At 44.4% G+C, this 576,716-nt stretch overlaps 1 protein-coding gene across 5 annotated transcripts; it reads left to right on the top strand.

Moving 5' to 3' along the window:
* The first annotated feature begins 161,513 nt into the window (after positions 1-161,513).
* Positions 161,514-551,382, top strand: LOC146857260 (uromodulin-like). Of its 5 annotated transcripts, none has more exons than XM_085647771.1 (4): positions 161,514-161,595; positions 181,451-181,542; positions 348,594-349,349; positions 551,289-551,382. In XM_085647771.1, the coding sequence occupies exons 2-4, from the start codon at positions 181,482-181,484 to the stop codon at positions 551,339-551,341; spliced, it is 870 nt and encodes a 289-aa protein (XP_085503897.1). In that variant the 5' UTR covers positions 161,514-161,595; positions 181,451-181,481; the 3' UTR covers positions 551,342-551,382. The 5 variants fall into 5 exon arrangements, with proteins under 5 accessions (XP_085503897.1, XP_085503892.1, XP_085503895.1 ...); XM_085647766.1 differs by lacking the exon at positions 551,289-551,382 and adding an exon at positions 447,678-453,876; XM_085647769.1 differs by lacking the exons at positions 161,514-161,595; positions 551,289-551,382 and adding exons at positions 162,236-162,331; positions 447,678-453,876.
* The last annotated feature ends 25,334 nt before the right edge of the window (positions 551,383-576,716 follow it).

The raw sequence follows: 576,716 nt of genomic DNA, 5'->3' as shown, positions 1-576,716 counted from the left end.
CTGGACCATATGGATCTAGAGCTCACGGAGGCAGAGGATATCTGTTGGCAAATCCCCCCCCTCTTAGTGTACCCCCTATTAAACGGTGGACCCAGGCAGCCCTACAACTTAAGACCTTCAGTTTAGAACACGGGTTGAGAGCAGTGAACGGTAGGACACGAGGGGATGAGCAGGGTAATCCAACTTTTAATAACGGACAGAGCACTAGCAGAATTGACTATATTCTGGTCAATCTTGAATTCTGGTCATCAATACGTGATATGACTGTAATTCATCGTATCGAAAGTGACCATAACCCTCTTAGTCCTGAGCTACAGCTTCACAAAGGGATGGGGTTAATACCAGATGATATAATAGATGATATCGTCATGACAAACGATACTCGGCGGGTTAGATGGGCCGAGTGTCTGGGTAAACCCGAAACCATTAGCGAAATGAATGCATGGTAAAAGAAGCTATCATTGAAATGCAGGGGCAGCTGGATTATGAGGATTACTGCAGCAGGGTAGTCCATATTCACTCGACCCTTTTTTTTAAACTAAGTAAATATTTTAGTATTCTGAGGAAGAGGAACTCTGGCAAGGGGAAAAGAAAACAGGAGTCATGGTATGATAAAAACTGCAGGACTGCATACAAATCTTTAGCTGATGCAGTGCGATCCACTGATAGGGAGGCTATACGGGCGGCAAGGAATCATTACAAATGGACACAAAATGCCGCGAAAAAAGCATGGGACACTAAATACTGGGAGGAGTTATTGGTAGCCAGTAAGTCCAGAGACTCGACGGACTTCTGGCATCTTGTGAGGTGGGGCACGGGGAACCAAAAACCAATCCCGGTTAATCACGTCCCGCCAGAACTCTGGGTTAAGCACTTTAAGTCCCAGTTCGCTAACACAAATAATGTCCCACCACCTGCCCTAGCCTCTCTCAGCCGCCCTCTATCAGCAAACATGCTAGTGTTCACCAAGAAAGATGTTGAATGTGCCCTTAATTTAATTCCTAAAGGCAGGGCCCCGGGCTTAGATAAAATTCCCGCAGATTTGTTCTTGCATAGCAAATCAGTCTGGGTCCCTTACATTGAATTACTGGCGAACACTATTGCCAAAGGCACTACGGTGCCAGATATATGGCGGGGAGCAGAAATCATACCAATTTTTAAGAAGGGTGACCGAGCTGACCCGGGAAACTACAGGCCAATTAGCCTAATAGCCTGTATTCAGAAGGTTGTGGCCAGAATGGTACTTCTTAGGGTCCAGAATTGGATCGAGGACTCGGGAGTCATGTCCACTTTACAGGCTGGCTTCCGACCCCTGACTAGCACGGTAGATCAAATTTTTAGATTTTCCACAATATATTGGAAATGGGTGGTTCTGGGGGGTGGCACACTCTATGCAGCCTTTGTTGATTTAAAGGCTGCATTTGACTTAGTCCCAAGAGATAGGCTGTGGAGAGTGCTCCACGAGCAGGGTATCCCACCTGAACTGCTTGCGGTTTTGATTAACCTACATGAAAACAATTACGCGCAGGTCAGATGGGGAAACCAGAGCCAGGTGACTGTCAGATTTCCAACGGAAAGGGACGTGCGGCAAGGGTGTGTGCTGGCACCCACATTGTTCACACTATATATAAATAGAGTTATAGATTATTATAGGGACTCCACTACTGATGCACCCAAACAGAACGGCATCCCCGTCCCCCTGCTAATGTTTGCCGATGACACCCTCCTATTATCAAAAACTCAGGAAGGGTTACAGAAGGCAATAGACTGCTTTGAAAAATTTTGCAATGACTATGGCCTTTCTGTTAATGTCTCTAAAACCAAATTTATGACGATGCATAGGCATAGGAACATTAGGGGCAGAGTCTTTATGAATGGGGAACCGTTAGAGCAGACTGATAGCTTCAGTTACCTGGGCATCACATTGGGCTCTAGGTTACAGTGGAATCCGCATGTGGCCCATTTAATTTCTAAGCACGCACAACTATCTGGTGCCCTTCTAAGAAAATTTAAGTTGTCAGCCACTAAACCTGTAGCCCCAGTATTAAGAATTTATGACTCAAGTGTAAGATCTTCCATGTTATATGGAGCGGAACTGTGGGGGTCGTCTGATATAGCAGGTCTACAAAAAGCACACAACAAATTTCTCCGCTGCATAACAGGGCTCCCACATTCTACACCACTCGTACCTCTGCGCATGGATTTGGGATGTCAGAGTCTAGAAAATATTTGTAGATTTAGACCAGTTGCTTACTGGAGAAGACTGTGGGTAACCCCAGAATTGAATCACTATGCGTTAGCACTTCTGGAAACGCGTGATATGGATTCTGGGGGTAAAATTCTATGGTTTAGAAAGGTTAAAGTTCTTCTTAAGTCCCTAGGTTTGGGGGATCTTTGGGATAATCCTCAGGGGACATCATTTCCTACCAAACAACAGTTAAAAGAGGCCTACTGGTCATTCATATCCCAGGAGGAGTTTCAGTCACACACTGCTCCATCGTATACTAAGGCTTTTTTGGAGCTGAAACATACTCCTGGGTATGAGATGTACTGGGATCTGATTACAATGCCTCATGATAGGAAATTATTCCATCAGTTTAGGGTAGGTACTCTCCCACTGAATATGGTCACCTGTAAATGGGCATCTAGTAAAAGTGACCAAATGTGCCCTTTTTGCATAACATACCCGGAAACCATAGCCCATGTTTTGTTTATTTGCCCAGAATATAAGGCCCCCCGTCATAAATGGATAAGAGCAGTTTGTATTCAAAAGGGTATTATGACGGGGATTACTGCACTGAGAATATTTCAAACTGACTGTTCTGAAACAATAATGATAGCTCTAGCAAAGTTTCTGAAATGGATGTGGACAATAAGAGTTGGGAAACTGAAAGCTCTCCAGTCGCTCTAAAGTAAACCCAGTACAATTGTGGTACTTTTTTTTATAGTTTTAGTGTGTTTTTATGGAAGACAGTTATTTATTTTCTTATCTGGTCGAGTAGGAATACCACTTATGTAGTGAACTTAAATCCTGCTGTTTCTAGCTTCAGTGCCATGCTTTCTGTGTTTAACTCAAATGGGTAGCTCTAACGGATATACCTGATGATGAACTGTCCTTTTTTTAACTTTTTTTTCTTATGTATTTGATAATGAAATGTGTTTTTAATTTGTCTTTTATGACAACAAAGTCGAAATAAAGACTGACTGATGACTCTGATGAATACTTAGCATTAAATGAACCGGAAAGTACAGATATTGTTAAAACAAACATGTTGGATACGTACTATCCTAAAAGAAGTCCACATCTGGAAAACATATGTCTCTATGAATACTGCAATATTACAGCTTAAGAGAAATGTTACAAAAAATATAAATGAAGAAAAATATGCAGTAATTGGATGTGATGGATGGTTGGTAAAACATACCAAAAGAAATCTTATTAATCACAGGAAACTCAATTGTCATACTCCAGATAAAAGAGAATTTTTCTCTTTAGCACTGTTTGAGGGAAAGGGTTGACAAAGACAAACACTACACATGGACAACACACAATCTTGGCAGATGACCATCATAAATATGTTAAGGGAGAAAAAGAAAATGCATGCATGATGATGACTTGATGATGATGAGTAGTACTAGACTAGTATTACAAAGTAGCAGTATATTATTTATTATTTTTATTATGCAATTGCCTTTCCTGTCTGCCCCCAAGTAACATACATTTTATGTTCGGTTGTACTGGGCTTCCTTTTAAATCTAGCCAAGAAAATTTTAAAATATCTGTAGGAGTCAAATATAAGCAAACATAATAAACAAGAACACACACAGTCGTAATGATTGAAGAGAAAAAATGAATCAAATGAAAAGATGATAATATAACTATGTTATGGTCAAATTGGGAGTTGATCCTCTGCAGTCGCATTCCTCTTGGTTCTTCCTTCCATCGAAGCTCTGTCCCATCAATCTTGGGTACCTGCCTGGCAGATGCAGATTAGTAAGGTAAGTGTGAGTTGTTTTTCCCAGTATAGCAGAGGGTAAAGTGCGGCCTGTAAGTGTAGATGGAAAAACAAAAGGGACATTGAAAAATAAAGGAGAAAAGTAAAGTTAAACTGCATAAATTAAGGAGGAGTGCGACAAGAAAACTTTCAGAGGCGGCATGACTAAATCATGTCTACTGTGTTTCCAGCATTAACCTACAACAATAGGAGCAGGCCTGTGGCGCCCACCCAACCTCCACTTAGCTGAGATTTTGAGCCAGACAGCACTGAGCACACAAACACAGCAACATAGCATTTTCCAAATTGAGTAACTAAATCAATGCACTACTGCCAGTCATACCAATACACACACCTCCACCACTACACAGACATGTAGGTCTGGTGTTGTTGTGGTTGACTTGTTTACCTTTCAGGCCACTTCATGAAATGCCCTGAGTTATTCCATCAATCATCTCCTATCCTACTGACTGACTGTGAGTATGGTATGGTCATCATGGTGTCCAACTCTGTAGTGTAACGAGTGAGTCCAGAATAAAAAATGCGATGTATCAGCATGCAGTAGTACAATTTTGTTATTGAACAACAAGAAAGGAAGCATTGACTAGCAGACATCATGCACAAGAACAACACCAACACCAATCACTCAGTCTCAGTGTCCTGGCTTGGCAGTTTGGGCTGGACTGTTCCCATGAGGCAGAGGGTCAAGACTGATTTGCATATAGCTGGGTCTGAACTGAGGTGGTACAGTTAGCTAAAGAATGGTGATGGAATCAACCCAGGTCTGTGACTGGGGGTGAGTGTCTGAAAAGTTTCAGCGCTCCATCCATCATCTCCTTGTGTTTGCTTTGTTCGCCCTAGGTTGGTAGGATATGCCCAGACTGGGTCCCTTGCTCACTTTGCCACTGTATTCAAGCTAGCCTAGCTGATGAAGGGTGTTACTCAGAAACCGGTCCCAGGATGCTTGTTTCAGGATCAGGGAAGACCTGGCTTGGCAGTTCAGGCTGTACTGTTCCCATAAGGTACAGGGTCAAGACTGATTTACCTACAGCTGGGTCTGAACTGATGTGGCAAAGTGAGCTAAAGAACAATGATGGATTCATCCCAGATCTGTGACTGGGGGTGAGTGACTGAAAAGTTTTAGCGCTCAGAGGTACTCCGCTTTGCTCGGCCTCTTTTGCCTTAGCCTCAGCACTGGACCTAACAAGCCCTTACTGTAGAAACCATTCCTGTTCTGATTTTGTTGGGGCTAATGCAACTGTTCTTGTTGTTGATGTTGTTCTTGGTGTTGTTGGTGGTTTTGGCTGCTGTGAGCCAACTGCACTGCCCTCAGGCTCTGAAGTTGAACTTGACACTGGCAGCCCTGCAGTACTTGATGTGGCCTGGAGTAGCGGACCTCTAATTCCCGGTCGTTCTTTTTCTAAACGACCGGTTTTGACAGCTATCCAAGTTTTGTAGTTGGCAACATCCGTTTCTTGAAAAGGAATCAATGTGTTCAGTACTGCTTTGAACCGTTGATCCAGAATTGTGGCACAAATGCAATTGTTGCATGAAAAAATGCTGCTTTGCACCCTTGTATTTTCAGATAAGTGAAAGGTTAAGCTCTCCACCAACTCATGTGCTACTTTTTTTCCTCCACACCTGCGTACATTGCAGACACCCCCTTCAGCTGTTCCTGTAGCATATGCAACAATGAGATAGCTTGGCCCATAGTACAGTCCTCCTTGCTGACTTCATGTGTGAAGAGCTCAAAAGAAAGTAGCATCTCTGTCAGGCATTTAACTAGGCCCCATTGGTCCATCTCAATGATCATGTCTTTCACAGTAGCATTCTCTCTTTGCCTGACATATTCATTGATTGGTATGTACTGCTCAAACAGACGTTCAAGCATTTAATAAGTTGAGTTCCAACATGTTGGCACCTCCTGGATGAGTGCTTTAACTGGCATTCTATGCTCACATTGAATGATCCTCAGCTGCTTCCGGGCTTTAAAGGAATGGCTGAAATGTGTGCAGATTCTTCTGCAGGTGGTCAGTAGGTTGCTGAATCAGTCTTATTTTTCAGAAAGCCTTCAACAATGATGTTAATGCAGTGCACCAAACACAGGACCCTGAAGTAGCCACCATCGGCCATGGCCTTAACTATATTACGGCCATTGCCCATGGCAACAAAGCGATGTTACGCCCTCTTGGTCGCAGCCATTCAAAGACCTTGCTATCAAAGTCTTCCAAAATGTTTGCTGCAGTATGAGATTTCTTCATGGCGAACATGGCTACAGTTGCATGTTTCCGAGTGACAATAATAATGTCAACAGTGTCTACAACACCTGCTGCAGATATCTTTTCTCTAACCCCCACAAAAGAGATACAGTGTGCAGTGATGCACATGTAATCAGTGGCTTGGCAACTGATTCATGTCTGTTGTCAGGTGGATAGTGTCAACAGCACTCTGCTGCAAAGCTTGTCCAAGCAATTCCAGCATGTCGTGATGTAGTGCTGGAACAGCAACTCTGGCAAAACAGAACCGATGCGAACCTTACATTTTTGGCAGTTGGCTGTCACAAATTCAAGAAAACCCACCCCTTCCACAAAAGAAAAATATAGGAGGGCCAGCGCTAACATTTTAGCCAGCTTCGAGTTGTACAAACGTGCTGTTGGATAGTTGCGTTCGTACTGCCCCTCCGACCTAAACATACGGAGAATGGTAGCCTGGATTTTTTTCTTTTCTTCTGCCACTGAAGCAGGTGACTTATTGACACCAAATGTTGTTAGGCTCAATGCACGTTTTTTCTTTGCGGTGCTCTCTTGCCTGGGACCCCTTGGTGTCTCAGCCTGACTCTTATGCCACTTCGATGTTGCTGATGAAGATGTGAGCGGTACCACTGCACTGCTGTGGACAGGGCTACTTTGTGTGCCAGAGAAAATGTCTCCCTCTTGTTCACTTTCCACCGTGATTGTATCTTCTACTCCTTCATCCCCACCAACAACAATGGGTGTAGTTTTTTGGCAGCTAAGTTGCGAATACCAATGGATCAAGTGGTGTTTTTCAGATGGTTTGTTTGGCCTTAGGTACTATAGTTTATACCAAGTTTACCCCGACTAACACCTTGTCCAGAAATGGAGCATATAGCAATGTTCACCTCCTTTATGCTAGCCAAAAAGAAGTCCCAAACTGGGGAGGTCAACTTTCTGGCATTGCTGCTGGTGCCACTTGCAATGCCGGATGTACTGGTAGGTGGACGTGGAGTTTGACTCTCTGCAGTACCTACTTCTACTGATGTGGTTGTGGTGGATGTAGGTCGCTGCCAGGCCTTTGCAAATATGGAAGCTGGAGGTGGTGTTGGTGGTATCTGTGTGGGTGGTATCCATGCCAAATTCCTCACCGCAATTTGGGATGGGGTAATGTCGGTCTCCACTGGGACAGGACTAATGTCCATGATGACTGGATCGTCATCATTCTAGTCTTCTACATCTTCCTCCATAACTCTATGACTTTCCAGAACCTTCCTTTTCCCTAGCCTTGTCTCTTGGCGTGTCTCACTCTCAGACTGAGCTGGTGGCTTCCAAGTGGTGTCTAGATCACCAGAAGGGGGCTTGCAGAAGAACTCAATGGACTAACCCTCCTTTTCCTTGCTGGGGATCTGGAAGACAATGGATCTTCTGAAATAGTGGCTCCATTTCTTGAACTGCCCCTACTTCAGGAGGAACAACTACTATTGGGGGTGGTGGTTGCCGCTGTTGTTGCGGCTGTTGTTGTCGACTATCTGAGTTTCCTGCGTTGATTGGGTACTATTGTGCGATAAAGATAAGTCAATCAATTTCAACATCACTGCTCGTTGGCGTTGTCATGATTAGACTGGCTGCCTCTGCGGCCTGGGCCTAGGTTGGTGGGGGTCCAGTGATGTGGGGGTGCTGCTCCCACCTTACTCCCCGGATTCTGCTGCTGCAGGCACAATTGTTTGTTTCCCAAAAAAGGTCTTTGGCAGCATACCAGTCTTGGTAAGTGGCAGTGCCCTCTTCTCACTGGCAACTTTCTTGGTACTGGACCTGATACCTTTCTTTGGGGCCATCTTCAAGATGTCAGCAGCACGCAGTGGCACAAGTTGAAGAGATGTCTGTGGTCACATGTCATGTGATGTGCGCAGCAGGAATTCTGTCTGGCAGTACAATGGGTGATGTCTCCTCTTCTTTTGTGCAACTAAAAGCAAAGAAGCAAGAAGAACATCAGTGAAACGTGGCATTTATTTGTTGTGGTTCAATTACTACTAGCACAAATAAACAAATAATATATAACTTAGTGTGTGTGGTCACACTTGTTAGTGTTATTATTAAAATATTACATTTTATTACCTCAGTTTTAAAAAAAACATATCAACAGTGTTGTCATTTGTGTGACTTTGATAACAAGGGCTTTCATGGTGTACTGTGTACACTGAGGAAGGATAGGAAAGAAGAAGAACAACAAAAATACAAACGTATTGGGACCAGTTTGGCATTGTGGAACACATAGGATGCAGCATTCAGGGAGCTGGAGCTGACAATGCATGGAAGCAATACGCCAAGAGGAACAAAGGAAAGACATGCAGGCCTATGGCAAACGCATTAAGCACACTAACTGTGAAATACCCCACCAAAAAAAAGATTTTGCATTTCAATCCAATGCCATCCATGCCCTAAATGATATTTAAATTCAACAGACACCACAGAAACAGTCGCTTCATGCACCCATGAGTAGCTCTGGGCCTATTGGTTGGAAAACCCATTGGCAGACTAGGCCATATAGTGAATCAATTCAAATCAATAATATTGCAAATATATTAGAAAATATAGTGAACTGTGCTGCATATTTTGCTGGGTAAAAAAAGAAGAAATTGCATGCAAAACAACAACAAGGCATGGCCACAACAAAGAAGGCTTGCAGGCCTAATGCAGAGGCATACTTGCTGACTTCACAAAATGGCCGCCAGCCACATGGCCAGACCACCACAAAAACAAGAAAGGAAAGACAGACAATGCAGGCCTATGGCAAACGCACACTGGCTGCCTTTACAAAATGGCCACCAGCCACATGACCAGTCCACAACTACAAGAAAGGGAAGACAGACAATGCAGGCCTATGACAAAAGCACACTGGCTGCCTTCACAAAATCGCCACCAGCCACATGGCCAGTCCACACAACAAGAAGCAGTAAGCCAAGAGGAACAAAGGAAAGACATACAGGCCTATGGCAAAAGCACACTAACTACCACCACATGATGGCCACCAGCCACATGGTCACTCACAAAAAACAGGAGGCCTAGAAAACAATGAGCTCAAGGGGCCCTATATGGACACAGACTTTACAAAATGGCCCATGGCCACATGGGGTGGCTCAGCCAAGACAAGTTCTGGCCCATTATTACAAACACACTCACACACCGGCCAGACAAAGGAGGCATCCTAAACAACACAGCTTTAATGCAACAATGCCAAAAACAAAAATCCACAGGGCTAAAAAAGGTGTGCAAGTTACAGATCAACCACACACAACCAACAAAGGCGTTTATTTAACACACATGAAAATCCCCCCGAAAACATTTTGCAATTCAATCCAATGCCATCCATGCCCTAATTATGTTTAAACTCAATAGACACCACAGAAACAGTTGTTTCATGCACCCATGAGTAGCTCTGGGACTAATGGCTGAAAGGCCTATTGACAGACTACTGGGCTAGTGAATTACCTAAATATTGCAACTTAATTTCAAAAGTTGGAGGAAATGTAATGGGCCCAGTGTCTGGGTAAACCCGAAACCATTAGTGAAATGAATGACATGGTAAAAGAAGCAATCATCGAAATGCAGGGGCAGCTGGATCACGAGGATTACTGCAGCAGGGTAGTCCATATTCACTCGACCCTTTTTTTTAAACTAAGAAAATATTTTAGTATTCTGAGGAAGAGGAACCCTGGCAAGGGGAAAAGAAAACAGGAATCATGGTATGATAAAAACTGCAGGACTGCATACAAATCTTTAGCTGATGCAGTGCGATCCACTGATAGGGAGGCTATACGGGTGGCAAGGAATCATTACAAATGGACACAAAATGCCGCGAAAAAAGCGTGGGACACTAAATACTGGGACGAGTTATTGGTAGCCAGTAAGTCCAGAGACTCAACGGACTTCTGGCATCTTGTGAGGTGGGGCATGGGGAACCAAAAACCAATCCCGGTTAATCATGTCCCGCCAGAACACTGGGTCAAGCACTTTAAGTCCCAGTTCGCTAACACAAATAATGTCCCTCCACCTGCCCTAGCCTCTCTTAGCCGTCCTTTATCAGCAAACACGCTAGTGTTCACCAAGAAAGATGTTGAATGTGCCCTTAATTTAATTCCCAAAGGCAGGGCCCCGGGCTTAGATAAAATTCCCGCAGATTTGTTTCTGCATAGCAAATCAGTCTGGGTCCCTTACATTGAATTACTGGCGAACACTATTGCCAAAGGCACTACGGTGCCGGATATATGGCGGGGAGCAGAAATCATACCAATTTTTAAGAAGGGTGACCGAGCTGACCCGGGAAACTACAGGCCAATTAGCCTAATAGCCTGTATTCAGAAGGTTGTGGCCAGAATGGTACTTCTTAGGGTCCAGAATTGGATCGAGGACTCGGGAGTCATGTCCACTTTACAGGCTGGCTTCCGACCCCTGACTAGCACGGTAGATCAAGTTTTTAGATTTTTCACAATATATTGGAAATGGGTGGTTCTGGGGGGTGGCACACTTCACGCAGCCTTTGTCGATTTAAAGGCTGCATTTGATCTAGTCCCAAGAGATAGGCTGTGGAGAGTGCTCCACGAGCAGGGTATCCCACCTGAACTGCTTGCGGTTTTGATTAAACTACATGAAAATAACTACGCGCAGGTCAGATGGGGAAACCAGAGCCAGGTGACCACTGAATATGGTCACCCGTAAATGGGCTTCTAGTAAAAATGACCAAATGTGCCCTTTTTGCATAACATACCCGGAAACCATAGCCCATGTTCTGTTTATTTGCCCAGAATATAAGGCCCCCCGTCATAAATGGATAAGAGCAGTTTGTATTCAAAAGGGTATTATGACGGGGATTACCGCACTGAGAATATTTCAAACCGACTGTTCTGAAACAATAGTGATAGCTTTAGCAAAATTTCTGAAATGGATGTGGACAATAAGAGCTGGGAAACTGAAAGCCCTCCAGTCGCCCTAAAGTAAACCCAGTACAATAGTGGTACTTTTTTATCGTTTTAGTGTGTTTTTATGGAAGACAGTTATTTATTTTCCTATTTGGTCGAGTAGGAATACCACTTATGTAGTGAACTTAAATCCTGCTGTTTCTAGTTTCAGTATCATGATTTCTGTGTATAACTCAAATGTGTAGCTCAAACGGATATACCTGATGATGAATTGTTCTTTTTTTTTTTTCTTTTTTGTATTTGATGATGAAATGTGTTTTTAATTTGTCTTTTATGACAACAAGTCGAAATAAAGACTGACTGACTGAAAAGTTGGAGGAAATGTAATGAACAGTGCAACATGTTTCTTTTATAAAAGATGAAAACTTACATACAAAGAAACAACTAGGCCCCTACAGAAACTACAGGCCACCCACCACAATAATATTTTAAAAAAAGATGAAAAGTATAAAGAATGTAGGTGCAATGCCCCAATCAATCAAACAACTCCAATCTTCCAACCTACTTGTGAAATCTCCAATTCAAAAGTCCTCAAATCCAATGATATATGATGAGACAGCCACAGAGAGTGATCCTACCAGCGCCAAATCTGAAAAGGAAATGGACAAGGCACTGGGAGGAGCCAGCTGGACAGGAACAAGAAGTTGGAGACTCTGGGGCACTTCCTTCCTCTTCAAAAGAAAAGTAAAAAAAGAAAAAGGACCCCTTGCACAAAGAAGTAGAGCCAAATGTCAATCTGAGGAGTTTTTTTAATCCAAATCATCATTTCGAGAAGGTTTGGATGTTGCTCAAGAGAAAAACTTCACCAGATTGCAGATTCTGCGTGTTTGGGATCTTCCCCAGGAAGTCCGATGTTAGGCCCAAATGACGTGTTTGCAATCGAACACTCTCGCAGGACCCTGCGGCCTGCTACCAAATCTTGTGACGCTTCCGAACGGATAGGAAATCTCGTCGGCGATCACCGGTAAGTCGCTCCTGCATGCGTGAAAAAGCATTTTGGGATTGCAAACCCAAAAACCTATGGTGCGGTGCGCGGAGTTTTCGGCAACTTCTACGCAGAACACAGAATTGCAAAACATCCGTAAACTCCGCGAGCAGAGGGGAGTTTTACGCCAAAGGTCAATTACGAGGCAATGTTTGTGACTTAGCCCTACATAGAATTTGACCCTTTTGAGGCTATTAGAGTACAATAATCTCTCGCAAACTCAATTAAAGGCATTTATGGATTTAACACTTTTGGAAGGACACATTAATGCTTTAAACATTCACAAGGCATTATGGAGTTTGGAGTTCTGCCATTACAGGGACATTTTGATCAGCATGAACCCACTCAACATTTTGATTCAGCATTAGCAACATATGATTTTAGAGTATGGATTTTGCTAAAAAAAGACCGATTGCCCATAAATTAGGAACTGAAAAAATTGAACTTTAAACCATAGTAAATGAATATTAAAACTGCACTTTGTGTCCTTCCTTTCTGTTTATTTCAGCTTAAATATAGTTATACCATCCAACAACTGATCCTCTTAATTTGCATATGATGAAGACCCTTCTGGGTCAAAATGCGTAAAGCTTCACTTGTGGGATACCTGTTGGAATAAAGACCTTATTTCCATCCACTCCTGTTTGGAGGGCCTGCTTCTCACGTGGTGATATACTTGTGGGATTTAGTTTTGAATATATATGTATACGCAAACTTGTTTGTGGGCTGGTGGGAGGAGCAGGTTCCCAGGACGCACGCAATTGGTACTGATCATGGTAAAGTAGTAGAGTGGCATAGATACATAGATGATCTTTTTATCATCTGGCAAGGCACAGCTGCAACAGCACAAGGGTATATTGACATACTAAACAACAATGATAGAAATCTACACTTTACGGGTACAATACGTCCAGTGGCAGTTGACTACCTTGACCTCAAAGTGTCCATTGATGGAAATAACATCCAGACATCCCTTTATCGTAAACCCACTGCAGGGAATTCTATCTTGTTTGCCACCAGTAGCCATCCCCCCAGACTCGTGAATAGCATACCTTATGGAGAGTTTTTGAGGTTAAAAAGAAATATTACCAAGCAAAGTGACTTTGAAGAGGCGGTGTCTGATAGTATATTCAGATTCACCCAAAGGGGATATAGTATGGATCTATTAAGATCCACACTAAATAAAGTGAGAGGTATCCCTAGGGAAACCCTCTTGAAGGAGAAAGCAACACTTGTGGAAGATTAAAAGCAATTTCCGCATGATTACCCCCTATTCAGCTGAAGCGAATTTTCTAAAAAACATGCTCAAAAAGAATTGGCATATCCTCAAAACTGATAGCACTATAGGCGAGGATATTCCCCCCTTTCCATTGGTGACTTATAGAAAAGCGAGGTCTCTTGGCGACATGTTGGTCAGAAGCCACTTAGAAAAGATACCACAAAGGGTGGGTACTCTGAGGACCATGATGGGTTTCTATCCTTGCAATAAATGCAATAAATAAATGCAAAGCTTGCACTAACAGCAAGAGAGTTTTAACATACACTATCTCTGATATCGGACAGACCAAAAAAATCACAAAATTCATGACCTGCAGCACGTCATACGCTGTTTATTGTTTGGTCTGCCCGTGTGGATTAAGCTACATTGGTAGCACTATCCATCAATTAAAGATCCGAATTCTTGAACACCTACGGGCTATTGACAAGCGCGACCAAGCATATCCAGTAGCACGTCATTTTGCAGAACAACATAACAGTAATCGTAATCTGTTGCAATTTTATGGTCTAGATTACGTCCCTGCTAGTGTTCGAGGAGGAGATAGAGTTAAAAAGCTACGAAAACTTGAGTCACGCGTCATTATTGATCTATCTACGAAGTTTCCCCGTGGTCTCAATAGTGGGGAAGAATTATCAGTGCATTTAGGTACTTGAACAGATTGTGCCCCTTTGTCACTGAGCTACATTTGCTGTACCCCATTGTTTTTGTTGAGACCGTTGTTGAGATTTCTCTTGTTGTTATTCTGTTGCAATTTTGGTGCTTTTGTTGACATGATGCTGGTCAATTGATGGGTTGCGTATAATACGAATGAAAACAACCATGCACTTTTGTTTGAACATGCCTTCCATTATGTAATGAAATATAGTATGAATTAGAATATGCAATTTACAATTAAATGTATTAATTCCGGCCACATAGTAATATGGTGGGGACGTATGCCGATCCACGGCGTTATCATTATCATTATATATATATATATATTCACTGAAAAAACCATAGGTTTCACACACGTTATAGTTAGGAATTAGCATTTAAAAAACCTTGCTAATTCACTGAATAAACCATAGGTTTCACACATGTTATAGTTAGCTGGACATTTTACTGATAAAAAACCAATGAAATTCCCCCGTTATAGTTACTGTAGGCAACTATAACTCACGCGACCGCAATCCTCTGCTGATGCTAATACTGTATTTAGACACTTATTTGCCCATGTCTTCTTCCATTAAATTTTAGCTATACATATATTACAAATATTTTTTTTTCATAAAGACACATATGTCATCAGCAGAGGATTACGGTCGCGTGAGTTATAGTTGCCTACAGTAACTATAACGGGGGAATTTCATTGGTTTTTTATCAGTAAAATGTCCAGCTAACTATAACATGTGTGAAACCTATGGTTTTTTCAGTGAATTAGCAAGGTTTTTTAAATGCTAATTCCTAACTATAACGTGTGTGAAACCTATGGTTTTTTCAGTGAATTTGTACGTTTTTTTAAATGCTAAGTTACTTTACGCCATTTGTGGCGTGCGCGCCCACTTAACGCAGTTCGTTTCGTGCGCACACGGTGCGCTTCGCACACCGCGCGCCCACTTTACGCAGTTAGTGCCGTGCACGCACGGTGGGCACGCGGTGCGCTATGCGCACCGCGAGCCCACGTTACGCTAGATGGGCCATGTAGGCACGATGCGCTCCGCGCACCGTGCGCACATGGAGGACATATGATGCACTTCGTTTTGAAAGGTAATATTTTAATTTTTCGTAATTTTTATAAGCCATGCACAAATGGTGCCCTTCGGGCACCATTTGCACACGGGGTGGAGAGAGTGTGGATAATTTTTTTTTTTATTATTTTTTTTTAAATATTTTAGTTTATCTCAGCTGTAATAAGCCATGCCCAATTGGTGGCCTTCGGCAACCAATTGCACACGGGGTGGGGAGTGTGTGGATAATTTTTTTTTTTTTATAATTTTTTACCCTACGCGTACGGTAAGCGTAATCGGCGAAATTAGCGAAAAAATAAAAATTCCGTTTTTGGCCTTGGGGGATCTTTGGGGACTACCTCAACATGGCTATGTGTGTGGGAGCTGTCTAAACAGCCCCTTTACATGTTTTTGGGCTTTATATTTTAAACATCACTCTCAGTGCGAGAGAGAAAATGGCGGCCGCCGCTTCCTGGTTTCGGCCGATTCGAATGTTTACTAAGATCTAAGAGCCAATCAGAATCGCGCTCGCGCACGCCACCGTACGCGTACGGTGAGCGTACCGTAAGCGCACCGTAAGCTGGCTCAGATATATATATTGATTTAAAGGCTATTTTCTCAGAATCTACTGAACAGATTTACACCAAACCTACAAAAGGCACTTCCTTGACCTGAGGACTACCTCTCTGCCAAATTTCTAGTAATTCTGTTCAGCCGTTCGGGCTGTAGCCCTGTCTAAAGGTCCTATGGAAAAATGCATGGGAAAAACGCGTTTTGGGACCCCCCTTTTATCTCAGCCCCCGCTTGACGAATCCCCCCGAGACTTTCAGGGTAGGAGCGGAGCGTAGTGCCCCACCTATTTCGAAAAATTCGCGAGGATTCGTCGACCGGCGCCAAAGGTATTCAAAATAGAATGTTGCGGATTTCCTATAGAAACGTGGTCCTAACTATAACTACCTACTGGCGACCGCCAGTAGGTAATATATATATATAGATATATATATATCCGAGGTAACCTTTTTCCAACAGATTCTAATAGCAGGCGAATCGGAAAGCAGGAACGGACACCTCTTGTATGGTGCAGAATTTTTATTATTTAATGCGCTAAGCCGCCATGACGCGTTTCGGTCTCCCAAGACCTTGATCACATGACGCGCTGACATCCCTTTCCTCAATTTAAAGTGCTAGTGCAGTAAACATGGACAACAGACATTTCAATTGGAATCAACCTTGAAACACATATTCCTGTTAATACATATGTAAACATTGGTCACTGTGCAAAAATGAGCATATATTGTGCAACTTGATGCGTTTTATAAATAGGTTAATCAAATCAATAAATATCAATTTAAAAACCATGATTATATATAAAATCGCACACAATGTTAAGCAGATCCTTAATTGATATATTTACACTGTGCAATCCGAGCGTTTTTTGTGCAAAATAATGCATTATATAAATAGGTCATCAAACTTAATAAATATCAAATCTTAAAAACCATTTATATAGACACGAATATCCAGCTAAAATGTATATAGTGGACCTTCAATTTATATATTTACACTTATTAATTCCTGCATAATGCAAAAAAGATACATATATTTTTACTAATGTGTGAAAAAAGTATCCGCTATGCGTTTTGTATTAATTGCATGACCAATGTCTTACATATACGTTAGTCCGTAGATCACTTGTACATGCTAACTGATATCAAGTGCTCACCCTAGTGCAAGTGTATTATTTCATTGTTTTATCTTGGTTATTTTTTATATTTTGTGTTGTTTTTTATAAAATGCAAGGAAAAGTGATACATTGTAAGAGGAAAATTTGCAGAATCTACTTATACAAAAATGTAATTTAAAGCCAGGGGATACTGTACATTGGTCCTGAAAAAAGAATTAACCATCAAAAAATCTCTATCATCATGTTTTATCCTTGATAATAAATTTTAATCCAACCACGTATACATATCCTCAGTTGTATTAAGTCCATGTGGACATTTGCTGTCCATTTCCAAAATATACTTTGTCTCTAATTTACGTAATAAGGCTTCCCTATTACCACCTCTTCTCAGAGGTGGAATGGTATCAATGACAAAATATTTCATTTGGGATGCATCATTGTTGTGCACCTCATTAAAATGGCGAGCTACCGGGTAATTTGTGTCCTTATTTGAGATCGCTCTCAAATGTTGGAGGATTCGCTTGTGGACTTGCAGTTTAGTACTGCCTACATATTGCAGTCCACAGGGGCACTCCAAAATGTAAATAGCGTGGTCAGATTTGCAAGTGATCGCTTTATCGATTTTGGTAGGTTTGTTGTCAAATGCAGTCTGAAAAGTGGTTTTGCTGACTCCGTGCTTACAAGCTTTGCATGCTGCACATTTTATAAAACCTTTTCTTGTGGAGAGCCACCCCCGGTCCTTGGCTACTTCTGGACTACTGTTCACCAAGAAGTCACTAGTAGATGGTGCTTTTCTATATGTTATCGTGGGTCGAGTAGTTAGGGTCGAACCCAATATAGGATCACTAGTCAACATGTACCAATTGCTATTAATGATTTTACTTAAGTTGTTCCTCTGTTTGGTATAGGTCAAGATTAATCTAGGGCTACTAGTTTCTGATGTTGTTTGCTCATTATGTTCTAGTCCCCTATTTCTACGTGGGGGTTTGCTCAAAAGTTCCTCTCTCGATAAGGTTCTAGTTTTGTTTATGGCTGTGTCAATTGATAATTCAGTGTAACCTCGCTCTAAGAAACGTTGTTTGCTTTCGGATTGTGCATCTTTAAGATCTTTCTCAGTGCTGCATATCCTTTTAATTCTAAGCATTTCTCCATAAGGGATACTGTTTATGGTATGCCTAGGATGAAAGCTAGAGGAGTGAAGGGTGGTGTTGCCCGCTGTGGGCTTTCGATGTAATCTAGTATGTATTTGCATATCAGATATATATATTTCTACATCTAGAAAACAGATGCTTTCTTTGCTGATATCATAGGTAAAATGTAAATTGAGTTCATTATTGTTGATTTGTTCGACGAATGTCCTTGCACTTTGTTCCGAACCCCTCCAAATGACAAACAAGTCGTCGATATAGCGCATCCAGGAAATTATGTTATTTGAAAGAGCATCCGTGAATTTTACCTTTAGTATCAGTTCTTCCCACCACCCCATATGGAGGCAAGCGTAACTAGGTGAAAAACTTGCCCCCATAGCTACTCCTCTCGTTTGCTGGTATACTTGTTGGTTAAATAAGAAATAGTTGTTGTTGAGGCAGAATTGAATTAGAGTGATGATCATTTTGTTTTGTTGATAAAACTCCACACATCTATTGTTCAAAAAGTATTCCACCGCTCGTAGGCCATCCCTGTGATGTATAGAGGTGTACAAATTTGATACATCCAGGGATAGTAAAATGAAGTCCTTTTGCCATTCTATACCCTGTATTTTCTTCAGGAAATCCGTAGTGTCTCGTACATACGAAGGCAATGATTTTACATGTTTTTGCAAGAAGGAGTCTATGAAAATAGAGACATTTTCCAATAGGCTGTTCTTGGCCGCAATGATAGGTCTGCCTGGCGGATTGTCAATATTCTTGTGGACTTTAGGTATGAAATATATGACTGGAGTTATTGGATAGTCATTTTTCATATATCTGTATTCGTCTTGATTGATTAGTCCTAGGCTCTTCCAGGCCAACAATTTTGTAAAAAGTTCATGTTGAGCTGCTAACATCGTTTGTTTATTGCTCAATTTGTAGCAACCTCGATCGTTTAATTGCGACATGGCTTCCTGGAGATATTTTTCTTTTTGCCAAATCACTACGTTTCCCCCTTTATCAGAGTTTCGAATGACCACGTTGTCATTATTTCTCAGTTTGGAAATTAGTTGGTGGTACTTTTGTCGTGTGAAATCATATTTCATTTTGCTGGTCTTTATTTTGTGATTCAATTTTTTGACTTGTGTTGTGACCATCTCACTGAATACATCAATATTGTCTCTTGGCATGATAGGTACGAATTTAGACTTGGGTTTAAAGTTAGTTGATGTTCTCAGATTAGTAATAATTCCTTGTTGTTCAAGAAGGCTCTGGGTATTGTCTGGAGATGTATTTGCTGGAAAGGGCATCAAGTTTTCATTAGCCAAAGCTTGTAAGTCCTTCAAGGTGTTTGCATCATGGGCTGTAAGACCGCTAGTTAATTCATCCCCATGAGATATATTGGTATCATTGGGCTGTTTGGTCTTAGACTGTTGTTGCAGATGGAATTTTTTTAATTTCAACTTTCTTATGAATTTATATATATCTGCCCTTGTTTGAGGATAATCGAAATTCGTTTCCGGACAATAGGATAATCCTAAAGCCAACAGTTGTTGTTCTGCGTTGTCTAAGTTCACATTAGCAAGATTTATGATTGACATGTTTGTATTTGCTGTTGGTGTTATTATTTGCGCCAGTTCTTTTTTTGCGTTTTCTTGGTGAAGTTCTTTTTCATGCTTGCGCCTTGTTTTCCTTCGTTCGCGTCTTCTTGCATTTCTCCTTTGTTTGTTTTGGCGTTTGGTATCCTCGGGCGCAATGTATGGCGCCTTTCTTCCCTTAAAAAATGCAATTCATCTACTAGTGTGTGTTTCTGTTGATTGCTTGTAGATGGGCCCGCTACTTCTTGATTTATGTCCATATCGGATTCAATATCCAATATTGAGCTCAAATCCGACACCGTAAGCTGGCTCAGATATATATATTGATTTAAAGGCTATTTTCTCAGAATCTACTGAACAGATTTACACCAAACCTACAAAAGGCACTTCCTTGACCTGAGGACTACCTCTCTGCCAAATTTCTAGTAATTCTGTTCAGCCGTTCGGGCTGTAGCCCTGTCTAAAGGTCCTATGGAAAAATGCATGGGAAAAACGCGTTTTGGGACCCCCCTTTTATCTCAGCCCCCGCTTGACGAATCCCCCCGAGACTTTCAGGGTAGGAGCGGAGCGTAGTGCCCCACCTATTTCGAAAAATTCGCGAGGATTCGTCGACCGGCGCCAAAGGTATTCAAAATAGAATGTTGCGGATTTCCTATAGAAACGTGGTCCTAACTATAACTACCTACTGGCGACCGCCAGTAGGTAATATATATATATAGATATATATATATATATATATATATATATATATATATATATATATATATATATATATATATATATATATATATATATATATATATATATATATATATATTACCTACTGGCAGTAGGTAGTTATAGTTAGGACCTTGTTTCTATTCGAAAAGCTTTTCTTTTTTGGCAATATCTTTGGCACCGTTTGACGAATCTTCATGAAATTTTCTAAACTAATGGGGCAGTCAGGTCAGCTGCTGTGTTAAAAGTTTCAGGTTGATTCGTTGAGCAGGGGATGAGTAAAGGGGGTCCCAAAATGCTTTTTCTCCATGTTAATTTCCATAGCAAACTTTAGACACAAAAAATCTTTGTTTGCTTATGCCTATGAAAATCTGCTTTATAACAGTATAATATAGAATATTCCTGAAGTTTAATATCTTATTTGCTTTTGTTATGCACTGGAAAGGTGTGGGTGGGGTGGAGGCAGTGGCCCGGGGGTTTGCCTTGGAGGGAGCATTTTCCTTATGCTGTCAGTCTGGGACAGCAGAGAAGGGGGCGATTCCTTTCCGTAGGCACGGGGGTGGGTTGAGTGGAAGTAGGAGTGTCAGACGAGATTAACTGGCCACCACTGGTCAACCGTTTTTTTAAGTGGTCGGTGGGAAGAGGGTCAGTTTAGTTAAGGTAGTACTGGTAGAGCGAAAGGGATACGCAATGAGGGAGGTGTTATTGGTTTGGCTTAACAAACATGGTTAAATGCTTGACTTGAAATATATGTGTTGGAATGTGTCTGGGCTTAATTATGCGGGAAAGAGCCGCCTGGTAGCGGAGGAACTTCGGGTATTTAAGCCTCATATATTGTGGCTTTCCAAAACACATCTCGCTTTTAAGGATAGAATGTACTTAAAACAGCTGGGATATGACTTAATTGTCAGTACTTCACAATCAACTTCTATTCGTGGGGTGGCTATTTTGAAATCCAAAAATTGCTGTGTTTCGGTGCTCCGAACAAAGGCCGTTTCTAAAGGTAAATGGGCACTATCACAGTTATTGATCTATGGGCGCAAGGTCACAGTATGTAGGGTATATGGTCCTAATATTGATCGTCCTGATGTTTTTATATATCTATGTTCTGAATTATTGGATTGGGCTGGCAAGCTGATTGTTATGGGGGACTTCAACAATATTTTCACTACTAATACTTTATTCCGTGGTAGAAAGGGCAGGACTAGGGCTGCTATTTTGGATCTTCTCCACATACACCAACTGGAAGATGCTTGGAGAAGATTAAACCCTACAGTGCCGGGATACACATTCTATTCCCATCTGCATAGAACTTATACTAGAACAGATATTATTTTTATAAATAATAAGGCTTTAGAAAGTGCATCTATGGAGGTATGTCCCAAAATAACTTCTGATCACAGTCCTGTGATGTTGACAATACGGGCTTGGGATAAAGGGGTAGTGCGGGGATTTTCTTTTCCTAAGCACCTCCTTAGCAATCCAGAATATGTGAGATACATGCAAGGAATATTGGGAGAGTATATTGAGAAGAATCTAAGCACGGCACCTATTGCAATAGTTTGGGACTGTATGAAGGCTTTTGTCAGAGGAGCTACTCTGCAATATATCATTAAGCAGAACCGGCTGGGGGTACGTCAGTTGGAACAGGAGCATAGGTTCTATTTAGATTTGGAGCAAAAACACACTGCTGCTATTGCTACAAAAGATCCCTGTGAACACCAGGTATATCAGCTGGTTACTGAAGCAAGAGCTAAGCTTAAGGGAAAGATAAGGGACAAAGTAGCAAACACTTATCACAAGTTTAATTCTAAACAGTAAGAGTATGGGGAAAGGGTTCGGCAACTGCTGATCTAAGGGCTAGATCCAATATTCCATTAATTAAGGGGACAGACGGGCTAGCTTATACTAGATCAGAAGATATAGTGGAACAATTTAAGCTATATTTTGCTGGCATGTATGGCAATTCTACCTGTTTCAATCAGCAAATGGCTATGGAGTATATCCAGGAAAGCGTAATGCCAATTCTGAATTCATCTCTCTCTGAGCCTTTGCAAAGAGATGTTGATACTGTGGAAATTAAGGAAGCAATTAGTACATTGCCCACTGGTAAAGCTGTTAAAGAAGATACAATTCCTTTGGAATTTTATAAGATTTTTAAAGACATTCTCAAGTGCCGATTTTTCGGGTGTTTTTGCAATGCAATTATGCAAGGGGAAAATGCCCTGTCCTCTTGGAATGTCACTAATGTTATTGTTTTTCCTAAAAAGGGGAAATCCGTAGAGGAGATGACCTCATACCAGCAAATATCATTGATTCATGCCGATGCCAAAATCTTCTAAAAAATTCTGACCTCTCGGCTAGCTCCTGTTATTCACGTTCTAGTCTCGGTGCAGCAGCATGGTTTTGTCCCTGGGATAGACACGGTGGCCCACATCAGTGCAGCTATTGCTGTATTGGATGTTGCTGGCCAGTTAAAATTGCATGTTGTGATGCTGATGTTGGATGCCGAGAAGGCCTTAGTCTGGGGATGTTAATCGTTCACGATGACAGCACTTGGTCTTGGCCAGAGGTTTATTTTGGTGATACAGAAACTTTATATCAATCCGAAAGCTTCTGTTAAGCTTAACGGCCTCTCTTCACCATACTTTGCTGTTCAAAGGGGCACACAACAGTGCGGACCTTCATCTCCATTATTGTTTGCCATTTACAAAGAGCCTTTTATACAACAGCTGTTGCAAAATGTTAGGATTCCCTCAGTGTCATTCAATGGGCTGGATCTTAAATTAACTGCGTATGCATACGATATAGCAGTTTATACAACTAAGCCTGAAGATGCTATTAACGAGATCACACTTGAAGCCCAACCTTTCAGGCTTTTTTCAGGCTATAAATTAAACTTAAACAAAAGACAGACAATCCTGAATTGCCAATCCGATATGGCTCCAGTTGCATTGGGCATCACACAAACAGCAACATATTTAGGAGTTTGCATCAGTAGTCGAGTAGAGGAGTTGATTATATTAAATTATGAATTACTGCTAAAGAAGGTGGGGGCATATCATCAAGGAGGCGATATAAAATGATCGCTGCTTTTGCGTCCGTTTTCGGACAAAAAGCGGCGATAATTTTATCGCCTAATCAGCAAGGTCACACTATCGCGTGAATCCTTGCATTATCGCCCTTTCCCCCAACGCCCATCTTTGCATCTCTAATGAGATGCAAAGTTGGCGTTCCTGCCCTGACATAACTGGAGAAATGTCGCTAAGCGACATTTCTCCATTTATCAATGGGCACGCTAACCTGCAAAGCAACAAGCAAAGTAGCGATAACCTCAGTTATCGCTACTTTTCTAACTCCTGCTTCAAAACTGACAGCCATGATATCCTATTTGAGGTGGATATCATGGCTAAGTCTGTCCTGCCCTTTCAACAAGCTATCACCAAACTTTGTGAGATTATCGCTGGATTTCCAGCAATAATCTCACATTTGGCAGTTAGCGCTTGGAATCTACCGCTTTTGAGATAAGCGTTGTTAATAGCACGCTATCTCAGCGATAAAATTCCACGTTACCCGGCGATAATTATCCTAGTGCTAAGTGCGCTTAGCGATTCTTATCGCCGGTCCTTGATGATATGCCCCGTGGTTGCTAAATTGCGTAGTTAGCACCGCCTCCCTCTTAGTATAGTTGGTAGGTGCAATATTGTAAAAATGAATATTCTCCCTAAGTTTTTGTATTTATTTTGAGCTATTCCTTTGAGGGTACCGTTGGCATTTTTTAAACGGTTAGATAGTGTAATAGGCAGTTTCATTTGGAGTTATAGTCGTGGAAGGAGAGCGCTTCGGTATATCAAGTTGTCATATAAACAGGGCAGTTTCAAATTACCAGATTTTAAATGATACTATACGAATTCAAAGCTTACATCAGGGACCCAACTTTTGTACAACTTGGTTCTCGTATCAAGCGGCCTGTAGCCTTGATACGGGGTTTTTGTTATATATCCTTTGTGCTCTCTTGTACTTCTGTCTGATTGTGTTAATTGTATTTACTTATGTGCGTGTTTGTGGCGTATTGTATTATACTTATGCCTAATAAAATGGGGGGAAAAAAAGGAAACTTTAGACACGGCTACAGCCCGAACTGCAGAACAGAATTACACCAAATTTGGCAAAAAGGTAGCTTTGCTACAGAAAGCAGTCTTTTTGTTAAATGGTGTAAATCCGTTGAGTAGTTGCTGAGAAATTTACACATTTCTCAGATATCCATATATGTCAAGTCTGCTATCTGATTGTCTGCCAGCAGTTCCAACCAGGAAGTGTTGGCAGCCCTTTTGCGACTCAGTTGAACGAGTCACAAGAAAACATGTAAACAAATGCTAGAAAACAAGAAAAGGGGGCAGGGTAGAAACACCCTGAACCTCTAGGCCTGCTCCCTAAGGCCAACAAAAGCACTTTAAAAAAAAACCTTCTGTGGGAGTCGTGTTGGGTGTGCGAATCCTGCTGCAAATGTTTTGAAAAAATGAATTGCGGTCTACCACGCTTCATTTTCTTTTGTCCTTTAGGTGCTCATGACGGAATGGTTCGGTCATGAGCACCAGTGCTCCTGTGCTCATGATGGAACCATTCTGTCATGAGTACAGGCTCAGAAACTCCCTCTGCTGCAGACAGCAGAGGGATTTCCCATTAGTTTTCTCTTTGCTATGGGAGGTGGGGAAGAGCTTTACCAACATCCTGAGGCCTGTGTTTTGGTTTTCCTTGAAATGACGATAGCACGCATGGCGCGCTATCGTCATTACAACGAAAACAAAACTGAAACCAAGAGGGCGATCCCCAAGCATGGATCCACCAACTAGCACCAGGATGGAGAGCAGCCCCTTGGGCAAGGGCCTTTGCTCCCCCATACATTTTTGGCACAGACAGTCTTTCGCCCCCCCTCCCCCCCGGGGAGTAGATGGGGCAGTAACCCCTAATCTGCCCCCACCGGGGCAGAAAGCATTCTAGATGCCAGGGATTATTTTTCTATGGGCCAGGGGTGTGGGCTGTCCAGAATGGGCATCTCAATGCCCCCATTCTACCTGCCCAAGAAGACAAGAGACTTTCTTCCCCCAAAGGCAGATGGGGGTATAGCCCCTGATTTACCTCCCCGGGGAGCAGAAAGACCACTAGGCTTTTTTTGTTTTTTTTCTTATATGTAGGGGTGGGGGCTGCCCAGAACGGGCATGCCAATGCCCCCACCCTAAAAAGAAATCATACAGTCTTTCTGCCCCCCCCGGTAGGCAAATGGGGTAATAGCCCTTTATCTGCCCCCGGGGGCAAAAAGCCCACAAGGCACCTGGGATTTGTTTTAATATACATAGGGGTGGGCGCTGCCCAGAATGGGCATGCTAATGCCCCCACTCCAAAATAAATTGCCACTGTTGTTCTGTCCCCCCAGGTGGCAGATAGGGGAAAAAGCCCCTTATCTGCCTCCTGGGGGGGGGGGCAATAAACCCAAGAGGCATCAAGGATTTTTTTTTTAATTCAGGGTTATGGGCTTCTAGAATGGGCATACCAATGCCCCCACCACCCCCAAAATGCCACAGTCTTTCTGCCCCCCAGGAGACAGATGGTGGCAGTAGCCCCTGACCTGCCCGCCAGGGGGCATCAGAGAGCCCACTAGGTGCCAGTGATTACACCCCCCAAACATATAGCCACAGTCTTTCTGCCCCTCATGGGGGCATTTCAGGGCAAACCCCCCCTTCCGATTCCTCCCCCAGGGTGGTAGAAAGCCCACTATGCACAGACTTGTTTTTAGCAATGTGCCTCCCTGTGGATTTTGGGCCCTATCGCAGCCGGCAAATAGGGAAACCTAGCAAACCTGTACATTTTTGAAAACTAGACACCAAGGGGAATCCAGGATGTGGTGACTTATGTGCTTCCCACCAGGTTCCCTTACCCAGAAACCCTTGCACACCTCAAAACACATTTTCCTCCGATTTCTGTGATGCAAAGTTCTGGGATCTGCGTGGATCCACAGAATTGCACTGACCGCACATTCCTTAGAGTCTTCCAATAAAAATGGTACCTCACTTGTGTGGGTAGGCCTGGTGCTCGCAATAAGAAACGACCAAAAACACAATGTGAACACACACCACATTTTTACAATGAAAACTAACCCTTTTTTTCAAAGTGCCTAGCTGTAGCTTTTGAACCCTAGCTAAGCCTGCACCTAGGGAAACCTAGTAAACCTATACATTTTTGGAAAACTAGATGCCCAGGGGAATCCAGGATGGGTTGACTCGTCTGGCTCTCACCAGATTTTGTTACCCAGAATCCCTTGCAAACCTCAAAGTTTATAAAAAAACAAATTTTCCTGACATTTCTGTGATGAAAAGTTTTGGATTCTACGTGGATCCACAAAATTCCTCTGAGCCCGCATTCCCCAAAGTCTTCCAATAAAATGGTACCTCACTTGTGTGGGTAGGCCTAGTGCCCGCAACAGGAAACGGCCCAAAACGCAACATGGACACACCACATTTTCACAGTGAAAACTGACCCTTTTTTTGCAAAGTGTCTAGCTATAGATTTTAAACCCTAACTCTGCCAGCACCTAGGGAAACCTAGCAAACCTATACATTTTTAAAAAATAGACACCCAGGGGAATCCATGATTGGGTGACTTGTCTGGCTCTTACTAGGTTCTGTTACCCAGAATCCCTTGCATACCTCAAACTTTGTAAAAAAAACATATTTTCTCACATTTCTGTGGCGGAAAGTTCTGGAATCTGCGTGGGTCCACGAGATTCCACCCACACCGCATTCCCAAAAGTCTTCCAAGAAATATGGTACTTCAATTTTGTGGGAAGGTCTAGTGCCCGCGACAGGAAACGGCCCAAAAAACAACGTGGACACACCACATTTTCACAGTGAAAACTGACCCTTTTTTTGCAAAGTGCCTAGTTGTAGATTTTGAACCCTAGCTCTGCCGGCACCTTGGGAAACATAGCAAATCTATACATTTCTGAAAATTAGACAACCAGGGGAATGCAGGATGGGGTGACTTGTCTGGCTCTCACCAGGTTCTGTTACCCAGAATCCCTTGCAAACCTCAAACTTTGTAAAAAAAAACATTTTCCTCACATTTCTGTGATGGAAAGTTCTGAAATCTGCGTGGATCCACAAAAGTCCTACCACCCAGCGTTCCTCCCAGGTATCCCGATAGAAATGATACCTCATTCGCGTGCATGAGTCAAGTACCTGCGACAGGCAAGGGCCCAAAACGTATTGAGGAGACATCAAAATGACCTATCACAAAACAACCTGGTTTTACAAGGGTGGTCTCCCGGGTCTTTGGCCCCTGGCTCGGCGGCCGTCTTTGGAAACCTACAAAACCCACACATTTATGAAAACTAAACACCCGGGGGAGTCCATCCAGGTATGGCTTGCGTGGGCCCCCCAACATTTTCCTACCCAGAATCCCCTGCAAACCTCAAATGTAGTTAAAAAATCACTTTCCCCCCAAATTTCTGTGTGAGAAAGTTCTGGAATCTGCATGGATACACAAATTTCCTACCACCCAGCGTTCCTCCAGGTCTCCCGATAAAAACTGCACCTCACTCACTTAGGTGAGTTAAGTGCCTGCGACAGGTAGGAGCCCAAAACATATTGAGGAGACCTCAAAGTTACCTGTCAAAAAACAACCTGGTTTTGCAAGGGGAGTCACCTGGGTTTTTGGCCCCGGGCTCGGCGGCCATCTTGGGAAACCTACCAAATCCACATAATTCTGAAAACTAAACACCCGCGGGAGTCCAGTCAGGTATAGCTTGTGTAGGCCCCCCAAAGCTTTCCTACCCAGAATCCCCTGCAAACCTCAAATTTAGCTGAAAAAATCACTTTTCCCCAAATTTCTGTGTGGGAAAGTTCTGGAATCTGCATGGATACAAAATATTCCTACCATCCAGCGTTTCCCAGGTCTCCCAATAAAAATGGTATATCACTCACATGGGTGAGTCAAGTACCTGCGACAGGCAAGGAACCAAAACGTATTGAGGGGACCTCAAAGTTACCTATCACAAAACAACCTGGTTTTGCAAGGGGGGGTCACCTGAGTTTTTGGCCCCGGGCTCGGCGGCCATCCTGGGAAACTCCTAAACCCACATATTTCTGAAAACTAGACACCAGGGGGAGGCCAGCGAGGTATGGCTTGCATAGATCCCCCAACATTTTCCTAACCAGAATCCCTTGCAAAACTCAAATTTAGCTGAAAGAAAATCCCTTTTCTCCACATTTCTGTGTGGGAAAGTTCTGGAATCTGCATGTGTAGGAGAGTAGGATCTGCTTCACATGGGTACCCCCACTTTTTGCTGGTGTTTCATGTTTTTCGACCATAGTCTGGCTGTGGCCCTGCTAATCAGGACCACAGCCTAGCTGCTTCCTCTCTAAAATGATTTGCATGTACATTAGGTACATATCTAATTGGATTCTGGAGTGCCTTATAAGCCCCTAGTATATGGTATACTATGTATCTAGGGCATAGGTACCTCAGAGGCCTACCAGGAGCTGAAGCATGTATTATGCCACCCCTGGGAAGCACTCCAAAATGGCACCACAGGCCTGCTACTGCAGCCTGGGTAAGGGTGTGCTGGCACCCCTTACAGTGGTATAGGCTACCTATATCCACATATATATGCAGACACATATAAACCTATAGGTCACTCCTATGGCAGGCCTTGACAATCCTGAAGGCAGAGTGCTTGGTTTTTAAGTGAGAGGGTGCCCCTGCATGAGCAGAGCTGCTCTGCAGCGTTCGGAGTACCTCCTCTGATGCTGTTTGTGGTGCAACCTGACCATATACTCTTAAGTGCATTATAACCTCGCTGTATATGGTAACTTTGGAATGGCTGCACGGAAACATGTTGTGTTTGGTGTCAAACGCTTTGGAATACAACCCCGCTGCCAGTTCTGGCGGCGGGGGTAGCATACCACCCTTCTAGATGGAGAGACATGTTCACAATGGTCTAACCCGGTAGGACTTTCTAGAGCCCTGGCATCACAAAATGGATGCCTCCGCCACAAACACGGGTCTGGCCTCCTGCTGCTGACCGAAAATCCGGCAGGGGAGACCTGGACAATAGGTTTCCTCTCCCAGGGAGGCGTAACCACCTCCCCAGACAGGCAGATGTGTATTGGGGCTGGGTGGGAGCACTCTCTGGTGCTTTGAATTCCTGCACTGGGGGCACACTTGATGTCCCTGTGCATAGTCCAGTTCAAACCGTTGCAGGGGCTACCTGCCCCTGCTCTGGCACAAAACTGGACAAAGGAGATCGGTGTAACCACCCCTCTTTCCAAACCGTCCCATAGGTGGGTCACTCGAGTATGCCCAACCCCCAAACTTTGTATAAGTATGGGAACCCGGTCCTTGTGACTTTAGATTACCCTGGACAAAACTCTGCAACATATATCCTGGACCTTCGATGTTCTACTTTGACTAGATGACTGAAGAAATCTCCCTTGGGGTCAAGGAGTGACTCCCCTGCTTGGCAGGCACCAAAAAAGCAACTGACCGGTCTCCATTGCTGAAGCTCCTGGAGGATGTCGAAGTCTTTGCATCACCAGAGGTGGATTTCCAGGCTTCTCCGAGGCTACCCTGAGTCCACAGCAAAGCTGAGGTCTATGGCTAATGTGGGTGACGTGGAACCCTGACTCCTGGACATCGTGAACTTTTGCAGCAACACGATTTTCTAGGACTTCCTGGAAGTTGTACTTTGGGCTCTGAGTAGCCCCAGCCTTGAGCACCTCCTGCACCGAAGATTGCTGGCCTCCACTCCACGAGTGACCGTGGGCCAGTTTCAAGTGCGACCACTTGAGGCTCTTTCGTGATTGCTAGCCCGTTGGCTAGTAGGTCCCCATGAAGGCAACTTCTCTTCTGCTTGGGCTTTCCTGGTTGCCCAGATGTGCCCTGACCTATCCTCACTGGGTGAGTACCTCAGACCTTGCTGGTCTGCACCGCAGTCCTTGCTCTGATTTCCAGTAACTTGCTGTTGCCAAGGCTTGTTGGGTCCAATCTGGTCGCCGACACCGCAGCACTTGACAGACTTTGTAGGACAGCTCAAATCCAGCTCTTGGTTGTCATCAGCACCTCCTAGGCCTCATGGTTGAAGAGTCAAGACACCCATCAACTCACCTGAAGCACCCGACATCTCTGGGCATTGGTCCATCCTGCCCTCGGTCACTGGCTAGTGACCCAGACTCTGCCCCCTCTGCTTTCAGGTTCCTTCCATCCTAGATCCAGGCTTGGATCTCTTCGGACACTTCTCCTCTTCACTGCAGCAGCAGTTCTTCGCCAGCTTCCATTGCAATCGACGACGTGACCCGACACCAAAAGACACCTATGCACCCGGCTTCCCTGGGTGAGGTAACTCGAGTACTCTGGTGCTCTTGTGGGTGCTAGCCCTAGAACTTCTTAAGTTCAAAAGGGTTTGGTGCTGACTCGATTCTAAGGGTCCCTAATCTTTAAATTTCCAACCGCGACATTGCCCATAGAAGATAACGGGAACCCGCGGTTGTGTTTACACACTGCACACAGTCCCCGTGAGTCCCCTGTGTCACTACCTTGGGTGGTTCCTTGGGGCTTGGGGTCCCAGCGATTCTCCAGGCTCTAGGCCTTGTGTCTAGTTCCGTCGTGGTTCTTATACCACTTTTTTGTTATATGGTTTGGTACGCCCCTAGGGCCCAAAAGTGCATTTGTGCTATTACTGTTGATTGCTAACTTGTAAATTAAGTACTTCGAACTCCAGTCTCATAAAGAGACTAGATGGGTGTGTTTGATCTTAAATAAATATATTTTAAATAAATACTGGTAAAACAAGCTGCTTTACATTCCTTCAAGACTTAGCCTGAAGGCTGCTCTCCATAGCTACCACTAGGATAGCTTTCAATAAAGGTTGTCTTCAACCTATCAACATAAGGGGTTGTTTGGACTGATACAGGGTGCCCACTATAATTAGTGGACAGCATATATCAGGCCAACTTCTCACAGCATGGATCCACAAATTTTCTACCACCCAGAGTTCCCCCAGGTCACCCAATAAAAATGGTACCTCACTCATGTGGGGAGTCAAGTACCCGTGACAGGCAAGGGCCCAAAACGCATTGAGGAGACATCAAAATTAACTATCACAAAACAACCTGGTTTTGCAAGGGGGTCACCTGGGTTTATGGCCCCGGGGTCAGTGGCCATCTTGGGAAACTACCAAACTCACACATTTCTGAAAACTAGACACCCAGGGGAGTCCAGGGAGGTATGGCTTGCATGGATCCCCCAAAGTTTTCCTACTTACAATCCCCTGTCAGCCTTAAATAAGAAAACCTTGAAGGATCTATACAAATGACACCTTGCTGAATTCAGAATTTTGTGTACATTTCAGAAATGTATAGCTTTCCAGGATCCATAATCGCTTTCATACCCATTTTTACCATTAATGGAAGGAGGTTGAGAGCACCAAAAATAGGCCATGTCCCAGTAAAATGCCAAAACTTTGTAAAAAAAAGAGGTTTTCTGATAGAAGTCTATCAGTCCAGAACAGTACGTAAATTTAGCGTGGATACCTTATGTGGTCAAAAAGTTACAGGGGCCTAAGCGCGAACTACCCCAAAGAGCCAAAAAAAGGCTTAGCACAGGGGGGAAAAGGCCTATCAGGAAAGGGGTCAAGCCCCTGGGTGGGCGAAGTCCAGGGAGCAATTATAAATGAGGATGTGGGCCCCTGCAGCTCCAGAGAATGCCACCTCCCTGTTCATGAAATGCAGGGGGCACTCAGGCACCACCCCGCAGCCCTGGGAACAGCCACCTCCCCAGGGCTTTAAAAAAAAAGAAATACCCCCACGTAGCACTGGGTACCACCATCTTCCCGGGGCTATAGTCATTAAATGCGGGGGCCATGTGGCCCCCCCATCCCTGGGGACGGCCACCTCCCCAGGCTTTAATTGCAAATAAAATGCGTCCTGGCACACTACTGGTTGGGGGATGAAGTTCATTTTACTCCTGAGGGGCCTTGGGGGCAAAGAAGTTCCCCTGGTAGCTCCTGTTACTCCTATGGAGCAGATTTCCTGAGCACTGGTTGGAGGCCTGCCACCTTTCTCCATCATTCTGCAAACACAACTTCTAGTTAAAAAGCTTTGAAAATCACTGAAAAAAACACAGTTTTCCTGGACATTGCAGTTAGAAATTAGCATTTAAAAAACCTTAGAAATTCACTGAAAAAACCCACAGGTTTCAGGGACGTTATAATTCGAAATTAGCATTTAAAAAACCTTAGATATTCACAGAAAAAAAATAAGGTTAGAGGGACGTTATAGTTAATCTGATATCTCACTCATACAAAACCAGAGAAATTCAGCTGTTATAGTTAGCTTAGGTAACTTTAACTCTTGCCCCCGCAATGCACTGCTTATGACCTCATATATTACATCACTCATGACATGGTCAGTGACATCACTGATGACATCACTGATGGCATCATCCACAGCATCTCTGATGTACCCACTCACACCACTGTAGAATCTTTGATACACCCACATCTGCTCCCACGCAACCATTCACAAACCGGTTCACAGAGCCATACCAGTCCTTGAACACCCACTCACTGATTCATTGATCTATACACACATCTACTTGCTCACCCATTCTGCCACTCATAAACCCACTCACAAATACAACCATTGACATATCCACTCATACAGGCATACAGGCACTGACACACTGGGTGAGTGACCCATAGAACTACTCACTCACCTAGACACTCACCCATACAGTCAATCATACAGCCTCTTACTCACCCAAACAGTTACACATACCTCCACTTACTTACTCATACAAATATGAATAAATTCTCACTCAGCTATACAGTCACTGACAGAAGCATGCACTCATCTATATAGCCACTCTCACATTCACTCACTCACACATAGATTCACTCATATATCCCATCATTCACATAAACTGCCTTTTACTTACTCAGTTACTCATCCATACTGACACATGCACTCAATCACTGACACAGCCATACAGTCACTCATACAACTTTTCACACATGCAACAGTACCCCATACAACCACTGACTCACCTACTTGCTGATCCATACAGGCAGTCACATACCTCTTCACGTACAAACACGGACACCAAGACAACCATAGATGTAGTCAGACAACCTGTCGTAAATTGGCTGCGATTAAATTAGCGTTAGCAGAATCCATCTGGTATTTAGAGGCTATCCTGTACATTTTGTGGAATCCATTTTGTATTTCTGGCAGCCATTTTGTTTTCCCTTGTACTCTGTTTAAAGGACTGGTTATACTTAGACTCTGCTACTCTGTGCCTGCGCAGAAGAATCTAACTGTCCATACATCTGTTTTTAGTCTGTAGCTGTCAGGTTGTTTCTACCAGAGTCAGCAACTGCTAGCTCCTCCTTTACTGTTGACTGTGCATTTCTGTATGACCATCTATGTATGTAACTCTTCTTATGTATACTTGTACCGCCCTCTTTTTGAACCCTGTGTGGGTATAAAAGACCCATGGTTCTTCTACTCTGGGTGCTACATTCATTCAGCACCACAGGGTGCTGGGTGAATGTGGTTCCACTTCATGAAGGTTTATTAAACTTTGTATTTTCTATTCCAGTTTCTGTGCCAACTTCTTCCTATTGGTCTGAGGACTCTGTGCAGAGAAGGGCGAACCCCTTGTACTGGTAGGCCTAGCTGAGGTCTCCTTACAACAAATTGGCGGCCCAACTTGGGGCTCATCGGTGACTCGGATGCCCAAAGGATTGGTCGCGACGAAGGATTGGAATCTCGCTGTGGACGCGATCGCTGCCCAATGAGACCCAAGTCTTGGCAACCACGGCGTTTTTCCTTTCCTTCTGATCTGACCATCCAGGTGGCGCCGGTCCTCGACTGAGATCTCTTCTGTTGATTCGCCATGCAGTGACCATTTGGTCGAATTTAGAACTTGGCAGTTGGAACCTGGACACCAAGTGATTGGTAAGTGTCTGCGGCGCTTGCTGTTGGTTTTGATGCCTGGGATTGGTAAGGTAGTTTAGTAACACTTACTGTGGCTTTTGGAAATGGTGTTGGCCAACTTGGTTTGTTATGATATCTAGGTTGCAACCTATATAGGCAGGTAATGAGGAGAATTTTCTCTATCTGAATTGATTTGAACGGCATATCGTACTAAAGGTACCTTAAGTGCTACTTTGATTATAATACTGCATATTCTGCACTATTTTTAGCATGCCTGTTTTCAGCACACTTCATAGGAGGTGTAGCTCTGGTAGTGGTACCAATTTGAATTTGAAACTAGATGAAGCCTAATAGGGATATGTATATTGAGTATGGTCTTTCTTCTATAATGTACAGCGCATTATGGAATAAATACACTCGTAAGGATCCTGAGTTGCGTTGGCCTATGTATGGGTCATTTGATTTACGAAAGATTGAGTATGTGGAACAATGTATGTTTAAGCGAAAGACTAGGCAAGAGATGTTTGATTGTGTACGAATGTGGGAGAAAAAAGTGCCTGAATGAATGAATATGTTGCTTTCTTGGATGTACCATTTCTTTTGTATGTAATTAGCCGGCTCCCCTAGAGGGGATACTTAACTAGGTTTAGGTATAAAAAAGTATTTATTCTTTGGTGATTAGTACCCCGAGGAACTAAATATGTACATTGAAAGGATCCTGGTCTGTGCACTTAGTAACATTCATAAGTGGTGATATGCAGAGCGTTTTTTTCTTGGTGTTCTGCCAGCCAAATCTAGTGCATATGACTTACAACTAGTATTTACAAATGGTTTGGTTTAAGTACAGTCTGTGGGCTGTCTTTTGTTTCTGTCCTAAGTGTTGATCTGTGGGTTAAATGTGTGTTTAAATGTCTGTGGTTTGTCATTAGTGGTACTTGTAAGTAGCGATTGCGCTCTAGGTGCAGGAATGGCTAGCCTTAAGTGCGCTGTATTATGTGTTCTGAGTATATGACACCGTTTTGAAAATGTCTGGAATGAGTTCAATGTTTTTTTTTGTCATCATTCTGTTATGCAAAACATTATTAAAATAAAAAATATTTTAAGAGATTCCAGCAATGAATTATATAATATATGCTAAATAGCTGCACGCTATCATTAAATTGACAGAGTAACACTATACATGTGTGCAAATTGCCACAGTGTAAGATAAAATTAGAATCCACATTGAATAGGAATAAAAAAAGCTTCAAAAAACGAAATTGTGTGTTTTGCAATAGATAAAATTAAAGAAACACAATGTCACAACATTTATCCTTCTGTATTAGGTATTAAAAGGCATTCACATTATCTGAGTGAGTTGGTTGTTCCTGCACTAAAGTACATATTACAGAACGACAGATTTGTGTTGGCTTGAAAGGTTTACTTGAAGGGCGTGTGAATTCGACGCCTTTACGTGTCAAACAGCTGTGTCAGCAAGACTATTTCTATTTCGGACTCCGGCCACAGAGAACAGCTGAAGTCAAACACGGTGTAAAATGCGTCATTTCAGACTGCTGTTTTAAAAGTTAGAAATATAGTTTCATTATTTTTGATAAATAGAGGACAGATTTACAGTAGGGATTTATTTTCTTAATGCCTTTTTAAATAAGGATAAGAGTGGTTTTTGATGTTAAATAATAATGACTGTCTTTTAAAAGTGGCGCAGACTCTCAAGTTAAGTTTCTGTTCTTAGGGCTGTGAATGACTGCGTTTAAATATGATAGGCAAGGGATGCAGCTCGCTTTTCATATGTAGACTCATCAAAATGATTAGATTTATTAAAAAAATATATATATATTTTGATTATATAATTTTTTTTATTTCAAATAGGTGCATTAAATTCGTTTTTTAATATTTATAATGCCTAATAATGATACTGTGACCTCCTAGCCTCCAAATTGAATTTAAGCCATGCTATACAGCAATAGGGGGTCACTTACATGTCAAATGTCACTTTACCCAGGCGTACAAAACTCATTTTTATAAGGGTATACATTATACATTTCTGATGCCACATCTCTGGGATATGTAGAGGACATTCTGGGGATGACTATTATGCAAACACATTGTAGGATAATAATTTTTAAGTGCCCTAAAAATCAAAGTCGAAATTGAGTAAAAATTCACTATTTAAATGAGGTTTCTCCACTTAAACTGCCTTAGGCTCCAGTAAATGCCCATATGTAAGCATAGACTTAATAGCTGACATCTATACTGCTAGACAAGCACTCGGCCCACTGCTTACAATTATAAGCATGTCCAAAAATTGGCAGACGTTATTAAGCTTACCTCTGAATTGCTGGTAGGCAGGATTGGAGTTGGTTTGTTGTTCAGCCTTCGGTCTCTAGGGTCACTTTGACTTAGGAGCACCGCATGAAAACCTTGCATGCACGATGGGACAGCTGCATAGGTTAAAGGCCAAAGTCCTACATTTAGAAACCTGCAGGGTCAGCGCAACGTTTGCTTTGACATTTCGACATTTGAAAGACGAAATGACAGGGCAGGGAAAGAAATAGGTTTTAACCTACTTTTTTTTTGGCAAAAGCAAGTTTTTGTGCACTTAATGAACATAGTATGATGGTAAATGTGACCTCTCTTTAAAAGACAATGGCTCTGCCATATATATAGCACTAATGCTTTTAGGGCTGAATTAAGGCAGCAATGGGATTTAGTTTGAATTCATGTGCCCTCGTGTTACACTTGTACATTTGCTAAAGGAATATGTTCTTTAGCTAGCTGAAATGTGCTATTTAGCTCCTCAGAGTTTGTTTATGCCCAGTTGCTACAAATTGGGGTTGATAGTGTTGACAGAATGAAACCTGTTACAGGTTTCCTACTGTCAAAACTGGGGAGAGGAGGCTAGCTCCTCTACAAATTAAGGGTAGGCAAATGTATGTGTTCTCTCTCTTTTTCTCAAAACTGTCTGTGAAATAGCCATGAGACATTTAATTGGCTATTCAGTAATACTGTTTCAAACATTATTCGCATTAATAACATGAATAAATATATTTTGCTATGCTACTACCCATCCTCTCTGATGGAATTATGAGAGGATGAGTAGCTAGATTGCTGTTTCCTTATTTGATCTTTAAGAGGAACTAGCTGTGGGTAGTTTTTATTCTAAAATTCTCAGGTGATAACACCACTATTGTTTGTTATTCTCATGCTACATACAGTTTTTGCAAGGGCATTGCTAGTTTTTATAAGCTAGTCTGTGTAAATAAACTGACAGTCCTTACTAGAGCTGATGTTGCATAGTTTGGATTGTGAAAAATAGAATGCAGAGAAGATGCCCATGTGATCCTTAGCAAACATTTTTTGAGGAAAATATTGTTTTATAGGAGTCTGTTAGTCACAAGATGTTCCGCTGGAGAACATGTACCTATTATGTTGAAGTTTTTAGTTCTTTATGTAATAGGAATGCTTGTTAAATTAGCAGTGTTAGATTTTCCTGTTGCTCCTATAACATGAGAGCATGGTCCTAAGTATACAATGTAGGTGCTTTTATTAAGAGAAATCATTTTAGAAGTGTCTGCAGTCCTGTACAAGTAATGCAAAGTCTATGAGTAAAAGTGTAGAACATTTGCTTTTTTCTTGAGGGTCTTTAGATGATTAAGATCGGAATATACAGATGTAAGGATTTGGAGTATGTCTGTATTGTTTTTCTCTTTTCCTCAGAATTTAGTAAATGAACACAGACTTCCTTGACTGCTTGGGATTGGGTGACGTATTACTCTTGTCAGTTCACCAAAGAGTTCCTTTTATACTTGCCAATAGGTCCAGGCTGTTGTTTTTTTTTACTCTCACATAGATGAAAGTGGTTCCAGGGTGGCTTGTTAATATATGGGGTGTCCCTAGACTAGGAAGTATTCTGAGACTATCCTCTCTGTTGATAGATTATTTCTGTGCCTTGTCTAAAGACCTTTTGTTCTGTCCACCAATAGATATTTGCTGCCTTACAACCATTGCCAGAGGGGCTCAGACATCAGATCCAGCTTGAGGAGTCAGCACCAGTCCAGCTTGAAGTCAAAGTGAAGGTAACCAGCACAGGCATTGCTGGCAACCAGGACCTCAGTGAAGGTAGAAGGCCGGAAGCACTGGGATGTGAAGTGTGTACCCCTGCTACTGTCTTGGGCGAAAGACGGGGTCACAAATCAGAAAGGAGAAATCGTGGATCAAGTTTTTGATGCCCAGCCGAGAGTCACAGACCGACCAGGAAGGCGAGAAAGTTTTTGCTTGAGGTAACCCCCTTTGAAACAAGGGTTGCTTCAGAGATCCTAGCATCAGGCCTCTGAATCCTGGTCCTAAAGTGGCTGTAAAGTTTTCACCTTTGTTGGTCAAGAGATACCTAGCCACTCTGAATGCAATCTATGGCCCCAACGAAAGAGCAGTGTGCCAGTAGAGCAATACAGGAGTTAGGGAAGGACTTGAGTTCAGGGTACAGGTGCTGTGTCTCTGGTGCCTGTTAGATTGAAATGAAGAAAACTGGGGCACTGCCTGAGACACTGGACAGGATCGCTGAGCGCATTTGCCCTGGTGGGTGATTGCCCTATCCTGAAAGAAGAAACCTTTCCCTTGAAACTAGGCCATGATTCATGAGTTGCGAGTTGTGCAGCTCCACCGTGGGAACAACAAGAGCCTGCCTGTGAGGCTCAAACGGACACAGGGAGAAGACTCCCCTCTGGTTGGTTGTACAGCGGCTTTAATTTTCCAAGGACTTCTTTTTCTCTTTTTGTTGGAAATGTACCCCATTGATCGTCCCATTTTTGAGGAGGAGCAGCCCTTTGCAGCTCTTCGTCCTAATTCTCATGGTCCTGTGTAGTCCTCCTGGTCCTCTGGATCCAGGATCATTTTTGTAATAATATGTCTGACTGCTTTAATGTTTGTATTGGGAATAATGTTTATTCTATGAGAGAAAGGTTCATCTGAGCAGTAGAAAAATATTACATTTCCTTCATAATGATGGATACTCTAGCCCTCATAAAGGAAACACTTGAAAAGTCTATCGAAAATGTTTTTATTAGAGATGTACTGTTAGCTACTTTGATATTGAAATGGATGGTAACTGAAATGCATAGGAGCCTTGAAAATGTTTTTATTGGATGGTTCTAGGATTTGCTTAGAACTAGAAAGCTAATAGTTCTGTTTCTGATAATAGTAATTACTCCCTCCTGCTATCTGTTTGACCCAATTCTCTGTTCCCTTTGTATTCCTGCTTATACCTTATACATACTAGCTTAACAATATTTAGAATGAGAAATGCCTACCTAGCAATGAATTAGGATATTGATAAATTTATGAAAAAGAAAAAAAAATTATAAAAAATTAATGTGCATATTTTTTTTGTTTTCCTACTGGATTATGGAAGATGTCTTCAGCTAACGCTAAAAGGGTCGTCTGTCGTAAATTGGCTGCGATTAAATTAGCGTTAGCAGAATCCATCTGGTATTTAGAGGCTATCCTGTACATTTTGTGGAATCCATTTTGTATTTCTGGCAGCCATTTTGTTTTCCCTTGTACTCTGTTTAAAGGACTGGTTATACTTAGACTCTGCTACTCTGTGCCTGCGCAGAAGAATCTAACTGTCCATACATTTGTTTTTAGTCTGTAGCTGTCAGGTTGTTTCTACCAGAGTCAGCAACTGCTAGCTCCTCCTTTACTGTTGACTGTGCATTTCTGTATGACCATCTATGTATGTAACTCTTCTTATGTATACTTGTACCGCCCTCTTTTTGAAAACCTGTGTGGGTATAAAAGACCCATGGTTCTTCTACTCTGGGTGCTACATTCATTCAGCACCACAGGGTGCTGGGTGTATGTGGTTCCACTTCATGAAGGTTTCTTAAACTTTGTATTTTCTATTCCAGTTTCTGTGCCAACTTCTTCCTATTGGTCAGAGGACTCTGTGCAGAGAAGGGCGAACCCCTTGTACTGGTAGGCCTAGCTGAGGTCTCCTTACAACAAACCAATCAATCAATCACCCATATAGCCACTCACGTACCCAATAACACACTCATACACCCAATTAGACATTAACTAACAGACAGATATATACATTCACACAACCTGTCACTCACCCATATATTCACTGAGTTACCTAATCACTCCCTTATACAGTCAGTCACGCACCCACTGTGTCATCCATACAGTCACTCCTAAACCCACTGATTCATCAATACACCTTTGTATATATTTTTAACACTCATAAACTTTTTAAAAACACTCACAGTCACTGGATGATGTCATCACTGATGTCATCAGTGATGTCATTTGAGATGTCATCAGTAATGTCACTGACCATGTCATGAGTGATATAATATATGAGGCCGTAAGCAGTGCATTGTGGGGGCGCAAATTATTGTTACCTTAGCTAACAATAACACCTGAATTTCTCAGGTTTTGTGCAAGTGAAATGTCAGCCTAACTATAACATCCCTGAAACCTGTGCTTTGTTCAGTGAATATATATACATATATATATGTTCAGTGTTTCAGGGATATTATATTTAGAAATTAGCATTTAAAAAACCTTAAATATTCAAGGAAAAAAACTAAGCCTGTGCAAAGCACTACGCTACGCTCGCGTAGTTTGCGAAGTTCGCGCTACTTCGCACTACGCGAACTGCATGTAGCACAGTGCGAACACGCGTAGTGTAGTGTTGCGTAGTGCTGCGGTCATTTTTTGCTTGCTCGCGGTCCTCAACGTCAAGTTGGCGACCGCGAGCAAGCAAAATGACATCCCGGCGAGACTTTTTCCTTGTTCGCGATCAGTAACATCAAGTTGGCGATCACGAGCATGGAAAATAAACCTCCCGGCGAGATTCCCAACGCGAGGAGGTCAGGTTTCTCATTGCGAGTGGTCGCGTATGCTCGCGACCGCTCGCGATGAGAAACTACCAGTTCGCGTTGAGAAAGCTGCCGCTCGAGTAAAAATCTACTCGAGCAGCAGAAAACTACAGCTCGCACTGTGCAAGATGCCATTTTCAATGATTGCACAGTGCCGGTTGCTTATCCGCACTGTGCAATCATTGAAAACGACATCTAGCACAGTGCGAACAAGGTACTACGCAGTTCGCGAAGTGCTACGCGTAGCTCGCGTAGTGCGAACTGCACTTTGCGTAGCTTCGCGAAGTGCAACTTCGCGAACTACGCCCAGGGTTAAAAAAAACAAAGGCTGAGCAAACTATAACTCGCGCCCCCGCAATGCACTGCTGACGACGTCACATATTACATCACTCATGACATTGTCAGTGACATCACTGATGACAGCACTGATGACATCTCAAATGACATCACTGATGACATCATCCTATGACTGTTTCTAAAAAGATTAGGAATGTTTTATATATCTCTGTGCCAAGGTGTATTGAAGAATGAGTTGGTGTATGAGTGTCTGAATGGATGATTTAGTGGGTTCATGACTGACAGTATAAGTGAGTGATTACATGTGCCTTAGTGAATGCATGGGTGAGTGACTAATCTGTGTGAATGTCTGTATCAGTCTGTCAGTTGGTGTGTAAGTGGCTGCATGGGTTGGTGAGTAGGTACATGAGTGTCTATATGGGTTAATTATTGATTGTCTGAGTACCTGTATGGGTGCATACGTGTCTATGTGTTGACTCCCAGCATGGATGTGTGAGTGGGTGATTCACTAGGTGTATGGGTTCATGTGTGCAATTGCAAAGGGGTGTATGGGTGAGTGAGTGTGTGTATAGCTGTGTTGGTGAGTGTGAGAAGGTGGCCTGATATATGCTGTCCACTAGTTCTACTGGGCACCTTGTATCAGTCCAAACAACTCCTTAAGGTGATAGGTTAAAGACAACCTTTATTGAAAGCTTTCCTAGTGGCAGCTATGGAGAGCAGCTTTCAAGCTAAGTCTTGAAGGAATGTAAAGCAGCTAGTTTTACCAGTCTTTAATCTCTTGAATGATCAAATGAAAGGACAACCACACCAGGTATATATTTAAAATATATGTATTTAGGTTAAAATACACCCCTCTAGTCTCTTTATGAGACTGGAGTTCGAAGTACTTAATTTACAAGTGAGCAAGCATCAGTAATAGCACAAATACACGTTTGGGCCCTAGGGGCGTACCAAACCATATACCAATAAAGTGGTATAAGAACCACGACTGAACTAGACACAAGGTCTAGAGCCTGTAGAATCGCTGGGACCCCAAGGAACCACCCAAGGTAGTGACACAGGGGACTCACGGGGGCTGTATGCAGTGTGTGAACACAACCATGGGTTCCTGTTATCTTCTATGGGCAATATCGTGGTTGGAAATTTAAAGATTAGGGACACTTAGAATCGAGTCAGGGCCAAACCCTTTTGGACTTAAGAAGTTCTAGGGATAGCACCCATGGGAGCACCAGAGTACTCGAGTTACCTCACCCATGGACGCTGTGTGCATAGTTGTCTTTTGGTGTCGCGTCGTCGATTTCAATGGAAACCTGCAAAGAACTGCTGCTGCCGTGAAGAGGAGAAGTGTCTGAAGAGATGCAAGCCTGGATCTGGGATGGAAGGAACCTGAAAGCAGAGGAGACAGAGTCTTGGTCACTAACCATTGACCGAGGGCAGGATGGACCAATGCAACAGATGTCGGGTGCTTCAGGTGAGTTGATGGGTGTCTTGACTCTTCAGCCACGAGGTCCAGGAGGCACTGACGAAGTCCACGAGCCGGATTCGAGCTGCCCCATGAAGTCTGTCGAGTGTTGCAGTGTCGGCGACCAGAATGGACCCAACAAGCCTTGGCAACGGCAAGTCACTGGAATTCAGAGAAAGGACTGCAGTGCAGACCAGCAAGGTCTGAGGGACTCACCCAGCAAGGGTAAGTCAGGACACGTCTGGAGCAACCAGGAAAGCTCAAGCAGAAGAGGAGTTGCCTTCGTGGTGACCAACTAGCCAATGGGCTAGTGATCGCGAAGGAACCTCGAGCGGTCGCACTTGAAACTGGCCCACAGGTCACTCGTGGAGTAGAGGCCAGCAATCTTTGGTGCAGGAGGTGCTCAAGGCTGGGGCTACTCGGAGCCCAAAGCACAACTTCGAGGAAGCCCAGGAAGATGCTGTTGCTGCAAAAGATCACGGTGTCCAGGGGTCATGGTTCCACGTCACCCACGATAGCTAAGGGCCTCAGCTTTTCTGTGGACTCAGGGTAGCCTTGGGGAAGTCTGGAAATCCACCTCTGGTGATGCAAAGGCTTCGGCGTCCAGCGGGAGCTTCAGCAATGCAGACCGGTCAGTTGCTTCTTTGGTGCCTGCCAAGCAGGGGAGTCACTCCTTGACCCCAAGGGAGATTTCTTCAGCCTTCTAGTCAGGATAGAATGTCGAAGGTCCAGGATGTATGTTGCAGAGTTTCATCCAGGGCTTTCTAAAGTCCTTGCGACTGGATTCCTATACTTATACTAGGTTTAGGGGATGGACTAACTCTAAGGCCCCACCTATGGGAGGGTTTGGAAAGAGGGGTGATTACACCCATTTCCTTTGTCCAGTTTCATGCCAGAGCAAGGGCAGGTAGCCCCTGCAACCGGATTGAACTGGACTATGCACAGGGACACCAAATGTGCCCCCAGTGCAGGACTTCAAAGCACCAGAGAGTGCTCCCGCCCAGCCCCAATACACATCTGCCTGTCTGGGGAGGTGGTTACACCCCCCTTCGACAGGAAACCTATTGTCCTGGCCTCCCTGCCGGAGTTTTGGTCAGCAGCAGGAGGTCAGACCCGTGTCTGTGGCAGAGGCATCCATTTTGTGATGCCAGGGCTGAGGAAAGTCCTACCAGGTTTGTCCAGTGTGAACATGTCTCTCCCTCTAGAAGGGTGAAATGCTACCCCCCCCGCCAGAACTGGCGGGGGGAGTAGTATTCCAAAGCGTTTGACACCAAACACGACATGTATTGATGCAGCCATTCCAAAGTTAGCATTTACCACGAGGTTATAATGCACTTAAGAGTATGTGGTATGGCTGTATCTCAGAACAGCCATAAGGAAGTATTTCCGAAAGCTGCAGAGGGGCTCAACTCATGCTTGGGCACCCTCTCACACAAAACCAAGCACTCTGCCTTCAGGATTGTCAAGGCCTGACATAGGAGTGACTTATAGGTTTATATATGTCTTTTTATATATGTGGATATAGGTAGCTATACCACTGTAAGGGGTGCCAGCACAACCTTATCCAGGCTGCAGTAGCAGACTTGTGGTGCCATTTTGGAGTGCTTCCCAGGGGTGGCATAATACATGCTTCAGCCCCTGGTAGGCCTCTGAGGTACCTATGCCCTAGGTACATAGTATACCATATACTAGGGGTGTATAAGGCACTCCAGAATCCAATTAGATATGTACCTAATGTACATGGTAAACATTTTAGAGAGGAAGCAGCTAGGCTGTGGGCCTGATTAGAAGGGCCGCAGCCAGAATAAGGTCGAAAAACAGTGAAACACCAGCAAAAAGTGGGGGTACCCATGTGAAGCAAATCCTACTCTCCTACACAACCCCGCCCCAAATGCAGGGACATTAAACTAACCTTGAGCAGTTGAGTCTTCATGTTCTAAGTGGAAATACCTAGAGAGTCCATCTGCATTGGCATGGTTACCCCCAGTACGAAGTTCCACTGTAAAGTCCATCCCCTGTAGGGATATGGACCACCTAAGCAGTTTGGGGTTTTCACCCTTCATTTGTTTTAGCCATAAGAGGGGCTTATGGTCTGTCTGAACAAGGAAGTGAGTACCAAACAAGTATGGCCTCAACTTCTTCAGAGCCCAAACCACAGCAAAGGCCTCCCTCTCAATGGCTGACCAACGTTTCTCTCTAGGGGTCAGCCTTCTGCTTATGAAAGCTACTGGCTGATCCTGACCTTCTTCATTCAATTGTGACAGTAGAGCCCCTACCCCCAATTCAGATGCATCTGTTTGAACAATGAACTTCTTGGAGTAGTCAGGACTCTGCAGAATGGGAGCAGTGCACATGGCCTGCTTCAGGTCATCAAATACCATTTGACAGCTAGCTGTCCACTGAACCTTTTTGGGCATCTTTTTAGAAGTTAAGTCATTCAAGGGTGTCACTATTAATCCATACCCTTTGACAAATCTCCTATAGTACCCAGTCAGGCCTAAGAAGGCTCTCACCCGACTCTGGGTAGTTGGAGCAACCCAGTCCATTATGGTCTGGATTTTGCTCTGCAATGGTTGAATCTGGCCTCCACCTACAAGGTGGCCCAGGTACACAACCTGACTCTGCCCTATCTGGCACTTAATAGCCTTGATAGTTAGGCCTACATTTTGCAGGGCCTCCAAAACATTCCTCAGGTGGACTAGGTGATCCTCCCAGGTGGAGCTAAAGACAGCAATATAATCTAGATATGCTGCACTAAAGTCTTCCAGGCCTGTAAGGACTTGATTCACCAACCTTTGGAAAGTGGCAGGTGCATTCTTCAAACCAAAGGGCATTACCACAAATTGCTAGTGCCCACTAGGGGTAGAAAAAGCTGTCTTTGGCTTTGCATAATCAGCTAGTCTGATCTGCCAGTAGCCAGCTGTCAGGACAAATGTGCTTGGAAACTTGGCTGAGGCCAAAGTATCTATCAGCTCATCTGCCCTGGGAATGGGATGGGCATCAGTCCTAGTGACTGCATTGAGACCCCTGTCAAAACCTCATCTCTCTTTTCCCACCACTGGTGTGAGGTTTAGGTACCAGGACTACTGGGCTAGCCCAAGGGCTAACTGCGGGTTCAATCACACCCAGATCCAACATCTTTTGGACTTGTGTCCTTATACAGTCCCTGACATGGTCAGGTTGCCTGTAGATCTTATTCTTCACAGGTAGACTGTCCCCAGTGTCCACTTCATGAGTGCACCAGGTGGTCTGACTTGGAGTCAGAGAAAACATATGTCTAAACTGGCTGAGAAGATTTCTGCAGTCAGTTTGCTGCTGGACTTAAGGCTGCCTGCCAAGGCTACACCATCTACTGACCCATCATCAGGGTTCTGAGAAAGCAGGTCAGGGAGTGGGTCACTCTCTTCCTCCTGTCCTTTATCAGTAGCCATGAGCAAGCCCATGTCTGTCCTGTTAACATATGGTTTTAATCTGTTGACATGAAGTACCTTATGGGGACTCCTAGGGGTTCCTAGGTCTACCAAGTAGGTAACCTCCCCTTTTTGTTAAACAATTGTATGGAGGCCACTCCATTTGTCCTGGAGGGCTGCTGGGGCCACAGGCTCCAATACCCACACTTTCTGTCCTGGCTGGTAAACAGTCAGTACAGCCTTTTGGTCATGCCAGGCTTTTTGCAGTTCCTGGCTAGCCGCAAGGTATTTGTTTGCCTTTTTCATGTACTCAGCCATCCTGGAGCGGAGACCAAGTACATAGTCCACTATGTCTTGCTTTGGGGGCTTGAGAGGTAACTCCCATTCCTTCCTTCACCAAACACAATGGACCCCTGACAGGGTGTCCAAACAAAAGTTCAAATGGGCTGTAGCCAACCCCCTTTTGAGGCACCTCCCTGTATGCAAATAAAAGGCAGGGCAAGAGTAGGTCCCATTTTCGCCTAAGCTTCTCTGGGAGTCCTTTGATCATGCCCTTTAAGGTTTTCTTGAATCTCTCAACCAAACCATTGCATTGTGGGTGATAGGGTGTGGTGAACTTGTAGTTCACCCAACACTCCTTCCACATAGCAGTCAAGTAACTAGACATGAAGTTTGCATCCCTGTCAGAAACTACCTCCTTAGGAAAGCCTACTCTTGAGAACACACTCAAGAGAGCTCTTACCACCACAGGTGCTGTAGTGGTGCTTAGGGGAATTGACTCTGGGTACCTGGTGGCATGATACACCACCACCAGTATAAATCTGTGCCCAGATGCTGTTTGGGGATCCATGGGACCAACAATGTCAATCCCTACCCTTTCAAAGAGCACCCCCACCACAGGTAGTTTTATCAGGGGGGCCTTTGTAGTGCCACCTGCTTTGCCACTGGCTTGGTAGGTTACACAGTAGCGACAAAACTTCTTTGTGTCTTCAGACATGTGGGGTCAGTGAAAGTGAGGAACAATTCTGTCCCAAGTCTTGTTCTGGCCCAGGTGTCCTGCTAGGGGAATATCATGGGCTAGTGTCAATAGGAAACCCCTAAACTTCAGAGGTATAGTCAACCTCCTGGATGAACCAGGCTTGGGGTCTCTACTCTCTGAGTATAGGAGTCCATCATCCCAATAAACCTTATGGGTGCCACTAGCATTCCCAGCAGCCTCATCAGCAGCTTGCTGTCTGAGGGGTTCAAGAGAGGGGCAGGTTTTCTGCTCCTGGCTCAGATCAGACCTGGAAGGGATCCCTGTCTCCAAGACCTCAACCTGGTCAGGTTCAAGCTCCTCTGTGACAGTTCCTTCTTCAGGCTCAAGATCATCTCCCTGAGGAGACTGACCAGCATTCTGAGTCAGGGGGGAAGGCTCTGCCTTAACCCTTCTGCTCCTCCTTTTGTGAGGCACCTGGTCCATTATTCCAGAATCCAGGGCCTGTCCAGTTTTAGACATTTTAGCCTGTGACCTGGTCACTACAAAGACATGTGCAGAGATCCCTAACTCTTCTGCATGTGTCCTGAGCTCCACTTCAGCCCAAGCTGAGTTTTCTAGATCATTGCCAAGCAAGCACTGTACTGGTAGGTCTGCACTTACCACAACCTTCTTAAGGCCAGTTACCCCCTCCCCAGGAGAAGTTAACAACTGCCAGAGAATGGTCTGTTCTGACATTGCTAGCATTGGTCACTTGGTACATTTCACCAAGTCTAATCTGCCCAGGAGCCACAAGATCTTTTGTCACCATTGTGACACTTGCTCCTGTGTCCCTGAATGCCCAAGCTTCTACTCCATTTATCAAAGGCTGCTGTCTGTATTTGCTCACTCTCAAAGGGGAACCTATCCATGCCCCCATCACTGACAAGCACAGCCTGAGTTGGTACTCTGACTAGTCCAGAGTCCATCTCTGAACCCAGGCTCAACCCTACTACACCCTTATTCTGTGTATTCCCACCACCAATTGTAACTGCACTAGGGGGAGCCGCCGCCTTAGGGCCATTGGTGGTGGCTGGAGTATTTTCTTTGGCCTTGGTGCAGTCACTGGTCCAGTGAGTTTTCTGCTTACAGATTTTGCAGCAAGGTTTCTTTTGGCCTTTCCCTTTGTTAGCCTGTGAATCCCTACCTGAAGAAGATTTTTTGGGCCCTTGAGAAGACTTCTGGTCTTTACCCTTGTCCCCACCCTTGTCAGAGTTTTTGGAATCTTGCTTCTTTGGGTCACCACCTTGGTTCTGTACCTTCTGCCTCACCCTGGTTCTGACCCATGTGTCTGCCTTCTTTCCCAATTCTTGGGGAGAGATCAGATCAGAGTCTACCAGGTACTGATGTAACAGCTGATTTTGACAGTTATTAAGAATCTGCTCCCTCATTATCAGATTGTACAATCCTATGAAGTCACACCTTACTGCCCAATAACCAACCTTCCAGAACCTTAGCAGCACAGTCTTGATTGTGTGCTTTTTGGGTGTCTCTGAACTTTAACCTGTATTGTTCAGTGGTTAGGCCAAACCCATCTATTAGTGCACTTTTCAAGACCTGGTAATCATCAGCGTCCTCTTCTCTTACAGTGAGCAGCTTATCTCTACCTTTGTCTGCAAAGGAGAGCCATAAGATTGCTGCCCACTGACCTTGAGGGACCTTCTGTACTTTACAAGCCCTCTCCAAGGCAGTTATCCATTTGTGGATGTCATCCCCACTCTGGTAGGGAGGGACAATCTCACTTAGGTTTCTATGGTCATAAGACCTCTCACTATCTCTAGGGAAATTGCTGCCACCAAGGGACTCTAGTCCCTCTTTTTTACTAGCTCTGTAGAGCTCTAGGGCTTCCCTATCTAAGGCCATCTGCTGCTTTCTGAGGTTGAACTTGTCTTGCACATACTTCAGCAGTCTCTCTCTCCTCTCCTGGGAGGTTTCCCTCCCTCTGTGAGAAGCGACAGAGGTCCCTATAGAGGAGTTAGACTGGACAGATGCCCTTGACAGAGATCTATCCCTTCTAGCCCTATGTTCAACTCAACCTGGAGGGACAAAGGCAGGAGCATTGTTGTCATCCTCCTCATCCTCATCCAGGAGAGCTGGGTTCACCAGATCTTGATCATTGTCATCAGTCTGGTCATTATTAGAGGTAGGGTCAGGGGAATTATTACCCATAGGCCCACCCTCACCTGCTGTCCCACCCACACTGTCTACATCATCAGGCCCACTAGGCCCTGTGATATCATCCAGCTTAAGTATCTTTATGAGATGCTGGGTGGATGGACTTTTGCCTGTCTTCAGCTTCCTAATGGAACATAAGGCCCTAAGCTGAGCAAAGGAGAGATCCTCATATTTATAGGGAAGGAGCTCACTGGTTCCTGGTAGGGACACACTGGTTCCTGGCTGGTTAGACATTACTAATGTGGTGTGGTGTATTGCACTACCTACACTAGTGTGGCTTACTAAACTCCCTTGAGTTGTAGAAAGGGTGTGTTATCCCTTGACACACAACTCTAAGTTCAGTAGAACTTACTGTAACTAAACTTGATATTATATGTACCTCAGGTACCTTTAGTGGTTTTCAGTTGATCAATTCAATTGAGATTATCTGGTAAAACAATAGCAAGCTGGAATCCCACACGCTGCACACCAATGTGAGAAGGTGGCCTGGTATATGCTGTCCACTAATTCTAGTGGGCACCTTGTATCAGTCCAAACAACCCCTTATGGTGATAGGTTAAACACAACCTTTATTGAAAGCTATCCTAGTGGTTGCTATGGAGAGCAGCCTTCAGGCTAAGTCTTGAAGGAATGTAAAGCAGCTTGTTTTACCAGTCTATAATCTCTTGAATGATCAAATGAAGGACAACCAAACCAGGTATATATTTAAAATATATGTATTTAGGTTAAAACACACCCCTCTAGTCTCGTTATGAGATTTGGAGTTTGAAGTACTAATTTACAAGTGAGCAAGCATCAGTAATAGCACAAATACATGTTTGGGCCCTAGGGGCGTACCAAAGCATATACCAATAAAGTGGTATAGGAACCATGACTGAACTAGACACAAGGCCTAGAGCCTGTAGAATCGCTGGGACCCCAAGGAACCACCCAAGGTAGTGACACAGGGGACCCACAGGGTCTGTATGCAGTGTGTGAACACAACCGCGGGTTCCCGTTATCTTCTATGGGCAATGTCGCGGTTGGAAATTTAAAGATTAGGGACACTTAGAATCGAGTCAGAACCAAACCCTTTTGGACTTAAGAAGTTCTAGGGCTAGCACCCACGGGAGCACCGGAGTACTTGATTTACCTCACCCAGGGAAGCCGGGTGCATAGGTGTCTTTTGGTGTCGGGTTGCGTCGTCAAATTCAATGGAAGCCTGCAAAGAACTGCTGCTACCGTGAAGGGGAGAAGTGTCCGAAGAGATCCAAGCCTGGATCTGTGATGGAAGGAACCTGAACGCAGAGGGGAAAGAGTCTGGGTCACTAGCCAGTGACGGAGGGCAGGATGGACCAATGCCCTCAGATGTTGGGTGCTTCAGGTGAGTTGATGGGTGTCTTGACTCTTCAGCCACGAGGTCCAGGAGGCGTCGATGAAGTCCATGAGCTGGATTCGAGGTGTTCCACGAAGTCTGTCGCGTGCTGAGGTGTCGGCGAGCCAAATGGACCCTGGCAACGGCAAGTCACTGGAATTCAGAGAAAGGACTGTGGTGCAGAGCAGCAAGGTCTGAGGGACACACCCAGCAAGGGTAAGTCAGGGCACATCTGGAGCAACCAGGAAAGCCCAAGCAGAAGAGGAGTTGCCTTCACAGGGACGAACTAGCCAATGGGCTAGCAATCACAAAGGAGCCTCGAGCGGTTGAACTTGAAACTGTCCCACGGGTCACTTGTGGAGTGGAGGCCAGCAATCTTCAGTGCAGGAGGTGCTCAAGGCTTGGGCTACTCGGAGCCCAAAGCACAACTTCAAGGAAGCCCAGAAAGATGCTGTTTCTGCAAAAGATCACGGTGTACAGGGGTCACGGTTCCACGTCACCCACGATAGCAACGGGCCTCAGCTTTGCTGTGGACTCAGGGTATCCTCGGAGAAGTCTGGAAATCCACCTCTGGTGATGCAAAGACTTCGGCGTCCGGCAGGAGCTTCAGCGATGCAGACTGGTCAGTTGCTTCTTTGGTGCCTGCCAAGCAGGGAAGTCACTCCTTGACCCCAAAGGAGATTTCTTCAGTCTTCTAGTCGGGATAGAATATTGGAGGTCCAGGATGTACGTTGCAGAGTTTCGTCCAGGGTAATCTAAAGTCCTAGGGACTGGATTCCTATACTTATACTAGGTTTAGGGAATGGACTAACTCTAAGGCCCCACCTATGGGAGGGTTTGGAAAGAGGGGTGGTTACACCCATTTCCTTTGTCCAGTTTCATGCCAGAGCAGGGGCAGTTAGCCCCTGCAACCGGTTTTAACTGGACTATGCACAGGGACACTAAATGTGCCCCCAGTGCAGGACTTCAAAGCACCAGAGAGTGCTCCCACCCAGCCCCAATACACATCTGCCTGTCTGGGGAGGTGGTTACACCTCCCTTCAACAGGAAACCTATTGTCCAGGCCACTCCTGCCGGAGTTTCGGTCAGCAGCAGAAGGCCAGACCCGTGTCTGTGGCAGAGGCATCCATTTTGTGATGCTGGGGCTCAGGAAAGTCCTACCGGGTTTGACCAGTGTGAACATGTCTCTCCCTCTAGAAGGGTGTAATGCTACCCCCGCCACCAGAACTGGTGAGGGGGGTAGTATTCCAAAGTGTTTGGCACCAAATATGACATGTTTTGATGCAGCCTTTCGAAAGTTAACATTTACCGCGAGGTTATAATGCACTTAAGAGTATATGGTATGGCTGTATCTCAGAACAGCCATAAGGAAGTATTTCCAAAAGCTGCAGAGGGGCTCAGCTCATGCTTGGGCACCCTCTCACACAAAACCATGCACTCTGCCTTCAGGATTGTCAAGGCCTGCCATAGGAGTGACCTATAGGTTTATATGTGTCTGCATATATATGTGGATATAGGTAGCCTATACCACTGTAAGGGGTGCCAGCACACCCTTACCCAGGCTGCAGCAGCAGACGTGTGGTGCCATTTTGGAGTGCTTCCCTGGGGTGGCATAATACATGCTTCAGCCCCTGGTAGACCTCTGAGGTACCTATGCCCTAGGTACATAGTATACCATATACTTGGGGCTTATAAGGCACTCCAGAATCCAATTAGATATGTACTTAATGCACATGGAAACCATTTTAGAGAGGAAGCAGCTAGGCTGTGGGCCTGATTAGCAGGGCCACAACCAGACTAAGGTCGAAAAACAGTGAAACACCAGCAAAAAGTGGGGATACCTATGTGAAGCAGATCCTACTCTCCTACAGTGAGTAAATGGATGTCTCAGTAGTATATGTGTGAGTAACTGCATATGTGAAATGCAATATATGTGAGTGTTGGAGTATATAAGTGACTATATGTGAGAGTGAGTGATTATGAGAGTGGCTGTATGGATTAGTGTGTGCATGTGTCAGTGATTGTCGAAGAGAGCAAGTATGTGTTACTATCTGTATGAATAGGTGAGGTGGTATGGGTATAACTGTATAGGTGAGTGTGATTGATTCTTTGGGTGACTGACTAGGTGTGTGAGTAACTCTATGGGTGAGTGGGGGTGTGTGAGTGTCTGTATGGGTATATGAGTGCATATATCAGTGGCTGTATTTATGAGTGACTGCGTGTATGAGTGGATGTGTGAGTAGACCTATGAATCATTGAGTGGGTATGTACTAACTGGTATTGGTGTGTCTATGGTTTCAAAAATGATAGTCTGTATTTTAGAGTGGGTGCATGAAAGGTTATATTAGGGTGTGAGGAGGTATAGCAGATATTAAGTGGATGATGTCATCAGTGATATCACCAGTGATGTTATTTGAGATGTCATCAGTGATGTCATCAGTGATATCACTGACCATGTTATGAGTGATGTAATATGTGACGTCATCAGCAGTGCATTGAGGGGGCGTGAGTTAGAGTTAGCTCAGCTAACTAGGCTGAAATTCTTTGGTTTTGAATGAGTGAAATGTCAGTCTATCTATAACGTCCCTCAAGCCTTTGGTTTTTTCAATGAATATCTAATGTTTTTTAAATGCCAAATCTGTTAACTGTAACGTTCCTGAAACCTGTGTTTTTTTCAGTGAATGTCTAAGTTTTTTAAAAGCTAATTTTTAACTAAGCCTACATAGGTAGAACATGTACAGAAAGAGGAAGAAAAGTGCAGAAAGACGCAAGAAAATGCAGGAAGAGGCAAGAACCCTGAAAGAGGAAGAAAGGTGGAGAAAAAAGCAAAAGAAGTGCAGAATGAAGCAACAGAGGTGCAGAAAGAGGCCTACTTTGACTGTACCTTTCCACAGACTCATACAAAGTAGCCTAATCACTAAATTTCTTAAACCTCACTTTTCTCTTGAAGGGTCACTATTCATCAACTGCTCAGAATGTTGGGCCTACCAAATGTAAAACAGCAATCCTAACTATATCACTGCTGTAAGTCTGACCAAATCTGTGAAGGTATGCATGCATATGTCTTTGGCCTTTACCTAGTTATGTGTGTGAAAGGTTTCCCCTAAATACTTATAGGCCCAAGAGGAGGGGAGAAAGACAAAGGAAGAAAAAAACCTCTTATCTGACCTATCTTATTTTTACAGTAATAATCACTTATACTTTACAAAATCCCCAGAATACAGTATTATTTCAAAAGTAGTTTCATCTTTTTATTGTTTTCTTTTTTATATATAACAAAGCATTAATATATTTTCTTTTAACGTATAATTTATATACAGTTCATACATTTCCACAAAATGTTTCCACATTAATTGAATTACAGAAATTTGTGAAATTAGAAGACAAAACAGTTTAAAGGAATATGTGAGAGAATCCCCCAAGAAAAACCATCACACTACCATTCTCACCTGTCATTCACTCTTACATACCATCCATCATTCCACACAAGGAAAGGGATTTACTTTTTGTTAAAAACGCAAACCAACTCTGGTGTGAGATCCTACTTAGGTTATAATCCAAGGATTAGAATAGTTCCTTCAAAGTCCTGGAGTGATTTAGTCAAAACATTGTGCATAGCAGATTTCACCCGCAAAATAAGATCAGACAAACCACTCTGGATGGCACACCACTACCACTAGGTAACCACAGACGTGGCAACTGCCATGCGTGTGAACATGCTATAGTCTCACAAACCTGGACATATGGCGAAAAATCAGGCAAACTACAACAAATGGCAAACTGTAGGAGCTCCAATGTCATCTATTTGATTTTATGTCCATGTGGCCTTGGTTACATAGGGTAGACCTCTATAGAATTTCGGACGAGATTCTCAGAACCTAAATCAGCTATAAGAACTGGCAAACAACAAGCATCTTTGGTTAGCCATTATCTTGATCATAAACATAGGGAAACTGAAATAAAATGGCTTATTTTAGAAAAGGTTAAAGCAATACGAGGTAAGGACCCAGTGAAGACTAGGAAACAACGGGAAACATTTTGGATCTTTCATTTGGACACCGTACGTAAAGGCCTTAATGAGGAAATTATTTGGTTAGTCACAGAATAACCTACACAGGTTGCACCCAATTCTTTAAGTTCCTGTAATTTAGCTGCTATTCTAACTTCTGACCCATACTGGCTTGCCTCCATCTCCCTTTTTTCTTAACCCCTTTATTTAGAAAAGTCTGGCCAGTGACTCAAATACCACATTACATCTGGTATCTTCTGACAAGACATGGGTAGTTTTCACTTAAGATCGATCGTTTTAGGTACCATATATTTTTTAATCAATGAGCAGCTCCATATAAAGATCAAACGTTTCCAGGAAGTAGGATCCTTCAGTATACCTTTCATAACCAAAAAACACTCTTGCTTTCCTGTTTAATATTGATTTCAGGCCCTTCTATGACTCCATTGTCACAGAATCTGGACTTAGTGCTTTCGCACAGTCGTAATTTGTAGACTAGATATTTTACATCACTTGGAACTGCTCTCTTACTAGTACCATCTAAAGATGGCGACCACTATACACGTCAGAAGCCAACAGTACTAATTTATATAAAAGAACAAAGAAAAATCTATTTGACTGAGTATTCACATCTTAAAAATCAAATTTCCCTCTTCTATTTTGGGGCTCGGAGATAGTGACTAATAATATATACAGATGCTCTCGAACACATTATGTGTATTGATGCATGTATTTTTTTAATCATTCCATCGATTTATATTGATTATTTGTCACTAGTTAGATAAACCATTTATCACCTGTGAACTACAGATATAGCACCTTTTGGAGGTACAATACAGATTTACCAATCATTTCATACACCATTCAAAGATGGCGACCACTGTAACAATCTTCTTTCCCTTACGGCGTTCGTGCCGCGTACTTTTGCCGTCCCGCTAATTTAACGTAGAGGCATGTGACCCCTTTTTTTCAAATAAATACGATGACACCACTACCCTCGGTGTTTTCCGATTTGGCAGTAATGGAAATGGGGTGAGAAATTCTACAAGTCATGAGGTAAGGAAATCGGCAGTCTCAGTGACCTTATCTACTTGTATAGGCAGACTCTTAACTCTATACCTAATACTAGGGTGGTTGCACCGCACTTCAAACACTCTTATCATAGAGTGCGTCTACCGCGTCTTCTGATTGTACGACTATTTATGCCATGGCATAGCATATAGACTAACTACGTTCTTACCATTTAGAATGGTTTTCCATTCTGGCATCAACTCTGTCCACCACTTTGAGATGAACGCTATGAATAGACATACTATACATACCTCTTGTATCTTTAATCCCGGCGTGAATACATTCTGTGCTAACAGATGCATAATAGAAATAGTTTTATGATGATTCAGACTATGTGTGCACCAGCTTTAGGACATTTGAAATAAGATATGACTATGTAACACACTGCTTGTATCACTATGATGTTGCACTCTAATGCTCAATGCTTTCTGATAATTAAACCCACTAACATGCATTCATAATGTTCATTGAATACGTGTATAAGGTTGCCATCCATAACCCTTTAAGTCTAAATGACGAATCCTTAGATTTCTTCATTATAGATTGAATATTTGAGCACAGAACGTTTTCCAACTGGGTTTTTCTATAAAAAAGGAAAAAACAAAGCCTTTCCCTTTGAGGATTTATGTATGACATCTAGGTAAGATCCTAGAAGCAGCCTAAAATAAAAAATGTTGAACGATTACCGTATTATCTGAACATTGACAAATACACTGTATCATTTGTTTGTCTTTAGATGGAATTTAAATAGCGCTCTAGAAAGTGTGGTCCTCCGTTCTCCTTCCCATCTTATTTTTTGAAATAATAAGAACACAAGAATGACTTATTGTCCAATATATCAGGACACATAATCCTTACTACTTGCCAATTTAATAGAGGGTAAGACATCCTCAATCCTCTCTTCCTTGAAGCAAGCCTTAAAAATAATTAAAAACAACCTCATACAGAATGTCATATCTCTTTTTATTCTTCACAACAGAGTTAACCTCTAGAAGCGTCTGGGTTTATTACGCAAGTTGAAATATGCATTAGGTGCCTTGGAACCAGAGGGCACCCCACGCCAGATAATATATGTAGGCAAATCTTATTTTAATATCCTTTCTCTTCCTCTCAGTTTGCGTAAACTACATCTTAAAAACTTACGGGTAACTCTTTCTGAGTAATTCTTTAAAAGTTTGGCTTTCCACATGGAACTTCCTTTCTGATTGGAGCACTTTTGGACTATTTAAACCTTGGGCACTATCCCTTTTTTGTCTGAAATACTGCTATTGGTAATGATAAAATGATGCTGTTAAAATTGTTTCTTAGCTGCAGGAGCTCTAATTAAGTATGAGCACCTATATATAAGTTACATTGAAAATCACATATCTGTTATTCCCCAGGCTATTTTTACACATACAGTTTTTTTTATATATGTTTAAAATTCTTTTTCGTTATCACATTTAGAGAGAACCCCCACCTTTCACAGCTTAGACGATAAAGACATTTCTAAAAATATATTGGTCCTGATGAAGAAGACGTGAAAATCGCCTACAGTCTCCGAAACGTGCGTAGACCAAGAGCAACAACCATACATCTGGGAGATCCATAGAAGAATTCAATTTCAATGATTTGACTAAATCACTCCAGGACTTTGTAAGAACTATTCTAATCCTTGGATTATAACCTAAGTAGGATCTCACACCAGAGTTGGTTTGCGTTTTTAACAAAAAGTAAATCCCTTTTCTTGTGTGGAATGATGGATGGTATGTAAGAGTGAATGACAGGTGAGAATGGTAATGAGATGGTTTTTCTTGGGGGATTCTCTCACATGTTCCTTTAAACTGTTTTGTCTTCTAATTTCACAAATTTCTGTAATTCAATTAATGTGGAAACATTTTTGTGGAAATGTATGAACTGTATATAAATTATACGTTAAAAGAAAATATATTAATGCTTTGTTATATCTAAAAAAGAAAACAATAAAAAGATGAAACTACTTTTGAAATAATACTGTATTTTGGGGATTTTGTAAAGTATAAGTGATTATTACTGTAAAAATAAGATAGGTCAGATAAGAGGTTTTTTTCTTCCTCTGCCTTTACCTAGTGACATGTTACATAAAAATACACATACAAATACTTCAATATATGTGTTTCAAACAGCATACTCTGTAAATTTGTGTACAAAAAGGTGTATGTATTTCTATCTGCTCATAATACAGGGCACATGGGTATGTAATAGTATATTTGAGGGTCTCTATAACACCAACATACATAGGACATGTCTGCCTGTGCAACCGAATGACAGAGCAGAACTAAGAAGATTTGACCACCTATAGGAGAAGCTGCCCGCTTTTTAAGCTACCATCTTCAGATGTATACCTCATGTGAGAATACCTGTACAAGTAGAGATATACCTCAGTCACGAGAGCACGCAGACCTTTAAACTTGACAGCTTGCACTTCCCATTTAAATATAGAAACAGTCAAGAAAAGTACAGAGTTGCAGGAAAAAACAAGAGCGGTGCAGAAAGAGTACAACATGTACAGAAAGAGGCCAAAGAAGTGCAGAAAGAGGCAAGTGAAGTGCAAAAAGAGGCAAGGGAGGCACAGAAAGAGGCAAGAGAAGTACAGAAAGAGGGAAGAAGGGTGCAGAAAGAAATAAGAGGGGTGCAGAAAGAAGCAAGAGAGGAACAGAAAGAAGCAGGAGAAGTACAGAATGAAGTAACAGAGGTGCAGAAAGAGGCAAAAGAGGTGAAAAAGAGGGAACGGGGATGCAGACAGAGGCAAGAGAGGTGCAGAAAGAGGAAAGAGGGGTACAGAAAGAGGCAAAACGGGTGCAGAAACTTGCAAAAGAGGTGCAGCAGGAAGCAGGTGAAGTGCAAAAAGAACCCACAAAGATACAGAAAGAGAAAGAGGCAAGAGGGGTGCAGAAAGAAGCAAGAGAAGTTCAGAAAGAAGCAAAAGAGGTACAGAAAGAGGCAAGAGGGGTGCAGAAAGAGGGATGAAGGTTGCAGAAAGAGGCAAGAGGGGAACAGAAAGAAGCAAGAGAGGTGAATAAAGAAGCAAGAGAAGCACAGAAACAAGCAACAGAGGTGAAGAAAGAGGCAAGGGAGCTGCAAAAGAGGTACAGAAAGAGGGAACAGGGGTATAGACAGAGGTAAGAGATGTGCAGAAAGAGGGAAGAGGGGTGCAGAAAGAAGCAAGAGGGATGCAGAAATTTGCAAGAGAGGTGCAGAAAGAAATAAGAGCAGTAGAGAACCAACAGAGGTGCAGAAAGTGTCAAGAGGGGCAAGAAAAGTGCAGAAAGAAGAAAAAGAGGTAAAGTAAGGGGCAAGTAAGGGTACAGAAAGATGCAAAAGGGGTTCAGAAATTTGCGAGAGATACAGAAAGAAGCAAGAGAAGTGCACAAAGAACCAACAGAGGTGCAGAAAGAGGTGAGGAGGGTGCAGAAAGTAGCAAGAGAGGTGCAGAAAGAAGCAACAGATGTGCAGAAATAAGCAACAGAGCAGCAGAAAGTAGCAAGAGGGGTGCAGAAAGAGGCAAGGGAAGTGAATAAAGAAGCAACAGAGGTAGAGAAAGAAGCAAGTGAGGTGCAGAAAGAGGTAAGAGAGTTGCAGAAACATGCAAAAGAGGTGCAGAAAAAAGGAACAGGGGTAAAGGCAGAGGCAAGAGAGGTGTAGAAAGAAGTAAGAGGGGTGCAGAAAGATGCAAGAGGGGTGTAGAAAGAAACAAGAGAGGAACAGAAAGAAGCACAAGAAGTGCAGAATGAAGAAACAGGGGTACAGAAAGAGGCAATAGGGGTGCAGAAGGAGGCAAGATAAATGCAGAAAGAAGCAACAGAGGTGAAGAAGAAGGCAAGAGAAAAGTAGAAGGAGGCAAGACAGCTGCAGAAACAGGCAAAAGAGGTGCAGAAAGAGGGTACAGGATACAGACAGAGGCAAGAGAGGTACAGAAAGAAGGAGGAGGGGCGCAGAAAGATGCAAAAGGGGTACATACATGTATAAGAGAGGTACAGAAAGAAGCATGAGCAGTGCAGAAAGAACCAACAGAGGTACAGAAAGAGGCAGCAGGAGTACAGAAGGAGGCAAGAGAAGTGCAGAGGGAAGCAAAAGGGGTGCAAAATGAGGCAAGAGGGGTGCAGAAAGAGGCAATAGAGGTACAGAAAGAGGCAAGAGAAGTGAAGAAAGAGGGGAGAAGGTTGCAGAAAGAAGCAAGAAGGGTGCAGAAAGAACCAAGGAAGGTGCAGAAAGAAGCAAGATAGGTGCAGAAAGAGGCAAGAGAAGTGCAGAAAGAGGCAAGAGAGCTGTCGAAACAGGCAAAAGAGGTGCAGAAAGAGGGAACAGGGATACAGACAGAAGCAAGAGAGGTGTAGAAACAGAGAAGAGGGGTGCAGAAAGAAGCAAGATGGGTGCAGAAATTTCAAAAGAGGTGAAGAAAGAAGCAAGAGCACTGCTGAAAGAACCAACAGAGGTTCAGAAAGAGGCAAGAGGGGTGTGTAAAGAGGCAAGAGAACTGTAGAAAGAAGCAAAAGAGGTATAGAAAGAGACAAGAAGGGTACAGAAAAAGGCACAAGAGGTGCAGAATGAGGCAAGATAGGTGCAAAAAACGCAAGTGAGGTGCAGAAACAGACAAGAGATGTGCAGAAAGAGGGAAAACAAGTGCAGAAAGAAGCAACAGAGGTGCAGAAGGAGGGAAGAGAACTGCAGAAAGAGGCAACAGAGGTGCAGAAAGAAACAAGAGAGGTGCAGAAAAAAAAGAGAAGTACAGAAATAGGCAAGTGAGGTGCAGAACCAGGCAAGAAAGGCACAGGAAAATGGAACAGGGGTGCAGAAAGAAGAGAGGCACGGAAAGAGGAATGAGGGGTGCAAAAAGAGGCAAGAGGTATGCAGAAATAACAAAAGAGGTATAGAAAGAAGCAAGAGAAGTGCAGAAAGAAGCAACAGAGGTGCAGAAAGAGGCAAGAGAAGTACAGAAAAAAGGAACAGAAATGCAGATAGGCAAGAGAAGTGTGCAAAGAAGCAACTGAAATACAGAAAGAGGCAAGCGGAGTGCATAAAGAAGCAACAGTGGTGCAGAAAGAAGTAATAGAGGTACGGAAAGAGGGATGAGGGGTGCAAAAAGAGGCAAGAGGTATGCAGAAAAAACAAAAGAGGTACAGAAAAAGGCAACAGAAGTGTAGAAGGAAGAAAAAGAGGTGCAGAAACAGGCAAGAGGGGTACAGAAAGAGGCAAGGGAGCTGCTGAAACAGGCAAAAGAGGTGCAGAAAGAGGGAACAGAGGTACAGCCAGAGGCAAGAGAGGTGCAGAAAGAGGGAAAAGGAGTACATAAAGAAGCAAGAAGGGTGCAGAGGTTTGCAAGAGAGGTGCAGATAGAAGCAAGAGTACCACAAAAGAACCAACAGATGTGCAGTAAAAGGCAAGAGCGGTGTGAAAAGAGGCAAGAGAGGTACAGAAAGAAGCAACAGAGGTACACAAAGGGGCAAGCAGTAGGGGTGCAGAAAGAGGCAACAGAAGCGCAGAAAGAGGCAACAGAGGTGCATAAAAGAGGCAAGTGAAGTACAGAAAGATGCAAGAGAGTTGCAGAAACAGGCAAGAGAAGTGCAGAAAGAGGGAACAAGGGTACAGGCAGAGGCAAGTGAGATTTAGAAAGAGGGAAAAGGGTGCAGAAAGAGGCATAACAAGTGCAGAAAGAGAGAACAGGGGTACAGAAAGAAGCAAGAGAGGTGCAGAAAGAAGGAAGAGAGGGATAGAAACAGGTGTGAGATGCAGAAAGAGGGAACAGGGGTACAGAAAGAGGCAAGAGAGGTGCAGAAAGAGGAAAGAGGTGTGCGGAAAGAAGCAAGAGGGATGAGGAAAGAGGCAAGATGGGTACAGAAAGAAGCAAAAGAGGTAAAGAAAGAGGCAAGAGACGTGCAGAAACAGGCCCGAAAAGTGGATAAAGAGGCAAGAGAAGTGCTGAAAGAAGCAACAAATGTTCAGAAAGAAGCAAGAGAAGAGATGAAAGAGATAAGAGAGTTGCAGAAAGAAACAAGAGAGGTGTAGAAAAAAATCAATAGAATTACAGAACGAGGCAAGTGAGATGCAGAAAAAGGCAAAATATGTGAAGAAAGAGGCAAGAGAGGTGAAAAAAGATGCAAGTGAGGTGCAGAAACAGACAAGAGGGGTACAGAAAGAGGGATGACAGGTGCAGAACGAAGCAGCAGAGGAGCAGAAGGATGCAAGAGAACTACAGAAAGAGGCAAGAGAGTAGCAGAACCGGGCAAGAGAGGTACAGAAAAATGGAACAGGGGTGCAGAAAGAATCAAAAGAGGTGCATAAAGAGGGGGTAGGGGTACAGAGAGAGGTATGAGGTGTGCAGAAAGAAGCAAAAGAGGTACAGAAAGAAGCATTGGAAGTGCAGAAAGAAGCAACAGAGGAGCAGAAAGAGGCAATAGGGTTGCAGAGAGAGGCAAGAGAAGTGCTGAAAGAAGCAATAGAGGTGCAGAAAGAAGCAAGAGAAGTGCAGAAAGAAGAAACAGAAATGTAGAAAGAGGCAAGAGAAGTGCAAAAAGGAGCAACAGAAATGCAGAAAGAGGCAAGAGAAGTGCAGATAGAAGCAACAGAGATGCAGAAAGAGGCAACAGAAGTGCAGAAAGAGGCAAGAGAGTTGCACAGAGAGACAAAAGACGTGCACAAATAGACAAGAGAGGTGCACAAAGAGGGAAGACGAGTGCAGAAACGGACAGCAGGGGTGCAGAAAGAAGCAAGAGAGGTGCAGAAAGAAGCAAAAGAAGTACAGAAAGAAGCAACAAAGGTACAGAAAAAGCAAGAGAAGTGTAGAAAGAGGGCAAGGAAGTGCAGAAAGAGGCAATATAGGTACAGAAAAAGCAAACGGGTGCAGAAAGAATCAAGAGAGGTGCATAAAGAGGGAAGAGGGTGCAGAAAGAGGCAAGAGGGTTGCACAAAGAGGCAAGAGGGGTACAGAAATTTACAAGAGAGGTGCAGACATTTGCAAAAGAGGTGCAGAAAGAATCAAGAGACGTGCAGAAAGAAGCAACAGAGATAGGTACAGAAAAAGCGAACAGGGGTGCAGAAAGAATCAAGAGAGGTGCATAAAGAGGGAAGAAGGGTACAGAAAGAGGCACGAGAGGTGCAGAATGAGGCAAGATAGGTGCAAAAAATACAAGTGAGGTACAGAAACTGACGAGGGGTGCAGAAAGAGGGAAAACAAGTGCAGAAAGAAGCAACAGAGGTGCAAAAGGAGGCAAGAGAACTGCAGAAAGAGGCAACAGAGGTGCAGAAATAGGTAAGAGGGTTGCAGAAAGAGGTAAAAGAAGTACTGAAAGAAACAACTGAAATGCAGAAAGAGGCAACAGACGTGCAGAAAGAAGCAAGAGAATTATATAAAGAGGGAATGGAAGTGCAGAAAGGGGCAAGAGAGGTAGAGAGAGATGCAAGAGGGGTGCAGAAAGAGGCAGGAGATGTGCAGAAAGAGGCAAGAGAGATGCACAAAGAGGCAAGAGGGGTACAGAAATTTACAAGAGAGGTGTAGACATTTGCAAGAGAGGTGCAGAAAGAATCAAGAGACGTGCAGAAAGAATCAAGAGACGTGCAGAAAGAAGCAACAGAGTTGCAGAAAGAGGCAAGATAGGTACAGAAAAAGCAAACAGGGATGCAGAAAGAATCAAGAGAGGTGCATAAATAGGGAAGAGGGGTGCAGAAAGAGGCAAGAGGGGTGCACAAAGAGGCAAGAGGGGTACAGAAATTTACAAGAGAGGTGCAGACATTTGCAAGAGAGGTGCAGAAACAATCAAGAGACATGCAGAAAGAAGCAACAGAGTTGCAGAAAGAGGCAAGATAGGTACAGAAAAAGGGAATGGGGTGCAGAAAGAATCAAGGGAGATGTATAAAGAGGGGAGAGGGGTGTAGAAACAGGTGAGAGATGCAGAAAGAGGGAACAGGGGTACAGAATTAGGCAAGAGAGGTGCAGAAAGAGGGAAGAGGGATGAGGAAAGAGGCAAGATAAGTGGAGAAAGAAGCAAATGAGGTACAGATAGAGGCAAGAGATGTGCAGCAACAGGCACAAAAAGTGCAGAAAGAGGCAAGAGAAGTGCTGAAAGAATCAACATATGTTCAGAAACAAGCAAGAGAAGTGATGAAAGAGATAAGAGAGTTGCAGAAAGAAACAAGAGAGGTGCATACAAAAACAAGAAAATTAGAGAAAGAGGAAAGTGAGATGCAGAAAAAGGCAAAAGAGGTGTGGAAAGAGGCAAGAGAGGTGAAAAAAGATGCATGTGAGGTGCAGAAACAGACAAGGGGTACAGAAAGAGGGAAGGAACAGAAATGTAGAAAGAGGCAAGAGAAGTGCAAAAAGGAGCAACAGAAATGCAGAAAGAGGCAAGAGGGGTGTGAAAAGAGCAAAGAGAGGTGCAGAAAGAGGCAACAGAGGTGCATCAAGAGGCAAGTGAACTACAGAAAGATGCAAGAGAGTTGCAGAAACAGGCAAGAGAAGTGCAGAAATAGGGAACAAGGGTACAGGCAGAGGCAAGTGAGGTTTGGAAAGCGGGAGGAGGGTGCAGAAAGAGGCAGTACATGTGCAGAAAGAGGGAACAGAAAGAGGGAAGACAGGTGCAGAATGAAGCAGCAGAGGAGCCAAAGGATGCAAGAGAACTGTAGAAAGAGGGAAGAGAGTAGCAGAACCAGGCAAGAGAGGTACAGAAAAATGGAACAGGGGTGCAGAAAGAATCAAAAGAGGTGCCTAAAGAGGGGATAGGGATACAGAGAGAGGCAAGAGAAGTGCAGAAGGAAGGAATAGAAATGTAGAAAGAGGCAACAGAAGTGCAGAAAGAAGCAACAGAGGTGCAGAAAAAGGCAACAGAAGTGCAGAAAGAGGCAAGAGAGTTGCACAAAGAGACAAAAGAGGTACACAAATAGACAAGAGAGGTGCAGAAAGAGGGAAGACGAGTGCAGAAACAGTAAGCAGCAGAGGAGCCAAAGGACGCAAGAGAACTGCAGAAAGAGGGAAGAGAGTAGCATAACCAGGCAAGAGAGGTACAGAAAAATGGAACAGGGGTGCAGAAAGAATCAAAAGAGGTGCCTAAAGAGGGGATAGGGATACAGAGAGAGGTAAGAGACGTGCAGAAAGAAGCAAAAGAGGTACAGAAAGAAGCTAGGGAAGTGCAGAAAGAAGCAACAGAGGAGCAGAAAGAGGCAAGAGGGTTGGAGAAAGAGGCAAACGAAGTGCTGAAAGAAGCAACAGAGGTGCAGAAAGAGGCAAGAGAAGTGCAGAAAGAAGGAACAGAAATGTAGAAAGAGGCAACAGAAGTGCAGAAAGAAGCAACAGAGGTGCAGAAAAAGGCAACAGAAGTGCAGAAAGAGGCAAGAGAGTTGCACAAAGAGACAAAAGAGGTACACAAATAGACAAGAGAGGTGCAGAAAGAGGGAAGACGAGTGCAGAAACAGTAAGCAGGGGTGCAGAAAGAAGCAACAAGGGTACAGAAAAAGCAAGAGAAATGTAGAAAGAGGGAAAGGAAGTGCAGAAAGAGGCAAGAGAGATGCACAAAGAGGCAAGAGGGGTAGGGGTACAGAAATTTACAAGAGAGGTACAGACATTTGCAAGAGAGGTGCAGAAAGAATCAAGAGACATGCAGAAAGAAGCAACAGAGTTGCAGAAAGAGGCACGATAGTTACAGAAAAAGGGAATAGGGGTGTGTAAAGAGGCAAGAGAACTGTAGAAAGAAGCAAAAGAGGTACAGAAAGAGACAAGAAGGGTACAGAAAGAGGCACGAGAGGTGCAGAATGAGGCAAGATAGGTGCAAAAAATGCAAGTGAGGTGCAGAAACAGACAAGAGGGGTGCAGAAAGAGGGAAAACAAGTGCAGAAAGAAGCAACAGAGGTGCAGAAGGAGGCAATGAACTGCAGAAAGAGGCAACAGAGGTGCAGAAAGAAACAAGAGAGGTGCAGAAAAAAGCAAGAGAAGTACAGAAATAGGCAAGTGAGGGGCAGAACCAGGCAAGAAAGGCACAGCAAAATGGAACAGGGGTGCAGAAAGAAGAGAGGTACGGAAAGAGGGATGAGGGTTGCAAAAAGAGGCAAGAGGTATGCAGAAATACCAAAAGAGGTATAGAAAGAAGCAAGAGAAGTGCAGAAAGAAGCAACAGAGGTGCAGAAAGAGGCAAGAGAAGTACAGAAAAAAGGAACAGAAATGCAGAGAGGCAAGAGAAGTGTGCAAAGAAGCAACTGAAATACAGAAAGAGGCAAGCGAAGTGCATAAAGAAGCAACAGTGGTGCAGAAAGAAGTAATAGAGGTACAGAATGAGGGATGAGGGGTGCAAAAAGAGGCAAGAGGTATGCAGAAAAAACAAAAGAGGTACAGAAAAAGGCAACAGAAGTGTAGAAGGAAGAAAAAGAGGTGCAGAAAGTGGCAAGAGGGGTACAGAAAGAGGCAATAGATGTGCAGAAAGAGCCAAGAGACATGCAGAAAGAGGCAAGAGGAGTACGGAAAGAAGCAATAGAGGTGCAGAAAGAAGCAAGAGAAGTGCTGATACAAGCACTAGAGGTGCAGAAAGAGGCAAGAGAAGGAAGTGCAGAAATGAAGCAACAGAGGTGCAGAAAGAGGCAAGAGAAGTGCAGAACGAGGCAAGGGAGCTGCTGAAACAGGCAAGAGGTGCAGAAAGAGGGAACAGAGGTACAGCTAGAGACAAGAGAGGTGTAGAAAGAGGGAAAAGGAGTACAGAAAGAAGCAAGAAAGGTGTAGAGGTTTGCAAGAGAGGTGCAGATAGAAGCAAGAGCACCACAAAAGAACCAACAGATGTGCAGTAAGAGGCAAGAGGGGTGTGGAAAGAAGCAACAGAGGTACACAAAGGACAAGCAGTAGGGAGGCAGACAGAGGCAACAGAAGCACAGAAAGAGGCAACAGAGGTGCATAAAGAGGCAAGTGAAGTGCAGAAAGAAGGAAGAGAGGGATAGAAACAAGTGAGAGATGCAGAAAGAGGGAAGAGAGGTACAGAAAGAGGCAAGAGAGGTGCAGAAAGAGGAAAGAGGGGTGCAGAAAGAAGCAAGAGGTATGAGGATAGAGGCAAGATAGGTTCAGAAAGAAGCAAAAGAGGTACAGAAAGAGGCAAGAGATGTGCAGAAACAGGCACGAAAAGTGCAGAAAGAGGCAAGAGAAGTGCTGAAAGAAGCAACAAATGTTCAGAAAGAAGCAAGAGAAGAGATGAAAGAGATGAGAGAGTTGCAGAAAGAAACAAGAGAGGTGTAGAAAAAATCAAGAGAATTACAGAAAGAGGCAAGTGAGATGCAGAAAAGGGCAAAAGATGTGCAGAAAGAGGCAAGAGAGGTGAAAAAAGATGCAAGTGAGGTGCAGAAACAGACAAGAGAGGTACAGAAAGAGGGAAGACAGGTGCAGAACGAAGCAGCAGAGGAGCAGAAGGATGCAAGAGCACTGAAGAAAGAGGCAAGAGAGTAGCAGAACCGGGCAAGAGAGGTACAGAAAAATGGAACACGGGTGCAGAAAGAATCAAAAGAGGTGCATAACGAGGGGGTACGGGTACAGAGAGAGGTAAGAGGTGTGCAGAAAGAAGCAAAAGAGGTACAGAAAGAAGCACTGGAAGTGTAGAAAGAAGCAACAGAGGAGCAGAGAGAGGCAAGAGGGTTGCAGAGAGATGCAAGAGAAGTGCTGAAAGAAGCAACAGAGGTGCAGAAAGAGGCAAGAGAAGTGCAGAAAGAAGAAACAGAAATGTAGAAAGAGGCAAGAGAAGTGCAAAAATGAGCAACAGAAATGCAGAAAGAAGCAAGAGAAGTGCAGAAAGAAGCAACAGAGATGCAGAAAGAGGCAACAGAAGTGCAGAAAGAGGCAAGAGAGTTGCACAAAGAGACAAAAGTGGTGCACAAATAGACAAGAGAGGTGCAAAAAGAGGGAAGACGAGTGCAGAAACAGACAGCAGGGGTGCAGACAGAAGCAAGAGAGGTGCAGAAAGAAGCAAAAGAAGTACAGAAAGAAGCAACAAAGGTACATAAAAAGCAAGAGAAGTGTAGAAAGAGGGCAAGGAAGTGCAGAAAGAGGCAATATAGGTACAGAAAAAGCAAACAGGTGCAGAAAGAATCAAGAGAGGTGCATAAAGAGGGAAGAGGGTGCAGAAAGAGGCAAGAGGGTTGCACAAAGAGGCAAGAGGGGTACAGAAATTTACAAGAGAGGTGCAGACATTTGCAAGAGAGGTGCAGAAAGAATCAAGAGACGTGCAGAAAGAAGCAGCAGAGATAGGTACAGGAAAAGCGAACAGGGGTGCAGAAAGAATCAAGAGAGGTGCATAAAAAGGGAAGAAGGGTACAGAAAGAGGCACGAGAGGTGCAGAATGAGGCAAGATAGGTGCAAAAAAACAAAGTGAGGTGCAGAAACAGACGAGGGGTGCAGAAAGAGGGAAAACAAGTGCAGAAAGAAGCAACAGAGGTGCAAAAGGAGGCAAGAGAACTGCAGAAAGAGGCAACAGAGGTGCAGAAATAGGCAAGAGGGTTGCAGAAAGAGGTAAAAGAAGTGCTGAAAGAAACAACTGAAATGCAGAAAGAGGCACGAGAAGTACAGAAAGAAGCAAGAGAATTATATAAAGAGGGAAGGGAAGTGCAGAAAGGGGCAAGAGACGTAGAGAGAGATGCAAGAGGGGTACAGAAAGAGGCAGGAGATGTGCAGAAAGAGGCAAGAGAGATGCACAAAGAGGCAAGAGGGGTACAGAAATTTACAAGAGAGGTGTAGACATTTGCAAGAGAGGTGCAGAAAGAAACAAGAGACGTGCAGCAAGAATCAAGAGAGGTGCAGAAAGAAGCAACAGAGTTGCAGAAAGAGGCAAGAAAGGTACAGAAAAAGCAAACAGGGGTGCAGAAAGAATCAAGAGAGGTGCATAAAGAGGGAAGAGGGGTGCAGAAAGAGGCAAGAGGGGTGCACAAAGAGGCAAGAGGGGTACAGAAATGTACAAGAGAGGTGCAGACATTTGCAAGAGAGGTGCAGAAACAATCAAGAGACATGCAGAAAGAAGCAACAGAGTTGCAGAAAGAGGCAAGATAGGTAGAGAAAAAGGGAATATGGGTGCAGAAAGAATCAAGAGAGATGTATAAAGAGGGGAGAGGGGTGTAGAAACAGGTGAGAGATGCAGAAAGAGGGAACAGGGGTACAGAAATAGGCAAGAGAGGTGCAGAAAGAGGGAAGAGGGATGAGGAAAGAGGCAAGATAAGTGCAGAAAGAAGCAAATGAGGTACAGATAGAGGCAAGAGATGTGCAGAAACAGGCACGAAAAGTGCAGAAAGAGGCAAGAGAAGTGCTGAAAGAATCAACATATGTTCAGAAACAAGCAAGAGAAGTGATAAAAGAGATAAGAGAGTTGCAGAAAGAAACAAGAGAGGTGCATACAAAAACAAGAAAATTACAGAAAGAGGAAAGTGAGATGCAGAAAAAGGCAAAAGAGGTGCGGAAAGAGGCAGGAGAGGTGAAAAAAGGTGCAAGTGAGGTGCAGAAACAGACAAGGGGTACAGAAAGAGGGAAGGAACAGAAATGTAGAAAGAGGCAAGAGAAGTGCAAAAAGGAGCAACAGAAATGCAGAAACAGGCAAGAGGGGTGTGGAAAGAGCAAAGAGAGGTGCAGAAAGAGGCAACAGAGGTGCATCAAGAGGCAAGTGAACTACAGAAAGATGCAAGAGAATTGCAGAAACAGGCAAGAGAAGTGCAGAAAGAGGGAACAAGGGTACAGGCAGAGGCAAGTGAGGTTTAGAAAGTGGGAGGAGGGTGCAGAAAGAGGCATAAAATGTGCAGAAAGAGGGAACAGAAAGAGGGAAGACAGGTGCAGAATGAAGCAGCAGAGGAGCCAAAGGATGCAAGAGAACTGCAGAAAGAGGCAAGAGAGTAGCAGAACCAGGCAAGAGAGGTACAGTAAAATGGAACAGGGGTGCAGAAAGAATTAAAAGAGGTGCCTAAAGAGGGGATAGGGATACAGAGAGAGGTAAGAGGTGTGCAGAAAGAAGCAAAAGAGGTACAGAAAGAAGCTATGGAAGTGCAGAAAGAAGCAACAGAGGAGCAGAAAGAGGCAAGAGGGTTGCAGAAAGAGGCAAGAAAAGTGCTGAAAGAAGCAACAGAGGTGCAGAAAGAGGCAAGAGAAGTGCAGAAAGAAGGAAGAGAAATGTAGAAAGAGGCAATAGAAGTGCAGAAAGAAGCAACAGAGGTGCAGAAAAAGGCAACAGAAGTGCAGAAAGAGGCAAGAGTGTTGCACAAAGAGACAAAAGAGGTACACAAATAGACAAGAGAGGTGCAGAAAGAGGGAAGACGAGTGCAGAAACAGTAAGCAGGGGTGCAGAAAGAAGCAACAAGGTTACAGAAAAAGCAAGAGAAATGTAGAAAGAGGGAAAGGAAGTGCAGAAAGAGGCAAGAGAGATGCACAAAGAGGCAAGAGGGGTAGGGGTACAGAAATTTACAAGAGAGGTGCAGACATTTGCAAGAGAGGTGCAGAAAGAATCAAGAGACGTGCAGAAAGAAGCAACAGAGTTGCAGAAAGAGGCACGATAGGTACAGAAAAAGGGAATAGGGGTGTGTAAAGAGGCAAGAGAACTGTAGAAAGAAGCAAAAGAGGTACAGAAAGAGACAAGAAGGGTACAGAAAGAGGCATGAGAGGTGCAGAATGAGGCAAGATAGGTGCAAAAAATGCAAGTGAGGTGCAGAAACAGACAAGAGGGGTGCAGAAAGAGGGAAAACAAGTGCAGAAAGAAGCAACAGAGGTGCAGAAGGAGGCAAGAGAACTGCAGAAAGAGGCAACAGAGGTGCAGAAAGAAACAAGAGAGGTGTAGAAAAAAATCAAGAGAAGTACAGAAATAGGCAAGTGAGGTGCAGAACCAGGCAAGAAAGGCACAGCAAAATGGAACAGGGGTGCAGAATGAAGAGAGGTACAGAAAGAGGGATGAGGGGTGCAAAAAGAGGCAAGAGGTATGCAGAAATAACAAAAGAGGTATAGAAAGAAGCAAGAGAAGTGCAGAAAGAAGCAACAGAGGTGCAGAAAGAGGCAAGAGAAGTACAGAAAAAAGGAACAGAAATGCAGAGAGGCAAGAGAAGTGTGCAAAGAAGCAACTGAAATACAGAAAGAGGCCAGCGAAGTGCATAAAGAAGCAACAGTGGTGCAGAAAGAAGTAATAGAGGTACGGAATGAGGGGTGCAAAAAGAGGCAAGAGGTATGCAGCAAAAACAAAAGAGGTACAGAAAAAGGCAACAGAAGTGTAGAAGGAAGAAAAAGAGGTGCAGAAAGTGGCAAGAGGAGTACAGAAAGAGGCAATAGATGTGCAGAAAGAGCCAAGAGACATGCAGAAAGAGGCAAGGGGAGTACGGAAAGAAGCAATAGAGGTGCAGAAAGAAGCAAGAGAAGTGCTGATACAAGCACTAGAGGTGCAGAAAGAGGCAAGAGAAGAAGTGCAGAAATGAAGCAACAGAGGTGCAGAAAGAGGCAAGAGAAGTGCAGAAAGAGGCAAGGGAGCTGATGAAACAGGCAAAAGAGGTGCAGAAAGAGGGAACAGAGGTACAGCTAGAGGCAAGAGAGGTGCAGAAAGAGGGAAAAGGAGTACAGAAAGAAACAAGAAGGGTGTAGAGGTTTGCACAAGAGGTGGAGATAGAAGCAAGAGCACCACAAAAGAACCAACAGATGTGAAGTAAGAGGCAAGAGGGGTGTGGAAAGAGGCAAGAGAGGTACAGAAAGAAGCAACAGAGGTACACAAAGGGGCAAGCAGTAGGGATGCAGAAAGAGGCAACAGAAGCGCAGAAAGAGGAAACAGAGGTGCATAAAGAGGCAAGTGAAGTACAGAAAGATGCAATAGAGTTGCAGAAACAGGCAAGAGAAGTGCAGACCGAGGGAACAGGGGTACAGGCAGAGGCAAGTGAGATTTAGAAAGAGGGAAGAGGGTGCAGAAAGAGGCATAACATGTGCAGAAAGAGAGAACAAGGTACAGAAAGAAGCAAGAGAGGTGCAGAAAGAAAGAAGAGAGGGATAGAAACAGGTGAGAGATGCAGAAAGAGGGAAGAGAGGTACAGAAAGAGGCAAGAGAGGTGCAGAAAGAGGAAAGAGGGGTGCAGAAAGAAGCAAGAGGTATGAGGATAGAGGCAAGATGGGTTCAGAAAGAAGCAAAAGAGGTACAGAAAGAGGCAAGAGATGTGCAGAAATAGGCACGAAAAGTGCAGAAAGAGATGAAAGAGATAAGAGAGTTGCAGAAAGAAACAAGAGAGGTGTAGAAAAAATCAAGAGAATTACAGAAAGAGGCAAGTGAGATGCAGAAAAGGGCAAAAGATGTGCAGAAAGAGGCAAGAGAGGTGAAAAAAGATGGAAGTGAGGTGCAGAAACAGACAAGAGAGGTACAGAAAGAGGGAAGACAGGTGCAGAACGAAGCAGCGGAGGAGCAGAAGGATGCAAGAGAACTGAAGAAAGAGGCAAGAGAGTAGCAGAACCGGGCAAGAGAGATACACAAAAATGGAACAGGGGTGCAGAAAGAATCAAAAGAGGTGCATAACGAGGGGGTACGGGTACAGAGAGAGGTAAGAGGTGTGCAGAAAGAAGCAAAAGAGGTACATAAAGAAGCACTGGAAGTGCAGAAAGAAGCAACAGAGGAGCAGAGAGAGGCAAGAGGGTTGCAGAGAGATTCAAGAAAAGTGCTGAAAGAAGCAACAGAGGTGCAGAAAGAGGCAAGAGAAGTGCAGAAAGAAGAAACAGAAATGTAGAAAGAGGCAAGAGAAGTGCAAAAATGAGCAACAGAAATGCAGAAAGAAGCAAGAGAAGTGCAGAAAGAAGCAACAGAGATGCAGAAAGAGGCAACAGAAGTGCAGAAAGAGGCAAGAGAGTTGCACAAAGAGACAAAAGAGGTGCACAAATAGACAAGAGAGGTGCACAAAGAGGGAAGACGAGTGCAGAAACAGACAGCAGGGGTGCAGAAAGAAGCAAGAGAGGTGCAGAAAGAAGCAAAAGAAGTCCAGAAAGAAGCAACAAAGTTACATAAAAAGCAAGAGAAGTGTAGAAAGAGGGCAAGGAAGTGCAGAAAGAGGCAATATAGGTACAGAAAAAGCAAACAGGTGCAGAAAGAATCAAGAGAGGTGCATAAAGAGGGAAGAGGGTGCAGAAAGAGGCAAGAGGGTTGCACAAAGAGGCAAGAGGGGTACAGAAATTTAAAAGAGAGGTGCAGACATTTGCAAGAGAGGTGCAGAAAGAATCAAGAGACGTGCAGAAAGAAGCAACAGAGATAGGTACAGAAAAAGCGAACAGGGGTGCAGAAAGAATCAAGAGAGGTGCATAAAGAGGGAAGAAGGGTACAGGAAGAGGCACGAGAGGTGCAGAATGAGGCAAGATAGGTGCAAAAAATACAAGTGAGGTGCAGAAACAGACGAGGGGTGCAGAAAGAGGGAAAACAAGTGCAGAAAGAAGCAACAGAGGTGCAAAAGGAGGCAAGAGAACTGCAGAAAGAGGCAACAGAGGTGCAGAAATAGGCAAGAGGGTTGCAGAAAGAGGTAAAAGAAGTGCTGAAAGAAACAACTGAAATGCAGAAAGAGGCAAGAGAAGTACAGAAAGAAGCAAGAGAGGTGCAGAAAGAGGCAACAGAAGTGCAGAAAGAAGCAAGAGAATTATATAAAGAGGGAAGGGAAGTGCAGAAAGGGGCAAGAGAGGTAGAGAGAGATGCAAGAGGGGTGCAGAAAGAGGCAGGAGATGTGCAGAAAGAGGCATGAGAGATGCACAAAGAGGTAAGAGGGGTACAGAAATTTACAAGAGAGGTGCAGACATTTGCAAGAGAGGTGCAGAAAGAATCAAGAGACGTGCAGAAAGAATCAAGAGACATGCAGAAAGAAGCAACAGAGTTGCAGAAAGAGGCAAGATAGGTACAGAAAAAGCAAACAGGGGTGCAGAAAGAATCAAGAGAGGTGCATAAAGAGGGAAGAGGGGTGCAGAAAGAGGCAAGAAGGGTGCACAAAGAGGCAAGAGGGGTACAGAAATTTACAAGAGAGGTGCAGACATTTGCAAGAGAGGTGCAGAAACAATCAAGAGACATGCAGAAAGAAGCAACAGAGTTGCAGAAAGAGGCAAGATAGGTAGAGAAAAAGGGAATAGGGGTGCAGAAAGAATCAAGAGAGATGTATAAAGAGGGGAGAGGGGTGTAGAAACAGGTGAGAGATGCAGAAAGAGGGAACAGGGGTACAGAAATAGGCAAGAGAGGTGCAGAAAGAGGGAAGAGGGATGAGGAAAGAGGCAAGATAAGTGCAGACAGAAGCAAATGAGGTACAGATAGAGGCAAGAGATGTGCAGAAACAGGCACGAAAAGTGCAGAAAGAGGCAAGAGAAGTGCTGAAAGAATCAACATATGTTCAGAAACAAGCAAGAGAAGTGATGAAAGAGATAAGAGAGTTGCAGAAAGAAACAAGAGAGGTGCATACAAAAACAAGAAAATTACAGAAAGAGGAAAGTGAGATGCAGAAAAAGGCAAAAGAGATGCGGAAAGAGGCAAGAGAGGTGAAAAAAGATGCAAGTGAGGTGCAGAAACAGACAAGGGGTACAGAAAGAGGGAAGGAACAGAAATGTAGAAAGAGGCAAGAGAAGTGCAAAAAGGAGCAACAGAAATGCAGAAAGAGGCAAGAGGGGTGTGGAAAGAGCAGAGAGAGGTGCAGAAAGAGGCAACAGAGGTGCATCAAGAGCCAAGTGAACTACAGAAAGATGCAAGAGAGTTGCAGAAACAGGCAAGAGAAGTGCAGAAAGAGGGAACAAGGGTACAGGCAGAGGCAAGTGAGGTTTAGAAAGCGGGAGGAGGGTGCAGAAAGAGGCATAACATGTGCAGAAAGAGGGAACAGAAAGAGGGAAGACAGGTGCAGAATGAAGCAGCAGAGGAGCCAAAGGATGCAAGAGAACTGCAGAAAGAGGCAAGAGAGTAGCAGAACCAGGCAAGAGAGGTACAGAAAAACTGGAACAGGGGTGCAGAAAGAATCAAAAGAGGTGCCTAAAGAGGGGATAGGGATACAGAGAGAGGTAAGTGGCATGCAGAAAGAAGCAAAAGAGGTACAGAAAGAAGCTAGGGAAGTGCAGAAAGAAGCAACAGAGGAGCAGAAAGAGGCAAGAGGGTTGCAGAAAGAGGCAAGAGAAGTGCTGAAAGAAGCAACAGAGGTGCAGAAAGAGGCAAGAGAAGTGCAGAAAGAAGGAACAGAAATGTAGAAAGAGGCAACAGAAATGCAGAAAGAAGCAACAGAGGTGCAGAAAAAGGCAACAGAAGTGCAGAAAGAGGCAAGAGACTTGCACAAAGAGACAAAAGAGGTACACAAATAGACAAGAGAGGTGCAGAAAGAGGGAAGACGAGTGCAGAAACAGTAAGCAGGGGTGCAGAAAGAAGCAACAAGGGTACAGAAAAAGCAAGAGAAGTGCAGAAAGAGGCAAGAGAGATGAACAAAGAGGCAAGAGGGGTAGGGTACAGAAATTTACAAGAGAGGTGCAGACATTTGCAAGAGAGGTGCAGAAAGAACCAAGAGACATGCAGAAAGAAGCAACAGAGTTGCAGAAAGAGGCACGATAGGTACAGAAAAAGGGAATAGGGGTGTGTAAAGAGGCAAGAGAACTGTAGAAAGAAGCAAAAGAGGTACAGAAAGAGACAAGAAGGGTACAGAAAGAGGCACGAGAGGTGCAGAATGAGGCAAGATAGGTGCAAAAAATGCAAGTGAGGTGCAGAAACAGACAAGAGGGGTGCAGAAAGAGGGAAACAAGTGCAGAAAGAAGCAACAGAGGTGCAGAAGGAGGCAAGAGAACTGCAGAAAGAGGCAACAGAGGTGCAGAAAGAAACAAGAGAGGTGCATAAAAAAAGCAAGAGAAGTACAGAAATAGGCAAGTGAGGTGCAGAAGCAGGCAAGAAAGGCACAGCAAAATGGAACAGGAGTGCAGAAAGAAGAGAGGTACGGAAAGAGGGATGAGGGGTGCAAAAAGAGGCAAGAGGTATGCAGAAATAACAAAAGAGGTATAGAAAGAAGCAAGAGAAGTGCAGAAAGAAGCAACAGAGGTGCAGAAAGAGGCAAGAGAAGTACAGAAAAAAGGAACAGAAATGCAGAGAGGCAAGAGAAGTGTGCAAAGAAGCAACTGAAATACAGAAAGAGGCAAGCGAAGTGCATAAAGAAGCAACAGTGGTGCAGAAAGAAGTAATAGAGGTACGGAATGAGGGATGAGGGGTGCAAAAAGAGGCAAGAGGTATGCAGAAAAAACAAAAGAGGTACAGAAAAAGGCAACAGAAGTGTAGAAGGAAGAAAAAGAGGTGCAGAAAGTGGCAAGAGGGGTGCAGAAAGAGGCAATAGATGTGCAGAAAGAGCCAAGAGACATGCAGAAAGAGGCAAGAGGAGTACGGAAAGAAGCAATAGAGGTGCAGAAAGAAGCAAGAGAAGTGCTGATACAAGCACTAGAGGTGCAGAAAGAGGCAAGAGAAGGAAGTGCAGAAATGAAGCAACAGAGGTGCAGAAAGAGGCAAGAGAAGTGCAGAAAGAGGCAAGGGAGCTGCTGAAATAGGCAAAAGAGGTGCAGAAAGAGGGAACAGAGGTACAGCTAGAGGCAAGAGAGGTGCAGAAAGAGGGAAAAGGAGTACAGAAAGAAGCAAGAAGGGTGTAGAGGTTTGCAAGGGAGGTGCAGATAGAAGCAAGCGCACCACAAAAGAACCAACAGATGTGCAGTAAGAGGCAAGAGGGGTGTGGAAAGAGGCAAGAGAGGTACAGAAAGAAGCAACAGAGGTACACAAAGGGGCAAGCAGTAGGGATGCAGAAAGAGGCAACAGAAGCGCAGAAAGAGGGAACAGGGGTACAGGCAGAGGCAAGTGAGATTTAGAAAGAGGGAAGAGGGTGCAGAAAGAGGCATAACATGTGCAGAAAGAGAGAACAAGGTACAGAAAGAAGCAAGAGAGGTGCAGAAAGAAGGAAGAGAGGGATAGAAACAGGTGAGAGATGCAGAAAGAGGGAAGAGAGGTACAGAAAGAGATAAGAGAGGTGCAGAAAGAGGAAAGAGGGGTGCAGAAAGAAGCAAGAGGTATGAGGATAGAGGCAAGATGGGTTCAGAAAGAAGCAAAAGAGGTACAGAAAGAGGCAAGAGATGTGCAGAAACAGGCATGAAAAGTGCAGAAAGAGGCAAGAGAAGTGCTGAAAGAAGCAACAAATGTTCAGAAAGAAGCAAGAGAAGAGATGAAAGAGATGAGAGTTGCAGAAAGAAACAAGAGAGGTGTAGAAAAAATCAAGAGAATTACAGAAAGAGGCAAGTGAGATGCAGAAAAGGGCAAAAGATGTGCAGAAAGAGGCAACAGAGGTGCATCAAGAGGCAAGTGAACTACAGAAAGATGCAAGAGAGTTGCAGAAACAGGCAAGAGAAGTGCAGAAAGAGGGAACCGGGATACAGGCAGAGGCAAGTGAGGTTTAGAAAGCGAGAGGAGGGTGCAGAAAGAGGCATAACATGTGCAGAAAGAGGGAAGACAGGTGCAGAACGAAGCAGCAGAGGAGCAGAAGGATGCAAGAGAACTGAAGAAAGAAGCAAGAGAGTAGCAGAACCGGGCAAGAGAGGTACAGAAAAATGGAACAGGGGTGCAGAAAGAACCAAAAGAGGTGCATAACGAGGGGGTACGGGTACAGAGAGAGGTAAGAGGTATGCAGAAAGAAGCAAAAGAGTGTAGAGATCTCCAGCCAGGAGATGTCATGGACTGTTACCTAGTTACTTGTAGAATGACATGGGGAAGATTCTAAGTGGGGACAGTTGAAGAGAGCCATTGGATGTATGAGAAGTTGCTCTCTGCTGGGATGGTGTACCATTAATAAATCTACAAGAAAACCTTAAAGAAACCTGTGAAGGCTCTTCTTTTCAAAGAGGTACAGAAAGAAGCACTGGAAGTGCAGAAAGAAGCAACAGAGGAGCAGAGAGAGGCAAGAGGGTTGCAGAGAGATGCAAGAGAAGTGCTGAAAGAAGCAACAGAGGTGCAGAAAGAGGCAAGAGAAGTGCAGAAAGAAGAAACAGAAATGTAGAAAGAGGCAACAGAAGTGCAGAAAGAGGCAAGAGAGTTGCACAAAGAGACAAAAGAGGTGCACAAAGAGGGATGACGAGTGCAGAAACAGACAGCAGGGGTGCAGAAAGAAGCAAGAGAGGTGCAGAAAGAAGCAAAAGAAGTACAGAAAGAAGCAACAAAGGTACATAAAAAGCAAGAGAAGTGTAGAAAGAGGGCAAGGAAGTGCGGAAAGAGGCAATATAGGTACAGAAAAAGCAAACAGGTGCAGAAAGAATCAAGAGAGGTGCATAAAGAGGGAAGAGGGTGCAGAAAGAGGCAAGAGGGTTGCGCAAAGAGGCAAGAGGGGTACAGAAATTTACAAGAGAGGTGCAGACATTTGCAAGAGAGGTGCAGAAAGAATCAAGAGACGTGCAGAAAGAAGCAACAGAGTTGCAGAAAGAGGCAAGATAGGTACAGAAAAAGCAAACAGGGGTGCAGAAAGAATCAAGAGAGGTGCATAAAGAGGGAAGAAGGGTACAGAAAGAGGCACGAGAGGTGCAGAATGAGGCAAGATAGGTGGAAAAAATACAAGTGAGGTGCAGAAACAGATGAGGGGTGCAGAAAGAGGGAAACAAGTGCAGAAAGAAGCAACAGAGGTGCAAAAGAAGGCAAGAGAACTGCAGAAAGAGGCAACAGAGGTGCAGAAATAGGCAAGAGGTTTGCAGAAAGAGGTAAAATAAGTGCTGGAAGAAACAACTGAAATGCAGAAAGAGGCAAGAGAAGTACAGAAAGAAGGAAGAGAGGTGCAGAAAGAGGCAACAGAAGTGCAGAAAGAAGCAATAGAGGTGCACAGAGAGACAAAAGATCTGCCCAAAGAGACAAGAGATGTGCAGAAATAGGGAAGACGAGTGCAGAAACAGACAGCAGGGGTGCAGAAAGAAGCAAGAGAGGTGCAGAAAGAAGCAAGAAAAGTACAGAAAGAAGCAACAAAGGTACAGTAAAAGCAAGAGAATTATATAAAGAGGGAAAGGAAGTGCAGAAAGGGGCAAGAGAGGTAGAGAGAGATGCAAGAGGGGTGCAGAAAGAATCAAGAGACGTGCAGAAAGAATCAAGAGACATGCAGAAAGAAGCAACAGAGTTGCAGAAAGAGGCAAGATAGGTACAGAAAAAAGGGAATAGGGGTGCAGAAAGAATCAAGAGAGATGCATAAAGAGGGGAGAGGGGTGTAGAAACAGGTGAGAGATGCAGAAAGAGGGAACAGGGGTACAGAAAGAGACAAGAGAGGTGTAGAAAGAGGGAATAGGGATGATGAAAGAGGCAAGATAAGTGCAGAAAGAAGCAAATGAGGTACAGATAGAGGCAAGAGATGTGCAGAAACAGGCACGAAAAGTGCAGAAAAAGGCAAGCGAAGTGCTGAAAGAAGCAACATATGTTCAGAAAGAAGCAAGAGAAGTGATGAAAGATATAAGAGAGTTGCAGAAAGAAACAAGAGAGGTGTATACAAAAACAAGAGAATTACAGAAAGAGGCAAGTAAGATGCAGAAAAAGGCAAAAGAGGTGCAGAAAGAGGCAAGAGAGGTGAAAAAAGATGCAAGTGAGGTGCAGAAACAGACGAGGGGTACAAAAAGAGGGAAGGAACAGAAATGTAGAAAGAGGCAAGAGAAGTGCAAAAAGGAGCAACAGAAATGCTGAAAGAGGCAAGAGGGGTGTGGAAAGAGCAAAGAGAGGTGCAGAAAGAAGCAACAGAGGTACACAAAGGGGCAAGCAATAGGGGTGCAGAAAGAGGCAACAGAAGCGCAGAAAGAGGCAACAGAGGTGCATCAAGAGGCAAGTGAACTACAGAAAGATGCAAGAGAGTTGCAGAAACAGGCAAGAAAAGTGCAGAAAGAGGGAACAGGGATACAGGCAGAGGCAAGTGAGGTTTAGAAAGCGAGAGGAGGGTGCAGAAAGAGGCATAACATGTGCAGAAAGAGGGAAGACAGGTGCAGAACGAAGCAGCAGAGGAGCAGAAGGGTGCAAGAGAACTGCAGAAAGAGGTAAGAGAGTAGCAGAACCAGTCAAGAGAGGTACAGAAAAATGGAACAGGGGTGCAGAAAGAATCAAGAGAGGTGCATAAAGAGGGGATAGGGATACAGAGAGAGGTAAGAGGTGTGCAGAAAGAAGCAAAAGAGGTACAGAAAGAAGCTAGGGAAGTGCAGAGAGAAGCAACAGAGGAGCAGAAAGAGGCAAGAGGGTTGCAAGAAGAGGCAATAGAAGTGCTGAAAGAAGCAACAGAGGTGCAGAAAGAGGCAAGAGAAGTGTAGAAAGAAGGAACAGAAATGTAGAAAGAGGCAACAGAAGTGCAGAAAGAAGCAACAGAGGTGCAGAAAGATGCAAGAGAGTTGCACAAAGAGACAAAAAAGGTACACTAATAGACAAGAGAGGTGCAGAAAGAGGGAAGACGAGTGCAGAAACAGTAAGCAGGTGAAGGACTGGGTTATTCTTAAGACTCAGCGGTGCCAGGGAACAACACCTGAAACCTTCGTGGGTTACCTGTTCTGGCGTACCAAACACAGAGACACGGGACACTTCCAGCGACGTCAGAGATCAGCGTTTATTACTGCAGGGATACAGAAGTCACAAGAAGTACACAACGTGTAGGTTCTCGGAGACTGCTTCAAATTCGTAGAAGTGGATCGCTCCTTTTATACAGGTTTTGGCCATAGCACAGTATGGTGAACAAAGGTTACAACTCAGTTCCCACAATAAACTTCAAAAGGGTCGCGTTCATATTTCAAGAGGCCGGAACATAATTACAACAGTCTTGCCGGTTCCCAACTGTAAAAACATATCCCCTCCGCAATAAACACATTCCATCCTAACCATAAACACATTAAGAGGAAGGACGAAAAACAGATGTAAGGAAAGGACAAGGATGCACAACAGGTTAGAAAAGAGTGTGAGGGCAATAGAGGAAACTCGATAGAGGGGTCAAAGACCTCGTGTCTAATGTATGCGTGGCTGAAACAATAGACCGGAGCGGCAAGATGAGCCTCGAGCAGGGCCATCTGCCTTAGTCGTGTCATTTCCCTCATCGTAAAAGTCACCTCAAAGGAACACGTGTCCTTCGTGTAAGCTTGAGAGTTCCAGGGTCACGAAGCGGACAAAAAGCCCGTTCGCTGGCTACCTGAGGGCAAGAAACAAAATGGACGCTGTATCTAAAATGGAACCCGAGGGTTCGGATGAACGAACCCAAAAATGAGGCGAACCATACGTGGCTGTATTGCGAAACTTCGTACACCCACTATACTCGTCATTTGCGGTTCATAGATACCAAACTCATCCATATTCGTCACCATTAACAAGTGGCGTCCCGTCTCACACGGAACCTCAGATGCTCCTTTTGCCCTCATGTAGGCAAGCACTAGTCAAGATCGGAATCTATATCAATATTCATCAGATCGTTCAGCTGCTGCTGGAACATCATTCTATTCATCAATGTCTCCTCAGTAACAGATGGCCGCCTTATACACGTCGCAGCACATAGGCCACATAAGGCAGGACCACACTGTACACAAAGACAACACGTGAACAGAAACGCTACAACAGCCCCTACGATCATTAGAATCTTCCAACCCCAGGTTGACATCAGGCCCCAAAACCATCCTAGGAGCGTCCAATTACCTTCGTCCACGTGTATGGACTCGGAAATCTTGTGCAACTTCGAGATGGCTTGATAAACAGTTGGAGCATTGTCAGGAATAAAAATGCAACAACTCGAATGGATAATTTTACACACGCCCCCTCTATCTGCAAGAACAACGTCTAGAACCATACGGTTCTGCAACGTCATGAGTCTATCCGCCTGTAGTTCAGCTGTTAGATTACCAAGGGCATTTGCAGTAACATTAGCAGTCGACTCTACCACACGGGTCAACTGTCTTAGGTTCCTACTATTAACCATAGGTCCCCAAAACGGCAAGAAACCCTTAAAGAAGTCTCCTGCTTCTTGACCAGCAGTATCCTCTTTGCTAATGACGCCTCTCACGACTCTAGTTTTGTGGTAGTCCGAAGCAACTGTGAAGGTCGGAGGTAAAAGATTCGCAATATAACAGGTACCCGAAAAGTCGCGGGGTAACCATGTATATGCGCGTTCATAACACACAAAATAGGTGCCCTTAGCAGTCAGAAAAACAGGGGAGGAGAGCATCGGTAGGACATACGTTTCAGTGCAAGCACTGTTCCCAAGTTGTGCTCTCGGATTTCGACCCAAACCCTGCAAGCAAAAATTTCCAAGGTGCGGTACAATCCATATTGGGGACGAGCTCTTAAGTTGTCTATCACCCACTGACGTACTATACTCAGTCTCACTCAGGTCTTTATAGGCCTGTACTTCCTCATCTGGAATGAGTGATGCATCAAAAACATCTCTATCCAGATCTGCTATGGCTATCGCCAAAGGCTTGTGGTACGGCCCAGGACCAAAGTTGACAGACCGTGGCTCTCGACTGGGGTAGGAATCTAGTGCACTGCGGAACATAGTTTGGAATGCTCGAGCTGAACCCTGGGAGCTGTATGGAAGGACCAAATACGGAATACCCCTATCCATAGTGTGTGGCATTAACCCACATACCCAACAATTGGTAGTATTCACCACCAACTGATGCTGATGTAGGAGTTGAACAAAGGAATTATTCATGAATTCCGCACGTCTAACCTGCTCATGTTGAGGCAAAGGATGAAAGGAATGTGGGGAGACAGTGGTGAGGGAACTTAGGTTAAGAGAAGAGGTAGGTGAAACAGAAGGCAAGAATTGCGATACTCCGAAATACACTCCACCCACCAATAACATAGATACAGTTAGGAACAATAGAAACACCTGAAACAGAAAACATTTTGTTCGTACAACCCTCCATAACTCTGATCTCTGTGCTGACACCCTTTCTTCGTCCACTAGCTTAGAGAATGCCATCCTCTACAAACCGTCCGTGACGTACTTGACGCACTTCGTTCTGAGTAGCGATTATCAATCCCCAGGAGTTCCCAGAGATCGACAAAAGTAACCAACCTAGCGTCAGAAACCTGCTAGGCAGAAAGAAGTACCCGCACGGCCCTACGGTAACCCGGATGGCGAGGTTTCCTCGAAACGTTCAAATTTATTACAAGTCTCTTAGCAGTGGAAAGCACAAAAACTCAGAAAGAAAGGATGTAATTGTCCATAATATTCGTAACATAAAAAAACCACTATACTGTTAATTTTTATTAGTCCTTGAACGAAGAAAGTATCGACTTCTTCCAGGTCGAGTTTGCTCTACGAACAATTGTTCAGCTGGCGCAACAGTGTTCAATGAAGCAGATGACGAGTCGGACCTTGGGTTCTCTACTACTAATGTCTCCACCTGTGGATCTGGCAATGACGAATCCTCCTCCACAAGTTGAGCGTCGCTAAATGGCACAAAGCGCAAAGGAGTCTCAGTTTCTTCGGCCGAAATCCCAGTTCTCACCCAACCGTCGGTTGGTAAGGGGATCGGTACCTTCTTTGTGTGGCTGGCATGCACCCAATTTTTCCGGCCCTCCAGTCGAACCGCTGTCCTCGTCGTCAACAAGACTTGGTGGGGTCCGACGAATCTTGGCTCCAAATTACGCTTTCGACCAAAGTTTCGGGTGACCACCCAGTCTCCTGGCCGGAGCTGGTGTCCAGGACCCTCTGTCTGTGCTGGTAGAGCTTCAAAGACCTGTTGATGAATTAACCGTAGTTTAGTGGTCAAATCATGCAAGTAATCGATCAACATTGGATATTCAAGACTATCAAAAGCCCTAGGCCTCGGGACTCCCCAAATATTCGCAGGGCGACCGAACACAATCTCATATGGGCTGAGCCCTACTCGAGAGTGTACAGTCGCTCTGGTCGATAGGAGAGCCAGAGGCAAGGCATCAGGCCATGACAGACCAGTCGTAGCTTGAATCTTAGCGAGTTTCAGCTTCAGGGTACCATTGTACCCTTCAACCAGACCCGCTGCCTGAGGATGATTAGCACTGTGGAATTTCTGACGAATTCCAAGGCCCTTACACACACTCTGCATTACACTTCCCACAAACTCACTTCCATTATCCGACCACACAATCCGCGGCATTCCATACCTAGGAAAGTACTCCTTCAGCAGGATTTTTGCTGTGGACAGGGCAGTATTATCTTTAAGAGGATAGGCCTCAATCCATCTGGAGAACGCGCAAACCACAACCAAAACATACTTCAGATTATTGCATCTCTCCATATGGATGAAGTCCAGCTGGATAACCTCAAAGGGACAGGCAGGAGGAGCGAAATGACCAGGTGGAGTGGGGGTGCCTTTTCCGGGATTGTGCATCAAACACACCATACAATTCTTAACCACTCTTTCGGCACACTTAGCGATACCATCATTCCTCCATACAGGAGACAAGAACTTACATATTCCTTTCGCACTAATATGTGACAGCCCATGAGCCATCGTCACAACAGCTAATACATACGCGTCTGGTAACATCCACCTCTGACATTCCGTCAGGTCAACCCAACATCCATGCATATCCAATTTCCCTGTACTTTCTTTCCACTTGGTCTTTTCAGCTTCAGTAGCTTCGTTCTGAATTGCTTTCACACTCTCAACGGTATTTTCACACATACCAGTCTCCGCCGGCCACCTCACTGAATTCGTGACATACATTCGAGTCGCAAGATTCTTAGCCGTTTCCTTAGCAATCTCATCCGCAAATGCATTACCACGACCAACATCATCCGTCACTTTCCGATGTGCACTACATTTGACGATCGCCACTTGTTTAGGCAATGTAAGTGCATCCAAAAGATCATTCACGAGATGCCCGTGCTGGATCTTTATACCATGCGATGTCATAAATCCTCTTTCTCTCCACAATCTTCCGAAGTTGTGCGCAACACCGAATGCATACTGACTGTCGGTAAACACATTCACTCGCTTTCCTTTCGACAGAACACACGCTCTTGTCAATGCAATTAATTCTGCCGCTTGTGCTGAATTCTGGTTCAATCTCGCAGTTTCCACAACCGTGCTCAACGTCACTACAGCGTACGCAGTCGTCACATCACCATTCGGCAATTTGAAGCAAGAGCCATCCACATACAAAGTACCATCGGGATCTGACAAGGGAGTGTTTTTCAGGTCCACCCGACCTTTTGTTTCTTCCTCAGTCCGTAAATAACAATCATGGGGCAGCACATCATCTGATTCCATATTAATCAGCAACAATGTCGCCGGATTCAGTACATTACAACGCTTGATCTGTATATGACTTGCCAAAAGGGTCAGCTCGTACCCAGACAACCTTGCACTCGTCAGATGTTGAGTCTTTGTCCTATTCAAGAGCGTATCAACTGCATGCGGAACCATTACTATGAGCATATTGTCCATGACCAGACCTGCGGACTGCCGAATAGACGCCGCAGCTGCCGCTGTCGCCCTTAAGCAACTTGGCAACGCTCTAGCCACCGGGTCTAAGGTCGAGGAAAAATATGCACACGGACGCTGCTTATCACCAAATTGTTGCGTTAGAACACTCAACGCACAACCGTCCCTCTCATGGACGTATAATGTGAAAGGCTTGCTGTAATCAGGAGTACCTAACACAGGAGCCGAACACAGCGCATCACGTAGTTCAGAAAAACTTTTCTGGCATTCCTCCGTCCAAGGCAAAGGAGTTGAAACGTCCTTGCACGTGAGAGCTACCAATGGCTTCGCTAACAGTGAAAAGTTCGGGATCCACTGTCTGCAGTATGATGTGATACCTAAAAAGGCACGCACATCTCTCTGAGTTGCTGGCACAGTCATTCGAGCAATTGCTGCAATTCGTTCAGGGGTCAACCTTCTTCCCGCCTTTGACAATAAGTGACCGAGATAGGTAACTTCTTGACAACAATATTGTAGTTTGGAAGGGGACACTTTATGATGTAAAGCGCAGAGATGCTGTAACAAAGACACTGTAGCGGCTCTACAGAGCTGTTCAGTGTCAGCAGCAACCAACAGATCATCAACGTACTGAATCAAGGCTGCACCAGCCGGTAACACAAACGCATCAAGTTGACTCTTTAGAGCTTGGCTGTAGATTGATGGACTCTCACAGTAGCCCTGTGGAGCGCGTTTGAATCTGAAGCTACGACCACCTAATGAGAAACCGAACAAGTCTCTGCTTTCCTCAGCAATCGGAATGCTAAAGAACGCATTCTTCAGATCGATGACCGAGAACCATGATGCAGTGGCTGGAATCAGAGTCAGTAAAGCTGTAATGTCTGGCACCACAGGAAACTGCGGAACAACGACTTTATTTACCTCCCGTAAGTCGATAACTAGACGATACACGGGAGGCTTGGAGGGATCCGTTCGTTTCAGAATAGGCAACACGGGACTATTGCACACATTACCTCGTGTCTCCTCAATAACATCTTTGCCGATCAGATCGTAAATGATCGCTAACAGTGCCCTTTCACCATCAAGGGAAATACGATACTGAGGTATACGTGGCAAACGCGCACCAACTTTTAGTTGGACAACATAAGGTGGTATATCCAACAGGCCCACGTCATTGGGACCTGTCGCCCACAAGGAGTCTGGAAGAGATCTCAATTCCGATGGGAGCTTGTCGATCGATAAATACATAGGGGAAATCACGCTCTTACCCAACGTAAGCTCCACACCCGTAGGAGAACAGTACAAAGTCGCATGTAACCTTTTCAACAAATCTAAGCCCAAAAGATTCTCACCACAACCAGTAGTCAAAATCAAAGGAGCTTCCAGCTCATGAGACCCAATTGTAAGGGGCAAAGGGCTAGAAACTGGATTGCTAACGGGGGCGCCAGAAAATCCAACGGAGACATTCGTTAAGCCAGACAAAGGCGCGCCAGGGAGTTTCGAATGCATGATGGAACTTTTTGCTGCACCAGTGTCCAACAGAAAAGGCTCAACAACGCCCAAAGTGGCTACTGCAACATAAGGCCCTCTCTGATCAACCGGAACTGATACTTCTCCCTTCCTTTGTCTATGGCTGTCCTAGTAGATACCATCCGCATCAACATCACACTCAACATAGCAGTCATCCACATGATACTGTGCAGACCGACCGGACGGCAGGTCGCGCCGATCGAAACAATTTTGCGAGTCCGCAGACGTTGAAAAACGGTCAGCCTGATTCTGAGTAACTCCTCGACCTCTACCACGGGAAGCCTGTTGAGGGCCACTACGACCTCCTCGAGCCGACACACCATTGTTCCTATCACGGAGAACCGGACAGTCAAACTTCAAATGGCCCTCCCCACGACAATATGCACATTGATCATATCCCAACACAAAGCGAGGTGCGGGAGAAGCATTTCGCGTCTGCGATCTGGAAAACTGTGATTGCGATCTGTTTGGCTGCTGTGTATCACTGAAATTCGAACGCGGTGGATAGGCTTGCTGCAACAAGACCTTAGTTTTGAGATCCTTCGTTTTCTTTTCTGCACGCTCACTTTCCTCTTTTTCTCTATTCTCGTAATATTGGGCCGTAGCCAATATTTGGGCAGTGGTAGAAACAGCCCACGCACTCTCAGAATTCTTCAACTTGTTGCTAAGGTCGGGCAACAAATTTGATACAAACTTATCAACAAACAGCCGCTGACCACCCTCGGAACCCATGTCCTGACCACTATGATCAATGAACGCTTCCTCAAATCTCGTAAAGAAATCAGAAACACTTTCATCCCTCTTTTGCTTGCACGCTGATAATTTGTCCCAATTGACGCGCATCGCTGGCATAAGCGTTTTCATGAGGGTAATTATCCTCTGGGGCAAAGCCACAATAATCTGTTCAGGTTTAGCCCCACCGACCTGCCGGGCATCTGCCGCTGTAAGGGCAGCCCAGTCACCGCCTAACTCGGCTACGTGATTCTCGTGACGAATTTTCGCCCAAATCAGCTGAGGCACCACATTGCCAAACAACATATCAATATCGGCTAGGTTCATAACAGTAGCATCCACCAATTGGGACAGCTCCTTATAATAACCCGCAGGATTCTTACGGGGATCAGGTAGGGATTGTTTCACTTGCAAAACTTCCGATCGCTTCCAAGGGAGGTGTATCCACACTCTCTGGAAATGGCCTGGGACAGCAGGGACAGCAGTAGGATCACCTGGCATCCATACCGGGGGAACTTCCCGCATGGGATATTGACCAGGTTGTGCCATCCATTCCGCAGTCGCGTCCTTAAACAGCGCACGTGGTTGCACTGTACATCGAAAGGATAACAAGCGTTCCAGAGCCTCTCGAACTTTGTCACCTACGATTATACCCGTGGCAAACCGAAGCTGTAGCTCGGAAACCTCAGGTGGTATATCATCAGCTATATCATCGTCCCACTCCTCTTTCAATGACTTACACAATTCTTCGAACACAAATCGTTGCGTGGGCACATTATACTGAGAAAACGTTTCAAACACTACACGTGGGGTGTATTTAACAGGGTTACGAATCCATCTACGTGCCGTTTTCACCAACGATTCACGTTCCCTACCATCAGGAAGCTGACTGCGTCTTTGAGCAACATCTGAAAGAGTCGAGCCAAGTATCGGCCCAAAGAGCGGAGAATAAAGAGAAGCAACAGCAGTCAAGAGACGACTACGAACAGAAGGAGAAGAGGACGAAGATGCAGGCGTAGCAGCCATAGGGGTGGAAACAGTAGAAGCAGACGCAGCAGCAGGAGTAGCGGGAACGACAGGCTGAGGAGGGACTTGGAAAGGCGCAGTTGGGAGAGAAGCCGGAACAAGAGGATGTACGATCTGTGGCCCAAGGGGATTCGGGAGTACGGGAGGAACGGCGGGCTGACCAGCAGCCGCCAAAACAGCGGGTTGAGGAAGAGGTGGACGAACGGGACCCATAACATCGGGAGCATAGGGAGGTGGCGATTTCATCAGATAAGACAAGAGTGAATCCTCCATCGATTCTTCTCCTGTCTTATCGATCGTAGAAGGTAGCGCCGGATAACATTTGTCCACTGCCATGTGGTGAAGCCGAGCACTAACTTCCTGCTCTTTCTCATCTTTGTCTAACTGATACTGTTCAGCATTCCGCATCACCGTAATAACACCTTCTCGTTTATTTTTCTTATTCTGTTTGATTTCTTTCTGTTTGGCCTCTTTCCGCCATAACCGGAAGGAATCAAACATGGCCGGCCTAGCTTTCTTTTTAAATAATTTAGCTTCCAAGTTATCTAAAATGGCAGTCTCGAAACTACCATGAGGTGGCCAACTAAGGACGCCATCTTTTTTAGTGTAACGAACCCAATATTCATTATATACGATAGGACCCACGCCATGACGACTATAGAGCTCGTAAAGCGGAGTTCCAGCCGGAGGTATCGGACATGAATCCTCCAGCCGGGAATCCATGCTGCAACATTTAAGAAACCCAAACAAAGTACTACGGCCAGGCATCGTGCACACTAACCGAGTATACAAACTTCAAGGGCTATCGAATTACGATGTCCTCGCAAAAATGCGAGACCCTCGGTTTTTGGCAATTGCAATCGTCAAATAAAACCCAACAACTAAGAACCACGAATGCTATGGAACCATGCAAACAACAAAGCAACACTGGGAGCGACCCACAAATACTTAACTGAGAGAACAATGGCGTCACCAGGAAGGCCCGTTGATCGTCTCGCCGTACAAAGGACTACGCCAGGCGCCAAAAACAGGTCGACAGTCAGGGCATCGGTCCGTCGCAGCCGTCAGGAGGCGGGGATCTTCGCGGGAAAAGACGTCGGGCCACTTATTTCGACAACTGGATCGATGAAGCGGGGTGCACCTTCCCTCGGAGATTTCACACGAAGTTCCTCACGATCGTCGGGCTTTGGACCGGTACCGTTGATGTCGCCCCACGTTGGGCGCCAACTGAAGGACTGGGTTATTCTTAAGACCCAGCGGTGCCAGGGAACAACACCTGAAACCTTCGTGGGTTACCTGTTCTGGCGTACCAAACACAGAGACACGGGACACTTCAAGCGACGTCAGAGATCAGCGTTTATTACTGCAGGGATACAGAAGTCACAAGAAGTACACAACGTGTAGGTTCTCGGAGACTGCTTCAAATTCGTAGAAGTGGATCGCTCCTTTTATACAGGTTTTGGCCATAGCACAGTATGGTGAACAAAGGTTACAACTCAGTTCCCACAATAAACTTCAAAAGGGTCGCGTTCATATTTCAAGAGGCCGGAACATAATTACAACAGTCTTGCCGGTTCCCAACTGTAAAAACATATCCCCTCCGCAATAAACACATTCCATCCTAACCATAAACACATTAAGAGGAAGGACGAAAAACAGATGTAAGGAAAGGACAAGGATGCACAACAGGTTAGAAAAGAGTGTGAGGGCAATAGAGGAAACTCGATAGAGGGGTCAAAGACCTCGTGTCTAATGTATGCGTGGCTGAAACAATAGACCGGAGCGGCAAGATGAGCCTCGAGCAGGGCCATCTGCCTTAGTCGTGTCATTTCCCTCATCGTAAAAGTCACCTCAAAGGAACACGTGTCCTTCGTGTAAGCTTGAGAGTTCCAGGGTCACGAAGCGGACAAAAAGCCCGTTCGCTGGCTACCTGAGGGCAAGAAACAAAATGGACGCTGTATCTAAAATGGAACCCGAGGGTTCGGATGAACGAACCCAAAAATGAGGCGAACCATACGTGGCTGTATTGCGAAACTTCGTACACCCACTATACTCGTCATTTGCGGTTCATAGATACCAAACTCATCCATATTCGTCACCATTAACAAGTGGCGTCCCGTCTCACACGGAACCTCACAGGGGTGCATAAAGAAGCAACAAGGGTACTGAAAAAGCAAGAGAAATGTAGAAAGAGGGAAAGGAAGTGCAGAAAGAGGCAAGAGAGGTGGCAAGAGATGCAAGAGGGGTACCGAAAGAGGCAAGAGAGATGCACAAAGAGGCAAGAGGGGTACAGAAATTTACAAGAGAGGGCAGACATTTGCAAGAGAGGTGCAGAAAGAATCAAGAGACGTCCAGAATGCAGCAACAGAGTTGCAGAAAGAGGCAAGATAGGTACAGAAAAAGCAAACAGGGGTACAGAAAGAATCAAGAGAGGTGCATAAAGAGGGAAGAGCGGTGCAGAAAGAGGCAAGAGGGGTGCACAAAGAGGCAAGAGGGGTACAGAAGTTTACAAGAGAAGTGCAGACATTTGTAAGAGAGGTGCAGGAAGAATCAAGAGAAGTGCAGAAAGAAGCAACAGAGTTGCAGAAAGAGGCAAGATATGTACAGAAAAAGCAGACAGGGATGCAAAAAGAATCAAGAGAGGTGCATAAAGAGGGAAGAAGGGTGCAGAAAGAGGCATGAGAGGTGCAGAATGAGGCAAGATAGGTGAAAAAAACGCAAGTGAGGTGCAGAAAAAGACAAGAGGGGTGCAGAAAGAGGGAAAACAAGTGCAGAAAGAAGCAACAGAGGTGCAGAAGGAGGCAAGAGAACTGCAGAAAGAGGTGACAGAGGTGCAGACATAGGCAAGAGGGTTGCAGAAAGAGGTAAAAGAAGTGCTCAAAGAAGCAACTGAAATGCAGAAAGAGGCAAGAGAAGTACAGAAAAAGGGAACAGGGGTGCAGAAAGAAACAAGAGAGGTGCAGAACAAATGCAAGAGAAGTACAGAAATAGGCAAATGATGTGCAGAACCGGGCAAGAAAGCCACGGCAAAATGGAACAGGGGTGCAGAAAGAAGAGAGGTACGGAAAGAGGGATGAGAGGTGCAAAAAGAGGCAAGAGGTATGCAGCAAAAACAAAAGAGGTACAGAAAGAAGCAAGAGAAGTGCAGAAAGAAGCAACAGAGGTGCAGAAAGAGGCAAGAGAAGTACAGAAAAAAGGAACAGAAATGCAGAGAGTCAAGAGAAGTGCGCAAAGAAGAAACTGAAATACAGAAAGAGGCAAGCGAAGTGCATAAAGAAGCAACAGTCGTGCAGAAAGAAGCAAGAGATGTACGGAAAGAGGGATAAGGGATGCAAAAAGAGGCAAGAGGTACGCAGAAAGAACAAAAGAGGTACAGAAAGAAGCAAGAGAAGTGCAGAAAGAAGCAACAGAGGTGCAGAAAGAGGCAAGAGAAGTACAGAAAAAAGGAACAGAAATGCAGAGAGGCAGGAGAAGTGTGCAAAGAAGCAACTGAAATACAGAAAGAGGCAAGCGAATTGCATAAAGAAGCAACAGTGGTGCAGAAAGAAGCAAGAGAGGTATGGAAAGAGGGATGAGGGGTGCAAAAAGCAGCAAGAGGTATGCAGAAAGAACACAAGAGGTACAGAAAGAGGCAACAGAAGTGTAGAAAGAAGAAAAAGAGGTGCAGAAACAGACAGCAGGGGTGCAGAAAGAAGCAAAAGAAGTACAGAAAGAAGCAACAAAGGTACATAAAAAGCAAGAGAAGTGTAGAAAGAGGGAATGGAAGTGCAGAAAGAGGCAAGAGAGGTGGAGAGAGATGCAAGAGGGGTGCAGAAAGAGGCAAGAGATGTGCAGAAAGAGGCACGAGAGATGCACAAAGAGGCAAGAGGGGTACAGAAATTTAGAAGAGAGGTGCAGACATGTGCAAGAGAGGTGCAGAAAGAATCAAGAGATGTGCAGAAAGAAGCAACAGAGTTGCAGAAAGAGGCAAGATAGGTACAGAAAAAGCAACCAGGGGTGCAGAAAGAATCAAGAGAGGTGCATAAAGAGGGAAGAGGGGTGCAGAAAGAGGCAAGAGGTATGTAGAAAGAATCAAAAGAGGTGCAGAAAGAAGCAACATAAATGCAGAAAGAAGCAATAGAGGTGCAGAAAGGGGCAAGAGCATTGCAGAAAGAGGCAAGACAAGTGCTGAAAGAAGCAACAGAGGTGCAGAAAGAGGCAAGAGATGTGCAGAAATAAGCAACAGAAATACAGAAAGAAGCAAAAGAAGTGCAGAAAGAGGCAATAGAGGTGCACAGAGAGACAAAAGATCTGCACAAAGAGACAAGAGAGGTGCAGAAAGAGGGAAGACGAGTACAGAAACAGACAGCAGGGGTGCTGAAAGAAGCAAGAGAGGTGCAGAAAGAAGCAAGAAAAGTACAGAAAAAGCAAGAGAATTATATAAAGAGGGAAGGGAAGTGCATAAAGGGGCAAGAGAGGTGGAGAGAGATGCAAGAGGGGTGCAGAAAGAGGCAAGAGAGAGTCACAAAGAGGCAAGAGGGTGCAGAAAATTGCCAGAGAGGTGCAGACATGTGCAAGAGAGGTGCAGAAAGAATCAAGAGTAGTGCAGAAAGAAGCAACAGAGTTGCAGATAGAGGCCAGATAGGTACAGAAAAAGGGAATAGGGTGTGAAGGGACCACACACTCTTACCTGTTCTGATGCGTGGTTTGAGTTTGACAGAGACGAAATGAGCTAACTTCCCTGATTCCTATATTATAACTGGTGATTTTTAATATTACACTAGTTAAGAGATAGAAACTGGGGAGGAAAGCCGGATACTGGATGTTTTGTGGTGAGTACTTTCTGTCGACCTGCGAGGCAACAAGGAACATGTCTACGTGAAGAATTCCAGAGTACTTTTGACTTTTAACTAATTTTCTATTCTGAATCTGCCTTTAAAGTTAAATCTTATTAAAAGCCTACCTGCGATCAGAAATTGGAGGACCTAACGTCTGAGTATGTCTTGGTGGGCTGGTTAGCAGAGCAGGAGTAGATTTTCGTGCGTCTTTGCTTCTTGATTGTGAAATCCTTTGAAACTCTTGAGGAAGAGAGGAAAACAACAGCACGAATCATAATTCAACTTAATGAGATATTCTGAATACCATCACAAATGATCTTTTAGTTATTACAATTTGACGTAACTCACATGTGGGTTTTTTCTGTACTCCTTTGTAACCTGCTCCTACTAAAATTGAAAACAGAAGGAAAAAACAGCGTGCTTTCCAATCCTATTTTGCCAATATACTGTGGAATACTCTTTACCAAGACTCAATTCTATAAATGTTTTTTCCTAAAAGAAACTGATGTTTTTAAACAAAAATGCTATAAAATCAACTGAGAAATCCACTATAATAAAGTCCTTCTTGCCAGTGTTCTTGTTTCTTTTTTAGTGTAGCTATATTCTGCATAAAAAGTTCCAAAAATGAGCGTTTACTTAAATAGATTAAGTTCCTTTCTTGCGTCGGGCGCCAAGAATAAACTTTCTTGTTTTGTTTTGCAGATCCAGATGTCGCTGTGAAGAAACGAAGATTCAGCAAGTGGAGTCAAGATCAACGAAGTCCTTCACGCTGCCTTTTGAGGTAAGTTGAAGAAGAACAACACGAACTCTGTCTCTTCAAAACAAACAAAAGGCCAAGCACCTTCTAGAACTCGGGTGTAGTCTTTTATACTCAGACCACACCCAAGCGTTCACATGTTTGTCCATGTTCCCTACGTGACGACGTGTGCGCACAGATTTCTCCCGGTCCAGGTAGCGAGCAGAAGCTCTGCCGGGACCCAGAGTGTTGCTGCAATCTCTTTCAGATCAAAGTCTACTGGCATCTCGTATTTCAAACGCAATGAGCAAATCTACTGGCACCTCGTATATCACATGCAAAGCGTCCTTTGTTTACACAAGATAAAAGCTATATGTCAAAGCGTACTTAGAAAATAACAACATTGCACATGATTTGTTACCAAACAATAATAGCACTAATCACCTAAGCCACATCTTATAAAATGTATATACGCATTAAAATAATTACTGTATTACACAACATCTAAGGAGTGCTGGACCTCAGGATAGGGGTGGGTTATTTATAACATAAAAGCTCTGAATGATACAAAGAACACGTATGTCTGCACGTAGATGATTATTTCAGGATGTGCCTTTCCCCTAATCATGACACAGGGGTGCCGAAAGAATCAAGAGAGGTGCATAAAGAGGGAAGAGGTGTGCAGAAAGACGCAAGAGGCATGCAGAAAGAAGCAAAAGAGGTGCAGAAAGAAGCAACAGAAATGCAGAAAGAAGCAACTGAGGTGCAGAAAGGGGCAAGAGGGTTGCAAAAAGAGGCTAGAGAAGTGCGGAAAGAACCAACAGAGGTGCAGAAAGAGGCCAGAGAAGTGCATATAGAAGCAACAGAGGTGCAGAAAGAGGCAACAGAAGTGCAGAAAGAGGCAAGAGAAGTGCACAAAGAGACAAAAGAGGTGCAGAAAGCTACAATAGAGGTGCAGAAAGTGGGAAGAAGAGTGCAGAAAGAGACATCAGGGGTGCAGAAAGAAGGAAGAGAGGTGCAGAAAGAAGCAAGAGAAGTAGAGAAAGAAGCAACAAAGGTACAGCAAAAGCAGGAGAAGTATAGAAAGAGGCAAGGGAAGTGCAGAAATAGACAAGAGAGGTGCAGAGAGATGCAAGAAGGGTGCAGAAAGAACCAAGAGGGGTACAGAAAGAGGCAAGAGAGGTACAGAAAGAGGCAATAGAAGTGCAGAAAGAAGCAACTGAGGTGCAGAGAGAGGCAAGAGAAGTCACATTACATCATTCATGACATGGTCATGACCATGTCATGAAGGATGTAATATGTGACGCCATCAGCAGTGTATTGCGGCGGCGCAAGTTATAGGTAGCTGAACTAACTATAACGGGGGCATTTCTATGGTTTTGTATGAGTGAAATGTCAAACTAACTATAACGTCCCTGAAACCTATGGATTCTTCAGTGAATTTCTGAGGTTTTTTAACCCCTTCCATGCTGGACAGATTCCCCTGCTGTGCTGATCTTTTCCTGCGCGGGCGTGGTCATGACGGAACGGTTCCGTCATGAGCACAGCTCAACCGTGGCTCATGACGGAACCGTTCCGTCATGAGCACCGAAGGGGTTAAATGCTATTTTCTAACTATAACGTGCCTGAAACCTATTGTTTTTTCAGTGGATTTCAATAGTTTTTTAAATGCTAATTTCTAACTTTGCCTACAAAGTTAGGACAAGTGAAAAAAGATAAAGAAAAGCGCAGAAAGAAGCTAGACAAATGCTGAAAGAGGCAACAAAAGTCCAGAAAGACGAAGAAAAGTGCAGGAAGAAGCAAGAGATGTGCAGAAAGAACCAACAGAGGAGCAGAAAGTCCTCCTGTGCCCCCAGCTTTTTAGTGACGGTACTGGTGGTAACTGACTCTGGCTAACCAGGACCGGAGCCAGTGCTATGCTAAAAGACACTTAGAATACAGTGAAAACACCTACATACACTAGGGACACAATGCGTTGGGGTACCCCTGTAATTAGCATGACCTCCACTGTATTTGCCATGAGTTAGTACCTGGGTCATTGCATGAGTACATGGGTAGTGACTGGATGATTAGAGTGCTGCAAAGACAGTGCATGGTGATTTTATAACTGCTTGGGTTTTGGATAAGTACATGATGCTGGATGGGTGATTTGAGGAGTGCATGGGTAGTGACAGAGGGATTTCTAGAGTGCATGGGTACAACCTGGGAAATTGGAGGAGTGAATCAGTACTGTGTAGGTGGTTAGAGGTCTGCAGGGTAGTGCAGAGGGGATTGTAGCAGTGCATGTGTTAATGCCTGGGTCATTCCATGAGTACATGGGTACTGACTAGAAGATTATAGTACTGCAAAAAGAGTGCATGGTCAATTTATAAGTGCTTGGGTTTTGCTGGAGTGATTGAATAAGTACACGGTGCTTGCTGGGTGATTGAAAGTTTGCATGGGTACAGACAGGGCAATGGCTGGACTGCATGGGTAGTGCTCAGAGGATTGTAGCAGTGCATGTGTGAGTGCCTGGGTCATTGCATAAGTACATGGGTATTGATTGGATAATTAGAGTACTGCAAGGACAATGTATGGTGAATTTATAAGTGCCTGGGTTTTGGTGGAGTGATTGGATAAGTACATGGTGCTCACTAGATGATTGGAGGAGTGCATGGGTAGCGACAGGGCGATGGCTGGACTGCATGGGTACTGCTCAGGGTATTGTAGTAGTGCATGAGTTAGTGCATGGGTCATTGCATGAGTGCATGGGTAGTGACTGGATGATTAGAGTGCTGCAAGGAGAGTGCATGGTGAATTTATAACTGCTTGGGTTTTGGCGGAGTGATTGAATAAGTACACACATGTCACATCAGGCCCCGCCCCCTCCCTTCACCACTGTCCAAACGCACCCCCTTGCGGGTTTTAATTAGGGGGATTAATTACCCTTGACTCCTGAGGGTCCCTGGGGGATAACTAGCCCACCAGGTACCTTTAGTAAGCGCCACAGAGCTGCATTGCAGAGAGGTTAAAAAGGGGCGTGGCCTCTGAACACCTCTCTGCAACGCAGCTCCCTGGCGCATACTGGAGGTACCTAGTGGGCTAGTTGGCCCCTAGGGACCCTCAGTATTCAAGGGGAATTAATTCCCCAAATTACAACGTGCCAGGGGGCGCGTTTGCTGAGGGCTGTAAAGAGGGGGCGGGGCCTAGCAGCGATGTCGGCTTTTTAACAAAAAAATTTAAGAAGGGGGGCACACAACCCCACTTCTCTTTCCTTTTTTTGGGCCCTGGGGACCCCATCCCCCAGGGCCTGACCCCTTTTTTTTAACAAAAAAATGTAAACGGGAAGGGGGCCGCGTGGCCCCCCTCCTGCGGCCAATTTCGGCCCCAGGGACCCCATTCCCGGGGCATGGCCATCATTTTTTTTTAATGTAGGAGGGGGGCTGCGTGACCCCCCTCCTGAGGCCTCTATTAGCCCCGGGTCCCCATCCCCCGGGGCTGTGCCTCTTTTTCTCTTCTAATTGAGGGAGGGGGCCGCATGGCCCTCCTTCTAGGCCACTTTTGGCCCCGGGGACCCCATCCCCGGGGCCTGGCCTTTCCGTTGCAGAGCGTGGGGGGACCCCAATTCCCCCATGGTCCCCCCAGCTCCTCACCTCCTGCGGGAGCCGGCATTGCTTTTCCACATGGGGAGCTGCTGACATGCAGCTCCCCTTGTGGAAAAGCAATCTGGTTTGGATTTTGTAAGGGAGAGCAGGGAACCTGCTCTCCCTTACAAAATCCAAACCAGTGTTTGCTATGACAGGGCAGGAGCCTCAGGGCCATAGCAAACAGCAGTGTCCCGGGGTGGTCACCAAGGGACACTGCAGAAGCTGGCCCTGGGGGGTGGTGTTCCCCAGGGCCAAAAAGGGCTCCACAAGGGGGGCTACATGGCCCCCCTCCCTAGAAGTGCAAAGCCCCGGGGAGGTGGTGGTCCCCAGGGCTTGAAGGTCAAAATTTTAAAATACAGTGCCACGGGGAGGTGGTGGTCCCTGGGGCATGTGGGGAGACTCGTGCCCTCCCCACATATTTTTTTATAAACTGAGCCCCGGGGAGGTGGAGGTCTCCGGGGCTGCGGGGGAGCTGCGTGCCCTCCACAACTCATAAATCTTGCTGTGGGGAGGTGGCGGTCCCCGGGGCAGCGTGAGGGGATAGGGCCCCCCCCACTCTTTTTTATTTTCAAATATTAAAATGAGCCCCGGGGAGGGGGTGGTCCCCGGGGCTGCCTGGAGAGCCGCATGCCCCCCTGCAACTCATAAATCTTGCCCCGGGGAGGTGGTGGTCCCCGGGGCAGTGTGGGGGGATTGGGGCCACCCACATATTTTTTTCAGTGCCCCCGGGACCTGGCGCTCCCAGGGGCTTTTATTTTCTCGGCCGGATTCGCGGCCGCAGTGTAAATTCGGCCGATTTAGTTTTAAAATAATATGCATTTTTGGGCCCTAGGGGTCCTTGTGGGACCCCCTGAGCAGGCCTAGGGGGTCAGGGTGTTTCTACCCTGCCCCTTTTCTTTTTTTTACCTTTTTTTCTGTTTTCTTGTGACTCAGTTCTACCGAGTCACAAGATGGCTGCCAACACTTCCTGGTTTTGAGTGTTGACAGCCAATTAGAATAAAGCTCGAGGTCGGGAGGGGTCATGACTCCACCGCGGCCATAGATATTGAAACTTTTATTTTTTGAATTTCTTAGCAACTACTGAATGGATTTACACCATGTAAAAAAACGGTCGCTTTCTGAACCAAGCTCTACCTTTCTGCAAAATTTGGGGTTATTCCGTTCAGCAGTTCAGGCTGTATCCCGTTTCAAAATTTCCTATGGAAATGAACATGGGGAAAACAAGTTTCGGGACCCCCCTTTTTTCTCAGCTCCCACTTGACGAATCACTCCAAAGCTTTCAGGATAGGAGCTGACCTGGATAGACTTTTTTGGGGGAGAATTTCGCGAAGATTCGTCAAACGACGCCAAAGTTATTAGCAAATCAAAAAAATATTTTCCCATGGAAAATAGGTTCTAACTATAACTACCTACTGGCGACCGCCAGTAGGTAAGATATTACCTACTGGCAGTCGCCAGTAGGTTGTTATAGTTAGGACCTATTTTCCATAGAAAATCCGCAACATTCTATTTGGAATAACGTTTGCGCCGATTCTTCGTGAAATGTTCCAAACTTTTGGCCAGCTCCGGTTTGCTCCGATTCTGAAAATTTCACGGTGATTCGTCAAGCAGGGGCCGAGAAAAAAGGGGGGTCCCAAAACACGTTTTCCCAATGCATTTTCCCATAGGACCTGTTGACGCAGCTACAGCCCGAACTGCGAACGGAATTACACCAAATTTGGCAAAGAGGTAGTCCACAGTTCAGACTCGTGCCTTTTGCTTAAATGGTGTAAATCCGTTCAGTAGTTCCTGAGAAAATTAGAGTTAAAAAGGTAGATATATCTGGGCAGAGGCTAACCACACATCTCATGGTGAGATCTGATTGGCTGTCAGTACTTCATCCAAGAAGTGTTGGCAGCCATCTTGGGACCAATATACATGATAGCACCTCATTAAAAAGAACTGCAGTTAATAGAATGTTTTAAGACTTTAGTTACATTATAAATCATTTGTTGATGGTACCATACTCATTTTAGGAATTGTGGTGTGTTCTAAGGTGATTTTACCATGTGAAAAAGCCTTCTGCTGTGATATCATGAATCATGTTTGAGAGAAAACTATTTTCTCATGCTTTTCCCACACAGGTTTGGAAGGTGATCTATAGGCTAAACTGAGGGCATATTTTCTGTAAATTCACATTATCTTTCTCAGTCATGTGAGAATGAAGTCTGACATTCTCAGTAAAACATGTACATCCAACAAGGGCAGAGACTGTCAGTTGATTCCTTTGTGTTCTACTGCAGCTTCCCAGAGTGTTCTAAAGAACAACTAAAGCGCTAACAGTCCTACGTATGACAAACGTATTGCACACCTGAAGCCATCTTGATTGGAATAAAGTGGTAACTCTTAAAACATTTAATTTGAAAAGGAACAAAATGAGGGGGTTCCTTTTGCCATAGAAAGTATGATTAGTTCTGCAGAAAGAAAAATTAGGGCACATTTTGAGTGACTTCTCAAATCCTCTTCTATTTCATTAAAAGATTCTGACATGCAGACTGAAACATGCACTTTCAATACCAGCAGCAGACTTCCCTGGTGAGCAGTAGCTTTACTACAGTGATCTAATAAGCAATTAGAGTGCTAACATTCTGAATTTATGGCAAATGTGTGACACATCTGAATGCCTTCTTGATGGAATCAAAGTAAACAACTGAAAGTATTTCCTACTGAGGAGACTGTAGTAAATGAGGAAATTAGGAAACTTCATAACAAATAAGTCTCCCAAAATGGCCACCAGAGACAAAAGAGCCCAAATGTAGCACAAATATCACCCAGATGTAGCCCAAGTATAGCCCAATGACAGAATGTCCCAGAGTGTTCTTAAGAGCAACTAGAGCGCCTACTGTCTTACGTATGACAAAAGTATGGCACACCTGAAGCCATCTTGATTGGAATAAACTGGTAACTCTTAAAACATTTAATTTAAAAAGGAGCATTGGTTACATCACACAAGATCAAATTCATTTTGGTTGTAGACATGGGGAGATTAAGTGATTTGACCAGAATCACAGAATGTTGAGCTGAAACAGAAACTCCAACCTGGTTCCCCAGTTGCAAAGTCTGCAGCTCTGGAAGTAACACCACATACTCTCCCCTAAGTGCAACATTTAATCAAGTGGTCAACTGGATAAAAAAACATAAAGATTACAAAAAAAATTAAAGTTCTTTGTCGCTATTTGAAAACTCAGAAAATATGTCCTCATTTTAGTTTTTTAGAGCACTAACCATAATTTTGATGCAAATAAGACCCTCAAATATATGTAATTTCTAAAGGAAATGCTCTAGGTATTACAGTTTTGATTACATCAAGATGACGTCAGGCGTTCCACACTTTTGTAATAAATATAGAATGTTAGCAATCTAGTTGTTCATTGGGATACTGTTGAGAGGCAGAGGCCAGGGGCACGGACTCTGAAAATTGAAGGCAGGTAGGAGAGTGCAGAGGCAACAGTTTGACCACACTGGGCAGGCAGGAAGGGCAGTGGCAGCACAACAGACTATGGAGGGCAGTGGAAAGGGGGGCAGGGGCAACAAACCAACAATACAGGACTGGCAAGAGAGGCTGTGGCAATATAATAGACCATTGTGGGCAGAAGGAAGAGGCAGTGGTAGTACAACCATACATGCCAACAGACCCGTTTCAGCCAGGAAACGTCCAATGTTTTTAGGCTCAAATGGGCTTCATTTGATCTGTCTCCTGTCTACAATCTCCTCTTTTTCAATGTAACTCAAAGGGGAAAATCAATACTCCAGTTTTTTTTTCAAACTTTCCCTCTTACCAAGTTCAAAATGTTTGCAAGTATGGTACATTGGATCATGGTAGGCAGGAGGAATTGGGGTAGGGACATGGACTTGGATAACAGAGGACAGGAGGGACATGGAGAGGTGCACCAAACTGACCCTACAGGGCAGGCATCAGGGTTTGCAGCAGCACAATACACCACACAGGGCATGCGGGACGGGAGTGCAGCACAACAATCCATAGAAAGCAATAGGGAGGGGACAGGACCATGCACATGGACAACAGAGAACAGAGGGGAAAGAGGCAATGGTAGCTAGCTGACCATAATGGACAGACAGGAGAGAAAGCTGCAGCATAACAGACCATAAAGGGCAGGAGGAACGGATCAGGGGCATTACAATGGAACAGACAAGCTAGAAGGGAGGGAATAGGGGATCTGCACATGGAAACAGAGGGCTGGGGGCAAGGTGGCAGGGCAGGAGCAGCAAGATGACCATGGAGGTCAGGCAGGATGGGCACTAGAAACAAGACACACCATGGAGAGCAACAATGAGATTATGGTGGCATACACACAGACCATGGAGGGAAGGTGGGAGGGGGTCAGGGGCAGCTAGCTGACCACACAGGGAAGGTGGGAGGGGCCATGGCAGCACAGAAGACCATGCATGGCAAGCGGGAGGGTTAGTGGCAGCACAATGGCTATGATGGGCAAGAAGGAGGGTGCAGGGCATGCACAAAGGACCATGGAGGATAGAAGGGAGGGTCAGGACCTGGGCACAGACAAGAGAGTTCAGGGTAAGGGGCCTCACAACAGACCGCGTAGGGCAGGCAGTAGGAGCAGTTGCAGCACAACAGACCAGGGAGGGCAGAAGGGTGTGGCAGTAAAATTGAACCATGGAGGACAGGAGGAAGGGGGCATGGCATGTGGACAGGCAGGGTGGAGGTGGCAGGGACATGTTACAGTCATCTGACAATGCTAGGCAGGTGGGAGGGGAATGGCAGCTCAACAGAACACTCAGAGTAGATAGGAGTGGTAGGTCCATGGAACATAGTGGGCAAAACGAATGGAGCAGGGGCATGCACAAAGACATCAGAGAGCAAGGGGAAGGAGAATAGGGGCAGCAAGCTAAGCACAGAGGCTAAGCAGGAGGTAAATGATGGGCCATAGAATTGGGCAATGGAGGGCAGGAGGAGTGGACTGGTACATCATGCTAAATGGAGGGCCGTGGCAGCACATCAGACCATGCATGGCAGGAGGGAGGAGGCTAGTCCATGGATTCAGACAACAGAGGACAGGGAGGAGGTGGATGGGGCAGCAAGCTAACTGTTCAGAGAAGGTGGGTATTAGGAACTTTACTGCTTTTAAAATGTGTGTCTGTGCGAACTACTTAAAATATGAACACGTATGCAGCATAATCTCACTTTTATTCAGGAAGAAATGTAATGCCTTTGAAAAGGGTAGGTGGACGCAGTGTTATATAGAACATAGTCCTGAGAGCACGATTGAAAATGAAAACTAGATATAGTATATGGTATAAACTATGCACCAAAGATGAACCGGGGCATGAAATATAATATGCAATACATTGTGCGCAATGACAGATTCATTGAAGAGCGCGAGATAGCACAGGCACTAGCGCGTGCTATGCGATATGCGCCTTGGAGTGTAATATGCACAGGGCAGTGTTGTGTAAGTTAACTAGTCTCTAAAGTTGTAATATAAAATATGTTCTGGGGAGTGTAACGTTGCATATACACTGTGACAAAGATATGGATCCCAGATTGTAATATGTATGGCATAGCACTGTGCGTTATAACATAGGCATCGAGGAAGGCACGTTAAATGGAGCAATATAACCTGTGCGAAGGCAAGTGTGGCATGGCATATTCACGGGGTGGTGTTACAGTGCACATCGGCTAGAGAGTGTCATAGCATACGCACTAGCTGGTGGAATACAACACAGAGGTGTGTGGCACTCGGCGGGCACTGGTGGGTGTAACACAGCATTGGGCTCAGCCAGGAGCATGCTGTGACTCTCAAGTGAGGTTTGTCTCCTTTCCAGAGAGTAAAATAAAAAGTATTGCACATCCGGCGGTGAATGTGTGTTTTATTAACCGTGAGGGGGGTTTCTTGCATAGTTTGGTCGATTTTTTGTCGAATACCCTTTGAAAGGCTTGGTGTGCGTGTGTATTAAATGTGCCCATCAATAGCTACCCATGTTTGTATAAATAAACAACAAGGGTGTCTACTTGGAGAGTACCCACCGCCGGGGGCGCCGGGATTAGGCACGGTAGGGCGTCAGACACGTCAGAGCTTCACTAGCGGTGTAGCGGTGTAAATACATTCCACATGGATTCATTGTATGCATAGTCCCCTTTTAATGAATATCACCCAAATCGTCATGGTGATAGGTACATATGGTTTGTCCAGCATGTCCTAGGTGTTTCAATAAATATATATTTTTTTTAAATAATAAAAACAAACGCCGGCCCCGGGGGATGGGGTCCCCGGGGCCGATTAAGGCCTTGGGAGGGGGGGCCACGCGACCCCCTTCCAAATGTATTTTTTTCAAAAAAAAAAATTAGGGTGCAGGCCCTGGGGGATGGGGTCCCCAGAGCCAATAAATTAGAAAAAGAAGGGGGGCCACACAGCCCTCCTTCTTAAAGAAATAAAATAAATAAAAGACAGGCATTGCGCCGGAGGCCACGCCCCCTCCTTGCAGCACTCTGCAAACGTGCCCCCTGGCCAGTTGTAAGTTGGGCAATTAATTCCCCTTCAATACTGAGGGTCCCTGAGGGCCAACTAGCCCAACAGGTATCTCCAGTATGTGCCAGGGAGCTGCGTTTCAGACAGGTGTTCTGAGGCCACGCCCCTTTTTGTGGCTCTGTGGCGCTTACTGGAGGTACCTAGTGGGCTAGTTTGACCCTAGGGACCCTTAGGATTCAAGGGGACTTAATCTCTCAACTTAGAACGGCCACAGGGCGCGTTTACACAGTGGTGAAGGGAGGGGACGGGAGCTGAGGTGACGTGTGCAAACACGCCCTGTGGCGCGTTTTAAGTTGGGGAAATAATTACCTTTCAATCCTGAGGGACCCTGGGGGCCAACTAGCCCACCAGGTGCTTCCAGTAAGCGCCCCTGCTCTGCGTTGCAGAGAGGTGGTGCAGGCCATGCCCGGTTTTACACCTCTCTGCAATGGCGCTTACTGGACGTACCTATTGGGCTATTTTGCCCCTAGGGGCCCTCAGGATTCAAGGGGACTTAATCTCCCAACTTAAAACGGCCACAGGGTGTGTTTAAACAGTGGGGAAGGGAGGGGACCGGGCCTGAGGTGACGTGTGCAAACACGCCCTATGGCGCGCTTTAAGTTGGGTAAATAATTCCCCTTCAATTCTGAGGGCCCCTGGGGGCTAACTAGCCCACCAGGTGCTTCCAGTAAGCGCCACTGAGCTGCGTTGCAGAGAGGTGGTCCAGGCCGTGCCACTTTTTACACCTCTCTGCAACGCAGCTCTGTGGCGCTTACTGGAGGTACCTAGTGGGCTAGTTGGACCCTACGGACCCTCAGGATTCAAATGAACTTAATCACCCAACTAAAAACGGCCACAGGGCGTGTTTACACAGTGGTGAAGGGATGGGACGGGGCCTGAGTTAACGTGTGCAAACATGCCCTGTGGCGCGTTTTAAGTTGGGGAAATAATTCCCCTTCAATCCTGAGGGACCCTGGGGGCCAACTAGCCCACCAGGTCTAGGCCATGCCCCTTTTTACATCTATCTGCAACGCAGCTCTGTAGCGCTTACTGGAGGTACCTAGTGGTCTAGTTGGACCCTAGGGACCCTCAGGATTCAAGGGGACTTAACCTCCCAACTTAAAACTGCCATTGGGCGTGTTTACACAGTGGGGAAGGGAGGGGATGGGGCCTGAGGTGACAAGTGCAAACACGCCCTGTGGCGCATTTTAAGAGGTAGTTTTAATCCCCTGCCCTATTATATACTAGGGGCTTTCAGAGGAGGTCATGCTAATCACAGGGGGACCCCAACACATAGTGTTCCTTAGTGTATGTAGGTGTTTTCATTGTATTCTGAGTGTCTTTTAACATAGCACTGGCTCTAGGACTGGTTAGTCAGACTCAGTTACCACCAGTATCCGTCTGAAAAAGTTGAGGGTACAGGATGATTTTGCAATAAGGCTTCTTTCTGCTCTTCTGTTTGTTCTTTCCGCACCTTATCCTTCTTCCTGCACTTTTCTTCATCTTTGAGGACTTCTGTTGCTTCTTTCTGCATTTCTTTTTTTCTTTCTGTGCGTTTTTTCTTCTTTCTTCACATGTCCTATCTCTGTAGGCATAGTTAGAAATTAGCATTTAAAAAACCCTCTGAAAATGACTGAAAAAACCATAGGTTTCAGGCACGTTATAGTTAGGAATTAGCATTTAAAAAACCTTAAAAATTCACTGAAAAAACCATAGGTTTCAGGGGCGTTATAGTTAGCTGGACTTTTCACTCGTACAAAACCATTCAAATTCTGCCACTCTATCACAAGGATGATGTCATCAGTGATGTCATCAGTGATGTCATTTGAGATGTCATCAGTGATGTCATGAGTGATGTCACTGACCATGTCATGAGTGATGTAATATGTGACGTCATCAGCAGTGCATTTGCTGGTGCGGGAGTTATAGTTAGCTGATCTAACTATAACGGGGGAATTTCAATGGTTTTGTACGAGTGAAAAGTCCAGCTAACTATAACGCCCCTGAAACCTATGGTTTTTTCAGTGAATATATATATATGTATATATATATCTATATTCACTGAAAAAACCATAAGTTTCAGGCCTGATATAGTTAGGAATTAGCATTTAAAAAACCTTTGAAAGTCACTGAAAAAACCATAGGTTTTAGGCCTGATATAGTTAGGAATCAGCATTTAAAAAACCTTAGAAATTCACTGAAAAAACCATAGGTTTTAGGGGTGTTATAGTTAGCTGGACATTTCACTCGTACAAAACCATTGAAATTCCTCTGATATAGTTAGTTGTACTGACTATATCTCGCGTGCCCGCAATCCACTGCTGATGATGTCACATATTACATCATTCATGACATGGTCAGTGACATCACTGATGACATCTCAAATGACATCACTGATGACATCACTGATGACATCATCCAGTGAATGTGGTTTGGTTTGTTATTTAAATATGTATTATATATATAGCAATTTGCATTGAAGAATGAGTGGCTATATAAATATAAATATCTGGATGGAGGATTTAGTAGCAGTGTGATTGACTGTTTACTTGACTAATTTATAGTGTCTCACTAAATATATTGGATAGTGACTAACTGTATCACTTTGTCAGTTGTTGTCTAAACTGCTTCTCCAGTTGGGTACTAGCTATGTAAAAGTCTATATTAGTTATTGGTTAGTTAACTGAGTATTTGTATGGGAGAGTGAATGTGTGTGTGGTTCGGTGGGGGAGTGTGACTGCCCAAAGACGTGTGAATAGTTGATTCAGTAGGTATTTATACCAGTTGTTTGGGTGAGTGAATATCTTTATGGGTGTGGTGATGAGCAAATATATCTCTCAATGGTACATGTCCAACGAACTAGAATAGGAAAACGCAGCGTATGTGTCAGTTGTTGTATATGAATAAGTATACATAAGACTCAGTGATTGTATGAGTGACTGTATGGATAACTGTATACTTGTAATAGTGATTTTATAACACACTAAGTATGAGTTACTATCGATATGAATAGAAGAAGTGGTGTTGGTATAAGTGTGTAGCTAAGTAAATGTAAGTATGATCCATTGTTTGCATAAGTGAGTAGGATGACTTCATAAGTGAATAGGGATGTGTGCGGGTGTGTAATGTCGATATAGGTGTATAAGTATATTTGATAGTGTTCTATTGATCATTGACAGCATGTATGAGTGAATCTATAGGTAAGGGATTAGATGTGTGTACAGATCTAGGAATCACTGAGTGGGTTTTTAGAAACTTGTATTGGTGTGTCAATGGATTCAAACATGGTACTCTGTATTTTAAAGTGAGTGATGAAAGGTTATACTAGTGTATGATGAGGTGTATCTGATTGTCACGTGGATGATGCCATCGGTGATGTCATCAGTGATGTCATTTGAGATGTCATCAGTGATGTCACTGACCATGTCATGAATGATGTTATATGTGACATCATCAGCAGTGGATTGCGGGCGCGTGAGATATAGTTAGTACAACTAACTATATCAGAGGAATTTCAATGGTTTTGTACGAGTGAAATGTCCAGCTAACTATAACACCCCTAAAACTTATGGTGTTTTCAGTGAATTTCTAAGGTTTTTTAAATGCTAATTCCTAACTGTATCAGGCCTAAAACCTATGGTTTTTTCATTGACTTGCAAAGGTTTTTTAAATGCTAATTGCTAACTATATCAAGCCTGAAACCTATGGTTTATTCAGTGCATTTCAAAGGATTTTTAAATGCTAATTCCTAACTATAACATGTCTGAAACCTATATTTTATTCAGTGAATTTCAAAGGTTTTGTAAATGACAATTTTTAAATGTATTAATTGTTATATTTATTTTTTTAATACTGATTTACTACATTTTTTTAACTATTTATTTTTAGATATTTTATTTTTTAAATTACATTATAATTACATTATATATTACATTACAACATATACTTTCTCAGAATGAATTACTTTAGTTTAAATACTTTGCAAATAGTCAATAGACTTTTAAGTACAGTAGTTACAGTTGTTGCAATGGGCAACACAATTACAAACACAATGCAACATTGAGCTCAATGTGAATTTCTAGTTAAATGCAATTAGTTACATTAAGGATTACTTTTCTAACCACAGGACTGGATCCTAGATTCAGTCCTTGGACATCTCCTGTAAACAGTTGAGTAAAAGCGTTTTGGTTAAAGTAGTGATTTTTAAGGAATATTATTGTATTTTAAAATAGAATCACCAATGTTATCCTATGGCAGGAAATTCACTTAGCAGGTAAGTAGTGTTATCGTTACTTTTTCTTACTCAGTGGTGGATCCTGGATCCAGCACTGGTGCATCTCCTGTAAACAGTTGAAAGAATGCATTTAAGTCATATAGGCGATTTTTAAGGAATATTTGTAGTTTGTGAAAATCGACACTTAGAAACTTTTCAGGTGAAAACCAAACAATGGATTCCTATGGAAGGAAATACAAGTTACTGGTAAGTACGGTTAGAATTACTTTTCAGGATCAGTACTGGGCTCAAAGATGCAGCACTGAAGTCTCTCCTGATAACAGGTGAGTAAATAGGAATTTGTTGTTCGGATGATTTTAGGTGAATATTTTAAAGTTCCAAAACTCCACACTTAAAAGAATTTCCAAGTGAAAGCAGGCAATGATATCCTATGGAAGGAAATTCAAGTTACTGGTAAGTACGGTTAGAATTACTTTTCAGGATCAGTACTGGGCTAAAAGATGCAGCACTGAGGTCTCTCCTGATAACAGGTGAGTAAATCGGAATTCGTAGTTCGGCTGATTTTAGAGGAATATTTGTAAGTTTCAAAAATCGACAGAAACTTTTTCAGCAAAAAGCAGGCAATGATATCCTATGGAAGAAAATTCAAGTTAATGGTAAGTATGGTTAAAATGACTTTTCAGGATCAGTTCTGGGCTCAAAGATGCAGCAATGAGGTGTCTCCTGATAACAGGTGAGTAAATCTGAATTTGTAGTTCGGCTGATTTTAGAGGAATATTTGTAAGTTCCAAAACTCCACACTTAGAAGAATTTCCAAGTGAAACCAGTCAATGTTAGCCTATGGAAGGAAATTCAAGTTACTGGTAAGTACAGTTAGAATGACTTTTCACCTGAGTCTGTTATTTTCTAAGCCAATCCCTTGCCTAACCTTGCCCTAAAGCAGGCCTCATTAAAGACCCATATTCAAACATAGTGACTCACACACAGATACATGCCACACACACATTGAGTGTACAACCTCCACACTTGATTGCATAAACCTTGAACTGTGTCCCTTGCCAAGTGTAACATAAGTGGCAAGGTGTTGAGGACCAAGTCATGCATAGGATGTTGCACATATGATCATTTATACACCGGATAAAACTACAAATTTCAGTCATGGGGAGAAATTGAGTGAAATGTTTGGTTAGAAGGTAACATAATGTTTTATCAATGTGCTAACCCCGACTAGCAAATGCTACTGTATGAACCACATATTTATGTGTGGCACAGTCAATTCCTGCTCTCTTTAATTGACTTCGCCCAAAAACATGAAAATAGTGGTGAATATCTAAAATGTGTGAAAGAGTATGATAAATATTACAGCATCCTCGAACACTTCTTGGGCATTGTGGTTTATGTAGGAGTATCGCCTGCTGACGTGTTCACAGTAGTTCTCTCGTGAAATCTGAAATCCCATTGCTGTGCACATTAAGTTCCAAATAATCGTAAAGGGGGATGATCAGGGTTACATAAGAGGACAAAAAAGACAAGTGTCAATTCATGTAATGTCGCCCTCAAAGAAAGGTTTTGAATGGATTGCGGTTTAGAGGCCAGATTCACAGTTTCCGGAGGATGTTGCCTACATTTCAGAAGAACACATGTAATGTGTCAGTCAACCTGTCATGTGAGAACACTGTGTCTGAACCTGATGTGTCAGAACACATGCGATTGAGCAATTTTTATACCTATTATGCATATGCCACTTTAGCTACCGAGATGTTATAAAATAACTAAGCGATAACAGGTTAGCTGCTTTTTATTTATCACTTCACAGCAGAGAGCTCAGAATCGAAAAAGACATTATTGTACGATTTTTCAAGCTATGTCTGGAATACATGTGTTAAAATTTGCTGCAAATTAATTTTTATTGCTGGAATGCGAACATAAAAGAACTATTTTGCCAAGATGACACTTTATTATTTTTTTGTTTTTTAATTAAAAAAATAATTAAAAATGAAAGTCAGAAAGGCAGTGAAAATCACCACTGTCTTCAAGCTGTCAGTTTCTAGTCCTAATTATCCTTGCTCACCTTGTCTCTCATTTCTGTGAGTAAGCAGCACACTGAAGTGGTCCTAAGGCTGCCTAACGTGCTCCAACAAAATAACCTAACATACAATTTGCATGTGGTTGAAACTGTCCATATTGTATGTATTCTCACTGCCTAGATGTAGGAGAGTCTCACATAATAATTCATCGTTTTAAATGGGATATGTGACAGTGTTGTAATGCAAAATGATGCCCCCCTGAAGAATGAGATATGCCCCCCACCTCCACTGAATGATGTGGCTTAACAGCTAGAGTGGCCGATTTTGATGCTGGGGAACCAGGTTTGAGTCTTGCGGGAGGCTCAAACATCCTGTGATTCTGAGCAAATCACTTAATCTCCCCGTGACCAAAAATAAAATAAATGAGCCCATCTATAATGCAACTGGTGCTCATGTAAAGCGCTCTGATACCTTCAGGTCGAGTTTGGGCTATATAAAACTCCCCACCCCCAAAAAAATGTTGATGCGGGCCACCTGTGATTCACATATCACACAGATATTCATTGGCCTCGGGCTGAACGGGCCCCCCCATGAAGGTTTGGGAGGCCCCTTGAAAGGTTGCCCCGCCAGTTCCGCAGGGGCTGCAGGGTCCTTTGTTATGCCATGATACATGAACGTCTCATCTATTGTAAGTCATGCAAGCGACTCATATTTGAATCATTCACTCTTTTGTCATCAACGTGCCCTGAAACCATACTGATTGCTGCAGGAAGTCTCACATTGTTCATTTTCCAGGGCATGACTGAAATATTAACTGGTCACACCCTACACACGCATAGAGAATGCGAGAGAACAAAAGGAGGGGGGTAGAAAGACATGTAAATTAAAATTATAGATATGCATGCATGTAAATGCATTTTAAACCCGGTAAATCTGAAATGTAATTACAAGAATTTCTTTTTTCCCAAAAAAGCCAGGAGTCCAACTATTGATTGTGGCATTGTATGACTATTTCTGCACTTGTGTATTGGATGAAGCATTGCCCTATCTGGTTGATAACATTTGAGAGGTGTGCGTATTGTAGGGCAGTGGTTTAAACTAGTTCGAAGCCCAAGAAAGCTTATTTAATCAATCTTCAACGCCATTGTCTTTAAGCCGAAAAACAAAAGGCGGAGTAATCTGAGATGGATTCTAGCTTGTGCTGTGCTTTTTTGATCTACAGCACAGAGGGGTCCTTGTCTCACATTACACAACAATAACAATGAACAAGCATTGAAAATGCAATAAGTCTCGCCTTTTATTAAGTTAAAGCCATTTGCTTTGCTATACAATACCATTATCAAAGCAAATGGCTTTAGCTTAATCAAAGTCGAGACCTATTGAATTTTGAATGCTTGTTTTTTAGTGGGGTCCAACCTTTTGGCAGGAGGGATGGCGTCCACCCTGTGAAAAAAGTTGGTGGCCGCCATTTACCTGCATGTACCCCTGACTCATGCCCTGGTCTTGCCTCAATTGTGACGGCCCTTGTTCTACCAAAACCAGCTCTTTTGATTCACTTTAATTTGTGTGCACTACACAGGGACATATGTCATTTGCAGTGGGTCTAAGAGTGGGAGCTAAAACCTGCGCAACGTAAGGTAAGGCCTTGGTAGTTTGACAAAAAGAACGAGAAGGGAGTTGGTAGTTTGACAAAAAGAACGAGAAGGGAGTTTAAAATGGTAACCAAATCCATGCATGAAAAGTTATTGCATCTCCATGACATCTTCAGTGAACTACAGAAAAAGAGAGAAGGGGCTGGAAGATTACCCACAGGTCATCCAATCGACATAACGTCTCAACACTTGGTTCCTTAATTTCTTTAACTTTTCATGAACATGTGTGCGGGGTCTCTTATTGGGTTTTAAAAGCAGGCAAACACAAACCACTACTACACAAACATACATGCAGTACAGAAAGCACGAGTAAGAGTGGTGTGGGGAGGGGAGGGAGTTGTTTAAAGTATGCAAGAAAAGAAAGGATTTAAGAGAGTCACCTTGAGATAGTAGGCAGGACAATGAAGATAATGAGGACTAGTTCTTTTAGAACCTGCCATTCAGGTTCTGCTCTGGGAGAATCCTCCTACCCCTCTGGGCATGAGATGAGCTCAGGCAGAAGTGTGAGGAATGAGATTGGGGTAGGCTGTGGCTCCAGAGGTCAATTACGTCAGACTGGTCGGAGAATTGAAAGGAGGAGAGCGTTTGAGAGAGAACGAGAGGATTGATTTTGATTCAAGAAATGTGTTTACAACTACCGTTTGTCGACCAATTTAGAAAGTTGGCACTAACCTTACCGGCTGGTAATAGTACTTCTTCTCTTTATTCACCCATACCTTGAAAAGGCCTCTTAATTGGGCGGCAACCGCTATTAGCTTTACGAGCAGTGGGAAAAAGGAAAAAAAAATCTGTATTCAAAATGATTTAGTTGGCGTACATATGAAGCACAGGAGACTAGCTAGCCCTCAGTACTAAACCGGGACCTCTACTTCACAAGAAGGCCTCCCTAGGCTACACCCACTCTTTAATCCATTTATAGATCCCTCCACTTTTCACATGCTTGAAGCACTCAGCGGGGAGGGGCAAGGGGTTGCTGGTCGGGATTAAGGTGTATTGGCAGAGGTAGTCTGGGAAGCTCGCTGTACATCGTGCCCTGCACCTCTTGCTGCCTTACCCAATGTTTTATGCTCCCAAAAGGATGTAATACAGCCAGTGCCAGAACAGTTGAGCCACATAATTTTATTAGGAACAAGGAGATTAAGTGCTTTGCCCAGAATCACAGGATGTTGAGCGTCCCTGCCGAGACTCGAACCTGGTTACCCAGCTTTAAGCTCGACCGCTCTGGCCGTTATGCCACATCCTCTCCCTGTAAATTATTACTTCAGGTGCACCTGTCCAGTCGTTTAATTCAGAGAAAACCGTGCCCATAGCTCCTGGGGTGCCGTGTGCTGGCTGGACAAACCGGCCCCTGTCGACATACAAGCCTGGTATCACGAGCTGGCAGTGCGGCAGGTGCGGGAGATGTAGCATTGCAGGGGCTTCTGAGTCCCTGCACGTCCAGAGACACCAGCTGCCCCGATAATGCAGTGGGGTCGAGACAGCCCTACAGTGGAGAAACGCGACTAAGAGGGAGGGAGACTGCCAGACGAGACAGCAGTGACAGAGAGGGGGTTAGAACGCTGTTAACCAGAGAGTCTATAGTGCAGAGACTGCCCAGAGAGGGTAGATCGTCAGAGACGACAGTGATAGATACATCTGGTTCCGAGGCTACTTTAAACCCCCGAAACGGATCGCAGGGGGGGAGCGATCTTAGAGCAGAGAAGTGAGAACTGCGACGGAGAAGAGATCGCTTGCAAGGAGGACGTGTCTTGACTGACGTGCGTTTGAAAAGAGACTGCTCTAAATTAGAGTATTTGAGACGGCGAGACACTGGTTCTGAGACAAAGAGAGGTTGCCTGTGAGAAGTAAAGTTTCTTTGAAGTTCTGCGGAGCAGCGGAGGCGGAGAGTGGCTGCAGAGACAGGGACTCTCCTCCCCCTGCAAAAAGGGAGCGCCAAGCGAGGCAGAGGACCAGAGGCTACAGAGCGCCTGCTTCAGTGAGGTGAGTGAGAGGCAAGAGCCGTGGGTGAGACCTCACAGGGGGGGTGGGACATCAAAGAGTTGACGAGACTCCAGGGAGGGGTTCAGATCTAGGAGAGACGAGTGAAGAAGCTCCAGAAAGCCAACCCTCTGAGAGGTGAGTGAACTCCGTGGAGTGAGTCTGGAGGGGGAGAACTCAGAGGGCAGAGAGAAGCATCCGAGCTGGCAGTGCTGCAGGTGCGGGAGATGTAGCCGTGCAGGGGCTGCTGAGTCCCTGCATGTCCAGAGACACCCGCTGCCCCGAAAATATGTGGAAAAAGTGCAAATTATGTGGCACATTCTTTAGTAGTAATATTATTTCCCATGTTAGTTAGACGCAATATTGTTGTGCAAGTTTTGCAACTTGTCTGGCAACTTATGTGACAAATGCAGCGAATTGAAAATTACGTGGTAAATGCTGCAGCCACAGAATTGCATAAATCTTCTGGCTTTCAGTATTAGTCCATTGTTTTAACAACAATTTATTCATGAAAGGCAAGCCTAAATATTCTTGCAGCAATCGGTGCCTAAGTGGTAGCTGTAATTTGAAAGGTTTTCATGAAAACTACCCCAAAAAGCATGTAATATAAAAACACATAATAGATAACGTGTAACATGGTCTTATAATGCCGTGTATGAGTTCTGTTGACATTTACAAAACACTCTGCCTTTGGCCTCTTGGGTTATGATGTCACTAGAACACCTTGGTGGCAATATTGGATGACATTCGACTGTTATGTTATATATCTATATATATTTTTTTGTTCCAATGTGCCTTGCGCAATAGGAGGTCACTCGACATTGCTTGAATTTAAGATGCAGCCTGCTATCTTGTCTCACATTAATTTTTCAGGCCGACGCGTTTCGGGATCTCACATCCCTTCTTCTTGGGCCGCAAACAGGTAATGAAAAACTCGCATCCTTGCATTTCCACTTCGATTTAATCATTAGTATGCCCGCCCCCAGTGGGCGTGTATTCGATTGCTTCCTGGGACATTGAGTCCTGTAATGCGAGAAAGATTCATTAATTCCTTAAGTAAGGTCATAACATTGTTTGCAATTAAAAGTCATTTTTAACCTTAGTAGGTAGCGAAGACTTGATCACAGACTAGATTTGCATAAGCTCTGTACTGTTAAGCTCCGGAGGTCCAAAGCTTCAGTCTCGCATGCTGGTTTACATTTCTCTTCCAGCCTGCGATGGTGCTCTTCCTCACGGCCGGCCGCCGTGTATAATTGTTTTGTTCCAATGTGCCTTGCGCAATAGGAGGTCACTCGACATTGCTTGAATTTAAGATGCAGCCTGCTATCTTGTCTCACATTCATTTTTCAGGCCGACGCGTTTCGGGATCTCACATCCCTTCTTCTTGGGCCGCAAACAGGTAATGAAAAACTCGCATCCTTGCATTTCCACTTCGATTTAATCATTAGTATGCCCGCCCCCAGTGGGCGTGTATTCGACTGCTTCCTGGGACATTGAGTCCTGTAATGCGAGAAAGATTCATTAATTCCTTAAGTAAGGTCATAACATTGTTTGCAATTAAAAGTCATTTTTAACCTTAGTAGGTAGCGAAGCCTGCTGCCCATGAAGAAGGGATTTGACATCCCGAAACGCGTCGGCACCAAACTATTAAAGATGGACTGAGTAAGCAGGCTGCATTTTACTAAGGCGATGTCGAGTGACCTCCTATGCGCAAGGCACATTGTTTACACAATATCTATATATATATATATTACCTACTGGCGGTCGCCAGTAGGTAGTTATAGTTAGGACCACGTTTCCATAGGAAATCCGCAACATTCTATTTTGAATAACTTTGGCGCCGGTCGACGAATCCTCGCGAATTTTTCAAAATAGGTGGGGCGCTACGCTCCGCTCCTTCCCTCAAAGTCTCGGGGTGATTCGTCAAGCGGGGGCTGAGATAAAAGGGGGGTCCCAAAACGCGTTTTTCCCATGCATTTTTCCATAGGACCTTTAGACAGGGCTACAGCCCGAACGGCTGAACAGAATTACTAGAAATTTGGCAGAGAGGTAGTCCTCAGGTCAAGGAAGTGCCTTTTGTAGGTTTGGTGTAAATCTGTTCAGTAGATTCTGAGAAAATAGCCTTTAAATCAATATATATATCTGAGCCAGCTTACGGTGCGCTTACGGTACGCTTACCGTACGCGTACGGTGGCGTGCGCGAGCGCGATTCTGATTGGCTCTTAGATCTTAGTAAACATTCGAATCGGTCGAAACCAGGAAGCGGCGGCCGCCATTTCGTGTGTTTCACTCAGAAAAAAAAGAGTGATAACAAGAAAAGGGGGCAAGGAGGAGAGTTACAGACCCCCTAACATTTGTAAGGGGGTCAAAGAAGGACAGAAAAGTACAAGTACATTTATTGATTTTTAAAAAAAATCGCGGGGTACGCGTACGGTAAGCTCACCGTACGGTAAAAAAACATAAAAAAAGAAATGAAATGCAGATTTAAGTGTTTAGATATTAGGGGGCTCTAAAAAGAGCCGTTGTGTTTATGAAGTGATTTGATTTTTTTGTGGTACCTACAAGTAAGTACCGATGCAGAGTCTAAGGTTCAAGAGGAAGACTCTGTTCCCTTCATCATTGAAGTGCACACCATCTCCTCTATAAATGTCTTGCATGTCGTAACGCAAGTTGTTGTGGTAAATGGAACCCATACCATAGTCACGGAGGAAAGCAGAAACAGATTTGTTAACGTGCTTTCTTGCTTTGTCAATCTGCGGACAGAAATGATTGGACCAGTTCCATTTTTGCCTTTGGCATATGTTAGAAAACACAAAGGCAGTTTTAGGGAAAAGTGAAAACAGTTGTGCAAAGGTGTCCTTCATAAGCATTTCCAGACCTACCCCAGTCAAAGTGCCTAGGTCATTGCCACCGCAGTGCACTATTATGAGGTCAGGGTGTTGGTTTTGCATGAAGGATTTCACCAATGGCATCAATTGGTGCCACTTTAACCCTCTCTGACCAATCCATTTATTGTCTACATTTGGCAAAGCAAGGTCTCTCACCATACCTGTTTTCTCTGCAAACTTTTCACTCCAGAAGACATAGCTGTGTCCTACAATCCACACTGTGAACATCTTCAAAGGAGATCTGGATGCACTCAGGAGATGTATTTCAGTAGAATGGTAAAAAGAAATGAAAGACAGTTTGGAAATGGAGGCATACATATATTTTTTTTTTAAAAAAAAGAACTGATTGGCTGTTTCATACCATTCTACACTAAAAACTAGGCTGTATGTGTAAATTTATAGAAGCATGTTTTGTATTGGTACAGAAAAATGTGTTACCAAAGAACAGTACTATGGATTTGCTGTTAGGTTAGAAAAGTCAAGCACTCTTGCTCTGTGGAATTGAAACATTGTTTGGCGAACTTCTGACCTAACTCCACACAGCAGTGTTCCATGAGCTGTTGCTATGGTAGCAGGCAGAAGTCAAGTTGGGGGAAGGGTACTAGGCAGAAGTCAAGTTGGGGGAAGGGTACTTTTGGAAAAGGGTTGGTTTTCAACCAATAGAAATGTGTGATTACATTTGAAAAAAAGGGGGAAGCACTGAGATTTGAAATTAACATGTATATGTGTGGAAAAAGAGAGGGAACCTTTGCCATTATCTGGTTCTGCTGAGAGGAGAGAGGTGTAGAGAACAGAGATCCTGGCTCTGATAATCTGCTGTTTGAGTGCCACATTTCTTTCACAACTAACTAATTTTAAAGGTGAGTTTAGAGTTTGAGAGGAGATGTATATGGTAAATTAAGAAATGAATAATAGAAATGTAATTCTTTTTGTTGAAGTTGTGTTTATTATTTTCTGTTTTGGGAGAAATTTAAATGTGAGGAACATGTAAAATAATATGGACTATGTTTTCACGATAAATTAAGGTGTACTGGTATAAAAAAAGAATAGTTTAAGGGTTTGAGGTTGGACTCAGTAATGCAAATACATTCAGCATCACTAAGGCTGGTTGCCCTTGCTGGAATGTAGGCAGTCACCCAGGTTACACATGGTGGTGGTCTGAAAAAGCAGTTTGGACATGTGCTTTATAAAAAATCTGAAAATTCATAATGTGTCAGTCTGTAAAAGTGATTATCACTTGTCAAAAAAAAGAGCAGTAAGTGTGCTTTCAAATTGGCAAAGAAATTTTGTTTTGTGACTAATGTGAAAACATGACTCTGTGTGCATATAGGAATTACAGGCAGAGATTTATTGCGTATTGCTCTGGTGATTTCACATTTGCATTAGATGGAAAGGGGGAGCCATTTTTTGGTGCAGAAGCAGACTCTTAGCACACACCCAGCTGCTTTCCATGTGGAATCATGCACAGTATTTACAAGCGAGTGGGGTTTGAGGTTTCAGTCAGTAGTGCAAATACATTCAGCATCACTAAGGCTGGTTGCCCTTGCTGGAATGTAGGCAGTCACCCAGGTTACACATGGTGGTGGTTTGAAAAAGCAGTTTGGACATGTGCTTTTAAAAAAATCTGAAAAGTGGATTCATAATGTGTCAGTCTGTAAAAGTGATTATCACTTGTCAAAAAAAGAGCAGTAAGTGTGCTTTCAAATTGGCAAAGAAATTTCGTTTTGTAACTAATGTGAAAACACGACTCTGTGTGCAAAGAGGAATTATAGACAGAGATTTATTGCGTACTACTCTGGTAATTTTACATTTGCATTAGTAGGAAAAAGGGGGAGACATTTTTTGGTGCAGAAGCAGACTCTTAGCACACACCCAGCTGCTTATCATGTGGAATCATGCACAGTATTTACAAGCGAGTGGGGTTTGAGGTTTCAGTCAGTAATGCAAATACATTCAGCATCACTAAGGCTGGTTGCCCTTGCTGGAATGTAGGCAGTCACCCAGGTTACACATGGTGGTGGTCTGAAAAAGCAGTTTGGACATGTGCTTTATAAAAAATCTGAAAAGTGGATTCATAATGTGTCAGTCTGTAAAAGTGATTATCACTTGTCAAAAAAAAGAGCAGTAAGTGTGCTTTCAAATTGGCAAAGAAATTTCGTTTTGTGACTAATGTGAAAACATGACTCTGTGTGCATATAGGAATTACAGGCAGAGATTTATTGCGTATTGCTCTGGTGATTTCACATTTGCATTAGATGGAAAGGGGGAGCCATTTTTTGGTGCAGAAGCAGACTCTTAGCACACACCCAGCTGCTTTCCATGTGGAATCATGCACAGTATTTACAAGCGAGTGGGGTTTGAGGTTTCAGTCAGTAATGCAAATACATTCAGCATCACTAAGGCTGGTTGCCCTTGCTGCAATGTAGGCAGTCACCCAGGTTACACATGGTGGTGGTCTGAAAAAGCAGTTTGGACATGTGCTTTTTAAAAAATCTGAAAAGTGGATTCATAATGTGTCAGTCTGTAAAAGTGATTATCACTTGTCAAAAAAAAGAGCAGTAAGTGTGCTTTCAAATTGGCAAAGAAATTTCGTTTTGTGACTAATGTGAAAACATGACTCTGTGTGCAGAGAGGAATTATAGACAGAGATTTATTGCGTACTACTCTGGTAAATTTACATTTGCATTAGTAGGAAAAAGGGGGAGACATTTTTTGGTGCAGAAGCAGACTCTTAGCACACACCCAGCTGCTTATCATGTGAAATCATGCACAGTATTTACAAGCGAGTGGGGTTTGAGGTTTCAGTCAGTAATGCAAATACATTCAGCATCACTAAGGCTGGTTGCCCTTGCTGGAATGTAGGCAGTCACCCAGGTTACACATGGTGGTGGTCTGAAAAAGCAGTTTGGACATGTGCTTTATAAAAAATCTGAAAAGTGGATTCATAATGTGTCAGTCTGTAAAAGTGATTATCACTTGTCAAAAAAAAGAGCAGTAAGTGTGCTTTCAAATTGGCAAAGAAATTTCGTTTTGTGACTAATGTGAAAACATGACTCTGTGTGCAAAGAGGAATTATAGACAGAGATTTATTGCGTACTACTCTGGTAATTTTACATTTGCATTAGTAGGAAAAAGGGGGAGACATTTTTTGGTGCAGAAGCAGACTCTTAGCACACACCCAGCTGCTTATCATGTGGAATCATGCACAGTATTTACAAGCGAGTGGGGTTTGAGGTTTCAGTCAGTAATGCAAATACATTCAGCATCACTAAGGCTGGTTGCCCTTGCTGGAATGTAGGCAGTCACCCAGGTTACACATGGTGGTGGTCTGAAAAAGCAGTTTGGACATGTGCTTTTTAAAAAATCTGAAAAGTGGATTCATAATGTGTCAGTCTGTAAAAGTGATTATCACTTGTCAAAAAAAAGAGCAGTAAGTGTGCTTTCAAATTGGCAAAGAAATTTCGTTTTGTGACTAATGTGAAAACATGACTCTGTGTGCAAAGAGGAATTAGAGACAGAGATTTATTGCGTACTACTCTGGTAATTTTACATTTGCATTAGTAGGAAAAAGGGGGAGACATTTTTTGGTGCAGAAGCAGACTCTTAGCACACACCCAGCTGCTTTCCATGTGGAATCATGCACAGTATTTACAAGCGAGTGGGGTTTGAGGTTTCAGTCAGTAGTGCAAATACATTCAGCATCACTAAGGCTGGTTGCCCTTGCTGGAATGTAGGCAATCACCCAGGATACACATGGTGGTGGTCTGAAAAAGCAGTTTGGACATGTGCTTTTTAAAAAATCTGAAAAGTGGATTCATAATATGTCAGTCTGTAAAAGTGATTATCACTTGTCAAAAAAAAGAGCAGTAAGTGTGCTTTCAAATTGGCAAAGAAATTTCGTTTTGTGACTAATGTGAAAACATGACTCTGTGTGCAAAGAGGAATTATAGACAGAGATTTATTGCGTACTACTCTGGTAATTTTACATTTGCATTAGTAGGAAAAAGGGGGAGACATTTTTTGGTGCAGAAGCAGACTCTTAGCACACACCCAGCTGCTTATCATGTGGAATCATGCACAGTATTTACAAGCGAGTGGGGTTTGAGGTTTCAGTCAGTAATGCAAATACATTCAGCATCACTAAGGCTGGTTGCCCTTGCTGGAATGTAGGCAGTCACCCAGGTTACACATGGTGGTGGTCTGAAAAAGCAGTTTGGACATGTGCTTTTTTAAGAATCTGAAAAGTGGATTCATAATGTGTCAATCTGTAAAAGTGATTATCACTTGCCAAAAAAAAGAGTAGTAAGTGTGCTTTCAAATTGGCAAAGAAATTTCGTTTTGTGACTAATGTGAAAACAAATGTAGTAATATATTTAAATAAAATAAAGGTTTTTTTTTTTTAGTTTTTTTCAGGTATTGCTGAAGAGCAGTGAACAAAATTTAAGATGCCTACAAAATCCAGACTAAAAAAAGACCACAAAAAAAACCTATATTTGAAGACAACTGGAGGACCTAAGTTAGTAGAAGATGGTCATGATGGGAAAAAGAAAAAATCTTCTGGTAAGCAGACAAAAATTTTTCTAAAAAACATATTCAAAAAAAGGAAAAATGTACAAAATGTCTGTACTGGAAAGAATGTTTTGAAAAGAAAAGGACAGGAAAAAATTGAGAATTTAGTTAATGCAAATATACCTTCTGCAACTGAAAAGATTTACTTAAACAGAAAAACAGCGTTTAAAGAGATAAGTAGAAAAATGTTTCAGAGAAGAGTTATGTCCAATTTGATAAAGGATGTGAAGAAATATAAGCAAAAGGCTAAGTTTTATAAGAGAAAAAAAGAAATTGAAGCCATTGCAGCAAAGGCATTAGAATTAAAAAGGAAACTATTCATTTTAATTTTGAATAGGATGCGTACATTAGACAAAATGGTTAATGTACTGAAATCACATAGCAAAAGGAAAAGAGTAGTGAACAGAACAAACTTTTGTAAAGTGTTTTTAGGAAAGTGGATGCATAGTTCAAGTAGTGAACTTTATTTTAATGAAGAGAGCTATTTTCAAAGTAATAGTTTGCTGCATGCAGTTGACACCAGAGGTCGTGCTTACGAAGTGAAAAATGGTTGCATAATGGAGAAGGAGATAATGGTTCCAAGAGATGAAGTACAAGTGATGGCGGATGAGGCTATGGGGAGACGTCCTAAAGCCCCAGTGTACACTTGGAATTGTAGTAGTATTTGCACTGTGCGTCAGGAATCTATTGATAAATTTTGTGAGTTTCTAAGAGAATATAGTAAAAAAAGTGTAAAACAGAAGATTAAGGTGCTTCAAAGTCTGGATCCATGCAGAGTGAGAGAGAATACTGGTTTGCAGGGTCATTCTCTGGCTTGTCTATCTAGAAAAGTGTGTAATAGTGTTTTCCATCATTTTAGGATGCTGGCTGTTCATCATACTGAAATGAGAAAGTTTGTGAGACGGTTGTATTTTGCTAAAAGTCCAGCAATAAAGTTAGATGAATTGAATAGGGCTCTGTTCCGAGGAACGGTATCAGATGTAGAGAAGGTTGTTGATGAAATTCAGTTTTGTTACTTTGGTCCTGAACAAAACAGTGCAGAGAAGGACACAGTAAATGAGGAAGAAGTGGAAGAGAATGTAGAACTCTCTGTAAGTAAGACATTTAATGATCACATAACAAAATTTGCAATAATCTCTAATGAAAGACCAAATATTACTTGTATTTGTTGCCGCAGAACTCATTATAGAAAACAAACTAGGAATGTTGATCTCTACAGAAAGAGTGAAAATGAAGATAATTATAAGTGGAAGGATTTTGCCACATATATATTTCTTGAAAATTGTTTTGAATTGGGTGAAGATCAGCGTATTTGTAAATACTGTTACAACAAGTTAGAGGAAAATAGAATGCCGACCAGAGCTGTACATAATAATTTAGAATTGGATGCTATTCCTGCTGAACTTTCTGAATTAAATAAATATGAGTCTATACTCATTCAATGTGTTCATCCGTTCCAGACCATAGTACGTATGGAGCCCAAAACTGGTAAATTACCTCCTTCAGATTTACTGAGAGGTTTAAAAGGTAGAGTGGTGTATTTGCCCTTGGATTTGAAAAAAAATATGGAAACTATTGATGCGGATACCTTGGAAACTGAACCATTAATTATTCTGGTTAATGGTGTACCTACAAACAATAAGAAGATTTGGCAGGAGCTGGTAGATGTACGGAAAGTACAAAGAGCAAATTTGTATTTGAAAAAGAATAACAAATGGTATGAATCAATTTATATAGAAGAAGAAGAAGAAGAAGATTTACAAGAAGACACAGAAACACCAACTGGACAAATTGAAAAAGTGGACAAGTCAAAGGAAGAAGAAATTTATGAACATTTTAGTATACATCCTCTTCATTCAAAAGAAGTTATGGGAGACAATATTGATCTATTTCAGATGAAGAAAGCAAAAGGAACTCCTGTGAGTGTATGGGAGGAGAGCTTGGAAGCTCGATGTTTTCCCCAGCTGTTTCCTAAAGGAAAAGGAGGACGATACGATGAACGTCCGGAACAGATTCCAGCTTCTGAGTATCGGACTACAAGACTATATGCTGAAGATCCAAGATTTCGACAAAGTATTCCTTATTTGTTCCATCTTTTATTTGAAAGCGACTTGTCTGCACTGTCTTATGCAGTAAATCACATTTTAAAAAGTGGAGTACATTTACAAAATGTGTCTGCTAAGGATTTTATGGAGAAAGTGCAGCACCGAGATGATCATTTGGAAACACAACTGATCAATCTGATGGCTTGTCAGCGTGGGACAAATGAATTTTGGTACCGACGCCATGGTGAATTAAAATGCATGTTACGGAATTTAGGAACACCAACATGGTTCGTTACCCTAAGCTGTGCCGAGTACGCTTGGGATGATTTACTGGATTTTCTACGAGAGGCAAATTCAAACATTAAAAACATCGAATACAAGACAGCAGGAGAACTGTGCTCATTGGATCCGGTTAATGTTTGCAGATATTTCAATCATAGATTTGAGGCTATGATGTCTTTCATCTGAAATAAAAAAAAATCCACCTCTAGGAGAAGTAGTGGATTTCTTTTGGAGAAAAGAGTACCAGGCAAGAGGTGCTCCTCATATTCATATGCTGTTGTGGATCAAGGATGCCCCAAAGTTTGGAACAGATACTGATGAAGCAGTGTTATCTTACATTGAAGAATATGCAACATGTGCTATACCAAAAAGCACAGAAGAGAAAAAGTTAAAGGAGCAAGTTTTACGTTTCCAAAGTCATCGGTGTGGAAAATACTGTCGACGGAAATACAAGAGCAAAGATAAATACTACACTAAATGTCGATTTGGATTTCCTAGACCTGTTCTTTCAAATGGAAGAGTAAACAGTTTTATGTCATCTGTGAGACATACTATCACAAGAAAATCACCTAAGAATACCTACAACCTTAAAAGAAAAGAAGAATCAAAAAATATAAATGACTACAACCCAGTCATTTTATCCATGTGGAACGCTAACATGGATATACAGTATGTAGCTGACAATTCCATTGCTGTTGCTCGATATGTAACGTCTTACATTACGAAATCAGAAAAAACAGAATTGAAGGAAATGTGGGAAGAGATTTCTCACGAGAAGACTGTCAGTAAGAAGCTGTACAGTTTCAGTTTGAAGATGTTATCGCATCGAGAAATTGGATCCTACGAATGTTCAGATAGGTTATCTTCTGCAAGTCTCTACTCGAAATCAAGAAGAATAATTTGGGCAAGTTTAGGCCTTGCAGCAATGAGAAATCGGGTACTGAAATCTGTTGGAGAAATTGAATATTTGGCCGAGAATGACCCAGAAAGTACAGATATTTTGAAATCAAACATGTTGGACACATATTATCCCAAGAGAAGTCATCATCTGGAGAACATGTGTCTCTATGAAGTGCTGCAGAACTACATTTATTCACGGAAAGCCGCAGAAGACATCAACAATGGAAAATATAAAGTCATTGGTGAGGAAGGATGTTTGGTGAAGCAAACAAAAGGAAGTTTGATAAATCACAGGAAGCTGAGTTGCGACACTACTGACAAAAAGGAATTTTACTACTTGGCTCTTTTACAGCTGTTTAAACCATGGCGTGCAGAGGATGAACTACTGGGAGAATTTCAAAGCTATGAAGATTCTTTTAATGCTTGCAAAGACAGCATACAATGCAGTACATTCTCAAGTTATCTGCAAATGTTAAATGAAGAAATTGAACAGGAAACTACAATTGCAGCAGAAATAGCTAGAGACAGTTCTCAGGACAGCCAAAGTTCAGGAACACTCAGTCAAGATCCCCTAGGACAACCAATCGTTGAAAATGAAGCATCAATAGCCATGAATGAAGTGGAAACGGCTATGAATCAAGCTCAAGAAGAATTTATAGACTTACAAAATTTGGAAAGACAACTGAACGTAGAGCAGCGACAAATTTATGAAGAGATCAGAAACAAAATTGATCACGGATTTCTACATGAAAAAAAAGAGTGCTCATGCACATCATTTCATCCAATCAGGATGTATGTAAGCGGACAAGCTGGAACTGGAAAAAGTTTCCTTATAAAAGTCATCAGAAGCTATCTACAACAAAAAACGGATTCTACTTTGTCTTGTGTGGTTACTGCTCCAACTGGGTTAGCAGCATATAACATAAAAGGAATCACTTTACATCGTTTGCTAATGTTACCAGTGGAGCATGAGAACAAAATACAATACAACAAGCTAACTGGAGAAGCATGCTTGGAAGTTTCAAGAGTATTGAAGAAGATGCAAGTTCTCATTATTGATGAGGTGAGCATGGTATCAAACTTAATGCTTGCCTTTGTGCATTTAAGAATGCAGCAAATTCTGAAGACAGACTATGACATGTTATTTGGAGGAAAACACGTCATAGTTTTTGGAGATCTTTTGCAACTTACTCCAGTTAAAGGACAACCAGTGTTTAATACTGTGACACATGAAGACACGAAGAAGTCATTGGGAAGCATCGGTAATACAAATATTTGGTCCTTCTTTGAGTACAAGGAACTTACTACTAATATGAGGCAAGCAAACGATAAAGAATATGGAAGTATTCTGAAAGATATCAGAATTGGACTACTCACTGAAGCTGGCAAAAAAGCATTACAGAGTCGGCTGCTACATAATTTATTTCCAAAGGAAGAAATAGTTGCAGAGAAGATATACAAGAACATTGCAGAAAACAAAAGTGTCATCTGCTTAATGCCAACTCTACGTGAATGCTCAATATTCAATGAGGAGCTTTTGAAATTGGAAAAGGAAGAGATCAGGAAATTGGAAGCAGTGGACAAAATTGAGGATGGAAGAATTACTATCACATTAACAGGCACACTGAAAAATAAATTGGATTCACTAGAGAAGAACATTTCCAAAACAGCTGGATTAGAAAAAAATCTCTATGTTTGCATGAACTGTAGAGTATTTTTAAGGAGAAATTTGGATGTTGAAAAAGGTTTAGTTAATGGAGCTATGGGAAGAGTTGTGGGTTTTATTAATTATCAGAAAAAAGATGGAATTGAATGTTTAAAAATAAAATTTGATCAGATAGAAGAAGTTAAAGACATTTGTCGTTGTTCAGTTCGTTTCATGCTTGTGAAAGACTTATATGTACGTAGGAAGCAGTTTCCGTTTTCTCTAGCATATGCTGTAACTATTCACAAGTCTCAAGGATTGACTGTAGATTGTGCTTTTGTGAACATTGGTTCAACTGTGTTCAAAGAAGGTATGGCTTATGTAGCTTTGTCACGAGTGAAAACATTATCTGGTTTATTCATGATAGACTTTGATGATTCAAAAGTTAGTGCTGATACAAATTGTGTAAAGGAGTATAATAGATTAAGAAGAAGCTATGCTCCTCATTTAGGTCAGTATCCTCTGTTGGAGAAACGTGTAGTTTCTCGTAAAAGGAGAAATGAGAATATCTGTAATGAAGATGTAGCGAGGAGGAAAAAAAAGAGGAGTGATGTAATTGCAAGCAAAAAGAATAAGGAAATTGAAGAACAGGTTGTAGGATGTCATTTTGAAAATAGCTCTGGTGTCAACTGCTACGCTAATGTAGTGCTGAATGTTGCATTTTATCTGGAAAGTTTGCAAGAGCAGATAATAGTAAATCAGGGAAAAAGATTCTGTTCTGTGCTGATTCTCCTTTTTGAAAAGCTGAGTATTGATAAAACTAAAATAGAAAGTGCTACTGAAATTAGAAAACTTTTAGATGTATGTTCAGGACGAACACAGTTTTCTCAAAATGAACAGCAAGACGCACAAGAATTCTTGAAGTATTTTCTTCAGGTACTGGAAGAAGAAGAAGTTGCCATTGATAATTTATTTGGTCTCTCTTATAAATGGGAACATAGTTGTGAAAACTGTTATAATATATGTGGCTCTAATGTTGATAATGAAAGGTTTATTTATTTAACATTGCCAGAGAGTAAAACAGTCACTTTTGCTAAATTAGTTAAAGATGCTAATCATAGCATGGAATGCAGTGAGTGTCAATCTGACATGTTTTCAACGTTAATTTTAAAGGAATACGGACAATATGTAATTTTAATGATGCAACGCTGTAAAGCTGATGGTTCAAAATTGGACACTTTAATAAAGAAGTTTACAGGACAGCAATTATCAATTTCAGGAAAAACTTTTGTAACAGTTGCAATAATTTTCCATGATGGACCTACTGTAACTTCTGGTCATTACACAGTTTATCTTAAATGTGAAAAAGGCTGGACACTGTGTAATGATTCCCAATTGGTTTTTAAGCAACGTTTGCCTTTTGATTTAGCAAATTCCTATCTAATCTTCCTGAAACCTAAATTTTAGAGAGACTTGGCAAGATCTGTACAAAACAATTTTACCATTTTATTGGATTACCATTGGCATTTAAAAAAAAAAAGATTTTTTAAATTATCATTTGGCCTAATGGAAAGGTAACCAATTGTAATGTGGACTTTTTTAATTTTTAATGAAACTTTCGAAAACCAACAATTTATAGAAAATCGGTAACATCTGCACAATTTAAATTTTGGAATGTTATTGGATTGCCATTGGAAATTTATTCAAAAAAGATTTTTAAAATTACTATTTGGCCATGCGGAAAGGTAACCAATTCTATTGTGGACTTATTTAATTATTAATAAATCTTTCGGGAACCAAAATGTAACAGAGAATCGGTGAGATCTGTACAATTTAAACTTTAGAATTTTAATGGATTACCATTAGAAATTTAATCAAAAAAGAATTTTAAAATTACTATTTGGCCTAAAGGAAATGGAACCAGATGTACTGTGGAGTTATTTGAGATATATTTTTGTGATTATACTTCTGAAACAAAAATGTCAGACGGTATTTTAAAGAAATAAGTATTGATATTAGTTGATATTTTTTTTAGAATATTATACATTTCTATAATGTTATGTTTAAGTTAAAAGAGATACTGGGCTTTTTTTAAAACAATCTTTGAGATTGTTAATTTTTTTTTTGCCTGCTGTTAAATGATGAATGCAATTGGTTTCACAATTTATAGTGAAATGCAATATATTCTGAAAACAGCAAAAAAAAGGCAAAAATATTTTTTGATAAATATGTAAATATATGTACTGTATTATAAAATGTTTTATTAAATATTAATACTTTTTTCTTTTTTTTCAGATTGAGATAAAAAAAATTCGAAAACTAGAACCATTTTTAAAGCAATTAAAAAAAAATTTAAATGAATAAATATTTTTTTGAGTGAGTATGGTAAGTCAATAATATCATGGTTCCTTTTTTCCACTTCTCTACAATCACATTTTCAGTTTTTAATTGTAGTCTCTCAAGGACCTTGTAATGTGATAATTGATTTTTAGTGTTTTTTTAAAAAAAACTAAAAAATTACGCGTACCGTACGCGTACGGTAAAAAAAAAAACTAAAAAAAGTTTTTAAAAACATATATAAAAAAAAGATGAAAGATAAGGTTGGCTCTTAAAAGAGCCGTTGTGTTCATGCAGGGACAGAGGAAAGAAAGATTGGGAATATTAGACGGTACGACAAGTGTGCTGATCTATTTTAATGTTCACTAGGGAAATACTGGTCTCCCTATAAGTAATTAGATCATGACAACAGGCGCACCGTACTTCAACCCTCGCAAACCGAGGGTTAATTTCCAGAGGACCAGAAAAAGGAGATGCTCCCCCCACAGATGAAGGGCTCACCTGACCTGCAGAAGAAGGACTCGGCCCTGCAGATGATGGTCCAGGCTGAGCTGCTGTGGATGTGCTTGGTTGATTTACTGAAGTGTTACCTTCAGTAAGTCGAGCATGTGTCCTTCTGTGTACATCCTTAAGGTGTCTCATCATGGTGTGATTCCCAAAGGAATACTTCCTGTTAGAATTCCCTCTTGAAAGTACACGCTTACACAGCTTACAAGTCACTAAGGGTGCATTTACCTTTTGCTGGCCTTCTGGAAAAGTAAAATAAACCCATACGTAAGAGGTCTTTTGTTTCCTCGCTCTCTGCCTCAAGGTAGTGCTGCTAGCCTCACTCTCAGAAGAGCTCTGCTGTTCTGCCATCGTATCACAAAGACAACCCAGCTCCTTCTCCTAAGGGATCACAAGCAGAAATGAGGGGAATGGGTGTGGTGTAGGAGAGTTCTAGAACTGAAAGTAGTTTCAACCAATCAAAAAATGTGTTTCATGATCACATGACCTACCGTACGCTTACGGTACGCTTACGGTGCGCTTACGGCAAAAAGTACGCATGCGCGTAAAAAAGACACGCTCACGCGCACATGCGCAAAACTGGCACGCCCCTACACTTCCGCGTAACGTGCGCGTGCAGCGTACGCGTTACGCGCTATGCGCGCGTGACGTGCGTCTACGCAAATTGCGTAAATGAACGCAAACAGCGTAGAAAACTAGCGTAATTATGGCGCGACGTGCGCTTACCGTACGCGCACGGTAAAAAAAATAAAATAAAAAAATGTTGCTAATACATTTTACCTGTTTATTTTAAAAAAAATGTAAAATAAAAACATATTGTAGAATTTTTAAAATTTAACCATAGTCTTTAAAAAAGGATAGACAATTAAAATAAAAATATGTAAAAAAAAAAGAAGAAAAAAAAAAATAGCATTTAAAAAACCTTGCAAATTCACTGAAAAAACCATGGGTTTCACTCACGTTATAGTTAGGAATTAGCATTTAAAAAACCTTGCAAATTCACTGAAAAAACCATGGGTTTCACACACGTTATAGTTAGGAATTAGCATTTAAAAAACCTTAGAAATTCAATGAAAAAACCAAAGGTTTCACACATGTTATAGTTAGCTGGACATTTCACTCGTAAAAAACCAATGAAATTCCCCCGTTATAGTTAGTTCACCTAACTATAACTCGCGCGCCCGCAATGCACTGCTGATGACGTCACATATTACATCACTCATGACATGGTCAGTGACATCACTCATGACATCACTGATGACATCTCAAATGACATCACTGATGACATCACTGATGACATCATCCTTGTGATAGAGTGGCAGACCTCCTCTCACCCTAATATAACCTTTGATACACACATTCAAAAATAGAGACTAACATTTTCAAAACAATGGACATACCAATACCAGTTACAACAACCTCTTGAGTAATTCTAAGATCCACATACACATCCACTCATTCACCAACAGTCCTATACAGTCACTCATACATGTACTCACTCATCATATGTACTCATACACCTATACATCCTGTTACACAATGCCACTCATCCATAGAGTTACTCACACACATAGTCACTCATGCTAATAAAGAATCAAACATACATTTACTTGCATATACAGTTATACACACACCACCACACTTACTTCTACGGAAACTTACACATACTTAGTCTTTTAAACAATCACTTATAGAAACACATACTTATTAATACAGGAACTCTTTCAATCTCTCACTCTCACATATACTCACATATATACACCAATTGTCACATATACTAGTTTAAAACATATGTAGTTACTCATTAAGACACTATTGAGACAGTCATTCACTCACTAACACACCCATACACACACTCATCCACCCATACAGTCCTGCACACATGCTGTGTTCAACACATACAAACAGTGAGTCACTCATTCATGCACCTATGCACTACGTAATACCCCCCACCGAACCATGCAGACACTCAGACTGATACTCAAAAAAACAACTAATAACCTATATAGACACCCTTGTAGCTACTCACCAACCCATGCAGCCACTTATACACAAAGTGAGAGAATGATACAGATATTTACATATTTAAACATTACTCACTAAGCCATGTATTCACTATGATACACTTAATCAGTCAGTTACAAATTCAATTTTTCAAAAACAAATCATACATTTAGACACTTATATACCCATTTATTCTTCCATCGACCTTGAGATATACTTATATAAAACATATTTAATTTTCAGAAAAACAGACATTCACTGGATGATGTCATCACTGATGTCATCAGTGATGTCATTTGAGATGTCATCAGTGATGTCATGAGTGATGTCACTGACCATGTCATGAGTGATGTAATATGTGACGTCATCAGCAGTGCATTGCGGGTGCGCGAGTTATAGTTAGGTGAACTAACTATAACGGGGGAATTTTATTGGTTTTTTACGAGTGAAATGTCCAGCTAACTATAACATGTGTGAAACCTTTGGTTTTTTCATTGAATTTCTAAGGTTTTTTAAATGCTAATTCCTAACTATAACGTGTGTGAAACCCATGGTTTTTTCAGTGAATATATATATATATATATATATATATATATATATATATATATATATATATATATATATATATATATATATATATATATATATATATATATATATATAAATATATATATATATTTAACCTCTTAAAGCAGGCAATTCACTCCAAGCCAATAAATTTAAAGATATTTTATTCCACCATACTGACAAACCGGTTTCGGTCTTCACGACCTTTTTCAATGTCAGAGTCCCATTAAAAAATTGTTACTTTAAATACACTGATGTTCAAAACAGAGAGAAAGGACTACTGCACTCGTATTGGCATAGAAAAAAGACCACTGTGATAGTTGTTACAAATACAGTGGCCATGTTATAGTTTCTCACCACCATTGGCCAGCGTATAGCTCATATTACCATTTTGACAGATCATTCCTAAGGGATAGAAAATAATCATTCACTTCAATAGTACTTTTACCAAATATAATGTTACTTTATAATTCATAAATTTATTTCCTTCCTTTTCCACCCTTTGGTTACTAGTTATTATGCCCTGAATGGGCTAATTTTTCCAGTGATCTTGTCAAGGGATAAGCTGGTGTCTATTCTAGAGAAACTTCGTTCCTAAATTACTTCAATTTCCTGCCATTGTTACAATCTCATGTGCCGTCTTTACTCTCTAATCTAACCACATTCTACAATTTACACAATTATGTTGAACACCTGTAATGTAATCTAACATAAAAAGAAGAAAAAGAAAAATTAACTAAACAGAGTTAAAATTAAGTTCCATCTTCTGTTCATTATTCCTAATTCCTGTAGGAGAAGTTCCACATCTCAAAGATGTCCTCTTTATTTATAAAGAGCTATTTACAATTGACAGTAGTCTGTGAGGGGAAAAGTATGAAGAGTGTATGTTCCTAGTTATACACTCTCATAATTAGCCTACATGTACCCACAGTTCTTCTTCGCTATTTAAACCTAGAGGTACCATGGTCCTTAGTTCTAAAATGTACCTGGACTCTAGCTGACGTAATCTTTTTACCCTGTCTCCTCCTCTCTGTCTCACAGGTATCTGATCCAGGCAGAGATAGCTGAGCTGTTGACTGTCGCTATGGTGATGTGTAGCAAAATGGCGTGCGAATGGGTAACTTTTGTCTTTATTAGTTATGGCTCGCATATGTTCCAATACCCTCTTCTTTGCGGGATGCACCGTGCTGCCAATATAAAGCAGACTGTACTCAGCCATCCGGCATAATGATGCAGTCCACCACTTTGATCCTAACGTCTTTATTTCTGCTGAAGCGTTTCAAGGACACAAGCCTCTTCTTCTTGGGCTGCTTGAAAGAATGCACTGAAGTTCGCATTTATTAATTTGCAGTTTGGTTTATTTGCATGTCCGCCTCCAGTGGGCGTGTGCTTGAGAGCAATTTGAATTAGTGCATACTGGACATAGAAGTTCCAAATGCGGGCGAGATAAAAAACTTTAAGTAAGTTCAGTGTCTTTTCCTTTTAAAAGCAATATTTAAATCCTGTAGTAGGTGTTGGAACAAAGTGCGGGCTCAATTAGCATATTGAGCACAGTGCTTCCCGGTCTCAAACTGTTCAAAACCGAAGTTTCTACCAGCTGGCAATGACTCTCCTTCCCCAGCTGAAGATGGTGCCATCCCCACGGCAGGGCTGCCGTGTGCAAACTTTTAATCAACAAAGTGCCCAAGGCAACGAGATAGCACTCGACTGTAATCAGCCATCCGGCATAATGATGCAGCCCGCCACTTCGATCCTAACTTCTTTATTTCTGCCGACGTGTTTCAAGGCCACAATCCTCTTCTTATTTGAGATGTCATCAGTGATGTCATGAGTGATGTCACTGACCATGTCATGAGTGATGTAATATGTGACGTCATCAGCAGTGCATTGCGGGCGCGTGAGTTATAGTTAGCTGAACTAACTATAACGGGGGAATTTCAATGGTTTTGTACAAGTGAAAAGTCCAGCTAACTATAACACCCCTGAAACCTATGGTTTTTTCAGTGAATTTCTGAGGTCTTTTAAATGCTAATTCCTAACTATAACGTGCCTAAAACCTATGGTTTTTTCTGTGAATATATATATATATACATATATATATATATATATATTCACTTAAAAAACCATAGGTTTCACACATGTTATAGTTAGGAATTAGCATTTAAAAAACCTTGCAAATTCACTTAAAAAACCATAGGTTTCACACATGTTATAGTTAGGAATTAGCGTTTAAAAAACCTTGCAAATTCACTTAAAAAACCATAGGTTTCACACGTTATAGTTAGCTCGACATTTCACTCGTAAAAAACCATTGAAATTCCACCGTTATAGTTAGTTCAGTTAACTATATCTCGCGCGCCCGCAATCCACTGCTGATGACGTCACATATTACATCACTCATGACATGGTCAGTGGCATCACTCATGACACCACTGATGACATCATCCTTGTGATAGAGTGGCGGTCGCGCGAGTTATAGTTATCTGAACTAACTATAACGGTGGAATTTCAATGGTTTTTTATATATATAAAACTTATTTTTATTTTTTTAAAAGGTTATATAGTGAATAGTTAAATACCATTGCCATGAATGCAGTTCTTTGGTTGCCAACGGTCAAGAGAACTGAAAAAAGAATCTGGAATACTTTGCACCGCTTTCATGAAATATTTATTTTAATAAAGGTTATATGAATATTTAAATACCAATGTCATTAATGTAGTGTTTTGGCTGCTAACTGAACGGATTGTGAAACAAATTATTAACAGTGTTACATGGGTTGGCCACTCCCTATTTACAACAATAAGTTAGCATAACCGAGTCAACTGTTAGAAAGCCAGCTTGCCATTTCTGCTCCTTTGCATGCGACACTGTTGTTATATGTTATTCATTTTAGAAAGGCTTACTCGACTTTGCCTTGCAGGATGACAGTTTATTATTTAACATTCTTAACAGTGTGCTGCGACCTTCGTCTGTACATCATGTAAAGAACAAGGCTAGGACACTAGACGGTGCAGAGTGTTGTGTTCAGATTGATCATACCACTTTTTAGACATATCATACATGCAGCTGCCAATATCTGAAGGACAAGTGCCTTTAATATTACAGTACAGAATGTTTTAGAATTCATTCGAACAGAAGAGCTGATGCATGAGAGAGCTGATCCTTTGATGTGATTCTACTAAGCTGATCTATACGGAATGGGGTCCCCCCTGTTAGCCTATGAGACCTTCTATTAGTCTAATAATAATTTGTTAGTTGCTAGAGAAAGGAGTGTGGCTGCATACCACTGTCATTATTATTATGATTGCTCCTTTTATTCTGTATGGTATTGTAACAATGCTGATGGTTTTGATCTTAACCATTTGTCTGCTAGTGTTAGCCAAAGTACTGCATCTTAGGACGTGAGGTTTATAAAATAAACTCTTTAAACTTTACCGTGTCTGTATTATTCTGTTGTGGACTAATAAATAAGTTCAAACTGGTATTTCGGATGCACAACACTCCTGAGAAATATCTATAAAGTCGCATGTTCTGGTTTGTCTATACATTGGGACCGCCTAGCTAGATCTAGGCTAACGAATGGGACACTAAGCTAGTCGGATATGGGGTTCTTGGTTCTGAGGGGAGTTTCTGGTACACCACAATTCTCTGAGGTCCTGGTTTCCTGCGCATAGTTCTGTGCAAACACAGAATCCCTGCAACATGGCGCCCAACGTGGTTAGGTTCTGATACGCCTTAGTAGTACTTTTATTAGTCCACAACGCCCTCACTCTGGTTTCCGGATAACGGGAGTGACGGCTTAATCTACCTGAGTTTCGACTAGAGGTTCGTTCAAGCTTGACAATAAAAAGATTAGTTTTTACTGAACCCAAGTGCTACTGTAAGACTTGTCGTTATTCTTTAGAGTGTCCTAATGGCGGTCAATATAGCAGCACATAGTAGGGTTCCTCTACGTCAGCACTTGCGGACGTATGGGGTGCCTGATGACGGGCTGGCTGTGGTCTTTGTGGTAGCTGCTGATGCAGCACACCCTTATGAGTTGTTTTACTCTTGGGTGACTTTTCCAGAAGTGGATGAAGATGATACGTTCCACAACTATACTGCCACACAAGTACCAGCAGCTTATGCTCCGTATAGGACACTAGAAATACCTATTTCTGCCTGGCAGCATACTATTTGATTTAATGGCGCCCTTCCCCATACGGTAGCACCGCCAAGACTTGGCCCTTTGTCAATTGCAGGGGCTGATTGGCCGGTGCTGGCCGGTTTTACACCCCATCCAAACTACATGACGGTTGGGGTGGCAGACTTACGGGTACTGCACACTGCCCTGATTACGGTCCATAGGGCTTTAGTGCAGTACGTGTCTCGCAACGTGCAGGTGGGGGCACCTGCTGTTGCGGGTCACACGACTGACCACCGAGCTGTGGTCATTAGTCCCATGATGGTTAATGCGGTTGTAGGCAAGCGCCCCCAAAATAAGGATGAATTTCCTTACTGGCTTGCTGAAAAGTTTGATCAACTGGAAGCCGTGTTTCCAAACACTTCTCCTGTGGATAAACACAGGATACTCACCATTACTTTACCGAAAGATCTGGTTCCTGATATTGTCGATTGTAACAATTGGGGCACGGTCTTTGCTGCGACCTATTCGAAGTGCTATGGCACTCCGTCTATGTCAGTACTACCCTCTGTCATCAAGAAAGTTCAGGAAAATCATGGTGCAGAGGCGGCCATTGAATTGGGAATGAGGCTTGTCGACAGCTTCGATGTGGTTTCTTCCATGGTGATGGGGAACCTAAAAGGAGATGCACTGCAGTTCCAAGTAGGCAATATGCTGGAACTTGTGGCTCCTGCCGACAAGCCCAGGGAATTTGCAAAAATGATTGCAAAAGCCTACAGAATGGTGTGACGTAGCGCCTTAGGCGTGAAACCCACTGTTAAGATTCCTGATGTAGTACAGCAGACTAAGGTGAGTTCGTCTACAAAAGACGAAAAGCCCAAGTTTCCGAAGGAAAGTTGGCGTAACAAAAAACAGGGAAAACAGCAGCAGAAGCGTAGGTCACGTTCTGCCTCGCCAGTTCAGTCGACTACTGAACGCAAATATGATTTGCGCGATCGTTCTAATATTAAGTCACCTGATAGATTTCAGGTTTCTGAACGCTCTCCTCGTTCTTCACAGGAAACATCAGCTTCACAATCCGGTGGCGGAGATCGTGGAAGAGGAAGGGGTGCTCAAGGTCGTGAGCAACCCCGTCAGACTGACGTAAAAGGCAAGCAGGACGACGCTGCGCGTCAAAGACCTCCATTTCAGAAAAAGAAGGTTGCTGCTCTGACTGCGAGATATGCCTCAGATGGTACGGACATTGCTTCAGAACCAGACATGGGCTCTAACGGTGTTAGACAGCGCGGTGGAAGTTACAGTAGTGCGGCAAGCACTGCGTCCGTATCTGGAGGTGACAGCAACTGATACATATGTGAGTGTTGAAACTGCTGATACTCGCGAAAAACCCCGTGAAAGGATGTTTGACATAATCCTTAAAATAGAGGGTGACATACATCGTGGAATTAGAGTAGTTTTTTGGGATAATTTTTCCTCCTCTTATGACATTCTGTTAGCGGAAGAGGATTGGCCTCCGGCTTTCATTTTAGATGCTCCTAGAGGGGAGGTGGTGATCCTCCCCTCCTTTGGGCACACAGTGCCTATGGAACATACTAACAGGTTGGCCGGGGAGTGGGCGCAGGTGCAAGCGCCTGCGTTGTATCGCAATCAAGTGGGCTGGGATAAAATTTCTCCCGACCAGACGATTCCGTTGCGGTCCGATCCCCAGCCTCAACCCCAATATCCCATGCGTCGCGAGGCTAGATCTCACGTCGCGACCATCCTTGAACAATTGGAATATCAGGGAGTAATTGAAACTTGTGTGTCACCTATGAATAATCCTTTATTCACTGTGACGAAGCCTGACGGGTCGTACCACCTAGTTTTGGATTACCGGCACTTAAACTCTCACTGCCGGACGTGCGCGGTACAGAATACTCACAGTTCTGCACTCGTCGATAGTCTTGTGAGAAAACGGTTTAAAACCACACTTGACATTTCCAATGGCTTTTACAGCCATAATCTGTCCCCTCAGAGTAGTGAGTGGACGGCTTTTACCTCGGGCGGTAAACAAAGAAAGTTCAAAAGGCTACCTATGGGCTATAAGAACAGCCCTGGGGTCTTTGCTGCTCGAGTGGTCTCGCTCCTAGAGTATATAGACCCGGATGCATACTCGTATGTCGATGACATCTATCTAACAGACGACGAGTTGCTCCCACACCTTGCTCGCGTGGATGGCATAATTACTGCGTTTGCAGACTTCGGATACAAATTCAATTTTGCGAAGTGCCACATTGCCGAGCTCACAGTGTTGTTCTTGGGGTACGAACTCAACAGTGAGGGTCCCGGCTTGGCTCCGCACTTCCTTGAGAAGTGCGCACACCTTTGTACTCCTACAACGCTGAAAAAATTACAATCATTGCTGGGTTTTCTGAATTTCGGTCGTACCTACATTCCTGATTATGCCCAGCGTATCAAGACGCTTTATGCCTTGGTACAACCTACTTTTACCAAATCATGCTGGCTGCCAGAGCATACAGCTGCATTACAAACTTTGCAGTCTGATCATCTTGCTTCTAAATACTTACAAACTCGTGATAACCACACTAACCTGGTCATTAGAATTGTACCAGGCGCGGTGGGTTTCACGTACTTAACATTCAATGAGGGCGACACCGTTCCCATTGCTTACAAATCTCATCTGTACACATCAGCTGAGCTGCGCTTTTCCGCTGTTGAAAAAGTACTGACAGCAGTTCAGCTGGCAATCTTGAAAGAACGAGCGCTATCACAGGGAAAGCACATGCTGGTGGTAACACCGTACCCTGCCCTCGAGGCAGTCACTAAAGCTAGTGTACCAAATTCTAAGGCTTTGCACCCAAGGTGGATACAATGGGCGACTTCCTTGGCTTCGCACGACGTCACATATATCTTTGACGCGGCGTTGCAGTCTCAGGAGTTCTTGGATTATGAATTCGTTCATCCGACTCCTTCGACATTGCGCCCACTTGAGGAGTACCGTTGTGTCATTTACACTGATGGGTCTGCGCAACCCGCTACTGGATCAAAGCACGCCTATTCAGCTGCCTGCGCAATTGTTGTGGGTACCTTCGTGAATGGAGAGTTCCAATCTGAAGCTGTGCATACACAGACTTTTGGTGATTGTACCGCGCAGTTGGCTGAAGTACGTGCTCTGATGCTTGCACTGGAGTACGCTGATCTTCGAATCCCCACTCTTGTGGTGTGTGATTCGTTCTATTGTGTTCAATCTTACAATGACAATCTACATTTTTGGATCAGAATGATTTTCATGATTCCAAAGGTAGCACAATAAAGCATAAAACGCTTTGGGTTCGAGTGGCAGCACTTAAAGAAACGCTACCACTCGTGAATGTAATTCACACTCTTGGTCACCAACGAGTTGGTGTCCATGCTGTCGGTAACAGTTTGGCTGACGAGGCAGCAAAAACAGCAGTGGCAACATATCTAGTGGCAGCAGTTACAAGATCCAAAAGTAAGATCGATGATGACATCTTGGCAGCTATTGCTGCTTCCGAAAAAGGGACGACTTTTCCGAAAGGCTTCCCTTCACGATACCATTATCGCTTAAGTCCTGATAACGTCCCGTTAGTGAGGATTAACGACGTTGGTGACAGGGTGATTCCCAACGCGGACCGTAGATGGGCTTTGATATCAGCACCTCACGAAGGTGTTGCGTCTGTGCATGCCGGAGTGTCGGCTACTGTATCTTTGTTGCAACAACGTTACTGGTGGTACCGTTTATACAAACAAGCGCGGGCATATGTTCTTACTTGTGACATTTGCCAGCAGATTAAACCTTCCTCTGCAGCGCGTCCACCACAAACACAGTTGCATATATCTAATCAACCACTAGCGTGCGTTTATTTAGATCACTGCGGTCCTTTTACCTCTGATACTGCGTACAAATACATCTTGGTTGCAGTTGATTCATGCACACGTTTCCTGTGGGTATGGCCACAAAGGAGTGCTGATGCCAGAACTGTCATCAAGGATTTGCGTGTCTTTGTAGGGAGTTTTGCATGTGGTACCCTCATTCTGATCAGGGTCCTGCGTTCGCCTCACGGGCGTACAAGGAGGCCATGAGAGATCTGGGGTTCCAAGTCAAATTTTCGTCTCCATACCGGCCTGAGGGCAACAGTGTTGTGGAGCGGATGAACCATGACCTAAAGCAATCTTTGACAGCGAGGGTATTAGCTACAGGCCGGAACTGGCTCTCCCACTTGTATGACGTACAACATGCACTTAATAATCTCCCTAGAAGGTCTCTGGGTGGGAGGACCCCATACATGATGCTCTTTGGAGTAAGAATGTTTGTTCCGGACCTTGATGGTCTAGACATGGCGGCAGCAGCCGCCCCTTTTGACCTAGATGACCACTGTGCTGTATTGCAGAATCTACAAGAAGCCAGAGACACTCTAGCGAAAGGACACGTACCCTCTACATCAGAAGCTGCGCTCCAGATTCCGGTAGTCGGCTGGCTACCTCGAGTTGGTGACCTGGTCCATGAGAAGGTGGAGAACAAGAAGGAGTTCGGCCCCTTTATCGTGCACCGGTCCCGGTGCGTGGAGTCCTGGGTACGCGTACAGTTGTTTTACCTCCACTTCCGGGTCGCAAGGATAACAGGTACATCTCGATTGACAATGTCAAGCTACAGCGGGTGGCCGATTCTCCATAGTATGACACCTTCAGTTTCTTGCCCTTCAATGCTGAGAAACTCTGTTGTGGTGCCACCCTCTAACACCTTGCCTGAAGTTTCCATTGAGCTTGCAGTTACTGCTCCTTCTGTGCCATCTAATGCTGGTGGTCTACCTGATGATCCTGAGTATGCTTATCCAACAGAAGTACCTTTGCTTCTGTTACATTCAACAACAATTGCCCAGTCACATTCTTCCTTTGAAACTGAATCATTGACTTCCACTGCCCCTTCCAAAATTTCTAAATTTTTTGCCTGGTTCAAGAGACATTTTTTGGTTGCACCTTGGACTTACATCTGGCTGGTGCTATTTAGTATTTTTTTGTTCATGTCCATTGGCTTTGTGGTAGTGTTTTTTAAATTGATAAATGGACACTACCTGAATGAAAGATCTACAATTCGCTTAATTGATGGAACTTTAGCACCCCATTCCTCATCACATATCATGAAAAGGGACCAGACTTTTGTGAACATCACCGCCTGGCCTGTACGTGATGGAATTGCGTGGGATGCTGTGAACTTTCAAATTCATGGTCCCACCGAAGTGATTAATGTGCCTACTGTTTTTCGTGTTTCTATGGGTGATCTAGTTAAACAGAACATCCGATCGGATGATTGGGATGTGCAAGCGATAGAAACACTGTTTTCTGATTTGAAATATTATGCTGCATTTGATGCTGAGGATTTGTATTTAAATACTGCAAATTACGATGAACAATTTTGCTATCAACATTATGGCACACATTTCCTACACAGGGCAAATACCTTTCGGAATTTTGTTAATTTCACTCAGTGGGAACATTGTCCTGTCCCTATGAGTGGCAGTTCTGCCACTTTAGTGAAAAAATTCACTTACTTTTCGGATTTTAGTGTGTCTGACCCTAATTCTTTTTATTTCAAGGTAGCGGTAGAAACAGCTTCTAGGGTTAGACTGACACACACCAAATTATTATATTCCAAATCCTTTATGGATGAATTGGCTATTGGAGGTTATGACCTCTGGAAAGCTACTATCGATCTTAAATCGGTTTGGGGAACTAAACCGTGGCAGGTACAGGGAACAGAAGCTTTGCATCGTGCCTGTCTTATCCCAAATCAAATGTTATTTTGAATTCAACTATTTTTCAGACCACCTGTTTTGGATTGGCTATATCTAAAAAATTGAATTCACCCACAATCCCGTATCTGGGTGCTTATCCTAATTGGGCGAATCACACAGATCTGTCCCTTACTATGTTGCAGTCCCTCATCTCCAACACTACCTTCAATATTTCAGCAATTAATCTTGAGGGATGGTTGGTATGGCAGACGGGTTCAGATTCCTGTCAACGTCGGTTTCTGAATTTGACGCCAGGGTATACACAATTGAGAGTGGACCCTCGTTTTCAATCAACACACACGGTAACTACCTACTCGGTAGGTAAGTTATGCCAGTCATGGTTGCAACATTCCACATTAGCTTCAGTTAAGCTTCATTCATCACGATTAAATGACAAAATAGATTTGAATGATTTTGTTAAGGGTCCTGCGAGTGGCAGGTCCAAGAGATGGGTTTATGCTATTTACAATGAAGTTTGGAAGTTGTCACAAATTGAAGCTGCTTCCAGGTTACGTGCTATTGACCAGGCCAATATGGAAAAAGTATTGGCTGGTATTGATAATAGTATTAACACCTTGTCTTCTAGAATTTATACATTAGATAATATTGTTTCCTCTGTCGTAGACATTGTGCAAGATGAAGTATCTGTGTTGTATCATGGTCAAAATCAGTTGCGTTCAATTATGCAGTTTGCATGGACTTTGCAAACGTTAAAAGCAGGGAAAGTTCCCTGGGATTACATGAATACGTCATCGTTATTCTTTCCTTTTAATTTGACCGATAAACAGCAGTTTATGTTCATGTAAGACGCAACTTACGCATTGTTGCACATTGAAAAACAAGAACCATTACCTTTTTCTGTTGCTGAGTTGAATTCAGCGGTGTGGCTTGTACACGGATTGATCACGTTGCCTTTCAGTAGGTTTAATTTCAGTTCGTGCATGAAGCATTATGCCATAGGCAGATATGAACAACTTGGTAATGCCTTCCTGCACGAAGTTTGGTCACTTCCTTTCACATATAGATGCGTGCGAGATGGCAAGGAAGTGTACTTGAAAGGTGAAGAATGTACTTCAGCTCCTGATCATTCTGTGGTTTGTAGACATATACAATTACATGGCGCTTGCAATATATACGCTCCTAATTTAGCTTGCGTACTAAAAGGCATTCCGGTGCAAGTTATAGCGTCTTCTTTTAAGCTGCTTGCAAACGGTAGTTATTTGCTTTTAAATAGTGACGCTTGCTGTGGGATGCTCATGGGTATTCCGTACATAGTCACTGTTTCACAAAGGGTGGTTTGCTGTAATAACGTCCTTTTCCCACCCCCGCATGGCAGGCTCGATATATCCATCTGGCAGGCGATTCCAACCTTGAACGCAGAGTTCAACAGGATGAGTAGAGTAAGAGCTCTTTTGTCTCAAAGAGAAGTTTCTTTGACTTCGTCCCGTGAAACATTTCTCCTTCACATAGCAAACACACGCACTGAAGTACAAGCTCTTTTAAAAACTGACCTCCCCCTACATTTTGGAACATTGATACAGACTATCTTTAAGGCTTCGTCTACGACTGGCCTTGTTCATTTTTTTAAAATTGTCGGCTCAGGCCTCGTGACTTCTTTCCAAACTATTTTTGCTGTGATCCCCACGTTTTTACATTCTATTTTTTCAAGTATCTTCGGAGGGTTTCCCTTGCTACTGGCTCTTGGGGCTGGGATCCTCTTGTTGATCTGCGCTTTTCGTTATGGCTGCACGCATGGGGTTACAAGACAAAATGCTCCGCCTGCTACATCTTCGTAGCCAGATGCTTGATTACTATGGCACTTTACCGCTGGCGACCTTAAGCGTCAAGTATGGATTGTCATTCCGGTTTGCTTATTTTACCTGTGTACAGCCTGTTTTTCATTGCCTAGATTGTCCCTTCAAATGGGCTCTGGACTTGTGTCTGTCAAACTTGGTGTCACCTGACCCGGATTTTGATGAACTGATGTGTCCGTTACTGGATCATGAGTTTGCTTGTTCTGGAATTGGGTTCATGGCTTTGGGTGCTACACAAGGAGTCCTAGGTAACTGGGATATCGGAGAGGCGGCTATTGAATTCCTTGAACGAAGTTTTCTCGAGGAGACTGACAGTTGTCCTGTTATGGTGCTGGATGCTCCGATAATTGAGAAACATGTGTGTTCTTTTCCACTATTAAATTGGATGGCAGATACTTTTGCGGAACGCTCCAATGATTTGCTCTTGGAAGCTGTTGCAACTTATGGTGCATATACCTTGATGGATGGACTGTTTCACATAGTCACGACAGGATGCATCCATAGATGTCAATATTTTTGTTATCTAAAAAAAAATTTTGGGATGGTTTTTTCTATAGTACATCGTTTTTATTTTTAAACACGATTTTTTCTTTTTTTCTCGAACTTTACACTTACCTTATATGGACTTATAGTTCATGCTCTTGGTTCTGCTCTATATCACTTGAACTCTGCGTTCTTGCTAAGTGCGCCCCTAGTGGTTAGTGAGTCGATCAAGGGGGGGTGTTATATGGGTTGGCCACTCCCTATTTACAACACTAAGTTAGCATAACCGAGTCAACTGTTAGAAAGCCAGCTTGCCGTTTCTGCTGCTTTGCACGCGACACTGTTGTTATATGTTATTCATTTTAGAAATGCTTACTCGACTTTGCCTTGCAGGATAACAGTTTATTATTTAAAATTCTTAACAGTGTGCTGCGACCTTCGTCTGTACATCATGTAAAGAACAAGGCTAGGACACTAGACGGTGCAGAGTGTTGTGTTCAGATTGATCGTACCACTTTTTAGACATATCATACATGCAGCTGCCAATATCTGAAGGACAAGTGCCTTTAATATTACAGTACAGAATGTTTTAGAATTCATTCGAACAGAAGAGCTGATGCATGAGAGAGCTGATCCTTTGATGTGATTCTACTAAGCTGATCTATACGGTATGGGGTCCCCCCTGTTAGCCTATGAGACCTTCTATTAGTCTAATAATAATTTGTTAGTTGCTAGAGAAAGGAGTGTGGCTGCATACCACTGTCATTATTATTATGATTGCTCCTTTTATTCTGTATGGTATTGTAACAATGCTGATGGTTTTGATCTTAATCATTTGTCTGCTAGTGTTAGCCAAAGTACTGCATCTTAGGACACGAGGTTTATAAAATAAACTCTTTAAACTTTACCGTGTCTGTATTATTCTGTTGTGGACTAATAAATAAGTACAAACTGGTATTTCGAATGCACACCACTCTTGAGAAATATCTAAGTCGCATGTTCTGGTTTGTCTATACATTGGGACCGCCTAGCTAGATCTAGGCTAACGAATGGGACACTAAGCTAGTTGGATATGGGGTTCTTGGTTCTGAGGGGAGTTTCTGGTACACCACAATTCTCTGAGGTCCTGGTTTCCTGCGCATAGTTCTGTGCAAACACAGAATCCCTGCAACAACAGTATGCTCCATCTTCATCAAAAGCTAACACATTTTACAAAAAGTATTTCTACATTGCTTTGATTAGGACAGACATCCAAAAATGCAAAATTCTGCCGCATTCAAGACCCACTTACAGTCCGCAGGGATTCGTTGACTTTGGTGCTGTCGGGATGGTATATCTGTGTCCAAGAACATTTTAAACGACGGCTTTGAATCTGAATATATTTACGTGCACTGAAAATAAATGCCAACAACAATGCGAACCTAACAAATGTAAGATTTGGAGCGCAAACGGAAAAAGTTTACTGTCAATATACAGTAGGAAACAGCTCGAATATTCATTTGCTGTTAATGGTAAAATAAACCGCGTTTTCAATTTCTCCAACTGGCATTCCTTTTTCAGCTGAAATGTGTGTGTGTGTATGAGTATGTGAATGGACGAGCGTGTGTGCGTGTATATGAACATGGGGTTATGTGCGCGTGGCTGTGAGAGAGTCTTTGTGTAGGGCGGTGTTTCTGTGTGTGTCTGTTTGTGGACTCTGCACCAATCTGCATGCTTCTGTATGTGTGTGTACCTGTGCGCGTGTCTGGTCCTCTTCATGCCTATTTGCCCCGAAAATGAACCCAGGAAGAGAGAAACCCTTGTGCCTTTTACCAGCTCCGCACGTTAACTGAGGGTGACTTGTTATGAAAGTGCGCGGATAACTAATTGCACACAGCCGAGGATCTTAATTTGCATATACATAAAATAAACGAGTATGGTGGTGCTTTATTTTTCTCAAACAGACACGGACATATACATAAATATATATATATTACTTTGCAAACTAACCTGAACTGCTGCTGTTGGTGGCAGTTACATTGATTTTCACTCCATGCGAGGCTCAAGATGGCTTCCAACACTACCTGCTTTGAAGTGTTGGCAGCCAAATGGAGCCAAGCTCCTGCTGGGGAGGTTAGGCTCCGCCCAGATATATATGTACTTTTAAATGTCCTTATCTCAGGAACTACTGAACGTATTTACACCATTTAAACAAAAGGCATGAGTCTGAACTGAGGACTACCTCTTTGCCAACTTTGGTGTAATTTCTGTTCAGCAGTTCGGGCTGTAGTTGCGTCAACAGGTCCTATGGGAAAATGCATGGGGAAAACACGTTTTGGGACCCCCCTTTTTTCTCAGCTTGACGAATTATCCCGAGACTTTCAGGATAGGAGTGGACCGGAGCTAGCCAAATATTTTAAAAATTTTGCGAAGCGTCATCAGCCGGTGCCAAAGTTATTCCAAATTGAATGTTGCGGATTTCCTATGGAAAATAGGTCCTAACTATATCTACCTACTGGCCGCCAGTAGGTAATATACATATATATAGATATATTATCTACTGGCGGTCGCCAGTAGATAGTTATAGTTAGGACCGAGTTCCCATAGGAAATCTGAAAATTCGATTTTGAATAACTTTGGCGCCGGTTGACTTATCATCGTGAAATTTTCAAAACTAATGGGGTGCTCCGCTCACCTCCTACCCTGAAAGTCTCGGGGTGATTCGTCAAGTGGGGGCTGAGAAAAAAGGGGGGTCCCAAAACGCGTTTTCCCCATGCATTTTCCCATAGGACCTTTAGTCGAAGTTACAGCCCGAACGGCTGAACAGAATTACTTGAAATTTGGCAAAGAGGTAGTCCTCAGGTCAGGCATGTGTCTTTTGCTTAAATGGTGTAAATCTGTTCAGTAGTTCCTGAGAAAATCAAAAGTAAAATCACATATATATCTGGGCGGAGCCTAACCACACATCTCATCGTGAGATCTGATTGGCTGTCAGCACTTCATCCAAGAAGTGTTGGCAGCCATCTTGGGACCAATATACATGATAGCACCTCATTAAAAAGCATTGCAGTTAATGGAAGGTTTTAAGACTTTAGTTACATTATAAATCATTTGTTGATGGTACCATACTCATTTTAGGAATTGTGGTGTGTTCTAAGGTGATTTTACCATGTGAAAAAGCCTTCTGCTGTGATATCATGAATCATGTTTGAGAGAAAACTATTTTCTCATGCTTTTCCCACAGAGGTTTGGAAGGTGATCTATAAGCTAACTGAGAGCATATTTTCTGTAAATTCACATTATCTTTCTCAGTCATGTGAGAATGAAGTCTGACATTCTCAGTAAAACATGTACTTCCAACAAGGGCAGAGACTGTCAGTTGATTCCTTTGTGTTCTACTGCAGCTTCCCAGAGTGTTCTAAAGAACAACTAGAGCGCTAACAGTCCTACTTATGACAAACGTATGACACACCTGAAGCCATCTTGGTTGGAATAAAGTGGTAATTCTTAAAACATTTAATTTAAAAAGGAACAAAATGAGGGGGTTCATTTTGCCATAGAAAGTATGATTAGTGCAGCAGAAAGAAAAATTAGGGCACATTTTGAGTGACTTCTCAAATCCTCTTCTATTTCATTAAAAAATTCTGACATGCAGACTGAAACATGCACTTTCAATACCAGCAGCAGACTTCCCTGGTGAGCAGTAGCTTTACTACAGTGATCTAATAAGGAACTAGAGTGCTAACATTCTGAATTTATGGCAAATTTGTGACACATCTGAATGCCTTCTTGATGGAATCAAAGTAAACAACTGAAAGTATTTCCCACTGAGGAGACTGTAGTAAATGAGGAAATTAGGAAACATCATAACAAATAAGTCTCCCAAAATGGCCACCAGAGACAAAAGAGCCCAAATGTAGCCCAAATATCACCCAGATGTAGCCCAAGTATAGCCCAATGACAGAATGTCCCAGAGTGTTCTAACGAACAACTAGAGCGCTAACAGTCTTACTTATGACAAAAGTATGGCAAACCTGAAGCCATCTTGAAAGGAATAAAGTGGTAACACTTAAAACATTTAATTTACAAAGGAACATGTCATGAGTGATGTCACTGACCATGTCATGAGTGATGTAATATGTGACGTCATCAGCAGTGCATTGCGGGCGCGCGAGTTATAGTTAGCTGAACTAACTATAATGGGAAAATTTCAATGGTTTTGTACGAGTGAAAAGTCCCGCTAACTATAACGCCCCTGAAACCTATGGTTTTTTCAGTGAATTTCTAAGGTTTTTTAAATGCTAATTACTAACTATAACGTGACTGAAACCTATGGTTTTTTCAGTGAATTTATATATGTATATATATATATATATATTTATATATGTTTCTGATCTCTTGCAGGACGTCCAGTGTATCTTATCTTATATCAGTTATTGCTTGTTTATTAACCCCTTCCCCGCTCATGACGGAACCGTTCCGTCATGAGCCACGGTTGCGCTGTGCTCATGACGGAACGGTTCCGTCATGACAATCCTGTTGGCGGCCGCTCCGCCTGCGCGGCGCTGTTTCCCCGCCTGTGCGGGGGGACAACGCAACTGGGCGGAGTCATGACGGAACCGTTCCGTCATGAGCACAGCTCAACTGTGGCTCATGACGGAGCGGCTCCGTCATGAGCACAGGCCCACCGCGCTGCCCCCCTGCCCCCCCCAGCGCTGCAACGGAATGTCCCCAGCAGTGAAGGGGTTAATCAGTATTATAGTTTGCTCAGTTATTGATTCATGCCTTTAGATTATAAATGTGCTACCTATATTTGAATCTTATGCATTTGGTATCTGAGATAGCCTTTGTTTAGAGAGTATTATGTAATAAACCCCAAGCCTTATTCTAAAAGTGATAGAGTCTTTGCATTTTGTTAAATAAAACCCCTTTTCAAAAGGTGCTGTTTGTTTTGTGTTGAAGTCTTGCTGTGCCAGGGGTGGTAAGACATGCTCAAAATTGTATATTATTCAAAGGTGCAGTGGTATATTTGCCTCCCAGGTGGGAGTGCAGGGATTGGGAGTAGCTTATTGGTGAGAAGACACATTCAAAACACTCAAGTCACAAGAACAATAACAAGTAAAAAGCAGTTAAACGCAAATGACTTTATATGACATAGAAATGTATGCTTTATCATTTTTTACAATTTCTATTCTGTAGAATTCGGGAAAGTTCTGTCTTAGTGCTTAGAGGTTGCTCACTGCTCCTCTAACAAATCACGTACTCTTGTAAGAATATATAGGCTAGTAGTATAATAATATACACTACTGGTCCTATATATTCTATAGGGAGAAGGTGAATTGGATCCACAACAGAGAAAAATAGAAATACCAAAATATCATTCAGAAATGCAGGGTTTATCAAAGGTATTCACTTAGAAAGTAAAGAATCTATGCAAACTATTTTTTTTAAACGGCAATTTCTAAAAATATTCTCACTGTAAAAATATATGATCAAGTAAGTTATAATGGTCAGTAAGCTCTATTTCATATGGTTTACTCCTGGCGCCGACAAATCTCCAATTCCTGTTGTTTAAAAATATAATACTCTATCACAATATAGAGAGTGTCACTGAAGCCGCACAAAAAGGAAAAGGAAAATAAAGTTATGAACACAAAACAAGATCAATAACGAAATACTTTCCAGCGGTGAATATGTTCAGAGCTTCTTTTCTCCAGGACTTCGAAATCTTTCATCTTCACGCCAACAGGTCATAAACTCCTCTGAGATCATAATGACTGTGAATATTATAATATATATATTCACACTATATGATCCCAGGGGGAAAACAGAGTAAGAACCAGAAGCTACTGACGTTACATATAAATCTTTAGTCTTCGCGCCAACGGGTCATAAACTCCTCTGATATCACAATGACTGTTAATATTATAATATACATATTCACAGTATATATTCCCAAGGGGGAAACAGAGTAAGAACCAGAAGCTGCTGATGTTACATATAAATCTTCAGTGTTCGCGCCAATGGGTCATAAACTCCTCTGAGATCATAATGGGTGGTTATTATAATATACATTATCACACTATATGATCCCAAGGGGGAAACAGAATAAGAACCAGAAGCTGCTGACATTACATATAAATCTTTAGTCTACCGCGCCGATGAGTCACCAACACCACTGAGGTCAAGTACAGTGTCAATATTATAATATACAAAGTCACACTATATGAGCTCACAGGAGACAGAAAAGGAACAATGTTTGCTGTATTCTGTCGGTTTCTGAAAACAAGCTGCTGACTTTACATATAAATGGCAAAAACAACCAATAACACTTTTTTCTAAATACAAATGTTTAAATATTGACAAATAGCTACGTATTATAAATATCTACTATGCCATAATCAAACAACTTACAACTCTGGAATTATGTTTTGTTGCCGCAAAACAATAATCCGATGCTAGAAAAAGGAACCTGTGTCACAGAATGAACACATGTAAATAACTTGCAAAAACGAAACTAATCGACCAACAGCTGTGGTGTATATGCTTTTTGGTTATTGAATAGTCTATGGAAGGAAGATGCGGCTCCGCCCGTTTAGATGTCACGTTTTACAGTTCACGCGTGCTCATGTTTTAACTGTTTAACTTGTGCACGTGTTGGGAAAAGTTACAAAATGTGAAGCGGTAAAGGTTTCGATTTCGATCCTAACACGTATAAGGTCCTTAATATGTACATACGTTGGCGAGCTTAAAAACTGTTACCCGGCAAACAGTGTCATTTTGATTCTCATAACTAAAAACATCTATCAATTGCCGTAATTCTAAATAGAAGACATAAAAAAAATATCGTTCAGAATAGAAGAAAAGAAATACGTGCTAATATTTCTCAGCACTATGGTTTTGAATTAAAAAAATGGCAGCATTTGTAAAGCTTACAAGGTGTTGCCCACAGTGACATAGTGGTGGGCTAACGTGCCGCTGGAGCCGGGAATCGAACTGTGAACGCTGCTGTTCAAAGTCAGGTATCATAGCTGCTGCGTCACACTTTTTCCACACTTATATGTTAATTAGTGCTAATTAAGTTTTAAACATTGTTAAATTATAACTTATAACAGACTACTGTTACAGTTAGTTTTTCACTACAAAAAGTATGCACGTCTTTTAAAAATTTACTTAAAAACAATATAGGTTTCAGGGACATTGTAGTTCGCATTTATAAAACCTTTGAAATTCACTGAAAAAACCATAGGTTTCAGGGACATTGTAGTTAGTTGGACATTTCACTCATCTAAACCAGAGAAATTCTACCGTTATAGTTAGTTCAGCTAACTACAACTCGTGCACCTGCAATGCACTGCTCATGACATCACATATTTCTTCATTCATGCCATGGTCAGTGACAGCACTGATGACATCTCAAATGACCAAACATAAACAAAAGGGGTATACCCAAATTACCCTGCTATACCTGGGTATGGGACGTACTTTTATACAAGAAGAAATGGTATGAAAGAAAAGATACAAGAACATTTATGAGTAGAGCACATTTAATTACCCTCTCCGAAGTTTTGTTATTCTTAATGTATATATCGCAATGTATTTACAACGCACATAAACAATGGCACCTAATCAATTAAGAAGACAGGGAATAACATACACCACAACATTATATCCATAAACACAATTATACATTACAACAAACCCTAGGATATTATTCTCACTAGTGTCCACCCATGGATTCTGGGCGAAACACTCAGCGGTCATCCGTGTGAAACACTTAAGGCCTAGGGACATATTTTCCTAGCTCTAGTGCGTCACTACACAAATCCAAGGATAACTGTGGTTCCAAGGACTCCTCCTTAGAAGTGTCCTGTATAATTGTGTTTATGTTGATGGATATAATGTTGTGGTGTATGTTATTCTCTGTCTTCTTCATTGATTAGGTGCCATTGTTTATGTGCATTGTAAATACATTGCAATATATACATTAAGAATAACAAAACTTAGGAGAGGGTAATTCAATGTGCTCTACTCATAAATGTTCTTGTATCTTTTCTTTCATCCCATTTCTTCTTGTATAAAAGGACATCTCAAACGACATCACTGATGACATCATTGAGGACTTCATCCACGTGCAAAACTCATGCATGGGGGGACCCCATGTCCAGGGGCTGATAATTTCTTAAAGGGATGCACAGCCCTCTCTCTCTGAGCCATACTATGGCCCCGGGGACCCAATCCCAGGTCAAGCCGGTTCGGCTGGCTTAGTGGTATAATGTGTTCACTGTAGGGGGCCTGTGCTTGACCTTATTGTCACAGGTTGAAAACCAGGCAGGTCTACTTAGCTTTTCATCCTTCTGAAGTTGGTAAAATTAGTACGATTGAGTTAGGTAACAATAAACATTTGTTATTCAGCACCAAAATACCCTTGAGTGAACATGCGCTTTAGACATGCACATGTCATGTCAATCCCCCGAGGACAGGCTCAGTGATGATGTGTGCAAGCAGGGGGGTTGGTAGAGCTGCGGGGAACCTGGATCTTCCCCTTCCTCCCCCAATGAAGGATGCACTGTGGGGTTCCCTGGGTGGGCACCGGGGCACGGCTCTTTGAACAATAACTTGCTGGCTCCTGCATGTCACCCCCTGATGCACAAATAATCCTCACTGACTATCAACCACTCCATCTTATTTGAGACAATGAACATTGCAACACTCACATATACCAAGAAACATCAGTATTCACAGTTGTCAATTATGTTGAATATTTTGTGCACGAGGAACTAGATTCTATGATCCGCTCTCTCACACTAGACATACCTCACCAACGTTAAACCACTGAACAGCTAATTCACTAGAATCATATAGTATCTGGAATATTTGAGTAGTATGTTCCAGCCAGAAATAAATACAGTTCCAAAATGACTGTTAATTGGTTTAACAACAAAAATAATTCTCAGAGAAAGGTTGCAGGTACCCATGACAGGGTATGGAAAAAAGCCCCCCCTACCAGGAAGCAGAAAATAATATTTTATTCTGGGAAAATAAATAATTTAGAGACAGATGTATTAAAAGAGTATTTTGCGATTCTCAAATAGCGATTTTTTACCAAATCACTCTTTGGGTACTGCAAAATGCTATGTATGTAGGAATTGCCAAAAATTTTGCGATTCCTTAACATTACCTAATAGCGATTCGGTAAACGGCTAATAGGTAATATGACTCCATTAGTTCCTATGGGCCAAAAGTGCCATAGTTGCGAATGGTTATTCATTAGCTAATTTGCGATTGCTTAACTGGTCATAGCAAATTCATGAATGCAAAGCCAAGGGTGCCTGGGGGCCTAAAGTTCCCATGAAGCACCCCCAAAATTTAAATTGTACACATGTAAACCACACACAGGCCCTAGAGGCATGTGGGTGCAACATGGCACTTTGAAAAATGCATTTTTGTGCATTTTTCAAAATTATCACATTGTTACCATCAACTTGAAGTTGATGGTAATAAGCGTTTCCTAAATGCATAGTTCACATTTAGGAAAGGCTTCTTACATGTGCATTAGGGATTCGCAAATTGCGATCCCCTATTTGCGTTCGTAGTTTAGGTCATCGCAAAACATTGTGATTATCTAAATTGTGCATATAAAAGCCTTACATACATAACAAAAGGCCTTTTTGTGCTACAAATCGGCCAATGTGTGCATTAAAAAGGCTTGATACACGTGGCCCACAGTTGCTAAACTCCAAAATGCAATGAGTAGTCATATATAGCTTTCAAAATAGTTTGTGAAAAAGTTCATATCACCAGAGATAGACCACTCAACATTCCTAACAGTGATAACCCAGCAAGTCTCTTCTCAAAAATGTACCTCCAGGAACCTGAATTATAAGGTACATTCTGTGACATTGTCCTCCTTCCGAAAAGGGCCATATGAAACATTACTTTGTCAAAAATGCTGAGGCTGTCATGCCCATGCAGTCGGAGGTCATAAACGTAACTTGGCAAGGTAGCTTTCAAAATAGTACTACTAAAATGGTTTAGAATCTACCTGTCTAACAGAAGACAAAGCATAAAACAGGATATTTCTGACAACCATCTACTTTCCATTTGGAATGCTGTAAGCATTCATTCTGAATGAATACATGAATAAGGAATGAATGAGCATTTGTCAAGCACTCTATACTATGTAAGAGGGTGTCTTAGTTCTTAGGAAGTATTAGTTAGGCATGTACTAAACTAGCTGAATTAATGGAAGCGCTAAGTTTAAGGCCCTTGCATAACACCTTGTGGTTGACTTTGAAATGCAACAAAAGAGGGAGGGATTTCAAAAGTTTAGGAGCGAGATGAGAAAAAGATGTTCTTCCTATTCTACTGAAAATGGTATGGGCAACAAGCTGAAGTAAGGCAATCTAGAAGAGGACACTCCGAGAAGGCAGGATTGCTGTCATTGTCGATAAAAGAAAATATGGACATTTTTTGTAGAAATTTCTATGGCAGATAAACAAGATCTTAAAGTGGTCAGCAAAGGAGACAACAATCTACATGTAATCAGTGTATGGTTACCATTGAAGCCATACCTGCGAATGACATGAATTGCCTAAAAATTAACAAGGTGGAGACCAGAGCAGAGCCTTTTGGTAGGCTTCCATCTGGAACGATAAAATGTATATATTTCCAGCAGCGGCCGGCACAGGTAAACACGGTAAGGCAGGGTGGGAGGGGGGTACTCGACAGACTACGGAATAGGTATAATTCAATTTTTTTTAAAAGCTATTCTGTCGTCTGTTGGTTTCCCCACCTGCCGCGCCATTCCCTGCCCCACCCCACCTTGCCACCATGCTTACCTGAGCCAGCCGCCACTGGACATTTCTATAGCATGAATCGAGCCAAAAGGCAGCAGAGCACTTACAGTGTAAAAGACAATCATAAAGTCAATGAGTAAAAGGAGTGTAGCTGGGTTGTGGACAGTAATTGCACAGTGGCGTAGTATTCTCTAAAGAGGTAAGTCTTCAACTCTAGTACACTGAACCAGCGCTGGGGAGGTTCTGATGGATATGGGAATGTTGATTACTCTACATAATGACAGCTTGTGAATGATCAGAAAGAAATGAGAACATTCTATTTAACACACAGTCACACATATCAAATGCATAAAGTCTTTCACAGAGTCTTTTACAAGACAGTTTCAAATGTGGCACTCAAATTCACCACGATGAGTATTGCACCGCCCCCGTGGTCAGCCACCTCCTAACCATTCAAGGGGCAGAAGCCTACGTGAGCAAAACTGAAACCTGGAATTTGGCCTCATACTTTAGGATATTAGAGGGATCTGAAAGGAGTGAGTTCAGATGATAGATGCTAAAATACCACAGGGGCAGCTTTCACTTTCCAATGAGAAAATGCATAGAGTGAGTAGTGTAGGAACAATAATGCCCTTTATCAAATGGAACATATGAGCCAGACATGCAGGGACGGCTGGTCCATAGGGGCGTCGGGGCAGCGCCCAACAAAAGAAACTGATCACTGCAGTTTGGGCAACAGGAATGTAAGCAGACGAATTGACAGCTTTCACAATTCGTCTGTTTACATTTCCGGGCTGGCCTGTGCTTCAGGGGTTGAAGTGCGCATGTCTCCTGAGCAGGAGTCCCGAATATGGTCTGACTGCGCATGTGAGAGAGGAGCGTTGCTCCTCACTCACATTCACAAACCATTAGGATGCTGCGCATGCCAAGTGTAGTGCAGCCGTCTGTAGATAGGCTCCTGCTCGGGCGGTGATGCGTTTTGCGCAAAGTCGCCCCATGCCCTATCAAATGCCAGGATATGAGGAAACAGGGGTCAGCCGCCCGGCCCCCCATCGCATTCAGTCTCCTGATTTGGCAGTTAGTATTTCCTGTTGAGCGTTGCAGAGGAGAAGTGATGCGACGCGGGACCGAAGGAGATGCCTCATGCCTGGTAAGTTTAATTCATTACATTAACCCCCCCCCTCCCCGCGCGTACCACCCTCCCTTCCCCCCCCCCAATCTTGCCGGCCGTGACTGGAGTCGTTCCACCGGCCGCTACTGCTATTGCCTACTTTTGAGGTCAACACACATTTTAATGGTAAATGCCACTGTCTGAGGGAAAACTCAGTAAGAGTTTAATACCCATCTCTAAAGGGCAGGGACACTGCACGTTGCACGAGGGACAGATTGCAGATTAGTTTCCGTGATGGGGTCGCTCCTTGAGGGCGAGGGAGCTGCTTGCGGGATGAGCCACAGATAGATGTCAGGAACATTCAGTTTCCAGTATGAAGCTCACAGCCTCAACTGCTTGACCTGACCTCCTAGCCATGGGCCGCAAAGTCGAAGAATCCCATACGAAGCACACCCTTCTGCTGGTGGCATTTGCAGCATTATTGCCACAGTGCCTCTGACATTGTGTTTGTCCATTTCACAAGTGGAAGTAATATTATTGTTAAGTTAAAGCCCCCGGGGAGCCAGCCCACACAAATATCTTGCTGCTGATTTGTTCCCTGCTCCAGCATCAGCAGGAGTTTATTTTTCACAAGCGCAATACCCCTGATATTGTGAGAGGCATAAGTGGTGCAACATTGCAGTCGACCTCATTGATGTTAAAGTATTGTGTACACAGTACTATAGATAACTACGCGGGCCGATCACTGAAATCAAGGCTGACTTTACCATATTTTGCAGGGGTATTTGTAATCATGTGTCCCACTCTACTATGGTTTCTGCAATCATGCACCACACGCAGGAATGATTTCAGTAATCACGCTTCATGCATTGCTGTGATTGCAAACATCTTGACCAACACACAGGTAGGCCCCCTTAATTGCTGAATAACAATGCTCCTCACTGGTGAAGGCAGTCATCTTTTTCTGAGATGTTCTCTTTCAGGATTCTCCTTTGGTGGAGGGCTGGGCATCCCTTTTGTCTTCCTCAGTCCATTTCACTGGTGTGCTTGCATTACATTCAGTCCTGGCAATAACAACTGTTCTGGCAGGATAGGGGGTGCTCGCCTTTTGTCTGCTTCAGCTTTGAGTAGGGCTGTGTCTAAGTAGAAGCGGAAGGATCAAAGCCCTGTGCTCTTGTTGCTGATACACCATCCTGTGATTATATTTCCGTGTCTCCTTCGAGTTCTCACCTATTATAGATATGTTCTGCTTGGTTGCCTATGACAGAGACCACACAGTTACTAGTTCCAGGGTGCTTGGTTTCTAGCGGGCTAGGGCTGTATTCCTCATCTTGGGTAGTAACCTCCCGAGTTATAATGGCTGACCCTTAGATTGGGAGCAGTACTGGTTGGCGATAGTGGGGTATACCCTTTATTCCTCTACATAGAAGGAAGCGTTCTCCTCACAACCTGGGTAAATTCAGTGGGGTCATGCCAATATTGAACCTGCACCCTGTGTGTTTTTGTACCAAAACTGCTTCCTCTTGCTACTGGGAGGTGTGTATGACTTAGTCCAAGCAGACCCTATGAGTCTGGAACCTGGAATTCCAAGAAACATAGCAAGCTCAGACAGGTGATCAGTGATGTTTAATGGGGGCAACGCCAGACACAAGAGGAAATGTACATATGTTGTAAATTATGTATTCCAACTTTTGAAGTTTGGATGTTACGTCAGTTTAGGCCATGTGACGTGTGAAATACAGACTGTAACAAATGTTTAACACTACACACTATTTGGCTCCTGAAAATACTTCACCATCTAGAAATGATTTAACACTGCCCCACTAATTATTTAATTGATCCCAGTGGGATCAGTATTGTATTGTAGTTGCATGGAATATGAACTCTGCAGCCAATTGTAATTGTCCTTTTGTGGACAGAGTAATGAGTGCTTGCTTGTTTGCTAATCCACTGTAATGCGTTTACTTTTCTTCTTTGTGCTCCATTTAAGGGGCTTCTTGAACGTGGCCCCCGTTCAAAAATGCCCTTCACATTGATACTTTCATCATTGCTTCGATACTTGAAATTAAGGGAGGGTTGTTGGGTGCTTCAAAAGATCCCTTTTATTGTGAAAGGAAATGAGTATAAGTGCTGCTTGGTGAATTGTCTGGCCTTTGCGCATGGTTGAAAGGGTTGGCAGTGCTGCACCTGCCCTTTTTGTGCCATAAATCACTGGGGCATGTGTCAATGTCTGCATGTGAATATTCTTGTTTCAGGAACAAACCTTACACCCAATGGTATATTGGTTTCTTTTTGCGCGTGTAGGAAGTCAGCAGAACAAGCGATAGACAGTTTTGCATCATTGTCTTTGTTAGAACAGATTCACAATTGTGTTATTAACCTTCCTGCTTTCTCAAATTTGCTTGAAAATGCACTGTGTGCCCACTCTTTTTTCAAAATGTTCTTGGGTGGGAACCCCCAAACCCCCCTTAGGTGGTTCGGGCTCGCTCGCTACAGTGTTGTACGTCAATTGGACTACGCCCACCACTTTCAAATGTCTGCTTACATTCCTGTTGCTCAAACTGCAGTGATCAGTTTCTGTTATGGGGCGCTGCCCCGGCGCCCCTATGGACCAGCCGCCCCTGCGGAATTCCACCAACAAGTAGGCGAAACATAACCGTAGCTCAAGACAGACACCTCTCGACTACCTCTATGAGCCCCAAGCTGTCCTACCACCATCAGTGAACTGTGATGGTTATGTGTTTATTGCTTTCACAGTCTTCACTCGTACTGGTGTTGTCTTCAATGTATGTAGCCTGCCACCATGTACTCCTTGTCATGCAACCACCAACCAACTTGCGTTTTAGTATTACATTTTTTCTTGTAAAGTGCACTTTAGTCTGGAGATCTAGCAGCGTTAGATCACAAGTATGTACAAGGGGGCTCATTTATGAGCCCCTGCGTCACTTTTGAGCCACCGGTGCGTCACTTTTTGTGACGCACCAGTGGCGTAAAACATGCGCCATGATGCGCCATATTTACAAAGTGACGCATCTACCGAGATGCGTCACTTTGTAAACCCCTGCGCTACATTATACCTGCGTCAGGTATAATGTATGCAAGGTGGGCGTTCCCATGCATCGTAGAACTGACGCAGTGAAATCTACGAGATTTCACTGCGCCACTTCTAGGGTGCAAATGCGTCAATATCTTGCGCCTGCCTTACAGCAGGCGTAAGACTGACGCAGGCCCTTTCACATGGGGCTTGCCCCATGTGAAAGGACACATTGCTGGAGTTGCGTCACTTATGTGACACACTCCAGCAATTCGTCACTTTTGCGCCTACAGATACGTCAGAAATACTGACGTATCTGTGACTCCTTGCGACATGATGCGTCATACTGTAAATATGACGCATCATTGGAGTCGCAGGGAGGGCGCAGTGAAAAGTGACGCATCACTGTTTTCACGCAGTGATGCGTCACTTTTCATAAATGAGGCCCAAGGTTCGGATAACAGGCGCAGACTATGCTGACACTAATATTCAGCATTTCCAACCGGCAAGTGCTGTGGAAGAGTCGGGCACATACCTCGCTCTGCAGCGGCAGATTTACAACTGCCACGTTCATTCTTTCAGAGCATTTTACTGGTGTGCACTTCACCTCTGGAGTCCGGTATACGTCTTGCACACCATAGCTATGTCACAAAAAGAGATTTCGGTGTTTTCCGTGCATAAAATGCAGCGTAATCAAGTTGTTTTTGGTGTGTGCAATAGTTCATTTTTTAAAATATGCATTCACTAATAACTGACAGTCCTGTAGCATCTGTCATTTGAGACTAGAGGTCTCCAGTTCCCTGAAGCTACCATTAGATGGTATGCGGAATATGAGAGAGTATGTGAATCCAAGATGGCTGAACGGGTCTAACCAGTCTCTCTCTCGTGGAGGTCAAGGGTAGGTACATTTAGGAGATGTCCTGAGGGGCGTGGCCAGCAGCTAGGCTCTGGTCTTTTAAAATACCTACAAGCTGCATTTCTGGCATTGAGAGGAACTGAACAGACCGAAAGGCAGGTAAGACAAGAGTCAGGAAGGGCATTGGGGAGCAGAAGTGGGCAAGCATGAAAATTCACAGGGAGAGCCGAACCCAGGGGCCTGGGTTATTCTCTAAGAGCCAAAGCCATGTATTTCTTAGCTCTCTGGTATTTGTTTCTATGACTATTATATTAGTAGATGCAAATTGTTTTGGAAAATTTACTGTCGCGAGGGATGCCTAGAGAATTTTGAGTGGAAATTGCTGGAGAAGTAGCATGAAGTCTTGAATCAGCACGTGATTTTTTAAAAATAATTTTTTATTGTATTTTATTTTTTTGGAATGTACAATGTGTGTGTTTTTGAGACTGTGAGCTTGGTTTATTTTTTAAGATTATGCATCAAAAGCTATCATTTGTTGGCGATATGGAAAACCTGGACCTTTTTCATAAATGACTCCCGTGGATATGCTAGCATCATGAAGAGGGGTGAAAGAATGGGTTCAAACTTTAGTTTTCGAATTTCCTAAACAGTTTAAGCTTGTATGGTTCCAGCAGTGAATGTCATGTTACAAATTCCCAGATGCTACTGTGCAAGATGCGTGCTGAACTGAAAATACATTAGCATAACATTATATTATGACTCATTTACAGGTGCAAAGGAACATATTCACCCTAAATGTCGCAGGAGTCTCTAGTGATATGTCTTTGGGTGTTAAGAGTGTAACATTTTAGAACATCAGCAGAGAACAGCCTGGCACTCCCAGTAAACGGAAGAAGGTACAAACATGCAAACTATCAAACCATTCAAAACGAAATGATTGTTATATTCCATATAGGTACCCAAATATAGGCTCAGGAAACATCGTAACCTTTCACCTATACTCTCCCCTACATTACACACAACCGTTCTAGGGGACTGACCTTTTACTTATATATGACACTGCACACAGAACGCAGGATTTTCCCTGGTAAAAGCCTCATACATTATGCATGAGGATTCTTGGAAAGTCAGCAGGACTACCATCTCCTGCATAATAACTATGTATAACGTTCATTCCTGACGTCATCCTACATCAGAGAAGTGGCACAGCAAGGTAGAACCCCCGGAGAGACTTTTGGGTATATACACATCACATCTTGCAGAGACCAGGAGCAGAGAACTAGGATTTCGGTGTTTTCCATGCATAAAATACAGCGTAATCAAGTTTTTTTTGGTGTGTGCAATAGTTCATTTTTTAAAATATGCATTCACTAATAACTGACAGTCCTGTAGCATCTGTCATTTGAGACTAGAGGTCTCCAGTTCCCTGAAGCTACCATTAGATGGTATGCGGAATATGAGAGAGTATGTGGATCCAAGATGGCTGAACGGGTCTAACCAGTCTCTCTCTCGTGGAGGTCAAGGGAAGGTACATTTAGGAGATGTCCTGAGGGGCGTGGCCAGCAGCTAGGCTCTGGTCTTTTAAAATACCTACAAGCTGCATTTCTGGCATTGAGAGGAACTGAACAGACCGAAAGGCAGGTAAGACAAGAGTCAGGAAGGGCATTGGGGAGCAGAAGTGGGCAAGCATGAAAATTCACAGGGAGAGTCGAACCCAGGGGCCTGGGTTATTCTGTAAGAGTCAAAGCCATGTATTTCTTAGCTCTCTGGTATTTGTTTCTATGACTATTATATTAGTAGATGCAAATTGTTTTGGAAAATTAACTGCGCGAGGGATGCCTAGAGAATTTTGAGTGGAAATTGCTGGAGAAGTAGCATGAAGTCTTGAATCAGCACGTGATTTTTTAAAAATAATTTTTAATTGTATTTTATTTTTTTGGAATGTACAATGTGTGTGTTTTTGAGACTGTGAGCTTGGTTTATTTTTTAAGATTATGCATCAAAAGCTATCATTTGTTGGCGATATGGAAAACCTGGACCTTTTTCATAAATGACTCCCGTGGATATGCTAGCATCATGAAGAGGGGTGAAAGAATGGGTTCAAACTTTAGTTTTCGAATTTCCTAAACAGTTTAAGCTTGTATGGTTCCAGCAGTGAATGTCATGTTACAAATTCCCAGATGCTACTGTGCAAGATGCGTGCTGAACTGAAAATACATTAGTATAACATTATATTATGACTCATATACAGGTGCAAAGGAGCATATTCACCCTAAATGTCGCAGGAGTCTCTAGTGATATGTCTTTGGGTGTTAAGAGTGTAACATTTTAGAACATCAGCAGAGAACAGCCTGGCACTCCCAGTAAACGGAAGAAGGTACAAACATGCAAACTATCAAACCATTCAAAACGAAATGATTGTTATATTCCATATAGGTACCCAAATATAGGCTCAGGAAACATCGTAACCTTTCTGGCATTAAGACAAGTGGCACAGCAAGGTAGAACCCCCGGAGAGACCTTTGGGTATATACACATCACATCTTGCTGAAACCAGGAGCAGAGAACTAGGACTTCCATGCCGACACACTGAAATGAGACGCTGAGGCTCCTGCATGCAGATACTCCAGCTCGCAGTGGTCAAACATCCCTTGCTGGGTGTCCAACTCGAGATCAAGACGGGGTCCCACAGTCTCTCACTTCAGGTAATGGGGTTGACTTTATCCTAGAGGGATTTTTCGCTTAACACCTACACACATGCTAGGTACACTTAGGTACATCTAGTTAGGTTTACATCATAGGAGTACGGAATTTACTGTCATGTATTTTACCCACCTGCTTGTATTCATGATTTTAGCATAATGGTAGAAACCTACCATCCTTTTACTTTCCTAGTGCTTCTAATCATTTATATCTGTTTCTGTCTAGTGGTTGTTTCAGCATACCTATATTACACTAGAATGATGACTGTTTAATAAATGTTTATTGAGAAACTTCCACATCGGTTATTCTGTGTATCTCTCTGAAAGGAAGTAAGCACGAGTGACTGAGCAAAAAGTATTGCACTGTTTCCACCGTCCTGAGAGATCAGGGTTGTCATGATCGATGGTTGCCAAGAACTATTCTCTCCTTGGTAAGAGGAGTTTGTAGTGACACTGTGAGCTAGCTGGCATCAGTAGCGGCTCATGGAGGGGGTGCCGTAGGGCAATAGGTGGGGCGGGGGAGGGGCAGAGTGGGGGTAGCAAACTCCGGCTCACGGCTGACCGGAGTAATGTAAATAAATAACTAAATAAAATTAATTTCATTGCAAGCGCTGAAAAGCATTTGACGTATCAGCGCGCACATTGAAATTTGTTTTATTTATTTATGTACATTACTCTGGTCGGCTGTGAGCCTGAGCTTACTACCCCCCACCCTGCACCTCCCCCGCCCCGCCCCCGCCCCATGGCACTCCCTCCATTAGCCGCTACTGTCTGGCATACAGGCTAACATACCCGGTAGGTGTGCTTCGAATCAGTCTGCCACTATTTCTACAGATTATGTTGCCTAAACGCGCAGATCCTATATAGGTTTTATAGGAACTACACGACATGATAGAAGGTAGAATTTCTGGTGGTAGTCTCACCACTTTGGGTCTGATTTAGTGGTTGGAGCATGGCTTACTCCATTGCAAATGTGATGGATATTCTGTCCACTTTTTGATAACTTGCGATAAATTAAATTGCAATTTTAGTAAAGTGGACGGGGTAACACATCTGCCAAACTCCAAATCAGGCAATTATAGTGAAGGACTTTGAAGCTTTGGCTCACAATGATCCGGTGCCTGGTTTAGAGCGTTGTGACCGGTCCACCGCACTCAGCACAAAGTTCAAGGGGGGCTGAATTTTTAAATATCTGCGGGATTAAAAGCACCTTCTGCAGACTTCCTTGTGTAAGATATACAAAAAACAACTCAATGCGCCCACCAGGACTCGGATATATTTATAGTAACAGAACAATGGTCCCACAGGTCTTTTTATTCTAAGAAATGAAGACCATTGTATAGCAATCAGCAGTATCCAGGATTACTTCAATCATTCAATAACCTTAATGAGTGCAGTACATGGGCCTTCTTTGTAATCCATTCATTGTTTGTATTCATATATGCATTTTATCATCATCTCGGTACAAAAAACTAAATTGTTTCCCAGTGATAAAGGTGCAGATAATAATAATCCACATTTGTAAAGCTCGAACAATCACCCGTAAGGGTCTCTAGGCGCTGGGGGCCGTCGGGAAGATTAAGCAAGCTATTGCCCAGAGTCACATGGTGCTGGGCTAATCTGCCGCCGGCGCTGGGGATCGAACCGGGATCCTCCAGATTCCGGAGTCAGTCGCCCTGGCCGCTGCGCCACACCTCTTTCCAGATGATGCAATGTGTGAAGGTGCACAAAATAACTATGTACAAATAACAAAAATTGGCAAAGCCAATAAGTCACTCTTATGCAAGACCTGTTGGCTTTGTCAATGTTTTTTTAGCCATGTTGCACAGCAGTACAGCTGCTGTGCAACAAGGATGAAAGAAAGAATATAAAAGAACTATAACGTGGTCAACACTGGCCGTATCATATTACTGTTTTTAACTACCAACCATATACAGCAGCAGCTGTGAAAAATGTCTGAAAGATATTTAGAAACAGTATGATGCAGCAGAGCTTCCCACCACAGCATTTAAAAAAAAAACTCTCAGTGATGTTACAAAGCAGCTGCTGTACAATATGGCTGAAAGTTAAAAATGACACTGTCAGCATTGACTGAGTCTTAGCTCTTTTATTGTCCTTGCTGTCAGCCATGTTGCACAATATCTGTGATCCTGGCTAAAAAACATTGAGAAATCAAATAGATCTCACATTGGTAAGATCGGTTGGCTTTGCCAATGCTGGCTTCTCACTGGCTCGGCAACATCTCAATGACACTTTGCAGTGCCAAAGGCCCCACTAGGGTACTTGCCACTCTGATAAGAGCTGGTGAGATATTTCCACTGATTGAGGTGACTGCAGCTTCTGGGAGTTTATTTTATAAACAAACCTCCATGCTTTCATGGGTTCACATAACAAGGCTGTAGAACACTATTTTTGAGGACTGTGCTTTAATTTTCTGACCAAAGGTGGGATGGAATTCATATGAGAGGAGTTGGCCTAATGGCTAAGGCGGTTGACCTCAAATCTGGGGAACAGGGTTCGAGTCTAGGCAAGGACCAGGATTCTGGCCAAATCACTTAATCTCCCTGTGCCTAAAAAAATGAATGTGTCCTCATGTAACACAACTGGTGCTCAGGTAAAGCGCTCTGATACCCAATACCTTCGGGTCAAGTTTGAGCCATATAAAACTCTGTAAAAAAAATATATATATGTAAACAGGCTTACTCTCAGGCTGCTCAGTCCTAATTCGTACCACACACACCCTCATATTTAAAACAAGCAGGGACGACGACGTTGGTTCAACATCCTGTGATTCTGTGCAACACACTTAATCTCCCCGAGCCAAAAATTAATGTGAATTTGTGTAATGTAACTTGTGCTGGTCAGGTCGAGTTTGCGCTATATAAAAATGTCCCAAAAATATGAAATAATACCTCAATCAGAGTGTGAGCAGCGAACCTATACTAATTAAGTCAACCCAATTTGTATTTGGTCCATAGACCACAGAAAGAAAAGGAAGTGACCAGTGGCAGTTGCCTCTTTACGGGGATGGGGGGGCGGGATGGGGGAGGCATGATATAAAAATTTAAAATTGACTTACCTTCTTCGCTGCCACTGCATGTCTCTCCTGTCGTCCTCGCGGAGCACAAGAATCTCCCAATTTCCCGGACTCTACCATCCAATAACGATGCTGCAGCGTCGTGATTGGTCTGAGCGGCCGCTCAGACAGTAACTGGAAATCTGGGCATGTCAAGTGCACATGACTGTTTGGACAGCCCCAGAGGGCTGACCAAACGGTCATGCTCACTTAGGGAGGGGGTGTAAACCACTCCTGCTCCCTCTGACATGGGTGAGCCCAGCCCCGCCTGACCTGACTGGATTTGGAGTCCCGAAATGAAAAATAAAATGATAAGAACTTCTTGTTATTTTTTTTTAAACAAACTTTATTGCAGCTTTATTACGACATGACAGTAAGCACCACAGTGACTAATGCGAGATGGGCCGTGCCTAAATAAACCATGTCCTCTAGAGCCCCTGTCAAGGCCACCCGATCAAACTCTGTTACATCGATATCCCTCTACCATCCCCATCATAAGACAGGGTCGTTCCTTGAACCCCCCATGCTGATATCTCATCCTGCACCTACAATATCAAAGGCACCTGGAAGGAGCCTCACTCCCCCTACCCCTATTCCCCCCCTTGGTCCTGCAAACCCGCCCCTTCATCAGCAGTGTCAGGTTAGGCACGGCCTATAGTCCCATCCGGAGTATCCAGTTCAAAAGTGTCCTACGATGCAAGCCTCCGCAACAAGTAATAAGTTAACAAAACCCCCTCTGCCCACCCCAGACCCTCCAACTCCCCCCCCCACTGTCAGACATGTCGCTCCATCCACTATCTTTCAATATTACTGATGAGCCCCGCTGATTGGACCACTGGTATCGCACTGTCAGGGGACAAATGAATGGTAGTTGCCACTCAAACCCCGCTACCCTCCAGCCCTGCCGCCCGCTCAGGAAGGGCGGGTCGGCCATGCGTGTGTTCTAGTGGTGTCGTGAAGGAGATCAGTCAGTGTCAGCTGCCGGTGTCTTAAGCAGGTACACCAACACCACCCACGCTCTGGCTGCAGTCAACATTTTGTCATTATCGGCTCTCTGGGCCATTTAAAGTCTGAGAGTCCCCTCGCAGACGGCCCACTTTGTAATTCTCGCAGCCAATGCGCAGCGATAGGCGCCGTGGCCGCTTTCCAATGACTGGTGATTTCTCGCTTAGCTAGGACTACTCTCAAGTCAATAAATGTACTAGTCACCTTGTTACGGGCAGTGTGGGGAAACCAGTGAAGTAAGCAAAACCCCGGGGTCTGATCAATGCTCCTATCCGTTACATCGCCCAGTTTAGCCGTTACCTCCCCCCAATACTCATGCAACAATGGGCACTCCCAAAACATTCAGCATTTTCTAATTTGCAGCGGGGGCAGGCAGTGCGGGATCCAAACAATTCGTTAATTTTGTGCAGGTGAGGTACGCCCTATGGAAGACATAAAACTGTATCAGCTGAAATCTCGCATTTCTAGAGCATTTCCACACCCGCTCCATCAGATCCTCCCACGGTCTCTCCTCAATAGGCATCCCAAGGTCCGCCTCCCATTTGGTCCGTAACCTCTCCAAAGGGGACCTAAGCTCCTGAGTAAGACGCCTGTATAGGCAGGTTACCGCTTTAATCGTCCCTGCTGCATATACCACATATTGACAGGGGAGAGAGGTCGGGGGCTCCTCCATCCCCCTCTTCCAGTGCTTCCGGATAGCTGCTGTCACGGCAGCATGTAAAAGAAAGTCCTGGCAGGGTAGTTCGAACCGCTCCAAGAGGTCCTGGTAAGGCAAAAGCACACCATCCTCATAGAGGTCTCCAATAGTGGAGACCCCCATTTCCTCCCAACCTCGCTGTCACTGCCAATCCCCCCCATGTGGCAGAGCCTCGCAGACCCTCAACGGGATCTTCTGTTCGCCTGATTCCAGCACTGTCGCATCACTCCCGCTCCCGTAGAGGAAGCTGGAGAAGCGTCCGAGAGAGCTGGCGCAGGTCCGGGCCCAAGCTCCCGCGGTCCTCCCCAGACACAGTCCCCTGGCCATCCATTTAGTAAACCATTGAAATTTGGCTGCATGGTAATAGGCCTTAAAGTCAGGGGCTGCAAATCCCGCCTCCCGCCTGGGGCGCTGCATGGTAGAAAGCGCCACTCTGCGCCTCCCAGACCCCCATAGAAATCCTGTAGTCATAGCATTGAGCTGGGCGAAATACTTTCGCGGTATCCATAGGGGAAGGGAGCCAAAGTAATACAGAAGACGTGGCAGGGTAACAACGCCACCCTCCCCGTCACTGAAAGGGGAAGGGTTCCCCAGCATTCAAAGTTGCTCCTAGCGGTTCGCATTGCCCTTCCGATATTCCCTTCCAGTAGGTCAGAGGGCTCATGATAAATCCTGGCCCCTACGTAAGTCAGGCAGCTGCTTTCCCACCTCACACCTGGTACACCTGGAGGTGCCCCTCTACCACCCCGAATAGGGAAAAGGCACGTCTTATTCCAGTTGACTTTGAGGCCTGCCACCCGGCCCAGTCTGCCCAACAGTTCTCGGGTCCCCCGCAGCTCCTCAGCAGCATTGGCGAGGAACATTAGGAGATCGTCCGCGTACAGGGCGATGCGATGAACATGGCCCCCCCCCGTCCAATCCCCGGAAATATCGTCCCAATCGGGCATGCACCGCCAGGGGCTCTATCGCCAGCGCAAACAGGAGGGGCAATGGACATCCCTGCCTCATCCCCCTGCCCACACTGCAGGCCTCTGAAATCACCCCCGTGCGAACCCTGGCAGTCGAGAGATGGTATAATATCCTCGTCCAGTCCACAAATCTCTCGCCCAGACCAAACGCCCTAAGAACTCGAAAAAAGTACGGCCACTCCAAGCTATCGAATGCCTTTTCCATGTCAATCGATAAAATACACGCCTCTTCCCCGAAGTGCCCTGAATTGTGAAGCAATTGACATAAGCGGCGAACATTCATGGCCGTGTTCCGGGAAGGAATAAACCCAGCCTGATCCGTATGGACCAGAGTGGTCATGTGGGTCAGGAGGCGGCCGGCCAGAATACTGCTCAATATCTTGTAATCAAGATTAAGCATTGCGAGGGGGCGATAAGCAGCGCGATCCCACGCTGGTTTGTCCGGCTTGAGAAGTGGTACGATTATTGCTTCCCTGGTTGTACGAGGCAAGTAGCCCTCCCGCCTCGACCTGTTGTAGAAAGCTAATAGGTGGGGGGCCAACTGATCTACAAATGAGGCATAAAACTCTATAGGGAGCCCGTCTGTGCTGGGGTCTTATTCCTGGCCATCCGCTTTATTGCTCCCCGGATCTCCCCCAGTTCCACGTCTCGACCCAGTTTCTCCGCATCTCCCACCTCAACCTGAGGGAGTTCAATATCCAGGAAATCATCCTCCTCCAACACCCGGGGGTCTAATTGACTCTGATAGAGGGCAGTATAGTATTCTAGAAACTGGCCATTAATAGCCTGCTGCTCATAGTGCACTGCCCCATCTCCATCCCGCAGCTCTAAGATTGGAGTTCCCCTGCGCGCTGGGTTTGCCAGCCATGCCAGTAGGGCCCCAGATTTGTCTCTCTCAGCGTGCGCCTGCACCGCGTACGCCCTAAAATCAAAACAGCGCAGGCGTGCTACGTGGGTCGCCAAACCTTCCCTGGCCGCCAGGAGCCCCTCCTGTCCCTCCACCCGTTCAGGTCTCTCCCTTTCCACGTTACGGAGTTGTTGTTCTGCCCTTTGAACATCTGGGGAACAGAGGATGGAGTCCAGCCTAACATATAGCTCATGTAGAGTCGAGAAATAAGAATAGTCCCGCTCCCCTGGATGATGTGCCCTCCAAGTGTCTATCAGCTCCCAGGGCCGCTGCCAGTCACGGCGAGCTTCTGCTATTCTATGCGTGGAGGCGTCAGGGAGGGGAGGATGAGACCGATCCAGATTCACATCGGTGATACAGTTAAAGTCCCCCCCAACAGCACAGAACCAGTCAGGACCCGCGCCAGCTTCTGAGACAGCTGTCTAAAGAAAGCCGGCTGATCTACATTAGGGGCGTATATACTTGCCAGAGTGATATCCCGGCCATCCAGACGCCCCACCACCACCACAAATCGCCCCTCAGGGTCAATTATCTGTCGTACACATTGAAAGGGAACCCCCGCTCGCACCCATACCAATGTCCCTAGCGCAAAGGCCGAGTACATAGTGTGGAATACCTGACCCCTCCAGCGGCGCTGTAGTGCAACCCCTTCAGTCTTAGTCAAGTGAGTTTCCTGAAGTAAGGCTATTTGGACTCCCCTCCTCGTCAGATAGGCATGTATTTTGTGCCGTCTGTTCATCGTATGCAGCCCCCTGACATTCCAGGTCATAATTTTTATGCCTATGGAGGTACCCATGATCCTGGCTCTATATATTGATCTCAATGATTACCCTGAGCGACATGTCTGACCCCCCCTCTTGTCTCAAACACTAAACCCTACCCAACTCCCACACCCCAGGACAGGCACACAAAAACAGGTCCCCATCCAAACTAAGGCAGTCATGCTCGAAGCCAAGGAAAGGTGGAGGTACGTGTCCCGCTCCCGATGTCCCCAGAAGCCCCCCCCGACACCCCCCGCCAACTCTAGGCCATCCTATCGGGCTCCATGATATAGTCAAGCCCCCCCAGCAGATATCAGTTAGGCCACCGGGACCAGGGCCCACACGGGGCTGCCCACCAGCTTCTTGCCAAGAGACAGGCCAACAACCTAGCCCAACACCTCATCTGCCATCTGTGGAGTGACATCTGGAAGTTCGAAATCAGAGAGCCCCTGGACACTACTCGCCCCCGAGCTCTCAGATCTGTCTCTCTCGCGGTCCGTGTCAGCGCCAGCCAGACCACCAATCCCACGGCTAATGGTCGCCACCGCCAAGACCGCCCTGTCTCGTTCTCGCTGGCGGTCAGCAGGAGAAAGGGGCCTCGGTGGGGGAGAAACGGGGGACAACCGCCCCCGGGGCGAATTCAGATGTGGCGAACGTGGCCCAACGTCACCTCGGGTGTCCAGCCAGTCCCAGGCGGCCTGTGGGGTGAGGAAAAAGTGCGTCTTTTCCCCAGAGGTTACCCTAAGGCGGGCCGGGAACAACATTGCATAGGGAAGATGAAGTTGGCGCAGTTTCCGCTTAACAGCCAGAAAGGAGGATCTCTGACGCTGCACCTCCCTAGTATAGTCCGGGAATATCATCACCTTGCTGTTCCCGATCTGTAGGTTCTGTTTCTCACGGGCCCTCTGCAGAAGAAAGTCTCGATCCCGTTAAGGCAACAGCCGCACCACAAATGGACGGGGTGGAGCCCCACACCCAGGTGGGCGAGCCGGAACCCTGTGAGCCCGCTCCAGTGCATAGAAGGGGGAGAGACCCTCCGGGGCCACCTCAGCCTTCAGCCAGCTCTCCAGGTACTGCACCGCACCAGCCCCCTCCTCCCGTTCCGGAACGCCAATTATGCGGAGGTTGTTCCTTCTTGAGCGCCCCTCGCTGTCCTCAGCCCTCATCTCTAGGACCTTAACCCTATGCACCACCTCTTTCAGTGAGCTTTGAAGGTTAGTGACAGCATCCGGGATGGCCTTCATGGTGGTCTCGTTGGTCACTACCCTCTCTTTAATTTTCCGGTGGTCATCTTTCAGGAGAGTGAGATCTGACCCAATGGTGTCTATCCTCGCCTCCAATGCCTCTCGGGAGGATATGATGACCAGCATAATGTCACCCAATGAGGGGTCTCCGGGCTGCACCCTACCATGTCCCTCGGCCATACCGCCCTCGTCATCCGAGTGTTATTCCAGTTTGGACGGCCGCAGAACCTCGTATCTCTTGCTCCTGGACACTCTCCCCATTTTCCAAGGTAGAGTTGGGAGAACAGTGGTGCGTGCAGAAAGGTCGTGGGCCCCGCCCCTACCAGTCAAGTATGGGGCCACTTCGCCCTCCCGTGGGTGCGGTGGCACCTCAACCCACACACGAAGTGCCTGACAGCACGGAGGCCCAATGTCTCCAGCCCAGAGTCACCCCTGGAAGTTGCCCCAGCTTGATCAGCGGCTTGTCGGACGGTCCATCCAGGCGCAGGAGGGCACGCCCTTGTAACGGTGCAGGAAATAGAAAGACCCGCAGTACTGTCGCTGTGGCCCTCCGGCGCAGCAGGTCCAGGGCCTTAGACGGGATGGGCCTGCACTGCCAGGGATGGCAACCCTCGCTTCCCTCACTGCCAGGCAGTCCCCAGCACCCGCACGACCGAGCCGTGAGCAGCGACCTCGCTCCCTCTCAGCCCCGCTCGCTGGTTAAGTCTCCGTGCCACTCGGCTTGGGCAAGCGAGGGACCCGCCATCACTCACCAGGGGGAGCCTGCACTCAGCGCTCATCACACCCTGGAATCGCAGTCCCCCTCAGGTGCCTCCAGCCACAGTCTACTCACGCCCTCTTCTTCTCAGGGTCTCCGGGGGTCCATGGCAGTCACGGCAATCGCCAGTCCCTCTAGGCGCCGCATCCGTCCACGAGCCGCGGGATCTCCAGGCGCACGGACCGCAGGGGTGCCGGCCGCAAGCCCAGCGCAGGCGGATGTAGCCACAATCAGCCGCCTGCAGCTGGGCGGGGTGCCCAGTACCTTTAGCCTGCGCCGGCAGGCTCCGTGTGCAGGATAGGCGGCCCTGATGCAGGCAGGCTTACTGCAGGAAAGGCGGCGTCCCTCTATCCGCCATTTTGGGGTCAGGCAGCCTCAGTCCGTCCATCCGCCGAGACGAGCCCGTCCTCGCTACCCCGCAGCCTCACCGTCCCGAGGGCTCCTAGGTCATATCTCACCTCCAAGCAGCCAGTCCACGACAGCCAGCAGTCGCTCCAGGGGCATCCAGACTCCCCAACGGCTGGCGTCGCTCTCTCCAAGCACAGCCGCCATTTTGGGTCCCGCTTCGGCAAGGAGCAGCTCGCAAAAAGTATTTGGATGCCTCCTATGATCTGGGCCCCTCACGCCTCAGAGAGTGTAGCCGGGGGGGGCACCCGGTATTCCGCTCCAGTTTACAGCGTCGGGGACCTCCGTATATCGTCAGGATAAGCTTCGGCGGAGGGCAGCCACGGAGGAGCTCCGAGGTCCGCTGCTGCCTACATCGGCGCCAAGCCACGCCCCCTAAGAACTTCTTGTTATTATCATTGCAGCAGTGGGGTGACGCTCCTCCGAAATAACGTAAGAAGTGATGCATTGTATATGCTGGGATTGAGAAGGGAGCAAAGAAGAGTGATAATGATGTCAATCAATGATAAGTAATGGGTGAGCTAAAAGCCCTTTATAGAGGGTATTTTAGGCACACTAGGTCGCCAAGGATAGTGCATTAGGCTGCCTGAGGGCTTGACCTGAAAACAGCAGCTTTTTATCATAATCCCTGGTCTCTAAATCAGTCGAAATTTACAGACTCACATTCTATACAATCAGAAACTATCAAAAATGGAACTTATTACTGATGTTACAACCCTAGAGGCATTTGCAAAGTCTCATCAGGACAAGTTGCCTGAAAATGTAATGGCCATACCACTATGTTCTAGAAGATTTAGGATATTTACTCAACAATGCAAACTATGGAATTTAAGACTGCAACAATGGTGAACATAAAAAATCATTTAAATGTCATTGTATAGGGGGAGTTGGGAAGGTCCCAAAATAAAATACACTTTAAGCATTTGAGAAAAGATGGATAGTTCAATTACATTTGGTCAAAAGCACCAGCCAAAACTACATGGACTTGAAGCACCTCTGAGTGGTGGCTTTATGGTTTTCATCTAGGAACCTGCCCTGTGATAGCCTCTATCGTTGTTGCTGGTTGCATTGTATCTTCCTTTTGGATGCTACAGAGCTGTCCACTGCGGAATTATGGACAGCCTGTACTCTTTCACGTGCAGTAGACGCCTTACATGGAATCCTCAAGGTGGCACCCTCTGTATGGCTAACATTGCTTTGATGAACATGGAACTTTCTGAGTGATGAATGTAGAAAGCATGGAAGCCTGCTATGTGTTCTAGAAATGGAAAAGATTTACTTGCAGGTGGATTGTTTGGCATACCTACAGGTGCACATAAAGTCAAGCTTCATATTATGAAACTGATAAGAAAATGTGATATTTAAATGTACACAAGAAAGCCAAATCACCTCCTTAATACAATCTGGAATTCTCAGCAAGTAGGTAGTACTTTGACTATACCAGCAAATGCAGACATGGCTGATATGAAATCAACGTATGTGAGGATACAATGTAGTGTTTTCATTCTATAGAATGCACTCTGTTTTATGTTGTAACATGTGGAATCAGATATATGTCTGGATCCATGGCTACCCCTAGGTTTCTGACTTCTCATGATATTGCTGGAGAGGCCTCATTTTCCTTAGGCCATATGGCAGTAGGCTGGTATATGAATCCAACATGGCAGCACCTTTTACAAGTAATAGTCCTGGGTTGAGCGCCCCATGCCATCCTACAGGCAAACCAACATGGCAGCAGCCACTTCCCAAGCCCACCTGACAAAGCGCTTACTAGGCCATTTTTCCCCATACTTGAAGCACTTTGGCTATAACTATCCAGGGCCTCCCAACATGCCACAACATTGATGATCGCTGAACCATCCTGTTTCCCCATCCCACCGCGGACCGCATTCTGACTGCGTTGGACCCGCTAAGAGGTATTGTTTCTGCTTTTCTCTTTAGAATGCATACATTTGTCACCGGGACCTCTTCCCAGCTTAATGGCCAAGTAGTAGTAGTAGTAGTATTAGTAGTAGGAGTAGTATCTTTATTCAATGTTTCCATAAAAATCATAAAAACACAACAGCACACAAATATATTAAAAAAGTTCGCCCAGGTCCGTGTTCTTAAAATAAAACTATGAAAACGCAGGAATTCATAAGACATGTAACTGTGTCACAATTCACATTTTCATCTCCAGATGACTGTTTGGTTTTGGGATAAGACCAAAATGCATATCATAACTGTGCTAAGGAACCATATATATTTTGGTGTTTGATAAAGTTTCAAGTGCACAACTCTATAAAATATTTACAATATAGTAAGATTGATGTGAGAATAAACACGGTACCACCATCAATTAAAAACGTGCCCATTGTGGAACCAGTTAAAACACTCTTTAAGATCATAGATACTACCATTTAAGATCCAATTAAAAGATAACATTCATTCATCACAGTAAGACACCACTTTCAGTGAACTATGACCAATTACAAGTATGCTAGTAATGGTGTTCTTTAAAATAAATTCACCAACAATATCCTACAAAGATTTTCCTAAATAAATGAGTACATTACTAACATTGGTTAAAATCTCATAAGAATCCCCATTCTTGCAAGGTGATTTATCTTTTCTAAAACATGTGGATGTGGCAGACGTATACAGTACTTCATAATTGGATCATTTGATGTTCGAAGATTTCAGTATCCTATTCCTTAATCTCCAGGCATGTAGAAAAATCTAGACAGTCCAAAAATTAGATATTTTGTACAATCAACTTTTAGAATTCTTATGCTCTCGGTTAGTCGATTGGCAACCAAAATCCGACATATTGGCAATAACCAGGTTCTTCTAATCTGTTTGTACTTAAGACAGAAATTTGAAAGTGTACTTCTTTTTCAAGTACGGCCGTGCAGGCCATACAACTGGATGAGATGTTTGCATCATTCCAGTTATTGCAAAAACTATTGACTGGAAGGATACTATATCTAAATTTTAGGTATAGGGATTTTGCAAGCGGAGGTTCTATACGATTCAGAATTCTTCCTGCTGCAATTTGTCTTTAAAACTCAGGAATCTGCTTGTCAACTCCCCTGCAGTTCTCTTGCTTAACCAAATGTAATTCACATAACTCCAGAACTCTTTTTAAGAAAATGTAAGGACCTTTTTTGGATACTGTCAGGGTACAGCAAACGATCGCCAATGTCCAATTTGACCGGCCAACCCTTATTGTAGTTGAACCACTGGATGCACCCTCTGGTGTCAGATAATATGTCTAAAAATTATTTTTTGTATGGTTAATGGTGAGTCATTTGACCAAATGGGGATCCAGCAGGTAAAGGGCTAGAGAGCGATCGCATGAGCGATGCTCTCCAGAGCGAGGTCCAAACGCATTGGTATCAGTGGTGCATTTCGGGGGAGCTCCAGGACTGGACCCACTAACAGGTATCATTTCTGCTTTTCCTTTGGAATGCATACATATGTCGCCGGGACCTCTTTCCAGCTTAATGGCCAATTATACTTTGTTCAAAACTTATGTCTGTCTATGGATACTCTGTTGGCACCTGCATGACCCCGTGGCGAGATGAGTTTTCCTCACTATAGTTGAGGATACATTTTTGAAATACAGGTAACCCCTTCTAATTTTCCTACATCTTACCATGCCATATACAGGTGATTGCTTATATATATATTTTACTTATTTAGCTTCTATTCATCTTATTTTAGACACTGTTTACATACCAGTCGCTCGACTGGACTTTATCCCTGATACCACTACCAACAGTAAGACCCTGATAATTTTGGACATTGTAGCATCCATGTTCTTCCTGCTCCTTCCTGGGCTATGGACACTCTTTCTTGCCCGAAACGTTTTTCTTCTCACACCCTGAATTTGGTATCTCAGGTTATTATGGCACTATAGCTGCCATTTGTGCCCTGTTCACCTTGTCTGTATGCTAACACACCAGGCTTCTATCCAAGCATGTAACCCCCCACTCACCAGGGTGTTTCCTGCTATTTCCATAATGCCTCTAAGGGACAGCATAGGCTCAGTGGTATTTTGTGCCTTATCCATCTCCCTGTTGATTTTTTCACACATTTTCTTTTGACCACGGTGCTATCTTCCATGCAATTTCCATGTTGGACTTCAGCTACATTTTTTACCTGTATTTATTATTTTGTTTATATCATATACACACTACAAATATATCTTTCTTCTGATCATTGTCTAACTTTACAAACATCCTCTTGAAACTAAACTATTGCACTGTTTATACCTTGTTCATAATGCCATGTACCGCAATGCTATTATAAAATGCATCTTTACATTTTTTTGGTGCAGTTTTAATATTTTTGGACTGATACTATAATTAGGCTTCATAATGCCAAAAATATGCTTTCTTTTATCTTGTTTCTGTTCATGTAATTTTTCAGTTAGGTCATTACATATACATCATAAAATCATGTATACTGTCTTTTGGGTTTGCCATCGATCTATGTCCCCCCCCCCCTTCTTTTCTCCTTTTCTCCTTTCTTTCTGCATTATTTTTTCACTCTCAATTGTTTTTTATGTGACTACCCTTACACGGTGATCTAATGTATATGTTTTTATGGTAAATTTTCATAAAACATTTACTTACCTTACACTTGGTCTACACTGTCTGCCATGAGAAAGTCAAATGCTTGCTCGCCAAGAGGTGGGGTGAAACACGTGTTGGCTGTCTTTTGTACAAACTGTGGTTCCTACCCTGGAACCTTGCAGAATTGGAATAAAAAAAATGCTGCACTAAACCAGGATTAACGACTCGAATACATTAGAACTACAAAGTGATGGAATATACACTATTTCAGCTCTGTACTTCACCTCTTTGTGAACTACATACTAATGGGTTAGGTGTTTCCCTCTTCCAAGGACATATGAATACACTAATTCTACCCATTGCTCAAGGACGGGTATCCTTTGGGATATCTACCCCTGCTGAACTATCGCCTGTGAAAGGAAAGGCTCCCTCAGCCTTCTAAGACACAAGCAAACATCTCTGTTTTGCCTTCCAATTTGACCAATGCAGGCAATGAGGGTAGTTTTGGTATTTAGGCCCCGGCTCAGTCTGCACCCAGGGAAACCTGCCAGGCCAAGACATTTATGAAAACAAGGTGCCTAGGGTATTCTGGAGTTATGTAGTTTGCATGGATGCCAGTTACTTTTCTGGGCCAGAATTTCCTGCAAACGCTAAACTTTGGCTAAATCACATACTTTCCTCATATTTCTGTGAAGGAAAATTGCAGAATCTATGATGATCCAAAACATTTCTCTCACCTTCCATTCCAACACTTCTCCCAATTAAAATGCTACCTCAAATGTTCACCAACTATTATGCATATAGTATATTAATTACATAGGACCTCATAATAGCAATCTATTTGCTATTACCATTATTAGATAAAGATTAAGCAGAATTTCAAATGAGTCAATACATTTTAAAATGCAGATTCATGCTACACAAATCCTAATTCACAATATACAAAAGTTAGAAAATGTTAGTTGATGTTCTGCGAAGATGTCTAGAGAGGTCAAATATAATGAAAATGCTTTCAGCCTCATGTGCCATGCTAATGGTTTCCACAATATTTGGTTCAAGGAGATAAACGCACAGCTTATTGACCATGGCAGAGCTATCTCGATTTTAAACAATTTTTGAAAGATAAATAGACCGTTCTAGCAGCCCTTTGTGGCATAACAGGCTATGTTGGGTCATTTTAAATTCACAGTACTGCTAGTTAGGGTACTTGAAGCCCTCTGCAGCAGGCTCATTAGCCTAACAAACTATCTGGCTCCTGCAAACAAAATAATGATTTATAGTGCAGATGCATTATCTCCCCAGACTATATTTCACAACAGGCCAGAGCCAGTGTAGGCTGGAGCAATATCAGTCAAATGTAAGTTCTACCTAACTTGTGATAACTGTGCCCCAGTGCAATTTGCTATTTAAAGCACAATGCTATGTTAGAATCTGGGGATTTCCTTTTTGGACATTGCTTCTAAATGACTGGTAGCTTTAGGCAGTGACAACCAATTATGTATCAGTAATAGGAAATGTCTTGAAAGTTGCTGACTTAAGAACAGCATGACTCGTGTTTTGTACAGTTGTGCAATCTCTTCACACAGCAAACTCTTTTTTGACATATCTTATGTGAAAAGTGAAAATGGATCTCAGCTAATGCCCATTGAATTCTTGGTGTCCCAGCTGTGACAGAGACCTAGTGTTGGTACCACCTTTCATATCAGCTCTTCGCACACAACACTGCAGCATTCCACAGGGGCCCACCATAATCACCATCTACCTAACTCCCTTACCAAACCTAATTAAATCACTCGCCTATTACAACTGTGCAGATGACACCCAAATCATTTTTAAAAATTGATGGTCTGGAAGACCTCTACATTTTAAAACTTGATGACTGCTTTCGGGCAATAAACACAAGAATAACCATCTATAGCTAAATACCGCAAAGACAGAGCTTACCACCTGCAGACAGAGACAAAAGGCCATATGTATCAAAGGGTTTTACCCATTCTGTGTCTATGGGAAAATGTGTTCATACATATGGCACATAGTTGTATACCAAAATGTTACTATCTTAAATTTAAGAGAACGACTAAGAAGATTGGTAGGTTGAGTAATGATGTGGGAAGGGGAAGCTCTACTTACATAGAAGTATCATATTTAAATAATTTTAGGCAGTTTAAAAATACTTTATGCCAACTTCATCTTAAGGATTAGGGGTGCCCCTAGCAAGAAATATTTGGGGGGCTGATAAACTTTATATTTTATCACTCATTTTCTGCTAACTCAAGCTCAATGATTCCAAACAATCCTGGAATATGGGTTAATTGTTGAGAAAGAGAAATAGGCTTAAAATAGATAGAAGTTAGAGACAAAGTTCACTTTACCAGGGGGGCCTTGGAAGGTGGGTGCACTGGGCAATTGTCCACATTTCCTGTACCTTAAAACACCTCTACTCTATGTCTCAAAATAATACAAAAAACCTTATTTAACGCCACCTTTTCAACCCACTGGTAACATGTCAATGCTCATTTACTTCAACCTGCCCTTCAGGAAAGGCTTTAAATTGAACAGCTCGTATTCCCACAAAATAGAGTTTAGGAGCGCTTCACTTTGTCTTGAATACAAAATGTTATTGCTCTAGTTGGTCATTAGAACTCTGTGGTGAGGTTAGGGTCTGATTTTACTCATACAAAATGATAGAAATTCAGACGTTATAGTTAACTGAGCTAACTGTAACGTGCTGATCCATAATGCACTGCTTATAAACCTCACATATTGCATCACTCATGACATGGTCAGTGATGTCACTGATGATAACAGTGAAAACATCATTCTGGGTTCATTTAGTTTTATGGAACCTTGTTTTCATTGGTAGGTTCACTGCATGATGATAAAAGAAAGACTTCACTAATTTTATCAACATCACAGCTGCCACAGTGGTATAAAACAAATGCAGCATTCATCACACTGTTCTTAATACTTAGGTACCTTCAATAAACTCACCCAAATAGGTAAGTATTCATGAAATGTCACTGCTTTGCCGCTCTGTTATCATCATTAATTACAGCCACCCTTGGGCTTCCTTCCGGCTGTGCAAACCAGGACTCCTCGCCTGCCACTGGATGTTCAAGAGATTATGGCGCAGGAGTCAGATTACTATAGTCCATGAATTTGTATATGGAGCGGTCCTTCGAGGTGGTCTGGCAGCTCCAGATTTCACATAAAGCTCAATTCCACCAGCTGCATGTGTAATGGCGGAATATATATATCAATATTTACTACTGGCAGTCACCATTAGACTTTAGCATTTCTAATGTTTGTGTAGTTTAAGCTTGGTTTGTATAGAAAGAATAACGCAGGTTTTCCTAACTATAATGTGTGTGTGTGTGCGTGTGTGTGTATGCGCGTATGTGCGTGTGTGCCTGTGTGTGAGCATGTGACTGTGTGTGTGGGGGTGTGTGTGTGATTTCTTTTCAAAACTAAAAAGGCGGCTCACCTGGATGTTAGTTCAAATTCACCCATTAGTTTAATCAAGCAAAATCAAATGACACATTGCGACAGAGGTATTATTCACATATCCCAAGAGCACATAAAGAAAACTGTTTAGGACAATATATTTAGCTAAAACCATAATTAAAATTCAAGGATCCTTAAAGAAAGCAAATAAAGATAGCCAGGCAACTGAATCATTCACAATAAGCAAGAGGATAGCATAAAGTTGACCCCCAGAAATATTCTAAGTATGGAGTCAAAATGACAGTCCGGTGCCTTGATGAAAGTGGGCAAAAGTCCTAGCACGCATCCTAAATCAGAAACTTTTATATGTGCTGAAGAATAAAAAATGATGTTCTCTACATAGAGTGAGGTGGTAACACAGGGATGAACTTTTAAAGTTACATGTACAAACAAACCACAGAAATTGTGTTACATAAGACAGACTACTCTAGGGATCACCCAAATTATGAATAATTAGTATCAACTTTACCGTATATGCAAGGGGGAAAACCATTGCATGCCTAAACAGTAAACCATTTAAAAATGAGTTGACAGTACAGTTGAGACAGCAACCAGCACCAGCCTTGCTTTTTTAAACATACAGAACATCTCCAGCTGGCTTCCTATGAACCGCATTAATTGATAACAGTGCAAAGGAACAGCACCACCAAAAAGATTGTATTTTGTCAATTTTATGAAAAAGAAAACACAGAATGAGAGGGAAATCATGGACGCAGTGCAACTTTTAGAAGCCATATTGTATTTTCATCTATCTGCGCAAACAGTCCAAAGGCCCAGTAAATTAGTTTGGCGTCCTTGTTGTTTTAAGTTAAACACAGGAAAATGAATACTTATTTTTATTAATAAAGCTGCTACAATATGTATCTTACTGTCAGCCATGGTGATTGAAGGTGTCATGTGATTGTTCACAGGTGTGAATTGAAAGACCGTCTGCTAAAAGTAATGAAGGCCCTCGCTGGAATTGTACTACTGCTCACCTGCTTTGGTGGGACATATTCTGGCGGTAAGTACCAAGCCATTTGGCAAACACTATGTACGGCTGCAGAGGTTTTCCTCCTCAAACTTCTTGAGGATTTTCCATTCTTTACAAGCTTTGTCGTATTCATGAAGATTGAAAAGGTTTTATGAAAATACATATGTAAGTTTTAAGAGGTACAACATCCCAAAATAATTTTAAAAATCATTTTGGTTGAGAATGTTTTTGCAACAAATGTGTTTAGCACAAAATTCTACCTCATAAAATGTTTTCCACCATGTGTCACATTTTGCATCTCTATGCAGTCGCAAAGTTTATTACGTTCATAAAGACTTGCTGGCAAAAATTGTATTTCCTGCACCACTAACTGTACAATGATTTGGGCAACACAAGGATTATGTTTTCAGGTGGTTCAATGTGTTGATTCCCAACATAAGCAGTGTGAGTGGTGGCTTTTCAACCTTTTACATTTGCGTCCACATTAAGGTGCCGTGCTGCACTGCCCTACGCCAAAATCCCATAAATGAGGCCCTTAACTCACACAGAATTTAACCAAACTCACACAGAATTTAACCAACACTGATACCCACACACAACAGCCCCAACACCTACTTTACACCTACATTAAAGCATGACCTGCCATAAAAGTATGCCGACAAGAGTGGAAATACAGCTGAACTACAAATCCCTTGCTCCCCATGTAATCCTGCATACTGACTAGGGGTGTACAAACTTGGATGATTTTCTTATATGCTAAATCTCTTAAATTTATACAGACATTGCAAAATTGTGGTTTAAGTGCGAATGTAGGTTGCTAGACCCATGTGACTTTTTCATGCAAAGACATTCTTCACATTAAAAAGATTCGAAAATTCTGAACTCTGATTCGAGCAGAAAACATCTATCAGTGAGACATTCTCTGTATGAACCTGTCTCCCTTGGACAAATATAATGTTAGATAATGCAACATATTGAGAAACGTGAACATTTTAACATATTGCAAATTTCACTGGCCTAATTTAAATGTAGTTGTGGCCTATTAATTGACTCGAGCATTACTAGGTGCTAGAGAGACAGCAAATAATATGGATTCAGCCTGCAATCTGCACACAATCGGCTCCTATTTAGGGAGCTTTTCTATTGGGAACGTGTTATCTTTTTTCACCTCGGATGCGCAAGCGGCATGCATTCGTTGTGTGTGGATGTTAGAAGTATCTACTGCACGCTTGTCTACCTTCTCGGGCCCAGTGACTTTGTTGCTTCGGTGAACAGTGGTGAGAAATGAAAGCAAAACTTAATCTGGTAATTTGAGTACTGCACATCAAACAAGACATAGATAGTAGTAGTAACAAAAAAAATAAAAGATATAAACACATGACATCTGGAGACCCGAAATGTGTAATCGATTTTTTCTTTGCAGTTCATAGCACTTGTTCCCTCTTGCATTCTACGGTATGTGAGGCAGTGCTTTATGATGTACCGTCCTACTATTGTGTGCTATGTGCCCCTCGAAGTGTGTGTATCTCCTATGTTGTTCCTCATCTGTAGATTATCAGACCACACTTGGTGGGTCTTCTGATCCTTCTGAAATGCAGTGGGGCTCAACTGCTCATTGTCATAAGATTCACATTCTGAAGCCCTGGAGCTTTGCAGTTCTCATTCGATTCACATTCCACTGTGCCGTGCTCGTGCAGTTACAAAATTACATTTAAACACCAATAGGAATGCCATCGGGTTCACTTTTTGATACTTGTGGGCCATGATGTTAAGATCTCATTTCAGCTCATAGTTTAAAGCAATGACGATCTCAAGAGTCTTTAGTTCACATTTCAACATCCATCAGTGTTGAAATTATAACACCTGCCAGGCATGCCACTGCAGCCACATTTCAACATGCAAGAGCCATTCGTTTGCATTGCAGGTGCATGTCCTTTTATCCACAGCACCCAAGGACCAGGCAGGTAGCCACACACTACAGTGGTCAATACGGTAGTCCACAGGTTCGCCTTTACAGCACCTTGAAACAGTATCTCAATTGGCCTTAAAAATATCATACGCAATGTAGCCGTTTTAGACCGACAAGGCAGCAAGTCCATCATTAAATGTCCTTTGACCTGTGATTAATGTAAGAGGTGTAAGAAATGTTTGAGCCAGTCTGTCTGTCTGCTTTATATGTAAGAGCATAACTGCTGTGGCCCAAAGTTTTGCTCAAAAGTCCTATTGAATGTCGGGGTGCTGATTATCAAGGAATACCCAGAGGGTTAAATATCCTGGAGTTATGCTAACTAACATCGGCTCACTGTTAGACCGGAAAGCCTTATGGTGGTTTTCCACACAACTTTTTGCCTACCTCCTCCATTTTGCTGACCTTGTATTTGCTGGAGCTAGGACGTTGTGCACATTACCACTGCCCAGTGCTAAAGTGCTTGTGGTCTCTACCTCCTCTAAACATGGTAATATTGCCTCATGTCCAATTTGCATATTTAATTTACTTACAAGTCCCTATAAAGTGGTACTACCTGTACTCAGGGCCTGTAATTTAAATGTTACTAGTGGGACCGCAGCACTGATTGTGTCACCAAAGTAGCCCTCAAACCATGTCTCAGGCCTGTCAATGCAGAGCCTGTGTGTCCACCTTGCATAAGAAATATTTTGTCAGGCTCAAACCATCTCTTTTTTATACACATATATAAACCCTAGGGTAGGCTCTAAACAACCCAGAGGGTAAGGTGCACAGTATTTACAAGTCAGTACATGTACCATTACATTTTACATGTCTTGGTAGTGAAAAACTCTCAAATTCATCATTCACAACTGCAAGGCCTTTCTCTCTCATAGGATAACGTTGGAATTACCTTATGACATTTTATAAGTGTAATTTCAAATTGGGAAGAGATGAACCCTTGGAGTCTGGTGTCTCTGGAATCACAATTTCCAAATGTATGGTGAAGTCAGGTTTTAAAATGCAATTCTGAAAATGCCACTTGTAGAAAGTTTGCATTTTCTTTAGGGGTGGGCGGAATTTTTAATTCTGGTGACAGAATTAGAGTAATTTAGTAATTCAGCTTTACTGTTGTAACTGCTGTACTAATCGATGTTGCCACTTCGCTCTGCAGGCATAATTAATGCACTCAATATAATTTATGTTTCAATGGTTTAAAAAGTTGAAATTTTATTGAGGGTAACCACTTATAAGAATTGAAGTCGCTAATGGGAGTCATTGTTATGATGACATGTGTCTGTGATACCTGCTAAAGGGCACCTGCTGTCCATCAGCATCAGCATCAGCAATTAAAGCACGTGCTTCCACCGTCTGAGTGAGATTGCGATCTCTGCCTGGCGCACGCTCCCGGAATCTCAGAGCTCGCTGTCTGTGCCCCCTGCCTGCAAACCTCCCTCAGGCTCTAAATCCCAAATTTCAGGTTTTTGGTCAAAGGGATGCCTTAAAACGCGTACCAACTAAATAAATTAAACAAGCATTTACAATGCAATGGTCTCGGCAATATTATAGGTAGAGCTATTGGTATTGCTCATTATTTTTTAATCATTTTTGTATCCCTAAATAAATGGCATTGTCATTTCTATTGGCATTAGCTTTTTTTTTGCATATGTGATACCTATTGCATTAGCAGAGAGAAAGTGAGGTAGTGAGTTAGAGAGTGAGGTAGTGAGATAGAGAGAGAGGTAGATAGAGAGTGAGGTAGTGAAAGAGTGAGGTAGTGAGGGAGAGGGATGTTGTGAGGTAACAACAAACAACAAAATCAGAGTAAAGCTAAAGGCATCACACCTGCCATGGGTATTTTGACTACTATCTATGATTGACGCAAGAGTCCATAAATCCTGTATGGTCATATGTGGCAGAACATATAAGATGGACGCCAACATTTTATTGGAGAAACTTGCAATACTACTTTTTCGTTTCTGCGCAAAACGTGCCAACTGGAACAAATACATGGTGAAAAAAGCGAAGGGTGCCTTTCTCTGGCCATAGCTGCCGGATTACTCCCATGCAGGGACACATATAACCGGCCATGTTTTTTAATCAACAGGACTTTGAAAGCATATCCGTGCTTACAATAAAAAAAACAAGCATTACAAGTCTTAGCAGTACTGCTGGCTCTAAAGTCAGAATTCGCTTAAAGGCGATGTGTGACATTTAGCCTTGCTGTCTGGGGCCTGCGTGAAACTTCTGGAATAGGAGAGAAAAAATCTTACTATGTTAGCACAGCAGAAATATTAAGTTTGTATCATGATTGCCCATATACTGTTTTCTTCGTTTCATATTACTCAAGCACCAGAAACGCTGCATAAGTGTTTGCACCAGTGCAAAGTGTTTTTGTAATCGAACCCTAGTATTGTACATTTAACGGCCATTGTTACCAGGGGCCAAATTAGGGACCTGACACTGCTGGTCTGTTTTGCGTGTGTACCTGGCAAAGACCGTGACGGTGCGTGAGATTGTTTGGGGAAATATGCGTGTTCCAGAAGCACACTCAAGTCGTCTGCCTTGAGGGCAGTGACGCAATACCATGAGGAGGGGTGACTTCATACTATAGCGGCAGATCCAAAGTGAAGTGTGTGACAGCAGCGGCAGGCAAGGAATTCATTTCAGGGACCACAGAGACCCCCACACACGCCCACACTTCCGCCGCCCTCTAAAATGCACCTCCTGGGTGAAGGGCAACGCCAGAGGTGTGCATACAGCGCACTAGCTGCCAAACAATGCTTGCACTCCCACAATGTTGGTTTAAACATGCACGTGTGTTAGTAAAACTGCATAGGAGCAAAGGAATCTCCCCACCTGTAGGGGTGTTTCCTCACTCGCATGAGGATATGACCTCCACAAATGAGGAAAGAACCCTTTGAAATTGTGCTGCCCAAAATGTGCATCATCGCTGGCTACATCCCAATCTGCCATACGAAAATGGCCGGGGGTTGGGGGTTCTGGTTCAAACGCTTCTGCGACACTGTAAGGCGACTCTGGGCGTGTTATTGCAACTCATTCAGTAGGACCTGAAGTGAAGGCTTGCAAAGTATACATACACACTGTGAAAAGAGAGTCCAGGACCAGCAATAAATATGGCTTTTGGTGCCATGTGGTCACTCTACTGTGTGCAGAGGTCAAAGTGGACAGGATCTGTGGGGCAGGACTTGCCCATATTTATTTTTTCCTTTAACAAAAACAGCTCCCCTTCTTTTTGTAAAGGACAACGATCCCGGGGGCAGTTAGCTTAAACAGCTGGAAGTGAAAAGGGGTGGGGGGGGGAGTCTCCGGTGTTATGAAGGCGCGAGAGAGGTACGACCCTGAACAAGAAACAAGACTTTTTGCTAGGGTGCCTGCTGAAAGAAATGTAAATATGTGCGACTGATTGATCTGCGAATGTAAAGGCTGCTCGGGGGCCGGTGGTGGAGCCCTTTGAAGCTTGTTGGTTACAAAGCTTAATTCTTTTTCAGAGGTATGCTGAGGTTGTTACCAACGTGTGCTTTTAATGGACAGTTAAAAAAATGTTTGGACTAGGTGCAGTTTGTGTATTAATAAAATGTATATTTTAGAAGAGCTTTTTTAATCGTGAAACTAAATCTTCTGCACACTTGTGGCAGCCAATCTCATACTGTGCAATGCTAGTTTAAAATAATGTAATCACAGGGCTTTCTGCCACAGGGTAGACCTCGTAGTACTAAAAATACACAAGTCATTGTTCCCCACCACACCAACCCGGATTCAGATCTCGTTACACCGACAGATCTCCGCAGTGATCGCATTAATCAATAGAGTCGTCGTCATAACGTCAAATAGCATATGTCCCCCTCACTAGTTTCCCTTGCGTTTATTTTTCATTTAAGGTGTGCGTTATGTTGTATGCCGTTACCTAAAGGTGATACACCAACATAATTAAGATTATTTAGTTCTCTTCAGCCAGGCCTTTCACTTTGTTCCCACGCCCTCTCCCCTTCTCCCCCCCCCCTCCCTCCCCACAATTAACCCAGGATCACAATTCCCGTACTTTTTTTCATGCACTTTGATCGCTGGTTGTGTGAAGCACTACTCACTTGCGTATCCGAAGGAGTATTTGGCCAAGTTATAAACTCTTATGTGTTTGCGCAGTCAATTACGGAACAGAACATACTTTTTTTTCCAAAATGAAATGTTCGCAAAATGCAGCCTCGTTGTATAATAGGCGAATGCTTTAGTTATCCATGGATCTACTGGTGTCACGCGAAGTCCCTGCAGCTCCGTGCACAATACATTGCTCTGCACCGTGGTGCTAAAAAGAGCCCAGTCAATAAAAAACAAGCAAAGAGAGCAGCCTTTAAGGCGCTGCGAACCGGGAAAGTGCGTGATCCTTACGAAGTTCGTAATTCGAGCCGTCAGGGTCCATCGGATGGCTCGCACAATCGGGAAAACGCACAAAGGAGGAAAAACAAGCACAGCCTGAAAACCCGGTGTGCAGGCCAGCGAGGAGGACGCAGGCGGACAGCGCGCGAGAGCAACAGCAAGAAGATCCTCACGGCCAGACGATAGATAAAAAATGGCGGATGGGAGCTCCCAAACTTTTTCGGATTCGGGGGCGTGTTCCTGCTGTTCGAAAAAGGGCGTGGCTAAAAAGTGGAAAGAACAGCAAGAAACACGCCCCCGAATCTGAAAAAGACGGAGCCTATTTGGAGGGACGGCTCTCTCCTCCAATGGCTGGCCTCCATTTAGGAAGCCAGCCAATGGAGGAGAAGCAAAAAGAGAGGCGGGCTAAATAGCCACTCTAAAAAACATTAAATCTTCCGACTTCCGGTTCTGCCTCCGGCAGACCGGTAGTCCTCGACCTAAAAAAGGGGAACACTTCCTGAAGGGAAAATTATACATTTTTCCAATAATTTGTCCACGTTTCTGAAGCCATGGTGACCCAGACTACCTTCAAACACAGAACGATTGGAGCATTCAGTTCCAGATCAGATGAGGAGCAAGGGGTAAGGTGAAAAAAAAAGTACAATGGAAGAAAGAAAGGCTGTCTTTCCCACGCATACATTGTGAGAAGGTTGAAGAGAAAGAGTAGAGCAGTCTGTTGTAAAGGTTTGTGCTGCAGTGTCTGCTAGCAAAGAAATCGTATAAGCAAGGAAAATGTTTCTTGAAGTGTTTTAAGAGGCTTTGTGCACGGTTTGTTCTTTTAAATATGTTTTTTAAAGATCTTTTTAAACTTAAAGGTATGCTTGCAGCGTTATTGACTCCTGCATCTATGACTGATCTAGACATCACTGCAATTGGTGCATGCTAGATTGTGAAGTATTAAGCTAGGGTTGTTAGCAGGACCGGCTTTAGCACTGGTGGCGCCCAGTGCGACAATGATTGTTGGCGCCCCCCCAGTGACCACCTCTTCCACTACCACCCTTTAACAGTGCCCCTAAAGTCTCCATACCCACTCCATCTCTCAGATGCATTTAATTAGTTGTATAGCGCCACTTATACCAGTGTAAGGTGTCAGAGCACTTAACATCACACACGCACTACACAGAGACAATCAATCATAGGTGTGCAAATCAGTGTATAGGAAATGTTATATAAGAAAGAGGACTATAAGGTGTAGGAGTCACATGTCATCCACACTGGTAAACACTATAGTTTAATAGCTCACTGTTCTATGCTAGGATGTTAACTAATTAACTGCAAGTAATAAAAGGATCTCTCAGACAAAAGCAATGACCCACTGATCTATTTAAATTATATGCACTTTGTGATCTGCTGTTACAGGTTCTCTGCAGTAGGCATATTAACCATCTGTGCTAACCTACCATGACTCAAAGCTTCCACTAGACAAACCTCCGAACTTTCTGTAGGAAGAAAATTAATCACAGCTGAAAATTGCTGGACACCAGGAAAGCTGGCAGACTGTGCTTTGAAAACTATTATATACTTGCAAGCACGGCGTCCCCACCTAAAGACAGCGCCCGGTGCGGTCGAACAGGTCGCACCACCCTAGAGCCGGTCCTGGTTGTTAGCTACGCACAAATATTCACGGGCAAGGAAAGGTGGGCTTGTGATATATGTCTGTAACAACAACAGTGGTCAAAACTATTTCTGATTAGTTACACACATAGTAAGCATGGGTCTTGGCAGACTGCAACTATAAGAGAAGTACGCAAAGCTAAAGGCGGGTTATTACAATCTTTAGCCTGTTAAGGAGAACCCAAAGAGGCTACAAGAAACTATAAACTAGCTGCTCAGATGTAAAGGAGTCATGCAGACAGTAAAAGGAACTTGTGGTTTTGCTGGATAATTGCTGGGGGGTCAATGGTGGGAAACCTCTTTGCCAGGAACAGATGACCATCTCCATTCCCTTCTCTCACCATTTAAATGATGCCCTTCTGCAGAGGAGCAACAGGGACTGCAGGGGGTGGCGTTGCTGAAGAAGATGCCATGATTTTCCAGACAGGCAGTGGGTTAGGTTAGGCATGCTGGCAGTGGCAGCTGTGCGCAGTTTTACTCAGTCACAGAAAGACGGGCGGGTGCCACACACACGCATTAAAAGGTTTGGAGACCTCTGCCTTAAACTCATACAACGCTCTCTTCCACTGTTTTTCCAGATGAGCGACACCCATACTTTCTTCTTGCGCTGCCTTTTCCAGTCACCTTCATGCAAGGAATGGTATATGAAGCCTTATTCTAAAGCTAAACAGACCCCACAGAAGAGCTCCACCAAGTTGTTTAGTGAAGCCAATGGTGGCCTCTTTGCATATGGAAAGAGACCAACTCGATACTGTAAGATGAGATGCACTAACATAGCTGCTGGGTAATGGCCGGGCAAAGGAACTTCAAAGTTTAAGGTATGCTTGCAGCGTACCCTTGGAGAGAAAATCACAGGCATGTGAACACCCTGGGGCTCTGCAGCGGAGGTTTCAGTGAAACATGAAACAGCATAGTACCCACATCCCATTTGAATTGGGGCAGATGACTGCAGTGCTTCCAGAGATACAAACACCCTTAACCCCTTCGCTGCGGCGGACATTCCGCCGCAGTGCTGGGGGGTGCGGGGGGGCAGCGCGGTGGCGCTGTGCTCATGACGGAGCCGCTCCGTCATGAGCCACGGTTGGGCTGTGCTCATGACGGAACGGTTCCGTCATGACTCCGCCCAGTTGCATTGTCCCCCCGCACAGGCGGGGAAACAGCGCCGCGTAGGCGGAGCGGCCGCCAACGGGCGTGTCATGACGGAACCGTTCCGTCATGAGCACACGGCAACCGTGGCTCATGACGGAGCGGCTCCGTCATGAGCGGGGAAGGGGTTAAGTATTCACAGGAGACAAAGACTATGGGCCCAACATCCCAGGGCTAACAACTGTTTCTCCTACATTATTAAATAAGGGCCAGCCAGCAGATTTATATCTGCAACAAAATGGGTCGAATGCTCCCGCCTTGCATCATGCTGCTCTTGTGACTTTCACTCATGAGGCAAAAACACCAGAGGGAGGAAGGGCCCTCGGAAAGTTGGCAGAGTATACCATGCTATGTTGTCTGTTGAGAGGCTGGTAGGGCTGGGGTACAGTCAACTATGTTGGGCTCACCTGAAAACTTGGTTGATCTCCAGTCTGTTGGAGTCACCTTAACACATTTGAAGAAGCTAGGACTGCACCAGGCTCGCCCAGGAGAGGCCTCGAGGGCTGAGGCAGGAAGTCAAATTAGGGTTTCTCTAAAACTGGTAGAATGGGGCTACTGTCACTCAGAGTCATTTTGCAAATCCTGGTAAAACGCAGTCAGGCTCAAACTCATCATTATTGAGAGGGTAAAAGAGCTATGGCAACTTGAGGCACATCTGTGAAATGCCAGGAGGGCTGGATCAGGAAATTCCTAGCAGCTTTTTGGATAGTTTGGAGCTGGACACACCCCTGAAAAGGCTCTAGTCATAACATGTGATATCCCTCAATGAATGGGAGGAAGCCTCGAATGCTCTGTAGAAGGTTAGGGGTGGGGTAAGGGAGGGACACAATGCTTCCTGCATAAATGATATTGTGTTTTAACAACACACAAAGGGGCATATTTACAAGCCCCTATCGTCACCACAAAGTCACTTTTTTGCACATTGTGGTGGCGATAGGGGCTTCGCCTTATTTACAAGGCAGCGTTAAGCCACTTGACATGGCTTAACGCTGCCTTGTAAATAAGTAGAAACAGAAAAGTGGGAAACCCAATATACCCTTGTAGGCTTTGGCAGACAGACTAGTAATAGGTAAAAGTGCTTTCAAGGGATTTCATTAGCTAATCTTAGTCAGATTTTTATACAAAATAATCACTTGTGCGTTAAGCTCCAATTGGTAGCTTAACATTGAACAATCAAAACAACAATGAAGTTATTCAAACCATAAATATTCAACATCAGAAAATTTACAAACACGGTTATATCTTTTTTTCAAAAGGTACACTATTTTTTATGTAAACAGAATTAAAAAGGGTATATTCAAATACAACAAAACACCATGATAGAGGCTATATAAATAACCTGCAAATCATAAGTGTAAACATCTATTCCAAATTAATATGGAGAAGGAAATGGATCTGAAACAACAGAAAACAATTCCTAAAGAGCAACAAATGCTAAGGAAGTAGATGAGTCAGTCGACGTTTTGGTCTGTTGTGGCAGATTCGTCCGTCAGATCATCTTCAGGACATGAAGTTGATTGTTAAAAAAGTCCACTGTATAAACATAATGTCTAAAATTGCCTATATAGTCTACCATGACAAAAATATTTTTGAAGAAAGAAAAGACAAACCCGTGGAAAAATAGAAAGTAAATGGCCTCGTTATAAATCAGCCAATTGTGTGCAACTTAGACCTTAACCCAAAGATGTAGTCAAGATAGAAGTAGATCACATACTTTCACGCAAGAGAATGAGTGATACAAAAGCTATCACCAAAAACAACTCGAAATGAGTCTTTACAGAAGTGCATGACTTACTTCAATCAAGTTCGGTATTCAATTAGAACCAGACGAATCAACATTTAAAAACACCGAAAGGGCCTTGCGCATAGGCTCCTATGAGTATACAAATAAAGGATGTCTGTTTACAGATCATGAGGTATGATAGAAAGAGCAGATTTTCCTAAAAGCAATGCAGTTCAATCATGCCTAGGCCCGTGGGTTTAGTACATTGAAAATATCAATTTAATGGCATGACCAATAAACATTTTAAATCAATTATTTAAAGAAAGAGATGAGACCAATTTAACTTAGATGGGGACGCTCCTATCATCTCCAAAGAAATGACTAATAACATTGTCAAACACTGAGCAACACTGAAATGTTCACGTATTGCATTGTTAATGTTGTCTGGGAAGTACAGTGGGTGAGAGTTATTTACTTGTGTCAAGGCCCAGCCTGCAGCTGGAATCTGATCCCATTGGGTAAGTGGGGGGAGTTGGCTTGGGCACCGAGTACTACATTGCTTTATGAAAAGGTTGGGCACTGGGACTGGTGCTATCCTGCCCTGATGAGATACATTTCGCATGGTCAGATTCATTTTCCGTTTTATTTAAGGCACGGGGAGATTAAATGATTTGCCCTGAATCACAGGATGCTGAGCAAGCGATCAGACTTGAACCTGGTTCTTTAGTTTAAAGTCAGCAGCTCCGGCCAGAACACCACATCCTCTCCCCTTGCCAGTTGCCACATACAGTGATGTGAGCGGGGCATTTTTTGTTGGACCCCTATTTTTATTCTGAGTTCTGAAAAGAAACTTTCTCCTTTTAATTAGCAGAGTTAAATTGATGCCAAATTGATTTTCTAAATATTTCTGAACACTTGTTTGGCGTATCCTAATTGTTTGAGCATATATTTTGCACGATTGCAGGAGTTGATACATCACATTTTTCCACATTCTAGATGATGACATGCAATTGAGGAAGAGTTTACTCACTAGCAGGGGTTCCATTTGTATGGCTCGCCTAGATCCTGAGCTCTGACTTACTTGTGCAGGGCGACAAACCTTAGGATGTGAAAACCTGCCTAATCAGAATTAGGAAGCCCAATGAGAAATAGCCATCTGCAAGCACTCTGGGGCATATGTACAACAGAATGGAGAAGCATGGCGTTAAGCAAACATTTCTAATGCCATGCTTCTCCATTCTGAAAATGCAAGGATGCGCCATATTCACAAGAATGAGGCGCCTCCCTGAGTTTCCCCCTGCACTGGCGCTGAGTTCAGCTACCTAGTGCCAACGCAGGCACCCTTGCACTATCACAAAAGGGTGTCTGCATTGGGGGAAATGATTGTTTATGTGCAGGACGGTCTTCCTTCCTGCACATAAACAATCATTCATGACCTTTTAAAACTTCTATGTGTGCTGCTTAATGCAGCACACATAGAAGTTGCAAAACATATATTTTTTTTATTGTTGTTACCTTCCTGCACATAAACAATCAATGCACACAAGATGATGGGTGGAATGTTGCATATTGGCAAAACATTCACCCCCAGTCACAGATCTGGGTTTAATCCACCGTTATTTTGCTCACAACGCCACCCCAGTTCAGACATGGCCATATGCAAATCAGTCTTGAGCCTGTGCCTCATGGGTACAGTCCAGCCCGAACTGCCAAGCCATGTCTTCCCTGGACCGGAATCAAGCATCCTAGGACCGGTTTCGGGGTTTCACCCCTCTTCAGCCAGGATAGCTTGACTCCAGTGGCGTAGTGAACTCGGGACCCACGTCTGGGTATACCCTTCCCACATAGGGCGAACAGCAAAACACACAAGATGATGGACGGAATGTTGCACATTTGCAAAACATTCACCCCAGTCACAGATCTGGGTTTAATCCATTGTTATTTTGCTCACCACGCCACCCCAGTTCAGACATGGCCATATGCAAATCAGTCTTGACCCTGTGCCTCATGGGAACAGTCCAGCCCGAACTGCCAAGCCATGTGTTCCCTGGACCGGAGTCAAGCATCCTAGGACCGGTTTCGGGGGTTTCATCCCTCTTCAGCTAAGATAGCTTGACTCCAGTGGCGTAGTGAGCAAGGGACCCACGTCTGGGCATACCCTTCCCACTTAGGGCGAACAGCAAAACACACAAGATGATGGACGGAATGTTGCACATTGGCAAAACATTCACCCCTAGTCACAGATCTGGGTTTTATCCATCGTTATTTTGCTCACCACGCCACCCCAGTTCAGACATGGCCATATGCAAATCAGTCTTGACCCTGTGCCTCATGGGAACAGTCCAGCCCGAACTGTTGTTTTTTCATTTGTCACCCCGAGTGGGACGGGTATGCTCAGATGTGAGTCCCGTGCTCTCCATGCCACTGGAATCAAGCTATCCTGGCTGAAGAGGGGTGAAACCCCGAAACCGGTCCTAGGATGCTTGTTTCCAGTCTAGGGAGGACCTGGCTTGGCAGTTCGGGCTGGACTGTTCCCATGAGGCACAGGGTCAAGACTGATTTGAATATGGCTGGGTTCAAACTGGAATAGCATGGTGAGCAAAAAAACTATGGATTTAGGCCCAAATCTCTGTACTGGGGTGAATGTATGACATTGTTCTGCATTCTGTCCATCAACTGTTGTTTTTGCATTTGTCACCCCGAGTGGGACGGGTATGCTCAGACGTGAGTCCCGTGCTCTCCATGCAACTGGAATCAAGCTATCCTGGCTGAAGAGGGGTGAAACCCCGAAACCGGTCCTAGGATGCTTGTTTCCAGTCCAGAGAGGACCTGGCTTGGCAGTTCGGGCTGGACTGTTCCCATGAGGCACAGGGTCAAGACTGATTTTCATATGGCTGGGTTCAAACTGGAATGGCATGGTGAGCAAAAAAAGGATGGATTTAGGCCCAGATCTCTGTACTGGGGTGAATGTATGACATTGTTCTGCATTCTGTCCATCAACTGTTGTTTTTGCATTTTTCATAAACAATCAATGGCAATTTGCTCTTTCTACGTGAGCTGCACAAGGCAGCACACACGGAAATAGCAAAAACGAGAAGAAATAAAGCATTTCTCCTCATTTCGCCTGTTTATGACCAGGTTTTCTCTGGTCTTAATATTAGCACTGCCTCCTATTTACGTCTCCCTTGTAAATAGAGGGCAGCATCAAAATCAATGGGTGTTGCGGTGGAATGTCCACCGCAATACCTATTGCCCTCTACTTTCTCGCTAAGTACAGCATGAAAGGGTGCCTTATTTACAAGGCAGTGTTAAGCCATGTTAAGTGGCTTAACATTGCCTTGTAAATAAGGTGAAGCCCCTATTGTGGTGGCTTGTAATTTTGCCCCCATGTCTTTCCTTTTATTCGGTTCGGTCACTTTCTTGGATGTCACACACTTTTCATGAAGGTTAGATGGACTGCAAGAGCAGGAGGGCAGCTGCGGTGGCAGAAAGGATGTGGTTTTAATTCCTGATGCCGCACTTCAATTCCTTTTCTTTTCCTCCTGTGCCTTTAAATGCCGGTTTTAAACTGGCCATAGTAGTAAGAACATTAGGGTGAATTGTGCCTGTCATCACAAACATTCTTTTTCATGATTTATTCTCCTCAACTCGAGTAGCCCCTTTGAATACTCTTTAAACTGCTTTGTAGACATGCAGCACTTTAAACAATTTATAATAAAAGATGCATAAATATAAATCTGTCTAATTTTAGCACATTAATCGGTGTTGCGAAGCCTGAGCCTCACGTTACATCTGCCTATAATCCGCGCTCTGCCGGCTTGCGGAACACTGCAGAATCTCGCAGAGTTTTCTGCTAACTCTGTGGAATTCCTCGGATTGAAACTCTGTTGGCTCCCTCCAGACCTTCTTATAGGTAGGGGCCAGCAGAACTCTGCAGAATTTCCCAGAGTTTTACGTAACTCCACAGAATTCAATGGAGTAAAACTCTGTGAGTTCCACCCATCCCTATAATTTCTTGCCATTTGGTGCCTGATACTGTCTCGGGTCACATGACTGGGTGTACTTGGCAGTGGGCTTTGTGTATTTCTCCTAGACAGCCACAAACAATGGGAGCTTAGGTGTGTCTCAATGGACCATCACTAGCAGGATGGGAGGGAGGAGCTGGGCACAGCCCCACTCACACCTGAATAGGCTGTGTCCTATCTCCACACAAAGGGCTGTATACACCCTGTAGCTAGCCTGGAGCCAGGAAAGGGAAGACAGGACATCTGTGCACTTCAAAGTCATGTCTCTTGAGGTCTCCCCCACTTCAAAGACACCACTGGGTATAAATACTGGCCCTAAGATGCCACCACTTCAGTACACCTCAGAACCTCGACTGTGCAATGCACCCCCAACACCAGATTTCACATCAATGGGATTCTCAATGTCAACAAACAGGATGTCGCACCGCAGCCTTGCCGCATGTTTGAACTGATGCATCACCTTGGCTGTGCAACACATCTATGATGAGGATTCAGGCAACACTTCGCAATCAGGCTTTAAGGTACTCTGTTAAGCTTGCCTAACTGGGTCTCTGAAGTTAGCCCGTGCTCCATCGCGGTTGGCGTGAACTTGTACCTTTGTCCTGGTACAGTGCACCAAGATATCCCCAAAAGCAATTTGTGCTTTTTGGCACTATTTTCTCTATAAACTTTTAAATTCAATATCTCTGGGTCAACTAATTGGATATTTGTTGTTTTGTCCTTGTTTTATTTATTAAAGTCAGTTCTATTTTCGTAACCTGGTGTGGTATCTTTGTGGGTGGTGTGGTCACTGTTTTACTGTCTGAAGTGTTTCACAAATACTTTACACATTGCCTCTAAGGTAAGCTGACCGCTCTGCGTCATGCTATCAGGGAGTGAGCATAGGTTAATTTGGGGTTTGCTGGTGCTTTATCCTGACAAAGATTGTCATTGCTGCTTGACCAGGGCTCGCATCCCAGTCAATGAACAACCCAATTACTTACACTCACTATGTAATGCTGTTTGCTTACCCTGAGAGGGCAATACTCCATGTCCACAAATATAAAAAATATTTAAAACAGGGTAGGGCAGGCAATTTTAGGTTGTAATAAACATGTAGTATCAATGGTGTCTATTGTTTGTAATTGGAGAAGTGATCAAATTTGTATATTCTATTTGGTCATCTCTATATTTTATTTTGTTTTATTTTATTTTTATTTTAAAGACCATAGGAGACATGGATCAGCAGAAACTTGTTACATCCCCTCGAAGGCGTTCTGATCTGGGGCTTTATCAAGACTTTTTAATTGCTAATTTTTACAAAAGCATTTATAATACATACAAGTACATTAATATAGGACCTAGAAAATGAATGGAAAACTAAATGTTAAATACAAAAGAGTATAAAAGGAAAGGAGAATTACAAAAAAGATAAACAAACATGACCAGAATAATATATATCAGAAATTATATATACATTAACTATGTACAAGAACTCATCGGTGCATAGTGGTGTGCAATCTATGTTATCAAGTCACACTATGCTAGTGGTGAAAAACAGGAGTAATGGGGAAGATTTTGTTAGGAGTGTCTAGGTGCTAATGTTACCAGTGTCATAGTGAGCGTGCATCATATTTTCAAAGAAGAAGGCAAAATTGTAGAATGACGGATTTCAAAGGAGCCTGGCTATACTTGGTAAGAGATAAGTTTCTTTATCCCCATAGTTTGTGGTCCAATAAGGATGATAAAAGATTGTAGTAAGAATAGAGTAACCATAGTATACACTATTTTACTTAAGAGAGTCTTGATCGTCAAAAAATCACAGAACATGATGGTTTGTCCCCAAATCTGGATCCAAAGGATACAATGAGTCATAAAGAAATAAAATATCCAAGAAAGAAGTGAGTCATATATATATATAATTATATATATATATTCCAAATACTTGAATCCTCAATTTGCTCCTTCTTGCCCCTGCAACCCGTAGATAGGTGGTGCGAATTCCAGCGGAGCCCACTGGACACATTAATGAAATTTTCTCATACCATACAGTCGAAACGCGTAACTGGTAATAAACCTACGGTATTGCAAAAATCCTGAGTGTGCTACTACTTGGTATGAGAAAAGTTTATATATATATATATACACACAGATAGATAGATATAGATATATATCCTACTGGCAGTCATCAGTGGATAGTTATAGTTACAATCTAGTTTCCTTTTCCAATATCTTTGGAACCTTCAAGAATTCTTCAAAACTAGTTTGACGCTCACTTGAGCTGCTTCCTTTAAGTTTTTGGGGTGATTCTTCTGGCGGCTGAGAAAGAGGGGTGTTCCCAAAGCAACTTCAGACACAGCTACAGCCCGATTCGCTGAACGGAATAACAAAAAATTTGGCAGGAAGGTAGATATTGGTCCTGAGAAGTGCCTTTTTTCTTATTTGGTTTAAATCCCTTCGGTAGTTGGGAAGGTATTAAAAGAAAATCCAATTTGTATATATAGGGATGCAGCTCCTGTGCGAATCCAACAGTCCCCATGCTCAAATCTGATTAGCTGCCAACACTTCAAACTAGAAAGGGTTGGCATCATTCTGAGTAACACAAAAACATTTTTTTAATACCCTGATCCCCTAGGCCTCTTGGGGGGTCCCAGAGGGACACCACTAGGGCAAAAACTTTTTTTAAAAAATTTGGTGGAAGCCCCACTGGAGCAGTGGCTCCTGTTTAAAAGTAAGTAAAAATGAAGTGCATGTCCCGCGCTTCTCACTTATTTAGCCTCCAGCTGGGCCAGGTCATAGGGGCATGCAGGCTTAATGAGTTGATATAGGCGGTAGGTGCATGGGCTCCCCTCTGTGAGCACTGGGGATCAACTCTTCCCTGGGGCTAATTGAAAAGAAATGGGGATTCTCGCGGGCCCCCAGTGACCCAGGGACTACCACTTCCCTATGGTTAATACAAAAGAAATCGGGGGTGGGCCTCGTGGAACCCCATGCCCCAGGAACCACCACCTCCCTGGGTCTACTTTCTGTGCAATGGGGTAGCCTCACAGACCCCTTGGGCCCCAGGTACCAGCATCTCCCAAAGGCAAATTGTATTATTAAAATGGGAGGGGGGTGCACGGCCCACTCCCAGGCCATTCTTGGCACAGGAGACTGCCACCTCTCTGGGACAGGCCTTAGTGCATCAAAAGAGGGGTGTTGCATGGCCCCCTTCTTGGAGCCATGCATGGCCATGGGGACCACAATAACCGAGGTCTGGCTCCTGCTATGTCCTGGGGTGCTCACTCCTGGGACATAGCTGTTTGCTGTGACTTAGACGGAGCTGTAAATGCACCCACCAAGCCACAGCAACCCCTCCGCTTTCAGCAAGCAAAACAAGAGGAATTCTCTTGCTTGTTGAAAGTGAAGCACTCGTCTCTTTCCCTGCCTGTTGTAAAGCAAGCAGGTAAACAGATGAATTGCTTTGACACACAGGAGGCTGCATGTTTAGCAGCTACCTGGGTGTGAAAGCAATGCTGGCTCTCACAATAGAAGAGGAGCTGGCCCAATGCAGACTGGTTGTCCTGGTGGCACCCAGAGAACCATGGCCGGGCCATGAGGGATAGGATCCACAGGGCCGAAATCAGCATGGGGAAGGGGGGCCGTGCACCCATCCTCCTGTACTAATAATAAAAATAAAATAAAAGGTTGGACCCCAGGGGTTGGGGTCCCCAGGGCCAAACTAGACCTGGGGAGGGGGACCTTCGGGAAATACCCTAACCCCCTAGGTGTGGGGGTAGGGTCCCCCTGTGATATAGCTATTTGCACTGACTTTTCAGGAGCTTTGATAGCTCCCGCCAAGTTATAGCAAATAGGAACTCTGCTCTAAGCAAGTGAGAGCTGTCATACCACACTAAGAGCGGAATGTTTGTTTGTTTTCCTGCCTGCTGTCAAGTGGCCAGGGAAACAGACTAAAGGATTGCTCTGACAGACAGGGAGTTGCCTGATTAGCAGCTCCCTCTCTGTCAGATCAACGCCGGCTCCCGCAGGAGGTAGGGAGCCAGCTGGGGACGCGGGGCTTGGGGGCATCCCCCCATGGTCTCGGTTGGGAAAAGAAGCATCAGAAGCAAAATAAAGGTGAGAAACTAGCAGAATAAAGGTCAGAAACAAGCAGAAAGAGGCAAGATGAAGCTCAAATATATGAGAAAAAGATCAGAATCGAGCAGAAAGGCTAAATAAAGGTCAGCAATGAGCAGAAAGAGGACGTTAAGGGTGAGAAACGAGCAGAAAGAGGCAGAATAGAGGTGAGAAACTAGCAGAAAGAAGCAGAACAAAGGTCAGCAATGAGCAAAGAGGCAAGATAAAGGTGAGAAGCAGACAGAAAGAGGCAATAAAGGTCATAAACACAGAAAGAGGAGTAATAAAGGAGAGCCACAAGCATAAAGAGGCAAAATAATTGAGAGAAATGAGCAGAAAGAGACAAAATAAATATCAGAAACGAGCAGAAAGAGGCAAAATAAATATCAGAAACATACAGAAAGAGACAGAACAAAGGTCAGCAATGAGCAGAAGAGGCAAAATATTGTTGTCAAACAATGGGAAACAGGCAAAATAAAGGTCAGGAAGAGTAGAAAGAGGCCTGATAAAGTTGAGAAACAAGGCAGAAAGAGGCAAAATAGAGATCAGAAACAAGCAGAAAGAGGCAAAATAAAGGTCAGAAATGAGCAGAACAAGGTGAAATAAAGGACAGAAACGAGCAGAAAGAGGCAAGATAAAGGTCAGAAACGAGCGGAAAGAGGCAAAATAAATTTCGGAAATCAATAGACAGAGGAATTAAAGGTCAGTAACGAACAGAAATAGGCTGAATAAAGGTCAAAAATGAGCAGAAAAAGGCAGAAATATAGGGGTGGGCAGTAAACTCTGCTTTGTTGGTGGAGTTTGCAGAGTTTTGCCACTCCGTGTTCTGCTTGGAATGCGGAGTTCGGCAAAAACTCTGCCAACTGCTGGTGTAGTGGAGTGTGCCAGCACTATCACCATTAGACTTCATCCCCTACTAGTAGTGTGCCAGGAGGTGCATTTGCAAAGTGGTTGAAAGAGAGGGTGGGGTCTCTGATGAGGTCTCAGCAATCCCACTGTGGGGGGCTTATTCGGGGCACACATAGGGGTTCTTGGCCCAACGACCCTCAGCAGTCAAGTGGACTTCATCCCCCCAACCAGTAGCATGCTAGGAGGCCCCTTTGCAGAGGTGTTGAGAAAGGGGATGGGACCTCTGACATAGTCTCAGCAATCCCAATATGGGGGACCTACTTGTGGCAACAATAGGGGTTCTTGGCCCCAACGACCCTCAGCAGCCAAGGAGAGTTCATCCTTCAACCAGTAGTGCACCAAAACAAAAGGGACGGGCCTCCAATGAGGTCTCAGCAATCCCACTTTGGGGGATTTACTTGTGCCAAAAAGAGGGGTTATTGGCCCCCAATGACCCTCCATAGCCAAGAGGAGTTCATCCCCCAATGAGTAGTGTGTCAGGCGGTGCATTTGTGGAGTGGTTGAGAAAGGTGGTTGATCCTCTGATGAGGTCTCAGCAAACCCGCTGTGGGGGACTTACCTGTGGCAACAATAGGGGTTCTTAGCCCCCAATTGCCCTCAGCAGCCAAGGGAAGTTCATCCCCCAACCAGTAGTGCACCAGGAGGCTCATTTACAGTGTGGCTGAGAAGGACAGTGGGCCTCCGACAAGGTCTCAGCAATCTCGCTGTCGAGGACTTACTTGAGGGGCTGAAGCTGAGTCCCATGATGGGTGTCAACACTTTCTGATTGAAGTGTGGGCAGCCAATCAGAACTCACCATGAGATCTGTGCTATGACTCCTCCTAGATATCCTTATTTGCTTTCCCATAATTTCTTAACAAATACTGAATGGATGTACACCGGATATTTAAAAGCATGATCTGTGAACCAAAATCTGCCTTCCTGCCAAATTTGGTGTAATTCCATCCAGCGGTGCGGGCTGTAGTCATGTTCGAAGCTCCTACCAAAAATAACATTGGAAATTGTGGATTTTTTCAACCTCCATTTTCATGACCCCCCTCTCCCCCACTTGACAGATGACTCTGAAACTTTCCATTCACAACAGGACTCATTAATACATGTTTTTTAATTATTTCATGAAGATTTGTCAAATGGAGATCAAAAAACGCTTTTTCAATAGAAACATGGCACTAACTATAACTACCTACTGGCTGTAGGTAATATGTATATAAGCACACATACATATACATATATGTGTGTGTATCTAGATATTAATAAACATACATATATTTATGTCACCTTATTAACACACACCCCTAAACCCATACCCACCCTAAACCCTTGCCACCCGAAAACCCTTACCCAGCCTATACCCTTAAAATACCCTTGCCACCCAAAAACCCATAGCCTCTCTAAAACCTAAAAATGCTCTTGCCTCCCAAAAACCTACATCCAACCTATTCCCAAAAATAGCCTTGCCACAAAAAAACTCAGTCACCCTAAAAATACCCTTGCCTTCCAAAAAACCCCACATACCATAAAAATACCATTGCCACCAAAAAACCCACACCCATCCTAAATTTCAAAATAAAATACCCTTGCCACCCAAAAACCCATACCCACTCTAAACCCTAAAAATATCCTTCGCACCCTAAAACCTTTATCCAACCTCAACTCTAAAAGTACCCCTGCCTCCCAAAAAACTTTACTCGCCCTCACCTCTAAACCCCTAAAACCACCCTTGACATCACCCTAAAAATGCCATTGCATCCCAAAAACCTGCAACCACCTTAAACCCTAAAAATAACCTTGCCACCCAAACTCCCATGCCCACCCTAAACCTCAAAAATACCCCTGCCAACCTAAAACCCACACCAAACCTAAACCCTAAAAATAACCTTGAAACCCAAAAACCTTTACCCACTTTATACCCTAAAAATACCCTTGGCAACCAAAACCTTTACCCACCCTAAAACCTAAAAATACCCTTTGCACCCATAAACCCATACAAATAAACAACCCTAAAAATACCCTTGCCACCCAAAAACCTTTAGCCACCCTAAACCCTGAAAACGCACTCACCCTAACATATTTCTTTATGTATATATATATATATATATTCACTGAAAAAACCATAGGTTTCACACATGTTATAGTTAGCTGGACATTTCACTCGTACAAAACCATTGAAATTCCCCTGTTATAGTTAGTTCAGCTAACTATAACTCGTGCGACCGCAATCCACTGCTGATCTGCTGATGGCGGACATTTGGTGCGCGCACGGTGTGCGCATATAGATATTTATGTACTTATAACTGCAATTTTCTCAGGATCTACTGAATAGATTGACACCATATATGCAAAAGGCACATGCCTGACCTGAGGACTACCTCTTTGCCAAATTTCAAGTAATTCTGTTCAGCCGTTCGGGCTGTACCTTCGACTAAAGGTCCTATGGGAAAATGCATGGGGAAAACGCGTTTTGGGACCCCCCTTTTTTCTCAGCCCCCGCTTGCCGAATCACCCCGAGACTTTCAGGGTAGGAGCTGAGCGGAGCGCCCCATTATTTTTGAAAATTTCACAAAGATAAGTCAACCGGCGCCAAAGTTATTCAAAATAGAATTTTCAGATTTCCTATGGGAACTCGGTCCTAACTATAACTATCTACTGGCGACCGCCAGTAGATAATATATATATATATATATACCTATATATATCTATATCTATCTATCAATCTATATATTCACTGAAAAAACCATAGGTTTCACACATGTTATAGTTAGCTGGACATTTCACTCGTACAAAACCATTGAAATTCCCCCGTTATAGTTAGTTCAGCTAACTATAACTCGTGCGACCGCAATCCACTGCTGATCTGCTGATGGCGGACATTTGGTGCGAGCACGGTGCGCGCATATAGATATTTATGTACTTTTAACTGCAATTTTCTCAGGATCTACTGAATAGATTGACACCATATATGCAAAAGGCACATGCCTGAGCTGAGGACTACCTCTTTGCCATATTTCAAGTAATTCTGTTCAGCCGGTCGGGCTGTACCTTCGACTAAAGGTCCTATGGTAAAATGCATGGGGAAAACGCGTTTTGGGACCCCCCTTTTTTCTCAGCCCCCGCTTGCCGAATCACCCCGAGACTTTCAGGGTAGGAGCTGAGCGGAGCGCCCCATTAGTTTTGAAAATGTCACGAAGATAAGTCAACCGGCGCCAAAGTTATTCAAAATAGAATTTTCAGATTTCCTATGGGAACTCGGTCCTAACTATAACTATCTACTGGCGACCGCCAGTAGATAATATATATATATCTATATATATATATATCTATATCTATCTATCTATCTATCTATCTATCTATCTATCTATCTATCTATCTATCTATCTATCTATCTATCTATCTATCTATCTATCTATCTATCTATCTATCTATCTATCTATCTATCTATCTATATATTCACTGAAAAAACCATAGGTTTCAGGGGCGTTATAGTTAGCTGGACATTTCCCTCGTACAAAACGCTAGAAATTCCCCCGTTATAGTTAGTTCAGCTAACTATAACTCGCGCCCCCGCAATGCACTGCTGATGACGTCACATATTACAGCACTCATGACATGGTCAGTGACATCACTCATGACATCACTGATGACATCTCAAATGACATCACTGATGACATCACTGATGACATCACTGATGACGTCATCCAGTGAGTCTGTGTTTCTGTAAAGTTTTAATATGTTTAATATATATAGGGAAAGGCCTGTTGAAGAATGAGTGGGTGTACAAGTGTGTGAATGGATGATTTCCAGGTGCGTAACTGACTCTATAAGTGAGTCATTAAATGTATCTTACTGCAGACTAGTGACTAAACTGTGTGAATGTCTGTATGTGTCTGTGTGTTGGTGTATAAGTGGCTGCATGGTTTTGTGAATAGCTACATGAGTGTCTATATGGGTTATTGATTGGTTGTCTGAGTATCTGTATAGGTGCCTGAGTGTTTGTGTGGGTAGGGTGTGTGTGACTCTGTGCATACATGTGTGAGTGGGTGATTCTCTGGGTGCATGGTTTTAAGAGTGCAATTGTGATGGACTGTATGGTTGGGTGAGTGTATGTATGGGTGTGTTAGTGATTGAATGTATATCTCAGTTGTACATGTGTCAGTAATTACAAATATGAAACGCAGTGTATATGTGTGTAAGAGTATATAACTGTCTATATGTGAGAGTGTGTGATTGCAAGAGTGGCTGTATGGATGAGTGTGTGCTTGTATCAGTAATTGTATAAGAGCGTCAGAATGTGGTAGTATTTTTATGAGTAAGTGAACTTGTGTGTTTAACTGTATAGGTGAGTAAATTGGACTGTGATTAATTATTTGCATGACTGACTAGGTGTGTCAGTACCTCAATGGATGATTGGCGGTGTGTGAGTGTCCATATATGTGTATAAATGCATATGATAGTCCTGTACTGAGTGACTGTATGTATAAGTGACTGTACAGGTGAGTGAGTGGAGGTGTATGTAGACCTAAGAGTCAATAAGTGGGTATGTAGTTATTGGTATTGGAGTATCTATGGTTTTCAAAATGGCCTTCTGAAATTTTGAGTCGGTGTATCAAAGGTTATATTAGGGTGTGAGAAGATGCACTAATTTATCACATGGATGACGCCATCATTGATGTCAACAGTGATGTCATTTGAGATGTCATCAGTGATGTCATCAGTGATGTCACTGACCATGTCATGAGTGATGTAATATGTGACGTCATCAGCAGTGCATTGAGGGGGCGCGAGTTATAGTTAGCTGAACTAACTATAACGGGGGAATTTCTAAGGTTTTGTACGAGGGAAATGTCCAGCTAGCTATAACGCCCCTGAAACCTATGTTTTTTTTCAGTGAACTTCTAAGGTTTTTTTAAATGCAATTCCTAACTATAATGCCCTTGAAACCTATGTTTTTTTCAGTGAATTTCAAAGGTTTTTTAAATGCCAATTCCTAACTATAACGTGCATAAAACCTATGGTTTTTTCAGTGAATTTCAAAGGTTTTGTAAATGCTAATTCCTATCTATAACTTATCTCTAAAGATTTCACGTTTAATGATTTTCATTGGATTCTATATTTTTCAATTTCAGTGTGTCAATTTCATTAATGATCTTTTTTAAAAATACTTTTTTATAACCATTTTTTAAACTTATTTTTTCAATTAATTCTTTTAAAAATTAAAAAATATTTGTTTTTATTGTTTTTTTTTATTTTTTTTATATTTTGAAAAATATTTTTTAAACTATATTTTCAAAACTTGATTTTTATTTATTTTTTCCATTTTTTTGGGATCTGCGGACCCTATGCGCACCGTTCTTAATCCCTACGCGAAAATCTCTGCGCACGGTATGCGTTGGGTACGTGTTTGATGTGCGATTCCAATGCGACCGGTACGCGACTCCAAGCCTATACGCGACACGTACGATTATGTTACGCGACGCTTACGTGCTTCCGCGATGCGTCACATGCGTCTATGACGCAGTGGGTGCACGGATCCCGCGAAATATTGAACATTTAAAAAAACATATATATATATATTTCATGTGAATTTTAATTGAAGAGAAACTCTAAACTACTCTTAAAAGTAATATATTTATACATCTAACCTATATTCCTTTTAAATTCAATTTCGCGGATGCACGCTGGGTGCGTGCTGCGTAAGCGCAGGGTGCGCGGATCCCATGTGACTTCAAAAAAAGAGATTTGATTGGTTCATTACACTTCCTGTTCTAACTATTGAAAGACCCCACCCATTTCAATCATTCTTCTTTGACCTTCTTTGGAAGAGCATCGCCTTGCAGAGAAGAAGCTTTTTTGACTAAGTTTTTACTTAGCTCAAACTTTTTTTTCAGAACAGATAATGGCTTCAGGGCAGCAGGCATCTCCTGCATCTCCTCATACATCTGAGGATGATTTTGTGGAAGAGCCACCACCCACACCACGTTTTTCATCTGCAGTGTGGAAATATTTTACCTATCCGAGGGGCAAACTAAAACCAATGTGAAGTGATGAAGATGCAGGAAACAGATGACAGGAACAAGGTAAGCTTTGTAGGTTCTTTATTGTAGGAGATATGCAAGAGACCCCATCCTTCAACTCCTAACAGCAACTGACTTTCTGTATTCAAGAGGTAACATTCTCCTTCAGATGCATTCCACACTAGAATGCATCAACCCAGCATGACATAGCCAGGTGACATATAAACAGTCTAGAATGCCACATTGCCTCCCTCTTTCACTTAGAACACTACATCACCTCCCTCTTTTCCAAACAAAACAAACCCAAAGCCAAAATTACCACGCAAACAAAAAGTACCATACAAAATAATAAAAGTTAATCTTGAAATCGTTGAGGAACTCTCCTCAACCTGACAGGTCTCGACAATACCGGGAGTGAGGGAAGAGAGGGAATTGGCAATGCATGAGACAAACCTTCTTCCACACAACTAGAAGGACATTTTGCAATCCTGTTAAGATTCCAAACTCTATGATCTTGAGTTCTGACAGCATTACCCAAAAGTCTGGTTACTTTAATAGGTTGACCAAACTTAGACTTCCCAAACTTCCTTTCAGGCAGCTTTACTCTGACCCAATCACCCACCTGAATAACAGTTTTTTTAACACCCTTCCTGGTGTCATACAACTCCTTTCTTTTTATCATTTTATCCATCTCACGATCCCTCCAACCTTCAGTTTTGTCAATAACACCACCTGTTTCCAACCTTCTTGATGTTACCCAAAGAGGATTCACCTGCGTGCTAGGCACCCTTCCTCTAAAAAGAGTAAAAGGAGATACTCCAGTAGAGGAATGAGGAGTGACCCTATACTCATAGACTTTCTTATTGACCGCCTCCTCCCAGTCATACTCAGACATTAACGCCAATTGCATGGCCTCCTTGAGCACCCTCACAAACCTCTCAACCACACCATTACATTCGGGATGATACAAGGAAGCCCGTTTATGTGTAATTCCTCTTTCACTGAGAAACTCCTCCACAATCCTGGACACAAACTGCACACCATTATCAGTCAACACAGATGCTGGCAAACCCTCACCAGAAAATAGGTCATCGAGAAAGTTAATGACCGCAGCAGAATCCACACTGTTTACTATCTTAATGACTGGCCACCTCGAGAACATATCAACACAGACCAAAACATACTGATCTCGAGATTTCACCTTGACCGGCCCAAGAATATCAACAGCTATGTCAGTCCAAGGACCACTTGCCTGCTTCCTGATCAGCATAGGTTGAGTCCTGCATTTAAGAACTTTGTCACTCACCGCACACTGAGGACACGCGCGCACCAGTCTTTCAACCATTGTGTCCATTGCAGGCCACCAATAAACCTCCCTCAGTCTCTCTTTTGTCTTTGCAATGCCCATATGACTGGAATGTGCACTCTCAACTAACTTTTGGCGCACTGCCCCAGGAACGACCAGCCTACTTCCTCTAAAGAGAAGCCCATTTGAAAAAGATAACTCTTCTTTAACATTCCAAAAACCCTTAATCTCCTCATCACACATGTGTTTTTCACACCACCCATCACGGACAAAACAGACCACACGCTGAAGAACAGCATCATCCCTCATTACTGCATTCCATTCTTCTTCAGTAACCACCCCCTGGGTGACTAAACACACACTCCATTCATCCCCAGAACATTCGCCAAGAAAGTAATCTTCCTCATCATCATTTTCATCAGAGACCGTGGTGCCACCAAGTCTTGACAAACAATCAGCAAGAATATTGTTAGCCCCTGGCAAATAATGAACAACAAATTCAAACTCCTGCAACGCTACAACCCATCTCCTTATCCTATGTGACACACGGTCAATCCCCTTTTTTCCAAAAACTTCTTTCAACGGTTTGTGGTCAGAGACTACAACAAACTCTTTACCCCACAAAAATTTCCTCAGTTTACGAACAGCCCAGTACACCGCTAGAGCCTCTTTCTCAACCACGGAATAGTTACACTCTGCGCCTCTAAGAGGCCTGGATATGAATAAAATAGTATTGTCCCTTGCTTCACCAGACTGTAGCAACACCGCACCCAGTCCTTTTGAGCTTGCATCAGTCATCACATAAGACTCTTTCATAGGGTCAAAACTTGAAAGGTCTGGAGCTCTATTCAGACACTCCTTAATCAAATCAAACTCAGCATTACAAGATTCATCCCACTTGAACTCACTCCCTTTCTTTAGCAATGCCCTGATCTTTTCAGTATTCTGAGCAAAACTGGGAACAAATTTATTATAAAACTCAGCCATCCCCAAAAATTTTGTGAGTTCATCTCTACTCGTAGGATAACTCAACTTACAAATGGCTTCTACCAGAGAAGGTTTTGGCTTGATTCCTGACCCTGAAATCACATGCCCCAGGTACTCAATCTCTTTTACATCAAATTTGCACTTGTCCAATCTGAGGGTGAGACCAGAATCCTCCAACCTAGAGAGAACTTGATTCATCCTTTCATTGTGTTCTCTCAAACTCGACCCATACACAAGAACGTCATCTTGATAAATTTTGACTCCACCAACATCCCTTAACGCATTCTCCATCACCCTTTGAAACACTGATGCAGCTGATATTAGACCAAAAGGCATTCTAAGAAATTTAAAGGTGCCAAACGGCGTGATGAAAGCCGTCAAATCTTGGCACGAGGGGTGGAGTCTGACCTGATGGTAGGCTGAAGATAGGTCTAGCGTAGAAAAGTGTGTGGCCCCATTTAACGAGGATAACATTTCAGTAATGTTTGGAAGAGGATAATGATCCACAATCACAGCTTTATTCAATTCTCTCAAATCAATACACAATCTGGCTTCTCCGTTGGCCTTCCGGGCCATAACTACCGGAGAAACCCACTCTGTAGCTTCAATCTCTTGAATGACCCCACCATCAAGCAATTTCTGCAACTCATCCTTCATCTTGTCTCTTACCAATAAAGGAACATTCCTGACTTTGGCCACGACAGGAATGGAATCCTTTCTTAGTTTTATAAGATGTACATATTTTCTAAGGCACCCTAGTTTTTTCTCAAAAACTTTAGGAAATTTACTTATCCATACACTGTTTTCAGATATGGAAGCAACCTTGGGTAGATCTCTCAAGCACACCGAAGGAGATTCATTAGGATCTAAATAAACTCCAAGATCACGTTGGTGTGACCAACTGATCAAAGAGTCCCCTTTCATTGAGACATAAATCTTCCCCGCGGTGATCCTTCCTTTAAAATCTATTGTTCCCATAAAATATCCCAATAGATCTATAACCTGACCACCATAACCTCTAGGGACAATATCTGGTTTCAATAGCTTCACTTTGGTGGATAGACATTTTTCATAAAAGATTTTTGGTACTAAACTGATCTTGGCACCAGAATCAAACAACATGTCTACGTGATTATCATTAACCAGCACTTCCTCTATAGGTCCATCTGCCCCTTGACTGCATATCTGAGATACAATCAGATCAGTCTCATCTTGCTCATAGATGTCAACCTCCCTCACATTTTTTGTATTTTTGCTAGACCTACAGCACTTAGACAAATGCCCCTTTCTTTTACAAATGGAACATGTGGTTTTCCATCCAGGACAGTCTTTGAAATTAGCTACATGTCCTGTGTTTCCACACCTAAAGCACTTTACAGAAAATTTGGGATTCCAGTTTTGACGTATGACTTTGGAGGAACCTTCACCAGTTTGTAACGATGACCTGACTAGTTTGTCAGAATCCACAGATGACTTAGCTTTAATTTCTTTGACATCAGTGTTTGCGCTTTTGTCAGTGTCCGAACCCTTTTTTATAGCTTCTGAACATGCCTTAGAGTGTTCATGCATTTTTAATGTGGTGATAACTTCTTCTAGAAGTGGATTGTCTTTTTGCCAAAGAGCATCTTTCGCCTTCTCAATCGAAGAACCCAACATGAGCTGGTCCCTAAGTCTTTCCTCCAGACTACCAGCGAACGAACACGTGGAAGCCAGTTTGCGTAGTGCGGTAACATACTGCTCCACAGATTCATCATGCCTTTGAACTCTCTTACCAAAATGATATCTCTCTAAAATCATGCTCATTTTTGGAAGGTAATGCAAATCCATTTTCTTAATACAGATTTCGTACTCATTGAGGGAGTCCCCATCAGGTAAATCTGGGAGATGTTCAAAGACTTCCTGGCCCTCTGAGCCTAGGCAATGTAAGAATAGAGCAGATTTTCTTTCTGCACTCAGAGACGTACCGCACACCCTGGCGTAATTGGCAAAAACCTTTTTCCATTTTATCCATGGAATAGTGGGATCACCAGGAGCGGACAGAAAGAAAGGCGGAGCAGTGACGTTCTGCATGACCGCAAAGAGAAGAAGTGAATAGCAAGAAAAGACAAAAGATAGAATGTAAAATATGTGATCACGCAACAAAACCTCTTCTTTTATCTAAAATAAACAGTTGCCTTTGTCTGCATCACTTAAGGTACCTAAGCATATTTTAAAACAATGAGGCATGCACATCAACACCTTGTAACCCCTAAACCCCTCAATCAAGCAAAACAGAAAATGATCTGCAAATGAGGAGAGCTGAGCAGATCAGCGCAGGGAGAGAAAACGAGGCTGTGCAGATCAGCGTTGTCACTAAATGTCCAGAAAAGTCACTGTAATCCCAAAAACGATCTGCCATAAAAGAGCATAAAGCTGTGCTGAACAGCGTTGTGAATATGAATAAATAACTGGCAGCACCTTGGTAATGTTAAAACGATCTGCGAGCGATCTGCAATGAAAAACCATAAAGCTGTGCAGATCAGCGTTGCCAAAATGTGAAAATACAAGACAGTACCTTGTTTTCCAGCCCTGGAACCTCTAACTGCCTCCACTTGCGTGTGCTCCGTAAGCGGAAATGGCTGTTTCCAAACGCAGGGTGAGTTGCCAGGTAACCCTGCGAAGGACGGCGGAGACAGCGACGTGTACGGAGTGACGTCAAAGCTTCCAGCGTTGCTTGGTGACGATAAGCAGCTTGCGCCCAGCGCGAGGTGAGTTGCTAGGCAACGCTGCGAGTGCGCACGAGCTTTCAGAAGTTAAAAAAAAGCCAAAAATTAAACTTTATTGATGCCTGCGAGTGTCCGACCCCTTTCTTTAGGATTCTTCGGGGCAGAAGCAAACGGCGTAGCGGGCAGCTGCGCCGCAGACGCTCTCCAAAGGCCAGGCAAACCACCGCGGCAGCAATCGTGGTCCCGATAGGACCTCCCACACGCCTCGATGATCGGCAGTGAAAGCCTCAGCAGAGGAGTGCGCGAATTGAATCCGAGGCAGCCCAAAGTCCAAAAAAACGTTGTGAGGAGAAAGCAGCGAGTTGGGGTCTCTTGACGATTTCGATTTCCAGTCGTCGCCAAAATGAAGTGATGAAGATGCAGGAAACAGATGACAGGAACAAGGTAAGCTTTGTAGGTTCTTTATTGTAGGAGATATGCAAGAGACCCCATCCTTCAACTCCTAACAGCAACTGACTTTCTGTATTCAAGAGGTAACATTCTCCTTCAGATGCATTCCACACTAGAATGCATCAACCCAGCATGACATAGCCAGGTGACATATAAACAGTCTAGAATGCCACATTGCCTCCCTCTTTCACTTAGAACACTACACAATGCCACCTTGGTGACGTGCAAGATCTGCAAAAGAGTGCTGTCTCGAGGGGATCCTAACAAGAAATACTCTTGCGGGACAGCTAGTATGATTAAGCACCTGAGGACCCTTCATCCAGTAAATCTTGCACGGGAGGAATGCTGAAGGATGAGAGTTGCTCCTGCTCCTTCCAACTCATCGCAGCCGAGCACTTCAAGAGTGCATCCTTCAGCACAAAATTTGGACATCCGTCCACAATTCCAATTTTTGTAAGTGCTCTGCACTAAATGCAACGCGATATTATTCTACGGAGAGCAGTTGATCGATCTGATCTGCCGTCGGCAAGAAAGTCACCATTGCTATTTTTTTTTTTTTCCTGAAGTTCATTGTTTTTTTCCTCCTGTTCTGTTTTTTCCTTTTTTTTTGCAGAAAAACCCAAAAAAATTAAAAATGGTTCAGAAACCCACCCAAAAAAATATAAAAGAAGAAAAAAGAAAAAAAAAGTTCTTGTAAGAACTAACTTTCCTGGTTTAAAAAAAGAGCTATATTTGTTTGTTTGTGTGTGAAAGTTTAGATGAATGTATGTGTAGTACGTAATTGACTGAATGAATGCATTAGTAGCGTATGGTGAATGTATAAGTGCAGAACTATGAGGAAGTGCTGCAGCATCACACAGTAACCTCTTTAACTGCAGTGTGCTGTAGTACTTACGAAGCACAGGGATGCAACATTTGTACATAAATATGTTGCAAATACATGCTTGTCTCTGCACGGCTGCTTAAACTGCAGCCATGTGGTGACACAGGCACCCTTGCACCATAGTGCAAGGATATCTGTGTCATGTGCTGTTTGTTTATGTGCAGGAAGACACACATTCCTGCACAAAAACAATCAGTAAAGGCATTTTTCTCCTTCAATGTATGCTGAGCATTGTAGCATGCATTGAAGATATAAAAATGTGGAGAAATTAAAACAATTCTCCTTGTTGTGCTTTCCTACACCAATTTTAAAATGGTGCAGCATTCACACACATATCGAGATTTCTGATTTCTGATAAATCTAGAGATGTGTCTTGCTCTATGAGTATTCAGTGCAATCATGCACAACAACACTTATAGAACACCCTTTCATCGCAAAGTGGTGTGTATGATGACGTTGTATTTACATGGAGTAGAAAAAGTGCACAGAGTGCCTTTTCCTCTCTTTGTAAATATGAAAGACTGTCTTGCGCAATAACTATGTTACAAAAAGTGACATATTTCTGTTTTTAAAATTGCTTGCGAATGATAGAAGGTAAGCACAGAGTTTTGTCTGCAAAGATGTTCAAAGAAGTATGATTGAAATGATTGCGGTCCTTCAATAGGTACAATGGGAAATATTATGAACCCCTCAAATCTCTTTTTTTGCAGGTCACATGATATCTGATTACGGTCAGATTTCAAAACTACATAGGTATAAACAGAGTGTTTTTAAAAACGTGTTTAAACTTTATAGCTTCTTGCAGATCTCTTCTGTCTGCATATTGATACTTAGTTAAACTTACCTTCACAGTAATAGAAATAAAAAATGGTATACATTTTTTTCAGATTTTCTTTGCAATCTAAATTGATGTAAATTGCTTATTTTAAAATTAGGATCTATGAAAGAAAAGAAAAAAATAGTTATAACATGTAATAATACATTTTTTACAACACAGCATAATTTCCACAAAATAATTTGTTTGCCTTTTTTGCTGTTCTCAGAATATATTGAATTTCACTAGAAATAGTGATTTCAATCGTACTCATCACTTAACAGCGGGCAAAAAAAAAAACAATCAGAAAGGTTGTTAAAAAAACAACAACATTCTATTCTCAGTAAAATACCAGAAAATACAAGTCACACATATATGAAATGCTTACGGCTAACAAAATTATATAAGTTTAACTTATAAAAACTGTAAATGATGCCGCTTTAAAATATTCACAGAATCAATGACCACCAAAAAGTCCATAATTCAAACATATACCTTTCCTTGAGGCCAAATGGTATTTTTGCACTCCTTTTTGATGTAAATTGTCCAATGGTAGTCCTATTAAATTATAATAATACATTTCTCAGAGAGTAAATTATCTTCCTAAAACTTTGGCTTTAAAAATATTAGGTGGGAATTTGGTAATTCACTAGGCAAACGTTGTTTGAAAACCAACTGGGCATAATTACAAAGTGTCCAGCCTTTGTCACAATTAGATAGGCAGTGTAATGTCCAGATGTGGTGGAAGGACCATCATGGAAAATTATAGCAATTGCTACAAAAGTCCTTCCTGATATTGATAGTTGTGCTGCTACAAATTGCTTTATTAAAGTATCCAATTTTCTTCTGTCAGCTGTACATCATTAAAATTATGTATTTGGCATATTTTGTTAAAAATAATGTGGATAACATTTCTGATTTACATTGGCTACACTCCATGTTTTGATTTGCACCTTTAACTAATTTATTAAAAGACACTGATTTACAGTGTGGTAATGTTAAATACAGAAATCTCTCAGTGTCTACATTGGAGCTACATGTATACATGCAATTTTCACAATAATGTTCCCATTTGTAAGAAAGGCCGAAAATATTTTCTATTTCTACACCTTCATTTTTAAAAATGGTAAGCATATACATTAAAAATTCCTGAGCATCTTGTTGGATATTTTGTGAAAATTGTGTAGAACCAGAACACACATCCAAAAGATTACGAACATCTGAAACAGATTGTATTTTACTGGTGTCTGTTGTCAATTTTTCAAAAAGAAGAATGCAACAGAGAACAAAATCTTTGTTGCCGATTCTGCATAATTTGTTCTTGCAAACCTTCAAGATAAAAAACAACATTGACCACTACATTAGCATAGCAGTTGACACCTGAACTATTTTCAAACTGATATCCAACAACCTCTTCAACAGTGTCCAATTTCTTTTTACTTGCAATCACCACATTATCTTGTGCTATTTCCTTCTCAACTAAGCCTGGGCAAAGCACTACGCTACGCTCGCATAGTTTGCGAAGTTTGCGCTACTTTGCACTACGCGAATTGCACGTAGCACAGTGCAAACACGCGTAGCGTAGTGTTGCGTAGTGCAGCGGTCATTTTTTGCTTGCTCGCGGTCCTCAACGTCAAGTTGGCGACCGTGAACAAGCAAAATGACATCCCGGCGAGACTTTTGTCTCGTTCGCGATCAGCAACATCAAGTTGGCGATCGCGAGCGTGGAAAATAAACCTCCCGGCGAGATTCTCAACGCGAGGAGGTCATGTTTCTCATTGCGAGTGGTCGCATATGCTCGCGACCGCTCGCGATGAGAAACTACCAGTCTGCATTGAGAAAGCTGCTGCTCGAGTAAAAATCTACTCGAGCAGCAGAAAACTACAGCTCGCACTGTGCAAGATGCCGTTTTCAATGATTGCACAGTGCCGGTTGCTTGTCCGCACTGTGCAATCATTGAAAATGACATCTTGCACAGTGCGAACAGGGTACTACGCAGTTCGCGAAGTGCTACGCATAGCTCGGGTAGTGCGAAGTGCACTTTGCCTAGCTTCGTGTAGTGCTACTTCGCGAACTACGCCCAGGGTTATTCTCAACATCTTCAGAACAGATACTGTCAAACCTTCTTTTTCGACCACACGCTTTTCAAATACAGGATATTGACCTAAATTTGGAGCATACACCCTTCTTAACCTATTATAGTCTTTTACACAGTTTGCATCTGCAGTAATCTTTGTCTCATCAAAATCAACCAAAAACAAACCAGATCATGTTCTGACCCGCAACAAAGCGACATATGCCATACCCTCTTTAAATACAGTAGATCCAATGTTCACCAATGCACTGTCTACACTTAATCCTTGAGATTTATGAATAGTCACTGCATATGCCAGAGAAAATGGAAATTGTTTCCTACGGACATATAAATCTTTAACAAGCAAAAAACGAACTGAACAACAACCAATTTCTTTAACTTCTTCAATCTGATCAAATTTAATTTTTAAAAATTCAATTCCTTCTTTTTTCTGATAATTAACAAAATCTACCACTTTACCCATTGCGCCATTAACTAACCCTTTTTCTACATCCAAGTTTCACCTTAAAATTACCCGACAGTTTACACACGCATACAGTGTCTTTTCTAAACCAGCTGTTTTAGATATTTTTTTTTCTAAAGAATCCAGTTTTGTTTTCAACTTTCCCGTCAAAATAATAGTAATTCCTTCATGCTCTATTTTATCTATGGCTTCCATTTTTATAATTTCTTCATTTTCCAGTTTCAATAGTTCTTCGTTGAATATGGAACACTCTCGCAGTGTTGGCATTAAACAGATCACTGATTTATTTTCAGCAATTTTCATGTACACTTTTGCAGGAAGTACATGTTGATTTGGAAAGACATTGCAAAGTAATCGACTTTCCAAAGCTTGTTTGCCGTGTTTTGTAAGAACTCCAATTCTTATATCTTGAAGAATACTTCCATTTTCAACATCATTTGCCTGTCGCATATTTGTTGTCAGCTCTTTGTATTCAAAATTAGTCCAAATGTTCACATTACCAACACTACCAAGAGACTTTCTGGTATCTTCATGTGCAAGTGTTTTAAATACCGGTTGTCCTTTTACCGGGGTAAGTTGCAATAGATCTCCAAAAATTATGACGTTTTTTCCTCCAAATAACACGTCATACTCTGTTTTAAGAATTTGTTGCATTCTTAAATGCACAAAGGCAAGCATCAAGTTAGACACCATTCTCACCTCATCAATAATGAGAAGTTTCATTTTCTTCAAGACTCTTGAAACTTCACAACAAGCTTCTCCAGATAGCTTGTGGTATTTCAATTTGTTCTCATGCTCTACTGGTAGCATTAGTAAACGATGTAAAGTAATTCCTTTAATGTTATGTGCTGGCAACCCAGTTGGATCAGTGACAACACAAGACAAATGCGACTCAATTAAAGTAATTACAAGTTATCTGCAAAAAACAACTAAGAAACTTTTTCCTGTTCCAGCTTGACCACTCACATACATTCGGATAGGTTGAAATGATGTACATGAGCACCCTTTCTTTTCATGAAGTAATCCATGGTCAATCTGCTCTTTCACTTGTTGATATATTTGTTTCTGTTCAAAATTTAGTTGTTCTTCCAAGTTTCCTAACTGTAGGTACATCTTCTTGAGCTTGATACATTGCTGTTTCCACCTCATTCATGGCAGTTGCTGCTTCATTTTCAACAATTGGTTGCCCTAGTGGATCTTGACTCAGTGCAGCAGAACTTTGACTGTCTTGAGAACTGTCTCTAGCAATCTCAGCTGCAATTATATCTTCTTGATCAATTTCATCATTCAACATTTTCATAATTTGCAAAAGCACTGCATTGTATGCTATCTTTAAAAGCATTAAATGAATCTTCATAGCTCTGAAAATCTCCAAGTAATTCCAGTTCTGAACGCCATGGTTTGAACATTTGCAAAAGGGCTAAATAGTAAAATTCCCTTTTATCAGCAGTGTCGCAACTCAGTTTCCTGTGATTAATTAAATTTCCTTTCCTCTGTTTCACCAGACATCCTTCAGAACCATATTTTCCATCATTGATGTTCTCTGTAGTATTCCGTTTAAAAATGTAGTTTTGCAGCACTTCAAAGAGACACATGCTCTCAAGATGATGAATTCTGTTCGGGTAATATGTGTCCAACATATTTGTTTTCAAAATATGTGTACTTTCTGGTTCTTTTTCTGCTAAATATTCAATTTCTTGAACAGATTTCAGTACCAGATTTCGCATTCCTGCAAGACCTAGACTCACCCAAATGATTCTTCTACTTTTTGAATATAGACTTGCAGATGATAACCGATCTGAACATTAATATGCTCCAATATCACGATGCGATAACATCTTCAAACTGAAACTGTATAATTTCTGACTTAGAGTCTTCTCATGAGAAATCTCTTCCCACATTTCTTTCAATTACGTCTTTTCTGATTTAGTAATGTAGGACGTTACATACCGAGGGACAGCAATAGAATTGTCCGCAACCTACTGAATATCCATGTTAGCATTCCACATGGATAAAATAACTGGATTGTAGTCATTTATGTATTTTGATTCTTCACTTCTTTTTAAGTTGTAGGTATTTTTCAGAGACTTTCTTGTCATAATATGTCGCACAGCTGACATAAAACTGTTAACTCTTCCTTTGGATAATACAGGACGTGGAAATCCAAAACGACATTTGGTATAGAACTTATCCTGTGACTTGTACTTTCGTCAACAGTATTTTCCACATCGATGGCTTTGGAATCGTAAGACTTGTTGTTTTAAGTTTTTATGTTCTTTGCTATTGTGTACAGCACATGTGGCATAATCTTCAATGAAAGACAAAAGAGTTTCATCTGAATCTGTTCCAAATTTGGGGGCGTCCTTGATCCATAACAACATATGTATATGAGGAGCACCTCTTGCTTGATACTCCTTTCTCCAAAACAAATCCACAACTTCTCAAAGAGGAAGATTCTTTTTATTGAAATACATCATTGCTTCAAATCTATGATTGAAATATCTGCATACATTAACAGGATCCAATGAGCACAATTCTCCAGGTGTCTTGTATTCAATATGTTTTATATTACAATTTGCCTCTCGAAGAAATTCAAGTATATCATCCCAAGCATACTCAGCACAGCTTAGTGTAACAAACCATGTAGGAGTTCCCAAGTTACGTAGCATACATTTCAGTTCTCCATGACGACGGTACCAATATTCATTAGTCCCTCGCTGACATGCCATCAGATTATTCAACTGAGATTCTAAGTTTATCCATAAAATCTTTAGCAGGTACATTTTGCAGATGCATTCCAGTTTTTAAAATGTGATTTACTGCATATGAAAGTCTAGACAAGTCACTTTCAAACAGAAGATGAAACATATAAGGGATATTTTGTCGAAATCTTGGATCTTCTGCATATAATCTTGTTGTCCGATATTCAGATGCAGGAATCTGCACAGGACGTTCATCATATTGTCCACCTTTTCCTCTTGGAAACAACTGTTTTCCCACAACGAGCTTCCAAACTCCCTTCCCATACACTCATGGGACTTCCTGTTGCTTTTTTCATTTGGAACAACTCAATCGTATTCCCCATCACCTCTTTGGAATGAAGTGGGTGTACACTGTAATGTTCATAAATTTATTCACATCTGGACATGTCCACTTTTTCAATTTGTCCACTTAATGTTTCAGTATCTTCTGCTAAATCTATTTCTTCTTCTCCTACAAACACATTTCTATAGTTCTCATTACTTTTTAACAGATACAATGATGCCTTTTGCACTTTTCTAACATCCACTAACTCTTGCCAGATTTATTTATTCTTAGTAGGAACACCATTAACTAGAATGACTAGTGGCTCATTTTCTGCATGGTCTACACCAATAGTTTCAATATTTTTCCTTAATCTAACGGTAAATACACAACTCTTCCTTTCAATCCTCTTTGCAACTCTGATGGAGGTAATTTACCTGTTTTAGGCTCCATACGAACAATAGCCTGAAACGGGTGAACACATTGAATGAGAATAGACTCATACGTATTTAAATCTATCAGCTCTGGAGGAATAGCAACCAACTCTAGATTATTATGAACTGCTCTAGCAGGCATTTTATTCTCATCTAATTTGTTATAACAATATTTGCAAATACGCTGCTCAGATCCCAAATCAAAACAATCCTCTACCAGCAAATAAGTTGCAAATTCCATCCACTTATCATTATCTTCTATTTCACTTTTTGAATACAGATTGACACCCCTAGTCTGATTTTTATAGTGAGTTTGCCGACAACAAATACAAGAAACATTTGGTCTTTCACCTGAAATTACCTTAAACTTTGTGATTTCATCCTCAACATTTTTTGCAATCACAGGTTCTACATTGTCTTCAACATCATTTTCTTCTCCTAATGTCACAGTTTCTCCACTCTCTTGCTGAGGACCAAAGTAACAAAACTCAATATCCTCACAAACCTTCTTCACATCTGATACTGAGCCACGTAAAAGAGCAATGTTCAACTCATTTAACTTTAGTGCTGGACTTTTCGCATAATACAATCTTCTCACTAACTTCTGCATTTGAGTATGATGTACTGCCCGCATCCTGAAATGGTGAAAAGCACTTTCACAAACTTTCCTAGAAAGACAAGCCAGAGAATGACCTTGCAAACCAGTATTTTTTCTCACTCTGCAAGGATCTAGTCCTTGCAACACCTTAATCTTTTGTTTGTCACTTTTTTTAGTATATGCTCATAAAAACTACATAATTTATCAATAGATTCCTGTCGTACACTACAAATACTACTGCAATCCCATGTATACACAGGGTGTTTAGCACGTCTCCCTAGAACTTCATCAGCTATCACTTCTTCTGCATTTCTTTCAACCATTTTCTCTTTCTCAATTGGATAACCATCTCTAACTTCGTAACCTCTACCACTGGTGTCAACTGCAAACAGTAATCTTTTGCTCTGTAAATAACTCTCTTCCTTAAAGAAAGCCTCTGAACTGGAACTATGTTTCCATTCTCCCAAAAAAATATCACAAACATTTTTTCTATTAATTACTCTTTTCCTCCTACTTTTGGCCTTCATTAAATTGATTGGTTTATCTAGTGATCGAATTCTGTTTAATACTAAAATGAATAGTTTCCTTTTTACTTCAAAAGCCTTTTCAACAATGTTTTCAATATGCTTCTTCTTTTTATAAAATGGAGCTCTCTTTTTATATTTCTTTACATCTTTCCGCAAATTTTGTACTACTCTCTTGTAAAATATTTTTTTTCGTAATTCCTTATACTGATTTTGCCTTCTTTTAGCATACTTTGTCTCCTTTGACTGAATATTTGTTTTTTTGCTTTTCCTCTTATTTTGAATGTTTTTTCTAGTTGAAACATTCACAGTGGCTTTCAGCGTTCTGTACATTCTGTTTCCTCCTACAAACATTTTTAATAAATTGCTTTGTGATCTTACCAGAAGTTTTTTTCTTTTTAGCCACATTATCTTTTACAATCAATACTTGTGGTTGACTTTTCTTCAAGTAATTCTCCTGTCTCTGTTCTTTTTCTTTTTTTTTCAGGCATGATTTCTCTATTTTAACGTCGAAAAACAGTATCTGTAAAAAAGAATCACAAATAAAAGTATATTAATAACTTTCAAATTCACACTATTCTATTACTGTAAAAACACATTTTATATAAAAACTGACTAAGAAACTACAGCCATGAAGCACAAGTGTGACGATGGTTAAAACACTACAAGCATAGTGCATACTACTTTGAAACAGTTTATGCCCTAAAGCCTACCTCACTAAAAGAGTACATGCTAACTGACTGAATGATTACAATACTATTAGGAAACAAACTGGGTGTGTGACAGGGTATTTCCTAGAAGTGTATGAATACTGACATGATTATTGATGGTGTGAAAGACAAGTGTGAAAGTGATTAAAGACCTATATGCATAATGGACACATGTTTCAATCCATTCATACGTTAAGGCCTGTCTAACTCCAATACTATTGGGATACTGATTAAATGATTAGAGTACTGCAAGAAGAATACCTAGGTGAGTTTATAAGTGTTCGGGTTTTGGCACAGTGAATGGATTACTCCATGGTGTTGAATGGGTCACTAGAGGACTCCAAGAGGAGTGACAGAGTATTTGCTAGAAGTGTATGAATACTGACTAGGGAATTGAAGGTGTTAAACACAAGTGTGTAGGTGGTTAAAGGACTGCATGCATAGTGAATAGGCATTTGAAGCAATTCATGTACTAAGGCCTGGCTCACTGCATGAGTACTTGGGTACTGACTGAATGATTAGAGTACTGCACAGAGAGTGCCTGGGTGAATTTATAAGTGTTTGGGTTTTGGCGCACTGAATGGATTAGTACATGGTGCTGAATGGGTCACTGGAGGACTACAAAGGGAGTGATAGGATGTTTGCTGCACTATATGTATACTGAGTGGGGAATTAAAGATGTGAAAGACAAGTGTGTAGGTGGTTAGAAGACTGCATGCATACTGGATAGAAGTTTGATGCAATTTATGTGCTAAGGGCTGGCTCACTGCATGAGTACTTGGATACTGACTGAATGATTAAAGCACTGCAAGGAGACTACTTGGGTGAATTTATAAGTGGTTGCCTTTCAGTGCAGTGAATTGATTAGTACATGGTGCTGAATGGGTCACTGGAGTAGTATAAGGAGAGTGAGAGAGTATTTGCAGGAACTGTATGAATACTATCTGGGATATTGAAGGTGTGAAAGACAAGTATGTAGGTGGCTAGAGACCTACATCAATAATGGATAGACGTTTGAAACAGTCCATAGAGTAACACTTGTATCACTGCAAAACTACCTGACTACTGACTGAATCATTAGAGTACTACAAAAAAGTGACTCAGTGAATCTTAAGATTTTGGATTCTAGTGCAGTGAATAGGTTAGTACTTACTTGCAAATGAGTCAGTGGAGGTGTGCAATTAAAGAGTGTTTATTGCAGTTTATAGATACTGACAGAGAAAATGAACGTCTCAAAGCCAATTGTGTTGGTACTTACAGGCCTCCATGCATACTGGAAACACATTTGAATCAATCCATGTGCTAAGGCCTGCCTCACTCCATTAGTACTTAGGCACTGACTGAATGATTAGACTATTGCAAGAAGCGTACCTGGGTGAATTTACAAGTGTTTCAGTTTTGGCACAGTGAATGCATTACTACATGGTGCTGAAGAAGTCACTGAAACACTACAAGAGGAGTGACAGGATGTTTGCTGAAAGTACATGGATGCTGACTGGGGAATTGAAGCTGTTAAGGACAAGTGTATAGTGTGTTACAAGACTGCATGCATACTGCATAGACATTTGTAACCCTCTGTGGTAATGCATGGTTCACTACATGAGTACCTGGAAACTGACTTAATCATTAGACTACTGCTAGAAGAGTGCCTGGGTAAAACTGTTAAGTTTTTCAGTTTTGGCACAGTAAAAAGATTAGCACATGGTACTGGATCAGTCACTGGATGAGTGCAAGATGAGTGACAAGATGTTTATTGAAGTATATAGAAACTGACTAGTTAATTAAAGAAGTGAAAGACAAATGTGTAGGTGACTAGAGGCCTGTATGCATACTGCATAGAGGTTTCAAGCAGTCCATGTTGTAAGGCCTGGCTCGCTGCATGAGCACTTGGATACTGGCTGAATGATAAGAGTACTAAAAAGAGAGTGCCTGAGTGAATTTATAAGTGTTTGGGTTTAGGCAAAGTGAATGGTTTAGTATATGCTACTGAATGGGTCACTAGAGGAGTACATGGGGAGTAACAGAGTGCTTGCTTGAAGTGTATGAATACTGACTGTGGAATTAAAGGTGTGAAAGAGAACTGTGTAGATGGTTAGAGGACTGCATGCATACTGGATAAGCATTTAAATAAAAGCATTTGCTAAGGCCTGCCTCACTTAGGGCCATATGTAGGTAATTTCTATTTACCGATTCCTAAATACCGAATTTTACCGATTCGGTATTTAAGAATCGGTAAATAGAATGTAGGTAAAAAAATCGGTCAATTTTACCGAGTCAGTAATATTCGTTATTACCGATTCGGTATTTACTGAATCGGTAATAAGGCATACCTTCCCATTCATTCCTATGGGCCTGAAGGCCCATAGGAATGAATGGGAAGCCATTCACTATTACCGATTCGGTAAATACCGAATCGGTAATAGGGGGAGCATATTCAAGGGTGGCAGGGTGTCACATTGACACCCTGTTGCACCCCTGAATCGTGCATGTGTGCACATGTGGCGCACATACATGCCCTAAGGGCATGTATGTCTGCCACATGGCACTTTTAAAAAAGCACAAAATTGCTTTTGAAAAGGTATTCGGTATTTACCATCATCTTGTAGTTGGTGGTAAATAACGAATCCTTAAACCAAAAATGCACTGACTTGAGTGCTCCCTACATAGGATTTAAGGATTCGGTAATTTACCGATTCGGTATTTTACCGATTTCTTAAAATACTGAATCGGTAAATTACCGAATCCTTCAATCCAGCCTCCTACATCTCAAAGGGCTAAATACCGGTCGGTAACATAAAATTTACCGATTTTAGGCCGTTACCGACCGGTATTAGCCCACCTACATATGGCCCTTAGTTACTACTTGAATATTAACTGAATGTTTACAGTATTGCAAGGACACTTCCTGGGTGATTACATAACCGATAACTGCCTTCTAATTCTAACAAAACCTGAGAACAGGAAAGTTTTTAAGCAGTTATGCATATTCAAACATATGAAGTACCCAAATGCTTCTCTCACAGTGGTTCCCAAATGCACACAGACTCACAGTGTGATTCTAGACAAGCAACACTATCCCTAGGAGTTTATCAAAACTCATTCACTACTGTGGAAGGGGTAAGGGGACTGCACATAATCTACATATTTAAGTACTGCACTTTAGTGTCAAAGCCTAACTCATTTTATCAAAGCATAAGCAAAGACTGGCTTCTAATGCTACTAAAACTTGACAACATGGCAGGTTTTAAAACAGTTATCTGTCAGCAAATGCATGATGTTCCCAAATGCTTCTCTCACAGTAATTCCCAAATGCACACAGACTCACAGTGTGATTCTATACAAGCAACACTATCCCTAGGAGTTTACCAAAACTCATTCACTACTATGGAAGAGGTAAGAGGACTGAACACAATCTACATATTTCAGGACTCCACTTTAGAGTCAATGCCTGACTCATTTAATCAAAGCATAAGCAATGACTGGCTTCTAATGCTACTAACACTTGACAACATGACAGGGTTTAAAACAGTTATCTGTCAGCAAATACATGATGTTCCCAAATGCTTCTCTCACAGTGGTTCCCAAATGCACACAGACTCACAGTGTGATTCTAGACAAGCAACACTATCCCTAGGAGTTTACCAAACCTCATTCACTACTGTGCAAGGGGTACGGAGACTGCACACAATATAACAATGTAAGTACTGCACTTTAGTGTCAAAGCCTGACTCATTTTGCAAATTCATAAACAATGACTGGTTTCTAATTGTACCAAAATATAAAAACAGCACAGTTATCTGTCTGCAAACACATGAAAAACACAAATGCTTATCACAGAATGGTTTCTACATGCACACACACTGTCAATAAGATTGTAGACAAAAAAAAGTACTCCCTAAACTTAAGCAGGAGAAATACATTAGTCTGATTAAAATCAAAATAGTCTACATACATCCCCTCACAATTAAATAACTCACCTTTCAAGTTGGTTTGTAGATTAAGAAGTATATCAGTCACACACCAGATATCAGTCACACACCAGATTTTCTTATACAGAATCTCTGCACTGTGCACCTCTCAGCAAAACCAAAGAATGGCAAAGTTTCCCTCTCATTTTCCATACATATACATGTAAACATCAAATCACATTCCTTCCCACATAAATTCAAAAGCAAACACACATTTCTATTGGTTAAACATTTCAACCCTTTCCAAATGACATGAATTTTAACCCTACCCCCATTCTGCCTTCTGCCTGTTACCATAGCAACAGGTCATGGAACACTGAACTGAGCACACAGGTCACAAGTTCAGCACACAATGTTGCTAATCAAAACAGCAAGTGTGCTTGACTTTTCAACATATCAGCTTATCATATATAATGTTCCTTTCACGCACTTTTTGTTAACCAATAAGAATCATGCGTTTAAAAACAGAAACATGCACCCTAACTTTCAGTGTAGAAAGTTGTCAAACAACCAATGATTTCTTGTCTTTTTTCAAAACTGCATCTTAGCCACCATTTTAGAAAAATCTTACTTTTCAAACTGCCATTTCATTTACAGAGACCACCTGAGTGCATCCAGACCTCCCTTCAAGATGCTTAGAGTGTGGATTGTGGGACACAGCTATATTTTCTGGAGCCAAAGGTATGCAGAAAACAAAGGCATTCACAAAGACCTAGGTTTGCCAAATGTAGACATTAAATGGATTGGACCGAGAGGGTTAAAGTGGCTCCAATTGATGCCATTGGTAAAAACCTTTATGCATATCCAACACCCTGACCTCATAATAGTGCACTGTGGTGGCAATTGACTGGGGTAGGTCTGGAAATGCTTATGAAGGACACCTTTGCAGAATTGTTTTCACTTTTTCCCAAAACTGCCTTTGTGTATTCTAACATATGCCAAAGGCAGAAGTGGAACTGGTCCAATCATTTTTGTTCACAGATTGAGAAAGCTAGGAAACATGTGAATAAATCTGTTTCTGCTTTTCTCCAAGACTATGGAATGGCGTCTTTTTACAATAACAATCTGCGCTTTCATATGCAAGAGATGTATAGGAGAGTAGGAGTACACTTTACTGATGAAGGAAACAGAGTCTTCCTCAACAACTTTAGACTCTGTATAGGTACCTACATATAAGTACCAAAAACTCTCAATGAACACAACGGCTCTTTTTAGAGCCACTCAAGAACAAAACACTTAAGCTAGATGTTTATCTCCCACAAATTTCAGGTTTTTTTCCTTGGATCCACGCACCCAACGCGTTAGGAACAGCGCACCCAACGCGAGAGGAACCGTGCACCCAACGCGTTAGTATGCGCGACTCCTAATTTTACCGTAAAAAAGAAAATAGCCCCTATCACTAATTTTCATCATCCCCGGGGACCCCATCCCCCAGGGCTTATAAAAAAACGTTGGAGACAGTGGGGGGACCCCCAACGCCCCCATGGTCCCAGCCAGCTCCCAGCGTCATTCGGGAGCCGGCATTGCTTTTCCACATTGGGAGCTGCTGACATGCAGCTCCCCGTGTGGAAAGCAATATTGTTTGGATTTTGAAAGAGAGAGCAGGTCCTGCTCTCTCTTTCAAAATCCTAATGAAGTTTGCTATGGGAGGGCAGGGGACTCCTGCCCTCTCATAGCAAACAACAGTGTCCTGGGGGTGGGCACCCCAGGACACTGTAGGAGCTGGCCCTGGGGGGTGGCGGTCCCCAGGGCCCTCGAGAGCTCCAGGAGGGGGGTCACGCAGCCCCCTTCCCTATTAATATATCAAACATTTTGCCCCCGGGATTTGGCCCACCCGGGGGCTAATTATTAACGAAGCACGGAAGCCCGCGCTTCGGGTTTTGTTTATTTTTTCATCCGGATCCACGCACCCTGCACGCATTTTGCTGATTTTTTTTTTTTAAAAGGGGGCCTCAGGGGGTCCTTCTGGGACCCCCTGAGCAACACTAGAGGGTCAGAGTATTTCTACCCTGCCCCCTTTATATGTTTTAAACACTTATTCCCCTTACGTCTTCAGCCTCGCTTCTACCAAGGCACAAAATGGCTGCCAACAGTTCCTGGTTTCGAATGTAGACAGACACTCGACAGCCAATTAGCATTCAGTGTGTGATTGGGAGGGTGCGCGCACGGTTCGCAGAGGGTGCGCTTAGGGTGCGGGGAGGGTGCACGGATCCTCCGAGGCCATAGATATATATGTACTTTTAACTCTAATTTTCTCAGGAACTACTGAACGGATTTACACCATTTAAGCAAAAGGCACGAGTCTGAACTGAGGACTACCTCTTTGCCAAATTTGTTGTAATTCCGTTCAGCAGTTCGGGCTGTAGCTGCGTCAACAGGTCCTATGGGAAAATGCATGGGGAAAATGTGTTTTGGGACCCCCCTTTTTTCTCGGCCCCTGCTTTATGAATCACTGTGAAATTTTCAGGATAGGAGCGGACCGGAGCTGGCCAAAAGTTTGGAACATTTCACGAAGATTCGTCAACCGGCGCCAGACTTGTTGGGAATAGAATGTTGCAGATTTCCTATGGAAAATAGGTCCTAACTATAACTACCTACTGGCGACCGCCAGTACGTAATATATATATCTATATATATATATCTATCATTTTACGATTGCTCCTTCTGTCTCCCCACACCCCAGGCAGGCAGGTCGTTCGTTGTCGGCGGAGCGCGCCGACTTCGAAATTCTCAATTGTAGCAAATATAACGACCACCACCGTGCTTTCTTTCACCAGATCTCATTTATTAGGTAACGCGTTTCGCCTGACACAGCAGGCTTGATCAAGCCTGCTGTGTCAGGCGAAACGCGTTACCTAATAAATTAGATCTGGTGAAAGAAAGCACGGTGGTGGTCGTTATATTTGCTACAATTGAGAATATATATATCTATATCTATATATTGTCTACTGGCGGTCGCCAGTAGATAGTTATAGTTAGGACCGTGTTTCCATAGGAAATCCGCAACATTCTATTTGGAATAACTTTGGCGCCGGTTGACGAATCCTCGCGAAATTTTCAAAATAGGTGGGGCGCTCCGCTCCTACCCTGAAAGTCTCGGGGTGATTCGTCAAGCGGGGGCTGAGAAAAAAGGGGGGTCCCAAAACGCGTTTTCCCCATGCAATTTTCCATAGGGAACTTTAGTCCAAGGTACAGCCCGAACGGCTGAACAGAATTACTTGAAATTTGGCAAAGAGGTAGTCCTCAGGTCAGGCATGTGGCTTTTGCATATATGGTGTCAATCTGTTCAGTAGTTCCTGAGAAAATCAAAAGTAAAATCACATACATATCTGGGCGGAGCCTAACCACACATCTCATCGTGAGATCTGATTGGCTGTCAGTACTTCATCCAAGAAGTGTTGGCAGCCATCTTGGGACCAATATACATGATAGCACCTCATTAAAAAGCATTGCAGTTAATAGAAGGTTTTAAGACTTTAGTTACATTATAAATCATTTGTTGATGGTACCATACTCATTTTAGGAATTGTGGTGTGTTCTAAGGTGATTTTACCATGTGAAAAAGCCTTCTGCTGTGATATCACAAACCATGTTTGAGAGAAAACTATTTTCTCATACTTTTCCCACAGAGGTTTGGAAGGTGATCTATAAGCTAAACTGAGAGCATATTTTCTGTAAATTCACATTATCTTTCTCAGTCATGTAAGAATGAAGTCTGACATTCTCAGTAAAACATGTACTTCCAACAAGGGCAGAGACTGTCAGTTGATTCCTTTGTGTTCTACTGCAGCTTCCCAGAGTGCTCTAAAGAACAACTAGAGCGCTAACAGTCTTACTTATGACAAAAGTATGGCACACCTGAAGCTATCTTGATTGGAATAAAGTGGTAACACTTAAAACATTTATTTTACAAAGGAACAAAATGAGGGGGTTCATTTTGCCATATAAATTATGATTAGTGCTGCAGAAAGAAAAACTAGGGCACATTTTGACTTCTGAAATCCTCTTTTATTTCATTAAAACATTCTGACATGCAGACTGAAACATGCACTTTGAATACCAGCAGCAGACTTGCCTGGTGAGCAGTAGCTTTACTACAGTGATCTAATGAGCAACTAGAGTGCTAACATTCAGAATTTATGGAAAATGTGTGACACATCTGAATGCCTTCTTGATGGAATCAAAGTAAAAAACTGAAAGTATTTCCTACAGAGAAGACAGCAGTAAATGAGGAAATTAGGAAACTTAATAACAAATAAATCTCCTAAAATGGCCCCCAGAGACAAAAGAGCCCAAATGTAGCCCAAATATCACCCAGATGTAGCCCAAATGTAGCCCAATGACAGAAGTGTGCAAAACACTTATTTTTTGTGTATTTGCAGTTTTATATAGTGCAGACTTGTCAGGTATTGGAGTGCTTTACATGGACATTGGTTACATCACACAAGATCAAATTCATTTTGGTTGTAGACATGGGGAGATTAAGTGATTTGACCAGAATCACAGAATGTTGAGCTGAAGCAGAAACTCCAACCTGGTTCCCCAGTTGCAAAGTCTGCAGCTCTGGAAGTAACACCACACCCTCTCCCATTGGATGCAACATTTAATCAAGTGGTCAACTGGATAAAAGAACTAAGATTACAAATAATTTAAAAGTTCTTTGTCGCTATTTGAAAACTCAGAAAATATGTCCTCATTTTAGTTTTTTACAGCACTAACCATAATTTTGATGCACATAAGACCCTCTCATATATGTAATTTCTAAAGGAAATGCTCTAGGCATTACAGTTTTGATTACATCAAGATGACGTCAGGCATTCCACACTTTTGTAATACATATAGAATGTTCGCAATCTAGTTGTTCATTAGGATATTGTTGAGAGGCAGAGGCCAGGGGCACGGACTCTGAAAATTGAAGGCAGGTAGGAGAGTGCAGAGGCAACAATTTGACCACACTAGGCAGGCAGGAAGGGCAGTGGCAGCACAACAGACTATGGATGGCAGTGGAAAGGGGGGCAGGGGCAACAAACCAACAATACAGGACTGGCAAGAGAGGCTGTGGCAATATAATAGACCATTGTGGGCAGAAGGAAGAGGCAGTGGTCATACAACCATACATGCCAACAGACCCGTTTCAGCCAGGAAACGTCCAATGTTTTTAAGCTCAACTGGGCTTTACTTGATCTGTTTCCTGTCTACAATCTTCTCTTTTTCAATGTAACTCAAAGGGGAAAATGAATACCCCAGTTTTATTTCAAAATCTCCATCTTACCAAGTTCAAAATGTTCGCAAGTATGGTACATTGGATCATGGTAGGCAGGAGGAATTGGGGTAGGGACATGGACTCGGATAACAGAGGACAGGAGGGACATTGAGAGGTGCACCAAACTGACCCTAGAGGGCAGGCATCAGGGTTTGCAGCAGCACAATACACCACACAGGGCATGCGGGACGGGAATGCAACACAACAATCCATAGAAAGCAATAGGGAGGGGACAGGACCATGCACATGGACAACAGACAACGGAGGGGAAAGAGGCAATGGTAGCTAGCTGACCATAATGGACAGACAGGAGAGAAAGCTGCAGCATAACAGACCATAAAGGGCAGGAGGGACGGATCAGGGGAATTACAATGGAACCGACAAGCCAGGAGGGAGGGAATAGGGGTCTGCACATGGAAACAGAGGGCTGGGGGCAAGGGGGCAGGTCAGGAGCAGCAAGATGACCATGGAGGTCAGGCAGGATGGGCACTAGAAACAAGACACACCATGGAGAGCAACAGTGAGACTATGATGGCAGAAAAACAGACCATGGAGGGAAGGTGGGAGGGGGTCAGGAGCAGCTAGCTGACCACACAGGGAAGGTGGGAGGGGCCATGGCAGCACAGAAGACCATGCATGGCAAGCGGGAGGGTTAGTGGCAGCACAATGGCTATGATGGGCAAGAAGGAGGGTGCAGGGGCATGCACAAAGGACCATGGAGGATAGAAGTGAGGGTCAGGACCTGGGCACAGACAAGAGAGATCAGGGGAAGGGGCCTCACAACAGACCGCGCGGGGCAGGCAAGAGGAGCAGTTGCAGCACAACAGACAAGGGAGGGCAGAAGGGTGTGGCAGTAAAATGGACCATGGAGGACAGGAGGAAGGGGATAGGGGCATGGCATGTGGACAGGCAGGGTGGAGGTGGCAGGGACAGGTTACAGTCATCTGACAATGCTAAGCGGATGGGAGGGGAGTGGCAGCTCAACAGAACACTCAGAGTAGATAGGAGTGGCAGGTCCATGGAACATGGTGGACAAAAAGGATGGAGCAGGGGCATGCACAAAGACATCAGAGGGCAGGGGGAAGGAGAATAGGGGCAGCAAGCTAAGCACATAGGCTAAGCAGGAGGTCAATGATGGGCCATAGAATTGGGCAATGGAGGGCAGGAGGAGTGGACTGGTACATCATGCTAAATGGAGGGCAGTGGCAGCACATCAGACCATGCATGGCAGGAGGGAGGAGGCTAGTCCATGGATTCAGACAACAGAGGATAGGGAGGAGGTGGATGGGGCAGCAAGCTAACTGTTCAGAGAAGGTGGGTATTAGGAACTTTATTGTTTTTAAAATGTATGTCTGTGCGAACTACTTAAAATATGAACAAGTATGCAGCATAATCTCACTTTTATTCAGGAAGAAGAGGACGTTTGTAACTGTGACTCCGGGCTCACTTGGCAGAAACACCCCCTGACCCTCCACCCCCATCGCAAAATGTAATGCCCGTGAAAAGGGTAGGTGGACGCAGTGTTATATAGAACATAGTCCTGAGAGCACGATTGAAAATGAAAACTAGATATAGTATATGGTATAAACTAAGCACCAAAAAGTGTGATATAAGATGAATCGGGCGTGAAATAGAATATGCAATACATTGTGCGCAATGACAGATTCCTTGGAGAGCGCAAGCTAGCACAGGCACTAGCGCGTGCTATGCGATATGCGCCTTGGAGTGTAATATGCACAGGGCAGTGTTGTGTAACCTAACCAGTCTCTAAAGTTGTAATATAAAATATGTGCTGGGGAGTGTAACGTTGCATATGCACTGTGACAAAGATATGGATCCCAGATTGTGTTATGTATGGCATAGCGCTCTGCGTTATATCATAGGCATCGAGGAAGGCACGTTAGATGGGGCAATATAAGCCGTGCGAAGGCAAGTGTGGCATGACATATTCACGGGGTGGTGTTACAGTGCACATGGGCTAGAGAGTGTCATAGCATACGCACTAGCTGGTGGAATACAACACAGAGGTGTGAGGCACTCGGCGGGCACTGGTGGGTGTAACACAGCATTGGGCTCAGCCAGGAGCACGCTGTGACTCTCAAGTGAGGTTCATCTCCTTTCCAGAGAGTAAAATAAAAAGTATTACACATCCGGCAGTGGATGTGTGTTTTATTAACCGTGAGGGGGTTTCTTGCATGGTTTGGTCGAATTTTTGTCGAATCCCCTTTGAATGGCTTGGTGTGCGTGTATATTAAATGTGCCCGTCAATAGCTACCCATGTTTGTATAAATAAACGACAAGGGTGTCTACTTGGAGAGTACCCACCGGCAGGGGCGCCGGGATTAGGCACGGTAGGGCGTCAGACACGTCAGAGCTTCACTAGCGGTGTAAATACATTCCATGTGGATTCATTCTATGCATAGCTGCCTTTTAATGAATATCACGCAAATCGTCATGGTGATAGGTAAATACGGTTTGTCCAGCATGTCCTAGGTGTTTCTATAAATATATATATTTTTTAAATAATAAAAAACAAAGGCCGGCCCCGGGGGATAGGGTCCCCGAGGCCATAAGTGGCCTGGGGAGGGGGGCAACGCAGCTCCCCTCCTAAAGAATAAAAAAAAAAAAAAGGCCATGACCCGGGGGTTGGGGTCCCCGGGGCCGATTAAGGCCTTGGGAGGGCCAAATTAATTTTTTTCAACAAAAAAGATTAGGGTGCAGGCCCTGGGGGATGGGGTCCCCAGGGCCAGTAAATTAGAAAAGAAGGGGGGCCACACAGCCCTCCTTCTTAAAAAATAAAAAATAAATAAATGACCAGCATCGCGCCGGAGTCCATGCCCCCTCCTTGCAGCACTCTGCAAACGCGCCCCCTGGCCAGTTGTGAGTTTGGGAATTAATTCCCCTTCAATACTGAGGGTCACTGAGGGCCAACTAGCCCAACAGGTATCTCCAGTATGCGCCAGGGAGCTGCGTTGCAGACAGGTGTTCTGAGGCCACGCCCCTTTTTACACCTCTATGCAACGCAGCTCTGTGGCGCTTACTGGATGTACCTAGTGGGCTAGTTTGACCCGAGGGACCCTTAGGATTCAAGGGGACTTATTCTCTCAACTTAGAACGGCCACAGGGTGCGTTTACACAGCGGTGAAGGGAGGGGACGGGGCCTGAGGTGACGTGTGCAAACACGCCCTGTTGCGCGTTTTAAATTGGGGAAATAATTCCCCTTCAATCCTGAGGGCCCCTGGAGGGCTAACTAGCCCACCAGGTGCTGCCAGTAAGCGCCACTGAGCTGCGTTGCAGAGAGGTGGTGCAGGCAGTGCCTCTTTTTACACCTGTCTGCAATGGCGCTTATTGGACGTACCTAGTGGTCTATTTTGCCCCTAGGGATCCTCAGGATTCACGGGGACTTAATCTCCCAACTTAAAAAACGGCCACAGGGTGTGTTTACACAGTGGGGAAGGGAGGGGACGGGGCCTGAGGTGACGTGAGCAAACACGCCCTATGGCGCGTTTTAAGTTGGGGAAATAATTCCCCTTCAATCCTGAGGGCCCCTGGAGGGCTAACTAGCCCACCAGGTGCTTCCAGTAAGCGCCACTGAGCTGCGTTGCAGAGAGGTGGTCCAGGCCGTGCCACTTTTTACACCTCTCTGCAACGCAGCTCTGTGGCGCTTACTGGAGGTACCTAGTGGGCTAGATGGACCCTAGGGACCCTCAGTATTCAAATGAACTTAATCTCCCAACTAAAAATGGCCACAGGGCGTGTTTACACAGTGTTGAAGGTAGAGGACGGGTCCTGAGTTAACGTGTGCAAACAAGCCCTATGGCGCGTTTTAAGTTGGGGAAATAATTCCCCTTCAATCCTGAGGGACCCTGGGGGCCAACTAGCCCACCAGGGGCTTCCAGTAAGCGCCACTGCGCTGCGTTGCAGAGAGGTGGTCTAGGCCGTGCCCCTTTTTACACCTCTCTGCAACGCAGCTCTGTGGCAATTACTGGAGGTACCTAGTGGTCTAGTTGGACCCTAGGGACCCTCAGGATTCAAGGGGACTTAATCTCCCAACTAAAAACGGCCACAGGGCGTGTTTACACAGTGGTGAAGGGAGGAGACGGGTCCTGAGTTAGCATGTGCAAACAAGCCCTGTGGTGCATTTTAAGTTGGGGAAATAATTCCCCTTCAATCCTGAGGGACCCTGGGGGCCAACTAGCCCACCAGGTGCTTCCAGTAAGCGCCACTGCGCTGCGTTGCAGAGAGGTGGTCTAGGCCGTGCCCCATTTTACATCTCTCTGCAATGCAGCTCTGTGGCGCTTACTGGAGGTATCTAGTGGTCTAGTTGGACCCTAGGGACCCTCAGGATTCAAGGGGACTTAATCTCCCAGCTTAAAACGGCCACAGGGCGTGTTTATACAGTGGGGAAGTGAGGGGACGGGGCCTGAGGTGAAGTGTGCAAACACGCCCTGTGGCGCGTTTTAAGAGGTAGTTTTAATCCCCTGCCCTATTAAATACTAAGGGCTTACAGAGGAGGTCATGCTGATCACAGGGTGACCCCAGCGCATAGTGTTCCCTAGTGTATGTAGGTGTTTTCACTAGGGGTGGTCGGAATTTGCGTAATCGTGGTACGCAAATCTCCGCAAAACGGTAAAAAATCTCCGCGAACATGCAGAAATTCCGCGAACACGCGGAATTGCTTGTTCGCGATGCTTTTTTCCTGTTCACAGTTGCTGTTTGCGTGCTCGGGGGGAAATATCTCGCGAACATGCATTTTGAGAACGTGAACAAGAAAACATTTTGCGAAGTCGGGGAAAGCTGAATTTTGGGCAATTTCGCGTTCTCCGCGGAACGCGAAATTACCGAAATTCCGCAAATTCCGCGAGCGGAACGGAATTTGCCGCCCAGGCCCAGTTTTCACTGTATTCTGTGTGTCTTTTAACATAGCACTGGCTCTAGGACTGGTTAGTCAGACTCAGTTACCACCAGTATCTGACTGAAAAAGTTGAGGGTACAGGATGATTTTGCAACAAGGCTTCTTTCTGCTCTTCTGTTTGTTCTTTCTGCACGTTATCCTTCTTCCTGCACTTTTCTTCGTCTTTGAGGACTTCTGTTGCTTCTTTCTGCATTTCTTTTTTTTCTTTCTGTGCATTTTTTCTTCTTTCTTCACATGTCCTATCTCTGTAGGCATAGTTAGAAATTAGCATTTAAAAAACCTTTGAAATTCACTGAAAAAACCATAGGTTTCAGGCACGTTATAGTTAGGAACTAACATTTAAAAAACCTTTGAAATTCACCATAAAAACCATAGGTTTCAGGGGTGTTATAGTTAGCTGGACTTTTCACTCGTACAAAACCATTGAAATTCCCCCGTTATAGTTAGTTCGGCTAACTATAACTCGCGCGCCCGCAATGCACTGCTGATGACGTCACATATTACATCACTCATGACATGGTCAGTGACATCACTCATGACATCACTGATGACATCTCAAATGACATCACTGATGACATCATCCTTGTGATTGAGAGGCAGACCTCCTCTCCCCCTAATATAACTTTTGATACACACATTCAAAAATAGAAACTAAAATTTTAAAAACAATGGACATATCAATATCAGTTACAACAACCTATTCAGTAATTCTAAGATCCACATACACATCCACTCATTCACCAACAGTCCTATACAGTCACTCATACATGTACTCACTCATCCTATGTACTCATACACCTATACATCCTGTTACACAATGCCACTCATCCATAGAGTTACTCACACACATAGTCATTCATGCTAATAAAGAATCAAACATCCATTTACTTGCATATACAGTTATACACATACCACCACACTTACTTCTCCAGAAACTTACACATACTTAGTCTTTTCTAAGGGTGGGCGTAGTTCGCGAAGTAGCACTTCGCGAAGCTACGCAAAGTGAAGTTCGCACTACGCGAGCTACGCGTAGCACTACGCGAACTGCGTAGTAACATGTTCGCACTGTGCAAGATGTTGTTTTCAATGATTGCACAGTGCGGACAAGCAACCGGCACTGTGCAATCATTGAAAATGGCATCTTGCACAGTGCGAGCTGTAGTTTTCTGCTGCTCGAGTAGATTTTTACTCGAGCGGCAGCTTTCTCAACGCGAACTGGTAGTTTCTCATCGCGAGCGGTCGCGAGCATACGCGACCCCTCGCAATGAGAAACCTGACCTCCTCGCGTTGGGAATCTCGCCGGGATGTTTATTTTCCATGCTCGCGATCGCGAACAAGGAAAAAGTCTCGCCGGGATGTCATTTTGCTTGCTCGCGGTCGCCAACTTGACGTTGAGGACCGTGAGCAAGCAAAAAATGACCGCAGCACTACGCAACACTACGCTATGCGTGTTCGCACTGTGCTACGTGCAGTTCGCGTAGTGCGAAGTAGCGCGAACTTCGCAAACTACGCGAGCGTAGCATAGTGCTTCGCCCAGGCCTAGTCTTTTCAACAATCACTCATAGAAACACATACTTATTCATACAGGAACTCTTTCAATCTCTCACTCTCACATATACTCACTTATATACACCAATAGTCACATATACTAGTTTAAAACATATGTAGTTACTCATAAAGACACTATTGAGACAGTCATTCACTCACTAACACACCCATGCACACACTCATCCACCCATACAGTCCTGCACACATGCTGTCTTCAACACATACAAACAGTGAGTCACTCATTCATGCACCTATGCACTACGTAATACCCCCCACCGAACCATACAGACACTCATACTGATACTCAAAAAACCAACTAATAACCTATATAGACACTCATATAGCTACTCACCAACCCATGCAGCCACTTATACACAAAGTGAGAGACTGATACAGATATTTACATATTTAAACATTACTCACTAAGCCATGTATTCACTAAGATAAACTTAATCAGTCAGTCATACAATCAATTTTTCAAAAACAAATCATCCATTTAGACACTTATATACCCATTTATTCTTCCATCGACCTTGAGATATACATATATAAAACATATGTAATTTTCAGAAAAACACACATTGACTGGATGATGTCATCAGTGATGTCATCATTGATGTCATCAGTGATGTCACTGACCATGTCATGAGTGATGGAATATGTGACGTCATCAGCAGTGCATTGCGGGCGCGCGAGGTATAGTTAGCTGAACTAACTATAACGGGGGAATTTCAATGGTTTTGTACGAGTGAAAAGTCCAGCTAAGTATAACGCCCCGGAAACCTATGATTTTTTCAGTGAATTTCTAAGGTTTTTTAAATGCTAATTCCTAACTATAACGTGCCTGAAACCTATGTTTTTATCAGTGAATATATATATATATATATATATATATATATATATATATATATATATATATATAGACTCCATGAATCTCCACCAATCCAGGAAAAACTCGGACGCTCAGATTGCTGCAAACAATTTTAATGGCAGGGGACAAAACGACGCGTTTCAGATTTATGCCTTGTTCACGCTCGGACCGCCCGCGACAGCCCGATATATTGTACCGATAATTGTGGATTGTATATATATGTATATATATATATATATATATATATTATCTACTGGCGGTCGCCAGTAGATAGTTTTAGTTACAACCTAGTTTCCATAGGAAATCTCAAAATTCTATTTTGAATAACTTTGGCGCCGGTTGACGAATCCTCGCGACATTTTCAAAACTAATGGGGCGCTCCGTTCAGCTCCTACCCTGAAAGTCTCGGGGTGATTTGTCAAGTGGGGGCCGAGAAAAAAGGGGGGTCCCAAACACGTTTTCCCCATGCATTTTTCCATAGGACCTTTAGACACAGCTACAGCCAGAACGGCTGAACAGAATTACTTGAAATTTGGCAAAGAGGTAGGCCTCAGGTCAGGCATGTGCCTTTTGCATATATGGTGTAAATCCGTTCAGTAGTTCCTGAGAAAATCAAAAGTAAAATCATATACATATCTGGGCGGAGCCTAACCACACATCTCATTGTGAGATCTGATTGGCTGTCAGCACTTCATCCAAGAAGTGTTGGCAGCCATCTTGGGATCAATATACATGATAGCACCTCATTAAAAAGCATTGCAGTTAATAGAAGGTTTTAAGACCTTAGTTACATTATAAATCATTTGTTGATGGTACCATACTCATTTTAGGAATTGTAGTATGTTCTAAGGTGATTTTACCATGTGAAAAAGCCTTCTGCTGGGATATCATGAATCATGTTTGAGAGAAAACTATTTTCACATGCTTTTCCCACAGAGGTTTGGAAGGTGATCTATAAGCTAAACTGAGAGCATATTTTCTGTAAATTCACATTATCTTTCTCAGTCATGTGAGAATGAAGTCTGACATTCTCAGTAAAACATGTACATCCAACAAGGGCAGAGACTGTCAGTTGATTCCTTTGTGTTCTACTGCAGCTTCCCAGAGTGTTCCAAAGAACAACTAGAGCGCTAACAGTCTTACTTATGACAAAGGTATGGCACACCTGAAGCCGTCTTGATTGGAATAAAGTGGTAACATTTAAAACATTTAATTTAAAAAGGAACAACATGAGAGGGTTCATTTTGCCATAGAATGTATGATTAGTGCTGCAGAAAGAAAAATTAGGGCACATTTTGAGTGACTTCTCAAATCCTCTTCTATTTCATTAAAGAATTCTGACATGCAGACTGAAACATGCACTTTCAATACCAGCAGCAGACTTCCCTGGTGAGCAGTAGCTTTACTACAGTGATCTAATGAGCAACTAGAGTGCTAACATTCTGAATTTATGGCAAATGTGTGACACATCTGAATGCCTTCTTCATTGAATCAAAGTAAAAAACTGACAGTATGCCTACTGAGGAGACTGCAGTAAATGAGGAAAATAGGAAACTTCATAACAAGTCTCCCAAGATGGCCACCAGAGACACAAGAGCCCAAATGTAGCACAAATATCACCGAGATGTAGCCCAAGTATAGCCCAATGACAGAAATCCCAGAGTGTTTTAAAGAACAACTAGAGCGCTAACAGTCTTACTTATGACAAAAGTATGGCACACTTGCAGCCATCTTGATTGGAATAAAGTGGTAACATTTAAAACATTTAATTTGCAAAGGAACAAAATGAGGGGGTTCATTTTGCCATAGAAATTATGACTAGTGCTGCAGAAAGAAAACTTAGGGCACATTTTGACTTCTCAAATCCTCTTCTATTTCATTAAAAAGTTCTGACATGCAGACTGAAACATGGACTTTGAATACCAGCAGCAGACTTCCCTGGTGGGCAGTAGCTTTACTACAGTGATCTAATGAGGAACTAGAGTGCTACCATTCAGAATTTATGGCAAATGTGTCACATCTGAATGCCTTCTTGATGGAACCAAAGTAAACAAGCATTGAAAATGCAATAGGTCTCGCCCTCGTTTAAGTTAAAGCAATTCTGTTTGTAATTAAGTGGCTTTTTAGCTTTGCTTTTATTAGTGTTTTTCAAAATTTCATGTAAATAAGATGCATATCTGTATATGTATGCATGCATTTATATTTGTATTTATATAGATATGCAGATTATATATATGTTTATATATGTATGTATATACATATATATACACATACATATATATAAATGCATATATGTGCATATGTGTGCGTGTAGAGAGAGGTAGAGAGAGGTATAGAGGTAGAGATGTAGAGGTAGAGACGTAGAGGTAGAGAGGTAGAGGTAGAGAGGTAGAGAGGTAGAGGTAGAGAGGTAGAGAGTAGTAGAGAGAGAGGTAGAGAAAGGTAGAGAGGTAGAGAGTAGAGGATGAGTAATAGAGAGTAGAGAGTAGAGAGAGAGTAGTAGAGAGAGTAGTAGAGAGTAGTAGAGAGAGTAGCAGAGAGTGAGTAGGAGAGAGCAGTAGTGAGTAGTAGAGAGTGAGTAGTAGAGAGTAGTAGCGAGTGAGAAGTAGAGACTAGTAGAGAGTAGTAGAGAGTGAGTAGTAGAGGGAGTAGTAGAGAGTAGTAGAGAGTGAGTAGTAGAGGGAGTAGTAGAGAGTGAGTATTAGAGAGTGAGTAGTAGAGAGTAGTAGAGAGTGAGTAGTGGAGACTGAGTAGCAGAGAGAGAGTAGTAGAGAATGAGTAGTAGAGAATGAGTAGTAGAGTGAGTAGTAGAGAGTAGTAGAGAGTGAGTAGTAGAGAGTAGTAGAGAGTGAGTAGTAGAGAGTAGTAGAGAGAGGGTAGTAGAGAGTGAGTAGTAGAGAGTGAGTAGTAGAGAGTGAGTAGTAGAAAGAGAGTAGTAGAGAGAGTGAGTAGTAGAGAGTAGTACAGAGTGAGTAGTAGAGAGTGATTAGTAGAGAGTTGTGGAGAAGTAGAGAGTGAGTAATAGAGAGTAGTAGAGAGTGAGTAGTAGAGTGAGTAGTAGAGAGCAACTAGTAAAGAGTGTGTAGTAGAGAGAGAGTAGTAGAGAGTAGTAGAGGGTGAGTAGTAGAGAGTGAGTAGTAGAGAGAGTAGTAGAGAGTAGTAGAGTAGTAGAGAGTGAGTAGTAGAGAGTGAGTAGTAGAGAGTGAGTAGTAGAGAGTAGTAGAAAGTGAGTAGCAGAGAGAGTAGTAGAGAGTAGTAGAGAGTAGTAGAGTGAGTAGTAGAGAGTGAGTAGTAGAGAGAGAGAGTAGTAGAGAGTGAGTGGTAGAGAGTAGTAGAGTGAGTAGTAGAGTGAGTAGTAGAGAGAGTAGTAGAGTGAGTAGTTGAGAGGGAGTAGTAGAGAGAGAGAGTAGTAGAGAGAGAGTAGTAGAGAGTAGTAGAGAGTGAGTAGTAGAGTAGTAGAGAGTAGTAGAGAGTAGTAGAGAGTAAGTAGTAGAGAGTGAGTAGTAGAGAGTAGTAGAGTAGTAGAGAGTAGTAGAAAGTGAGTAGTAGAGAGTGAGTAGTAGAACGTAGTAGCGAGTGAGTAGTAGAGAGTGAGTAGTTTAATTTAAAAGGAACACAATGAGGAGGTTCATTTTGCCATAGAAATTATGATTAGTGAGGAAAAAAGAAAAATTAGGGCACATTTTGAGTGACTTATCAAATCCTCTTCTATTTCATTAAAAAATTAATTCTGACCTGCAGACTGAAACATGCACTTTCAATACCAGCAGCAGACTTCCCTGGTGAGCAGTAGCTTTACTACAGTGATCTAATGAGCAACTAGAGTGCTACCATTCAGAATTTATGGAAAATGTGGGACACATCTGAATGCCTTCTTGATGGAATCAAAGTAAACAAGCATTGAAAATGCAATAGGTCTCGCCCTCGTTTAAGTTAAAGCAATTCTGTTTGTAATTAGGTGGCTTTTTAGCTTTGCTTGTATTCGTTTTTCAAACTGTCATGTACATACCATGCATATGTATGCATATATGTATATGTTTGCATGAATTTATATTTATATAGATATTCAGATTATATTTATATGTTTATATATTCACTGAAAAAACCATAGGTTTCACACACGTTATAGTAACGAATTAGCATTTAAAAAACCTTGCAAATTCACTTAAAAAACCATAGGTTTCACACATGTTATAGTTAGCTGGACATTTCACTCGTAAAAAACCAATGAAATTCCCCCGTTATAGTTAGTGCAGGCAGCTATAACTCACGCGACCACAATCCTCTGCTGATGACATCAGATATTACATCACTGTATTTAGACACTTATTTACCCATGTCTTCTTCCATTAATCTTTAGCTATACATATATTACAAATATTTATTTTTCATAAAGACACATATGTCATCAGTGATGTAATATCTGACGTCATCAGCAGAGGATTGCGGTTGCGTGAGTTATAGTTGCCTGCACTAACTATAGCGGGGGAATTTCATTGGTTTTTTACGAGTGAAATGTCCAGCTAACTATAACATGTGTGAAACCTATGGTTTTTTAAGTGAATATATATATATATATATATATAATAAGCCAGTAGGTAACATATATTACCTACTTGTAGACGGCAGCATGTAGCTATAGTTAGGACCTAGTTTCAATAGGAAGAATGATTTTTCCTTTGTCAATAACTTTAGCGCCATTTGACGAATTTTCACGAAATTTTCAAAACTGATATGACCCTCACTTCAGCTGCTAACTTGAAAGTATTGCGGTGATCCGTCTAGTGCAAGCTGGGAACCAGGGGGGTGAATAAAAGCGAGTTTTTCCCATTTTAATTCTCAAAGGACCTTTACGGCTACGGCCCACACTGCTTACGAAATTACATCAAATTTGGCAGGAATGTAGTTGTTAGTCTAAGGAAGTGTCTTTTGTGATTTGGTGCAAATCTGTTCATTAGTTGCAGAGTTATTTAAATGTTTTTCAGATATACAACTTGGGACACGGAGGATCCAATACCCCGCTGAGATCACGTGCTGAGATCTGATTGCTGCCAACACTTCAAACCAGCAAGTGTTGGCAGCTATCTTGTGACTCAGTTGAACCTTAAATAAAGAAACGGGAGCTAGGGTAGAAACACCCTGACCCCCTAGGTCTCTTGGGAGGGTCCCACAGGGACCACACAAGGGCAAAAAAGAATTTTGGGTTCACAACTCCCACCAAAATGTTTTGAAAAATGAAGTGCGGGCTCCCGTGCTTACTCCTTAATAAGCCACCGGGTGGGCCAGATTCCTGGGGCAATGTAGAAATATAGAAGGGGTGCACAGGCCCCAGTGACCGTCACCTCCCCAGGGCAGTATCATCATTATATATGCGGGGGAGCCTTGCAGCTCCCCAGCTACCATGGGGACTGTCGCCTCTCCAAGGCACAGATTTAAATTAAAAATAATCTGGGGAAGGCCATACATCCTCCTCTGCAGTCTAGAGAACTGCCACCTCCCCGGGGCACAGATATGTTTAATAATTATGTGGAGTGGACCACCACACCCAGGGCTAAATATTGTAAAGTAATGCAGGGGGCCCCCTGCTTGCCTTGGGTACTGCCATCCCCGGGGCAAAATCTAAATATTGAGGGGGTCTGTCATGGAGGGGACCAGACCCCTAGCCCAGGAGACCATGTCCCTGGGGCCACAACCAATGGTGAAGGAGAGTTGATGGGCCCCCTCTAAGAGCCAATAATGACCCTGGGGACTGCCACGCCGAGGGCCAACTCCACTATGTCCTGGGATGCCCACCCCCAGGACATAGCTTGTTTTCTGTGGCTTGGAGGGTGTTATACCACTTTCCCCCAAGTCAGATCAAACACTGTTCCACATTCAACAAACAAGAGCAAAAAATGCTCTTTATTGTTGAAAGCAGAGCTGAATTGGCTTCACAGAAAGGGAGCTTCATATTTAACAGCTTCCTGTCTGTGAAATCAGTGCCGGCTCCCACAGGATGCAGGGAAGCCAGCAGGGGTCTTGAGGCTCCCCCTGCAGTCCCTTACAAATGTCAATGTGTGTCATGAGTGAGACCAGGGCACCCAAAATGGAGGGCAGGTCCAAGAGATGGGTTCCCCGGGCCAAAAGCAGCCCAAAAGGGGGGCCTTGCACCCCTCTAAAAATAAAAAAAAGTCTCTGCCCCAGAGGATGGGGTACCCGGGGCCAAAAAAGGCCCGAAAGGGGGCCATGCTGCCCCCTCGCCTTATTTTTTGATAAAATAAAAAATACATGTAAAGGCAACCCCCTGGGGGATGGGGTGGGACAAAATCAGTCCAGGGAGGAAGCCGTGTGGCTCCTTTCACCCATTGAAAAAAGGCCTGGCCCTGGGGGATGGGGTCCCCAGGGCTGAAAATGGCCCAGTGAAGGGGGCACGCAGCCCCCTCCCTTAAAAAAAACTAGATGAAAAGAAAAAAACTCTGGCAAGCCACCAAAGCCCACTCCCACTTCACCACCACTCTGCAATCTCATTTGAGATGTCATCAGTGATGTCACTGACCATGTCATGATTGATTATACATGTGAGGTCACTGTGGGGCTGTAAGTTACAATTAGCTCAGGTAACTTTAACTGCTGAATTTCACTGGGTTTGTATGAGTGAAATTTGAGCCTAACTATAACGTCCCTGTAACCTTTGTTCCTTTCAGTGAATTTCTAAGGTTCTTTTATTTCTATTTGCTAATTATAACGTCCCTGTAACCTTTGTTTCTTTCAGTGAATTTCTAAGGTTTTTCAAAATCTATTTCCTAACTATAACGTCCCTGTAACCTTTAATTATATGTATATTTACTGAAAAAACAAAGGTAACCTTTAATTATATATATATTTACTGAAAAAACAAAGGTTACAGGGATGTTATAGTTAGGCTGATATTCTAGTTGTACAAAACCAAAGAAACTCAGCAGTTATTGTTAGCTGAGCTAACTACAAACATGCGCCCCTGCAATGAACTGCTTATGACCTCACATATTAGATCACTCATGACATAGTCAGTGCTATTACTCATGAAATCACTCATGACATTTGATCATTGATGACATCATCCACAGAACCAATCACACACGCGGTTACATCCATATACATCATCTGATACAACCACTCCTGCACAACCACTGACATACCCATTTGTTTACCCATACAGTGACACACCTACTCATTGATGCATAGAGCCACATCAACTCACCCAAACAGCCACTGATACAACCACTAAATCACATGTACAGTCCCTCATGTACCTACTCATTGAGCAATACAACTACTCAAACATCTACTCATATAGACATACAGACATTAACACACACCCTCATACACTCATACAGCCATTCTCATACTAAATCAGCCACTCATACAGGTACTCAGATACCTACCCACTCACACATATACTCACTCAGACATACAGTTACTCACACATCCACTCAGTTACTCATACAAATACTAACACATAATTACTCACCTATACAGTAACTGACACAAACACATACTCTCCCATACAACCTCTCTCACACTTACTGACCCACCCATTCACTCTGTCACACACCCATTCACTCACCCATACAATCACTCACATACTCACTCACTCACAAGTACAGCCACTTACACACTCACTCAGTCACCCATTCAGCTTCTCATGTACCCTCTCGTTCACATTTACAGCCACTGACACACCCACTGACTCACCCATAAAAAAACTCAGAGCTACCCACTCATGTATACAATCTCTTACATACTCACCCAGTCTTCAATACACTAGTTAAATATACACCCACTAACTCATCCATACAAGCACTCGAACAGGTACTTACTTTAGTGTATATGTTTAAAACTCAGTTTCTTTTAGAAAACACTCAGAATCACTGGATGATGTCAGCAGTGATTTAATTTGAGATCTCATCAGTTATGTCATCAGTGATGTCATTTCAAATGGCATCAGAGATGTCATAAGTGATGTCACTGACCATGTCATGAGTGATGTAATATGTGAGGTCATAAGAAGTGCATTGCGGGGGTGTACATTAGTTAGCTCAGTTAACTTCAACTGGGGAATTTCTCTGGTTTAGTACGAGTGAAATGTCAGCCTAACTATCACCACCCTGTAACCTTTGTTTTTTTCAGAGAATTTTAAGTTTTCAAAAAAAATTCTATTTCCTAACTATAAATTCCCTGTAACCTTTGATTTTTTCAGTGAATTGCAAAGGTTTTTTAAAACATGTTTCCTAACTGGAACAATCCGTTAATTCTTATTTTTGGAGCAAATTTCAACAATTTCATAAATTTTATTTTCTAAGTGTAACATGTAAAAATTCAATTTCTACATAATGAGTATTGAATCTAAATGAATCCTCCCTCTGATTTATTGAAGAATAACCTGCTATGTGCCTGAGTTAGGCACATGTAGCAACGCAGCTCGTTTTCTTACATTCTCCTCGTTTCTGCACAATAACATTATTTGCTGTGACCTTTTGCTTACAAGTCTGGCTCTGCACAACAATATCACAATGCCTCAAACATCGAGTACAGGGCCTTTATGCATGATGTACAAATGTTGTTCTATCTTCATCCACGTGGCGACAGGGCTATCTACATATCCACAAAAATGCTAATCTGTGTGTACATTGCAAAGATGCTATTTATTATAAATAAAGAAGCATTTCCGGGCGTTAGCAGAGGAAGCACTTCAGCTGACACCGAGGGACCGTGTATGCTGTGCCTTCACAGAACAGCTGCCTGACATCTCCATGAGTGGTGTCCAATTCATGACCAAGATGGGTCCTACATTTTCTCCCACCAGGTAATCGGGTTGGATCATCCCGTGGGGGGATTCTTGGCTTTGCACCTACATACAATCTAGACATACACAGAGTAGGGACTGCAGAGTAGGAGTATGCCTGATTACTGCCTTGTTATATATACTTGCATATATATACTGGCTTAGCACCATGCTAGAATTTTATATACTATTTACTCTTTTGGTGCTTGCAATCACTTTCATCTGCTTCTGTCCACTGATTATCGCAGCACATGTATTCTATACAAGAATAACTATATTGAAAACGTCCCATTGTGTGTTCTCTGTATATTTCTATGAGAACAAAAGAGCACGAGTGTCTGAGCAAAAGGGTTCTAGGCATGTCAACAAGATCCCTTAGGGGTCACGGTTGTCATGTTCAGTGGTTGCCAGATACCATTCCCTCCCTGGTTGGGTTAGGGGGGCTTACAGTGGCACTGGGAGCTAGTTGGTCACTAGGCCAAAATGTACTATGAGGGTGCTTGAATCAGTCTAGGTACCTCCCCCAGGGTTTATGGTATCCAAAAACTTGCAGGTCTTACTGATTAGTGGGAATTCCACAACAAATTGACTGTTTTGTAATACACCTCTATCCAACTGAACTAATTTTTAATTGCTAACTACTAAGTGCTACTCACTTCACTTAATGTATAGTGTATCTTCTACAGTGCAATAGTGTAGAAAACAATTACAAAATGTGTTCAATGGCCTTGTGTGTCTGAAAGTGTTCTGTTGTAATTGTTCCTTGAGTGTCTTTAATGGATAGCTGTACAAGATGATACCTCAGTGAAAACACCCGTTTTCTTATTTGCAGAAGTAAGTGCTTGTTTGTGTGATATAGACGTGACTGTATTCCCAGGCATGGAGAACCGCTATGTAAACTTTTTGAGAAACGTGCTGAAGGAGACTTTTAGAAGAATATCAATTATTATTTCTTTCAGTTGATTAATAACTGGGTTTTTTTCCTTTTTTTATCGTCGCGACATCTTCGCGATCCCCGCACCACGAAGAGCGTGTGTTTTTAAGAAACTCTGCACACATATTTTAATTGATGTTTGACACAAGTTGTGTAGTAATCTTTTCTTTAAAGTTGTTTATCTATAATGATTGTGGTAGAAAACCACTTTAACTTGGTGTTTCCCATGTTCGCGATGTCACCGGAAGTTGCAGTGATGTCACTAATAGCGAAGTGCGTGAGTTTTTTTAGAAACTCTGAAAAACATATACAGACATATTGTAATCAATGTTTGACACTAGTTGTTTAGTTATATGCTCGTTAAAGTTGTCTTTCTGTACTGATTTGTCAATAAAACCACGTTTACATGGTGTTTCCCTTGTCGCGTGACACCGGACGTTGCGGTGACATGGCTAATCGCGAAGAATGAGTGTTTTTCAGAAACTCTGAAACACATATGTACATATATTTCGAACATGTTCCATCATAGCTCTTCACTACCTTATTCCGCAAAGTTCTGCTTGTGTGATCCTTTTTAAAGAAAAGTACCTTTAAATTCTATTTTCATTTTCGGCATCCACACGGTAAACGCGAATATGCCGCTCATCATGAAGATCGTGTGACTGGGAAAAAAAATATATCATTGGATAACACACTTTTTAACTAAATGAATAGGAAGTACAAACCTAATTGTCCTTCTTGAATCTTCTTTCATGAAACTTGTTTCTCAACAGTTGGCAGATTTTTGGTGAAGGAATTTTTTAGGATTTTCTGCAGCAAAAATGCCAATAGAACCTGGAGAGGGAGATCAGCTGGAGGAGCAAAAGAACCAGGATGTGGAGGAAGTCAACAGTAGAGATACTGATGATACAGTAAATAGGACAGAATACACAGTAGACCTCAGGGGGGACCAAACCATATACTAAGAAAGTGGTATAAAAACCATGGTTGTGTCAAGACAATGTCCAGAGGACATAGAAGTGTCAGGGACCCACGGAATTACCCAAGGTGAATGACTAGGAACCTCATGGAGATCGTGTGCAGTGTGGGAACACGACCGTGTTCTCCATACAAATCACCCTGTAAGTCACAGTTGCAATTTTAAAGATTAAGGACCCATCCTTGTATACCCTGAAGAAACCCTGTGGAAGACAGAAGGTTAGAGAGCCACCCCACCCATGGATACCCTAGTACCCACCTTACCTACACCAGGGACGCCGGGTGCATACGTGTGAAGTGGTGTCGGAAACCGGCGTCGGAGCCAATGGAGGACTTCAGGAAAGTGCCGCTATTAAAGGAGGAGAAAGCGTCCAGTAGAATCCGAAGGTGGATTCTAGATGAGACATACCTGCAATCAGAGGAGACAGAGTCTATGTCACTCAGGAGTGACCAGGAGACTTGGAAGACAAATGCCCTCTGATGTCGGGTGTTGCAGGAGAATTGATGATAACTTTGACTCTGCAGCTATGAGGACCAGGCAACGCTGAGGAGGACCAGGAGCCATGCATGAGCTGTGCCACGAAGGATGTCGAGTGCTGAGGTGTCAGGGTCTGCCAGGATCACCAACGAGCCTTGGCAAATGGAATTGAAGAAGGAGCAATGTCTAGACCAGCAATGTCCAAGAGACTCACCACAAGCAGGGAAGTCAGGGCAGGCCCCGAACAATCAGGGGAGACAAAAAGAAACAGGTGACCCTCAACAGGACCCACAACAGGGCCCACAGGCCAGAGGCATTGGAGTCCAAGAGGACCTTGAGCAGCTCACCAAAAGATGCCGGCCACGGTGCACACGATGCAGTGTGGCTGAAGATTATGGTCACTGGAGATGCATGAGTTTGGGGCTACTTGGAGCCCAAAGATCCGACTGGAAAGAAGCCAACAAGCATTTGCAACTGCAGGTTGACGTGGTGCACAGGGGTTTGGTTATTGGAACCCCCACACAAGACACTGGCCTCAAACTTGGTTAGAGGGCAGGTCAGGCCTCGGGAGTTGTGGAAAACCACACCTAAGTTGCAGAACCTTACAGAGCCCAGAGGAGCTCAGGATCAGCAGACCAGTCGACTTAGTTGGGGTGCCTGTGAATGCAGGGAATTGACTCCTTCACTTCAAGGGAGATTCCTTCAGGTGTCTTTGATGCTTCACAGGCCTTTGAAGGTTCCTGTAAGATGCACAGGCACAAACGATGCAGCAGGCTGTAAGGGAGATGAAGTAAAGCACAAACAAAGTCCAACAAAGTCCAGAGTGTCCAGACAGTAGAAGAAGTGGTGTCTGATCTGAATCTTGTCCCACAATGAATCTAGGGAACCACCCACAGTTAAGCTCTTAAGTACCCTAAGAAAAGGGTTGGGACTATTCAGGGGACCCTCCCAGGGGACGGTCTGGACAGGGAGAGGTTTCTTCCATAGCCTTTGTCCAGTTTCACACCAGAGCAGAAGCAAACGGCCCCCAGGACTGTTTTGAACTGAGCTATGCATGGGGACATCAAATGTGTCCCTCGTGAAGACTTAGTGGCCCTGGCAAGTGCACCCACTCGGTCCCAATACACTAAATCCTGTCTGGTAGGTGGGTACACCTCTCTGTGACAGGGTGCATATTGTTCTATCTTCCTCTGCTCTAGCTTGGCTCAGCAGGAGGGCAGAAATGTGTCTCTAGTTGGGAGCAACCATTTTGTGCTATCCGGGTTTAGAAGGTTGGCACCAGGAAAAATGAGAGCCTAATGGAGTGCTCGTCCAGTGCTTGGAATCATACCTCCCACACTGTTTATGGTGTGGGGGTATGATTCCAACATGTTTGATACCAAACATGATAGGTTTTGTTGCAGCCAGTTTTGAGATGTCATTGTGTAATTACGCGCTGCCCCTCTATATGGTATATGGCTGCTTCATTGACAACCCGGGAGAATGGACTCCGTAGGTTTTAGGGGTGTCCTGCTCATACAGGGGCACCCTCTCACTTAGAACAAAGCACCCTGCCTTCAGGATTGCAAAGGCCTGCTATAGGGTGACTTATAGGTTTTAAGTGCAGTGACCCAAGATGTAGGAAACCTATATCTTTAGTAAGAGGTGCTAGCACCAACTTACACAGGCTGTAATGGGAGGCCTGTAGTTCCATTTTGAATGGTCTCTCATGGGTAGCATAATACATGCTTCAGCCCATGGGAGACTTCTGAGGTACCAATGCCCTGGGTACCTTAGTACCATATACTAGGGACTTATAAGAGTTCCCATGTATCCAATCTGTTCCTAAGTACTGCGAACAACAATTTAAGCAATAAAGCAGATAGACTGGGGTCCTGATTTGCAGGGCTCCAGTCAGAATGGTCAGTAACAGCTTAGCACCAGGCAAAAAGTGGGGGTGACTATAGAAGCAGATCCTACATTCCTACAAGGGGCCTCCCCAGAAGAGAGCAAGTGTGGCTTGGGATTTCTTCAGAATTGCATCAGGCGAATCAAAGACAGTGGCTACATTTGTCAAATGCACAATATGTGACAAGACCCTGTCTAGAGGCACAACCAAGAAATATTCTTGTGGGACGACGTTAATACTCTACCATGGCAATCGTCTGAAGATGGCAAAGAAGCAGCGAGAGGCCCAAGGACCTTCAACATCACTGGCAGCAGCAACAATTCCAGGCCAGAGTCCCTTCACAGGTATAGAGCGGTGCTACAGATATGGCTCCAGAGTTCTCATGAATGGCCACATACTGCATGGGCTGTAGGGTTGTGTTGACTGCTGATGAGCAGTGTGTTGCAGATGTAGGCAATGCTGCAAAAAATCATAAGTTCTTAATTTTTTCCCCTTCATAGTATTTGCACATTTCTGAATACACATTTTTCAAAATTCTCCTCTACAAGCTGCCATTTTTTTAGCATACAAAAATGTAAAAAGTTTACAAATCAAAAAAAACATTTTTTAAAAAGGCACCTGTTGGGACCACCTTTTACAGTTAAAAAACAAATAAAGTATGCAGCATGAATGTATGTTCACATACATGGGTGAGTGAGTGGGTGCATGAATTCCTGCATGGGAGAGTAAATGTGTGTATAAGTGCAGTAAAGGCATCAGTGGTGTATGGCTGATTGAATGAGTACATGAGTGGTACACGGATGGTTGACTGAGGGCATAAGAGGTGTATGAGTGCTTAAATGGATGCTTGAGTGGGCATGGGTGAGTAAATAAATGTATGAGCGGTGTGCAGATGATTTAATGAGTGCGTGAGTCATGTATTGATGGTTGAATGAGTGGTGTATGGATTATTGAATGAGTGGTACATGGGTGACTGAATGAACGAATTGGTGGTGCATGGATGTAAGAATGAGTGGATGAGAGGGGTATGGATGTATCAATGAATGCATGAGTGGTGCATTGATGATTCAATGAGTGCATGAGTAGGGCATGCATGATTGAATGAGTGCATGACTGGTGCATTGATCACTCAATCAAGGCATGAGTGGTGTAGGATGATTGAATTAAGGCGTGACTGGTATATGGATGATTGAATGAGTATGAGTGGCACATGGTGATTAATTGAGTGCATGAGTGCTTCTATGGGTGTTTGAATGGTACATATGTGAGTCAATGAGTGCTGTTCTTTTGATTGAATGAGTGTATAAGTGGTGAGTGGGTGATTGAACGAGTGCATGAATGGTGCATGAATGTTTCAATGAATATATGCCGGCTGCATTGGTGATTAATTGAATGCATGACTTGTGAAAGGTTGACATAATGAGTATGTGAGTCTTACATGGATGATTGGAAGAGTGCATGAGTGGTGCTTGAAAGATTGAATGAGTGTATGAGTGGTGCATGGATGTTTGAAGGAGTTCATGAGCTGTGTATGAAAGAATGAAATAATTTGAATGGAATAATATTATAATGTGCACATTACCTGAGGGTGTCTTAGCAATGAACGGATCAGGAGCCAAAAAGGGGCATCAGGCTAAGGGGATATCATATGTGACTCAGGTATTTAAAGTGGGAACAGCCAGGTCTTCAGCTGCCTTCTGAAAAGCTGCAAGGTGGGTTGTGAGCAGAGTGCTAGAGGCAGGGAGTTCCACAGCTTTCCATCCCAGTATGCAAGCATTATACTGCCCCAGTTTGCTCTAATAATTCTTGGGACCATGACCATATGCGCAGAGCTAGATCTGAAGTTTCTGCTAGGCATGTACCAGGAGAACCGCTCTTGCAAAAAAGATGGACGGTACTATAAAGAGCCTTGTGGATTAGACACAGGGCCTTAAAGAAGATCCTCTTCTCCACCAGCAACCAGTGAAGGTTGTGCAGTAAGTGAGAGACTGGTTTGAACTTGGGGACCTTCAGTAGCATTCTTGCTACAGTATTCTGTAAGGACTGCAGTTTCATCAGGTTTTTAGAGGTGCCTAGATAGAGGGCATTGCAGTAGTCAATTTTAAAAGCGATGTGAGACATCATTACCATTTTCTGTAAATCAAGCGGAATGAAGGGGAGAATTGTTTTGAGAACCCTCAGCATAAAAAAAACAGATTAAGTCCCCACATTAATTTGAGCAGAGAAACATAGTGTGGTGTCAACAATGACTCCTAAGTTTCTTGCCTTCTGCACCGGCTTAGGTAAATTGCCCAGCTCCGAGGGCCACCAAGATGCATCCCAAAAGGAGGTCTCTTTCCCGAAGAGATGGATGATTGAATGAGAGCAAGAGTGGTGTATGGACGATTGAATGAGTGTATGAGTAGTTAATGGGTGAGTGAATGACTGCATAACTGGTGCATGTTTATAAAAATGAGTGACTGAGTGGGAATGGTTGATAGAATGAATAAATGATGAATAAATTAGTGGTGGTTGGATGATTCAAGGAGTGCATGAGTGGTGCATGGAGGGCTGCATGAGCGCATGAGTGGTGAAAGCATGTTATCAAGAGTGCATGTTAGAATGAGTGTATAAGTGGTACATAGATGTTAGAATGTGTGCATGAATGATGCAAGAATCAATAAAGGAGTGTGTGACTTGTGAATGGATAACTGAATGAGTGCATCAGTGGTGCATGGTTGATTGAATGAGCATGTGAGTCGTGCATGGTACGATTGAATGAGTGCATTTGTGCAGCATGAATGACTGCATGAGTGGTGTATGGATGGTTGAATGGGTACATGAGTGGTGTAGGGGTGCGTCTATGGGTGCCTGAGTGGTGTATGGGTGAGTCAATGAGTGTATGAGTGGTGTACAGATGAATGAATGAGTGCATGATTGTATTGATGGGTAAATGAGTGTACGAGTGTTGTATGGGTGATTGAATGAGTGGATTAGTGGTGCATGAATGTAAGAATGAGTGGATGAGTGGGGTGTGGATGAATCAATGAATGCATGAGTGTTGCATGGATGATTGAATGACTGCGTGACTGGGGCATGCATGATTGAATGAGTGCATGATTGCTGCATTGATCATTCAAGGAAGGCATGAGTACTGTAGGATGATTGAATGACAGTGTGAGTAGTACATGATGACTGAATCATTGTATGAGTGTTGTATGGTGATTTAATGAGTGCATGAGTAGTGCATGAGTACTTCTATAGGTGTTTGAGTGGTGCATGGGTAAGTCAATGAGTGAATGAGTTCTGTTCTCTTAACTGAAGAGTGTATACATGGTGGATGGATGACTGAGAGAGTGCTTGAGTGGTGCAAGCATGATTCAATGAGTGCATTATTGGGGCATGGGTGATTGAATGAATGCATGAGTAGTGCATGGAACATTGAATGAGTACATGAGTTATATATGGATGATTGAATGAGTCGGACATATACGCTTGAATGAGTGCATGGTTTGTGCTTGGATCATTGAATGAGTGCATGAGTTGTGTATGGATGGTTGAATGAGTGCATGAGTGGTGCATGGGTGATCAAATGACTGCATAACTGGTGCATGAATGTAAGAATGAGTGAATGAGTGAGGATGGCTGAATGAATTAATGAGTGGTGTATGGATGATTCATTGAGCACATGCGTGTGCATAGATGATTGCATGAGTGGTGAATGGATGTTAGAATGAGTCATGAGTGGGGCATGTATGAATGAATGAGGACATGAGTGGTACACAGATGATTGAATGAGTGCATGAGTGATGTAAGGATAGTAGATGGAGTGCAAACTGCAAAGTTTTGAATGAGTGCATAAGTGCAGCCTGGATGATTCAATTCGGGAGTAAATAGGAGTAAGAGTGCATATATAGCTGAGCGGATGAGTGTATTTGTGCTAGTATAGGTGTGGGAATTGGTGTATGAGTGGATGTATGGGTGTATTAGTGCATGTATGAGTAAGGGAATGGATGTACCAGTGTGTGCCTGGGTTAGTGAATGGGTGCATCAGTGACTATTTGGGTGAGTTAATGAAGTGTTTAGTTTCTAGAAGGGTGAGTGAAACAGTGGATGAGTGCCTGTGGGTCAGTAACTGGCTGTGTGACTAGCTGTGAAAGTGAGTCAATAGGTGCAAGCATTTGAGCAAGAGTGTGTAAATGGGTATATGAGGGTTGTAGTATGTGTGAGTGAATATGCACATTAGATTACTTATGACTAATGAATCTATCTGTGATAGAAAAGGGATTTGACACATACAATCTTGCTAAACTCCAACCACTCAAGAAAAGGCAAAAAAAGAAAAAACATGTTAGTATTTCCTCTTGAAGATTACAAAATGATGCCAACATACATTACTTATACTGTTATATTTTAATACAACATAGCAAAACCAATATTTTCTCCTTTTTATTGTTCTCAGTTTTCATACTTGTTCACCATAAACAGTGCTCTGTATGAAGCATCATCAACGCACAGTGGGAAAAAAGTCATTGCATTCTCTGTCCACTCAGATTGGCATCTTAAAAACACGATGTAGTGTCAAGAAATCATATTTATTCCTTCCTGAAAGATAATAGTCAAAGTAGTAGAAGTCCTTCTTGAAATCAATATTTGTCTAGCTACAAAGTTTTTTATTTCAGTATTTAATTTTAAACCATTTGGCCAGCATCATTTTTAACATTATTATAATGTATTTTCAGGTTACTTCAAGAAACAATGTACATATAAGGTCTGATCTACAGTTTGAGCAGGTCATATTCTGGTTGTCATTTTTGGTCACTTGCTGAAAAGGTAGTGTTTTACAATTTAGTAATGTCAAGTACAGGAATCGTTCTGAATTGATAACAGTAGTGGAAGTGAATTGACAATATTCACACTTATGCTCCCATTTGTAACTTAATCCAAATAAGTAATTAATATTAATTTCTTTTTCTGACAATACTCATAGCATCAGCATAGCAAATTTATATGCATCTTGTTGAATATTGAGAGAAAATACTACTGTTCCAGTAGATATATCTACAAGATCTGATATTACTGAAACATAATGTATTCTAGTTATTTTAGTTTGTAAAGGCTGCAGGAAACCACAGATCGAATTAGGAATTCTCTTATCTCTTTTTTGTTCAATTTCAGTGGCATCTGGCAAATGGAATAGTACATTTACAACAACATGTTCATAGCAGTTCACCCCTGTAATGGTGTCGAATTGGTAACCTACACTTTTTTCTTTGTTTAGTAGTTTCCTCTTCGTTGATCGTTGGGGATTTTCCTTCTTTACTTGTGTTTGCTCATCATCTATCATCTGTTTTGTTATCTTCCTCTTTGGACATATTACTGGTTTCTCAAACACTGGGTATTGACCTAAATGAGGAGTAAATACACTCCTTAACCGATTGTACTCCCTTAGGCAGCTCGCACCAGCACTAATTTCTTTCTCATCAAAGTCATCAAAAACAAACCAGACAATGTTCTAATTCATGATAATGGTACATATGACATTCCTCATTTAATTACAGTACTTCCAATATTTAGGAATGCTGCATATACACTTAAACCTCGTGATTTGTGATCTGTTACAGCATGTGCTAGTAAGACTGGAAACAGTTTTTGCTGCACATATAAGTCCTTTACTAGCAAAAAATGTACAATGCATCAACCAATCTGCTTGACACCATCAACCTCATCAACTTTTATGACCAAATATTCCACATCATCCCTGTTTGCATAATTAACAAAACTTATAACTTTACCGATTGCACCACTTATTAACCCTTACCTAAAATGTAGATTCTGGTGCAAAATTACACAGTGTTTACATCGATGTAAATGTTTCTCTAATCCTGCAGCTTTTCATACAGACTTTTCCAAAGAATCTAATTTTGCTTGTAGTTTATCTGTTAATAGTACTTTTACTGATTGATTTTCCCTTTTATCAGTAACTTTAATTTCCACAGTATCTTCTTTCTCCAGTTGCAGTAATTCTTGATTGAAGTTTGAGCACTCTTGTAGAGTTGGAATTAAACAAATTTGACTTGGTTTCTTTAATGACATTTTTTCATTAGTTGAACTGGTATAATATGTGATGGAAATAACTTGCTGATAAGGTGACTTTCCAAAGCATCCTTTGCTTGTTTTCTTAGAACTTATACTCTGATGTCCTTTACTATATTTCTGTATTCTACATCTGTTACTTGCCACATATTTTGACTAATTATTTGTATCCAAATATTGGCAAATATTTACAATCACAATACTGCCAAGAGAATTTCTTGTTTCATTAATTAGAAGTGTCTTGAAACCAGGTAGTCCTTTTACAGGCAGTAGGTCACTGAATACAAATAAAACATTTCCACCAAATATTATATGGGAAATTCCAACTTGTTGTCATGTTCCACAGGTAGCAATAATAGTCGATGAAGAGAGCAATTCCTTTAATGTTATGTGCAGCTAACCCTGTTGATGCTGTTACTAAGCGTGACAAATTTCAATCTGTAGTCTTCTGTAGATAACTGGTAAATACTTTAATTAAGAAACCTTTCCCAGTACCAGCTTGACCACTTATCTATAGTAGAACTGGTTTAATTGAGGAACAATCACAGTCTTTCTTCTCCTGCAGGTATCCATGCTCTATTGCATCCTTTACCTCATTAAAAATATCTTTCTGTTCATTATACAGTTGCTGTACTTAATGTTCGAAATCCTCAGTTTCAGCTCTTGCACACTACATTGCATTTTCTACCTCATTCATAGCTATAGCTGCTACATTTTGACTAATTGGCTCTCCCAGAGGATCTTGACTTGGTGGTACTGAACTCTCCTTAGCTATCTCAGCAGCAATTGTTTAATCCCTGTTGAACTCATCTCTCAACATTTGAAGGTAATTTGGAAAAACTGAACAATCAATAGTATCTTTTACAGCATTGGAAGAATCTTCATAACAGTCATACTGTAAAAGTGATCCAGATTCAAGATGCCATGGCTTAAACAACTGCAAAAGTGCCAAGTAGAAAAACTCTTTTTTGTCTGGTGTTTGGAAACTCAGCTTTTTGTGGTTGATTAGATTCCCCTTCTTATGTCTTACCAAACAACCACCATATCCAAGCAGTGCATATCTTCCTTCTTCTATGTTTTTTGTAGCGTCACTTCGATATGAATAGTGCTGAAGTATTTCATATAGGCACATGTTTTTAAGATGTGTAATTCTTCATGGGTAGTATGTATCTAGCATGTTGGTTTTCAGAATATCTCTGCCAGGTTCAAATTGAGCAAGATATAGTATTACTGCGAAAGACATTAATACTCCATTGCGAGTGTTTGCAAACCGTAGGCTCAGAAAATAACGGAAATTTCCATGGGTCTAATGAGTCAGAACAGACCCTTAAGCAACTCTAGACCTAAATACCTGTAATCCTATTATTGGAGGAAACATAACTTGAGTCACTAACACCCCCATTTCTCAAACATGGGGTCAGAGTACCACAACCATGGCCCCTTACATCAGTTTAACAGAACTTTTCTGGCCCGGGAACCGTCTACGGATCGTTAAAATGGCAGCCGCAACTTTCTGTTCAGGTTGCGGCTAGCTAATCACAGCATTCCTGTTGGTGCACGAATTTGCAAAATAACGTCAAACACAGGTATCACTATATTTTTCTTCTTAAATTTCTCAAGATCTACTGAACAGATTTGCACCAAATAACAAAAAGCACAATCTTCATAACAATATCTACCTTTCTGACAAATTTGGTGTTTTTCCATTCAGCGGTACGGGTGTAGGGTCGACTGTATGTCCTTTGGGAATTACCATGGGAAAATGCATTTTTTTAGCCCCTTTTTTCTCGGCCCCTGCTTCATAGCTCACCCCGAAACTTGCCATGCTCAAGTCCATGCTTTGTTTAATTAGGCCCCCGGGTGGGCCAGGTTCTGGGGGCAATAATCAAAATACATGCAGGGGCCCACGCAGCCCTGGGGACCACCACCTCTCTAGGGCCTTCGAATTGTTGGAGGGGGCCCCCTCATGGAGCCAAAAATGCCCCTGGGACTGCCACCCCCCAGGGCTGGCTCCAGCAATGTCCCAGGGTGTCCACCCCTGGGACATTGCAGTTTGCTATTTCATGGCAGGAGCACTGCTCCATGCCATAGCAAGCTGTGCTTCACTTCATGGAAGCAAGAGCATGACAAATGCTCTTTCTTCCATGAAGTGAAGCAGAATTGCTTTTGAGCAGAGGGAGCTGCATGTTTGCAGCTCCCTCTGCCCAAAAGCAATGCTGGCTCCTGCAGGAGGTGGGGAGCTGGCAGGTACCACGGGGGCCTTGAGGCTCCCCTCATGATCCCCAAGGATGTGGCCATGCCCCAGGGGATGGGGTTGCTGGGGCCAAAAATGGCCTGGGTAGGGGGGCCGTGCCGGCCCACCTACCTATTTTTTTTTTGTAATGCCCCAGGTGATGGGGTCCCTGGGGTTATATCAGCCTCAGGAGGGGGTCCGTGTGGCCCCCTTCCTAAAAATAAAAACAAAATAGAGGGCAGGCTCCAGGGAAGGTGTCCCCGGGTCCAAAACTGGCCCTGGGAAGGGGCGGCACATGTCCACTTTCCTTAAAATATAAACAAATATTTTTTTCTTTAAAAGGCCGGGCCCTGGGGAATGGAGTCCCTGGGGCCAAAATCGGCCTGGGGGGGAGGGTCCCACTGCCCTCCTCCCATTCCCCCAAAACATAGAAAAGGGCCGGCCCCAGATGATGGGGTCCCTGGGGCAGAAATCGGCATCCCTCCAATTATATTACTACATTTTTTTTAAATGGGTCAGGCACCGGGGGATGGGGTCTCCGGGGCCTAAAAGCATCAAGGAAATGAGGCCCACACATTCCCACTTCTGAGAATTATAATTTTTTTAAACGGAAGCCTGCAACTCGCCAAGGCCCCTCCCCATTTCTTCACTGCTCTGCAAATGCACCTGCTGGCACATTCTTGGTTGGAGGATTAAGTGCCCTTCATTGCTGAGGGTCCTTCAGGGCCTCTTGAGAGCCTCATGAGTAAAATAGACTTCATTCCCCAAACAGCAGTGCGCCAGGAGGCGCGTTTGCAGAGTGGTGGAGAAATGGGGTGTGGCCTCTGACCACCACTCAGCAATCCAGCTTTGTGGGGCCTACTGGAGGTAACAGGAGGGATAGTTAGTACCCAGGGACACTCAAGAGGCAAGGGGACTTTTTCCACAATGAAAAGCACACCAGGAAGCACGTTTGCAGAGTGGTGGACAAAGGGGGAGTGACCCGTTATCAGAACTCGGCAAACCAGCTGTGTGGGGCTTACTGGAGCTAATATGAGGGATAGTTGGCCCCCAAGGTCATTGTTGGGGCCAACTACCCCTCCTGTTACCTGCAGTAAGTCCCACACAGTGGGATTGCTAAGGGGTTTTTGGTGGCAACGTCCCCCCTTTCTCAACCACTCTGCAAACGCACCTCCTGGTGCACTACTGGTCATGAGTGATGTAATATGTGAGGTCATAAGCAGTGCATTGCAGGGGTGAGGGTTAATGGCTGAATTTCTCTGGTTTTATATGAGTGAAATGTCAGACTAACTATAACGTCCCTCTAACCTTTAGTTTTTTCTGTGAATAAGTATATATATATATATCAGGATTACGCCAAACTCCAATAAGAGAATGAAAGCCGACACTTGAAATCAGGGAAAATAAACCCTGTGTATTGTATCAGATTGCCCTGAGAGCAGTACATTGGAAAAACGCATTTCGGCAGTACTTTTAAGAGGCACAGACAGTGATGTTGGATAGGAGAGCTTTATTAGGATTGGAGGAACAACCCCTGGACATGTCCTTACAGCAGCAACTGTCTCCTTCTATGCCCCAGCTTCCAGAACAGTGGAAGTTGGTAACAATGACAAGAATGCAAGACCAGTTGCTAGGACACAACACATCTCCCTTACAATACAAAAATAAAAACAATGAATAAACCTTTTTGATAACATGAGATAAAACAATTTTAGATAACATAAAAGCAAAAGAAACATTACACAATATAAATGGATTGCAAAACATTAACATGCATAATCCTATGCCATTAGGACTCTTCATGACACGTCAGGTACTTCTTATAGCAACAGACAGACTGCAACATATTAATGACACACGTAATCATTGTGCATTTAGGACTTTGCCTGACATGTCTAGTACTACCCAAAGCAAAGGACATGCCATGATAGTTAGATACCTTCTCCTCATGGCAAATACCATTTCCTACCTTTTCCTGGTCACCACCCACGTTTTCCAACCATGTATCTCGTTCCACAACATTGCACATAGTGACAGTACAGATATTGCACTTTTTGCCATCAGATAACCAAACATTGTTGCCAGCAACCTTGGTGATACATTTGGGCACTGACCATTTTGACAATCCCCTTTTTTGAACACCCATTGCGCTAGTTCTTACCCAATCTCCAACTGCAAACACTCGTCTTCCTTGTTTTAATTTGTCATTATGTCTACACATATATTTGTTCTGGTGCTTTATGATCTTGCATGCATTCTAAGCTCCTCTTATGCACCTTCCGTGGACCACCCTTAAGAATCCATGCAGGGAAAACCCTTGTTCCTGGTTGCCTGCCATTAAGGAGTATGGACGGAGTCTCCTTCGTGATTGAGTGAGGAGTTGTGCGGTAACTCCATAACATCTATTTTACTGCTTCCTTACAACCCCTGCCACTAGTTTCAGTCAATTGAACACATTCCTTCAAAACGCGGTTAAACATCTTGACTAAATCATTTTCCCTGGGGTTGTAAACTGCAGTGGTATGGTGGGAAATCGCCATCTTGGAAAGATAAGATTTAAATTCTTGTGCTACAAATTGGGGCCCATTGTCCGTAACTAATGTGTCTGGACAACCCTACCTGTGGAAAATTTGATCACAAAACTCAATTATATTTGCCGCTGTAATTTCTCCAGAGAATGTCATCTCTGGCCATTTTGAATAATAATCGATTAAAACCAAGGCATACTTATTTGTTATACCATTGGCGGAAAAAGGCCCACATGTATCCATAGCCACCCTTTCCCATGGTTTGCTTGGAAAGTTGGTGGAAACAATAGGAGATTCTTCTACACAGTGAGATTTGTTGCTACACATACAATCTTTGCAGCCCCATACATGTTCTTCCTCATCCCTGTCCATCCCGGGCCACCAAAAGGACTCCCTGGCTTTCTTCTTCATACTGGACTTACCACTATGCCATTCATGCAGTAACTTTCAGAGTCTGGAACTTAAACCTTCTGGCACCACCAACCTACCATCTCTGCGCACCACTCCATCCTCAACTGAAAGTTCTGCCAAAACTGTCCAGAACTCACGAAACTTTTTCTTGAGAATTAAATTAGATCTTGAAGGATTGGATAATTCTACCATTAAGTCCTTAATGGTTGCACCCTTTTCCACAGCTGATTTCCACTCTTGCACAGAAATGGCACCCTCGCATGACTCAAACACGCTCACGACCACACAGTCATCATTAAAATCTTCTTCTCCACCTCCACAATGTAGCGGCAAACGCGATAAACAGTCTGCGTTAACATTGCGAATCCCGGAACAAAATACAGAGAAAAATCATACCCTTGAAGTCTGTAAAGCCATTTTGCAATCCTGGGAGTCGCCTTTTTAACTCCCTTGATAGTGAACAAGTCTATAAGTGATTTGTAATGCGACCTGACCTCAAAATAAGTTCCCCAGATATACGTTTTAAAATAGTTCACGCCCCACTAGCATGCAAGAACTTCTTTCTCTATGACAGAATAAGTAGCCTCTGTCCCCTTAAGGGTACGGGATGCGAAGGCCCCCACTTGTTATTGCCCAAAATAATTTGCATAAGTACAGATCGCAGGCCGTATGCGCTTGCATCCACCACAATCATGCTGTGATCTGATGGATTAAACGGTTTTAACATCACTGCCTTTGTTTTTTTATGGTTTGAAATCATCTTGACATTCATCTGACCATTCAAACTTGTTTCCTTTTTTTTCATCAGGTCCCTTAAAACATGTACCTTGTCAGCGAAATGATGGACAAACTTGTAATACAGTTCCGCGAAACCAAGAAATGAACGCAATTGATCCTTGTCACGTGGTGATGGGGCATCTGCTATAGCAATAAACAATTTCTTTTTAGGTTTCACTCCCTCCCATGACAAGGTGTGCCCAAGGTAATCAATTTGCTCCATACCAAATTTGCACTTGTTTACCCCCACAGACAAATCTGCATCTTGTAAGTTGTTTAATGTCTGCTCCAAGATCAGTTGGGCCACTTAATAGTCCAGGTGTTACAGGATCAGCACAAAATCCATAAAATCCACAGTAGCCTCTCCCTGTCCAGTCTGACCTCTGGAAACACGATCCCATGCTCGTAGCAACTTTTAAGAGGCGAGGACAGTGATGATGGAGAAGAGAGCTTCATTAAGATTGGAGGAACATCCACTGGACATGTCCTTATAGCAGCAACTGTCTCCTTCTCTGCCCCAGCTTCCAGAACACTAGAAGCTGGTAACCATGACAAGAATGCAAGAGCAGTTGCTAGGACACAACAAGTAAACCTGCCTTTTTCAATCTAAAATTCAGCATATTGAAGCTCCTTTTAAACTTAAATTACAATAAACAATATACTATACTTTGTAGCAGCAACTTTTTCTAAAAACAACATTTGGGACACCATGCAACATTTAAATATGAATACAACGCATTACTTTAACTCAAAAAATGTTGACATCAAGCTCTTCAATGAGTCTTTTAAAAGAATATCCGGTAAATACCACTTTACGCTGTTTCAATTGTCAATAAAAACCATTTCTATTGCAGTGTTCCACAATACATCACATTGGGGTACTCAAAACCTGGACTGGAATGTATCACTAGTCCCATGCTGCTTTATTAAAAATGAGTGTACAAAAAGGACTCTTTAATACCTGCAATGCTGCCTTCCTCATGTCCAGAGACTCATGATTGCTTAATAACACCTTAAGAGAATAAATACCCCTCATAGTCTTGATAGAATAACGAGCATTGGTTTAAAAATTTCAGTTTCATATTTGACTGGAATACTCACTGAGTCAGCAGCATAGTACACTTCCATTTGTGCGTTCAGTTTAATACGAGCCTCAAATCTTGAGTTAAGGTCCCCAGACCCCACTACTCAGCCAGTGCTTTTAATACAGTGCTCAAATGATATAGTTCTTGCTATATCACACCTAATTTGTAAACTTAGCACTCAAAATTTCATTGATCATTTAACCCCTTCGGTGATCATGATGGAATGGTTCCCTCATGAGCAACAGTGATCCTGTGCTCCTGAAGGAACCATTCCGTCATGAGCAAAGGAACACACAATCCCTCTGCCACAGACAGCAGATGGATTTCCTTTTTTTGGGGAGCTTTGGGAGGTGGGAAAGAGCTTCCACAGCCTCCCGAGGCCATTTCTTTATTTTCAATTCAATGACGATGTAGCGCATGGCGTGCTGACGTCATTGTATTGAAACTGAAACTTAGTTTCAGTTTCATTGTCTCTGTGCTCATGGGGCTATCTCAGTCCCCCCAAGCACCAAACCACTTGGAAGAGGTATTGTTGGAAAGGGGAGAATCTCCCCTTTCCAATTGCAACGTTCCCTAGTAGATCACTGGTTGGGGATCACCCCAGGAGGGTGATCCCCAAGCAGAGATGTACCCACTAGCCACCAGGGGGGAGTGGCCTCTTGGGCAAGGACCTTTGCTCCCCCATTTAATTTTGCCACAGCCAATCTTTCTGCCCCCCTGGGGGGCAGATGGTAGCAGTTGCCCCCATATGCCCCCATGAGGGGGGCTGAAAGCACCCTAAACGCCAAGGGTTGTTTTTTATATGCCAGAGGTTGGGGCTGCCCAGAATGGGCATGCCAATGTCCCCTCCCTGCCCCCCAAAAAGGCAAAAATATTTCTGCCCTCCCAGGAGGCAGATGGGGGCACTAGGCATCAGGGACTTTTTTTATTTATACATAGGGGTGGGGGCTGCCCAGAATGGGCATGCCAATGCCCCTATCCCAAACAAAATGCTACAGTCTTTCTTCCCCCCAGAGGCAGATGGGAAAGTAGCCCCTTATCTGCCCCCCCAGGTGGGCAGAAAGTCCACTAGGTACCAGGGATTTATTTTTTCAAAGTTTGGGGTGGGGGCTGCCCAAAATAGACATGCCAATGCCCCCCCCCAAAAAAAATCCACAGTATTTGTGCACCGTGCCAGGAGGCAGATGTGGGCAGTAGCACCTGATCTTCCCCCGGGGTGCAGAAAGCTCACTAGGCACTAGGGATTATTCTCATGTTTTTATATGTAGGGCTGGGGGCTGCCCAGAACAGGCATGCCAATGCCCCATCCGCCAAAAAATGCCACAGTCTTTCTGCCCCCGGGAGGCAGATGGGGCAATAGCCCCTTATCTGCCACCTGGGGGCAGAAAGCCTACTAGGCACCAGGGATAGAAAAACAAATCAGGGGTGGGAGCTGCCCAGAATGGGTATGACAATGCCCCCACCCCCTGAAAAAAGATGCCATAGTCTTTCTGCCCCTCCAGGAGGCAGATGAGGGCTGTAGCACCTGATCTGACCCCGGGGGGGGGGGCAGAAACCCCACTATGCACCAGGGGTTATTATTTTTTAATAAGTAGGGGGTGGGGTCTGCCCAGAAAGGGTGTGCCAATGGCCCCACCCCAAATAAAATTGCCACAGCATTTCTGCCCTCCTGGGAGGCAGATAAGGGCAATAGCCCACTAGGCACCAGGGATTAGTTTAATTAAAGTTCAGGGGTTGGGGCGGCCAAAGATTAGGCATGCCAATTCATCCAACTCCCCAAAATAGCCAAAGCCTTTTTGCCCCCCCAGGAGGCAGAGGAGGGTAACACTAGGTGCCAAGGATTACACTGGCTTTTTTTTAGTCACAAAACAACCTGGTTTTGCACAAGGGCTCACCTGGGTTTTTAGCCCCGCGCTCCGCGAACATCTAGGGAAACCTACCAAACCCAGACATCTTTGAAAATTAGACACCCGGTGAAGTCCAGGGAGGTATGGCTTGTGTGGCCCCACAACATTTTCCAACCCAGAATCCCCTCCAAACCTCAAATTTAGCTGAAAAAATTACATTGTTCTCACATTTCTGTGTGGGGAAGTTGTGGGATCATTCGGCTGACACAAAATTCCTATCACCCAGCATTCCCTGTGGTCTCCCTATAAAAATGGTACCTCACTTGTGTGGGTGGGCCAAGTGCCAGTGGCAGGGAAGGGAAGGGCCCAAAACATATTGTGGAGACATCAAAATTACCTATCACAAAACGACCTGGTTTCAAAGAGTTGAAACCTGTGTTTTTGGCCCCGCGCTCAGCAGCCATCTAGGGAAACCTACCAAACCCACACATGGCTAAAAACTAGAGACCCGGGGGTTTAGGGAGGTATGGCTTGCGTTGATCGCCCAACGTTTTCCTAACCAGAATCCCCTGCAAACTTCAAATTTAGCAGAAAAAAATCACCTTTACCACACATTTTTGTGTGGGATCACTGTGCCGACACAAATGTCCTACCACCTAGCGTTCCCTTTGGTCGCACAAGTAAAATGATACCTCACTTGTGTGGCTTTAAAATGCAGATTCAGCCCCAAAATGTATTTTTTTTTTTTAAATGTAGTGCTTAGAATTCTCTGTTCGATACCCTTAATCTCTATGTTTTTGGCCCTTTCCTGCAACAGGCCCTTGGCCCATCCACACAAGTGAGGTATAATTTTATTCGGGAGAACAAGGGTAATGCTGGGTGGTAGGATATCTGTGCAAGCATGGTGATCCCACAAAAAAATGTATAGAAAAAGTGATTTTTCAGCTAAATTTGAGGATTGCAGGGGATCCTGCGTAGGGAAACTTTAGTGGATCCACGTAAACCATACCTCCCTTGCCTCCCCAGGGTGTCTAGTTTTCAAAAATATGTGGGATTGGTAGGTTTCCCCAGATCGCCGCGACCCAGGGCCAAAAACCCATGTGCCCTCCGCAAAACCAGGTTGTTTTATGATAGGTAATTTTGATGTCCCCACAATACGTTTTGGGCCCTTGCCTGTCACAGGTACTTGATCCACCCACACGAGTGAGGTAACATTTTATTGGGAGACCTGGGGGAAAGCTGGGTGGTAGGAAATTTATGTCAGTCCAGCGATCCTACAGCTTTCCCACACAGAAATGTGAGAAAAAAATAATTTTTTTACAGCTAAATTTGAGGTTTGCAGGGGATTCTGGGTAGGGAAACATTATGGGAGCCACACAAGCCTTACGTCCCTGGACTCTGCAGGGTGTTTAGTTTTCAGAAATGTGTGGGTTTGGTAGGATTCCTTCGGTGGCCGCTGAGCCCGGGGCAAAAAACCCAGGTGCAAAATCAGGTTGTTTTGTGATAGGTAATTTTGATGTCCCCACACTATGTTTTGGGCCCTTGCCTGTCACAGGCACTTGACTCATGAATACAAGTGAGGTACCATTTTTATCAGGGGATTTTGGAGAATGCGGGGTGGTAGAAAGTTTGTGGACCCATGCAGATTCTAGAACTTTACATCACAGAAATGTGAAGAAAATGTAGGTTTTTTTAAACAAAAATTGATGTTTGCAAGGGATTCTGGGTAACAGAACCTGGTGAGAGCCGCACACGTCACCCCATCCTGGATTCCCCTGGGTGTCTAGTATTAAAAAATGTATAGGTTTGCTAGGTTTCCATAGGTGCAGGTAGAGCTAGGGTTTAAAGTCCTCAGCTAGGCACTTTGCAAAAAAAGGGTCCGTTTTCACTGTAAAAATGTGGAGTGTCCATGTTTCGTTTTTGGCCATTTCCTGTTGGGAGCACTAGTCCTAACCACACAAGTGAGGTACCATTTTTATTGAAAGACTTTGGAGAATGTGTGGTGGGTAGAATTTTGTGGATCCATACAGATTCTAGAACTTTCCATCACAGAAATGTGAGGAAAATCAGTTTTTTTGTACAAAGTTTGAGGTTTGCAGGTGATTCTGGGTAACAGAACCTGGTGAGAGCCACACAAGTCACCCGATCCTAAATTCCCCTGGGTGTCTAGTTTTCAAAAATGTATAGGCTATTTAGGTTTCTCTAGGTGCCGGCAGAGCTAGGGTTCAAAATCCACAGCTAGGCACTTATTAAAAAAAAAAAAAGGTCTGTTTCCCTGTAAAAATGTGGAGTGTCCACGTTGTGTTTCGGGTTGTTTCCTGTTGTGGACACAAAGTCTACCCACACAAGTAAGGTACCATTGTTATCAGGAGATTTAGGGGAACACAGAATTATAGAGCAACTGTTATTACCTATAGGTCTTTGATGCATTTCTGCCTTCCAAATGTAAGACCATGTGCAAAAAAAGAAGTCACTGTGAAACATGTCCCATAATTCACATGCTAATATGGGTACCCACAATTTTGGAGATGTGCAAATAGCTACTGTTTCTAAACTCTATATTTTGTTCCCATTTCGTAAATACATAGGTGCCTTAAATATCTATTTTTCACTCTTTATATTTTACCAAACAAATTCCTATATACCTGGTACACAATGAAAAACCATTGCAAGATGCTGCTTAGTGTTTGGTTCTGGGTTCCTCGTGTTCTTGGTGAACCTACAAGTCCTATATATTCCAACAACCAGAAGAGTCCAGCGGATGTAAAACTTTATTGCTTTCAAGAATCTGTCATACTTAGCAGAAGTTACAAGTGAAAACATTGGCATAAATGGCAGTTTTGTTCTACTCATTTGCAATTTTTCCTATTTTCACCTGTTAGATTCTATGACAAAAACCTTGAAGAATCTACACAAATGACCCCTTGCTGAATTCAGAATTTTGTGTACTTTTCTGAAATTTAAAGCTTTCCAGGATCTATTATCGCTTTCATACCCATTTTTACCACTAACTGGAAGGAGGTTGATAACACTAAAAATAGCAAAAATAGGCTATGTCCCAGTAAAATGCCAAAACTGTGTAAAAATGTTGTTTTTCTGATAAAAGTCTGTCAGTCCCTGAAAGCTGGGAAGATTGTGATCTCAGCACCACAAACCCTTTGTTGATACCATTTGCAGGGGAATAAACAGACACTTTCTTTTGCAGCCCTTTTTTCCCATTTTTCCCAAAAAAACTAAATATATCTGTACTTTGTCTAATTTCTGGGTCCCCTCAAGGGGCATCAACAAACTATGGGTACCTTCAAAATCCCCATGGCTGCTGGAAGAAAATGACACAAATTTGGCATAGCTACCTTATGTGGTCAAAAAGTTACAGGGGCCTAAGAGTAAACTATACCAAATAGTTTTAAAAAAAAGGCTTAGCACGGGCGGAAGGCCTAGCATTGAAGGGGTTTACAGAGAGACAACTCAGAATATACATGTATATATGCATTCACATATCACAGCCCATTGGGCTGCCTGCAAAGAAGGGAAAGTGAATTCACTCTAAAAAAAAGAATAAGTCTAAAATTGAAAGAAAAGATATCTTAGCTCTCCTGCATTCTCAATCCGATGACACATCGCATATCTGTATACGACCCTGTAAGTAAACACAATAGAATATAATCAATATCTATGTTTGTGCAAACATTTAGCATAAGGCATTCAATACGTACGAAGTTAAAACAACTTTAAAATTTATGAGGCAAGGAATGGAATTCCTTTTCATAGATATGTAAACATCCGTATTTAATCCTAAAGGGTTCTTTCGTTCCTATTCTTAGAATATATCTGCACTAAAGGTGTCTCAATGTCTTCTCTCTGGGATGATTTTTTCACCTGATCTAGTACACTGTATGTCAAGAGATTGTAGTTGCTCTCATGATGTTTTTTAAAATGGCTTGCTAGAGGGTATGTTTCGTCTGTGGTTTTCTCAGCTCGAATATGTTGCAAAATGCGCTTATGGGCCTGTAATATTGTACTATCAATGTAGTTCTTTGGGCAAAGACATTCAAGTAGATGAACTATGAATTCTGATTTGCAGTTTAGTGGTTTACAGATCTCTGTATCTGTTCACCTAAAACTGTCTGAATCTCAGTAATGTTCTTGCCATGTTGGCAGGTTTTACATTTATTGTATTTTTTTAAACCATTACTGGGTTTCAACCAATTGCTGTTGGTGTTGATTTCAGTCTTGACTAAAGTGTCTCTCATAGATTGTGATTTTCTATAGGTGATGAGAGGCTTAGAGTTCATTTCCGATCCAATTACAGAGTCTTTTTGGATTAAACAACAATGTTCATATGGCTGTCTCAGTTCCTCGTGATGTATATTTTAAGTGGTGATGAATCCACATTCGCTGTCTTTTTGCAATTTATCTGTTGGCATTCTGAATAATAGATCCACCCTGTTTGGGGTGGTTACTTTATTCCTTTCTCTTGTCAGGGTCTCATCATTGTATCCCCTGTCTTTTAAACTTGTGATCATGTTTCCCTCCGTTTTGTCATAAAGGGATTTGGAACTACATATTCTCCTAGCTCGTAGCATCTAACTACATTGTATGCTGTTCTTCAATGGTATAGGGTGTGAGCTTGCAGCATGCAGTGTTGCACTGCCTGCAGTTATCTTTCTGAACACTGAAGATGTCAGGTGTGTGGCTACTACCTCAAATTTAACATCAAAGATTTTGATATTAGTGTTGCTAATGCAGCTTGTGAAGGAAAGGTTCAGATCATTCTTGTTTATTCCTTTAACAAACTTATCTACAGATTCTAGATCTCATTTTGAAAGCAGAAAAATATAATCAATATATCTGAGCCACATAATAATGTGTGGAGACCAATCCTGAAGTTCTGCATAGTGCAACACCTGCTCCTTCCACCAGCCCATATGTAAATTGGCATAACTGGGGGCAAAGCAGGTGTCCATCGCTGTCCCTTGCAATTGCTTGTACATGTCATTTTTTAACAGAAACATATTGCTCTCAAGAAACCAAGAGATCTGTATAGGTCTAAACTTCAAAAAACAAAGCACTACCTTTAGACCATCTACATGTCTACATGTCTTGTACTGTGTGTAATGAATTTACGTCTAAGCAAACCATTAGGTAGTCCTCCTCCCAGTGTATATCAAAAATCCTTTAAAAAAAAAATCAGTTGTGTCCCTGATATAGGATGGTAAATCTTGGACCAGTGTTTGTAAAAAATAATCTACATATTTCTAAACATTCTCAAATAGGCTGCCTCTAGCTGAAATAATCGGCCTGACTGGAGGATTATCTTTGTTTTTGTGTATCTTTAGCAGTAAATACAAGATCGGTACCTTGGGGTGGGCAGTTTTTAAAACATTTTATTCATCTAAACTGAGTAAACTTTCATTTAGCCACTTTTTCAAATCTTGGTAAAAATCTTGTCTAAGGTTGTCAAATGCATGTCCTGTTATATTATTGTAGCAGGCATTATCATTTAGTTGTATATATGTTTCCTGCATGTACATTTCCTTTTGCCAAATGACATTACCTCCTTTGTCTGAACTACAGATAATATATTTGTCACTGCCTGACCATTTTTCCATCATTCTATTGTATTTCAGCTTCCATGGAGTGTTGAACTTTCTCCACCTCACTTCAGATTTTTTCAATTTCTTAAATTCATGTATCATACTTTCATTGAATGAATCTATACTGTCATGTGGCAAAGTAGGAATACATTTAGACTTCGGTTTAAAGGGAATATCTGCTCCCTTGGTACACTCTGTTTGATGTCCTAACAGAAATTATGTGTCTGTTAAGTTCCTCAGCCCCCCCCATTTTCTCATTCTCTCATGTCTTTCTTCAGATCAATGTCCAATGCTAGAAGGTTGCAACAAATATTCTTATCTGATGTCTTTTTACTGCTCTTTTGCTGTACTGTGAAGAATTTTCACAATTTTAACCTGCAAATAAACATGTAAAGGTCAATTCTACTTTGTTCATAGTTAAAGGGTGCACTGGGACAGAACATTAAACCTAGGCCGAGGATTTCTATATCTTCTGCTGTTAATGTTTTGTTGTTAAGATTAATTACCATATTTGATTCCTTTATTTCTTGCTGTGGCTCCTGGTTGTTACTCCAGCAATGTTGCCTTCTTCATTTCCCTTGGCTGCCCCGCCGCTGCCTATTCTGCCTCTTCTTTATTGTTGCTGATGTTATCAACATTTATAGAAAACATATACATTCTTCCATTTTCATAATCTCTTCTATCACTTTGGAATTTATGAACGTTTCTTGTTGTTATCACTTCTACATGTTGCTTGATTCTCACTTTAATCTCTTTTAAAAACGTGATCACACTCTTAATCTGCATGTATCTGTAGCTGGTTTGTGGTTTCTTTAATTTGCTGTTTAATGTTGTCTCTGTACGCTTATTTAATCAGTAACATAATTATTTTTTTAGACCTGTCTGCATACAGTTCTGCCCATTCTTTAATTAAGTCAGGATGTGGATTTTCATAAGTGTGGGAAATCATTAGTCAGTCTTCTAGGGACTCGTCCCACTTCCACATATCATTTAAGGGACTGAACCTCCCACCATTTGGAAATGTTGGCCTTTAATAATTTTTCCAATCTGTTACTTACGATTTGGAATGTCTCATGTTTCTTGCCTGTTTCAGATGCCCCTGTAGTTTCATAATCAACTCTTGTAGATATTTCTTTGAATAGTCCTTAGGCTGTCTTCAGCCTTGCCTCTATCTCTTAGTCTGCCATTATGCAAATTAAATGCTATTGTGCTTGCATACAGCACCAAGTTAGAATCACTACATCTAACACAAAACCCCCTAATCTTAAGGGTCTGTACACAGTCCGGCTCCCGCTTTATGTTATTGCCTCCAGATCCCCCACTGAGTGCTTATCTCCAGGGCTTGAATTTGGTTCATGACTTCCTCTACGGGAGGGGCATGCTAACACTATAAGCTCCTACCGTTGCTGCGTGTAGTAGCATGCTGCCAAATCGTCGGGGTGCATGTGTGTATGTATATATATATATATACATTATATATATTTATATGTAAGTATGCATATATATATCTACATATATATCTATCTCACTCCAAGTGCCCCGATACTTCAGAGACATCACTCCACAAGGAAGTAGATTTCCAACCTTTTATTTGCAGGAAGCTACGCACTGCAGCTGTGCATAGAAGAGTCCTGACGCGTTTCGCAGCTCACGCTGCTTTTTCATAGGGTGGCAAACATCGAGTGACGAAAATCTACAGCCATATTTATCCAATCCGCATGCACTCCCTGGTGAGTTGCATGCTGGTACCTGTAGTTTGCTGTTTGCCTTCAGTGTGGTTTGTCACTAGAACTCAGTTCTTTTTGCCTTTATTTCCTTTTTCTGCCCTCCAGTGGGCTACAGGCGCAGTGATAAGCTTCTAATTGAGGCTTCCTCGTGCTGCATTCAAACTGTCAGATGGCAGTCAGCTGCCCCGCATTTACATTCCAAAGCGGGTGGTTCATCTCTCGCGGCTGAGGCCGCTGCTTACAACATCACTCCAAGTGCCCCGATACTTCAGAGACGTCACTCCACGAGGAAGTAGATTTCTAACCTTTTATTTGCAGGAAGCTTCGCACTGCAGCTGTGCATAGAAGAGTCCCGACGCGTTTCGCAGCTCACGCTGCTTTTTCATAGGGTGGCAAACATCGAGTGAAGAAAATCTACAGCCATATTTATCCAATCCGCATGCACTCCCTGGTGAGTTGCATGCTGGTAGCTGTAGTTTGCTTTTTCCCTTCAGTGGAGTTCGTCACTAGAACTCAGTTCTTTTTGCCTTTATTTCCTTTTTCTGCCCTTCAGTTGGCTACAGACGCAGTGATTAGCTTCTAATTGCAGCTTCCTCATGCTGCATTCACACTGTCAGATGGCAGTCAGCAGCCCCGCATTCACATTCCAAAGCGGGTGGTTCATCTCTCGTGGCTGAGGCCGCCGCGTACAACATCACTCCAAGTGCCCCGATACCTCAGAGACATCACTCCACGAGGAAGTAGATTTCCAACCTTTTATTTGCATGAAGCTACGCACTTAGAAGCTAATCACTGGATAAATATGGCTGTAGATTTTCGTCACTCGATGTTTGTCACCCTATGAAAAAGCAGCGTGAGCTGCGGAACGCGTCAGGACTCTTCTATGCACAGCTGCAGTGTGTAGCTTCCTCATTATTTATTTCAGCCCCGGGGAGTTGGTGGTCACCAGGGCTTAGGGGTCTGCAAGGACCCCCACACTATTATAATAAAGCCCCGGGGCTGTGGCAGTCTCTGGGGCAGAAGGGGGGCCACATTTCCCCCCACGCATAAATTATAAAGCCCCAGGGAGGTGGCGGTCCCCTGGGCTGCAAGGGCCCCCGTGGGTTCCCGCTACAGAGAGGAGGATTACCCGCAGCACCAGGCCCACCCGGGGGCTTTAAAAACGAAGTGTGGGAGTCCACGCTTCATTTTTTTCTTCATTTTTGACGGTGTTTGCGCAGATGGCATGACCTGGCCAAAAATGTTTAAAAAATGCTTTTTTTAAGCCTGGGGGTCCCAGCGGGCCTAGGGGGTCAGGGTATTTTTACTGTGCCCCCTTTTCTTACTTTTAATCTTTCACTCACCTTTTTCCTTCTCCCTCAGTACTGAGTTACAACATGGCTGCCAACACTTCCTGGTTAGAAGTATTGGCAGCCAATTAGAGGCAAGCATGTGCTCGGGAGGGCTCAGCCAATCAGATCTCACAATTCTCAAATATTGATATCTGTAAATCTTTAAATATCTCAAAAACTATTATAAGGATTTATACAATTTAAAAAACGCTTACTTTCTGGACCAAGACCTATCTCTCTGCCAAATTTGTTGTAATTTCGTTCAGCAGTTCAGGCTGTAGCGGTGTCTAAAGTTTCTTATGGAAATTAACATGAAGAAAACAAATTTTGAGACCTCCTTTTTTCTCAGCCCCCGCTTGACGAATCACCCCGAAACTTTTAAGACAGGAGCTGACCTGAGTGAACAATTAGTTTTGAAACATGTCGTGAAGATTCGTCAAACGGCGCCAAAGTTACTGGCAAATCAAAAAACACTATTCCTATGGAAACTAGGTTCTAACTATAACTACCTACTGGTAACTACCAGTAGGTAATATATATATATATGTGTATGTGCTCCAATGCTCTTGTTCACTCAGATATGTAGGCAGTACCAAATTGGAGGTACATAAACGTATCCTACAGCATCTTAGGGCTATTGTTAACCAGGACAATACCTACCCGGTGGCACGCCATTTCAAGGAGGCGCACCGCAGCAATAGTAAAGACCTGTCCTTCTTTGTCATAGATGCAGTACCAGCTAGTCGACGAGGAGGCAATAGGGAGGCGAAGTTGAGGCGGTTAGAAACAAAATTTATACTTCAACTAGACTCTAAATCGCCAGGAGGTCTTAACATTACTGAGGATTTACACACGATTTTATATTAGGTGCCACTGCTCATATAATTTACCCACCATCAACGTACTGGATGATAAGAATGATGATGCTTTGTACATGTGTATTTAATTGTTGTATTCTAGCCTTTTAAAACATATGGATTTTATTAAGGGTTTTATTGTAGTGGGAAAACAATTTTAACCTTATTATATTCTATTTATTGTTTTATCACCAAAGTATTTATTATCAGTGATATTGTTTACATCACCAATATGATATACATTTAAATAAGGCCAGACAATACACGTTCGCCTCTCCACATTTTGGTCAGGAGGTACTATTCAGTACTGCATATCACCCGACCCCATTAATAATAGCGCTGAAATTATTTGGGTGGGTATGAATATGATGAGGTAGGATATATACAAGCAGCGATGTATCACCCCTTTACATGCACATAGAGGTGGACCTGAATTTGACAGGTAGCAATTGAGGCTCTGGTTCAATAATACTGGAGAGCCACAGCACACCTAGCCACAGGATATTCTAAACCGTATAGTAGCCTCAATGTTGAATTTGCTGAGTATTAACTATGTGGATGTCTAATTGAGAATGGCGACTGGGATTAATCAGCTGATCTCTTAAATATGTTTTACATACCTCGCACTTCCGAAATAACTGTGACTTTTTATCATTAATGCTTTTAACGTTCGCATTTTTATATATGAATTTTAGATGAATCTTACTATATGTCTTTGATGTAATGTTAAATTATTTGATGATGTGTTTATTTATTGGCGTTATTTGCACTTTATAAATTTCCTCACTTTCGCACACTGCAGGGATCTGCAGTGTACAATAGGGCAAGAGCAACTCATCATAGAGCATAGGGGGATTTATCCCATAAGTTACATTGACACAGACTACAAGATGAATATATAGGGATTTAACCCGCGATCCATTATTGATACAGACATTACAAGGTTTTCATGTCAATATAAGATAGATTGGACTTTTTCAGCTTTTATTGACAATGTTTATTGCTGCATAACTCAGCAAACTAATTTAATATGATGTTTTATAATTTATTTGTATTACAGTGGTTCACCCTGTGATTTTAGACTTTGGTAAACCTTCGGGTAATTTACAAAGCACGATATGAATTATGCATCAAGTTGGCAGCTTTTGAAACCTTAGTCTATTAAAGTCTGTTGTCTATGTTTATGCTGACCCATATCACGTGTAGAGCTCTTGCCTTCCTATTTAAGGAAGTAGATTGATTGTATATGTTGTCATGTGAACAAGGCTCTTAGGGAGCCGAAACGTTATGGCGACAATTCTGCGAGCAAGCGAATAAATTTGCACTAAGAAAATCTGGTCCGTGTCTGTGATCTCTTGGTTTGAGGCTACAACGATTCAGCCACGCCTAGTGAGCATTACTTGTTGGATATATATATATATATATATATATATATATATATATATATATATATATATACATTACATATATATTACCTACTGGCGGTCGCCAGTATGTAGTTATAGTTAGGACCACGTTTCCATAGGAAATCCGCAACATTCTATTTTTGAATAACTTTGGCGCCGGTCGACGAATCCTCGCGAATTTTTCAAAATAGGTGGGGCGCTACGCTCCGCTCCTACCCTGAAAGTCTCGGGGGGATTCGTCAAGCGGGGGCTGAGATAAAAGGGGGGTCCCAAAACGCGTTTTTCCCATTCATTTTTCCATAGGACCTTTAGACACAGCTACAGCCCGAACGGCTGAACAGAATTACTAGAAATTTGGCAGAGAGGTAGTCCTCAGGTCAAGGAAGTGCCTTTTGTAGGTTTGGTGTAAATCTGTTCAGTAGATTCTGAGAAAATAGCCTTTAAATCAATATATATATCTGAGCCAGCTTACGGTGCGCTTACGGTACGCTTACCGTACGCGTACGGTGACGTGCGCGAGCGCGATTCTGATTGGCTGTTAGATCTTAGTAAACATTCGAATCGGTCGAAACCAGGAAGCGGCGGCCGCCATTTGCTCTCTCGCACTCTGACAGGGGGATCAAAAACTAACATATATTTTACCTATCACAGCGATGCTCAACATATTTCCTCCATGTGTGCACGGTGCGCGAAGCGCATCGTGCGTTCATGGCCCATGTAGCATAACGTGGGCACGCGGTGCGCGAAGCGCACCACGTGCTCACTGTGCGCGGACGGTGCGCGAAGCGCACCGTGCGCGCACGGAACGAACTGCGTTAAGTGGGCGCGCACGCCACAAATGGCGTAAAGTAACTTAGCATTTAAAAAACCGTACAAATTCACTGAAAAAACCATAGGTTTCACACACGTTATAGTTAGGAATTAGCATTTAAAAAACCTTGCAAATTCACTGAAAAAACCATAGGTTTCACACATGTTATAGTTAGCTGAACATTTTACTGATAAAAAACCAATGAAATTCCCCCGTTATAGTTACTGTAGGCAACTATAACTCACGCGACCGTAATCCTCTGCTGATGACATATGTGTCTTTATGAAAAAAAAATATTTGTAATATATGTATAGCTAAAATTTAATGGAAGAAGACATGGGCAAATAAGTGTCTAAATACAGTATTAGCATCAGCAGAGGATTGCGGTCGCGTGAGTTATAGTTGCCTACAGTAACTATAACGGGGGAATTTCATTGGTTTTTTATCAGTAAAATGTCCAGCTAACTATAACATGTGTGAAACTTATGGTTTTTTCAGTGAATATATATATATATATATATATATATATATATATATATATATTACCTACTGGCGGTCGCCAGTAGGTAGTTATAGTTAGGACCCCTTTTCCATAGGAAATCCGCAACATTCTATTTTGAATAACTTTGGCGCCGGTTGACGAATCCTCGCGAATTTTTCAAAATAGGTGGGGCGCTACGCTCCGCTCCTACCCTGAAAGTCTCGGGGGGATTCGTCAAGCGGGGGCTGAGATAAAAGGGGGGTCCCAAAACGCGTTTTTCCCATGCATTTTTCCATGGGACCTTTAGAACGAGCTACAGCCCGAACGGCTGAACAGAATTACTCAAAATTTGGCAGAGATGTAGTCCCTAGGTCAAGGAAGTGCCTTTTGTAGGTTTGGTGTAAATCTGTTCAGTAGATTCTGAGAAAATAGCCTTTAAATCAATATATATATCTGAGCCCGCTTACGGTACGCTTACCGTACGCTTACGGTAAGCTTACGGTAAGCGTACGGTGGCGTGCGCGAGCGCGATTCTGATTGGCTCTTAGATATTAGTAAACATTCGAATCGGTCGAAACCAGGAAGCGGCGGCCGCCATTTTGTGTATTTCACTCTGAAAAAAAAGAGTGAAAACAAGGAAAGGGGGCAATGAGGAGAGTTACAGACCCCCTAACATTTGTAAGGGGGTCAAAGAAGGACAGAAAAGTACAAAGAAAACATTTATTGATTTTAAAAAAAATCACGGGGTACGCGTACGGTAAGCTTACGGTAAGCGTACGGTAAAAAAAAATAAAAATAAATAAAAGAAAAGCAGATTTAAGAGTTTAGATATTAGGGAGCTCTAAAAAGAGCTGTTGTGTTTATGAAGTCATTTTTTTAGTGTAACCTACAAGTAAGTACCGATGCAGAGTCTAAGGTTCAAGAGGAAGACTCTGTTCCCTTCATCATTGAAGTGCACACCATCTCCTCTATAAATGTCTTGCATGTCATAACGCAAGTTGTTGTGGTAAATGGCACCCATACCATAGTCACGGAGGAAAGCAGAAACAGATTTGTTGACGTGCTTTCTTGCTTTGTCAATCTGTGGACAGAAATGATTGGACCAGTTCCATTTTTGCCTTTGGCATATGTTGGAAAACACAAAGGCAGTTTTAGGGAAAAGTGTAAACAGTTGTGCAAAGGTGTCCTTCATAAGCATTTCCAGACCTACCCCAGTCAAAGTGCCTAGGTCATTGCCACCACAGTGCACTATTATGAGGTCAGGGTGTTGGATTTGAATGAAGGATTTCACCAATGGCATCAATTGGTGCCACTTTAACCCTCTCTGACCAATCCATTTAATGTCTACATTTGGCAAAGCAAGGTCTCTCACCATACATGTTTTCTCTGCAAACTTTTCACTCCAGAAGACATAGCTGTGCCCTACAATCCACACTGTGAACATCTTCAAAGGAGAACTGGATGCACTCAGGAGGTGTCTTTCAGTAGAATGGCAATATGAAAAGAAAGACAGTTTGGAAATGGAGGCATACATATTTTTTTCAAAACAAAAAGAACTGATTGGCTGTTTCATACCATTCTAGAATAAAAACTAGGCTGTATGTGTAAATTAATAGAAGCATGTTTTTTATTGGTAAAAAAAAATGTGTAACCAAAGAACAGTACTATGGATTTGCTGTTAGGCTTGAAAAGTCAAGCACTCTTGCTCTGTGGAATTGAAACATTGTTTGGCGAACTTCTGACCTAACTCAACACAGCAGTGTTCCATGAGCTGTTGCTATGGTAGCAGGCAGAAGTCAAGTTGGGGGAAGGGTACTAGGCAGAAGTCAAGTTGGGGGAAGGGTACTTTTGGAAAAGGGTTGGTTTTAAACCAATAGAAATGTGTGATTACATTTGAAAAAAAGGGGGAAGCACTGAGATTTGAAACTTACAAGTATATGTGTGGAAAAATAGAGGGAAAGTTTGCCATTATCTGGTTCTGCTGAGAGGAGAGAGGTGAACACAACAGAGATCCTGGCTCTGATAATCTGCTGTTTGAGTGTCACATTTCTTTCACAACTAACTAATTTTAAAGGTGAGTTTACAGTTTGAGAGGGGATGTATGTGGTAACTTAAAAATGAATAATAGAAATGGAAATTGTTTTTGTTGTAGTTACACATGGTGGTTTCATAATGTGTCAGCCTGTAAAAGTGATTTTCACTTGCCCCGAAAAAAAAAGAGCAGTAAGTGTGCTTTCAAATTGGCAAAGAAATTTCGTTTTGGGACTAATGTGAAAACATGACTCTGTGTGCAGAGAGGAATTATAGGCAGAGATTTATTGCGTCTTGCTCTGGTGATTTCAAAGTTGCATTAGATGGAAAGGGGGAGCGAATTTTTGGGGGAAGAAGCAGAGTCTTAGCACACACCCATGTGCTTGCCATGTATAGTCATGCACAGTATTTACAAGCGAGTGGGGTTTTCAGGTTTCAGTCTGTAATGCAAATACATTCAGCATCAATAAGGCTGGTTGCCCTTGCTGGACTGTAGGCAGTCACCGAGAATACACATGGTGGTGGTCTGAAAAAACAGTTTGGACATGTGCATTTAAATAAATCAAAAAAAGTGGTTTCATAATGTGTCAGTCTGTAAAAGTGATTTTCACTTGTAAAAAGTGATTTTCACTTGCCCCGAAAAAAAAAAGAGCAGTAAGTGTGCTTTCAAATTGGCAAAGAAATTTAGTTTTGGGACTAATGTGAAAACATGACTCTGTGTGCAGAGAGGAATTATAGGCAGAGATTTATTGCGTATTGCTCTGGTGATTTCACAGTTACATTAGATGGAAAGGGGGAGCGAATTTTTGGGGGAAGAAGCAGAGTCTTAGCACACACCCATGTGCTTGCCATGTATAGTCATGCACAGTATTTACAAGCGAGTGGGGTTTTCAGGTTTCAGTCTGTAATGCAAATACATTCAGCATCACTAAGGCTGGTTGCCCTTGCTGGAGTGTAGGCAGTCACCGAGAATACACATGGTGGTGGTCTGAAAAAACAGTTTGGACATGTGCATTTAAATAAATCAAAAAAAGTGGTTTCATAATGTGTTAGTCTGTAAAAGTGATTTTCACTTGCCCCGAAAAAAAAAGAGCAGTAAGTGTGCTTTCAAATTGGCAAAGAAATTTCGTTTTGGGACTAATGTGAAAACATGACTCTGTGTGCAGAGAGGAATTATAGGCAGAGATTTAAAGCGTATTGCTCTGGTGATTTCACAGTTGCATTAGATGGAAAGGGGGAGCGAATTTTTGGGGGAAGAAGTAGAGTCTTAGCACACACCCATGTGCTTGCCATGTATAGTCATGCACAGTATTTACAAGCGAGTGGGGTTTTCAGGTTTCAGTCTGTAATGCAAATACATTCAGCATCACTAAGGCTGGTTGCCCTTGCTGGAGTGTAGGCAGTCACCGAGAATACACATGGTGGTGGTCTGAAAAAACAGTTTGGACATGTGCATTTAAATAAATCAAAAAAAGTGGTTTCATAATGTGTTAGTCTGTAAAAGTGATTTTCACTTGCCCCGAAAAAAAAAAGAGCAGTAAGTGTGCTTTCAAATTGGCAAAGAAATTTCGTTTTGGGACTAATGTGAAAACATGACTCTGTGTGCAGAGAGGAATTATAGGCAGAGATTTAAAGCGTATTGCTCTGGTGATTTCACAGTTGCATTAGATGGAAAGGGGGAGCGAATTTTTGGGGGAAGAAGTAGAGTCTTAGCACACACCCATGTGCTTGCCATGTATAGTCATGCACAGTATTTACAAGCGAGTGGGGTTTTCAGGTTTCAGTCTGTAATGCAAATACATTCAGCATCACTAAGGCTGGTTGCCCTTGCTGGAGTGTAGGCAGTCACCGAGAATACACATGGTGGTGGTCTGAAAAAACAGTTTGGACATGTGCATTTAAATAAATCAAAAAAAGTGGTTTCATAATGTGTCAGTCTGTAAAAGTGATTTTCACTTGCCCCGAAAAAAAAAAGAGCAGTAAGTGTGCTTTCAAATTGGCAAAGAAATTTCGTTTTGGGACTAATGTGAAAACATGACTCTGTGTGCAGAGAGGAATTATAGGCAGAGATTTATTGCGTCTTGCTCTGGTGATTTCACAGTTGCATTAGATGGAAAGGGGGAGCGAATTTTTGGGGGACGAAGCAGAGTCTTAGCACACACCCATGTGCTTGCCATGTATAGTCATGCACAGTATTTACAAGCGAGTGGGGTTTTCAGGTTTCAGTCTGTAATGCAAATACATTCAGCATCACTAAGGCTGGTTGCCCTTGCTGGAGTGTAGGCAGTCACCGAGAATACACATGGTGGTGGTCTGAAAAAACAGTTTGGACATGTGCATTTAAATAAATCAAAAAAAGTGGTTTCATAATGTGTCAGCCTGTAAAAGTGATTTTCACTTGTAAAAAGTGATTTTCACTTGCCCCGAAAAAAAAAAGAGCAGTAAGTGTGCTTTCAAATTGGCAAAGAAATTTAGTTTTGGGACTAATGTGAAAACATGACTCTGTGTGCAGAGAGGAATTATAGGCAGAGATTTATTGCGTATTGCTCTGGTGATTTCACAGTTACATTAGATGGAAAGGGGGAGCGAATTTTTGGGGGAAGAAGCAGAGTCTTAGCACACACCCATGTGCTTGCCATGTATAGTCATGCACAGTATTTACAAGCGAGTGGGGTTTTCAGGTTTCAGTCTGTAATGCAAATACATTCAGCATCACTAAGGCTGGTTGCCCTTGCTGGAGTGTAGCACTCTGGACATGGGCTTTTAAAAAAATCTGAAAAGTGGTTTAATAATGTGACAGTTTGTAAAAGTGATTTTCACTTGCCCAAAAAAAAGAGCAGTTTGTGTGCATTCAAAATTGGCAAAGAAATTTCGTTTTGTGACTATTGTGAAAAGAAATGTAGTAATATATTTAAATACAATAAAGGATTTTTTTTTTAGTTTTTTTCAGGTATTGCTGAAGAGCAGTGAACAAAATTTAAGATGCCTACAAAATCCAGAGTTCAAAAAACGCTAAAAAAAAACCTATATTTGAAGACAACTGGAGGACCAAAGTTAGTAGAAGATGCTCATGTTGGGAAAAAGAAAAAATCTTCTGGTAAGCAGAAAAAACAATTTCTTAAAAATATATTCAAAACAAAGAAAAATGTACAAAATGTCTGTACTGGAAAGAATGTTACAAAAGGAAGAGAACAGGAAAAAATTGAGAATTTAGTTAATGCAAATATACCTTCTGCAACTGAAAAGATTTACATAAACAGAAAAACAGCGTTTAAAGAGATACGTAGAAAAATGTTTCAGAGAAGAGTTATGTCCAATTTGATAAAGGATGTGAAGAAATATAAGCAAAAGGCAAAATATTACAAGAGAAAAAAAGAAATTGAAGCCATTGCAGCAAAGGCATTAGAATTAAAAAGGAAACTATTCATATTAATTTTGAATAGGATGCGTACATTAGACAAAATGGTTAATGTACTGAAATCACATAGCAAAAGGAAAAGAGTAGTGAACAGAACAAACTTTTGTAAAGTGTTTTTAGGAAAGTGGATGCATAGTTCAAGTAGTGAACCTTTTTTTAATGAAGAGAGCTATTTTCAAAGTAATAGTTTGCTGCATGCAGTTGACACCAGAGGTCGTTCATACGAAGTAACAAATGGTTGCATAATGGAGAAGGAGATAATGGTTCCAAGAGATGAGGTACAAGTGATGGCAGATGAGGCAATGGGGAGACGTCCTAAAGCCCCAGTGTACACTTGGAATTGTAGTAGTATTTGCACTGTGCGTCAGGAATCTATTGACAAATTTGGAGAGTTTCTAAGAGAATATAGTAAAAAAAGTGTAAAACAGAAGATTAAGGTGCTTCAAAGTCTGGATCCATGCAGAGTGAGAGAGAATACTGGTTTGCAGGGTCATTCTCTGGCTTGTCTATCTAGAAAAGTGTGCAATAGTGTTTTCCATCATTTTAGGATGCTGGCTGTTCATCATACTGGAATGAGAAAGTTTGTGAGACGGTTGTATTTTGCCAAAAGTCCAGCAATAAAGTTAAATGAATTGAATAGGGCTCTGTTCCGAGGAACGGTATCAGATGTAGAGAAGGTTGTTGATGAAATTCAGTTTTGTTACTTTGGTCCTGAACAAAACAGTGCAGAGAAGGACACAGTAAATGAGGAAGAAGTGGAAGAGAATGTAGAACCTTCTGTAAGTAAGACATTTAATGATCACATAACAAAATTTGCAATAGTCTCTAATGAAAGACCAAATGTTACTTGTATTTGTTGCCGCAGAACTCATTATAGAAAACAAACTAGGAATGTTGATCTCTACAGAAAGAGTGAAAATGAAGATAATTATAAGTGGAAGGATTTTGCCACATATATATTTCTAGAAAATTGTTTTGAATTGGGTGAAGATCAGCGTATTTGTAAATACTGTTACAACAAGTTAGAGGAAAATAGAATGCCGACCAGAGCTGTACATAATAATTTAGAATTGGATGCTATTCCTGCTGAACTTTCTGAATTAAATACATATGAGTCTATACTCATTCAATGTGTTCATCCGTTCCAGACCATTGTACGTATGGAGCCCAAAACTGGTAAATTACCTCCTTCAGATTTACTGAGAGGTTTAAAAGGTAGAGTGGTGTATTTGCCCTTGGATTTGAAAAAAAATATGGAAACTATTGATGCGGATACTTTGGAAACTGAACCATTAATTATTCTGGTTAATGGTGTACCTACAAAGAATAAGAAGATTTGGCAGGAGCTGGTAGATGTGCGGAAAGTACAAAGAGCAAATTTGTATTTGAAAAAAAATAACAAATGGTATGAATCAATTTATATAGAAGAAGAAGAAGAAGATTTTCAAGAAGACACAGAAACACCAACTGGACAAATTGAAAAAGTGGACAAGTCAAAGGAAGAAGAAATTTATGAACATTTTAGCATACATCCTCTTCATTCGAAAGAAGTTATGGGAGACAATATTGATCTCTTTCAGATGAAGAAAGCAAAAGGAACTCCTGTGAGTGTATGAGAGGAGAGCTTGGAAGCTCGATGTTTTCCTCAGCTGTTTCCTAAAGGAAAAGGAGGACGATACGATGAACGTCCAGAACAGATTCCAGCTTCAGAGTATCGGACTACAAGACTATATGCTGAAGATCCCAGATTTCGACAAAGTATTCCTTATTTGTTCCATCTTTTATTTGAAAGCGACTTGTCTGCACTGTCTTATGCAGTAAATCACATTTTAAAAAGTGGAGTACATTTACAAAATGTGTCTGCTAAGGATTTTATGGAGAAAGTGCAGCACCGAGATGATCATTTGGAAACACAACTGATCAATCTGATGGCTTCTCAGCGTGGGACAAATGAATATTGGTACCGACGCCATGGTGAACTAAAATGCATGTTACGGAATTTAGGAACACCAACATGGTTCCTTACCCTAAGCTGTGCCGAGTACGCTTGGGATGATTTACTGGATTTTCTACGAGAGGCCAATTCAAACATTAAAAACATCGAATACAAGACAGCAGGAGAACTGTGCTCATTGGATCCGGTTAATGTTTGCAGATATTTCAATCATAGATTTGAGGCTATGATGTCCTTCATCTGCAATAAAAAAAATCCACCCCTTGGAGAAGTAGTGGATTTCTTTTGGAGAAAAGAGTACCAGGCAAGAGGTGCTCCTCATATTCATATGCTGTTGTGGATCAAGGATGCCCCAAAGTTTGGAACAGATGCTGATGAAGCAGTGTTATCTTACATTCAAGAATATGCAACATGTGCTATACCAAAAAGCACAGAAGAGAACAAGTTAAAGGAGCAAGTTTTACGTTTCCAAAGTCATCGGTGTGGAAAATACTGTCGACGGAAATACAAGAGCAAAGAAAAATACTACACTAAATGTCGATTTGGATTTCCTAGACCTGTTCTTTCAAATGGAAGAGTCAACAGTTTTATGTCAGCTGTGAGACATACTATCACAAGAAAATCACCTAAGAATACCTACAACCTTAAAAGAAAAGAAGAATCAAAAAATATAAATGACTACAACCCAGTCATTTTATCCATGTGGAATGCTAACATGGATATACAGTATGTAGCTGACAATTCCATTGCTGTGGCACGATATGTAACGTCTTACATTACGAAATCAGAAAAAACAGAATTGAAGGAAATGTGGGAAGAGATTTCTCACGAGAAGACTGTCAGTAAGAAGCTGTACAGTTTCAGTTTGAAGATGTTATCGCATCGAGAAATTGGATCCTACGAATGTTCAGATAGGTTATCTTCTGCAAGTCTCTACTCGAAGTCAAGAAGAATAATTTGGGCAAGTTTAGGCCTTGCAGCAATGAGAAATCGGGTACTGAAATCTGTAGGAGAAATTGAATATTTGGTCGAGAATGACCCAGAAAGTACAGATATATTGAAAACAAACATGTTGGACACATATTATCCCAAGAGAAGTCATCATCTGGAGAACATGTGTCTCTATGAAGTGCTGCAGAACTACATTTATTCAAGGAAAGCCGCAGAAGACATCAATAATGGAAAATATAAAGTCGTTGGTGAAGAAGGATGTTTGGTGAAGCAAACAAAAGGAAGTTTGATAAATCACCGAAGGCTGAGTTGCGACACTACTGACAAGAAAGAATTTTACTACTTGGCTCTTTTACAGTTGTTTAAACCATGGCGTACAGAGGATGAACTACTGGGAGAATTTCAAAGCTATGAAGATTCATTTAATGGTTGCAAAGACAGCATACAATGCAATACATTCACAACTTATCTGCAAATGTTAAATGAAGAAATTGAACAGGAAACTACAATTGCAGCAGAAATAGCTAGAGACAGTTCTCAGGACAGCCAAAGTTCAGGAACACACAGTCAAGATCCCCTAGGACAACCAATCATTGAAAATGAAGCATCAATAGCCATGAATGAAGTGGAAACGGCTATGAATCAAGCTCAAGAAGAATTTATAGACTTAGAAAATTTGGAAAGACAACTGAATCAAGAGCAGCAACAAATTTATGAAGAGATCAAAAACAAAATTGATCACGGATTTCTACATGTAAAAAAAGAGTGCTCATGCACATCATTTCATCCAATCAGGATGTATGTAAGCGGACAAGCTGGAACTGGAAAAAGTTTCCTAATAAAAGTCATCAGAAGCTACCTACAGCAAAAAACGGATTCTACTTTGTCTTGTGTGGTTACTGCTCCAACTGGGTTAGCAGCATATAACATAAAAGGAATCACCTTACATCGTTTGCTAATGTTACCAGTGGAGCATGAGAACAAAATACAATTCAACAAGCTAACTGGAGAAGCATCCTTGGAAGTTTCAAGAGTATTGAAGAAGATGCAAGTCCTCATTATTGATGAGGTGAGCATGGTATCAAACCTAATGCTTGCCTTTGTGCATTTAAGAATGCAGCAAATTTTGAAGACAGACTATGACATGTTATTTGGTGGAAAACACGTCATAGTTTTTGGAGATCTTTTGCAACTTACTCCAGTTAAAGGACAACCAGTGTTTAATACTGTGACACATGAAGACACGAAGAAGTCATTGGGAAGCATCGGAAATACAAATATTTGGTCCTTCTTTGAGTACAAGGAACTTACTACTAATATGAGGCAAGCAAACGATGAAGAATATGGAAGTATTCTGAAAGATATCAGGATTGGACTACTGACAGAAGTTGGCAAAAAAGCATTACAGAGTCGGCTGCTACATAATTTATTTCCAAAGGAAGAAATAGTTGCAGAGAAGATATACAAGAACATTGCAGAAAACAAAAGTGTCATCTGCTTAATGCCAACTCTACGTGAATGCTCAATATTCAATGAGGAGCTTTTGAAATTGGAAAAGGAAGAGATCAGGAAATTGGAAGCAGTGGACAAAATTGAGGATGGAAGAATTACTGTCACAGTAACAGGCAAACTGAAAAATAAATTGGACTCACTAGAGAAGAACATCTCCAAAACAGCTGGATTAGAAAAAAATCTATATGTTTGCATGAACTGTAGAGTGTTTTTAAGGAGAAATTTGGATGTTGAGAAAGGTTTAGTTAATGGAGCGATGGGAAGAGTTGTGGGTTTTATTAATTACCAGAAAAAAGAAGGAGTTGAATGTTTAAAAATAAAATTTGATCAGATAGATGAAGTTAAAGATATTTGTCGTTGTACAGTTCGTTTTATGCTTGTGAAAGACTTATATGTACGTAGGAAGCAGTTTCCGTTTTCTCTAGCATATGCTGTAACTATTCACAAGTCTCAAGGATTGACTGTAGATTGTGCATTTGTGAACATTGGTTCAACTGTGTTCAGAGAAGGTATGGCATATGTTGCTTTGTCACGAGTCAAAACATTATCAGGTTTATTCATGATAGACTTTGATGAGTCAAAAGTTAGTGCTGATACAAACTGTGTAAAAGAGTATAATAGATTAAGAAGAAGCTATGCTCCTCATTTAGGTCAGTATCCTGTGTTGGAGAAACGTGTAGTTTCTCGTAAAAGAAAAAATGAGAATATTTGTAGTGAAGATGTAGAGAAGAGGAAAAAAAAGAGGAGTGATGTAATTGCAAGCAAAAAGAAAAAGGAAAATGAAGAACAGGTTGTAGGATGTCATTTTGAAAATAGCTCTGGTGTCAACTGCTACGCAAATGTAGTGCTGAATGTTGCATTTTATCTGGAAAGTTTGCAAGAGCAGATAATAGTAAATCAGGGAAAAAGATTCTGTTCAGAGCTGAGTCTCCTTTTTCAAAAGCTGAGTAAAGATAAAACTCAAATAGAAAGTGCTACTGACATTAGAAAACTTTTAGATGTATGTTCAGGACGAACACAGTTTTCTCAAAATGAACAGCAAGATGCACATGAATTTTTGATGTATTTTCTTCAGGTAGTGGAAGAAGAAGGAGTTCCCATTGACATTTTTTTTGGTCTCTCTTATAAATGGGAACATAGTTGTGATAATTGTTATAATATATGTGGCTCTATTGTTGATAATGAAAGGTTTATTTATTTGACATTGCCAGAGAGTAAAACAGTCACTTTTGCAAAATTAGTTAAAAGATGCTAATCATAGCATGAAATGTGGTGAGTGTAATTCTGACATGTTTTCAACATTAATTTTAAAGGAATACGGACAGTATGTAATTTTAATGATGCAACGATGTAGAGCTGATGGTTCAAAATTGGATACTTTAATAAAGAAGTTTACAGGACAGCAATTATCAATTTCAGGAAAAACTTTTTTAACTGTTGCAATAATTTTCCATGATGGACCTACTGTTACTTCTGGACATTACACAGTTTATCTTAAATGTGAAAAAGGCTGGACACTGTGTAATGATTCCCAATTGATTTTCAAACAACGTTTGCCTTTTGATTTAGCAAATTCCTATCTAATCTTCCTGAAACCTAAATTTTAGAGAGACTTGGCAAGATCTGGACAAAACAATTTTACCATTTTACTGGATTACCATTGTAATTTTGTAAAAAAAACATTTTTTAAATTATCATTTGGCCTAATGGAAAGATAACCAATTGTAATGTGGACTTTTTTAATTTTTAATGAAACTTTGAAAAACCAATAATTTAGAGATTATAGGTAACTTCTGCACATTTTAAATTTTGGAATATTATTGGACTGCCATTGGAAATTTTTTCAAAAATGTTTTAAAAAATTACTATTTGGCCATGTGGAAAAGTAACCAATTCTATTGTGGACTTAATAAATTATTCAAAAAATTTTCGTGAACCAAAATGTTACAGAGAATCGGTGAGATCTGGACAAATTAAACTTTAGAATTTTATTGGATTACCGTTGGAAATTTATTCCCAAAAAAAATTTAAAATTACTATTTGGTCTAAAGGAAATGAAATCAGATGTATTTTGGAGTTATTTGAGATATAATATTGTGATTATACTTCTGAAACAAACATATCAGACGGTATTTTAAAGAAATAACTATTGGTATTAGATGATATTTTTTTAGAATATTATGCTTTTCTATAATGTTAAGTTTAAGTAAAAAGAGATTCTGGGCTTTTTTATTACAATCTTTGTGATTGTTATTTTTTTTTGCCCGCTGTAAAATGATGAATGCAATTGCTTACACAATTTATAGTGAAATGCAATATATTCTGAAAACAGCAAAAATAAGGCGAAAATATTTTTGGGAAAAAAATGTAAATGTGTGTACTGTATTATAAAATGTTTTTAAAATATTAATACTTTTTTCTTTTTTTCCAGATAGATATAGAAAATTTTCGAAAACTACAAACATTTTTAAAACTATTTTTAAAAAAAACAAATGAATAAATATTTTTTCAGTGAGTATGGTAAGTCAATAATAATAATTGTAGTCTCTCAAGGACAATGTAATGTGATAAATGATTTTTAGTGTTTTTTAAAAAAAAAAAAAAAAAAGTACGCGCACCGTACGCGTACGGTAAAAAAAAAAAAAAAAAAAGTTTTTAAAAACATATGTAAAAAAAAGATGAAAGATAAGGTTGGCTCTTAAAAGAACCGTTGTGTTCATGCAGGGACAGAGGAAAGGAAGCATGGGAAAATTATTCAAAGCGACAAATGTGCTGATCTATTTTGTTGTTCACTAGGGAAACACTGGTCTCCCTATGGCAAATTAGATCTTTAAAAAATGTGCAATGAATATCAACCTTCCGAAATCGAGGGTTCATTTCCAGAGGGCCAGCAAAAGGAGATTCTCCCCCCACAGATGAAGGGCTCACCTGACCTGCAGAAGAAGGAGTCAGCCCTGCAGATGATGGTTCAGGCTGAGCTACTGTGGATGTACTGGCTCGTCTTTCTGAAGAGTTACCTCCAAAAAGATGACCATGTGTCCTTCTGTGTACATCCTGGAGGTGTCTCTTCATGGTGTGATTCCCAAAGGAATACTTCCTGTTAGGATTACCTCTAGAAAGTACACGCTGACACAGCTTACAAGTCACTAAGGGTGCATTTACCTTTTGCTGGCCTTCAGGAAAAGTAAAATAATCCCATACATAAGAGGGCTTTTGTTTCCTCGATCTCTGCCTCAAGACAGTGCTGCTAGTGCTAGCCTCACTCTCAGAAGAGCTCTGCTGTTCAGCCATCGTATCCCAAAGACAAACCAGCTCCTTCTCCCAAGGGATCACAAGCAGAAATGAGGGGAATGGATGTGGTGTAGGAGAGTTCTAGAACTGAAAGTAGTTTCAACCAATCAAAAGTTGTGTTTCATGATCACATGACCTACCGTACGCTTACGGTACGCTTACGGTACGCTTACGGCAAAAGTGCGCATGCGCGTAAAAAAGACACGCGCTTGCGCGCATGCGCATAACAGTCACTACCCGACACTTCCGCGTAACGTGCGCGTGTGGCGTAAGCGCGCACGCGTCCCACACGCAGTACGCGCGGCAACGCAAAGTGCGTAACTATACGCAAGCAGCGTAGATAGATTACGGACGTTGCGTAAACCGTACGCTTACCGTGAGCTTACGGTACGCGTACTAAAAAAATATTTTTTTTTAAAAAAAAGTACTGCAAATAAATTTTACATGTTTATTTTTAAAAATATATTTAAAAAAACATATTAAAGAATTTTAAAAATTTAATCATAGTCTTTATAAAAGGTAAGATAATTAAATTAAAAATATGTTAGAAAAAAAAAAAAAAAAAAAAATAATTAGCATTTAAAAAACCTTGCAAATTCACTGAAAAAACCATGGGTTTCACACACGTTATAGTTAGGAATTAGCATTTAAAAAACCTTAGAAATTCAGTGAAAAAACCATAGGTTTCACACACGTTATAGTTAGGAATTAGCATTTAAAAAACCTTAGAAATTCAGTGAAAAAACCATAGGTTTCACACATGTTATAGTTAGCTGGACATTTTACTCGTAAAAAACCAATGAAATTGCCCCGTTATAGTTAGTTCAGCTAACTATAACTCGCGCGCCCGCAATGCACTGCTGATGACGTCACATATTACATCACTCATGACATGGTCAGTGACATCACTCATGACATCACTGATGACATCTCAAATGACATCACTGATGACATCACTGATGACATCATCCTTGTAATAGAGTGGTAGACCTCCTCTCACCCTAATATAACCTTTGACACACACATTCAAAAAAAGAGACTAAAATTTACAAAACAATGGACATACCAATACCAGTTACAACAACCTCTTCAGTAATTCTAAGATCCACATACACATCCACTCATTCACCAACAGTCCAATACAGTCACTCATACATGTACTCACTCATCATATGTACTCATATACCTATACATCCTGTTACACAATGCCACTCATGCATAGAGTTACTCACACACATAGTCACTCGTGCTAATAAAGAATCAAACATACATTTACTTGCATATACAGTTATACACACACCACCATACTTACTTCTACGGAAACTTACACATACTTAGTCTTTTAAACAATCACTTATAGAAACACATACTTATTCATACAGGAACTCTTCCAATCTCTCACCCTTGCATATACTCACATATATACACCAATAGTCACATATACTAGTTTAAAACATATGTAGTTACTCATAAAGACACTATTGAGACAGTCATTCACTCACTAACACACCCATACACACACTCATCCACCCATGCAGTCCTGCACACATGGTCTGTTCAACACATACAAACAGTGAGTCACTCATTCATGCACCTATGCACTACGTAATACCCCCCACCGAACCATGCAGACACTCAGACTGATACTCAAAAAACCAACTAATAACCTATATAGACACCCATGTAGCTACTCACCAACCCATGCAGCCACTTATACACAAAGTGAGAGACTGATACAGATATATACATATTTAACCATTACTCACTAAGCCATGTATTCACTAAGATACACTTAATCAGTCAGTTAAACAATCAATTTTTCAAAAACAAATCATCCATTTAGACACTTATATACCCATTTATTCTTCCATCGACCTTGAGATATACATAAATAAAACATATTTAATTTTCAGAAAAACACACATTCAATGGATGATGTCATCAGTGATGTCATCAGTGATGTCATTTGAGATGTCATCAGTGATGTCATGAGTGATGTCACTGACCATGTCATGAGTGATGTAATATGTGACGTCATCAGCAGTGCATTGCGGGCGCGCGAGTTATAGTTAGCTGAACTAACTATAACGGGGCAATTTCATTGGTTTTTTACGAGTAAAATGTCCAGCTAACTATAACATGTGTGAAACCTATGGTTTTTTCACTGAATATATATATAGATAGATATAATTGATATATATATATAGATATCTAGATATATATATATAGACATCTAGATAAATATATATAGATATCTAGATATATATATATAGATATCTAGATATTATCTACTGGCGGTCGCCAGTAGATAGTTATAGATAGGACCGAGTTTCCATAGGAAATCTGAAAATTCTATTTTGAATAACTTTGGCGCCGATTGACGAATCCTCGCGAAATTTTCAAAACTAATGGGGCGCTCCGCTCAGCTCCTACCCTGAAAGTCTTGGGGTGGTTCGTCAAGCGGGGGCTGAGAAAAAAGGGGGTCCCATAACTCGTTTTCCCCATGCATTTTCCCATAGGACCTTTAGTCGAAGGTACAGCCCGAACGGCTGAACAGAATTACTTGAAATTTGGCAAAGAGGTAGTCCTCAGGTCAGGCATGTGCCTTTTGCATATATGGTGTCAATCTGTTCAGTAGTTCCTGAGAAAATTGCAGTTAAAGGTACATAAATATCTATAAGCGCGCACCGTACGCGCACGGTGCGCGCACCATAACGTGCATGAGCGTAATTCTGATTGGTGGTTACATGTCAGCCAACATTTGAATCGGTTGAAATCAGGAAGTGTCGGCCGCCATTATGTTTTTTTCCCTGTGAAAAACAAAGGTGGAGAACGTGAAAAGGGGGCAGGGTAGAGAGTTCCTGACCCCCTAGCCTTTGTCAGGGGGTCCCTGAAGGACCCCGAAGGGTGAAAAAAAACATTTTTTTTTTTCAAAAAATCGCGGGGTGCGCGCACCGTGCGCGCACGGTGAAAAAACATTAAAAAAAAAAACATTTTAAATGAGCCATTCCACATTACAGGACACAGTCAATCTATAACTATATACAAAGGTAGTTTATTGTAAAATAAATATATAAAAAATATAAAAATACATACATAACTTAGCATTTAAAAAACCTTACAAATTCACTTAAAAAACCATAGGTTTCACACACGTTATAGTTAGGAATTAGCATTTAAAAAACCTTGCAAATTCACTTAAAAAACCATAGGTTTCACACATGTTATAATTAGCTGGACATTTCACTCGTAAAAAACCATTGAAATTCCCCCGTTATAGTTAGTTCAGATAACTATAACTCGCGCGACCGCCAATCTATCACAAGGATGATGTCATGAGTGATGTCACTGACCATGTCATGAGTGATGTAATATGTGACGTAATCAGCAGTGGATTGCGGGCGCGCGAGTTATAGTTATCTGAACTAACTATAACGGGGGAATTTCAATGTTTTTTTACGAGTGAAATGTCCAGCTAACTATAACATGTGTGAAACTTATGTTTTTTAAGTGAATATATATCTATATATATCCTGTACCTGCTCTAACAGCTCGCAACTTGGGCTTTCAATTTGACAATGACCTCTCTTGTAAGGCTCAAATCAATAAGGTCACGGCAGCATGTTTTGGGAAGCTGCGCATGATTAGGAAGATCCTCCCATATTTGCCTTTGGATGCTCGTAGAACTGTTATTCATGCCCTGATCACTTCACATTTGGATTAGGCGAATAGCCTTTATGCTGGAGCTCCCTTGTACCTTATTGGACGTCTCCAGATTGTCCAGAATGCGGCGGCAAGACTTATTGGCAATATCCCCTATCGTCAGTCGGTTGCGTCGTATCGCAAAAAGCTGCATTGGCTCCCCATTTCTCGTCGTATTCAGTTCAAGATGCTGATTATTGCCTTCCGCGCCCTTAATGGATCAGGCCCAGGTTATTTGAGAAAGAGACTTGTGCTTTCCCAATCGGTTAGATCTCTGCGATCTAATAACCTCCGCCTTTTGACGGTTCCTCGTTTCCGTCGCTCCAGAATGGGCGGTAGATCTTTTACCGTCATGACGGCTAAACTTTGGAACAACCTACCACTTGAGCTTAGGTTTCTCCCATCAGAATCCCTCTTTCGCAGCAACTTGAAAACCTGGTTGTTCTCCTTTCATTAAGCTGTCTCTCTTCTAAGCATTTAGGTCTACAGCGCCGGGACACCCCCTCGGGGGTAGCTGCGCGCTTTATAAGCTTCTTAAATAAATAAATAAATAAATATATATCTAGATATATATATCTAGATATCTATATATCTAGATATCTAGATATCTAGATCTATATATCTAGATATCTAGATATATATATCTAGATAACTAGATATCTAGATATATATATCTAGATATCTAGATATCTAGATATACCTATCTAGATAACTAGATATCTAGATATATATATATCTAGATATCTAGATATCTATATATCTAGATATCTAGATATATATATATCTAGATATCTAGATATCTAGATATATATATCTAGATATCAAGATATCTAGATATATCTATCTAGATATCTCGATATCTATATATATATATCTAGATATCTAGATATCTAGATCTAGATATCTAGATATCTAGATATAGATATAGATATCTAGATATAGATATAGATATCTAGATATATATATCTAGATATCTAGATATATATATCTAGATATCTAGATATATATATCTAGCTATCTAGATATATATATCTAGATATATATATCTAGATCCAAGAAAACTGCTGTGCTTAGCGGCTCACCGATCCCACGATGTTGGTGCCGGTTCGTCGGTTACAGCAACCGAGAGTATCTCTCAAGAATAGCTTCAGACGTCCTTCCACCGAAGGAGATAAAGCAAAGGAACGGCACACCTGGAGAATGTACAAGTTTTTATTGTACACAAACAGCAAGACGACGCGTTTCGGCGTTAAGCCTTTTTCGAGTGAAGTAAAAATGGCAAATTCCTCTAGAAATAGACACCATTGTTTTCAGAGTAACAGAAAAACATGGGAAACATAGAAGACAGAACGGGATGATTGCTTGACCCATGGAGGATGGTATTACCTGCTGTTTCCTTTCTATGGAGACGTGTTGTTATTTTTAGGCCTGGGCGGTAAATTCCGTTCCGCTCGCGGAATTTGCGGAATTTGGGTAATTTCGCGTTCCGCGGAGAACGCAAAATTGCCCAAAATTCTGCTTTCTGCGACTTCGTGAAATTTTTTGCTTGTTCGTGTTCTCAAAATGCGTGTTCGCGAGATATTTCTCCCCGAGCACGCAAACAGCGATTGTGAACAGGAAAAAAGCATCGCGAACAAGCAATTCCGCATGTTCGCGGAATTTCTGCGTGTTCGCGGAGATTTTTTACCGTTTCGCGGAGATTTGCGTAACGCGATTCCGCGAATTCCGCCCACCCCTAGTTATTTTATTATCCACTATCTGTATGCAAATGTCAAGAAATTCACAGTAATTTTTGCTGAGTTTGCATGTAAATTTGAGATTAAGATCATTAGTTTCCAATTTGCGTATGAATTGCATGGCTCGTTCAACAGGACCATCCCAAATTAGAAACAAGTCGTCAATGTATCTTATCCAAATGGGTAATAAATGCTTTTTTTAAGCCTGGGGGTCCCAGCGGGCCTAGGGGGTCAGGGTATTTTTACTGTGCCCCCTTTTCTTACTTTTAATCTTTCACTCACCTTTTTCCTTCTCCCTCAGTACTGAGTTACAACATGGCTGCCAACACTTCCTGGTTAGAAGTATTGGCAGCCAATTAGAGGCAAGCATGTGCTCGGGAGGGCTCAGCCAATCAGATCTCACAATTCTCAAATATTGATATCTGTAAATCTTTAAATATCTCAAAAACTAATATAAGGATTTATACAATTTAAAAAACGCTTACTTTCTGGACCAAGACCTATCTCTCTGCCAAATTTGTTGTAATTTCGTTCAGCAGTTCAGGCTGTAGCGGTGTCTAAAGTTTCTTATGGAAATTAACATGAAGAAAACAAATTTTGAGACCTCCTTTTTTCTCAGCCCCCGCTTGACGAATCACCCCGAAACTTTTAAGACAGGAGCTGACCTGAGTGAACAATTAGTTTTGAAACATGTCGTGAAGATTCGTCAAACGGCGCCAAAGTTACTGGCAAATCAAAAAACACTATTCCTATGGAAACTAGGTTCTAACTATAACTACCTACTGGTAACTACCAGTAGGTAATATATATATATATATATATATATATATTACCTACTGGCGGTCGCCAGTATGTAGTTAGAGATAGGACCACGTTTCCATAGGAAATCCGCAACATTCTATTTTGAATAACTTTGGCGCCGGTCGACGAATCCTCGCGAATTTTTCAAAATAGGTGGGGCGCTGCGCTCCGCTCCTACCCTGAAAGTCTCGGGGGGATTCGTCAAGCGGGGGCTGAGATAAAAGGGGGTCCCAAAACGCGTTTTTCCCATGCATTTTTCCATAGGACCTTTAGACACAGCTACAGCCCGAACGGCTGAACAGAATTACTAGAAATTTGGCAGAGAGGTAGTCCTCAGGTCAAGGAAGTGCCTTTTGTAGGTTTGGTGTAAATCTGTTCAGTAGATTCTGAGAAAATAGCCTTTAAATCAATATATATATCTGAGCCAGCTTACGGTGCGCTTACGGTACGCTTACCGCACGCGTACGATGACGTGCGCGAGCGCGATTCTGATTGGCTGTTAGATCATAGTAAACATTCGAATCGGTCGAAACCAGGAAGCGGCGGCCGCCATTTTCTCTCTCGCACTCTGACAGGGGGATCAAAAACTAACATATATTTTACCTATCACAGCGATGCTCAACATATTTCCTCCATGTGTGCACGGTGCGCGAAGCGCATCGTGCGTTCATGGCCCATGTAGCGTAACATGGGCACGCGGTGCGCGAAGCGCACCACGTGCTCACTGTGCGCGGACGGTGCGCAAAGCGCACCGTGCGCGCACGGAACGAACTGCGTTAAGTGGGCGCGCACGCCACAAATGGCGTAAAGTAACTTAGCATTTAAAAAACCGTACAAATTCACTGAAAAAACCATAGGTTTCACACACGTTATAGTTAGGAATTAGCATTTAAAAAACCTTGCAAATTCACTGAAAAAAACATAGGTTTCACACATGTTATAGTTAGCTGAACATTTTACTGATAAAAAACCAATGAAATTCCCCCGTTATAGTTACTGTAGGCAACTATAACTCACGCAACCGTAATCCTCTGCTGATGACATATGTGTCTTTATGAAAAAAAAATATTTGTAATATATGTATAGCTAAAATTTAATGGAAGAAGACATGGGCAAATAAGTGTCTAAATACAGTATTAGCATCAGCAGAGGATTGCGGTCGCGTGAGTTATAGTTGCCTACAGTAACTATAACGGGGGAATTTCATTGGTTTTTTATCAGTAAAATGTCCAGCTAACTATAACATGTGTGAAACCTATGGTTTTTTCAGTGAATATATTACCTACTGGCGGTCGCCAGTAGGTAGTTATAGTTAGGACCCCTTTTCCATAGGAAATCCGCAACATTCTATTTTGAATAACTTTGGCGCCGGTTGACGAATCCTCGCAAATTTTTCAAAATAGGTGGGGCGCTACGCTCCGCTCCTACCCTGAAAGTCTCGGGGGGATTCGTCAAGCGGGGGCTGAGATAAAAGGGGGGTCCCAAAACGCGTTTTCCCATGCATTTTTCCATAGGACCTTTAGAACGAGCTACAGCCCGAACGGCTGAACAGAATTACTCAAAATTTGGCAGAGATGTAGTCCCTAGGTCAAGGAAGTGCCTTTTGTAGGTTTGGTGTAAATCTGTTCAGTAGATTCTGAGAAAATAGCCTTTAAATCAATATATATATCTGAGCCCGCTTACGGTACGCTTACCGTACGCTTACGGTAAGCTTACGGTAAGCGTACGGTGGCGTGCGCGAGCGCGATTCTGATTGGCTCTTAGATCTTAGTAAACATTCGAATCGGTCGAAACCAGGAAGCGGCGGCCGCCATTTTGTGTATTTCACTCTGAAAAAAAAGAGTGAAAACAAGGAAAGGGGGCAATGAGGAGAGTTACAGACCCCCTAACATTTGTAAGGGGGTCAAAGAAGGACAGAAAAGTACAAAGAAAACATTTATTGATTTTAAAAAAAATCACGGGGTACGCGTACGGTAAGCTTACGGTAAGCGTACGGTAAAAAAAAATAAAAAAAAATAAAAGAAAAGCAGATTTAAGAGTTTAGATATTAGGGAGCTCTAAAAAGAGCTGTTGTGTTTATGAAGTCATTTTTTTAGTGTAACCTACAAGTAAGTACCGATGCAGAGTCTAAGGTTCAAGAGGAAGACTCTGTTCCCTTCATCATTGAAGTGCACACCATCTCCTCTATAAATGTCTTGCATGTCATAACGCAAGTTGTTGTGGTAAATGGCACCCATACCATAGTCACGGAGGAAAGCAGAAACAGATTTGTTGACGTGCTTTCTTGCTTTGTCAATCTGTGGACAGAAATGATTGGACCAGTTCCATTTTTGCCTTTGGCATATGTTGGAAAACACAAAGGCAGTTTTAGGGAAAAGTGTAAACAGTTGTGCAAAGGTGTCCTTCATAAGCATTTCCAGACCTACCCCAGTCAAAGTGCCTAGGTCATTGCCACCACAGTGCACTATTATGAGGTCAGGGTGTTGGATTTGAATGAAGGATTTCACCAATGGCATCAATTGGTGCCACTTTAACCCTCTCTGACCAATCCATTTAATGTCTACATTTGGCAAAGCAAGGTCTCTCACCATACCTGTTTTCTCTGCAAACTTTTCACTCCAGAAGACATAGCTGTGCCCTACAATCCACACTGTGAACATCTTCAAAGGAGAACTGGATGCACTCAGGAGGTGTCTTTCAGTAGAATGGCAATATGAAAAGAAAGACAGTTTGGAAATGGAGGCATACATATTTTTTTCAAAACAAAAAGAACTGATTGGCTGTTTCATACCATTCTAGAATAAAAACTAGGCTGTATGTGTAAATTAATAGAAGCATGTTTTTTATTGGTAAAAAAAAATGTGTAACCAAAGAACAGTACTATGGATTTGCTGTTAGGCTTGAAAAGTCAAGCACTCTTGCTCTGTGGAATTGAAACATTGTTTGGCGAACTTCTGACCTAACTCAACACAGCAGTGTTCCATGAGCTGTTGCTATGGTAGCAGGCAGAAGTCAAGTTGGGGGAAGGGTACTAGGCAGAAGTCAAGTTGGGGGAAGGGTACTTTTGGAAAAGGGTTGGTTTTAAACCAATAGAAATGTGTGATTACATTTGAAAAAAAGGGGGAAGCACTGAGATTTGAAACTTACAAGTATATGTGTGGAAAAATAGAGGGAAAGTTTGCCATTATCTGGTTCTGCTGAGAGGAGAGAGGTGAACACAACAGAGATCCTGGCTCTGATAATCTGCTGTTTGAGTGTCACATTTCTTTCACAACTAACTAATTTTAAAGGTGAGTTTACAGTTTGAGAGGGGATGTATGTGGTAACTTAAAAATGAATAATAGAAATGGAAATTGTTTTTGTTGTAGTTACACATGGTGGTTTCATAATGTGTCAGCCTGTAAAAGTGATTTTCACTTGCCCCGAAAAAAAAAGAGCAGTAAGTGTGCTTTCAAATTGGCAAAGAAATTTTGTTTTGGGACTAATGTGAAAACATGACTCTGTGTGCAGAGAGGAATTATAGGCAGAGATTTATTGCGTCTTGCTCTGGTGATTTCAAAGTTGCATTAGATGGAAAGGGGGAGCGAATTTTTGGGGGAAGAAGCAGAGTCTTAGCACACACCCATGTGCTTGCCATGTATAGTCATGCACAGTATTTACAAGCGAGTGGGGTTTTCAGGTTTCAGTCTGTAATGCAAATACATTCAGCATCAATAAGGCTGGTTGCCCTTGCTGGACTGTAGGCAGTCACCGAGAATACACATGGTGGTGGTCTGAAAAAACAGTTTGGACATGTGCATTTAAATAAATCAAAAAAAGTGGTTTCATAATGTGTCAGTCTGTAAAAGTGATTTTCACTTGTAAAAAGTGATTTTCACTTGCCCCGAAAAAAAAAAGAGCAGTAAGTGTGCTTTCAAATTGGCAAAGAAATTTAGTTTTGGGACTAATGTGAAAACATGACTCTGTGTGCAGAGAGGAATTATAGGCAGAGATTTATTGCGTATTGCTCTGGTGATTTCACAGTTACATTAGATGGAAAGGGGGAGCGAATTTTTGGGGGAAGAAGCAGAGTCTTAGCACACACCCATGTGCTTGCCATGTATAGTCATGCACAGTATTTACAAGCGAGTGGGGTTTTCAGGTTTCAGTCTGTAATGCAAATACATTCAGCATCACTAAGGCTGGTTGCCCTTGCTGGAGTGTAGGCAGTCACCGAGAATACACATGGTGGTGGTCTGAAAAAACAGTTTGGACATGTGCATTTAAATAAATCAAAAAAAGTGGTTTCATAATGTGTTAGTCTGTAAAAGTGATTTTCACTTGCCCCGAAAAAAAAAAGAGCAGTAAGTGTGCTTTCAAATTGGCAAAGAAATTTCGTTTTGGGACTAATGTGAAAACATGACTCTGTGTGCAGAGAGGAATTATAGGCAGAGATTTAAAGCGTATTGCTCTGGTGATTTCACAGTTGCATTAGATGGAAAGGGGGAGCGAATTTTTGGGGGAAGAAGTAGAGTCTTAGCACACACCCATGTGCTTGCCATGTATAGTCATGCACAGTATTTACAAGCGAGTGGGGTTTTCAGGTTTCAGTCTGTAATGCAAATACATTCAGCATCACTAAGGCTGGTTGCCCTTGCTGGAGTGTAGGCAGTCACCGAGAATACACATGGTGGTGGTCTGAAAAAACAGTTTGGACATGTGCATTTAAATAAATCAAAAAAAGTGGTTTCATAATGTGTTAGTCTGTAAAAGTGATTTTCACTTGCCCCGAAAAAAAAAAGGGCAGTAAGTGTGCTTTCAAATTGGCAAAGAAATTTCGTTTTGGGACTAATGTGAAAACATGACTCTGTGTGCAGAGAGGAATTATAGGCAGAGATTTAAAGCGTATTGCTCTGGTGATTTCACAGTTGCATTAGATGGAAAGGGGGAGCGAATTTTTGGGGGAAGAAGTAGAGTCTTAGCACACACCCATGTGCTTGCCATGTATAGTCATGCACAGTATTTACAAGCGAGTGGGGTTTTCAGGTTTCAGTCTGTAATGCAAATACATTCAGCATCACTAAGGCTGGTTGCCCTTGCTGGAGTGTAGGCAGTCACCGAGAATACACATGGTGGTGGTCTGAAAAAACAGTTTGGACATGTGCATTTAAATAAATCAAAAAAAGTGGTTTCATAATGTGTTAGTCTGTAAAAGTGATTTTCACTTGCCCCGAAAAAAAAAAGAGCAGTAAGTGTGCTTTCAAATTGGCAAAGAAATTTCGTTTTGGGACTAATGTGAAAACATGACTCTGTGTGCAGAGAGGAATTATAGGCAGAGATTTATTGCGTCTTGCTCTGGTGATTTCACAGTTGCATTAGATGGAAAGGGGGAGCGAATTTTTGGGGGAAGAAGCAGAGTCTTAGCACACACCCATGTGCTTGCCATGTATAGTCATGCACAGTATTTACAAGCGAGTGGGGTTTTCAGGTTTCAGTCTGTAATGCAAATACATTCAGCATCACTAAGGCTGGTTGCCCTTGCTGGAGTGTAGGCAGTCACCGAGAATACACATGGTGGTGGTCTGAAAAAACAGTTTGGACATGTGCATTTAAATAAATCAAAAAAAGTGGTTTCATAATGTGTCAGCCTGTAAAAGTGATTTTCACTTGTAAAAAGTGATTTTCACTTTCCCCGAAAAAAAAAAGAGCAGTAAGTGTGCTTTCAAATTGGCAAAGAAATTTAGTTTTGGGACTAATGTGAAAACATGACTCTGTGTGCAGAGAGGAATTATAGGCAGAGATTTATTGCGTATTGCTCTGGTGATTTCACAGTTACATTAGATGGAAAGGGGGAGCGAATTTTTGGGGGAAGAAGCAGAGTCTTAGCACACACCCATGTGCTTGCCATGTATAGTCATGCACAGTATTTACAAGCGAGTGGGGTTTTCAGGTTTCAGTCTGTAATGCAAATACATTCAGCATCACTAAGGCTGGTTGCCCTTGCTGGAGTGTAGCACTCTGGACATGGGCTTTTTAAAAAATCTGAAAAGTGGTTTAATAATGTGACAGTTTGTAAAAGTGATTTTCACTTGCCCAAAAAAAAGAGCAGTTTGTGTGCATTCAAAATTGGCAAAGAAATTTCGTTTTGTGACTATTGTGAAAAGAAATGTAGTAATATATTTAAATACAATAAAGGATTTTTTTTTTAGTTTTTTTCAGGTATTGCTGAAGAGCAGTGAACAAAATTTAAGATGCCTACAAAATCCAGAGTTCAAAAAACGCTAAAAAAAAAAACTATATTTGAAGACAACTGGAGGACCAAAGTTAGTAGAAGATGCTCATGTTGGGAAAAAGAAAAAATCTTCTGGTAAGCAGAAAAAACAATTTCTTAAAAATATATTCAAAACAAAGAAAAATGTACAAAATGTCTGTACTGGAAAGAATGTTACAAAAGGAAGAGAACAGGAAAAAATTGAGAATTTAGTTAATGCAAATATACCTTCTGCAACTGAAAAGATTTACATAAACAGAAAAACAGCGTTTAAAGAGATACGTAGAAAAATGTTTCAGAGAAGAGTTATGTCCAATTTGATAAAGGATGTGAAGAAATATAAGCAAAAGGCAAAATATTACAAGAGAAAAAAAGAAATTGAAGCCATTGCAGCAAAGGCATTAGAATTAAAAAGGAAACGATTCATATTAATTTTGAATAGGATGCGTACATTAGACAAAATGGTTAATGTACTGAAATCACATAGCAAAAGGAAAAGAGTAGTGAACAGAACAAACTTTTGTAAAGTGTTTTTAGGAAAGTGGATGCATAGTTCAAGTAGTGAACCTTTTTTTAATGAAGAGAGCTATTTTCAAAGTAATAGTTTGCTGCATGCAGTTGACACCAGAGGTCGTTCATACGAAGTAACAAATGGTTGCATAATGGAGAAGGAGATAATGGTTCCAAGAGATGAGGTACAAGTGATGGCAGATGAGGCAATGGGGAGACGTCCTAAAGCCCCAGTGTACACTTGGAATTGTAGTAGTATTTGCACTGTGCGTCAGGAATCTATTGACAAATTTGGAGAGTTTCTAAGAGAATATAGTAAAAAAAGTGTAAAACAGAAGATTAAGGTGCTTCAAAGTCTGGATCCATGCAGAGTGAGAGAGAATACTGGTTTGCAGGGTCATTCTCTGGCTTGTCTATCTAGAAAAGTGTGCAATAGTGTTTTCCATCATTTTAGGATGCTGGCTGTTCATCATACTGGAATGAGAAAGTTTGTGAGACGGTTGTATTTTGCCAAAAGTCCAGCAATAAAGTTAAATGAATTGAATAGGGCTCTGTTCCGAGGAACGGTATCAGATGTAGAGAAGGTTGTTGATGAAATTCAGTTTTGTTACTTTGGTCCTGAACAAAACAGTGCAGAGAAGGACACAGTAAATGAGGAAGAAGTGGAAGAGAATGTAGAACCTTCTGTAAGTAAGACATTTAATGATCACATAACAAAATTTGCAATAGTCTCTAATGAAAGACCAAATGTTACTTGTATTTGTTGCCGCAGAACTCATTATAGAAAACAAACTAGGAATGTTGATCTCTACAGAAAGAGTGAAAATGAAGATAATTATAAGTGGAAGGATTTTGCCACATATATATTTCTAGAAAATTGTTTTGAATTGGGTGAAGATCAGCGTATTTGTAAATACTGTTACAACAAGTTAGAGGAAAATAGAATGCCGACCAGAGCTGTACATAATAATTTAGAATTGGATGCTATTCCTGCTGAACTTTCTGAATTAAATACATATGAGTCTATACTCATTCAATGTGTTCATCCGTTCCAGACCATTGTACGTATGGAGCCCAAAACTGGTAAATTACCTCCTTCAGATTTACTGAGAGGTTTAAAAGGGAGAGTGGTGTATTTGCCCTTGGATTTGAAAAAAAATATGGAAACTATTGATGCGGATACTTTGGAAACTGAACCATTAATTATTCTGGTTAATGGTGTACCTACAAAGAATAAGAAGATTTGGCAGGAGCTGGTAGATGTGCGGAAAGTACAAAGAGCAAATTTGTATTTGAAAAAAAATAACAAATGGTATGAATCAATTTATATAGAAGAAGAAGAAGAAGAAGAAGATTTTCAAGAAGACACAGAAACACCAACTGGACAAATTGAAAAAGTGGACAAGTCAAAGGAAGAAGAAATTTATGAACATTTTAGCATACATCCTCTTCATTCGAAAGAAGTTATGGGAGACAATATTGATCTCTTTCAGATGAAGAAAGCAAAAGGAACTCCTCTGAGTGTATGGGAGGAGAGCTTGGAAGCTCGATGTTTTCCTCAGCTGTTTCCTAAAGGAAAAGGAGGACGATACGATGAACGTCCAGAACAGATTCCAGCTTCAGAGTATCGGACTACAAGACTATATGCTGAAGATCCCAGATTTCGACAAAGTATTCCTTATTTGTTCCATCTTTTATTTGAAAGCGACTTGTCTGCACTGTCTTATGCAGTAAATCACATTTTAAAAAGTGGAGTACATTTACAAAATGTGTCTGCTAAGGATTTTATGGAGAAAGTGCAGCACCGAGATGATCATTTGGAAACACAACTGATCAATCTGATGGCTTGTCAGCGTGGGACAAATGAATATTGGTACCGACGCCATGGTGAACTAAAATGCATGTTACGGAATTTAGGAACACCAACATGGTTCCTTACCCTAAGCTGTGCCGAGTACGCTTGGGATGATTTACTGGATTTTCTACGAGAGGCCAATTCAAACATTAAAAACATCGAATACAAGACAGCAGGAGAACTGTGCTCATTGGATCCGGTTAATGTTTGCAGATATTTCAATCATAGATTTGAGGCTATGATGTCCTTCATCTGCAATAAAAAAAATCCACCCCTTGGAGAAGTAGTGGATTTCTTTTGGAGAAAAGAGTACCAGGCAAGAGGTGCTCCTCATATTCATATGCTGTTGTGGATCAAGGATGCCCCAAAGTTTGGAACAGATGCTGATGAAGCAGTGTTATCTTACATTCAAGAATATGCAACATGTGCTATACCAAAAAGCACAGAAGAGAACAAGTTAAAGGAGCAAGTTTTACGTTTCCAAAGTCATCGGTGTGGAAAATACTGTCGACGGAAATACAAGAGCAAAGAAAAATACTACACTAAATGTCGATTTGGATTTCCTAGACCTGTTCTTTCAAATGGAAGAGTCAACAGTTTTATGTCAGCTGTGAGACATACTATCACAAGAAAATCACCTAAGAATACCTACAACCTTAAAAGAAAAGAAGAATCAAAAAATATAAATGACTACAACCCAGTCATTTTATCCATGTGGAATGCTAACATGGATATACAGTATGTAGCTGACAATTCCATTGCTGTGGCACGATATGTAACGTCTTACATTACGAAATCAGAAAAAACAGAATTGAAGGAAATGTGGGAAGAGATTTCTCACGAGAAGACTGTCAGTAAGAAGCTGTACAGTTTCAGTTTGAAGATGTTATCGCATCGAGAAATTGGATCCTACGAATGTTCAGATAGGTTATCTTCTGCAAGTCTCTACTCGAAGTCAAGAAGAATAATTTGGGCAAGTTTAGGCCTTGCAGCAATGAGAAATCGGGTACTGAAATCTGTAGGAGAAATTGAATATTTGGTCGAGAATGACCCAGAAAGTACAGATATATTGAAAACAAACATGTTGGAAACATATTATCCCAAGAGAAGTCATCATCTGGAGAACATGTGTCTCTATGAAGTGCTGCAGAACTACATTTATTCAAGGAAAGCCGCAGAAGACATCAATAATGGAAAATATAAAGTCGTTGGTGAAGAAGGATGTTTGGTGAAGCAAACAAAAGGAAGTTTGATAAATCACCGGAAGCTGAGTTGCGACACTACTGACAAGAAAGAATTTTACTACTTGGCTCTTTTACAGTTGTTTAAACCATGGCGTACAGAGGATGAACTACTGGGAGAATTTCAAAGCTATGAAGATTCATTTAATGGTTGCAAAGACAGCATACAATGCAATACATTCACAACTTATCTGCAAATGTTAAATGAAGAAATTGAACAGGAAACTACAATTGCAGCAGAAATAGCTAGAGACAGTTCTCAGGACAGCCAAAGTTCAGGAACACACAGTCAAGATCCCCTAGGACAACCAATCATTGAAAATGAAGCATCAATAGCCATGAATGAAGTGGAAACGGCTATGAATCAAGCTCAAGAAGAATTTATAGACTTAGAAAATTTGGAAAGACAACTGAATCAAGAGCAGCAACAAATTTATGAAGAGATCAAAAACAAAATTGATCACGGATTTCTACATGTAAAAAAAGAGTGCTCATGCACATCATTTCATCCAATCAGGATGTATGTAAGCGGACAAGCTGGAACTGGAAAAAGTTTCCTAATAAAAGTCATCAGAAGCTACCTACAGCAAAAAACGGATTCTACTTTGTCTTGTGTGGTTACTGCTCCAACTGGGTTAGCAGCATATAACATAAAAGGAATCACCTTACATCGTTTGCTAATGTTACCAGTGGAGCATGAGAACAAAGTACAATTCAACAAGCTAACTGGAGAAGCATCCTTGGAAGTTTCAAGAGTATTGAAGAAGATGCAAGTTCTCATTATTGATGAGGTGAGCATGGTATCAAACCTAATGCTTGCCTTTGTGCATTTAAGAATGCAGCAAATTTTGAAGACAGACTATGACATGTTATTTGGTGGAAAACACGTCATAGTTTTTGGAGATCTTTTGCAACTTACTCCAGTTAAAGGACAACCAGTGTTTAATACTGTGACACATGAAGACACGAAGAAGTCATTGGGAAGCATCGGAAATACAAATATTTGGTCCTTCTTTGAGTACAAGGAACTTACTACTAATATGAGGCAAGCAAACGATGAAGAATATGGAAGTATTCTGAAAGATATCAGGATTGGACTACTGACAGAAGTTGGCAAAAAAGCATTACAGAGTCGGCTGCTACATAATTTATTTCCAAAGGAAGAAATAGTTGCAGAGAAGATATACAAGAACATTGCAGAAAACAAAAGTGTCATCTGCTTAATGCCAACTCTACGTGAATGCTCAATATTCAATGAGGAGCTTTTGAAATTGGAAAAGGAAGAGATCAGGAAATTGGAAGCAGTGGACAAAATTGAGGATGGAAGAATTACTGTCACAGTAACAGGCAAACTGAAAAATAAATTGGACTCACTAGAGAAGAACATCTCCAAAACAGCTGGATTAGAAAAAAATCTATATGTTTGCATGAACTGTAGAGTGTTTTTAAGGAGAAATTTGGATGTTGAGAAAGGTTTAGTTAATGGAGCGATGGGAAGAGTTGTGGGTTTTATTAATTACCAGAAAAAAGAAGGAGTTGAATGTTTAAAAATAAAATTTGATCAGATAGATGAAGTTAAAGATATTTGTCGTTGTACAGTTCGTTTTATGCTTGTGAAAGACTTATATGTACGTAGGAAGCAGTTTCCGTTTTCTCTAGCATATGCTGTAACTATTCACAAGTCTCAAGGATTGACTGTAGATTGTGCATTTGTGAACATTGGTTCAACTGTGTTCAAAGAAGGTATGGCATATGTTGCTTTGTCACGAGTCAAAACATTATCAGGTTTATTCATGATAGACTTTGATGAGTCAAAAGTTAGTGCTGATACAAACTGTGTAAAAGAGTATAATAGATTAAGAAGAAGCTATGCTCCTCATTTAGGTCAGTATCCTGTGTTGGAGAAACGTGTAGTTTCTCGTAAAAGAAAAAATGAGAATATCTGTAGTGAAGATGTAGAGAAGAGGAAAAAAAAGAGGAGTGATGTAATTGCAAGCAAAAAGAAAAAGGAAAATGAAGAACAGGTTGTAGGATGTCATTTTGAAAATAGCTCTGGTGTCAACTGCTACGCAAATGTAGTGCTGAATGTTGCATTTTATCTGGAAAGTTTGCAAGAGCAGATAATAGTAAATCAGGGAAAAAGATTCTGTTCAGAGCTGAGTCTCCTTTTTCAAAAGCTGAGTAAAGATAAAACTCAAATAGAAAGTGCTACTGACATTAGAAAACTTTTAGATGTATGTTCAGGACGAACACAGTTTTCTCAAAATGAACAGCAAGATGCACATGAATTTTTGATGTATTTTCTTCAGGTAGTGGAAGAAGAAGGAGTTCCCATTGACATTTTTTTTGGTCTCTCTTATAAATGGGAACATAGTTGTGATAATTGTTATAATATATGTGGCTCTATTGTTGATAATGAAAGGTTTATTTATTTGACATTGCCAGAGAGTAAAACAGTCACTTTTGCAAAATTAGTTAAAAGATGCTAATCATAGCATGAAATGTGGTGAGTGTAATTCTGACATGTTTTCAACATTAATTTTAAAGGAATACGGACAGTATGTAATTTTAATGATGCAACGATGTAGAGCTGATGGTTCAAAATTGGATACTTTAATAAAGAAGTTTACAGGACAGCAATTATCAATTTCAGGAAAAACTTTTTTAACTGTTGCAATAATTTTCCATGATGGACCTACTGTTACTTCTGGACATTACACAGTTTATCTTAAATGTGAAAAAGGCTGGACACTGTGTAATGATTCCCAATTGATTTTCAAACAACGTTTGCCTTTTGATTTAGCAAATTCCTATCTAATCTTCCTGAAACCTAAATTTTAGAGAGACTTGGCAAGATCTGGACAAAACAATTTTACCATTTTACTGGATTACCATTGCAATTTTGTAAAAAAAACATTTTTTAAATTATCATTTGGCCTAATGGAAAGATAACCAATTGTAATGTGGACTTTTTTAATTTTTAATGAAACTTTGAAAAACCAATAATTTAGAGATTATAGGTAACTTCTGCACATTTTAAATTTTGGAATATTATTGGACTGCCATTGGAAATTTTTTCAAAAATGTTTTAAAAAATTACTATTTGGCCATGTGGAAAAGTAACCAATTCTATTGTGGACTTAATAAATTATTCAAAAAATTTTCGTGAACCAAAATGTTACAGAGAATCGGTGAGATCTGGACAAATTAAACTTTAGAATTTTATTGGATTACCGTTGGAAATTTATTCCAAAAAAAAATTTAAAATTACTATTTGGTCTAAAGGAAATGAAATCAGATGTATTTTGGAGTTATTTGAGATATAATATTGTGATTATACTTCTGAAACAAACATATCAGACGGTATTTTAAAGAAATAACTATTGGTATTAGATGATATTTTTTTAGAATATTATGCTTTTCTATAATGTTAAGTTTAAGTAAAAAGAGATTCTGGGCTTTTTTATTACAATCTTTGTGATTGTTATTTTTTTTTGCCCGCTGTAAAATGATGAATGCAATTGCTTACACAATTTATAGTGAAATGCAATATATTCTGAAAACAGCAAAAATAAGGCGAAAATATTTTTTGGAAAAAAATGTAAATGTGTGTACTGTATTATAAAATGTTTTTAAAATATTAATACTTTTTTCTTTTTTTCCAGATAGATATAGAAAATTTTCGAAAACTACAAACATTTTTAAAACTATTTTTTAAAAAAACAAATGAATAAATATTTTTTCAGTGAGTATGGTAAGTCAATAATAATAATTGTAGTCTCTCAAGGACAATGTAATGTGATAAATGATTTTTAGTGTTTTTAAAAAAAAAAAAAAAAAAGTACGCGCACCGTACGCGTACGGTAAAAAAAAAAAAAAAAAAAGTTTGTAAAAACATATGTAAAAAAAAGATGAAAGATAAGGTTGGGCTCTTAAAAGAACCGTTGTGTTCATGCAGGGACAGAGGAAAGGAAGCATGGGAAAATTATTCAAAGCGACAAATGTGCTGATCTATTTTGTTGTTCACTAGGGAAACACTGGTCTCCCTATGGCAAATTAGATCTTTACAAAATGTGCAATGAATATCAACCTTCCGAAATCGAGGGTTCATTTCCAGAGGGCCAGCAAAAGGAGATTCTCCCCCCACAGATGAAGGGCTCACCTGACCTGCAGAAGAAGGAGTCAGCCCTGCAGATGATGGTTCAGGCTGAGCTACTGTGGATGTACTGGCTCGTCTTTCTGAAGAGTTACCTCCAAAAAGATGACCATGTGTCCTTCTGTGTACATCCTGGAGGTGTCTCTTCATGGTGTGATTCCCAAAGGAATACTTCCTGTTAGGATTACCTCTAGAAAGTACACGCTGACACAGCTTACAAGTCACTAAGGGTGCATTTACCTTTTGCTGGCCTTCAGGAAAAGTAAAATAATCCCATACATAAGAGGGCTTTTGTTTCCTCGATCTCTGCCTCAAGACAGTGCTGCTAGTGCTAGCCTCACTCTCAGAAGAGCTCTGCTGTTCAGCCATCGTATCCCAAAGACAAACCAGCTCCTTCTCCCAAGGGATCACAAGCAGAAATGAGGGGAATGGGTGTGGTGTAGGAGAGTTCTAGAACTGAAAGTAGTTTCAACCAATCAAAAGTTGTGTTTCATGATCACATGACCTACCGTACGCTTACAGTACGCTTACGGTACGCTTACGGCAAAAGTGCGCATGCGCGTAAAAAAGACACGCGCTTGCGCGCATGCGCATAACAGTCACTACCCGACACTTCCGCGTAACGTGCGCGTGTGGCGTAAGCGCGCACGCGTCCCACGCGCAGTACGCGCGGCAACGCAAAGTGCGTAACTATACGCAAGCAGCGTAGATAGATTACGGACGTTGCGTAAACCGTACGCTTACCGTGAGCTTACGGTACGCGTACTAAAAAAATTTTTTTTTTTAAAAAAAAGTACTGCAAATAAATTTTACATGTTTATTTTTAAAAATATATTTAAAAAAACATATTAAAGAATTTTAAAAATGTAATCATAGTCTTTATAAAAGGTAAGATAATTAAATTAAAAATATGTTAGAAAAAAAAAAAAAAAAAAAAAATTAGCATTTAAAAAACCTTGCAAATTCACTGAAAAAACCATGGGTTTCACACACGTTATAGTTAGGAATTAGCATTTAAAAAACCTTAGAAATTCAGTGAAAAAACCATAGGTTTCACACACGTTATAGTTAGGAATTAGCATTTAAAAAACCTTAGAAATTCAGTGAAAAAACCATAGGTTTCACACATGTTATAGTTAGCTGGACATTTTACTCGTAAAAAACCAATGAAATTGCCCCGTTATAGTTAGTTCAGCTAACTATAACTCGCGCGCCCGCAATGCACTGCTGATGACGTCACATATTACATCACTCATGACATGGTCAGTGACATCACTCATGACATCACTGATGACATCTCAAATGACATCACTGATGACATCACTGATGACATCATCCTTGTAATAGAGTGGTAGACCTCCTCTCACCCTAATATAACCTTTGACACACACATTCAAAAAAAGAGACTAAAATTTACAAAACAATGGACATACCAATACCAGTTACAACAACCTCTTCAGTAATTCTAAGATCCACATACACATCCACTCATTCACCAACAGTCCAATACAGTCACTCATACATGTACTCACTCATCATATGTACTCATATACCTATACATCCTGTTACACAATGCCACTCATGCATAGAGTTACTCACACACATAGTCACTCGTGCTAATAAAGAATCAAACATACATTTACTTGCATATACAGTTATACACACACCACCATACTTACTTCTACGGAAACTTACACATACTTAGTCTTTTAAACAATCACTTATAGAAACACATACTTATTCATACAGGAACTCTTCCAATCTCTCACCCTTGCATATACTCACATATATACACCAATAGTCACATATACTAGTTTAAAACATATGTAGTTACTCATAAAGACACTATTGAGACAGTCATTCACTCACTAACACACCCATACACACACTCATCCACCCATGCAGTCCTGCACACATGGTCTGTTCAACACATACAAACAGTGAGTCACTCATTCATGCACCTATGCACTACGTAATACCCCCCACCGAACCATGCAGACACTCAGACTGATACTCAAAAAACCAACTAATAACCTATATAGACACCCATGTAGCTACTCACCAACCCATGCAGCCACTTATACACAAAGTGAGAGACTGATACAGATATATACATATTTAAACATTACTCACTAAGCCATGTATTCACTAAGATACACTTAATCAGTCAGTTAAACAATCAATTTTTCAAAAACAAATCATCCATTTAGACACTTATATACCCATTTATTCTTCCATCGACCTTGAGATATACATAAATAAAACATATTTAATTTTCAGAAAAACACACATTCAATGGATGATGTCATCAGTGATGTCATCAGTGATGTCATTTGAGATGTCATCAGTGATGTCATGAGTGATGTCACTGACCATGTCATGAGTGATGTAATATGTGACGTCATCAGCAGTGCATTGCGGGCGCGCGAGTTATAGTTAGCTGAACTAACTATAACGGGGCAATTTCATTGGTTTTTTACGAGTAAAATGTCCAGCTAACTATAACATGTGTGAAACCTATGGTTTTTTCACTGAATTTCTAAGGTTTTTTAAATGCTAATTCCTAACTATAACGTGTGTGAAACCTATGGTTTTTTCACTGAATTTCTAAGGTTTTTTAAATGCTAATTCCTAACTATAACGTGTGTGAAACCCATGGTTTTTTCAGTGAATATATATATATATATATATTACCTACTGGCGGTCGCCAGTAGGTAGTTATAGTTAGGACCCCTTTTCCATAGGAAAACCTCAACATTCTTTTTTGAATAACTTTGGCGCCGGTCGACGAATCTTTGCGAATTTCTCAAAATAGGTGGGGCGCTACGCTCCGCTCCTACCCTGAAAGTCTCGGGGGGATTCGTCAAGCGGGGGCTGAGATAAAAGGGGGGTCCCAAAACGCGTTTTTCCCATGCATTTTTCCATAGGACCTTTAGAACGAGCTACAGCCCGAACGGCTGAACAGAATTACTAGAAATTTGGCAGAGAGGTAGTCCTCAGGTCAAGGAAGTGCCTTTTGTAGGTTTGGTGTAAATCTGTTCAGTAGATCCTGAGAAAATAGCCTTTAAATCAATATATATATCTGTGGAAGCTTACGGTGCGCTTACCGTGCGCTTACGGTAAGCTTACGGTACGCGTACGGTGCCGTGCGCGAGCGCGATTCTGATTGGCTGTTAGATCTTAGTAAACATTCGAATCGGCCGAAACCAGGAAGCGGCGGCCGCCATTTTCTCTCTCGAACTGTCAGGGGGGTGAATAAAAAAGGTGGATAATGTGAAAAGGGGGCAGGCTCGACAGTTCCTGACCCCCTAGCCTTGGTCAGGGGGTCCCAGAAGGACCCTCAAGGGCAAAAATAAAAAAAATATATTTTTGAAAAATCGCCGTATGCGCGTAGCGTACGCGCACGGCGACCTGCGGAATTCCGCGAAATTCGCGGAATTACGCGTACCGTGCGCGCACGGAAAAAAAAATTTTGCGAAAAGGAAAGCTTAAAAAAAAATAAAAAAAATTGTGAGGTAAGGTTGGCTCTTATAAGAGCCGTTGGGTTCATACAGGGATGGAGGAAAGAAAGAATGGGAGTATTATGAGCGTCTACAAACATGCTGGTCTATCTTATTGTTAATAAGGGGAAGACTGACCTCCCCAAAAACAATAAGACCACCACATTTTGTACACCTCATTTCAACACTCGCAAATCGAGGGTTGATGTCCAAAGGAAAAGAAGAAGGTGATGCTCCAACAACCGAAGGAGGGCTCAGCTGAGCTGCCGATGATGTACTCGGCTGAGCATCTGAGGCTGGGCTCTGGTGACTTACTGAAGAGTTTTCTCCAGTATGTTGAGCAAAGGTCCTTGGGTGTTTGTCCTGAAGGTGTCTCATCATAGAGTGATTTCCAAAGGAATATTTCCTACTTGGATTTCCTCTTGATAAAACACGATCACAAAGTATGCAAGTGACCTTTGGAGCATTGACCTTTTTCTCCCCCTCTGGAAAAGTGAAATACTCCCATACAAAAGAAGTCTTTTGTTTCCTCCTTCTCTGGATCATGGTGGTGCTGCTGGCCTCACTCTCAGAAGAGGTGTGCTGTTCTGCCATTGTATCCCAATGTCAATCCAGCTCCTGCTCCTAGAGAATCACAAGCAGAAATGAGGGGAATGGGTGTGGTGTGGGAAGAATCTGGAACTGAAAGTAGTATCAACCAATGAAAAGTGTTCTTTCAAGCAGTAAAGAGGGGAAGGGGTGTGGTGTGGGAAGTTTCTGGAAGTGAAAGTAATTTCAACCAATAAAAAGTGTTCTTTGTAAGTCACATGACCTACCGTGCGCGCACGTGACGCTTACGGTGCGCTTACGCAGCGCTTACGTCACTTTCGCGCATGCGCATTACACGCCCCTGCGTAACCGCGACGTTGCTTCCGGGTGTACGCGTACCGCACGCACGTATCACGTATCGCGCATGCGCATTACACGCCCCTGCGTAACCGCGACGTTGCTTCCGGGTGTACGCGTACGGCACGCACGTATCACGTATCGCGCATGCGCATTACACGCCCCTGCGTAACCGCGACGTTGCTTCCGGGTATACGCGTACGGCACGCACGTATCACGTAGGCGCGCTGCACTAATTACGTCCAGAGCGCGTAGCGTCAGCTTACCGTACGCGTATTTTACAAGCGCGTAGCGTCAGCTTACCGTACGCGCACGGAAAAAAATGCATAAAAAAAAACCTTTCGATAATGCAGGATATAGTACATAAATTATTAAAAAAAGGCTTACAAAAAATGAAATAAAAAAAAATTGCATTAAATTATAATAAAATTATAAAATCGAAATAAAAAACCACTATCCACATTGACCCCACCCCCTGTGCTTTTGGTGGCGTTAAGTGGGCGCGCACGCCACGAATGGCGTAAAGTAACTTAGCATTTAAAAAACATTGCAAATTCACTGAAAAAACCATAGGTTTCACACACGTTATAGTTAGGAATTAGCATTTAAAAAACCTTGCAAATTCACTGAAAAAACCATGGGTTTCACACACGTTATAGTTAGGAATTAGCATTTAAAAAACCTTAGAAATTCAGTGAAAAAACCATAGGTTTCACACACGTTATAGTTAGGAATTAGCATTTAAAAAACCTTAGAAATTCAGTGAAAAAACCATAGGTTTCACACATGTTATAGTTAGCTGGACATTTTACTCGTAAAAAACCAATGAAATTGCCCCGTTATAGTTAGTTCAGCTAACTATAACTCGCGCGCCCGCAATGCACTGCTGATGACGTCACATATTACATCACTCATGACATGGTCAGTGACATCACTCATGACATCACTGATGACATCTCAAATGACATCACTGATGACATCACTGATGACATCATCCTTGTGATAGAGTGGCAGACCTCCTCTTCCCCTAATATAACCTTTGACACACACATTCAAAAATAGAGACTAAAATTTACAAAACAATGGACATACCAATAACAGTTACAACAACCTCTTCAGTAATTCTAAGATCCACATACACATCCACTCATTCACCAACAGTCCAATACAGTCACTCATACATGTACTCACTCATCATATGTACTCATACACCTATACATCCTGTTACACAATGCCACTCATCCATAGAGCAACTCACACACATAGTCACTCATGCTAATAAAGAATCAAACATACATTTACTTGCATATACAGTTATACACACACCACCACACTTACTTCTACGGAAACTTACACATACTTAGTCTTTTAAACAATCACTTATAGAAACACATACTTATTCATACAGGAACTCTTTCAATCTCTCACATATACTCACATATATACACCAATAGTCACATATACTAGGTTTAAACATATGTAGTTACTCATAAAGACACTATTGAGACAGTCATTCACTCACTAACACACCCATACACACACTCATCCACCCATGCAGTCCTGCACACATGCTCTGTTCAACACATACAAACAGTGAGTCACTCATTCATGCACCTATGCACTACGTAATACCCCCCACCGAACCATGCAGACACTCAGACTGATACTCAAACAACCAACTAATAACCTATATAGACACCCATGTAGCTACTCACCAACCCATGCAGCCACTTATACACAAAGTGAGAGACTGATACAGATATTTACATATTTAAACATTACTCACTAAGCCATGTATTCACTAAGATACACTTAATCAGTCAGTTATACAATCAATTTTTCAAAAACAAATCATCCATTTAGACACTTATATACCCATTTATTCTTCCATCGTCCTTGAGATATACATATATAAAACATATTTAATTTTCAGAAAAATACACATTCACTGGATGATGTCATCAGTGATGTCATTTGAGATGTCATCAGTGATGTCATGAGTGATGTCACTGACCATGTCATGAGTGATGTAATATGTGACGTCATCAGCAGTGCATTGCGGGCGCGCGAGTTATAGTTAGCTGAACTAACTATAACGGGGCAATTTCATTGGTTTTTTACGAGTAAAATGTCCAGCTAACTATAACATGTGTGAAACCTATGGTTTTTTCACTGAATTTCTAAGGTTTTTTAAATGCTAATTCCTAACTATAACGTGTGTGAAACCTATGGTTTTTTCACTGAATATATATATAGATAGATATAATTGATATATATATATAGACATCTAGATAAATATATATAGATATCTAGATATATATATATAGATATCTAGATATTATCTACTGGCGGTCGCCAGTAGATAGTTATAGATAGGACCGAGTTTCCATAGGAAATCTGAAAATTCTATTTTGAATAACTTTGGCGCCGATTGACGAATCCTGGCGAAATTTTCAAAACTAATGGGGCGCTCCGCTCAGCTCCTACCCTGAAAGTCTTGGGGTGGTTCGTCAAGCGGGGGCTGAGAAAAAAGGGGGTCCCATAACTCATTTTCCCCATGCATTTTCCCATAGGACCTTTAGTCGAAGGTACAGCCCGAACGGCTGAACAGAATTACTTGAAATTTGGCAAAGAGGTAGTCCTCAGGTCAGGCATGTGCCTTTTGCATATATGGTGTCAATCTGTTCAGTAGTTCCTGAGAAAATTGCAGTTAAAAGTACATAAATATCTATAAGCGCGCACCGTACGCGCACGGTGCGCGCACCATAACGTGCATGAGCGTAATTCTGATTCGTGGTTACATGTCAGCCAACATTTGAATCGGTTGAAATCAGGAAGTGTCGGCCGCCATTATGTTTTTATCCCTGTGAAAAACAAAGGTGGAGAACGTGAAAAGGGGGCAGGGTAGAGAGTTCCTGACCCCCTAGCCTTTGTCAGGGGGTCCCTGAAGGACCCCGAAGGGTGAAAAAAAACATTTTTTTTTTTCAAAAAATCGCGGGGTGCGTGCACCGTGCGCGCACGGTGAAAAAACATTAAAAAAAAAAACATTTTAAATGAGCCATTCCATATTACAGGACACAGTCAATCTATAACTATATACAAAGGTAGTTTATTGTAAAATAAATATATAAAAAATATAAAAATACATACATAACTTAGCATTTAAAAAACCTTACAAATTCACTTAAAAAACCATAAGTTTCACACATGTTATAGTTAGCTGGACATTTCACTCGTAAAAAACCATTGAAATTCCCCCGTTATAGTTAGTTCAGATAACTATATAACTCGCGCGACCGCCAATCTATCACAAGGATGATGTCATGAGTGATGTCACTGACCATGTCATGAGTGATGTAATATGTGACGTAATCAGCAGTGGATTGGGGGCGCGCGAGTTATAGTTATCTGAACTAACTATAACGGGGGAATTTCAATGTTTTTTTACGAGTGAAATGTCCAGCTAACTATAACATGTGTGAAACTTATGTTTTTTAAGTGAATATATATCTATATATATCCTGTACCTGCTCTAACAGCTCGCAACTTGGGCTTTCAATTTGACAATGACCTCTCTTGTAAGGCTCAAATCAATAAGGTCACGGCAGCATGTTTTGGGAAGCTGCGCATGATTAGGAAGATCCTCCCATATTTGCCTTTGGATGCTCGTAGAACTGTTATTCATGCCCTGATCCCTTCACATTTGGATCACGCCAATAGCCTTTATGCTGGAGCTCCCTTGTACCTTATTGGACGTCTCCAGATTGTCCAGAATGCGGCGGCAAGACTTATTGGCAATATCCCCTGTCGTCAGTCGGTTGCGTCGTATCGCAAGCAGCTGCATTGGCTCCCCATTTCTCGTCGTATTCAGTTCAAGATGCTGATTATTGCCTTCCGCGCCCTTAATGGATCAGGCCCAGGTTATTTGAGAAAGAGACTTGTGCTTTCCCAATCGGTTAGATCTCTGCGATCTAATAACCTCCGCCTTTTGACGGTTCCTCGTTTCCGTCGCTCCAGAATGGGCGGTAGATCTTTTACCGTCATGACGGCTAAACTTTGGAACAACCTACCACTTGAGCTTAGGTTTCTCCCATCAGAATCCCTCTTTCGCAGCAACTTGAAAACCTGGTTGTTCTCCTTTCATTAAGCTGTCTCTCTTCTAAGCATTTAGGTCTACAGCGCCGGGACACCCCCTCGGGGGTAGCTGCGCGCTTTATAAGCTTCTTAAATAAATAAATAAATAAATATATATCTAGATATATATATCTAGATATCTATATATCTAGATATCTAGATATATATATATCTAGATATCTAGATATCTAGATATATATATCTAGATAACTAGATATCTAGATATATATATCTAGATATCTAGATATCTAGATATACCTATCTAGATAACTAGATATCTAGATATATATCTAGATATCTAGATATCTATATATCTAGATATCTAGATATATATATATCTAGATATCTAGATATCTAGATATATATATCTAGATATCAAGATATCTAGATATATCTATCTAGATATCTCGATATCTATATATATATATCTAGATATCTAGATATCTAGATCTAGATATCTAGATATCTAGATATAGATATAGATATCTAGATATATATCTAGATATCTAGATATATATATCTAGATATCTAGATATCTAGATATATATATCTAGATATCTAGATATATATATCTAGATATCTAGATATATATATCTAGATATATAGATCTAGATCCAAGAAAACTGCTGTGCTTAGCGGCTCACCGATCCCACGATGTTGGTGCCGGTTCGTCGGTTACAGCAACCGAGATTATCTCTCAAGAATAGCTTCAGACGTCCTTCCACCGAAGGAGATAAAGCAAAGGAACGGCACACCTGGAGAATGTACAAGTTTTTATTGTACACAAACAGCAAGACGACGCGTTTCGGCGTTAAGCCTTTTTGGAGTGAAGTAAAAATGGCAAATTCCTCTAGAAATAGACACCATTGTTTTCAGAGTAACAGAAAAACATGGGAAACATAGAAGACAGAACGGGATGATTGCTTGACCCATGGAGGATGGTATTACCTGCTGTTTCCTTTCTATAGAGACGTGTTGTTATTTTTAGGCCTGGGCGGTAAATTCCGTTCCGCTCGCGGAATTTGCGGAATTTGGGTAATTTCGCGTTCCGCGGAGAACGCAAAATTGCCCAAAATTCTGCTTTCCGCGACTTCGTGAAATTTTTTGCTTGTTCGTGTTCTCAAAATGCGTGTTCGCGAGATATTTCTCCCCGAGCACGCAAACAGCGATTGTGAACAGGAAAAAAGCATCGCGAACAAGCAATTCCGCATGTTCGCGGAATTTCTGCGTGTTCGCGGAGATTTTTTACCGTTTCGCGGAGATTTGCGTAACGCGATTCCGCGAATTCCGCCCACCCCTAGTTATTTTATTATCCACTATCTGTATGCAAATGTCAAGAAATTCACAGTAATTTTTGCTGAGTTTGCATGTAAATTTGAGATTAAGATCATTAGTTTCCAATTTGCGTATGAATTGCATGGCTCGTTCAACAGGACCATCCCAAATTAGAAACAAGTCGTCAATGTATCTTATCCAAATGGGTATGTGATATTGTTCATTATCTTCGGTCCAGACAATTTGCTCCTCCCACCAGCCCTTCGTCTTGCTGTTTGTGTACAATAAAAACTTGTACATTCTCCAGGTGTGCCGTTCCTTTGCTTTATCTCCTTCGGTGGAAGGACGTCTGAAGCTATTCTTGAGATATATATCTAGATATCTAGATATCTATATCTAGATATATATATCTAGATATCTAGATATCTAGATATAGATATCTAGATATCTAGATATATATATATATCTAGATATATATATCTAGATATCTAGATATATATATCTAGATATCTATATCTAGATATCTAGTTATCTAGATATCTAGATATATATATATAGATATATATATCTAGATATCTAGATATATATATCTAGATATCTAGATATCTAGATATCTAGATATATATATCTAGATATCTAGATATCTAGATATATATATCTAGATATCTAGATATCTAGATATCTAGATATAGATATCTAGATATATATATCTAGATCTCTAGATATATATATCTAGATATCTAGATATATATATCAAGAGATATATATCTAGATATCTAGATATCTAGATCTAGATATATATATCTAGATATCTAGATATCTAGATCTATATATCTAGATATATATATCTAGATATCTAGATATATATATCTAGATATCTATATCTAGATATCTAGATATAGATATAGATATCTAGATATAGATATCTAGATATCTAGATATAGATATCTAGATATAGATATCTAGATATAGATATCTAGATATCTAGATATCTAGATATAGATATAGATATCTAGAAATAGATATATAGATATCTAGATATCTAGATCTAGATATAGATATCTAGATATCTATATCTAGATATATATATCTAGATATAGATATCTAGATATCTATATATCTATATCTAGATATCTATATCTATATCTAGATATCTAGATATCTAGATATCTAGATATAGATATCTAGATATAGATATCTAGATATAGATATATAGATATCTAGATATCTAGATCTAGATATCTAGATATAGATACCGTGATATCTATATCTAGATATATATATCTAGATATCTAGATATAGATATCTAGATATAGATATAGATATCTAGATATAGATATATAGATATCTAGATATAGATATAGATATCTAGTCATAGATAGATAGATAGATAGATAGATAGATAGATAGATAGATAGATAGATAGATAGATAGATAGATAGATAGATAGATAGATAGATAGATAGATAGATAGATAGATAGATAGATAGATAGATAGATAGATAGATAGATAGATAGATAGATAGATAGACCCATGGTCGCCAGTTGGTAGTTATAGTTAGGACCACGTTTCTATAGAAAAAGCTTCATATGTCTTGCCTATATCTTTGGTGCCATTTGATGAATCGTTACAAAATTTTCAAAAAAAGTGTCCTAGTTAGTTTAGATGGGCATGGAAAGTTTAAGGGTGATCAGTAAAGTGTGGGTCAAGTAAAAGGTGGGTCTAAAAAATATGATTTCCCAAGTTAATTCCCATAGTAGCTTTAAACACAACAAAAGCCGAACCATTGGACGGGATTGCACCAAATTTGTCTGGAAGGTAGATTTCAGTTTACAGAACACGCTTTTAGGTATCCAATGTAAATTAAGCCTGGGCATGAAATTCCGCTCCGTTCATGCAGTTTTTTCCACTCTGCGCTCCTCATACATTTAAGTTGGTTAGTGTGGAAAATCTTACTCCAGACCATCTCCTGGTGAGATTTCCCAAAACAGGCAGTCGTGGATGGCCGCTACGGCTTGAGTTGAGAAACCTTCCATTTGCATTGAGGAAGTTGCTGTTCGAGTAGAACATCTATTTGCATGGCAGAAAGAAGCAGTGCCCTCTTGCGCTGTGCACAGTGCAATCCAATCTAAATTTCCATTGCGAAACAAACGTCAGGGGTTAAAAAATCAGCTTGAATAGTGTGTCCTAACACACTCGGCGCTTGCGGAACTCGTCATAGCGCAGTCGAGGTTTTTGCTCACTTTGCATCATGCTGTGTAGTCCGAGACCTCTGCCCAGGCCTAGTGTAAATCAATTCAGCAGTTGTTGAGAAATTTAAGGGAAAGCAAATAAGGATATCTGGGCAGACCCTAATCACAGATCTCAGGGTGAGATCTGAATGGCTTCCAACAATTCAACCAGGAACTGTTGGCAGCCATCTTGGGACTTGGACCCACAAAAAACATTAAAAAAAGGAATAATGGGGCAAGGTTCGGAATACCCTGATCCTCTAGGTGTGGTGGTGCGGTCTCCCTGTTACCTCAACAGGGCACAAATATATATATTTTAAAGTTTGCAGTAAAAATATAAGCCGTGTATCCGCGGCAACAGCTTCCTATGTTTGGTTTGAATATAGACCCCCGGGTAGGCCAGGTCCTGATGCATTTTTTAAACAAATACTGGGGGTGCATGGTCCCCCCTCCTAAGGCTCATTGAGCCCCAAGAATGACCACCTCCCCGGGGCTTTATTGATAAAAAAGAAGGGGTCCCACTGGAACCCACTTCATAGGCTTTATGATATCTGGGGAACACCAACTCCCGGGGGATAAAGAAAGCCGTTTGGACCTCCTCGAGCCTCAGGCACCACCAATTCCCCGGGGCCAATTAACACCTAAATGGGGGTCCCACAGTCCCCCCTGGGCCCCGGGGACCACAACCCCCAAAGGGCAAATATGTTAAAAAAAATAGGAGAAGGGTCACGTGGCCTACCTTCCCGGTAATATGCGTCCCAGGGACCTCCACCTCCCATGGGCTAGCCCATGCAGATCAAAGAAGGGTGGCTGCCCTCCCCCTCCTGGAGTCAATAATGGCTCTTGGGACCACCAACCCCCAGGGCAGGCTCCTGCTATGTCCTGGGACCCACCCTCTGTACATAGCTTTATGCCCTGACTTAGCGGGAGCTTTGACAGGTCCCGCCAAGTCATAACACACAAAAAACCACTCTCATCAAGTGAGAACTGTGAAACCGCTCCCGCTTGCTGAGAGCAGAGTTTTTGTTTGTTTCCCTGCCCACTGTCAAGCGGGCATAGAAACAAATGAAAGGATTGCGCTGATAGACAAGAAGTTGCATGTTTAGCAGCTCTCTGTCTGTGAGAGCAATGCCGGCTTCCGCAGGAGGCGGGAAGCCAGCTGGGACCACAGGGGCCTTGATACTCCCCCCTCACTCCTGGGGGAAAAGACAAGAAAGAAGTAAGATAAAAGTTAGAAGTGACCATAAAGAGGCAGAATAAAGGTCACCAAAAAGATGCAAAAAATGGTGAGAAATAAGCAGAAAGAGGCAGAACAAATTGCTGAAAATAGCAGAAAAAGGCAGAATAAAGGTCAGCAACAAGCAGAAAGAGGCAAAATGAACCTCAGCAATAAGCAGAAAGAGGAAAAATAAAGGTGAGAAACAAGCAGAAAGAGGCAGAATAAAGGTCAGCAATGAGCAGAAAGGGGCAGAATAAAGGTCAGCAATGAGCAGAAAGAGTCAAAACAAAGGTGAGAAATGAGCAGAAAGTGTCACAATAAAGGTCAGAAGTGAGCAGAAAGAGGCAGAATAAAGGTCAGCAACGAGCAGAAAGAGGCAAAATAATGGTGTGAGATGAGCAGAAAAAGGCAGAATAGACATCAGAAACGAGCAGAAAGAGGAAAAATTAAGGTCAGAAACTACCAAAAAGAGGCAGAGTAAAGGTCGCAATGAACAGCAGAAGGCAAAATGAACGTTTTAATACTAGCAGAAAGACAAAATTAAGGTCAGAAATTAGCAGAAAGAGGCAGAATAAAGCCAGAAACGAGCTGTAAGAGGAAAAATAAAGTTCAGAGATAAGCAGAAAGAGGCAGAATAAAGGTCAGCAACGAGCTGAAAGAGGCACGATAAAAGTGAATAACAAGCAAAAAGAGGCAGACTAGAGTTAGGAAACAAGCCGAAAGAGGCAAAATAAAGGGCATAAATAAGAGGAAAAGTCAAACTAGAAATCAGAAACGAGCAGAAAGACAAAATACAGGTCTGAAACGAGCAGAAAGAGAAAGAAACAAAGGTTAGCAATGAGCAGAAAGAGGTGAAATAAAGGTCAGAAGAGAGCAGCTAAAGGCAGAAAACTAGGGATGGGCAGAGTTTGTAGAGATTTGCCACTCCACGCGTAACGGGGAATTTGTCAAAGACTCTACCAACTGCCGGCAAAGCAGAGTTTAGCAGCACGCTCAACCCTTGACTTAATTCCCAAACCAGTAATGTGCCAGGAGGCACAATTGTAGACTGGTTGAGAAAGGAGATGGGGCCTCTAATGAGGTCTCAGCAATCCCGATGTAGGGGACATACTTGTAGCAACAATAGGGGTTCTTGGCTCCAAATGATCCTCAGCAGCCAAAGGGAGTTCATCCCCAACCAGTAGCACTCCAGGAGGCATGTTTGCAGAGTTGTGGAGAAAGGGGGCATGGCTCTGAAGACCTCCAAGCAATTGTGCTGTGTGAGACATACTGAAGGTAACAGGAGGAGTTGGCCCCCAAGGACATTCTTGTGGGCGAACTACCCCTCCTGTTACCTCCACCACTCAGCAAATGCCATTGCTACTTAAACCATAAGAATTCACTGACAAAACACAAAGGTTGCAGGGATGTTATAGTTAGGAATTAGCATTTAAAAAACCTTAGAAATGTACTGAAGAAACAAAGGTTACATGGATGTTATAGTTAGGAAATGGAATTTAAAAGAACGTAGAAATTCACTGAAAAAAACAAAGATTACAAGGGTGTTATAGTTAGGAAATAGAGTTTGAAAACCTTAGAAATTCACTTAAAGAACCAAAGGTTTCAGGGTCCTTATAGTTAGGAAATAGAATTAAAAAAACCTTAGAAAACCACTGGAAAAACAAGGGTTACAGGGATGTTATCGTTAGGCTCAGGTTTCACTGGTACAAAACCACTGGAATTCAGCAGTTATAGTTAACTGAGGTAATTATAACTCACGCCCCTGCAATGCACTGCTTATGACCTCACATATTACATCACTCATGACATTGCCAGTGACATCACTCATGACATCACTGATGGCATCTCAAATAAGAACACTGATGACATTATCCATAAAATCAATACCGCACCCATTCACACGACATCAAACCTTTTATATACCCACTCCTACTCCCGCACAACCATTCACAAACCCATTCACAGACCCATACCAGTAATTACACACCCACTCACTGATTCATAGATCTACAGACACTTCCACTCACTCACCCATATAGCCACTCATACATCAACTCACTCACTGATACAGCCATTGCCATATCCACTTATACACCCATGCAGCCACTCAAACACTGAGTCAGTCACCCATAGAGCTGCTCAAACCTACTCACTCATCTATGTAGTCAATCACAAAGCCGCTAACTCACCCATACACTCACACACACCCACTTACTCATACAGATACTAACACATATTCACTAAACTATATTGCCTTTCACACACCCAGTCACACAGCCATGCATACTCACTCACCCGTTCAGCCCCTCATACACACACACACACTAACCCATACAGACACTGACTCACCCACTCAATCATTCGTACAGCAGTCACACAGCCCCTCACGCACCCACACAGACACTCAAACACCCATAGAGGTACTCATACAACCAATCAATCAACCATACAGCTAGTCACATACCCTCTCACACACCCATACAGCCACTTAGACACTAACCTACTGATACAAACATTCACAGAACCAGTCACTCACCCATACATTCACTGAGACACCTAATCACTCACTTATACATTCAGTCATGCGCCCATTGAATTATCCATACAGGCAATCATACTACCACTGATTCATCAGTACACATTAATATATATATTCAACACTCATAAACGTTGCTAAAACACTCACGGTCACTGGATGATGTCATGAGTTATGTTATTAGTGATGTCATTTGATATGCCATGAGTGATGTAATCAGTGATGTCACTGAGCGTGTCATGAGTGATGTAATATGTGAGGTCATAAGCAGAGCATTGTGGGGGTGCAAGTTGTAATTATCTCAGCTGTTATTCACAGGCTTTGTACAAGTAAAACCTGAGCCTAATTATAACATCCCTGTAACCTTTGGATTTTCAGTGAATATTTTTCCTTTTTTCAACATAGTTTATGTGAGTCATTGTGTGTCTCTGTGTATCTCTGTGTGAGTAGGTGTCTCAGTGACTGTACAGGTGTGTGAGTGGCTATATAAGTGTATAACTTGGTGTATAAGTAGGTGTGTGGGTATCTTAGTGGCTGTATTGGTGAGTGCGTCAGTGTTTCAGTGGCTGCATGGGTGGGTGAGTGAGTGGCTGTATTGTAAAGTAAGTGTCTGTGTGACTGTATGTATAGGTGAGTGAGCAGATGTGTACCCGCTTGTATGGATGTGTGAATAGGTATGTAAGTGGTTGTGTGGATGAGTGAGGGAGTGTGTGAGTGCTTCTATTGGTGAGTGAGTGGCTGTGTTTAGAGACTGTATGGGTGAGTGAGTGGGTATGTTAGTAGAAGTACAGGTGAATAAGTTGCTGTTTGAGTAGTTGTTTAGGTGAGTGTGTGACTGTGAGTAGCTGTATGGTTAAGTGACTGGTTGTATAAATACTTTATGGGTGAGTGACTGGTTGGGTGAGAGCCTGTATGAGTGATGAGTGGGAGACTGAGTTGCGATATGTATGAGTGAGTTGTTGTGTGAGAACTTATATCGGTCTTTAAATATGAGTGGTTGTTTGAGTTTGTGAGTGGGTGTATGAGAGGTTGAGTGGTTCTGATGATGGTTACAGTGATGTCATTAGTAATGTCATCAGTGATGTCACTGACCATGTCATAAGTTACAGTTAGCTCAGGTAACTCTAGGGCCCCGCAGTTCCTGCCAGCTCCCTGCCTTCTGCATAAACTTTAAAATAGAAGTGGGCCACATCATGTTGACTTGGTGAACCTTTATATTCTGTGTTTGGGCACACAAGGCCCCGCCTTTGATCGTTCTTCCAGATGCCCTAGACTTGAGCATGATAACCTGCATGATAGGGCATGTATTGTGCTATTAGGGAGTTAAGTCATTTTTTATGTGTGGGTCAAGGTTGTTAAGGAGTGTTTGTGTTACAAGTGATGTGGAGTGTGTATATATGTCCAGATAGGATGTGTCACGGGCAAACAGTGGCACAGACACAAGGGTTATGACTTTGGGTTTGTGGTACAGTGGATCAGCCTAGTGATTTTTGGCTTGTGACAGCTTGATCTTGTTTGTCACAACATGATCTTGAGTAGCTTAATTTAACACGGGATTTGGGTGGGTACTCATATTGATAAGTATCATGAGTATGTGGCTACCTTTTTCAGCCAATTGAGAAACATGATTGTGCTTTTCACTTATTACTGAACATTAGAATTGTTAAAATTTCAGGCATCTGATGACATCTAGAGTGGAGAATGCACACCATACATTGTACATGAGATGCCTGAAAGTGTGTCTTTGGAAAAGGCTGTCATTAACAATTCACTTTGGTGACACACACGTGACTAAGGAAAGCTTTATTTGACTGTTATTGTTTAACAATCATAAAAGCATTAAAAATTGTCCATTTTCCAATATGATCCATAGATTAAAAACAAAAACAATCACAATAAACAGTACAATTTTGTTGTTTAAAATACATACACATTTCATTAATTAAAATACCATATAAATGAAATAAGGGGTTCGTTTATAGTTTGAGTTCATCAATAATAAAATATTCTCTTAAGCGAAGCACTCTCTAAAAACATGGCTAGCCTCCATGCTACATGTTCATTCTCCAGAAACTGAAGTTTTATCAAAGTAGGATGACATTGCCTCAACCCCTGAGATTTTAAAAGTGGAATTAACTACACTTTCCTTAACTCTGAATACAATTTACAAAAAAGAACTAAATGAATAGTGGACTGAGAAGATTGATTGTCACAAGGACACAATGGCAACTGTTGTTCATTTTAAGCAAGGTCACAAGTCTATGTACAGCATTGAGCCTAAACCTGGTCAATAACAATCTATCGTAGGTATCTGGCACAAATGACAGATATGCCTCCATTCTTAATGTTGTTAATAATAATTGGTGTTGATTAACACTAGGCTTTAAAAGTTCTCTTGACAATCTAACAGTTTCTAACAAGCGTAGACCCTCCTTTTTGAGGACCTTTCTAGGGATAGCCTGCAGGGACCTTGGGTCAGTAAAGTATTCTGGGTGACCTAAATCAATCATAAAGTCACACAAACCTGACACAAGTAATCTTTAAAGCCCCATCTAATTTAAGACAGTCCTGCAGAATCTCCCTATTTAACTGCATCTGCACCTTTGACCAGATACTGTGCCACAATAGTATTGGTTCTATTTTAATAAGGTCAGAGTTAAAAGGGAGACCCAGCTCCTCTTGACAAACATAAGAAGAGGTACTTGGTGGAACAGATAAAATAAATCTTAAGAAGGAATTTTCAACTTGCTGCAGCAACATAGTGTTAGCTAGGCCCCACACCCCAGCTCCGTACATAACAGAAGTAATGCACTTTGATTTGTAAATTTGTAGGAGCTCCCCAGGTTTCCTACCTAATTTCTTTGAAAATGTTGCAAGGGTGGTGGATGACTGAATGAACAACAATTTTTTTATAGATATGGTTTGAGCCCATGAGACATTGTGATTAAATTGTACTCCGAGGTATGAGAAACTCTTAGTTGAAACTAACTTCCGGTCTTCCACAAATATATCTTTGGTCTCATGGTCCCTTGGCCGCATCTCATTATGAACGTCTTAGATATATTGGTACTAAGACCAAGGTCCTTCATAAAAGCTGAGAAACAGTCAAAGGTCCTTTGGAGACCAATTTGGATTCTTGCCAATAAGACTGCGTTGTCCGCATTAAGAAGTACCAGAATGGGTCGACAAGCAACTTGAGGGAAATCTTGTGCACTACTTGCTAATGCTTCACCCAATCCATTAATATACAGGTTAAAAAGGAATGGGGCCAGCACGCAGCGCTGCCTGACCCCCCCTCCTTTACGGCAAAGGAAGCCGAGGGCTCATCCCCTACGCCAAAACGCACACTAGTTGATGCATCATTAGAAAGGTTTCTTAAAAAGGCAATAATGTGTGGGTCAACCCTCAAAGCCTCGAGGACCTCCCATAATCTATCGTGCCTAACTGAATCAAAAGCAGCGGTTTGGTCCACGAAGACCATGAACAGTCTACCCTTTTTCGCCCTTGTGTATTTCCCTATTAGCATGGCCAAATTTAGACACTGCTCAGTTTTATCTAACCCCTCGCGGAAACCATATTGTAAATCTGATAAGACCTGAGTTTCTTCTGCCCGGTCTTGCTAACGCTCCAGAATCACACACCCCGCCACTTTAACCACTGAGTCAAGCAAGGAGATTGGCCTGTAACAACGCGGGTTTTGGCGGTCTTCTTTTTTTTAAAATGAGGACAATTATTGACTCGCCACAGGTCTTAGGAAGTCGAGATTTGGCAACTAGCATTAATAACCTGCGTTATATTCTGCCCCATAGAATGGTATTAGATTTAAACAGGTCCACAGGAACGCAATCAGGACCAGGGGCTTTACCAGCCTGACTTAATGCTAGTGCTCTGTTTACTTCCTCTAAAGTGAATTTCAAATCAACATTAACATGATTATTCACTACGCTAACACTGGTTAGGGGGGAGGAATTATCTGGGCCATTGGGTACCTGTGAAAAATGCCTGATCAAGTCCACTTCCGAGATAGCAATTTCTATCGATGGGCCATCTCGAGAAGTTAGAAATGGTGCCCTTACTGCCCTCCAAAATGCTGCACTGTCTTTCAACATTGCTGCTGAGTGAAGGGATTCCCATGCTTCATCTCTCATGACGCTCTTTCTTTCCTTAATAGCCTGCCTGTATTCCGATCTTGCCATCCTGACATTATTCAAAATTCTAGGTTGCCTACCTAATTCAAGCTTCAGGTTGGAACACGCTTGTGTGCACCTTGTATTGAACCAGCCTGTGTCTTTAGCTTTGTTACGGTGTTGGGCTGACAATAATTTCCTGAGCTCATTGGATATTTCAATATAAGATGCTACAATCCTATCATGAGAAGCTAGTTCACATAGGCAAGTATCGATGGCAGATTTACAATTAGTCACTAAACGTTTTGTCATTACCAAAGGGTCCACCATCGACCATTTTATGTTATAGCCGTTAGTTTTATCAAGTTCAATTTCACCTATACCCTGCATGGTATTATTGCTCCTATTCGGTCTATTTAGTGGCAAGCTAACCATTAGACATAAGGGGTAATGATCGCTCAGGGGATTATCACCAACCTCAAAGGAGAGTAATCTAGATGCTTGATTGCATGAGATTAGAATATAATCTATTGTAGAGGCTAAACCCCTTCCATTAAAAGTGTGAGGCATTGGCACTGGTGTTGAGACCTGCTCGTTCACCAATCCCAGTTCAGTGCAAGCAAGAAATTCATTGAACAACTCCCCCGCTGCTGTATGACAAAAATGGGTGTTACCAAAGCCTTCTTCACACATAAGGCCACATATTCTATTAACTTCAAAGGGACACAATGCACAATTTAAATCTCCCTTCATAATTATCATAACATCTATTGAGCTAGTATTACCAATCAACTTTGTTAGTTGCCATCTTATTAGAGATGTACGTGCAAAGACCACCCTCAAGTCGTACCCCCTAAGCCCTTCACAGTGTGGGTATCGAAGGTTTTAAAACCATTAATGTGGAATGGTTCTCTAGACCAGGTTTCCTGTAAGCAAAGTATGTCACAGCTCTGGATGTAATTACACCATACTGGGTTGTTTATCTTTGACCGCAACCCTGAGATGTTCCATGAAATAACTTTACAGGGAGGCACATCGTTATTATGTGAGGGAGTAGATGGAGCAGATCTATAGCTGTTGAGCTTATCAGTGCGGGCTGCCGTTGGTAATTGGGCAGGAAAATGTCAGGGTGCAGACATCAGGATCCTGTTCCCTATAACAATTTGCCTCGCTCGTACATCCTTTTCCCGCTGTTGCATGTTTACATGTGACTATATTCCCTAGGGATATGTAGGTGGCTCAATGCTGACAGTAGTAGATTGTGCTTGTGCACCATGCATTTCAGCTACTTGTTCTGGGGCAGTGGTAGGTGTTGCATCTGCTAAGTGTGCTTACTGCATTTTCATAATTTTGCTGCACTCCATGTATTTGGGACGGTATCTTTTTGAGCATAGACTTGACATAATGTTAATGCTAGGCAATATAAAGTCATGATACTATTGAAATAATGATAGACATTTGTCTGTGATTGCTCCTCCAATGCCCCTTATAATCCCCCTCATGTGATACAGATGAAGGTATGCCTTTTCAGTGTGACACTGCACTGCAACACCCTCCTTCATAGGGCAGTTTAGGAGAGCAGCTGGAACCTCAGTCTTTGGTTCCAGCAGTGGTGTTGAGGGTAGTGGGTTCAGGGAGGATGCTGTGTGCCAATCAGGGCCAGCATTGGCCATGGGCCTGGCGCATGCTCAAAACTGCGGGCCCCCATACCGGAGCACTGCCTTTTTGAAGCCCCTCCCTGGGGTCTTGCATACATGGTGCAGCAATGTGAGGCCCAAGGGAGCCCCCCCAGCTCTACTGGACCACTGAGCAATGGACAGAATAGGCAAAAGGATTGCCCCAAACACCCTGTCAGCTTCCAACTGTAATGAAATTGTTTTAATCACCCTTCATTTTCTGTCAGACTTGCTTTGCTGGCACCCCTCCCTCAGCCTAATCCTTGCATCTGCATGAGTGACAGAGATTAGCCACCACACTTAAAGATGCTATAGCTCTGAGCTCCCCCTGTACCTGCATGAATGGGAACCAGGGCATCCTACGGGGTTTCCAACAAATAAACAAATGACCTCCAATGTGGCCTCATGTGACAATGGGCAGTGCTCTTATTGCGGACCTTATTCAAGGTATTTCCTAAGTCACTTGTATTAAATGAAGGTGCTCTTCGAGCTTTGTTGACTACCACACCGGGACCTTGAAATCCACCTTTGTCAAACCCAGCTTCAGATCAAGCTTGCCCCCAGTTTTTCTTCATAAAGGTTTTTAAATCTGAATTGGCACCCGCAGCCTACCTCTGCTCTGCCATGGTCGGCCTTAACTTTGAACTTTGACCCGGTCTAGCATGACCAGATAACCACAGTTGGTGCTTTGTGCTTTTTGGTACTATTTTCAACTCAAACTTTAAAAAATCATATCTCCAGCTTTCCATATCCATTTTCAGTTCTGGCTCAGTTCTCTAGCTCTATTTATTGGATTTGTGTCATTTGGTGTACATTTATTTATTGAAATGTTTATTTATTGAAATATCCTATATTTTTCTAAATTGGGTCTTTATTTTTCTTGTGTTGTCTTTTCACTTTATTGCTGTGTGCCAAGCACAGATTTACTTAGTGACTTCAGTGGTTCACCTTGACAAGGACTGTGATTATTAATGTGAAGTGGATTCTCTGCCCCCTCAACCACTACCCAGTTCCTTACTGCTGTACTTAACAAAGGTGTTGCATGCAAGCAATATAATAGACAATAGACAGTGTTGCAAATGGTGCTGTATTTAAAGCTTCCACAAGTGCCGGAAGGTGGCTCTGCATTTCCAGGACATGGTGGAGTTGAGAAGGAATAGCAGCACCCAGTTTGGTGAAAGGGGGTACCTCTAGAACTAGTTGTCACTTTATGAGATGTGGGAGAGGTTTCAGGTAAGGGCATCAGGAGTAACACAGGGTCATATTTTTCACAGGAACACAGTGAATTAATGTATGTAATTCAGGAAAAATTATCGGAAAAACCCAAACACCATATAGGTTTTATAGCTAAAGAGTAATTAGAAAATGCATTGAACTCAATATCTGGCAGTCCATGTCTTCCACATAAATATGTCTGGTGGAGTTTCTATTAGGTGGGGCAGAGAATTCACATGTTTCCCAACACTATGCTGTGAGGATAGTTAGGATTTCATTGACCGGAGCTTGGCATACATTTTTTTCTTTTCTTGATTTTGGACTTTAACCAATCACTTTGTTGTTTATGTTTTGGTTCTGACACTTTGCCTTCTTCTAAACTCTTTACTCTTTAGTTATCTCTAACCTCATTGAGATATTTGGACTCTAGCCTGTTTTGGGGATTTTTTAAGTATCTATGGATAGCATTAGAATGTTCGGATTCAGTGATGAGGAGTTCTCCAGACTTTTAAGCCACAGTGCTTCCTCAGACCATCCATTTTCTATCAACAAAGGAAGCAATGACGAATGGTTCAAACTACTTATTTTAAAAAGAAAACCAGAAGAACTGAGTCACATGCGAAGTTCATGCTTGAATATCTGAAAGCTGGCGTCATACCCAATGGACTCAGATTAAGAAACATCCCTGGCTTATTTGTAGAAATTAGGAAGTTCCTAGAAAAATGGCCACTCATAGCTAACCGCTGCTCCAGGGACCTTGTGATCCTAATCATTGAGACAGCAAGGGAGGTAGTACAAACCCTCTTTAAAGAAATTGCAGAAATAGAGGAAACTCTTAGGAAAAACAATCCCCTTGATGAAGCTAAGAAGAAGTTAGAGGAGGTTATTCTTGAACTCAACTCCATTAGTGATTACCAAAGGACAAACTAAAAGGACGTCCATTATTTTTCTGTAGAGGAAGTATATCCCTACCTAGGAGCTCAATATTACAACTCATCAAGGGACTATACCAACCAAGGGGAATACCAACATTGATCCAATAAAAAAATCCTCACATTTTGGGATACCTCGGAATCTGATGGTGAAGGTGGATCGAATCCTTTTTTACGGTTAAGGGAATAGGAGAATACCCTTTGAAGGTCCAAATAGAAACAACCATTTTTAGGAAACCGATGGGGAACCTCACAAGTGAGGTTTAGAACCCAAGAGAGGTGACGCTATCAACACTCAGAAAATCCCCCCCAGCATTCACAAACCAGACAAAATCAATACTGATGATGACTCACTCTCACACTGACCCTATTCCCATTTTTAACTTATCACGAGTCACACTGAATGAACATTCCCTTAACCTCCTCTCACAAGGGCTATCATTTGTTCCTAGCACAAATATCAATAAATTTGAATTGAGCCGAGACATTCAGTCCTTGTTCAGGAAGATTAGAATAAAAAAATTAATTTGAACAACAGCGGTATCCCCAACAATGATAGCAGGACTGGACTACGTCCCAATTCTACCTTCACCCCATCCCTTGATGAGGTGGGCCCTGAAGTGGGCATATTGGAAAAAATAATATACTCCAAAATCCAAAACATAATATGATTTGTTCCTAAACCATCATACAAACTCAACTGTGAGGAATATAATGCCCTTAAGAACCTATGCTCCAACAATGAAGTCACCCTAAAACCCTGTGATAAGGATGGAGGTATCGTGGTGCTGGACAGCATTGATTACAAAGAGCAGATTCTGACTATGTTGGAAGTACCAGAACATTACTTGAAAGTTAACTCCTACCCAGGACAGAGTCAAGTCAAGTCAAGTCAAAAGCACTTTATTCGATTATTTAAAAATCATAAAAGTATACTATACGGTTACATAGAGTTAAAAAATTTCCAGAGCGTATTATACAAATAAAATTTTAAATATATAAGAGGTCAGTGACATATACATATAAATCCACACATACGAAAATTTATAGTAGCAAATATGACATGATTCATAACCCCAATATTTCATGTATTACAGGAGGATTGAATTAGATTGTGTCATACGATCTCGGGTAAACATTTACAGAACCAGAACCTACATTCAGCTTGAGTCTTTTCCTTCTAGCACGGATACAGGCAATCAGAAAATTGGCTACACCAAACATTACTAAAGGGGTCTCCATTAATTGAAGATAATACAATGCAGGTTTAAACTGTACAAACCCCTTTTCCCTTAGAAGCGGTCTAATGAACTTTTTCCTACTTTCAGAAAAGAAAGAACAGAAAAACACAAAATGTGTCTGGTCCTGATCAGAAAAATTATCACAGTCACAAGGTGCGTTTTCCTTTGGGTGACACCACTTTTCATAAGTTCCCAACAAAAAATGAGCTTGATTAAATCTGAATTTTGTTAGGAGCCACCGATGATAGGGTCTGGTAACGATAGTCAGATAGGGTTGAATTGACAAGGACGAGATCAGCAAAAAATGTGACCTAACTGTAGGCTTTGTGATTTCCTTTGCTTCTCGTTCTAATTCACGTAGATTTATAAATTGTGTTTTTACCCATGTAATATCTTCTTTAGTAAGGTTTTCCGGATTCAGATATAATTCAGGGCGACCCAGAAGTACTGCAGATGTTTTAATAAAAGTCAACCACAAAATGTCCGTCACTCCATCCCTCTCCATACAATCTCTAATGGTCTTGTGGTTAAGTGTAAGGTTGGGGTTCAGCCAGGTTCTGATCCAGAGTAAAAACGGTGCCAAATTTAAAATATCAGTTATATACCCTAACCCGAGCTCCGTATGAGCTGCAAAGGATGATGTAGATTGGGGGAGACCCAAAACAGATCGAAGAAATTTATTTTCTTCTCTCTGTATCGGTGCTAGATCTTTATAGCCCCAAATACCTGCCCCGTACCTTGCTATGGCTAGGGTTTTAGATCTATAGATCATCAATATGGCCTCAGCTGGTTTGCCACCCAGTCTTTTGGCAAAGCCTAATATAGCCGCCGAAGATCTTTTCACGGCTGCTACTTTATTAGCAACTTGGGGTACCCAAGACCCAATGTAATCAAACACTACACCAAGATAGGTGAACACTTTCACTCTCGATATTACTAGGCCATTACAAGAAAGGGTTCTCATGTTCTTCCTACCTTTCCCTATGGCCATGACATGCGATTTCTCTACATTTGTTACTAGGTCCAGATTTTGCATAAAGTCCCCAAAAGAATTTAGCAGATGTTGGACAGAGGATTAAAACTGAAATTTTCCACATTACACAGGGAACGTGGACAGAGGCTCTATGTGTGGAAAGGAGTTTGAGTACCTTATACCAACATTCCGGTTCAATATGGGGTACCCAAAACTCATAAGGATGTCACTAAACCACCATTCAGACCTATTGTATCCACTTTTGGGTCAATAACTGAACCATTGTCTAAATACGTAGACATCTTTTTAAAGCCTTTGGTGTTTAACCTTCCCGCCCACGTGAAAGATACTGGCCACCTCATTAGGAAGATTGAAGGCATTTCATTCAATCCCCACACTGATGTTATAGTCTCTATGGACATTGAGGCGCTTTATATGAATATCCCCCAAAGGGGAGCCTTAGAAGCAGTTAAAAGTGTCCTAGAGAGAAGTGACAGCCAAGACGACCACATGTTCATCTTGGAATGTCTGGCCATAGTACTACAGGAGAACTATTTTGAATTTAATAAATCTACCTTCAAACAAATTCAGGGTGTGAGTATGGGTGCTGCCTGCACCCCTAATGTAGCCAACATCTATATGAGTGTGTTTGAGCAACGATTTATTTTTAATGAGATTGCCCCATTTTCTGAAAACATTCACCATTGGCATTGATTTATTGATGAAATTGTTTTCATATGGAGGGGACCAGAAGAACAACTCCCTGAATTCATCCTATGGATCAACCTTTGTAATCCTCCTTTGAAATTTAGCCCTACCATGAGCAAAGATACGATCGAATTTCATGATATCTGGATCCAAGTCATTGATCAGAGGATTGAGGTGTCGCTCTACACCAAGCCAACAGCAAGGAATACTCTCCTTCAGTATGAGAGTTATCAGCAGTGTTGTCAGAAAGACAACATACCATTCAGTCAGTTTCTAAGATTATGCAGAAACTGTACTAACATAAGGGATTTTGATCTACACGTGAAGCAACTCAAAACAAACTCCTTAATATGGGATATCTGCATAGACTCATTAGGGATGCCTACAAGAGGGCCAAATATTACAACAGGGAGGCCCTCTTATACAACAAACCTACAACAGATGACATGAAGCTGGTGTGTGTCACTCAACACTCAACACTCCAACTTCAATAACAAACTCTGCCAGATAATTGGCTCACAGTGCAATATCTTGAACTCAGACCACCAAGTTACTCCTCTTCCTAGACCAGTATTTGCATTTCGGCACAATAAGAATCTCCGTAACTCATTATTTAAATCCACCTACAAGGAAGATGGAGAATATACCCAGAGATCCATCACAGGAAGTAATCCAATATTTGGCACCCACAAATGTGGCAATTGCCATGCCTGTAATTTCTTTATTGTCGAAGCAGAACTTGAATGGGGTAAAAGAAAATTTACCTTTAAAGAAATGACTAACTGTAGAACTGCTAACGTCATTTATCTCATCCTCTGTCCCTGCAACGAGGGCTACGTTGGCGAGACCAGCAGAGAATTCAGAGTGAGGTTCAGCAAGCACAAATCTGCTATAAAAAAATAAGCAAATAAGTTCTCCATTGGTTGATCATTGGCATCAGAAACAACACTGAAAAAGATCTTAGATGAATTATCCTAGAGAAAGTACGTAATCCAAAGGGGAGCAATATTGATGGCTTAAGAAGAAAGAGAGAAGTGTTCTGGATTTACACTCTCCAGACAGCAGACACAGGCCTTAATGAACACTTACCATGGGAGAATGAGATACTTTGATTATCTCTCTTCATCTTGCTTTTTTGGATCTAGCAGCTTTGTGTAGTTCAGTAATTTTCCTCTTACCGTTTAGCCTAGGATACAGCCCGTCTACATCTTCCGGGACCTGTTAGTGAATCGTATTAAGTTATTCTTACTCACCATTGTTTATATCTCTATATTCTACTTCACTTGTTTAACTATTTGTCACATCAATTTTCTATTTTTTAGGTAGGTACATCAATACATGCTGTAGCTATAGGTCATGTTTATTTACATGCACCTTTTTTACCTATACATCTGGGGCTCCTCTTTGGGAACGACCTTGTCCCTCTTGGGGCTATATAGCTTATTGTTAGAAAACTGCTCCATCCCGGGTTATCTTTTTGTCAATCACTTAATTGTCGCCATCTTTCTCGATCTAGGAGGACCTGGATCTCATGACTACTTAGTCATGTCTATTTAGCTGCTTCTGTATCTATTCTAGCAGTAGTTATCAGTATGGCTATTTTTTCCACTCTCATTTTGCACATTTATAAATGGCGGCCATTTTAGTGCAAGCGCCTATCCAAGATGGCGACTGAAACGGCACACAGTGCATTTCATTAAGCGCTCTACACGTTACTTTTAGGTCCAGGAGCGATGCATTGGATAATTGATGCTCGCGGCGTTGCACTATACTATAAAAAATGCCTTAGACTTTTTTTTTAAGTAAGTACTTCTCGTGCAGAGTGCCTTCTTGTTAGACCTGCTCTATTCGCCCGTGGCATGCCTTTATTTCTATTTAATATGCTCCTTCATTACTGTATAGATTTTTAACATTTGCTGAATAGTAGTTTCCTCATCGACCACCCAAACTGCATGAGATCATAAGGCGCCTATGAGTGTATCGCACTTTGCTGTTCTGAGCCACATTTATGCCTTCTCCATTTTTAGAACTACACATGTCATTAGGGATTGCTCCCTAGGCATATATATTTCATCAGAAGAATTAACTTTTGGAAGATCCCTCCGGCAGAGCCAGTACAAATTCATGCCTAGAAAGTATGTGTATTTATGTATCTTTGGGTGTTATTTCTTTTCGTTCTTCTTTTCATTTTTCTTTACCTTTCTTTATTTCCAGAATTTTGCTTCCTGCTTTATACTTTTCGTGGTGACAATAGACTGGGGTCACATTTGGCTCGCAATTTCTATGATCCCTCACAGATTGGATTGCTCCTCACCTTTAAACACTCTATTGGTGACTAGTTTCATATCGCTATCTTGGGTTGCCTAAAGTCCACAGTGCTCCAATATGTGAAATCTTTTTTAAGGTAATATGATGTTTTGTTGTTCCTACAGACCTTTTTGGTGACATGTGTTGCTACAGAGCCCCCCGCACTACATATTTAGCAACAGTGCACGTTACACAGATGGCTTTAAGCCACTGATCTAGTTATAGTTTCAGTGCCCTGATGAAGGAATTTTCTATGTATGTGCCACTTCCGAAACGCTCGTCACTGCTTTTGTCTTTGAAATATGTATGAATAATGATTTGATTAACTGGGCATACATTGAACTCTGTTCTAGTGTGTTTGTGTATTTTTCTTGTGTTAATACTGTTCGTTGTCTACTGTTCATTTGTCTTGACAATGTGTTATGTCTCCTGTCATGTTTCATTAATTCACTTATGTATAATATGTTAATTGTTAATTATAATGTCGGTGGAGCTCCTCAGCATTTGATGTGTCAAGTATTTATTCTTCAGAGTTTGTTGGTGTATTTTTTATAATAAAATGTATATGTACTATATCACAGAAAAACATGATTTATAAATATGGTATATATTTTTGAATAATCAAAATTTGACAACCATTGGTCTGGTGGACAATTGTAATTATACATTGGATGTAATACCTAATACTAAATAATTGGTTTTGGAGAAGTGTTCTTATATATATATCCTGGGGCAGAGGATCATAACAGTCTTATCTGATACTAAAATATATGGATATGAAGGTGTGACCATAGTTACTTATAAACATCTAATATTGATAATTGAAAAAAAACACACAAGGTGGTTTATTAACAGTCCTTCGCTTAAGACAGTCAATTCCATGGTATAAAAATAAATTTCTGGAAACTCAATGGCAGAAACCACAAATACACACAGGAAGAGAGCATCCTTCCCCACTTCAAAGCTGCAAACCCATATCATTTCATATCCTACAGCTGAAGGCCAGAAGCGTAACCCTGCCCCCAGAAGTACATCCACTCACACATCTGTTTTTTTTTATTAAATCACTGTTCCTAAATTTTTATTTCATTTGCAGAGTTTTGCGAAATGATCAAAATTCCAATTTGGCAAACCATGCAAAATTATATCAACTATGGTAAATGTCACCCATGGGCAAAATGTGTTGCAAATATGTGAATCGCCACCAGAAAGTGTTTTTTTCTGGGATTTTTTTCTATTAAACCTAATTTTGTGTGTATTTTTGCAGTTTTACATCAGCAGCTTTTGTGATTTTATCAATGATTTGAAAAAATGTACTAAGTTTATGTAGAAAAAATGTGCATTTTCGCCCAACATTCATAACAAAGGCTATAATGCCTAAGCAGCAAGCCTCTGTTGAGCAGAATTATAGATTGGTAGTGTAAGGAAAATAAAATAGCCCATAATTCAGGATTCTCTATCCTAACTTCCAATGCAGAAACCAGTCAGGACACAATAATAACAAAAGAAACAAAGGGTACAAAGCAGGCAGGAGAAAAGCCTAAAATGACACTGTCTGATGCCCTTCGGTTATGCCCATTGCCACCATAATCGTGCTGGTCTGGACATATAACATCATCTGAGTCAGGGCACAAGTCAGGGATACACGTAGGTATATTGTGTCTACCCACTATTTTCCCAGGGTGGACTCCTTCCCCCTGCCAAGAAGTTGTGCTCCAGCGAATTTAGCTGAACTTGTCCCAGCATAATTTTCCGACACATTCAGCAATACTTGCACCTTGTTTGCTTTCCTCCGAGCAACAACGTGCAGATGCTTTTTTTTATTTTCCCCTCCAGCTGGGCCAAGACAAGGGGGCCGATTCACAGAACTAACTTAAGACAAAATCCTAAACTTACTACTTTTGGTATTCACAGAAGTTAGGATTTTGTCTTAAGTTTGTCTTAAGACAAATTTAAGACAGACTTAAGACAAAATCCTAACTTAAGTCTGTCTTAAGTCTGTCTTAAGTCTGTCTTAAGTTTGTCTTAAGTCTGTCTTAAGTCTGTCTTACGACTGTGTTAAGTCTGTCTTAAGACTGTCTTAAGTCTGCCTTAAGTTTGTCTTAAGACAAACTTAAGATAAAATCCTAACTTCTGTGAATACCAAAAGTAGTAAGTTTAGGATTTTGTCTTAAGCTAGTTCTGTGAATCGGGCCCAAGGTGCTGATTTAAAGGCTGTTAGCTCTTCATTTGTGCATTATAGTCTTGTCTGGGGGCAATCTTCAGCCTCACGCCGATGTGCAAGAGTAGTAGAGGGGAACCAAAGGCACACAGCTTGTTATCGCTTTACAAGCATTTAGGGGAAACTAGGATTTGGAAGCAAACATTTGACTTTATTCAATCCCCGCAAATAGACAGTCAAATAGACATTTTTTGTTTAATTAACTCTTACAGATGCCACTATCTGTGATGCACATGCCATGTGATGTTCATCGATTTCACAGGCTGTGATGTCACTTGCATACTGTTTAACTTAGTTAGTCCCCCACTTCTCTTTTTAGGTCACAGCCAACCAGACGGCCCAGCTGTCTGGTTTGCTAAAGCCATCTTGAGGACATATAAAAAGATTACCTAGGAATGCATTCCACCCATTGTTTACCATTGGCTTTGTGGTTTGTGACTCATATTGTTTGGCTTTCTATTTTCTGGCTTTATTTGTTTTAGGCTCTCCAGCTTGAGTTTGTCCCTCCTGGTGTCTAAACCGTGGGCCCGATTCACAGAACTAACTTAAGACAAAATCCTAAACTTACTACTTTTGGTATTCACAGAAGTTAGGATTTTGTCTTAAGTTTGTCTTAAGTTTGTCTTAAGTCTGTCTTAAGTCTGTCTTAAGTCTGTCTTAAGTCTGTCTTAAGTCTGTCTTAAGTTTGTCTTAAGTTTGTCTTAAGTTTGTCTTAAGTTTGTCTTAAGTTTGTCTTAAGTCTGTCTTAAGTTTGTCTTAAGTCAAACTTAGGACAAAATCCTAACTTCTGTGAATACCATAAGTAGTAAGTTTAGGATTTTATCTTAAGTTAGTTCTGTGAATCGGGCCCCTTGTTTACTGCATTCCCCAACAAACTTGCTTTCTGTAAACAGGCTTTTAAATCATGTTCTTATCTTGTCACATTTATTCTGCATTTAAAGACAGAGGTCAAATGTCTGACTGTGTCTTCCAGGTAGCTTGACGTTTATTTTTATTTCTCTGACTTGGAAGGAAGAGGATTTATGTGACAATCATGCTGGCTACTGGGAGTCTGCTTGAGGAAAGCTGTACAGAAAATATTTTCTTTTGTAACAAACAACAACATTTAAAAGTCTAATAAATAACTGTGAGGATGATCAAATCAATACATGAGTGATGACATTTCCACACATTGTTTGTGTGTTGTATACTTTTATTAGTAAAACTGCATGGGAGTGCAAATGTAATGGTCATTTCAATTGAAGATGTGTTATCTGCAATGGCAATATGCTAACTTATAATGCATACTCCACATTACCCCACTCTACTCTATTCTGCACCACTCCATGTCACTGCACTCTACTCTGCACCACTCCACACTATGCTACTCAATTCAACACTGTGTCACTGCACTCCTCCCTGTACCACTCCACTCTATGCCTCTCTACTCTACACCACTCAACTCTACTTTATGACAATGTTATCTACCTCACACTAATCTACTACGCACCACTGCACTCTTCACCACTGCACTATACACCACTTTGCACTACTCCACTTTATGCCACCCTACTCTGCAACATTGCACTCTGCACCAATGCACTCTACACCACTTTACCCAAAACCAATGCACCCTATGCCAATCTACTCTGCACCAAATCACACTACACCACTATACCCTATGCCACTGCACTCCACACCACTCTATCCTACTCTGAACCACTGTACTCTGCACAACTCTACTCCACACCACTGCACTCTATACAGTATACTCCGCAACATTGCACTCTTTGCCACCCTACTTTATGCCACTCTACACCACTGAACTCTACACCACAGAACTCAATGCCATTGAACTCTATGCTAATCCACTCTAAACCATTCTAATATACCCTGCACCACTGAACTCTACAACTCTTTACTCTATACCGCTGCACCCTACGCCACTTCACTCTACTCTAAAACAATCTACTCTGTCACTTTAGTCTATGTCACTCTATTGCACTCTGCACAACTGCCACTCCACACCACACAACTACACACCACACCACTGCACTCTATGCTACTGCACTCTATAGCACAACTCCATTCAACATCAATACCCTCTATGCCACTGCACTCTATGCCAATCTTCTCTGCACCACTGCACTGTGCACCTCTACACTCTACTCTATGCCACTGCACTCTATGCTACTCTACACCACTGCACTCAACACCAATGCACTCTATGCCTGTCTACACCATGGCAATTTATGACATTCTATTCTACAGCACTTCACTCTCTGCTGCTGAACTCTCGGCCACTTTACTCTGCACCACTCTGCTCTGCGCCACTCTGCTCTGCGCCACTCTGCTCTGTGCCACTCTGCTCTGTGCCGCTCTGCTCTGTGCCGCTCTACTTTGTGCCACTTTACTCTATGCCACTACACTTGTAATCTACACCACTTGACACCACTCTTTTGCACTGTACGCCAATGCATGTTATGCCACTTCACTCAATTCAAAACAATATACTCTGGCACTGCAGTCTACGCCACTTTATTGCACTCAGCACCACTCCACAACATGCCACACCATGCCACTACACTTTACACTACTTTACTCAAAACCAATACACTCTACACCATTGTACTCCATGCCAATGTTTTTGACACCAATGCACTCTATGCCCATATACTCTACTCTATGCCACTGCACTCTTAGCCACTCTACACCATTGCACTCTACGTCACTACTCGGCACCGCTGTCCACCACTGCACTCTACACCAATGCATTCTTTGCCACTCTATTCTACACCACTGCACTCTACGGCACTCTATTCTATAGCACTGCACTTTCTGCCACTGAACTCTATGCAAGTCTACTCTGAGCCACTTTACTCCATGACACTGCTCTCTACCCTGCACCATGCTATGCCATTCTTCTGCACTCTACGCCAATGCACTCTACGCCACTCTAATCTACTGTCCACCACTGAACTCTGACCTTGCATGCTACACCACTCCACTCTACACCTCCCTACTCTACACTGCATCACTCTACTCTGCCAGTTTAGACTACCCCACTCTGCTATGCACCACTACACTTTACCACACTCCAGGCCACTCCATTCTGTAACACAGCAATCTATGCCAATTCACTCTATTCCACTACTCTTTACCACTCCACTCTACGTTGCACCACTCCTGAATGCCACTTTACTTTACTCTAAGACAATCTACTCTACACCACTGCACTCTACACCACTGCACTTTATGCCACTCTACTCCACTCTGCACCACTCCACCCTACACCCTGCAATCAACGATTAACCAGTCTACTCGATGCAACTCTCATCTACACCTTGCACTCTACACCACTACTCTGTGCCACAGCGCTCTACCCTGCATCATTCCACTCCACTTCACAGTACTCTGAAACGATATACTCTATGTCAATTCACTTCCTTGCCAGTGCACTCTATGCCACTCTGCACCACTTCACTATATGCCACTGCACTCTACACTGCACCACTCTACACCACTCCACTCTACTCCAAACCACTGCACTAAACACCAATTCACTGTACACCACTTTACTCCAAAACAATGCACACTACGCCACTGAACCTCTGCCAAAAGCTTTGCACCACTGCACTTTACACCACTATACTCTGCAACTTTCTACACTATGACACTGCACTCGACACCGCTGCACACTATGTCACACTACACCATTGCGCTCTATGTTACTGCACTCTATACCACTATAGTTTACTCTTCACCTCTGTTCACTATGTCACTGATGGCTGCACAACTCTCATCGGTACCAGTCTACTCTACAACACTCTATGACCCTACACTTTGACACCACTGCACTCTACACCTTTGCACTCTACCCCTCTGCACTCTACGCCACTGCACTCTACGCCACTGCACTCAACCCTACACCCCTCCACTATGTGGCATTTCACCCTACTCTACTCTGCACCACTCCACTCTCCTCCATTGCACTCTACTTCACTGCAATCTAATCTGCACTGCTCTACTTTCTGCCACTACACTCTATGACACTCTACTCTGCATGACTGCACTCTATGCCACTGTACTCTATGTCACTGCAGTCTACTCTGCACCACTCAACTCCATGCCACTCTACTGCACTCTCCACCACTACACTCAATACCACTAAACTCTATGCTTCTTCACATTACACCACTGCATGATATGCCATTGCACGCTACAGCGCTGCACTCTACGGCACTGCACCCCTCCACACTATGCCACTTCACTCTACACCACTCTCCTCCATTGCACTCTACACCACTGGAATCTACTCTGCACCACTCTACTCTATGCCACTCCATTCTATGCTACTCTGCAACACTATACTCTACGCCAATGCACTCTACACTACTTTTCTCAAAACCAATGCACTCTACACCACTGCTCTCTATGCTAATATACTCTGCACCACTGTACATTATGCCACTGCACTATGGGCCACTCTACTTCACTCCATGCTACTCCACTCTGTGATGCTCTATTCCATTAAACTCTGCTCCACTGACACTATACTCCACTCTATGTTACTCCACTCTATAACACTCTACTCCACTCTATGCCATTTTATGACACTACTCCACTCTATGATGCTTTACACAACTCCCTTTATACCACTCTATGTCATGTTATTCTACTCTATACTATGAAACACTACTCCACGCCACTCTATACCACTCCACTCTATGCCACCACCTTCTGATCCGAACTGTTCCGTGTGACACGATGATCATCTATCTCCTTTTCTTTGCCCACCAGATGCACGGATAAGTTTTCACTGTCATCCCACAGCCTCAGTGACCATGAAAGGCTCTACGCCCGGACCCACATATGTGAGATGCATGTGCAAAGCTGGATACTGCGGGAACGGCAACTACTGTTCCGCTGTCGTAAGGTGCACCACGGCTGATTGTTGTATCCCCGGAAGCACCACCTGGAGCTCCTCACTTAAGAGGTGCATCGACGTCAATGAATGCTCTGATTCCGCCCTGAACACATGCGCCCCTCATTCCTGCACGAATGTCCCTACCAACTACTTGTGTTCCCTGAACCGCGCGCTCCAGTGCCCTACAGCTCCCTGTGACGACGACACCGACTGTATGAAGATCGGTGCAGAAATCAAGTGCGCCGACCCCTGTGAGAACTACCAGACTTTGTCTGGACTCGCTCGGCTCTCCAATGCTGACTCCAAAGGCGTGTTCCCCACCGACCGGTATTTATCCGGCTGGTTCCGGTACACCGGGAATGCCGGAGTCAGGCTGCAGGAGGGTTGCACCGGACCATTGAAGTGTGGCTCAGGACAGCCCTTCACCCTCCAAGAAGGAAGCCACCCGCTCCTGGGATCTGGGATCATAACTGCAAAACTCCAGTCAAACTTAATCGATAACACCTGCAGAGAGGCCAGCTCCATCCTGATCAAGGCCTGTCCCAAGCCACCCGAGGATACGAGCACGAGCAACGGGTTCTACGTCTACAAGTTCTTGCGATTCCTGTCCTTTGAGGTTTACTGCACAGGTAAGAGGGGTTCAGAATGGATGGATGAATGTCTCCCTTAGTGAATGACTGAAGCAATGAATGAGTGAGTGGATGGGTTATTTACATTACGATCAAAACACCCGCAAGTCACTTATCCTGCTACGTGATCGCGCCATGAGGCTTTTGACAGCTGTTCACATTTACAGAGTCAGTATCAGAGTGGAACTATGTGGAGTAAAACAACAATCTTGCTAGCAAACCCTTCATGGTGCACCTGACTAAGGCCAGAGTGTGTTCCGGCATCTGGATGTATCTCGAGTGCAAATTAAGTCTCGGAATCTGCCTGGTGGATAGGAGTGAGAACTAATGAGATACAAACATGGCAGTGCCTCAGAGCGAGGGTGGAGTGAGACTGGTTGCCAGACGGGCAGTGTAGATGGTAATATTATGTCAACGCCAGGAAATAAATGGAAATCTCTGCAAAAACTGGTATTTATACCGTTCTGAAATATAAACGTGAAACAATAAACACAATAAGAAACTGAATAGCATTTTAAAGCTGTCTAAAACATCCCTATTTTTTTATTTATAGAAAACAGAGGGAGTATTACTATTATAAAGAAGAATTTCAAAAATCAAGTACAGCTCCTGGCCCTTTCAGAAGCTTAAAACATGAACCTATGTCTGGAAATAATCTGTGCAAAAAGTGGCAACCCGTTACTGAGGCTCAAATCCTGTAATGTGTGTCAAAAGTAAAGAGAAAGTGAGACCATAACATGGTGCAACTGAGTCAGGGCTGGGGGGGGGAGGGGGGAAGAGTCAATCGTGGAATTTGCTGCAGCTTAATTACATGAAATTGCGGCATAATTGTGTGAGACTACACGGAATTATGCGACGAGCGCAAACCTGCATTTAGCATTATTTTCATAGTGCAAAATTCACCTTGAGTTCAAAATGGACCTTGATGTATTTTGCGCTAAAATATAGCATTTTATGCAACAGGACAGGAACAGCAGCAGCCACTCACTCTCTGTTGCTGTGCTCGTGGGTAGGATTTTTTTCTCCCAAATTACACAAAAGTAGGCAAAGGGCGTAATCGTGTAATTTTCAATAATTTTGTGTCACTAAAGTAACCTGAAATTGCTCCAATTACTCTGGCGTAATTAAAATTTCACCCTGGCCTAATCAGGACCAGTGAAACTTCGACTAAAAAAAGTTTACTTAGTGTGTGCACTGTTTTTTAAACATGGTACGCGATCAGCAATTCTTCAGCGCTTTGAAGGCAGCAGCCACAGCTGTAGCTTCATTCATAGGACATAGCGCCAGCAGGAGGCAACACTCACCACCCCCCCACAGTAGCATGCATGTACTACGCATAAATAAAACACACCACACCAATTTTGTTTGGGTAAGAGACTGCTGCAGGTTTATTACATACACCGTTATGTAATATGGTGGGTTATCATACGGGCGATCCAAGGGCAGGCAACCATCTGGGCCGCCTGATGAGCCAAGCAGAACTTGGGCGAACCCCATCTGTGCTGCCCCTTCGGTGATCCTCTTCCCGGATCACGGTCCCTTATTACTCACGCCCCTTTCAGGGCGGAGCGTAGCAAGGTAAGCCCTCGGTTGTTCAGGCCCACAACCGCCCAAAGCACTAACGGGGCACCAACACGGTTTTCCAGGAACCTCCCATGAGTCTCCTGGGCACTGGCACCCCTATGGTGCCGCGCAGAGGTACCCTTCGGTACCCATTTGCTTACAGATCGCCCTGTAACTCCGCCACAGCTCTGGAGGCGGCCACCGTCGCCGCCAGAGCCCCCCACCAAAATAGCTATAGTCTTGTCCGCTAACTATCCTGTCTAGAGCCTCCTGCAAATCTAGATGAAAAGTTCCACTGTGTCACAAGACTCAGCCCCATCCAACTCAGGGCGGGACAGTTTCGGACACCCTGGCTGACGATGCCCCACCTATTTACTGATCACACTGGATGCCGCCCTTCTGGCACTGTGTGTGACTGGACACATGTGTCTCTGATCTCTGGGACAGCAGCTCACTTGTTAGGAGACCGTTACTACCCCCGCTAGCCAATTAGGCTAGTTGGGCAGGAAGGATTATACTTAACCTTGGCACCATCCCATTCCTTGCTAAATCAATGCGCACATGGATGTTCATAACAGCGTATGAACAATGTGCACGGCTGCACCCCAGCACTTGCCCTGCATCCCATATGCTTTATAGGAATTTCGACCGCTCATCTCCCTCTGGGAAGCCCCCTAGGCATACCCGCTTAGAGAATCTGCTGATTCGATACAGGGCGCACTGTCTGTAATCTAGTGCCTAACCTTTGATGTAGGAGATGCCACACACCGCCTAGGTCATGGGGATCTAAAGGAGCACACCATTATCCCCCGGGCGTACCTCAAAGTGGGACTGGCTCCACCCAGCTCTAACGCCAGAAACACACCTCTTAAACATCTTTACTGGTTATGCCACTTGGCACCCTTCAGGTTGCAGCTTTGTGTATTTGTATAGCGTGCATGCCCTCGGGGCACGGTGACGCTGACTAGCCAGTGTATGTTACCCACTCGCTGATACTGATCTATCCTAACTGCCCTTACTTGGATTGAAGGGTTGCTGGATGCTACCCCAGGACTGAAGACTTAATGCTCCAACCCACTTTGACCCCAGAACTTGGGGACAACCCCAGTGGTGACCATGCCTTACATGGTACATCTACCCCAACGCTTGACTATCAATGTGTTAGGGACCCCAATCCCAAAAGATGCCCATTCTATTTTCTGGTTCTAGCCCGCAGAAGAATAACCCAGGGGGGGCAGACAAGTCTGCGGATCCAGGTGGAAAAGTTGTGTGCAAATACCTGCCCTTTCCTGAATTTTGGGACGCCAAAAGGTCGAAAATACCCTGTCGCCATTTGGCACTAACGCAGTGCTTACCAAACTTCTCCGCGCCACAGCACACTTGTTAGCTGACAACTATCACCACCCGCCTGCTGCCCTGGTTAAAGCGTGATCCTTGGCTGCAGGGGAATGCCCACCCAGTGTACAAGGTACCTGATTACATATGGTGCTCGCAGGTGTTCCCCATGAAGGCCCTCGTAGCCAATTGAGCAATGCAGTCCCAGTATTTCGCAGTGCCTCTCTTTGCGTTGAAATTAATTGAGCAAGTGTAAAATTATACTTTCCCACTATTGGGCTGTTAACCGGCGGCAAAGGCAGACTGTTATTTTGCGGCTCCTGACATTGCCTCCGGATATATACCACAAACCACAGTACCTTACTACACGCCAGTACCCTTGGCTTTAACAATGCTTGTTAGTTGTATAAGATAGCTGAAGCCAAAATTCTGGCTTCCCTGCGTAGCATATTGAGAATGCTTCCATTCTGAACTGGTGGGACTGTCACCTCAACGTGTTGAACATTCATTAAATGTCTCCCTTCGATGAATAGCAAGCTCAACTGCAAATGGGACCATTACACTAATCAACTTCCGCAACAGCCAGACAGGTCACCTGCACATAATCTAGGTGCCGAAAGCGGGAGCACTTTGGAAACGGAATAGTGGCGCCCAATCCCCATGTGGGAGACAACATTGACCTTGTTGTACTGTGAGAGAGGCACATGCGGAGACAACATAACTATTCTTTGCCAAAACAGAGCCTGTCCGTAACTTTTGTCTATATTGGGACAAAGGATGAACCACGATAATATCACTGATCAAGTCTGATGTCATATACGCTACCTCTGGCATATTTCTCCTAATTCCCATATACGGCTGACACCGCACTCTTCCCCTGTGCTTTGTGTTATCTTGGCCCACATTGGTGCGAGCAGAGCACCGAGAAGTATACTTGGGTTCTAGGCCGATACACAAGTGTTAGGTGAGAAAGATGAATCCATACTTGCCGAGCCCTGGCCAAAACCAACAACCATTTTCCCCTTGGTCAACAGTAGCACATACATCAATAAGACATTGATAAGGGCCACCTGCATATCTCCAGGTGGCCAAAGGACCTTGTTGTCCAAGCAGCGAAATCTGCGCTCAATGCAATAATACGAAACAGACATTTCCATGGCGCACGCCACCCAGGCGCCAAACAGGACACCAAGGTTTACACCGAACATCCCGACTCCCGACTCACTCATCAAGGCACCGCTGAAGGACCCAACCCTGAACAGCGCCTTCAATGAATAGCAAGCTCAAGCGCAAGTGGGACGATTACACTAAGCAACACCACCCATCAACGGAAATCAACCATACCCCCCTGCCAAACAGGTAAAGTGTGTGTGAAACCCAGCCATGGCCAGACGAAACCATGTAAGCAGTTTATCTGGGGCATTGTAGAGACGTAACCGATACTAGACAACCTATCCCTTCTATCTGACACTCGATAATCATTAACAGAATGCCAGGTGACTTAATAAGAGGCATAACACTGTAACAGCTCCCCGCTCTGAAAATGCTCTTGCTATAAGAGGGAACCTCAAATAACGTGCTTTCTTTACCTGTCATGTGACCTTGACTGGTGGCGAGCTATCCCTGAACCTAAAGGAAATGAAAACTCTGGAACTGCAGCCATGAAAGCTAATTAACTGAAGACCAGTGAACCGAGGCAACTCCTCAGGAGTTTAACCTCGTAAAGCTGAAGTCATGAGACAATCAACACCTTTAGGGTACCAGAGCATGTTCAAAATGATCCCTTAATATCCTTCTTGAATGCTTTAAACTTATGATGCATAAGGCTGCTTAGACAACCTTTGGAATTGCCCACATTTGTGAATGGTCCCTTAATTGTATGTTAGCCACCCACCGGTTAGCCAACTCCATGTGCTTGCAAAGAACACAGTCCCTTATCAAATTGGTGCCCACCAAGAACTTGTTTCTTTTTAATCCTCTCAACCTGTGGGAGCAAAACTAACATCAATGGTAGCACTACCGACCCACAGCGCTCCGATTACCGACCCCAGTATGCCTACCTGCAAAGCTTCACCATGCGCTGCTTGGGCCATGCGTTCCACACTTACAACATCACTAAAAGGTTTCTCTGATAAAAACAGAACCTCCTATATGCTAAGTGGTAGAGTCACCTATTATTTCAGTAATAATACTGAGCTGCTGCAGTGTAACAGTGTTGAAAACACGCCACCATCCCTGAATATTGTATGCAAACTCATTTAGAAATTGGAAGAGTGTGCCCGTGCACTGTCAGTAACTTTGCCAAAGTGGACATAAAAGAACTGGACTGTTTCAAATCAAACGCTGTTCCAAACAGGGGCCCTCAATTAAGTGTCTACCAAGGGCAGCTGCTAATACTACCGCATGTGCTGTTGTGCACGAGTAGGCATTCCTGACCTCAAACCTTCAAAATGCGGTGTTAAACGTGCCAAAGCCAAAGACACAAGTTTTTTTTGTTTTTTTTTATATATTGCCCAAGTAACTGCCTTTAGTCTTTCTTTGCAATTTGGCGAATGGCCAGTGCAAAGCTGCAGCATACATTAAGGTCCCTGGATGGAACAATAAAAACCCCAGCATTTTATCCGTAGCATGTATCCACTATGTGCTGGCTCTGCTTTTCAAGTGGGCAGCTGGGTCACTGGATCTTTGCATGCGTTCAGGGCTGGACTAAGAATATTTATTTATTTATAGAGCTTTTATATAGCGCGAACTACGACCCAAGACGTCGGGTATCCGAGCGCTTTACATGAGCACCGGTTCCGTAACCTGAGGACCCTACAAGTTGTAAGGCACGGGGAGGTTAACTGATTTGCCCAGAATTCCAGGATGTTGAGCATCGTTGCCGAGACAACAAATTGTGTGCTAGAATTTAGCCCCAAACGATGTAAGTAATGTAAGTATTCTGTCCTGTCATCCTTGGAGCATCACCTTGGCCTTTGATGACAGAGACCCTCCCGGGAACTTCACTAGCCCCCTGTCGGCCCGCTGCAGCCAGATGTGCAACTATATGCCTGCACACACACCTCAGGCGGCCACCTCCGTTTGCCCCACACCTAGCTCCTGCCGTGCTGCCAAGCAAAGTAGCATCCCTGCTATTAACCCTGAGCATGTGCAAGTGGACATCCCGACTATGCCAGGTCCATGACACTGTGAGCGTGGATTGTGCAGCAGGCAATCGGAATTCAATGCATACTAAGATGATCGATTCCTGTTGGTGTGGACATCTCTAGAATGGATAGCGCCCTAGTCGCAGGCAGTCCGGGTGCCTGTGGAGGGAAACCGGTGCGGAGCCCGCACCCGGACCCCCCGTTAAGTTGTAATCAGGTAAACTTGCTGCTGGGTATAACATTAGTGGACCATGCAATGGATCCTTGTTTTGGCCACACACGCCTATGTTGCCCAGTGATGGCAGTCACTGACAATGCACAACATAGGTGCAGGACCCTGAAACAGCACCTAAACGCTTGGCATTACCTGCACACTTATCTAACACAATGATTGCAGGGACTGAACCTGCACACTTATCCTGCCCACTGCATTACATAGCATCTAGGCATGGGACATAAGTGATTACCCAGAAGCACCGACAGTATTGGCGCGCAAAAGTGCCTGACCACATTACAATGCACAATCGGGCACCGGAGTCAGTATGCCCAACAGCACAGTGCGGCATGTTACAGTAAATACTGCACTATTTTCCTTATTTAATCCTGGTAAGTTTGATGTGCCCAAATTTAATAAAAGGTGAGATTATGAACACTCTCAGTAATTAACAAGATGTGATAAATAATGCACGACTCAGAATGTCAACCCCTGCACAAAAAGAAATCGTTTGTACAGGAGTTGAAAACTACCAACCCACTCATAATGCCCCGGTTTTCCACCCTTCTCAGATACACTGGCAGAATGTACATCACTGTTGATAGCAGGTGCGCAGTGTCGGCAGACATAATATTAAACGGGAACAAATGCTAAATCAGAAGACCACGTGTGCTGTGAAAAGTTGCATTTGAGGGCTTCCCGTCACATGAACGAACCATCCCCTTTAATTATTTTACTGTTATCATGACTGAGGGAGTAAAGTTGCCAATTATTTCATCCTGTTTACCTACCGCCTACAGCGAGGAGACTCTTTTGTTCACTCTAGAGGTCAGGCCTTGCCGTACTGCACTTCCACCTTTAATCTCAGCACGAAATTTTTTTAATACATTTTCTAATGCCTATTTCAAGCTGCATGAAAACACTCAGAGACTCAATGGGTGTTTACTCAAAGGAAGGGAACGGTCCTAACAGAGCTAAAAATAGAGTTGTTGGCTTTCCTGCCTTCCAGAAAGGAGCTACAAGGAACTTTGGTCCGGAGCTGCAAAACACAGAGGTGCCGATTCCGATCCAGGTAAAAAAAATTGCTTACAACTCGTATCCGTATATTTTCACGTACGAATCGTACAAGTACCGTACAAACTGCGAAGTACGATTTGTAAGTGAAAAATACATACGAATTGCGTCGGGAAAATGGTCCGAGAGGGAGCCGTACATTTTTACGTCCGAATAGTGTCAGGAAAAGTGTCCGATAGGGAGCCGGACATTTTACGTGCAAATCGTAAAACAGAAGTCCAAGCGCGCAAGTACGATCTGTACCGCCCGTCCGAATACACAACTGCATGTAAAAGGCACTGTACGGAGCGAACGCTGTAGCACACATGTACACGGCTAAACTTGTGCCCGGATACGAGTCGTACAGCCCCCCGCACATGTCAGCACCATACCCCTTCCGCACCATACCCCAATACCGTAGCACAGCCCCGCACCTGTACGTGCCGCACCCCAGGCCTGTCTCCCAGCCCCGCACCTGTATGCCCCGGACCCAAGGACCGTACCCCAGCCCCCCACCTGTACGTGCCGCACCCCAGGCGCGTCTCCCAGCCCCGTACCTGTACGCACCGTACCCCAACACCGTAGCCCAGCCCCGTACCTGTACGCACCGTACCCCAACACCGTAGCCCAGCCCTGTACCAGTACGCACCGTACCCCAACACCGTAGCACAGCCCCGCACCTGTACGCACCGTACCCCAACACCGTAGCACAGCCCTGTACCTGTATGCACCGTACCCCAACACCCTAGCACATCCCCGCACCTGTACGCACTGTACCCCAACACTGTAGCACAGCCCCACACCTGTGCGCACCATACCCCAACACCCTAGCACATCCCCGCACCTGTACGCACCGTACCCCAACACCCTAGCACATCCCTGTACCAGTACGCACCGTACCCCAACACCCTAGCACTTCCCCGCACCTGTACTCACCGTACCCCAACACTGTAGCACAGCCCCGCACCTGTACACACCGTACCCCAAAACCGTAGCACAGCCCCCCACCTGTACGCGATGCACCCCAGGCTCGTACCCCAGCCCCGTACCTGTACGCACCGTACCCCAACACCGTACCCCATCACCCTCACCCAGCATCGCGTATGTATGGACCTCACCTACGCGAAAAAGACTCGTACAGAACCAGGACACTGTAAAACAGCACAAGGAGATTCAATTCGACTCACACAACACCACAAAACACTTCTACATGACAAAATACATCTCAATGACTGACCTGGGACATCCAAACAGGCAAACAGAGGCCCAAAATAACAACCAACTCTTATAACACACCCACCAACATTTCAAACCAAGCCACACCCACAAATGGACCAATAAAAAGGGCCCACACACACAACCCATGAGCCTTTGCAACAGACCCACTGCTGACAGACCCCACAGACAAACAACTGCACCTTACTTACACCTTAACTACACCTTCACTTACACACCTTCACACAACCTCATTCACAAACACCCCCTCTTCACATTCACACACACACAGTCACATTCACACCCACAACCATCCGCACCCACACCCCACACCATGCCCACAGACAAGAATCCAAAGTTCACAAGGGCGGAGCTGGACCTCCTCGTCAACAAAGTCATCAGAGTCGAGCCACAGCTGTTTGGAACATTGGTCAGACAGACCAGCATAGCCCAAAAAACAAGCCTGTTGCAGAGGATTGTCGATAAGGTGAATGCTGTTCCGAAGGACCAGGCATGAATGCCAAGCCAGGTGGTACGATCTGCGCAGGGCAGTCAAGAGGAAAATGAACGAGGAATACGCCCAGAGTAACATCACTGGAGGCGGGCTGCCCCGCAGACCCGTACATTACCATCCCTGGGAGGAGAAGGTGATGGCCATGCTTCCGCCGGTGGGAGTACACGGAGTCGAAGGAGTTGCAGAGCCTGGTGAGCACACAAACAACTCACGTAACATGGGGGGAATGCCATCCACACCACAAATACACAAAATGCACGCAACTTCCCCCAAGCCCTCACCGCACACAACCACACTCAAAAACCACGCTCATGCCACTAACGTCTCCATGCCCCATTCACAAATAAAGGCAATGCCATGTCCCAGGCCACACCAACCACAAACCCAAGACTGGATGTCCGGGATGCTGGGAGGGTGGGGCTCACACAACACATCGTGCAACTCAGAAGCAGACACCAATGCCCTCAGCCCATATGGCCTAGGTAAATAACCATGCACCATGCCCAATGCACAGGGACTGGCAAAGTACTGACAAGGCAGCTGACACTTGGCCCTGCTGTATGCAGCACAAGGCCCTCCTGTGACCACTGTACACTCAAACACCTACTACACAAGCTCAGATATCTAGCACAGGCACTCAAACTCACTGTCATGCCAGCATGCACCATGAGGGGACAGACACATCACCCGGGAGACCCAATGACAAATCACACTACAACCAACAGCAGGCCCGGTCACACACCCCCCCTCACACAAGCACACACCCCCGGGGCAGGCAACGGATTTACCCACTCTCACAATGGACATGTGACACAACAAGACCAATCCATCGCCAAATAAGCATCCGAGCCAAAAATCGACTCGTCAAACACTCAGAAGAACATTCCAATCTGTCCCCCGCAACATACCCATCCCCAAGTGTACATTGAGAGGAATGCTAGGCACATCCAACTACCTGGAGGATCTGTGACAACTTGAATATGTATGAAACATGGATGTGGCATGAAACAGCATTAACATTGTCTCTCTCTCACACACAGGGCAACGTCATCGACCTCCCCCCAACAATGGGGGGAACAATCACAGTCCCAGGCTCAGCGGGAAGATGATCCCACCGGCAGCGACGACTCTCACCACTCCGTGGATGACCACGACCAACCTGGCCCCTCTGGTGCCCAAGCCCCTGCAGCACCTGTGTCAGGTACATCTGTGCCAACCCCCACCCCCATTCCTGCCACATCCCAGGAGACACCCAGGAGCAGTGCTCGCACTGAACAACACAGCCAGTCTGACCAGGAGGGACAAGGTTCTCCGAGCACCCAGGAGGAGGCAGACAACCCCGCAAATGCCATCCCTCAGGGGTCCCGTAGACCCGATGTGCCCACAACGGCAGGCCAGGCTCGTGTGGGCAGGGGTGGTGGGAGTGGAGGCAGGCGGAGGCGCGAACCTGACCAGCCAGCTGAGGAAACCGGTTTGTCACACATACGCCACATCCTGGACACATACCGGCGTGACACCAGGGGCATCAGCCAGGTAGTGTCGAGCCTCACAGAGATGAAGGGGACCCTCGACGAGATGAAGAACCTGCAGGCCGAGCAACATGCCAGTCAACAACAACACCAAGGACGGATGGAGGCAAGACTGGCTGAGCTCCTGGCGGTGCAAACGGACATGAGCCGTTCACTCAACATAGCAACCCTCCCTGTGCCACCAGGCAAAGACCACCACCAGCCACAGGGAGGGAGGAGGAGGAGGATTCGTCCGACGGAGCATCAAGACATCGTCAAGGCCTGCATCTGAGGGTCCCCCCAGGAAGGTGGGTCGTCCACGGAAAAGACCGTGAGAGTCAGCGGACCATCCACATCTCCCAGGTCGCCTGGCCTGGCACCTGGCCCTCTGGCGCAAAAGCAGCACCTCATCCAATGACATTCTCTGCCACATGGACTTGCTGGTCACAGTCTGACCAATGATGACCAACACTGTGGTCTGGACTCTGATGACTCCAACTGACAAGGATGCCATCTTCCCCTGTGAACTCTGGATTCTATGCACCCGGTAGAGCACCTTAGTACATCTACCAAAACACTTACCCCACCAAAAATAAAAAAATAAAATTTTCATGAGATGTTGCTGTCATTTGGCATTAGTCCACAACATATGTGTGTGTAAATGTCAAACTATGCCTGAGTGTTGAACTAACTCCAACCATCCATACCCTGGGATCTGAGTCTGGTACAGGACACACATGGGTCACAATTTATCAGTCAATGCAGACATGGAGCACAATACTCACCTGTGATGGCCTCAAGCTGCTGAGGGGTTGCTTGCAATACTGTGCGGACAGACCTATTTGGAAGAGTATCATTAAGGCGTAGAGGTCATGCCTCATTTGGAGGTTCCCGGGGAGGGAGTCCCAGGTATGTGTTCCCAGGTGGGAGAACTATGTCCTGCATGCTGGAGTACGGTGGATCTGAAGAATGGTGGCCAGGTCAAGGTTGGATGCATGGAGATGGCACTACGGGGTCTCGGATGACAGTGGTAAAAGGTTGGTGTTGGGTCGGGGTTGTGGCCTGCCTCCTGAGTGTGGGTGGGAGTCTGAAGGTCATACTGCAGCACACAGTGATCCATTGCAGCTATCTCTGCTGGACGGTGATGTGGCTGGGGCGCGGGATGTTGCAGCTGAGGTGTGCAGATGCAGCCTGGATGTGGACAAGTGCCCTGGGAGTTTGGATGTGGCTGCCCCGTAGAGGGCAGGGCAGTATTTGACACGGATGTTGTCGTGGACCTGGGGGATGGTCCGTCTTTCCTTGGAGTGGATCTATCTGGAGATCATTTGCATAATGCAGAGGGTGTTGCAGTCTGAGGCACAGATGCTGGTGATTACCATGGCAAATGTGAGCAAGCAATCCATGATGCACACCATCTTGTGTGCATGGACACTGGGTGCTTGTGCAGGGCTTCTGCGGGTGGAACACAAGCAGTTGACCCAGCTGTAAGGGGACAATCCTCAGATGTTGACCTCAGTCCTGTACAAGTCCAGCCTCAGGTGGCTGCTGTTCTGCCATTCATCAATGGATCTCATGCAATCTAGAATATTGGAACTGGCAATGTCTGCGTCCTTGGTGAGGGTGAGGAGCACCTGGCTGTTAATGGCATACGAGTTGATGATGAGGTTGTGTGCGCATGTGATGGTGGAGAGGGGGGTCCTGGACACATTGTAGATTGACACGCTGAGAGATGATACCTGTGCCATGTGCCTCACAACGACAGCATACTACATGCAGAAGCCTTGAGTCCCACTCCCATGGCTTACCGGGATACAGAGCCGGTGGGGAGTAGGAGGGACATGACCTGGTGGGTGTGACAGGGCCTGGAAGGCGTGGCAGCGCTGTGTAGGCAGTCGGAGTTGCACACTCATCATGCAAAGGTGTTGTGTGTGCGCTTAGTGTATGCCTGAGAGCTGGCGGCAGATGTGTGGATGGACATTACTTGGAGGGTGGCTGCAACATCAGACTGTAGTGTGATGTGGGTCATGCAAGGACATGAGGCTCGTGCAATGTGCACGTTGCATGTGCAGACGGTCCAGCCTTTGGCACCGCGTGGCCACAACTGTGGCACAGACAAGCTGATGACTGCTAAATGAATGAGTTGATGGAGGAAGGGAGGAGCATCTTTGATGTGTGTGTGTTGCCAAATCAGGAAACTTTGTGTGCCCTTGCTGCAGTGGCTGCAACAGCAGGTGGCATGTCCTGGGAACTATGCCACAATTTCCACACAAAAACTAGGATGTCAGAAAGGACTACTGCAACAGGTGTATGTCAAGGAAGGAGTGACCGGTTTTCAATGGCACACCCAGAGACAAAGGATGCATAATCCCCAAAGATGACTGACACCGGATCATGAAACTGAAGGCCAAGCTGCGCACAGGAAACACACCCCAGAAGGTGTTGACGGCCCGTTGTGGGGACCAACATACCAAAACACATACACAGCCATGGACTTCATGCACAATAGAGAATCAAATACATGTAGAACAGCATGCAGGTTGCTAATCTACACATAGACTCATATGCACAATCCTTGACAACCATGCCAGAGATGGCGCATGCACAGTGGAAAGAGACCTGCATTGACAGAGATGAGGCACCTTGGAGGCTGAGGAACACCTTTATTACTCAGGCTCACACCTATGCAAAAGCATCAACATTAACAGACTCACAGGTCTTTTGGATTAACATGTGGGACCTACACTGGACACCCCCTTCACACCACAGATGCTGTAAATCCATGGGAGTGGCACACAAGTGAAGGGGGTGAGCCAAACATCCCCTGCTGCACACGGAGAGGCTGCAATTCCCCATTGAGCCTCTTATGGGGATGTCCCACAATATGTCCACCCGTAGCCTCCCGTATGTTTCTTAGGGAAGTCGTACACACATTGATGCCTTCATCAAAAACCACAATCCCATAACAGATGACTGTCATGAAGTGTGACTATCAATTCATGTGAGTCATGCTACATGTCATGTGCCCCATGGTGAGTCGACATGTATGCATAGTAACAAAACCTGCACAGGAGCAGTGCCCACACATTACAAATAACTACTACACCCAAAATGCCTTGCTGCAATCCTTACCCAAAGGAGAATTTTCACCATGTCCGTGCATGTAACGCTGATTCAGCACACGTTGCATTACTCATGAGGAATAGCAGGAGCACAACGATGCCACGAGCAGACAGCATGCGCAACTACCTGGGGATGAGAGACACACAAGAAGTCAGGAAAAACATAGTCATCCGCATGCATGGTCATGTACTCTACATGAATAAGGTTGACACCATGCTAGTTGTCAATTGAGTGTGTCAGCCAAAATGTGTGGAATGACATCAGCACTCGAGTGACACATCAGCACACACCTCAAAGTCACTTAGCATACAGTCAGCTGGACACACACATTGCAACACATGCCACACAAGGCTCCAAGCGTGCACAACCAGACCCAGGGACTCACCATTATGAGAAGAAGTTGCGTATGAGCTGACTCCGGATGTCCTCCTCCTCCTCCTTCTCCTCCTCACTTGCCCCGTGACCAAGGCCGTCATCCTCCACGGGTGGATGTTCCTGCTCATCGGGATCCAGGATGAGTGGCACAACTTTCTCCACTGCCATGTTGTGCAGCATGCAGCACACGAGGAAGATTTTGCAGTCCTTCACTGGTGCATATGGGAGGGACCCGCCGGTCTTGTGGAGGCAACGTAATCGGCTCTTCAGGAGGCCAAACGTCCTCTCAATCACTCGCCTGGTCTGCCCATGGGCGTTGTTGTAACGGTGATCTGCAGCTGTTCTTGGGTTGCGGAGAGAGGCGTCACCAGCCATGGCATGTTGGAATAGCCAGAGTCCCCTACATGGAAACATTATGTAAAGAAGTGGTTCAGGAGATGCCGTCACATACTAAGATACCACTGAATACTGGACAAACAGAGTCTACCCACCAACAAGACATGCTCGTTCGTTGTGCAGCTGCAGCATAATTTCTGGCACCCTGCTACGCCTCATGATGTAGGCATCGTGTGCTGACCCTGGAAAACGTGCACAGACATGGGAAATCACAATGTTACACACCACAAGGGCATTAATGGCGTGGTAATGTTTACGGTTACGAAAGGCTACCTCCTGTGCCTGTGGTGGTACCAAAGCCACATGTGTCCCATCAATGGACCCAATTACATGGGGCATCCCTCCTGTTAGACCTGGCACCTTGGCGTGAGTTTCCCTTCCACTTTTTGATGGTGTGCCTCGATTGTTTTGCTGGTGTTGTCCGCTCAGGGCACTGCGCCACGGCTAATCCGTGCCGCAGTGCAAGTGCTCCCTAGGTAAAGTGTACCTGTAATTGATGTCCATGATTGGTTTATTGGATTCACTGTCAGTCCCCAGTAAAGTGCACCAGGGGTGCCAGGGCTCGTGAATGCCAATGCCGCTGGTGGGCTTGCAGCGCTGGTTGCGCCACCCACAGAAGCGGCCTTGTAAAGTGTGTCTAGGGCCTGCCACCGCAGACCCTGTGCACGGTCCGGGACCGTCGCGCTGACTGCACAAGTGCCCCCACTTGCCAGTCCCTAAACCTTCCCTTACCTACATATCAGCCACCCCTCTGGTAGGCCCAAGGGCAGGGTGCATTGAAGGCATAAGGTAGGACATGCCCTGATGTGGGTGGCATGTCTTAGTAGTGAATTACAGCCCTTGTCGTTTTTCACTATTGAAGGCTACCTGCTCTCCATAGGCCAGAATGGGCTGCCGGGATCACGCCAACGCTGTGACCCCAGTGGACTCAGAGAGCATGGTAGAAGTGTCAAGTTTAGTATGCCTGAACTCAGAATAATAAAATACTTCTTGTAGTCAAGTTTATTTTAATATCCTGGGTTTGTAAATACTACTTTTAGAAAGTTAGTATTTACTGACCTGACCATCTCAGTCCGCCTCTGCGGTGTGTATGTGTTCTGCCTGGCAACAGTAAGGAGCAGGGTTGGGGAATCCCCAGAGACAGGTTGGCTGCCAGGTGGTGGGTAGAGAGATTACACCTGGATGGGTGGGAGGAGTACACCTTGACTCTTGAATAGACCTGTGCTCTGCCACCACAAAGCCGGCGCCACCCCCTGTGGGACGGCTGATGTCTCTGCCCTGCTGCTGAAAGGAAAGAGCAGAGTCACCATAACAAAGTGCTCCAGAACTGGACTGAGCCAGGCCTAGGCCCCCTGGCGCTAAAGAACAAAAGAATCATGGTATAAAAGTAGGAGCCTGGCTCCTAAGAAATCAGAATCCTGTTTACCACAAAGAACCTCTGCCCGACTAGAAGGAGAAGAAGACGCCGGAGGAGCTGGCCTGCTGCTTGCCTTGCTGAGAGAGGAGAGGAAGAGACTTACTGAAAAGACTTTGCTACTTTGTGCTTGAACATTCTCCAAGGGCTTGATCTGAGCTTGCCCCCTGAACTGAACCCCAGGAACAGTGGGTTCTCTGTGCTTCTTGCTCGTCCTCCAATTCGAGCCGTGTGTGCATCCCGCTGGAAAAGAGACTGCGCCCCTCATCGCCCCTCCTAGGGCCGTGACACCCAGAAGCTCGCCTGCCTCAATCCTGTGAGAGCCCCGCTCCGTCCGGAGCCGCTCTCTGTCCCCGGGCCAGGCCGCCTGCACCCCTGTCACCGCCTGCCATTGGAGTGCGCTGAACGCGCTATCACCCCTCCTGCCGGAAGCCGTCCGACGACTGTGATCTACGCCGGGTCATCCAGCTGCACTGACTGTGCCCTGTGACCCCGCTTCGCTATCCCCGGACATCTCAGGCCGCGCCGCCCCCGCTGTGGAGACCCTCCTGCACCGCCGTGCCAAAGGGTCGCGGGCCGCGCCTGCCTACTTGCCCACACCTGCTGATTGAGGACCCAAGAACACTTCCCGAAGTTGAGAGTCGCACCGACCTGTGCCGACTCTCCACCTCACAAAAGAAATTCCAGCATCGGGCTCGGGGCCCGCAACGCCTTATTTCCCCGTTCGCAGGAACCGATCTCTGTGAGTACTGGAACTACAAGTAAAGAGACTACAAAGTATCCATTTGAAACTACCAACCAAGAACATTTGCCTGCTGTATAACCTGGTGGCCTAGCGAAAACGTTATTGGTCTTGTGATAAGTCTGTTGAGATATATATACCTTATTTTTACATAAAGAATCGTATTTTTATATATATCCAAGTCTGGTGTCCGTTTCTGGGGGGATTGATGTATTTACTGTGTGTACGATTGTAAGTGCTTAACCAACAACGCCTGAGGAATCGCCTTGGCTGCTCACGCCACGCACCTAGAGGGTGAGCGAGGGTCATTCGCGAGGGGTTATCCTGCGCCCTGACGTGGAGGAGAGGGTTCCTGCTTGACACAAGGGCAACCTTGCGCCAACCAGAGATCCCCGACTCTAACATTGTTGGCAGCGGTTGGGATTTCGGATTTGCACTTGTAATTTGCATACAGTGAATTATTAATCACCAGATAGTGAGAGCAGACCAAATAACGCAGCCACAGGTTGGTAATTGTTGAACTTTGTTGAGACATCTGCCATTACTGCAACCATGCCTGGCTCACACTCCGCTGGGAGAGCACTCTCTGTGATTTCTGGAATCAATGAGGTGGATTGGGAGAGACTGGAAGGTTACACAACGGAGCAATTGAAAGGCTACAGTGTAAAATTCAGAGTTCCCCATGCTGGATTCAGGAAGAAGAACCAGTACCTCAAGGCGCTGAGAGCCTGGAAGGAGTCACGAGACCCACGGAATGCGGGGGACATCGTTCCACCCGACAATCTTGAGGAGCCCAGAAGAGTCCGGTCGCCAGAGGAGCTGGCAGACAGGGCAGCAGACAGGGCGCATGCAATGGAGATGGCAAAGTTGGCAGGACAAATGGAAATGGAAAAGCAGAAGTTGGCCCTGGAGGCACAACAACGCCAAATGGATCATGATATCAGATTGAAGGAGTTGGAGCTGAAGGCGAAAAGTTTGGACACCACTCCTTCTGGTGGCAGCACTCCACCAGCGCAGGTAGAGTCCAAGGTGTACATCCCCAAAGATGTAGTAAAGGAGTATTTCAGAAAGGATGACATAGGGCAGTGGTTTAGGGCCTACGAGGTGGCCATGTCCTCACACCGGGTCCCTGAGAAAGACTGGGGAGCGGGGTTGTGGGGAAGGTTCCTTGCTGAAGGGCGTGACACCCTGTTAGATTTACCCTTGGATCTCCAAACCTCATACCCCCATATGAAGGAAGCTTTAATGACCAGGTATGGGTTAACTCCGGAGCTATATCGACAGAGGTTCAGGGAGACCAAGAAGATCCCTGAGAGTACGTATGTGGAATATGTGGCCTTTTTCTGCAGAGCGCTGGATGGTTGGGTGAAGGGTAGCAAAGTGAATGATTATCAAGGGCTGCTTGATTTAATTGCATGGGAGCACTTGTCCAGTCAATGTTTTCCTGAGCTACGCCAGCACCTGATAGATAGCAAGCTGTCCAACCCGAGGAAGCTTGCTGAGGAGGCGGACCGCTGGCTCAGCACCAGGGTCCACAAGGGTCAAGTGGGAGACTCCGCCAAAGGTGGGCAGGGTCCCCAGCAGAAGAGTGGGGGGGACAAGGGTAAGCAGAAGGGGTTCCAAAAAGGCCCCCAAAGTAATTCCCAAGGGAACCAGCAGAAGGGTTCTCAGCCTCCCCCAACCCCGCAGCAGAACGGGGCCCCGACAGGTAGACCTGTTCCAAAGGGGCCCTTCAATTGTTATAAGTGTGGTGATCCGGGTCACATTGCCTCTGATCCTAAGTGTCGCCTGTTTGGTAAGACCGCACCCACTGGTGCTCCACCCCGGCAAGTAGCTAGTGTTAACTTTGGGGAGGAAGTAGCAGTCCAGGAGGGTGGGGGTCCCGGGCAGATGACCCTAGTCTCGCTAGGAGACAGTGAGATGGTCCCTGTAACCTACCTACCCTCTAACACTAAGAAATATGGGCAGGTGGTGACCATTAATGGAAAGAAGGTTGAGGCTCTTAGAGATACAGGAGCCAGCGTGACCTCGGTGAGGCAACACCTGGTGTCTCAAGAGCAAATTGTACCCAATGCCTACTGTAGGGTTGTCAATGCTGACAACGTAGAGAGTCGTTGTCCAATGGCTCAAGTTCCCTTTGAGTGGGGGGAGGTCTCTGGTACTCTACAAGTCGCTGTGAGAACTGACATGCCTGTAGACTGTCTGCTAGGGAACGACCTGGAGAGTTCCCCTTGGGAAAAGGTGGAGAAGACCACGCATCTGAGGATGGTGGGTCTACCCGACTGGGCGTGCGTGACCACCCGGTCCATGGCAGCCAGTAGGGGTGTTGAGAGGGCCCTGGAGCCTGAGGGAGAGGTCCAGGAACCGGCCTTAGGGAGAAGGCGCAGGAGGCGCGGGAAACCGGCCCCCGAAGTTCCCACGGCCCAGGAGGAAGTAGACCCTGAGGGGGATACTCTGGAGCCTACCGGGGAACAGATTGCCGAACTGGGAGATCTGCCTGAGCTGACCCATTGGCAGCAAGAAGGAGGTCCCTCCAGGGAGGAATTCTGCAGGGAGCAGAAAGAATGCCCTTCTCTCGTAGGTATGCGGCAACAGGCTGCAGACCAGGCCAAGGGTGTTCAGGCCAAAACACACTACGTGTACTGGGAGAGTGACCTCCTGTATTCCGAGCCTAAGGCTGCTGAACCTGGGTCAGCCCGTGTGCTGGTGGTACCCCAGAAGTTCAGAACCTTCCTACTGGGGCTGGCTCATGATGTGCCGTTAGCAGGACATTTGGGGATGGACAAGACCTATGACAGGCTTGTCACCCACTTTTACTGGCCCCAAATGCATAAGAATTCCGATTCCTACTGCAGAACCTGTCAGACTTGCCAGGCAAGTGGTAAGAGCGGAGGGAAGCACAAGGCTCCTCTGCAACCTTTCCCTGTGGTCGGTACGCCATTCCAACGAGTGGGTATTGATATTGTGGGGCCTCTGGATCCCAAGACAGCCCTGGGCAACAGGTTCATCCTGGTCTTGGTGGACCATGCCACCCGGTACCCTGAAGCCATCCCTCTGAGGACAGTGACGGCCCCCGTGGTGGGACGGGCACTGATGGGAATTTTCTCCCGAGTGGGATTCCCTCTAGAGGTGGTGAGCGACAGGGGGACCAATTTCATATCCACATATATGAAATCCCTGTGGAAGGAGTGTGGGGTAACGTACAAGTTCACCACTCCTTACCATCCCCAAGGAAATGGGTTGGTTGAGAGATTCAACCGAACCCTCAAAGGCATGATCATGGGCCTGGACGGTCCAATGAGGCGTAAGTGGGACGTCCTCTTGCCATGCCTGCTCTTCGCTTACCGAGAGGTGCCACAGAAGTCTCTAGGATTCAGCCCCTTTGAGCTTCTGTATGGTCACCCGGTAAGAGGACCTCTGAGTTTGGTAAAGGAAGGCTGGGAGCAATCTCCCAGGAAACCTCCCCAGAATGTATATAGTTACATGCTGGCCTTCCGAAACCAGACTCGGCGTTTCAGGCAACTTGCTGAGGCAAATCTGGAAGCCAGCCAGGAGGAGATGAAGCGGTGGTACGACCGGAATGCCACTCTGGTAGAGCTTCAACCTGGACAAAAGGTGTGGGTCTTGGCCCCAGTGGAGCCTTGTGCACTTCAGGATAAGTGGACAGGTCCATTTGAGGTTGTGGAGCGCAAAAGTCCTATCACCTACTTGGTGGACATGCAGACTCCCAGGAACCCTTTGAGGGTCCTACATGTTAACCGCCTTAAGCCCCACTTAGAGAGGACCGAAGTGGGCATGCTGCTGGCCACTGATGATGGAATGGAAGAGGAGACCGAGCCTCTTCCTGACCTCTTAGTGGCCTCTGAGAAAGATGGGTCAGTGGATGGAGTTAACCTCTCACCCACCCTGACGCCCGAACAACAGGAAGATTGCCGCCACTTGCTGGGACAATTTTCCGACCGATTCTCCCTGGTTCCTGGTGTCACAGATTGGTGCGTCCATGATGTGGACACCGGAGACAGCTTACCTGTGAAGCACAAGGCTTACAGGGTAACTGACAGGGTCAGAGCTTGCATTAAGGAGGAGGTCTCCAAAATGCTTGCGCTAGGGGTGGTTGAGTCCTCCAGCAGTCCTTGGTCCAGCCCCGTGGTCTTGGTCCCAAAGGCTGCTGCGCCGGGAGCCACACCTGAACTCCGGTTCTGTGTGGACTACAGAGGACTCAATTCAGTCACGAAGACTGACGCGCACCCCATCCCCAGAGCTGATGAGCTCATTGATCGGCTGGGGGCTGCCCGGTTCCTCAGTACGTTTGATTTAACGTCTGGGTACTGGCAGATCGCCTTGACCGATGGGGCCAAAGAGAGGTCCGCATTCTCTACACCAGATGGGCACTTCCAGTTCCGAGTCATGCCATTTGGGATGAAGAATGCCCCTGCCACCTTTCAGAGGTTGGTCAACCAGGTACTGGTTGGGCTGGATGCGTTCAGTGCCGCCTACCTGGATGACATCGCAGTGTTCAGTGCCACCTGGCCTGAACACCTGCGCCACCTCTGGGAAGTGTTGATGGCGCTGCGCCGAGCAGGCCTCACGATCAAGGCAAGCAAGTGCCAGATCGGGCAGGGTTCCGTGGTGTACTTGGGACACCAAGTGGGGAGTGGCAAGGTGGCACCCTTGCAACCCAAAATTGAAACCATCCTGGCTTGGGAACCCCCCAAGACGCAGACCGCAGTGAGGGCCTTCCTGGGGCTCACTGGGTACTACAGGAGGTTTGTCAAGGGCTATGGAACGATCGTTGCCCCCTTGACAGAGCTGACTTCGAAGAAGCAGCCCAGGAACGTGATTTGGACTGACACCTGTCAGAAAGCTTTCGACACCCTGAAGACTGCCATGTGCACGGCGCCCGTGCTCTTGGCCCCTGACTTCTCCAAGGAATTCCTAGTCCAGACAGACGCTTCAGATCATGTTGTGGGGGCTGTTCTTTCACAGATGACTGAGGAGGGCTGGGACCAACCCGTAGCCTTCATCAGTAGGAGGTTACTTCCACGGGAAAGTAGGTGGAGTGCAATTGAGCGAGAAGCATTTGCTGTGGTCTGGGCGCTGAAGAAGCTAAGACCCTACTTGTTTGGGTCTCACTTCCGGGTTCAGACGGACCACAGGCCCCTCAGATGGTTGATGCAAATGAGGGGTGAAAACCCGAAGCTGTTGAGGTGGTCCATCTCCCTACAGGGTATGGACTTTACGGTGGAACACCGTCCTGGTACAGATCACGCCAACGCTGACGGTCTGTCCAGGTATTTCCGCCTTAGTGACGAGGAACCCCCTGGGCAAGGGTAGTTCTCCCCACATTTCAGCTGGAGGGGACACGTGTTAGACCTGGCACCTTGGCGTGAGTTTCCCTTCCACTTTTTGATGGTGTGCCTCGATTGTTTTGCTGGTGTTGTCCGCTCAGGGCACTGCGCCACGGCTAATCCGTGCCGCAGTGCAAGTGCTCCCTAGGTAAAGTGTACCTGTAATTGATGTCCATGATTGGTTTATTGGATTCACTGTCAGTCCCCAGTAAAGTGCACCAGGGGTGCCAGGGCTCGTGAATGCCAATGCCGCTGGTGGGCTTGCAGCGCTGGTTGCGCCACCCACAGAAGCGGCCTTGTAAAGTGTGTCTAGGGCCTGCCACCGCAGACCCTGTGCACGGTCCGGGACCGTCGCGCTGACTGCACAAGTGCCCCCACTTGCCAGTCCCTAAACCTTCCCTTACCTACATATCAGCCACCCCTCTGGTAGGCCCAAGGGCAGGGTGCATTGAAGGCATAAGGTAGGACATGCCCTGATGTGGGTGGCATGTCTTAGTAGTGAATTACAGCCCTTGTCGTTTTTCACTATTGAAGGCTACCTGCTCTCCATAGGCCAGAATGGGCTGCCGGGATCACGCCAACGCTGTGACCCCAGTGGACTCAGAGAGCATGGTAGAAGTGTCAAGTTTAGTATGCCTGAACTCAGAATAATAAAATACTTCTTGTAGTCAAGTTTATTTTAATATCCTGGGTTTGTAAATACTACTTTTAGAAAGTTAGTATTTACTGACCTGACCATCTCAGTCCGCCTCTGCGGTGTGTATGTGTTCTGCCTGGCAACAGTAAGGAGCAGGGTTGGGGAATCCCCAGAGACAGGTTGGCTGCCAGGTGGTGGGTAGAGAGATTACACCTGGATGGGTGGGAGGAGTACACCTTGACTCTTGAATAGACCTGTGCTCTGCCACCACAAAGCCGGCGCCACCCCCTGTGGGGCGGCTGATGTCTCTGCCCTGCTGCTGAAAGGAAAGAGCAGAGTCACCATAACAAAGTGCTCCAGAACTGGACTGAGCCAGGCCTAGGCCCCCTGGCGCTAAAGAACAAAAGAATCATGGTATAAAAGTAGGAGCCTGGCTCCTAAGAAATCAGAATCCTGTTTACCACAAAGAACCTCTGCCCGACTAGAAGGAGAAGAAGACGCCGGAGGAGCTGGCCTGCTGCTTGCCTTGCTGAGAGAGGAGAGGAAGAGACTTACTGAAAAGACTTTGCTACTTTGTGCTTGAACATTCTCCAAGGGCTTGATCTGAGCTTGCCCCCTGAACTGAACCCCAGGAACAGTGGGTTCTCTGTGCTTCTTGCTCGTCCTCCAATTCGAGCCGTGTGTGCATCCCGCTGGAAAAGAGACTGCGCCCCTCATCGCCCCTCCTAGGGCCGTGACACCCAGAAGCTCGCCTGCCTCAATCCCGTGAGAGCCCCGCTCCGTCCGGAGCCGCTCTCTGTCCCCGGGCCAGGCCGCCTGCACCCCTGTCACCGCCTGCCATTGGAGTGCGCTGAACGCGCTATCACCCCTCCTGCCGGAAGCCGTCCGACGACTGTGATCTACGCCGGGTCATCCAGCTGCACTGACTGTGCCCTGTGACCCCGCTTCGCTATCCCCGGACATCTCAGGCCGCGCCGCCCCCGCTGTGGAGACCCTCCTGCACCGCCGTGCCAAAGGGTCGCGGGCCGCGCCTGCCTACTTGCCCACACCTGCTGATTGAGGACCCAAGAACACTTCCCGAAGTTGAGAGTCGCACCGACCTGTGCCGACTCTCCACCTCACGAAAGAAATTCCAGCATCGGGCTCGGGGCCCGCAACGCCTTATTTCCCCGTTCGCAGGAACCGATCTCTGTGAGTACTGGAACTACAAGTAAAGAGACTACAAAGTATCCATTTGAAACTACCAACCAAGAACATTTGCCTGCTGTATAACCTGGTGGCCTAGCGAAAACGTTATTGGTCTTGTGATAAGTCTGTTGAGATATATATACCTTATTTTTACATAAAGAATCGTATTTTTATATATATCCAAGTCTGGTGTCCGTTTCTGGGGGGATTGATGTATTTACTGTGTGTACGATTGTAAGTGCTTAACCAACAACGCCTGAGGAATCGCCTTGGCTGCTCACGCCACGCACCTAGAGGGTGAGCGAGGGTCATTCGCGAGGGGTTATCCTGCGCCCTGACGTGGAGGAGAGGGTTCCTGCTTGACACAAGGGCAACCTTGCGCCAACCAGAGATCCCCGACTCTAACACCTCCCAGGGCATAGAACTCACCCTTGATACCTGTCAACTGCTCAGGAGTTGGAAAATGGATGAATTCATCCAGGTGCTCCAACATGGCTTCCAAAACATCATGCTGGACACGGCTGAACATGGTCTGGGACATGCCATCCACATCAGCTATGGTCAATTGAAATGTACCGGTGGCAAAGAAATGGAGGGCTGACATCACCTTCATCTTGGGGGTCAGCGCAGTCGGATAACTGTGTCGTGGTTGGAGGTGTGGTGCCAGCCTGTCAGGTCCACAATTAACTGTTGGGGGAATCTGTAGCGGCGTATGCAGTCACGTTCCCTCATGGCAGCAAAGTCTGGCATTGGTCGGGGGAGAGGCGGTGCCCTGCAGAAATTTGGAAGGAATAACGAAGATTGAGTACATTACTACACCAATGTCAATGAACTGAGCACATGTTCAACAGCTAATACACATATGCTACATACAGAGTCTGGTCTGTGCAATACATCCTGCACACGTATGCCAGCCAGGTGATACTCCTACCAAGAGCCAGCTACAAACCTGGATTGTCAATGTCTACATGACATGCCATGAAAGTAGCTGTGGGCCAGTGTGAGTGAACAGCCAGACACATTACAGGAGTGACATACATCCACATATGTGCATTTGAAGGATGTTATCTCATACAGACAGCTGCCGGCAAGCTAGACGCACAGGTCACATGTCATGGAAAAAGGACAGACCACACACCTTGCCATGAAGGGGTACATGTCAAAAATGATCACACAGACATTGAGACTACGCAGATATGTCCTAAGCTCGCAAGTCCCTGTTCGATGCATACAGACACACGTTACGTGTTATTCCACATGTGTCCTGGTGTGCATAATAGTGTGACATGGGCATCTACACACAGACACATGTTGGATGCAGCTACAGCAGATGCCGTTGACGGAACACCAACAGCAAGATCATGGGAACACATGACATAGTCACATTGTGGCACGCTGGTAGTGAGCTGTCAGGTGTTATCATCTGTGTACCTGGCATCAGTGGACAGTTGCGGGTGTTGGTGACTGTGCCATGCCAGTGATGCAGTGCTTGACAAGTTTGAACTACATGCACACATGTAAAAGGTGTGAAGGGGAAGTGCGCCACATAGTGCCCGATCACATATGACATGTGTACACAGGTCATCACACAACTATTGGGTTAAAACATGAGGAGACATGTGCTAGCTCACTGCCTGACACACCTAGGCCCTACACATGAAGCACTGCACTGACAATGTCTTGATGTCCATCCTTGTGTGAGTCAGACACCTCCATTCCTTTCCTGTGCGCCTCCTATCATCAGTGTAAGCTGTGAAACGCACCATACACATGCTCTGAGGGCGTGTGTACGGTCGTATCACTATATGGGGTTTGGGTCGGAGTACGCGTGTGTGTACGGACCGTACACACATACGTGTACACACTGGTCCTATCCCTATGGGAGTGTCGCCGTAGGCGTACGCCATGGAGATATGGCCCGTACACGCGTGTGTAGGGCCCGTAGCACTATGGTAGAGTTGGCGTAGGCGTACGCTATAGTGCTACCGGCCGTACCCGCGTGTGTACGGCCCGTAGCACTATGGCGTATGCCTATGCCAACACTACCATAGTGCTATGGGCCCTACACACGCGGGTACGGCCCCTAGCACTATGGCGTACGGCTACGCCAACACTACCATTGTGCTACTGGCCGTACTCACGCGGGTACGGCCCGTATCACTATGGCGTATGCCTACGCCAACACTACCATAGTGCTACGGGCCGTACACACGTGGGTACGGGCCGTATCACTAGAGTAGTGGTGCCCTAGGGGTACGTGTGAAACGCACCGTACCTGTGTGGGGATTTGAAAATTACAATGGGGACACATAAGGGACAAGTATTAGGGCCTACACGCATGCTGGTTATCATGGATACCCAGTTTAAAGATCACATTTTTCCATCGTGTGGCCTGGAAAAAGCAGTTGGCCACATTATACATTGTTGCAAAGTGGTTGTTGACTTGACATGATGCTGCAATTTAGAAAAAATGCTAATGCTGTCACTGGTGTATATTTAAAGGGATTGGAGGAAACGTAGGATGCAAATGAGTCTCACCAATCACTCTGTACTCCTGTTACTGAAACAGGCCAGCAAGGCAGATATAAGTCAGCCAGGACCCATGAGAGGGCACTTGCCTGCACATCCTTTGATTCGACAGCACTGCTGCTGCTTGTGATTCCTCTGGCACCGTGTCGCGGACTGTGGAGAGGGCCCAGCCACTCACACAGGAAGAGAATGAGGCGTTGCTAAACGCCATCCTCCCACAGTTCCCCAGCCTGTATGGGAGACCAGAGGAGCAGGTGAGTGCTGACTCCGCTACCTTTGACTGTGCCCCTTCTTTTTGTGACTGGCACTTCTGGCATTGTGGCCAGGTGTGACAGACATGATATGTTGTTTAGAGTGGGTCCCAGGGGGGGGAATGGCTCATGTCTGTCATGCAGAGCATGATGTGGGTCATGTGTGCACTCCTCACTTGCATTGTGCTTACTCTGACATTCACTGCATGCTGCATGGCACATTCAGCATAGCTAATCCTCTTGGCCCTTCTTGTTCTATAGTCCTGAGGTGATTCAGTGTTCCCCCCGTGTGACAGGTGACTGTACCCACAGATGTGTGTGAGTTGAGTTGAGCTGTGGTGAGAGTGTCCAAATGATCTGGACATTGATGTGTGTGAATGTTCCTTGTCATGTGGGTGAGTGTCTATGTGGAGTGTTGCACCACAGCTGCATGGAGGAGGCAACAGCTCTACCCATCTGATGTGAGAAGTGATCGGTGCTGTGTGTCTGACTTGCTGGGCTAGCCCCACGCCTGTGACACCCCCCTAGGCAAGTGGCACATGTGCAGAGTGAGGTTTGTACCGGCTGTTGCCACTGGCAGGTGAATGATCTGTGCCTATGTGTGTCTGTGTAGTCTGCTGATGTTGGGTCAGTGGCCTGGGGCATGTGACTGCTTGGAGGAGCTGGCCATCAGCTTTGTGTTGCTTGTGATGTACAGTGTGTGCCATGATCAGGGAGTGTGTCGCACCCCTCATGCCACCTGTGTACTTCCAATGCCATGTAGTGCATTGGGCCTTACACAGAGGCCAATGTCCCTGTGAGACCGGCCTTCTGGCGTGGGCCCTCCCGACCAGCAAGCCACCCCTGCACCCCACCTGATCCTCCGGTACCACAGACTTCCGGCCACCAGGGCCCCATGCACCCGATGGCCGGCCGGAGCCCCAGCCAAACCTAGACACTACCACGCATGCCCGGCCAAAGGAGCGAGGAACCCTCCCAAGTAAGACAGGGAGGCGCCGTCTCTGTCACACCTCTGATCTCCTCCCCAAGGAGGGTTTCGATCGGCCACCAGGCCCCCGGTGAGCGGCGCCTCGCATGCTGGGCGTCTGGAGTCCCGCCCAGACCAACCTGAACAGATCAAAGGGCCGAGCAGCAGGAAATCCCGACGCGCTGCCCCCAGGTACCAAGACCCCTCTCTGCGAGGACTCCGGACTTCAAAGAGGAGGGGGAGTATAACAAGGGGTGCTGATGGGACAGGCGGCAGAGAAGACCTGGACCTACGAGAGCCCTGCTGACCTGGTCGCGGCTCGTTCGACCCCTGAAACCAAGGACGCTACCTGACCCACGGAACCATCGGAGCCCTGCTGACTGTGTTGCGGCTCCCAGAACTCTGAACCATCTGAGCCCTGCTTACGCTGTCGCGGCTCCCCGAACTCTGAACCATCTGAGCTCTGCTGATGCTGTCGCAGTTTCCCGAATTCTGAACCATCTGAGCCCTGATGACGCTGTCGCGGCTCCCCGAACTCTGAACCATCTGAGCCCTGCTGACGCAGTCGCGGCTCCCGAGAACCTAAGACCACCTGTGCCTGCTGAGAGGCTCGCTGCACTCCTATCCTGAAAGACCGACGGAGATGCCGAGCAAACCCCATATCCCCCAGCTCGAGGATTGAGAGCTGTGCGAAGGATATTCCGCAGAGACACTGAACCTAAAGACTGTCTTGCTACCCCCATACCCCCTCACGAAACCGCCGACGTGGTGATATTGATTCCACAGCTGTATCACGGATCATAAAGATCCCCAGAAATCAGAGATAAAGTATACTGTTTACGAAGAACTACTGTGTGGTGTCCCTCTGTCGAGTAGTATAAGCTCAGCGTGTATGATCCTAGGAAAGAGTCCCTTCCAGGAAGGGCCTCCCCGCCAGTGCTCGGCCTAACTCTGGGAGAGGTGGGTCAAAGGGTGGTCAGGAACGTATTCCGAAGCCTCCCGGAGAACCGCCCTTCCAACATTTAGTGGCAGCGACGGGATCCGAGCCAACGCCTAGAGACCGTACAGTACACGGCTGACGCACTACCGAAAGGAGATGGAAGGAGAAACAGCCACAAGTACTGCAGGAACCAACACAAACCCGACGTTCCGAGAGGACCGGTTGGAAGATTATACGCATCAAGAACTAAAACATTTCTGCAAAGACCTTGGGATCGCTACCACCGGATTAAGCACCAAAGAGGATTTCCAGGAAGCGTTGAAGACCTGGGTAGAGGCAGGAGCTTCCCTGCCCCAAACCGAAGGAAACGCCCGGGAAAGAGAGCCGCCAAATGAACCACGAAGCGTCCCGGTAAAAAGCAACGTCCCAGAGGGGGACCTATCCCCGGAAGAACTAGCGGACCGGGAGAGAGGCCGCAACCACGAGCTAGAACTAGCCAAACTAAAAATAGAGGGAGAGCTAAAATTGGCCGAAAAGAAATTAGCCGTAGAACAATTACGCCTACAAGGGGAACTCGAGGAAAAGAAACGCCAGCGAGAACACGAAGAAAGAAAACTTCAACTAGAGCATGAACGCAGCCTAAAAGAGATCGAACTCAAGGCCAAGAGTGAGGGGTCCAGAACCATGGGAAAGCAACCGACCCCCCCCGCCGTGGAACCAAAAGTCTACATCCCCAAGGACGTGGTGAAGGAATACTACAAGAACGACGACATCCAGCAGTGGTTCAAGGCCTACGAAGTCGCCATGACCTCCCACCGAGTTCCACAGAAGGATTGGGGGGCTGGCTTGTGGGGCCGGTTCCTGAGCGAGGGGAGAGATACCCTGCTGGAACTACCCTCCACGGTACTGAATTCCTACAGCCACATGAAAGAGGCCCTATTGGCCAGATACGGGCTCACCCCCGAGATGTACCGGCTACGGTTCCAAGACTGCAAAAAGATACCAGGTACTACGTGGGTAGAATACGTGAACTTTTACAGCAGGGCCTTCGATGGGTGGATCAAGGGCAGCAAGGTCTCCACCTTTGAGGAACTGTTTGACCTGATAGCATGGGAACACCTGTCCGCAAATTGCTTTGTGGAGTTACGCCAGCACCTCCTGGACAGCAAGCTCACTGATCCTCGGAAACTGGCGGTTGAAGCTGACCGAAGGGAGAACACTAGGCCTGGGCGAAAATTTCGTTCCGTTCGCGGAAATTGCGATAATTTGACATTTTCGCGTTCCGCGGAGAGCGCGAAAATGTCACAATTTCCGCTTTCTGCAGCTTGGCGATAATTTGTTTCTTGATCGCGCTGTAAAATAATACATTCTCGCGCGCACGCGATCGCCTTACCTGAATCCCTGCGTTAGCCGACAAGTTTTCTTGATCCGGTCACGTTCTCCATGAGATGTTGTATTGTTTTTAGCCATTTGCGCTGTCTCGCGACAGTTCGCGCCCGCAGTGACGTCATGCGTCGCGCGATCACGTCTTTCTTCTCGCGATCATGCACCGCGAGACAACTCAAAACAAGATGGCCGCGCCCGCGAGCAACCACATGGGTAAGTTGGCGACCCGCAACTATGCAGAAAATCTCACGAACATGCGGGAAAAAAACTTCTGCATCTTCGCGATATTTCCGCTTGTTTGCGATAATTTTAAACATTTTCGCGATAATTTGCGGAAGTGGATTTCGCAAATTCCGCCCACCCCTAGTGAACACCAGGGCCTCCCGGGGCCCCGTGGGGGACTAGGGCCGCCACTACCCGGGATCCCCCCGCCAGAGGGGCGGAGGGAACCAAGGCAGACCGAGGGAATCCCAGGCGGGCCTCCAGCACAGATCCCCCAGAAGCCAACCCCGCACTTTCCAGCCCCACCTCTAGCCAGCGCCGGGCCCCCGGTGAGGCAGGGACCCCACGTCAAGATCACCTGTTTCCGCTGCCAGCAGACCGGACACTATGCCAGTGACCCCCAGTGTCCCATGTACCAACGACCCACAGCGACCGCCCCTCCAGCCCGACAAATGGCCTCCGTGGCCCTCGGAGAAGAGATGGAAGACGCCGAAGAGTGGGAACCAGCCGCCATGGCCCTGGTCTCCCTAGGAAACCGAGAGATGGTTCCCGGAACCCCCCTACCCGCCAACACGAAAAAATACCGACAACAGGTGACGGTCAACGGTCACCAAGTCGAGGCCCTCCGCGACACTGGGGCGAGTGTCACGGCAGTCCACTGCCACCTGGTCTCCGAAGACCAGATCCTGCCCGACGCCTTCTGCCCAGTCATATCATCGGACAATTCCGAGAGCCTCTGCCGGATGGCCCTGGTACCTTTCGCATGGGGGGGGAGTCACAGGAAAATTAAGAGTGGCTGTCCGAACCTCCCAACCAGTAGACTGTCTCCTGGGCAACTACCTCGAGAGCTCCCTGTGGGGTCAAGTAGAACGAAGAGCCCATCTGGAGATGATGGGCCTACCCGAATGGGTATGTGCCACCACGCGCTCCATGTCTGCCCGATCGCCTTCCCTCGAGGGAGTTGAGGACTTGCCCCTGAACCCAGGCGCCGTCCCCGAGGACCGGGACGCGCCATCTGAACCCGATGACCCTCTCCCAGAAGAAGAAACCAATAACGGATCAATGCGTCTAGGCCCCGAGCCACTGACCGAGCTCGGGGACCTACCCGAGATGGCCCAGTGGCACTGCGAGGGAGGTCCCTCCCGAGAAGAATTCTGCAAGGAACAAGCAATCTGCCCATCCCTCATTGGGCCCCAACAGCAGGCCGAAGCCCAGGCAGCAGGCGACCAGTCCGGAACCCACTAGGTGTATTGGGAAAATGGCCTCCTGTGCAGCGAACAGAATTCGGCCAAGCTGGGATCGGCCCGGACACTAGTGGTACCTCTGCGCTTCCGAGGTTTCCTCCTAGACCTAGCCCATGAGGTACCCCTGGCGGGACACTTAGGCCAAGACAAAACCTATCATCGCCTGGTTACCCACTTCTACTGGCCGAAAATGCGAGCTAATGTTTCTGCCACTGCAAGTCATGTCTCACGCACCAGGCCAGCGGAAAAAGTGGTGGGAAGCGCAAGGCTCCACTACAACCCTTCCCCGTGGTTAGTACCCCCTTTGAGCGGGTGGGGATCGACATCGTGGGACCCCTGGATCCCCAGACCGCCCAGGGCCACCGGTTCATCCTCGTCCTAGTGGACCATGCCACCCGCTACACGGAGGCCATTCCCCTCCGCACCGTGACGGGCCCAGTGGTGGGCCGGGCCTTGATGGGAATCTTCTCTCGCGTGGGGTTCCCGCGAGAAGTCGTGAGTGATCATGGCACGAACTTTATCTCCAAGTACATGAGGTCCTTATGGCAGCAATGCGGGGTGTCATACAAATTCACCACCCCATACCACCCCCAAGGAAATGGCCTAGTTGAACGATTTAACCGGACCCTGAAGGGAATGATCATGGGCCTCGAAGAGCCCCTTCGCCGGAAATGGGACGTCCTCCTCCCTTGCCTCCTGTTCACCTACCGAGAGGTCCCCCAAAAATCCCTGGGGTTCAGCCCATTCGAACTGCTCTACGGACACCCCGTCCGGGGACCCATGAGCCTAGTCAAAGAAGGCTGGGAAGCGGCTCCCCGCGGAACTCCTCCCGATGTATTCCGCTACCTCCTGGCGCTCCGCAACCAGACCCGGAAGTTCCAGGAGCTCGTCGAGGCAAACCTCGAGGCTAGTCAAGAAGAGATGAAGCGCTGGTATGACCAGAATGCCACGCTGGTCGAATTCCAGCCCGGCCAACAGGTCTGGGTCATGGCCCTGGTGAAACCCGGCGCCCTCCAAGACAAATGGACTGGACCCTTCAAAGTGGTCGAGCGGAAGAGTCAAGTCACGTATCTAGTTGACGTTCACGTGAACCGCCTCAAACCCCACTTCGTGAGGACGGAGCTGAGTTTGCTCCTGGCCACCGACGATGGGGCTGAAGAAGACACAGAGCCCCTCCCGAACCCCCTGTGTGCGGGAGAGAAGGATGGCTCCATCAAGGGAGTGCGACTATCGTCCACCTTCACCCCCCAACAGTCCGACGACTGCCACCAGCTATTGAAACAATTCACGGACCTCTTCTCCCTCACCCCCAGGGTCACCGACTGGTGTGTCCACGACGTAGACACCGGAGACAGCCCACCGGTCAGACACCGAGCCTACCGAGTCCCTGACCGGGTCCTGACCTGCATCCAGACGGAAGTAGCCAAGATGTTAGCCCTAGGAGTGATCGAACCCTCCGACAGCCCATGGGCCAGCCCTGTAGTATTGGTCCCGAAAGCAGCCGCCCCTGAGCTGAGGTTCTGTGTGGATTACCGGGGGCTCAATGCGGTCACCCGGGCTGACGCTCACCCTATCCCACGCGCAGACGAGCTCATCGACCGCCTCGGAGCTGCCCGCTACCTCAGCACCTTCGACCTGACCTGCGGATACTGGCAAATTGCACTCACCGAAGGAGCCAAGGAGCGGTCCGCCTTCTCCACCCCGGATGGGCACTACCGCTTCAGAGTCATGCCTTTTGGGATGAAAAATGCCCCGGCCACCTTTCAGCAGCTGGTGAACCGGGTCCTGGCCGGGCTAGGGAGATTTAGCGCAGTGTACCTAGACGACATCGCAGTATTCAGCTCCCAATGGACCGAACACCTCCAGCACCTCCGACCGGTACTGACGGCCCTGCGCCAGGCAGGCCTGACCATCAAAGCCAGCAAATGTCAGATTGGACAGGGCTCGGTGGTCTATCTGGGACACCAGGTGGGAAGCGGGCAGGTCGCCCCCCTCCAGCCAAAGATCGACGCCATCTTGTCCTGGGAACCCCCCACGACCCAAACAGAAGTCCGGGCCTTCCTCGGCCTCACCGGGTACTACCGGAGGTTTATTAAAAACTATAAAAGCATCGCAGGCCCCCTCACAGAGTTAACCTCCAAAAAGCACCCGAAGAAAGTACAGTGGACACCTGAGGGGCAAGAAGCGTTCGACGCCTTGAAAACCGCTATATGTACTGCACCGGTACTCAAAGCCCCCGACTACTCTCAAGAATTTGTGGTCCAAACGGACGCCTCGGAGCACGGCATCGGGGCCGTCCTCTCGCAGTTCGACGACAAAGGCATAGATCAGCCCATAGCCTTCATCAGCCGAAGGTTACTCCCTCGGGAACAACGGTGGAGCACCATTGAGAGAGAGACCTTCGCCGTAGTCTGGGCCCTCAAGAAGCTACGGCCCTACTTGTTCGGAACCCACTTCCGAGTTCAGACGGATCATCGACCCTTACGGTGGCTGATGCAAATGAGAGGAGAAAACCCCAAACTGCTACAATGGTCAATCTCCCTCCAGGGGATGGACTTCACTGTGGAGCATCACCCCAGGACTGACCACGCCAACGCTGACGGCCAAGTGGATGGGTAGTTCTCCCCGCCTTTCAGCTGGGGGGGGCACGTGTGAGACCGGCCTTGTGGCGTGGGCCCTCCCGACCAGCAAGCCACCCCTGCACCCCACCTGATCCTCCGGTACCACAGACTTCCGGCCACCAGGGCCCCACGCACCCGATGGCCGGCCGGAGCCCCAGTCAAACCTAGACACTACCACGCATGCCCGGCCAAAGGAGCGAGGAACCCTCCCAAGTAAGACAGGGAGGCGCCGTCTCTGTCACACCTCTGATCTCCTCCCCAAGGAGGGTTTCGATTGGCTACCAGGCCCCCGGTGAGCGGCGCCTCAAATGCTGGGCATCTGGAGTCCCGCCCAGGCCAACCTGAACAGATCAAAGGGCCGAGCGGCAGGAAATCCCGATGCGCTGCCCCCAGGCACCAAGACCCCTCTCTGCGAGGACTCCGGACTTCAAAGAGGAGGGGGAGTATAACAAGGGGTGCTGATGGGACAGGCGGCAGAGAAGACCTGGACCTACGAGAGCCCTGCTGACCTGGTCGCGGCTCGATCGACCCCTGAAACCAAGGACGCTACCTGACCCACAGAACCATCGGAGCCCTGGTGACGCTGTCGCGGCTCCCCGAACTCTGAACCATCTGAGCCCTGCTGACGCTGTCGCGGCTCCCCGAACTCTGAACCATCTGAGCCCTGCTGACGCTGTTGCGGCTCCCCGAATTCTGAACCATCTGAGCCCTGCTGACGCTGTCGCGGCTCCCTGAACTCTGAACCATCTGAGCCCTGTTGACGCTGTCGCGGCTCCCCGAACTCTGAACCATCTGAGCCCGGCTGACGCCGTTGCGGCTCCCGAAAACCTAAGACCACCTGTGCCTGCTGAGAGGCTCGAGGCACTCCTATCCTGAAAGACCGACGGAGCTGCCGAGCAAACCCCATATCCTCCAGCTCGAGGATTGAGAGCTGTGCGAAGGATATTCCGCAGAGACACTGAACCTAAAGACTGTCTCGCTACCCCCATACCCCCTCACGAAACCGCCGACGTGGTGATATTGATTCCACAGCTGTATCACGGATCATAAAGATCCCCAGAAATCAGAGATAAAGTATACTGTTTACGAAGAACTACTGTGTGGTGTCCCTCTGTCGAGTAGTGTAAGCTCAGCGTGTATGATCCTAGGAACGAGACCCTTCCAGGAAGGGCCTCCCCGCCAGTGCTCGGCCTAACTCTGGGAGAGGTGGGTCAAAGGGTGGTCAGGAACGTATTCCGAAGCCTCCCGGAGAAGCGCCCTTCCAACAGTCCCTATGACAAAGGTGCTATTATTTTGCAGCATACTATGCCCTGTTCAACAAATCAAATATGTTCTAATGTGTGTCTCTGTGACATGGAGCAGGTGTAGTGATCTATTCTCACTTTGGCATCCTCACAGGTAACCGCCTACGAGAAGGGGAAGATATGGAAGCGGGCCGTCAGGGCCGTGATCTCCGTGGAGGGTCGCAGTCGGCGCCTGGCACAGGTGAGGAAACGCTAGCAGGACATCCGGTGCTGGACCAGGAGGATCGCCCGGGTTCTGCTGGGGAACTCACCAGAAGGCAAGAACCGCCGGCGCCTGACCCACCAAATGAAGCGTGTCCTGGCGGTGGTCTTCCCTGACATGGATAGGCGGTTACAGGCGAAGCAGCAGCAGAAAGGGGGTAGGTACATGTGTGTTTGTTGTGTGTCACCAGCTTTGGGAAGTGCTCAGTCGCATGGATACACTGCCAGGGTTAATATGTGCATTGCATTTTCTGTTCCCCAAAGTCATCCGCTGCTGTTCTTCCTCCTTTCCCCTCCTTGACATGTGTTCCCTGGTCTGTGTGTAATCACTATTGCACATGGTCATCTAGGCTGGCAGTTAATCCAAGTGCACATTGCTGTCTGCATCATGTGGGGGTGGGGTCGGAGACATGTGTTGTTACCTTGCCTGTGCCCTGTCCTGTTCAGTCATTTGGGGGTCCATATCAGTTGGCACTGATGCGGAGTCTCAACATAGGAGTGTGAGTGTTCAAATGAACAGACTTGCAGCATGCATGACCGATGTTGTGGCCTCAGACATGATGTGCATGAGTGGGAGATGTGCACAGTGCCGGGACGGCAGCTCATGTTACAGTCAGATAATTCCAGGACCATGGAGCAGTGTGCCCACTACAGTACCCTATGACACCCTTGCCTCGGTATAATGTGTGTCATCCAACACTGTGCCCATTCTCAATGTGTTCAGCATAGTTTTGCCTCTGTGGCATTGTTCCCTGGCCTCATTCGTATTTATCAAAAGTGTGCTACATGTGCCCAATGTACAGGCTGACCCATGTTGCTTCTGCATCTTCACACTGGCCAGTGCCTGTGTGTCTATGTACAACAATCTGTTGAGGTTTTTTGTCACAAATATGTGTGGGCAGCCTCACAAGGTGATGTGGAGTACATTTAGGATTTCCTGATGCACTTTTTATTAAACCCAGATTGAGAGGTGTCACTTCTTGAATTGTCTCAATCACATAGTCTCAGGTATGGGGTGTTTTTGCGGGTAAGGACTGCATTTCCAAACCTTATGTCTCCTTGCCAGGTCTGACCAGTGTGTGATGATTGTCTGGACAGGCACTCAACGTGCAGTGACCCAGGCATGTTGTGCATGGTGTCATGTTTGTGCTTTGCAGCATGTGTCACAAGTTAAAAAACATGTTTCCTGCTCATCCATTATTGGCACGGGTGTGTGCTCCAGATGCTATGTGGTTTGGTCTGTGTGTGCTGACATCTGTGTGGACATTCTTCATTCACATCAGGGTGTCTCCTCAGTGCAGGTGCTCCTTATTCCAACACAATTTCAGGGCCATTTGCTAATGCATTGTCCTGTGTCTGGACATGTGTGCCACTCCATATGATAGGTAGTGTGTCAGATGTGTTGCCAACTGTGTCATCATGGTACGGATGGCATGTGACAGGTGGCATGTTTTAAGTTGTTATTCAAGAAGTCATGTGCCCTGGCACTCACTACACTTGTCAACATGTCCCAATAGTTTATATGCTTCACTTTGATTTTTGTGAAGGACAATGATGTGCCTGCATGGCAGATGTCTCCCAAGGGAGTGCACAAGTACCACTTTTACACTTTTGTGGAACACGCTGGCACAAATAGAACATGGGCACATTTCTGTCCAAATTTTTTTGGGGAATTATAAATATCCATGTTCCCACAGTGTGTTAGCATTTGGGTTAGTCCTTGGTTGTTGCTGATGCCAACTTACCAGTGTCAAGTCATCCCGACCACCGTGGTGCCATGTATATGTACTCCCTGATACCACATTTCTTCTTAACATTGGCTTATTGGCATTAGGTGGCCAGCTCATACAATGAATGTGTAAATGTAGTTTTGTGTTCACCTCCTTGTGTGACTTCTGATATTCATGCACATGTGTGTTCTGTTCCACAGGTGGGACATTCACACATTCCAAATATGTCAATTGTGTAAAGTTTTGAGCTTCCCAATGGATCAGCTAGTATTACTTGTGCTTTTCTACAGTACTCACAGGTCTATGAGTGTGGGGACCCCTTCAGCATTGGCGTCTGTTATTTGCAATTGGGTGCACCAATACTATTTCGTTCACAGTGACCAGGAGGTGGCATGCCGTCATGGTCTGCCTGTGCCCCACTGTTCACAGACACTAGCTTCTCTGTATAATTGGATATCCAGTTATTTGCTGTGGTGTCCTGATTTTCATTATTTCAGGGGGCATGTTGGGTGAACCAACTGGGGAGTGCAGGGCTTACATATGTGCTGGGTATTCTAGATGTTCCTTATGATGCTTTTCATGATATGCACTGTGACCTATTTAGTTTGGACTTATGTGTCAGATGTACACAGGTGACTGATTATGTCCTGTCTCTTCACCTGGCCCACAGCATCATCGGGGGACATCGAGGGAGACACCTGCACGGACGTGGAGGAGGGATCCAGCACCAGTGCCACCACTCCTGGCGAGTCGGCAGCATCAAGTGGCAAGGACGGCGAGGGGAGTGCGGCGGAGGACCAGGGTAGTACCACCACCGACTATGACGCAGACAGGTCCGAGGCTGAACTCCCTGAGGGGGCGGAGGCTGCTCCAACAGCTGGCAGCAGCACTACAACTGTGACCGCCCTCCCAGTTGCTCAGGTCCCTTCTGTCCGTGTCGGGCAACAAAGTGTCTCCTTTGTGCCGGGCACCACACCCCCTGCCTCCCCTGCTGCCCTCACTGCCGAGTCTGTGGACATTCAGCGGCAGTTGCAGGTTGGGCAGACATCGATCCTGACTGTCCTCCATGGCCACACCAGACTGCTGACACAGATGGTGTCGTACATGGAGGGCATGTCATCAGCGATGTCTGACCAACGGATGTTGCTGAGGTCCATGGACTCGTCACTGACGGCAGCAGTGAGTCTCCTGCAGTGCTTTGTCCCCCCACCTACCCCTGCGCCATCCACACTTCCCACTCCCATTCCTGTCCCAAGCACACACACCAGTGGCGTAGCTAGGGGGGGGGCGGCGGCGGCTGCGCGGCACTTGTGGCCTGTGGCGGCGGCCTTTATAATTGATTTGGACACTCGCTGACACTACTGTCAGTCACTACAGGCAGTAGTGTCCATGTCCCCAAATAAATGATAAAGACCGCTGCCACGGTCCGCCAGTGCCGCGCGGCCCCCTTGTGAACAGCAAGCAACATACGTACCCCGTTTGTGGTTCCAGACAGTCCCAGGGCCGTCAATCTTGTAGCGCGCGAAAGCGCTACCAATGACGGCCCTGGGTATAAGGTTTAGCCAGCCCTCGCGCTGAAATGTAGCGCAGCACGACAGCAGTGACGCGGCATCACGCGCTTGCCTCTCGTGAGCGGCCGCGGCGCCTGTAAAGAACAAAGTGGAATCCGAAGTGTCGCGCCTTGCCTGGTTTTATTTTTGCATATTTATATAGCGTGAAATCGACCAGAAGGTATTGAAGCGCTTTACATAGCACCGTATTTATATTACACATTCAGGCACGGGGAGATGAAGGGATTTGACCAGAATCACTGGATGTGGACGCAACCTCGAGGCTTGAACCCTGGTTTCCTGCACAAAAGTCGGCATTGCACAGCTCAGGTAGCGGGCAGCAGCAGCAGCTTTGTTTTTCGTTGGTGAGCTGGCCTACTGCCGCCACAGTCAGTAGCGCATTTCAATACGGTCCATGTGTGAATATGGAGGCGGTCATGCTTGCTTGCAGGCAGGATGTTTTTTTAAGTCCTGACCTGTGCGGCCCAATGCCTCAGCAGCCCTCCCTGACCTCTTACCTGCCTCAACGTGGGTTGCTGGGGTCGCTGGTGGGGCACTTACACCACCAGCCTGCGTCCTGTCTTTAAAAGGCAGCCAGCTGACCTTTGACTGGACCACATGAACTTGCAGCAGCACGCATCACTTGCTACCCTCCTCTTGTGTTGAAGGGTGGGCGGCACAGACAGACCTGCGTCTTTTGACTGTCGCTGGCGATGCCTAACTACAGTGACCTTCGATTTGATATTCAATTGCAGCAGCACTAAAGCCCACCAAGAGGATCCTGATCAGTGCGATGGATGCTGTCCTCGAGTCTGCATTGAGGCAATTATCAGAAAAGACATAATGGAGAGACTTCAAGTAAGTCCTTTTTTCCAACTTTAACCCTGGGCTCCATGCGATCGATGTGTGTTTGTGTGTGTGTTCAGTTTAGTAGTTGCATCAGGCAGCCAGCATGAGTCCGACTATCACTGGAGGTGGGCCGGCAAACTCAAATTGCCGCGGCCTGCTGTGACTCACGGCCTGAACCTGCCTGCAGCAAGCCGGCTGAGCCTGCACCTTTGCAGCCTGGAGGGTAAATGTTATAATGAGGCGGCAGGCAAACCCGAATTACCACAGCGCGCAGTAGCGGCCTAATTGAGCCTGCAGCCACTGCCTTGAGAGACGGTGTGTCAAGCAATTCTTGGAGCGCCATCGCCACACTCCTCCAGACTCTGGACCACTGCCCAAGTAAGTGCCACCAGCCTCTGGGTGATTTACACAATAAATGGCAGCACGCGGTCAGGCAGCGAGATCATTGTTAGGTGGCACATGTTTGAACTCTTTCTCATGTCAGGAATGGAGTGTGGAGGGGTGCAGCTTGGGTTGGAAGGCAGAACATGTACTGTTAAGAGTGGTGTAAAAAAATCTGGACTAGTGGACTGGGAAGGCAGTCAGCGAGGGTGACACCCACAGTAAGGGGAAAGTCAGGGTACCTGCACAAGCAGTGCTTTAAATGAGCAGGTACCAATTGCCCTCGGGGCTTTCTATCAGTGAGAGTACCTGTACTTCAGTGGACAATGATATCTGGCACCCTTTTGTCTTTGTCACGCTCAAAATTTCCAATATCCTGTGGCCAAAATAGAAAGGCTTTTTGAAATTTAATAATGCTCATTAGGATACTGATGATCTCATTTGAATTGACCTTTGTACATTACAAGCGCGTAACCATGACGACACAACACACAAATCTCTTCAATCAGCCTTAACCCACACGCCATATAAGCATCTAGATTTAGACAAAAAAAATAGTATGGGTGAGATAGCTCGGTGGGTTAAAGCCTGTGCGTGCCTGCCTGTATTGGTACTAAGGTGACATTGCGGGATATTTTCAGTTTCAAATATCCAACTGGCTTGGGCCCCCAGATGCTATTTTCAAATGTGCACTCTATTTCTTGTATTACACCTGGCAAATTGCTTGTGAACACTGCAAATCACTTCAGCTTCATAACTACCTATGAAACCACTTCAGATGTTGTCAGGGGAGATGTGCTACCAACAACATGTTGCTAGCCTGGAATACCCACAAAAGAGTCATTGTGTTGGTATAATGTTTGTCTGATGTAAAGTGCTCTGGCACCCTTCATTGGTATGAGCAGCACTAGAAAACAAATGAAAAATTTGTGAGAGGGGCTGAAAGATGTTAGAGTGCTTTACAAATAAAGATATAAGGCATATAAATGATACCACACAATGGCGTTGGGCATTGATGAAGCGCATAAAAATAGAAATTACAGCAGTCACAAATATTGAGTAACCGCAAAGCCACAGGTCATTTGCAGCAGTTTTCAGATCTTCTTAGAGTTTCTTGTTGCTCAAATGGGTGCAATTTTCTATATTTATATGCTTCAGTCGCCTTCCTTGCTTTATTTTGCTCGTACCGAAGTGTCACTCATAGTCATTGAAATGCCACTCATATTTACACTGAAATTATGAAAATGTCACACATAAGCAATCTGAAAGCTTGGCAGCTATGGAAGGTGTTTAGGTTCTCGTCAGCAGGCACTTGACGTGTACACTTCATGATGGTAAGACACTTTTTTCATAAATTGATACTGTAACTTACATACTGAGAGGTGCTAACCTCGAGCTTTGGGAGGGAAAGGTTTGTGTTTTTCCTGAATAGATGTCCCATACAGTGACTGCTTCCTAAATTAATTTAAAGCACTGTATTATGTTTTATTAGCTCTTCTGCTTTTGCATTCACCGTCCTGTAGCACTGAAAATCTCAACATATATTATTGTCGTTGAACAACATAATTCAGAAAGTTATTCTTGTCAAATACATGCTCAGAAAGAAATTTAAAACGGCGCACGTTATATTTTATCACTTAAAGCAACTGATGCAGCCCAGCATCAGTCCACAGATATTAGGTACCTGAACTCACTGTCTCTCCAGTGCAGCTCTTTTATTCTCTCTCGGTTTGGCTGAAAGCGCTTACCTGTTTATGTGCCACAGTACATTTATATATAGCTTTCTTTGTGCTCATGACTTCTCTTCAACGTTAGAAATGGGGAATGTAATTTTCCGAATGGCCGTTAGTCTAGACACTTTCCACATTATTACCATTACTCTTTCTGACTTTGATAGTTGTTCCAGGCTTTTGTGTTTAACATTAATGGGACATCCGTCGTCAGCTGGGAAACTGATAAAGAAGTGCTCCTCCTGCCAAAACGTATGGTGGATTAATAAAAAAAAAAACGATACTGCACACCCCTTTTGTTGCCTATGTCAAACATTAACCCCTCCTCTTTTGGTGTGTTAGCGTCTGCCATGTTTGGATTTTCTCATAACGGGACGTACCATTTTAGACACAACACCGCCCTGGCAAGCTGTAACTTATGTGGGCCTCACCCTCACTTCCCTGAGCCTGGCAGGATGCAGAGTGTCTGAGGCGAGTGTCTGAGGCCACTGTCCAATCAGGTTACATGGGCACTAGGGTAGTTCCCTTCCTTTCTGGTGCTTGCAGCTGTTACAGTTTCTCTTTGCTCAAATGGGAGTAATTTGTGATATTTATATGTTTCCCTCGTCTTCATTGCTTGATTTTGCTCGGGAGAAAGTGTCACTCATAGTCATTTAAATGTCACTCATAATTACACTAAAATTATGAAAATGTCACACATAGTAATCTGAAATCTTGGCAGTTATGAGTCGAGTCTGGGACAGTGGCCGTCGCAGTGCTAGGCGATTTGCTGCAGACTGCAGCAGAACCAACCCCTGCGGTAGAGACCCTGCCAACAATGTGGAGTACTGGAGCCTGAGGAAGGTAAGAGCTAAACAGTTGTCACGAGGGGAAGAAAGGATCTTTGGTGAGTGCAGGGCAGTGGGCACAAGTCCTATAAAAATAAGTGGGGGGACTAGCCAAGTTAAGCAGTCAGCAAATGACTTCATGACACGTTCCATCCATAGCTGCCAAGGTTTCAGATTGCTATGTGTGACATGTTCATAATTTCAGTGTGGTTATGCGTGACATTTGACACTTTCTTGCGAGCAAAAAACAAGCAATGAAGATGAGGAAACATACATTCTCAGAAATTAGACCCATTTGAGCAACAAACACTCTTAGAAAATCTAAAACTGCTGCAAACGCCTGCTGTGGACCTCTAGAAAGCAGGTCACATGGCTCCGCTAAGAATTAACACCAAAAATAGCAAGGAACTGTGGTTAGGCTGTAGAACTGCTGTAGCGAAGCTGTGCAATAAGAGCCACTGACAATACAAGACAAAAGTTTAGTAGAGAACGCAGATCTTTACTGGACCCTACTAATGTAGAAGGGGCATTGCTGGATGCACATGAGACATTCAGAGTTGTAGTGGCATGGGCATCACCAGAGCCTGCCTTGATGTCCTGGCATATATATCTCTAGTGTCGCACAGCGAGTGACAAGTTACACACCAAGTGTAAATACACCAGAGAACACTTCAGGCAAAGATTTAAATTCTTTTTATCTGCCCATGGCACAGAAGCAGCTTGGTCTTCAGTTGGGTATTCAGTTCACCCTGCATTTGCTGTTTAAAGCCTGCAGCACAGCAGGTGTCGAAAGACCCCTAAATCCAACACCCCACTTTCAGATCCAGATTCACGCAGTTAAGTGCAAAAGTAGTCTGTCTCGAGTGACAGTCACAACGCACGCTGATGAGAGTACCTGTCTGTGAACATGTGGCATTGCGGCTGTTTGGAGAGAGCTCAAATAATAAACCAGGAGAGAAGAATCACTAAACTCCATGCTGCTCTCTCTGTCCCACAGGAGACCTGGGCCCAGACTATAACAGGGTGTGAGAGGCCTTGACACAAATCTCAATTGCCTCAGGCCTATATCATAAATTAATTAGTCAGCTCACTCACGGATGCTGTCCACCACAGTGAGCATGTCTGTGATAGCATGATTGTTGGGCAAGCCTCGGTAGAGCCTGTGAGACACCCATAGCGGTCACAGTCAGGCAGGATGACAAATATGTTTAAAAGTATTTTAAAAAATCACCAGTATAATTAAGCGAGTTGTCCCAGGGTGCTGTGCGCAGCCCTCTACAACTGCAAGTTCAGATAGTTAACACTTACTTGCACTAGTTAATAAACCAATGTAAAACTAGTATTCCAATGATACATGTGAGAAGCAGTTGTGCCCGAAATTTGACAGTGAGGTGAGATTCAAAATTCGAGTCCGAGACTTAAGCTCAAACAATCACAGGGCTGCGGATGCCATGGGCGGCAATCTGAGGGATAGCCCCGGGCACCACAAGCTCTAGCTACGCCCCTGGCACACACACCTTTCCAGGCAGGCACCACACCAGACACAGGCAGCACACCAACAGGGAAGGGCAAGCGCAAACCTCCTGTCACGCACACTCGGGGTGAAGAAGGGACACCCACTGGGTCTAGGGCACACAGACAGACACGCAGCCACAGTGGGAGTCCGCATGCCTCACTCCCCAGTCCCTCAAATGTCACTCCCCTCGGCTCCCCTGCCCCACAGTCTGAGAAGGAGACCTACTTGGCTGTGCTGGGCCTCAGCCCCACTGTTTCACCTGCACGCAAACGGGGAAGGCACTCCACGGGTAGGGGAGTTGAGTCCCCCCCCGTCCACCACCTCCCCCAGTAGCGCTGCAACCCATCCCTCTAACCCCCCCCCTCCTTGGGGCCTGTGGTTCCTTCAGGTGCAGGGGAGACTCTGGACGAGCTTGCAGACGTGTGCAGTGCAATACTGACCTCCACCTTTGGCGCTGCCCCACCCCCTGTGGTGGAGTCGTCCGTCCCTGCACCCCCAACACCTGCCCTACCCCCTCCTGTCCCTGCGGTGCCTGGTCCTTCCCCACATGATGCCCCCACCCCAGTCGATCAATCAGAGGTATCTAATGTGCAGGCAATCTAGGGGAGACGCGTGGCCATGTGTCCCCCCCCAGGACTTCGTGTCTGGACTGGCCTGTGGCCTTTGTAAATAGTGTCCTTTTCCACTTTTTGTTTATATGCTGAATAAAGCATTTTGTTTTTACTTTGCACACAATTGCTTTTCAGGTATTGATGTTGGTGCTGATGCTCCATGAGTTGGGGTGGTGATCATGTGTTGGGTATCTGGGAAATGTAGTAGTCTGCTGCTCATGGGGTGGACCCTGGAATCTGCATGGCATCACAAGGTCTCTGCAGTGATTCTTTGGTCGTGTATGCTCTTTGTGTTTTGAGACATTGTCCCAAGGAGTGTTCCTTCCTCTGTAGCACCTGACATCTTCCCTGCAGGGAGTTGCACCATTGTTGTGGTGACCTGTGCCTACATTCCCTTGGTACTGATGGATCCCTTCAACTATGTCCATGCCTGCTCAGCAATGTGTCCGGCTGCATCGTCTGTGCCATCCTTGGTAGTCACTGTACTTGTGTATAGAGTATGTAGCCATGCCTCCATGGGGAAATGGTCCCTTTTCCGCACTATGCATGTGTGTACTCCCAGCCTAGCACACATATGGTACTTGTTCTGCATGGTATTTGGTCACCTGACTGACAATTGTGGGCATTGTATCTGTGGGAAGTCCATCCTATTCCTTCCATGGGAGACAACAACTTGGTTGCTGTGCCAGCACCTGTACATTCCTATCAGTCCTGGAATGTGCGTGACAGTGTGTGTTCCCTTTGGCTCTCTTAGTTTAGTGGGTTTCACATAACTATACAGTCTTGTGACATGATCTCAGTGTGTGTATTGTGCTGCATCTGCCAGGGGTGGGTATGCATGTGTCATTTGTCATCGCACCCACATGTGGTGTGTCATGCAGTGGGGGAATGACATCCATCCTCATGGGAGTGGGACACTGCTGTCAGTGATGTGTTGATATGGCACTCTCAACATAGTCGCACATTTGGGATGCGTTCATGGACCCATGGAGTTGTGGTCATCTGAGGATGATGCACCCACCCCTCATATGTCTGGGCACTGCTGGGAGTCCTCTGCACCCACCCCTCATATGTCTGGGCACTGCTGGGAGGCCTCTGCACCCACCCCTCATATGTCTGGGAACCGCTGGGAGGCCTCTGCACCCACCCCTCATATGTCTGGGCACTGCTGGGAGGCCTCTGCACCCACCCCTCATATGTTTGGGCACTGCTGGGAGTGATATGCACCCACCCCTCATATGTCTGGGCACTGCTGGGAGGCCTCTGCACCCACCCCTCATATGTCTGGGCACTGCTGGGAGTGATTTGCACCCACCCCTCATATGTCTGGGCACTGCTGGGAGGCCTCTGCACCCACCCCTCATATGTCTAGGCACTGCTGGGAGTGATATGCACCCCCCCTCATATAACTGGGCACTGCTGGGAGTGATTGGCACCCACCCACATATGTCTGGGCACTGCTGGAAGTGATATGCACCCACCCCTCATATGTCTGGGCACTGCTGGGAGGCCTCTGCACCCACCCCTCATATGTCTGGGCACTGCTGGGAGTGATATGCACCCACCCCTCATATGTCTGGGCACTGCTGGGAGGCCTCTGCACCCACCCCTCATATGTCTGGGCACTGCTGGGAGTGATATGCACCCACCCCTCATATGTCTGGGCACTGCTGGGAGGCCTCTGCACCCACCCCTCATATGCCTGGGCACTACTGGGAGGCCTCTGCACCCACCCCTCATATGTCTGGGCACTGCTGGGAGGCCTCTGCACCCACCCCTCATATGTCTGGACACTGCTGGGAGGCCTCTGCACCCACCCCTCATATGTCTGGGCACTACAGGGAGGCCTCTGCACCCACCCCTCATATATCTGGGCACTGCTGGGAGTGATATGCACCCACCCCTCATATGTCTGGGCACTGCTGGGAGGCCTCTGCACCCACCCCTCATATGTCTGGGCACTGCTGGGAGTGATATGCACCCACCCCTCATATGTCTGGACACTGCTGGGAGGCCTCTGCACCCACCCCTCATATGTCTGGGCACTGCTGGGAGACCTCTGCACCCACCCCTCATATGTCTGGGCACTACTGGGAGGCCTCTGCACCCACCCCTCATATGTCTGGGCACTGCTGGGAGTGATATGCACCCACCCCTCATATGTCTGGGCACTGCTGGGAGGCCTCTGCACCCACCCCTCATATGTCTGGGCACTGCTGGGAGTGATATTCACCCACCCCTCATATGTCTGGGGACTGCTGGGAGTCCTGGGCACCCCCCCTATGTCTCTGTCCACTGCTGGGAGTCCTCTGCAGCCACCCACCCACCATCCCACCCGCTCCCTTGGTGCAGTACACTGCTGTCCTGTGCATACACACACACCAATATACTGCTTATATGCTGCACCAGGCCCTATGCTAACATTCGTGGCGTGTGTACGCCTTGTATCCATTCTGTACTGGTGCCATAGGGGTACGGATGGGACGGACCCTAACCCCGCATTCATAGTGTGTACGGGCCGTACCCACGCTCTGAGGGCGTGGGTACGGCGCGTACCACCATTGGACTGGTGATGGAGGTGTATGCGCCGTACCCACGCCCTTAAAGCGTGGGTACGGCCTGTACCACCATTGGAGTGGTGATGGAGGTGTACGCGCCGTACCCACGCCCTCAGAGCGTGGGTGTACGGCCCGTACCACCATTGGAGTGGTGATGGAGGTGTACGTGCCGTACCCACGCTGTGGGGGCATGGGTACAGCCCGTACCACCATTGGAGTGGTGATGGAGGTGTACGTGCCGTACCCACGCTCTGAGGGCGTGGGTACGGCGCATACCCCTCCATCACCACTCCAATGGTGGTACGGGCCGTACCCACGCTCTGAGGGCGTGGGTACGGCGCATACCCCTCCATCACCACTCCAATGGTGGTACGGGCCGTACATACGCCCCCACAGCGTGGGTACGGTCAGTACCACCTTTGTCATGGTGATGGGTATGCGTCCACGTCCACTTCCGTTGTGACGGGACATAGGGAGTGGTGGACACGCCCCCCCCGAAGTGACCAGAGCCAGGAGGTCATGTATGTACAGGACATATTTACAATTTAACTTGGGTGGGGGTTATATTTCCTGCCCCTGGCCCCCCTCTTTGCCCCTGGGTGTTGTTCTGACCTTCTGCGGCGTCTGCGTGGGTTTCTGTGCACCAGGTCGTAGGCTAGGAGGGCCGGGATGACGCGTAGGATGGGGTCCATGGCTGTCTGTCGCGTACCGGTGCTCGTTCTTCGCTTCGTCCTCAATTTCCCGGCACTTTTTGGCTGCCGTAAAAAATGCTCCGTGCGGAGTGACGTAGGCATGAATCGTACTTGCTGGTCCATAAAACGCTGCCCGACTCCGTCCGGACGTCACGTACGGGATGTCCTGGATCGGAATTGTGGATATTTTTGCCGCACGTACTTTTGTACGAATTGTACGGAAATGGTATTTCTGTACGATTCGTACTTGCTGGTTTGTAAGGAGGATTTCCCGGGTACGAGTCGTAGGGAGAAAACGCTCCGTATGACCATTCGGGTTTTACAGGATCGGCATCGGCACCAGAGATGGGGATTGTAATATCTGCTGTTTCTGCTGGACCCTCAAGGGAGGGCTTCAGACCGTTTGTTATTCTACCAGAAATACCTGGGCTTCTCTTGAAAATTGGGCACATCATCTTCTTCCACAGGATGTTCCGCTTAATTACCGAGGCTCGAACCCAGTTCCCCAGGTCCGAGGTCGAGCACCCTAGTCGTTAGGCCAACTCCTCTCCCCAGAATTTTAGTTTTTAAATTTATATTTCTGCCAATGCTGAAAAAAGCACTTCAAACCCCATCAGAGGTAAAAGGAGCTTTATAAATGGAAACCTTTTTTCCCTCTTCTACCCATCCACCACTCAAATTACTTTAATATTTCACTATACTAATTCAACCTAATCCCTTATGGGTTCCAGAGTAGCGTGCTACTCGCCCAAAAAAGCACTTTGACGCCTCGCCAGGGATAGTAAGCGCTATAAAATTGCAATTACAATACAATGCACCGCGGAAACACCAAAGGACCTTCACAATTGCCTCCCCCTACCCTTTCTCTATCCACCAGTGTCCTCGAGAATCATCTGAAAACACACAACTACTCCTACCAAGTCAGCTTTAAGTGGCTTCCAGGGAGTGGAAAACTTTGTATCAGGATTTGTGGGGTGTAGGACCCTGTAGTGATTCTCTGCACTAGCCCATAAAGTCAAAAATAGTCTAGCATAGTTGCCGATGCGGCGGGGGCTGGCCCCGGCCTGCCCCCAACTCCCACAACACATACCAAAACCAAAACTTGCGCGGGGGCAGTAAGAGAGGGTGGAGAGTTGGAAGGGGCATATAGGTCATGCTGAGAAGGAGGGGGGCAAGCGGTTGTTCCCCTTGTCACCGCCGATGCGTGGAAGCGCTGGAGGGAGGTTCCCAACCCGACACTCACCGCTGGGCTCAGGAATAGGTACGGCACTGTGCCCCGCTCACAATATGGCCCAACTCCCGCCTGCTGCCCGGTGCTGGATGGACAATGAGGCCTCGCGGGTGCCAAGCGGAAACAGGGGGGGGCAAGCGGCTGTTCCCCTTAACACCACCGATGCATGGGAGCGTTGGCAGGATGTACCCGACCCGGCAACTCACTGTGGGTGTTGAGGCGGGAGGAGGTACGGGACTAAGCAGCCTCACAGCCCACCGCCTGCCTCTTGCCCTGTGCTGGGTGGCCAAATGAGGCCTAGCGGGTGCCGGGAGGAGCCGAGCTTGGATGGAGGCACGAGGAGCGCTAACTCCTGGTCTGGGACCAGGCAGCGTGAAAACCGCCCCCTATTCCGCCTCTCTTCCTGACCCCTGCTAACGGGCAAACTGCCACACCCTGGGTCAACCATCTAAAGTTGGTCGCATGCAGGCCATCGCCGGCGTGCTTGGACGCCGGGGGGGAGAGTGGTTAATGGCCCTGACCTCGCATGCCACCGCGGGTGAAGCCTAATGGTACCAGGGCAGTAGCAACCCGTCACCTAACAAAAGACGACGTGCCGGGTGGAGACGCCCGTACCCACAATGGAGCCGCCCCAACCACTCCCCCCCCACTCAGGCGGCACACTACCTTCGCTGGAACCAACCACGCATGGGAAGATCGGGCTGGGGGGGTCATGGAGTGCACTCACCGTGCAATCGATGTTAGGCGGCTCCCGCGGGCACGACCGGAAGGCGGCGATAGGACAACACTTAAGACGGCGTGTCCAGTGAGGCTGCGAAGACGGCATGTCCGGGGCGCAAAAGAGGAAGGACAGAGGGTGGGGGAGGTCTATATACCCCCGTTCCTCGCGCCCTGGAAATGACGCGCCCTGTGCGCTGCAGCCCCTGGCAGCCTGAGTAGGGCGACTCCTCCTCAAGGGGTCCCCATAATCAGAAAAAGGGAGGTGGGCTTGTGCCTTGTGGCACTAGAGGCCCGCCCTTATAGGGCACCCTGCGGGCGCCAGGGCAGACGCAGAGTTCCATAGCACGCGGCTGACCAACATCCCCCCTGGGCAAGTAGACTATTCGCCATGTCTATATGTATTTATTTCACTGATTTATATCGCGCATGGTCCCAAGGGTATAGATGCGCTTTACATGTTAACAATAATGCGACACAAGGTCTTTTATCGATCTGGAGTTGATAAACACAATGCAGGAGGAGAAAGACGGGGGAAGATAAGGTATAAATAGGTAAGTGGACAGGAAGTAATGGTGGCGTGCACATAAGGGAGTAGGAGAACAATCAGCGTAAGGGAGGAGTCATAGAGGAAAAGGAATGACGTGGGAATGTATATGAGGGGGAGGGGATAAGCTGGGGGAATTAGGAAGTGGAAGGAAGGAAAAGTTGGAGAAAGTGAAGAAGGGGTTAGTTAGCAGAGAATGAAGGAGGGTAAACATTACATGTATAGAGAAAAGTTCTGACATTAAAATATGAACCCGATCTTGTCATAAACTGTAGAGTTGAAAACAACATATGCTGGATGGACTCTAGGATGGTTAGTGAGGGTATATCTAGGCCATACAGTTCTTACAGCTGCAATGTCTGATATTGATATTGTTCCTGGTCTGCAAATAAAAGCGGGTTCTGTGGTTTTGGATTAGTCTGAAAGTGCCAGATGTGGGTATTGATTTGGCGGCCATACAGGACCAGGCAAAAATGAATAGAGCCCAGGATCAATTGACCATGAGGCTGCCTCCACCAAGGCTTTAACACAATGTCAAAGCCTTGGTGGAGGCTCATGAGTATAAGTACACACACCCGTGGGTTAGAATGTGATGCTGAGCGGTCTCAGGTGTCTCACCAGCAGGTATATCTGATTTAACAATCACTGATTGCACGTGTGGTTTGTTGGAATGTTAGATGGTTAATTATTTTTAAACGTTTTTAATACTTTTGAATCAGCCAAAAGCAATCAAAGTCCAAGTTACCACTTGGAAGTTAGCTTCTGATTTCATTTCATCTACGTTTTTGCCAGTTCAGCTTTTTTGACCAAATTCATTTCTCCACCACTATTTGCTCTTGTTGCTCTTGCCAACTCAACCAGCACTAAGCTGCACTCTCCTCCTCAGCTGCAATCCAAGATTCTGATTGCTACTTAAGTTTCACAGTGAACAAAAAAACAATATACTAGAATATCTCTGGGGCATTTACCAATGGCTGAGGTTAATTTGCGTATTCCAATCACTATTTTTAATTTTTCTCAGAAAATAACTCTGAGGCCTTCTGTATTAGTCACATGTGGTCGTATTACAGTAAAATCGCATTTGCATTGTTTGCGCTGGGCACACCTTTTAAAAGGTGCGCCCGTCACAAACAATGAAAAGGTGCCCTATTACCATGAATGTGCTGCGCCCAAGGCAGCCGCAAACCTGTGGTGCCTGGGGGGAAGCGTATTCAGGTGGAAAATTAAGTGGCTGCTTTAAAGCCACTCCATGTTTTCACAGTGCAGACGGCAATCCGCCTGCACTTTTAAAGAGGATTAGATTCCCCTTGCAGGTGGGTGAAGTCAGTGACTACACCCGCCTGCAAGGACATGTCTGGGGGTTCCAGGCGACCCCCTTAACCCACGCAGAGGACTGTTCTCAGGGGCACACTGTCAGTGTGCCTCCTCAGAGCTTCTTTGCCTCTGCGCCCGCGTCTGTAATACGGCACAGAGGCATAGGTATTCCCTCATTTGCATGAGGCACGTCCCCATGCAAATGAGTGAATGCCCCCATGAGGAAGCATTGGCGCTGTATGTGTGCCAGCGCTATCAGTACTACAGAAAGGGACGCACAAGCGTCTGAGGCCTCTTCTGTCATACCAAAGTGCATCAGGGGGGCACGAAGTGGGCGCTTATGCCCATTGTCTGTAATACGGCCCCTGGAGAGGTTATTCCGGGAGATACCACTCAAGGACATTCTAAGATGCCGGTGTTCCTAACCCTGGGTGTACGAACACTTGGCCTTTAGCAGGTGAGTTTCTGCCAATGGTGAAACCATGTGCGAATTCAGGCGAGGGACTGCGGGAAAAGGCTAGCATGGTCACTACCGACTCCTTCAATCACCGCAGGGCAGAATGTAATACTCCACGACCACAGTGGGGGCTGTTCTGCTTGTTGACACCAATCTGCCACCACCCGCTACCATTTGTTACTGCTTTGATCAGCTCAGTAAATTTATCCTAGCTCAGTGAGTTCATCCTTTTACCAGCACCTTTCCAAATTATGGACATAACATAATAAGGCTCTGAATTGAAGGACATGTGTGCTCAGACATAGGTCTGAGAGTGTTCTGGGTGTTTGGAAAAAATATTGAGTTAAAAATATTGGGAAACAGAAATATCTGAAATTAAATATCATGACACACACATATTGTGATGCACAAATATCACTGACAGGTATATTGCTTTTTTGAGGTAAGTAATGTTTTCTAAACAATATGGATGTTTTTGATATCTTTTACAATGATATAGTGGTTAAAATATTGTTTTGTAATTATTTGAATATGTTTCAGTTGATAAATGAATGTTATGTTTTATTATTGTTTATGTAAATGATATTATTTATTGTAAATATATCTTGTAATTTTAGGTGAGTTAGATTTTTAAATGTAACTTTTAATAGTAATTAATGGTGTTGTAGTGGGTTGTTGGGTTTATAGGGGGATAGGGTGGAAAGTTAGGTAATACTTAATTATTACATATTTAACAAATTATATTAAATTATAACATTGATATTTATTATGTAAATTATGTAATACTGGTTTATTTTTGTTATATGTTATTTGCCAGCTGTGGGCTATAGGATGGGAAGTTCATTATGTAATAATTCATTGACAATTCATTATTAGTTGTTAGTTAATTAATTGTAATTAATGGAATGCTTTATTAATTATACTTATATTTTAGTAGGAAGATGTTGGCTTTAAAGCAGTAAACGGAAGTTAATTAAGTAAGACTTAATTGTTACTATTACTTTTTTTGTAAATTCACTATTTAATGGAATTTTAAGTGTGTACATTATGGAATACTTAGTTATTTTAATTACATTGCAGTTGCGGGCTGCTATGTTTGTAGGAGTCTAGGCTGGGAAGTTAATTAGGTAGTAATGAACAATTAAATATTAATAGTTAATTATTTAAATGATTTTAAATATGTAAATTGTGGAATACTTTTTAAGGTATATTTTAGGTACGGGCTGCAAGGTTTGCAGGGCTATAAATTATTGAATAACAATTATTTATTACTTGATGATTATTCTATTGACTAGTTATAATGTAAATTGAACAATTGTATAATATATATATATATATATATATATATATTCTATATTTCATCTTAACTAATCATTTTTATATTAGTAGTTTAATATTATTTCGACATTTTTGGTGTCACTGTCGTGACCTGGAATCCTCAGGATCGTGCGTTGCTCTATAGGGGTCCACCTCTCGACACCCTCAAGGTCTGAAATAGATATTCACAGACTCAATGAGGTGGTCCAGCGGGGGAAGGAAAGGATGGGGACAGCAGGGAGGGAGACCTGAAACGAGAAAGAAGAGAAAGATCAGTACTCCCCTCCCTACTACTCCTTCTTGCTCAGTCCCTGCCCCTTCCCACTCCTAGCGCCCTGGCCCTACCTGTAAAGGAAAAGAATGCGCTGCGCTGGTTTGCACCTACAAGACGTAGGGAAGCCTTCTCTGAGATCTAGAAGAAAGATATGCAGTGGTATGAGAGTTGTCAACCACCCAAGGGCCTCACTCGCACTAGACAGACAATGGCAGAGGGGGTGGTAACGTACCATACACTTAGAGGCTTCGGGCAATACAGAGGAGCGGATGAGCGGACCTCCAGCTCACTCTCAAAACCCCTGCTAAAATGACAAGAAAAGAAAATAGTAAGCCTTCTGGCCTAATGCCTAATCACTGTCTCCGGAATCACACATGGGTTGATTGTGTACACATTAGCATTACATCATGAGAACATGTTGGAGCATACCCAGCGTTTCAATGACAGTGATTTCAGCCTCAATAACAATGTTTCCTGCTAGAACGGATAACCTCTCGTAATGCAGGCCAAATGTACTACGCCCTTTCTCCCCGCAAGAACCGAGGAATTACCGGTTCGCCAACGCGGGAGAAAGGCGTACAGGGAGTACTGGGAAACGTAACCTCACGGAAACGAAATAGGCCAAATATACTACGCCCCTTTCTCCCCGCAAGAACCGAGGAAATACCGGTTCGCCAACGCGGGAGAAAGGCGTACAGGGAGTACGGGGAAACGTAACCTCACGGAAACGTAGATAGGCCAAATGTACTACGCCCCTTTCTCCCCGCATGAACCGCGGAAATACCGGTTCGCCAACGCGGGAGAAAGGCGTACAGAGATCACGGGGAAACTTAACCTCAAAGGCTACCAATGGTTACTTCGCATGGAAACCCTCCTGGGAAACCGCCAACGAAGCAACGGAGAATACCACGAAGGTTTGGCCACAATACCTGAGCTGAAGAAGTCCTCGGATTAGAAAGCACGGTGCCCCAAGCACCCTTACCCGCCTTCTGCTCGCTCGTGGTTCAGCTCCCGGCATGGAGTAATCGGCACCGTGAAGGTGTCCCGGAAGCCCTATGTCTGCTTCCGCTACCGGGCGTCATGACGTCACCGCCGTCTGCAGCCCGCAAAGGCTCTTGGGGATCGTAGTTTCTGTTTCTTTGGCGGCGCTCGCGCGCGGGTCGTCAGTGTTCCTTGGACCCTCCTGACATGAGCCCTGACAGTCACATATATATTTAACGTGTTTGAAGTGAAGCACTTTCCCTACTCTTGTTTAGATTGCAGTAGGAATAGTAAAATCAACCTCTTTGCAGTTCAACACTTTCCCTACTGTTATTACAATGTGGCTAGCCCCATGAACACTCAGCCCGAGTTGTGCATATTGAACGTGTAGCAGTATGCAGAAGCAAAAGCCCAAAGATTAAGTGAAAGAGCATTTCACTTCTTTTTTACTCACCCACCTTTTTTGGGTAATCGGAACAGCTTAGCGCAGCTTTTGTTTTGCTGCTATGCGCGGCAGCCACGGTGGCTTCAGTTGTGAGAGAACGCGGGTCTGAGCATAAGTTGAGAGCCACGCTCGGGCTCCATAGAGGGCGGAGAGCGGCCATAAAGATCTCCTGCCAGGGGAGCAGAGGCAGTGACAGTATTGGGAGCTATGGAAAGTGCAGGAATAAATAAGTGACTCAGGCAGGAAATTTCTCGAGCACGGAGCAAGCAGAAGTCAAGGTGCCTTAAGCTGCAACAGCTCTTGCAAGGGAGAGGGACACAAGTACACCGGTAAGGAGACGAAGTGCTAAAGGGGCCACAGGTACCAGCTGTGAAAGGGTTACTTCCAAGGTTTCAAAGAAAAGCGTAGTTGAATTTGGACTAGTGACTGGGCATTGCGGGTGGGGCAAATAAGCGCTAAGAAGCACTGATAAAGCTATAATAGAAGTTAATCCTCAAGCATTTGAGCCATCATTACCATGAGTCAAAGAAGGAGTGACATAGAGCTTAGAGGGGCAAGTAAATGTACTAGAAGAACATAAAGGCTCAATTATAATTAAAAAGCCTGGTTTCAGTGTAAATTCCTATATCAAGAGAGGGAGGAAGTCTAGAGAACCAGCTAAAAGAGTATAAATTACCCCTTTACTGTGGACCTACTTTAAGGTGTTACTCAAGATACATTTTTTAAATGAGGGAGTTAGAAGTTAGGGAGGAGTCCCCATGTGGTACAAGGTCAACATTCAACTGTAGATAATATGACCTCCAGAGATTTCCAGTGTTTAGTCAGCCCCGGCGAATTTCAGGTTCTTGGAAATAAAGACCGGGATGAGGAAAGCATGGACATGCAGCAAAAGCTTGACCACAGCACGGAAACCTGCACCTTTGTGTGAGAGTGCCCCTATTGTACCCCCTTTGAAAATGGAGGGATTGATGGCTAAGGGGTACAGTAGGAGGCACATGAACAAGTAAATAAATCTACAGAAGCCATGACCCATTCTCTGTTAATCGAAATCACGAACAGTTTTGAAACCTCTGAATTGAATCAAAAGGAGATTCGAGGGCTGTGTGAAGACATGAGTAAGAAATCGGATGACTTGGCAGATAGGACATCTACTTTGGAGGGGATGGTCTTTGAATTAAAAACTGCAGTTGATTCCAATAAAGAAGAAATTTGTCACTTGAAGACAAACAACCAGAGGTGTCAGGTGAAGACTTAAAGCCTTGAAAAACAACCAAAGGAGGAATAATTTAATGATTCTAAACAGTCTAGAAGGCTTAGAGGGTGATGACCAGGAAACATTTGTGTTGAGGTTGATCAAGGTGAGGGTTTGGATAGATGAGTCGAAGTAGGTTTTCTCAAAGGATATTCAGAGAGTCCATCCGTACAGCTTCCGAAAAATCGGTCCTATGAGGCAAAGTTATGCCGATACGTTGATCCAGTACTTGCTGTGCCACTGGATTCAAGCTGGCCTGGTTGATGAAGGGCAGTACCCTGAAACCGGTCCCAGGATGTTTTTTTTCTGGCCTGGGGAGGACCTGGCTTGGCAGTTCAGGCTGAACTGCTCCCATGAAGAGCAGGGTCAAGACTGATATGCACATGGCTAGGTCCAAACTGGGGTGGCATAGTGAGCAAAAGAACGCTGGGTTTAACCCAGATCTCTTGACTAGGGGTGACTGTTTGATTCATTCAGCATTCTGTCCATCATTTGTTGCTGCAGCATCAGAAAGATCCCTGGCAAATGTAAACTAAGGAAGATTTTAGTGAACTTCTTCACTTACACTATTAAGGAACACATTCTGTTGAGTGCGCTGAAACTTTAGTGTAGAAGGGGGAGCCTTTAAGATAAGATCAGATGTGTCCAGAATCACCCTCAGCAAGCAGTGGAAGTTGGGGAAGAGGATAAATTAAGTAAGAAAATTGGGGGCCATGGTCCAGTTGAAATTCCTCACCACTGTCAGAGTCATGTACAATAATAGGATGCAGAATCTTAGAGAAACTAAGGAGGTGGATGATATAATTGAAGAAATTAAAAGGGCAAATCAAAAGTGAATCAAAGTAATGTTAAGGTGAAACTAGTTAAGTTCCCCTTTAGTCTTTCTAGAGCTTCACATACTTAAAGTACTTTTCTATCACAATTTTTAAGCTTCACTTAAATTTCTTAAGTTTTCACACTTGGTTGTATTCTTTTTTCACTGTCCGTATGCACACTTGGAGGGTGTTGTTTCCAAAGGGATTAGGCCATGAGGAAGACAGCGAGGGTTCTCCAATGGGGGTGTAGGTAAGGGTTCGGGTGGAGATGAGGGCGCTGGATAGGGAGCAAGCTGGAAAACATTTGAAAGCATGTTCTTACTTACCTTAGATTCCTTAGAGATTTAATGCTGGGTTTTATGTCAAGACTGCAAGAGTAATATTCATATGGTGGGGGAGCATGAAATCAATGGTATGGCTCTACCTATTAAAATCCTATATTGGAATATAAATGGATTACGACTGAGTAGATGGAATAGATTGCTTCAATATTCAAGGGACTCCCAAGCCCACATCATCGTCTTGCAGGAGATGCACTTGACTGTATCAGAGTATAACAATTGGTTTGCGCTAGTCATGATGTTGAAACAAAAGGTGTAGGTATTCTGATCTAGAAGTATCTGAAGTTGGTGATTGAACAGATAAGGCAGGGAGATGAGTGATCAAGCATATACACTAGCAGATTATTAAGGTCCCAACATTGATAACGCAGATCCCCTGAAGGAATTTTTTTTAAAAAGTTTATTGCATTTCTCTAACCCTATCATTTTTCCAAGGAATTTTAATGTAGTTTTGAACAATGCTTTATGTAGATCAGCAGAAAGTAAATAAAGGCTAGACGTGATTTTTTTTTGTCCGATAAAGACCATGATGAATTAGTTGACGTTATGCAAAGTATGAAGAATGATGATGCAACAAACACAAGGGTATATCTATAGTAACAAAAAGTATGGTTACCAGTTGAAAACTGATTTTTTTTAGTCAATCAGACATTAAGGCAGCAGGTCCAAGATAGTCGTCATGTAGGGGCTCATTTGTCAGACCATTCTGCAATTTGTCTTGACTTCCAATTAGATACTATGGTCAGACAGTAGAGGTGGAAATTAGACAGCGTGCACCAGCTGGATGATGAAGCCGTAAGGATGCTTCGTTTGGAAACAGAGGAGTTTTTTTATATGAATTCAGGTTCAATACCTTTGGGCATGGTAGCGAACTCCTTTATGGCATTTTAAGGGGAAGAATTACCAGGTTACTTTCCTTTAAGAAAAAGACATAATATGGAGATTAAGGAATTTGAGTCCAAAGTTTGGGAGGTGTAGGGGAAATTGACCCAACATAACCTGGATCCTAGTGAGACAGAATTACTATAGGAGTCACTGCAAGCCATAACGGATAGACTGGGGGAAGCTGTGGAAGGAAGACTCAGGAAATGATGAGAAGACAGCAATATAGCACATTTTGAGTACATAGAAAACAGTGGAATATTGTTAGCCTGGAAGATACAATCAAAACTGGTTAGGCATTCTATTTGTTAACTAGAATGTAACAAGACTTGACCAATTCAAGGAGAAGTTGGAATGATAAAAAGGCCTTTCATGAGTTCTTTGAAGATCTCCAGGCGGAAGACCTAAACGTTACAGAGGAGAGGGTGAGCAGTTGGGTCTACGATGAAGATTTAGGTATATTAAGTGATGGCTCAGAACATTTCTGCTAATAACTATATTGACACCCTGAAGTCGATGGGGCCATTAAGGTTAGAAAACCAGGCAAGGCAACAGGCCCAGACGGTCTCTCTCTTGAACTATACAAGGCACAGGGGGTTAGCATACTTCCAATTATGACAAGGTTATTCAAGGAGATTTTTGAGGCAGGGATCCAGTTACCCTCATCCTGAATGAGGCTATAATTACATTAATCTTGAAGCCAGGGAAGTGACTCGCACAAACCAATGCCGCTTCAAAACAATGATTATAAATTCTTTGCAAAGGTTTTATCTGAAAGATTGGGTGGTGTGATTCGTAGTCTACTGCATGATGAGCAGAAAGGTTTTCTTAAGTGGAAAGCTTTGCAAGAGCTGAGCTATGGCTTGATCTGTTCAATAGATCTGGCTATGACCTATAAGGCACCTTTGACTGTGGTAATGTTGAATGCCACAAAAGCATTTGTTAGAGCGAATTGGACTTATGTGCAAACCATGCTTAAGCTCTTGGGGGTGCATTTTTATAGAATGCTACAAATGATTTATCAGAACCACAGTGCTGGGATTTTGGTCAATGGGATGCTGATTTTGCCCTTCAAGATAACCAGGGAAACAAGGCACGGGTGTCTATTATCTCTGCTACTGTTACATTTTTATATTGAACCACTAGCCTGTAAAATCAGTAAGGAGAAGTCAATCTCCCCTTTCAGCTGTTAGGGTTGGCAAAAGAACGTTGCCCTTTATGCAGATGACCTCATGGTTTACAAGTCAGATCTGCAGGGTAGTTTATCTACTTTAGAGATGCTGACCATGGAATCTGAGCACGTTGCAGGTTATTCAGTTAACAACTCTGTTAGACATGGCACCATTGCACCATTTGTGTGGGTCTCCCCTGCATTTCTTGCCTTTGCCTCCCGTGTTTGTACTGTATGTTAGACTCCGTTTTGCTGGTCTAGATGCTTTGGGCATTTTGCCACTGCTGTTCAGTGCAAAAGTGCAAGTGCTCTCTTTGTCAATTGCTGTTATGGATTGGTGTTTCCATGATTGGCTATTTGATTTACTAGTCAGTTCCTAGTAAAATGCACTGTTTGTACCCAGAGCCTGTAAATCCAATGCTGCTAGTCGGCTTGCAGCACTAATTGTGCCATCCACATAAGCAGCCTGTAAATGTAACTCAGGCCTGCAATTGCGAAGTCTGTGTGCCTTCTGGTATTGCCATGTCAACTTGCCAAGTGCACTCACTTGCCAGGCCCTAACCTTCCCTTTACTTACATGTTAGTCACCCCTAAGGGAGGCCCAAGGACCCTTGTCGACAGGATGCCGTGCATGTGAAAGGTAGGACATGCCCTGGTGTGTGAGCATGTCCTGATAGTGAATTACTGCCAATTTAGTTTTTTTCACTATTGCAATGCTACCTGTTCCCCTAGGATAGAATGTGGAGTTTGTTTATAACATCCTGTAAGCATAACTACCCCTGGGGACAAGGTAGGAAAATAAAGTTTTGTTTGCCTGAACTCAGAATGTTAAAATGCACCTTTTAGTGAGGGTGATTTTCACATTCTGTGTTTGAAAATATCACTTTTAAAAAGTAGGTATTTTCTTGCATAGCCATCCGGTGTGCCTCTGCTAGGTTTGTGTATTGCATGTCTGGCTTTTGGATGACAGGAGCTGGGGAGGTGCAGTGGCTCCAGAGAGCCTGATGAGTCAGGGCTGGGCTGAATAAACCTGGGTTGCAATTAGAGTAGGGGGAGGAGATTTCGTCTCACCTCAATGTGCCTGGTCTGCCAAAGACAATGCTGTCTCCTCCTCCTGCCTGGAAGCTGCACCAGACAGGACAGAACCGGTTTTGACACAGGGCTTCTCTGCCACCAGAGAACAAAGGATTTCTTTTTTAAATACTGGGGCCCAACCCCATAGCTTTAGACCATTTCTGGGAATCAAGAGGAACCTTTGCCAAGGAGAAGAGTTGGAGAAGCTGAGGAGGAATACTGCCCCTGTGTTGTTTGCTGTCTGGGGTTGGCCTGCAGTGGCTACTTGCTGCCAAGAAAAGAAGAAAAGGACTTTGCTATTTGCTATGTCCCCTGCTTGAAGAAGATCTCCAAGGGCTTGAAACTGAGCTTGCCTTCTGTTCTGAAGTCTCAGGGACACAAAGACTTCACCACCAGCTCCCCTGAACTTCCTTGCTGGGAGATCTGACCTGCAAAGTGGTGCCTTGCTGTTATTTTGGACCTTTAGAGACTGTTTTCAGCTGGGAGCTGGAAAAATCAACGCCATACTAAGAAGGGTGACGCATCCATACCTGTTTCAGATGCATTGCCAAAGAAACCGTTGCAGCACCTGCTGCGGCTCGAAAAATCACTGCATGCCACATCGAGTGTATCGATCTCCGAAATCTGAGATCACCACACTGATTTCGACGCAAGGCCTGCTGTGTGGCTGCAAGAATCCCCGCATCAGCCCTGATTGTCGCATCACATCGAGGCTCCAAGTCTGTCGCACCATTGGGGGATGCATTAAGAAACTGACACATCACCTCCTCTCCAGTAAGGAAATGATGCATCACCTCCCCTGCGCTGCAGTGAGGAACCGACGCATCACCTCCCCCAGAGCAAGGAACTGACACATCACCTTCCCTGAGTGTGAGGAACCAATGCATCACCTTCCCTGCAGCCCATTTTGTTTGTTTGCATGACGCATCCAAGGTACTTTGTGTGATAAGTGTCGCATTTGCAATTTGCTTTGAACTGAACTATTTCTATCATCTGAGAGTCATATTTTTATTACTGCATTGTGGATTTTTGTCATTTGGTTTTGTTTTGGTTTAGATAAAGATTACCTATATTTTCTAATCTGGTGTTGTGTCCATTTGTAATGTTTTCACTGTATTACTGTATGTGTTGACAAATGCTTTACACACTGCTTCTGAGACAAGCCTGACTGCTCGTGCAAAGCTACCAAGGGGGTGAGCAGGGAGTATTTTAAAGTGTATGCCCCTTCCCCTGACTAGAAGCAAAGGTCCCTATTTGGACAAAGGTACCTACCTCTGCCAACAAGAGACCTCCATTTCTAACATTGGTGGTAAGCGGTGAGGATCTGGACATGCATTTGTGACTTACGTACAGTGATTGGTGTACACTACTAGTATAGTGCAGACCAGTATGCGACTACATACATTTGGTAGAGTATTTTTCCTAGGAATTGTTTGCATCTTGAAAACTGGCAATTTTCACCATGAGTAAACCAGCATCACTTGCATCTGTGGATATTGAATTTGAAGAGGAAATGGTTGATACCTACACTGTGCCACAACTTAAAGCTGTTTGCAGAAATTTAAAATCTCTGTGAGAGATCTCACCGGAAAACAGGAATACCAAAAGGTGCTGAGGGCCTTTTTGGAATCAAGGAATGCCAGTGAGCATACAGAGGAGCCTATGGTGGAGGGAGAGAATTCAGATGTGCAGCAGGAGGGGCTATTGGGCCTGATTGGAGGAAAGTTGCCTTCCGGGGGGGGCAGAAGTGTGTCTTCAAAGGGTCTGTCTCCAGAGGAGTTGTAGGACAGGGAGAGAAGCAGAGTGCATGAGATGGAGCTTGCAAAGCTCAGGCTGGGGAAGGAGTGTGACATGGAGAGTAAGAAATTGGAGTTTCAGAGTAAGAAATTGGCCATGGAAGAGACGAAGATGCTCTTAGAGCATGAAAAAGGTTTGAAGGCGTTGGATGTGAAAGCCAAAAGTCTAGAGATCACTCCCAATGGTGGAAGCTCAGCATCAGTGCCTGGAGAAGGGAAGGTATACATCCCCAAGGATGTTATTAAGGATTTCATGAAGCATGAGGACATTGGTCAGTGGTGTAAGGCCTATAAGGTAGCGATGAGGTCCCACAGAGTTCCTGAGAGAGATTGAGGAACGGGGTTGTGGGCCGCTTTGTCAGGAAAGGAAGAGAGACATTGCTAGCATTGCCCACTGAAGATCAGATGTCCTATGCCCCCATGAGGTAAGCCTTAGTAGCAAAGGAATAGATTGACCCTAGAGCTGTACAGGCAGAAATTTAGAACCTGCAAGAAGCTGGAGTCAAGTACTTGGGTGGAGTATGTGTCCTACTTTTGCAGAGCATTGGATGGTTGGGTGAGGGGCAGCAAGGTGAATGATTTACAGGGGCTCTATGATTTGGTTGCATGGAAGCACTTGTCAAATAATTGTTTTCCAGAGCTATGCCAGCACTTGATTGACAGTAAGTTGACTGACCCCACAAAGCTTGCTGTGGAGGCAGACCGCTGGGTCAGTACCAGGGTCCAAAAAGGTTGTGTGGGAGAATCTACCAAAGGTGGGCAGGATCCCCAGCAGAAGAGTGGAGGGACAAGGGTAAACAGAAGGAGTTCCAAAAAGGGCCCCAAAGTAATCCCCAAGGGAACCAAGGTAATGGTTCCCAGCCTCCCACTGAGAAGAAACCGTGGGTCCCGACAGGTAAGCCTGTTCATTGGGGTTCCAAGGCATGTTTTGGTTGTGGTCAGGTGGGCCACTTCCAGGGGGTTCTTAGGAGTCACAAAAAGGTTACCACTGCACCCACTGGTGCACCGCCCCAGGAAATGGCTAGTGTTGCCTTGGCTAAGGCGACGGGTGCCCAAGAGGGGTAGAGTCTGCAGAAATGTCCCTGGTCCCTTTAGGAGTCAGCGAGATGGTCCCAAGAGCTCAACTGCCTGATAACACTAAGAATTACTGGCAGTGGTTGACCATCAATGGCCATAGTGTGGAGGCTCTGAGAGATACCGAAGCCAGTGTGACAGCTGTCATTTGTTGGCTGGTGTCTGAAGAGCAGGTAGTCCCCAACACATTCTACCCAGTAGTTGCTGCTGACAACTCAAGGTGCCTCTGCAAAGTGGCACATGTTCCCTTTGAGTTGGGGGGGTGGGTCTCGGGTATCTTTAAAGTAGCTGTGAGGCCAGCCATGTCTGTTAACTTTCTGCTAAGTCTCATTTAGACATGTTGGGTCTGCTTGAGTTGACGTGTGTGACCACTCAGCCTATGGCATCCAATAAGGGCATTCAAGAGGACTTGGAGTCTGAAAGTGTGTCCGAGCTGCATGCCAGAAAGAGAAGAGGCAGGGGGCATGGGAAACCAGCCCCCCAAGTTCCCAGGGGCCTCTGCAAGTGGCATGCAATGAGGTTCTCCCTAAATGGTAGTTGGGGAATTGCGTTACACCTTTCTGGAAGTGTTAAGAATCATGGACTGTGTTAAGACTGCCATCTGTGAGACTTAGAGAGCATTGAACTGTGATCTGAGCATTGCTACTGTTAACAAGGAATACTGGAGGTGGTTGGATAGTTGTTTGTGGACCCCTGTAGGGCTCTGCAGGAAAATGACTGGGATCTGGGTTGTTTGCTGTGGTTTCTAATGAGGGTGAGGTGTGCCGCTGAGACTCGTTGTATAAGGCCACATGCCTATCCTCCTTTTCAGGCTGTCCTTAGTCCTGAAGAAGACCCGCTATGACATCATACTAAGGCGTTATTAGTGTCGAAACGTCGATGATATACCATGGCTTAACAAATCTTTTGGTGGATACTATTGAGCGGCCTTGCCATAACCAGAGATATTGTCCTCTTTATTATTCTGACCACTCTGCAACTTGTACATATTTGTATATAGCTTCACTCTTGTATATATGCACTGCACTACCAGCACTGAGCACCCACTGTCACTTTGAAGCACTTGTCACTATATAAATGTGCCTCACCTTGACAGCCCTTGAAAAATGTATTTTTAAGAAATGTTTGAAAAATCAAAAATAGCAAATGATAATTATTTTTGCAAGCATTTTGGAGTTTCTTGTTGTATTATTGTGTTTCAATATACCAATAATCTTGTGTTGCGTACTGCGATTTAGCCCACTTTCTACTTTCTAACATATTGGTTAAGCTGTTTGTAATATATACTAGTCAAATATATATAATTTTTGTAACAAGATTTGTTTTTGTTGCAATGTAATTGCTGTCTCACAGTGTTTGTTGGGCTGGGATCCCTAACTACTGGGGTGACTGTTGCCTCATGCTCGGCTAATCATCCTGTCCCTGCTGTGGTGGGGCACCAGTTGCTTGATTTCCCTGGGCTGATTGGAAGCTGCAATTTCATTGCTCTGGACTTGAGTTTTTGGATGGGTATTCTGTGTAGCTTGTCTTGGGATTATGCCTTTCTGTTTGTGGTATGCTTTCAGATGACAATGGTCGGCCCTTTTGTTTTTCAGGTAGCAATGGTAACATTTTCTGTGACCTAGGGTCTGCCGGCCCTGCTGCCCTCTGGTGCATGCCTCTGCTGGATCCCTCTGGGGTTCCGTGGCTGAGTCCTCTCCCAGCCAGATGCTATTTGCAAACTTGTGGTCGTCGTGGTCTTTTGGAGGACGATCTCACCTGCTACTTGGTCCTCCAAAGGGGACCACTGCATGAGGAGTGAGTTTGTAGCCTGCCTGCTTTGGGCTTTGGAGTTTTACCCTTGTCGCAGGTGAGGATATCTCCTTGGGGTGTTGTCTTGCTGGTCGGATGTGCTGGATTTCTTCTAGGGGTCGTTTGCCTGGATACCACATTAGCTAGCAGGCAGGGGGCTTCCAATGCGGGGGATGCATCACTCGGCACTGGCCACCTTTTCTGTCCTATTTCCCTACTCTGGTAAGTGTTGGGGTGGTGCCAGAGGCTGAACCAGGTAACCCTGGAAATGTGTGCGGTCTCACTGTTCCTGCCATTGTACCTATGCACCTTGGGCCAGATCCCCAACAACCTCGTAGAACTCAGTGGGCATGCATGTGTTGTGGTTATGAGTCTCCTGCTCCTTGTGCACTTTGCATGCTAACCCGAAGGCGGCTCCCACCATGAAGTGGTATAAAAGGCCTGCCCACTGCCAATCTAACTCATATAGCTCTAGGAGGCTTACCATATATTCCAGGACTGGCCACTTGAAAAGGCCTCGACAGACTGGAATCACCCTGGCTGGTGTTCGAGTAATATGGGAACTGTCTGTTGGCTTGCGCACAAAGGGAGAGTTCCCAGGGGAGGAGAAGGCTATAGACCCATTCTCAGTGAACTGAATGTGCATTCTTAGCTTAAACAATAGTTCCTGTCCAAATATATTGACTGGGGGGGAAGGATATTATAGCAGTTGTTTCTGCAACTTGTGTTCCCCCATTCAAAACTCGAGTGCTCTGTGAGGGGGACCTCGACCTCGGAAACCCTAGATTGCCTATATTTGGCAGTAGTCTTTCAGATTGGGCCGGCTTCTTCCTGAAAGCATAACCTTGCGAGCCCTCTATCCACTAGAAAATGGTACAGTGTTTCGCCTATTAAGTTCATGACTACAGGGCCCCCTTCTGGGCAACCTGGGGCTGATAATTAGGTGAGCTCAGGTTTGACTACCTGGATGGTCTCTGGCATATGTCCCCTTGTACCCCCTGGGCTGGCAGGTCCCATTTGGCACATTCACCCTCACTATCAGACCCCAGGGAGCTAGAGCCGGTTTTCCAGATGTCACCAGCTCTGGAGATATGTGGGTTGTAAGTTGGGGTCACCCTGCCGTTGTCCCATAGTTCAGTAGAGCTTCTCATTCAGCTCTCTTCTGACCTGTATATCTGGTCTGTATGTGCATCTTTGTGTACCCTATGATGTTGGTATCGAATGTCCCCCCTTTATGCCAGGGAATGCATATGTTTTGGTATGGGCATGCCACTTGCTGCAATGTTTTCCTAATTTATGGTCCTGTGTGGGGAACCTAGATCGCATATGGTCGAGTGGAGTCTCTATGATGGATCAGAGAACTTGTTTTAAAGAATTTACAAAATGTTGATCTTCTTTAGATTTTAAATGACTATAAATTCTACTATAATTGTGGGGAAATATGTGTACACTGGGTTGTACAAAAAACAATATACTGGTTACAAGCTTTTAGAATCTGATGCATCGATAGACGTTTAACAATTTGACAATAACAAATGCAATGAAATAATGACCACCTGCAACAAAGTATAATGGCTAGTTCAGGAAAATGAGAGTTGACATTTATCAGTAAAAGAGCAAATATGGAATTCTGGTATATGAAAAGAAAATTGGTATTACTCCATAAAATACATATACTTACTAAAATAACAACAATCAAAATGCAATACAATTTGCAAAATTTCAACAGCACCACAACATAAATAATCCATAAAATGCAAAAATCTAAAAGAGATTAGAAGACAAATGATTTGACAGAAAAAAATTATTATTTTGTTGGAAAAACCTTTGACCCCTCCTAGTGCCTCCAGCCCCAGTCGAGGTATGCTGTTTGTAACACACTGAGACAAGGGAGCTCAATGGTCTGTCAATATCAGCTCAATGGACTAAAATAGCAATGATTTGTGTGGAGAAAAAAGGACAGCTGACAACTATTGGCCCTCTGTGGCCAGACACAAACTATACCTTATTCAGCAAGTTCCAAATCTTTCCCTAATGTCTGCATTACACTCTATGTCACACCCAGGGTTAGTGCGTACTGACTGACTAATGCCCAGCGGTCCAAGCACAAAAAGAAACGCCTCTCACTTGTTTCAGATACTACCAGTGTTCAGGAACTGATAGCACTAAGAAAAACTCTTTGAGACCAAATAAACAGATTGAGATGCTGGCCCTATATCACACCAAGAGCCTATGTGTTCTATTCTGTGCCATGCCTAGTAGTCCAAGTGGTCCCAATTTGACACCCAGAGACAAGCGTACCTCTGTATCATGCCCAGTGGTCCAGGCAGTCCCTAACTGACGCCCAGAGACAAGCATACCCTGTGTCATGCACAGTGATCCAAAAACTGTAGCTACCTATGCCTTCTCTAGCTTGCTGACAAGGAGAAAAGTAAAAGTGATCTACACGCTTGTCCTAGGTTGTCACAAGCCACTGTCTTGATATCCCTTCAGAACACCAGAGCAAGACTGCAAAACACCAGGACACAACGTGAATGCTCTTCAAAATAGCACTCTACACCCTTTAGAATACCAAAATACAACATAAACAGAGTTCAACACTCATTTACCAAGTAAAGGGAAACATTTATTGCAGCAAGTTCCCATATATCAAATAGCAATAATGCACATGTAAAGTAAATGCATATAATGAATGTATATACACAAGAATAAATGCACAGAAAGATAACGGCATGTCACAAGAATGAGTAAATAAAAATTGGAATACTTCACCGGCTGTCTGTCTTCCATCATCCTGTCAGCATGACTGGGGAACCTGTTGACAGCTGTTGGAGCTGGCCAGGCTCCTATGAGGGCTGAGGCAGAATTCATCACTTTCTCACCCTTAAATTGAGGATTTCAAGCATTGATTTGGGCATTGTACGCAGCCTATACTTGTCTGTCCTAGCAGCTTATCCCTCTTGTTCGGTGAAAACAAAAACATAAACAATTGTGTATGTGGGAAATAACCCAGAGCTTGCCTGCATTCACAGCTAACAGGCAGGGTCAGACAGACACAAGAGGAAACAATATATATATATATATATATATATATATATATATATATATATATATATATATATAAACAAACACAACCAGTCTCACGTTACTGGAGCCCTGGACCCTTCAGGGCGGCTTCAGTGAAATGGGCACGGAGCAGCCCATCAATCACACTCGCCATGTAGAAAAATATACTGAAGCCCAATACTGCAGTCAGGTACCTCGCTCAGTCCAGCAGCGTCTGCTTCCTTTGCCCTAACGTTTCAACTTAATAGCCTTGCTCACAGGTGGAAGAAGACACCTACGTGCGCTCTGACGTTTTTTAAAAGATGTTTAATCACGTGACTCCATTATTACACTACATATCCCACAGTGCACTGTAATTTCGTTCAGATGTACTCACTGGAAGTCCTCGCATATTTCATCTTTGGTAGACAGTTCCTTTCAATACATGCACTGATGTTTAAGTGGAATCCATGAAAAAACAGTCAGGTGAAAGAAATGTGCTGTAGTGTTTTCGCTTCTACATGCGACCAGCAGAAGCCCTTTACTGCAGGACGATCATAGCAGGAGTCATCCTGCTTGAATCCCTTCCAAATGCAACTCGTTTTCGCTAATTAGCACTCCTCTGTAGGTCGGGTGCATTCGTGGATCAGGCTCCTCAATTTAAACAAACACAACCAGTCTCACGTTACTGGAGCCCTGGACCCTTCAGGGCGGCTTCAGTGAAATGGGCACGGAGCAGCCCATCAATCACACTCGCCATGTAGAAAAATATACTGAAGCCCAATACTGCAGTCAGGTACCTCGCTCAGTCCAGCAGCGTCTGCTTCCTTTGCCCTAACGTTTCAACTTAATAGCCTTGCTCACAGGTGGAAGAAGACACCTACGTGCGCTCTGACGTTTTTTAAAAGATGTTTAATCACGTGACTGCATTATTACACTACATATCCCACAGTGCACTGTAATTTCGTTCAGATGTACTCACTGGAAGTCCTCGCATATTTCATCTTTGGTAGACAGTTCCTTTCAATACATGCACTGATGTTTAAGTGGAATCCATGAAAATATATATATTTATCTACTGCCGGTCGCCAGTAGATAGTTATAGTTAGGACCATGTTTCCATAGGAAATCCGCAACATTCTATTTGAAATAACTTTGGCGCCGATTGACGAATCCTCGCGAAATTTTCAAAATAGGTAGGGCGCTCCGCTCCGCTCCTTCCCTGAAAGTCTCGGCGGGATTCGTCAAGCGGGGGCTGAGAAAAAGGGGGGTCCCAAAACGCGTTTTCCCCATGCATTTTTCCATAGGACCTTTAGTCCAAGCTACAGCCCGAACGGCTGAACAGAATTACTTGAAATTTGGCAGAGAGGTAGTACTCAGGTCAGGGATGTGCCTTTTGCAGGTCTGGTGTAAATCTGTTCAGTATTTCCTGAGAAAATAGCATTTAAATCAATATATATATCTATAGGCGCGCTCCGTGTGCGTACGGTAAGCTTACCGTACGCGCACGCTGCCGTGCGCGAGCGCGATTCTGATTGGTTGTTAGATCTTAGTAAACATTCGAATCGGTCGAAACCAGGAAGTGTCGGCCGCCATTTTGTCTCTCGCAGTCTGAGGGGGTGAAAAACAAAGGTGGAAAACGTGAAAAGGGGGCATGGTGGACAGTTCCTGACCCCCTGCCTTTGTCAGGGGGTCCCAGAAGGACCCCCAAAGGCCAAAATTTCCTTAAATTTTTTTACGAAAAATCGCGGAGTACGCGTAGCGTGCGCGTACGGTAGAAATGGAAAAATTCTGCGAAATGCGTAACGTGGGCGCGCGGTGCGCGAAGTGCACCGTGCGTGTACGGTACGCGCACGGTAAAAAACCTTTAAAAAAACCATAACTTAGCATTTAAAAAAACGTACAAATTCACTGAAAAAACCATAGGTTTCACACACGTTATAGTTAGGAATTAGCATTTAAAAAACTTTGCAAATTCACTTAAAAAACCATACGCGCACGGTGCGCGAAGAGCACCGTGCGCGTACGGTACGCGCACGGTAAAAAACCTTTAAAAAAACCAAAAAAAAACATAACTTAGCATTTAAAAAACCGTACAAATTCACTGAAAAACCATAGGTTTTACACACGTTATAGTTAGGAATTAGCATTTAAAAAACCTTGCAAATTCACTTAAAAAACCATAGGTTTCACACATGTTATAGTTAGCTGGACATTTCACTCGTGAAAAACCATTGAAATTCCCCCGTTATAGTTAGTGCAGGCAACTATAACTCACGCGACCGCAATCCTCTGCTGATGACGTCAGATATTACATCACTGATGACATATGTGTCTTTCTGAAAAAAAAATATTTGTAATATATGTATAGCTAAAGATTAATGGAAGAAGACATGGGTAAATAAGTGTCTAAATACAGTGATGTAATATCTGATGTCATCAGCAGAGGATTGCGGTCGCGTGAGTTATAGTTGCCTGCACTAACTATAACGGGGGAATTTCAATGGTTTTTCACGAGTGAAATGTCCAGCTAACTATAACATGTGTGAAACCTATGGTTTTTTAAGTGAATATATATATATATATATATATATATATATATATATACACGCCTCATTGATTCAGCAGAACCTTTAATAAATTATGGCATCTGCTCACCGATCTCGTTGCACAGATGTGAATCTGTTTGTGCAGGGATCCATCCTTCGACAGCAGTCTGGCTTGATAAACCATTCTTTCCTATCTGGCTTGCAAAAATGTTGCATGAATATGATTTTATTTAATTAAACGCAGCAGCTAAGGAGAGTATTGATAGGGGTGCGTCTCAAGATACTTTCAAAGAACAGAAGTTTTGGACACTCACGTATACATTTTGTGGGTTCAGAAAACACTTTGACATTCTTTGAAAAGCATCTTAGTCATAAATATCAAGAAAAACCATCAGATAAGGGCAACACAGATGACTCTTCACCTCAGTGGGCCAGTGTGTGCATGTCCAGATGTCTGATGGCGTGAGCACATGATCGCCTCATGCAGTGTGCATGTCGTGTCCTGATCGGCTGAGTGCTCCTAACTACATGTGGCATCAAATTTGTAGTATTTTGGGCATGCGAGCCTTTGGCCAAACTTGCTTTTTATTGGGGTAAATTTCCTTGGGCCTATTTGTGGTGTGGCCCCTTTTGTGACCCGTCAATTGGTATGCTTGTATTTGGGTCGCAGGGCCTGTCTGACCATGTGTTTCTGACGTGGGGTTGATGTAGAGGTCGTCTCAGATAAATTCGACAGCAATGATACAAGCTTGTGAGTGTGAGCATATATAACACGGCAGTCATTAATATTATTTTTACAGATTTTGTCATCATTACTCGTACAGTTGTTATATCGTACATCAACATTGTATTCACTGAGATTGACTTTATTATGTGGGCATAAGTTACAGTGTACATTGAACTTGAATTTACTGGTTTTGACATCACTGTGCATGCATAGGTTACAGCGTATATTGGCATTGCATTAACTTTTATTCACATCACAGGGCATGCATAGATTACAGCGTACATCGATATTGTGTTTATTGGTACTGCTGTTGCTATGTGCACATTCATCAGTGTGTACATTGCAATCGTATTTATCAATCTCAACACATGTATAACTTAAAAATGGATACAGTAGTTCTGAAGAAGAGAAGATATAAGTTTTGGCTCCAATTGGTTAAATGATTAGAAAGGAAGGGTGACCGGAAGGATAAGAATCCAAGAGCACTGGAGTTAGTGTCTTTCTTTGGTATTATTACACCCTTTTTCTGTTTCAACACTACAATATGGGGCCAAAGAGGCTGTGGTGTACCAAAGAGTCAGCTCAGCAAGATACTAACTGGGTGGGGAGACTCTACCCCTTTGAGATCTGATAAAAGGGCACACACAGGGAAGAGATCTCAAATAGGGCATCCTTAGGTAAATGAGGACAAAAGAAAACACTTTCCCTTCTATTATGCCATCCAGGTTACCCTGTTAAAGATTGTCCCCTAGAAATGAATAAATAAGACTCAGGCCCTCCACAAGTCAAATGTGTAGTCATTTGACTGTTTATTCTTGTGCTACTCACTGCTGCCATGCTGGGCAGAAAAACAGTCTTTTGACCTTATGCTCACTTTAGCACATTTTCAGTGACATCAACTTGACCACAGGCAGGAGCCTTCTGTAATCACATACAGCTTGCTTGCTTCTTCACCCAGCGCAGTAATTCTGGACTGTCCTATGTTGCTCGGAGCCCTCTGGTACTCATGAGCGTGTTATATTCCATATAGGTACCCTATATAGGCACAGAAACCATCGCAACCTTTCACCTATATCCTTCCCTGTATATTACATACATAACGATTCATAGGGACTAGATATGAAACTGTATTAAGAAAGTGGGTTTTTACCTAGTTCGAATCTCTTACATTATGGATGAGGCTTCTTGGAAGCACAGCAGGACTGACATCTCCTGTATAATATCTCTTTATAAAGTTCAAGCCTGGCGTCATCCTTTAGGCTGACACAGTAACACAGCAAGGTAGGACCCCTGAGGAGACCTATGGGTATAAATACAGCATGTCTTGCTTAGAAAGACAGAGGAGACAGTGACTTCCCGGCTGACACACTGACCAGACACGCTGAGGTTCCTGCATGCAGATGCTCCAGCTAGCAGTCGTCTAACAACCCTCGCGGGGTGGCCAACACAAGACCAGGACGGGGTCCCATACTCTCACATTCTCAGGTAATGGGGTTGACTAGATCCTAGAGGAATTCTTGGCATAACACCTACACAGATGCTAGGTACATTTAGGTACATCTAGTTAGGGAGGCATCATAGGAGTATGCACTTTTTAACATTTTATGTACATGTATATATTCGTGATTTCTGCAAGATGGTAGAACTATACCAAGTCAAGTTTCAGAGCTTTATTCGACAGCATGTCATAAAAGCACTATACCATCCCTTAACCTTTGTAGTATTGCTAACCATATATCTCTGCTACTGTCTAATTGCTGTTGCAGCTTATCTATGCTACACTAGAATAACAACTGTTCAATAAATCCTTATTGACAAATGACCAGTAAGTTTATTCTGTGTATCTCTGAGACAAACTAAGTGAGCACGAGTGACTGAGCGAAAAGTAGTATATTGTTTCCACTATCCTGGGGGATCAGGGTTGTCATGTTCTGAGGTTGCCAAAAACTATTCTCTCCCCGATAAGAGGAGATTCTAGTGGCACTGTGAGCTAGCTGATACAGACAGGCTAACATATTCGGTGGGGCTGCATAGAATCAGTCTGCCACCAGTCCCACAGTTTATGTTATCCAAACGTGCAGATCCTGTATAGGATATATAGGAACTACACAAGTGGGGGTCCTCGGTAGTCATAGTCTACTTGCAGGCTCACACAGACATATGGTAAAGCATTTGTTGCCCCACCTATGCTGATGCACGCTAGACAGTTGTGGTCCACCCTGGGCAAATACCCAGGGTAGTTGCAATCCACACCTGCGCCATTTTTCATTTTCATTTTCATAAAGCTTTATTCGGAGCTTGACAAAAGTCCATAAAAGCACAACATTACTTAATAAAACATCATTTGTATTAAAAAACAAGGATAATAAGCCATAAAAACATCCTCAATACTTCTTGAACAGACAAGTGGTTAAAATACATTAGGATGACAATTAAAAAATAATACTAGGCCTTGCCTTGATAGCTTGGAGAAGAAAAGTAGCTGTAAAAAAGCAAACATCAGGTGGGGGGTTAAATAACAGTTTCATGGTATCATTAACGGTCCTAACTCCAAATTTCTTAAGAACAGGTTTTAAAAAAGCAATGCGGAAATTGCCATAGAGTGGGCAGAACAGTAAAAAGTGCATAGTGCTTTGGGCTGTAGTGCTATCACAGGGGCAAGGACCGATCGGGTGTTTTTTGATGTTTGGGAACGCCACCAGATGGTGGACAATCCCAAAACGCAGTCTAGTTAGGACGAACCTGTGGGAGGGTCTAGTTTCAAAGCTCAAGTATGGTTGATAACCTATCAAGTCACAACAGCTGCCATAGAGCATACAAGTGGTTAAGTTGCTACTGGCCCTCATACGTCGCTCAGACTTTTGGAGCATAAAAACAGTTTTCAGCTCACTTTTGGTCAAACTATTGGCAGCATAACTATCCTCAAATAAGTTAAGACCATAAATTTCCTTAAAGCTACTCGTGACAAAATTTACCCAAGGGATCTTTAGATGATTGTCAAGGGAGAAACAATCCTTGATAATGGCTCTATTCAAGGAGGTCTCTTCCTTAACCCAAATAGCACGCCACAGCAAAAGAGGTCTAAGGGCAACAGAATCTGAAAGATAATGGATTCCGAATTCCCTGTGCACCAGATCCGTAGATGCTGAGATGGGCAAGCAAAGTAATCTTTTTAGGAACATATTTTCCTCCACTTGTAGACTCCCAGTCGATACATACCCCCAGACACCCGCTCCATAAAGGGCAATTGAGAGACACCTCATCTGGTAGATTTTCAACATATCTGCAATCCGCCTATCCCCGATTTTGGAAGCGAACGTAAACACCCCGTGGGCACATTTCGCCATTCTAGCCCTAACATGGGTGATTTCGCTGGACCAGCTACCTGTCTTGGAGAAAGTGATACCTAGATAGTTAAAAGTGTCTACCGTCTGGACCCTATGCCCTTCAATAAAAAAGGAATGCGTTTTTTTACGACCCTTGCCACATTCCATAACAAATGTTTTTGATTTATTATTCACCAGCTTCCTTTCCCCAATGAACAGGGAAAACCTGTCCATTAGGCGTTGTAAGCCGACAGGGGTCCTAGAGAGAAGGACGGCATCGTCCGCATAAAGTAGGACTGGGACGTGAAAGTCTAGTATTTTTGGTGCGTCTGCCACAACGGTCTTTAGAACAGAGTCAACCTCATTGATAAAGAGTGTGAAAAGCAGGGGGGCGAGCACACACCCCTGTCTAATTCCGCGCCTAATGGTGAACTTTGGGGTACACTCCCCCCCTGGGCCATATCGGACGCTAGAACTAAGATTGGCATAAAGTCTAGCCAGGAAGTAAACGATACCCTCCGGTGCCCCCATTTCAAGTAGTTTCTCCCATAGGTTTTTGTGATTAACCATATCGAAGGCACTACTTAAATCTGCAAAGCAGAGGAAAAGGGAACCTTTTTTGGCCATGGTATTTTTCCCAATAAGTAGTTCTAGGTTGAGACACTGTTCTACTGTGCCTCGACCCTTCCTAAAACCAAATTGGGAATTTGCCAAGATGCTATTTGATTCGGCCCATTCTTCTAATCTAACAAGAAGTACCCGACTCATAATTTTCACGAAGGAATCTAAGAGGGAGATTGGGCGATAGTTCTTAGCATCCCTCTTCTCCACCTTTTTATAGATAGGAATTATAATAGATTCCTTCCAAGTAGGCGGGGCACCGTAGCAAACAGCAGCGTTAAATACTTTAGTCAGTAACGGGCCCCAAATATCTGGTTCTTTTTTATAGACGTCGACCGGCACCCCGTCTGGCCCCTGGGCCTTCCCTCCTTTGCTAACGATGATACAATTCTGGACCTCGGTAGAGGAGATGTCTAAGGGAATGGATGGCCAATCCCCACCTCCTACGTCCAGAGGTTTTGCTGAATCAAAGATCAAAGAAAAATGAGAAACCCAACTTTCCGCGCTAACATTAGCCGACAGTACAGGTGTCTCCTCGTTCCTTAGAAAAGGGCTGTTGACTGTTGCCCAAAATAAAGAAGAATCAGAGGTTTCGGCGGCCTGGTCTAACTTGTCCCATGCCTCTTGCCTTAATTCGGCCTTTCTTTTAGAAACTGCAGCCCGGTAAGTAGCCCTAAGTTGCCTAATCAGGGTTGTGTCCCTTTGTTTGGCTGCCAGTGCCTCTTTAAGGCACTTGAGGGCGATGGTACTGGCATGATCGAACCACCCCCTTTGCCGGCTTCGATTGCCCTTAAGTTGCTTAGTGAGTTTAGCTTCTATGCTAAGATTAATGTTAGTAAACTTGTACAAGATTACGTCTGTCAGCTCTCTGCTCTCTAGGATAGCAACAATTTCATTTACACAATTGGTAATAATGGAGTTGGACAAAAGGTCTGCCTTATCCCCCTTCCACCTGATTCTAGTTCCGTTGGGTCGATGTGGTTCAATGTTTTCAACTATACAGGGTTTAGGGCCTTGATTGGCCTTCCAGAGCACCGTCTCCATGATCAGGCAGTTATGGTCACTAATTAAGTTATCAACTACCAAAGGGGCTGTACGCCATGGATTAAGACTAGAAGAGATGCAAATGAAGTCAATGACGGTACTAGCATTTCTACCCGTAAAAGTAGGGAGGGTTTCACCGGAGGTGCCCCTCATATTTCCCAACATCTCCATATCGTAAGTCATCAGGATTTTGTTTAATGAATCACCGTATGGGTTATGAGGGAAATGGGAGACTCCCTCCCCCCGACAATTTACGAAACCACAGACCCTGTGAGCAGATAATGGGCAAGCAGAAGTATTAAAATCCCCCAACCAGATAAAATCAAAAACAATATCATTTCCCGTTACGATGTTTGCCAGGGCAGACTCCAAGGCAAACACTACCTGTTGCCTAGTATTATCAAATACATTGTTATAAAAATTAATTAAAAGGATATTTCTACCCTGCTCCTGACAAAGCCATAGAATCTGGTTATGGGCCCCAATCAAAACATGTTTCTTTACAGTAAGTGGGACATCAACTGAGATCAGTGTCAGAAGGCCACCCTTGGCTCTTCCCGAATTTGAAGCCACAGCCGGTAAATGATAAGAAACAAAACCATTGTAATTAATGGGGTCCAGACTCCAGGTTTCCTGAAAACATATTATGTTAAAAAGGTTAATAAAATCAAACCAACCTAAACATTCATCCTTATGTGATAGTCCCGCAACATTCCAACAGGCAATAAAACACGAGCCAAAGTTAGCTGGTTGTGTGAGCTTATTCAATGCAGTCCAATCACTGTCATTAATAACTGGTCTTTCATATTCGTGATCCGCTACGGAATCTATATGGCCAACACCAGTACCAGTGGTATCAATTGGCTCCACACTAACTGGTACCCCAGGGGCCGTACTAAAACTCCTCTTTCCCAAGAGAGCGACCTCAATCCCTATATCAACTGGGTGGGATTCCAGTCAATCATTACAATCAAGCCCACTCAGCGCCTGGAATCCATTAAACGTGGGGATAACAGGGGCGACACCCAAGTTCTGGTCTCCGGGCCTACACCGGTGGCGCTCATCATCAGATTGGATGACATGGTCTCTATAGAAGTACCCAAGGGGCCGCAAAGAAATACCTTGATCACTTGCAGGGAGAGATGCGGCTTTAATTAGTACAGTAGAAGTAAGTTGTGGGTTCCGAAAATTAATGACTATGCAATCACCCTCACAGGTCTTGCGTGATTTGCCAACCCAATTGGTTCTCCTGGTACTTAATATATCCCTTGATAAGGCTACAGGGAAGCCACACTGTCGGTGAAGCCAGTCCACAGTCTTATTCTTTAATGACAAGTGGGATTCTCCATAGCCATAGTTACCGCCGTACCCCTTAACAGGGGGGACGTTAGTCAAGACGGCTACAAAGGGTGCACAGGTCGGTGGCAGATCCGGCTGAGGGCGACCATGGCTGTAAGTATTTGCGTCATGGCCCATCGGTTTCCCTGGTGCTATATTAGAGGGTGATTTAATGGAACCCGGCCGCTGAGGGGGTGTGTTAGGGACTACAGATGGAGTTCTATGAACATTCCCAGAACTAAGATTAGGATTTCTACTCCCAGCCGACGATGAGACTGAATTGGATGTAGTTAAAGGTATCTCAACAGGCCCCTGGATGTTGTCCCTGGTATTGGCTCCTAGGCTAGCCTTAAGAAATGAGTCCACTAGGCCTCCCAATCTGGCTACTTCATCAGTGATGATAGCAAGTTTCGTCAGAAGGGGTTTGACTAGTAGATCAAACTTGGCATCTATAGCATTGATTAGGAATTCAAGTTGCTCGTCATCAAGAGTGATCTTGGTACCATCCAATAACACTGGTTGAACTCGTTGATTTATGAGCGGTAAGGGGTCATTTTTCTTGGTAGAGCAATTCCCCCCTCGCTTAGGCTGGGTGGTTTTACTGTTATTCCTACAAGTGCGTGATAATCTTTGGCGTCTAGAGGCCGTCAAACTGGGGGTTGGTGAATCAGGTGTAACAACTTGTTCAGATTCCGGGTCATTAGAGGGCTCTGGGGTATCACTATCCATACTTGTAGTAACCGTTGGAACTCCCTGAATTGTGCAGTCTGTTATATCTAAGGATGTGCCAACGACTTGGTTGGTACTAGTCTGAGGGGCCAAACAATTGGACGGAGGGGGACTCGTGCTTTGTGACCCCGGCCGTCCTAATGACTTCCTGCGTTCTTGGTTGATTTTGTCAACCATCTTTACCAGATAGTTATCCATAGTTGTGGTCGTGGCTGATGGCTTAGCTTTAGGCATGATGGTTAAGCCGGACCGGAACCAACACCTCACTACAGATCTCACTGCAACAGACAACAGACTAAAAGCTTTCTCAGAGTGAAACTGCCGATCCCAGATGAATTATCACGTACAACCACCAAACGCCTTATTACTCAAACCAGATATCGGTGGTGGCTAGTCAGGACCACCCACGCTCAAATAACAGAAATAGTATCAAACAATAGGCCAGACTGCGGCCCCCTCCTACCCCCTCCTGTCTCAGACTGTCCGCCCTTTGTCCGGGCTTCGTCCGGCGTGTCCCGCTCGCGTACCGCGTAGCGGATAACACTACGACTTAAGTAGGGCGTTTTTCACCGGTCAGAGGCTGGTGGGCGGGACAAAGCACAGGTGCTGCTCCACACGCGCTCCTGGGATACGGAGTCCCGTGTAGTTCCTTGACCCGCGTTGGCGCCTCCAGGCGCAGCAGTAAAGCAAGCGACCCCCTCCTTAGGCGGTGACAGGAGAAGAAACCAACCGCTAGCACCAGGCAGGACTTTCGGCGATGCGGGACCCCTGCGCCAATACACATGGCACGGCAGATGCAGCCTGCCTTAGGCCAATTTATGTAGTCTTTTGTGATTCTCACCAGGAACTGCAGAGAGAGACTGGAAGCCCCTCTGTAGCATGGTTCACTGCAGCGTTCCCTCTTTCAGTCAGTCTGCTTTTTCTGGGTGTTCCTCAGGCCAAAAACATGATTGATCTCTACTACAAAATCTTTACTCCTGTAAGTCAGGCATATTCTTTCCTACTTTCAAATGGCAGGCAGCTTCTAAGCACTAGGCAGACTCTCTGCTCCTGCAGCAGAAAGTGCAAACTTCAGGTGATGTCACCTCACATTTGGAAGATTAGCTGCTGGGTAAACACCAGCCCTGGTTACTCAGCATTTCTTTAGTACTTTGTGGAGCACTCCCTTCTTTGGTCATGAAAAATAGGGTTATTTGGGTCCCACGTTTATGGACATTTTCTAGATTGGGCATGTGGATCTGCTCTCTGAAGCTTCAGATCAGATTTTGGGCTGGCTTCTCTTAAGTGTCTTCAGGCTGCCCTCCAGACACCACCTTTGTGCAAAGTGATGCAGGTGATGCAGAGGATGCGGAAATGGACTGATAGGAGAATCAGAAAAGCGGCAAGCGAAGTCCGAAACTACAATCCCCATGATGCCCTTGTTAAGAAATCCAACAACTTAGTAGACTAAATAGACCAGTGGGTGTGGAAATGGGCTGACAAGAGAAGCAGACACTAGTGAAGACGCCGTCTAAACACTATCCAAAATACAGTTCAGAGCAAAGCCGTACAAGAGTTGTAAGGACAAGTGGCCATGTTATTTCTTCTCTCAACCAAGCTCAGTCAATCTAAACATTTCATCCATAGATTTTAGAAATTACTGGCCCGGGATTCCTTTGCGACTGATGTACTCTTTGAAATGAGCTTAACACGAACCCAAAAATATCGTCCACAAAAACAAATACGGTACAAAAGATAAGACTATTTGCACCTTCACTCTATGATTTTTAAAAATTACAAAAACTTACTGTTAGCATGAAAATATACAATGAGATAAGGTTTTAATAGATTGCTTTACATCTCATTTGTAGAGCGAGAACCAATAAACCACGGTAGGCAACATCAACATTTGAGAGAACAGTACTGAAGGAAATTGATTACATTGAAAACAGAAATACATTTATGAAATTCAATATGACTAAAGAGGAGAATGCAGCCCTTTTGCAGTTAAAAACAAGTCAAGAGATAATAATAAAAGTGGCGGATAGGAGAGGTGCAATAGTCCTCATGGACCAAATCTAATACGTATATGAAATAATGAGGCACCTGGAAAATGAGTCCCACTACAAAACATCCAAGAAGATTCAACATTCATGATCATGAGTAAAATCGAGGTTCTCCTAAAAGAGGATCTCTAAAATAGAAGAGAAGTATCAATACAATAAGTATTATAGAGTACCATTAATATACATTCTTCCGAAGGTCCATAAGATCCACTGATATATCAGGCATCAACTCAATCAGTTGATACTTGTTTGAAACCTATGATTTCTGATATACCTAGTTATTTGTGGGATACCATGGATGCAATAAATTTCTGGGAAAATGTGGAATTCTTTGACACATCAAACACCTTGGTAACCCTGGATATCATAAGTTTATACACGAATATTCCTCAAGAAGGAGGTTTTGAAGCCATGGGACATTTCCTCAAAAAAGAGAACATCCTCAAGGCGTCCCCACAGAATACATTTTGGAATTAACCCAAAATTGCCTCAAATTTAATTTCTTTCAGTTCAATAAGAAATTCTATATCCACTCAAAAGAGACCGTGACAGGATGCCCCCTTGCCTTAGAGATATCCATTATGTTCCTGGCCTTATACGAGGAGAAATGGGATCTATAATAATAGCCCATTTAAAGATTACATATACATATGGAAAAGATGTATAGATGATGTATTGATGGTATGGATTTTATGAACTGACTAAACTCCAGAAGCAAAGATATCCAGTTTTCCATGGCCACTAGCAAAAAAGTGATACATTTCCTCCACATAACGTTGCAACATGAGAATAATCAAATCTTTACCACTTTTTATACAAAAGAGAGAGATAGGAATACTTTCCTACACTACTCATTTTCATCAGAGAAACTTGAGGGACAGTATTCCCTACAGCCAGTTCCTGAGGATAAGAAGGAACTGCTAAAAAAAATGAATGCTGGGAATTGACTCTCTAAATTAATACAGCGAGGCTATTCAAAGAAAACTTTCAAGTGAGCCACAAAGAGAGCTTGGTACACACCAAGGGATGATTTACTCCAACCAGGAAACAGATCCACTGCCAATAAATTGGTTTGTGTCAGTACTTTCTCTGGGGTTACAAACAAGCTGAAAGTCATAATTATGAAAAACTGGGGAATTGTGAAAGAATTAGACCAATTCAAGGAACTGCCCATGTTTGCACTTAAAAGAAATAAAAACATTAGAGATGGTGTTATCAGAGCAAATACTAAAATAATAACCAAGACACCTTCATTGACCACTATGTTGAATTTACCACCAATAAAGGGACACCATAAATGTGGTAATTGTTTTAACTGTAAGAATACCATTGAGGGAGAGGAGTTCACATATAGAGAAATTAAGGTCGAACACATGGAATCTATGAATTGCAACTCCTAGAATGTAGTATATTGTATAGTTTGTCCATGTGAGAAAGCATATATAGGGAAAAGTAACCAAGAAATCCGTTACCATTTAATCCAACATAAATCTTGCATCAAATGCAAAACCCCAAATGCTCACATGGTAGAACATTGTGTCCAGATGAATCATACCTGGTCTGATTTAAAATAGACAGTGTTGATACAAATTAAAGCTACAATTTCAGAATCCATTCTACTCAAATTGGAAGCACAAATGATACTTAAATTACACGCAACAGAAAATGGTTTAAATTAACCATCTGAAATCGGGAATGTTTTTGCATAATAAATGTAAATACCCGACAGCTGTTGGGTCAACACAAACCTGTGATACCAATGGGTTGAGTAAAGGATTGCGGAGTTGGAACATAATAATCTGAACAATGAAGTTTGCTATATGATTGTTGAAAAGTGCCCAGGAACCACAATTCCCATGATGCACTTGTCAAGTCTTCCGGTAGCACAATAGATGACAAAGACCAGAGAATTCAGAAATGGGCTGATAGGAGAATCAGAAACTCGGCAAGCATAATCGGGAACCATAAGACCCATGATGCCCTTGTTAAGACTTCCGGCAGCACAGTGGAAAAAATAGACCACTGGGTGTGGAAACGGACTGACAGGAGAAGCAGACACACTGCTACAAAGACGCAATCTGGACACAATTCATAATACAGGTCAGAGCAAAACTGTATTCGAGTTGTAAGGAGAAGCGGCCACAATATTCCTTCCCTTAACTAAGCTCGGTCAATCTAAACATTTTGGCGCTGCATTTTAGAAATTATTGTCCCGGGATTCCTTTGAGACTGATGTACTCTTCGAAATGAGCTTAACACTTGGCCTGAACACACCATCCACAAAAACAAATACAGTATGAAAGATAAGACTTTTTGCACCTTGACTCTATGACTTTTTAAATTACAAAAGCATACTGTCAGCATGAAAGTATATAACAAGCTGAGGGTTTAATAGATTGCTTTACCTCCCATTTGTAGAGAGATAACCAATGAACCACGGTAGGCAACATCAACCTAGGGATGCCCTGTAAGGAGGACAGAAGTGGATGAAAAACATCAGGTAGCCTTGTTCACTATAAAAATATAAAAAGTAAATAGGTAGCTGTAGAAATAGGCTAACATAGAACATTCAATTTCATTCCTTTTCCTCTCTATTTTAAATTTCAATCAAATGCTGAGTTTAGCACAGCTCTATAAACGTGAATACTCCGGAAGTAACGTATTGAGCAAGACAGGTAAAGGTATGGGCTCATAGGTGGACAACATTAATCGTGTATAATTATGACATATACTCTGGTCACTTGAAATTCAACTTCCCCTTTCTTCTGTTTTTTTCATTCTACACTCACAGGGGCCGATTCACAGAACTAACTTAAGACAGAATCCTAAACTTACTACTTTTGGTATTCACAGAAGTTAGGATTTTTTCTTAAGTTTGTCTTAGGACAAACTTAGGAAAGACTTAAGACAGACTTAAGACGGTCTTAAGACAGACTTAAGACAAACTTAAGACAGACTTAAGACAGACTTAAGACAGACTTAAGACAGACTTAAGACAGACTTAAGACAAACTTAAGACAAAATCCTAACTTAAGTCTGTCTTAAGTCTGTCTTAAGTTTGTCTTAAGTTTGTCTTCAGTCTGTCTTAAGTCTGTCTTAAGTCTGTCTTAAGTTTGTCTTAAGACAAACTTAAGACAAAATCCTAACTTCTGTGAATACCAAAAGTAGTAAGTTTAGGATTTTGTCTTAAGTTAGTTCTGTGAATTGGGCCCACAGTTTCTTTCTACTTCAAGCCCTAATGAAAATCTTCATAGAAGTGACAGGCCCATCCACAAGTTCGAAACGTGTCGGCATATATTTGTGAATTTGAGGGCACAAATGATTTGTTCATAAGGAACACATGTAAAACATGATTCTTAAGAAAAGCTAGATCGGTCATTGACTCCAGGGTTTCTTATACAAATGGTGTATGCCTCAAATCCGAGACGGCTCACCGGCAAAGGCAGGAAAACAGAAGTGTGGTTGAAAAATATAAATAAAATAGAAGTTTCGCATTAAACTAGGAAGCCAATGTACTTTTTTATATGGGATACCTTAAAGGGGCCCGATTCACAAAACTAACTTAAGACAAAATCCTAAACTTACTACCATTTTGGTATTCACAGAAGGCACTTACTCATTTCGGTATTCACAAAAGGCACTTACTCATTTCGGTATTCACAGAAGTTAGGACTCCTAAATTTAGGACTCCTAAATTTAGGACTCCTAAACTGAGAAAAATCCTAATCTTAAGACTTTCGGTATTCACAGAAGGCATTTAGGAGTCCTAAACTTAGGACTCCTAACTTCTGTGAATACCAAAATGAGTAAGTGTCTTCTGTGAATACCAAAATGAGTAACCTTCTGTGAATACGAAAATGGTAGTAAGTTTAGGATTTTGTCTTAAGTTAGTTCTGTGAATCGGGCCCCTTGTGTTTTTACCTTTGTGCTATTTTTGTCTTAAGACAACAGAGCAACACACAACTCAGCTAAGAGTGTAACATGTATGTTGGACACTTATAGATGTTGTACATGTTATGTAACTGTTGTGTATTAAAAAAACAAACTTCAATTGTTTATGAGTTATGTCACTTGGGGTAATGTGATGTATTTTTTTTATTTTTTCAGTTGTCCCTGACTCTTTTTATTTATAGTGCATGTAAAGTCCTATTGTGAATGTATGTATAAATACAATGTTTGATGATGCAGTAACTTACAGAGAATGAAGTATTCCTAGAATAAAGCGAGGTACAATACTGGAAGCTTTTTGCATAAGTAAAAAATAAAGTAATATTTTCTTACCAAATTTTGGTTTTGAAAAGTTCAAAACTATAATGTAACCTACTAAAATATATTGAAGTATCCATTGTATGAGGGGTTCTTTTTTCTCTTTAATTCATACCAGTGAAACAAGCGATGATTGTGCCTCCCACATGAGTAGCCCTCTAAACATGTCTCAGAACTACCTTTGCAGTGTCTGTGCAGTTTTGAACTGCCATGTCGGCCTGGTAAGTGCACCCACTTGCCTGGCTCAAACATTCCCTTTTACTACATGTAAGGCACCCCTAGGGTATGTTGGAGGTAACCCCAGGGACAGGGTGCAGTGTATATAAAAGGTAGGGCATGTGCTGGTGTATAGTGCATGTCCTAATAGTGAAATTCTGCCAATTTATGTTTTCACTATTTCAAGCACTATCTCTCCCATAGGGTAACATGGGGATTGCCCTGAAATATTTTTAAGTGTAATTTCCCATTGGGAACAGTTCGATATCTGGAGTTTGTGGTCTCTGAACTTACAATTTAAAAATACATCTTTTGGTGAAGTTGGTTTTTAAATTGCATGTTTAAAAAGGCCACTTTTAGAAAATGGGCATTTTCTTGCTTAGTAATTCTGTGCCTCTACCTGCCTGTGGAATGCAAGTCTAGGTGGGATGGCAGTTGGGCTCTTGTCCATTCACTCTAGACACTCACACAAAGGGAGCTGAAGTGTGCCCTCCATATCCTGATGGTTCATCACCCGGCTGATGGGTCTTCCTGAGCTAGAGTGGTGAGAGTAGCTGTCACTGACCCCTGAATATGGCTGTGTCTATAGTCACACAAAGCTATCTCCATCTCCCTGTAGTGTGTCTGAAGAGGCAGGGCCTTGTGCACAACAAAGACTTTCCTCTGAAGTTTGCTTACTTCAAAGTCAGTAGAGGTATAAGTATTGGATCTCTGACACCCGAAAATCTGTACACTTCAGGACTGAGGACATTCTGTCAGGAAGAAGAGCTGGATTCCCTGTAGGAGGGACTGGCACTCTGCCTGTTGCTTTGGTGCGGTGGCCTGATGCTTGCTGCTTCTGTCTTGGGAGTGAATGGACTGGATTCTGCTTTCGAAATCCTGCTTCCAAGGTTCTCCAAGGACTTATGCATGCTTGTCTCCGGTTAAGAAGTTTTAGGGCCATCAAAGACTTCATCTACCAGCGCCTGAGTGTCCTGACTTGCCAAGTGGAGCCCAATCAAGTATCTGGTTCTCTGGAAGTATGAGCTGGTTAACTTTAGGAAGAAGATCCTTGCATCGACTTCCAGCAGCTGTTTATTCAAGGCTCCAGTGCAAAATACTTACGCAAAGCCTCTGGCTGCAAAGAAGCATGATACCAGCTGAATAAATCTACCATGGCTTTCACCGCAGGCCACAGCATGCTATCACATCACGTCATGTCTGAAGAATTGCCACAGCAGGAGTTTGAGCTCTGTGCCATTGACGTCTGTGATGCCTTGCTCCGACTCCAATGGAGCGCCTGCTTTGTGGCAGGAAAATTGACACAGTGCCTTTCTAACTGCTATGGAATCGATGCTGTGTCTGGTTCGCTGCTGCCAAATCGACAAAGTGCACCTGGATTTTGGACACATCGTCCTTGGGTGCCAGATCATCCTCGACACTGCACCGTGGTAAGGAACCGAGGCGGCAGGTCTGGAATTCAGCACATTACCTCCACTGCCAGTAAGGAACCAATAAACCACCTCCTCTGCACAGCAACAAGGAGCCGACGCTCTACCTCCCTACCTCCCCTGTCAGTAATGAATCGCCACACTGTGTTTTTTATGGCACCCCACCTCCACTGCTCCTGTTTTCATCTTTGGTTTTTGAATGCATCTCAGGTACTTTGAGCTAAAAATACCATATCCATTGATTTCTATGGACTGAACTTGCTTACATTTTTAAAAGTGATATTTTGACTTTTGTATGATGGATTTCTGTTGCATTGGTCTTGTTTTATTCGGATTATAATTAGCTATTTTTCTAAACTAGTGTGGATTTTTCACTTTGTTAGTATATGTGTATGTATAAATGCTTTACACATTGACTCTGAGGTAAGCCTGACTGCTCACGTCGAGCTATCAAGGGGGTGAGCAGGGGTTATCTTAGATGTATAATCCCCTTACCCTGACTAGAGAGAGGATCCCTACTTGGACATGGTACAAACCACTGACAACTAGAGAACCCATTTATAACACTGTGAAAAGCTACAGGACATGTAATACTTAAATACACATGTCCCACTTTTTAAATACCATGCACCGAAGCCAATGAAACTTTTGGGACTTTTTTGGGGTGATTTATAAGAATTAAAAAGAAAGGTTTAGGCTAGGCAAAAGGTATATTTTGCCATGCTGAAAGGACAGTTGAAAACTGCACTACAATTTGAGGTGACAGGCTTGAGGGCTGTTTGACAACCTACATTAGTAAGTGGTACATTGAGTGCCACAGCCCACTAGTAGCATGTAGTACCATATACTTGGGACTTATGTAAATTTAATGTACAATTTAGGTGTAGGCCAGTTTTACGGTGTTTTTAATGGAGAGCACACACACTTTAACACTGAATCACAGGAATCGCGATAACAGAACACACCCTTTTTCCCTCACATTCGTACTTGTCCACAATAAAATCTGACAGAAACATGAGAAAAGTTTGAAATATTAATTTTAACTATCTAGCTCTAGTATGCAGTATATGTGCCGCCACAATAAGTAAAAAGATGCCTTACACAAACCCGGTCAGCATAGTAAGTAATCCACAAATCATAAAAGGAGCTGTCATGGTACAAGACAGTAAAGTAACGGCCCTCCCCTTCTGCAGAAGCAAAATGATTATATAAAAAAAGCTCTCTGGGTGTTTGTAGCGGACCCCATAGCTTAGCATGCACAGATGAAAGTTTTACATCACAGGTGCAGTTGCGATCTTGTCTGTGCAAAAATCTCTCTCCAAGAGTGTATTGGCATGTCTGGGCATACCAATTTGACAAAGAGTATGTGTTCTCAAACAACAGCTGCATTTGTGTGTTTTGTCTAGGTGCTAGAGCCTGACCAAAACAGAATAACAAAGGTCATTGTATTTTACCTTGTCTACGATGTTCAGACTAAATCCTGCGAAAGAACAGAATGCAAAAACAACATCAGGTTCTGCTGGCATCAAAAATATGTGTTCATAGTAATGTGTGCAAAGCAGAGTAAAGACTGTAGTATGCTCATGCTAACATAGAGAAAACAACAATGGGCCTGCATGGTATGCATGACACCCTCCCCTTGGACAGGATGGTAGCACCAATTGAGATGACAAAATGTAGGTGATAAGTAGTCCCAAAGCATTCAAATGTCAGTGCAGTCACTGTATCACAGACTAAATGGTCAAGCAATTCAAATGCCCCCAAAAAGAAAAAATTGTAGTAGCATTGTAATATATTAAAGCATGTCGTTGGGATCCAAAATGTACATGCCAACTGAGAGGTCAATAATCCCAATAGGAAATCCGATCCTTCCGAGATACAAATATCAGTAATCCAATTGAGTACATTAAAGGACCAAACATGCTCCTCACTGCCAGGTGTTGATAAGACCATAATGGTGCAACCTGTGTTCATTTCGATGAAACTGGGATCCAGAAGAAACTGTGCCGTTGCCCAGGAACCATTTCCGGCCACTGGCAATAACGCCGGGTTATGAACGAGTCGCATGCCCAAGGAATAGTCCTGGTCATAGGCCACTAAGAGACTCATCAACAGTTCGAAATTGAGGGCAGCTTGTGATGGCATATCCAGGCAGGTGTCTAGTGCCAACTGAAAAGGGCGCCAGATGCAATGAAACACAGGTTGCACAAAGGTGAAATAAGCATTGCGGAAGGTTAAGGAAAACTCAGCATCCAGAGTGTCCAGGGCCACTACTCCAAAGAGCAATAGCATGCCTTTACGGTATAGATGCAGCGATGCCTGCCAAGGAAGTACTACAAATGGAGCATTCATTGCGGAACAGCAGGAACAACACTAGAAAGTTCAAAATCAAGACGAGCAGCAGTGTGAACCCAGAACACAAGCTGGAAAAAATAGAATCGATAAAAGCTGGTATTACTCCAAAAATAGTTTGAAATGATGTGAGGCCAGAACCCACATGTTTCAAAATGTGGGCCAGACCCGTGGTATCAGATGCATTCAATATTTGATGTATCAGATTTGTGTTTAACAATAGCTGTATTTAACTGGAAGTTCTCGCCACCTGCAATTCAAAGATTTTGCGAGCTGAAGTGAGAGCCACTTCTTGTTGAAACAATATAGCTTTGAGCCTGCTCAGCTTATTGAAATCTGTTTTCAAAATTGGAATGGAAGGCCACAATAAACTATCAACACTCCCATGTGGAGGGGGAAATAGGACGTTGTTGCAGCAAGTGACTAACTGAGAAATGAACACCACATACAGAATTACTGCCTGCAGACCGCAACAGTCCTGATTATTAAGGACAAGATATCTTCCATTTGAAAGTAATGTAAGAGTGGGAATAATTGCAGGAACAGGAGTTCCTGCTAAGAAAACAAGCCAAATTCGGGGCAGACACATTACTAGCGCCGTGAATCTTTACGTGTTGACAAACAAGGCAATGACAGTGGAGTCAAATTCTTCTCCTATAGGAAAAACCCTTCTCTCAGCCCGTTGATAACGATACGTACATAGCAGGGACCACAACTCATGTATATAAATACTCCCAAGAGGTTCGTATCTACCTACCGGGAAGTGTTTCATGAAGGCAGTGAACTGAAACATAGTGATAGGTAATGAGATAACCCCGTGTATTAACCGGACTGCAGATGGTGTTTCTGCTACAGTGAAGAGAAACTGTTCAAGTTTCTCTGTGTCTAACATGGTATAACTACCATCTTTCATTGCCATTGATTGCTGTTTTTTGTTAAATTAAATGCTAAGAACAAAGTTGTGGAATTTAGATAATGCCAAAGAACGCGCCCATTCTTAAGTGTTTGGAGATTCCATCTAAATTGCACGATGATTCTGAGTTGATTCTGATATAATGTAGCCATATCATTTTTGCACAATATTAGTGACAGATGATACAATATTATCTAGGCTTTAAATGCAAGATGACAATGTATTAAAACTGTTATCTACTACAGCCAGCACTTTACCGAAATTATCCTGATCAATTTGCACTGCAGCTTCCATGTGCGACAATTCCTAAATTTCATTATAAGCAGCATAAACACATCGTATTGAATGGGGGGATTTTTGACCCCAAAGGAAGTCAGACAGATTTATATCTGATAGGAGAGAAATATGTTGTTTCACTGCAGACAATGTTGAATGTTCCAACCATTGTTGGCTTAATTTACCTACATAGTAAGTAGTAACAGTGTTATGGTGGCTGGATGTGAAAATTGGGGAACAGGTCTATTTAGTTTGAACCCGGATGTTGAATTTAAAAAATGAGTATGACAAACATTGTTGTCTATTGACAATAGTATTCACCCACTCTGAGCCATAACTGAAGAATTAAATGTACCATTTTGTATCATACTATTCAAGTGGTCTTCAGTAAAATTTGTATAAGATTGCCAATTATCAAAAGGGGCATGGAATTGAATAGTTGGAGTTTTGAATTCTTTAATTTTCAGCCGGTCCCCGACAAGTAGTTAGTTGGATTGTGTCACTTAAAAAAAATAGGTATGAGAAATGCACGAAAGAGAGATTCTATACCTTGGGCTTGCCAGGACTTAGATCCTCAAACTAACTTCAAGTCTTTATTGTCCTTCCAATAATCATAGCCCTTAAGGGCTAGTTCATCAATGAAGGCTTGGGTATAGATTAGCTTGGTTAGAGTAAGCATATATTTCTTTGGAGCAGCAGAAACACATTTTAAAAAGTATGAATTCTTGTCTCACATTATAACCGATAAAATAGGTGAATTACATTTTTTGTATTCTTGAGCTACCCTGATATGGAATTGGGCAATGCTCCCATTTAGTACAATTATATTGAGAATGCTGCCAACAGATTCTATGCAAAAAGTTATTTTCATAATGTTGAGAACAGAATAACCCGGCATAGTTAGCAGAATTTAAATACAAATCCTCATTGTCTAGGACAGCATAATATTGCAGTTCAGAAAACATCAAATTCACAGTATCAACATCCCAATCATCCGAATGCATCCCAGGTTTTATGACATCACCCATGCAAACACAGAAAACATATGGTATTTGCAGGTTCTCTCTAGGACCGTATACATCGAGTGGTACTTTATCCCATTCAATTCCATCATTGACTGGGACCCCTAAAATATTAAGTAGGGACTGGTATCTTTCATTTTATGTGATGAAGAGTGTGGGGCCAACAGCCCGTTGACCAGTTCTGCAGCACAACATTCTGGGAGGTAATGGCCATTGAACAAAAGGAAAACAACTGTCACAAATCCTATCCACATGAACAGAAATAACAAAAATAACACAATCCATCTATATATCCACGATGGAATCAAACAAGTGCGTCCTAATCAGGATATGAAAACACAAATCTGCACTGGTGGTGAAGGCAAAACAGAAGACAACAAACAACTGGCCAAAGAAGAGTTATCTTGATCGATATAGTAACCAGAAGAACTCAGCTGAATAGAGATGGCTGTGATTCTGGATGGATACTCGGTTCTTGTACCGCAGAATTGGCATCAACTGGAGGATCAGAAAAAATAATGTTCATTACTGAATGTGTAAAAGGTATAACAGGTAAGAGTGGGCAGCAAACTCCGCTCCGTCGGTGGAGTTTTTGCTACTCCGCACTTCGCCCAGAGTGCGAAGTTAGGCAGAAACTCCACCTTCCGCTGCGTAGTGGAGTTTTACCACCCACACGGCCTCAAGGGGCCTGGATTGTCTCATTTTGTGAAGCTCTAAAAGGCGGGCAGTTGCACAGGGACCCAGCCTGGCTCCCGGCTGCCAGAAGCAGTCTTGAAGCTCTCCTACTGGTGTTAAATTAGGAGCTGTCACTTTCACTAGAAAGCGCTAGCAAAAGAAGAGAAGACTAGACTAGAGTAGTAGAGATTAGCCAGATTGCCTTCCCAATGCTACCCCAAGGAGAATCGATTCCATCGAGATTCATCAAGAGGTGAAGGAGGACTGCCCCTCCCATGTGCTGAGGAGAGCCAGACAGATCCACTCTCTCACCCGTGTGCTGCTGCTCAGGCAAACAACAATAAAGCCAAGCCCCACCAGGAGAAGGGTAGCCAAAGGACCTGTGAGAACGTACTACGTGATCACCCAGTGGTCGATGTTTTGGTCCGAGCAGCTGCTTAGTGCCGGAAAGACAATCTAGAAAGTGAGTGTCTTTTTGGTAATTATGAACTTAATGAGGCTGCATGTGAGCAAGAGAGCGCGCGTGCCCAGGAGCAAGGAGAGCTAGAATTGTTCTGGCACATTTTGTTGCATTGCCTTTTTGAACAAGACATTTGAAATCTCTAATTTCCCATAGCTGCGCAGTGGCAGATGAATCCGGGAGCCAGACACTAGCCGTTCGCTTAGGAATCACTTTAAGCTCTTTGCCTTTTTTCTTTGTTCAATCAATCACCACTTAATTTAGCATGTTTAGTAAGTGTGAAAAATACAGACAGCGGCATCTGCCTTCAACACATTAGAGCTCTAATTAATGTTCACACTAAATGTGTGTGGCATATTCAATGAGGGGGAGGAACAGTTCTTATTAATTTATTGAATACATCTTGCATTCAGCCTTTTGTGTTGCACTCATGCCTTGTTGGGTGCTTTGTGTGCTCAGAGCATACGGCGTTGCTCACTCAAGTTTAATTTATTAAACATAATAATGGCAAAAAGGGCTCCTCCCATTCTGGACTGAGAGCCACCTCTATCAAAAAATATATATATTTTGTAATGTAACAGTTCAGAACTTCTTTCTAAGCCGTCTGTCTCACTGTGCAATAAAACTATGAGAAAAATGGCAAGCTGCTGCCACCAATTGCATAGCCTGTAATATGTTAATAGATGTAAGTATGATTGTCAACAATTCTGAAAAGCACAAACACACTGAATTGGAATAAAGTAGACATCTTTTTATATAGTAACGCAATGTTGGATCGAGAATATATATTTTTTCAACCTACCTCCCCATTTCTATCTGTTTTTTTACAGAAGCACTAGTCTGTCAGATAAGTTCCAGAGATTGATGTATGCCAGCTCCTCCTTGCCTCTGTTAGTGTTAACTAGGAAAACAAAACAAACACCTATGCTTAGCATTTGCTGCCACTTCTCAGGCGGGCTCCTGTGACGTGCTCAACAACAAGATGCGGCAAAAACTCATCTATTCTCCTTCCTTAGCACCTTCTCATCTCATCACAAGCAGAGGAGAGTAGCGGGCAGGCCCAGGCTGATCCATCACAGGGGCGCTCTTTGCGGAGGATGCAGGTTACTTTAGAGCCACCAAATTGCACGCATTTAAAGCCCTTGATTGCAGGGCTGATTTCATGTCATATTTCCAGAGTGCAAAATACAGGCATCAGTTCACTTCATTCCAGGACTCCATTTATTCACACTGGCTCCGCTTGACAAGTGGCTCTGCCCTTTTGTAAAGCATGTACCTTACCGGTGTGCGTGGAAGCATATGGTGTGCGGAAGTCTGTGGAATCTTGCGGAGTTTTTATTTAACTCCGCGGAATTCCACATAGTAAATCTCTGTGAAAATGAAATGAAATGAAACGAAATGAAATTAAATGAAACGTAGACTTATAAAGCGTGAATTGCTGCCCTGAGGCATCCAAGCGCTACCTAGAGAGTGAGGTCATTTGTCAGAGGCGATCAGCTGGAGGTTAGTTATGGGCGTTAAAGAGAAAGGTCTTTAATTGCTTACGGAAGGAGAGCCGAATAGGGTTAGACCTGAGTTGCAGGGGAAGGAGGTTCCACAGTTTGGCGGCATTATAGGAAAACATCCTGCCACCAGCTCTCGTTCTCTTAGTTCTGGGAACTGTTGCTAAAAAGGTGTGGCTGGAGCGAAGGTGTTTCCTAGTGTTGTACTGTGTGATTAGTTCACGGCTAATTGCCGGTCCTTTGTGCCAGAAGGCTTGATGGGATATGCACATAGCCTTGAAGGCTATTCTTTGCCGAACCGGGAGCCAATGCAGGATACTCAGCCCAGGTTTGGCTGACAGTCTCCGTGGCAATTGGAGCAATGTGCGAGCCGCGCAGTTTTGAACAATCTGCAGCTAACGCAGTGTATAATCCGGGGCACCGAGATACAGGACGTTGTTAAAGTCCAGTCGAGTCTGGATCAGGTCTTGAACAGCAGCCTGCTTGGCCTCCACAGGTAGAAGTGGAAGCACTTTTTTCAACATCCTGAGGAGGCCACAGCATGTTGCAGAAAGCTTGATGGCCTGGGTGTCAAAGGTTAAGGCTTTATTCAGCCATACCCCCAGGCTTTTTATGTTGTCCTTGGGTACAGGGGGGGTGCCTCGGCATGGAGGCCAGAGGGAGTCAACATGCGTTGGAACAGCGGGGCCCATGAGCATCAGCTCAGTTTTATCCCCGTTAAGCTTAAGGGAGGAGCTCGTCATCCAGCTTTTTACTTCCTCCAAACATTTTGTTAGCCCCATTTGTGCAGATTGGCCGTCCTCCTGTGCCAGGGATAACACTAGCTGAGTGTCGTCCGCGTATGAAATGATCTTAATGCCAAACGGACGAACGACCTCAGTCAGTGGTCTCATATAGATGTTAAATAACGCAGGGCTTAAAGAAGAGCCCTGCGGAACCCCACAGCTCAGGGGTTTGCTGGAGGAGACCGAATTTCCCTCGAAGATCTGAAAAGACCTATTGCTCAAAAACGATTTGAGCCAGAGTATTGCCCTGCCTGAGATTCCAACATCAGAAATCGTGGCTGACCGTGTCAAATGCTGCGCTCAGATCGAGGAGGACCACTGCCACTGATCCCCCTTGATCTAAGATCCTTCTGGTTTCCTCGGTGACGGCTAGTAAGGCAGTCTCCATCCCATGTCTAGGCCGAAAGCCCGTATGAGTGAGCTACGCCTCCCCCCTAGTAATAGGTACTAGGTCAACTGAAGTCTCAATATCCACCTCCTGCAGCCAGGGAGAATCATCTGGGATGGTGCTCCAGGGCTGTAAAGCAACATTTAGGGTAGGGACACCTTGAGGTATACTATTTAGAATTGGTCATATGGTTTAGCTTGACATGTTCAATCGAAATTAAGCTGTTTTCTTTGTATCCAGAAAGTGAAGCAACATTACTGTCCATGTACCCCGATGACCAAGCACTGGAACAGGAGCACGGTAGGAGGGACTAAATGCCTTCTTGATCGCCACCTTTTCACGAACCAGATCACCAACTTTAGGAAGCCACCCTGTCATGGGAATCTGAACAGTTGCATCTGATTGGAGAGAAGACAGCAAATCAGGGGAGGCAAAGTGGGTGTCCGCAGTCTCAATCATAACAAATGTTTCAGTTGCTCTTGCCACCAGAAACTAGTGGAGTGTCTGGCACTCTACGGTGACTTCAGCCACACTGTTGAGGAGGGTCACTGCCCAACTCCTGTCCAGGAGAAGGGTTCTTATTATCTGGGGAATATTTCACTGTTAAAGCGGCAATGTTCTTCTTTTAGAAGGGGGCTCTATACGTAGGAGATTCCTCCCTCTTGACCACTGCGCAAAAAGAACATTGTGTATCCTGCTTGGGCTGCACAGACTCGCCTTGTCTGTGATCTTGATGCCTGCCTCTGTCATACTGTTGATCAGACGATTCCTGAAAGGAACGAGGAGAACGAGAATCAGGAACTTGAACACGCTCAAGAATCTCAATTGTTTTTGTGATCACGCAAATCATATTTTTGCTCAGAAGCGTCCGGTGGCGGTGACTCACCACAAGACCTGGGCTTCTGTTGTTGTTGCCTAGATTCATCCCAAGATTTCTTAGGAAAAACCAGACGACTATTCTTTTCAGGAGGAGGTTTGCCTAGAGCTTGTGCAGATAGTCTGGTCCCCAAAGTATTATGACCCAAAGATGTGTAAACATCAGAAATAATTGGCAACTCACGCATGCGGTCGACAGCTGCTACTGAAGAAAGTCACTGTCGTATAATCAAGGACTCTGCCTCATCTTTAACATTAGAAAGAATCATTTGAAGACTACGGGAAAAATACTCCCTAGTTTCATCCCCAAATCTAGGGCAGGACCTGCCCCATGTTCATTCTCTACATGTTTGAGAATGTTCGGAAAAACGCTCATCAAGGAGATGCCATAACAAAAAGTATAAACTGTAACAAACACCGTCCCCCAGGTGTTGCAGTCGGCCAAGACCACTAGGTAAACACATAGTAAGGATCCTATGCTTTTCCAAATGACCAGTAGGGGGAAAAACAGCATCAAGCTGATCACGGTTAAGGGGACGTTTGCCCATAACAGAGTAAATAATAACAGGGCTAATGTTAAGCGCTCCACCTTGCAGTACCTGCACTGGAGGCGCAACCCTAGGTAAAGCTGCCAGAAATGCAGGGCCAACAAACTGAATCAAGCGTCTATATAGATGTCTACTTGTGCGTACAACTAACGTACATCCGCCACAGTAGTGGTGGGATAATGTGGATATAGAGTAAAACTGGCCAAGACAGGCCACGTGGTCTCATCAATTATTAAGGATACAGCGCAAACAGAAGCAAGAGGATCGGGAAGGGCACCATTAAAACAAATTTGGTGCTCCCAGGCGATAAGAGGAAGCTCAATGACTGCATAAGGGTGATAAACCCCAGGAACATTAGCTACAATTTCAGAATGAAATGTTTTATCATTCGCATCAACAGTGGGGAACATAACCCAGGAGTAAAAAACTTCAAAGCAGTGTGCAGGATCTGCTTCGACCACAAAAATAATGGGAGACCCAGTAATGGGGATTCCATGCTGTAAATAGTGGTGAGTAACGCTGCGCGGCAATGAGCCAGAAGCGCAACCAGTTGAGCCATATGTAGATGTAAGGGATTCGAACAGTAGCACAAAAGTGGGAATAAACCTTTATAAATTCAAGCTTCAAAAACCTACAGCAAGAAGAAGTCACTACAGACTGAGGAGGTAAAGCCCCCACACCACAGACATCTCTGGGAAAAGGTGCAATGGTATTGTGGACAAGCACAAACACTACTCGGGGGCCCACAAATAAGTACCAGACCAAATGTTGGCAGCGCCATGTTTCTGGGATTCTGCGAAATCACAGAAATATGCTTGGGGCCATAGAACCTTAGTAAGCAGGGACTGAGTCATCATATCACCTTAGTACCCATGAGCCTGGGACTGACTAGCTAGCTATAGTGTCTCACTTGTGCTCCTATTTACTCACAGAGGAGCAAGTGATCAGATACCCCAGAACACAGCACTCCTGACCCTATCACTAATCGTGGTAAAAGGAACACACCCTTTCGCTCTCTCACTCGTACTTGTCTACAATAAGATCTGACAGAGATGCGAGGCAAGTTTAAAATATATATTTTAACTATTGAGCTGTAGTATGCAGTATACGCACCACAAGAAGTAGGAAGATGCCTAACACAAACGTAGTCAGCATAGTAAGTAATCCATAAATCATAAAAGGAGCTGTCATGGTATAAGACAGGGTAAACTAACCACCTCCCCTTCTAAAGAAGCACAATGATTATATCACAAAAGATCTCTGGGTGTTTTCAGTGGACCGCATACCTTAGCATGCACAGATGAAAGTTCTTCATTTCAGGTGCAGTCACAATCTCGTCTGTGTAAAATCTCTCTCCAAGAATGCAGTTGCATGTCTGTGCATATCTATATGACAAAAAGTATGTGTTTTCAAACAACAGCTTGAATTTATGTGTTTTATGTAGGTGCTTTAGTTTGACCAAAACAGAATAACAAGGAGCATTGTTTTTTTACCGTTGTCTACGGTGTTCAGACCAAATCCCAAGAAAGAACAGAATGCAAAAACAACAGTAGATTCTGTGTGAAAGTACAGCATGGCACAAAGCAAAATATGCATGCATAGTAACGTGTGCGAAGCAGAGTAAAAACTGCATCATGCTCATGCTAACATAGGGAAATCGACAATTGACCTGCATGGGACATATGACAAAGTGTTGTTGATATTTGAAAAAACTGCAAAATCTGAGATTGATTGTGATCCATATTTGGATGAGTAATGCATAGAAATGAACTTTGTTTATTATATGAAATGCTTGACAGTCATGATTAGTTTATGATTCATTTTCTGTTTTCCTTTTAGATCCAGATATAACTCCACAAACTCCAATAATTACTCCAACAACTACCACACCAACAACAGCAACAACAATGACCACACCTGAGACTCCCACACCAGAGTATCCAACAACCGAGACTCCCACACCCGAAACTCCTACATTCGAGACTCCAAAAGACAACACTCCCACTCCAGGCTTTTACCCTATTCCACCCGAGACTCCTTCACCTGAGACTCCAACAACACCCGGGACTCCTTCTCCCTAGACTCCTACACCTGAGACTCCTACACCTGAGACTCCTACACCTGAGACTCCTACACCTGAGACTCCTACACCTGAGACTCCTACACCTGAGACTCCTACACCTGAGACTCCCACACCTGAGACTCCCACACCTGAGACTCCCACACCTGAGACTCCCACACCTGAGACTCCCATACCTGAGACTCCCATACCTGAGACTCCCACACCTGAGACTCCCACACCTGAGACTCCCACATCTGAGACTCCCACACCTGAGACTCCCACATCTGAGACTCCCACACCTGAGACTCCCACACCTGAGACTCCCACACCTGAGACTCCCACACCTGAGACTCCTACACCTAAGACTCCTACACCTAAGACTCTAACACCCGAGACTCTAACACCCGAGACTCCCACACTAGCACATCCCACACTTGAGCCTATGACTTCTGAGCCTCAAACACCGTGGATTTTCCACTACTGAGCCTCCCACTCATGAGCCTCCTACTCCTGAGACTCTCTCTCCAAATTTTCCAACAACCAAACAGCCAATCCCCATGCCTCCAACACCTGTGTCTCCAAAACCCATGCCTCCCACAGCCACCTGTCCTGCACACACGCCTCCCACACCTACACCTCCCACACATTCAAGCCTCACACAACCTAGCCTCCCACACCAGAGCCTCCCACACCCTAGCCTCCCTAAGCTAAGCTTCTCACACCGGAGCCTCCCACACCTGAGCCTCCCAATTCTGAGCATTCCACTCCTGAGCTTCTAATAACCAAGCACTCTACACCTGAGGCTCCAACACCTGAGCCTTCTACCCCCACGCCGCCCAAGCCCATACCTCCCACACCTAAGCCTTCCACTCCTGAGTCTCAAACACCTAAGCCCTCCACACCAGTACGACAAACACCAGAGCCTTCCACTTTTGAGACTCTCACACCAAGCCTTCACCTCCTGAGCCCCCAACACCCGAGCCTCCCACACCTTCCACACACACACACTTCTACACCCGAGCCACCCAAACCCAAGCCTCAAACATTTGAGCCTCCAAATCCTGTGCAAAGTACTTCTGAGCTTCTAAAATCTATATCACCAAACAAACACACTTCTGAATCAACAACACTAGGCACATACCCATCCACAGACACAAATATCCTAACGATACCAGGACTCACTGTTAAAAAAATCCAAATTGAAACCAAAACTAAAAGCATAACAACTACTGAAACCAAAAATGTTAGAGGGAAGTTGATCACTATAATCACCACGCAGGAGACCACTACAAATACCACCACGGTAACAATAAAGACCAGGCAGGTCACAAAAAACAGCGACTATCAGCTCCAGGTCCCGTTTCACCACAATCATAAAGGTAGGCACATCTGTGACTGTGGACACCCTAACTTCACCAGAGCACACACAGTCATCGCACGAGACACTAAATGATAACATTGAGAAATGGGGCATGCTTCCTTTGCCATTTATCCAAGAGCTAGTCTGATAAATTACACCTACAAAGACTACAACAGCTCCAGGAGAGGATACCACAGTCACTAAACAATTGACAGCTCTAGTGGAATCTCTAAACGCCGAGTTCACAACAACAGACCCCTTTTCAGTGGAGTGATTTTTCAGTTAAATTGTGAGCATACATTTACTTCAATTTGTTAGACCAATGCGTAACACTACATCAGGCAGTCCAGGCTTTTACTCTATTCCTAAGGAGCCAAAACAAAATACACAAGCGGATAGCCACTCCAGCCAGCTGATGTGCACTTGGCCCCCTTACAATATAACATATGATGAAGTAATGCCCTCTGGCCTAACACTTAAGACACCTCAACCAAATTCAGTCGTATGACTGCTGAATCAAGAGCTGCGGACTGTTCAGATCAGACCGCTGTACTGCAAGAAGTTTTGTACCATTTTAAGTTACACCAAGTGCACCAAAATACTTGGTAAGCCACAAAACTGAAGAGATTATGTTCCTTAGTTTGCAGTGGAGAGTTTAGAAGCGGGAACCTCTCGAATAGGTGCATTCACAGACCTCACCCCTTCCTCCTGGGCTGATCAAGATGCTCAATGTATATCAAAATAGTATGGCTGGATGGGCACATCCTTGACCAGCACCAGTGGCATTTGCTAAATGCCCTCAAGTGGGTTCTAAGTCTTGGCCACAAAGGTGCATGGGGCTGGGATTACCACTCATGACACATAAAAAATGGAAATACACACTTTCAAGCCGTGTGCACATAGGTGCTCTGGAGCTTGTTTATTTTGACATAAGTGGAAACCAGAGTGGGAGCTTGCTGTTGTGTAGCCTCATTTGGTCTGTGCAGACTAGAGCAGAGGAATTGTTATGTAGTACTTTCCGCAACCATAGCCTGGTGATCCACGTCGATAATCCACAAAGCACCTTCTTGCCTGATAATTTCATAAACCACTTTAGGATCATACTTGTGCCCACTGGAAATATATTTCTACTCATTATTGCCAATACCAGCAAGCGATCAAAGGTGGCATCTCACCTGAAACCTAGGACACAGGGGATAGCACAGAATGTGTGAAATATATGTGAAAAATACATTGATTTCAATATTTATAGGTTTGGAAGACCTATGTTAATTCCCGTTGCCTCCTGACCCATATTTACAATGTCAATGACTATGTACGAAGTCACATCTTTCTATACCTATTACACAGGAAGTAAGCTTAAGATAGACACATATCCAACATTCCTATGACAAGCGTCCTCTCATAGTAGCCAACACCCATGCATCCCATTAACAAGAAAGTGCCAATAAAACCCCCTCTGCAGGGATATCTTAAAGATGTTGGGGGCCCTGGGCCAAATGTATTTCAGCTCTTTCATGCACTCTTTGGCCAGCCCATTGTCAGTGTACAGGCACACTAATTCAAATTCTGAATTTATTAACATCTAATATTCAAGGATAGAGTTGTGTTCACGATACTGTAACACAGCAGCAGGTCACTAATGTTACTGTAAATAATCTCTGTGACACCCTTCAATTTTTTCATATTTGAGGTCCTATTGTCATTAAAAAAAACGTATTTTCTAAATGTTGCATGAAACATACATATTTCTCTGCAAAATGTCTGGAATAGGCTCACACATGACCCATATTAAAATTAATTAAAGGAAAAACTGTATTTAAAACAATCTGTCAACAGGGCAAGACTCTCAGTAGAACAGACCTGGCTCTAACAGCGCGCCCCCTAAAAGGCTGGGGCCCTGGGCTAGAGCCCACTTTGCCTATGCCTTAAAACGTCTGACTCTCTGCAAATCCCAGTGAGAAAATGATTCCATAAAAAACAAACAGTGGTGGCTGGTAGGGAACAGTGGCTGGTAGGCAGGGGAAGGTGGAGGGGGTAAGAAAAAAAAGAGCAGACTTACCTGGAGGTCGCAATTGCCGTCGTAACCGCAGCTTCTCCTCCAGCAGAAAGCACCCAGCCTACCCTGACCAATCACAACGCTACCTTAAGCAGCATTGTGATTGGTCTAAGCACAGTGGTTTGGCGCTCAGACAGGGGCTTGGAATGTAGGCCTGTTCTTCACTAAGGCTGTATAATACAGCCAGTGGAGAATATGCAAAGTGCACATGATGGTTTGGCCGACCCGAGCCAGCCAAAGAGTCATGCATATTTTAGGTGCAGCCACCACTCCTCCTCTGGCATCGACACCAATGGGTCCCCGCCCTATCAATGGGGATGCCCTGCAGTGATATTGATAATGATCTTTATTGTTTAGTTAATTAAAACCATACCAATTGTTCTGCGTATCTCGACTTTCATTAACAACAGACATTGAAATTAATTCGCCAACCCAATATAGTGCAACTGCAATAGTAAAAATAATAACAGACGTTCCGTAATTATCATTTTTTTTTACTTTGCACTGCTTTAAAGCAGTGGGGAGACGCTCCTTCTCCTTAGTGGAGGAGCCGCCCCTGAAAACAAACCCATTAAAGTACGTTCCAAGTAACAAGTAATTCTGCTGCATGAAACCCCCTCGTCCTGCACGTTCCCTTGCAACAAACACGTTCCATCAAGAAGAAACACCCCCACAGTGCCTGCCACAATTCAACTTCCATCATCAAAAACAATAGAACCACAACACCCACCAGCAATTGTGTTCCTTCAGCACAAAGATACCGTATAATCCAGGTCAAAAACATCTTCCATTGACAAGCATCTCCCTGTACAGACCCTATCAAAAAACGTCTTTCAAACAATTAAAAAAAAAAAAATTCAGCCAGAAAATCCACTAGCCCTTTTAACAAATAGATCCGATACTGTAATACTCACAAAAAATCATCATCCTTTAAAAATACACTCCTGAAATATCTGCCAAAGATATCTTTTGAAAACAAAAAACTGCCGAGACAATCCATGCTAATAAACAATTTTTTACCCGCACTGCTGAAATCTCAGCCAGCTAAAAACACACAGCTTCGACTAGAAAACACTGCCACAAGCAACATCTTCTCAATAGAAATTCACTCAACATCCTGATCAATGAATACTTTCCTTCAACAAAATCGTATTTCCGCGACACTTCCAATCCATATTTCTATTTAAACCCCCCACCGTCTCTGCCGAAAATGATCCCTCGTCATCTGAGCTAGATTGAGAGTCACATGAAATGCCCTTTGTTTGAGACACTTGCAGACACACATAACATTGCAACTGTCTGAATCACATGAAAAGATCGCTGCATAAGGCTCCCTGGAGAGAAAAAATAATTGTCACTTTTTCTGAGACACCTGTAGATTCACATGAAATACTTACTGTCTTAGACACTTCAAGTCATATAAAACACTCATTGCTCGAGACACCTGAGCGTCACAGTCGGAGACACGTACAGTCACCGGAAATGTTCACTGCACGAGGCTCAAGGATGGACTCATGAAATGTGCATTGTCGGTGACACCTGAGAGCAGACTAAACATTCACCTATGCAGAGCCACTTGGAGGGCTGCTTGAAGGACCCTCGACTGCGACACAGGAAAGCACGCGGGACTCCTCTCTCGGACCTAAACATGGCTGGAACACTGGCTGGAATCTTCCACCACTTCATTCCTGGAACATTCGAGATCTGTTCCATTCAGCTGGGCTCGCCTCATACATGAAGGGCTGAGGTCTCTTTCTTGGCCGCATCATACATGAAGGGCTGTGGTCTCTTTCTTGGCCGCATCATACATGAAGGGCTGCGGTCTCTTTCTAGGACGCATCATACATGAAGGGCTGCGGTCTCTTTCTTGGCCGAATCATACATGAAGGGCTGAGGTCTCTTTCCTGCACTATCATACATGAAGGGCTGTGGTCTCTCTCTAGGCCGCATCATACATGAAGGTCTGCAGTCTCTTTCTAAGCCGCATCATACATGAAGGGCTGCTGTCTCTTTCTAGGCCGCATCATACATGAAGGGCTGCTGTCTGTTTCTAGGCCGCATCATACATGAAGGGCTGCGGTCTCTTTCTAGGCCGTCAATAAACAGCTCATAGTACTTATTTCTGGGGTGCATTTGTGATTGAAAGCCCTGGGAGTGGTGTAAGAATATGTATAATGATTGGAAGATGTTATATGTAACCTTTTCTGTTTTCCTCTTACAATTAATGTTATGAATTAGCGATGTCCAATATATCTGATAAAATTGGTATTAAAGAAGATGCATTTCGAAACCGTTTGTTTTAACGTGCCTGTCATGGTGTTATGTGCAGATGCAAAGATAGTTAAACATAACACATAACATCACATGTGAATGTAAAGTTGGCTATTTTTGTAGCACGGGGTTTTAGGAGACAAGGGTACCCCGATATGTGAACCTGGGGTGATAATGAATAGTTAAGAACAATGGTTCAAGTATGGCCCAAAAGGGTCCAATAGAAAAGGTGACCCACGCAGGGTCACTTGTTTTTTAAGAGAAGTGAAATCAATTCCGTAGGGAGCAGGAGACAATGTACGTAAAGGGTCATGTAGGTCAAAAGATAACAGGTATTTATTTAAACAAAGTCAATTTTAGAATGCTCACATAATAAGAAAGCGTGGTGTGAACTAGTGATAGTAGTTTTAAAAAGACATCTCATTGACAACAACATAGTAGTTGAATTCCATAAATGATCTTTACAAGTTATAAGGAATTCATGTTGTGGGGTGGTCGACGACGTTTCGAACCCAATTATTAGGGTTCATCTTCAGGACAGTGGTGAGCATGCTGAAATTAAAGAGGGGGAAGGGGAATGGGAACGCATTTGTTTAAGACCCTGTGTATATGTATACAAACACATTACTGCATACATTCTAGTAAATACAATAATAGCTCCCTAGAAGGAAAAAAGGAAAATAATTCTTACATTTGGCAGGCATTATAATCATGCGTTTGAAACAAATTATCAAGAATTAGAGTTGGAGTCCTGTGGTAAATTAATTCAATATTACCTCATCTCAGAATTTCTATACTTAATAATCATAATTTCAGTCAAAGCAAAGAGAGGAGTCCGTGGTGTTCGAGTAAAAAAAAGGGTCCAGTAGCTGCAGAACCAAGCGGGTACAGGAGTGGTCTGCAGTTTTATTCACACATCAGAATATTTATACAGTTTTCAGTCAATAGGAAAAAGAAGAAAGGAGAAGTGACAAGAAAAAGGGACGTGACAAGCAGTAATTTCCAACAGATGTGTCAAGGTAGGGGCGTGTCTTGTGTCTCGTGAGAGGGCATGTGATGTGTGGAAATGTGTTCTCTTTCAGTTGAAGGCCCTTACTCATTCGGGGGTTTATCTCTGGCTTAAAGTCAAGAACAGGAACCATCTTGTGTAAAACAGGAACTATCTTGCTGGTTCTGGGAATTGGCAGAACAACAGAAATGTGTGTTCACAGTGTACAGCCTTGTGCTTCCTCTAATAGTTGGTGTGGTTTCAGGGCCTAACCTCGTGCTTCCTCTTTCAGTTGGGGGTGGTCACAGGGCAGCTGGTGTGACAGGCTGAGTCACCAACAATGGACAGGATGTGGCTGAGTCTCTGGCACTACTGGGGGAAGGAGCAGGGGGTTGTGCAAGATTCAATGGGGATGTGAAGGACAGTTTTCAGACAAGTTGCTGAGAGCATGTCACACACAAAATGGGTGTTTGTCTGAGACAAATGGCTACCAGGCAGAAACAGGGAAATGATGGGGCACAAATGTCAATTTTATTTCCACATTCCCTCCTTGCCCCAGAGTGTACCTATATTATATCTCAATTTGCATGAGATCATCTATACATTCTTTTAGCATAATTCTTTCCCTTTCTCTCTGCTGGACAAGTGGTTTAGGAATGCAGTTTGCAGCGCATGGACCGCACAGGGCAGGACCACATTGGATGCAAAGGCAGCATCCAGTTATTATCAGGAATATTATACCTGCCGCTGACAGCAGTTGCCATCCCCAGGACAATATTATCTTCCAGAACCAATCAGACCACGTCCAGGTGCCAGGTTCTTGATGTAAACTTACGGCTACCTTGTGTAATTTTGTTATGGCCGTGTATACAGATGGGGAATTATCAGGAATAAATATACAGCAGCTAGAGCCTATAATTTTACAGGCTCCGCCTCTGTCAGCCAGGATGATGTCAAGGACAAGGCAATTTTGGAGAGTAACCAATCGTATGGCGGACTGCTCCTGGGTTAAGCTCCCCAGGGCAGACTCCGTCTGGTTTACAATTGCCTCTAAGGTCCTTGTCAACCTGCGTATAAGCTTGCTGTTCTGTACAGGGCCAACAAAGAAGAAGAACCCTTTGTTAAAATCTGTATACTGTTCCCATGAGGTTTCTGTTTGGTCAACCAAGGAGGTATTGATCATTCTTTTATGTCTGACATGGGGCACTAGGAGGTCTCGGTGGTAAGTGGATGGGGCCACAAAGACAGGGGGTAACAGGAATGCTATATAACAAGTTCCCCCCCAGTTCAAGGGCAGCTGCACATAGGCCGTTTGGCCACAGACGAAATAAGTATGGCGAGATGCTTGAAATGAGGACTTTCCTCTGTCTTCAAAACTTATAGTGGTATGACAGTCACTGTGTCCTAATTGAACAGAGACATTTTTCTGGATGCACAGGTGTCCTTTTACTGGTGAGACCGAGATGGAAGGGGGACCAGCATTCTTTTTAGGTTTGGTATTTAACATCTTGTAGGAAATGGTCATGTTCCCTTGCTTGTATTCTTCACTTTCTAGGACTGTTCCTGTCGCCTGAGGACTTCCATCCTTATTTGGGTAACAGGCAGCATTAAGTACCTTGTTTAAGTTTCCCCAAGGCCACCCATTCTTGCATGAATTATTTCCATCAGGGCAGGAGGTGGGGGTGGTATCGTCAGCTGTTATTAGGGCGAACCAGGCTTCACAAGTCCCATTATAGGAAAATGGAAAGGGGAAAAGAGGCATCCCTCCCTTTTTCTGATGAGGTGGGAGGCGGCCACATATCCAGCAATTTGTGCTATTGCTGGCCTGATGATGTAGTGTAACATCTGTATAAAGGTATTGTTTTGCAAGGCTAGTCTATGGGCTTGTTCATGAGGGGGTAGGTCATGATATGTGTGTTACTGAGTGCTGTTGGGTGCATGAGAGGTGTGTGGTGTTGGAGGAAAAACAGTGTGGAGGATCCGTCCAAGACACGTCATAATGGTTAAGAAGAAAAACAATATCATTAAACATATGATAGAACCACTACGCAATTTCTTAAAGTTCTTGTTTCTGCATTTCATTCTATCTTTTTCCCACATAGTCAAGGTGTTTAAATCCATCCCCATGCTCCAACCGCTTCACCACTGGACCTGCGCCCAGTGGACTTAATTAGCCAGAGTCCGGATGCAGACCTTAACTTTGATTTATATTCTTGTTGTGGGGTCAGTTCCAAAGGCACAAAAGATTGTTCTGTTACAATGTCACTAGGGTTGGCAGCGTCGCCGGCAACAGTGTCTCTTTGTCCAAAATATTTCCGGCAGTGGCTCGCGTGTAGCCAGCACTTCTTGCCTTCGACCTTCACCGCCGTCCGCGTGGTTAGGAGCGCGAGCTTCGGAGTCTTCCACCTGGGCTGAAGAGGACTGGTCCTGTCGAAGTTTCTTATCATCACCCAGTCGCCGGGTCGGATGGTGTGTTCTCCAGGGGCGGTTTTGTCAGGGAAGGCTGCAGTGACCAGTGAACGACAAGATTGGAGTGCAGACATCAAGGAAGCCAGGTAATATCAGTCAATATTCTGCTGCCTACATCAGTAATTCTTTTAGGCATTGGCGTACCCCACATATTTGGTGGTCTGCCAAAGACCACCTCATACGGAGATAGACCAGTTCTGGAATGTGCTACCATACGCATGTAGAAGAGGGCAACCGGTAAGGCTACCATCCAGTCCACGCCTTTGTCTGTACATATCTTGGCCAATTTTGTCTTCAAAATCTGGTTGTGTCTCTCTACTAGACCTGCTGCTTGAGGATGTCTTACGCAGGGAAATTTTCAAGTGTACCCTAACAGAAGAGACACTTGCTTCATGAGTTCAGAGGAGAAGGGCTGGCCGTTGTCTGAGTAGATGACACGGGGCAACCCATATCTCGGGAAATATTCTCTTACTAGTTGCTTAGCAGTTGACGTTGCAGTGTAATCTGGGACGGGAAAGGCTTCTGTCCATCTGGTCAGAGCACATACTACAACTAGCACATACTTGTGACCTCTACATCTCTCCATCTGGATATAGTTCATTTGGAGAACTTCAAATGGATGGTCAGGGGGTTGGAATCCACCCTGCTCCACCTTTGTGCCTTTACCTGGGTTGAACTGATTACAAATCATGCACGTTTTAACTTTTTGTTTGGCTGCAGCTCTCAAATGTTTGTTGTGCCATATGTTCTGTATGCTGTCTAACATTGCTTTTTCTCCCAGATGCGCTGGTCTATGTATGGTGTTTATTATAACCTGTACCATAGCATCCGGCAGAAACCATACTGCTCTTTCAGGTGTCATCCAACCCTGATGTGTAAGGACCCCTCCTTTTTCCTTCCATTCTAGCAGTTCCTGTGGTGTGGTGTGACTTTGGACATCCTGGATGTCAGAAAAGGGGTCTCGTATTGCGTATTGGCGGTGTAGTATATTCAATTCTGTGTTTGCTGCTAATTTGGCTGCACTGTCTGCGGAATCATTTCCTTTTGATATTTCATCGGTTCCTTTTGTGTGCGCTTTACACTTTAATACTGCAACTTTTGCTGGTTACTGACTGGCCTCTAAGAGGGCAGTGATGAGTGTAGCATGCTGTATTTTAGACCCGTGTGATGTGAGGAATCCTCTCTCTTTCCACAATGTGCCGAAGTTGTGTACAACCCCGAAAGTGTACTGTGAATCAGTGTAAATGTTAACTGATTTTCCTTTTGCTAAGTGACATGCTCGTGTTAGTGCTATGAGTTCGGCTGCTTGTGCCGACAGTATCTCTATCTTGTGTGCTTCCAAGGTGTTTGTACCATTTATGACGGCATAGGCTGCTACTAGTTCTCCAGTGGGGAGTCTCATGCAAGAACCATCAACAAAAAGTGTCATTTCTGCCTTAGAAAGGGGAGTATCTTGTAAATCTGGTCTGGGTTTGGTCACTAAATCAATTATGTCAATACAATCGTGAAGTTGTTCAGTAGGAGAGGTCAGTGGCAACAGTGTTGCTGGGTTTAAAATGTTGCATCGTCTAATCTCAATATGTGGCTGAAAAAGCGTCATGCAAAGACAATATATCCCTGTGAAAAAGCGTCATCTCATATTCGGCGAGTCTTGCTATTGTCAGATGCTGTGTTTGCGTTCTGTTTAGCAGAAGTTCTACAGCGTGTGGGACCTGGACTATCAGATGATGTCCCAATACAATAGCATTGCTTTGTCTAATAGCTTGTGCAGTAGCTGCTACTGATTTTAGGCATGCAGGTAATGCTTGTGCTACTGGATCTAATGTACTTGAAAAATAACCACATGGTCTATGTCTGTCTGCTTGAAGTTGGGTCAGGACTGATAGTGCTGTACCTGAGTTTTCTGTTACAAACAAGGGAAAATCTTTGGTGTAATCAGGTGTTGCTAACACTGGGGCTTGACACATAGTCTTTTTAAGAGACTGAAAAGCTTGCGTTTGCTCATCTGTCCAGGGTAATTGTGGAGTAGCGCCAGCTTCGAGTGTTGTCAGCTGCACTAATGGTTTAGAAATGAGTGCAAATTGTGGGATCCACTGTCTACAATATGAGATGAGACCAACAAAAGCTCGAACTTGTTTCTGTGTGGTTGATTGTGGTATTTGTTGTATGAGCTGGATGCATTCCTGTGTAAGCTGCCTACCCTCCTTTGACAGCAAGTGCCGTAAGTATGCCACTTGCTGTAAACAAAATTGGAGCTTACCAGGGGAAACTTTATGGCCATTTGCAGCTAGGAATTCTAGTACTAGTAGTGATGCTTCAGCACATGCTGCGTCAGAATCCATAAAAAAAATGACATAAAAATGAATCAAAAGAGGAGAGGGCAAAATTGCAAAAGTGGGTGTTTGTTTCAATTAAATTAAGGGACGACAACGCGCAGTTAGCATGGCGCTCGATTTAACCAGCTAAGACATGGAATTCCAAAAAGTGTAACAGGTGGTGCTAATTAGATGAAGTCCCGTGCTGGGAGCACTCACGTAAAGCAGCTAATTAAACAAACTTGGTTTAAAAGAGCTATGATGGCTTAGCGCTGGCAGTGAATACGGAAGCAAGCACACTATAAGAAATGAAGGCACAGGGGTGACTTGATTAATTCTATTCGAAAAAGCTGTCAGAGGTACAGGGATAAGTGAGGGAAAAAGGGGCCTGAATTAATCTGTCCAATGTGGATGAAACAAAGAGCGCATGTGAAAGCAGCGCATGTGAAAGCATTCCGGCTAAGAACCATGAAGTGTCTAAGGTCAAATGAGGGGCGAAAACACGTACTATTTTGAAGTTAAACTGCCTGTAAAGTTACGGTGTAGTTCCTAGAGGCTCCAAAGTGGGAGGCAGGGGATTCAAAGGCTGTATTGAATGAGAGCCAGAATGTGGAAAAATTAACTGTAGTTGGGAAATGAATAATGGGATGGGTGTGAGAGATTTAAACACGAGTGAGAAACTTACTGAATGATTTGAAAACAAGCAGCTTGGCAGTACATAGATCTGCCTGGAGAATATAATTCTGAAATGTAGAGAAATGTGAAATATGAGCTCCATAGGTAATGTGCTCTGCGAAGTTATTATTAGCGCTGGGGAAGAGACCGGAGAAAACTTACTTCTTTAGAGGGGAGACAGGGCAGTGAATGGGAGCCTGAGGCCGAGCAGTCAGAGACGTCTTGCAGCTGCTGGGGCTGGCTGATGAATGCGGAAATAGCGTCCCTTGCCTGTGTAGTTTATAGTAGGGCTCCATAAACACATTTAATCATGATATCTGCAGAGATTATTGTTTATTACCTATGGGGATTAAAGAGATTTGTAGACGAAGTTTGGTGGAAAAAATTTTGTTTTTTGAAGAATATAAAATGTATAAGAGATATTGGTGTCTGTAAGGGGGTATCTTTTGTGTTGATAAAGGACTTTTTATATGAGTTGTTACATTTGATGTTTGATTCTACAGAGTGATAATTGTCTTTATAATACAGATCAAAGTATAAGTTGCATAACTTTGAAATCTACATTACAGGTGACCTGTTACTTTCTACCTTATATTTGTGACTAATGAATCCTATTAATCTGGATAATTAAATATCTATATAATCTTTTACTCTGGGGCTTTCACTATTTTTCGGTGTTTGGATACTCATAGCTTTATTAGTATACTGAATTCAGGGATCTATATTGCTTTTAACACTGGGTGATGTTTACTTTTATGTGTTTTTCTATATATATATAAATGTTTAGAGTGTAATTAATATTATATTCAACTTTGTTTACATATTGTTTATTTGGGTTTGCAGCCTAGAAGAAGTCTATATTGCTTGATTTAGCATGACGAAACAGGTGTTGGCTGCCAAAGAAATGATTTATGTTGGATGAATACATCAGGCTGCCACAGAAATGATTTATGTTGGATGAATACATCATATTGTATGATTTGGACGTACGGACTGGAGTGCTGTACCAATTGAATATATAATTTGGAAAGAATAAGAATACATTTATGGTCCATGGAACATGGTGGGTGTTAGATCTGGGGGTCTCTAGTTGGCAGAGGTATACACCTTAGACCAAATAGGGATCCTTGCTTCTAGTCAGGGTACAGGGACACACACGGTAGATAACCCCTGCTCACCCTCTAGGTAGCTTGGCTCGAGCAGACAGGCTTATCCCCAAGGCAATGTGTAAGGTATTTGCACATAGACACCACAATGTTCCCCCCTCCGTACACCACAAACTTAGACCACACAGGTGAGTTATATCAAAAATAATATATCTTTATCTAGTTTCCGCAGTTGAAGGCAAGTATCACAGGTTTACACAATATTCGCTTTCTTGGTTGGTCGGGATCGTCAGACGATAGTCTCTAGTCTCTTGAGTGATTCGATACTCACTGAGAATGAATCAATTTGTAGGCTCTCGATGTTTTAGGCAGCTACGTTGCTCCGGCAGTGTCGCTGCGCTCGTTGTACAAGCGCTCCTCGGGCTGTTCGGTGCAAGGATTCCACAACTCCCTCGACGAGCCCCCAATGACGATGTCGACGTCACCGGAGTCAGCCACTCACAGCGCGGCTTCGTAGAGCAGGGAAATACGACTCTCGATCTGCTTCAGGCCTCCGGGTCGCGGCAAGGCACGTGCCGATGAGCACGTCGATCTTCTTGATGCGGCAACCGGTGTCGGGCCCGGTTCGGTGCGGTACTCTCTAGCAAGACAGAGAGCAGCCAGCCCACCTCACAGGCAGATGTTGAGAAGCTTGTTAGAACAGTCCACGGTCCCTGCAGCACACAGCAGCGCAGGTGGGACACAGCAGAGTCTTGAGTTCTTGGCAACCTTTCTATCCCTGGGTTGCGAAACAGGAGGCCAGCTCTTCTCAGGCCCTTGGAGATTCAGTTGAAGACACAGCACACAGCAAAGTCTTGTTTGGTCAAGTGGATAGGGTCAGCACACAGCAGGACCCCTTCTTCTCCTTAGCTTCAGTTGTACGCCAGAACAGGTCAGCCTTTAGAGTACACAGCACGGCAATCTTCCTTTGGTTCTTCGGCGGTCCGTCTTTCAGCAGAGGTTCCTCTCGATGGTCGAATCTAAAAATCTGTTGTCAGGGGTCTTGTACTTATACCCCTAGAAGTCTTTGAAGTCTTTGTGCAAGTGGGTCCTGAGCCCGGTCTGATCCAGTTCTGGGTGTTGTTGGAGCACTTTGTTTTCCTGGATTCTACATTCTTTTCAGAGCGAGGGGCAGAGTCGTCAGCCGCCCAGCAGGAGGTGGAGCCAGCAGAGTGGCAGGCAGGCACAGCCCTATTCAATCCCAGGTGCCATCTCCTCCCTCCACTCTCCTTGCGATTGTCGCCATTCAGCAGAGGGCTGACTCAGCCAACCTCCCGGGGGATCCCCAGTCCCTGTCGCTCTCAAACCAGACAGTCAATCCACAAGCGCGCCCAGGCACACAGAAGGGTCAGACCAGAGAACAGCTACTCTCTAAAAAGTACTGTTCTCCAACTCAGGATTTAAAAACAATCTCTCCTAAAAGATGTGTTATTAAATGCTGAGCTCAGGGATATCAAACACTCATGTCTTATCTTGTTCGTATGAGAAGATAGGCGGATAGCCATTGGCACCCGCCTCCCTCATGTTAGCCTATGGAACAAGATAACCTTGCAGTAGTGAACACACAAAATGGCCGGTGTTCACTACCAGAACATGTTACCTGCACTAGTACATGCTCTACCTTCTACATACACTGCACCCTGCCCAGGGGGGTACCTTGGGCCTTCCATAGGGATGACTGATGTGTACGAAAAGGGAAGGGTTAGGCCCGGTCAGTGTGGACACTGGCCAGGAGGACATGGCAGTCTGGAGACTGCAGGCAGGCCTGCGGCGGCAGGCCTGAGACACTGTTTTAGGGCTACACAGGTGGGTGGCGCAATCAGCGCTGCAGACCCACTAGTAGCATCTGTCATCACCAGCCCTGGCACACACAGTGCACTTTACTAGGGACTTCATGGTGATACAGATATGCCAATCAGGTATATCCAATCAATACGATATTTTACACAGGGAGCACTTACACTCTGGCACTGATTAGCAGTGGCAGAGTGTCCAAAGCATCTAAACCAGCAAAACGAAATCCAGCACAGCATCAAAAATCCATGTAGCAGAGGCAAAAGATAGGGGAAAAACCCACGCCAAGGATGTCAGGTCTAACACGTGTCCCCTCCAGCTGAAAGCGGGGAGAACTACCCACCCTCTTGGGAGTTCTCATCGCTAAGGCGGAAAAACCTGGACAGACCATCAGCATTGGCGTGCTCTGTACCGGGACGGTGTTCCACCGTAAAGTCCATTCCCTGTAGGGAGATGGACCACCTCAACAGTTTTGGATTCTCACCCCTCATCTGCATTAACCATCTGAGAGGCCTGTGGTCGGTCTGAACACGGAAGTGAGTCCCAAACAGGTAGGGCCTCAGCGTCTTCAGGGCCCAGACCACAGCAAATGCTTCCCGTTCAATAGCGCTCCACCTCTGTTCCCTGGGAAGTAGCCTCCTACTAATGAAAGCTACGGGTTGGTCCCCGCCCTCGTCGTCCATCTGTGAGAGTACTGCTCCCACGCCTTGCTCTGAAGCGTCTGTCTGCACTACGAACTCACTCGAAAAGTCAGGCGCCTTAAGCACCTGTGCTGTGCACATTGCAGTTTTCAGGGCATCAAAAGCAGTTTGACAGGCCTCGGTCCAATTCACTTTCCTGGGCTGATTTCTAGAGGTTAGTTCCGTCAAGGGGGCAACCATGGTGCCGTATCCCTTGATGAACCGTCTGTAATACCCGGTGAGTCCTAGGAAGGCTCTCACCTCTGTCTGCGTCTTGGGGGGTTCCCAAGCCAGAATGGTATCGATCTTCGCCTGTAGGGGCGCCACCTGGCCGCTCCCCACCTGGTGTCCCAAATACACCACTGATCCCTGCCCTTTCTGGCACTTACTGGCCTTGATAGTGAGGCCTGCCTTCTGCAGCGCCCTCAACACTTCACAGAGGTGTTGCAAGTGTTCCTCCCAAGTGGAGCTGAACACAGCAATGTCATCCAGGTACGCGGCGCTGAATTGCTCCAGCCCGGTCAGTACCCAGTTGACCAGTCTCTGGAAGGTGGCAGGGGCATTTTTCAATCCAAAGGGCATGACTCGAAACTGGAAGTTCCCCTCTGGCGTTGAAAATGCCGACCTCTCCTTTGCCCCGTCAGTTAAGGCAATCTGCCAGCCAGTACCCTGAAGTCAAATCGAAGGTGCTGAGGTGCCGGGCAGCACCTAACCGATCCACGAGCTCATCAGCTCTGGGGATGGGGTGCGCGTCAGTCTTGGTGACCGCATTGAGCCCGCGGTAGTCCATGCAAAACCGAAGTTCTGACGGGCCACCGGGTGTAGCAGATTTCTTGGGAACGAGGACCACTGGGCTAGCCCAGGGACTGCTAGAGGGCTCAATTACCCCTAACGCCAACATCTTGGAAACTTCTTCCTTGATGCTGGCCCTGACCTTGTCAGCTACTCTGTAAAACTTCTGTTTCACAGGCAGGCTATCTCCAGTATCCACATCATGGACGCACCAATTGGTGACACCTGGTGTCAGGGAGAACAGTGAGGCAAACTGACCCAACACCTGGCGACAGTCTCTCTGCTGCTCTGGGGTCAGGGTGGGCGAGCGGACCACACCATCCACTGACCCGTCTTGCTCCTTGGTTGCCAGGAGGTCAGGGAGAGGATCACTATCCTCTTCCCCACCATCATCTGTAGCCATGAGCATCGTCACTTCAGACCTCTCGAAGTGGGGTTTGAGGCGGTTCACATGCAAGACTCTAAGGGGCTGCCTAGGAGTCTTCATGTTGATCAGGTAGGTCACCTCACTCTTGCGCTCTACCACCTCATATGGCCCGGTCCACTTGTCGCGGAGCACGCAAGGCTCCACCGGCGCCATCACCCACACTTTCTGCCCGGGATGAAATTCTACCAGAGTGGTATTCTGGTCGTACCATCTTTTCATCTCCTCCTGGCTGGCTTCTAGGTTCTCCTGAGCGAGCTTCCTGAAGCGCTGTGTTTGGTTGCGGATGGCCAGCACATAGCTGAACACATCCTGGGGGGTTTTCCCACGGGATTTCTCCCACCCCTCCTTCACCAGTGTGAGAGGTCCTCTAACAGGGTGGCCATACAGCAGTTCAAAGGGGCTGAACCCTAAGGACTTCTGAGGCACCTCCCTATAGGCAAACAACAGGCATGGTAACAAGACGTCCCACTTCCGTCTCATGGGCTCTGCTAGGCCCATAATCATACCTTTCAGGGTGCGGTTGAACCTTTCAACCAACCCATTTCCTTGATGGTGGTAAGGAGTGGTGAACTTATAAGTTACTCCACACTCCTCCCACAGAGACTTCATATACCTAGAGATGAAGTTGGTACCCCGGTCGGAGACCACCTCTCGGGGGAACCCCACGCGGGAAAAGATCCCCATCAATGCACGGCCCACCACGGGTGCTGTGATTGTCCTGAGAGGGACTGCTTCCGGGTACCGAGTGGCGTGATCCACCAAGACCAGGATAAACCTGTTGCCTAAGGCGGTCTTGGGATCCAGGGGCCCTACGATATCAATGCCCACCCGCTCGAAAGGGGTGCTCACTACAGGAAACGGCTGGAAGGGCGCCACGCACTTCCCTCCGCTCTTACCACTGGCTTGACAGGTTTGGCAAGACTTACAAAAGGTACCGACGTGCTTCTTCATCTGAGGCCAGTAGAAGTGGGTGACAAGCCTGTGATAGGTCTTGTCTTGCCCCAGATGTCCTGCGAGAGGCACGTCGTGAGCCAGACCCAGTAAGAAGTTCCTGAAGCGCTCGGGTACCACCAGCACACGGGCTGCACCGGGCTCAGCGAACTTAGGCTCACTATACAGTAAGTCATCCTCCCAGTAAATCAAATGTTCCCTGGACCCTAGGCCTGCTGCCTGGTCTGCAGCCTGCTGCCGCACACCGACGAGAGAAGGGCACTCCTTCTGAGCCTGGCAGAATTCCTCCCTGGAGGGGCCACCCTCTTGCTGCCAATGGGTCAGCTCAGGCAACTCCCCCAGTTCGGCCACCTGCTCCCCTGTAGGTTCCAGGGCATCCCCCTCAGGTTCTGCTTCCTCCTGGACCGTGGGAACAGCGGGGGCCGGTTTCCCGCGCCCTCTGCCCCTTCCTCTCCTGGCAGGTTCCTGGGCCATTGTTCCAGGCTCCAGTTCTACTAATCCACCCTTACTGGCTGTCATGGCACGTGTGGATACACAGATCCACGCTGGCAGTCCTAACATCTCTAAGTGAGTTCTGTGCTCTACGTCCTTCCATGGAGAACTCTCCAGGTCGTTACCCAACAGACAATCTACCGGCAAGGCATCACTGACACAGACTTCCAAGGTACCAGAGACTCCCCCCCATGTAAAGGGAACACGCGCCATCTTGCAGAGGCGAACTGAAGTGTCAGCTGCCACTACTGGGTGGAGCACATTGGGAATGACTTGCTCTTCAGACACCCACTGACACCTGACAGATGTAACACTAGCCCCGGTGTCTCTCAGAGCCTCTACCTCCCTCCCATTGATGGTCACCTTTTGCCCGTATTTCTTAGTGTTAGCGGGTATCAAGGTATCCTGGACCATCTCTTGGTCTCCTAACGAGACAAGGGTCATCATTGCTAATCTCTCTTCCCCACTGGAAATCAAATCCCCTCCCAAAACTACACTAGCTAACCCTGGGACTGGAGCAGCAGCTGGTGCTGGGGATTTCTTGGGACATTTAGGGGCGATGTGCCCCACTTCCCTACAAGCATAGCAAGTAGGCGGTGGTCTGTTGCCCTTAGGGGGCCAAGACCTCTTCGGCTTGGGGGCTTGGGACTCCTTCTCCTGGGAACTGTTTTGGGGCCCTTTAGAGAACTCCTTACTGTTACCCTTGTCCTCTCCACCTTTCTGCTGGGGACCCTGTCCACCCTTGGCTGGCATACTTACCACCCCTTTGTTGACCCTGGTGCTAGTCCAGCGGTCTGCCTCTTTAGCAAGCTCACTGGGATCAGTTAACTTGCTGTCTAAAAGATGCTGGCGCAGCTCTGGAACACATAGACTACTCAAGTGCTCCCAACTAATCAAGTGACACAACCCCACATAATCAGTAACTTTGCTGCCCTTTATCCAACCTTCCAGTGCACGCGTGTACATACTCACACACTCCACCCACGTACTCGAATCAAGTTTCTTGAAGTTCCTAAACTTCTGGCGGTACTGTTCTGGTGTAAGCCCATACCTGAGGCATAAGGCCTCCTTCATCGTGGGTTAGGTTAAGGTCCCTGCTATTTCTAAGTGTGCTAAGACATCCCTCCCAGAGGCCTCAAAATGCTTCCACAAACCCGCTCCCCAACTCTTCTCAGGCACTTCATTCATCTTCAAGGCAAGCTCATAGGATCTAAACCATGCATAGATATCCTCACCCCTCTGATAATTCTGCACCAAATCTTTCGGTATGTATACTTTACCCGCCTGTACTGGTTGTGCGCTGCCACCATTCGGGCTGGACGCCACTTGTTTGGCTTTAATGTCCAGCTCCCTCATGCTCAACTCATGAGCCAACTGGAGTTTCTTCTCTTCCAAAGCGAGAGCATTCCTCCTCTCCTCCGCCTCTTTCTCACTGTCAAGGCGCAGTTTCCTTTCTTCCGCTTGAGCTTTGAGCTTAAAAAGTTCAATCTCATGGGCTCTAACCCTCTGGTTTTCCTCCAGCTCCTCTGGAGAGAGGCTCCTACTGGAATGGGCGCTGCCAGCCCTAGACGCTGGCCTATTCACTGGCAGATCATCGGATCCAAATCCGTGCTCCGGTGTGCCATCCCCTTCAGTAGTTTCCTCGGTTGCGCCATTCTTGGCCTCCCACCAGGCCCTTAGAGCTTTCTGTAGCTCCGTCTTGTTGGCGCTGCCCTTCGCTGGGCATCCAAGCTGCTTGCAGAATTGCTTTAGTTGCTCCTTCTTATACTCGAGCAACTTTTTCACTTCGAATTGCAATTCCGACTCCTCACCTACTCCATTCAGAGACATGATGCTTCGTCGATCCTCCAAGAATAGTCTTCGCAAAAACTTCGTGCGATGCAACTGCTTACTAGATTAGTGATGTACGAAGAATCACTGCAGGTCAAGTGCAAATACTGGTTCTAATCCGCACCGCTGACCACCAATGTTAGATCTGGGGGTCTCTAGTTGGCAGAGGTATACACCTTAGACCAAATAGGGATCCTTGCTTCTAGTCAGGGTACAGGGACACACACGGTAGATAACCCCTGCTCACCCTCTAGGTAGCTTGGCTCGAGCAGACAGGCTTATCCCCAAGGCAATGTGTAAGGTATTTGCACATAGACACCACAATGATCCCCCCTCCGTACACCACAAACTTAGACCACACAGGTGAGTTATATCAAAAATAATATATCTTTATCTAGTTTCCGCAGTTGAAGGCAAGTATCACAGGTTTACACAATATTCGCTTTCTTGGTTGGTCGGGATCATCAGACGATAGTCTCTAGTCTCTTGAGTGATTCGATACTCACTGAGAATGAATCAATTTGTAGGCTCTCGATGTTTTAGGCAGCTACGTTGCTCCGGCAGTGTCGCTGCGCTCGTTGTACAAGCGCTCCTCGGGCTGTTCGGTGCAAGGATTCCACAACTCCCTCGACGAGCCCCCAATGACGATGTCGACGTCACCGGAGTCAGCCACTCACAGCGCGGCTTCGTAGAGCAGGGAAATACGACTCTCGATCTGCTTCAGGCCTCCGGGTCGCGGCAAGGCACGTGCCGATGAGCACGTCGATCTTCTTGATGCGGCAACCGGTGTCGGGCCCGGTTCGGTGCGGTACTCTCTAGCAAGACAGAGAGCAGCCAGCCCACCTCACAGGCAGATGTTGAGAAGCTTGTTAGAACAGTCCACGGTCCCTGCGGCACACAGCAGCGCAGGTGGGACACAGCAGAGTCTTGAGTTCTTGGCAACCTTTCTATCCCTGGGTTGCGAAACAGGAGGCCAGCTCTTCTCAGGCCCTTGGAGATTCAGTTGAAGACACAGCACACAGCAAAGTCTTGTTTGGTCAAGTGGATAGGGTCAGCACACAGCAGGACCCCTTCTTCTCCTTAGCTTCAGTTGTACGCCAGAACAGGTCAGCCTTTAGAGCACAAAGCACGGCAATCTTCCTTTGGTTCTTCGGCGTCCGTCTTTCAGCAGAGGTTCCTCTCGATGGTCGAATCTAAAAATCTGTTGTCAGGGGTCTTGTACTTATACCCCTAGAAGTCTTTGAAGTCTTTGTGCAAGTGGGTCCTGAGCCCGGTCTGATCCAGTTCTGGGTGTTGTTGGAGCACTTTGTTTTCCTGGCCTCTACATTCTTTTCAGAGCGAGGGGCAGAGTCGTCAGCCGCCCAGCAGGAGGTGGAGCCAGCAGAGTGGCAGGCAGGCACAGCCCTATTCAATCCCAGGTGCTATCTCCTCCCTCCACTCTCCTTGTGATTGTCGCCATTCAGCAGAGGGCTGACTCAGCCAACCTCCCGGGGGATCCCCAGTCCCTGTCGCTCTCAAACCAGACAGTCAATCCACAAGCGCGCCCAGGCACACAGAAGGGTCAGACCAGAGAACAGCTACTCTCTAAAAAGTACTGTTCTCCAACTCAGGATTTAAAAACAATCTCTCCTAAAAGATGTGTTATTAAATGCTGAGCTCAGGGATATCAAACACTCATGTCTTTTCTTGTTCGTATGAGAAGATAGGCGGATAGCCATTGGCACCCGCCTCCCTCATGTTAGCCTATGGAACAAGATAACCTTGCAGTAGTGAACACACAAAATGGCCGGTGTTCACTACCAGAACATGTTACCTGCACTAGTACATGCTCTACCTTCTACATACACTGCACCCTGCCCAGGAGGGTACCTTGGGCCTTCCATAGGGATGACTGATGTGTACGAAAAGGGAAGGGTTGGGCCCGGTCAGTGTGGACACTGGCCAGGAGGACATGGCAGTCCGGAGACTGCAGGCAGGCCTGCGGCGGCAGGCCGGAGACACTGTTTTAGGGCTACACAGGTGGGTGGCGCAATCAGCGCTGCAGACCCACTAGTAGCATCTGTCATCACCAGCCCTGGCACACACAGTGCACTTTACTAGGGACTTCATGGTGATACAGATATGCCAATCAGGTATATCCAATCAATAAGATATTTTACACAGGGAGCACTTACACTCTGGCACTGATTAGCAGTGGCAGAGTGTCCAAAGCATCTAAACCAGCAAAACGAAATCCAGCACAGCATCAAAAACCCATGTAGCAGAGGCAAAAGATAGGGGAAAAACCCACGCCAAGGATGTCAGGTCTAACAGTGGGCAAAAAGGATGGAGCAGGGGCATGCACAAAGACATCGGAGGGCAGGGGGAAGGAGAATAGGGGCAGCAAGCTAAGCACAGAGGCTAAGCAGGAGGTCAATGATGGGCCATAGAATTGGGCAATGGAGGGCAGGAGGAGTGGACTGGTACATCATGCTAAATGGAGGGCAGTGGCAGCATATCAGACCATGCATGGCGGGAGGGAGGAGGCTAGTCCATGGATTCAGACAACAGAGGATAGGGAGGAGGTGGATGGGGCAGCAAGCTAACTGTTCAGAGAAGGTGGGTATTAGGAACTTTATTGTTTTAAAAATGTGTGTCTGTGCGAACTACTTAAAATATGAACAAGTATGCAGCATAATCTCACTTTTATTCAGGAAGAAGAGGACGTTTGTGACTGTGACTCTGGGCTCACTTCGCAGAAACACCCCCTGACCCTCCACTCCCCATTGCAAAATGTAATGCCCGTGAAAAGGGTAGGTGGACAAAGTGTTATATAGAACATAGTCCTGAGAGCACCAAAAAGTGTGATATAAGATGAACCGGGGCGTGAAATATAATATGCAATACATTGTGCGCAATGACAGATTAATTGGAGAGCGTGAGATAGCACAGGCACTAGCGCGTGCTATGCGTTATGTGCCTTGGAGTGTAATATGCACAGGGCAGTGTTGTGTAACCTAACTAGTCTTTAAAGTTGTAATATAAAATATGTGCTGGGGAGTGTAACATTGCATATTTACTGTGACAAAGATATGGATCCCAGATTGTAATATGTATGGCATAGCGCTGTGCGATATAACATAGGCAACGAGGAAGGCACGTTAGATGGGGCAATATAACCCGTGCTAAGGCAAGTGTGGCATGATATATTCACGGGGTGGTGTTACAGTGCACATGGGCTAGAGCGTGTCATAGCATACGCACTAGCTGGTGGAATACAACACAGAGGTGTGTGGCACTCGGCGGGCACTGGTGGGTGTAACACAGCATTGGGCTCAACCAGGAGCACACTGTGACTCTCAAGTGAGGTTCATCTCCTTTCCAGAGAGTAAAATAAAAAGTATTACACATTCGGCGGTGGATGTGTGTTTTATTAACCGTGAGGGGGGTTTCTTGCATAGTTTGGTCGAATTTTTGTCGAATCCCCTTTGAATGGCTTGGTGTGCGTGTGTATTAAATGTGCCCGTCAATAGCTACCCATGTTTGTATAAATAAACGACAAGGGTGTCTACTTGGAGAGTACCCACCGGCGGGGGCGCCAGGATTAGGCACGGTAGGGCATTAGACATGTCAGAGCTTCACTAGCAGTGTAATTACATTCCACATGGATTCATTGTATGCATAGTCGCCTTTTAATGAATATCACTCAAATCGTCATGGGGATAGGTACATACGGTTTGTCCAACATGTCCTAGGTGTTTCTATAAATATATATTTTTTTTAAATAAATAGAAAAAGGGGGGCCACACAGCCCTCCTTCTTAAAAAAATAAAATAAATAAAAGACCGGCATCGCGCCGGAGACCACGCCCCCTCCTTGCAGCACTCTGCAAACGCGCCCCCTGGCCAGTTGGGGAATTAATTCCCCTTGAATACTGAGGGTCCCTGAGGGCCAACTAGCCCAACAGGTATCTCCAGTAGGCGCCAGGGAGCTGCATTGCAGAAAGTTGTTGTGAGGCCATGCCCCTTTTTACACCTCTATGCAACGCAGCTCTGTGGCGCTTGCTGGAGGTACCTAGTGGGCTAGTTTGACCCTAGGACCCTTAGGATTCAAGGGGACTTAATCTCTCAACTTAGAACGGCCACAGGGCGTGTTTACACAGTGGTGAATGGAGGGGACGGGGCCTGAGGTGACGTGTGCAAACACGCCCTGTGGCGCGTTTTAAGTTGGGGAAATAATTCCCTTTCAATCCTGAGGGACCCTGGGGGCCAACACGCCCACCAGGTGCTTCCAGTAAGCGCCACTGCTCTGCGTTGCAGAGAGGTGGTGCAGGCCGTGCCCCTTTTTACACCTCTCTGCAATGGCGCTTACTGGGTGTACCCAGTGGGCTATTTTGCCCCTAGGGACCCTCAGGATTCAAGGGGACTTAATCTCCCAACTTAAAAAACGGCCACAGGGCGTGTTTACACAGTGGGGAAGGGAGGGGACGGGGCCTGAGGTGACGTGTGCAAACACGCCCTATGGCGCGTTTTAAGTTGGGGAAATAATTCCCCTTCCATCCTGAGGGCCCCTGGGGGCTAACTAGCCCACCAGGTGCTGCCAGTAAGCGCCACTGAGCTGCGTTGCAGAGAGGTGGTGCAGGCCATGCCACTTTTTACACCTCTCTGCAATGGCGCTTACTGGGCTTCCATAGTGGGCTATTTCTCCCCTAGGGACCATCAGGATTCAAGGGGACTTAATCTCCCTACTTAAAAAACGGCCACAGGGTGTGTTTACACAGTGGGGAAGGGAGGGGACGGGGCCTGAGGTGACGTGTGCAAACACGCCCTGTGGCGCATTTTAAGAGGTAGTTTGAATCCCCTGCCCTAATATATACTAGGGGCTTACAGAGGAGGTCATGCTAATCACAAGGGGACCCCAACGCATAGTGTTCCCTAGTGTATGTAGGTGTTTTCACTGTATTCTGAGTGTCTTTTAACATAGCACTGGCTCTAGGACTGGTTAGTCAGACTCAGTTAACACCAGTATCCGACTGAAAAAGTTGAGGGTACAGGATGATTTTGCAATAAAGCTTCTTTCTGCTCTTCTGTTTGTTCTTTCTGCACGTTATCCTTCTTCCTGCACTTTTCCTTCATCTTTGAGGACTTCTGTTGCTTCTTTCTGAATTTCTTTTTTTTCTTTCTGTCCGTTTTTTCTTCTTTATTCACATGTCCTATCTCTGTAGGCATAGTTAGAATTTAGCATTTAAAAAACCTTTGAAATTCACTGAAAAAACATAGGTTTCAGGCACGGTATAGTTAGGAATTAGCATTTAAATATCCTTAGAGGGGAGGAGCCTAGCGCGCAACCAAGATGGCCGCGTAGGTGCGAAGCTCCCGAGGACCTCCGCGACCTCCTGAATTAATCCTGATTATATCCTGTCTTTGATGAGGGGACTGTGTCTGTGTACCCGAGCTGAGGCGGCACCCGTTTTCCGCTTTCGAATCGGACCCCGGACACTGGTGGGAGCACCGATCGAAGATTGCGGCCTTCTCCGCGCCGGCCCCCCGGATTGGATTTGTGGGGCGATCCGGGGACAAAGCGAACAACAGCGGCGGGCAGGGCTGGGCGACTCGCGTACCCCGCGCTTTCACTTTCGCTTTTGCGCCCTCCTTGCCCTCAAGCGAGGTAGGGTTGCGGAGCGGGGTGCGGTGGTGTGGCCTTGTCCCGGTGCCCGGCTGACCCGCCGGCTGTGAGTTGTCCTGCGGTCCAGTGGTCACCCCCCCCCGGAACCCGTGAACTGGTCTATCGGCCCTTTCGAGGAGATTGGCACGACTTTGGGAGTGCGACATGTCCACAAAGCAAGATGGCGACCGGGCAAAGGTGAAATCGACCCGCCGTGGCCCGGCACATCAGTCAAACAGCATGGACCGCTACACTCTCCAGAAGGGATCCCCAGAGGCACAGCGTACATCCCCCGCGGGCCCGACTGAGGTGTCTGCTCAGCCCGCGGATCTGACCCTCCGGGACGTCATGGGCGCCATTGCCGAGATGAAGGCCTCGGTGGACCAGCGCTTTGATACTCTGGCGCAGAAGATAGACTCGGCCCTGGTGGATGTGGGCCTGGTGAGAGCCGACTTGTCTAAAACAAATGACCGGGTCGATTCCCTGGCCCACACCACCTCGAGTCTCACTACGGACGTGGCGGCCCTTCAAAAGGAGGTGCACCGGCTTGGCCAGGCGAGCGCCCTGATGGACCGTCGATTGGAGGACGCCGAGGGTCGGGCCCGGAGGAACAACGTTCGCATTGTCGGAGTGCCGGAGGGACGGGAGGAGGAGGCGGCAGATTTGTTTGTGGAAGACCTGATCCTTACCCGTCTCCAGCCCCGGGGGCTGAGTAAACTTTTTGCGGTGGAACGTGCTCACAGGGTCCCCGGAGGAAGACCTAAGGCCGGAGCCCCGCCGCGGCCTCTCATTGCCCGGATTTTTAACTTTCGGGACAGAGACGCTATCCTGCAGACTTCCAGGCTACAGGGACCGGTCAAGCTCGATAATATGGACGTGAATTTCTACCCTGACTTTACTCCGACGGTCCAAAAGCAGAGACTGAGTTTTCTCGGAGTTAAACGTCGCCTACGGGACCTGAACCTTAAGTACTCAATGCTTTTTCCAGCTAAGCTGAGGGTGGAGGTGGATGGTCGCACGCACTTTTTTGACCGTCCCGAGGCGGCTGGGGACTGGTTGGATACTCTGCCTGGGGATCGGGGCCGGGGGGGTGGGGGGGGTGCGGTTGGCGGGGAGGGCTCGCCGGATCAGAACTGAGGGGTGAATAGTAGGCCTTGCTCTGGACAACATTCCGGTTACCATTCACTGATCGTGTATGTTCCCCTCCTATGGAGGTCGTACGGGGTCCATTGGGGGCTTTCCCTCCTCCTCTGGGGGACTAGTTAGTTTTTCATCTATGGGGCGACAGGCACACTGCACTTTGGGGGGGCTGTCTGGGCTCATGCAGGGGTGCAGGGAGGGGGGAGTTCTGTTGGGATGGGTGGGCGGGGGTGGAGTGTTGTTTGTTTGCACCGCAAGGCGAACCCTTTACTGTATTGTTGTTTTTGAGATGCTCTGTGGGGGACGACTGATGGCTTCCATGTACGATGGGGGGTAGGGATTTGACTGTGTTATCATGGAACGTTAACGGACTGGGGGATAGGATCAAGCGTGGTGTGGTCCTGCAGTATCTGAAACGTATTTCACCAGATGTGGTCTTCCTGCAGGAGACACACCTTATAGGTAATTCCTTTCATGCCATGAATCGGCGAGGCTATCGCTTGGTGGCCCATTCGGGCTTCACCTCGGGCTCGCGGGGGGTGGGCATCATGATTAAGAACTCGCTCCCATTGGAGATTGATGAGGTGCGCCATGATGAGAGGGGACGTTACACTGTCTTGGTGGGTAGAATGGAGGGCAGAGTGGTCGTTTTTGTATCAGTGTACGTTCCGCCGGGGTTGCAATCTACCACGTTTGCGGACCTGGGGCGCCTCCTCCTTGACCTCCCGGGTGGGCTTCTGGTAGTTGGGGGGGACTTCAATGCGGTGGCTTCTGGGTCTATGGATCGTCATCCCCCCAGGGACCTCCCCCGGGCACAGGCGTGGCTGTCCGGCCTTTTAGATACACTAGGATTGGTGGATTGCTGGCGACTAAAGCATCCCGCGCAGCTGCAATACACCTTCCACTCGGGTGCCCATGGTAGCCTCTCGCGGCTTGATTATGTCCTTGTTCCTGCGGCCTATGCTGGGAGAGTGGGAGAGGTGCGCCATTTGGCGCGGGGTATTTCAGATCACTCCCCACTACTGTTGCACTTTGATGTCTTCCCGAGGGGGGAGGGCAGGGTAGCCCCAATCAATGCCTGGTACCTGCGCGACCCCACTATTCGAGCCGAATTGATCAAATCCTTGCAGCGGTACTTTGAGGAGAATGTGGGGTCTGTCCCTTCGGCTATCTCCCTTTGGGAGGCTTTTAAGGTAGTTCTTAGGGGGGAGGCCCTCTCCTTTATCTCCCATGCCCGGAGGCGCGAGCGGGAGGAGGTAACCCGGGTGGAGGCCGAAATTACTGAACTAGAGGGTGACCTGGGGAGCGGGGTGACGGATGCCACATTGCATGTTCTACACCTCAAGCAGGCGGCCTATAGGGCCCTCGTCACGGAGGCGGCCAGGGGCCTCAGTAGAGAGCAACAGGGGCGACTGTATGATGTGGGTGATAAGGCTGGTAAATTGATTGCGTGGTTGGACAAAAAGGAGAGAGCGAGTCGTGTGGTTCCGTTGATCGAGAGGACGGATGGGGTGTGTGTCACCGAGCCGGACGCCATTGTCTCCTGCTTCGCGGATTATTTCCGCGAGGTGTATTCCCCGGTCTCTCCCTGCTCGGAGGAGGATTCCCATGCCCTGCTTCGGGACATCGCGCTGCCCTCCCTTTCAGTGGAGGACAGGGATTCGCTGGATGCTCCTCCCACCTCGGACGAAATTGCCCTTGCTATCCGCTCGGTCGCATCTGGCAAGGCCATGGGCCCCAATGGCATCCCTATCGAGCTGTATAAGCTGCGACCGGATGTACTGGCGCCCCACCTGCGCGCGATGTTCCTGGCGGCCCGCTCGCGGGGTTCCCTTCCGCCGGACCAGCGTCTGGCTACGATCGTGGTGATCCACAAGGGGGGGAGACCCCGTGAGCGGGTCACATCCTATAGGCCTATCTCGCTCTTGAATGCGGAGCCCAAAATCCTCGCCAAGGTGCTGGCCAACCGGCTGGTCGGCGTGGTGGGCGACTTGGTCCACCAAGACCAGTCCGGCTTCATACCCCATCGTAACACGGCCCTTAATCTGCGACGCTTGCACGGGGTGCTCGCGCGTGTCCCGTTCGTGCGGGAGCCGGCCATCTTGGCGTCCTTGGACGCCACCATGGCGTTTGATACGCTCGAGTGGCCATACATTTGGGCGATGCTGGCGAAGTTTGGCTTCGGACCGGGCTTCATCGGCTGGGTCAAGTTGTTGTATTCCGGCCCATTGGCGCAGGTGGTGGTGAATGGACGAGTTTCGGCTCCATTCGCACTGGGACGGGGCACGCGACAGGGTTGCCCCCTGTCGCCTCTCCTGTTTGCACTGGCCCTGGAGCCCCTGGCGGAGTGGCTGCGGTGGCACCCTTCCATCCGCGGTCTCCGCTGGACCCCCGAGCATGAGGACCGTGTGTCCCTCTACGCTGATGATATCCTTCTATATCTCGCCTCCCCGCGTAAATCACTGCTCGTCCTAGTTGATGTCTTGCGCTCATTCGGTCGCAACTCAGGCCTCGTCATCAACTGGGCGAAATCCTGTGTATATGTGCTTGCCGGGGAGGCTCTGGTCCTTCCAAGGGACTGTCCGATCCAGATTGCCTCCCAGGGGTTTCGGTACCTGGGTATATATATTACTCTGGACCCGGAGGCCCGCTACGAGTGGAATTTGCTGCCCCCCCTCCAGCGCTTGAAGGAGGACGTGGTGCGTTGGCGGCGTCTGCCGCTTTCGCCGCTCGGCCGAGCGGCCTTGTTTAAGATGATGTCGTTGCCGCGCTTTCTGTACGCTCTCCAGAACACTATGGACTTGGTCCCGGCGCGCTACTTCCGGGAGGTGGAGAGTTTGCAGCGTCGCCTGTTCTGGGACGGGAGGCCACGTATTGCCTTGGCCAAATTGACGCTCCCGTGGTACGATGGGGGGGTTGCCCTCCCGGATATTAAACGGTATTACTGGGCCTCCCAGCTAGCTGCGATTAATCATGGCCTTTACGGGCCCGCCCTGAACCCGGCATTTGAAATGGACAAGACGCTCCTGCCCGGTGGCGACTACAATCGAGCGCTCTACTCTGGCGCGCCGGACCCTCGCCTGACGGGACCGACGCGTGTCATGGTGCGTGTATGGCACGCGGCTAACGCAGCTATGGGGTGGAAGGACCGTTTGACCCGGGCGTCACCGCTATATGCGTCCGCGAGGTTGGGCTCCCTGTGGACCTCGAAGGGCTTCGAGAAGTGGGACACGATCGGCATCAGCACAGTGGGAGATCTATGGACGAGGGGGGGATTCAAAACTTTCGAGACGCTGCAGAAGGAGTTTCAGTTGCAAGGCAGTGAGTACTTTCGGTACTTACAAGTCCGCCACGCGCTGGGCTCCGTCTTCCCGGATGTCGCGTCCATTCCGGAGTCTTCCCCCCTGGAGGACAGAGTGCTGGATGGCCATGTCCCAGACAGCACGATCTCCCTTATATATAAAAAACTGATCAACGACCGATCGGGCCTGCTGACTGGCCTCCGCGAGGCCTGGGTTGCCGATGGGCTGGAGTTGGACGACGAGGACTGGATTTCCGCGGTGGCCTCTCCGAAGGAGGTGGCCATCCCGGCTCGCCTTCGCTTCGTCCAGCTTAAGATCCTCCACCGGGTTTACGTGACGGGGCCAAGGCTTCTACGTATGGGCTTTGCTGAGGATGGACTGTGTAAGCGTGGCTGTGGTGCTTTGGCAACTTTCTTGCATATTCTGTGGGAATGCCCAAAGGTGGAGCGATTCTGGCGTGGTGTGCACGAGGTCCTGCGAGTGGTTACGCGTGTCGCGCTGTTGCCTGAAGCGAGGAGGTGCTTGTTGAATGTGTGGGAGCCGACTGACTACTCGGTTCCGCAGACGCGGTGGGTGACTCTGGGATACATGATAGCCAAGCGTGACATTGCTCAATTGTGGGGATCCCAGAGGCCCCCGGCGGTGTCGGCCTGGAAAGAACACATGGATTGGTGTATGTTTCGTGAAAAGGTGGTGTATGTTGCGAGGGGTAAGCCCGGGGCGTGGGTGAAAATCTGGGGCCCCTGGAACGCCTATCGCGGGGGTATTTGCGAGCCGCCACTGCTGCCGGCTGCCTCACCAGCTCCGTCCCCCTAGCCGACCCCCTCCCCCAGCCATGGGCACGTGGTTCCCCAGTCCCTGATCTGTTCTCATTCCCCTCTTCAGAGTTTGGCGATTGGTTGGGGTCCCCCCACTTAAGGAGCGCGTGCTGTCACTTGGGATTGCGGGTTGCCTTGCGGGTGTGGTTTTTTGTGTTGTTGTGTTTCGACAAAAGGAAACCGTATTGTGGGTTTGGAGTTATGTGGCCTGCACTACTGATATCTCCTGCTATACCCCTTTTGCACCGCCAAGAGGTTTTTCTGTATGTATGTCATATGCTTCTGCCACTCTAGCGGCCGGCCAGATGGTTGTAGGCCCATACCTGTAACCATTTGAGATTGCAATAAACGGTTTCAAAAAAAATAATAATAAATAAATAAATAAATAAATATCCTTAGAAATTCACTGAAAAAAAACATAGGTTTCAGGGGCGTTATAGTTAGCTGGACTTTTTACTCTTACAAAACCATTGAAATTCCCCCGTTATAGTTAGTTCAGCCAACTATAACTCGCGCGCCCGCAATGCACTGCTGATGACGTCACATATTACATCCCTCATGACATGGTCAGTGACATCACTCATGACATCACTGATGACATCTCAGATGACATCACTGATGACATCTCAGATGACATCACTGATGACATCACTGATGACATCATCCTTGTGATAGAGTGGCAGACCTCCTCTCCCCCTAATATAACCTTTGATACACACATTCAAAAATAGAAACTAAAATGTTCAAAACAATGGACATACCAATACCAGTTACAACAACCTATTCAGTAATTCTAAGATCCATATACACATCCACTCATTCACTAACAGTCCTATACAGTCACTCATACATGTACTCACTCATCATATGTACTCATACACCTATACATCCTGTTACACAACGCCACTCATCCATAGAGTTACTCACACACATAGTCACTCATGCTAATAAAGAATCAAACATCCATTTACTTGCATATACAGTTATACACACACCACCACACTTACTTCTAAAGAAACTTACACATACTTAGTCTTTTAAACAATCACTTATAGAAACACATACTTATTCATACAGGAACTCTTTCAATCTCTCACTCTCACATATACTCACTTATATACACCAATAGTCACATATACTAGTTTAAAACATATGTAGTTACTCATAAAGACACTATTGAGACAGTCATTCACTCACTAACACACCCATGCACACATTCATCCACCCATACAGTCCTGCACACATGCTGTCTTCAACACATACAAACAGTGAGTCACTCATTCATGCACCTATGCACTACGTAATACCCCCCACTGAACCATACAGACACTCAGACACTCATACTGATACTCAAAAAACCAACTAATAACCTATATAGACACTCATGTAGCTACTCACCAACCCATGCAGCCACTTATACACAAAGTGAGAGACTGATACAGATATTTACATATTTAACCATTACTCACTAAACCATGTATTCACTAAGATGCACTCAATCAGTCAGTTATACAATCAATTTTTCAAAAACAAATCATCCATTTAGACACTTATATACCCATTTATTCTTCCATCGACCTTGAGCTATACATATAAAAAACATATGTAATTTTCAGAAAAACACACATTCACTGGATGATGTCATCAGCGATGTCATCAGTGATGTCATTTGAGATGTCATCAGTGATGTCATGAGTGATGTCACTGACCATGTCATGAGTGATGTAATATGTGACGTCATCAGCAGTGCATTGCCAGGGCGCGAGTTATAGTTAGCTGAACTAACTATAACGGGGAAATTTCAATGGTTTTGTACGAGTGAAAAGTCCAGCTAACTATAACGCCCCTGAAACCTATGTTTTTTTCAGTGAAAATATATATATATATATATATATATACAGAAAAAAGGTTGGGTAACAGGTAAATTGCCCGGCGCTTTTAGTCTCAGACACTGGTCCCCACCAGTGTTATTCAAAATATTGAACATAAAAGCATCTGAGAACAATAATGATCAATATATTCAGTGCTCCACAGATGATTAGTCTTCTCATTCATTTATTGCATGATGTTTTTATTCTTGTTTCTTTTTAGAAGTCAAAATTTCACAAAGTAGAATCAACAGACATTGCCAACACGTGTTTCGCGCCAGCTGCGCTTCTTCAGGGCTGTTATACAAACAAAATTAATAAACTCAGAATTAGCTATTCCATCTTAACCTCATATCCAAAAACATACATATTAAATAATAATGATAATACAGTTAGGTACTATAACCTACAGTGATATTTCCTAAAACGGTAAATACAAAATATATACAAGATATACACAGTTAAACACAAACATTAGGAGTAAAAAGGGAGAGAAAATAAAAAAGATAAAAAAAGATATATATACGAAAGAAATAGGAACACCTGGCCTGACATATTGTTATACAGTCTTATATCTTAATTTACTGATTTGCTGATTTGTGCAACCAAGAGTCTGCACTGCCTAGACAATGAGATTTAAAGTAATATAACACAGGAGCTAGGGTTACCTCGTCTTCTATTGTGGATATCTTTATTTTTTATATATGAGGAAATCTTCACAAGTGATGAGATATCCCACTATTATGGTTCCAATTCCTAAAGATAGAGCTGATTTAATATAAGTAGTTTTTAGATTCAGATCCTAGTCACTAAAGGTTTATCCATAAAAGAGTATATGATCTCACCCTATTTATAACTGTATTCCGCTGAATTTTGTGATAAAATTTAATTTGTTAGATAATTCTGTTGCCGATCCATGATAAGATCTATAAATGAAGTTATTAAACAATCTAATTAGTATCACTGTGGTCTGTGAGCAGAATTTCAAAAATTGCATATACTAAAATGTCTGATACTCATTGATCAGTAGGATCTCAGAACTAGTTCTAGTGATAGCATAAGTATTTTGCGTGGTGGCGTAGGGAGATATAAACACTGTACACTATTCTCAAATTTAATAAGAAACTTACACATTCAAAAGAAATTTATTAAGTTTAACCTAATGTCAAATTTCAAATGTCAAAGATTTTTATATAGCACACAAATCACCAAAGGTCGCAGGGCGCTAGCAACCAAGACAGAGAGACCGGGTGGTGACAGGATGTTCGAGTCCCTAGGCTTTTTGAGAGAAGAGCCAGGTTTTTAACTTTCTGCGAAAGAGTAGATGGTCAGTTACGGAAAGTAGCTCCAAAGGGAGTTTGTTCCACAGCGTGGGGGCCAAGTATGAGAAAGAGCGACCTCCGTTGCGGGCAGTCCGGACGCGAGGTTGAACAAGGAGGGGTCTGGAGCTAGACCGCAATGAGCGTCCTGGGACATACCTATGAAGTTTTTTGCCAAATATAGTGGACCTGTGCCTTGCATTAGCTTGTGTGTAAGACAGAGGATTTTAAAACGCCCTCTTTGGTGGATTGACAACCAATGAAGGGTATTTAGAGTGGGGACAGAAGGAGTACGCGGGGGGAGGTCCAGAACTAGCCTCGCGGCCGTGTTCTGAAGAATCTGAAGTTTGGAAAGTAGGTCCTGGTTGAGTGCAGTAAACAAAGCATTACCATAGTCTAATCGGCTAATGATTAGGCCCTGGACCAAAGGTTTCCTGGCTTCTATGGGTAGCCATTTAAAAATCTTGCGTAGCAGACGCATGATGCCGAAGCAGGTGCCAAGTACTTGATTAATGTGGGACTTCAGGGACAAAGAATTATCAATTATAATACCCAGGTTGCGGACTGCAAGCTTGGGCGAGGGCAGGTACCCAGCTCTGGAGGCCACCAATCACGAGTCCAGAGCTGTTCAGCCTTCCCGAATAAAATGACCTCAGTCTTCCCACCGTTGAGCTGATGCCTATTTAAGTGCATCCAGTCATTGATCTTAATCAAACAGCTCTTAAAGCGAGTTTGAACATCGGGCTGGTCGGGATCACAAGTCACAAGCAGCTGAGTATGATCGGCATATGATAGTGTGTCAAAACCATAAGACCTGATGATATCAGCCAACGGGGCTAAATAAACATTAAACAGCATTGGACTGAGGATGGAGGGCTAAGTTTAACCTAGAGAGATTTTACAATCTATAGCCGCTCATGTTATTGCACTTGAGCACAGTACGGAAAAAAATGTCTTTTTAGATGTGGAAATGTACGTCAGTCAGGGACGTCTAAAGTCAAAACTTTACCGGAAACCAACTTCAACGAACTCTATCTTGCATGCTAGGTCAGGACATCTTAAAAGACAGATTGATAACATTCCATATGGAGAATTTTTGAGAGCAAAGAGAAATTGTAGCGATGATAGTGAATACCAAAACATCAGTCGTGACATAACCGATAGATTCTTTAAAAGAGGATATGAAAGAAGGGTTGTAGAAATTGCGAGAAACAAAGCAAATAAGGTTAAAAGGGAGACATTGCTTCTAGATAGACCTAGACCAGCCAAAGAGCAAAAAGAAGTAATTAGATATATCACAACTTATAGCTCAGGCAATAACAGGGTATTTACATCCCTCTGTAAACACTGGGATGTGTTAACTATAGACAAAGATATCTCTACGTTCTTAGGAGAGAAACCGAATATGGTATACAAAAAAGCTCCCACGTTAAGGAACATTCTAAGTCCCAGTGACACACTATCTTATCCTATATATGAAAGTGGGGAATCAATACGGACAGGCAATCAACTGACACCGGGATCTTATAGATGCAGTCAATGTATCTGCTGTAAACATGTTATAGACAAAACAACAACTTTCGGTGGCTATATCAATAGTAACTGTTTTAATATAAAATCATTTATAAACTGAAATACCAGTCATTGTGTATACATAATCACTCGTGTATGCAAGAAAATATATGTAGGTTCATCAATAAGAAAGTTTAAAACAAGATGGATGGAACATCTTAGAGCTATCAAAAATTGTGATCCGAAATATCCAATGGCAGTTCATTTCAAAGAACACCATAGACGCAAAGAATTGGGAGATATCCAATTTATGGGTATTGAGCAGGTCACCATGGATAGAAGAGGAGGTGACCTAGAAGCAAAACTAAGATGCAGAGAAACATTCTGGATTAACAAATTACAGGCAGTCCAGTTTGGACTGAATGCTGATCGAGAAATTTATATGCTCAAGTTAATTTTGAACTTGATTGTCCACAGACCTACAACATGCGGTATAGACATCTAACAAGAAATGTGACATTATTCATATATATGTTCATAGGTCCCTATCCCTCTATGTAAGATAGTATTGACTACGCTAAGGGAGGTCAATTCTGGATTCAGCTAGATCAACATATTATATATCATATTGTCAATAATATGTGAAAAATTTAAAAAAGATTCCTCTTTAAAAAATCTATTTCCTAGTGATTTACTGGATAGTATGAAAAAAAAAATTCGAAAAATTACGTGATATCTTAACTATAATGCAATTTTAGGTAACTCACTTGATAGCACATTTGGTTAATGACCAACATCTGCAAGGTGACCGTATATGGGTTCGCCTCTATCCACAGGGTGATGAGATACATTATTCAGAATACTAATGTTTACCATTTCTCTACATTCACCAAATTAATAGAGTCTTGATTTTTTATCTTTAATTTCTAGAAATCAAGTGGAGATTGGATATTAGCAAAATCAATGAATCTTTGCATGTCATGCAGGTCTACCCTATAAGATGGAGAACCTTAACAATTTAATGAGTAATATACTGAATATCTGTATGACTTTGATTTGAAACCACCTCATTAGGACTAAATATATTAATCTAAGACTGATAACAGACATTTAGATGTAGGATATTTTTGTGCTAGGGTGTATGCAGGGTTGGTGATCATTCTTTTCGGGTATGTGCATTGTTATCAAAGAGAGAGGTCGACCTCGAAACTGGGGAACAGGGTTCAAGTCTCGGCAGAAAAGCTCAGCATCCTGATCTGGGTAAGTCACTTCATTTCAATGTGCCTAACAAAAAATGAATGTGTACGTCTGTGACGCAACCTGTGCTTATGTAAAGCACTCAGATACCTTCGGGTCAAGTTTGCGCTACATATAACTGCAAAAAAAAATTAAAAGCCCTTGAGTGCCTTTTGGGTTATTGCAGACGTGTTTCTCTATTGTGCACCTGCTTTGTTGGCGTTTACATTGCGCTTACTGCCTGTGTGTATAGGTGTTATTTGCGAAGCACCTCTTGATAGTGTAAATATGATGTTAGTTCATTTGAGTTGCATCAACAAAAAGACTAAAAGATTGAAAGCTTCTGGTGCATTTATGATTCTGTGACTAGTAGAAGCAATTAGTTTGAACAGCATCTCGTTCAAATCAAAAGGTTTGATTGTAAATAGTTCTAAAACATCCTTGTGTGTCGATTTGAGCAGTAGTTTGAATCATTTGGTTCAGATTTTCTTTTTCTGCTTTTCCAACCCTACCTGAACCTTGACCCTAATTCTATCTCTGACTCCAATATGTAAACTGACCCAGATCATAATCGAATCCTCACCTTCACACTAACATGTGTATTTGATTACAGACGCAATTCTTACCTTCATGCTGATCTGTAGCCCCCACTCTGATGACCGCGGAGATACCTGCGTGCCGCGCATCATTTAATTAATGAAGAGGCCTGGCTCCGCTGATTTAGGGGTTCCCTGGAGCGTGCCCCCTCCACCCCCGCAAAGCAGGGGCCTGTGTTACGCCCTGGGCCTACTGTATAATATTAGGTTCTACTTTTATTCCCACTCACACTGCAAAGAACTCGAACTGTTAGTGTGAAGCGTAGGACACAGTCTGCGCACCCCCCTTTGATTCTGGAGAGTTTCTCTTCCCCAGGAAAGTACAACAAAGGATTTATATACCTGGGCGGGCCACCTTACAGTTTGGCATGATGACTTTGCTTTGAATGTCCAACGCGAGTGACAGTCAAGATCTAGCCTAGGGCAGGTTTGAAATGAATGGCTTGTTTTGTAAGAGTCGAGGATCACACCAATTTCATTTTCAAGGACAAGTGACTTCACCACAGGGGGCTGCGTGCGAGCGCCTAGAAGTCACAAATCTCATTTAGCAGGCTTCAACGTGCTTGCAAGGTGGGACAGGGCTGGCTGGTGCACAAACCTGTGCTGGTGCAGAGGATCACTGGTGCAGCATCGTTGAACTCACCACCACTGGGTCAGCTGCTGTGACCCGGCGGGGGCATCAGCACAGTGCCAGGCCTGGGAGTTCCCATCAATGCTGTCATGTCACTCTGTTCACGTGTGTGCCTGCACTGGCAAACAGGGAAGGCGTGGATTGGCATTGCAAACACCCAGTGAGGATACCTACTCTATTGCCCTGGCCCCTGCCTAATTAATTCCAGCTGAGAGGCGCATTGCCGTGAAAAAGAGGCCCTAGAGGCTCGAGTGTGAAAGTGCGAGAGCTTCACTGGGTGTCCCTTTGCTTGGTTTGTGTGCCAGCCCACGTGTGACACAACAAAGCAAGAGGAATCACGTTTACTGCCTTGTGCCAGCTGGACCCCCGGTATTACACGCCCGCCCGCCCGACTCCTCTGAAGTTTCTCAGCACCCGTGCCCCCGCCGCAGCAGAGCACGTATTCACGAGGCGGTGACCACAGGCAGCCTGCTCATCACATGAGCGCTGCCACGTACACACCGAAGAAGACAAGACCTTCTTGTGACGCTATAAAATAAAATACTACTCATAGGACGAGTTAGCTTTAGAGGCCTATTCTAAAACAATGTGAATACTGCCCTATACTTGAGCCCTATAAATGCTGCCCTTTTCTAGAACATAGCAAATACTAACCCGTTCTTGAGCAATCCGGCCTTGAGTAGTATATGAACATGATAGGTAGGCAGTACCGGGATATCTCTTAAAAAATCCCATCTTTTTTTATACATTAATGAGTATAAATGATAGCAATACACGTCTCAGCCTGAGGCTCGGACCACTCCTGCCTCAGACAGACTCACTCACCTGAAGCCTGGCCTGCAGCTTCTGAGGCAGGCACAAGCGGGCAGCAGAAGACAGCGCAAGGCTAGCCAGGCAGGGGCTAGTACTAGTAATAATTAAATTATGCCCGGAGGCTGCACGGTGATGGTCCCTCAGAACAGTAGCCTCTGGCAGGGTCCTGGGATGGGATGCCTCACAAGTCACGCGCACTTTGAATTGCACTGCGTAATGGGAATGACTGACAATGGCATTGTTCACTGGTCACCATAGCTGCCAAGGTTTCAGATTGCTATGTGTGACATTTTCATATTTTCAGTGTAATTATGAGTGACATTTCACAAATATGAGTGACACTTTTTCACAAGCAAAATCAGGGAACGAAGACGAGGAAAACACAAATATCAGAAATAACACCCATCTGAGCAATTAGAAACTCTTAACTTAGCTGCTGCAAAGCACTAGCTATGGAAGGGCAATAACGTAGTGCCCTTCACGACTAGGCCGCCCTAACAGGATGTGTGAGGCCCCAACAAACTTTTACCCTGAAGCAAGTGGTTGCACGGCCCAGTCGGCATGCCCCCTACATGCCCAGCACCGGCGTAGCAAGTGGCCGAGATGAATAGCCTTCATAGCTGCCAAGGTTTCGTATGTGTGACATTTTCATAATTTCTGTAACTGTAATTATGAGTGACATTCAACGACTATGAGTGACATTTTTCGTGATCAAATTAAAGCCACAAAGTGTATGGAAAGAAATATTAGAAATGACACTTGAGCAATGAGAAGCTTTAAAGAGGTCTTGAAACTGCTACAAAACACCTGGAATGGAATGTCACTAATAGACTCTCCTTGAAAACGCCTCCATACACTTGCACAATCTCTACACATCCTAAATTTGACACCTGCTCCACTGCACCTGCTTGGACTACTATGTATAAATCACAATGCCTGACCATGTTTGACTCTATACACTTTACCATAAGGCTGATAATTAAATCCAAACTCTTCCTTTTCATAGGTAAATACCAAATTACACCTCTCCAAAGAGACATCACTCTCTAACCAGTGGATGCCCCTTTTGGCCTGGCTACTTACCTACTGATTGTAAATGTTGGAAGCCACACTGCAAGTGCCTCAATTCTGCGCAGGGCTTGACTCTTTGGTCCTGCTGGCATCGCACAGGTAGGCAGGTTCCAAGCCTCCTTCTCTGGACTAAAGGGTTGGATTAGATGGTGCTGCAGTCTGTTAAACTTGTCAGCTATGTCTTTTAAAGACGGGCAGTGCAGGGCTCATCCCCAGACACAAGCCTGTGCTCCCGCTGCCCTCCAAACACACTTGGAGGGCAGATGTGTTGTTAAACGTGGGCCTGCCCGAGCGGCAGAGATTTCTGCCTGGGGGCCATGGCTGCTGATCCAGGGGGCCAGAGGAGCCAAATTCATAGAAGATCTGGCAGAATACTTAACTATTCTCTTCTGCTTTTCAGTCTCAGGTAGCTCCTGCATTGACATTTAGGGTCACCTTTCCCTTAATGGCCATATGCCTAAGACCATTTAGAATCGTGGAATCAGGCCTGGTGTCAACTATTGTGCTTCCCGCCCATGCACTCTGATGCTGTACATTTCAACATGAACAACTTTGTGCCCTCTCTCTCTTACTCTCCTTGTCTGGAAAGTGTACTTCCTATCACCGTGCTGTTTATTCCAAGATTGAGTCAGTCACACACAACTCTACAAATGCCCCTCAGTTCTGAGTATTTCACACAACTTTTGCAATGCACATTAACTTTTACCTGCAGCACCCGCTGCAATTACAATACCGGGGTCATGTAGCTGCAAAGTAAAGAGTACTGAAGCCACTCGGTGTTATCAATTTGAATACTCCGTTCCCCCTTCATGCACATATAACCCAGACAGATCACTGCCCTTACATGTAGGTGCTACTGCTTGCAACATCTAGCGTCTCTCACCTTAAGGGCTTGCAGGGGGATGCTGGTGTTAGGGGCCTATAGATGCTCACGGACCGGCCCAGAGCTCTGTGACAGCTTCAGTCAGGGGGAGCGAGGCAGCGATGGATCCAGGCCTCCACAGTGGCGGTTTTCGCCTCCCAGAGGCGAGCAAGGATTCCTCTAGACCACCGGATGGCACCGGAAGCGGTTACAAGATCATGCACTCTGCCTCCACAGCACCTACCCCGATGGGATGAGGGGGTGCTGCTTTACACCACATGGAGATTGGCCGCTGTGCCCCCTCCCAAAGATCTCCTACTACTGACTGACTCCTCCTTCTTCTGGGCTCACCCCGAGGAGTCCGCAGTTTATTGTGCTCACATCAGGGAGCCATATCCAAAAGAACACTGTGGCTTTACTAAAGCCACAGGAACTCGTACCTCGATATCAGGTGGAGAAGCGTGAATTACCTGTAAAAGCAGTCGCATTACATAAAGCTGTGGAAAAAACATACTGGAGAGCCAGGCTGCAGTGCCATGACACCAGACCACTACTCCGGCTGCCTTAATGAGCCAACATACTTGAAAGTCGCTGACTAATTGCTGCCACAGCAGAGAGCACCGGTGCAGGCATTCATTCGGGAGAAGAGGCTGCGAGGCGCGCGCGCACACACACACACACGCTCGCACACGCGCACACACACACACAGTTCAGCAGCTGAGTGAGCCAGGGTGCTGTATGATTTAATGTGCCTTGCAGCAACCCGCACTATACGTTACATAAAGCACACTTTACCTGCATTATAATTAACGTGCTCCATAGGTGCACTGTGACGGGAACTGACTGTTGAATAAAAGTACGTACATTCTGAGGTGAGCACTTACCTTTTGTAGGGCCAGCTCAGCCGCGACATCCAGGGGCAGCGCGGCCACGGTGCAGGTGAGGACTTGACTCGAGGCGCATATTAATCACCAGCCCCACCCTATTATGCCTCACCCTGAAGACCGCACAGACGTGGCCGGAAATAACTGAGCGCTGCCGTGCACCATTTAATTATGAAGAGCCTCTGGGGCACAGGCGTGCGCACCAACCATTTAAATTATTGTAGATGCCGCCTGGCCGTGGCGCGCTCGGCTGCGCGCACAATTTAACTTATGGGGAGGCCAGGCGTGCGCAACTACGCACCATTTAAATCCTGAAAAACATGAGGCTTGCTGGCTGGCTCTGATGAGTGAGGGGGCCCCTAGAGCGCGGGGGCCCCGCACCGCGGGGGCTGTGGCGGCCTGTGTTACGCCCCTGGGTGTGCCCCCTTAGTGCATGCAGCCCCTGTTCCTGCATGGCATGGACTTAGCAGTCCATGTTGTGCAGGAGCGGCCTTTGACGTTCCCATTGCGGTGCCTTTTTGAAAGGCATCACAGTGGGAATGCCAAAGGACCGGGACCCAGACTACAAAAATACTTTTAATCTGGTGGGTTGCCGGCGGTGAGCTTTGGCGGTGTGTGGCAGCAGCCTGGCAGCCTGTTCCTGCAGTGCCAAAGTCATACTCAGGCCCTTAGTATTCTGTCACTTCCACAAGATTAATTGAGTACACATAATAAAAATGCACAAAAACATTGACAATTCATAGATCTAAAATAAAACTGGTCTGAATCCATTTAAAACGTGTATATCAAAACGCAGGCTTAATACAAATGTTGGGGCTAATCTTACAAGCCTCTTGCGCCACTTTTGCCTCATTTTTAACATGGGAAAAGTGACGTACGGGTGGCGTAAGGGGCTTGTAAATGAGCTTGGTTGATTCCCCGTTAGTGCATAGAGTGTGTAAAGTGCTATAAAAATTTCTACAAGTTACTGCATCTCTTACACTTTCAATTCATAGGTCTAAATTAAAACTGATCTCAACCCGTTTAGAACATGCATATCAAGACACAGGCCTCATAAAAAATGTTGATTCTCTGAAAGTGCATAGAATGTGTTCAGTACTATCAAAATTGCATCTCAGACCACAGTCGCATTTCACTATTACATACTTTCGAGTCATAGGTGAACATAAAACCCAGCCACAGGCCCGTCTTATTATGAACAAATTAATCACATTGCAATTGTTCTGATTATAAAATACATTACAGGGCCTCGGGTACTTAAGATGCAAACCTAATTGCTGAGTTTGGGACTGCCCTATGATTTTCTATTGGAAACCAGACAAGGAATTTCTCCTATTATCAAGAATGTCGCTAACCCTGTTAGAGACAAAAAAAGCAGCGCTAACCGCGGTTAACGCTGCTTTTTTACGTCTGGTATTTTTCAGACTTAGCCATGATATCCTATGGAAGGAGGATATCATGGCTAAGTTTGCCTGTCCCTATCAACAAGGTAACGTGTGATTATCGCTGGGTTTCCAGCGATAATCTCACGTTAGCCTGTTAGCGTGTAGATTTTTATCGCTATTAAGATAAGCGTTGCTAATAGCACGCTATCTCAGCGATAAAAATTCACGCTAGCCGGCGATAATTATCCTCACGCTAAGAGCGCTGAGCGATAATTATCGCCGGTTGTTGTTGATATGCCCCGTAATTTTTAAGCAATCATCTGCAGGTTTTGGCTCAATCTCGCCACCAGTGAGTAAAAGTTGAACTAAAGATAGGTCTAAATTGCCTTGTTGGCATATTATTCACAGGAGGCTGCAGTGCTAAACAACTTCTGGAATGCCTGCATCAATTTCAGCAATCTCCCTGCCAAAAGTGGATGCTCGGCTTTAAGACGAGCGATAACATCGGGTCTACAAGTACGTATGCCCAGTAACTGGAATTGAGTTTTTAAAAGTGTCCGCCTTTCTTTCAACAAAATTGGGCAAATGCAGACAGCCTGCAAACTTGCTTTGCTGTGGGATTGGCAGGCTGCAGTTCCACGACACCAGACCACTACTTCGGCTGCCTCAATGAGCCAACATACTTGAAAGCCGCTGACTAACGGCCGCCATGGCAGAAAGCACCGGTGCAGGCATTCATTCAGGAGAAGAGGATGCGAGGCGCGCGCACACACACAGTTCAGCAGCTGAGTGAGGTAGGGCGCTGTATGATTTAAAGTGGCAGCAAGCCGCGCTATAAGTTACATAAAGCACATTTCACCTGCATTATAATTAACGCGCTCCATAGGCGCACTGGGAAGGGAACTGACTGTTGAATAAAAGTACATACATTGCGAGGCGAGCACTTACTTTTTGTCGGGCCAACTCACCGCGACATCCAGGGGCAGCACGGCCGTGGTCCAAGAGACGACTTGACTCGAGACGCATATTAATCACCAGCCCCCCCACCCTATTATGCCCCAGCCTGATGACCGCGCAGACGCGGCCGGAAACAACTGAGCGCCGCCGTGCACCATTTAATTATGAAGAGCCTCCGGGGCCGGGCGTGCGCACCAACCATTTAAATTAATGTAGAGGCCGCCTGGCCGTGGCGTGCGCCGTTGCGCGCACCATTTAATTTATGGAGAGGCCGGGCGTGCGCAACTACGCACCATTTAAATCGTTAAAAACAGGAGGCTTGGCGGCTGACTCTGATGAGTGAGGGGGCCCCTGGAGCGTGGGGGGGCCCAGCACACCGCGGGGGGCCTGTGTTACGCCCCTGATCCAAAACCAACTCCCGTTTTACAAAAGAGAGCGCGCAGATGAAGACCGGAGGTATTCACTCTTCTTGAATGCGTTGGACCTTCCACGACCCCACAGGTTACAGGAACATTCAGAGACGAAATTCGGCCCTCTCGCAGCCTTTCTCAACTGATCAACATTAATTAGCATGTGCCTATTAACCCCTTCAGTGCTCATGACGGAACCACTCCGTCATGAGCCACGGCTGCCGTGTGCTCATGACGGAGTGGTTCCGTCATGCTGCGGCCGTTGGCCGCCGCTCCTCCCACATGGCGCTAATTCCCCGCCTGTGCGGGCGATTAGCGCAGTGGGTGGAGTCATGACGGAACCACTCCGTCATGAGCACAGCTCAACCGTGGCTCATGACGGAGTGGCTCCGTCATGAGCACAGCGCCACCGCGCTGCCCCCAAACCCTCCCCAGCGCTGCGGCGGAATTCCTGCCGCAGCCAAGGGGTTAAAATCTCACTAATTAGTGAACATAAAGAAACAATGTTTGTTGCCAGGAACCAAAATAGAGTACATGAACTGGGTATATATATATTTTTTTCCACTGAGAAAACCAAAGGTTACAGGGATGTTATACTTAGGTTCGGGTTTCACTCATAAAAAACCAGTGAAATTCAACAGTTCTAGGTAGCTAAGCCAAGTATGACTCGCGTCCCAGCAATGCACTGCCTATGACCTCACATATTACATCACTAATGACGTGGAGATAACAACCCCGGGGACCCTGTCCCCGGGGACCGGTATTATTTTTCTTTTCAATTATTTTTTTAAAGATTAAATGAAGAGGGGCTGCGTGTCACTCCTTCCCATGCTGATTTTGGCCCTGGCGACCCCATCCTCCGGGGGCAGCCTTAAATTTTTTTTAAGTTAAAAAAAAAAGACAATTCTGCTCACCGTGAGCATTTTACATGAAAAAAATGTCATCCAGATCCATGGACCCTGCCAAAAGTATTTAAAAGAAAATGCTTATTTGGGCTCTTTCTACCCTGTCCCCTTTTCTTTTTTTTACATTTTTGGTACAATCAAGTCCCAACATGGCTGCCAGCACTTCCTGGTTGAAGTGTTGGCAGTCAATCAAATTTCAGTAGCATTTAAGTAGGGTTTTGAGCTACCAGATATTAAATATCTCTAAAACTACTGAACAGATTAACAGCAAATCACCAAAAATGCACGCTTTCTGGACCAACATCTAGCTTTCTGCCAAATTTGGTGTAATTCCATTCAACGGTTCGAGCTGTATTCTTCTTCACAAAATGAAAAATAATTATAGACATAAAATGGGGGAAACGTGTTTTGGGACCCCCTTTTTTCTCAGCCTGAAACTTTCCTCATGCAGATGAACTAAAAAGGAGAAGTTTTTTGGAAAGTGTTGTGAAGATTCAACAAGCAGCGCAACGTTATTGGCAAAGCAAAAAACACATTTACTATGGAACCTTTGGTCCAAACTATAAATACCTACTGGTGACCAACACACACCCACATATTTTTTTTTTTAAACTTTCTCCTCGCACGAAGGCGCACGCAACAGCAGGTTTGAATTTTTAATAAAGACTGCAGCAAGCACCGCTTATGGCCACCAGAAAAATCAGGCCAAACGCGTTTCGTGCTTCCCAGCCAACATGACAGTGGACAACATGACAAACAGCCAAGATGTTGCAGTGCATTGACTATCTCATTTAAATATATAACAATTCCACCCCCAAGTGGGCCTCCTGTGAGTCTCGATGCATTCTTGTAAGTATAGTCCAGCAACATAATTTCTTCTCTCAGTGGGTCCATTGAAAAAGGAGCCGGAGCTCTGAAACGCGCTCTGTCTGAACTAGGGTGGCAGAGTAGGCTAAAGAACGGCGATGGATTAAACCCAGATCAGTTGACTGGGGGTGAGTGATTGCAATGTTCAACACTCCGTCCATCATTTCCTTTGGTTTTGCTTTGTGCGCCATAAGTTGGCAGGGTATGCTCAGACGTGAGTCCCTTGCTCACTTTGCCACTGGATTCAAGCAAGCCTGGCTGAAGACGGCTGAAATGCCAGAAACCGGTCCTAGGAAGCTTGTTTCCGGTCCAGGGAAGACATGGCTTGGCAGTTCGGGCTGGACTGTTCCCATGAGGCACAGGGTCAGACTGATTTGCATATGGCCATGTCTGAACTGGGGTGGCAGAGTGAGCTAAAGAACGGTGATGGATTAAACCCAGATCAGTTGACTGGGGGTGAGTGATTGCAATGATCAACACTCGGTCCATCATTTCCTTTGGTTTTGCTTTGTTCGCCATAAGTTGGCAGGGTATGCTCAGACGTGAGTCCCTTGCTCACGTTGCCACTGGATTCAAGCAAGCCTGGCTGAAGACGAGTCACAAGAAAAGAGTTGAAAAAAGGTTGAAAAAGAAGAAAAGGGGACAGGGTAGAAACACCCTGACCCCCTAGGCCTGCTCAGGGGGTCCCAAAAGGACCCCCAGGGCAAAAAAAGCATATTTTGTTTTTTAAACAGCGGAATTCGCATTGGGGTGGTGAATCCCGCCAACATTTTTTTTAAAAACAAAGCGCGGGCTCCCGTGCATCATTTTCTATAAGCCCCCCGGTGGGCCAGGTCCCGAGGGCACTCTCAAATAAAGCACTGAATTCAATTAAGAGATAGCCATGACCCTTGGGTGACTTTGTTTGGTGGAAATATACAGGCATGCTAATACGAAGCATCTTAAAGCCAGAGCGTTTATCAGGCAGCAGCGAGACGTGGGCACGTGAGTGGACAGACTGCAGTGCTCTGAGGATACCTATTAAAACTCCTCTGCTTCATTTAAGCATCTGGGTTTAATCATGGCGGAAAACACGTGGGCCCACTAAACTTTCCAAATGGAACTGCTTAGGTCAGAGAAAATAATCCACAACAGACCTATACTGCTGCTTAGTATAAACGTAGAAAAAAAAGAAGGGTGAAAGCAAAAAATTGCACCCGGCTGATTTCTATGGAGTTTACAGTAAAGAAGTGCCTCGCTGCCCTTTAAACTAAAAGAGCTTCAAGACGTCTGTGAGAAGGTGTGTGCATGGAGAGATGATTGACAAATAATTGCCTGGTGTTATTCACTTTTTGAAAAAAAATTATATTCTAAGGTGGGTGGGTTTGCCATTTACTAACCAGCTTCCTGGAATGCTGCAGTTCACAATTTTAATGAAGTGTGCGCGTCCAAGCGGGCAAGGATTTTCCTAAATATAAAATGTGCCAGAGCTTCTGGGATCCCGCACAGTACATAGTACCCCCAGGGGCACCCCTCTGTCCCCCCTCCCCAAATTGCATACCCAAATAACACACACACAGACTGTTGAGTTGGGTAAAATTGCTGCAGGTTTATTACATAATCCAGAATATGTAATGTGTGGGTTATCTTACGGGCGATCCAAGGGAAGGCAACCAACTGGGTCGCCTGCCCGCCTGATGAGCCGGGCAGCGCGGGAGCGATACCCGCCGTTGTTGCCATCCATGTGATTCTTTCTACGATCACGTGCCGTTGGTAACTTCTACTCACACCCCCCTCTCGGGGCGGAGCGTCGCTCTAGCAAACCCCCGGTTGTTCAGGCCCACAACCGCCCGCAGGACTAGAGGGGCGCCGACACGGCTTCCGGGATCCTCCCATGAGGCTCCTCGGTTTTGGCTCAGGCACCCCCTATGGTGCCGCGCAGAGGTACCCTTTGTACCGGCCTGCTTCCAGATCGCCCTGTAACTCCGCCACAGCCCTGGAGGCGGCTCACCGTCGCAACCAGGGCCCCCCACCAACCCGCTATAGTCTTACCTGCAACCTCTCCTGTCTAGGGCTTCCTGCAACTAGCTGGAAGGAACCATCCCTGCAGAAAGGAGAGTTTGAAATGTTGCCACCTTATGACACTTTGACAGCGCTGGCGGGACTCAACCCTTGTCCTGTGAGATCCTTTACAACCTCAGGCACAAGACTTACCAGTGAGTTATAGCTCCTGGTGTTGTAGTGGCCCCATCTACGTCCCCAAAGCCCTAGACGCTATCCTGGGTCGAATAGGGTCTGCTGAAATAAAGGACCCATTGGGCCTGAGAAGAGTGCCAAGAACTATTCGCCCCCCTGCGGGAAAGTTACACATCTTCACAAATTTAGGCGGGAGGATGCCGGCCCCCAGGCTCGCAAAGCCCCATCAATTTGATGATCTCACCTAGCTGCCGCCCTCCGCAGCGGGTGTGCCTGAACCTGCGTGCCCATCTCTGGGACAGCAGCCCACTTGCTAGGTGCCACTCCCCCATCCGCCTGCCTGCCTTGGCTATTATGGCGAGAAGGGTTTCGCTCAACCTTTGGACAGTCCCCTCTGTGTGCTAAACCTGGAGCACAGGAGTGCTCCTAGCTGACAGCGCGTGACCATGGGCAAGGGGCGACTCTTGCCCCTGCCCACTATCCCTTATTCCTTATGGGAATTATGCCCCTACAGATCCCTCAGTGATGAAACCCCCTAGGCATACCAGCTTCGGGAATCTGTCTGGTTTAAGCAGTGCGCGCTGTCTGTAAAGTACAAGCAATGAGGATTGACTAAGTCCTACTTCGCCCCACCCATCATGCTCCCCAGTGGAGGGTGGCAGGGGTGTGCCCCCCCCGCAAACCCAGAGCATCCCCAGCGGTGCCAAATTCCTGAAGTAGAGTTTTAGTGACACCCTGGGCGTGACAAATGTTCTATTGACATAATGTCCCCTTGTGTTTGCCCCGCTGGCACCCCAGTTATTGGGACGGCAGCACCATGTGTTGGCTGGCCGCGTCCCCTAAGCGAGGTAAAAGTGTCCATAAACCAGGTTTCCAGTTTCCTGCAGCTGCGGTATGCGACGAGTGATTCCGCTGGGGGATACCACCAGCCGCAGTGGTCCTCCGGACATTAAGAAATGCCCTATTTTTACCTGGGCCTATCTCTAAATGATGGTGATTTCACCGAGCTGTAAGGCCAGAGGCCCGCCTATGAAACCTATTTACTTGTTTTTTGCTACTCGGCCCCCTTATGGGTAGGCCTCAGAGTATGGGCAACATGCGTGCTCCCAGGGCACGGTGCTGCTGGAGAGCAGATGTCTGTTACCCACACGCTGATACTTTATCAGCAGGCATGCTAATACGAAGCATCTTAAAGCCAGAGCGTTTATCAGGCAGCAGCGAGACGTGGGCACGTGAGTGGACAGACTGCAGTGCTCTGAGGATACCTATTAAAACTCCTCTGCTTCATTTAATCATCTGGGTTTAATCATGGCGGAAAACACGTGGGCCCACTAAACTTTCCAAATGGAACTGCTTAGGTCAGAGAAAATAATCCACAACAGACCTATACTGCTGCTTAGTATAAACGTAGAAAAAAACAGAAGGGGGAGAGAAAAAAATTGCACCCGGCTGATTTCCATGGAGTTTACAGTAAAGAAGCGCCTCGCTGCCCTTTAAACTAAAAGAGCTTCAAGACGTCTGTGAGAAGGTGTGTGCATGGAGAGATGATTGACAAATAATTGCCTGGTTTTATTCACTTTTTGAAAAAAAATCATATTCTAAGGTGGGTGGGTTTGCCATTTACTAACCAGCTTCCTGGAATGCTGCAGTTCACAATTTTAATGAAGTGTGCGCGTCCAAGCGGGCCAGGATTTTCCTAAATATAAAATGTGCCAGAGCTTCTGGGATCCTGCACAGTACAGAACCGTGCACAGTTAGAGGCACTGGTGCGATGGTTCAGCCTTGTTCCGAGATCCCCTGATGCCTGAGTTGGCGTTTGATTCCTGTTCTCTTTGAGAGGTCAGTCACAGGCAGGACTCAAGGGAAAGAGCTTCTTGGAGGGTTAAATGGCGCCAACGGAAAGCGCAAATCATCGTCACTAGAGATGGTAGGAAGCAGTGGCGTAGCGGACCCCTGCTTTAGCAGCTTCAGATAGAGTTTCACTGAGCAATTTCGTAGCATTGGACAAGCCCCAAACAGCTGCCCTGTAAGTGGCAATAGATAATGATTTTGCGTCGTTGATCTTTATAATTGCGTTTAATGGTTTTAAGCCGAGCTTCTTTGTAAATCTAAAAATTCCTCCAATGCTTTTTTCCATCACAGTGGCTCTATTGGACACCATATCTAGCCAGGTGTTTTTCCTATTAAAAATAATCCCAAAATAATTAAAGGAGTCCACAATCTCAGGTTTTTGGCCTTCAATAGAAAGAGTGGGATATTTTGTTAATTTCGTGCCTGCCACAAGTACAAATGAGTTGGTTTGGTTTATATTCATGTCCATGTTGTTCATAAATTTGAAATAGTCCTCTATGAGTCTCTGCAGCGCTCTGCCAGTCCGTGCCAAGAGCACTGCATCGTCTGCATAGAGGAGTATCGGAATAGGGAGAGAATTGATGAGGGGAACATCTGAGGTAGAATCTGCCAAGGCTGATTCCACCGCATTGGTGTAGAGAGCAAATAAAAAAAGAGGTGAGTAAGCAGCCCTGTCTCACACCAAGAGTAAGATTAAAATGTCTTGTGTGTTCCCCCTTTTTTCCATAACATACGCAAGCCAAAGCATTAGCGTACATCTCTCGAATGAAGCTATTCCCATATCCTCCATTATAACCCAGAGCTTAGAGTGAGCCACACAGTCAAAGGCAGCTGATAAATCCATAAATCCCATGAACACGTGGGCTTTTTTAGCTGCCATATATTTCACAATTATCATGCTCAAATTAAGGGACTGATCTACCGTTCCCTTTCCCTTTCTGAAGCCATATTGCCTAGGGATTATTATGTTCTTTTCAAGGGCCCACTCCTCCAGCCTGTTTAATAATACCCACCCAATTAGCTTTGCAGTAGTGTCTAATAGAAGATATTGGCCTATAGTTTTTTGGGCTGGCGTTATCTCCTTTCTTAAAGAACGGTATTATGACCGATTTCTTCCAGGATGCCAACGGACCTATCCTCGCTATGATATTAAACACATTTCTGAGTAATGGAGCCCAGCGGTCCTGGTTATCCAAAAAGAAGTTGATCGAGACCCCATCGGGTCCGGGTGCCTTAGATCTTTTAGAGTGACAAGTTTGATTTCCTCCAGACTAAAAGATGAGGAGTCTCCAGGATGATAAAATGAGGATGACACAGATGGAACAGTTACTTGGCCCGGGTTCCCAAAGAGTGCTTCAACGTGTTCAACCCCTGCATCCTCACCCACATGGGATTTTAACGTAATCTCATTTTCTTACCCCAAAAGGGGGCATTAATTATTGCCCAAAAGACTCTGCCACTATTTAGCCCTGCCGCTTTCTGCGGATTCTCCCATGCATCCTCTCTCAACGTTTGTAACCCATCTGATCTTGATTTTTTATAGATCAAGCATAATAATTTCACCAAGTTCTGATCTCTAGGTCCTGCCTTCAGGGCAACATGAAGGCTCTTAGGGGCCTTTACACAAGCAGCATCAAACCATCTGTTAGACCTGGCACCTTGGCGTGAGTCTCCCTTCCTCTTTTTGTCGCTGTGCCTCATGTGCTTTTATGGTGTTGGCCGCTCAGCGCGCTGTGCCACTGCCAACCAGTGTCGCGGTGCAAGTGCTCCCTATGTAAATTGTATATGTTGGTTGGATTCCATGATTGGATCGTTTGATTTACTGTCAGACCCCAGTAAAGTGCGCCAGGAGCGCCAGGGCATGTAAATGCAAACACCGCTGGTGGGCTTGCAGCACTGGTTGTGCCACCCACAGAAGCTGCCGGTAAAATATGTCTAAGGTCTGCCATCGCAGAACCTGCGTGCAGTCTGGTACTGACATGCTGACTGGCAGGTGCCCACACTTGCCGGTCCCTAAAACCTTCCCTTAGCTGCATGTTAGTCACCCCTCTGGTAGGCCCACGGGCAGGGTGCGTTGTAAGCCTAAGGTAGGACAAGCCTGGATGCGTAGCATGTCCTAGTAGTGAATGACCGCCATCTTGTTGTTCACTACTGCAAGGCTACCCTGTTCTCATAGGCCAGTATGGGCGGCTTGGATTGTTACACCCTATGATCCTAACCGACCCAGGGAACATGGTAGAAGATCGAGTTTAGTAAGCCTGAACTCGGAATAGTAAGGTACATCTTTTCGTAAGGTTTATTTTAATATTCCGCGTTTGCAAATGCCGCTTTTAGAAAGCTGGCCTTTGCTTGCCTAAACATTTCAGCCCTCCTCTGCGTGATGTGTATCTGATGTCTGGCTGGTATGAGTGACAGGGCTGGGGGAACCCAGATGGGCAGGGCTAGGTAGCCTGGTGGTGAATAGGACGATCGACAGGTAGATGGGTGGGAGGAGTACTCCGAGGCTCTGAATAGGACAGTGCTCTGCCACCTCAATGCCGGCTCCGCCCCCTGTGGAGCGTCTGATGACTCTGCCCTGCACTCTGGAAGAAGAAGCCTGCATCACGTAAACAAAGTGCTCAGAAACCGGACTGGACTAGGCAAGGGCCCCCCTGGCCTGGGAGAACAAAAGATTTGCTGTATAAATGTAGGAGCCCTGCTCCTAAGAAACTAGATCCGCTTTTGACCAAGAAGAATCTCTGCCTGAGGAGGAGGCACCGGGAAAGCTGTAGGAGGAAGACTGTCCCTATCCTGGGGGATTGGCCTGCAGTGGTGACCTTGCTGCCAAAGGGGAGAAGAGAAACTGTTGCTGAAGACTTTGCTTTATTTTTACTTTCAAGACTTGTGCTTTTCAAAACGATCTCCAAGGGCTTGGAACTGAGCTTGCCCCCTGAGCTGAGCCCCAGGACCATTGGGCTCTACCTGATCTTCACTCGCCTGCCGCTGGACTGTGGTGTCCTTTCCCTCGCCAGAGCTGTGACCCTCGTGCCTCAGTCCCTCCCTGAGCCGTGACCAGGACTGCTTAGCCGCCCCCGCCTTGGGAGGAGCCTCGCTCGATTGGAGCCGCTCCCCCTACGCTGTGCTGGGCTGCCCCTGTCACCTCGCTCGCTGGAGGCTCGCTGTGCACCTTCACCCTCCCGCCGGAATCGGCGTTGTGAGCATCTCCAAGCCTCGGACGGCCCGGACGTAATCTGCGTGCCCGGCTGCCCCGCTTTGTTCACCTGCCACCTGCAACACCCCGCTCTTGTCGTGAGCCTGAAGATCAGACCCCCATCGTGAAGTGTGGGAGCCCCGGACGCCGCCTCGCCCTTCTGTCGAAGAGCCGCTGAAATCCCGCACCCGCCTTCGCGTCAAGAAACAAGGTACTGTACTTACGAACTCGACCGCGAGCTCGCATCGGATCCAGGGTCCGCAACGTTCTGATTTCCCTGTCATCTGCCGTGTGCTTCCCGGGCGCCGCCTCAGCACGAAGTGCGCTGAGGCCCACAGTTACCTTGTGCCCGCCTAAAGAACTTTCCGTAACAAAGAGAACTTTACCTTATTTCCACGAGTTGTGGCCCCATCAGTTCAACGTTACTGGGCCTTGTATTTGAATCTGCTGAATCTACATAAAAGCTTATTTTTATATACTTCCTGATTGGTGTCCGTTTGTGGTGCATGCAAGGGGTTTACTGTATGTGTAATTGCATTTGCTTAACCGTGTACGCCTGAGACTTAGCCTAGACTGCTCACGCCATGCACCTAGAGGGTGAGCAGGGTTATTCTGGGGAGTCATCCTTCGCCCTGACAAGAAGTAAAGGGTTCCTGCTTGTTGTGGGTACACACCTGCGTCAACCAGAGCCCCCTCATTTCTAACATTGGTGGCAGCGGTGGGATTTACGGATTTGCATTTGTGGTTTGCGTATAGTGAATCACTGATCACCACGTAGTGAGAGCAGACCAGTAACACAGCCACAAGACTAGTAATTGTTTTTGTTTTGCCAAGAACCTCCGTTGTTAGAGCCATGCCTGGTTCGCTTTCCTCCAGAAGGGCAGCTTTTATAATCTCTGGATTTGAGGACATAGATTGGGAAGAAAGCGCACTTCAGGATCGTACCAATGAAGAGTTGAGAGGTTTTTGCTCCAAGTTCAGAATTGCCCAAACTGGGTTGAAAAGGAAGGACCAACTCGTGAAGGCGCTGAGGGCCTGGTATGAATCAAAGGCACCAGAGAATCAGGTGGAAGTGGTTCCACCAGAAAGTGTTCATGAGTTTGGCAGAGCCCTGTCGCCAGAAGAGTTGGCAGACAGGGCAGCAACCCGGGCACATGAAGTAGAGATGGCAAAACTTCATGGGCAGATGGATATGGAAAAACAAAGATTAGCCATGGAAGAAAAGAAACTACAATTAGAGCATGACATGAAGCTGAGGGAGCTGGAGCTGAAAGCAAAAAGTTTGGAGCGTAATCCCTCTGGTGGCAGCACACCGCCAGTACCGGCGGAACCAAGAGTTTATATTCCCAAGGATGTAGTGAAGGAGTTCTTCAAGAATGACGACATCGGGCAGTGTTTAAGAGCCTACGAGGTAGCCATGTCTTCCCATCGGGTCCCTGAGAGAGATTGGGGAGCGGGGTTGTGGGGACGGTTCCTGAGTGAAGGGCGGGAAACACTGTTAGATTTACCTGCTGATGTTCATAATTCTTACGCCCATAGGAAGGAAGCCTTGATGACTAGGTATGGGTTGACCCCTGAGCTATATAGACAGAGGTTCAGGGGTTGCACTAAGATTCCCAATAGTACGTATGTGGAGTATGTGACTTTCTTTTGCAGAGCGCTAGATGGTTGGGTAAAGGGTAGTAAGGTAAATGATTATCAAGGGCTTCTTGATTTAATGGCATGGGAGCACTTGTCCAGTAATTGTTTTCCTGAGCTACGCCAGCACCTGATAGATAGTAGGCTGACTAACCCTAGGAAGCTTGCTGAGGAGGCGGACCACTGGGTCAGTACCAGGGTCCACAAGGGTCCCGTGGGAGATTCCGCCAAAGGTGGGCAGGGTCCCCCGCAGAAGAGTGGGGGGGACAGAGGTAAACAGAAGCAGTTCCAAAAAGGGCCCCAAAGTAGTCCCCAAGGGAACCAAGGGAAGGGTTCTCAGCCTCCCCCACCCCAGAAACCGACCGGGGCCCCGACAGGTCCTCCTGTTCAGAAGGGGCCCATCAGATGTTACAGGTGTAACAATTTGGGGCATTTTGCCTCTGATGTAAAGTGTCCATTGTTTGGTAAACCAGCACCCACTGGTGCTCCACCCCGGCAGGTGACTAGTGTAGCCTTGGGGAAGGAGTGGGATGTCCAAGGTGGGTGGGGTCCCGCAGAGATGTCCCTGGTCTCGCTAGGAGACCGTGAAGTGGTCCCTCCAACCCAGCTGCCTGAGAACACTAAGAAGTACAGGCAGTGGGTGACCATAAATGGCCATAGAGTGGAAGCTCTTAGAGATACAGGAGCCAGTGTGACAGCTGTCAGGTGTCACCTGGTGTCTCAGGAGCAGGTGGTCCCCAATGCATTCTATCCCGTTGTTGCCACTGACAACACAGAGAGGCACTGCAAGGTGGCTCAGATTCCCTTTGAGTGGGGGGGGGTCTCTGGTACTCTTCAGGTAGCTGTGAGGCCCGCCATGCCTGTAGACTGTTTGTTAGGGAACGATTTGGAGAGCTCACCTTGGGCTAAGGTGGAGCGGAGTGCTCACCTGGAGATGTTGGGTATGCCGGATTGGGCATGTGTCACCACACGGTCCATGGCAGCCATTAAGGGACTCAAGAGGTCCTGGAGCCTGAGAGGGAGGCCCAGGAACCGGCCTCAGAGAGAAGGAGCAAGGGGCGCGGGAAGCCGGCCCCTGAAGTTCCCACGGTCCAGGAGGAAGCAGACCTTGAGGGGGATGCCCTGGAGCCTACAGGGGAGCAGATAGCTGAACTGGGAGACCTGCCGGAGCTGACCCATTGGCAGCAGGAAGGGGGTCCCACCAGGGAGGACTTTTGCAAGGCACAGAAGGAGTGCCCTTCTCTCGTGGGTATGCGGCAGCAGGCTGCAGACCAGGCCGCAGGTGATCAGTCAGGATCACATTTCGTTTACTGGGAGAACGACCTCCTATATACAGAGCCTAAGGTTGCTGAGCCTGGGTCAGCCCGTGCGCTGGTGGTACCCCAGGACTTCAGAGCCTTCCTACTGGGGCTGGCTCACGATGTGCCATTGGCAGGGCATTTGGGGCAGGACAAGACCTTTGAAAGGCTTGTCACTCACTTTTATTGGCCTCAAATGTGCAGGAGTTCAGATACTCACTGCAGGACATGCCAGACTTGCCAGGCAAGTGGAAAGAGTGGAAGGAAGCAGAAGGCCCCACTCCAGCCATTCCCTGTGGTCGGTACCCCATTCCAGCGAGTGGGGATTGACATTGTAGGGCCACTGGACCCCAGGACAGCGATGGGCAATAGGTTCATCCTGGTCCTGGTGGACCATGCCACCCGGTACCTGGAAGCCATTCCTCTGAGGACAGTGACGGCCCCCGTGGTGGGACGTGCACTGATGGGAATTTTCTCCCGAGTGGGATTCCCTCTAGAGGTGGTGTCTGACCGAGGTACCAATTTCATGTCCAAGTACATGAAATCCCTCTGGCAAGAGTGTGGTGTAACCTACAAGTTCACCACACCTTACCACCCCCAAGGAAACGGGTTGGTTGAGAGATTCAACCGGACCCTCAAAGGCATGATAATGGGCCTAGAAGGACCCATGAGGCATAAGTGGGACGTCCTCTTACCATGCCTTCTCTTCGCTTACCGTGAGGTGCCACAGAAGTCTCTGGGGTTCAGTCCCTTTGAGCTTCTGTATGGTCACCCAGTCAGAGGACCTCTAAGTCTGGTCAAGGAAGGCTGGGAGCAATCTCCCAGGAAATCTCTCCAGAATGTATATAGCTACATGCTGGCCTTCAGGAATCAGACTAGGCGATTCAGGCAACTTGCTGAGGCAAATCTGGAAGCCAGCCAGGAGGAGATGAAGCGGTGGTACGACCAGAATGCCACTCTGGTAGAGCTTCAGCCTGGACAGAAGGTATGGGTCTTGGCCCCCGTGGAGCCGTGTGCGCTCCAGGATAAGTGGTCCGGTCCCTTTGAGGTGGTGGAGCGCAAGAGTCCTGTTACCTACGTGGTGGACCTGAAGTCTCCTAGGAACCCCTTAAGGGTCCTACATGTCAACCGCCTCAAGCCCCACTTGGAGAGGTCCCAAGTGGGCATGCTCTTGGCAACAGATGCTGGGATGGAAGAGGAGACAGAACCTCTTCCTGACCTCCTGTCAGCCAAGGAGCACGATAGGTCAGTGGATGGTGTCATCCTCTCTTCCACCCTGACCCCTGAGCAACAGAATGATTGTCGCCAGTTGCTGGGACAATTTTCTGATCTGTTTTCCCTGGTCCCTGGTGTCACTGATTGGTGCGTCCATGATGTGGACACTGGGGATAGTACACCTGTGCAGCACAAGGCCTACAGGGTGACTGACAGGGTGAGGACATGCATCAAGGAGGAGGTCTCCAAGATGTTTGCACTCGGGGTAATTGAGTCTTCCAGCAGTCCTTGGGCCAGCCCAGTGGTCTTGGTCCCAAAGGCTGCAGCGCCGGGAGCCACACCCGAACTCCGGTTCTGTATGGACTACAGAGGACTCAATTCGGTCACTAGGACCGACGCACACCCCATCCCAGAGCTGATGAGCTCATCGATCGGCTAGGGGCTGCCAACTACCTCAGCACGTTTGATTTAACGTCTGGGTAGTGGCAGATCGCCTTGACCGAGGGGGCCAAAGAGAGGTCAGCATTTTCCACCCCAGATGGGCACTACCAGTTCCGGGTTATGCCATTTGGGATGAAGAATGCCCCTGCCACCTTCCAGAGATTGGTCAACCAGGTGTTGGCTGGGCTGGATTCGTTCAGTGCAGCCTACCTGGATGACATCGCGGTGTTCAGCTCCACTTGGGAAGAACACCTGCGACACCTCTGGGAAGTGTTGATGGCGCTGCGCAAGGCAGGCCTCACGATCAAGGCGAGTAAGTGCCAGATCGGGCAGGGTTCCGTTGTGTACTTGGGACACCAAGTTGGGAGTGGCCAGGTGGCACCCCTTCAGCCCAAGATAGAAACCATCCTGAATTGGGAGTCGCCCAAAACCCAGACCGAGGTGAGAGCCTTCCTAGGTCTCACCGGGTACTACAGGAGGTTTGTCAAGGGGTATGGCAACATGGTTGCCCCCTTGGCAGCGCTGACTTCGAAGAAGCAGCCCAGGAAAGTGATTTGGACTGACACCTGTCAGAAAGCTTTTGAGGCTTTGAAAACTGCTATGTTCACGGCGCCCGTGCTCTTGGCTCCCAACTTCTCCAAAGAGTTTATCGTTCAGACAGACGCTTCAGAGCATGGTGTGGGGGCTGTTCTTTCACAGATTAATGAGGAGGGCCTAGATCAACCCGTAGCCTTTCTTAGCAGGAGGTTACTTCCACGGGAACAGAGGTGGAGTGCTATTGAGCGTGAGGCATTTGCTGTGGTCTGGGCGCTGAAGAAGCTAAGACCCTACCTGTTTGGGTCTCACTTCCGGGTTCAGACGGACCACAGGCCCCTCAGATTGTTGATGCATATGAGGGGTGAGAATCCAAAGCTGTTGAGGTGGTCCATTTCCCTACAGGGTATGGATTTCACAGTGGAACATCGCCCTGGTACAGATCACGCCAATGCTGATGGTCTGTCCAGATTTTTCCGCCTTAGTGATGAGGAACTCCCTGGGGTAGGGTAGTTCTCCCCACTTTTCAGCTGGAGGGGACACGTGTTAGACCTGGCACCTTGGCGTGAGTCTCCCTTCCTCTTTTTGTCGCTGTGCCTCATGTGCTTTTATGGTGTTGGCCGCTCAGCGCGCTGTGCCACTGCCAACCAGTGTCGCGGTGCGAGTGCTCCCTATGTAAATTGTATATGTTGGTTGGATTCCATGATTGGATCGTTTGATTTACTGTCAGACCCCAGTAAAGTGCGCCAGGAGCGCCAGGGCATGTAAATGCAAACACCGCTGGTGGGCTTGCAGCACTGGTTGTGCCACCCACAGAAGCTGCCGGTAAAATATGTCTAAGGTTTGCCATCGCAGAACCTGCGTGCAGTCTGGTACTGACATGCTGACTGGCAGGTGCCCACACTTGCCGGTCCCTAAAACCTTCCCTTAGCTGCATGTTAGTCACCCCTCTGGTAGGCCCACGGGCAGGGTGCGTTGTAAGCCTAAGGTAGGACAAGCCTGGATGCGTAGCATGTCCTAGTAGTGAATGACCGCCATCTTGTTGTTCACTACTGCAAGGCTACCCTGTTCTCATAGGCCAGTATGGGCGGCTTGGATTGTTACACCCTATGATCCTAACCGACCCAGGGAACATGGTAGAAGATCAAGTTTAGTATGCCTGAACTCGGAATAGTAAGGTACATCTTTTCGTAAGGTTTATTTTAATATTCCGCGTTTGCAAATGCCGCTTTTAGAAAGCTGGCCTTTGCTTGCCTAAACATTTCAGCCCGCCTCTGTGTGATGTGTATCTGATGTCTGGCTGGTATGAGTGACAGGGCTGGGGGAACCCAGATGGCCAGGGCTAGGTAGCCTGGTGGTGAATAGGACGATCGACAGCTAGATGGGTGGGAGGAGTACTCCTAGGCTCTGAATAGGACAGTGCTCTGCCACCTCAATGCCGGCTCCGCCCCCTGTGGAGCGTCTGATGACTCTGCCCTGCACTCTGAAAGAAGAAGCCTGCATCACGTAAACAAAGTGCTCAGAAACCGGACTGGACTAGGCAAGGGCCCCCCTGGCCTGGGAGAACAAAAGATTTGCTGTATAAATGTAGGAGCCCTGCTCCTAAGAAACTAGATCCGCTTTTGACCAAGAAGAATCTCTGCCTGAGGAGGAGGCACCGGGAAAGCTGTAGGAGGAAGACTGTCCCTATCCTGGGGGATTGGCCTGCAGTGGTGACCTTGCTGCCAAAGGGGAGAAGAGAAACTGTTGCTGAAGACTTTGCTTTATTTTTACTTTCAAGGCTTGTGCTTTTCAAAACGATCTCCAAGGGCTTGGAACTGAGCTTGCCCCCTGAGCTGAGCCCCAGGACCATTGGGCTCTACCTGATCTTCACTCGCCTGCCGCTGGACTGTGGTGTCCTTTCCCTCGCCGGAGCTGTGACCCTCGTGCCCCAGTCCCTCCCTGAGCCGTGACCAGGACTGCTTAGCCGCCCCCGCCTTGGGAAGAGCCTCGCTCGATCGGAGCCGCTCCCCCTACGCTGTGCTGGGCTGCCCCTGTCACCTCGCTCGCTGGAGGCTCGCTGTGCACCTTCACCCTCCCGCCGGAATCGGCGTTGTGAGCATCTCCAAGCCTCGGACGGCCCGGACGTAATCTGCGTGCCCGGCTGCCCCGCTTTGTTCACCCGCCACCTGCAACACCCCGCTCTTGTCGTGAGCCTGAAGATCAGACCCCCATCGTGAAGTGTGGGAGCCCCGGACGCCGCCTCGCCCTTCTGTCGAAGAGCCGCTGAAATCCCGCACCCGCCTTCGCGTCAAGAAACAAGGTACTGTACTTACGAACTCGACCGCGAGCTCGCATCGGATCCAGGGTCCGCAACGTTCTGATTTCCCTGTCATCTGCCGTGTGCTTCCCGGGCGCCGCCTCAGCACGAAGTGCGCTGAGGCCCACAGTTACCTTGTGCCCGCCTAAAGAACTTTCCGTAACAAAGAGAACTTTACCGTATTTCCACGAGTTGTGGCCCCATCAGTTCAACGTTACTGGGCCTTGTATTTGAATCTGCTGAATCTACATAAAAGCTTATTTTTATATACTTCCTGATTGGTGTCCGTTTGTGGTGCATGCAAGGGGTTTACTGTATGTGTAATTGCATTTACTTAATCGTGTACGCCTGAGACTTAGCCTAGACTGCTCGCGCCACGCACCTAGAGGGTGAGCAGGGGTTATTCTGGGGAGTCATCCTTCGCCCTGACAAGAAGTAAAGGGTCCCTGCTTGTTGTGGGTACACACCTGCGTCAACCAGAGCCCCCTCATTTCTAACACCATCCTACCCTCTTGGGTGGCCCATTGGAGCCCAAATAAACCAAACTATCCCTGATCTTCAATAAGATCTGCTCAAAGGCTGCCGGACAATGGGTGGGAGATATATCTGGGTCTAGACAGGTCAAAATATCCCTATTCATCCTACCAACTATTTGGCCAGTAAGCTTCGCAGTATCCACCGTTTCCCATTTTAAAAGAATCCCATTTTTCCTGGCCCTGGAGAGGATGGGTAGAGGTTTCTCAGGTGACTTAGGCATTTGGGAAATTGTGCTGGAATATGCAATTGGCGCATGGTCAATAAAGGCGTTGAAATGTGTCCTAATATCAGTAAATTGAAGTTTAACACCTCAACACTATAATATAGTCCAGGGTCGAATAATAAGAACCTGTGGTAAAGGTAGGAACCAGGTGTCCAGTTACACTATCATGAGGATTAATTACCTCAAGGTTATTGGCCGTGAGAATCCTATCTAGGGTATTCCTATAATTATTGTGGTAAAAATTAGGAAGTGGTTCCCATTGGTATCTAAGATCCCACAGGCAATGGAATCCCCCCTTTTACAGATATGGGCATTCAAATCACCCATCCAGACAATATCTCAGACTATATGGGAGCTCTCCAGAATGTAAGCGATGTCTGCTTCCAGGGGGTCCAGGACCGATTTCTGATTACCTTCAAAATTATTATTATAGAGGTTGATAAGGTCGCAGGATTTATGTGCTTCCAGGTAACGGATTTGGTAATAAGGTGTAGTGTTTAAAAATGTTATTACCTTCAATCTCAATGTATTTGCCACTAGTCTTATTATGCCTCCTCTAAGGGCGGCCAGCCCAGGACCGTAATGCAGGGGTTTGGAAAGACCGATAGCCGTGTATGTTAATTTGGTCAATTTCCCACATTTCCTGGAAACATAATATATCAGAACGAGTCACCAGGGCCAGCGAATCTGGGTTGTCCTTTTTCTATCCCGCTATTATTCCATGAGATAACTTTAGCTGGCTAATTCATTACCCTTTTTCCTAACAGCCTCATGCATAGGTTCCACAAGAAATCCAACAAACAGTTGATCCTGAGCGCCAGAAGGGGATACATGTAGCCTAGTGTTTTCTTGATGTGAGTTTGAGCACAAATTACCCAGTCAATCGCGAGCTTCCAGGTCTCCTAATGGAGCAAATCTATTAGAAAGGGGAATTGAGGAAATTGGGGGCGGGAGATAGAAGTTCATTAAAGGGCGAGGATAACAGAGGTCATTCGGCTTCTAGTATACAGTTATATATGTCATGGGCGGTTTGTAGAAAAAACCTAAGGGGAGGGCACAAATCTGAGTGTCAAGGGTAGGGACATTATGGAGTGATTGTAATAAGTCTTCTTCCAGTCGCTGATTATTAAAATTCAAAATTATACAATCCCCTCCTATGACATTCGAGCAGAGCCCACCCATTTTACTCGCCTTGCCATGATAAGATGCACATACCGATTACCCATTCCCTTAGAAATTTTTGAAAGCCAAAATAGGGCTTTATGCATTAGCTGTTCAGTAGTTTCCTGTTATTCCGATTTTAATATGGGTGTACCAGCTAAAACAATGACAAAAGGGGAGGCTGCGAGGGGAAGGTCAATCCTTACTCCGTGGGCCACTGCCATATCATCTTCAAGCCCTAGGAGTCTTTGACCTTGGGGATTTCCTTGCAAGTAGCGAGAATCAGGAACGCCCTGTTCGCCAGACTGTAGGTTATTAACTAGTGTTGCTGCTTCAATGGGCGCCTCCCCCATTTGGGGCTTATCAATAATTTGGAGGGGGATAATCTCTCAGTCACCAGATCAGTCACATTTGTCTATAATTAAGTCTCAGGAGTGGTCTTTATTAGCTGTGTTGTAGTATTAAAAGTGTCCAAAGAGTCCACAGCAGATGGTAGTAGCTGAGTTTGTGAAGACCCCAAGTCAATCCTCCCTCCCAAGGTACTAACAGTAGTAGCAGTTCTATTGCAAAGTAGAGTCAATCTAGCCTCTATTTTAGATAATCTGTTTAAGAGCGGTTTGAAAAGTGTTGTGAATATATGTTCCAGATTCTGAGGTAAGACCTCAGCAGTAGGCAAAGTTGAGGGGATCAAAGGGGTGAGGGGTGGATGAAAGCAGGTGTGCCCTGATTAAAGTATTGTTTTTTATGCGTTTTTGGATCAATTTGGGCTTTGTTATAGTCAATTATTTTGTTCTCCCACGTTTCTTTTTCTCCGGAGGTTCCATGTCTGGGATACCCTCTGTTGCATTGTGGGTGTCGTGAGCATTAAGAATATCAGCAAAATTGGAGGGCGTGGATTTAAGGCCAGCACCGTGAGTAGGGGAGACTGAAGAAATGCACGCTCAATTAAATGCCAAAACAGGTCTTATTTCCTCTAATGAAAGATGATGCTCTGTTAGCTCTATTTATTTGGATAAGATGTCAGCCGCCCTCAGTAAGAAGGAGTCCAGCGTATTTACAACCTTTCCACCAGGCTCTATTGTTTTTATCTTCCGTTTTGCCATCTGAAGAGAGGGGGTGTCACTCAGGCAGTATTGCAAAGAAACCAGATGTTAGAGGGGAGGCCCAGCCCAGCCTCCCCCGAGTGATGACGGGCGTGGACGGGCCCGCCCTTGGCCCAGACGTTGCCCGTGTGCAGCCCGGGCATGTCCCCATGCGTGTCCCGTCAAACAGGGACACAACGCGCTTTTGTGTGCAAATGCAGGAAGCACAGCTGGTGAGGAGGTCGGGAGATATAGTCCTCCCCAGCAGCAGAGAGTATCAGGGCTTTTGCAGCTTCTCCTCTCCTCCTTAGAATTTCCTGCAAGCGGCTACACTTGCTGTGGGCACACAAAGTGCTTTTGTGCGTGAAGACAGGAAGCACAGTTGGTGAGGAATTCGGGAGGTGTAGTCCTCCCCAGCGGCAGTGAGTATCAGGGCTTTCGCTGCTTCTCCTCGCTTACTTAGAATTTCCTCCAAGCGGCTAGATTAGTCATAGACTCGTACAAAATTTCTCATTCTATAATTTATCAATTTCACTAGACTCTTAAATATCTCTTATAGTTTAAATTTGCACCAGTGCAATTTCATTAAGAGCATAACTCTGTTATGGAGATAGTGAAGTACAGAAAAGAAAAGTAGAGATAAACTTCCTCAGAAAGGGATAGATCGGAGGAGATCAGCTGGACTGCTGCTCCCTCTAATACTGCTGCTGCTCATATGGCCGGCACATCCAAGTTGCAGAAGCGATCAAGCCCCAGTTGCTTAGTATAGAGACAGGCGCGTTTAGTCTCTGGTAGCAGCTGAAGGCGGTGTCGACCAGAGGGTGAGTGGAGTCTGCGGAGGTTGCAGCAGTTAGCAGTGCAGTGGATGTTCGAAGGACTAAGCTTTGGCGGGGCAGGACAGTGTGATAGGATGCCCATTGTCCTACTCGCCCTACTGACATTTCTGTTTTCCCACAGACCACCTCTAATTTTTTTCTCTTCTCTTCTTACTCTCACTGGCTGCAACAAGAAGGTAAGGAAGTACGGAGTCGGCAACATATTGGAGTAGGGAGTATGATGGTAGATCCCAGTGTCAGAAGCAGAAGTGGCGTTAGTGTGCTGTTTCTAGTGGACGAGCCAGAGAGTCATGGAGGTGGCTGAGCTAAGTCTCAGTGTGGCCTGTGCCTGCCTGATGTGCTCCTCTGCTCCCCACCCTCTACTCGCACCTGTGAGATCTATCAAAGGAGAGCTGCGCCCTCCAACCTGAACAAACCTGAGGAGGGGCTGGATCTAGGGCTATCTGCTTATATCAAAATCTGTTGAAGGAAAGAAACCAACAAAACTGGACCAAGAAACCAAAGGAATTAAGGGTATAAGGACTCGTAGAGCCTGATTCATAAAGAGCCTCCGCATTTGTGGTGGGACCCCTGCACTCATGGCGAGATCTTGGCACTCATGGTGGGATCGCCACACTGCAGTTTCTCATTGCGGAGATCTCACCACAAGTGCAATGATCCTGCCATGACTGTGGAGCCTCCGCCACGAGGGCGGAGGCTATTTGTAAATCAGGACCAAAGCTCTGAAGTTATCCATGCAACAGGCTCGCTCTCTTTTTCTAAACAAAGTGCATAAATAAAGCACATGTGAGAGCATACAGCTCAAAAAGGAGAGCTCTCAACCTTTCAACTTTTTACTTTTATGAAAGGTCAAATATTACTGAAAATAGTAGGCTCCAAAGTATCTGAAATATGATAGGCATTTTTAAAAAAATGTGAACATTTTAAAAGTCACACTCGGTGCACATCCACACTGATGATCCCAGAATCAGATCAAAATACCCTGAATCTTTCCTACTCCCCTTGGGATGAAAACACGCAATTCCTACCTTCTCCAGGGGGCCAGTTGGTCAACTAGGCAGGCCCAAAGGTAATTGAAGCAGAAAATGACGCCCACAACATTTCAGGAGAGGGCCTGAAATAGGGACCAGGATTTTTGGGTGGATAAAGCTCACCCCCAAACCACTAATGGTGAGGTGGGCAAGGCCCAAGACAAACAGAACAGGGACCCTCACCATACCTCACCATAAGAGGAAAATCGTCAGGCCAACTGAAGTAGGCCAAGACACCAAGAGGACAAGGAGCAATCCTTGAGTGAGGGATGCCTGAATACCCTTGTCTAAGGCAAAACTAACCAAGTAATATCCAGGACTCACTCAATAAATCAAGTCACTCTACCTTCAGGAAAGGCCTCAGTAAGGCACCAAAAGAGCAGTGCTTGCAATGTAAGCAACCAAACGGGAGATGATGAGGAAAATCAGGAGATTGAGGTTCTCCATGATGAAATTGAAGAGTGGTGCCCAATTGCCCCAGGGCCCATCCTATCTCCAAAGATTATAAAAAATGTGCCAAGTCCCCAGACACTAGGAAACAGTATCCCAAAGAGAAGGTGAAATGGGATGGTGGGAAACTCCTGGAAATTGTTTTGAGGAGGAAGACCGCATCTTTGCCACCGTGGAGGTTGAATGTGATCAGCAGAATGAATGCGATTTGGAGGACCAGCATCCTTAAAACACTTAGGTACCAAACGCTAACAGCTCAGCAATGATGGGAGGTGGAACCCCAATAAGAGCCCTACAGGCCATCAGCAATGGCAGTAGTATGCATGCAGATAAATTGGACACATAAATTAATGTGCTACAAACTTTAGCCACATTCACAATGGCCATTGATGTCAAACTGGAGCAACTAAACCAGCCAATAAGGAAGTCTCAAAATTTTGCCATGGATAAATTGGTGTTGTGGCAGTGTGATCCAATAGTGGAGAAGCTAGCGAGCCTACCGGAAGTCATATCAAATTACTGATGAACTTAAAGGCTGAAGTTGTAGTTAACACCTTAAGTGTAAGAGGGAAAACTAAATGTGAAGTAGCAGGGACAATTAGAAATCATCACAATCACTCAGCTTCTGAAACACACGTAGACTTCCATGGGTAGAGGGCACCTGGGGCTCACTCAGATATAACATGAAATATCCATTCAAGCAAAACTCAGGATGCTAAAACAAGAGAGCCCAATGCGTGCAGTGCAATCAAAGTTGAAGAAAGCAAACCCAATGAGGATGCCAAGGAAAAGGACAAAGCCAGATAACATCAAGATATAACCCAAAAATGAACTCCGATACAAATTGTGCAGCCTATCAAGGAAAAATGAAAAGCGCCTAACAAAACTAAAAAAGAATGGTAGATATTACACCTTACAGAGTGCGAATTAAAAGAACTACTGTATGCCCCCAATGTCAAGATGAAAACAGTGAATCGCTGACCAACCAAGAAAGTGAAACCGAAACTGAACAAAAGAAATGTGCCACCTGAATAGCCAAGCAGCTACTGGTGGAGCTGAGAGCTGTAGATTTGGAAAGTGTTGAGGCCAAAATATAGCAGTCGCAATTAGAAAACCTAATGTGGGTACTCAAACTGTGGTATGGGCAAATCCTGGCAATGCAATTCAAACAGTAGAAGCTCTCAAGGGGAAGGCAGATGAGGGCAGATAAGGTAAAGTCGACGCTAATATTGAGCATTTGGAAATAGACGCTGACCCCTGAAGTGACCTAGGAAACAAAGGGAGTAACAGCAAGCCATGGCCTTGAATGCCCATCAACAAAGGTGTTGTTGGAAAGTGGATTATTAGTAGTGATAAGTAGTTACTTACCACGAGTAATGAGGCCACAAATACAATAAAAAGGTCAGTCAGGGTTTCAATAAATTTTGCCTTTGTGCAACGAGCAGGCAGGTGTAACTTAGGAGACAGGTGTGTGAAGCATTTAAAAGCACCAATGCATTAAATAAGTAAGACACTAAACACAATAAAAATCCAACACCAATAGATAAAAATAGGTTATATTTTTATGAACAAATAGACACGAAAATTACACACATCCAATACACTGAACCGGAGATATTCATTTTGAAAGAATAAATATTTTCTAGTGCATCAAAACATAAGCGCCAAATTGGAATATCTGGTCGTGCTTGATCTAGACCAGGGGTACTCATAGTACGGCCCGCGGGCCGCCAGCGGCCCGGCAAGCCTTCCCTGGCGGCCCGCGGACCTTGCAGACATCGTACCTGTGCACCGCCGGTTGCAGCAGCGCGGAGCTGTGAGGCCGGGCGATTCTTTTAAAAGCCAAGTCACTTGTTAATGAGGCTTTTTTGTATTTCACCTCTTCTTAGCGCCCCTGCATCTCCCCTCTGAATGAGTGGAGATGCAGGGGCGCTAAGAAGAGATGAAATACAACAAACGCTCATTAACAAGTGACTTGGCCTTTAAAAGAGCTGTGAAGTACTTGGGTGCGGCGGCTGTTTGTGTTTCAGGGAAGCGCCGGGTGAGGTGACGGGCAGGGGGGGGGGGGGCAGCAGCTAGTGAGAGCAGCAGATGAGTTTAAAGCGGGAGGGAGAGAGGGAAGACAGAGCAGGAGACAGGGAGGGAGAGACAGCGTGAGAGAGACAGACAAGTTGGGAGAGGGAGGGAGACGGAGGGAGGGGGACAGAGGGAGAACAGATGGAGAGGGAGGGAGACAAAGAGGGACGGAGACAGAGAGAAAGGGAGACAAACTGATTGAGAGAGAGGAAGAGAGATAGAGAGAGGGAGGGAGACAGGGAGAGATAGAGGGAAGGAGAGAGAGGGAGAGGGAGGAAGGGAGACTGAGAGGGAGGGAGACTGAGAGGGAGGGAGACTGAGAGGGAGGGAGACGGAGAGGAAGGGAGACGGAGAGGGAGAGAGAGAGAGGGGGAGAGAGAGAGGGGGAGACAGAGAGGGGGAGACAGAGAGGGGGAGACAGAGAGGGAGGGAGATAGAGGGAGATAGAGGGAGACGGAAGGAGAGGGAGGGAGTTGGAGGGAGAGGGGGGAGACGGAGGAGGGAGGGAGACGGAGGGAGATGGAGGAAGGAGGGAGACGGAGGAGGGAGGAAGACGGAAGAGGGAGGGAGACGGAAGAGGGAGGGAGACGGAAGAGGGAGGGAGACGGAGGAGGGAGGGAGATGGAGGAGGGAGGGAGGGAGATGGAGAGATATGTGTATGCCGGGTCCGGTGGCTCAGTGGACGAAGGCGTCCGCTGCAGGGACCTATGTTCCACCTCATGGTCGCAGTTTTTTTTTGTTGCTCTAGCCCCGCCCCCTCCCCCAATGACCCCGCCCCCAAGGTGCGGCCCTCGGCCACAAACCGCACTGTAAATTTGGCCCCCAAGAGAAAGTTTGTGAGTACCCCTGATCTAGACAAAGTCAAAGTTAGAAGTCAATCGCAATTGAGCCCTGGTCCAATAAACTTAGCGGGAGGCCTCCGTCATAATGTTACCTTTGCATATAGTCATTTTTCTGGAGATTTTTTCTCTTGATATTGAGAGAGGCTCCTCTTCAGGCCAGATTCCCCTCGACGTCATCAGCTTGGTTTTCTGCGAGGCCAGGGTCAAATCATGGAAGTCTGGAGCTCTGGAGCTTTCATAAGGACCTACCTGAAATCCAGGCAACGTAGCAGTTGATGGTTGCTGGCTTGACTCTTGACGTCGAGTCGGTCACCATATGGAGCTTTTTACTAAAAAGCTCCCAATCTTCACCAAACTTCTGGATCGTCTGCCAGAAGGTCTCCTAGAGGGATCAAAATGTCCACAACACTAATCCAGGGGTCTAGAATTAGGCCCAGGTAGAGTTTGCGTAGTCGAACTATGTGGAACTCCGTGAAGTGACACAAAAACTCTGCTTAACTACTCGGTTCCACGAGTGGGTGGAGCTGCTTTCCATGACTATTGGCATGATGTTTTACGTTATATGCAATGCAACGTGCCTTCTTGCACCGAACATCACATGTAAACAGCACCAGACTGTTCACATGGGCACAGATATCTTGTATTTCCTCTATTTATGGTGTTGGGGCTTACTTTTCTCCTCCCCCATAAAATCTATCTAGCCCTCATTTTTATATATTATATTAGTCTGTCTTTGTGTATTTTACGATTTTTTTTTTTTAAATCAGTTTTTTATGACGTTTGTACTTTTCTTGATTTTTTGCTTTACCTTCTATTCTTTTTTCCTTCCTTTTCCTGTTTCTATTCTTGTCTTCTCTTCCCCATACCCACAGCCATAGCAGAGCAGGGATTTGGTGGTACCAGGCCCCCCAAAAACACCCATAGCACCACCCGCCAACCTTTCAGTCAGCTGCGCCTCAAAGGGGTGCAGCCCTGTGCCTTTTTTTAGAGGTGGCTTGTTTTTTATGCGCAGCTCCACCTCCCCTCCACCCTGACAACAGGCAGCAGGCCTGGCAGTGATTACGGTCTTCTGGAGCATTGAAAGGTGCTGGGAGAGGGTTACCAGGCTGTGGACTGCAGCTCTGGGGTCCAGCACACCCAACAACCACTTACACACTGGTGGGTCAACATCCTGGACAGGGAACAGGACCTGCTTGACCTGCTGGGCATTTAGATTGCGTGATTTGGTGAGTAATAAATATTGATTTGTTGTCTTCAAATATATTTTTCCCAAATAGCAAGCATGCTGCTCACACTCAGGGTCAGTTAAGTTTATGTCAGGTGCTCGGTGCTACCTAATCCTATTCATTGGTGTTCGCTTGGACTGATTATTTAAGAATTCATGCAAAATTGCCATAGTCAACAAGAACACCCTCCTCCTAACCACCCACTCAGATGACCTAAGGACAATCATGGAACACCTCCACATCCAGCTCCAGACCAACCCCAACACCACCCTCGGCGGCACCCTCATCTACAGACTTCCTGGCCCATGCCTGCCCTTCACCAACACCATTGTCAACTTCATCGCACCCCAGGCTCTTGTATCCACTGTTATATATCCTACTCAGCGACCTCAACTTTCATTTGGACAACACCAGTGACCAGAACACCTCATTACTTCTGGAGAACCTCACCAACATCGAACTCAAGCAGCTAGTCACTGCTCCGATCCATGCAGTGGGACACACGCTTGACCCCCTCTTCTCTGCCGGTGGAAACATCACCTACAACCACACCATCAAACTCCTCTGGACCTACCACCACTGCATGCACTTCTCCTTCACCACACCCACCGTACACCACCACCAACACCACCCCACTGTCGTAACTGGAACAAGGTCACTGAACAACATCTCACCACCTCTCTCAGCACCAACACACCACCGACATCAGCAGAAGCTAACACCTTAGCAAACAACCTCCATCGATGGATATTCAACTGTGCCAATTCTCTGGCACCCCTCAAGAAGGCACCCAACAAGCAACACACCAAGAAAGCAGCAGGTTCACTCCCGCCCTCCATGAGTCCATATGCACCTGTAGACTAATCAAGAAGAGATGAAGGAACAACAAAACCCTGGAAACCCATGCAACCTTCAAACCATCTGTCACCGCACACCACTCCCTCCTCATAACAACAAAGAAAACAGCCCTCCAAGACAAAATCAATGCCACCACACACAACAACAAAGAACTCTTCACCATAAAGTCAAAACTGTTCTAGCACATATATGCTATATAGGAAGCAAATTCCCCAGGGCTGTCTAGGGCCTCAAACTCCTCTTATTATAGACCATTTCCAGACCCCAAATGTGATTTAGAGTTTTGTCTTTGAAGTTTATGTTGGGGGATCCGCTTCCTTTTGACGTGCCCACTTCTCTGTTCTCTCTTCAACCAGAAAGCAGTCTGTCCCAGCAGGAGTGACTCCAATTTTAAAGTGGTGGTAGCCTTGGTGACTGGGACGTCCCTTTGGGACCCCTCCCCCTTTGAAAATGTAAAAAAAATATTAAGATCAGTCAGTGATCACTGCCTACTCCCATAAAATAAACCTTAAATGTTTCATTTTTTTCTTCAAATATTAGTCCTCATATATCCTCCATAATATTATATAAGCAACCCAAATGCTTATATCGTGGGGTCTGATCTCAGCTGATGTTCTATGGGGCCCGGCCCACGCTGCACATCATAAGCTGACCAAGAGGTGTAATCATTGGTCAGTTTTTACTCTAAGTCTAGTAATTTCCAGAATAGCCCAAGCTTGTTTCTATTATTATGAAAATTAACCTTTTGATCCAAATCTTTAAAAAATCTGGCTGAGTTCCACCATTCCCTCCAGGATGGAGGGTCAGCCTGGCACCATATTTCTCGTCTTGCTAAGAGAATTAAGTAGAACACAGGTTTACACTGTTCACCCGTAAAGTCCGCCTCCCACTCTGAGGACTGTACTATGCCCAAAAAATTAAAATAAGGCTTACCTCCACATCTTTACCCAGTACTTCTGATAAAGTCTTACCCACTTTGCCTCAGTATTCCTTCAACATTTGGCAGGTGAAAAACACGTGAATGCAACATCTTGTACATCTGGCATCTTCTCCTCCCCTCACTTTGGCTATCTTAAGTGGAGACCAATATATCCTGTGAAGGGTAAAAAGGTGCAGCCGATTTGATTAAAGGGTATAGTTTATTCAAAGATACTTGCCACAAAGTTTGCAGCTCTTCATCTGGCAAGCACTTCTCCCGGACCGTATAAGGAGGGTCCAGTTTCGTGTCTGCAGCAGCAAGAAGATGATTATACCAGAGAGCTATCTCCTTTTTTCTTGGATTTGGATCTTGGAGATCATCCTCCATTGCATTGTCTCCAGGAAATTGCCAGTGTTGGTTCTTACACCAGGTTGAGATTTGGTTGTATTTAAATCTGGAGAGCCTGCCATTCGTAAAGTTCTTCCAAGTATCCAAAGGCAGACAGCGATTTCCTTCAGCTATGTCTCCCCAACGATGAACACCCGCCTCTTTCAAGGGTTGAGATAAAGAGTCATTCAGGCATTCAGGAGTGCCAGGAGAATTCCACACAGGGGCCCACTCACTAAAATAGGGTATACCTAGAGTTATGCAGCAGTCAAACCATAATTTGGCAGCAGCGCATAAAACCTTCAGGCGGACTTTTTAACAAAATTTAGGGGCGCCAAACTTGTACATAAAACCTTCCGCTGGACTCTCGTGCAGCAGGGCCTTGAACATGTGACCAATCAGATTGTTATCTAGTCTAGATAGAAGCATCCTGCTGTTCAGTTGGTATGCCCAGCAATATAATTGTAAGTCTGGTAGGCCCAGGCCACCGTGTGCAAACTTTCGTCTAAGCTTTTTCCACAATAGTCTGATCCCCTTACCAGCCCAAATGAAAGTAGAAATCCTTCCCTGAATCTTATTTAGAAGATTTTTATCAAAAGTCAGGGGGATATTGTTAAAAAGATAAGTAAACTTGGTCAAAACACACATTTTGACCTACCATAGTGTGTAAGTGGAAGATTCTGCCATCTCTTCATAAGAATATTAACCTCCTTAGAGACTCTAGCTATATTTGTTTTGGGGAGTTCATTTAACTCGTGTGTGATGGTTATTCCTAGATACCTTAACTCCTTTGAGACCCTGAAACCCTGCACCTCTGAGTTCCAAGTCATAATCTCGGTCTTATTAATGTTAATCTCATACCCTGACATTTTTCTCAAGAACTGCACTTCACTGAATAAATTGAGTAGAGCTTGATTAACATTAGAAGTAAAAAGTATCAAATCAGCAGCATACAATGCTAGTTTCCTTAAAAACCTATTCGCTGAGAAGGGGAAGATTTCTTTATTTAGCCTTAAACTTTGAGCGAAAGGCTCTATGTATAAATCAAAAAGAATAGAGGACAACGGGCCGCCTTGTCTGGTGCCGCGCCCTATTGATATAGGAGCTGAGAGGTTACCATTCACTAAGATTTGGGTTCTTGGGTCTCTGTAGATTTTTCCAAGAACATCTCTAATGGTGCCATCAAACCCAAAAGCCTTCAATACTCTAGAGAGATAACACCAATTAATGCAGTCGAAGGCTTTTGCAGCATCCAACGTTACACTTATTAGAGGAACTTTACCCACCGTTGCCAGATCTATTGCACCAATTAAGGAAATAACAAGATCCTTCATCTGACACACAGAGAGTAAACCCTTCTGATCTTAGTGTATTATAGCCCCAGCGATTTTACTTAACCGGGCGTTCAAAATTCCAGTGAAGGTTTTATAATCGCAGTTCAGCAAAGATATTAGGCGGTATGATTGACATTGTGTCGGATCTTTTCCGGGTTTTAAAATCAGTGTGATGACTGCATCTTTCCAAGACTCTGGCAGTGGAGAGGACCCTCTCAAAATGTCATTAAATAGTCTTAACCATATGGGGATAACGTCATTAATTAGTATGGTATAGATCTCATTAGGAATCAAATCTGGTCCTGCAGCTTTACCTTTCTTGATTTTCTTAAGAGCTTCCACAATTTCACTCCCTGTTATATCTTGATTAAAAAACGCTAAGCTTTCAGCACTCAACTTTGGAAGCTGTTTTCGGGCAAGCCATTGATCTAGGGCAAGCTTATTTACCTCCAAGTCCTCCTTGTACAAGTCCCGAAAAAATTACAGAACTCTGACTCCATCTCACTCTTGTTGTCAGAAAACTGATCAGGAGGCTCGCCCCCACTTTCTATTCTAATCCTACTGATGAAGTTTTGAGACCTGTCCATTCTACTCTTTATTGCTAGAAGTTTCCCACAGTCCTCACCCTGACCAAATTCTCTCATTCAACTCGCGTCCCATTTCTGTAACATTATTCCTTCCATAGCCAGCCTGTATTCACGTTCTCAACTTTGCCCTCCAGTTTTTCTTTTTGCTCCCCCTGAGCGTGATCAAACTTTAGACTTGCTTCGGCCTTTATTAGCTGCTCCTCCAATGAGGCTATCTTTTCTTTCTCAAGTTTCACTGCCGCATTCAGAGCAGCAGCGTGGCAAGTTCCAGGGCGCGGGCACAGCAACAAGGTGGTCGGAGGCAGCCAGGCGAGGCAAACCAGGTAACTATGTGGGGATGCACTCCCCACTTTTATCCTCACCTGACTGCCCCTGCGACCGCCCAGGCGCCCCCCTTACCCCCACCGGCCTACCGGCCAATCACGGGTGTCCCGCCTGCAAAAATTCAGAATTGCGGCGCCACAGTTGGCGCCGCCGGGCACCGGTCCGAACCGGCCCGCACCTGTCTTGGGGGCCCGCCATCGGTTGGCATTGCCTCCTGGGCCAAAGGGGCATAGTCTCCTTTGTATCGCCCCCATGCAAAGGAGGGAATCCTTTGTGCATTTGCCAAATAACAGACCTGTGCACAAAAGGGAAGAGGCTGTCAGGGTGCACACTGACTGGGTGCCACACAGAGGTGGTGAGAATTTGTACACTGCCTCCAAGAGTGCCTTGTCTGAAGGAGACACGGGGTCCAACTTTCTCCAGCAGACCAGGGCAGTGAGTGATCTGCCCCCCTTTAAAACCATCCAGCGAAAGGTGGACTGACAGCTTCAAACCCCTATTGATCCTTTGACCATAATTCTGCTTCCAATGCGGTTGCGGATTCATGACTACATTAGTAACAGTACAGCAGTCCCACGGTTAAGGGAGCCCTGTGTCAGTATTTAATTTAAGCCGGTGGTTGCAGACAGAGCCACTGACACTCTTGTTTAGGAACAGAGACTTTTCTTTCATCATCAGCCTTTGACCCAGGGAAAAACTTAAAAAAGGTAGCAAGGTGGAAAGAAGGAGGAAGCAAAAGATGAAAAAATAGTGAAAAAAGGCGAAACCAGTGATGAAAAGGAACCGGAAAGGGTGAGACAAGAGTGCAGAAATAGTTTGGTAGTAGTTGAAAAGGCACTAGGTGAAATCAAGCAGCATTGGTATTCAACACACCGACACCCAGCAGCAGTGATAGAGGCCATCTGAGGATACCCTTGGGCGGCGCTGTTCATGCTTATAGTCCCCTTTCTATCAAGAGCAACAACTTCAGAAAAGATGTGACTATTGTTTTTACTCCATCTTGTTTTTTACTTAATATATGCAATTGCACAATTCTACCTTTTTAAATACTTGCGAGTAATAGGTGTTACTCCAACTCAATGGTACCTATGTTATCAATCTCTGAAGGGTAAAGAAGCTGGGTCGATCTAATGATTTTCGTTCTTGTGACCTGCAGAGTGCACATGCTGACAGTTGCTCAGGTGTCTGAAATTGTTCAGAGTTGTGCATTTTAGCAGGCCCACTTTCAAATGCTTTATGCTTAATGCACTTGTTGCCTGTGTGCTTTTCTACATTAACATAACATAACAATGAGCTATGAATGTCCGAGGGAAAAACCAAGGAAAGCTTCATGTTCAAGAAAAATATCAAAGAAAGCCAAATGCCTCGGCTACAGTCAATCACCACGTTGACGTTTAAACTTAAATCAAGTAGCATTTTCTAAATAGCAGTTTATTCCATGTCTGAAACCACCCGCTTCAGCTGTACCCAGTGGAAACCATCGGTAACTGGTAGATGAGAATTATCACCAGGTTATCTATTTGGGACTATAACACATCAAAGTATTGGGAAATCCCAATGACTTAAGGGGTAAAAGAGGCAGGATTGTGTAGAGTATATCCTCCCATACAAACTATATGCACAAAAAATACTCTAACAGATCTGAGAGGAGATCTAACAAGATAAAGGAATGGGGGGAGAAATGAGAACTCCTAAGATGAGGTTGTGCCTAATACAACCGTGGTCGTGGGGAAACTAAGTATTTCTTTAAGTTACCCTCACACACCCTAGTGGTGTCATGCTTCATCATCCGGTCACCCAGACCCCTAGAAGTCCGGGTGGGCTCGACCACAGTGTTGGGAGTGCTTTTAATATGTTTTACGGCAGAGGGAGTTAACTAGATAAAATACCGCAGGCAGATCCCCAGTATCCCTTTATTCTTGGGTCTGTCTGGGTAGTTAAAATAAATAAAAATGGGTCTTTTAGGAGTGTTATGGTCCTAGGACCCTAGTGCCGACATGTTTCAGTCCAAAAAGGGGCCAAAAAATGGTCCAGGACTTTCTTCAGGGCAAAAAAGTAACTCCCCTATGTGAGTGTAATTACTCGTAATGGGGTGTCCCTATCCTGTCAGTATGGTGAGGGCAGAATAGCTGCTCCACGTGATTTGATTAAGAGTGGATGTATGTCAACTGCCAGGCTCCATCTGAAAAGGAAAAGTAGAGACAAACAACATATAAAAATATCAGCGGTCGAGTTGCCGCTTGGTTCATTTCTCCTTGAGCGGTGTAGTGGTTACCGCACGTGGACATGCGTGTATCTATGTGCGCATGCTCTCGTAGGGAGGAGTGTCCTCCTATCGTGCCACTCAAAATGACTGTAACATATTGTTGTATTTGTGACAGGCATACTGTGAGGGTGGCGAAATGATTCGCATCCTAGCGATAACAGCGTGATGTCTGTTTTTTGAAAGTAGCGTGCACACAGTGTATCCAGATACTAGTGCACATTAAAAACGTGTACGTTCCTGGTGATTCCAAGATCTTTCTACGGGTGGGTAAAGGTGAAAAATGAAGAAGATATATACATACTACACATGCATACAACACATTCATTCGTGCTAGATCTACAGATATACATTACCCAAATCGGGGAGGTTGACTGAATCTCACAGGACCAGAAGGCCAGATTGGGCGGTCCTGGGGGAACCGTGAATAAACAGTGTGTCACGGAGCAGACTGAGTGAATCTGCCAGCATGTCGTTCCGGATCGGTGGGGCCAAAAAAACGAGTGCTGACATACAAGGAGAGTGGGACATCGCGCTGGTAAATTTACTTACTTATTTAGGATCAGTCGCCCTGCCTGCTACCTGTTTGGTTCTGGTCCTCGGCTTTCGCAAGTAAGTGAAGCCAGGGTCGCGCATAAATAACATGGAAAGCGCGCCGGAACATCGGGCTGATTGGAAACACGCCCCTCGGTTACAGGAAGTGACGTAACACGTCACGGCGTGTAGTGGCGATGGGAATTGTAGTTTAGTGTATAGGTAATGATAGTTACTGCAACACGGGCTGGTGATGGCGTTACCCAGGGAATGTCAAATGGGATACGAGTGCAAGTATAAGCGCTCGTGTGTGGTAAAAGCGGTATGGACGGGAAATGGACACAACACGATAATTCACGAGCACTGCTGATATAATGGGAATAGCCAATAATGCCCAGATGTATAGTAAATGTTAATATAGTATTGATTGCAGGTCCATCGACGCGGGTAGTCTGCAAATTGTTGTTCATTAGTATGTTAACAAAAACAGAGGTGGAGAGGCGGGGACTGAATAAGTTGGTTCAGTTGTGACCTCGTGTAAAAATAAATTTGAAGATCGTTTTGCTTGGGTGCAATGGTGCATCTGTGATGGCATCTGTTGTCGTACTGGTAATATTCATATCCAGTCCGGCATCTCGGTGAAGGGTTGGTGGGGATGTACAATATCAGTAGTAGTCATTTAGACAATGTGTCTGTAACTCAGTGTTAAGGTGTGAAGTGGTGGACACATGGGGTGATTATTTATTAAGCTGACTCCACGGTATAGAGTCATTAAGTCCCATTTCATGTGTTCTCAAACGATACACCCAACGTTGTTCTCTCTCTAGGAGTCTTTTCTGTAGATTTCTGGTACCATTGATCTTCTCAATGATTGTCCATCGTATGTCTGTGTCTTTATGATGTTTCTCGACGAAATGTGTTGTTAGTCTGGTAGCTGTGATCATACGTCTGATGGTACTTCTATGTTCGCTTATCCGAATTTTTATTTTGCGGCTGGTCATGCCTATGTAGGTCAAATCACATGGACACTTGATGAGGTAGATAACTCCTTCAGAATTACAGTTGGTATGAGATCGTTGTTCCCAGGGGCTGTTAAGGCCAAGTTCGAGTGTTTTGCTTGGTCTGGTGAATTCACAGGCTACACAGGACCCGCAAGGGTAATGTCCGGTCACTGGTGGCGTATTCCATAATGTTGTTTGGACGTCACCCACATTACCATAAGTGTCTGTATGGATCAGGGTATCTCTCAGACTACGGTTCTTTTTAAAAGAGAACATGGGTTTGTCATATGAGAGTTTGTTGGAGGTGAGGATGGGCCACCTTTTATTTATAATCTTTTTAACATCATTTGAGGACGAATTGAATGTGGTAACACAGATCATGTTCTGAGGTTGTTGTCTTTCTTGAGTTTCAAGCAGGGCCTCTCTAGGAGTGTTCCGTGCTCTTTTTTTGGCTTGTTCAATTATTTTAGTTGGATAGTTTCTTTCTTTAAGCTTGTCTGTGAGTATTTTTGCCTCTTTTTTGTAATCTCGGATTTCGGAGCAATTTCTACGTATATGTAGGAATTGTCCTACCGGGAGATTTTCCCTGAGAGATCGTGGATGGGCGCTGTCGAATCTCAACAGACTGTTTCTGTCAGTCGGTTTTGTGTATAGCGAGCTACTCAATGTGCCATCTTTAGCAATGATGTTGATGTCCAAAAAAGGGATGGTTTCTCTGTCTTTATTGATGGTGAATCGTAAATGAGGATTAAGATCGTTGATCCATAGGGTGAAGTTAGAAAGGCTCTGGGTGTCGCCTCGCCATACCATAAGGATATCATCAATATAGCGATACCATTTGCAGATGTTATTAGTGTATGGGTTAGCATTCCAAATATGTTGGTTCTCAAAATGGCTCATGTATAGGCATGCTATATTAGGAGCGAAGGTGCTCCCCATAGAAGTTCCATGGATTTGCCAGTACAACTGGGATTCAAATTTGAAGAAATTTTCCGTTAGTGCCAGTCTCATTAACGTAATGATCCATTCCTTGGGTGCAGTCCATTGCCATTCCTCATTCTCTAGGAGTTGTTCAATGACTCCAATGCTTTCGGTCTGGGGTATACTCGTATACAGTGCTTCCACATCTAGACTTACTAGAAAGCAATTCGTTGGGTCATACTCAATGTTAGTCAGAAGATTCAGGAGATGTTTTGTATCCTGTACATACGATGTTATCTGTTTTACCAGAGGGCGCAAAAACCAGTCAGTATATTGGGAGAGTGGTTCCAGAACCGAGCCAATTCCTGATACTATGGGTCTCCCTGGAGGAGGTAACTTCCCCTTGTGGATCTTGGGGATGGTGTAGAATAGCGGAATTCTAGGTTCCTCTTGATTCAAAAACGTGTGTTCTTTTTTAGTGATCCATCCCTTCCCAAGTGCATCTGATGTCAGAACCGATATAGTTGTCTTGAGTTTCTTTGTGGGATCTCGGTTGATTTTTTTGTAGAATTTAGTGTCAGCCAACAGAGTGAGACATGCAGTCTTGTATGCCATTGAACTTTGGATGACTGTGGCACCCCCTTTGTCAGCGGGTTTGATTATTATTTCTGTGCGATTTTTTAATTTTGTCAAGGCCATACGTTCATTGTTACTCAAGTTATTAAAAGCATTAATTCTGGGTTGTAGTTCCTCTACTTCTTTGGCAACTGCTTCTTCAAAAGCTAGTACTTCTGGAGGCATCATGTTTGAGGGTGGATAGAAGGTTGATTTAAGTCTCAAATCAGTGTACTCTCCATCGCTGATGACTTCTTCCTTGTCTTGGAAGAAAACCTTGAGTCTAATTTTCCTAAAAAATTCCCCAAGTTCACAGCGTAACTGGAATTTGTCTAGGTGGGTAGTTGGAACGAATCCAAGGCCTCTTTCCAAGACTGACATCTCATCTGTGGTGAGGGTTATGTCTGTTAAGTTTACTACTAATCCCTCATTGTGCTTGTCCCCGGTTGTGGTTGGTCCCTGGAGTTGCTCCTTGTGTTCGGTCCTGGCCTGTCCTCCTCCCACTGTACTCTTCTGTTGCCACGTCTTCCTCGTTTCCCCCTCCTTCCGCCCTGGCCTAAAAAATGCTGGTTAAATTCAGGCTGGAAGTAGGGTCCCATTGGAAATTGTGGCGGTCCTTGAAAAGGGACTGGACCAAATGGGCCAGACCATGGGTACATTTGTGGGTGTCCAAATCTTTGATTGAAGTTTCCGCGTCGCGGTCTTCTTGGTTTGTTTTGCCAATTCTTATATGAACCATCACTAGACCAACTGTCCTGTTCGGAATCGGAAGATCCCGAACGGTCATTGCGTGAGGAACCTGTGTCTGAATTGTCCTCTCCTTTGTAATCATCCTTTATGTAAGGGTATACCTTCTCATGGCTAAATTTTTTAAGGTCTTTCTGTAATTTGGAAATCTTTTTTTGCATGAGATATTCCTTGTGTTCAATGATCTCTTTGTTCACTTCTTCAAGCTTCTTTTTGTACAGTGATAGTTTAATTTCTGTAATTAGGTGGTCTTCTCTGGTTTTGATTTTAATTAGTATGGCATCTGATAAGCGCTTGGCAGTGTTAATTATCAGGATAAGCCAATCCCTCGAACAGCGCCATGCAATGAGTGACCACTCTTTTTTAAAAATAGGGTCATCCAGGAAGATCCTGGGTGCATTCGTGACCAACAAGCCTGTTGGTGCTATGTTCCCACGGAGATATTCTGTCATGATGGCTCCGTGCAGGAGGGTTCTCATCTGACAGCGTTTGAGTTCTTTTAATTCGTCCCAATTCTGTGCTTGGGAGATGGACCTGCAATCAATACTATATTAACATTTACTATACATCTGTGCATTATTGGCTATTCCCATTATATCAGCGGTGCTCGTCAATTATCGTGTTGTGTCCATTTCCCGTCCATACCGCTTTTACCACACACGAGCGCTTATACTTGCACTCGTATCCCATTTGACATTCCCTGGGTAACGCCATCACCAGCCCGTGTTGCAGTAACTATCATTACCTATACACTAAACTACAATTCCCATCGCCACTACACGCCGTGACGTGTTACGTCACTTCCTGTAACCGAGGGGCGTGTTTCCAATCAGCCCGATGTTCCGGCACGCTTTCCATGTTATTTATGCGCGACCCTGGCTTCACTTACTTGCGAAAGCCGAGGACCAGAACCAAACAGGTAGCAGGCAGGGCGACTGATCCTAAATAGGTAAGTAAATTTACCAGCGCGATGTCCCACTCTCCTTGTATGTCAGCACTCGTTTTTTTGGCCCCACCGATCCGGAACGACATGCTGGCAGATTCACTCAGTCTGCTCCGTGACACACTGTTTATTCACGGTTCCCCCAGGACCGCCCAATCTGGCCTTCTGGTCCTGTGAGATTCAGTCAACCTCCCCGATTTGGGTAATGTATATCTGTAGATCTAGCACGAATGAATGTGTTGTATGCATGTGTAGTATGTATATATCTTCGTCATTTTTCACCTTTACCCACCCGTAGAAAGATCTTGGAATCACCAGGAACGTACACGTTTTAAATGTGCACTAGTATCTGGATACACTGTGTGCACGCTACTTTCAAAAAACAGACATCACGCTGTTATCGCTAGGATGCGAATCATTTCGCCACCCTCACAGTATGCCTGTCACAAATACAACGATATTTTACAGTCATTTTGAGTGGCACGAAAGGAGGACACTCCTCCCTACGAGAGCATGCGCACATAGATACACGCATGTCCACGTGCGGTAACCACTACACCGCTCAAGGAGAAATGAACCAAGCGGCAACTCGACCGCTGATATTTTTATATGTTGTTTGTCTCTACTTTTCCTTTTCAGATGGAGCCTGGCAGTTGACATACATCCACTCTTAATCAAATCACGTGGAGCAGCTATTCTGCCCTCACCATACTGACAGGATAGGGACACCCCATTACGAGTAATTACACTCACATAGGGGAGTTACTTTTTTGCCCTGAAGAAAGTCCTGGACCATTTTTTGGCCCCTTTTTGGACTGAAACATGTCGGCACTAGGGTCCTAGGACCATAACACTCCTAAAAGACCCATTTTTATTTATTTTAACTACCCAGACAGACCCAAGAATAAAGGGATACTGGGGATCTGCCTGCGGTATTTTATCTAGTTAACTCCCTCTGCCGTAAAACATATTAAAAGCACTCCCAACACTGTGGTCGAGCCCACCCGGACTTCTAGGGGTCTGGGTGACCCGATGATGAAGCATGACACCACTAGGGTGTGTGAGGGTAACTTAAAGAAATACTTAGTTTCCCCACGACCACGGTTGTATTAGGCACAACCTCATCTTAGGAGTTCTCATTTCTCCCCTCATTCCTTTATCTTGTTAGATCTCCTCTCAGATCTGTTAGAGTATTTTTTGTGCATATAGTTTGTATGGGAGGATATACTCTACACAATCCTGCCTCTCTTACCCCTTAAGTCATTGGGATTTCCCAATACTTTGATGTGTTATAGATTATTGAGCAGCGCACAGCTGTGGGTTTAAAATCCATTTTCCTGAGATCTCAAACGGTTTCTCAGAAATTTGAAAAAGAAAATAGCACAGTACCTCCGTCTCCTCTACTAGTTTTTATACTGCCACTTTAATACTCACACTTAAAACTAGCATACACACATCACACTCTTGCCATGGCTGAACAACTAGGGATTGGTTATACAGACGAGATGGCGTCTGCTATCAAAGCAGGACCATCATTACTTCCAGATACCAACATTGGTCAGAGTCTCTCCCAAGCACAGAATTGGGACGAATTAAAAGAACTCAAACGCTGTCAGATGAGAACCCTCCTGCACGGAGCCATCATGACAGAATATCTCCGTGGGAACATAGCACCAACAGGCTTGTTGGTCACGAATGCACCCAGGATCTTCCTGGATGACCCTCTTTTTAAAAAAGAGTGGTCACTCATTGCATGGCGCTGTTCGAGGGATTGGCTTATCCTGATAATTAACACTGCCAAGCGCTTATCAGATGCCATACTAATTAAAATCAAAACCAGCGAAGACCACCTAATTACAGAAATTAAACTATCACTGTACAAAAAGAAGCTTGAAGAAGTGAACAAAGAGATCATTGAACACAAGGAATATCTCATGCAAAAAAAGATTTCCAAATTACAGAAAGACCTTAAAAAATTTAGCCATGAGAAGGTATACCCTTACATAAAGGATGATTACAAAGGAGAGGACAATTCAGACACAGGTTCCTCACGCAATGACCGTTCGGGATCTTCCGATTCCGAACAGGACAGTTGGTCTAGTGATGGTTCATATAAGAATTGGCAAAACAAACCAAGAAGACCGCGACGCGGAAACTTCAATCAAAGATTTGGACACCCACAAATGTACCCATGGTCTGGCCCATTTGGTCCAGTCCCTTTTCAAGGACCGCCACAATTTCCAATGGGACCCTACTTCCAGCCTGAATTTAACCATCATTTTTTAGGCCAGGGCGGAAGGAGGGGGAAACGAGGAAGACGTGGCAACAGAAGAGTACAGTGGGAGGAGGACAGGCCAGGACCGAACACAAGGAGCAACTCCAGGGACCAACCACAACCGGGGACAAGCACAATGAGGGATTAGTAGTAAACTTAACAGACATAACCCTCACCACAGATGAGATGTCAGTCTTGGAAAGAGGCCTTGGATTCGTTCCAACTACCCAACTAGACAAATTCCAGTTACGCTGTGAACTTGGGGAATTTTTTAGGAAAATTAGACTCAAGGTTTTCTTCCAAGACAAGGAAGAAGTCATCAGCGATGGAGAGTACACTGATTTGAGACTTAAATCAACCTTCTATCCACCCTCAAACATGATGCCTCCAGAAGTACTAGCTTTTGAAGAAGCAGTTGCCAAAGAAGTAGAGGAACTACAACCCAGAATTAATGCTTTTAATAACTTGAGTAACAATGAACGTATGGCCTTGACAAAATTAAAAAATCGTACAGAAATAATAATCAAACCCGCTGACAAAGGGGGTGCCACAGTCATCCAAAGTTCAATGGCATACAAGACTGCATGTCTCACTCTGTTGGCTGACACTAAATTCTACAAAAAAATCAACCGAGATCCCACAAAGAAACTCAAGACAACTATATCGGTTCTGACATCAGATGCACTTGGGAAGGGATGGATCACTAAAAAAGAACACAAGTTTTTTAATCAAGAGGAACCTAGAATTCCGCTATTTTACACCATCCCCAAGATCCACAAGGGAAAGTTACCTCCTCCAGGGAGACCCATAGTGTCAGGAATTGGCTCGGTTCTGGAACCACTCTCCCAATATACTGACTGGTTTTTGCGCCCTCTGGTAAAACAGATAACATCGTATGTACAGGATACAAAACATCTCCTGAATCTTCTGACTAACATTGAGTATGACCCAACGAATTGCTTTCTAGTAAGTCTAGATGTGGAAGCACTGTATACGAGTATACCCCAGACCGAAAGCATTGGAGTCATTGAACAACTTCTAGAGAATGAGGAATGGCAATGGACTGCACCCAAGGAATGGATCATTACGTTAATGAGACTGGCACTAACGGAAAATTTCTTCAAATTTGAATCCCAGTTGTACTGGCAAATCCATGGAACTTCTATGGGGAGCACCTTCGCTCCTAGTATAGCATGCCTATACATGAGCCATTTTGAGAACCAACATATTTGGAATGCTAACCCATACACTAATAACATCTGCAAATGGTATCGCTATATTGATGATATCCTTATGGTATGGCGAGGCGACACCCAGAGCCTTTCTAACTTCACCCTATGGATCAACGATCTTAATCCTCATTTACGATTCACCATCAATAAAGACAGAGAAACCATCCCTTTTTTGGACATCAACATCATTGCTAAAGATGGCACATTGAGTAGCTCGCTATACACAAAACCGACTGACAGAAACAGTCTGTTGAGATTCGACAGCACCCATCCACGATCTCTCAGGGAAAATCTCCCGGTAGGACAATTCCTACGTATACGTAGAAATTGCTCCGAAATCCGAGATTACAAAAAAGAGGCAAAAATACTCACAGACAAGCTTAAAGAAAGAAACTATCCAACTAAAATAATTGAACAAGCCAAAAAAAGAGCACGGAACACTCCTAGAGAGGCCCTGCTTGAAACTCAAGAAAGACAACAACCTCAGAACATGATCTGTGTTACCACATTCAATTCGTCCTCAAATGATGTTAAAAAGATTATAAATAAAAGGTGGCCCATCCTCACCTCCAACAAACTCTCATATGACAAACCCATGTTCTCTTTTAAAAAGAACCGTAGTCTGAGAGATACCCTGATCCATACAGACACTTATGGTAATGTGGGTGACGTCCAAACAACATTATGGAATACGCCACCAGTGACCGGACATTACCCTTGCGGGTCCTGTGTAGCCTGTGAATTCACCAGACCAAGCAAAACACTCGAACTTGGCCTTAACACCCCCTGGGAACAACGATCTCATACCAACTGTAATTCTGAAGGAGTTATCTACCTCATCAAGTGTCCATGTGATTTGACCTACATAGGCATGACCAGCCGCAAAATAAAAATTCGGATAAGCGAACATAGAAGTACCATCAGACGTATGATCACAGCTACCAGACTAACAACACATTTCGTCGAGAAACATCATAAAGACACAGACATACGATGGACAATCATTGAGAAGATCAATGGTACCAGAAATCTACAGAAAAGACTCCTAGAGAGAGAACAACGTTGGGTGTATCGTTTGAGAACACATGAAATGGGACTTAATGACTCTATACCGTGGAGTCAGCTTAATAAATAATCACCCCATGTGTCCACCACTTCACACCTTAACACTGAGTTACAGACACATTGTCTAAATGACTACTACTGATATTGTACATCCCCACCAACCCTTCACCGAGATGCCGGACTGGATATGAATATTACCAGTACGACAACAGATGCCATCACAGATGCACCATTGCACCCAAGCAAAACGATCTTCAAATTTATTTTTACACGAGGTCACAACTGAACCAACTTATTCAGTCCCCGCCTCTCCACCTCTGTTTTTATTAACATACTAATGAACAACAATTTGCAGACTACCCGCGTCGATGGACCTGCAATCAATACTATATTAACATTTACTATACATCTGGGCATTATTGGCTATTCCCATTATATCAGCGGTGCTCGTCAATTATCGTGTTGTGTCCATTTCCCGTCCATACCGCTTTTACCACACACGAGCGCTTATACTTGCACTCGTATCCCATTTGTCATTCCCTGGGTAACGCCATCACCAGCCCGTGTTGCAGTAACTATCATTACCTATACACTAAACTACAATTCCCATCGCCACTACACGCCGTGACGTGTTACGTCACTTCCTGTAACCGAGGGGCGTGTTTCCAATCAGCCCGATGTTCCGGCGCGCTTTCCATGTTATTTATGCGCGACCCTGGCTTCACTTACTTGCGAAAGCCGAGGACCAGAACCAAACAGGTAGCAGGCAGGGCGACTGATCCTAAATAAGTAAGTAAATTTACCAGCGCGATGTCCCACTCTCCTTGTATGTCAGCACTCGTTTTTTTGGCCCCACCGATCCGGAACGACATGCTGGCAGATTCACTCAGTCCGCTCCGTGACACACTGTTTATTCATGGTTCCCCCAGGACCGCCCAATCTGGCCTTCTGGTCCTGTGAGATTCAGTCAACCTCCCCGATTTGGGTAATGTATATCTGTAGATCTAGCACGAATGAATGTGTTGTATGCATGTGTAGTATGTATATATCTTCGTCATTTTTCACCTTTACCCACCCGTAGAAAGATCTTGGAATCACCAGGAACGTACACGTTTTTAATGTGCACTAGTATCTGGATACACTGTGTGCACGCTACTTTCAAAAAACAGACATCACGCTGTTATCGCTAGGATGCGAATCATTTCGCCACCCTCACAGTATGCCTGTCACAAATACAACGATATGTTACAGTCATTTTGAGTGGCACGATAGGAGGACACTCCTCCCTACGAGAGCATGCGCACATAGATACACGCATGTCCACGTGCGGTAACCACTACACCGCTCAAGGAGAAATGAACCAAGCGGCAACTCGACCGCTGATATTTTTATATGTTGTTTGTCTCTACTTTTCCTTTTCAGATGGAGCCTGGCAGTTGACATACATCCACTCTTAATCAAATCACGTGGAGCAGCTATTCTGCCCTCACCATACTGACAGGATAGGGACACCCCATTACGAGTAATTACACTCGCATAGGGGAGTTACTTTTTTGCCCTGAAGAAAGTCCTGGACCATTTTTTGGCCCCTTTTTGGACTGAAACATGTCGGCACTAGGGTCCTAGGACCATAACACTCCTAAAAGACCCATTTTTATTTATTTTAACTACCCAGACAGACCCAAGAATAAAGGGATACTGGGGATCTGCCTGCGGTATTTTATCTAGTTAACTCCCTCTGCCGTAAAACATATTAAAAGCACTCCCAACACTGTGGTCGAGCCCACCCGGACTTCTAGGGGTCTGGGTGACCCGATGATGAAGCATGACACCACTAGGGTGTGTGAGGGTAACTTAAAGAAATACTTAGTTTCCCCACGACCACGGTTGTATTAGGCACAACCTCATCTTAGGAGTTCTCATTTCTCCCCCCATTCCTTTATCTTGTTAGATCTCCTCTAATATCTATTTGGGACACCAAAGGACTCCGCGCAGAGATGACATTTCAACTAGTCCTCTTCTCGAGCCATGCACTTCAAACAGAGTAGCTAGATACCGCTTCCAACCGGAAACCTATCGGAGCCTGGGAAAAGGGGTAGAAAAGTATAACTGAAATGTTAGAACACAACTCAAAACAAAGCAATACAATCTTGTGAGGTTCCAACAGAATAGAAGAGCAGGTGATTTTTGTGTGACACACGTCATTACTGAGCACTTGTCATATAGGAAAGTGTTTAATGAAAGCCTCTTCATTTGGGCCGGGCCAGAATATGATTCTCATAAAGTCTATTATCCCTAAAATGCTCTTCTCATAAGTTAGTTCTCTACTGGGATTGGTTGTACCTTTCAGGCAAAAATATCAGGCGAAGCAGAATAGATATTACACACAGTTCAAATCCATTGATATTACAGTATTGAGCACTTGTCTCCTCCTTATGCCTTAACAGCCTACTATATGCATAGAGGCTAATGGATGGACAGCGTGGATACTACATAAAGAAGAGAAGGATCTTACAGCCCTCTTTAGTTTACATCCCTGTTGCAGCAGAACTGTTTAAACCATGCACAAAGTATTCGATTGGCCAGGACCAAGACCTTCCAAGTAATTGGGACATTCAAATGTCCCACTGTAATAACATTGTTAATAAAATAATATTTGTTCCTAATTCGATTGCCACCCACTGCTCTATACCGCTCTTCATCTCTTCCGACCCCACCGCTCACTAAATCTCCACAGTTCCCTTTACCTTATGACTATCACCCCAATGCTCTGACTACCTCTTTCATCACCTCTTGTCTTCCTACTTACTTCACCCCTTTCCTGCACCCATCTCTCTTTAGATGGCTCGCTCTCTCCCTATGTCTACATCATCCCCTTCACTTTCATCACTGCAGCATGAAATGAGAAATTAAAAAAATACTGCACTGCATTCGTAATAACGAGGGTGATGGAGCGGGGATTCAAAAAAGAAACCCGCTCTCGTTGAAGTACCCCCTGTAACATATACTAATGTTAAGTAGATAGAATACTAATGAGCACCCATACATCACACGAGGGCAAACACGCTTCGCAAATTGCATGAAATCAATCTTAACCAAACGTAAATAACCCGAGATGTAATAATATTGTGAGTAGAATGCTTTGTGAATGACTTACACTGCAAGTTGTGCGCATAGTATATTAGAAAGCATGTTGTGTGATACTTAAGTAACACTAATTGCCGTTGCTTTTACTTATGCTTTGCTGGAATACTGATAACCTTGATCTGTGTAAAGGAGGGGGATTAAAAGTGAATGTTTCATTACCACATTAATGTCTGTTTTCTGTTCTTTTAATAAATGGACAAGTCGCCATATTTTTAAAGTTGACCAAACTGTGATGAGTGATACTTGAAACGTGTTCAAACCACGTGATATTGTGAAAAAAACTTGCTGAGCCTGCTGAAAGAGTGTGATGTGGTGAAGGACACCACGTTTGACAAGCAGCCAACTTCTGTGCTTCCGTGTGAAAGTCTGCGGATTTATAAAATGTATTACCTTTGTTCTCGTGCTGTTACAATTTCCTCATGATAGAGTAGGGATGTATATTGAATGGGTGGGAAACAAAAAAGAACAATGGGGTAGTTAAAGAAAGCATGATCTAATGTGGAATGATGATCCACCCCTCATTTTAACCAATCCCGTAGCTAGATGGGTGAAATTAGCAACTTTAGTGGGATGGACATGGTATAAAGTATAGGTGACTAAGGGGTGGGGTCGGGTGTTGTCGTTATCCTTGATGCTGTCTGGTTGTGGTCGAGAGGCCTTTTGAGGGAGATGGGAGAGTGAGGATGCGATTGTCGGGTTGCAGAGAGGCCTAATTGATCCAGTCCTGTCTTTATCCTGATCTAAGACTTGATCCCTGACACTCTGATTGGTGGTCCCTTGCCACTACCTAGGCCTGGGTGGTGGTTTTCCTCGCTCTTATTCCCTAGGGTTGGTATTATTGATAACTCGAAAATTCAAATGATCTGTGCTTTTGTCTCTTCTTCTATCTTTCTGAACAAGAATTTGAATTGATGACTATTTTTGATGTCTCTTCATCTATCCCCTCCATGCGACAAATGTATTTGTTGAAATTGAGTATTTGCTAGATGATTGTTAGATTGTATTCTCTCTCATGAGGTGTTTATTTTCAAATGTATGCATTGAGTTAGATAAAATTAACGACTCACAGATAAGTTGTGGTTATTTGTGTCTGCCAATGAATTTGAAGTGACTATTGACCTTCAATTAATCAATCAATTGATCCATCGATCAAGTAGATGAATATTTGACTTAAAGTGATGAAATGACATTTTGTTTAGATCTGGGACCATGCATTGTCTGTGAAAGAGACACTAACTTGATCACCAGCGCAACAGGGACAACTGGGAGTATGTGTATGGGCCACAGTACATGAAATTCTTGAATGCTCGTTCCTGTCCGAAATATTGGGTTTGTGCTGGATCAGTTACTTGGTAGCAGAGCGATGGTAAATTATTGATTAGTTAGGTAATACTTACTAATTACTCGTTATATGATTTTAACCTAAAGAATCAGTGTTCTTGTTCATATGTTGTCTAAAAGTACGGGTACAGGAGGTGTCTGAGGAATCCCAGGAAGGAATTTGAAGAGTGTGGTAAAGAAATCACACTGCAGAAGTACCTTGTCTGTTGTGATAATACTGAAAGGCTAGGTAGGGCTGTCAGTATTATGTTTAGGGAAACTTTCATGTGAAAAGAGGAAAGATTGTGATGGTGAAGGGTCACCGTATTTGGAACTCTGGTAAGGGAAGCCAAGATCAGTAACAGGACAACTCTCTTTGTACTTCAAGAGAGCCTTTTGTGATACCTCGGTGCCATCTTGAGAGGAGCCGATAGGTAATTCCGGAGCTTGATGGAAAAGTGAGATAACGCTGGTCGTTATTATTGCTTGTAGTGTAAGAAAATATCTTTGAAAAGTGAATACTATCTCTTTACTTAGTGGAACGGCCAAGGTAGCATTGTTAATTGAAATAAGACGCGCTGGGATAGGATAGAGGTTGACGATTGAATAAAGAAAAGTACAGGAAGGTTTTTGGTGTTTTGTTTGAGGGGAAATTATTAATCAATCAATCAATCAATCAATCAATCAAATAATTTGTAAAGCGCACTACATACCCACAAGGGTTTCAAGGCGCTGAGGGTGGGGAGGGGGGTGCTGTTGCTACTGGTCATACAGCCAGGTCTTAAGTTGTCTTCTGAAGGTTAGAAGGTCTTCGGTTTGTCGTAGGATGAGAGGGAGGGTGTTCCAGGTCTTGGCGGCGCGGTGGGAGAAGGATTTGCCTCCGGCTGTGGTTCTACGGATGCGTGGGATGGTATCCAGGGAGAGGTCTGCGGAGCAGAGTTTCCTGTTGGGTGCGTAGAAGGACTGTTGAGATAGGCTGGGCCAGTCTTGTGGAGTGCCTTGTGTGCGTGGATCAGGAGCTTGAAGGAGATTCTTTTGTTGACAGGGAGCCAGTGCAGGTTCCTCAGGTGGGGGGTGATGTGGTCGCGGCACGGGATTTTGAGGATTAGGCGTGCAGAGGCATTCTGGATTCTTTGCAGTCTGTTGATGAGCTTGGTCGGGGCTCCGGCGTAGAGGGCGTTTCCATAGTCGAGTCTGCTGCTGACTCGGGCCTGGGTGACTGTTTTCCTTGTGTCTGTCGGGATCCATCTGTAGATCTTGCGGAGCATAAGGAGGGTGTTGAAGCAGGTAAAAGAGACAGCGTTGACTTGTTTAGTCATGGTCAGTTCCGAGTCGAGGATGACTCCCAGGTTGCGTGCGTGGTTGGTGGGTGCGGGGGGAGTCCCCAGCGACGCGGGCCACCTGTAGTCGTCCCATGCTGAGGGGTTGGACCCGAGGATGAGGATCTCCGTCTTGTCTGTGTTCAGCTTAAGGCGGCTATCCTCCATCCAGTCGGCGATGGCCTTCATTCCCTGGTGGAGGTTGGATTTGACGGTGAGGGGGTCCTTGGTGAGGGAGAGGATCAGTTGCATGTCATCAGCGTAGGAGATTATGTTGAGGTTGTGATGTCGGGCGATGCGTGCGAGAGGCGCCATGTAGACGTTGAACAGCGTCGGGCTGAGGGAGGATCCCTGTGGGACGCCGCAGATGATCTCGGAGGCTTCGGATCAGAACGGGGGAGGCGGACTCTCTGGGTTCTGCCGGAGAGGAAGGAGGAGGTCCAGTCCAGGGCCTTGTCTCAGTTCCCTGCGTCGTGGAGTCGTGTGCGGCGGCAGACGGTATCGAAGGCGGCGGAGAGCTTTCAGAAGGATGAGAGCTGCCATCTTGCCGTTGTCCAGTAGGATCCTGATGTCGTCTGTGGCGGCGATGAGGGCGGTCTCGGTGCTGTGGTGGTTGCGGAATCCTGACTGGGAGGGGTCCAGGATGCTGTTGTCTTCGAGGTAGCGGGTGATCTGGATGTTAAATATCTTCTCAATGACCTTAGCCGGGAACGGAAGCAGGGAGATGAGCCGGAAGTTTTTGAGTTCACTCGGGTCCGCCTTGGGTTTTTTCAGTAGGGCGTTGATCTCGGCGTGTTTCCAGCTTTCAGGGAAGGTCACGGTCTCGAAGGAGAGGTTGATGATGTTGCGCAGGTGGGGTGCGATGGAGCTGGCGGGTTTGTTGAAGATGTGGTGTGGAAAAGGGTCAGACGGCGAGCCGGAGTGGATTGTGACCATGGTCTTGATGGTGTCTTCGATGCTCACATTGGCCCAGGTTGTCAGGGGGTCATGGTCGGTGGGGTGTGGTGGTTCTAGCGTGTTGGGGACTGTTAGGGTCATCCGAGGGTTGAAGCTATCGTGGATGACGGCGATCTTGCGGTGGAAGAAGGTGGCGAGGGAGTCGCACAGGGCTTGTGACGGCGGGATGTCGTTGGCATTGGAGCTGGGGTTGGAGAGTTCCTTCATGATGTTGAAGAGCTCCTTGCTGTTGTGTGCGTTGTTTTTGAGGCGGTCTTTGAAGGAGGTCCTCTTGGCGGTCCTTATGAGGTGGTGGTGATTGCGGATGGCGTCTTTGTGGGCTGCGTGGCTGCCCGGCGACTTCTCGCTGTGCCATATGTTCTCCAACTTCCGGCAGGTGTGCTTTGACATTAGGAGTTCTGGGGTGAACCAGTTGGCTCTCTTGCTGGTGTCTTTGAGGGTTTGTTTTTTCAGCGGGGCTAATGTGTTGGCGCAGTCGTCCATCCATCGTCTGAGGGTGCGCGCACCATCGTCGGGGTTGGAGGGGTTAGTCGGTGGGTTGAGTGCAAGGTTTGTTTGTAGTTGTACTTCAGTGATTTTGCCCCAGCAGTGACGAGGGATCTGTAGGGTGTGGTGATGTGCGACGGGTTTCCGGAAGGTGAAGTGGATGCAGTGGTGGTCGGTCCAGGTGGGTTCGGAGACTTGGCTGAAGGAGACGTGTGAGCTTGAGGAGAAGATGGCGTCGAGCGTGTGTCCGGCGATGTGGGTCGGCGTCATGACGAGCTGTTCCAGTCCGAGGTTGGCGAGGTTGTCTATCAGGGTGGAGGAGTTGCTGTCATTGTTGTTCTCCAGATGGAAGTTCAGGACTCTGAGGAGGATGTAGTCGGTGGAGGTCAGTGCGTGCGTGCTGATGTAGTCGGCGATGGCGTTGCAGAATTGTGGTCGGGGTCCGGGTGGTCTGTAGACGAGGGTGCCTCTTAGGGTGGTCTTAGGGTCTGTGAGGATCTGGAAGTGCATGTGTTCGGCGGTGCTGAGAGTGTCATCAGTGTTTGTTGAGACCTTGATGGTCTTCTTGTGGAAAATGGCGAGTCCTCCTCCAACTCTGTTGGTGCGGTCTCTGCGGGCGATCTTGTATCCGTTGGGGATGGCTATAGTGATGTCTTGAGAGGAGGCTTCGTTCATCCAGGTCTCGGTCAGGAAGGCGACGTCTGGTGATGCGGTGGCGAGTAGGTCCCAGAGCTCCACGGCGTGTTTGCGTGCGGAGCGAGTGTTGATCAGGATGCATCGGAGCTGGTTGTGTTTTGTTGTGGCGGGTGTCTCTGCTTCTTCGATGCAGGAGAAGTTGCAGTTCTGGCAGGCGAAGGGACCGTGGGTGCGCTTCGGGGTGGCCCTGCAGCAGGTGGGGGTTTGTCCTGGGTTGAGAGTGATGAGGGTGCTGGTGTCGTATCGGAGGCGGTCTTTATGGCTAGTGCGGGGGCCAGGGGTTCTGGCGCTGGGCACGGTCCAGGCACGGACGGGCGCAGACGGGCTTGCCTTAGGTGTGCCATCGGCGAGGCCAGCGATGCGGTCGCGCAGCGGCTGCCATTTTAAGGGGAGGTGGGAGCGAAGATCAGCTGGGAGGCGGGTGGCAGGGGGCAGCGAATGGGCGTGGGGGGGCGGGCCACAGGGGTGCAGCGGCAGGAACGGGAGTGGCGCGAGCAGGCACAACAGGGGGCACAGAAGGCAAAATGGCCAACGGGCACAGAAGAGCAAAGGGCATACAAGACCGGGGGACAGCAGGCAAGTGGAAAGCGGGGCACAGAGGACCAAAGGGCACACTAGAACGGGAGACAACAGGCAAGCGGGGCACAGAGGACCAAAGGGCACACTAGAACGGGGGACAGCAGGCAAGCGGGGCACAGAGGAGCAAGAGGGCACAGACACTCAAGAGCGCAGGTGGAGCTGCAATGGGGGGGAGCGACCTACCTGGCAAGGTCAAGGGTTGCTCACCTCACCGCGCAGTGGCTGCCATTTTAAGGGGAGGTGGGAGGGAGGAGCAGCTGGGAGACAGGAGGTGGGAGACGGGTGGCAGGGGGCAGCGAATGGACACGGGGCTGGGCCGCAGGGGGTTTAGCAGCAGGAACAGGAGCGGCGCAAGCAGGCCCAACAGGGGCACAGACGGCAAAATGGCCAACGGGGCACAGAAGAGCAAAGGGCACACAAGACAGGGGGACAGCAGGCAAGTGGACAGCAGGGCACAGAGGACCAAAGGGCACACTAGAACGGGGGACAACAGGCAAGTGGGGCACAGAGGACCAAAGGGCACACTAGAACGGGGGACAACTGGCAAGCGGGGCACAGAGGAGCAAGAGGGCACAGACATTCAAGAGCACAGGTGGAGCTGCATCGGGGGGGCGAGCGACCTACCTGGCAAGGTCATGGTCAAGGGTCGCTTAATAAGAGACAATTTAAAATGGGTTTGTGGAAGAAATTAAAGAATATTTTTAATAAAGATAAGAGAATTGTGACAAGGGGGGGAATTCCTATTCTGCCTCCAAAAACGCGCGCATCTTATATGATGATGGAGCGAGAGTATCATACGTGTGTATGGCTCGACAATTGGATGAAATATACAAAAGATGATGGAGTGTTAGGTTTCCCCAAGTTTGGTACATTTAATGTGAGGATTCTGCAAAATTTAAGAGAGAAAATGAACCCTTAGAGCCAAATCCAAGACTCACCAAGTATGAAGCCCTAGAAGAATGGGAAGTGGAAGCATTTGAGAGAGAAAAGGATCAAGGGGGTAGGAGAGGCAGGAGGATGTTCAGAGTTTATCCATTTGAAAGGTGAGAGGATCAAATGAAAAGATGAAGAAAGGCTGTGGTGACTGCAGGATTATATCCAGTTTTGCAGGAGAGGTTCAAACAGGAGCTAAATGTAAGGAGAAGTCCAAGCACCTGTAAACATCTAGAGAGGGTTTGAATGAATCTGATGATGAGTTATTGGAAGATATAATGACAAAAAGACCTCCACCTTATGAAGAAAGTTCAGGGGAAGTGACTCAGAGTGCTCCACAAATTATACATATGACACTATTAACTCCCCACATTACTGATTTAGCTAAACAAATAAGAGAGAATGAAGCTAGACTGTTAAATAAGGCAAGAGTAGAACAAATACAGAAATTGAATGCATGAAACTTAAATGCTGAAGCCGTAACAGTACCTGTAACTATGGGTCCTGTGATTCCTCTAATTGGAGAAAACTTGTGATTACAGACTATCCCAAGAAGTAGCAACATAGTGAGTAACGAGAGTCAAAGTGGATTAAATAATAATACCTTGCTGGATCTACCGATTGGAGATGTAATGACTGAACCCCAAAAAGAAATACCCAGTTAGAGCCAAGAAATATAGGTCAAAATATGACTCCCATAGCTAGAAGTTCAACGGGTTTAACCTCAGAAGAGCTTAGTAATTGGGTAAAAGGGTTGACAAGGACAGATGTTTGAATATGAGCCAATTGAAAGTAGACTTGGAGGAAATGATTATTGGGACGATAAGTTCAGAACGATTAGGGACTTATACAGAGGATGAGTTGTTGTTTCTGTGCAAAAGAATAACTTGGAGAACAAAGAACTTTCATGAGAAATTGACAGAAGTAGCAAATTAATCTGGGATCGATATGGAGAAAACAAAGGTGCTACAGAAACTGTACCGTGTGGCTTTCACTGACAAAGATTTAGGAAGTTTGAATACGTCTGGAAAAAGAGTGCAGATAAAAGAATTGATGAATATTTTGAAGAAATGGGGAACAATACAAAAATGGAGAAGTAAATGGGTTAAAAAGAAGGAGGAAGCCAGTGGGAAAGGAACATCCATGTTTCCCGTAAAGGAAACGGAGCAGGCAGAAAGAGTTTGTACTATGAGAGAGGTTCCAGCTGGTGGATATGTCCATGTACCTTGGACTACACAAGACAAATTGTCTTTTACAAATGATTTTCCAAGATTACGAGAAAAAACGGTTGAATGGTATAAACAAGTGGATCAATTTGTAAAGGTATCCAAAGTGTTGCTGAAAGATTTAGATGGGCTGTTTGAAATAGTGGTTCCAGCAGATTTGTGGACTGAATGCAAGATAATGCTTGATTGGCCAAAAGATGAATATCTTAGAGATGCAAAAACAGGTGCTCCATCTGAAGAGATGATGAAAAAGTATTTTCAGGTTATTACCTTTTTAAAAGGGAAAATCAGTTCAAAGGAAACAGATTGGGTGAAAATTGATAGAACAACCCAGGAGCCTAAAGAATCTGTTCATGCCTATTATGAAAGGCTGTTACAGGTGTTTAAACAGTATTGTGGATTTGAAAAGAATGGCGATAAGGCTATGGGACATTTTGTGTATCAATTTGTTTATGGATTAAGACCTGAAATTAGTGCGATGATACAGCAACATATGCTATGTTGGCAGAGTAAGTCTATAGATGAAATTTTGAGATATGCCAAGTACTGTAGCGATGACATTGATTCTCAATTGAAAAAGCTAAAGGAGAAAATGATGCGGGCACAAGTAAAATTGGCTGAACAGCAACAGGAGAAAAGTATTGTTTCACAGAATCAGGGTCAGGCGGGGTCGACAAACAGTCAGACTCGAGGAAAATTTAAAATGAGTAGAGAAGAGGCTAAAAAGAAATTTCCTTGTCATGCTTGCGGAAAGTTGGGACATTGGAAGAACAAGTGTTTATCTGTACAGAAAGGTAATGGCGCAAATCAACCTTTAAATCCACAGATGCAGAATGAAGCGATTGGGAAGCAGCAGGTAGTTACCACCCAGTTAAAGGTGCCACAACCACCCATACCTCCAAATGTGAATGCTCATGTACAGTACAAGTTCGGGACTTCGAGGAGAAGAGCAGTTTGGTAAGAGTCCGTTAGTCTCGCAGTATTTGGTGCGTGATAGTGATAGTGAGTTGGAGTTGATGCAGTGACGGTGCCTGAAAGGGAGGAAGAGTGCGTACTTGGCGCATCTTTAGCGGTAGATCAGTCAGGTCCCTTTATTGATGGAAAGGTAGAAGGAAAAGATGTCACCTTCTTATTGGACACTGGTGCTACCCGTTCCACTGTGAGAGCAGTTCAAATCCCAAACCTACCCCTCTTGGCAGAAACTATCTAAGTTGTAGGCCATGCAAACAAACACATAAAAACCCCTGTTACAGCCCCATTAGAAGTTCACATTGCAAATTTCAAAGATATGCATAGGCTTGTAGTGTGTGATACTAGTCCAGTGAATCTTTTGGGCAGAGATTTGTTGTGCAAAATGAAATGTACTATTTATTTTACATCGGATGGTGTTGCAATAATGACACCGGATGAGGATGTCGAATTCAAATTATTGATGGCCCAACGAGCGTCAGAAGTAAAAGAATTATATTCGTTACTGACTGAAGATTTACCAGAAGAATTGAAAGATACTGTGAGTCCAGATGTGTGGGATTTTACCGGAAAGGAAATTGGCTTAATGAGAAATGTAGACCCCATTCAAGTGATAGCAAAGGTGAAGGATGGAGCAGTGTATCCCAATACTGCCCAATACAAAATGAGTGCTGAGGCAATTGCTGGAGTCACGCCTGTGATTGATCAAATGATTGAACAAGGTATCCTAAAAGAGATAATGAGCAGTCCTTGTAACTGTCCCCTCATTGGTATCAAAAAGCCTAACGGAAAATATAGAATAGTTCAAGACCTGAGAAAGGTGAATAAAATTGTGGTGCCATGTTGCCCAATAGTACCCAACCCTGCTGTAATTTTGTATCAGATCCCATGTGATGCTAAATGGTACACAGTCATTGATTTGTGTCAGGCATTCTTTTCCATCCACTTGCATCCGGATAGTCAAAATTTGTTTGCCTTCCAGTTCGTATATCGTGTTTTGGCATGGTGCCGAGTTCCTCAAGGGTATACTGAAAGTCCATAAATCTTTAATTAGATCTTGAAAAAATGTTTGGAAACCTTGAAATGGCCCGGGAACTCTGTTTTGATCCAATACATTGATGACTTTCTGTTGGCATCCAAAACTCGTGAAGCATGTGTAACTGACTCCATTGCTTTGTTGAATCATTTGGCTGAAGATGGACACAAAGTCTCCCCATCAAAGTTACAGTACTGCAGATAGGAAGTTCAGTACCTAAGTCATAAGATTGAAAAAGGACTAAGGAAAGTGACCCCAGAGAGAATCAGTATAATCAAAAAGATGTATCCACCCCGGAATCGGAAAGAAGTGCGAATGTTTTTGGGAATGGTCGGATATTGTAGGCAGTGGATATGTGGATTCTCGTTGATTGCAAAGCCTTTACAGAAATTGACCAGAAAAGATGTGCAAGATCCAATTGTGTTGAATGAGGAGCGTATGGAGTCTTTTAATAGACTACGAAACAGTCTTTGCCAGGCGCCGGCCCTGGGTATGCCAGATTATTCTAAGGAATTTGCATTGTATTGTTGTGAAAGAGATGGTTGTGCACTAGCAGTCTTAACTCAGAAACACGAAATGGCGAGATGTCCGATAGCGTATTTTTCTGCTACCCTTGACTCAGTGGCAGCAGCATTGCCAGGTTGCTTAAAAGTACTGTCTGCCACTTGTGTGAGTTTGGAACAAAGTGAATCAATTGTGATGGGTTACCCAGTGAAAGTCTATGTACCACACTCTGTTGAGATACTTTTAACTGGTACTCGAACTCAACATATGACAAATAGTCGGCTGACTAAGTACGAGAGAGTAATCCTAGGTGCTGAAAATGTGACAGTGGTTAGATGCACTACTGTGAACCCTGCCACATTGTTACCGAACTCGAGGTGTGAAGAGGTGAGAGAAGAAGCAGAACATGATTGTTTGGAAGTAACAGAGCTTTGTACCAAGCCTCTCCCAGATATTTCAGATTAACCTCTGGAGGAGTCAGAGTGCGAAAAGTTTGTAGATGGATCTTATTTAAGGAATGAAATAGGTGACTTGTGCTCTGGATATGCTGTCTGTACTCTGGCTGGAGCCCTGGAAGCGTCTTGTCTGAAAGGCATAAAATCTGCCCAAGTCGCAGAACTGTTTGCTCTTACTAGAGCATGCAAATTGGCAAAGGGTCTAAAAGTAGCAATTTACACTGACAGCCAATACGGCTTTGGTGTAGTGTCTGATTTTGGTCAGCTTTGGATGCAAAGAGGATTCATGACCTCCTCTGGGTCACCAATTCAGAATGGGAAAACTGTAAAGTAATTACTGGAAGCTTTACAGTTGCCAAAAAAGAATCGCAGTAGTGAAATGTGCTGCACACCAATCTGGAGATGATGATGTGACAAAAGGTAACAGATAAGCAGATCAATTAGCGCGTTACTGTACACAAAATACCCTAGCTATAAATTGATCAATTGAAAGAGGAAATACCGAATGCCACCTTATGATTGCCACTACATTTGAAACATGGGATGAGGTGAGACAAATGCAGGAAGAAGTCAGTTACAGAGAAAAGGAAGAATGGAAAAAAGCAGACTGTAGGAAAAATGATGATGAGATATGGATCTGTTATGATGAGAGACCAGTATTACCAGACTCATTGCTTTCTCACATGGCTATTATGTAACAGGGACAGGCGCATATTGGACGGGATGTCATGGTAAGAATGTTCAAACAGTCCTGGTACAATCCAAAGTTTAGGTTAATAGCTGAAAGTCTGTGCCAAAGGTGTGTTGTTTGTCAGAAACGAAACCCAGGAAGAAAGACAGTGGTAAGCTGGGGTGTAATTGGGAAAGCAGGAAGACCTTTTACTCGCCTTCAGATCGATTTTATAGCATTGCCTCCATGTAACGGACTAAAACATGTCCTAGTCATTGTTTGTTTGTTTTCTCGCTGGGTGAAAGCCTACCCAATGAGGAGAAACAACAGTCTGACTGTTGCTAAATTTTTGTTGCGAGAATTGATCCCAAGATTTGGTTTTCTAGTCACTTTGGAATCAGATAGAGGATTGCATTTTAATAATGAAATAATTTGAATGATCTGTGCTGCATTACAAATTAAACAGAAGTTGCATTGTGCCTACCGACCTGAAGTGTCTGGTATTGTTGAACAAATTTATGGCAACATAAAGTCCGTATTAGGAAAGGTGTGTGCATCCACAACACTAAAATGGCCTGATGCTTTGCCCCTTGTGCTCATGAGTCTTAGAAACATACCTGATAAAAAGACAGGGTTGAGAAAGGGAGATTGCTGGCCAAGTGGAGTGAAAAGACTGAAATACAGAATAATTAGAAGAAGATTAAGAAACAGACCAGAACAAAGCAACAGAATATCAAGTCAGACAGAACAAGAAGATTTAGGAAAGAGCACAGGAGAAGATCTAGGAGAACAAGAATTCCCTGAGAAAATACAAAGCCCCTGAATGGACTTATGTTATCCTTGAGGAGTTTGAGAATTTAGATCTAAATGATGAGCATGAGAATAGTGGGACCGAGAATGAGGATGAGTGAAATTTGAGACCACCTTAATAAAGAACTGTTCCAGCCTGAGGTGGATTAAAAGTTTTATCAGGATAAGGCCTTTGCAGACTCTAAAAGGGGTAAAGAAGAAACGTCATTTGGTGTAGGATTACACCACCATATTTTTATATTTTTATTTAAATTTGTAAGTAGAAGTTAAATTTAGAATTTTTCCTAGGCCTTAGCGATACGAGATTGTTAGATTTTACTATTTCTTTTAGCAATACTAAAATTGAGATCAAAGACTAACTACAATAATTATTTTATTGGCACTAGTGAATGTGAACATACCGTTCAAATTACAGGAGGTTAGGGATTAAAGGGTGGAACTGATCCTGTCTTCCCAGGGATATACTATGTATGTGGTAGAAAAGCCTATTATAGGTTACCTACCCACTGGTATGGGAGCTATTTTGGGATTGTGTTTCCAAAGGTTTATCATTTAAACCTAAAGCATAATAGTGTCAATGAAATAAAACAAGGACTAACACGCCAAAAGAGAGCAAGTTTTACTGAAATAGTGGATGATGTATTTTCTGCACTGATACCATCAGTTGAAGTAGTAATAATAGTATACAGTGGTTGATCGAATAGCAACAGATACTGCAGGTGGATTTTTTGATGATTGATACCGAAATGGTGGCAATCAGATCAATGGTTTTCCAAAATAGAATTGCCCTTGATATTATTTTGGACAAAGAGGGTGGAGTCTGTGGAACATTAAAAATTCAACACTGTTGTACATATGTCACTGATAAAAGTAAAAGGGTAGGTTACACAAGGATTTATCCCAACTGGAGATTAACGGTATTTGGGAAAGAGTTGCAAAAAGTCTTACAGCTGTGAAATATTGGTTTACAAGGTTTGGAGAGAGTGTTTTAGGGAAGGTAATAATGCCCATAGTTTCAATAGAATTTAATAATTTTATTAATAATAATAATAATAATAATAATAATATATGTATGTATGTTGTAGGTGCATAAAAAGAAAGAAGGTTACATTAGATAAAAAAGTATAAAAGGAAAGGAGTAAAGAGGGAAAGAGATAGAGCTTGAAGAAATCAATGAAGAATATTATGACATGATGAAAAGGTTAGACGTGAGTGCCATGAAAGAGGAGAAAAAATCTAAGCTTTAAATAACACAAAAGGTGGTACTCGGTATGGTGAGTATTTGTGATGACTTCAAAAGCCATCAAAGAGGGATGAGATGGAGAGGGGATTCAATAAAGAAACTCGCTCTCATTGAAGTACCCCCGTAACATATACTAATGTTAAGTAGATAGAATACTAATGTGCACACATATATTACATAAGGGTAAAACCGCTTCGCAAATTGTATGAAATTAATCTTAACTAAAAGTAAATAACCCGAGATGTAATAATATGGTGAGTAGAATTTTTTGCGAATGGCTTACACTGCAAGTTGTGCGCATAGTATATTAGAAGGCATGTTGTGTGATGCTTAAGGAACACTAATTGCCATTGCTTTTACTTATGCTTTGCTGGAATAACTGCTAACCTGGATCTGGATAAAGGAGGGTGGTTAACAGTGAACGTTTCATTACCACATTATTCATAAAAGTCTGTTTTCAGTTCTTTTAGTAAATGGACAAGTCGCCATATTTTTAAAGTTGGCCAAACTGTGATGAGTGATACTTGCGACTCGTTCAAACCACGTGACATTGTGAAAAAACTTGCTGAGCCTGCTGAAAGAGTGTGATGCGGTGAAGGACACCACGTCTAGCAGCCAACTTCTGTGCTTCGGTGTGAAAGTCAGTGGATTTATAAAATGTATTAACTTTGTCCTCGTGCTGTTACAATTTCCTCAAGAGAGAGTAGGGATGTATATTGAATAGGTGGGAAACGAAAATGAACAATGGGGTAGTTAAAGAGATATGATCTAATGTGGAATGATCATCCACCCCTCGTTTTAACCAATCCCGTAGCTAGAATGGGTGACATTAGCAACTTTAGTGGGATAGACATGTACGGACAGGGTATAAAGTATAGGTGACTAAGGGGTGGGGTCGGGTCGGTTGTCGTCGTTATCCTTGATGCTGTCTGGTTGCGGTCGAGAGGCCTTTTGAGGGAAACGGGAGAGTGAGAATGCGATGCTGATTGTCGGGTTGCAGAGAGATCTAATTGATCCAGTCCTGTCTTTATCCTGATCTAAGACTTGATCCCTGACACTCTGATTGGGGGTCCCTTGCTGCTACCTAGGCCTGGGTGGTTTGTATTATTGATAACTTGAGAATTCAATTGATCTGTGCTTTTGTCTCTTCTTCTATCTTTCTGAATGAGAATTTGAATTGATGACTATTGTTTGATGTCTCTTCATCTATCCCCTCCATGCGAAAAATGTATTTGTTGGAATTGAGTATTTGCTAGATGATTGTTAGATTGTATTCTCTCTCATGAGGTGTTTATTTTCAAATTCATGCATTGAGTTAGATAAAATTAACTACTCACACAGAAGTTGTTGTTATATGTGTCTGCCAATGAATTTGAAGTGACTATTGACCTTCAATTAATCAACTAATTGATCCATCCATCAAGTAGATTAATAATTGACTTAAAGGAATGAAATGAAATTTTGTTTTGATCTTTGACCATGCATTGTCTCTGAGGGAAACGCTAACTTGATCACCAGCCCAACAGGGACACCTGGATTTATGTGTATGGCCACAGTACATAAAATTATTGAATACTTGTCCCTGTCCAAAATATTGGGTTTGTGCTGGATCAAGGGAAATACTCTTAGAAGTCCCTAAAGAGAGAGGAAAACACCTTTCGACAGAAAAGCAGCATTAAATTTCACCCATGTCCCAGAGATGGGGTTTTCCACGCCTGTTTCACTGGTCCAGCTTTCCTGCTGGACAGGTCTCTGCAGTGTTTCTCTTCGCCTTGCACCCATAGACTGCACGATTTTTTTCTATTCTCAGAGATCAAGGGGTTAGGCACACTGTAGGCAGCTACTTACATCTAACCAGAACCTGTCTGGGCCTTCAGCCTCAAGCCAATCTTCTGAGTAGAAACGAGAGAAACAAGCATTTACAATACAATAGGTCTCACATTTGCAAGAGTTTGAGCTATTGGCACTGTAGATGACAATGCCTTTTATTTATGTTTTAAAAACCTGCAAGCGGTGCGTAAAAACTCACTGGCCTTCTAGTCCTTACTTTCGAGAAGCAAGGCTGGCAGTAAAAGAGGCGCAGTTACTATCAGCCTTGCTTCTCGTAAGCAATGACTATACGTACAGATTATGAGTTTACGTACCACTTGCAGGTTTTCAAGACACTTAAGAAAAATGCATTGTCATTTACAATGCCAATAAGCTCAAACTCTTGCAAATGCAAGACCAATTTCATTGCAAATGCTGGTTGAGACCTGACACTGAGGCGGCAGCAGCCATAGGAAGGCAAGGACCATGACGCCAGACAACTAAAATAAAACTGAAAAATGCAAAGTGCTCCAATGTTTTTCCGTGTACAATTTGCTTGATTAGGGTTTAGAACTTAACAGTGGTGGAGCGGTGGAATCGTTTCCAAACCTTCTATATCAATTTGACCATTGAGCACCTATAATATAGTATGCATGTATCTTATAACTAATTGCAATCAAGCTACACATCAATGACCTGGAATAAGTGAATCCCTGTTTGCGTCTGCTTACAGCAACATGACCAACCATGATTATTCCGAAACAAAGGTGTGTCACGCCAGCTTGTGCAGTTTTGAGTTCTTTGACAGAATGTATTTTGTTTAGCTTCACTAGTCCTTGGCATGGGAACATCAACACTGTGTAGAACATATGGAGGAAAAGCAGAGTGGTGCATTACCAATTCATAAAATATTGACCGTTTTGCAAACACATCACAGGAGGAACCCAGAATGTTTTTTTGGATTAGACGTGATGCACCACTGCCTTAATTTTCCTAAAACATATTAAAGTTGTAAATCAATAGCAGGAGGAAGGAGGCAAAAGCACATTTCCAAATGCAGGTCAAGATGACAGTGCCTCCCATACACACAAAAAGGGTCAGTGAGACTCACACTAGCCAGTCTTAAATAAGTTCTGATTTTTCCATCACCTACAAATCTACGTTTATAAAGTGACAACAACAGCTATTAGCAATAAACGATCCCTCGCTCTACAAAGGACACCCTACACCCTTAAAATATAGCCTACAGTGTGTTTATCCATAAACTGCTCCAGGGGGTTATGGTTCCAGCAGCTAGGCCAACATGCTGCATCACAAATCTTTCTTTAATCATGAGGTCTGTAAATAAAATGCATACGAGGAGCAGATTATGAACGCAATAACATATCAAAACCATTGCCAGACTATACCTAACATCTTAAAATACATTTATTAAGGCTACATTCACACTTCTAACACTTGGCGTGATCCAAATTGGGCATTTGGCTAACATCACAGCAAATTTAGGCCACTCCCTGCTGATCAGATAACACATGTTGCTTAAATAATGGCAGCACCAGGCAGGCACTGACAGTCTGCTGCCAGCAGTTTTATCATCAGCAGCTGGAGAGCGCACAGAAGGCATTTCAGGGGAGGAGCATCCGTGATGCCATGATAGTCTGTTTTGTATGCACACATCCAACTCTGGGGCCCCACTTTACAGTGCTTGGAACCGACAAGGCCTGAAACGTTGCAGTGCTGGACACCTGGAGATCCATGTGCATTAACACCCGGAAAAACCCAAGAAACCATGTACTATTTTCCAAATGCCTGGTGCCAGGGTGGTTGTGGGTGCTGCAGGTGACAAGTACTAGCCAGTCATACTGTGCATGACCTGAAAACTTGTAGCACTTGGGGGGTTTCACAGTATGTTGTTTCCCGGTGGACTCCTGCATAAACTGCATGTTCCAGTGGGATTAGTGCATAAGTGGTGTGCAAGTGTTCGTGGGCACTTGTGTCTGAGATGGAAAATCCGCACTTACCTGAAAGCAGCTCGTGTAACAGCCCCCTCAATATTCATACTCTACGTTCACATGCATATATTGTCAGTTGGACTGTATGGCCATGTTCTAGTCAGTCAAATAATATATATCATATAGAAGAACAGAGCTGCAAATATTATGTGAAGGACCGCTACACATGCTTCCCCAACTCTCATATTTATCGGGCAATAAGCACCTCCAAAGCCCAAATCTGGGGTAAAAGGCCTCTTTATTGGACAGACAGGCAATTCTACACATATCTTAAAATACAGGTCATATACAGATCATATTTCAAACAACATATCCCCCCCTAACACCCCACGCCCCTAAACAATATACCCCAAAGCAACTATTACCCACATTGTTCGGCCTAAACCTCCTACCCAAACCCCTATCTACATATCCTGCCTACCTCTTCCCTCCAACCTCGCTCCCTTGCTTCTCCCTGTCCGAAGCTATTCCTAATGCCCCAACCCTTCCTGTCTGTCTTGATCTCCTCCAACTCTGCCACCAGGAAAAACCCTAACTCAGGAGTTTTTCCTGTCCCCCCACCCCCCGATTGTTTGGCTTACCCAATTTGTCTGGACCTGCCTTATTATTTGAAGCAAAAACATAGCACCAATGTCGCCAAACAGGTGAACAAATTTTATTCATTGTAAACCATTGTTAAAAACTGTAAACGCAACGGAAAAACACTGTTGCCAAACAGGTTAAAACATAAAATCCATTACTTATCAAAGGAAAAACTACCACCATAATCTAAACTGCAACAGGAGCATGGGAGGTGAGGTGGGCGAGGGGGGTGGGGATAGAGGGGGGGTGTGGGGGTGAAAAAGAGAGGGTAATGCAGAGAATTACAAAAAGTAAGAACACATTTTGTTTACTAATACCAGCTAAAAATTGGGAACGAAAAATGAACATGCACAAGATGCAAATCTACAAAGGATGCTGCCGCTTGAACAGCAATAACTCAACCCCATGTTTGTATTTCAAGGACTTTAGAAATAATCTCTTTTATGTTTTAGAAGATAAATCTCATTCCCAATTAAGGACAAATTAACCCCATCATGTCTGAAGAACTGGTAGTCCTCTTTTAAAATGTCATTATGAACTAGCCAATAAATTCTATTAGAAGAACAAAAACGCTGCATTTCTCTATTAACTTTCCTTCGCGCTCTGTCAATCGCTGTAAATCTCTCCACCCTCGCCAAATTCTGCGTGGCATCAGAGCTGTCAGGACCAGCTTAGATATGGACCAAGATTTTGAAAAAAAAGTTCCAAAACGGATTTCATTTCTATTAGTAGCCCAAGCCCTGATAGCTGGACTAGATCGTTCTCCACTAGATGGATCAAAACAATTGCAGGTTTGTTCTTAAAAGACAAATCACTCATAAGAGGGAGAAATTGGCCCCACTTCATGCCACTTTTTCCCCACCAAGAAATAGACACATCTTCGGAACTAAAACCTAAATTCCTCCCAAAATGTCGTTTTGCTGCCTGTTTTGCCGCCAATTTGACGAACGAGTGTCCAATTATCCAAACTTGTCGCGGAGACATTGATAAACTTGCCATCAGACCTGCAAAGAAAAAACAATTAACATCTCATATTTTAAACTTCGTATTCCAAATTTCTAATATAACGTAGACATCAATCTGAGGACCAACGTCCCAACTTCTTAACGTCATTAATGGAAAAACCCCATCTGGCAGCTTCCGAAGCCGCCCCAATGCAAAAGGAATGTGTACCAAAATTGGCGGGATTCTTCTCCAGCTTTTTTTAAAGACTTCCGCAAGACTGCGAGGAACTGGGTGGCTTTTAGCTGAGATCCGTCCAAATGGCGGAAAACTAATTTCGAGGATGCACCCCCTAAAGATAAAAAATCTAACCATGCCTGTTTGGGGCATAAAGGACCGCCGATATGTTGCAGAATTACTCTTGAACCTTTCCCTGTTTGGTCTGTTTTTGAGCGTTCAAGAAAAATTTCAATATGTGAATGAACCAGGGATACATTTTGTGTCTTAAGATCCCCATACATAGCAGTACCTAGTAATTCAGATATCCTAAATGCTCCAAAAAAGAGCCAAATCATGAATAACTTGAACAATTGTGTTTCAAAATCTGAAAAACAAACATCATATAAAATGATTGTTAACTTATACAATAAATTTAAAGATATAGGCTCCCTTTTGTACGACCCTCTCTTTTTTGTTTTCGCCCAGCCTTGCAGAATCCTCCTACCAATTTACCCCGCCGATGGCTCATTTCCCCAAAAGAACTTGCCGAAAAAGGATATACCAGCCAACTTCCCAGCGATAGTCGTGGGGGAAATGTTCTTGTCTATATTGAGCATAATAAACTTAACAATGTCTGCTCTGCGGTGACACAACCCATTGTGAGCTCTATATAATGCGCCTGAACTTAAAAATTCGAGCCACGCTCTTCTGTATGCCATTTTCGTGCTTTGTGCTAGTGAATCTTCAATGAGTAGGTGAGCCTTCATGTTGCCAAATCCCATATCCCGCTGGGTACCTGAATTTTCTGTAGATCCACTCCGGGCGCCAAACCACGGGATCTCTCCCACTGAAAACGAGATAGGGCATCTGCGATGTTATTCTCAAACCCTGCAATTTTTTTTTATTTGAATATTATATTCAACTTTAAACATTCAAGCATGAATATTTGCAGTAACTTTAACAGTTGTCTGTCCTTGGCTTTCTGACCGTTCACAAGATCTACTACGGTCCTGTTGTCCACATTAAAAAGAACTGTTCTATTTGCCTGTTTATGCCCCCAAACAGTTAGAACCACTATTAATGGAAAAGATTTGAGGAAAGCTATGCTTTTCTTCTCAGCAACCCATCTGGCAGGCCATCTTTCTACACACCACCTCCCTTCCCAAAAAATTCCAAACCCGTTGGCGCCAGAGGCGTCAGAGAACAATTGCATATGCCAGACAAAATCCTCGTCCAGTGACCAAAGAGTGACGCCATTAAAGTCTTTTAAGAACCAAAGCCATTCTTCAAAATCTGCCCGCATGCTAGCAGTTATTCTAATCCTATGGTGTGGTAGCTTGATGCCAGACATGGAAAAACCGAGGCGCCTACAAAAGTCTCTGCCTGCTTTTATGACTTTGCAGGCGAAATTGAGATGACCTAACAAACTTTGAACTTCCCGTAAAGTCAGTTTATCTGCATTACTTTCATATTCCAAAAGTTTATTTATTTCCAAAATTTTCTTTTCAGGAAGTCTAGCTTGCATGCACGTAGTGTCTATTTCAATACCCAGATAAGTCAGACAACAGCTGGGGCCCTCCGTTTTGTCTTCTGCCAAAGGAACGCCCATGGCCTGAGCGAATTCCTTAAAATCCTTCAGAGCTATCTCGCAATTTGGTGAGCCAGCCTGTCCCATGAATAAAAAATCGTCCAGATAATGTGTAACTCCAGTGTGCCCTGTTCGAAAAGAGAAACACCACTGTAAAAATGAACTGAAGGATTCAAATAGCCTGCATGATATCGCACATCCCATAGGAAGGGCTTTGTCTACAAAAAACTTTCCTTCAAAAAATATGCCCAGTAATGAAAAGTCAGAAGGGTGTCCCGGTAAGAGGCTGAAGGCTGACTTGATGTCACATTTAGCCAATTTAGAGTTCGCCCCAGTGTTTCTTATCATTATCAATGCTGAATCTACCGAAGAAAATTGGACCATAGAGTCCTCCTTAGCAATAAAGTCGTTAACAGAAAGACCCTGAGGCCAGGACAAATGTTGGATCATCCTATATTCCCCCTTTGCCTTCTTAGGCACTACGCCTACCCGTGAGACCATGAGATTGTCTAACGGCCAAGATTCAAAGGGGCCTGCCATCCTCCCTTCCTTTACCTGTGTTATCAATTTACTCCTAATGATGTGCGGAAATTCGTTTGCTGATTTAAAATTTTGGGCAAACCTACGGCACCTGGGCCCTTGGTAACCCAATTTAAACCCTTCCCTGAAGACCCATTCTAATAATGTCGCCTCTTGTGTGTCCAGGTAAAATTTTAACCAATTACATAGTTTGTCCAACTTGACCGGAGCAGAAGCCCTTGTGACCAGGTTGGGACACAACACCTCTCCCTCTGTTTTGAAAAACGCCCCCTCCCCAAACTGCATAACTGCATGCTTTCCCCCGCACTTTGAGCATTCGTGCTTGTATTTATGTTTAAAACGTTTTTATTGAAACAAAAACAAACCATGGGGGAGGGAGATAGGAGGTCAGGATACATGGAATACAGTCAAAGAAAAAGGGTGCAACTCCAGAGGGATGGCAATAGGTAGCGCAGTAAGTCAGGGGGAAAAACACAGTAAATGAAGGCTAGAAATACAAGCTATGGAACCCCGCCCGCGCATCCGACACCCCAAATCTAAGCAATGAAAGCCATCAGCAACTCAACAGAACACAATCCCCCCCCCCCATCCCCCATCCTCCCAGTAACGAAAAAAAAAACCCCCACCCCCCCCCCCGTCCTATGGTCCCGCACCAGAGTAATCCTCACCAGGAAGCCCCGCACCCCCCCCCCTCCCTGGGAGGTCCCCGCCTCACATGTAAACTAGTCCGCCGGGGTCACCGGCGGCGTCAGCCTGAGAAGCCTAAGATACCTCGGGCAGGTGAGCTCCCGGAATTCAGTGGACAGCAGCGCTAGAAAGGGTTGCCACAGCTCTTCAAATTGGTCTATCTCCCCCGCAACCGTAAGCGACAGCTTCTCCATCCCCAGCACATGCCAAAGCCTATGCAACCAACCGGTGATGGAGGGGACGGTGGCTGTGCGCCAGTGGATTAGAATGTTCTGAACCGCAGACCCCAGCGCAATTGCGATCTGCCTACCCCTACGGGACTTCAGTGGGTACATTAGGTCATTGGGGAGGCCCAACAGGACATACGCCGGGAGTCGCGGCAGCTCTATCCCAAAGTGCTTATCCACCTCGTCCAGAACTTCCTTCCAGTAGGCGGTCAGCACTGGGCAACCCCAAAGAATGTGTGAAAGGGTACCTTCCTGCCCGCAGCTCCGCCAGCACCCCCTGTCAGTGTGCTTATGCATTTCATACAGTCTCTCCGGGGTGTAGTACCAGTATGTGGACACCTTAGTAAAGGTCTCCGTAAGGCCCGTGTGATATGCAGAGTGCCGCGCCCGATACGCAATTTTGTCCCATTCCTTGTGGCTGAGTGTCCTGCCCAATTCCCTGTGCCAGCGCTCCCTCCCCGGGTTGTAATAGTGAAACGGCGGGGGTTGTAGGTATTTGTACAAATCGGTAATTAGCTTAGCGTCGGAGGTCCGAGTAGCCAACCACCTCTCATACGGTGTAATTGGACGGGCGGCGGTGGCACGCACCTGGGGCTGGAGGGCCCAATGCCGAACCTGCATGTAGCGCAATCTGTCCAGCTCCGTCAGGCCGAACTCCTGGCGGAGTTGCTGAAAAGGAACCACTCCTTCCGGGCCATAGATCTGGAAGAGTGCCCTGCAGCCCGCCTGCACCCAGTGGGAGAAAACCCCCGGCTCCATCCCTGGGGAGAAGTCCGGGTTGCCCACAATGGGCGTGAGCGGCGAAGGGAAGGTGGTAAGGCCCCGGGCCTCACAGACCGCGTCCCACACACGCAGGGGGACCCGCGTAACAAAGGAAGCGTAAAGATTAGGGGGGCGATGCGCGCGGCGCAGGAATGGAACCTCTTGTAAGGTGCGGCCCGCCACTGCCTGGTCTTGGAAGAGCCAATGTTTGTCGGACTCCCACCTGCTCCACTCCACCAGATAGCGTAGCTGTGCCGCCTGAAAGTACTTACGGAGGTCTGGAATACCGAGACCCCCCGCCTCCGGAGCAAGCGTGGAGAGGACCCTCTTCATGCGTGGCCTGCGGCCCTGCCAGACAAAGCGGGAGATGTCAGCCTGCATTTGTCGTATCCAGCCCACCGGGGGCTGGAGCGGGAGGGCCCGGAAAAGATATAGTATCTGGGGCAACACCGTCATCTTGACCGCCGCGATTCGCCCCAGCCAGGACAGCAGGCCTTTGTTCCAGCGGCCAAGCTCATCCTTGATCTTCCTGCTGAGGGAGGCATAATTGGCCGTAACCATCTCCGGTAATGTAGGCGCCAGTAGGATCCCCAGGTACGGCACCGTGGACGAGGACCACTGCATGGGGAAGAGCCGCTGAAGATCCCTCCTGGTATCCGCCGCCAGGGACACGTCTAACGCCATCGACTTGCTCATATTCATTTTGAAGCCGGCCACCCCCGCAAAGGCGTCCAGCTCCCGGAGGCAGGCAGGCAGCGACCTCCCAGGGTCGTCCAAGGTCAACAGGACATCATTCGCGTAGAGACTGACGGTGTGGACGTACTGGCCCATCCGGACCCCGACAGCATCCGGATTATTACGAATCCTCTGAGCAAACGGCTCCATGTAGAGGGCAAACAAGAGCGGCGAAAGAGGGCAGCCCTGCCGCGTGCCGCACTCGATGGCAAAGCCACCGGAGCTACACCCATTGACCCGCACCGACGCTGAAGGATGCTTATAGCAGTTAAATACCATGGTGCGGAACTTATCGCCGATTCCCAATTTCTTGAGGACCAGCTCAAGATACGGCCAGTGGACTCTGTCGAAGGCCTTCTCCGCATCGACGGACAGCAACATCCGCTCCCCCGAGATCCTTGAGGCCTTCTCCAGAACATGCGTCACCCGCTTGGTGTTGTCAACCGTCTGTCTGCCGGGCACAAAACCAGCCTGGTCCGCCTCCACCAGACCGGGGAGGTGTGGACTCAGCCTGGACGCGAGAATCCCCGTGTACAACTTTAGGTCGACATTTAAAAGCGAGATGGGTCGGTACGAGCCGCAGAGGGCCCGGTCCTTCCCAGGTTTCGGGATTACCGCGACCGTCGCCCTCAGGAGATCCGGAGGGATGGCTCCCGGTTCGGAGAAAGAGTTAAATAGCCGAGTAAGGACAGGGGCCACAACCGTGCAAAAAGTCTTGTAAAATAGCGACGTGTACCCGTCCGGGCCCGGGGCCTTGCCATGTTTCAGCCGCGCAATAGCGGAAATCACTTCCTCAACATGGATGTCCCGCTCCAGGTGGTCCGCCTGAGCCGGATCCAGTACCGGGAGGGTCACCGACTCCAAATAGCCGTCGGCATCCCGTGGCGAGGAGGGCTCCTCAGCATACAGCGCCTCGTAGAAGCCGCGGAAAGATTCCGCTACCTCCGCGTCCCCGGAGACAACTCCCCTGTCCGTGCCCACCAATTCTTTCACAACGCTACGCTGTTGCGCGACCCGGAGCCGGTGTGCTAGGAGCTTGCCACATCTGTCCCCCCCAGTGTAGTAGGCATGTTTCAAGCGTAGGGCGGCATACTCCGCCCTGTCAAGATCCAGAGCCGACAGGAGCTTCCTCGCTGCCTTCAACTGCCTCCACACCCTCGGCGCCCCCGTGCGTCGGTGGACCTGCTCAAGCTCCCAGGCCTGAGCTGTCAGCTCATCCCTCTTCAGTTGCCGCTCCTTATTTTCAGCTGCAGAGATAGAGATAAATTCCCCCCGGAGGACTGCCTTCAATGCCGCCCACTGTGTCGCCTGTGAGGTGTCAGTGTTGCTATTGTGGGTGAGATAGTCCCGTATGACCTCCCCGATGCGTTGCACCACCGACTTCTTGTGTAGAAGGGTATCCCGGAGGCGCCACACCCCCCGAGAGGGGGAGGCCGCCGGCCACTGGAAAACGCCGGTGACTGGGGAGTGGTCAGACAGGGTCAGGACCCCGATGTCCGCCGCCGTGGCAGCGGCACGCATCGGTCCACTCACCAGGAGGTAGTCCAGCCGTGAGTAGGTTCGGTGTGCGTGCGAGAAATAAGAGTAGTCCCTATCCGTGGGGTGCATGGAGCGCCAGAGGTCGTGCAAGTCCATTTCCGCAATCCGGGCCCTCCCAGCCTGGGACAGTTCTCCCGTCTGCGGGAAGCGCTGCGCCGATCTGTCCATCACAGAATCGAAGACAATGTTAAGGTCCCCCCCCAAGATAATGTGGCGGTCGGGGGAAGCAGTGACATCCACCAGCGTGGAGTCTAGGAAGCGCTCTTGGTGATCGTTTGGGCTATAAACGGAGCCTACCGTAAATGCTATGCCTCCCAGGCGCATGCGATACGCAAGGAACCTCCCCTTCTGTTCAGCACACTTATGCAAAACCTCCCCCCGAAAGGAGCTCGCTAGGAGAATGGCTACCCCCGCCGTCTTGTTCGCTGCCGAGGAAAAGAACTGGGTAGGGAACCCGGCAGAACGCATTCTATGGCAATCTCGGGGCAATAAGTGTGTCTCCTGCAAAAGGCAAATGTCCGCCTGCGTCCCCTCCAGCAACGATAGGATCGCTCTGCGCTTCACCGGGTTATTCAGACCCTGAACATTAAGGGTCACTATCTTTAGGCTCGGCATTCCTCGCGGGGATCGGGAGCGCCATGCAATGGGCAGGGAATCAGCGGGTGGGGCGCGCGGGGCCGCCGCGCAGGACAAGCCAAAACAAAGCGGGCATAGACAACATCGGACGGGACCTTCCCAACCCCAAAACAACCCCCTCCCCCCCCCCAAACACAACCCTGGCAACTAGCCACCCACAAACTCAAACACCCCATTGTCTCAGTCAAGCCCCAAGACGGGCAAGTCCGTAGAAAAGAACGAAGTGGACGTCCAGCCACTCACCTCCATCCGCTCCCCCCCCACCCCCCCGCCCCGTACCAAGCATGTAAAGAAGCTAAAGACATCTCCCCCCGGAGTGTGTGTTAGGCCGTCAAGGCCACGCCAGAGGAGCCGGTCGAGTCACCGGCCGCCGCCCTCAGAGCGTCGGCCATGTCCGCCCTGATGGTAGGGGAGTCCGGACGCCCCACGCTGGCCGCTGAGCGCCGCCTCGTTGACCTCCGCCGGTTCCGTCTCTCCGAGGACCTCCACGACGGCGTAGCTCCTTCTTCCTCCGCCGCCGTGAGCCCCAGGACACCACAAATGTCTTGCAAGGAGCGTAGCTGGTGTAACACCCCATTCCATCGAAAAATCAGGCGGAAGGGGTGACCCCAAGAGTACTGCGTCTCGTGTTCGCGCAAAAAGTCAGTGGCAATCCTAAAGGACCTGCGTTTCTGCAGCGTGATGGCGGAGAGGTCCTGGTAAAGCGCCACCGGCCGATCCCGGAAAGTCAGGGGCTGTTTCCTGCGGGCCTCAGCCATGATGCGCTCCTTCAGTGGAAAGTCGGGCAGGAAGGCCAGAATGTCCGGTGGAGGTGCCGATGACTGGCGCTGCCGGCCGACCCTATGCGCCCTATCAATGCTGATGGGAAAGTCCGCAGCTTCCCCCAGGATCTCTCGGAACAGGGCCTGCAGGTAGCCCCTCAGATCGGACCCCTCATCCGCAGTCGGCACACCACGCACTCGGATGTTGTTCCTCCGAGATCTGTTCTCAAGGTCCTCAGAGTGGGCCTGGAGCTCCACACACTGCTCCCGGAGGCGGAGAACGTCCTGCTGTAGGTGGACTATCTCCTCCGCTCGATGTTGGCCCTCCGTCTCCACCGCTTCAACACGTTCGCCAAGGCCCTCCACCTCCCTGCGCACTTCTCGGACCTCACTGGCCACCTCCCGCTTCAGTGTCTGGAAGTCCTCCCTGAGGGAGCTAAACAGTTCCTCCATAAAGGCCCTCGTGACGGGTGGCTCCCCCCCAGTCACATCCGCCGGAGCCCGGGAGGACCCCGATGAGGGCTGCGTCCTGTCCCGCAATTGCTGGGCCCTGCCAAGCATGTCCGGCAGGGTACGGTCCCCTTTCTTCGGGCCGCCTCTTCCAGACATCGCTAACTCCGCAGTCGAGCACAGATCCAGGCGCCCCAGGGGTGCTCAGCCGCCGGCAAGCACTCGACGTGGGTATCCCCCACGAGCGAAGTCGCTGCGTCACAGGTGACAAAATGGCGGCCCAGTCCGGTCACCGTCAGCCGCGGGAGCCCGTGTGAAACAACCAAGGGGGCCGCAGTGGGGGGGTCTCATCAGCACATCCCTCCGAGAGTCAGCCCAGCAGCAGCGGGGGTCACTTGCATCCAGCAGCCAGGACTCCAGCGAAGGCTGCCACCACTGCTCCTTCGGGGACAAAATGGCGGCAGGGCAGAGCAGGCCAAAATGACCAGGCCCGACGACACCACCGGGGCCCCTGAAGCACCCCACAGTCAAATAAGTTCCACCACCGGCCCCAGTCCGTCACGCACAGGGCCCAGATGGTCCAACCCCGTCAGTGAGTCCGCTGTACCTCGGCTAGGGGTTAGGGCCCCCCGCAGTGCGAGGTGTCACCATCACAAGTCCGAGTGCCGGGGCGCCCGTCTCAAGCCCTCCGCCCCGTCGGGTCCTCTCCCGCAAGGCTCCTTCGATCTCCGTCGAGCGGCGGGCCAGATCCCCTCCAAATCGCAACTTTCAGCACCAGGCCCAACCGAGGTATCCGGACAGCACTCCAATGCGCTCCGCCCCTCGGGCTCGCCGTCGTCTCTTGAACTCGATCGAACTTTTGGGGGGTTCCCCCGAGGCGATCCGAACCAAAACAGCACCAATATGCACCCCTGATGCTCCGCCACTCTCCTCTCCCGCGCTGAGCCTCAGCAGGGGGAGAAAAGCGTAAGAAAAGGGCTCAAGCTTGGCCGGGCCGGAGGAGCTACGGGAGGAAGCGTCCGCTCACCCCGCCATCTTGGCCACGCCCCCCTCGTGCTTGTATTTACAAGGGTTTCGTCTGCAATATCCTTTATTGAAGTTCCAGCAGGCACCAGATACCATTGTCTGTTGTCTGTTCCAGGATCCCACCCCCCCCAGGATGGGCCGGTTCTGAAAGGGCCGATAGGAAACCGCTAAGCCACTGGCCATATGCATGGAAGGTGGAGGCCTTTGAGGGTACATCCACTGAACCCAGAGTTCATTGTCCACCTCCCCCCAAGGTTTGTCGGGTATTAAAACTAATCTGGCTCTAAACTCCTCCTCATAATGTAACCAGGCATAACCCCCAAATTCAGTAGCGGCTTTCCTAATTGTGTCCAGATATTTAAAAAGCGACACCGACCTGTCAGGGAATTTTTCGCAGCATACACTTGCGAAAATCAGGAATGCTGATGTCCATGTATCAATATTGGTCGGCACCCTTGGCCTCCTTGCTAACTCCCATGCTTCTTCTTTTGACCCTTCTTATGCTTGAATTTCTCTATTTCAAAGTTTAAAAACATCAATAATTTCCCCTTTCCAGATTCTCTCTTTAGTAGCTTTGCTTAAATGTGCGCCCAGTGGCATGGACAAACCCATATAAGGTAAATGTTTTATTGATGATGTAGCCTGAACGTCAGCTGTTTTAGCGTTGCTGTCAGAACTTATTAAGACTTTTATTATGTCATCTACCAACTCCCCTTCTTTCTCCACCAGGCTACCCTTATTGTGTTTTGTAACCTTATGGCGTTCATTATCCATACCCAAACTTTTTCCCCCCCTTAAGCGTTTTTGTACAAACTGTACGGGAGACTCACCTGAGGTTTTGGGAATGCAGTCGCAGTATAAGCTCTCTTCCTCAAGACTTTGTCTGGAAATCTTGAACTGTTTCTGCCCTGATCATTTTCATGTTCTCTATCCTGCTGAAAATAAAATCTAGAGACATTTTTAGAACATCCCCCCTTTCCCCTCATGGATTCTTGCCAGTCTTTCATTATCGCCCTTTCATCCACAATTTCACCTTCTTCCAATGACTCAATTTCATCGTCTGGCAATTGCACGCCTACCACCCCGCTATTTCCTACACTACCACCCCTCATACTACCACTTGGCTGCTCTCCATCCCCTATACCCCCATCATATGTTCTCCAATTTAAAGCTTTTTTGTATTTAGCCACTCTTTGTGCGTCCAACGACGTGGGGAATGCCGCTTCAAAAACCCCCTCCGCATCGCCTCTTATGTTGCAGGACGTTAGACACCTGACTGGACGATCTTCACCACCCCCTCTTGTGCCTGGCGGTATTTCGCCCACGTTGTGTTGCAAAACGCTTGAATTTGCAACCGGAATATCTCTGTGACCTTTTAGTTTTAACAACCTAATGTCATCATTTATCTCCTGTGGTATCCACACCCATTGTCCATCCTGTTCGCGCTCTCTGGAATGTGCGGTCCGACTAACAAAAATCCTGTCATGACTGTCCAATAATAAATCATTGTTCTTGTCTATATTTGAAGGCCTGACCAAATCATTCATCTCGTGCGCGCTTTTTTGAGGAGATACATACTCCTCGTCATATGCACTGGATGCTTTCTGTGCCTGAAACATGGAGTCGCCTTTTTCACTGGAGATTATAGGAGACAAAACCCTGACAGATGACGTTTTATTTGAAAAATTAACATTTTTAAGCTGTTTCTTCCCAAATATGCAAATGTCATTTGTTGCCACCAAAACCTGTGGCACTTGTAAAGCAGGGCTTTGCACATGCTGACTTTGCCCCCTAGGTGGAGTATTTTCATTATTTATAGGAGCCAGCAGCTCTGTTTCTAAAGAAAGCCTTTTTTCTTATTTGTTTTTGTATTTAAATTAGCCCCAGGGGCCCTGTGTGTGCGTGGCCTGCCCCTCCCACATTTTCCCCTGGCAGCCGATGACACAGGAGGGGAAAGAGAGACTTTACGCTTTGGAGCCGGTGAAGCTCCTGTCAGGGCATGATTTATGCTGGCAGGGGAAGCTGGGGAATCGTCACTGGATAAACAAGCAGTGACAGCTGCTGAAACCCCGCCCACCGCCGGCCTCTTCGGTCGAACAAGCCCCACCCATGCCTCGGAGAGCACACCAGGAACGAGGAGGTCTTCCCGCCCTGCTGCACATAAGGTGCGTAGCGCTTCCCTCACGGAGGCAGCCTCCTCCATAATTAGTAAAAAGCACGCTAAAATTGAATTATAAATGTTTGAAAAATGTCCAAAAACGATCTCCCCTACCTCTCCACACGAAGCTGTAAGCCCTCCACAGAGAGTTCTAGACCCTCAGGCTCGCGCTAAACCGCCTACCAATCTGAATTGCCCGCGCGCCCCTGGGCCGTACTACCGCCCGAAGCTACCCGGGGGTGGACAATATGCGATTGCCACCCCCAGGAGCCCTCATTGGCACTGCGATTTTTGCTATCATTGTACATGTTATCTTGCATTTGATGGCGATCTGCAGAACGCAATAATGTAAAAAGCACTTACAAGGACAATACATTGGCGCAGGACAAAGTGAATAAAGGAGCATTACAAAAGAAGAAAGAGAAGGCCACCTGATTACCAGAGAGAGCAGCATCGTTGTTCATTGCATCGAAATAAAAAGGATGATGCATGAGCTCTTGTTGTTTTTATATCCCATACAACTGCTATTTCAGAATAGCAGTTGTACGGGAGAGTCCGGCAGCTGCTTTAAATAGTTTGCCAAATTAAACATTTCAGTAAGAACATTTCTGAAATGTAGGATATGCACCTTTGTACTCTTTCTGCTGTCACTAATAAGGGTGTAAGGTGTTAACCTCTGCAGGAGCACTTCTCTCTGTGACATTTAATAGAAGGTTCTGCAGTGAAAGAAACACAAGAGGGACTCAAATAAACGGCGAGACTGGTGAAAGACGGCTGGATTGGGCAATTACTAGAAAACAATGTCCAGCACCCGCAATTTCTCTTGCTTTTAAGTCAGAGAATGAAAAGTAAACTGCCCTCACCAAATAGTGTTTGACATTTTACATTGTTTTTGATTGCACAGAAAAAGCAACACATACTTTTTTATACTTTCTTTACTGAGACTAAACGTAATGTGTCAGCCTCTGCGGGCACACTTCCCTGGGTGCCATTTAATAGAAGGTTTGAAGTGTTTTCGGAGCTTTTTACAAAACTCGAGTTAGAGACAGTGCGGCGGTGGGGCAGTGACAATATCCACAACGGAGCTCAGAGGAGAGCAAGCAAAACAAGAAAAGAAAGAGTTCCAGATAAATAACACTTCATGACTAGAGCGTAAAGATAAGGGAAGCAAGGCGCTGCTCTGTGGGATGATACACATGCCAACGAGGCGGGACAAAAAAGAAGGACTGACCAGTAGGGAGGAATCCTTTTTGAAGTTCAAATATTTTTATTGGTTGATTTTTAAAAACAAAAAAGAAGCAGAAAGCAGAAAAATAAAATAAAAATTACATTGATATATGACAAATAGAGTGATACCAATAACTCCGTACATCGTGCTGAAAAATATACATTATCACTCGTTGCTAAAGTAGATAATGGGTCATAGAAACCACCTGGTACAAATCACTTAAAATACAGAGTGCAGAAAGACAAAATTAAAATTAAACCTATACAGAAAATGATATAATATAACATCTTGAGTAATACACCTCTGTTTAAAGGAAGAGCATGTTCTAGAGAGGTAACTCATGAATTAGGCAAGAGAAGGGACCATAACAACACATTATCCCTTGTGGATCATGGGGGTTTATGTGAAATAAAATATAGATCAAGTCTATCCCACATATGTCTAGTGAGGTGTCTCCATGGGGAGTTTTGGAAAGCAATATTATCAGCGCCCCTAAGGTGGGAAATCCAATTTTGCCAGCAATTAAAAGACACCTTTGCGTGTCTCCAGTTATTTAGGATGATCTTAACAGCTGCTGTAAGAAGGAGGTCCAGTAGGGTTTTGTCATCCTCTTTTAATGTATCATCACGTAGAAAGCTGGATGTCAGAGTGGATAGTTACTTTTTAAGGGTGCTGGAAAATAATTTGGAAATAAAGTCAAATACCTTGTCCCAAAATGGCTCAACACATTTGCAGTGTAGTATCAGATGATGGATAGTCTAAGTGAGGAATGTGAATACATTGGTGGGATGTAAACCCACAGAATAGATTACAGAACGTCGAGAGACAGCTCATACGCGGTCTAGGCTCGACCTTAAAAGGGCAAAGAGTAAAGGTCAGGGCCCCATGGACAAAGCCAAGACCTGGGGTGTGGTGCTCAGGTATGTGTTAATTTGGCTCACTTGCAACCACTCATGCCTTTTTAACTTTAAAGTACGCAGCCTGAAAGTGAAATTAACATATAAACACTGGGGGCCATAGGAACAAAGAAGTGGCGGAGAAAGGTGTTAGCCTTCCTGGCTATACGCCTCTCTCTGCCAATTCTGAAACGCAAGGCTGCACCATATTTACAAGAATGTGGTGCAGCCTTGCGTTTCCCACTGCGATGGCACTAAGTTTAGCAACAATAGCCCCAACTCAGGCACCATTGCACATATGGTGCAAGGGTGTCTGTGTGCAGGGGAGGATTGTTAATGTGTAGGAAGGTGCAGCTTCCTGCACATATACAGTCCTAAAATGCCATTCTGTCACTTTCATGTGTGCTGCTTCATGCAGCACACTTGAAAGTGACAAAATGGCATCTTTAAAAAAATGATTGTTTATGTAGAGGAATGGTTACCTTCCTCTACATAAACTAACAATGGTAATATGCTTTTTCCATGTGTGCTGCACAAGGCAGCACACATGGAAAAAGCAAAAACGAGGAAAAATAATGAATGTCTCCTTATTTCGCCAATTTAAGAGTAGGATTTACCTGGTCTTAATTTTGGTGCTGCCTCTTATGTATGCCACCCTTGTACATAGGGGGCAGCATCAAAATGAATGGGTGTTGCAGTGGAACAACTCCGCAACACCCACTGCCCACCCCTTTCATGCTAACATAGCGTGAAAGGGGGCCTTATTTACAAGGCAGCGTTAAGCCACATTAAGTGGTGTAACGTTGCCTTGTATATAAGGCAAAACCCCGATCGCCACCATAACGTCTGTAATAGTGACGTTATGGTGGCGATAGGGTTCATGCATATGCCCCAGGATATCTGCAGCAGCACTTCAGGATACCAGGAAACCGTTTTGGCTATCACTCATTGATAGGTGCTCATGGCAGACGCTGTTCTGCTTCCAGTCGGCAGCTTTCCCTGCTCGAATCTCTCTTGGCCTCATACCTGGTTGAGCCCTTGCTGCCTTGCTGTCATTCACCCGTAGCGCTCCATGGGAGACTTCAGTCACAACGTACTGCAAATAGGACATCTACAATGGACTACAATGTAATCCCATTCCAAGGTCTTACCAGACGGACCCACCTCAGGGACCTTCTAACAGAAAAAATGTGATTGCAGATGTTGAAACTCTTGACTTGGTAACCAATGCATGACTGTGTTCTTAATTTTTTTATTGCCTTCACTAGTGGCAGAATTTATTGTCGGTACGTTTGCCAAAACCAGTACATATGGCCCATATGTTGGCAGGCCGAGGGAGGCAGGCTAAGAGAGCCAGGCAAATACGATGGTTTAGAAATAGAAGGGAGAATGCTCTTGGCTGTTTCTTCATATTCAGCTCTGGTCCATAGACCTTTTTAGCAGCCTGAGAGGAAAAAGGGGTTAGCAACAGTTTAAATATCCAAGTACAATGTGATCATTAAGAACCCGCAATAAAATTCTGAGTCAGTAACTTGAAGTTAAAAGATTTATTACAAACTCAAAGCCAGACTAATATAAATCAATCTCAAGAACATACTGTTGAAATATATGATTATTAAAGGAAGACCAAACTGGTGCACAATATTAGTCCTAAACACCAGAGAGCATCTAAGAATCACTGGTTCTGCAATACAATACAATACAAAGAACTTGATGTCTGGATAAATGATTTCAATCCTTCACCCCATACATGGAAAATAATTTCAGCATCTAATAAACCCTACACTAACATAAGGATAGGGGAAACCCTAATTAATCAAGGAAGCAAGAAAGGTGTCAGCATCAGAACCTCTGTAGAAGTTCTTTGGTGCGGAATCTTTTCTAGCAAATAAGGACTCCTCGGGCTGCCTCCAGGAGGAGTTGCCAGCCAGTGCCCAAACTTTCATGGTCTTTTACCAGGCACTGTACTCGCGGCACCCCCCGCAACCTGAGGTGGTCACAAACCCGCTTCTGAACGGAATACCACTGCTGACCATACCATCTGAGGTAATTCAAAAACTTGACCAGGACCTGCAGCTCGAGGAGGTTCATTCTGCGGTGATGGCGTTGCAGTACATGAAAGCGGAAGGCCCAGATGTATGCCCTATCAAATACTATAAACATTTTCACAATATCCTCTGCCCCCATCTTATGACTTTTTACAATGCTGCCATACAATAGGGAGCTTTTCCAGCTGATTCTTATTGTGCCACCATTGTGGTCATACACAAGAAGGGCCTCCCTAGAGATCAGTGTTTGGCCTATATCGCCTGATCTCCCTCATTAACACCGACATCAAGATCTATGCCAAAATCCTGGCGACCTGGCTGGCACAGGCCCTGCCGTATCTGATTCATCCAGACCAATGCAGGTTTGTGCCGGGCCGCAACACACTCCACTGTATCAGGAGGGCCAATGCAGCACGGACTTGGGAGCAGAGCCTTGATGACCCATTAGCGCTGGTGGACTTTACCAAGACCTTCAACACTGTCTCATGGAACTTTCTAGAGAGAGTCCTGCAGCGGGCTGGGCGAAGTGTTTCGCGGCATGGTACGTCTTCTCGTCTCTACCACGCCCTGACAGCCCAGGTTAGAATAAATGGAGTCCTGTCTTCTCCATTTCCCATCGTGCCGTGGAATGCGTCAGGGCTGTCCACTCTCCCCACTGTTCTGCACCCTAGCGATAGAGCCCCTGGCACACCTTATACGATGCGATGCCTAGATTTGGGGCCGGCAGTGGGGGAACGGTTTTAAGGATCGCATTGCCCTCAATGCGGGTAACATCCTTTTATTTTTGAAGGACCCACTGTGTTCTGGCCCAGGATCTCTATTCCTCCTTTGGCTCTATGGCGATGAGTACAGCCTCTGTGTCAACGAGGGTAAATCCTGCCTGATGGAGGTGGAGAGAGATGTCTACGGGCGGATCTGGTGTCCTAACATCCCTGTCTGACGCAAATCTTTCCAATACCTTGACATCCATGTGTCCTCTCTCCCAGACCTTGCTGGGACCCTGAAATTTCGAGGGCTCACCCAAATGCTCGAACGTGATTTGGGTCACTGGGTGGTGCTCCCTTTGTATCCCATGGCGTTCCACCCCTTTATTATATGCCTGCCACGCCTCTGGTGCGCCCTCAGTAGCTATCCTTATTCAGTGTACATGGTTCCGGTCTTTGACCGCCAAGATTGTCAACTTTATAGGGGCGGGTGGTAGACACAGGGTGGCTTTTCAGATGCTGGGCAAATCCCCCTTTTGGGGTGGCTTGGGCCTACTGGACCTATACCTTTACTATCTCATGGCTCAGATGGCGCCTATCAATGAATAGTTCATGGGCGGGTGGGACGACCCGGCATACCACCTGGATATTTATGCACTGGGCTTACACGGATTTCTAGAGCTGCTGTATGGGGCACATCTGCCAGCCGCACTGCCCTCTTGTACTCAGGTGTCTCTGACCTGCTGGAGGAAGGGTCTCCGACTCATCCGATGGGACTGCCGGCTTACTGTATGGTGGAACATGGCTCTGTCAGCTCTCATCCCTGAAGGGCTTCACATCCTGGGTTCAGACTGGGACCTTCTATCTGGGGGATGTGTACTAGGGGGTAACCTTGCAGCATTTCAGGATCTGCAGATCAAATACTCTTTCTCTACCTCCCAGTTTTTTCGCTATCTCCAGCTCCGTCACGCTCTACGGGCTCACGCCCCCCCCGGAAGATCCACTCCCTGAATACAACCCAGTGGAAGCGAAGATTTTTTTGGGGCGCTTGGCCAAGGGGGCTATCTCTAGGCTTTAGTGCTTGTTGGTAACTCAAGCTCTGGATGATCTAGAACGGGCTAAACAGAGGTGGGAGGCCTGGGTGGGTGAGTTGGATGGCACTATCTGGAGGGCGGCCTACATGGCGCCCAGGGAATTGGCGATTTCAGCGTGACTATGCATGATCCAATTTAATTACCTCCATGCCACCTATCTTGCCCTACAGCGCTTGCAGCACCTTCTTCAGGACAACCCAATCTCGTGTTAGATGCATGTCACCAACTGCAGATTTCGTCCAAGTGGCATGGGATTGCCAAGACCTGCAGCCTTCTCGGAGGGAGTGGGCCGAGAACTTTCTGCTGTCGTGGGCCACACACTGGAGTTTACCTCGCATACTTGTTGGGACTTGTGGAGGAATTCAGGGGTCCAAGGGCTGAGTGGACCTTTTTGGGGCTGGCTTGTTTGGTCGCCAAGAGGGATGTGGTCCATGCCTGTAAACCAAGGGCAACACCGACTGTCAGATGCTGGCGCAAGGGGGTAGACTGGTGAGCGAACCAGGAGAAAACTATTTTCACAGCCTGGGGCTGTCCAGAGAAGCACGACCACATTTGGGGGAACTGGTGTAATTACTATAGTTTATCAATTTGATTCTGTGTTGCTTTGCCATGCTGATGTCAGAAATTGCTTTTTTCCAATGTACGTACCGTTGCTAATGTGCAATACACTGCATCTTGCCGCAAAACTTTCAATAAAATTTGTTATTATAAAAAGGGATCTTTTATAGCATGAAGCCACACAATCAGGAAACTCAAGCGGGTTCTGTACCTCGCCAAGTCTAAAGGGAATCTGAGTAACCCCAAGGTGGGTTCACTATGACTAAGAAAACTTTATATGGCTTGAGCCATAAAAGTCAATAAAAATATACTATATTACAAAATAGTAAAATATATCATTATACCATAAAAAAAACACAATAATACAGAAGTAAAATGAGTGCAAATATGAATTCTCAGTTTGGCTTTCTGCAGGAACTAAAAGTAGTTGGGAAAACATTGCATCCCAGAAGAACCCTACAGTGCAATCTGAGCTGACAGTGCCTTATCACTTTAAAGCAACCATGTGAGTATAAAATCTCTTACAAAAGACAAGGGCAGGAACCTTATTTACAGATGGAAGTTTTCCTTCTTATTCCTTATTACTAATGCCCTTCTAATAAAATTGAGTGGTGTGAAGCATATTTCAATGATAGAAATGTTTTGTAAAACATCAGACCTTACCTATGTGTTCCCAATTTAGATTCCCTTAAAATAATCATTAAAAAGTCTTGTCTAGATTCTGCATATAAAGGGTAGAACAAGGTAAACCATCAGGTGGTTTGTTTTGTCACTTGGTCACACCGACCAGCAGGTAAGTCATGAGACAATGCACACTGTAGTGGAAAACCAGTCCTAAAATGAATCATAGAAAATCTGAAGAGAGAAAAGTAGCAGCGATGGATGGGATTTGCACTCCAAACAAGATAAGTTCTAGGTCAAAGTGGTCAAATCAGGACGTATTTTATAAGTAATGCCATAAACCAGGCCTTCTGCAACCTTTGATCTGATTGGTAATTTAAAAAATATGATTTTACTTCCTCTTTACTTCTTCGGGTAATGAAATGTGAATTATCGAACAGATCTTTCATGCCTATTTTCCCAAAGGTTTACTTTAAATACTTCAATTAAGGGTACTGAGACACTCCACTTGGGCATAGTCAGAAATACAGGATATACCCAAATATGCTTCTGGTTTTATCCACAACTTGATCCAGAAGTGGTGCTAGTCCCAATCCATCTTCCAAATATGCGAGGCCTAACTCCTCCTGGAAAATCAGAGTAGCAGTCCATGAAGGAACAATGAGTAACCTTTCGTAGGAAGTGATTTTCAACTCAGTGTAGAAGTGATAGATGGGCATGCCCCAATAAGCTTGCACCATATGACCCTTTAAATATACATTTAGTTTTATACAAATAAGGCATTTCTTTAATGGGTTTCTGACCTAGCCTGTGGGAGAATGAAAATATTGCCTCTATATTTATTTAAAGTTGCTGTGCTCTAGCAGTCAGGAGTTAGATCCAGGTATAAGAGGAACTAAAAAGGATTCCAAGGTATTTAAAATCATCTACCTTTCCAGTGGTAAATTTCCCATGAAGAAGGATTTGGACTTCATGTTATGCTGCCCTCATGTTGTAATAAATGACTTAGAAATGTTAACCTTGAGATCGAAGTTACCCTTGTATGAAAAAACAGAGTCCAATAAGGATTGTAAATCATTCGTCGTGCAAGCTATTAGCATGGCATCATCCACATATAAAACAAGCATTTGCAATGCAATAGGTCTCGCATTTATTGGAGTTGGAGCTATTGGTATTGTAAATAACAAATCCTTTCTATTTGAGTATTCAAAAAGTAATCCCCCAAAAAATGCATTGTTATGTGCAATGCCAATATCTCAAACTCGTGTCAATGCGAGATCTAGTGCATTGCAAATGCCTGTTTTTAAATGCGAGACCTATTGCAGTGTAAATGCTTGTTTCAGTACTGCGTGCTTTTTAAAAGTTGTAGTCAATACTCAAAATGGAATCCATGTTATAAGCGTTCCCAGTGCTCCTTTATGTTTAATGGCCTAAATGAATCACAATGTTTAAAGCAGATTGCTAAATAGGATCTCCAGCCCCGAGGACAATGTCTCACTTCATGGTGGACAGTGTGTACCCTGTTTTCATGCAGTGCCAAGACGGGGTTAACTAATGCAGAGAGTGAGGTCTGTTAGCCTCCGAGGATCAAAGCATTCCTTGCAACAGTGCGCTGTGGCACAATGTTGCCATGTGTACAGCACACACTTTGCAACAGCAAGATGGTTTGAAAGTTGGGGGTGACTTTCTAAATTTTCCCGAGTGTTCATCGGGTTTGTTGACAGCGTATTTCTGCTGTCAGCCCAAAAATTGTTTGTGGTTGTGTGTGTGTGTGTAGTTGTGTGTGTGTGTGTGTGTTGTTGTGTGTGTGTGTGTGTGGTTGAGTGTGTGTGGTTGAGTGTGTGTGTGTGTGGTTGAGTGTGTGTGAGTGTGGTTGAGTGTGTGTGTGTGTTTGTGTGTGTTTGTAGGTGTGTGGTTGTATGTGTGTGGTTGTATGTGTGGTTGTATGTGTGGTTGTGTGTCTGGTTTTGTGTTCGGTTGTGTGTGTGTGTGTTTGTGTGTGTGTGTTTGAGTGTGTGTGTGGTTGAGTGTGTGTGGTTGAGTGTGTGTGGTTGAGTGTGTGTGTGT

This window comes from Triturus cristatus, chromosome 3_2 (genome assembly GCF_964204655.1).
Source record: "Triturus cristatus chromosome 3_2, aTriCri1.1, whole genome shotgun sequence".
Lineage (NCBI taxonomy): Eukaryota > Metazoa > Chordata > Amphibia > Caudata > Salamandridae > Triturus > Triturus cristatus.
The sequence above is the reverse complement of the archived record's forward strand: the minus strand, read 5'-3'. Positions and strand labels throughout refer to the sequence as shown.

Excerpts from the sequence above, each read along its gene's own strand:
- LOC146857260 (XM_085647766.1), top strand. The coding sequence starts at position 181,482 with ATGAAGGCCCTCGCTGGAATTGTACTACTGCTCACCTGCTTTGGTGGG. Across the intron at positions 181,543-348,593 it reads TGGTGGGACATATTCTGGCG|ATGCACGGATAAGTTTTCAC; the intron begins GTAAGTACCAAG and ends TTTGCCCACCAG. Across the intron at positions 349,350-447,677 it reads CTTTGAGGTTTACTGCACAG|ATCCAGATATAACTCCACAA; the intron begins GTAAGAGGGGTT and ends TTTTCCTTTTAG.